This window comes from Cucurbita pepo, chromosome 20 (assembly GCF_057944985.1).
Source record: "Cucurbita pepo subsp. pepo isolate OVF chromosome 20, ASM5794498v1, whole genome shotgun sequence".
Taxonomy (NCBI): domain Eukaryota; kingdom Viridiplantae; phylum Streptophyta; class Magnoliopsida; order Cucurbitales; family Cucurbitaceae; genus Cucurbita; species Cucurbita pepo.
Genome location: NC_141817.1, coordinates 2,508,306 through 3,047,341, shown reverse-complemented (window position 1 = coordinate 3,047,341; position 539,036 = coordinate 2,508,306). Strand labels below are relative to the sequence as shown.

The 539,036-nt window shown below is 36.0% G+C and overlaps 94 protein-coding genes, 7 long non-coding RNA genes, 13 other non-coding genes and 3 pseudogenes across 164 annotated transcripts in view; 63 read left to right on the top strand and 54 right to left on the bottom strand.

The window, feature by feature from the left end:
* The first annotated feature begins 2,453 nt into the window (after positions 1-2,453).
* On the top strand, positions 2,454-3,015 carry LOC111783630 (uncharacterized). The gene is made up of 2 exons (XM_023664548.2): positions 2,454-2,648; positions 2,739-3,015. Exons 1-2 carry the CDS (start codon positions 2,493-2,495, stop codon positions 2,928-2,930), a joined length of 348 nt encoding a protein of 115 aa, XP_023520316.2. The 5' UTR covers positions 2,454-2,492; the 3' UTR covers positions 2,931-3,015.
* Positions 3,016-5,044: 2,029 nt separating this feature from the next.
* Positions 5,045-8,182, bottom strand: LOC111783351 (uncharacterized). Its single transcript, XM_023664276.2, has 2 exons — positions 8,008-8,182; positions 5,045-6,794 (listed from the first exon to the last, which is right to left on the bottom strand). The coding sequence occupies exon 2, from the start codon at positions 6,461-6,463 to the stop codon at positions 5,072-5,074; it is 1,392 nt and encodes a 463-aa protein (XP_023520044.2). The 5' UTR covers positions 6,464-6,794; positions 8,008-8,182; the 3' UTR covers positions 5,045-5,071.
* Positions 8,183-11,561: 3,379 nt separating this feature from the next.
* Positions 11,562-12,482, top strand: LOC111783530 (uncharacterized). Its single transcript, XM_023664457.2, has one exon. The coding sequence runs from the start codon at positions 11,697-11,699 to the stop codon at positions 12,384-12,386; it is 690 nt and encodes a 229-aa protein (XP_023520225.2). The 5' UTR covers positions 11,562-11,696; the 3' UTR covers positions 12,387-12,482.
* Positions 12,483-12,935: 453 nt separating this feature from the next.
* On the bottom strand, positions 12,936-25,984 carry LOC111783061 (cullin-4). Its single transcript, XM_023663937.2, has 17 exons — positions 25,489-25,984; positions 24,525-24,640; positions 24,066-24,412; positions 21,835-22,015; positions 20,519-20,641; positions 20,126-20,413; positions 19,366-19,491; positions 19,113-19,214; positions 18,767-18,820; positions 14,965-15,071; positions 14,811-14,871; positions 14,598-14,729; positions 14,309-14,446; positions 14,118-14,198; positions 13,945-14,025; positions 13,623-13,703; positions 12,936-13,321 (listed from the first exon to the last, which is right to left on the bottom strand). The coding sequence occupies exons 1-17, from the start codon at positions 25,862-25,864 to the stop codon at positions 13,208-13,210; spliced, it is 2,508 nt and encodes an 835-aa protein (XP_023519705.1). The 5' UTR covers positions 25,865-25,984; the 3' UTR covers positions 12,936-13,207.
* A 2,323-nt stretch (positions 25,985-28,307) lies between these two features.
* LOC111783062 (glucan endo-1,3-beta-glucosidase 11) lies at positions 28,308-30,122 on the top strand. 2 transcript variants are annotated; one of them, XM_023663938.2, is made up of 4 exons: positions 28,308-28,575; positions 28,665-28,954; positions 29,024-29,752; positions 29,904-30,122. In XM_023663938.2, exons 1-4 carry the CDS (start codon positions 28,533-28,535, stop codon positions 29,988-29,990), a joined length of 1,149 nt encoding a protein of 382 aa, XP_023519706.2. In that variant the 5' UTR covers positions 28,308-28,532; the 3' UTR covers positions 29,991-30,122. The 2 variants fall into 2 exon arrangements, with proteins under 2 accessions (XP_023519706.2, XP_086976757.1); XM_087120631.1 differs by having other exon boundaries at positions 28,309-28,575; positions 29,024-30,122.
* Positions 30,123-33,360: 3,238 nt separating this feature from the next.
* On the top strand, positions 33,361-35,662 carry LOC111783579 (SGS domain-containing protein). The gene is made up of 5 exons (XM_023664506.2): positions 33,361-33,637; positions 33,913-34,050; positions 34,165-34,404; positions 34,492-34,551; positions 35,350-35,662. Exons 1-5 carry the CDS (start codon positions 33,527-33,529, stop codon positions 35,452-35,454), a joined length of 654 nt encoding a protein of 217 aa, XP_023520274.2. The 5' UTR covers positions 33,361-33,526; the 3' UTR covers positions 35,455-35,662.
* A 1,365-nt stretch (positions 35,663-37,027) lies between these two features.
* Positions 37,028-38,694, bottom strand: LOC111782673 (gibberellin 2-beta-dioxygenase). Its single transcript, XM_023663470.2, has 3 exons — positions 38,217-38,694; positions 37,765-38,110; positions 37,028-37,674 (listed from the first exon to the last, which is right to left on the bottom strand). The coding sequence occupies exons 1-3, from the start codon at positions 38,615-38,617 to the stop codon at positions 37,411-37,413; spliced, it is 1,011 nt and encodes a 336-aa protein (XP_023519238.1). The 5' UTR covers positions 38,618-38,694; the 3' UTR covers positions 37,028-37,410.
* A 10,888-nt stretch (positions 38,695-49,582) lies between these two features.
* NMAT1 (Intron maturase, type II family protein) lies at positions 49,583-53,853 on the bottom strand. The gene is made up of 3 exons (XM_023664206.2): positions 51,486-53,853; positions 51,261-51,335; positions 49,583-50,096 (listed from the first exon to the last, which is right to left on the bottom strand). Exon 1 carries the CDS (start codon positions 53,699-53,701, stop codon positions 51,617-51,619), a length of 2,085 nt encoding a protein of 694 aa, XP_023519974.1. The 5' UTR covers positions 53,702-53,853; the 3' UTR covers positions 49,583-50,096; positions 51,261-51,335; positions 51,486-51,616.
* A 1,187-nt stretch (positions 53,854-55,040) lies between these two features.
* LOC111783109 (protein REDUCED WALL ACETYLATION 3) lies at positions 55,041-61,525 on the top strand. Its single transcript, XM_087120587.1, has 17 exons — positions 55,041-55,319; positions 55,449-55,501; positions 56,449-56,540; positions 56,937-57,074; positions 57,170-57,226; positions 57,305-57,377; positions 57,741-57,899; positions 58,375-58,524; positions 58,671-58,926; positions 59,380-59,495; positions 59,625-59,711; positions 59,808-59,896; positions 60,002-60,064; positions 60,160-60,216; positions 60,505-60,601; positions 60,705-60,862; positions 61,178-61,525. The coding sequence occupies exons 2-16, from the start codon at positions 55,469-55,471 to the stop codon at positions 60,858-60,860; spliced, it is 1,623 nt and encodes a 540-aa protein (XP_086976713.1). The 5' UTR covers positions 55,041-55,319; positions 55,449-55,468; the 3' UTR covers positions 60,861-60,862; positions 61,178-61,525.
* LOC111782550 (putative purine permease 10) lies at positions 60,724-64,488 on the top strand. Its single transcript, XM_023663314.2, has 4 exons — positions 60,724-60,862; positions 61,766-61,868; positions 62,949-63,026; positions 63,200-64,488. Exons 2-4 carry the CDS (start codon positions 61,829-61,831, stop codon positions 64,312-64,314), a joined length of 1,233 nt encoding a protein of 410 aa, XP_023519082.2. The 5' UTR covers positions 60,724-60,862; positions 61,766-61,828; the 3' UTR covers positions 64,315-64,488.
* LOC111782551 (uncharacterized) lies at positions 62,845-65,946 on the bottom strand. Of its 2 annotated transcripts, XR_002813143.2 has the most exons (3): positions 65,619-65,901; positions 65,205-65,416; positions 62,845-63,013 (listed from the first exon to the last, which is right to left on the bottom strand). It is a non-coding gene; the product is annotated as an uncharacterized LOC111782551 (long non-coding RNA). The 2 variants fall into 2 exon arrangements; XR_015414690.1 differs by having other exon boundaries at positions 65,205-65,946.
* Positions 65,947-71,804: 5,858 nt separating this feature from the next.
* Positions 71,805-73,665, top strand: LOC111783268 (purine permease 21). 7 transcript variants are annotated; one of them, XM_087120643.1, is made up of 4 exons: positions 71,825-71,955; positions 72,099-72,307; positions 72,429-73,034; positions 73,121-73,665. In XM_087120643.1, exons 2-4 carry the CDS (start codon positions 72,238-72,240, stop codon positions 73,639-73,641), a joined length of 1,197 nt encoding a protein of 398 aa, XP_086976769.1. In that variant the 5' UTR covers positions 71,825-71,955; positions 72,099-72,237; the 3' UTR covers positions 73,642-73,665. The 7 variants fall into 7 exon arrangements, with proteins under 7 accessions (XP_023519951.2, XP_023519952.2, XP_086976769.1 ...); XM_087120644.1 differs by having other exon boundaries at positions 71,878-71,955; positions 72,167-72,307; XM_023664183.2 differs by lacking the exon at positions 72,099-72,307 and having other exon boundaries at positions 71,805-71,955; positions 72,426-73,034.
* Positions 73,666-74,230: 565 nt separating this feature from the next.
* LOC111783310 (chlorophyll a-b binding protein of LHCII type I, chloroplastic) lies at positions 74,231-77,270 on the bottom strand. Its single transcript, XM_023664231.2, has 3 exons — positions 77,014-77,270; positions 76,031-76,376; positions 74,231-74,793 (listed from the first exon to the last, which is right to left on the bottom strand). The coding sequence occupies exons 1-3, from the start codon at positions 77,217-77,219 to the stop codon at positions 74,650-74,652; spliced, it is 696 nt and encodes a 231-aa protein (XP_023519999.1). The 5' UTR covers positions 77,220-77,270; the 3' UTR covers positions 74,231-74,649.
* Positions 77,271-78,491: 1,221 nt separating this feature from the next.
* LOC111783234 (uncharacterized) lies at positions 78,492-79,778 on the top strand. Of its 3 annotated transcripts, none has more exons than XM_023664142.2 (3): positions 78,493-78,657; positions 78,739-79,374; positions 79,555-79,778. In XM_023664142.2, the coding sequence occupies exons 1-2, from the start codon at positions 78,568-78,570 to the stop codon at positions 79,366-79,368; spliced, it is 720 nt and encodes a 239-aa protein (XP_023519910.1). In that variant the 5' UTR covers positions 78,493-78,567; the 3' UTR covers positions 79,369-79,374; positions 79,555-79,778. The 3 variants fall into 3 exon arrangements, with proteins under 3 accessions (XP_023519908.1, XP_023519910.1, XP_023519909.1); XM_023664141.2 differs by having other exon boundaries at positions 79,551-79,778; XM_023664140.2 differs by lacking the exon at positions 79,555-79,778 and having other exon boundaries at positions 78,492-78,657.
* Positions 79,779-80,560: 782 nt separating this feature from the next.
* Positions 80,561-80,640, bottom strand: TRNAL-UAG (transfer RNA leucine (anticodon UAG)). Its single transcript has one exon. It is a non-coding gene; the product is annotated as a tRNA-Leu (tRNA).
* Positions 80,641-81,254: 614 nt separating this feature from the next.
* On the bottom strand, positions 81,255-81,334 carry TRNAL-UAG (transfer RNA leucine (anticodon UAG)). Its single transcript has one exon. It is a non-coding gene; the product is annotated as a tRNA-Leu (tRNA).
* A 678-nt stretch (positions 81,335-82,012) lies between these two features.
* Positions 82,013-88,565, bottom strand: TPR9 (Tetratricopeptide repeat (TPR)-like superfamily protein). 4 transcript variants are annotated; one of them, XM_023664562.2, is made up of 15 exons: positions 88,108-88,560; positions 87,878-88,015; positions 87,574-87,660; positions 87,356-87,427; positions 87,032-87,233; positions 85,498-85,613; positions 84,854-85,246; positions 84,522-84,656; positions 84,282-84,416; positions 84,025-84,180; positions 83,620-83,859; positions 83,353-83,462; positions 83,103-83,217; positions 82,844-82,924; positions 82,013-82,309 (listed from the first exon to the last, which is right to left on the bottom strand). In XM_023664562.2, the coding sequence occupies exons 2-15, from the start codon at positions 87,995-87,997 to the stop codon at positions 82,088-82,090; spliced, it is 2,184 nt and encodes a 727-aa protein (XP_023520330.1). In that variant the 5' UTR covers positions 87,998-88,015; positions 88,108-88,560; the 3' UTR covers positions 82,013-82,087. The 4 variants fall into 4 exon arrangements, with proteins under 4 accessions (XP_023520330.1, XP_023520331.1, XP_023520329.1 ...); XM_023664563.2 differs by having other exon boundaries at positions 88,112-88,560; XM_023664561.2 differs by having other exon boundaries at positions 88,165-88,560.
* Positions 88,566-88,714: 149 nt separating this feature from the next.
* Positions 88,715-88,910, bottom strand: LOC111783748 (U2 spliceosomal RNA). The gene has a single exon (XR_002813429.2). It is a non-coding gene; the product is annotated as a U2 spliceosomal RNA (small nuclear RNA).
* Positions 88,911-91,875: 2,965 nt separating this feature from the next.
* Positions 91,876-92,495, top strand: AGL29 (AGAMOUS-like 29). Its single transcript, XM_023663344.2, has one exon. It carries the CDS (start codon positions 91,876-91,878, stop codon positions 92,407-92,409), a length of 534 nt encoding a protein of 177 aa, XP_023519112.2. The 3' UTR covers positions 92,410-92,495.
* Positions 92,496-94,778: 2,283 nt separating this feature from the next.
* Positions 94,779-95,205, top strand: LOC147786382 (uncharacterized). The gene has a single exon (XM_087120355.1). It carries the CDS (start codon positions 94,822-94,824, stop codon positions 95,077-95,079), a length of 258 nt encoding a protein of 85 aa, XP_086976481.1. The 5' UTR covers positions 94,779-94,821; the 3' UTR covers positions 95,080-95,205.
* Positions 95,206-97,748: 2,543 nt separating this feature from the next.
* LOC111782568 (3-oxoacyl-[acyl-carrier-protein] synthase I, chloroplastic pseudogene) lies at positions 97,749-99,430 on the top strand (annotated as a pseudogene). Its single transcript, XR_015414722.1, has 3 exons — positions 97,749-98,207; positions 98,621-99,217; positions 99,287-99,430. The product of XR_015414722.1 is annotated as a 3-oxoacyl-[acyl-carrier-protein] synthase I, chloroplastic pseudogene (transcript).
* A 6-nt stretch (positions 99,431-99,436) lies between these two features.
* On the top strand, positions 99,437-100,788 carry LOC111782569 (3-oxoacyl-[acyl-carrier-protein] synthase I, chloroplastic-like). The gene is made up of 3 exons (XM_087120697.1): positions 99,437-99,579; positions 100,424-100,490; positions 100,579-100,788. Exons 1-3 carry the CDS (start codon positions 99,448-99,450, stop codon positions 100,644-100,646), a joined length of 267 nt encoding a protein of 88 aa, XP_086976823.1. The 5' UTR covers positions 99,437-99,447; the 3' UTR covers positions 100,647-100,788.
* A 1,716-nt stretch (positions 100,789-102,504) lies between these two features.
* On the top strand, positions 102,505-106,420 carry LOC111782571 (3-oxoacyl-[acyl-carrier-protein] synthase I, chloroplastic-like). The gene is made up of 7 exons (XM_023663343.2): positions 102,505-103,078; positions 104,012-104,443; positions 105,012-105,185; positions 105,263-105,376; positions 105,482-105,583; positions 106,077-106,143; positions 106,227-106,420. Exons 1-7 carry the CDS (start codon positions 102,620-102,622, stop codon positions 106,292-106,294), a joined length of 1,416 nt encoding a protein of 471 aa, XP_023519111.2. The 5' UTR covers positions 102,505-102,619; the 3' UTR covers positions 106,295-106,420.
* A 500-nt stretch (positions 106,421-106,920) lies between these two features.
* On the top strand, positions 106,921-110,675 carry LOC111782567 (3-oxoacyl-[acyl-carrier-protein] synthase I, chloroplastic). Of its 2 annotated transcripts, XM_023663340.2 has the most exons (6): positions 106,921-107,421; positions 108,142-108,747; positions 108,988-109,101; positions 109,184-109,285; positions 110,216-110,282; positions 110,395-110,675. In XM_023663340.2, the coding sequence occupies exons 1-6, from the start codon at positions 106,963-106,965 to the stop codon at positions 110,460-110,462; spliced, it is 1,416 nt and encodes a 471-aa protein (XP_023519108.2). In that variant the 5' UTR covers positions 106,921-106,962; the 3' UTR covers positions 110,463-110,675. The 2 variants fall into 2 exon arrangements, with proteins under 2 accessions (XP_023519108.2, XP_086976549.1); XM_087120423.1 differs by lacking the exon at positions 110,395-110,675 and having other exon boundaries at positions 110,216-110,388.
* Positions 110,676-110,741: 66 nt separating this feature from the next.
* Positions 110,742-110,814, top strand: TRNAR-ACG (transfer RNA arginine (anticodon ACG)). Its single transcript has one exon. It is a non-coding gene; the product is annotated as a tRNA-Arg (tRNA).
* Positions 110,815-110,893: 79 nt separating this feature from the next.
* On the top strand, positions 110,894-110,966 carry TRNAR-ACG (transfer RNA arginine (anticodon ACG)). The gene has a single exon. It is a non-coding gene; the product is annotated as a tRNA-Arg (tRNA).
* Positions 110,967-111,047: 81 nt separating this feature from the next.
* Positions 111,048-111,124, top strand: TRNAR-ACG (transfer RNA arginine (anticodon ACG)). Its single transcript has one exon. It is a non-coding gene; the product is annotated as a tRNA-Arg (tRNA).
* Positions 111,125-111,496: 372 nt separating this feature from the next.
* TRNAR-ACG (transfer RNA arginine (anticodon ACG)) lies at positions 111,497-111,569 on the bottom strand. Its single transcript has one exon. It is a non-coding gene; the product is annotated as a tRNA-Arg (tRNA).
* Positions 111,570-111,647: 78 nt separating this feature from the next.
* TRNAR-ACG (transfer RNA arginine (anticodon ACG)) lies at positions 111,648-111,720 on the bottom strand. Its single transcript has one exon. It is a non-coding gene; the product is annotated as a tRNA-Arg (tRNA).
* An 817-nt stretch (positions 111,721-112,537) lies between these two features.
* UREG (urease accessory protein G) lies at positions 112,538-116,091 on the bottom strand. The gene is made up of 7 exons (XM_023664575.2): positions 115,675-116,091; positions 115,400-115,591; positions 115,198-115,258; positions 113,887-114,088; positions 113,278-113,399; positions 113,078-113,182; positions 112,538-112,923 (listed from the first exon to the last, which is right to left on the bottom strand). Exons 1-7 carry the CDS (start codon positions 115,755-115,757, stop codon positions 112,840-112,842), a joined length of 849 nt encoding a protein of 282 aa, XP_023520343.1. The 5' UTR covers positions 115,758-116,091; the 3' UTR covers positions 112,538-112,839.
* Positions 116,092-118,092: 2,001 nt separating this feature from the next.
* Positions 118,093-120,297, bottom strand: LOC111783305 (Cytochrome b561/ferric reductase transmembrane protein family). The gene is made up of 4 exons (XM_023664227.2): positions 119,846-120,297; positions 119,531-119,695; positions 119,022-119,170; positions 118,093-118,471 (listed from the first exon to the last, which is right to left on the bottom strand). The coding sequence occupies exons 1-4, from the start codon at positions 119,981-119,983 to the stop codon at positions 118,120-118,122; spliced, it is 804 nt and encodes a 267-aa protein (XP_023519995.2). The 5' UTR covers positions 119,984-120,297; the 3' UTR covers positions 118,093-118,119.
* Positions 120,298-121,600: 1,303 nt separating this feature from the next.
* On the bottom strand, positions 121,601-124,026 carry LOC111782482 (large ribosomal subunit protein eL20). The gene is made up of 4 exons (XM_023663239.2): positions 123,867-124,026; positions 123,460-123,575; positions 123,299-123,362; positions 121,601-122,100 (listed from the first exon to the last, which is right to left on the bottom strand). The coding sequence occupies exons 1-4, from the start codon at positions 123,879-123,881 to the stop codon at positions 121,759-121,761; spliced, it is 537 nt and encodes a 178-aa protein (XP_023519007.1). The 5' UTR covers positions 123,882-124,026; the 3' UTR covers positions 121,601-121,758.
* Positions 124,027-127,659: 3,633 nt separating this feature from the next.
* LOC111782725 (potassium channel KAT3) lies at positions 127,660-131,239 on the bottom strand. Its single transcript, XM_087120385.1, has 11 exons — positions 130,964-131,239; positions 130,666-130,881; positions 130,419-130,574; positions 130,252-130,309; positions 129,330-129,647; positions 128,978-129,217; positions 128,795-128,893; positions 128,679-128,711; positions 128,415-128,600; positions 127,962-128,337; positions 127,660-127,811 (listed from the first exon to the last, which is right to left on the bottom strand). The coding sequence occupies exons 1-11, from the start codon at positions 131,143-131,145 to the stop codon at positions 127,672-127,674; spliced, it is 2,004 nt and encodes a 667-aa protein (XP_086976511.1). The 5' UTR covers positions 131,146-131,239; the 3' UTR covers positions 127,660-127,671.
* An 8,888-nt stretch (positions 131,240-140,127) lies between these two features.
* On the bottom strand, positions 140,128-146,274 carry LOC111782490 (prefoldin subunit 6). The gene is made up of 5 exons (XM_023663251.2): positions 146,114-146,274; positions 145,881-145,951; positions 145,478-145,602; positions 144,001-144,061; positions 140,128-140,323 (listed from the first exon to the last, which is right to left on the bottom strand). Exons 1-5 carry the CDS (start codon positions 146,190-146,192, stop codon positions 140,267-140,269), a joined length of 393 nt encoding a protein of 130 aa, XP_023519019.2. The 5' UTR covers positions 146,193-146,274; the 3' UTR covers positions 140,128-140,266.
* Positions 146,275-148,000: 1,726 nt separating this feature from the next.
* On the top strand, positions 148,001-154,436 carry TRANS11 (translocase 11). Of its 3 annotated transcripts, none has more exons than XM_087120816.1 (8): positions 148,003-148,453; positions 149,012-149,086; positions 149,616-149,842; positions 150,847-151,291; positions 151,372-151,436; positions 152,606-152,799; positions 153,278-153,486; positions 154,005-154,436. In XM_087120816.1, the coding sequence occupies exons 1-8, from the start codon at positions 148,292-148,294 to the stop codon at positions 154,185-154,187; spliced, it is 1,560 nt and encodes a 519-aa protein (XP_086976942.1). In that variant the 5' UTR covers positions 148,003-148,291; the 3' UTR covers positions 154,188-154,436. The 3 variants fall into 3 exon arrangements, with proteins under 3 accessions (XP_086976943.1, XP_086976942.1, XP_023520286.2); XM_023664518.2 differs by having other exon boundaries at positions 148,004-148,453; positions 150,841-151,291; XM_087120817.1 differs by lacking the exon at positions 153,278-153,486 and having other exon boundaries at positions 148,001-148,453; positions 150,841-151,291.
* A 1,016-nt stretch (positions 154,437-155,452) lies between these two features.
* On the top strand, positions 155,453-157,889 carry LOC111783094 (small ribosomal subunit protein uS11y). The gene is made up of 6 exons (XM_023663977.2): positions 155,453-155,613; positions 156,550-156,675; positions 156,748-156,793; positions 156,969-157,054; positions 157,226-157,355; positions 157,512-157,889. The coding sequence occupies exons 1-6, from the start codon at positions 155,611-155,613 to the stop codon at positions 157,577-157,579; spliced, it is 459 nt and encodes a 152-aa protein (XP_023519745.1). The 5' UTR covers positions 155,453-155,610; the 3' UTR covers positions 157,580-157,889.
* A 690-nt stretch (positions 157,890-158,579) lies between these two features.
* Positions 158,580-162,659, top strand: LOC111783093 (large ribosomal subunit protein eL20z). The gene is made up of 4 exons (XM_023663976.2): positions 158,580-158,954; positions 161,285-161,366; positions 161,448-161,562; positions 162,385-162,659. The coding sequence occupies exons 1-4, from the start codon at positions 158,744-158,746 to the stop codon at positions 162,442-162,444; spliced, it is 468 nt and encodes a 155-aa protein (XP_023519744.1). The 5' UTR covers positions 158,580-158,743; the 3' UTR covers positions 162,445-162,659.
* Positions 162,660-163,636: 977 nt separating this feature from the next.
* LOC111783659 (putative methyltransferase At1g29790) lies at positions 163,637-166,441 on the top strand. The gene is made up of 2 exons (XM_023664576.2): positions 163,637-164,859; positions 166,026-166,441. The coding sequence occupies exon 1, from the start codon at positions 163,737-163,739 to the stop codon at positions 164,856-164,858; it is 1,122 nt and encodes a 373-aa protein (XP_023520344.2). The 5' UTR covers positions 163,637-163,736; the 3' UTR covers position 164,859; positions 166,026-166,441.
* A 1,612-nt stretch (positions 166,442-168,053) lies between these two features.
* On the top strand, positions 168,054-171,251 carry LOC111783103 (coatomer subunit zeta-1). Of its 2 annotated transcripts, XM_023663988.2 has the most exons (6): positions 168,054-168,226; positions 168,902-169,061; positions 169,385-169,532; positions 169,639-169,716; positions 170,724-170,808; positions 170,899-171,251. In XM_023663988.2, exons 1-6 carry the CDS (start codon positions 168,224-168,226, stop codon positions 170,956-170,958), a joined length of 534 nt encoding a protein of 177 aa, XP_023519756.1. In that variant the 5' UTR covers positions 168,054-168,223; the 3' UTR covers positions 170,959-171,251. The 2 variants fall into 2 exon arrangements, with proteins under 2 accessions (XP_023519756.1, XP_023519755.1); XM_023663987.2 differs by lacking the exon at positions 168,054-168,226 and having other exon boundaries at positions 168,896-169,061.
* Positions 171,252-171,563: 312 nt separating this feature from the next.
* On the bottom strand, positions 171,564-178,367 carry LOC111783102 (uncharacterized). 2 transcript variants are annotated; one of them, XM_023663985.2, is made up of 9 exons: positions 178,108-178,366; positions 176,054-176,716; positions 174,771-174,959; positions 174,584-174,675; positions 173,980-174,039; positions 173,803-173,872; positions 173,025-173,228; positions 171,984-172,283; positions 171,564-171,891 (listed from the first exon to the last, which is right to left on the bottom strand). In XM_023663985.2, the coding sequence occupies exons 2-9, from the start codon at positions 176,702-176,704 to the stop codon at positions 171,877-171,879; spliced, it is 1,581 nt and encodes a 526-aa protein (XP_023519753.2). In that variant the 5' UTR covers positions 176,705-176,716; positions 178,108-178,366; the 3' UTR covers positions 171,564-171,876. The 2 variants fall into 2 exon arrangements, with proteins under 2 accessions (XP_023519753.2, XP_023519754.2); XM_023663986.2 differs by lacking the exons at positions 171,564-171,891; positions 171,984-172,283 and adding an exon at positions 172,327-172,736 and having other exon boundaries at positions 178,108-178,367.
* Positions 178,368-180,320: 1,953 nt separating this feature from the next.
* Positions 180,321-182,829, bottom strand: LOC111783106 (uncharacterized). Of its 2 annotated transcripts, XR_015414652.1 has the most exons (5): positions 182,705-182,829; positions 181,932-182,045; positions 181,246-181,600; positions 180,845-180,957; positions 180,321-180,734 (listed from the first exon to the last, which is right to left on the bottom strand). It is a non-coding gene; the product is annotated as an uncharacterized LOC111783106 (long non-coding RNA). The 2 variants fall into 2 exon arrangements; XR_002813283.2 differs by having other exon boundaries at positions 180,324-180,734; positions 181,932-182,814.
* A 769-nt stretch (positions 182,830-183,598) lies between these two features.
* Positions 183,599-191,862, top strand: PRP39-2 (Tetratricopeptide repeat (TPR)-like superfamily protein). 7 transcript variants are annotated; one of them, XR_015414711.1, is made up of 14 exons: positions 183,599-183,740; positions 184,329-184,429; positions 184,837-185,066; positions 185,764-185,931; positions 186,115-186,487; positions 186,572-186,715; positions 187,247-187,399; positions 187,504-187,620; positions 187,835-187,915; positions 188,022-188,171; positions 189,137-190,660; positions 191,128-191,201; positions 191,298-191,395; positions 191,620-191,862. XR_015414711.1 is itself a non-coding variant. In XM_023663984.2 (12 exons), exons 1-12 carry the CDS (start codon positions 183,671-183,673, stop codon positions 191,134-191,136), a joined length of 3,120 nt encoding a protein of 1,039 aa, XP_023519752.2. In that variant the 5' UTR covers positions 183,599-183,670; the 3' UTR covers positions 191,137-191,862. The 7 variants fall into 7 exon arrangements, 4 of the variants coding, with proteins under 4 accessions (XP_023519752.2, XP_086976818.1, XP_086976817.1 ...); XR_002813280.2 differs by having other exon boundaries at positions 191,298-191,862; XR_002813281.2 differs by having other exon boundaries at positions 191,128-191,395.
* A 3,180-nt stretch (positions 191,863-195,042) lies between these two features.
* On the top strand, positions 195,043-201,698 carry LOC111783100 (phytochrome E). 3 transcript variants are annotated; one of them, XR_015414699.1, is made up of 5 exons: positions 195,043-197,387; positions 197,546-198,353; positions 198,480-198,591; positions 198,702-198,843; positions 199,831-199,971. XR_015414699.1 is itself a non-coding variant. In XM_023663983.2 (4 exons), exons 1-4 carry the CDS (start codon positions 195,341-195,343, stop codon positions 201,308-201,310), a joined length of 3,390 nt encoding a protein of 1,129 aa, XP_023519751.2. In that variant the 5' UTR covers positions 195,045-195,340; the 3' UTR covers positions 201,311-201,698. The 3 variants fall into 3 exon arrangements, 1 of the variants encoding a protein (XP_023519751.2); XR_015414698.1 differs by having other exon boundaries at positions 198,480-198,843; XM_023663983.2 differs by lacking the exons at positions 198,480-198,591; positions 198,702-198,843 and adding an exon at positions 201,070-201,698 and having other exon boundaries at positions 195,045-197,387; positions 199,831-200,124.
* A 923-nt stretch (positions 201,699-202,621) lies between these two features.
* On the top strand, positions 202,622-207,454 carry LOC111783596 (16S rRNA processing protein RimM family). Its single transcript, XM_023664516.2, has 10 exons — positions 202,622-202,954; positions 203,129-203,265; positions 203,578-203,712; positions 204,010-204,120; positions 204,554-204,838; positions 205,109-205,308; positions 205,814-206,102; positions 206,424-206,534; positions 206,816-207,007; positions 207,091-207,454. The coding sequence occupies exons 1-10, from the start codon at positions 202,744-202,746 to the stop codon at positions 207,436-207,438; spliced, it is 2,019 nt and encodes a 672-aa protein (XP_023520284.2). The 5' UTR covers positions 202,622-202,743; the 3' UTR covers positions 207,439-207,454.
* Positions 207,455-208,777: 1,323 nt separating this feature from the next.
* LOC111782886 (large ribosomal subunit protein eL32z) lies at positions 208,778-210,703 on the top strand. Of its 2 annotated transcripts, none has more exons than XM_023663721.2 (4): positions 208,778-208,908; positions 209,109-209,210; positions 210,099-210,280; positions 210,365-210,703. In XM_023663721.2, exons 2-4 carry the CDS (start codon positions 209,121-209,123, stop codon positions 210,492-210,494), a joined length of 402 nt encoding a protein of 133 aa, XP_023519489.2. In that variant the 5' UTR covers positions 208,778-208,908; positions 209,109-209,120; the 3' UTR covers positions 210,495-210,703. The 2 variants fall into 2 exon arrangements, with proteins under 2 accessions (XP_023519489.2, XP_023519490.2); XM_023663722.2 differs by having other exon boundaries at positions 208,850-208,983.
* On the top strand, positions 209,275-209,354 carry LOC111783749 (small nucleolar RNA U31b). Its single transcript, XR_002813430.2, has one exon. It is a non-coding gene; the product is annotated as a small nucleolar RNA U31b (small nucleolar RNA).
* A 122-nt stretch (positions 210,704-210,825) lies between the features above and the next one.
* LOC111782885 (membrane protein PM19L) lies at positions 210,826-212,433 on the top strand. Its single transcript, XM_023663720.2, has 4 exons — positions 210,826-211,733; positions 211,816-212,035; positions 212,119-212,164; positions 212,264-212,433. Exons 1-4 carry the CDS (start codon positions 211,622-211,624, stop codon positions 212,348-212,350), a joined length of 465 nt encoding a protein of 154 aa, XP_023519488.2. The 5' UTR covers positions 210,826-211,621; the 3' UTR covers positions 212,351-212,433.
* Positions 212,434-212,661: 228 nt separating this feature from the next.
* On the top strand, positions 212,662-214,897 carry LOC111782884 (uncharacterized). Its single transcript, XR_002813217.2, has 2 exons — positions 212,662-213,209; positions 214,652-214,897. It is a non-coding gene; the product is annotated as an uncharacterized LOC111782884 (long non-coding RNA).
* A 2,240-nt stretch (positions 214,898-217,137) lies between these two features.
* LOC111782882 (eukaryotic translation initiation factor 4E-1) lies at positions 217,138-219,855 on the top strand. Of its 2 annotated transcripts, XM_023663719.2 has the most exons (5): positions 217,140-217,584; positions 218,752-218,917; positions 219,018-219,143; positions 219,333-219,398; positions 219,498-219,855. In XM_023663719.2, exons 1-5 carry the CDS (start codon positions 217,286-217,288, stop codon positions 219,546-219,548), a joined length of 708 nt encoding a protein of 235 aa, XP_023519487.2. In that variant the 5' UTR covers positions 217,140-217,285; the 3' UTR covers positions 219,549-219,855. The 2 variants fall into 2 exon arrangements, with proteins under 2 accessions (XP_086976822.1, XP_023519487.2); XM_087120696.1 differs by lacking the exon at positions 219,333-219,398 and having other exon boundaries at positions 217,138-217,584.
* A 3,757-nt stretch (positions 219,856-223,612) lies between these two features.
* On the bottom strand, positions 223,613-224,722 carry LOC111783341 (protein S40-1). The gene has a single exon (XR_015414719.1). It is a non-coding gene; the product is annotated as a protein S40-1 (transcript).
* Positions 224,723-226,555: 1,833 nt separating this feature from the next.
* Positions 226,556-226,658, top strand: LOC111783725 (U6 spliceosomal RNA). Its single transcript, XR_002813408.2, has one exon. It is a non-coding gene; the product is annotated as a U6 spliceosomal RNA (small nuclear RNA).
* Positions 226,659-228,916: 2,258 nt separating this feature from the next.
* Positions 228,917-229,991, top strand: LOC111782689 (adenine phosphoribosyltransferase). Its single transcript, XM_023663488.2, has 2 exons — positions 228,917-229,402; positions 229,525-229,991. Exons 1-2 carry the CDS (start codon positions 228,932-228,934, stop codon positions 229,693-229,695), a joined length of 642 nt encoding a protein of 213 aa, XP_023519256.2. The 5' UTR covers positions 228,917-228,931; the 3' UTR covers positions 229,696-229,991.
* Positions 229,992-231,436: 1,445 nt separating this feature from the next.
* On the top strand, positions 231,437-233,846 carry LOC111782686 (GDSL esterase/lipase At1g29670). The gene is made up of 5 exons (XM_023663484.2): positions 231,437-231,734; positions 232,388-232,512; positions 232,767-233,012; positions 233,124-233,379; positions 233,468-233,846. Exons 1-5 carry the CDS (start codon positions 231,503-231,505, stop codon positions 233,689-233,691), a joined length of 1,083 nt encoding a protein of 360 aa, XP_023519252.2. The 5' UTR covers positions 231,437-231,502; the 3' UTR covers positions 233,692-233,846.
* A 508-nt stretch (positions 233,847-234,354) lies between these two features.
* Positions 234,355-237,556, bottom strand: LOC111782688 (agamous-like MADS-box protein MADS1). Its single transcript, XM_023663487.2, has 8 exons — positions 237,395-237,556; positions 237,064-237,325; positions 236,175-236,256; positions 236,012-236,073; positions 235,843-235,942; positions 235,610-235,651; positions 235,487-235,528; positions 234,355-234,614 (listed from the first exon to the last, which is right to left on the bottom strand). The coding sequence occupies exons 2-8, from the start codon at positions 237,309-237,311 to the stop codon at positions 234,453-234,455; spliced, it is 738 nt and encodes a 245-aa protein (XP_023519255.2). The 5' UTR covers positions 237,312-237,325; positions 237,395-237,556; the 3' UTR covers positions 234,355-234,452.
* Positions 237,557-238,524: 968 nt separating this feature from the next.
* On the bottom strand, positions 238,525-243,156 carry LOC111782681 (zinc ion binding protein). 2 transcript variants are annotated; one of them, XM_023663479.2, is made up of 7 exons: positions 240,978-243,156; positions 240,846-240,901; positions 240,485-240,757; positions 240,155-240,391; positions 239,527-239,646; positions 239,294-239,422; positions 238,525-238,676 (listed from the first exon to the last, which is right to left on the bottom strand). In XM_023663479.2, the coding sequence occupies exons 1-7, from the start codon at positions 242,623-242,625 to the stop codon at positions 238,656-238,658; spliced, it is 2,484 nt and encodes an 827-aa protein (XP_023519247.2). In that variant the 5' UTR covers positions 242,626-243,156; the 3' UTR covers positions 238,525-238,655. The 2 variants fall into 2 exon arrangements, 1 of the variants encoding a protein (XP_023519247.2); XR_002813175.2 differs by lacking the exons at positions 238,525-238,676; positions 239,294-239,422 and having other exon boundaries at positions 240,155-240,311.
* A 149-nt stretch (positions 243,157-243,305) lies between these two features.
* LOC111782680 (putative LRR receptor-like serine/threonine-protein kinase RFK1) lies at positions 243,306-253,993 on the bottom strand. Its single transcript, XM_023663476.2, has 24 exons — positions 253,679-253,993; positions 252,061-252,235; positions 251,118-251,189; positions 250,964-251,032; positions 250,818-250,889; positions 250,639-250,710; positions 249,907-249,978; positions 249,749-249,820; positions 249,566-249,637; positions 249,406-249,477; positions 249,236-249,307; positions 248,589-248,657; positions 248,383-248,448; positions 247,510-247,572; positions 247,379-247,426; positions 247,193-247,236; positions 246,395-246,783; positions 246,120-246,318; positions 245,842-246,003; positions 244,888-245,006; positions 244,599-244,809; positions 244,276-244,513; positions 244,031-244,181; positions 243,306-243,959 (listed from the first exon to the last, which is right to left on the bottom strand). Exons 1-24 carry the CDS (start codon positions 253,773-253,775, stop codon positions 243,561-243,563), a joined length of 3,075 nt encoding a protein of 1,024 aa, XP_023519244.2. The 5' UTR covers positions 253,776-253,993; the 3' UTR covers positions 243,306-243,560.
* Positions 253,994-260,119: 6,126 nt separating this feature from the next.
* LOC111782683 (uncharacterized) lies at positions 260,120-263,409 on the top strand. Its single transcript, XM_023663481.2, has 5 exons — positions 260,120-260,432; positions 260,576-261,472; positions 262,274-262,474; positions 262,596-262,791; positions 262,947-263,409. Exons 1-5 carry the CDS (start codon positions 260,331-260,333, stop codon positions 263,129-263,131), a joined length of 1,581 nt encoding a protein of 526 aa, XP_023519249.2. The 5' UTR covers positions 260,120-260,330; the 3' UTR covers positions 263,132-263,409.
* A 78-nt stretch (positions 263,410-263,487) lies between these two features.
* LOC111782687 (BES1/BZR1 homolog protein 4) lies at positions 263,488-266,630 on the bottom strand. 2 transcript variants are annotated; one of them, XM_023663485.2, is made up of 3 exons: positions 266,196-266,626; positions 263,814-264,622; positions 263,488-263,740 (listed from the first exon to the last, which is right to left on the bottom strand). In XM_023663485.2, exons 1-3 carry the CDS (start codon positions 266,409-266,411, stop codon positions 263,737-263,739), a joined length of 1,029 nt encoding a protein of 342 aa, XP_023519253.1. In that variant the 5' UTR covers positions 266,412-266,626; the 3' UTR covers positions 263,488-263,736. The 2 variants fall into 2 exon arrangements, with proteins under 2 accessions (XP_023519253.1, XP_023519254.1); XM_023663486.2 differs by lacking the exon at positions 263,488-263,740 and having other exon boundaries at positions 263,810-264,622; positions 266,196-266,630.
* A 3,506-nt stretch (positions 266,631-270,136) lies between these two features.
* On the top strand, positions 270,137-273,174 carry LOC111782685 (heat stress transcription factor A-4c). 4 transcript variants are annotated; one of them, XM_087120703.1, is made up of 4 exons: positions 270,137-270,293; positions 270,509-271,131; positions 271,219-272,234; positions 273,050-273,174. In XM_087120703.1, coding segments are annotated over exons 2-4 (1,236 nt in total). In that variant the 5' UTR covers positions 270,137-270,293; positions 270,509-270,912; the 3' UTR covers positions 273,051-273,174. The 4 variants fall into 4 exon arrangements, with proteins under 4 accessions (XP_086976829.1, XP_023519250.2, XP_086976828.1 ...); XM_023663482.2 differs by lacking the exon at positions 273,050-273,174 and adding an exon at positions 272,925-272,946; XM_087120702.1 differs by lacking the exon at positions 273,050-273,174 and adding an exon at positions 272,925-272,946 and having other exon boundaries at positions 270,160-270,299.
* Positions 273,175-273,727: 553 nt separating this feature from the next.
* LOC147786381 (uncharacterized) lies at positions 273,728-274,451 on the top strand. The gene is made up of 3 exons (XR_015414718.1): positions 273,728-273,956; positions 274,036-274,085; positions 274,227-274,451. It is a non-coding gene; the product is annotated as an uncharacterized LOC147786381 (long non-coding RNA).
* Positions 274,452-274,911: 460 nt separating this feature from the next.
* Positions 274,912-277,694, bottom strand: LOC111782682 (U-box domain-containing protein 17). Its single transcript, XM_023663480.2, has one exon. The coding sequence runs from the start codon at positions 277,263-277,265 to the stop codon at positions 275,130-275,132; it is 2,136 nt and encodes a 711-aa protein (XP_023519248.2). The 5' UTR covers positions 277,266-277,694; the 3' UTR covers positions 274,912-275,129.
* A 1,899-nt stretch (positions 277,695-279,593) lies between these two features.
* LOC111783447 (uncharacterized) lies at positions 279,594-281,053 on the bottom strand. Its single transcript, XR_002813374.2, has 3 exons — positions 280,682-281,053; positions 280,508-280,591; positions 279,594-279,995 (listed from the first exon to the last, which is right to left on the bottom strand). It is a non-coding gene; the product is annotated as an uncharacterized LOC111783447 (long non-coding RNA).
* A 4,677-nt stretch (positions 281,054-285,730) lies between these two features.
* Positions 285,731-285,802, top strand: TRNAG-UCC (transfer RNA glycine (anticodon UCC)). Its single transcript has one exon. It is a non-coding gene; the product is annotated as a tRNA-Gly (tRNA).
* Positions 285,803-286,331: 529 nt separating this feature from the next.
* LOC111782452 (ras-related protein RABA1c-like) lies at positions 286,332-289,528 on the top strand. Its single transcript, XM_023663201.2, has 2 exons — positions 286,332-286,744; positions 288,920-289,528. Exons 1-2 carry the CDS (start codon positions 286,524-286,526, stop codon positions 289,356-289,358), a joined length of 660 nt encoding a protein of 219 aa, XP_023518969.1. The 5' UTR covers positions 286,332-286,523; the 3' UTR covers positions 289,359-289,528.
* A 626-nt stretch (positions 289,529-290,154) lies between these two features.
* LOC111783559 (putative WRKY transcription factor 65) lies at positions 290,155-291,343 on the bottom strand. Of its 2 annotated transcripts, none has more exons than XM_023664489.2 (3): positions 291,067-291,343; positions 290,853-290,996; positions 290,155-290,767 (listed from the first exon to the last, which is right to left on the bottom strand). In XM_023664489.2, the coding sequence occupies exons 1-3, from the start codon at positions 291,198-291,200 to the stop codon at positions 290,236-290,238; spliced, it is 810 nt and encodes a 269-aa protein (XP_023520257.2). In that variant the 5' UTR covers positions 291,201-291,343; the 3' UTR covers positions 290,155-290,235. The 2 variants fall into 2 exon arrangements, with proteins under 2 accessions (XP_023520257.2, XP_023520256.2); XM_023664488.2 differs by having other exon boundaries at positions 290,155-290,779; positions 291,067-291,340.
* A 5,461-nt stretch (positions 291,344-296,804) lies between these two features.
* LOC111783529 (uncharacterized) lies at positions 296,805-297,857 on the top strand. Its single transcript, XM_023664456.2, has one exon. The coding sequence runs from the start codon at positions 297,006-297,008 to the stop codon at positions 297,720-297,722; it is 717 nt and encodes a 238-aa protein (XP_023520224.2). The 5' UTR covers positions 296,805-297,005; the 3' UTR covers positions 297,723-297,857.
* A 1,859-nt stretch (positions 297,858-299,716) lies between these two features.
* Positions 299,717-300,344, top strand: LOC111783440 (uncharacterized). The gene has a single exon (XM_023664368.2). The coding sequence runs from the start codon at positions 299,733-299,735 to the stop codon at positions 300,234-300,236; it is 504 nt and encodes a 167-aa protein (XP_023520136.2). The 5' UTR covers positions 299,717-299,732; the 3' UTR covers positions 300,237-300,344.
* Positions 300,345-300,800: 456 nt separating this feature from the next.
* LOC147786380 (Transducin/WD40 repeat-like superfamily protein) lies at positions 300,801-305,401 on the top strand. The gene is made up of 11 exons (XM_087120860.1): positions 300,801-301,006; positions 301,130-301,226; positions 301,407-301,468; positions 301,691-301,747; positions 301,934-301,993; positions 302,574-302,630; positions 302,768-302,810; positions 303,745-303,822; positions 304,432-304,750; positions 304,816-304,975; positions 305,076-305,401. Exons 1-11 carry the CDS (start codon positions 300,905-300,907, stop codon positions 305,163-305,165), a joined length of 1,125 nt encoding a protein of 374 aa, XP_086976986.1. The 5' UTR covers positions 300,801-300,904; the 3' UTR covers positions 305,166-305,401.
* Positions 305,402-306,593: 1,192 nt separating this feature from the next.
* Positions 306,594-313,122, top strand: LOC111783527 (cellulose synthase A catalytic subunit 8 [UDP-forming]). Its single transcript, XM_023664455.2, has 13 exons — positions 306,594-307,290; positions 307,618-307,694; positions 307,818-307,869; positions 307,954-308,095; positions 308,304-308,579; positions 309,283-309,628; positions 309,882-310,019; positions 310,225-310,350; positions 310,430-310,642; positions 310,764-311,025; positions 311,118-311,317; positions 311,699-312,052; positions 312,286-313,122. The coding sequence occupies exons 1-13, from the start codon at positions 307,113-307,115 to the stop codon at positions 312,871-312,873; spliced, it is 2,952 nt and encodes a 983-aa protein (XP_023520223.2). The 5' UTR covers positions 306,594-307,112; the 3' UTR covers positions 312,874-313,122.
* A 547-nt stretch (positions 313,123-313,669) lies between these two features.
* On the top strand, positions 313,670-315,657 carry LOC111782671 (receptor-like protein 51). Its single transcript, XM_023663468.2, has one exon. The coding sequence runs from the start codon at positions 314,004-314,006 to the stop codon at positions 315,351-315,353; it is 1,350 nt and encodes a 449-aa protein (XP_023519236.2). The 5' UTR covers positions 313,670-314,003; the 3' UTR covers positions 315,354-315,657.
* Positions 315,537-318,504, bottom strand: DOT4 (Pentatricopeptide repeat (PPR) superfamily protein). Its single transcript, XM_023663467.2, has one exon. The coding sequence runs from the start codon at positions 318,341-318,343 to the stop codon at positions 315,704-315,706; it is 2,640 nt and encodes an 879-aa protein (XP_023519235.2). The 5' UTR covers positions 318,344-318,504; the 3' UTR covers positions 315,537-315,703.
* A 1,551-nt stretch (positions 318,505-320,055) lies between these two features.
* On the top strand, positions 320,056-323,905 carry LOC111783191 (O-fucosyltransferase family protein). 2 transcript variants are annotated; one of them, XM_087120610.1, is made up of 10 exons: positions 320,056-320,789; positions 321,038-321,127; positions 321,212-321,311; positions 321,467-321,540; positions 321,711-321,799; positions 322,171-322,291; positions 322,374-322,517; positions 322,636-322,970; positions 323,063-323,303; positions 323,443-323,905. In XM_087120610.1, exons 1-10 carry the CDS (start codon positions 320,397-320,399, stop codon positions 323,749-323,751), a joined length of 1,896 nt encoding a protein of 631 aa, XP_086976736.1. In that variant the 5' UTR covers positions 320,056-320,396; the 3' UTR covers positions 323,752-323,905. The 2 variants fall into 2 exon arrangements, with proteins under 2 accessions (XP_086976736.1, XP_023519856.2); XM_023664088.2 differs by having other exon boundaries at positions 320,057-320,789; positions 321,470-321,540.
* Positions 323,906-323,944: 39 nt separating this feature from the next.
* Positions 323,945-327,350, bottom strand: LOC111783192 (nucleobase-ascorbate transporter 2). The gene is made up of 13 exons (XM_023664090.2): positions 326,976-327,350; positions 326,776-326,873; positions 326,401-326,577; positions 326,068-326,168; positions 325,909-325,984; positions 325,768-325,827; positions 325,496-325,680; positions 325,284-325,380; positions 325,046-325,191; positions 324,862-324,953; positions 324,697-324,774; positions 324,460-324,620; positions 323,945-324,386 (listed from the first exon to the last, which is right to left on the bottom strand). Exons 1-13 carry the CDS (start codon positions 327,064-327,066, stop codon positions 324,174-324,176), a joined length of 1,575 nt encoding a protein of 524 aa, XP_023519858.2. The 5' UTR covers positions 327,067-327,350; the 3' UTR covers positions 323,945-324,173.
* A 3,292-nt stretch (positions 327,351-330,642) lies between these two features.
* On the bottom strand, positions 330,643-346,665 carry LOC111782930 (uncharacterized). Its single transcript, XM_023663781.2, has 10 exons — positions 345,954-346,665; positions 345,048-345,856; positions 336,671-337,135; positions 336,265-336,325; positions 334,971-335,194; positions 334,192-334,393; positions 333,568-333,702; positions 333,386-333,486; positions 333,198-333,307; positions 330,643-331,051 (listed from the first exon to the last, which is right to left on the bottom strand). The coding sequence occupies exons 1-10, from the start codon at positions 346,510-346,512 to the stop codon at positions 330,976-330,978; spliced, it is 2,742 nt and encodes a 913-aa protein (XP_023519549.2). The 5' UTR covers positions 346,513-346,665; the 3' UTR covers positions 330,643-330,975.
* Positions 339,013-341,747, bottom strand: MEE62 (Leucine-rich repeat protein kinase family protein). The gene is made up of 2 exons (XM_023663779.2): positions 340,159-341,747; positions 339,013-339,961 (listed from the first exon to the last, which is right to left on the bottom strand). Exons 1-2 carry the CDS (start codon positions 341,561-341,563, stop codon positions 339,342-339,344), a joined length of 2,025 nt encoding a protein of 674 aa, XP_023519547.2. The 5' UTR covers positions 341,564-341,747; the 3' UTR covers positions 339,013-339,341.
* A 5,719-nt stretch (positions 346,666-352,384) lies between the features above and the next one.
* On the top strand, positions 352,385-353,975 carry LOC111783526 (protein DOG1-like 1). Its single transcript, XM_023664454.2, has 2 exons — positions 352,385-353,089; positions 353,635-353,975. The coding sequence occupies exons 1-2, from the start codon at positions 352,506-352,508 to the stop codon at positions 353,873-353,875; spliced, it is 825 nt and encodes a 274-aa protein (XP_023520222.1). The 5' UTR covers positions 352,385-352,505; the 3' UTR covers positions 353,876-353,975.
* A 436-nt stretch (positions 353,976-354,411) lies between these two features.
* LOC111783340 (transcription factor-like protein) lies at positions 354,412-355,258 on the bottom strand. The gene has a single exon (XM_023664267.2). The coding sequence runs from the start codon at positions 355,193-355,195 to the stop codon at positions 354,449-354,451; it is 747 nt and encodes a 248-aa protein (XP_023520035.1). The 5' UTR covers positions 355,196-355,258; the 3' UTR covers positions 354,412-354,448.
* A 1,393-nt stretch (positions 355,259-356,651) lies between these two features.
* On the bottom strand, positions 356,652-359,967 carry LOC111783567 (uncharacterized). The gene is made up of 4 exons (XM_023664494.2): positions 359,692-359,967; positions 358,107-359,171; positions 357,139-358,029; positions 356,652-357,048 (listed from the first exon to the last, which is right to left on the bottom strand). Exons 2-4 carry the CDS (start codon positions 359,115-359,117, stop codon positions 356,998-357,000), a joined length of 1,953 nt encoding a protein of 650 aa, XP_023520262.2. The 5' UTR covers positions 359,118-359,171; positions 359,692-359,967; the 3' UTR covers positions 356,652-356,997.
* A 4,314-nt stretch (positions 359,968-364,281) lies between these two features.
* On the top strand, positions 364,282-365,147 carry LOC111783307 (uncharacterized). The gene has a single exon (XM_023664229.2). It carries the CDS (start codon positions 364,288-364,290, stop codon positions 365,029-365,031), a length of 744 nt encoding a protein of 247 aa, XP_023519997.2. The 5' UTR covers positions 364,282-364,287; the 3' UTR covers positions 365,032-365,147.
* Positions 365,148-367,032: 1,885 nt separating this feature from the next.
* LOC111782814 (trihelix transcription factor ENAP1) lies at positions 367,033-370,687 on the top strand. Of its 2 annotated transcripts, XM_023663622.2 has the most exons (3): positions 367,033-368,440; positions 369,186-369,221; positions 370,246-370,687. In XM_023663622.2, the coding sequence occupies exons 1-2, from the start codon at positions 367,612-367,614 to the stop codon at positions 369,200-369,202; spliced, it is 846 nt and encodes a 281-aa protein (XP_023519390.2). In that variant the 5' UTR covers positions 367,033-367,611; the 3' UTR covers positions 369,203-369,221; positions 370,246-370,687. The 2 variants fall into 2 exon arrangements, with proteins under 2 accessions (XP_023519390.2, XP_023519391.2); XM_023663623.2 differs by lacking the exon at positions 369,186-369,221 and having other exon boundaries at positions 367,041-368,440.
* A 1,121-nt stretch (positions 370,688-371,808) lies between these two features.
* Positions 371,809-374,883, bottom strand: LOC111782816 (protein LIGHT-DEPENDENT SHORT HYPOCOTYLS 10). Its single transcript, XM_023663624.2, has 2 exons — positions 374,143-374,883; positions 371,809-372,169 (listed from the first exon to the last, which is right to left on the bottom strand). The coding sequence occupies exon 1, from the start codon at positions 374,763-374,765 to the stop codon at positions 374,199-374,201; it is 567 nt and encodes a 188-aa protein (XP_023519392.2). The 5' UTR covers positions 374,766-374,883; the 3' UTR covers positions 371,809-372,169; positions 374,143-374,198.
* A 5,787-nt stretch (positions 374,884-380,670) lies between these two features.
* On the top strand, positions 380,671-387,589 carry LOC111782960 (protein SCAR3). Of its 4 annotated transcripts, none has more exons than XM_023663822.2 (9): positions 380,671-381,036; positions 381,238-381,401; positions 382,766-382,889; positions 382,977-383,106; positions 383,530-383,597; positions 383,670-386,445; positions 386,557-386,658; positions 386,866-386,973; positions 387,062-387,589. In XM_023663822.2, exons 1-9 carry the CDS (start codon positions 380,882-380,884, stop codon positions 387,113-387,115), a joined length of 3,681 nt encoding a protein of 1,226 aa, XP_023519590.2. In that variant the 5' UTR covers positions 380,671-380,881; the 3' UTR covers positions 387,116-387,589. The 4 variants fall into 4 exon arrangements, with proteins under 4 accessions (XP_023519590.2, XP_023519589.2, XP_023519591.2 ...); XM_023663821.2 differs by having other exon boundaries at positions 386,554-386,658; XM_023663823.2 differs by lacking the exon at positions 380,671-381,036 and having other exon boundaries at positions 381,261-381,401; positions 382,755-382,889; positions 386,554-386,658.
* A 1,968-nt stretch (positions 387,590-389,557) lies between these two features.
* Positions 389,558-390,321, top strand: LOC111783292 (cyclic dof factor 4-like). Its single transcript, XM_023664214.2, has one exon. It carries the CDS (start codon positions 389,678-389,680, stop codon positions 390,185-390,187), a length of 510 nt encoding a protein of 169 aa, XP_023519982.1. The 5' UTR covers positions 389,558-389,677; the 3' UTR covers positions 390,188-390,321.
* A 1,739-nt stretch (positions 390,322-392,060) lies between these two features.
* LOC111783483 (Hydrolase-like protein family) lies at positions 392,061-396,024 on the bottom strand. 2 transcript variants are annotated; one of them, XM_023664413.2, is made up of 11 exons: positions 395,602-396,024; positions 394,617-394,764; positions 394,405-394,472; positions 393,997-394,067; positions 393,651-393,890; positions 393,379-393,542; positions 393,216-393,271; positions 393,063-393,115; positions 392,652-392,820; positions 392,467-392,564; positions 392,061-392,391 (listed from the first exon to the last, which is right to left on the bottom strand). In XM_023664413.2, the coding sequence occupies exons 1-11, from the start codon at positions 395,759-395,761 to the stop codon at positions 392,284-392,286; spliced, it is 1,335 nt and encodes a 444-aa protein (XP_023520181.2). In that variant the 5' UTR covers positions 395,762-396,024; the 3' UTR covers positions 392,061-392,283. The 2 variants fall into 2 exon arrangements, with proteins under 2 accessions (XP_023520181.2, XP_086976497.1); XM_087120371.1 differs by having other exon boundaries at positions 394,617-394,783; positions 395,602-395,738.
* Positions 394,803-395,517, top strand: LOC147786379 (uncharacterized). The gene is made up of 2 exons (XR_015414608.1): positions 394,803-395,277; positions 395,362-395,517. It is a non-coding gene; the product is annotated as an uncharacterized LOC147786379 (long non-coding RNA).
* A 517-nt stretch (positions 396,025-396,541) lies between the features above and the next one.
* Positions 396,542-399,469, bottom strand: LOC111782652 (heavy metal-associated isoprenylated plant protein 28). 2 transcript variants are annotated; one of them, XM_087120395.1, is made up of 3 exons: positions 399,332-399,469; positions 397,280-397,355; positions 396,542-397,081 (listed from the first exon to the last, which is right to left on the bottom strand). In XM_087120395.1, exons 1-3 carry the CDS (start codon positions 399,335-399,337, stop codon positions 396,639-396,641), a joined length of 525 nt encoding a protein of 174 aa, XP_086976521.1. In that variant the 5' UTR covers positions 399,338-399,469; the 3' UTR covers positions 396,542-396,638. The 2 variants fall into 2 exon arrangements, with proteins under 2 accessions (XP_086976521.1, XP_023519213.2); XM_023663445.2 differs by lacking the exon at positions 399,332-399,469 and having other exon boundaries at positions 397,280-399,300.
* Positions 399,470-400,623: 1,154 nt separating this feature from the next.
* On the bottom strand, positions 400,624-401,470 carry LOC147786378 (plant-specific TFIIB-related protein PTF2-like; annotated as a pseudogene).
* Positions 401,471-402,931: 1,461 nt separating this feature from the next.
* LOC147786377 (putative transcription factor bHLH107) lies at positions 402,932-404,431 on the top strand. Its single transcript, XM_087120674.1, has 2 exons — positions 402,932-403,848; positions 403,932-404,431. The coding sequence occupies exons 1-2, from the start codon at positions 403,567-403,569 to the stop codon at positions 404,412-404,414; spliced, it is 765 nt and encodes a 254-aa protein (XP_086976800.1). The 5' UTR covers positions 402,932-403,566; the 3' UTR covers positions 404,415-404,431.
* Positions 404,432-404,608: 177 nt separating this feature from the next.
* Positions 404,609-406,146, top strand: LOC111782668 (uncharacterized). The gene is made up of 2 exons (XM_023663466.2): positions 404,609-405,006; positions 405,133-406,146. The coding sequence occupies exons 1-2, from the start codon at positions 404,612-404,614 to the stop codon at positions 405,998-406,000; spliced, it is 1,263 nt and encodes a 420-aa protein (XP_023519234.2). The 5' UTR covers positions 404,609-404,611; the 3' UTR covers positions 406,001-406,146.
* Positions 406,147-406,700: 554 nt separating this feature from the next.
* MEE18 (maternal effect embryo arrest 18) lies at positions 406,701-412,032 on the top strand. 3 transcript variants are annotated; one of them, XR_002813378.2, is made up of 14 exons: positions 406,703-406,926; positions 407,028-407,144; positions 407,216-407,348; positions 407,690-407,786; positions 408,105-408,148; positions 408,304-408,460; positions 408,906-408,977; positions 409,528-409,611; positions 409,921-410,022; positions 410,316-410,363; positions 410,575-410,700; positions 410,884-410,976; positions 411,227-411,419; positions 411,511-412,032. XR_002813378.2 is itself a non-coding variant. In XM_023664383.2 (13 exons), exons 1-13 carry the CDS (start codon positions 406,761-406,763, stop codon positions 411,347-411,349), a joined length of 1,362 nt encoding a protein of 453 aa, XP_023520151.2. In that variant the 5' UTR covers positions 406,703-406,760; the 3' UTR covers positions 411,350-412,032. The 3 variants fall into 3 exon arrangements, 2 of the variants coding, with proteins under 2 accessions (XP_086976799.1, XP_023520151.2); XM_023664383.2 differs by having other exon boundaries at positions 411,227-412,032; XM_087120673.1 differs by lacking the exons at positions 411,227-411,419; positions 411,511-412,032 and having other exon boundaries at positions 406,701-406,926; positions 410,825-410,964.
* Positions 412,033-413,739: 1,707 nt separating this feature from the next.
* Positions 413,740-416,712, top strand: LOC111782562 (protein trichome birefringence-like 37). The gene is made up of 5 exons (XM_023663337.2): positions 413,740-414,233; positions 414,303-414,474; positions 415,648-415,823; positions 415,922-416,080; positions 416,158-416,712. Exons 1-5 carry the CDS (start codon positions 413,941-413,943, stop codon positions 416,450-416,452), a joined length of 1,095 nt encoding a protein of 364 aa, XP_023519105.2. The 5' UTR covers positions 413,740-413,940; the 3' UTR covers positions 416,453-416,712.
* A 6,981-nt stretch (positions 416,713-423,693) lies between these two features.
* LOC111782603 (nudix hydrolase 11) lies at positions 423,694-425,409 on the bottom strand. 2 transcript variants are annotated; one of them, XM_023663386.2, is made up of 4 exons: positions 425,127-425,407; positions 424,881-425,023; positions 424,177-424,296; positions 423,694-424,101 (listed from the first exon to the last, which is right to left on the bottom strand). In XM_023663386.2, exons 1-4 carry the CDS (start codon positions 425,356-425,358, stop codon positions 423,886-423,888), a joined length of 711 nt encoding a protein of 236 aa, XP_023519154.2. In that variant the 5' UTR covers positions 425,359-425,407; the 3' UTR covers positions 423,694-423,885. The 2 variants fall into 2 exon arrangements, with proteins under 2 accessions (XP_023519154.2, XP_023519156.1); XM_023663388.2 differs by lacking the exon at positions 424,177-424,296 and having other exon boundaries at positions 423,694-424,110; positions 425,127-425,409.
* A 1,561-nt stretch (positions 425,410-426,970) lies between these two features.
* TRNAI-UAU (transfer RNA isoleucine (anticodon UAU)) lies at positions 426,971-427,044 on the bottom strand. Its single transcript has one exon. It is a non-coding gene; the product is annotated as a tRNA-Thr (tRNA).
* Positions 427,045-429,084: 2,040 nt separating this feature from the next.
* On the top strand, positions 429,085-432,046 carry LOC111783325 (uncharacterized). Its single transcript, XM_023664245.2, has 6 exons — positions 429,085-429,434; positions 429,703-430,198; positions 430,303-430,428; positions 430,746-430,930; positions 431,214-431,370; positions 431,690-432,046. The coding sequence occupies exons 2-6, from the start codon at positions 429,737-429,739 to the stop codon at positions 431,879-431,881; spliced, it is 1,122 nt and encodes a 373-aa protein (XP_023520013.2). The 5' UTR covers positions 429,085-429,434; positions 429,703-429,736; the 3' UTR covers positions 431,882-432,046.
* Positions 432,047-432,168: 122 nt separating this feature from the next.
* On the bottom strand, positions 432,169-432,964 carry LOC111783120 (uncharacterized). The gene is made up of 2 exons (XR_002813287.2): positions 432,825-432,964; positions 432,169-432,379 (listed from the first exon to the last, which is right to left on the bottom strand). It is a non-coding gene; the product is annotated as an uncharacterized LOC111783120 (long non-coding RNA).
* Positions 432,789-434,345, top strand: LOC111783119 (uncharacterized). The gene is made up of 8 exons (XM_023664007.2): positions 432,789-432,947; positions 433,021-433,112; positions 433,216-433,282; positions 433,374-433,404; positions 433,499-433,639; positions 433,733-433,758; positions 433,852-433,907; positions 434,003-434,345. Exons 1-8 carry the CDS (start codon positions 432,807-432,809, stop codon positions 434,031-434,033), a joined length of 585 nt encoding a protein of 194 aa, XP_023519775.1. The 5' UTR covers positions 432,789-432,806; the 3' UTR covers positions 434,034-434,345.
* A 127-nt stretch (positions 434,346-434,472) lies between these two features.
* Positions 434,473-440,579, bottom strand: SNI1 (negative regulator of systemic acquired resistance (SNI1)). Of its 2 annotated transcripts, none has more exons than XM_087120454.1 (15): positions 440,189-440,579; positions 439,864-439,930; positions 439,666-439,759; positions 439,493-439,564; positions 439,305-439,394; positions 438,958-439,029; positions 438,647-438,728; positions 438,527-438,576; positions 438,151-438,357; positions 438,000-438,070; positions 437,838-437,907; positions 437,413-437,478; positions 437,033-437,185; positions 435,754-435,887; positions 434,473-434,875 (listed from the first exon to the last, which is right to left on the bottom strand). In XM_087120454.1, the coding sequence occupies exons 1-15, from the start codon at positions 440,292-440,294 to the stop codon at positions 434,803-434,805; spliced, it is 1,407 nt and encodes a 468-aa protein (XP_086976580.1). In that variant the 5' UTR covers positions 440,295-440,579; the 3' UTR covers positions 434,473-434,802. The 2 variants fall into 2 exon arrangements, with proteins under 2 accessions (XP_086976580.1, XP_023519774.2); XM_023664006.2 differs by having other exon boundaries at positions 438,145-438,357; positions 440,189-440,569.
* Positions 440,580-440,781: 202 nt separating this feature from the next.
* Positions 440,782-442,963, bottom strand: LOC111783117 (NAC domain-containing protein 73). The gene is made up of 3 exons (XM_023664005.2): positions 442,568-442,963; positions 442,301-442,490; positions 440,782-441,780 (listed from the first exon to the last, which is right to left on the bottom strand). The coding sequence occupies exons 1-3, from the start codon at positions 442,691-442,693 to the stop codon at positions 441,167-441,169; spliced, it is 930 nt and encodes a 309-aa protein (XP_023519773.2). The 5' UTR covers positions 442,694-442,963; the 3' UTR covers positions 440,782-441,166.
* Positions 442,964-446,427: 3,464 nt separating this feature from the next.
* LOC111783050 (uncharacterized) lies at positions 446,428-450,091 on the bottom strand. Its single transcript, XM_023663927.2, has 2 exons — positions 447,255-450,091; positions 446,428-447,154 (listed from the first exon to the last, which is right to left on the bottom strand). Exons 1-2 carry the CDS (start codon positions 449,869-449,871, stop codon positions 446,763-446,765), a joined length of 3,009 nt encoding a protein of 1,002 aa, XP_023519695.2. The 5' UTR covers positions 449,872-450,091; the 3' UTR covers positions 446,428-446,762.
* Positions 450,092-457,056: 6,965 nt separating this feature from the next.
* LOC111782616 (Pentatricopeptide repeat (PPR) superfamily protein) lies at positions 457,057-460,483 on the bottom strand. Its single transcript, XM_023663398.2, has 2 exons — positions 460,254-460,483; positions 457,057-458,564 (listed from the first exon to the last, which is right to left on the bottom strand). The coding sequence occupies exon 2, from the start codon at positions 458,512-458,514 to the stop codon at positions 457,096-457,098; it is 1,419 nt and encodes a 472-aa protein (XP_023519166.1). The 5' UTR covers positions 458,515-458,564; positions 460,254-460,483; the 3' UTR covers positions 457,057-457,095.
* A 426-nt stretch (positions 460,484-460,909) lies between these two features.
* On the top strand, positions 460,910-470,881 carry LOC111783080 (uncharacterized). Its single transcript, XM_023663960.2, has 22 exons — positions 460,910-461,587; positions 462,486-462,600; positions 463,148-463,248; positions 463,821-463,912; positions 464,165-464,300; positions 464,403-464,471; positions 464,634-464,735; positions 464,982-465,080; positions 465,302-465,412; positions 466,400-466,606; positions 466,762-466,869; positions 466,998-467,093; positions 467,175-467,231; positions 467,709-467,855; positions 467,941-468,000; positions 468,112-468,216; positions 468,392-468,553; positions 468,773-468,846; positions 469,279-469,402; positions 470,022-470,113; positions 470,229-470,349; positions 470,429-470,881. The coding sequence occupies exons 1-22, from the start codon at positions 460,925-460,927 to the stop codon at positions 470,579-470,581; spliced, it is 2,994 nt and encodes a 997-aa protein (XP_023519728.2). The 5' UTR covers positions 460,910-460,924; the 3' UTR covers positions 470,582-470,881.
* Positions 470,882-471,174: 293 nt separating this feature from the next.
* LOC111783633 (uncharacterized) lies at positions 471,175-474,426 on the top strand. 3 transcript variants are annotated; one of them, XM_087120607.1, is made up of 9 exons: positions 471,180-471,484; positions 471,651-471,778; positions 472,142-472,189; positions 472,325-472,438; positions 473,191-473,259; positions 473,354-473,410; positions 473,568-473,723; positions 473,979-474,059; positions 474,155-474,426. In XM_087120607.1, the coding sequence occupies exons 1-9, from the start codon at positions 471,334-471,336 to the stop codon at positions 474,221-474,223; spliced, it is 873 nt and encodes a 290-aa protein (XP_086976733.1). In that variant the 5' UTR covers positions 471,180-471,333; the 3' UTR covers positions 474,224-474,426. The 3 variants fall into 3 exon arrangements, with proteins under 3 accessions (XP_086976735.1, XP_086976734.1, XP_086976733.1); XM_087120609.1 differs by lacking the exon at positions 473,568-473,723 and having other exon boundaries at positions 471,175-471,484; XM_087120608.1 differs by lacking the exon at positions 474,155-474,426 and having other exon boundaries at positions 471,176-471,484; positions 473,890-474,028.
* Positions 474,427-476,214: 1,788 nt separating this feature from the next.
* LOC111783401 (ethylene-responsive transcription factor 11) lies at positions 476,215-477,317 on the top strand. Its single transcript, XM_023664327.2, has one exon. It carries the CDS (start codon positions 476,303-476,305, stop codon positions 476,912-476,914), a length of 612 nt encoding a protein of 203 aa, XP_023520095.2. The 5' UTR covers positions 476,215-476,302; the 3' UTR covers positions 476,915-477,317.
* Positions 477,318-477,577: 260 nt separating this feature from the next.
* Positions 477,578-480,657, top strand: LOC111782547 (protein yippee-like At5g53940). The gene is made up of 5 exons (XM_023663313.2): positions 477,578-477,879; positions 478,361-478,404; positions 478,709-478,817; positions 480,292-480,347; positions 480,438-480,657. The coding sequence occupies exons 1-5, from the start codon at positions 477,784-477,786 to the stop codon at positions 480,514-480,516; spliced, it is 384 nt and encodes a 127-aa protein (XP_023519081.1). The 5' UTR covers positions 477,578-477,783; the 3' UTR covers positions 480,517-480,657.
* Positions 480,658-483,745: 3,088 nt separating this feature from the next.
* On the bottom strand, positions 483,746-484,646 carry LOC111783414 (ethylene-responsive transcription factor 12). Its single transcript, XM_023664338.2, has one exon. The coding sequence runs from the start codon at positions 484,546-484,548 to the stop codon at positions 484,045-484,047; it is 504 nt and encodes a 167-aa protein (XP_023520106.2). The 5' UTR covers positions 484,549-484,646; the 3' UTR covers positions 483,746-484,044.
* A 1,334-nt stretch (positions 484,647-485,980) lies between these two features.
* On the bottom strand, positions 485,981-491,597 carry LOC111783355 (receptor-like protein 4). Its single transcript, XM_023664280.2, has 9 exons — positions 491,381-491,597; positions 489,585-490,640; positions 489,251-489,398; positions 489,000-489,071; positions 488,671-488,742; positions 487,244-487,315; positions 487,086-487,163; positions 486,807-486,985; positions 485,981-486,544 (listed from the first exon to the last, which is right to left on the bottom strand). The coding sequence occupies exons 1-9, from the start codon at positions 491,448-491,450 to the stop codon at positions 486,426-486,428; spliced, it is 1,866 nt and encodes a 621-aa protein (XP_023520048.2). The 5' UTR covers positions 491,451-491,597; the 3' UTR covers positions 485,981-486,425.
* Positions 491,598-493,370: 1,773 nt separating this feature from the next.
* Positions 493,371-497,423, bottom strand: LOC111782558 (putative E3 ubiquitin-protein ligase RING1a). The gene is made up of 10 exons (XM_023663328.2): positions 497,082-497,423; positions 496,897-496,942; positions 496,284-496,342; positions 495,505-495,586; positions 495,270-495,390; positions 495,136-495,177; positions 494,259-494,783; positions 494,066-494,173; positions 493,752-493,961; positions 493,371-493,615 (listed from the first exon to the last, which is right to left on the bottom strand). The coding sequence occupies exons 1-10, from the start codon at positions 497,179-497,181 to the stop codon at positions 493,577-493,579; spliced, it is 1,332 nt and encodes a 443-aa protein (XP_023519096.1). The 5' UTR covers positions 497,182-497,423; the 3' UTR covers positions 493,371-493,576.
* Positions 497,424-499,515: 2,092 nt separating this feature from the next.
* MBAC1 (Mitochondrial substrate carrier family protein) lies at positions 499,516-502,619 on the top strand. The gene is made up of 8 exons (XM_023664521.2): positions 499,516-499,840; positions 500,389-500,478; positions 500,851-500,952; positions 501,524-501,628; positions 501,710-501,808; positions 501,878-502,054; positions 502,146-502,244; positions 502,334-502,619. Exons 1-8 carry the CDS (start codon positions 499,748-499,750, stop codon positions 502,466-502,468), a joined length of 900 nt encoding a protein of 299 aa, XP_023520289.1. The 5' UTR covers positions 499,516-499,747; the 3' UTR covers positions 502,469-502,619.
* Positions 502,605-504,654, bottom strand: LOC111783603 (squamosa promoter-binding protein 1). The gene is made up of 2 exons (XM_023664522.2): positions 504,174-504,654; positions 502,605-502,915 (listed from the first exon to the last, which is right to left on the bottom strand). Exons 1-2 carry the CDS (start codon positions 504,521-504,523, stop codon positions 502,798-502,800), a joined length of 468 nt encoding a protein of 155 aa, XP_023520290.1. The 5' UTR covers positions 504,524-504,654; the 3' UTR covers positions 502,605-502,797.
* Positions 504,655-510,069: 5,415 nt separating this feature from the next.
* On the top strand, positions 510,070-511,819 carry LOC111783691 (uncharacterized). The gene is made up of 2 exons (XM_087120406.1): positions 510,070-510,325; positions 510,479-511,819. Exons 1-2 carry the CDS (start codon positions 510,266-510,268, stop codon positions 511,433-511,435), a joined length of 1,017 nt encoding a protein of 338 aa, XP_086976532.1. The 5' UTR covers positions 510,070-510,265; the 3' UTR covers positions 511,436-511,819.
* A 3,057-nt stretch (positions 511,820-514,876) lies between these two features.
* LOC111783525 (uncharacterized) lies at positions 514,877-515,431 on the bottom strand. Its single transcript, XM_023664453.2, has one exon. The coding sequence runs from the start codon at positions 515,429-515,431 to the stop codon at positions 514,877-514,879; it is 555 nt and encodes a 184-aa protein (XP_023520221.2).
* Positions 515,432-515,925: 494 nt separating this feature from the next.
* On the bottom strand, positions 515,926-520,618 carry LOC111783169 (nonsense-mediated mRNA decay factor SMG7-like). Its single transcript, XM_023664067.2, has 6 exons — positions 520,047-520,618; positions 519,298-519,433; positions 518,631-519,218; positions 518,422-518,544; positions 518,158-518,333; positions 515,926-518,068 (listed from the first exon to the last, which is right to left on the bottom strand). Exons 2-6 carry the CDS (start codon positions 519,343-519,345, stop codon positions 516,304-516,306), a joined length of 2,700 nt encoding a protein of 899 aa, XP_023519835.2. The 5' UTR covers positions 519,346-519,433; positions 520,047-520,618; the 3' UTR covers positions 515,926-516,303.
* Positions 520,619-523,946: 3,328 nt separating this feature from the next.
* On the bottom strand, positions 523,947-525,155 carry LOC111783648 (VQ motif-containing protein 4). The gene has a single exon (XM_087120637.1). It carries the CDS (start codon positions 524,925-524,927, stop codon positions 524,163-524,165), a length of 765 nt encoding a protein of 254 aa, XP_086976763.1. The 5' UTR covers positions 524,928-525,155; the 3' UTR covers positions 523,947-524,162.
* Positions 525,156-528,604: 3,449 nt separating this feature from the next.
* Positions 528,605-529,514, bottom strand: LOC111783282 (non-classical arabinogalactan protein 31). Its single transcript, XM_023664204.2, has 2 exons — positions 529,119-529,514; positions 528,605-529,031 (listed from the first exon to the last, which is right to left on the bottom strand). The coding sequence occupies exons 1-2, from the start codon at positions 529,480-529,482 to the stop codon at positions 528,727-528,729; spliced, it is 669 nt and encodes a 222-aa protein (XP_023519972.2). The 5' UTR covers positions 529,483-529,514; the 3' UTR covers positions 528,605-528,726.
* A 1,196-nt stretch (positions 529,515-530,710) lies between these two features.
* Positions 530,711-533,484, top strand: LOC111782606 (serine/threonine/tyrosine-protein kinase HT1-like; annotated as a pseudogene). Its single transcript, XR_015414700.1, has 4 exons — positions 530,711-531,003; positions 531,243-532,307; positions 532,502-532,957; positions 533,035-533,484. The product of XR_015414700.1 is annotated as a serine/threonine/tyrosine-protein kinase HT1-like (transcript).
* A 992-nt stretch (positions 533,485-534,476) lies between these two features.
* On the bottom strand, positions 534,477-535,635 carry LOC111782530 (uncharacterized). The gene is made up of 3 exons (XM_023663292.2): positions 535,352-535,635; positions 535,031-535,262; positions 534,477-534,933 (listed from the first exon to the last, which is right to left on the bottom strand). The coding sequence occupies exons 1-3, from the start codon at positions 535,574-535,576 to the stop codon at positions 534,518-534,520; spliced, it is 873 nt and encodes a 290-aa protein (XP_023519060.2). The 5' UTR covers positions 535,577-535,635; the 3' UTR covers positions 534,477-534,517.
* Positions 535,636-538,507: 2,872 nt separating this feature from the next.
* Positions 538,508-539,036, bottom strand: part of LOC111782587 (L-type lectin-domain containing receptor kinase VII.1-like) — a 2,387-nt gene continuing 1,858 nt past the window's right edge. The window contains exon 1 of the mRNA XM_023663367.2: positions 538,508-539,036. This exon is cut by the window's right edge and continues 1,858 nt beyond it. Coding sequence (XP_023519135.2) covers positions 538,749-539,036 — 288 coding nt within the window. The 3' untranslated portion in view covers positions 538,508-538,748.

The window sequence follows — 539,036 nt, the reverse complement described above, 5'->3', positions numbered from 1 at the left end:
TTTCGTGAAGGTTTAATAGGTTGAAGGCTAACTACCTTTGATCAAGGGAGCTTGAACGAGCAAAAATTTGGGTGAGAACCGATCCCTCACTCAAAGATACAAAATTTGCTCCTCAGCTTCGAGCTGAGAAGAGAAATAACGATGGTGAAGAACAGGAAGGCTGAAAAGCTCTGGAATGTGCTCCCCATTAAGTTAAAATGTTTGATTCCAAAATTCGGGTTATAAATGTCATGTTCTAAAATGGGTGTCCTTAGATTCAAAAGAAGATTGTGCACAACTTTGAGAGACAAGAACGTTTAACACCAAAATATGGTTCAAAGAGGCCACTCGACCCTCGGAAAAGTTCCAAGTGAGTGGCCAATATTCTTCAACTTTGATCATATCTTAATACCGATGCATAATTTATGAGCTTCCGGGTTTCTAATTATGTTTTTTTTTATTGAATTACTTGAATGATTGGGATTCTTATTGATATGCCTAATAGTAAAAGAATATACCTAAATTTGATTCGTAAAAAGCATGTTAGGCGATTAAACCTATAAGTATGTCCATGTATGATTGTTGGTTAACTTGTCATATTATCTAAAGGTTTTAAATGCATGTTAGTGACCCTAGCCTTATGTCTTATTATACTTTGGTGCATGAACCACATATAGGGTCGTTAGAGTTATATGGGTTGGCTAGTGCTACATAGGGACGATTACGGTGTAACTCCTAATCATGAACTTACATTGGCTAGTGAGTGTCACCCAACATAGAGGAATACAATGTCATCTATTTAAGGTCTGTCATATTAAAAGTTACTAGTCAGGGAACTTCAAACTAGGCTTAGGAACGATTACAATGTAACAGCTCAAGTCCACCGTCGTCAATCTCATGGTTTTAAAACATGTCTACTAGGGAGAGGTTTCATACCCTTATAAGAAATGTTTTATTCCTTTCTCCAACTAATGTGGAATCTCATAATTTTTCCTTGGGGTCCAACGTCCTCGAGTTTCATACTCTTAGAAGAAATGTTTTGTTCCATTCTCCAACCGACGTGGGAGTTCATAATTTTCCTTTGGGGGTCCAACGTCCTCGCTAGCACACTGCCCAGTATCTAGCTCTGATACCATTTGTAATAGTTTAAGTCCACCGCTAACAGATGTTGTCTATCCTTACTGGCAAATGCGTATGATAGGAATAAGTCTCCACACCCTTATAAGGAATGCTTCTCACCTGTCTACCGAATGTGAGATCTCACCTAATAAGAGTAAACGTTAATTTTAATCGAATGATTGACATAAAAATAATAAATAAATGGGGCAGCCCTAATTTTGGTGGGATATCAAATTATGAGGCATTGATCACATGGACACGACCCAAAAAGGGCCCTGCCTTCATTTTAATTATTTTTATTTTTATTTTTTTGTCCACCAAATCAATAGTAATATGAAACCTAAGTTTGTCCACTCACCCTATCCTTTTGGTCGTTTTGCTCCACGTGGAATTTTATTTATTTTCCTATTTCCTTTTTCTTTTTCTCCCCCATTTTATATTTCTCTTTAAATGTTTTTGTGTCTTTCTCCCCCAAAAAATAAAAATAAAAAAAATAATATTTTCTTTTAACTTATATAAAAAATAAAAAAAAATGTAAAATCACTGGAAATGATGTGGTGGATGCGTGTTTATTACGTGGCTCATTCTTATTTGTCATTATATACAACAGATATACACATCAATCACGACCATTAACCACCACATAATATCCATTTCCATTAAATTAATAAGATTAAATAACTTTATTTATTAATGTTCCAAATAAGTTTATCAAATTTCTACTTTTATTTAATAATCTCATGACATTCACATTTTTTAAAAAGAAATTAATGAACATATTATACATAAATTATTATTATTATTATTTTTATTTTTATTTTTATTTTTTTGTTAATGGGACCATCATTTTTAAATTTGTAAATTTTAAAAATCGATTAATCTATTAGATATAAATTTAAAAGTGAGACATTTATTATTAGTTAATTTATTAAATATGAAAAACTTTTATCCCTAATTATTTGAAGTAAAATGTTAACTGATAAAAAAAATTAAAATTACTATTTTTTATTTTTAAAACTTTATTTGTAAAATATAAACAATAAAATAAAGAAATTAAAAGGAGTATAAGAAGTATTTATAGATTCAATTTTTAACAATAAAAAAATAAATCAAATAAATAAAATAATTATGAAACTAATTTTAAAGTAATACTTTTTGAAATTAATTAAGGCACCTTTAAATTAAGGAGAGTTTGCCGACGGTGGCGCGTGACGAAACCCAAAACTGGGCCCCACGCCCGTGTTCCTCGTGATTTATTTATTAATTTATTATATGATCCCGACTTTGCCAGTTGCCAGTTGCCACCCAAACACGCTTACTTTACAAACTTATATATATACACATTTCTTCCCTTCTCATCTTTCAAACCTTAATTCACATTTTCTTCCTCTCCAATGGAAAACATCCTCAACTGCAACTTGGAACTCTGTCTCTCTCCCCCTTCTTCCTCCCCTTCCACCGCCACCGCCACCGCCAATTCAACGTCGACATCTTGCCACAACCATATCGACCCTACTCGAGTCCCGATACCTGATCTTACAGAGCTCCAGGTATGTTTCTCTCGATGAAGTAGATATCAGTATTAATACGATGAATCCAATAGCTTTAGCTAATGAATTGTACGTGGTTGGGTATTGCAGGCAAGGGCAATAATCGTACGAGCGACAACACAAATGGAGGTCGAGAGAAGATTAACGACATGTCATATCAGTTCACCGACGCAACGGGTGTCGATGAAGAGTGGGGCGAGCCCCTCCATGAGAAGATCGTTGCAAAGATTTCTTCAAAAGAGAAAGCATCGCATTCAAACACTTTCACCCTACTCTCACTAGCTTTTCCATTTTTAATTCATGCTTCTTCTCTTCCCTTTGTAAATATAATTTTCTTAATACATTATTACTTAGGTTTCTCTTTCTTGTTCTTCCATTTAAACTATATAATTAAAAGAATTATTCTTAGGACGAGCGCGGTCATGCTAGAAAAAAATAGGTTGCGATCCACTAAAGAAGACTGTGTTGAGAGAGACAACTTCTCTTGACGGTAAACATCGTCGATAGGAGAACACGTCTCTTCTGACACCCTACATTTTCTTTCCTGACGTGAAAAACGTGGTTGAGAAAGGGTTCCATCTCTCTTACACCGCTACATCATCGATAGGAGAACATGTCTCTTCTAACACCGCTACATTTTCTTTCCTGACGTGAAGAACGTGGTCGAGAAAGGGTTCCATCTCTCTCGATAGTAATTAACGACCAATTGAGAGAGTTTGTCTTTATGCATATTGTTGTATGTCGTGGGGTCATGAGAATTCCCATCAAGATTACACCTTAGGTGAAGAAGTCGGATAGTTTTGCTATCAAATTCAACAATGTTGTAGGTAGATGGGGTTGGTGAACTCTCTAATTGATGAAGAGCAATCTGAATAGAGTTCACAACCTAACACAATCGTATATTTTCGTGTATGATTGGGTTCGATTGTCAGTTTTTTTTTAAAATTATTTAAAAAAAAATCTTACTTATCTACCATACATGTTACATTAATAAATAAAATATCATAAAACTCAAATATGATTTGTTCGGTTGGTCAAATTGGTCCTTCCAAAAAATGTCAACCCGTGTACCGACTCAAATTTTTTATTTTTCAAAAATTCAATCCAACCCAAATCGAAACAAAATCTAACATAACCCAATCTTTATTGTTTGAGTCAAGTAGTCCGAGTTGATCAAATTTTCGAGTCATATGAACACATCCACTGTATAAAGGAGAGAAGCTTTTCTAGTATGGAGGAAAGAGTTTGTTAAAAGTTTTGACTTCAATTAAGTTGATCATGAAAGACGGGAAACACCAATAAGAGAAATCAGTAGTTGAAAGAAATATGATTGTGATACTATACACGTTAAAAAGAATGCTCCAAGCTCCACTCTTCACCGTCTATCACATTCGAGAAACAAGGCTAGCTAGTTTGGTCACGACCTCTCAACTCGAGCCAAGAAAGATATAGCTGCACCACAGCTAGTGAGCGCCAAGAAGGGCAGGAGACAAGATTCCACATTTTTCCCTTATCTCACCATACATATAGCATCTCCTTCTGTGCAATAATAGAACCTATACACCTTTCCCTAAGCAAGAAAAAGCTATGTGAAAGCTGATGTGATTTTAGACCTTTCATATAACACTATTTTAATAACCATCATACCAAAACGAAACTTTTACGAGATCCCATGTTGATTGGAGAGAGAAATGAAACATTATATATAAATACATAAAAACCTCAGTCTAACTAGGACAATATCTGTTAGCAGTAAGTTTAGACTGTTACGAATGATATCATAGCCAGCAAGGACATTGAGTCTCGAAAGGGGTGGATATTGGGCGACATTGATTGGAGAGAGAAACGAGTGCCAGTGAAAACGCTGGGTCTCGAAGGGGGTGAATTGTGAGATCCCATATCAATTGGAGAGAGGAACGAGTGTCAGCGAGAACGCTGAGCTCCGAAAGGGGTGGATTATGAGATCTCATATCAGTTGGAGAGAGTAACGAAACATTGTTTATCACTAATAGACGCGTTTTAAAAACCCGGCTTATAATACCCTGATGCATATAATATCATAACATATCAGTAGTTCTCATTTCTGAGGGCTTCAGTCTCTCTTCTCTGACAAAGAACAAGCAGCTGCATAACAGAAAAGACTTGGCTTGGTAGCCAGTAGAGCATCCTTTCTCCTATTAGATGCTCCTCAAAAACCAAAGAAAAAAGGTGTTTGCATGGAGATTGGTTCAACTTCGTGTCATATCAAGCCAACTCTGCACATCTTTGTCTTACTTTTACCATATGGAAATGACTGATGGAATAAATGAGCTCAGTTTCAGACACACCAACCAACCAACAAACACCTTTTCAAGTGACCCATCAGACACATATTAATAATAATAACGAAAAAATAGTAAGCAAGTGAAAGGTAGTCCTCAGTTTTACTCAAACAAAACAGAACACAACACAACTGCAACAACAAAAGCACAAAAAACAAGCATAAGATCTTTGTCCCAACTTAGATTAGTTGAAGAGCAGCTGTTGTCTTCCCATTGGTTCCAAGCTGGCTGTATGCTCTTATAATCCTCTGTTCTTTCTTGTTTTTCACTCTCATTTCTTGCTCCATTCAAACAATATGGTGGTTCATCAGAATGCACTGAGAAATTCCTCCTTTGGCTTGAGCATAGCCCATAATTTCCTCTTAAATCCAATCTTTTTCCTAGTTTGTTCATGAACTCGTTTGGGAAAGAAAGCTCTCCACTTAGTTGATTGTGGCTTAAGTTCAACAGATCCAAGTTTGGGAGCTCCCCCAATTCTGGTGGAATTGGCCCACTTAGATTGTTGTTGGCTAAAGACAGAGCTGTGAGGGTTTTCAATGAAGTGAGTGAAGTGGGTATTGGACCTTCAATTCCACATTCTGATAGGCTTATTGATGCCAGCTTCTCAAGGCTGCCTAAGAACAATGGCACCGCAGCGTTCAAGGGATTGTGGTCTAATATCAAGTACTCCAAGCGCTCTAACCCTCCAAATGATTGAGGGATTGGGCCACTTATGAAGTTGTCGCTCAAATCAAGCAATACCAACTTCTTCAACATTCCTAACTTTTGGGGTATCTTTCCCTGAAGCTTATTTGATCCCAAATCAAGCTTTTGGAGGAGCTGCAAGTTTCCTAAAGAAGAAGGTAGCTGACCCTTAAGTGCATTCCAGCTGAGATCCAAAATGCTCAAGCTTTTCAACCCACCAATGGCTTGAGGAACTTCGCCACTAAGATTGTTGTAGCTAAGATCAAGCTGTTGTAAATGAATCAACCCACCAATGGCTTGTGGAATCTCCCCATTCAGACTGTTCTGAGAGAGGCTCAGAACTCTCAAACTGGCTGCATTGCCCAAACTCGATGGAATCACCCCAGAAAGAGCTGGGTTGGATTGAAGAGCCAAATGCTCCAAATAAGACAATGACTCAAACAGAGCAGGAAACAGAGCAGCTGGGGAAGCTGTAAAACAGCTGAAGATTGAAAGGGACTTCAAGTAAGGGAGGTTGAGCAAGGCGTGGGATAAATTAGCAGAGATTTTGCAAGGTGGGTCTAGAATATCAGGGCCAATGTGAATCTGGGTGACATGAAAGAAAGGAGGGGCTTGACAAATCTCACACTTAACCCCAGGCCATGGCGTGTCTGTGCATGGAAAAGGGTGAGCCTGAGGCCAGTCAGGGTAGTCTAAGAGAGAGCCCATGACTTCAAACAGAGCCAGAAGCTCTTCCTCTTCCATTTCCTCAGCCGCAAAGGTGTTGGTGGAAAGGAGAAATGCAAGGAGGAGAAGAGTGAAGGAAGCCATGGGAGGGGAGAACAGGGGAGATGGGTTTAGAGGGTATTTGTGGGGAAAGGAAGAGGTAGCTGTGTCAGTAGTGTAGGGAAGTGGAAGTGGAAGTGAAAGGGAGGGAAGAGAAAAGAGTTGCTAATAGAGGAAATATAAGTGCAAAAGGAGGTTCATTTATAGATATTAGTTGTTGGGTTAATGGAGAAGTGTGTAAAATGATGGGACTTGGGCTTCGTTTCAGTACCTGTGTGAAGCAGACAGAACAATGATGCTTAGGCAGCACCAACAGCAGCACACAGCAGGCCTCCTCCTCCTCCTCCTCTTCCTATACCGAACAAAAAGCACACACCTATAGAGAACAATAGTTAAAAGAAATTAAATCTAAAACAAAACGATGAGATCTCATCTCGATTCGAGAGTAGAACGAAACATTATTTATAAGAGGGTGAAAATCTCTCCCTAATAGACGCAGACAAGTTTTAAAAATGTGAGGTTGACGACTATATGTAATAGGACATGAACAGTTAATGACAATTGATGTATACTTTCATGTTTGAGGTCCGAGGTTTTAAGGGGTACACAAGTTGAGCTAGGTTAATTGGAAAAATCTTTTAGATCAATCCAATATTTTGGGCTGGTTGGGTTAGTGATTCGAGTCATCCTAATATTGTTCATAATCTAACCTTCGACTTTTCAATGGGATTAGATTGGGTTGTCGGGTTTGTTACTATTTCTTTTAGTAATCTAAAAAAAACATATTATCTATGGTGCATGTTACATACTATCTATACTTCAAATATCAAACATTTACAAGTCAGAACATATCATTCCCATGAGTTACCAACGTTAAATATTCTTAATCATTTAGAAAGTAGGGTTGAGTTGCAACCCTACTTTCAAGTTGGTCAAATCATCCGACTAAAAAAAATCTTAACTTGCATACCGAACCGAACTTTTAATTTTTAAAAAATTTAACCCAACTAAAATCGGAAAAAAGAAAATAATTCAACCAACTTTTGTGGTTTGGGTTGAATAATCCAGATCGGTCAAGATATTTGACCATATAAACATGAGTTCAAGTCGAGTTATCTCACATTTGTTGTACTAGAACCTCGTTTAAAATAAACATAAAAAAAATGTAGATGAAAATATATTTTGGAGTGTTCCACTTGTAAACTTCAAAAATCCTACCTTTAATTAACTTATTAGTCCACCTATGATTAAATTAATGTTGTATTTCAATCCACTGATCAGAACTTGCCATCTTTAATATAATATTTAAAATTTAAGTCGATAAATAGGTTGGTGGTCTTATTGATGCATAATACAGTGGACATTGTTTAGGTGGAGGCTGTGGGACTCGGACTAACTAAATGCAAGGAGTTGGAATCTCTCTCGCATGCAAATATTTCGATTAATTTTCTACTGCCACTAAAGAAACTGATGGTGTTAATATAACACATGCGGAAGCAATTTGGATCTTAGGCACTTTTAGAACATCAATTATTGTAAATGACTAGCATGTTCATAAGTATTAAAACTTAATGAGTTTAAATACTTACCTTTTGTAGTTCAAACTCCTTTTGCCTCACGAACCGATTTCGGACCACCACTAGTGTCTTCTCCACTATTCTCCGGCCTTAGAACGGGATTGTGGAATCCGGTGAGTGACTAAACTTGGGAGGGATTTTGTATACGTGAAAGAGAGTGCTTGTGAGAGGTTTTTTATCAAGATGAAGAATCCCTTCCAAGTATCATGATCACTCTATTTAAAGAGTCAAGTTTGCATGTTCATGCAAACTTGAGATCACCAAATCTTGACACTTAAAATTCCACTCAAATGTTTGAGATTATGTGGCAAGCATGCATGTTTGAGTTAACCAAATTTTGACACTCAAAATTCCACTCAAACTTGTGGGGTTTATTTGGCAAACATGCAAGTTTGGTTAAACCAAATTTTGACACCTCAAAATTCCACTAACATGATTTTTCCATTAGATGAAAGTCAACATTTTGACTTTCTTCATTTTTAATTAGATGAAAGTCAACATTTTGACTTTCTTCATTTTAATTAGATGAAAGTCAACATTTTGACTTTCTTCATTTTAATTCAACAATTAATTTGAATAATGAATTTCAAATTAAAGTAACATTAAATAATTAATTAAACTATTTAATTAATATTTAATATTAATTCAAATGCCAATCCCAGTCAATTCCGACACATAATTGATTAAGATATTTAAATCTTATTTAAATATTTCAGATTCTCTCTTTTCGTTTATTTCGTAAATAAAATAAAATTGCGGTTAAATATATCGTATATATGTAACGCATATTCCCTAATTTGAATTCGAACACTTCGAACTCACTTGTCACACTGTTCTATGGTTTAGTCCGATATGAGCTAGCAGAGGGACCTAATGGACCTATAGATCATGGGCTCCAACGATTCAAGATTAACCGATTAAACTCATTAACCTGGTTAACCAACATTCGTTAACTACTAGGACACTCCACTATAGCCTAGTAGTTGCACTCCCCTCACTATAGATATATTTCTGTCCATCTGATATAACCATGATTAGTAAGTCGATCCTTCACAGGTTGTTCGTAACTAGAGCTGGGTCAATTTACCGTTTTACCCCTGAAGTTACTTCTTGTTCCTTATGTCTCACTGATCCTCTAATAAACAATTGGTTTGTGGTCCAACCAGTAAACCGAATCCCTCTCAGGCCAATGAGAGGGTGGGGCCCCTTGTTCAAGACCTGGAGTCAGTGCTTAAGGGAACTACCTTTCTTCTATCCCTAAAAGTGGGTAGGAGTGAATTCCGTCTTGCACCCCACGTCCCCAGCCATTCACCCAGTCTTACCCCTGAAATGGGAGGCCTGTTGAGTCGGCGAACTAGAGCCACTCTCACCCATGCAAATCTAAGGATAATTCCGAATAAACAGGAGTTCATGGTTAGCTCAGGATTAAAACCGAGTTACCTAGGTTATCGAATGAAAAGAAAATTAGTCTCAACAGTAAACGACTTTATAAAGTGAGAGTGGTTTTCTTCATGGTCCGATCTTATGCAATACTCATTGCATAGGACGCCCCCACTCACATGTCTCCACATGCACAATTTAGTGATCGCATTGTTTATATCATATACAAAAGTGGGCCGCATCCATAGTGTCCCCAGAATAAGGTACTCAGCCTTATCCTTATACTATAGATCATTTTGACTATATACTTGAACTTGATCCACTCTTATGTCTCTACATATAGTTCAAGTAGTCATACTATAGCCAGAGTGTTCTTAGTTTATTGGATTTAGATTAATGATCGTAAAGTTCACTTTATTCAATAACAATTTTTTCTGAATAAACAACAATAATAACTTTATTGAAAATAGAATATATCTTTGTTTACAAACTATGAGTTTTAGGACATAAAACCCAACAGAAACACGGTCTGGTTTCCTCTTAGGAAACTGAGGTCCAACAAATATTTCTCCCTTGTTCGGTCCTTCGAGAGCTAATTAGGCAAAGGGTAAATGACTTTTTCTTTCTTCTCATCTTCGAGAAATTAAAAGATCTAATAGTGCCACATTAGTTTAGAATTTGATATTCTAACTCTGGAAGAAGGTAGACGTGACATTTTTTTTCTCATTCCATCCTATCATAAGCTACCACCACCTTACGTTATACATCAAAATTTTAAAAAATAATAATAATAAATTATTGAAAATTAAAAAAAATTGAGATGAATTAAACATTAAATATTCCACAAACACAAAAATTACCTTGGAAAACAAATGTTGTGTTTATCCACAATGTTCAACACGTGGCAGACATCAAATTGACTGATTAGCCAATCATGAGGCTCCATTTAACCTGAATTGTCCACGTGGAAAAGTAATAATATATTGAAATAACCCTAAAAACTTGAGCTGGTAGAGAGAGAGAGAGAACACCAGCCACATCATACATTATCGATTAAAACTATTATTTGGAAATTTTGACTTGTTTGCTACGGTTTAAATTTCTTTTTTCTTTTTTTCTTTTTTTGTGTTTTTTACAAAATAAAAAAAAAAAAAGTTTTTAATTTATTTTATTTTTTCTTACCCATTGTTTACATCTTGAATATAAAAAATAAAACAAAATGAATAATAAGAAACAAATTTCGTAAAGACGGAAAAAAATATACAAAAGATAAGATCATTATACTCTGAGCTATGACACGAGCTCTGACACAAAATATGGCAAAAAAAAAAAAAAAAGTTTGATAATATTTAAAAAATTAAATAATTGTTTTTATATGATAACTCATTTTTTATGTTTTTTTTTTTTTTTTTGCACTCCCCATTAATTACTTGTAATTGAAATTGGAAATTCGAATATATTTTAAAATATAATAAATAAAGTAATATACAACCAAAAGCAAAATAATTTAAGACTATTCCTATTTACTTGTCATTTTGTGATGAGTTGGCATTATTTCTTGAGTTTCCATAAAAAATAAAATTACTTATCCATTATATATATATTAATATGGATAAACATTAGTGAGAGTAAATAATAAAATATCACAAGTTGACATCTCTTACCCTTCTATAAAATTCATTTTTAAAATATTTAATAATAACGTTATACGTATAAAATCTATTTATTTCAATAATTACAATATATTTTTTTTATTATATAAAATTCGGCACCCGATGACTTCGACATTCTCCTGTAATATTGTCACATTTACATCGCACTTCTAAGAGTGAAAACGATCTTCATAGACCAACACTAGTCCTTCTAACATGTTTTAATTTCACTCACATGCGTAGTAACCAAAACATGTTGAACTTTGGAGTTTCTGTGATTGAGTCACTAAAAAGGAAAGTACCCATTTTGTATCTTCAAGATCGTTTTCATTCAGGTGTAGTTTTCTGTTCATTCATGTATCATCTTTTGTTTGGGTGTCATATATCTAACTTCCTCGAATAATTTTAAAACTACGAACAACTAGATATGCACGGGAATAAAATATACAAAAAGGGTAAAATAGTAATTTGAGGTAATTCAATAATTAGCCACATATCTCACAACATCCCTAGACAAGAAGTAATCATGCATAATCCTTTGAAACTCACATCCAAGTGGCTATAAAAGGAAAAACCCTCTTGAAATCTCTGTCTCTCAAACCCCAACCATTCAATCTCTCAACTCAAAAACTCCATTGTTTTTCTTCTTTTTCTTCTGCAATCCACCAAATGTCATCTCATTCAAATCTTGTATCACTTGATAATCCATTTATGCCCTACAAACCCAAACCCAAACCAAACACTTATAATAAATATACAAATGATTACATGTTAGCCTTCTTCTCCTCCCTATTGTTCCTTCTCTTCTTTTGCATCATCTTCAAAAACCTCTCTTTTTCATCTCTCTTCAACAGCACAATGTTCTGGTTCTTCATTTCCAATGCCCTCATCTTCATCATTGCTGCTGATTATGCCTATTTCTCTCTCACCCAATACAAAAGATCCCATCTTTATGAACATTACTCACCTCCCAACCCAAAGATGACTCATTTTCAACGTCAAACTTCTTCATTTGTAGTATTTGATGAAAAGAGAGAATACCCAGATGGGAATTTGCGAAATTTTGTTCAAGAACGATGCGATTCTATGCCGCTGTTGAAGACGACTCCGGTGAGAACTTACGAGCGGAGCAAGTCGGAGAAACCCAAAAGAAGTGTGTCAAAGGAGAGCAAGAAAAAGATGGCGAAGAGATTAGAAAGTGGCATGTACGAAGAGAAGGAATTAGAAGAAAATGAGTATTCAAAGATGACAGATGAAGAACTGAACAGAAGGGTGGAAGAGTTTATTCAAAGATTTAACACACAAATGAGACTTGAAACTAAATCAGCTGAATTAAAGTCTCATAAAAAGGGCCACTAGGCTTTAATTTAGAATAATATTACGTCCAAAAGTTTTGTTTAGCTTTGTTTGTGTCTGTAATTATAGGCAATCTTTGAGCAATAAGAAAAATAAGACAGTAAAAAGTTGGGAAGGGAGGACTCTCTAAACGATAATTTAAATTCGTTGTTAACAGATAGATGAAAAAGTATCGTATGTATGATATGAATTAAGGGACGCTAAAAAAAAAATATAACTTATATACCAATATATTGATATATTGAGGAGATGAAAGGGCAATATCGAAATAATGTATCACATGTTACCTAACGTTAAAACGAGAAGATTAAACTCTCTTTGAACTCCCAAATGAAGAAGACGATGAGATGCAATATACAAAGAGGAAACAACGACATTTAGGTTTATATGAAACCGACCCCAACCAATTCAGCTTAGTTTTCCAGTAATCAAACCATAGGTAACTACTGCCTGAACCGAACCCCGAAAGCTTCGAGTGGCTTGGGCAGTTTGGTTGCGTCCTTACTAAACACAATGAGTTCAAATCAAGCATAGACTCTTCTACCCAAAGAATTTTGATGAAACTAAAATTGGGATCTTTGCTTTAATATAACTTTTTGTGTTGTAAGCTTGAGAAGATGATTTCATCAGGTACAGAACTTTTACCAGAGACCACAGACACTGAAAGAGATACAAAATTATGCTTTACAATCAACGTCCAACGCAGCCAAAAATATTGAAACTAAAATTCTTTCTGTACATTAATCTGACAAAGGGATTGATCCCTCCTCCCCTCCTTCCAACGGCCGAAATTTTCGTGTTGTTAGCGAGGAGAAAAGACTGTTTTAGGCAAGGTAATTGTATATCTGAGGGTTGTTCTTGTCACGTTCTAGGTACTCTCTATCAATAAGACTTTCAATCCGCTTCTTCAAATCAGCTGGCTTTATTGGAAACTTTAACTGTTCATCAACACACCACAATAATCCACTTCAACATCGTCAACAGCCAAATATATTACAACTAGTCACTTTCTTGCATGCTCTATTCAAATTTTACCCAGAATCAAATTTTACTTTCATTTGGGCAGGCAGAAAAGCCTGCTTTCGTATCAGGGTAAATATAATAGGTAATATTATAACAAATTTGACTGTGGAGTAAAAGAATGCATGGGAAACGAAAAGATAAGAACAGTATACTATTATACCAGTTCAACACGAGAAGATGAATGCATGGAAATTAAAGAAAAAAAATGCCTTTTACCTGTTGGAAGAGTTCAGTTATCAGAAGAGTGTGACTTAGCACTTTTCGGGTTTTCATTATTCGAACAATAGCAGCATCGACCTGCAGGTACCACGCAAAACAAGTTTAAGGGTCCATGAATTTGGTAATCTACTGTTCATTCTGCTGTTTGGTCAGAAATAATAACAAGCCTTTCCAGCCTATTCTTCACTTACATTACACCACTGAACAAGTAACTATATCTAACTGTATGATCCAGTTAGTTTATATTTGAGTTCAAATTATATGAACTGACAGTCTCCATGTAAAGAAAGGGGGGAAATTAAAGAGAATAATGGCTAACCTGATATTGACGGTCCTGAAAGACTCTTTCAGTAGTGCTGGTATTCTCTTCTACCGTTTCCTTCATCTGAATTGCATTTACCTGCATCGCCCACAACAATACAATGAATTTTCAGCTACGGCGGGTTGAAGTAACACGATCGTTCCAGGTAGATAAAATGAAAATTGGCATACCTTAAGACGGTAGAGTGGAGCAGTAAATCCTTCATTGAACATAAATGAATCATTGTCCTCAACATCTCTGCCTTTTGGCATCTAAATATAAGATGGGGGGAGAGAGAACTCAGATTCAGAACTCTTGAGAGTATATTAAAATAATTTTATATCTTCAACAAATAAAGACATCAAATGAAGGTGCTATCCACCTTTTGTAATACTCGAACTTTTCCACAGGCAAGTGACTGTAAAGTTCTTCTGAGTTCTTTATCCTCAATTCCAGTAGATTCTCTAATATCTTGCAGGCTTAGTTTTTCAGCATCGTTGAAAAGCATTAAGACCACGGTCTGGATCACAATGCACAGATTAAATCTCTCCATATGGTAATAAAATAAAATGCTTTCCAACCCCATTTCATTAAAGAGATAGAGAAGAGGATAAAAGACAATGCCCCAAAGAATCCCTTAAAACAGCTATAATGCCTACGAATTAACTCACCTGAAATAGCGAAACTGCCAACTCCTTTTTACCTTTTGGGAACTCGGCTTTCAACACACAGTGGCCTAATGAATTATGCCACATTAGGCGTCTCCCACTGTACTTGCTCAAATAAAACTCCTTGAAAATGTCCTATAAAACAAAGCAAAGGAATCAAAGGACTACTCCAAGTTACATGTAAATTAAGATGCATACTATTATCTTGCTTTCAACCTGGTAGACATTCAACTCATGGGGAAGCCTAACATCCATGGGAGGATAAGTTGGCCAGTACCTACAGACAACCAATAGATTGTTAACATTCCTGTCAAAACCGAAGTAATCAATGAGAGTTAATCAGTAGATAATCACATTAATTACAACTTACCCAGTAGTCAGGACATGAACACTCATTTCAATCCCCATGGGAAGCTTTGTCCTCGCTTGGGATGATTGCTTGAAAGATTCGTTGATCTCTTTAGACAACTCAATGTCCTAATACAATACACCATAAACTAAATTTCAGGAGATAGTCTGAGAAGTAATTCAAATACAGCATTAACTACACAACTAATTTGTGAAATTCAGACGGAAGACAAGTATAGTAGTTAGTAGACATGTGTGAAGGAAAAATTGAAAAAAAAAAACAATAGAGCGAGAGGGAGAGGAGAGAGGGAAGAAAATGAGGAATGATGAGATTTTCAGTTCATCAAAAGGACCTTCCTCTGAACATTAGCTCCGTATAACAGCAAAACTAAATCAACATTGTTGTTCTACCCTTTCCCCTGGCCTCAGGGATATGCACACAAGCCCACAGACTTTCTCGTAAATCCATATTCTACCACCTTAATACTAAAGGTTATCTGATTTGTAGACCTTAACACACTTTTGAAGCTTAAAATGCATAAGAAGGTGAAGTTTATTATTAGGTTCCATTTTGATAATGGAAAAATCAATTCCCATCACATCCAGATGAGGAATACAACTATTATGATAGGCTGTGGAACCTAATATCTTAGTAGTTTCTAAGATAGAATCTTATCCATTCTCCTATTTAGTTTCTGAGATAGAATCCGATTTAGTTTTTCAAAGGGTTTTCTTATCTGTAGCTACTTGAAGTCATCTATAGATAAATCCAAGCCACCATGGAGTTTTAAATCTCGGTGTCTCTACGTATATTTGTACTTGCATCTTCTCTTTTTTGTTTTTCATGTCTTCATCTAGATCGAGTGGGTGAGTTGTACGATCCTAACAAATGGTATCAAAGCTAGGAAGAATTCACCACGATCTGTGAAGATGAGAAAAAGAAGAGGTTTCTAGTAGAATATGTCGACTGCCCTAGTCACGAAAAACCTGACACACCGTCGCCGACGAACGGAGTTGACTCGCAAGCTGAAATCTTGCCTGAGGTCGTGAATGGCAACAATCCAATTGCTAGAATCCCGCACGAGCTGACAATGAAGACGACCCAGATGAGGAAATTAAGGTGGCGGAGGAGGACAGCGGTGAGGAGATGCTAACAAAGATGACAGAGCATATAGTAGAAAAAATGGGCGGTTACGAAGTGCATATGATAATCAAAAAGAAGTTGATGGCGACGGATATGAGGGCAGATCAAGGGCAGCTATCACTGCAGATGAAGGACCCAATCGATTTTCAAAGAAGCTCAATTCTAGCTTAGTTTAATAGATGAAATTTTTTGACCAAAAAATTTGGAGAAAGAGTGGATCAGTATTTTTCGCTTTTGGGGGAAACAAAGAAAGAGAAGGTTCATTCTCGTATGGCAACTGCCGAAGAGAAGCTTGACGGATCAACAAGTTGGATCAAATTCGAAAAGATGCATATTGAAGATTATCTATACCGGAAAGATCTTCACGAACCCTTGTCTGGGGTGAGGCTGGATTCCATGACTACGAAGCAGTAAAAGCACAAGGATCGGGAGGCTCTAGGGTTGATCCAATTGATTCTGTTCATAAACACAATGGAAAATCAAGGATCGGTAAGCTCTAGCATTGATCCAATTGATGCGGTCCAAAAACGCAGTAGAAGCTCAAGGATCGATAGGCTCTAGCGTTGATCTACAATGAAAGCTCAAGGATTGATAGGCTCCAAGGTTGATCCAATTGACGCTATTCAGAAACGCAATGGAAGTTCAAGGTTCAACAAGCTCTAGGGTTGATCCAGTTTACGTTGTCCAGAAACGTAATGGAAGTTCAAGGATCAGCAGGCTACAGGGTTGATCCAGTTGACATTATCCAGAAACGCAGTGGAAGCTCAAGGATCGGCAGGCTCTATGGTTGATCCAGTAGAAGTTTTTCAGAAATGCAGTGGAAATTCGGATCAGTAGGCTCTAGGGTTCACCCAGTTGACGTTGTCCAGAAACGCAGTGGAACCTTAAGGATCGATAAACTCTAGGGTTAATCCAATTGACGTTGTCTAGAAACATGGCACCTTACGCATGGAGTCAAGGAGGATTCTGATTTAGAGGATTGGTGAAGGAGGCTGGCACAGTGGAGGCTCTGAGAGGAGTGAGCACGAGAGAGGCAACCGACGCCCATCAAAGTGCTCCAAGAAGTGAGCACACGTGTACTCCTTAAGCCATCGTGTGGAAGTGCTCTAAGAGGAGTGAACATAAGAGAGGCAAGCAACACTCATAGAAGTGCTCCAAAAAGTGAGTACACGTGTATTTCTTGAGCATCACCTCATGCCTAAGGTGGATAGATAAACAAGAATTATCGACACTAGCATTCGCTCAAGATGAGAGCATAAGGCTGGACATGAGCAACACGAAGAATGAAGCTACAACAAGACCAGAGAAGCACTGAAGCAACAATTGCCATATGAAGGTGAATAAATAAAGAGTTGGCTTTAGTATAGTGCCAACAAGTGAAAGGACTATGTTACAAGTTTCTAGGCTTTGCTTCAATAAGGGATGTAACCACGACGGGGAAATATTGTGGTTAATCTAAGAATACGAGTGTTAAGTCCAAGATGGCCACATTTAGCTTAAGCAAGAATATGTGATGCTAGAATATCATGGTTTGTGTGGCAAGTCCCATGTCGAGTCTAAGAGAAGGGCGAGGTAGGTCCCCGGTGGTACAACCCACAACCATTGGATAGTATGTCTGTGGAACCTCATATCTTAATAGTTTCTAAGATAGAATCTATTTTATTCTCTTATTTAGTTTAAAAAATAGAGCCTTTATCTTCTCCTATTTAGAGTTTCAAAAGGGAATTTATCTTAACGGTAACTACTTGAAGTCATCTATAAATAAATCCTAGCATCCATGGAGTTTTACTTTCTGGTGTCTCTACGTATATTTCTCCTTACATATTGTCTTTTATTTTTCATCATCTAGATTGAGTGGATGAGTTGTGTGATCCTAATGATTATTTCCCTAATTGCTGTGTTTGGGGCAAGAGAGCAAAATCAGACCATCATCTTTGTTCTGTGAGAGTTTACAATGAAGCAACGGTGGTCTATCCATCCAAAAACCAACGAAGGTATGGTGGTCCATCTTCAATCTATTCAACTACTACTAACAGCACTCTCCTCTCCAAATCAGCTCATTTCTGATTTAACTCAATCCAATCGCAGTTTTGTAGGAAGGTTAAGGTAATTGGATGAAGGGTGACTACTATTGGGTCTATTCACTCGAAATAAATAACAACAGAAATTTTGTTTATCACTATGAAAAGTTATATGATATTAATCATCTCGGCACGTTATTATTCTCCATTTTCTATACAATCCAATTGGAGAACATTCAAGATATGCCTTGTCCACCCCTTCTCCCTTGCAATTTTGTCTAGAAAAATATTTAGTTTCATTTGTCCAACTTAAAAAATAAATAAATCAATCAAAATTTGATTTAAAATAAGAGCAAGGTAACATCACTGTCCAGTTGAGATAAGAGAAGAGACGTGCAAGATACTCTTCATAGTTTTAATGGTATGGAAACAAGCAAACTACCAATAAGGGACACCTTCAAACTCCAACCAGCATCATATAAAACCAATTTTTAAACGGAAAAAAAAGAAAAAAAAAATTGAATAACCCCCAGATGCAGCCTACAAAAGAAAAACTAGGAGCAAGGATGCCATTTGAAGTCAATTGAAATCAATTCTTCATAACTAACCACAATTCACAAAAACATGAGAGATTGAAAATAAATTCCGGAAGTATGCACCTTAAACATTCCTTCAAGTTTGTTCGTAAACTGACTACCACACTCGGTCTTCAGCTGTGACAAAGCAAAAAGAACTAGTTAGGATTACATAATCAACTACGAGTTAAAGAATAATTTAAGGTTTCTTTTCCTACTGGGGCACATTTATTGTGCTTGTTGGCATGATTAGTAAATAATTCACAATAACCACTATTGAAATTTGAATTAAGGAAAATTAATCTGACTTTGGAGATCATAGACTTCTCAGCATCCCTACTGGGGCACATTTATTGTGCTTGTTGGCATGATTAGTAAATAATTCACAATAACCACTATTGAAATTTGAATTAAGGAAAATTAATCTGACTTTGGAGATCATAGACTTCTCAGCATCGATCGAAGCACTCTTTCCTAGAAGTAGCCTCTTTGCTAGATCCTTCTTGTAAAAGGCTTCAAACACATCCTTACCCTACAATGAACAAATGAAGCAGAAGAATTGTTTCTCCATGTCAAGCATAAATGTGCTTAAGCTATGGCAAAATGAAATAAAAATTCAAGAAAAAATAATTCCAGATCAATTAGATCTTTCCATGACTCTTTCCACTAATAATGATGACTACCTGAATAAACCTGAACAGAACCAACACTTTGTCCAGTGTACCCTCCAATTCTTCTTCAGAAGTACCCTTGTTTCCAGCACGAAGCTTTTCATCCAGAAACTTTGCAATCAGTTCAGCAGGACGATTCTACAGGAGGAAAAGATTATGCTGTTAGATCACATAATTGAACATAGAGCAGCTGCCATAGACTGAAACAATGATACAAAAAAAATGTTGAATGTATGTTGAGACATGTAAAGCATTATGGAAGAACAAGACATGAACAGATGAGGCAACCGAACCTAGGTCTTGAAAGTAATATAGATCAGAAGAATTAATTTACACAGAGATAAAAGTTGGTTCCTAGTTTTTACAAATTATGAATAAGATCAAAGTCCAAAGTTGATCACGTTATATCTGAAGAAAAAAGAAGACGTAAGTTGAAATCCTCGTGCCAATCATGCCTATAGCACTTGGCTGATCAAATAGTGTTGCTTCTTCCCCTTTATTCTCCGCTCAACGAGCTGAAACATTAATTCTCAACTTTTTTTTTTCTCTCTTAATAAATGGTGTGTCCTGTCTCGCCCCTCAACATCACCAGATACATTTTTAAACACTAGCAATAAAGCACGCCAGACAGAATATTACCAATTACATGGTTATTATTTTAATTAGGCTGCAGTTTAAGAATGTATGTGCACCTCATATTCTAATTAACTACAATAAGTAATGGGAAAATTCTAAAAAGAAAACAAGAAAACAAACATGAAGAGAGAGGTACCTGACGAAGATTAATAAGATGCTCAAATGCATCCTTTATTGTATTGCTAAAAGCTTCATTCTTTGAAAAGCTTTCTTCCCATATTGTATCAAGAGAAGCCTTGAATTCTAAAAGTGATGAGACCATATCTTTGTCCTTCTCATCATCCATGACAATATTTTGCCCAGTTTTTCGTATATATGAACTAAGGGCTTGTCTAAGTGATTCAAGGGCATTGACCCTTGAAATAAGCGTGTACATCCTCAGAAGGTCTCCCATACGATTCCCATCCATCAGCAATGTAAAACCCTAAAGAAAAAAGTATGTCTAAATAAACATTGGAATTGTGCAAGAAAACAATATGGAAGAACAAGAATTTATGATAGAATATAAAATCTGAGTTATCAATGGAACCTTATCAAGAATTGCAGATATATGACGTTCAAGGAGTTGCCTTTCTGTGGTTGCTATCAGGGGCTTTCTTGTACTTGAATCAAGATAGTGCAAACATCTATCTTGCTCTGCCTGCAACCTTCCCTGGAACAACAGTAAACATAAATGGATGGTTAGTAAGCAAAACAGGGAAGATGTCGTACAGTTATTCAAAGGACACAATATCGATCTTTTTTGTACCAAGCAATCTATTAAGCTGTTCACATTCATTAACTATGATATTCAAAACTAAGAACTGCTGCTTAGCCTACAACTCAGATCAACTTTACACTTCACACAGCAAGAAGCCTTCAACATTTACCAAGCCATGTTCCCTTGATACTTTTACAATGAAGTAGTATCCAACAGTTTGCTTCTTCTGTTTATTAATGCAGAATGTCTGCTGGTATTACAGAAGTTCATCACTAGGAGCGTGGGTTTAGGAAGGTTATAGAAGAAAGAGAAGAAGAGGAAATGAAGAAAAGGTCCACTTTGATGTCCAACCTAGAAAACTTCAGCCCCGCTATACCAGACCCAGGTTTTCTGATTTCCAGAACCTCGGGATTCTTCACAAGCCCTTCTTTACATCAATAACAGCCAAGTTTTCAGACCAAACTTTGTCGTATTCATTTTCGAAGGTGAAAATTATAAAGGTCAGGGTTTTGTTTCTTTCCAGTAGACAGTGGTTTCAAGAAAGGTTAGCATAGTAAAACCATTCCAAGAAAGACATGCTTGGATGTGTCTTAACCATAAAGAAGGATGCTGGGCAACAAGTAAATATGCATCCTTCATAATTTGTCCGTATAATGCCTCTTTTCCAGGTCTTTTTGGTACAATCTGAGCAAAGTCTTCAAATTATGCTGGATTGTCTGGCTTACAGTGGAAAAATTCCTCCTCACTATCATTGTCTATCAAGTCCTTCCTTGCATCATTTTCTAAGAAATCATGAAAAGAGTGAACAGGATTTATTTTATCAGGTTTGAGAAGAGGAAGAGAGTGGAAGATGAGTTAATTTTGGGGCATAACACATAAAAGTTCTATAACCCTTTTTATGTATGAGAGTTCTTAAACTCTTTATGAGCTTCTAAAATCGATAGATTTCGTGATTAGCCCCTTTCTTCTTATTTTTACAATTAGGGGAGTATTTTTCTAATCTCCTTCCTTGGACTTGGGTCTGATTTCCAGTCATTGCTCCTTAGTTTCTTCTTTAATACTTTTTCTTTACTGTGGATATAATCAATTTATGAACATGGATAAGAAAATGAGCAAGTCTAATACAAGAAAAGAACAATGCAGACCTCTGCATGCTTTAAATATTCTGAAACATCGGACTGCTGCATGTGTTTCATGCCTTCAGCAGCATAAAACTCAGAAGTGTATTCAAGGAATGGCTTTTCAAAGCTCTCCGAGTAAATTCCTAGTGCAGTAAACATCTTCAGAAGGTGGTTGAGGAGAGTCCGATTAATTGCTTCACCTAACCTAAAAGACCAATACAAGATCCATGTTAGTCGAATATTTTACATAATAAGTTCTTTTAATATGGAAAAATCTAACAAATAAATCAATTGTATAAAGAAAGAAAGAAAAAAAAAACTTTTTATATTTTATGTCATAATGAATTGTTAGCCATCAGTAAAATCAGCTTGTGTGGTTTTATAAAATTCTGAAATTCTTATACATGGTGGAGAACAGCAAATTACAAAATTCCAATATGAAGCAATCTACACTTGCACACTTGCAATGTCTCACTTGGATTATAGGCCATTAATCAATGTTTCAACTTCAGAGAACCAAGAACCAAAAAATTCCCATGCGCACATTGGGTCTCAACCATAAGGGATCATATACCCAAACTTGACCCTACCAATAATATATCACTCCATGAATTGGACAAAACTCATCTTATACAAGGATATTTCACAATACGACAGTGCATATTTATTTATTAGAATCTATGTACTAAGGATCCATCTTGCATTTACAAAGATTAAATAAATATCATATGGTGTTAGATTCATAAATTGAAAATTGATGGGAGAGAAAGGCCAAAGGTGAATGACTCAACGCGCAAAAGAAAGTTTTCACGAAGATATTGATTGACAAGGCATTTGTTTGATGGTTCCAATAGCTTTTATTGCAGCAAGTCCAATATTTCCAAGCTTCCAATAGTTTTCAAAACAAAGCAGAAAAATGAGTTTGTAGTTTTCTCTCAGATTTAAATTTCACAAATATTTGATTTCAGTTGCACCACAAATCAAGAAAAGACCAAAGTCCAAACTAATGAAGAAGCTTAGAAACATCATGACACAAATCAAAGTGTATGGAGCAAGTGCCCTTTCATTACTGGGTTTGCTGTAATAGTGTGGTCCAAATACGGCATCATCTGATCATACGTGACTTTCTAATGAGGAAAAAGATCAGAGAAATATATGAAGGAACACATTGACATGTGAACAACAAAGGAAACAAGATTGATTGCAACAAGTACGGCTAGAAAATGGAGGCAACAAACTTCTCCAATTGCAAGGTGGGGAATATTCTAAAGAAAGGAATAATTTTGAGGCTGAATGATTTAAAGCAACGACTGGTCTATGGCTAGAAAGGAATACAACCAAATCAATCAAGGAAAAATGGATGAGGTAATCATTGACCTAACCAAATTTCCTGTTTCATTTTCCTTTTGTACTAATCTCTATAACTAACTTGAATCGTGGTGTCCTTTTCTAAATTCTCAGTGGCAGTATATCACTTTGTATTCTTTCTTTGCTAAAACAACGAAAAAGTTTCCTATTAAACATTTCTATATAATGGACACAAAGATCTTTGAAAGAAAAGAGTATCATAACTGCTTGTCGATAACTCATTCTAAGTTGCAGAAACCTATATCAGGATCTGCTGAGGCCATTTTTTGTCAATAGCTTATATCATCCAAATAAACCAAGACTACTAACTTGTTGCAAGTAAGCAAGCTTTTTCATCAACAAATAGCTCAACTACTAATTTTAATAACTCAAAAAGTGCGTGAGTCACAATGCTAAATTCATTTCCAAAAAAACAAAAAAAAAAAACATGCAATACTATGTGCATAAGCAACATCCATTATACTCAATGTTTTAAAAGGCTATTTGAGGCTAACGTCTTGAGGCTCGCCTCGAGGCAAGGCTCTAACTTTTATCCTTGAGATTTACGCCTCCTTCAAACCACAAGGCTTAAAGTCTCTATGCCTCATGTAATGATTAGAAGAATACTATTAATTTGTCTTATTCTTAAAAATATAAAGGTTCGAGTTGTGACAATATGACCGGTTAAAGATATCATTTTACAATGGCAATTGACGGGTAGTTTTATTTTTGTTCTCTTATATGACTATTATGTTTAGCAATACTTGGTCATACTAAAATAGGACTTGTTAAATGTTTTAGTTTAATTTAAGGCTTACACCTCCTACCACCTCAAGACCGCCTTTAGCCTTTTAAAACATTGGTTAGACTTAAATAAAATTATTGCATCATTAAGAATAGAGATTGACCTTTCTTTCTCAATCATTCTTAATAGACCCGTAACAGTTTTGTGCTCAACTTCTGAAGATAAAGATAAATGTTTTCTGAAAAGTTGCAAGCCCATGTCCCATAATGAGCACACACTTGGTGTTTGTTTGACATACGTCCTGTCCAGATACAGAGCAATGCCACGAATCATCAACATCTGATCACAAAAATCTTGCCAGCATTTCTCAACATAAGCCAAGAAAACCACCAAATCTGGGCTTTGCCCAACCAAAGACTGTAATGCTGCAGATATGTGCACTTCACACTCCTTTTCAATCCGCCGATAAAGATTTCCACCCATTTTGTGCAAGCAAAGATCGTTAACAGCCTGCATATAATACAGCAATTGGTTGAGAAACCTCAGATATGAGGGGGATCAGAAACTATGTCCTTTTTTATCAAATAAGTGGAGAGAAAAAAACAAGAATCATAAATATTACCTGATAAAGTTTCTCCAGATCACAAGAATTAGGTTGCTTCAAGAATATGGCACATATGGCTGATTTCAACTTTGCCCATGTATCCTCCTCAAAATTAGCAGGAAGTGTCGGTTTTGCTTCATAGAGAAAAATGGAAAATAAGAAATAAGAAATCGTAAGCCATTTTCAACAAGGGATATCAGTTCAACCAAGGCTATGATTCACATCTTCACAACCATTGACATTATCTACACCAGAAAAGGCAAGGCAGTAAACAAAAACAAAGCTGACACGGGGCATAGATGAGGCCTCATTGTAATAATACAAAGTTGAAAGTACATTTGCTTCAGCATAGCTAATTTTGGCAGTTGACTAAAAATCTTCCATTGCCATTAACTATAAATTAAGGCATTGGTATAAGAGTGTATATATCTGACTATAGATTTTATCCGAACATAAGGAAATGAACTTTCCCAATTTTACACGCCTCCTCCTCTTAATCTCCCAGTACAGTAAATGGTAATTCCTAATCCTGGAAGAGGTAATGAAATGACGTACGCATCAGAAAGTTGTACGTCATTACTCAATAGTTCTACCTTGGATTTCCATAGGACCCACGTGAAAATTTAAATGCCACTGTACAACTCAACGATCAGAAAGAAAATCAGCAGAAAACATGTCTACATTCGAAGAAATCTCGTAAGAATGGCCAAAAACCATAAGAAATCGAAATAAACCCGAGTGCCAATGTTCACTTACAGCATAATTCCCAGTAATTTCAAAACAAGAACAAGAAAACACCAATCAACACGAAAACCCCCAACTGGAAAAGCCAAACCTCCAAAATGCACAAAGAAGTCAAAAAGAACAAATAGAATCGATCACGGGAAAACAAAACCTAACCACACAATGAACAAAAACACCGAAAATGAATTCGCCTAAACCCCTTCGAAAAGAAACGCAGAACGAGATCGAAAGAACATACCTTTAACAAGCTTAATAACGAGTTTCTTGGCAGGCTGAGGGAGAGTGGCTTTCTTCCGCGACAAATTGGTTGCGACGGCGCGACTAGCGCCAATGAGAGGGGAATCGTCGGGCTTGAGATCTTCATCTAGGGCCATAGAGGAAGGGTCGAAATCAGCGTCATCAGCGGCGGCCGATGAAGTAATGTTGGAAAAAGGGCGGTCGTGGTGGTGGAGGCCGTTTTTATTGGGGTCAAGTGAGGTCGGAACAGCTTGGGATTTGGTTTTCTTCATAGGAGGGGATGAGATGGAGGCTTTGGAAGTTGGTGAAGAAGAGACGACGGAGCTGGCGGCGGTGTTGGCGGTGGCGCTAGCAGAGCGTTTGGTGGGGAGAGACATGAAAGTGATCAAGAGGAGGGCATTGTCCAGTGAAGCAGAAAAGAGGAAATTTTGTGCACAAAAAATTGAAGATTGATTTCTCTGAAGACGCCGAGACAGAGAATTCCCCTCCTACCAGAAATCCCTTTTTCTTTTTCTTTTCTTTTTATTACTTTTTTTTTTTTTTTTTAATTATTATTTTACTTATTTAATATTTAATATCTATTTCTAAAATTAATCGAATTGCAGTTTAATAATAATAAAAATATAATTATTTTTAAATCTAAAGTATTAATTTCTTTATTACAAAACTCCATTTTTAAATTAAATTAACTAAAATATAAATCTCTTTTTTCCAATATTAGTTTATTAAATTAACTTAAATTTCCTTAAAATTAATACATTATCAATTTATAATGAAACAAATAGATACAAAAGTCCTATCATAATTATTTTTTTCTTTTTCTAAAATTAACCTAATTTGTTAATAATCTTTTAAAAATAGAAAAAAAAAATAGAGAATTTAGTTTTTCAAATTTAACTAACCTTTAAAATATTCTCTGACAAGTGAGATTATCCGTAAATAAACAATAGGTATGTGATATTCGGACACTGTTAGGATTGGATATGCCGATAACCATTCTTAGTCTCCACTCTTTGTAACGCCCCTTAGCTCGAATCCCGACAAAAATTTAGAATTCATATTTGGTACTTGTTGCTCGTGACATTCTCCTACAACACAGGACTTTTTAGTATGTTTATCTTCGCTCAAATAAATACAAGAGGAAATTAAATTATAATTTTCAAAGGTGGCTTGTACATAACTTTTTTTTATGCATTAAATTAAATAAAATTATTGTTATTATTGAGATTTTAATAATTGCTGTATAATTATATTAATTAAAATATATATAAAATATGCACGTGTTAAAATAGATATATACCTTGAATCAATCAATTTGACACAAAGAAAACATATTATTCTTTACTTAACAATGAACTTCTTTGAAAATGGAAGGCAAATATATATAATTTTTTTTAAAATTAAGAAATAAATTAATTAATTAAAAAAACAAAACCCTTTCCTATTTTACTGATAACAAAGATTAATTTTTTAAAATAAAAAGAAAAATATTTCTAACGATCATGACATAGACATAAGTAAAGTAGCTAATCAGTTCAACTTAAGGCCTTGTACCAAACTTCGGGAGCATATGCACAATAAACATTGTAACTAGATGTCACACCCAACTTAGAGACCCGATCGATCTGACCACGAGAACATACGGTGTCAACCTATATGAACCACTCAATGGCTTGATAGGGACATAACATGAAGGAACTTGGGTTAGAGTATTCAAAGCTAGAAGCTTGGGCAAGCTTGAAGGCTTAGGGTTAATTCTGGAGAATTTGGAACCAAGACACGTGGTATTAGCTAAGAGTTGGATTCGATTTAGAGTTCGTAAGTAGACTACCTACTAAGTATATTTTTATATTCATTCTTGCTAATTTATGTTTTTTTTTTCAGATAATAACAGAGGAGCTTGTCGAGGACGGGAGCGTTTTAAAGCTGTGCTAAAGAGGACCCTTAGATCCAAGTCTTCCTATATTTCATATTAGTTTATCTAGCTCTTGGTTGTTTTGTATGTCGTAACTCTCGAGTACACATTATGGTTTTTTTACTCACTTGTGTCTCGTGTTTTAAAAAAGAAGAAGTTTATCGATTTTTTTCATACATCGCATATTAATACGTAGCGGTTCATAATTCAGGTCTCTCCCACTTTTACGTATCTTATTTTTTCTCAAATTGGATTTCTACAAAGTTCTTGAAAAAGGATCCACGATGAATCGTAATGAAGTGATGGATCCATAAGTACGACCCACCTAATTTATCGAGACTCCCCCTTTATCCAAAAGGGCTAAAAACACATGCCATGTTCACTTTTAAAGGGCGGTTTTTCTTACCAAATCAGACCCTTCTTTTGGTTTACCAAAAACTCCCCCTTCACCCACTCATTATATACATGTATGTGTGACAAAGCTCTTTTGTTTTTATCTAACTTTTGCCTTTTTCCTTTTTTACCCATGACCCCGAATCCGAGCGAGGGTTAAGAAAAAAGGGATTTCGTTGGATGTCGTCCCACTTAAACAGTTCGAAAAAATAAGAGTGACTTGCTATTTAACGAACATGAAATGATTCAAACTCTAGCTATCTGTCGTCGTTGGTCGATAATATATATTTTAATTAAAAAAATGTGATAATAAAGAAATAAAATATTGGTTTGTTCCTTTCCCCCTCGTATATAATTTAACCACCCAATGGGATTTCCCTTTTGAAATTTGCTTTTTTGCGAAGAAAGTTGACAATGGACATTAATATTAGAATGGCCTATGCTTTGGCGTGGCTGTAAAGACAACTACACTCCAAATTCCCATTCTCGTACGACAATATATATACCAAATAACCTCAAATTCACAAGCCACACCAAATCCAAATCCACATCCACATCCAAAAAAACAGAAACAAGAAAAGAAAGGAATTGCGGCCCTCTCTTTAATTGCTCTTTCCCTACTCCTTTCTCTGCGTTTCCGGGCTTACGCTGCCCGACCGCACCTCTACCTCATCGCAATCCTACAACCCTTTGGTTGGTTCGATCCATTCTTTTCGAAATCGTGAGCAGGACGTACGATGCTCCTCCATCTCGCTCTTCTCTTTCTTCTCTCTATTTCAGGTATTCATGAGTTCGTGCTTTCTTATATTACCCATGATTTTAATTGCTTGAATTTTGAGAAATTTTGCATCTTTTTTCCTTTTCATTAGGAGCTACATCGCTAGGTATAAACTATGGTCAAATTGGCAACAATTTACCGCCACCCGACAAGGTTCTAGACATGCTGACAGCCTTAAGAATCACAAAAGTACGAATCTACGACACAAATCCACAGGTTTTATCAGCGTTTGCCAACTCCAAGGTCGACCTCATCGTCACAATCGAAAACCAAATGCTAGCTGAGCTAACGAATCCCCAACAAGCCCTCCAATGGGTCACGGCACGCATCAAGCCCTACGTCCCCGCAACTCGAATCACCGAGATTGCTGTCGGCAACGAGGTTCGTTACATCATTCAAACTCATTGAAAAAACAAACAGTTGAACTAAACTCAAATTGGAAAATTACAGGTGTTTTCAGAGAATGACATGACACTAATGGAGACACTAGTCCCAGCCATGTTGAGTATCCACGCAGCATTAACTCAACTCGGGCTAAGCTTCATTAAGCTCTCGACGCCGAGCTCCCTAGCCGTGCTAGAAGAATCATACCCACCGTCGGCCGGGAGCTTCAAGCCAGAAATCACCGGAATCATGACGCAATTCTTGGAGTTTCTATCAAGAACAAAGGCGCCATTTTGGATAAACGCATACCCATATTTCGCATACAAGGACGACCCAAATGGGATCCCTTTAGAATACGTATTATTCAACCCAAACCCAGGGATGGTGGATCCATTCACGAGGCTCCATTATGACAACATGCTCTATGCTCAAGCCGACGCAGTCTATTTCGCCATGGCTAAAATGGGGTTCGAGGGGATCGAAGTTAGGATCTCGGAGACTGGATGGCCTTCCAAAGGGGACCCTAATGAAAATGGAGCCACCATCCAAAACGCCGCCAATTACAACAGGAACTTGCTTAGAAGACAAATGGCTAACGAAGGCACGCCCATGAGACCCAACGTCCGGCTCGAGATTTACCTCTTCGCTTTGTTTAACGAGAATTTGAAACCTGGCCCCACTTCTGAACGGAACTATGGCCTTTATCAACCGGATGGCACCATGGCCTACAATGTTGGCCTCTCCTCCTTTAAGGGCACTTCCTCCATTTCTCTCACCTCTTCCGCCTCTACCAAGGTAATTCGCCCTTAAAAAATGGAGCTTACGACGTCTAATAAATTCTTAAACTTTTATTTTGTGGAATATAGAATATTAGGAAATTTAAATAATTGGAATAAAAACCTGATTTTTTTTTTTTGTTGGGATGAATTTAAATTGAATTGAACAGGGTGGCATCATGGGATATTATCAAAGCTTGGTGTACTGGATGTTTGTGTATTTGATGACGCAAGTTTTTATGAGAAGACGATTTTAAGCTCTTGTGTATAATTGAATTTAGGGTTTAATAGTATTTTCGGGGTTTCGAGAATTATTTTATTTTTAAATATTTAAATTTAGTTGTTGTAATTTTAATAAATCTTAAAATTAGTCTCGGCTATTAATTTGAGATTACGTTTCATTATCGGAGAAATTGTTTGTCGTGTTATTCCCTTTCGATTAGGAAAAGACGTATTAAATTAATTAAATATTTTATAGGTAAAAAAAGATAGAAGTTTTTTTTTTTTTTTTTTTTTTTTTTTTTTTTTTGAAAACTAAAAATAAGAAACACGTATAAGAAGGAATAAATTAATTTTTGTTATTTCTAAAATTTGTATATAATTTTGAAAGTGTTTCTTAAAATCAAGAAATGGAAAAAATTATATTTTTTTAAATAATTAGAAACGAACCCTATCCAAATTTAAAACTAAAATTAAATTTTAATCTTAAAATTATTGCTTTTGATGGGGTATGAAAAGTCAAATCAACCCTTCCATTTCTGACCGTGGTCGGGTCTATTTCTCTACTTTCCCCGAACATAAGGGCTTTTTAGTCACTATGGTGCGTGCCACGTGGAATAATGTGGGCCATAAAGAATATTAATACTTTTTTTTAAGTAGACTAATATTTAATACCTAAAGTTATATATTACTCTTATTATATAAGTTTTGTCACTCAACTTTAACCCTAAGTGTTTTTTAATTATCAAATATTTTTTTAAACTTTAAAATATCTAAATAATGTTATTTTTTTTATATTAGAAAAATGAAAACAAAAGATTTAATTATCTGATTATCTTATATCAACTTAAACGTTAATTTTTATTTTTTTGACGGGAGAATAATGAATATACTATAAATATGGATCTTTGAATAAAGAATCGTTGGTTCTATAAAAAGAACATCAAACTCTGGTTAGTTCTCTTCACGCCAAGGGACTTTTTTACAGTTTTAATTTCAGGGTCTACGTAAAAAGGCCTAATATCAATAAGATTTAGGTCATTTTTTATACACCGAACATAAGACATTCATTTTATAGGACTATTATCTCCGTAATCCCATGCCACACACTCGCCTTTTCTAAATTGAGTACTTTCTGACCTAACTCATAGGTCCAAGAATTTTCTATTTCTCCTATAAAATCTCGATCTTTCACCCGACCCATTGTTAAATTCTTTTTATAGAGATTAAAATTAGAATCGATGTATGACAAAAAGAAGCCAAAAGTGTGAAAAAGTGAAGGGACATTGCAGTGTATTTTTAATCATGTTTTAAGTGATAATGGTAGGCCAAAGTGCTTTATTATTGGAAAGGAGCTTCCTTTTAAAGCTCTCTCCTTTTGTTTTAGATGGATTTAGGGTTAGGGATTAAAGGGCAGACAATCTAGGGTCAGCCATTGAGGGTGGTGATGAGGATTGGGCTATCTATGTGATATCAACCAACATGGTGCACATGTGCCCTTCCACAAGTTTTATGGAACACCTCACCTATATCAACTTATATATCAATCATCTAATTAAGTAAAAGGGGTTGTTTTTTTTCTTTCTTTTTCTTGCGTACACGTGTGGTGCTATGCCCTGCCCAATACATTCTGATAGCGTAAAACTGAGTGTCATAATCACTCTTTTTGACAACGAAATAGCGATTGTGCGACATTTATTCTAACTTAGCGAACAAGCCAACCGTGTAAAAATTGTATTTGTAGACAATTCGGACGTAAGATTGAGGCTCGAGCTACGTTTTGAGAGAAAATGTATAAAATGTGGACGAGGAAAATCGATGAAAATAAGGTGAAAGAAAGCATTGTAAAAGTCAAATGCATTGAAAACATGTAGGCGTGAGAGATTACAATACTTGGTCGGGAGAGGTTTCATGACTACTTAGTCACATTATAATACATTTTGAGGTGATTCAAGTCTCGTAGGAGTAGACACGATTTCGCTGAATGGTCATACACATAGAAAATATAATAATAAAATAATACAACATGAGAGCAAGTAAAAGAGTAATCGTGACATTGAGCACAATAGAATTGTATACACTTCAAGGTGGGGTGTTCTCTTATTTATTTAACTATTTCTGACACTACCTTGGAGCCCACGTTGGGGCTCTATAGTATTAGCAAGAGTCGGATGAATTGTCAGTCGACTCGGGACGTTATTACCCTTTTCCTTTTACAGAAGTACAAATGTGACGGGTCACATGTACTCGAGCCTAGAGTCCTTTGGACGATTATCTCCACATCGTCCAAAAACGCTTCCTTTTCAAAATCAACATGTATAGAAGGTATACAAAAGCGATCTTGTAAAGACGTTAAAAGCACTATTTGTGAGAGAACTTTTGTCTAGTGCACTATTTTTACTTATAAGAGCATAGAGCCAAATTACTTTTCCCCTATAGTACTTTTACTAAAAAAAGGGTTCTTTTTATTAGACACATTGAAATGACACAAACAAATCAAATGCATTAGCCTTACGTTCCCATACATGTATTTTGACCATTTCCACAATGGCTGTCATGAAAAGTGAAGTTTTTCCATGTAGGGTAGCCCATATGGACATGGGATTTCGGGCGGAATTCTAAATACGTTCGACTCCAACTTTAATTCTGCTAGCAATCTCGACACATTAATTGATGAAATTTTTGAATCTTATTGATTTGAAAGATTTTCTCTTTGATTCTAAGTTATTAATGGTGACCCACGAAGTTCATACGAAACCGAGCATCTAAAAGTACCACAAAACATGAAAGAACGTATCAGTTCGTTCATGTGGAATAATGAACAACCCTAGAGCTTACGTTCCTACTTTGATTTTTTTAAAGTCTAGGACTGTTACTACTCGATTCTTCTTAAAAAAATATTGAATCGAGCAGTAACAACCTGAACTTTCGAATGGATCAAGGATATTTGAGTATAAATTATATATATAAAAAAAAAAGTTCATGAATAAATAATTAAAATCAAAATGTACACTTGAATGGGGTAATGGGCTTAGTTAGTATAAGTTGGGCCGGCCCGACTTAGGCCTCAAGTTTGTTGGGCTTGGGCTTCAACTGATCCACAACTTTCTTTACCAATCCAATAATATTTAATATTTAAAAAAAAAAACTAAATAAATATTGATTTTCTTGTTTTTTTTTTTACTAGTTTTTATATTAAGCAGTGAAATTATTTTAAAAATTCAAAAATATCAATTTAAATCATTTAAATTCTTACCTGGTAATTATATCCCTTTAAGTCGAGTTTTATTTATGGACAAATAATAATTTTTTTTTTAAACTATTATTCAAAATAAATACTTATTTTTAATTTAATCCAATTAAAAGTTTATTATAAAAAAAAATTGCATACGTGGGTGTAAAGAGTAGAATCTAGAACCTTCGAGGCGAATCCAAAACCCTGGTTGGTTCTAGCAATTTCCATTCCAAACAGCACACAGCACGATTAAACCTTCTGCACTTCCTTCATCTTCTTCTTCTTCGCTAAAATTCACGCTCTCACAGCTTCATTTCCACCTCGAACAAGATTCTGATCATGGCGGAAGACTTGTCTCTTGATTTGGAGGAGCTTCGCCACCTCCACAGCATTGCCAAGAGGCCTCGAGTCCTCTCTCTCATTTCCTCTGAGATTAGCAACTTAGAGAAGGTTCCTCTCTGTTTTCTCTTATTGATTTGGATTAGTTTGTGCCATTTTAATGATCTTATTGATACGTTTTTTGAATTTTTTTTAAAAATTATCGTTATCTAATGGTTTGTCATGCTGTATAACCTAGTTTACGGACTGAATTTGATATTTCGTTAGGGCTTATCTTCCGTCGCATTGAGATTATTGATACATCGCTTCAATCGTTTTATGCTACTACTGTATTAGGCTTCAGCATTTTCCTGTCTTACGAGAATTATGTTGCTATGTTCACTCAGTTGTCAAAAGAGACTGTCCCACAAACTCACGCTTCCACTCCTGCTTCAATTTCAACTGCTAAGGTGTCCATCAATTCAGGCATTGTTTACACTCCACTACCTGGATTCAGCTGGGATCAGGACAATGACAGAGTGAAGGTAACAAACTTTAAGCCTCCACATCATGGCACAGCTAGATCCCATTGGTGAAAATTAGAGCATGTTAAGATTTTAAGCCTCATCCTGATGGATGTCATTATCATTGTCATGTAGATATATGTGTCGCTTGAAGGAATAGAGCAAGAAAAAGTTGAGGCTGACTACAAGAAACTATCGATCGACATCAAGTTCCATGATGTCAAAGGGAAGAATTACCGGTTTGCAATTCCTAAACTGAACAAGGAAATTGTTCCTGAGAAGTGCAAGTTGCTAGTGAAACCAACACGGGCTGTGATCACGTTGTACAAAGCTTCAAAGGGGAACTGGTTAGACTTGCATTTGAAGGAGGACAAAGTGAGTGATTTAAGAGAGTAATTGGTGATTTAGTTGTATCTTAGAGGTATTTATTCAACTAACTTTGTTGTTATTTACATCTTACAGCTCAAGCCAGGTCTTGATAAGGAACGCGACCCAATGGCAGGAATCATGGATTTAATGAAGGTAACATCTTCTTAGCCTATGCATGGTTTGGAAAGGGAGGAATGTTTCTCTTTCTTTCCTATTCTTTGTTTAGTTGGGCGTTGGTGGTCATAAAATTTTCTTCCATATTTTTGCCTCATAGTCGTAGTTTATCTGCTTTGGTTGTTAGCAACTATTAGTTATGGTGAGAATAAAAAGTGGATAATGATGAGGATATGATGTGTTCTTTCAAGTGATAATGATGAGCTGGAAGTAGATAAAGTTAGGTTAAAATCCTATGCTTGTCATCTACTTAGGAGTACGAGTTTCTTGACAACTTAGTGGTGGGTCATATTATTGACTGCCCTGTGAATTAATCAGGTGCATGTTTCTAGATTTTTAAGTGTTGGGTCATATGGTTGAGATTGGTTGTTAGATTAGTTTGAGATACGGACTTTGTCGGCATGAACACTTTGAAATAAAAAAGTAGTACCACGGCTGACATATATCTATGGAGGATAAGAAACCCCCATCTCGACAATTGGGCTGAAAAGGAGTCCATGAACCTGAATTGTTACATCAAGCCAGCCTAACGAACTGATTCTTGATCTTATCGCTGCTCTCTGTTGGTGTTTTGAACAAATTCAAATCCAAACTTTTGAATTGATTTTCAACTCATGACAGTATATGGGTATCTGTTCTGCTCTGTGTGAGATAGGTACACACGCCTCTGACAATGTTATATACAATTAGGATAAGCATAAAACTGCGTCTGTATTTAGGCTGAACACACTGATCTCTGCGATTGCTGATTTATTATGGCTGACATGGAAACTGCAGAATATGTACGACGAAGGAGATGATGAAATGAAAAGAACGATAGCAAAGGCATGGACTGATGCCAGATCCGGCAAGACCGCTGACCCACTTAAAGGGTTCCCATGAGCAAGCGCAGGGCAAATCTAGTTATCATCTTTTAGGAATGGTTTTCTGGTTGGATGAGATCATATTTGTTTTGATGATGTTCAGTGGACCGCGTTTTGTTGGCCTCCCTATTATGGTTTGATTCCTTTAGATGGCGTTAGTTCTGAAGGAGTTTGTATAAAAACCTATGGATTTTGATATCTATAAAAAGTTCATATTTTGCATTGTAGAGATGTGTGTTGAGGAACAATGGATGATGATTTTATTTTTTAATCTGGTGAAGTTTGAACTGTTTATCCAAACAAGCTCTATGAGTCTTTGGGTCGATTTTTGGAGGAAAATTTGTATTGCTGGAGAACGTTATTGTCATTGAAAAGTCTTTGGGTCACTTTTGATTATTGTCTCTTAAACAAGATTATTGTCTCACAATTTTATTGGATCTCTCAAGCCGAAAGATAGATTTCATCATAGCACTTACTTTTCTTTTTCTATCGATACTCATTCTCGTTCTTTTTTTGAGTCTCGAACCCGGAATCCAATTTGATTCTTGGACTTGTTCATGTCACTATTCATATAATCATAAGAAGTTCTTCATATAATCATAAGAAGTTCTTCCGTTAGACTTATTAACATAAAATCAAAACTTTAAAGACCTATTTCGATATTGACGTTAACGAGAATACTAAGCGTAGAAGAAACTACAAGCATGACATATTAAAGTGGTGGCGGAACAAAGACAGGAGCATCGACATAAATAGCTATGGAATAATGAGCGTTGTGAAACGAACGTTGAAAGGAAGGAAGGATGTGACCTTTCAGAAGTCCAAATTGGAAGGTGAAAGGCAGTGCCAATTAGCAAATACAATTAGCTATGGCCTTGGTGTCTGAAAATGACTCCATATTGTGCCTTTCCCCTTCACACACACACACACACTGTCTCACAGAATCTCTCTCTTTACCTTTACATTGGTTGGGCGTCCTCTTCCATCACCTTTTCCTCTTCAATAGGAATTCCATTTTGCTTCTTAAAACACTCCCCCTTTTGCTTTCACCCTCTTTCTAACCCTTCTTTATGTTCATATTTGGATATTCCTCCTCCTTTCTATTGCCTAAGAATATTCCTACAGCTAACATCTCCTATTATACATTCTCTTTGTCCACCGTCAAATCTAAACTATGTACTTATTGACGTTACTCCCACCCACGTTGCACCGACTAGTGAAATTCATAAACAAAGAAAATACCCGTGAGTTGAAACACTAATATCTTCATAACGTTACATTTCGATGATACATCAAATGTCTTAATATCCTTACATCCCAACTAGATGATTTTTTCTTCTTTTAAAACGGAGAGAATTTTCCTAAAGTAACAGGAGATGGTGTCTTTTTCTTCAACTTGTTTATAAGAGGAATTCCCGAGCCATTTTTTTAGTGAATAACAAAAGTAGAGAATTTAGACATAGCTTACATCGAATGAACCGTTTTAAACATAGTATCAACTTTTTATCAATTCTATTACACCGTGAACAAAAAAAAGCACGGATTTTTCCCTATCATAACAAGAAAAGATTAGATTTTGAGACATGGGAAAGTGTAAGAAGCATATATAACATTGAAATCCACAAGCTTTGATACAAAAGGGTAAGGGGAAGTTAAGTAAAAAAGTAGATTTACAAGGGAGGGGTATTTTGGGGAAAGTACATGATCTAATGACAAGTGTAGTAATGGGATTGGAGGATAGAAGGTTGTTGTTCAACACACAAAAAAAAACCTATTCTTCTATCTTTTCTTTCTTTTTAAAGCCAAAAATTCCTCACTATTTCCCCATTATTTGATCATATGTGATTATGAATTACAAATCTTTTGCTCTCTCCAAACCATAACCACAACAAAGAACAAACAACGGAGAAATGACAGAAGAACTTCACATACTTTCTCTCTCTTGTTTATATTTCTTTGGGTTTTGTGGGGTTTTTCAGGTCAACAAAGGTGTGAGAGTTTTGATCTCAAAAGGGCCTAACCTACAATCAGCAAGCCTTGATTTATAAGCAGAGTTTTTATAATCCCACCAAGTGAACTCTCTGTACAAGCTCTGCTCTCCCTCCTCCATTAATGACGGTAAAGGTGCAATCTTTTCATTCAATGGCGGCCCACCGAAGTAGATCATTGAAAGCCTCGACTTTATTGGATCAGCTAAAACCTTGTGCTTCACACTCTTAAACCTCCCATTAGTCATCACCTGCAACATAAACACAGTCTATTACTTCTCCAAGAACAGAGGAGGGAGGAAAAAGAAGAAGAAGAAGAAGAAGAAGAAGGAGAACAGTACCTGCAATGAGTCACCGACATTGATGAAAAAGGAGGCGTTATCAGGAGGGACTGATACCCAATTGCCATCTCTCAAGCAGATATGGAGTCCGGCGGTGTTATTGGATTTCAAGACAGATATTATTTGTGGGTCTGTGTGTTCCCCAAACCCAATCAAATTTCTGCCACTCAAAGCTTCAAGCTCCGGGCATGGCGGATAATGGTTCAGCCTGAAACAACAGTCGCTTCTCTCATCCTTCAACAGCCTGCTCAATGCGCTTTTCTCTATCCTCAAGCCTAACGCCATGGCTTCCAGCACTTCACAAGCCATCTCCTTCACCGCCAATATATACTCCTCCACCGCACTCCTGCAACAAACCAACCCCATATTAATATCCTCTCTGTTTCAAAAACAGAGCAAAAAACAGAGCAAAAACAGACCAAAACAGAGCAATCTGTTTTCGTTAATCATACCGGAAAATCTCGGGATTTTCCCGCAAAATGAAGAGCGATTTTTCAGAAATGAGTTCATGATTGGTATTGAGAAGAACATATTCAATCCAACCCACATCGCCGTTTGGGCCAATTCTCTTACTGCCATATCCAAACGGGTCAGGTGGCCCTGCTTTTTCCTTCTCCGATTGAGGAAGTTGAAAAAATTTCAAAGCTTGGGCTTCAAGGTCACCGATGAGATGATCGGACACGCCATGGTTAATAACCTTAAAGAATCCAAAATCCTCGCAAGCTTTGACGATTTGGGTTTTGGCTTCTGGGTCTTTAAGGTCGATCACCGGAATTCCAGTGAACAGAGCGGTGCGTTTACAGGACTTAATCGGAGCAAAATGGTCAAACACGAGTTGAGATTGAACCACCATGGTTGAACAAAGAAGAAGGCTTTGAAAACAGAGGAAAGAAGAAGAAATGGATGTCAAGTGGATGAGGAGGCATCAGCCTTCGCTTCCGTTGGGTATTTATACCACCGGGGCTGACTTGAATTCCTTTTTTTTTTTCCTATATTTTTTTAATTAATTTTTATATTTTTCAAATTGAAAATACAAAAAGAAAGAAAAATCCTACACGGTTTTCTTTTTGAGAAATAACCAATGGGAATCAATATAAAAATATTTTTTGGAAAATTAAAATATTATTTTGTTAATTAAATTTAAAAAAAAAAAAAATGAATATTTTAAGTGAAAAATAAGTTGTGTTGATCTTGAAGGTGCTTTAAAGGGCTGTCCATTTTTTAGGCTTCAATGGCCTACGCCTATTTAATACTCATCATTTTCCTTTACTGTGTCTAAAATTAATTATTATTTTTAAATAATAATATTAATAAATAAATAAAATTAAAAAAAAAACATGAGCATGTGATGATTTTGTTTTATAAGAAAAATAATATTTTTTAAATTAAATACTCATATAAATTTGAAAAATGTAGAATCCATTTAACCACATTTTTAAAAAATAAAAAGAACAAAAGGTCGGGTTTTGCTTTAACATTAAATTTTATTATTATTATTATTATTATTGGCGTGGAGAAAACTAATTTTATATCAAAATGCTCGTGAGAATGAGAAACACAACTAGTTTCTAGATACTCTCGAGGATGTTAGGTCAAAGATCCCTTTGTCACCCCAGAATAAAAGGGGCGATCTAGTAGTTATTGGTCTGTGAAGATACGTTGTTAGGTGCTCCGTTTTATTTTCTCATTAAGGCCGAACCTAAACCTGTGCTCGAGAGATAGCTGTTCATATACTGATAAGAGATGTATGGATTCTCGAGAAGAGAGGAGCCGAGGTGGTCCCCCCAGACCGCCTGGATCCCACGAGTGAATAGAAAGTTGGATGTACATTGGATCTCACGTGAATCATCCCATCTATGAACCTAATAAAACTATGAACCTAAATAATAATAAATAACTTTTAAATATATCTATCTATCACGATATCTATATTTCAACCTCTTAGATCTGTCCTAAAAAGACAAGCTAGAAGCTACCAAATTAGAAAGGAAGATATTACGAGAATAACCCATAGCTATCATTTTTTTGGGTAGGAAACCAGATGTTCGATCATTTATGTATAAGCTGGTAAAAAACCTACGGCTTTAAAATAGCTCCATATACTAACACGATACTTCCTACGACGCTATGATTCTTCTATACCAACTTAGCTGTTCAGTGTTGAAGATTTGTTGGGAGAGGAGTCGTGCATCAGCTAGATAATATAATATCATTATGGAGAGTCGTGATTTCTAACTGTGTCGTACTAATATAAAATAAAATAAAATGATTGGGTGGATTTGTTTTTCTTCATGTGCAAGTGATTGAACTTCTCACCAATCCAAAAGTGGAAATAATGAGTTATTTCCCATACGAAATGTTGTTTAAATATCTTTAAATGGTAAGCTTTCCTATTTCATTTAAAAAAACAACATAATATTTGAGAGTGACCCTTTTAGGTCAAATTCCAAAATACCATCATTTTAAATCTTTTTAATATTCAAATTGGAGAGTAAAATATTATTTTATTTTATTTTATTTTAAAAAAATAAAATGACGTATATTCAATATTAATAAAGTCAACAAATACTCAACCCATCATTATTATAGGCAAACGTTCAACGACCGATGGTTAACATGTCTAATTCATTGCCTCTCATAACTTATAATCAATACCGACACTCGAATAATGATTGTTCATCCTTTCATTTAGAACAATATTTAAAACCCAACAAAAAAAATATATTTTTGAATATTCAATAGGAAGCTTCGAACTATTTGTGATATGAAATGTTAGAAGCATCGATAATATTAATTATCGATACCAATCAACAATTTTTATTTTTATTTTCTAATCCTTTTCTCTCCAATCATACATAATTATAATAATAATAATAAAATTCTACCCATACCTAACATAAAAATAATAATATATATTAAAATTGAATAATTATTAAAATGTCTAAAAGATGCTCGATGCTCGAAGGTGCTAACATATATTAAAATATTAAATATCTATTTCGCTTTAAATTACATTGATATTCTTAAATGTTCAAAAAAGGTGTTCGAAAAAATATTTTTTTAAGTACTTAAAAAGTCAACCCATAATAGATATTGACTCGGGATTCTCGGGAAGAATTGAAATTATCAGAGAAGTTGCGGTCAAGGTCGATGTTCGTTTTGGAAAATATTTGTTTTTTCAAAGCTAAGGGTTAGTTTGTGGAGAGCATGTCGTGCCACAAATTCAACCAGACAAAATTATGTAATTCCAACAACGTTGGTGTTGGAGAACCATTTATTTATTTATTTAAATTTATGACTCTTAATTCAACATTTAATAGCCTCGTCATTTCACCGTCCCCTGCAACATGGTCACTTTATCAATACGAGTTTTCTCAGTATCTAAGAAAAATTCTCCAAGTAAACCACACTTAACTATAAAATTTTTATGATGGATATATCAGAAAAAAGTTCACTGTTTCAGATGTGGTATCGATTCATTCATGTACTCTTATTTGATTCGGGTGTTACATTTAAAAGATTTATTATAATATTTTAATATTACTCGAGTATATAAACATCGAGTGAATTTAATAATTATTAGAAAATTAATAATAATTGAAATATAGTTTTTTTTTTTTTTTTTTTTGAAAAAGTAAATAAATGGTTATTAACTAGACAGCAAGGTCAGAAGACAGGTAGGACAGTTAGTAGTGGCAATCTAGTTGGTTTACCCAAATATTATCCCGATGCCATTCTTTTCTTGTTCAAACATTATTAAAGAAATAAAAACATACGACATATGATATGACCTTATTAATTTCATTATTCCATTATTTCATTTTATACCAAAGTTCAAACTTTCACTAAAATTTAAATAAATATCTATCCTATGATCATAATTTACGATCATTTCATTGGTGGGTTGCCGGCAATATTAAATAATACTATTCTCACTTCATCCCAAAAAGAAATCCAAACTGTCCATTCCTAAAAAAAATAAAAAAATAAAAAAAACTTAGCTTTCAATATCTATAGAATTTGGTCGTCGGAAGAGCTGATTGTAAAGATAACCTAAAATCAACTCAAGAATCAAACACGTTGATAATTGAAATCGACCCATTTGAAAACGACGTGTTTTGAGCTATGTTGAAAGTACGTTCAAAGGATTAAACATGTTTTTTTTATAGATACACTTCATCAGATGTTTTTGCGTTGTACATTCTCGTACTGATCTCTGCTTCTATATCATACTTTTTTTTATACTAATTTCTTTCTCCGTGCACACGGTCCGATTAAACCCTATACGTAAAGGGATTATTGGAAACGTAGGAAATGAGCATGTTCGTTTAATCAAACGAGGGGGGGCCAAAAGTGATGGCATTTTGTTTGCAAAACATATGGTGACCAAAGTACATAAAATTATATTTCATTACAAAACATTATTATAAAAGAGAAGAATTGAATAGGCAATATATATAGGGCATAGGGTAAGACAGCCTATATTTCTAATTTCCCTTTCTCAATTGTTTTTGGAAAAAGTGGGGTTTGATGATGAATGAGTGATGAGTTTTGGGTATGTTCTAACCTCTCGTTTTCTTTAGGGCCATAATAATGCAACCATTCTTCATCATCTTCATGCATAATTGATAGAGAAAAAAGGGAGTTGATGGGATATTTTGAGCTCACAAACGCCACTCGCTCCAACGAAATATGACGTTGTCTACAATATCTTTATGTTTTCGTGCGTGATTATGATAATTATCGCGCTTTTTATTACCAGTGATTTGATGTGATAGGATTTTGACGTTGTACTACTAGATCTTTTGTCCCCTCTCAGATAAAACAGGTCTAGCTGGAATTACGTCATAAGATATTTCTTTCGACGTACACGCTTCTTCAAAGAGGAGTTTTTATATCTATAAATTCAGCTCGGCTCGTCTCTAGGACAACCCTAGTAGTTATTTGACTATTTGGTTGTAACATTTCAAATTTTTTAAAAATAAAATTTAAAAAACAGGCTAAAGCGGACAATATCTGCCTTTGATTGTTACAAATGGTATCAGAGCCAGACACTGAGCAGTGTGCTTACAAGGATACTTGTCTCCAAGGGGGGATGGATTGTGAGATCGTATATTGGTTAGAGATGAGAACGAAATATTTCTTATAAGAGTGTAGAAACCTCTCCCTAACAGACACGTTTTAAAATCGTGAGGAAAGCGGACAATACTTTCGGACAGTAAGCTTAAGCGGTTACACAAGTCATCTAATTAGCTATCGAGTTTCTAGTAAATAGGGTTAAAAAAAAGAAGTAAATGCAAGCACCTTATTGATATATAGGCTATAGGTAGTACTTTTCTTATATAAAAAATCAACCTTCTTTCAAGTTTACGATCTTATCCATACACCGTCATATCATATACAAAAATATGCCTCTTTTTACAATTAAAAATAACCATAGAAGGAAAAATGTCATTTTAAACGACAAACAATAAACATCAATCAATCATCATACCTGTCATATTATTACATCCTGCTTCACTCAAAAGTCTGTTCTGTCTATAAAAATAATCCTTTTCAAGAAAATATTAAAAAAAATTTGGTCTCGTGTTCCATTATTACCCCTAGGCAGATAACGACTCTTTATCTGCCCAAATAACAAATTTACTTATATCCCTCGAAAATATTTTAGTCAACTATAGAACAGTTTTGTGATTCGTAATATTATTTTAGTCAACTATAGAACAGTTTTGTGATTCGTAGTATTATTTTAGTCCATTTTAGTCCATTTATCGTGTTATTATTATTTCTAGGTTGTATTTTTAAAATATAATATTGAAAAAAATAAGAATTAAAAATTTTGAAATATATATTTTGTGATGTTGTTGAGATGACACGTCACACCCTATAAAATATTCTCTCTCAAACTTTGGGCCAGGGTTTGGTATTTCGAAATTAACAGTTAATTAATAATAAAATAACATTTAAATAATTATTTAACTTAATGCCAAATTAATAATCATTGGTTTTTCAATTATTTACCAAATAAATCTTTATTTTATTTAAATCGAATTTAGTACTTAATAACTCCAATATTCTTCTGTAATATGATCACGTTATTTATTTAAATATACATTTATTTACTTGAATGTCATATTATTTTATTTTAAATAGTCACTTAATATTTCATTTAAAAGTGTGCGTATATATTTATTATATATATTATCATTATTAAAATAATTTAAATAAAATTAAATGACTAAATTAAAAATATATAAAATGAAATAAAACTCAAAATATCTAAATTAAAATATTATTTAAAGCAATGAAAATCTACTCTTTTTTCTTTTTTTACTAATATATGAACAATAATAGCGAATCATAGGTAGGTTGAACGAGGAAGGCGAAAAGGCAGTTATATATATATATATATATATATATTATATAATGAATAATAAATGAATTTTAGAAATAGAAATTAAAAAAAAAAAAGGAGAGGGAGAAACTCAGCTGCCACATCAGTAGTAATCTGTAGCCACGAGTGTAAAAGTAATAATAGGGGGCTTAGGTAAAAGAAATAATGGAAGCAAAGAGAAAAGGAGGACACGTGTAAGAGAGGGGTGAGTCAGAGGAAGAGAAGGGGTTGACGTGGTCGTTGGTAAGCGGTGAGTTTGAAAGTCGGTCAAATAATTGAGTGCGATTAAGATGCGCACCTTCCAGATGGGATCCCCTGTCGCCATCTGTCCCCCTTTCCATTTTTAACGTGCTCGTTTCTACTCCTAAGGTCCCGCACACGATTATAACCCAACGCCCCCCCCCCTTTCTCTTTTATTTATTTAATTAATTAATTAATTTACAATATTTGCATAAATAAACAAATAAAAAAATAAATAAAATTATCCCAATCGCCATCCCTCTCCACTCTCCTTTGATTCACTGATTCTGTTACAAGTATGTCCACATCTTTGTCTTCCTTTTTTGGTGGACTCAACATTTCAACTCTCTCTCTCTCTTTCTCTCACTATCTAATTCATATTTCTTCTTCTACTTCAGCCGTCCATCGTGCTATCTCGAGCTGTACTTATCTTTTTGTAGCTATGTAATCGTCTAATTACAGTTTGATACGTGATGAACCGTTATTTATAACGGAGTAGACTGAGACTGTAAGAATTAGAAATCTAAAAAGCTATCGTATCCAACAATGTCTCGTGAGGCTTCAGTAACTTTTCTTGTCCATCGAGCTGTATTTATCTTTTTGTTGCTATCTAATTATCTAATTACAGTTCGACACGTGATGAACCGTTATTTATAATGGAGTAGACGAAGACCGAAAGGATTAGATATGTAAAGGGCTACCATACTTAGCAATGTCGTGAGGCTCTAGTAACTTTTCTTGTCTATTGAGTGTATTTATCTTTTTGTAGCTATCTAATTATCTAGCTACAGTTCGATACGTAATGAACCGTTATTTATAATGAAGTAGATGGAGATTGGAAGTGTTAGATATGTTAAGGGCTACCAGATCCAGTAATGTCGTGAGGCTTTAGTAACTTTTCATGTCCATCGAGCTGTATTTATCTTTTTATAGCTTTCTAATTGTTTAATTATAATTCGACACGTGATGAACCGTTCTTTATAATGGAATAGCTTTCTATTGTCAGTATATAGATGGAACCGTCAATAGTTTTAGAAAGTAAAAAAAAAAAATTCAAAAAATTTGTACCGTCCCTATTTTTAAAATTTCTTCGATGATAATAACCTTTTGTTATAATCCATGAATTTAACCGTAACAGTTTCATCTAAAATTAACCGTAAAAGTATTTAAAACTTTTAAAAATACGAGAATAATTTTAAAATTAACACAGAGATAAGAGATGATTAAAAAGCAAAACATATTGGAACATTTGAAGAACGAATTCATTTACGAAATTTGCATGTGCTCGAAAAACTCGATTATTCCAATAATATTTGGGTACGTAAAACATATTTGGGTTCAATGTATATAATAATTTTGTAAAGCCATACTCGAAGTTGAATATGAGCTCTAGGGGCCATGGCCCCTCCAAATAAAATATATATATCAACTTCCCAAAATAATACATTATATAATATAATAAAATTAAAATTATAGTTAAAGGATTGTACTATGTTGCCTTTTTTAATTGAATTACACTACGTCGTTTTAAGAATATTTCTGCTTATGTTCTTCTGAATTTTCCATGTGATCTTGCATGCCTTAAAATGTGTTACATATATCAAGAAAATTATTATTATTATTTAATTTTTTTTTGTTAAAAAAATGTTTGCAAACTAAATTTGGAATAAAACCCAAAATTATATTTTTATTTATTTTTAAAAACAATTTAAAACACTTTGATTTTGATGTAAGATCTTATATTGACGAAGATACGTAACGACCCTTGTATTTTCGCCATCTACCATTTCGCTTATCTAACTCGAAACTTGTATTTCACGATTTAGATTGTTCTTATTTCGCTCGTCGAAAAATGCCCAAGTTAAAAAGTACGACAATAATTCATTTTAAGAAGAAGAAATAAAAACCGTATTTTTTAAAGAATTAAAAAGACAAGTCCCAGACACAAATATTTTTCTTTTGAAAAAAGAACACATTTTAACCCTCTAAAAAAAGACATATCCCAGACAAGATAAAATTCTTGTGCATGAACAATGACCATTATTTTGAAGAAGTAGATTCGAGAACAATGACTTCCAAGTTAGATCCGTATAGTTTAAAAAAAAATTATTCAATGAAACTGTTACGAGCATTTATGGACCATATTTGAGATGTGGTGTAGGGTGGAAGTATCGGGAGGGTGCAGTGTCGAGAGAGGAATGTCGTGGTTCTGCGAGAGTGACAGTAATGGCATGCAGAGATGACCCATTTACCGAAGCATTACGTCCATTTCCTCAATGCCCCCTCCACATGTCCTTGTTCCTCCATGCAACGTGCTTTTGCTTCCCTATGCCACACCCTCCTCCCTCGTTGACATAGGATTTTGGTCGCATTTTCAAACCAATTCGATAAACGAGAGCGAGTTTGTGATGGAAGAGTTATCGTCATAATTATGGTGTACGTAATTGATGATGAAATTATATGATGTTTGAACTACTTAAAATGGTTGAACGTTCATAATTAAACTGTTGGACGTATGAAAGAGAACGTAAGTGGATTTGAACAAGACGAAAGTGAGCTAACTCCAACCAGATGACATGTGATCTATTGATTATTTGAAACTGGACATAGTTGATGATGAAATTATACGATATTTGAGTTAGTGAATTGGATTGATATGTACGTAAGTACTTGAAGACGGGTTAACAGAAGAATGGTAAAATTAATTGATAATGGAAATGTTTGATGTATGAAAGAGAACGTAAGCGGGTTCAAACAAGACAAAAGTGAGCTAACTCCAAGACGACGTGTGATGTACTGATTGTGATCTATTGATTATTTGAAACTGTATGTAGTTGACGATGTTTGAGCTACTGAAAATGGTTGGATTTATGTAGGTAAGTATTTGAAGACGGGTTAAGAGAAGACTGGTAAAATTAATTGATAATTGAACGGTTGGATGTATGGAAGAGAACGTAAGCAGGCTCAAACAAGACGAAAGTGAGCTAACTCCAAGACGACGTGTGATGTACTGATTGTGATCTATTGATTATTTGAAACTGTATGTAGTTGACGATGTTTGAGCTACTGAAAATGGTTGGATTTATGTACGTAAGTATTTGAAGACGGGTTAACCGAAGACTGGTAAAATTAATTGGTAATTGAACTGTTGGATGTATAAAAGAGAAGGTAAGCGAGTTCGAATAAGACGAAAGTGAGGTAAGTCCAACAGGACGACGTGTGGAGAAGAAAGTGGAGCCATGAGGCACCAAAATTGAGGGAGAGAGGGGGGTGGTCAAAGGAGGAGGGAAGGAGGTGAGAGGGTGAGGGAGATCACATGGAATAGGCCATGCGTGAGGCGTGGATTGGCGGAATGGTTACTGCAGCTCATGGGCTTGGCTTGCGCTCATCGGTTATGCCATCGCTTCCTCTCCCAGCCCCCTTCTGTACTCTGTCTTCTACGCCTGTGGGCTCTACTATCACTGTTTCCAAGCACCAATATAAACTTTATCCACGAAAATTGAGACATGAAACAGTGTGATTGTAGTAATTTGGGATGAAAATTGAAACTTGAACGCTACTATCTATACAATGTCATCGTCACACTGTTCCATATGCTAATTTTCGTACAACATTTTGATAGATCTCTCGATAAGAATTCAACCAAATGGAAAGTTCTGATACTAAATGATAAAAAATTGCTATAAAAGAAGTAAGAATGATCGATCCTGCTTGTGGAGTGATTCGAATCTCAGTTAAGTGTTTTTGTGTTGAGATATTTGATCAACAAGTTAATCCGAATTTTACTTTCCCTTGGAGTGATTCCTTATCATTAGGGCGGCTAAGTGTTCTTACCTCTTCTTTTAGCTAATGACTAAGTTTCTTTGCAATTTTATTTAGTTTTGATTGAAAATCATTCAAGCTAGACATGATCGATCTTGCTTATGGAGTGATTCGAATCTTAAACAATTGTTTTTACCTTGGGATATTCGATCAACAAAGTAATCCGAATCTTACTTTCCTTATGGGGACTCCTTATCATTTCTACTTCAAGAATAGTTTTGAACCGTTTATGAAATATCGTAGAGTTCATAAATATTTTTGTAACTCAGCCTTCAATATATCATCCCGATGACTATTCTACCAACCTAATTTCTTTTACTTTAGCATTGATTAAGAGACCTAGCGACTCATAACTGGATTGAATTATTCGAGTTAAATTATTAGATTACAAACTTATTTCGATTCAATTCAAGTTGTATTGAATGAAATGTCTCTTTTGTAACGATCATCCTGCCAACTAAAACATAGCTCAAATGGTCGTGACAAAATAGAAGCCAAAAGGGGACACGGATCCACATTTATAGGTCTAATGGTCTAATGCTAACGTAGAATAGTACAATATATATGAAGGGATTGCAATCAATAGGGGGAGCTACTTGTTGCTTGTCCTTAAGGTACTCTTGTCTATCTACTTGCATTCATATAGACACTTGAAATTTCTCACATTTTAATTCTATCCTATTGCCTCTTTGACCACATCTAAAAACTGTTCATTTTTAATGAAAATTATTGAGATACATATTTCACGTAACTGTATTTTGACATTACGTGTGTAAATGTTTCAGAAAGAATACAAAAGAGGTTGGTAGAGGTCAACGATGACACAAGCCATTAAAAAAAGAGCGTATATAAAGGAAACTCGAGAAAGGAACAAAACCCAGACTAATAAATTTTTTCTGTCACTCATGTTTTCTTATTTTATTTCGCTATTTCTGGCTTTTTAATTTTTTTTTCTTCTTGAGGTTAAGATATTTATGAAATTAATGATAATTAAAAATTATTAAATTTACAAATGGATATCGGGTCGAGGAAGTCAATTTTATTCAATTAGGTCAAAATATTTGAACCCATGTTTAAATAAGTCATAGAAAGAGCTCTCTTGCGTTTTGAGGTTCACTAATTTGAGAACCGAGAGAATTAAAAAGATATCTAAAAGCTCAGAACACTCGCTAGAGCTAATTTGAGAACCGAGAGAATTAAAAAGATATCTAAAAGCTCAAAACACTCGCTAGAGCTCTTGAAATCCGGATTGTTTACGCAAAACAACACAAATTGATGCTTTATTCTCACTCATACGATGATATAATCCAACATAAGATTTTAAAACAACACGAAGGAGATGAAGAGGATGAACTGAGGGACTTAAAATCAAATGAAGTTTATTATTGTTATTACTCAGATTCTTCGAGTTATCGAATTTTTTGAAAACCCTTACAAGAAGTCATCATTCCGATGGTAACGGATGGTACCTTCAATGGAAATTTAGGTAGGGCAGTTCCTCGAAATAAAGACAATCTTCAATGGAAATGAATGATGTGGTCGCCAACATGAGCATAGCTCGGTCAATCTCCGTTCTCCAAAAGAAAAGAGAAAACTCTTAGATCGGTTTTCATATATACATCATCTTTGTTCATTATGATGCAAAATCAGAAAAAACACCAAAAAAGAATGGAAAAGAGATGAGGTTCATGAGTTTCACTTAAACTTCCACCCATGGAAGGGACAATTGTAAACTCAGCAACTGAAACAGAGTTCTTCTTTTTCTGACAAACACAATAGGAGTTGAGGGACAAGTTCTTGATCACTTCTTTACAACCAGATCTTGTCACTTAGGTGATCACTTCTTTACAACCAGATCTTGTCACTTAGGTTGTCCCTAAAGACAACAAAACCATGTTACATTTGAACACCGCAGTTATAAAAAATACTACTCAACTAAAATTAGATTACAATCATATGATGTCTCAGAACGGTTAAAAGTTTCATTTCTACTCTTCGAGTTTTCCATTAAAATGAAGACACAAATGTAACATAGTAATGACCTATTGAACAATGGAACATGCAGTAGTAATAAGTTTCGATTATACCCTTCACATTTCGATTTCTTCATTTTAACCCTTAACCATTAAAGTTGTTTTGAAGTGTAATCATTTCATTAGCTTTTCCACTTCAAATGAGGATAAAGACATATGATGGGTGGTGAACTGCAAATAGATAATAACAACAAAAGGAGAACATATGCTGAGGCTCCACATATTCTTGTACAGTTAAAAGAGGATCGATTCTGTAAAAGATGAGACGAGTAAATGAAAATTAACTGAAATTTTATCTTTGTAAGATCGTCAATATTGTACCAAGAGCAACGCACAAGAACAACCTTGTTGACGATCCTTTACTCCAACAGCATCATATAGAAAGAGTCTTAGTCACAGTCAAACTTGATAATTGATGATTCAGGTAGAATAATGTTTACCTCCCTCCTTTTACAATTAAAAAGATTTGAGAGACAAAATTTTTGAGTGGTAGCTAATGAAATGATTGAGATTTAAAACAATTTCAAAAGTTGTGAAATAAAACGAAGCTTTTGAAATAATGAGACATACAACAGTAAAAATAAAGCTTTTCAACGTTCAAGGGACATTATAGAAATCCACACTCTGTATAATTTAGCCCCCAACATAGGCAGTATTTCGAAACTAGATTTCTAACGAAACAATCAACCGACCACGAAACCAAATATCAACCAATAAATCAACCTTTATTTTGGGGAATCCGTCAATTACTCTTTGATAGTGCAATCTAGTTTTCTTAGGTTGCTATAACAAGTTGTTTCTTCCTTGAATCCAAGGAGATGAACTATTTTATCTTTGCAATTAAATGGTAAAAACTGAATTTCATAATCACTTCCTATGGTTATCTGGCTTGTGAATTCTCTTCTTATCAAGGCAAAATGAAAAAGTTACCAACACCTAGATAAATGGTAAATAATTAAATAGAATACGCACCAAAAGTTCTACACTACGCTGGTTTGAGGCAGTACCTTTTTCCACAAAACGCAGAGACATTTATCTCCCTTCCATTGTTATTGAGCTCCGTTGTCTCTTGCTTTCCTTCTCTGCAATTTCATTGTTAATATAATTAGTCTCTTGGTGAAAACCAATCGATGTGATCAGTGAACAAACGACCAAAAGAACTCGATGGTCTGATGAGTGTTTGCACTTCACATTTCGGGGATCTCATGTCTTAATGAAGGTAATATGCATACCTGTCGAAAGAATTGGGCCGAGCTCACTTGTCGATTGCCTCTGTGCCAGCCAACTAACTCTGGAAGCCACCTGATATTCGATTTAGTTCGTATTCTAAGGCAAACTTAGCAACATGGTTCCCATTTTTTCTTCAACCGCCTTCCATTTCGCTTCCTACATTAGTCTTAAAGTGACAAGCACCGAGGGTCTTGTAGCCCCATACAATTTCAGATATCTCATCTTGAGGCAAACTCAATCCCTTTCTCTTGACTACTTTACGCAATTCAGAATATAACTCTTGATCCTGTAACTTGATATATTCTCGCAAAACGTTCTCGTGATGTGGGACCCAATTTCGAGGGAGGGGAGTGTAATCACAAGAAGGAATCATAGACATGCGCGAGAACTGCACACCTTCAATTGAATCCACAAGTCCCATTCTCAGAAGATCAGAATACTCGGGTGCTGCATTATTACTGCTCTCTATCAATGGACGGCTTAAATTCCGTAAGGCAATCCTATACACCTTGGCTCGAGATTTTAATCGATACCTAGCAGCATAGAGTTTAGCCAAGGAGCTACGTATAACATAAGCACAAAACCCAACAATTTTCTTTCGGTTATCAGCATATCGATACCAATCAGCCATGGTCTCGAGGAATTTGTTCATCTGTGAATTTGTATGAGCTTGACTTGAATACAGCATTGGATTGCAAGGCAAAGGCTCGGGATCTCGATCTCCCTTAACGAGTTCAACATGCCTGAATTTGCGTATACATTGCTCCAAGCTGGCAGTAACAGAAAGCAAAGTTCCAACACACTTTTGGCTCACAATAGAACCTCCAGAGGATGTATATCTAAGAGTAGGGTGTATTATTCTACGACAAATTACATGGTCTAAGAATATAATTCCTCTGCTAATATGTTCAATCTCTATCTTTGAATTATCCAACCTTATTCCAAATATACTCTCACAAAACTCAATGATTTCCTTTCTAATTCTCACTGCATCCTCTCTAGGCCCTCGAATGCCCACCAAGAAATGTCCTCCATATCGTATGTAATCCATTTTTCTAGTTTTTTCCTTGCCACTGGCTGGAACGAACTCCGGCCAAGCTGGGTTATGACAGCCATCATTAATGGAGTCTCTCCAGATGGAATCAAGCTTGGAAGGCCTAAAGTATTCACTTATCTTATCTTCCATTACAATATCCAATTCATTAAGACATACATTAGCAAGTAAAGGACTCAAAATTCCACAGTGACCATAAGAAGGTACCTTGGCAGCTTCTTCTGGTGCGAAATTGAAGAATGTTCTTAACCAATATGGGTCAGGTTTGGGTTCATTCTCATTGAGAATCTTCTTCTTCTTCGTAGCCCCCTTTCTTTTCTTCTTCACGTCATTATCTTCAACTCGTGGCCGCTTCTGCCTCGGTGATTGGAGCGCGGACTTGACCAAACGCAAAATTGTTTTATCCTTGATAGCCTTCTCTAAGGAACCCATCACCACATTTTCATCAACATGCCTAAAAATTTCACTCAAATCAGCTTTTAAGAACCAGAGGTACCCAGCGAAGTTGCTTCTAATGGTTCGAATGAAAGAATGAGCATTCCGGCCCGGCCGAAATGCGTGCGATTTTGACGAAAACCGAGCCTCGAAAATGGGCTCTATGACCTTCAGCAACACTTCCTGAACGATCCTGTCCTGAAAGCAAGGCTCATCAGACTCAAGCATCGCTTGAAGCTTGCGCTTGGAAATGAGATGGGTCCGAGACTTGTCATTTGGGCTTCGAATTAACGGATTAGCCTTCCTGTTCCAAGAAAATTTCCCGCTGATGACAGCGTTACGAAGAGAAAGTAGGTCTTGTAGAACATGAGAATGAATAGCGTTGCGAGGAGGGAAACTACCGGTCACGTCCGCACACGAACGCTGATACGCCAATACCCACAAATCGAATTTCGACAGAAACCCAGATAGATCAGAGAACGAACTGTTGGGAAGGGAAGCGAAGGCTTTCACCCAAATAGAGGAACAAATTTCAATTGGGTCTTCTTTGAGGTAAGAGTAGGGATCTTGATCTTGCAGCTGGGGAACATTTTGGAACTGAAGAGAAATGGAAGAACGCCTTGATGGGTGCACGGCGGGGGCGGAGGAGTTGAAACGAGCAAGAGAGATGGAATCAATGAAGCTTCGGCGGTTGCATTGAAGGCGTTTGATGATTGTTCTGAATGACATTTTTCGAACAAATTTAGTTTCTGATAGCTTTAGGGTTTATGATTCGCCATTGAATTGAAGCCGCCCCTGCTTCTGTTCTGTACGAGGCTCACAAGCCGAAGCTTAGCTATTCCATCGTTACAGCTCCGATGCCTTTTTCCTCGGCCCGAGTTTTCGCGGGTCGCCGATAGATTTGGTGGCGAGTATTATCGGCGCGGCAGCTTCAATTTAATTAATTGCTATTTTTCTTTTATTTTTCATTTTATGAGAATTTTCAATTTATTTCTAAAATTTACAAAATTATTGTAATTAACCCTTTAAACATGGTAATTAAACAAGCCAATGTTGGTCTAAAACGAAAAATAATTAATAATTTAATTTTTCGTTGGATATTTAAAATTTTAATTACCAATTATAGTTTAAGATTTTAATTACCAACTAAATACACACTAAAATAAATTAGGTATAAATTTTTAATTTTTTAATTTGGAGTTAAAACTTGAATTAGTTATCTAATTTTTTTTAAATATGTACTTTTAGTTCGTATTAAATTATAATTGAAATAAAAATTATATTATAATTAATGAATTGCAATTTGAAATGTCATAAAAATCAATCAATTAAATTAAAAACTTAAATTTATAAAAATGAAGAAAATATGGTTATAAATAATTAATTTTAAAAAATTAAATTTCATTTTGAAAATATCTGGAGTAATACCACTAAAGTTTTAAGCCGAAAGATCAATTAAGCTTAAATCATAAATTAAATTTACAAAAATAGAAACCCAATAATAATTAATAAAATAATATTTTAAAATAAAAATTATAAAATAATTAATTACGAATATAACTAAATATAGATTCGAATTTATGATGGGCTCAATTTTATTTCCTTGTTTTAAAAGGAAAACGCGTTTTAAAACGCGTGGTGGACACCGACCCTAAAAAAAACATTTAATTCAGAAAAAAAAAGGAAAATTTAATATTTATTTTCCATTTTCTCTAATTTACTTTATAAAATGAAAAATGAAAAATTAAATTGGTACGATTATTAATTTTTAGATATATTCAAACTTTTTAATAATTAATCTCTTGTTAATTCAATTATAAATTTAATTTATGACCTTGATTTAATAAATATTTAAAATTTTCTTATAGTAAATTCGACTATTAATTTTGAATTTAAATATTAGATATAATTTTGAATTAAACTAAATTTTGAGTTGAATATATATAATTGGCTGACGTAAGAATTGTAATTCAATGAATGGAGATGATAATCTTGATTAATTAGTTAATTAATTTAGATTTGGTTATTAAAATTAAAAATTAAAATTTAATTGTCGCCATTAGGAGTGGAAGAGAGCGGCAACCACAACCAAAAGTATCGTCCCAACAGCAACAGCCTTCATCTTCATCAACCGCTCAGAACAGAGGTGGAGTCACAATTAAGGTTTTAAGAGAGAGAGAGAGAGAAGCTTAGAGAGAGAAAGAGAGGTTTAGAGAGAGTATTCTCGAAGCATTAGGCTTCTTCTTCAATCTGTCTGTGTTGGATCCTTATGATCTATCTCTCTTGCATTATATCTGATGTTTAGAGACTGACGTTTCAACAAACTCGATTCTTCATTTCGTCTCAGGTGTGTATCTGTCTCGATCTGCGGTTTATACTTTAGATTCTGCTTTTTTCGTGTGTGTTTTGTCGATTGTTCGTGGAATGTTGAAGTGATTTGTTTCTGTTTTTGTTGCTTTTCGTTTGCATTTTGCAGTTTTTTTTTTTTCAGGATTGATGATGGAGGCTTCTGTTATTACTCCTGGACAGGTATTGCATTGGTTTGTTCTTTCTGCGATGTGGATTTTTTTTTTTTTTTTTTTTTTTTTTTTTTTTTTTTTTTGAGTTGTTATGTAATTCTTTGGCTCAGGATAGTTTTTAATTTTTGCGGTGTGTATAGCATTCTTTTACCGTGAAGTTCACTGGCACTTGAAGTTCATTTGATTGTTTGAATTTGGGTTTCGCATTTTCCCTGCACTGTCGGCTACTTGTTTTGGTGTAGTTGGCGACAATAATTCTCACCGACAAAGTTGCCCCTCGCCTTTGGATTTTTAAATTATTTTCACCCTTATGCTTCGTCCGCATGCTTTTCAAGAGTCAGATCACGGACTACCCCACGAATGCAGAACTATTGTTTTGTTAACCGGAAATTAACCCTTCTTCTTCCTGGAAATTTGTCCCGCTGTGACTGAGAAGATTGCATTCAAATTCAAGTCCAATTTTCTTAGATGGTTGTTGAACCAATAACGTGACTGCCCAGGATACTTAAAAAAAAAAAAAAAAAAAAAAAAAAAAATTTGCTTTATGCAAGTTATCCTTGAATTTTACTGAGTTTTTTTTTTTTTTTTTGTCCCCAGAGGTTCATATCCTCACTTTCAATTCATCCTATATTTTTGAAATTTATCTTGGATTTGTAGATCTGTTAGATTATGTGTATCAATGTTCAAGGGGTATAATTTTCTAAGGTATTTGATTATTCACTGTATTCCGAGGCTTGAGTTTGAGAACAATACTGGGACAGACTGGTATTACTTTCAAACTTTTCTGACGTCTTGATATTAGTTAATGTTGATTTTCCTGTTACTAATTTGACATTAAATGATATCAGTCCTGTGTTATTTTTCTCTTTCTTATCTTTTCATATTGTTGCCTCAAGTATCTTACCTTTGTCGCATTTCAAGCCTGAACTAACTGACGAGGATACTTTCATGTCTCAGATATCGTTCCTTCTTGGAGTGTCTCCCATCATTGTTTCGTGGATATACTCAGAATTCCTTGAATATAGGAAATCTTCAGCTCTTTCTAAAGCGTGAGAAATTCTCTGCAATTTTTGTTGCTCTAGCTTTTTGCATTTTACTGCTAGCTGTTTTCATCATTTATCTTCGATTAACAATTTATGAAAAATGCCCCTCATCCCTATGTTTAAGAGTTAAAGTATCGCTAAGAGAATAGGAGCATTTAACAAGTAGGAGTAAGGAATACGTTAGGTTGAATTTTATTATTCAATTTGTGGTTGTTTGTTTTCGTCTGTTTTTTTACTTGTTGCAGTCAAAGGCAACCATTTACTTTTTTCTTTCTTCCTATCTCTCTTTTTTGTTCTTTTCTTTTTATTTATTATTTTTTTTTTTTAATCTTTTGAATGGTATATATTCAGCATTTTTTTGCTTACGTTTCCTGTGGTTGATTGAAATTTCCTGGATTGCAGTCATTCAGACATCAATCTAGCTGACTTGGGAGGTGAGACAGTTAGAGAAGATGATCAAGCCGTTCTATTGGAAGGAGGTCTGGCTAGAACAGCATCTGCAAAGATACATAATTCATCCATCACAACGAATTTGATAAGGTCGTTTCCATTTTCTGTAGTACATTAATGCTCTCTTTTAAAGTACTCTGTTTCTTAAATGTCCTTTCTACTGTCTGAACCTTTCTGGTCTTTAGGTTTTTTACACTGGATGACACTTTCTTGCTAGAAAATCGAGCTACCTTGAGAGCAATGTGAGTTTTAACAGGATTAATCTCAACTTGATTAACCAATAATATTAAACCGTAACTCATTATTGCAGTCTTGTTTAGGTCTGAATTTGGAGTGATTCTTTTGTATTTCTTCGTATGTGACCGTACATCTATCCTGGCAGAATCGAAGAAGGTAGTTTTGTTTTCTCAGTGTATTCGTGCTTAACATTTTTCTTGAAATAATAATTTCATCTCGATCTATTAAAGAACTCTTTCTGCTGCAATGCTTTTGTTGTAGTATTTTAATTTTTCTCTATTATCTAAGACACGACCATTTGCCAGATATTGTTGTTGATAGCTAAGGTGAGCAGGAATTGAGCTCGAATTCCATAGATTTTCATTATTTCTCATGTATTGTGTCATCTATTATGCTTCTAAATGAATCCTCTAAAATTTACACTCTTACAGATACTCATCAATTTATTTAATTCCCTTTTTCTTACCTGCATTAGTAGAAACTTCTTTATACTGTTTAAATGGTTCTTTTCTTTGACAGAATTACAGCCGTGACCTCTTTCTCTTTCTCTACATTCTACTCATCATTGTTTCAGCAACAACATCATTAAAAAAGCACAGCGACAAGTCAGCTTTCTCTGGGAAATCTATTCTTTACCTTAATCGGCATCAGACAGAAGAGTGGAAAGGATGGATGCAGGCAAGTTCTATTTTAATGTAAATGTATATATGGATTGACATTCTTTTTGGGAAACATAGTCTTGTATTATTATCTTTATCATAAAATTTATGATTTTATGGTGTGTTGTTGTACTGTTAGCCTATTTTGATTTGTAATAACGTCCATTGTACGCATCAGATACTTACTGTTATAAGCTGATTATTCATTTTCTTCTGTCCATCACTTGTGTTCTCCCAGATATGTTTGGACTTTTGACTGTATTTTGTTTTGTAAAAATGTATGCACGTCTTTTATCCAAGTTATTAATTTGAGTGAGTTTATGTACCCTACACTTAATCTCCAAATGTTCTGATGTTCTTCACATGTATGTGATAGCATATCAACTACTATATTTTCTAGTTATTTTTCTCATGCCAATGGTCTTAGTTAAGTTTGATGTACTTGGTTGGCTTATAGTCAAGCCTAATACATTTTCCTTTTTGGGTTTCAACAGGTTCTTTTCTTAATGTACCATTATTTTGCTGCTGCAGAGATATACAATGCAATACGCATTTTTATTGCTGCATATGTTTGGATGACCGGATTTGGAAATTTTTCGTATTATTACATCAGAAAGGATTTTAGTGTTGCTCGCTTTGCTCAGGTTATTTTTATCTAAGTTTAAAATTCTTTCTACCTCCAAAGCTTTATGAATAAAACCACCAAACCCACCCCTCCCCCATCCCCCAGCACTGGCCGAAAAGAGATGGTGATCAAGTAACTTTTGTTAATATCTATCATTATATGCAGATGATGTGGCGGCTAAATTTCTTTGTTATCTTTTGCTGTATCGTTCTCAACAATGATTATATGCTGTACTACATCTGTCCAATGCATACACTTTTCACTCTGATGGTTTATGGAGCTCTCGGTATTTGTAATAAGTATAACGAGAAAAGATCAGTGATAGCAGTGAAGATTCTTGCTTGCTTTCTTGTGGTAATTCTCATTTGGGAAGTTCCTGGTGTTTTCGATGCATTTTGGAGTCCTTTGACAATCCTTTTAGGTAAGCACTGAATCACGCCCCTTGCCCAGAAGAAAAAAAAAGGAAAAATAAAATAGAAGTGCAGATAGTTGTTTCTTTGTCTCTAGGTATTTTGATCATCTTATGTTTTGTGGGGTGGCAAGGCCTTCCAGTTATTTTGATTTCATATATCAAGCTATTCTTTGTTTGTGGAAGTTATCTTTGTAGCTGACTGTTTAGCTTGGTTGTTTGTAAAGTTTCGGCTATACTACAAGTTCAATGGTAGGCTGTGGGTTTTTCTATTTGCATACTTGTTTGTCAACTTACTACTGGTGATATTTTTTTACTGGAAAACTTTTAGATAATTGGGTTTCTTTGAAGACTATAGCAACCTTTTAAACCATATGGTTTTCTGCATTTTGTTTTGTCTAATCCATATGTTGCTTAAGGATCGCTTTTCCTTTTCTTTTCTCTTCTTTTTTGGATATCTAACAGGTTATACTGATCCTGCAAAACCTCAACTCCCCAAATTGCATGAATGGCATTTCAGATCTGGACTCGACCGATATATTTGGATTATCGGAATGATCTATGCCTATTTTCATCCCAATGTAAACTGATGTGTCTAAATTTGTTATGTTTCTTTGCTTTGTTGCTGTTATTTAAAAAAAAAAAAAAAAAAAAAAAAAAAAAATCTTTTTGTTCGCCATCCCTAAGAAAATCGTTTTTTTATGTCCTAGGTTGAGAAATGGATGGAGAAGTTAGAGGAAGCTGATACCAAGAAGAGAATCTCTATAAAAGCGTGCATAGTTACAGTTGCCCTATCCGTAAGTTGGTGGACTTGTGAATAGCAATATCTTTTGCGTGGCAACAATAGTCTACTTTCAGTAATTGTGTTTCTTAATGCCATCTGTTTTCTCCAGGTTGGTTATATGTGGTATGAGTGGATATATAAGCTGGACAAAATTACATATAACAAGTATCATCCTTACACATCATGGATTCCTATAACGTATGTACTGGAGAAGTGTTCTTTGTTTACTTTTCTTCTTCTTTTTTTTTTTTTTTTTCTTTTTCTTTGTATCATATCGCTGATCTCGTCTTATTTTGATTGTAGTGTTTATATTTGCCTGCGGAATTTTACCCAGCAGATCCGAAACTACTCTCTGACGCTCTTGGCGTATGTATTTCTTTTCTACGGAGTACTATAAAATCTTTTAGATTTGAACTTTGGAATATTTTCTGTTGTGTTTTCTAACTATGTTATATCATTAGGTGGCTTGGCAAGATTACCCTTGAGACTTACATTTCACAGTTTCATATATGGCTGAGGTGAGGATTTTTTTAATTTTTAATTTTTTAATTTTATTATATTTTTGCAACTTTCTATTTAATCCATTCTTTCTAATGTGATGTGATAATAAATTCAGAATGCATCTTTGACTTGAACACTATGTTTTATAACTCTTATGCCAGTATCAATTTTCTTTATCTTTCTGAATAAGCTCACAAGTAATGATAAAAGTGGGGCTCTGTAGTGGAATAATTTATATGGAATTTAAAATACGTTTTCCAACTTCAAGACCATGCAATTTTTATTTTCTTGGTCTGTTTGTGCAGATCAAATGTACCCAATGGACAACCTAAGTGGCTTCTCTCTATCATTCCAGAATATCCTATGCTCAATTTCATGCTTACCACAGCAGTCTATGTATTTGTAAGAGAAAATCTACATGACCGTTTATTTTGGATGCAAGATATAGTACTTATAACATTTCATTTTCTTGCATGATGATTTGTAAATTTATTCTCTTTTGCAGCTCTCTCTTCGGGTATTTGAATTAACAAACACACTTAAGGCGGCCTTTATTCCCACAAAAGACGATCGGCGTCTACTGCATAATTTACTTGCCGCTGGTGCAATTGGTTTATGTTTATACAGCATCTCATTGATTTTCTACGGTTTCTTCATTTGACGGTAAGCCCTTTGCCCAACTTGCTTTGTCGTGGTAAATACATATGAGCTTATTTGATAAACCATAGTTCAATACTCATCACTAACCTCAAATTGTATATGTTAATCTCTACTCATCTAACTATTTTTTTGAACTCACATTCCAATTTTTATTTGCGGATTACTGAGGAACTGTCATTAGTGGATAGTATTTTCAGCTGTAGGGCATTCCCTTCCGTTTCTTGGAATTTTAAATTGGTTTTTTATTTTTTATTTTTGGCTTTTTATCCTGTTTAAACTTATCAGTTGATGAGTCGCTATTTCTAATTGATGATTCAGATATTATTGTGAATGCAAAGAGCCATTTCTATATTGTTTATTTCCAGTTGGAAATGTGCAAAAGTGAAAGGAGATGAATTCTTTTTGGTTGTATATCCAACTCGTTCGATAGGCTTCCTTCAGCTGGCCTTTTCCGCTTTGAAGCTTTAAAGACGAGTCTGTAGGAAACATAGCAAAAGTTCTTTTATGCTTTCAAATTTCAACTCCCCCCACAAAAGAAAAGAAGCATTGCCGATTTTGGTGAAGTAGCCTTGGCCTTTGATGTATTATAATTATTCAAAATTGAAGTTCTGCCGAAATTATTGATATGTTCGTCGTATAATAAATTCTTCTTAGTAGTTTGCCCCATTTTTTGTCTATGAAACACAACATTTTCCCTACTTTTGCGTTCTTGCAATCTTCACCAATGAGAAAATGTAAGAACTTGGAGAACTTTAGAGAAAAATAGAACAAGGTTCTTATTTCATGTGGTTTTTGCAGACTTTTTTGTACACTTTTTAGTCCCTTTGTTGTGGCAATTTGTATTTGGAAAGATATTGTTGTTTAGAGATCTAAAGCTCCTTCATGATCTCATTCTTATACATATAGATCCATAATATAGGTCATCTTGCTGCTACTCTACTGCTGTTAGGTGATGCAAGTTTCAATTAGATGTTGAATGATACTTTTAACTCAGATCAAGAGGTAATAGGTTCGATCCTCCACCTAATCTTAGCTTTAATTTTTTTTTTCTTCTATATATGCAAATCTAAAAATTCCTTAGCTAAATTTGCAAATAACCTAATGTTTGCTATTCATTACAATTTTTCTTTAATATATTAAATAGTTATCATTAGTTAATGTTAAATTAATTAAATTCTTAACAAGATTATAAATTTTCAAAATTTCTGAACATAAAACTTCAATCAGTAAGTCTGACTTAAGTCTTTCGAGCATACTTAAATGCTACTTTTCCAATTGACCTACCAACAATCAAATAAATTCATAAATATTTCGTTTGGTTGTTAGGAAGTCATTTTCAGTCCACCGATGCAATTCAAGAAGTCAATGTCGAGTAATGAGAAGGGACTAGTATGCAATGAGAAGGGACTAGTATGCAGAAACAATATACAATTTTTTTTAGTATCTTAAATAAAAATATGAAAGATGAAATTTAAAAATTATAAGATAGTTGATTGTCTATTCAAAGTCTCTATCGTTATTTCTATGTTTCGATAATCCCTTATCGAATAAGCCAAACCTCAGCATAATCCAAGAATCTTACACATATTTTATTTAAATTTCATTGAGTATTTCAAAGTTACAGAGATTTTTTTTATAAAAAAAATCACAATCAATACCAAATTATTCTTTTTAAAAAAACCAATTATTCTAGCTTAACTTGGTATTTTCATACCTTCAACAGAAGAAATGTTTTTCTAACTTGGTCTTATATTCTCTAAAAAGTGGATTCTACCACACATCAACTTGATCTCTCATAGCCCATCCAAGCAGAGTTGCTGTCACAGGAACTCTACACTATTTATTGAACTATTTTCTTCATATCATAAACAAATTGAAGTGTTTTTCTGTCTAATCAAAATTTTTGGTGCATTTGTAATTTACAGTCAACTGGGTCAACTTTTTTTGTCCAAGAAGGGGATAAAAGAGAAGAACATTGTTTTGGATTGTTCTTCACTGAGAAAAAAAAAAAAAAAAAAAGAAGTTGCAGACTTCTTATGATGAGTTATTGAATCAATCCTTTGAATGGTCTGTTCTTTCTTCTTCATAGGTTCCTCACCATCTCTCTCAGGAAGCTCTTCACTTTCAGCCATGGCAGAAGCTCAAGAAAAGTGCCTGCAAATTACAGGTAATTCCAGCAAATCAATAGCAGACTAAAAAGAAGATAGAAATTTTGTATGCTTCTTGTTCCATTCTGTATCAGTGGAAAAGAGCTTAAAGAAAAAGGGAGAATCAACTCGTCAGCAGCCATTGAAATATTTTATGTTCTCTCTTCTAATCTTATTTTATTTAAATTGTTAGATAACTTAGAAGCAGATCAGATAGCCAAAGGATCAAACTCCATGGAATCTTCAGAAACAATCACCAACCAAACAAGAATCACCCACAAAGCCAATTACAAGAAGTGGGTTAAGATCTTTCTCTACATAATCTTTCTCCTTCTAGGACAGTCGGTGGCTACCCTCCTTGGAAGACTCTACTTTGACAAAGGAGGCAAAAGCAAATGGCTTGGAACCTTGGTCCAAGTAGCAGGCTTCCCCATCTTCCTTCCTTATTACATCATAAGAGCAACCAAACGAAGAACAAACAGGAACAATATTTCCCACACAGAACAACAACCAACTCTGTTGAAGCTAGCTCTGGTTTATGTCTCATTGGGGCTGTTTTTAGCTGCAGATTGCTACTTATTCTCCATTGGTCTCATGTATCTCCCTGTCTCCACTTATTCCCTCCTCTCTTCCTCACAATTAGCCTTCAATGCCATCTTCTCCTTCTTCCTCAATTCCCAAAAGTTCACTCCTTCAATCATCAACTCCCTTGTTGTTCTTACCATCTCCTCAACCCTCCTTGTCTTTCAAACAGAATCAGAGGGCTCAGCCTACAACAAGGCCTCTAAGGCCAAATACATCATTGGCTTCATCTGCACCGTCGCTGGATCAGCATGCTATGGCCTAGTGCTTTCTTTAACGCAACTATTCTTCAACAAGCTCGTCAAAAACGAATCATTCAAGGCTATTGTGGACATGATTTGGTTCCGGTCGTTTTTTGCTTGTCTGGCCATTGTTGTGGGGCTTTTTGTGAGTGGAGAGTGGAGGGGTTTGAAGAAGGAAATGAATGAGTTTGAGTTGGGGAAAGTGTCTTACATTATGACAGTGGTTTGGACTGCCATTTTGTGGAAGGTTTTCACTCTTGGGTGTGTTGGTTTGATATTTGAGGTTTCTTCTCTGTTTTCCAATGCTGTTTGTGTACTGGGGTTTCCTATAGTTCCTGTTGCAGCGGTGTTCTTGTTTCATGATAAGATGAGTGGGCTGAAAGGTGTTGCCATGGCTTTGGCGGTTTGGGGTTTTGTTTCCTACGTTTATCAGCAGTATCATGATGATTTCAAGTCCAAGAAGGATCCCAGAAGTTCATTGTGAAGAAAAATGGACAAATATCAATACCAACAACTATAAGATCTCATCATTAGTATATATTATTCATATCAATAACTAACTGATTATGTTTTTTTCTTATCTTTCATGGATAGTTGTACAAGATATCAGAGATATCAATTGGTTAATAAAATCAACCTCAAATCTTTCCACAACAAATAGTTTAATTCCTAAATGATATTGTACTAAAGATTTTGAAGATTGAAGTAGAGGTTACTAGGAAGGTTAGGCATACTCTTGAGAGAGTATGCAAAAGTTCTCTTTTATTATATCTCATTGTAATCCACATTCTTATTGGTAGGAAATGTTTTAACCTAATGAAAGAGTGAATCCATACAAATCTTCGGTATAACTTCTCCACAGTTTACTTCTTTCACATCAAAACATAATTCAAACCTCTACAAAATTTCTCAACTTAGTGTCCAGTACGTTCTTAAATTTTGAAAGATACCAAATAAGTTGATAACCTATTAGACACAAAGTTAAAGGTTTAAGAACCTATTTGATACGAACTTAAAAGTTTATACACTAAATTTGTAATTTAATCTAGAAATTAAAATGGACCCGAAAAATCACATGTAAAGTAAGGCAAGCCATGTGTTGTTTTGAAGGAGTCACATATAGTTGACAAACATGAGCGCATCGCACTAGCACCAAGGAGAGACATCTAAATGCGCACGTAAACTATGTACTCCACATGCAACAGGACAAACCCCCCACCAAATGTAGTAAGGAAGGAATGAAGAATAAAGCCATACTCTAGCTTGTCAGCAATAAACCACACAACTTGCAGAATATGTTCCCACCAACACCATCGATGCCTTCCCATCAAAACCCACAATACCAAAAATATATATATACACATTTATACATACCTTTCAGGACATGGGCAGTTGCATTAACATTGCGCTCCAAAGCCCCCACGTCTCTTTGGCGCATTTCATCGAACACTTGAGGTGCCCCACTGACGTTTCGTCCAATCTTTGATTGGAAGATATAATAAAAAAAGCAGAGCACCACCGGCAGGCACATTCTGATTCTGCCCCACTGGCGTTTCGTTCGATCTTTCGTTGAGAGATCCTTGAATCTTCGTAATGATATGGCATTTCGTTGAGTTAGTGGTTTAATCATAAACCCAAAATGAATTATAGTGGTTTGACCTTAATATCACGAAATTCATCGTCGTGTTTGAACTTGAATTCATTAAACAAAATTAATAGAGACAAAAATATCAATCGAGGATCTATTATAAATATAAAATGAAATATAAAAGATTTTAAAAGACCGACAAGGGATTGACGCTCCGGAACGACACCCCTCATGATAGTGCACCTCTCGAACACCTCCCCGTATCAATTGGTACCTGAAAAAAAAAAAAAAAAGGGTGAGTATAAAAATATACTCAGTAACCACGTTATTTTCGCATCCTTATCTTAGTAGGTATCCACGGTCTTATCTCAGGGTCCTAATGAGAGGGAATAGGCTTGACCATCTTATGCAGTGAGATGATAAGTGTCCTGAGGTGAGGCATGACCTCACAAGTAAATTTGAGGGGATAGTATAGCTGGATCTAAATAAGTAACTCTATTTGAACATCAATCGTGGAGGTTAGCTGACAACCCCCCACGGGACCATACATCTGTTAAAATTGGGGGTTGTGAACCCCTGTGTGTCGGTCAGCCACTAAGTCATCCTACATGGTACCATGTTCCCCTGCTCAGGGACGGGTTTCTATGACTCAGGAGCCCTCTTCAGAAGACCCCTTAGCTATCACCACTAGGTATGGGCACCTGTCACACTTCCCTGTTCGGATCTGCCAAGCTCAACAATCTCTGTACTGGAGCTCTGTCTCCACGGTACGGTATCGGAGCATAGAGGAAAGTGGAGGTTCTTATGACACTATCCACACTGCTCGACTCTAGCGGGCTACCTACAATTACCGTGGTGTCTTACTATTCTTTCTAGGGTGGACTCTTGGTGGCTTAGACCTGATTCATTCATCTCTAGGATTCTCGTGCAAGGTCTCACAAACCTATCGTGGTTTGGAATTCTGGGCTCTGGATCGACTGATAATCATTTTGCGGGTCCAAATGCACTGTATTCTAGTGGTATCCCAATCTAGGATCCTGTCTAGCCTACATAATCTCAAGCGCCCTAGTCTAAGCTCGTAGTTCCTTCCTATTCAACAAGAAAGATAACACAAGTGATCATGCACTGGAGTTAACCTACAACAATTCATGTAATATAAACAAACATGCTCAACGGGAAGATAACATCCATCTTCACCTGGAGCGCAGATTTCACAAGTTTCCCTTCCTTCTCGTGTATACATACATCATCACAATCTCAAATCTAAACAGATACATAATCGTTCATATCTAGATTCCATTTATTTTCTTAACTATTTCATTTCCATGGTTTTCATACTCATATGTTAGGTTCAGCTAGCTAAGTTTATCGGTATGGTAGCATTCATGGTTATTCCAAGTGGTTCCTACAAGTACTGCTCGTGGGAATCCAAATGGTTACTTGGTTGACGCGTGCCTTCCCAAGCTCGAGTTTCTTGACGAAAAGGATTCCAAAAATTATGGAATTTCTTTGACATGTCCTAATTCACATAATAATAGGGTCAGTATCGAAACTGGGATGAAAAACAAGCAAACAGAGGAAAAAATGAGTACTCATGCGCCTACATGCGCGCTCTGGAGGGTGTATTACGCGCAACTTCCCGCGCAGTCGCGGGCTAGCGGTCGGTTCGGTTCGGTTTGCACGATTCGGACTCAGGCCGACCCGGTTGCGCGCGCTTGACGCGTCTTCCAGCTCGTAGTCGCCACGTGTCGCTCGTCGGTCCTACCGCGCTCCTACGTACGCCGATCGACGCGTGGCGGCGTTCTCTCTCTCCTCCTGTGTTTTTTTTCAAATTTTCCAGAAACGTGAGCTTTTCGCATTTTCAATCCGATTTTTATATCTTCCGATTCGTAATCCAAATCAAGAAGCTTTCTTGACGAATATTGTAGATCTCATATTCTATTTCTATAATATATTTTACTTTTATATATATATATATATATTTATTGGTAATTATAGGTCTTATTATTTGAGTTCGAATTTGGAGAAAAACACTAGTTGTTACAATCATGTTTTCTTGAAATTTCGATTCCAACATAAATCTTGGCAGCTTTCACTCCAAGACTTGAGAAGATCACATTGCTGAGGTAAAAGTCCAAGAATCACTCAAAAACGCCACTAGTACACAAAAATCCTAATAAACATCTCGACCTAGTCATTCACAGACTAACCTTGAATTCTGGGATGTTTTTGACGAAATAGGAAGTGTCATTAGTGAAAGCACACTTCCTCAAACTACATCAGGTAAGGATTCTTGATTTTGCCATAAATTATTTTCCATCTATTTAGTGGTTTCTATCCTTACAGGTGAGGTCTAAGGGTTCGTTGAAGGCTGACATTTTCGAAGTCGCCGGAATACTTGCCGAAAAACTTCGGTGTTCTCCATCTCTATGTTTGTAACTTATTTGCTAAATTTTGTCTTTCATTCCTTTCTCTCTTCATTGAGTGGTTTTTAAAGGTGAAGTCTAAGGGTTTATTGGAGACTGACATTTTCATAATGGTTTGAGTTTGGGTTACGCTCTCAGTAAAACTGAGGTATTCTCTATTTTTCTCAATTTTTTCTTCTCGTTTTAACTTATTTGTAAATGAAATGACGTCTAACCTCTTGTTTACAAAGGTAAATGATAATGACATCGAACCACTTGTTTATAAATATAAACGAGAGTGAGGTGTAATTTTACCATGTAAATGAAAAAGGTCTAACTTGTTGTTGAGTGTAAATGAGAGAGATGTTTGTGTTTACAAATGTGAATAGATAGTGACCTGTAACTCTTTCCTCGGGAAGAAATGCACATTTTACACCTATATTTTATTTTTTCATTCTTCTCCTTCTCCATTTCTCCTCTTTCTCCTCCCACGGTAAATAAATTAAAGTTACTAAGAAACACACCGTACTATCAATATTTCTAGCCTAAATTTCAATATTTTCATCCATTTGTCTTTCAAAAGGTCTAGTTTTTTTCGCTTTTCTTTATTACGTCCATTTCTGCAATTTTGTATAACATTTCTTATAATATTACAGTGTCCTTAGATAGAAAAGGAGACTACTTAACCATTAGCAGCCGCACCGAATAACAGTAACTCTAGGTTTAACATTCATGTTAAACTGGCTTTGTAACATTTGCAACCTTCGTTAACCTTTACCAACATTTGCAACCTTAGGTAACATTTCAAAAAAATCCTGACAATAGCCTACCGAAGGTTGCAAATGTTCCAAAGACAGTGCCCTGGCTTCTATTACCAACTATCGTTGGTAGATGCATCGTCACACATTAATGTAATAAATGTTTTGGACGATTCAACTTTTATGTATTCATAATATACTCTAGGTTTAACACATGTTAAACCTAGAGTTACTGTTATTTGGTGTCGCTGTTATAGCGTCACCCATGTTACGTAGTCTTCCTTTCTATCTAAGGAGACTGTAATATTATAAGAAATGTGCCTTGTTCCAAAGAAAAATTATATGTCACTGTCTATTCACATGTGTAAATACAAGAATTTAGATATCTCTCTCATTTACATGGGTAAACACAAAAAGTTAGACATCACTCTCATTTACATTTCTAAACAAGAAGTTACATGTCATTATCATTTACAAATAAGTTAAAAGACAAAAAAGGAAAGAAAAAATTGAGAACATCGAAGTTTTCCGGCGAGTGTAACCTAAACTCCAACGACTTCGAAAACGTCAGCCTCCAACAAACCCTTAGACCTCACTTGTAAGACAAACAGTTTTGTCTCGTCGGACATAAACTCCGGCGAGACAAAGACCTTCGATCTAGCAAACGAAAGACGAACAAACATGCAGAGGATTAACACAACCATTATTCTAAGAAGAGAGGACTAACGAGTCGAGCCAAGGAACATCTTGATGCACACGAGTGATTACTAGCTTTGTCGGCCAAGAGGATGAAGTGATTGAAGAACCAGACGAAGAAATCTTTAGTCATCTCCTTCGATTCTCGGTAGCGGAAATTGATTGAAAATAAATTTTAGGGTCCATTCTTAACCGGAAGGAGCTCAAGTTGCAGAGCAATCAATTCAGTCATCCATGACCTGAGTTTGGAGGAGATTGATTTGTCTCGAAACGAGCAGATTGGTTTAGTTCCAGTAGGATCAAACAGACTATATGAGAAGCTCACAAGGAACAGATTAGAAAGGCAACTTCCTAACCGAAATGAGATTTCACATAAACTTGAGATACTTGAATCTCTCATGGAACAACATTAAAGCAAAGATTCCACCGAATTTGAATATGTTCAATTAAACAAATCATCTTTAGGTCTTACTTAGAATCTCACTTTCAAGGGATTTAATTACGTCTTTGCCCTTTAAATCTTATTTTTGTAACTAATTCTAATCTTGGTTTGGAACTGTTGCATAAATGCCTGAGGTATTCAATATTTGTAATTGAGTATTGAGTATTCAATATTATCATTAGATGTAATGAAATTGATTAGTTGTTGAACAATATGTATAAATTGACTTGAACGTTAACAAATATTAAAATGAAAGAGTTAGCTATCTCGTACCCCGTGTTTAGAATTATTAAGAAGTAGAGGATGGTATGAATTAAATTTTATCAGTTATTTTGTTATTTATTTATTGTTTTAATATTTTTTAATCTTAAAATTTTATTTAATATTATTTAATACAAAATATTCATTAACTCATTAATATTGAAATTGAAATCCATAAAAATTTAAGATTAATACAAAATTTATGTGGTAATTGAAATTATATTGAATTATACAAAATAATAGATGAACTGAATTATGTCTCTCGTATTTAGAAAGTATTATTAAATTATGTCGATAAAAATAATTATAACGATTCGAAAATTATTTATAAACGTGCACTAAAATTATAGAAAAAAAATTAATTTTAATATTGAACTTGATCAAGCGTACCACTTTTTCCCTAATCTTTTAAATTTCATTATATTTACTTTAAACTTGGATATATATTATTAAATTCCTGATGGGCCTCGCACAAACCGAGCCTTGTATGTATAGCTCATTCTAAGAGGGCCATAACATAAGGCATTTGCGAAAGGTGCTCTCGACTTTCAGTTCTTTTAAGTTTTTTTTAGTCATTTTATCTTTATGATTGTTTTCATTCGGATGTGATCTTTGTTTATTCATATATTTCTCATTTACTCAAATGTCGTACTTTAACTTTCTCAATTTTTCTCTGATCAAATAGGGGTGAACATCAGTTGCGGTTGCTTGGTGTCCAAAACTGGTGTAAAAAATGGACTACTTTGTTTTAATTGGTTAGTGGTAGTCGGTTTGGATGGGTTGGTAAAGCTAGTCGACCGAACACATCAACAATTTGTAAATTTTTGTTGATTTTGTGATTTAGACAAACTAGATAACGAGACATATGTGAAAGAAGAAGAAGAGAAGATAACTTGACTGAATAAACTCGTGACCCATTTGAACTCGCAAACCGACCTACTAATTAATTTTACTTTTAACAAGATCGACTCTCGTCATTTTTGTACAAAAATCCATCGAATCAATTTGAGTCGGTTGTTCAATTTGATTTGTTCATCCAATACAAAGATATTGATTGAATAGTCTATTCATATAATCATAGATCGGTCAGAAATTATTGTGTTCATTTTGGCTCTATGCACATATGGGGTTGCCCAATCCAACAAGTGTTGTCCTTTGTTGCTTGAGATTAATTTGGCTTCTTTCTCTCCCCTCCATGAGCTTCATGGCCCAATCTTTATCTTTCTAGTTGTACAAAACTTATTGAGATTGATGATTACTTTATTCGAGATCAAGTGTTTCTGGTACTGATTTCATCTTCGTCGTACTTCACGAATAGATTAGATTGTCGATTATTTGACCAAATCATAACCTTTTAATATTGTTTTCATCGTTTTGGTGACCAACTCGATCTTCAATGCTCCCATGTACCTGATTTAAAGAGAACAATCTATTTTGATTTATGGGTAATTGTCGTATTTCATATTTGCTAACGTATTCCACTTTTGAAACTTAATACCAAACTTTAACCTTGATATTACGATGATATCAACTTAGTTCGTGTCAGATAATTTCTATAAAATTAATTCGGAATTTGTTTTTTTTTTTTTTTATGAAATAAAAATAAGAAAAGAAAGATTAGGAATTTAATGTTAATTAGTAACACAATAGTAGTTGTTACATCAGTGATCGTTTTCATATACGAGAAAATCAAAGCAAAGAGGTACATGAATTAATTAATCCAATGTTTTTAATTTAGGACAAAAATCACTGTCTTTTTGCCTGTGACAGCTAATATTTTTCTTTTCCTTTTTTCTTATTGGACTGTTACTAAAATAGCATCACCGCTCAAGTACTTTAATTTGTGTCCCATCCCCTTCCCTATTTAAGACCTTCCATCTCTCATCTCTCTCCATTCTCTCATTTTTCTCTCTACAAAATTTCTTCCAACTTTAGGGCATGGGAGATGTTGGGGAATTGAGGCTTCAATTTGGTGGTAAGTCTTAGTCAACTCAAATTTAAATATATATCTATAAATTTTGGTTTTCCGCTATGTGCACGAGCGGTGGGGTCCCCTGGTTCCTATACCGTTGCATTTCCTCGTCCTTTTTTTTAGTGTTTCGACTCGATAACTTCTAGCTAGCTTAGTGGATAAGATGGTTCTGCTCCATCTCACTCAAGAATTGGACACCAATGGTCTACGACAGCTCGAGAAGAACTGCTTGCAGGCGACCTAGCTGAGGGACGAAGAGGAGCAATTCCGCTCAAATAGTCATCCATGGATCAAACTTTCCCAAACCTCCACCAAGACCCAAAGGCGGGAGTAATTAACATGATAGCTGTTAACTGTTACGTTAATTTACGTGAATGATGTCATGTGTATCTTTCGATTTTTACACGTTAATTGTTTGTGTCGATTTTGAAACATCTGACATGTTTTGTAATTGTTGTTGTTGTATGAAAAAGAAGACGAGAAAGCGAGCCCGAGAAAGCAAACGAGCTCCATTAACCTAAGACAACCGAAGAGAAACCCGAGAATCAAAGTAAATTACAAAAGATGGCTAAGAATTGGTGTGTACACGGTGCTGCTCATTGCAGGCCAATCAGTGGGAACTATGCTTGGGAGGCTCTACTTTGACAAAGGTGGCAAAAGCAAATGGTTGGCAACTCTAGTTACATTGATAGGCTTTCCCATTCTCCTCCCACTCTACATGATAAAATCACCCAAAACCCCATCCTCAAACATCACCCTCCAATCAAACCCACCCACGGCTACAAAACTTGCCTTTCTCTATGTCTCTCTCGGTCTCCTTGTTGCCATTGGTTGCTTTCTTTACTCCGTGGGCCTCATGTACCTTCCTGTGTCAACCTACTCCCTTATTTGTGCCTCACAATTGGCCTTCAATGCCTTCTTTTCTTACTTCCTTAACTCCCTTATCTTCACCCCTTTCATCCTCAATTCTCTTGTTCTTCTCACCATCTCCTCCTCTCTCCTCATGTTTCAACCCGAGCCCGTCTCCGACGGTGCCTCTAATGGCCCTAACCACCCCGCTTCTCGAGCTAAGTTCATTACAGGTAAGATTCTAAATCACCATCGATGTATATCATTTAACCTACATAAGCGTGGAATTCAAATATTGACATGTTCACGTTGATTACAGGATTTGTTTGCACGGTGGCGGCCTCGGCCGGGTACGGGTTGATGTTGTCATTAACCCAACTAGCCTTCAAGAAAGTCATAAAAAAGGAGACTTTCAAGGCAGTTATGGACATGATAATTTACCAATCAATTGTTTCAAGCTCAGCCATATTGATAGGCTTCTTTGCAAGTGGGGAATGGAGAAGTTTGAAAGGGGAAATGGATGGGTTCCATTTGGGTAAGGCTTCGTACGTAATGACTTTGGTTTGGACAGCCATAAGTTGGCAGCTTTTCTCGGTTGGCTGTGTGGGCCTCATTTTTGAAGTTTCTTCTCTCTTTTCCAACGCCATAAGCGCTTTGGGTTTGCCCGTTGTGCCTGTTTTTGCTGTCGTTTTCTTTCATGACAAAATGGATGGCATCAAAATTGTGTCCATGATTTTGGCTGTGTGGGGGTTTGTTTCTTATGGTTATCAGAATTATCTTGATGATTTGAACCTGTCCTCTACGGTTGAAAATCGTGATGCGAATGCGATTCGTGAATGAATATGATATGGTTAGTTTAATGAATATTGATCGTATACCATATTACGAATGTTCTTTTGTATTTATTAGGTTTATGAATTTTAAAAAATAAATATTATATATAACGACCCAGATCCACCACTACCGGATGTCATATTTGGGCTTCCCCTTTTGGCGTCTTCAAGGAAAGTCCAAAGAGGACAATATCTGCTAGCAGTGGATCTTGATCGTTACAAATGATATCAAAGTCAAACACCGGACGATGTGTCAACTTTCTTACTACTCCCCGAAGGGGGTAGACACAAGGCGGTGTGCCAGTAAGGACGCTGGACCCTGAAGAAGGGTAGATTTGGGGGTGGTCCCACATCGATCGGAGGAAAGAAAGAGTACCAACGAGGACGCTGGGCCCCGAAGGGGGTAGATTGTGATGTCCCACATTGGTTGCGGAGGAAAACAAAACATCATGTATAAGCGTGTGGAAACCTTCCCCTAGTAGACACGTTTTAAAGTCTTGAGGCGAAGCCCAAAAGAGAGAGCCCAATGAAAACAATATCTGGTAGCGGTGGATCTGAGTTGTTACACTATATGAGATACAATATTGAAACTTTAAGAGTTTATAGGACACTCAATTTGATTTAATCACTCATTACATAACATTGAAACTTTAAGAGTTTATAGGACACTCAATTTGATTTAATCACTCATTACATAACATAAAATTTAAATTAAATTTTTATGTAATAGTAGCCTTTTGCTAGTACATATTGTTCACTCTTATAATGAATGTTTTTGTTCATTTCTCCATTGGATGTGTCACAATTTAAAAATCTATCATTCAATTTTAAAAGTTTTATAAACTAGAGAGACAAATGAACTAAACTTATAATTTAGTACGGATTGTCATCGAATTAATTTTGATATAGAACCACATGTTATTTCATTTGATTTTGGTTTAAAGATGAAGAACTAAACTTAACAAAGCACAGTCGTTTCGTTCTCGAAAGCACTCTAGGAACAAACAATTGTAACTTATTTTCCAGGGGCAAAGTTGGTGGCGTAAGCCCAAGCATTGTTGTTGACTGGGTCAGCAAGGTGATCGGCAAGATTCTCCAATGGGCCCTTTCCCGTCACGATGGCCAAGAAGCCAAACATAACATGGAGAACATGGCCAGTCTTTTGTGCGAATGTTTGATTAATCCACCCCACTTAAATGGTGTGAAAGTTATCTAATTTATAATCAAATAAATTACAAGGATATGGAAATAGTAATAAATGGAAAGATACCCATGGCAATAACGCAAATATCTAATATTTGCCTTATAATAAAATATCAAATATAATATATATGGTAAACTATAATTTATTACTAAATATCCTTAACACCCCACCGCAAGCTGAACGTCGGATTTGAACGAACGTGAAGCTTGAATCTAAAAAATTCAAAGAGGTTGAGAAATACTTTTCGTGAAGATGTCAACAACCTGGTTCAGAGGAGGCGTAAAGAAACACTTTCTTGGCCATCGAAAATTGCAGAGGGATCGCCGCTCAGCGGCGATGCTGCCTTGGCTTCGACGAGAATATGTCTAACCCATAAACAGGGATTGTCGCTTAGCGACGATGCTACCTTGGCTCTGGTGAGAATATGTCTAACCCCAAGAAGTAGAAGGGGAAACCTAGAGCAAGGGACAAAGACAATGTTGAAGCCGGAAGAGTCGCCACATTGGGCAAAGGAGCCAATTTTGGCAAAAAGGGCAGCCGGAAGAGTCGCCACATTGGGGCGAAGGAGCCAATTTTGGCGAGAAGGGCGGCAGCAACTTGGTTGGCGAAGATGCCAGTGCGGCGCCTAGATTCCAAAGGTGAATCTCTGCAAAAGGTCGATAGGCTTATCGAGATTCTGTATATTTCCGAAGAGAAATGCTGATGAAGATCCTAAGATTAGGGTTTCTGTGAAGGATGAAGGATAAAGGGAAAATTGAGAAGAAAATGAAAGAGACTATGTTTGGAAAAGGTGAGGTTGTATGTACAGAGTAGGGTGAAGGATGATTTGGAGGTCAATAGGGTGGAGCCGAAGAGTAATTAATCGGCTCCGCTTGCGGTAGCCATGAAGACTGCTCCTGCGGCGTCAAAGCCAGCAGGGTGGTGGAGAAGAACAGTAGAAGATTTCAAAAGCCATTGAAAAGAAAGGATACTGATTGCTAAACCAAAATGACTCTGATACCATGTGAATGTTTGATTAATCCACCACGTGTGAAAGTTATCTTATTTATAATCAAATAAATTACGAGAGTAATAAATGGAAATAACAATAAATGGGAAGATACCCAGGGTAATAAGCTAATATTTGCCTTATAATAAAATATCAAATATAATATATATGGTAAACTATAATTTATTACTAAATATCCTTAACACTTTCATTCTTAAGCTCCTTCACCTTCAGCTCTGCAAAGCCTTTCGGGTCATCTGTAAGTCCCAACGGGTCGAAGCTCCCACCCGGGTATATCGAATCCCTCACCTCCCCCAATGGCCCACTGGCAATACGGTATCCCTCGACCGCCCCCATCAGAACCACCTGCGATGCCCAAATGGCTAGAATGCTTTGAGCGTGGATCAAGCTCGGGTTCCCCAAGTAGTCGAGCCCACCTTCGTTGAAGATCTGTGAACCTGCCTTGAACCACACCGCTTCCCCAAACTTCACGCCGTTGCGGGATAGAAGCTCCGAGAACACGCACCCCAGGGCTCCGAGCATAGCCCACCTGTAAAAAGGAGGACCCAAGAAAAGAAAAAAGTGTTAGGAATCATGGATCTCATATAGATGGGAGTTAGTATTTTTTACTTATAAATATATGATTATTCAGCGTGAGACTCTCTCCCAACCATCCTTCTATGGTAGACTATTTATTTGAAATTTGAGATACTTTTGACTAGACTCTCATTTTTTATTCCATAGAGGATTTTATTGATATGACTAAGTTAAAAGACATGATCCTGATAATCTACCCGGTGAAAATTGTTTTATTTATAATAAAATAAACGGAAATAATAATAAATGGAAATATACCTATGGTAAGAAGGCAACTATCTAGATATTTATCCTATAATAAAATATCCAATATGATATATACGGTAAACTATAATTTATGGCTAAATATTCTTAACAGACACTTTCAAACAAATTACACTATAGAGCCTCTAATGAGGTTGATGGATCTCTTGAACAGTCTCCTTTTAATTGAGGCTCGACTTTATTTTCTTGAGTCCTCGAACAAACTACACCTTTATTTGAATCACTTTTGATTACACTTTCCTTTTTTTATTGGACATTTGAGGATTCCATGAATTTTTTTTTTTTTTTTTTTTTGTCTTTCAAAATTTTGTTTATTGAGTTCTTACCTGGAGTGGATAACTTCGAGCTCACGGTTCTTGGCGAAGGTCTCAGGGTCAGCAGCAAGTCCGGCAGTGTCCCAGCCATAGTCACCGGGAAACTCCACGGTGAGGTAGGACGGAGACTCGCCAGAGAATGGACCCAAATACTTGACACGGTCAGGTCCGTACCATAGGCTTCCAGAAGAAACAGATTTGGCGGCGGATTTCCTCATGCTGACTCTGCCATTGCCGACAATCTCCGAGGAGGAGGGAGTGACTACACATATCGTGTTGTCCTAGTTGTCAGCCAATCAAGAACCATCGGCAGCTGCGGCACCAGATATTGTAATCTTTAGCTGAGTGAAGTTTCATGGTATTGAAGATTTATTTGAGATATTGGATAAGATATCATGATCTAGAGTTCCTTATCCCAATTATCTTGTCTTATGGAACAAAGATTCCAACCACCGTCATCAAAGTTACAAACCCGACTCTCAAAAGTAGGATCCATGTGAAAACTAATGAATTTTTCGTTGTGGCTATTAACAATGACAAGTGTGAAAAAGATTTAGTTTTATTGAAAATTTTGAACTAGACTAAGATGCAAGCAAAAATAGAAAGAAAAAAAAAACAATGATTGATAAACAACACTCACGAACGCAATAAATTAGTTGTAACCAACATTGTTGGTGTGAGATCATACATTGGTTGGAGAGGCGGACGAAACATTTCTTATAAGAGTGTGAAAATCTATCTCTAGTAGACGCGTTTTAAAACTGTGTAACGGGTCAAAACGAACAATATCAACCCGTGATGGGTATTAGAGGCAGAGATCAGGGCGATGTGCCACGAGAACGCTGGACCTACAGAGGGGATTCATTGTAAAAAATGAATGACAAATCAAACTTGAGGCAAAAATTGATTGTGAGATCCCACGTTCGGAGAGGGTCATACGTAACGAGTAAAAATGGTAATATCAACTACCAGTGAGGATTCATGGTAAGAATCTCACACACTTATATATTGAATTAAAAAGAAAAAAGAAAGTGACATTCGAGTAAATCAAAGATATATAAATAAACGGAGACCATAATCAAATGAGAGTAATCATAGGATGACGAAAAAAGGTTTAAAAGAATTAAAAATCACCAATTTGTACCAAAAAGGTGCACATCGGTGGCTTAACTATAAGAACTTCATGGTTAAGCATACTTTACTCAAAAGGACTCCGTGTTGGTTTGTAGGAATTGTCTTCACTCTTAAGAAGAGAAAAGTATTCTTCACTGTTATAAAAATTTCAACCGTCCATGTCCGTAGGGAATGTCAGAACCATAAATTTATGATTATTAAATATTTATTTGTGTAGTACATTAGCAAATTTTAAAAAATATCAAAATTTAAATAATAAATTTATAAATTTAAAAGGGTAATAAATAAAGTTTATGAATTAAATTTCAAATTTTTACAATTTAATACGTGTGTATGAATATATGTGCGCGCGCGAAATTTGACAACAAATTTTGTTCGATAGCTTTGCCTCTCGTCGTGTGTATTGGCCATCCGAGACATTGCCGCAGCTTCATGGGTGAAAAAATGCCGCCACCGCCACCGCCACCGCCACCGCCGCCGTCTATATCTCTGCACTCCAGTTTCTTTTCGTCTCTTAAGCAGGTAACTCCCAATTTCAATTCAATTTCCCCTCCCTCTCCCCTGTTTTTCCCCATATGTTTCTTAAATTGATTCACTACACAGGTCGAGAAACGCCTTAAATTAGACAATCCATCGCAACGGGACGCTCTTCGTCCACCATCGCCACGAAGAGCACCGTCATTGCCAGTAGAAATCAGTTCTTCTTCATCGGCCGAAGAGTCCATGAGCACTCCCATGTACCTTCATTTACCCCAAACCAACACAGCCTCCTCCTTACAAGAAAGCAGCGAACCGCCTCCCGAATTCCTCTCGAATTCCTCAGATCTGAAATCAGAATCGAATAGTCCGAATCTCATCGATTGTGGCCAAAGCCGGCCTGTAGATGACATTCAACGGCTGGTTCAACTTCTAGGGTTAGGGGATTCGTTTGAAGAACAGGAATTGGGTGCTCGGAGTGGCTGTAATGGCTGTGAGGGTTGTGAAAGCGGGTTTTACAGTAAGATCGTTGGCCTAAAAGGCCCCAAATGTGGAAAGGAGGCGGAGAGGCTAAATGGATGGATTCAGTACTTGTGGAATGGTGGCGGTGAAGCAGAGAGATTAGAGCCTCTTAGATTGGCATATTTACTGATGGGGAAGGCTGTTTTTGCTTCTAATGGCGGCGATAATTGTTTAGAAGGATTGGAATTCCCTTCAACTGTAGAGGATTTCTTGCTGAATGATCCTCCTGCATAATAATAGGTAATAATCCCACTTCATTATCACTTTGGTTTGTGCATAATTCTTCTTGATTTCACTAGCATGAGCAGTTTAATTGAAGCTTTTGATTTCCCTTTGTGGGTCCATAATGGCCATTATTTAGCTCTATTTTCTCGTGAATACATCAGTACCTTCAATTTCATGTTCATTGTTTGAAGGTAGAAAACTGGTGAGAAAAAACTGGTCCTGATGCCTTCAAATCCATCTCTAATTCAAACATTCAATGATGTCATGAAGGCTGTTGGTGCTGATTCACTGGTTTAGTTTATGAAACTGATTATCTATCCATTGATTTCAACAAGTCACTTTTGTAGATGGTTTTACAGATGGAGAACTTGAAACATATTCAGATTTCAATAAGATTTGGATATTGGGCAATTTCTTTTTGCATAGTTGAAACATATTCAGATTGTTTGAATTATTCCAACGATTGAAAAGATTGGTTGATTTTGTGAATTTAGCAGGAAAATGGGAAGCTACGAGTATGGATAGAAATAGAAGGATACATTTATTAAAATATATATCATATTTATACCAGATTTGTACAAGAGCATTCAAAGCTTATAAGTGTATGCATTACATTAAGAAAATGAGTTTGGTGCATTTAACTCCCAAAATTTATTCAAAAGTGAGGTGTTTGATATGTGTCCAAGAAATGTTGGACCTCATTGTGTCCAAGTGTGTCCAAACTAGAGCGATAGTACTCCCATGCCCTTTCAGACTAGATCCTCAATCTAGAAAAAATAAATGGAAGGTACGTTCAATGTTGTATGGTTCATTAAAAAAAATGGTGACAACTGCCACGCGCTTTTGGACCAGCCGTGGGATTTGGGAACCCACAACCCTTTCAAACCAGAGTCTAAATGTGACGTCTTAGACCACTCGACCAAACTAATTGATAAAACTTGAAATCCTTAGACCACTCGGCCAATCTGTCCAATTGTTGAAAAGTGAAATAGAAAATTTTACTGATGGAAAAAAAATTAAAAGAGCGGTGGGATTTGAACCCACGACCTTTTAGACAAAAGCCCTAAATCTGGTGCTTTAGACCACTCGGCCAAACTGTCCAATTGTTGAAAATTGAAATAGAAAAATTGAATGAGTTAACGCTAAATGTTGTATGGTTAGAGAAAAATTTATTGATGAAAAAAAAAATAAAAAAAAATTATGATAGCTGTGGGATTTAAACCCACGCCCTTTCGGACCAGAGCCTAAATCTGGCGCCTTAGACCACTCGGCCAAACTATCCAATCTCTAAAAATTGAAATAGAAAAATTCACTGAGGAAACGCTCAATGTAGAAAAATTCATTGATGGAAAAAAAAAAACAAATTATGACAGCTATGGGATTTGAACCAACGACCTTTCGAACAAATCTGTCACCTTAGACCACTCGGCCAAACTGTCCAATTTCTAAAAATTGAAATAGAAAAAATTACTGAGAAAACGCTAAATGTTGAATGGTTAGAGAAAAATTCATTGGAAAAAAAAAATAAAACAATTTGTGACAGCTATAGGATTCAAACTCACAACCTTTCAGGTTTCAAACCAGAGCCTAAATCTGGCACCTTAGACCACTCGGCCAAACTATCCCATTGCTAAAAATTGAAATAGAAAAAATCACTGAGAAAACGCTAAATGTTGGTTAGAGAAAAATTCATTAATGGAAAAAAACAAAATTTATGAGAGCTGTGGGATTTGAACCCCGCACTTCCAAACTAGAGCCTAAATCTGGCACCCTAGACCACTAGGCCAAACTGTCCAATTGTTGAAAATTGAAATAGAAAAATTTACTGAGAAAACGCTAAATGTTGTATGGTTAGAGAAAAATTTATTGATGGAAAAAAAATTTAAAAAAAATTATGACAGCTGTGGGATTTGAACCCACGCCCTTTCGGACCAGAGCCTAAATCTGGCGCCTTAGACCACTCGGCCAAACTGTCGAATTGCTGAAAATCGAAATAGAAAAATTTACCGAGGAAACGCTCAATGTTGTATGCTTATAGAAAAATTCATTGATGAAAAAAATAATAATAAAAGAAATATGTAACAACTGTGGGATTTGAACCCACGCCCTTTCGGACCAGAGCCTAAATCTAGCGCCTTAGATCACTCGGCCAAACTGTCCAATTGCTAAAAATTGAAATAGAAAAATTGACTGAGGAAACACTCAATGTTGTATGGTTATAGAAAAATTCATTGATGAAAAAAAAAAAAAAATTGTGACAACTGTGGGATTTGAACCCACGGTCTTTCAAACCAGAGCCTAAACTTGGTGCCTTAGACCACTCGGCCAAGCTGTCTAATTACTAAAAATTAAAATAGAAAAATTCACTGAGAGAACACTCAATTGTATGGTTCATTATAAAATGGTGACAATGATGGAATTTTAACCCACACCCTTTTGGACCGGAACCTAAATCTAGCGCCTTAGACCACTCGACCAAACTGTGCAATTGCTGAAAATTTGAAATAGGTAAATAATGGAAAAGACCAACGTTGTATGATTATAAAGTGCCCTAGACTACTCAACCAAACCGTCCAATTGCTAAAAATTGAAATATGTGAATTTACAGAATGAAAGATCAACCATAGGAAAAAAAGGATAGACAATTGCGTAGTTCTATTTATTGAAAAAAAAAAAAAAAAAAAAAAGATCGAACAGTTGACAAATTTGGGTTCCATGCACGTTGTGATCAAACATCTGTGCTGACAAATTTGTGAGTTTCTTCCTCCAAGATGTTCAAAAATGGGAACATTGCGTTGGCATGCCATCCATAATGACACCTGAAAATTTCACTCAATCGTTTAATGCACTCCACACCATTGCAGTCACCCACAGACAACAGAATGGAAGACAGCTTCAAGAGTTCGTTGCCAATGGTGATATGGTTTTCGCCATACAACTTCTCTAGAATCTGCAAAAAGCGGGAAAGTACGGCTCAGGTTTCATTTACTCCGAACAAAATCAAGGAAGATAGTTGAGATGGAGTTATCTCAAATCAAATACTATAACAACTCAAGCCCACTGCTAGCAGATATTGTCTCTTTGGACTTACCCTCAAAGTTTTTCAAACGCGTCGGTTAGGGAGAGGTTTTCACATCCTTATAAAGAATGTTTCGTTCTCCTCTCCAACCGATGTGGGATCTCACAAAAACAGAGAAGGAAAAAAAGAAACGTTCATGATTCGGACAAAAACGAAGTCTTTCCAAACAAAACAAACCATGCAGATTCAGTGAGAATTCAGTTTCTATTTGGTTCGAAAGGTAACCCCTCGTGGTGGCTCATCACTCTGATGTAGCGCGTTGTATGTTGCAGTCGTTTATAATGTAATTTTAAGATTCCAAATGGAACTTTATATCTTTAGAATGGTTGTCACAAAAAAGTGGAGCATATTAAAACAAGTTTTACTTCCTATAAGTACAATTATATGTCCATAGAGAAAGCATACCCGAATTGATGCTTTACAATGGTCCGCTGCCAGCTCGAGTTTTCCAAGCAAACAGAAGGCCTGTGACAGATTGTCTTCAGCCTACAAGAAGTGAATCATATAGCATTATTTGTAGCCAACTTAACCCGAACAAGCATCGCTTAGCTAAGATACAAGCATTGTCCACAGTACTATCGTTTCGACATAGGTATCTCTACCCATTTGAGCACATAAAAGGAAACGACAGCATATAGTGTTCAATATCGAAACGAGAACTCACTTCTGCTATACGCTTATTATATGCATGCAATGTAGACTTCAGTGAGCACAGGGCTCTCAAAGCATCTGAGACTGTCGTCTCGGATACCCTATTTGAATTTATCTCCTGCTGCAACCTGTGTACATTTGTCAGCCAGTTATCCAAACCCAAGTGAAAGAAAGAATTCTCTTGTTATGAGCAATTATAGAACGAGTATACGACCAACGGTCCAACACTAACGGACTTGGGCAACATTGCATCAGGCAATTACCTCGTAAAGTGAATCCAGGCCTCGTCCACAGTCGAACGAGATGATTTTATATTACGATAAGATCCGCACTTCAAACAATGGCTAGGACCAGCATGAAGGAAGCTGTCAGTCTATAGAAATGCAATAGCACCATTTAGTCCCTTGCTCAAACCGTTCTTAAACTTGGTAAAAGCATACAATTTTTGTACATCTCAAACCATTGTGTTGAAGGAAAGGACTAAGAATTGGGTAGAGGTGCTTAAAAAGCATTAAAAAATGATACAGTACCAGCATGAAAGGCTCAAGCCTACTTTGTTCGTCGACCGTAAGATAGTCCTTGGTTTTCTTGTTTTCACAGTTGAAGATGGATCTATCCAAGACTACGCCACAGCAGCTTGAATTAATGCAACAAAATGCATTGAGGACAAGGTCAGGTATATGCACCATTGAGCAACCACTACACTGACATTTGAAAGAGTACTCATCCTCTAGCAACTTAAGACGGTCTTTGCAGTCCAATTGACCAACCTGTCAGAGAAGTAGAAGCACATTTAGCTAGAAAGAGGACAATATCGGCTAGTGGTGGGCTTGGACTATTACATATATATATTTTAGAAGGAAAAGTTAAAAGGAACATTGATAGCAAAGGTCGTGTTTAGAAAATGTGGACCCAAGTTTGGAGAATAGGCAAACCTGTGGACCGTATGACAACTCTAGGGGGCACCCCACTGTCACGGACGCAGTTGTCCGAATAAAGAGGGTACGTGAATTGAAATATGCATGGATGTTCGGTTTGCATGAATGGTTAAACAAGCTTCCAGTTGTATAAATAGCTTGACCTACTCTGACCTATTAAAAACCACAATGAGGAAGTGCCAACTACAAAGGATTTACTATTTAAATCAATTGAAAAATTGAAACCATAGAGAAATACAGGCTGATGAGCTTACTTGTTCCATATTACAAGTAAAAGGAACCACGCTAGATAATCTTCCAGACTGATCTCGTGACCCCGGTGCATCGAAGGATTTCATACGGACAATAGATATAGAATTTGTTCTGATTTGGGATATAAGTATGACAATCTGCATTGATAAAGCAAATAATCCATTTCATAATTATTTTGAGGTAAATTGGGCCTTTTTCATTCTTTCTAGAACAGATGATGAAGTGTAAGAGAATCAACCAACCTGCGAGATAGTGTTCTCATTTACTGGAAGTTGAGAGGGGAAAAATTGCCGAAGACAACTTGATAATATAATGGAATAGATGATACACTCCAGCTTGCTGTCAGCGTGCATTTCCGAAAAATGGTGTGAAAGATTCTACAGGAAACCATTGGGAATAAGCTTAGTACTGAGTTCGTTCGGGACACGTGGGCCAAGAAGCTCTAGGCAATTCTCACGATCACAGTCGATCATGGTTCAACTCCATGTCGTGAGAGCGAAGCCAAGAATAGAGGTAGTTTTCAAGGTAAAAAAATCAAATACAATTAGTAGGGATATATAGTAATCAGAAGTACCAACATATCCACAAGGTTAGAAGCATCTGCAAAGACACCTCCCTGTCCTACAAATTTAGCCACTATTCGCCCAGCCAAAACTATTTCAGATGGCAAAATTACAGGCCAGTGCACACCATCACATTCATGTTTATGTTCAGGAACATCATCAGTCCTTAAGTCAGCAAAACTGGGCAAAGTTATTTCTTGAACATACTTTCTGAGGTCATCAGATAGATCTTTTAAAATCTCTTTATTATCTGGAACGTTTTGTAACATTCGTCCCCCGGCTTGTATTTGGCAACGTTGTGAGCAGTACAGAGGAATCGAGCATGATGGACAGGGTACTTTATCTGCTGGTAGCTCATTCAAGCAGTAATGGCAGTGAGTTTCTCTACAATGCTTCAATATTACCTGCCAGTCAAAAGCAAAGTAAATATTATAAGACTTTAAGTCAGAAAAACTGATTAGATTGTTGTCAACCAGCCCTGGGTTGCAAACCCTTTAGACCGTATACAGAATAACTTCTCGTGAAAATATAGTGTCCAGGCTTGGAGGCAGTATAAAGTGTAAAGTTGAGAGAATTTGACAAAGAAAAAGGTGAAAGAAACAGTATGGACAATAGAATGCGTTCCCCATGATTTAGAAGATAAATATGTACTCACCAAGGCATAAGGTTCTTCAACATGGACCAAGGATGATGGAGGTATCTCAATGGGTGAAACCATTCCTCTACCTTTATTCGACGTGGTGACATGTAATTTTACTTGAATTGGCTCATCTGTAACACATATAATGCTAGTTTATAACAAGTAACCGAGTAACGAATACCTATGTTTTTAAGAAGTAATTTAAGCCTGTATTTTGTGGGCTCTTCGTAAACAGCCTGAAAATCCTCTTCCTATTGCACTCTGATAAATGATCCCCCCAACCAAAAAAGATCCTGTAACCAGAACATTAGGGGGCTGCTTGGAGGTTGTTTTTCAAGACTATTTTATGTTTTTAAAACGAAAAATTAATTAAACAAAACATTGTTCATATGTCATCTTTTAAAAATCTGCTCTCTTCCCGCATCCCAGTACCAGCTCCAATAGACATCAAAACATTTTATTTATTTGGTTTTCCTGTTGGAAGTTTGATAAGCCTCCGCTGACGTGCATGTACTTGTAGCCAGAGGAAGGGAGAAAGATTGAGGATGTGGATGATGAAATGACTATTGTGAGATCCCACATCGGTTGGAGAGGGGAACGAAGCATTCTTTATAAGGGTGTGGAAACCTCTCCCTAACAAACACGTTTTAAAACCGTGAGGTTGACGGCAATACGTAACGGGTCAAAGCGGACAATATTTGCTAGCGGTAGGCTTGGACTGTTATAAGAAGGGAGAAAGATTGAGGGTGTGGATGATGAAATGACTTATGCAGATCCCAACCATATTAGCTAGTTAGGGAGTTGACAGAGAGGGAATATAGAAGGAAGATAGAGACTAGCAGGAGGCATCGTTTTGGAAAATTGTACTTGTTCTCTAAATGAGAAAGGGAGAGGAAGGGAGCTCTCTAATCACCCCATATATCCCAAAATAACCCAAATTGTGAGATCCCACGTTGGTTGGAGAGCAGAATAAAGCATTCCATAAAAGGGTGTGGAAACCTCTCCCTAGTAGACGTGTTTCAAAACCTTGAGAGAAAGCCCAAAGAGGACAATATCTGCTAGTGGTGGGCTTGAGCTGTTACAAATGGTATCAGAGACAAACACCGGACGGTGTGCTAGCGAGGATGTTGGGCCTCCAAGGGAGATGGATTGTGAGATCCCACATTGGTTGGAGAGGAGAACAAAGCATTCCTTATAAGGGTGTAGAAACCTCACCCTAATAGACGCATTATAAAACCTTGAGGGGAAGCCTAGAAGGAAAAGTCCAAAGAGGACAATATCGGCTAACCAATACAATACAAACCTACTAGAGAAAACCACTAACAATTTTAGGGTATTTAAACTACTACATAGCTTGTATCATTTCTTTGGGAAATGAACTCATTGACTATCAAAATATTAAGAACAGACTAGAAGAGAAGAAACATTAAGCTTTTCCCACCAAACCCTTTTAGCAATTAAAGATGAAAAAGAGGAGATCCTCCAAGCCCAGAGAATATAACATGAAAGTCTTGAGTTGTTATTCAATAAAATTAAACATGAGACATACCAAAATCGTCTAATTTGTTGTTGTTGCTATGTTCCAGTACTGTATTTGACCTCTTGTGCTGACGTTGGATGATCTTCAACTCGTCGTCTACCTGTTTCTTTCCATTGAATGATACCTCCACACTCTTAGACATTTGAAAGTCACGGATAGCATCATGAAAATTTCCCATACTAGCATTTGCTTTACCTCTTCTATACCATGCCTATAGAACAAGAAAAAAAAAAAAAAAAACAAGACATAGCTCATGGCAATGAGGGAAGATCGAACAACAAGTGGATTATAAGGAGTATCCACAAACATAATATGATATGAAATTAATTTCACCTTTGCATAGTTTGATGAAATTTGAAGTGCTCTATTGCAATCACGTAAACACTCCAATTGCAGATCCATTTTCTGAAGGAAGCATAAAGCAGATGGATTAGTGTCAATGGAGGAACCTAAATCACTCAGTTCATACATCAATTTGCAATAATTTATTACTTTTTCTCTTTTATTATAGTTTTACATTAAATATAAATCAACCGAAGGACCGAACTCACAAGCAAAACTGATGCTCGATTCACATATAAGGTTGCAACCAAATTCTTATCCATGTCAACAGCATTCATCGGAGCCACTTGCAGTGCCTGTGGACGTTATAAGGGAAACTTAGTGATGTGTACTGTTGTAATCTAAAACAATCCTGGAATAAAGCATTTGAATAATACTAATTTTCATCCTTCATTGTAAGTTGAAGTTGTAGGTCAATCCTGAAATCTATAAAACTAATACTAACCCACTGTGAATCGGCACAAGAGAAACCAGTTTTCCGCACAAACTGGAAAATAAATGAAACTTGGATACCTGGGAATAATAAACCAACGCAGGAGCATAATCCCCCTTCAAGAAGCATTGATTTCCCTGGCGCTTCAACTCCAGAGCAGCGTCCTTTTTCTTACCACAGAGAGCATTTTCAGGGTCCATTGCCAAATCCCCGATGACCTGTGACGTTGGAGACAAAACCCATCATCATCTAAAATTTGCCCATATTCCTCCAGAGTTACATTGGAAGCGTAACCCATATGCTAATTTACCTACTTTTCCAGAGAGAAATGGAAGAGAAATACGAGGCCGTTTGCAACCAAGCTTACTTGGAAGAAGAGCTGGGATTGCTGAAAAAGGCGTAATAAGAAAGAACACGATGAGGGAAGATCATCGACGGTGCTTGAACCCACCGTCTGCTTCAAGTTCTCCGGCACCAGTGACTTCAGCTTCTCCATAATGTACGCTCCCAAGAATGAACACTGTCACGGAGTCGACCTTTCCTTGTGTCTTGAAACTTTTAAGGTATCAATTTTGGATTGTTTATTTATTTTATTCATTCATATTGCATTTTCCTAAAACTTTTTTACTAATATAAATTGCTTGAAAATTCATTTCCACAATCATTAAATATACATAGAATGAATAAATAAATAAATAAAATTTTCATGTTATTTGGTTTTTATTAAATGCTAGCAACAAATTTAGAAAATATAGAATTATTTTGTTCAGTAGTTTTTATAGACTAATTATTATTATAAACCGTTGGTATAAATAAAATAAAATGAAATTTCAATAATAGAATTAAATAACTAAACGGACAACATATTATTTCCGAAGGCTCTGTCGCGAGAAGGTAAACTTTTGAACTAAGAATTAGAGGGGTGCGCCAGGCCCGAGCTGTAGTGCAACGCTTAGGCGACGCTCGAGGACCCCAGTAGCAAGCTACTGATTTGGGCCCTCCCCCATAAAAAATTAATTTAATATCATGTGGGCCGATGGCCCACGTATCAGATATTAAACTGATAAGAACAGATACTACACTTGATCTTAGCCAAAAGGCCGAGAAAGGTATGATTAATAATGAGAGTGCGTGCCCCATTTATACCCAATGCCTTGTCCTCGATTTTGGAGTTAAACGATGTGGGACAAAATGCTTCCCTCATTCTCACGGCAAATTCTATTCCCCCGCCTTCATCAAGATTTTCTCGCCTCTTTTTGTTCAATCCCATTCTAATGATTATTGAAGTGTATTTTAACCATTAATTTAATTTATATTTTGTTGAATATTGGCAATGAACTTTAAATTTAATTATAATTTTTCAATTAAACTACCATTATGTTTAATTTAAATCTTCAAAATTTACACTATCTCTGATTTCTCCTTCGTTGACATCAATTTTCGTTTCTAAGACTAGTGTTACAGTCATACTCATTCAAGTCGTGTTGCATATGGTCACGTATTTGATGTTCGAATGATACTTATCCATAACATATTGACTATAGTTGCAACCTGTTCCACACCTATTTTACTAGCATTCATGTTTGCTAGTTCTTTATTATTTATAATACTACAATCTAGGACTTAATGATGGCTTGCCAAAACTATGTTTATACTTTCGAAAGCTAAAAGGCCTTAAAATGTATTATAGAAGATGTGATTAATTGACAATTCTTCCTACTTGATTACAATCTATCAATGTCGTTATTGTTACCCATTGCTTGTTAGCTTGTAACATTGCTATCTCAAAATGATTTTTCGAATATTTTTTTGTGGCTCTGTTCTCTAAAACTTTTTTTTTAATGCAGGAGTGAAGGCTTGAACATACGTTGTTGGTGCCAACAGAGACCCAAATTTAGTTTGTTGGCTTACTCGAAAGTAAGAGTAAGTGTTGCACAATCACATTGTGAGGCTCGATAAGGGGACAACTAACATCTAAATTTTCAAGATTAGATAATGATGATAATGGTGCAAGTGAAGTAGTGGTAAAAAAAGTTTTTCATTTTTTTTAAAGTATTTTCTATAGTTGAAATCAATCCCTATAATTAGTGAGTATTTTCTATAGTTGACACTTAGTTTTTCATTCTTAAAAACAAAGTTGCTTGATAATTAATTATGTTTTAAAATAAATATTTGAAAATACAGGTAAAATGAAATATTTTTTATTCTCTCTCTAATAAATATATCTCTAAATTTCTTTCCCTGTGACTTTTCTTTATTTTTCTAAAATATATTTTATTCTCAGTAAAGAGTTTCTCTTTCTATTTAATTGCTTTTTCTCTAAAATATAACTAATATTCTAAATCTAAAAATCTCCTAAATTTTTATGTAAATATTTGTCTTTCGTGTGTTTAAATTTACTATTATATAATGATCAAAAAAACAATTTTCTTTTATATATTTTTCTCTCTAAATCTCTATTCACTCTTTATTATTATTTTTTAATTGAAAAAAAAAATAAATAAAACGAATATTATTATAAATTTACAGCCAAACAAATGTAAAATACCAGTTAATTAGTATTGCTATAAAATGGGAATCTAATGCGAGAATCAGTTGGAAGTTATTTTATTTCCCTCTTGGAAAAATTCATCCACATGTGTGAATTCTACCAACCAAATTTGTCAATGTTCCATAAACATAACTAATAAATAAATAAAATGTTTAAATACTATTTTATTTTATATTTTAATATACTCTTTCAACCATCTCTACTTTTAACTTTTATTCTATTAATTTTGTATATTCATTTGGTTATATAAGTCGGAACTCTAGTTGACTTTCTAGTCCATTTTGGCTCAACTTTGTCTCACTCTAGACCAAAACGCTTCATTTTATTTACATCATCTTAATTCTAAACAACATGACCTAACATCAGTGTTAGATGATGAGAGGTCAATGGTAACTGATTGGATGATGAGGTCAGAAAGTCCCACTTTGGCTAAGGTAAGGAATAATTATGGATTTATAATCAAAGAATACTCTCTCTTGGTACGAGGCCTTTTGGAAAACTTTTTGGGGAAGCCTAAAGCAAAGCCATGTGAGAGCTTATGCTGAAAGTAGATAATATCATACTATTGTAAAGAGTCGTGTTATTCAAGCGTAGCATAATGGCCACACGAAGAACAGCAGTTCTGATTCCTAAAAGCACCAACTTCCACATCAAGCTGACGGCCCACCCCTTAGCTAGGCAAATGGCTTGGGAGGCCCATTTCGAGAATCAAAAGATTTAGACTCCCCCACTCTTATCCTTCGCAATGCCGCTTGCTTTGACACCTGAATGATCGGAACTTGACCCAGAGACCATCGCACCATTTACATTGCCTCTGTGAAGGCGTAGCTCCTCGCGTCGGTGGACTTATTGGTTTGGTCGGGCTCGTTATTGCCGCTACATGAATTTATCAATCTTCTTCCTCGTTTGGTCTCTGCTCTACTACGTTTTGACTTCTTCATGGTTTTAATCGGATAGGAAGATTCAAAATTTGAAATAGATCGGTAAAATTTTAAAAATTAGAACAAAAAAATAAATTAGTAAGTAAATAAAATTCAATAAGACATACTAATTCTATGGCAATCATCTATTTTCATTTCGATTTCATGTATATAAACAACCATAAGAAGAAGAAAAAGAGAGAATTATTTCAGAGACATCTTCCAGAGATAGAAGAGAGAGATATTTCTTACCAGTGATATTATTTTCAGTCCATGATGTAAGAGAAATTATATTCAATCAGAGATGAAAGAGATATATTTCTTGCGAGTGAAATCGAATTCTGAAATTTCAGAGACATTAACCTCCTTGAACATAATCGGAATCTCGAATTTCCAACAACCAGACAAATTTAGAAAGAGATTTAAAAGCTTTCCATGTTAGCAAACAAAATGAACAAAATAATATGTATAAAACAGACACTAAAATCCGATATTAGAAACATTGAAGAAAACACCTCTGATTTTCGATCGGAATCACAGATCTCCTCAGAAATCAATCTCTGATCGGTTAATTTTTTCAGTGGAAAGACTATAAAGTACGTTATCAATGGGGAGGCGAAAAATCGAGATGAAGATGGTGAAGGATAGAGGCTCCAGACAAGTTACCTTCTCCAAGCGCCGAAACGGTCTCTTCAAGAAAGCGAACGATCTCGCTACTCTGTGCGGTTTAGAGATCGCTATTATCGTCTTCTCTCCTGGCGGCAAGGCGTTCTCATTCGGCAATCCAAACGTCGAGGACGTCGTCGATCGATACCTAAATCGCAAATCGGAGCCGATTCCGCCAGCGAGCGAAGGAATGTTCGAGAAGGAGAATGAGGAACTTATCGATCTGGTTAAACAATTACAATTGGAGAAGAAGAAGGGAGAGATGCTGGAGAAGGAAATGAAATCGAGAGGAGAATCAATCAAAATCGAGGATCTGGATTTGGACGAGCTTTTGAAATTGAAGGAATCGTTGGAAAGGCTGCGACAGAATGTGAGAATGAAAGAGAGCGAGTTGGAGGCGTCGTCTTCGTTGCTGCTGCTTGCTAATGAACCAGTCGTGGAGGCGGATGCGTCCGCTTCCAAAACCTCAATTTGAGAATTTTCCGTGCATTTTTTTAATTTTATTTTGAACATTTTAATATGTTTCATGATTTTAATTTAGGAAAAAAAAAAAGAAAGAAATAAAACATCTAAAATCAAGAATTATATGTAAATATGATTTGAATTATTCTTCAAATATAAATTACAATCAAATCAACTTGAATATTATATTAATTATATTAAAAATACCCAAAAATATTATATGGTAATTGTAATAGAAAGGTTAATATTCAAAAAGGAAGAAAAAAATGCATATTACATATATTTTGTTATAATTAATTTGGTTAAAAATAAAATTAAAAAATTTGATTTTGTATTTTTTTAAAAAAATTAATTTTCTTGTCTAATTTAGTAAGGTTTTTATCAATTGTTTTTACCACACTTTACAAAAATGTTATTTTCGTCGTTCTTTTTATTTTTTAATCCATTTTTACCATTTTTATCCATGTCTATTTTGGTATATATATCTTTAAAATGTGATTATTTTAATTGCGTCGTTTTATTTTTCATCTCATTTTTATCATAAAATTCAATACAAAAATTATCCTCGAATGATTTTTTTTTTTTTTTTTAAATGTAGCCTTGATTTTGTATTAAAATATATTTTTATTTCTTCTGATTTTTAGTTATTTAAAAAATTAGTCTTCATTTGATAATCAATTAAAATTGTTTTTTTTTTATTGTAGTTTTATTTTCAGATTTTGTTAAAACAAATTAAAAAAGTATGCAATGATTTTAATTTTTGTTTGCTTTTTAATATATATACATATAAAACAAAAAATCCTAAGTTTTACTTCTTTTTTCCCTTTCTAATATAACATAATTGGAAAGTTTTTAAATGTTTTTTTATTGACGTCAATCAAAAGATAAATAACTAAATAAATATCCTAAAGTTAAAATTTCAAATCTCATAATAATATTTATATTAACAATTAAAACATTACAAAAATATTATAAACAATATCCTTAAATAATTTAAAAAATATACATAATTATTACCAAATATCTAGTGTATTTCAAAAGAGAAAACACTAAATTATTAAATAATTTTACATTTTTAATTTTATAACAATTAAATTAAAGTATACCATAATTGAGTTCATATATTCTAAAATAATTAAAAATTTAACCTTTAAATTTTTTTTTATACAAATATGAACTAATAAATTATTTAACGATTAAACATGCTTATAAATCTAACTAGTTACACAATCGAAAAATTAATATTGATAGATATTTTTATTATAGATGTAGAATTAAAATACTAAATTATTACGTATAAAAATTTACATATTAAATTATCACAAAATTAAATAGAATAAACTTAGATGAGTAAGGTTGTTATTTTATAAAAAGGTAAAATCAACTTTATTCTTTTCAATTTAAATACTTCTTTCAGTCATTTTATTCTTTGACATTTTTTTTAGTCATTTTAAATAAAACTTTCAACCAAACGATTCTTTCAGATGTTTTGTACCCACTCACATAATTTATAGAATTTTTTTTAGAAGTCATCCGAAAGATTGATCCGAACTAAACACAATTAACTATAAAGTATTTAGGATTGAACTAAATAATAATAATAATAATAATAATAATAATAATAATAATAAACAATTTATTAATATAAAATGGTAGTTTTATTTAGTTTAAAAGTTTATTAACGATCATATCATATAAGACTAAAGCTAAAAAGATTTGGTTCTCTTCTGGTTTTAATTTTTAAGTGCGGAATATATTCTCCCACACGTTTTCTTTGCTGTCAACCGGTCTTTTCCTATTCAAATTCTAGAGGCTAACAAGAATCCAAATTCAAGGATCCATATTTAAAACTCTAAAGTAACCACCCCCTCTCTACAACCCTCCCTACACTTTATTTTTCTTTTCCACGTGTTCGAGTTAAAGTTCAGATTCAATACTAGATGGTCCTGTCATCTCCAACATTAATCTAAAGTGTCAAACAAATTGTGTACTTTGTTCGAGTCTCGATTAAGGAGAGGCTATTCGAGAACTTCATAAGCCTCAAGGGAGGCTTATAGTGTACTTTGTTTGAGGGGAGGATGGTTGAGGATTATCGGGAGTGAGTCCCACCTTGATTAATCTAGTGGAAGATCATAGGCTTACAAGTGGGGAATATTATCTCTATTGGCATGAGGCTTTTGGAGGAAGCTCTAACCCTTTTAATAACATTTTATAAAATTTTTGAATTTTGAGTTTCTTCTAATTGAAAAAATGAAAAGAAAATTGTAGCGATATCAAATTACGGAAAAGCCCTCCATCGAACACCAAATTTTCGATTCCCATGCCACCGATCATTTATAAACAGAAACCGTTACAGAGCTCTGCACACACCAGAGACCGTTACAGAGCTCTTTCTCCCAAGTTTGTTCTTGTGAAGAGTATCTGGATGGACGAAGAAGTGGGTGCGAAGAGAAGCAAGGGGCATGGGAGTAGCGCTACGATGTGGGCGATTTTCAAGCGATCGCTGAGGAGAGAGTCGCGCAAAATGAAGCTATTGGGGTCGGCATTCAAGTGGAAGAGACTGACGAATTTGCAGATTTCATTTATGGATAATTTGCTTTTCAAGATTGTGTCTATGTTGGAAGGTGTAGTTCTTGTTGCTACACTCTGTTTCTTCTTTCTCTGCTTTGGATGTCACTTTTGAACTTAGATTCCGCTTATTTCTCTCTTTTTCCCCTGTTTTCTGTAATTATTTGTCGATATTTCTGTTTGTTTCTTATTCTTCAATGATCTGTAAGAATTTGGGTTATGGGGGTTAGTTCGGGTTGGGTTTGTGTAGCTCTGTAAAACTCTAGATGAATGAACATTTTGAGCTTCATCTTTGTTGGGATTTGGTTTCTCTCCGTAGATGGAGGTAGAAGTGTCCGATATTTAGTAAATTATCGTATATATCGTATATGATATTTTATTATAAGTTAAATATTTAGATATTATATTTTCATTTATTTATTATTGTGTTAGTAACTTTGTAATTTGTTTTATTATAAAGAGATAACTTTCACACTTATTCTCGTAAGTTACTCATTAAGTAAGCATTCTCATAATTGTATAGATAACTTTTATCGATTAAACAAACATTGTTAAGAAGAAATGGTCAACATTATTTATTTGCCTAGTTTAAGTTGAGTAAAACTAGATATAAAAAATAGTGACTAGAAAATTTAAAGATATTTTTAGATAGAATAAGTGGCAAATCAATTCACCCCTAATGATAAATTAATAAATTTTAGATGGTGAATAAATCGAGTAGCCAATCAATTTCTTTACCATTATTATTATTATTATTATTATTATTATTATTATTATTATTATTATTATTTTGCTATTTTAGTGTGAAAAAAATAATAATATCACTAACAATTAATTAATTGTTATTAGTAGTTTGAAACTCTCATTTATACTATTAATGGCATAAATTAAAAAATTTCAATTTATTTTGTAATGGATGCCATTTGAATTAAGTTTTGTTTATGATGTTTGGAAAAAAAATCTATGAAAAAGAAGTATTTAGAAAGTTTTTTTTAACCATTTTATTATATTATTTAATTTAAAATAATTAAATGATCACTAGTCTAAAATAATTTTAAGTAATTAAAATTTAATTTAAATTTCAAATAGGTACTTACAAATACTAGAATCATGTTTAGATGCTTAATTATAACCAAAAAAATTATATAGATAAGTTTTGATGCTTAATTTTGTTAACACTCTCGATACGAGATTTCACAACCATTTTATTATATTGTTCACTTTAGCCTATTATATATCGTCGTCACCTTTACGGTTTTAAAATATGTATATTAAGGAGAAGTTTTCACACTCTTATAAAAGAATGTTTTGTTTCCCTCTCAACCTATGTGGGATCTCAAATCTACCCTTCTTGAGGCCAACGTCTTTATTGGCACTCCGCCCCAATGACAGGCTCTTATACCATTTGTAACAAACCAAGTTCACCGCTAACAGATATTGTTTCCTTTAGTTTGTTACTATCGTTGTCAACCTTCAAATTTAAAATACATATGTTAAAGAGAGGTTTCACACCCAAATAGAAATGTTTTATTCCCTCCTCAAACTAAATAGGGTTGGATTATAAGATCCCACTTAACCTTTAAAAATAAATTTACAAATTTATACAGACTAAAATATCCATGAGCCCTTCATAAATCATCTCCCTATTTTGTGTTCCATTTTTCATATTTTTTTCTTGTTCTTTATTTCATATATTTTTAATTTCTGTATGAGCCTAACACGAATTAACTCTCTTAATCACTTTTTTCTAGAAAAAGTGAATTCATAACTATAGTTCGTCTAAAAGCCAATAAATAAATAAATAAATAAAAACTTTTATTAAAGGAGTTTTCGGAAGAAAAAGAAAAATAAAAAAGAAGACAAAATAAATAAGTAATTAAATATTTAATTACCACTTTATAGACTTTTATTCAAAATAAATTCAACTAAATGTCCATTAATATTTTTAATACATTATAAAAGTTTCCTTTATGTCAAAAGTAATAAATTATGTGTCCAAAATGCTTAAGATATGAGTCTCTCATAACTAGAATAAATAAAAGTGTCATTTATTTATTTTTAATATATCATTAAATATTTATTTTAATTTTTTATGATTATATATAATTTCAAAATTTTATGGCAATACGAAACAAGTTAAATATATTTATCTTTTTAAGATAATTGTAATAGACATAACAAATTTAAAATATGGAAAACAATTAATTTAGTAAAAAATAACACCTTTCAAAATTTATCGAATAAAACTCTAAACCCTCATCTAAAATACTTCATAATTAAGCGAATAAAACTCATTAATATCCTTATGTAATTTTTTCGAAATAAATCTGTAAAATTATAGATATTCATATTTTAAAAGTTGTCCAGGGAAGATATTTGGATCTTTTTTTTTTATCGAAATATATCTATATATTTATATATATTATAGAGGATGACAATATTAAGCCTTTTAACGGTCTTCAATTCTACATATATGCATGATTTTAATTCTCATCATTCCAAAATTATTTATTTATTTATTTATTCACGCCCCACTAGTTCTCATTAAGAGAATTTTCCCATCTTTTCATATATATTTAAAATATATCAATTTCAAAGATTTTTTTTAATAGATAACTTTTATTTTTAAATATAATTTTTAATAAAAATATAAAATATCTTAGTAAATACAATAATATATTATATGCAAAAGTATAAATAAATAAAGTTGCGAAACTCATATTTGTGGCTTTCCTCTCCTTTCTATTGCATTCTCGAAATCGTCATTTTCCAGCACCGAGCACCATGCAGGCCATTCATTCCCCCACGCTCAACCCCTCTCCATTGGGCCCATTTCGCACCCGCAACCGCACACCCTTCCTCGTTGGCGCTGCTTCTAAATCCAGGCGACGAGTCTCTGTGGTCGCTGCATCCGCGGCTTCCACTGTCGGTGCGCCCAAGCGGGAGAAGGACCCTAAGAAGCGTGTGGTGATTACTGGAATGGGGCTTGTCTCTGTGTTCGGCAACGACGTGGATGCTTACTATGACAGGCTGCTTTGTGGTGAGAGCGGTATTACTCTCATCGATCGCTTCGATGCTTCCGAATTCCCTACACGCTTCGGTGGACAGATCAGGGGATTCTGTTCGGAGGGCTACGTTAACGCCAAGAATGATAAGAGGCTTGACAATTGCTTTCGCTATTGCATTGTTGCTGGCAAGAGGGCGCTTGAGGATGCTGACCTCCGTGGATATCAACGCTCTAAGGTGTTGAGATATATTATTTATGGAATATATTTTATATATTATATCTTAATATTCTTTCTCAATTTATAATATATTTTATTTTATTTTCAATATTTTTTTTGTTAGTAGGTATTAGTTGCTGGCTTGTATTCTATTGAAATGATATCGATATCAATGAGATTACACAGTTTCTCAATTTTATTTCTATTTCTATTTTTCATTCTTAACCTAATGTCATTTCCTTTTGCTTCTTCTGTTTTGGTCACGGTTTTGCTAAAATAAAATTAATTGTTATTTATTATAAATTTAGTTTTAATCTTTTCAAATTAGGATAAATTAATAATGAATGAATTGATCAAAATTAGTGTTAAAAATTAATTAGTTATAGTTATTGAAAGTGAATTTATTAATAAGATTCTAATCTTTTAGTACAGATCAACAGAGAGCGGGCTGGTGTGGTTGTTGGAACATCGATGGGTGGTCTTACAGCCTTATCCGATGGTGTTCAAACTTTGTTAGAGAGAGGTCAAAGGAAGATAACCCCATTTTTTGTTCCTTATAGCATTACAAATATGGGGTCTGCCTTACTTGCTACCGATATTGGTTTCATGGGTCCCGTTTATTGTATATCCGCTGCTTGTGCCACCTCTAATTATTGCTTCTATGCTGCTGCCAATCACATCCGTCGAGGACAGGCTGATGTAGTGCTTGCTGGTGGATATGAAGCTGCTATCGTACCTATTGGACTGGGGAGTTTTGTTGCTTTATCTCAAAGAAATGATGATCCTAAAACTGCTTCTAGGCCGTGGGACAAAGATCGTGATGGCTTAGTTGTGGGAGAAGGGGCCGGCATATTGGTAATGGAGAGTTTGGAGCATGCAATGAAACGAGGTGCACCAATTGTTGGCGAATACTTGGGCGGGGCTATTAATTGTGATGCTTATCACATATCCAATCCAAGAGGTGATGGGCTTTGTGTGTCTTCGTGCATCTTGAGCTGTCTTGAAGATGCTGGCGTATCGGCTGAGGAGGTTGCTCACAATTCCATGTTTTTGTTATGTTTCTTGGTGAACAGGTTTAATGGTTGTTTTGATTTACAGGTTAACTATATTAATGCACATGCAACATCCACCATTGCCGGTGACTTAGCTGAGATTAATGCCATTAAGAAGGTGTTTAAGAATACATCAGAGCTCAAAATGAATGCTACTAAGGCAATCTCTCTTCTTTCTCCCTACTCACCATATCCTCTAGTTTGCTAATGCTTCATCTGGTTGCCATTACTTTTCAGTCTATGATAGGGCACGGTCTTGGTGCTGCTGGAGGTTTGGAAGCCATTGCCACTTTGAAAGCAATTCAAAAAGGATGGTTGCATCCTTCCATCAATCAATTTGTATGTATCCCTTTTCATTTTAAATTCAGATTCTGCATGGGATGAATCGATATTCGCTTACGCCATGACCGCGTAACCTGCTTGTTGCTACTAAGAGTGAAAATTATTGTCCCCACAAAAAGTTTTTAAAGATATTTTATTCTCACTCACGTGCTTCGTAAGAAAATTTCTAACAAATCATCTAACATAAAATTGCTTCAAGCAAAACACAATTATTTGGAGGCAGTAACTTCAATTCTTTTAAGTTTTTCTCAACTTTCTTATCCTAAGATCACTCTCATCTAGATATAGTTTCAGTTTATTTATGTACCTTTTTTTACTTAAGTGTCACATGTTCACTAGCTTTTACATTGGTTTTTTCCTAAATCACATCCTACTAGGAGAGACCATATAAAGAAAAGACAGGTCAATGAATTAAGACTACATTCGGATGAGAGTTATCCTATGATTATGACGATTACAAAATGTTTACAACAATTTGAAGTTACTACAGTTACCAACAATGTGTAACTTTCTTTTCGGTGGCTTAGTCATTGAAGCAATTCTATGTGAGTAAATACAACACATGGTAAAAAGACTTGTTGGTTTGTCCGATAGTTTTTACTCTTAGAAGTAGTTCAAGACAAGAAGGTAAGTAATTGGTCATACAGTGCCACCGGAGAAAATAGTGGCCATCAAATGTCAAATCCATATTCTATGTCCTAATCCAAATTCCGAGACGTTATAAACGTAGAGCGATTAGAATTATTTGGGAGTCTCACGTTCATTTCGAACTTGTTTGCTTCATTAAGATGTCATCGCAAGAATATGAACAATATATACTATTTTTTCCATTTGAGTGTAGAACCCGGAGCCTTCAGTTGATTTAGACACAGTGGCAAACATAAAGCAACAACACGAGGTGAATGTTGGTAAGTTGGCTAAGCACGAGGGATTATAAGTTGAGTAAAATCCAGAATACCAGTTTAGTAATCAAATTCTGTAATTCTGTGTTTTCAGCTATCTCAAATTCATTCGGATTTGGAGGACATAACTCAGTCGTGGCATTCACCGCATTCAAAGCATAAACCATGTTTCCATAAAAAAATGTTATAATAATGAATAAGCTTCTTCTTTCAGCTACCTCCATTCATGTGTGTTTCTTAATATTATAGTTTCACTCAAATTTTTCTTTACCAAATACTTATTAATATTTATTGGAACAAAGTACTGACCAAAATAATTATTATTTTTAATTCAGTTATTAAAATAGACACTTTGATGTTGAAGAAACTAAAAATAGAATTATAAAATTTAAATTGTAAAAAGGTTAGAATTTTAGCCTTAAAAAAGAAAATTTGGAAATAGTACACGTGGAAATTTGGTGTTTTGTAAGTGTTTGAATAGTAACTTAATATATATTTTTTTAAAATATCCTTAATACCTTAAATTATTATTTCTACAATTAGATATGCTTGGTATTTTGTTACAAAAATATCCTTTATTTTTTTAAATTTATATTAATACCTTAAATTTTTAACAAGTTTTCCAATTTTAAAAAAATTAAAAATTAATTTTTTTTATTAAGGGTATTAATATATTTTTTTAAAATATCCTTAAAATTAAAAAAAAAAATCATTAATACTCTTAATAATTTTAAGAGTATTAATGATTTATTTATATATGAACAAAATTATATTTCTAAATTACATCATAATTTAAAAAAATACCATTAATATTCTTGATGTTGAAAAAAGTTAATTTTTTTTTTAACATTAATATACCGACAAATACTATTTATTTATATATGAAAAGTTACTCTTTGATTTTCTCTCTAACTTTTAGGTTAATAATTTCTCATTTTTCATTTTTTTAATTCAAAATTTTCATTTAAAGTTAAAGCAAAAGCAAATGAGGCAACTTTTATTGAAGGAATTTTGGAAGAAAAAAAAAAAAAACACGTATAAATGCAATTAAATATTTAATTATACTTTTATTCAAAATAAATTTAACATTAAATGACCATTAGTTTTGTAGGTTAAATTATTAAAAATACCTCCAAACTTTGTACTTTTATAGAAGTTCCAATAATACATTTATCTTCCGATAATTTTGGTTTGAAATTATTAGTATTTTATTTAAAAAATATTACTGAATTTTTAATAATGTTTTAAAAAATATCTAATGTTCTATTAATACCTTTCAAATTTTTTAAAAATTAAATTATCAATACCATTAATATAATGTTTAAAAATACCCATAAAGTTTTAAAAGTTGAAGGGTATTTTAAAAATTAAAATATCAATACCATTAATATTATCCATAAAGTTTTAAAAGTTGAAGGGTATTAATGTTACTCTTGAAAGTTCATGAATATATTTTGAAACGTAATACTAACAGTTTCATCCATAGATTAACGGTAAGAGTATTTTCGAACTTTTTAAAAAAGTTTAAAGGGCATTTTCTTGAAGTTTTGAAATTTTTTTTAAGGGTATGAATGAAAAAATTTTAGTCCTCTTCAAGATATTTTTTAAACTTTTCGAAAAATATTAATAATTTTTATCTAAAATTAATTTTTATTTGTAGAGTTTAAAGATATTATTAGAAGTACAAAATTTATGACTATTTTATTAATTTAACTAATTTTTTTAATACATAATAAAAGTGTCATTTATGTATATTTAAGATTCAATTTCCCCACTTTTATAATGGAAGTAAAAATAAATAAAAGTGTCATTTATTTACTTTTAATATATCACCAAAGATCTATCTTTAAAAAGATCTTAATATTGTACATAATTTTAAATTGCATTAAAATTTAACACGAACCTAGCGTAGCAATTAAAATATATTTATTCTTTTTGAACTCCAAGTTGAAATCCCAATACCTAAACCTTTTTGTAATAAAAATAAATTTGGGAAATAAAATATTTAAATTTTTGATATTTTGATCCACCCTACATTGATTGGACTATTTAATGTCAAGCCATCAACAAGCAAATAAGAAACTTTGATCTTTGGGTGTGACACTCAAAATTGCAATTTTCCAGCACCGAGCACCATGCAGGCCCTTCATTCCCCCACGCTCAAGCCCTCGCCATTGGACCCATTTCGCACCCGCAACCGCTCCCCCTTCCTCGTTGGCGCTGCTTCTAAATCCAGGCGACGAGTCTGTGTGGTCGCTGCATCTGCGGCTTCCACTGTCGGTGCGCCCAAGCGGGAGAAGGACCCCAAGAAGCGTGTGGTGATTACTGGAATGGGGCTTGTCTCTGTGTTCGGCAACGACGTGGATGCTTACTATGACAGGCTGCTTTGTGGTGAGAGCGGTATTACTCTCATCGATCGCTTTGACGCTTCCAAATTCCCTACACGCTTCGGTGGACAGATCAGGGGATTCTCTTCGGAGGGCTACGTTAACCCCAAGAATGATAAACGGCTTGATGATTGCTTTCGCTACTGCATTGTTGCTGGCAAGAAGGCGCTCGAGGATGCTGGCCTCCGTGGAGATCAGCTCTCTAAGGTCCTTCCTTTTGCTTCTTCTTAGTGTTTGCTTTGTTAGAAATCACGACTCTCCACAATCGTATAATATTGTCCACTTTAAGTATAAGCTCTCCTTGTTTTGAAATTCCCAAGAGGCAGCTCTCATGGGTTTCTTTTGGGATTCTCAAAAAACCTCATTACAATGAAGATAGTATTATTCGATTATAAACCCATGAAGGCCTCATTCCATTTCTAATGGTCGATGTGGGACTTTCATCCTACGCTCCCCTTAATCCCTTAATCCAGGATCGACTAAGTTTATGGCATGACTCTAATACCATGTTAGACGAACACGACTCTCCATAATGTTATGATATTGTCCACTTTGAGCATAAGCTCTCGTGGGCTTCCACAAAAGGCCTCATTACAATAGAGAGAGTAATTTTTAATTATAAACCCATAATGATTCCCTAAAACAGGGGACATGAGACTTTCATCATCCAACCTGATTAAATTAAATACGATAGCTTTATACATAATTCTAATAAGTGAATTAATAAAACAATTAAAATTAATTCAAAATATCACTAAAAAAAATAATCACTAATAAATAAATAAATAATAATGAAATAATCATTTTAATTGAATATTTTATTATGATTGTAGTAAATAAGTTTGTTAATTGGTATTTTCACTTCTTTAAAATGCATTAAATAAATATTTAATTATTTAATTATTTCAATAGAATATTTAATTCATTGTAATTCATTACTATTAATTACTAATATAATTTAAATCAATTAATTATGTTTTAAAATTCTGATATATTAATATTGGATAAACTAATAAAAAATTAGTCCCAATAAATAAATAATTGATTATAAATGAATTTTTAGCAATATAATTTAACTTATGAGAATTAATTAATTATATTAATAATTTTAGTTAATAGTTAATTTAATTTTTAGTACAGATGAACAAGGCGCGTGCTGGTGTGGTTGTTGGGACAGGGATGGGTGGCCTTACAGTTTTATCCGATGGTATTCAGACTTTGTTAGAGAGAGGTCCTAGAAAGATAACCCCTTTTTTCGTTCCTTATAGCATTACAAATATGGGGTCTGCCTTACTTGCCATCGATATTGGCTTCATGGGTCCTATTTATTCTATATCCACTGCTTGTGCCACCTCTAACTATTGCTTCTATACGGCTGCCAATCACATCCGTCAAGGACAAGCTGATCTAATGCTTGCTGGTGGATCTGAAGCTGCTATCCTACCTATTGGACTGGGGGGTTTAGCTGCTTGTGGGGCTTTATCTAAGAGAAATCATGATCCTAAAACTGCTTCCAGGCCATGGGACATAGATCGTGATGGCTTTGTTGCGGGAGAAGGCGCTGGCGTACTGGTGAGCTTTTCACTTGTTTTGTCTTTTAGTGAATATCATACCATGCACTTAACTTAGCCATGTTAATAGAATCTTCAAATGTCGAACAAATAAGTTGTGAGACTCGAAAGTATAGTCAAAAGTGACTCAAGTGTCGAACAAAGAGTATACTCTGTTCGAAAACTCTAGAGAAGGAGTCGAACCTTGATTAAGGGAAGGCTGTTTGAGGGCTCCATAGACCTGAGAGGAGGCTCTATAGTATACTTTGTTTGAGAATGTTTGCTTAATCTATGGTGTGGTGAAAGTTCTCTATTTATAATCAAATAAATTACAAAGATGTAGAAATAGTAATAAATGAAAAAAACAATATATAGAGTAAAGATATTTGATTTTAATAAAATATCAAATATGATATATATGGTAAACTATAATTTAGTATTAAATATCAGAAGGATTGTTGAGGATTGTTAGGAGGGAGTCTCACGTACGCTAATTTAGGGAATGATCATAGGTTAAAAACAAAGCCAATGAGAGTTTATGCTCAAAGTGGATAATATCGTATCATTATGGAGACTCGTGACGTTGATAGGTAATGGAGAGTTTGGAGCATGCAATGAAACGAGGTGCACCAATTATTGGTGAATACTTAGGAGGGGCTATTAATTGTGATGCTTATCACATATCCGATCCAAGAGGTGATGGGCTTTGTGTGTCTTCGTGCATCTTGAGCTGTCTTGAGGATGCTGGCGTATCGCCTGAGGAGGTTGCTCAATCCCATCTTTTTATTCTGTTTCTTAGTGAATAGTGTAGTGATTTCATGTATGTTGGTTTCATTTGTAGGTTAACTATATTAATGCACATGCAACATCCACCATTGCTGGTGACTTAACTGAGATTAAAGCCATCAAGAAGGTGTTTAAGAACACATCAGAGCTCAAAATTAATGCGACCAAGGCAACGCTTCTTCTTCCTCCTCCCAACTCATCATGGTTGAAATATATTGTTGTTAAGCCATCCATTGGTTTGCTGATGCCTTTTCTGGTTGTCATTACTTTTCAGTCTATGATAGGGCATTGCCTTGGTGCTGCTGGAGGTTTGGAAGCCATTGCCACTCTAAAAGCAATTCAAAGAGGATGGTTGCATCCTTCCATTAACCAATTTGTACGTTCCCTTTCATTTTGACAATCTCGTTTCATATAATATTAGGTTAATTGCATCATTTCATCCTTTCATGACCACGTTATCTATTTGTCACTTTTAAGAGTAAAGACGGCTATCGGTAGTTCAGTCATAAGCATTTCAAATTAAGCACACGTAAATGAGGATAAAACATAATAAAAATTATTGATCTGTGGAGATAACAATCAAACATTACATTAACTGTCGAATGTAAAGCAAGACTCTTGATTAAAACTGTTTGAGTATCTACTTTTTTATCTTTACATGTTTGCACACACGAATATTGTGAATGTTACACATCATAGATGTAACGATTCTAGCCCACCGCTAACAGATATTGTGTTCTTCGGATTTTACCTTTCGGGCTTTCCCTAAAAAATTTTAAAACGTGTCTATTAGGGAGAGGTCTCCACACAGTTATAAATAATGATTTGTTCTCCTCTCTAACATGATTGTTTCCGTGATTTGAGTGTAGAACCCGGATCCTTCAGTTGATCTAGACACCGTGGCAAACATAAAGCAACAGCACGAAGTGAATGTTGGTAAGTTGACGAAGCATTGAGGATTGCCCATGCCTTGTATATTTCCAAGTTAGTAATCAAGATGGGTGATTCTTTGTTTCCAGCCATCTCAAATTCATTCGGATTTGGAGGACACAACTCGGTCGTGGCATTCACTGCATTCAAACCATAAGCCCTCTTAATCTCAAGTTGGACCACGTTTTGTTCACATTTTTCTCCAAATGTTAAAATAATGAAGAAGCTTCTTCTTTCAGCTGCCTCCATTCCCATATAAATGCAATTAAATATTTAATTAACACTATAGATATTCATTCAAAATAAATTTAACACTAAATCACAATTTTTTTTTTAATACATCATAAAACTCTCATTTATGTCACATCTAATCTTTAACACTCAAACTTTCATCACTTCCATGGTCAACTAAAAATTAATAAAAGCTTTAATATACTATTAACTAAAATTGTCCATAATTAAAATATATATATATATATATTTGTTTGTATATCTATCATTTAATTTAATATTTAAAAAATAGGAGTTGAAAAACTATCCATATTAGTAAAAAGTAGCCCTATTTATTTGATTCAAACAATTTCCCTAATATTATATTAATTTATTTAATAGATTTGAATTTTTGACATTTTAATCTTCCATTGATACTCAAGTTGATGTGTTTGCTTTAAATAATTGAATCAGAATTGATTGGATAAGTTGCTTAAATGCTAATATTATTTTGCATTGATTGGAGTATTTAATGTCAAACCATTAATATTCATATATAGTTTACGGAAAGACTTACCGAGATGGCATCCTCTCTTCTCTGTTGCATCCTCGACCATGCAGGCCGTTCATTCCCCCACGCTCAACCCCTCTCCATTGGACCCATTTCGCACCCGCAACCGCTCGCCCTTCCTCGTTGGAGCTGCTCCTAAATCCAGGCGACGAGTCTGTGTGGTCGCTGCATCTGCGGCTTCCACGGTCGGTGCGCCCAAGCGGGAGAAGGACCCTAAGAAGCGTGTGGTGGTTACTGGAATGGGGCTTGTCTCTGTGTTCGGCAACGACGTGGATGCTTACTATGACAGGCTGCTTTGTGGTGAGAGCGGTATTACTCTCATCGATCGCTTCGATGCTTCCGAATTCCCTACACGCTTCGGTGAGCAGATCCGGGGATTCTCTTCGGAGGGCTACGTTAACCCCAAGAATGATAAACGGCTTGACGATGGCTTTCGCTACTGCATTGTTGCTGGCAAGAGGGCGCTCCAGGATGCTGGCCTCCGTGGAGATCAGCGCTCTAAGGTCATTTCCTTTTGCTTCTTCTTTTGTTTGATAAAAAATAATTAAATAAATATATGATTATTTTATTATTACAATAATTCATTATAATTCTTTACTAACAATTTTAAATTAAATTTAAATTAATTAATTAATTATGATATACAAACATTGAATGAAGTAATCAAAATTAGTCTTAATAAATGATTAATTCGTTATGAATAATCATTAGCTAATTAACTATAATTATTGAAAATAAATTTTTAGCAAAATAATTTAACTAATCATAATTAATTAATTAAATATATTTGCATATTTCTAACTAATTAATTAGTAACAAATTTAATTCATTTAATCAACTTTTATCTACCTCTCTCTCTCTATATATATATATATACACACGTATACACGCTACTGATACAATATCTACTATCAAAAGGTATGAATAAATCTGAAAATATTATTATCAAGTAAACAATACAAAGTTAAGAATGAAAAATAGAATCGGGATCGAAGGTTCAATCTTTATTCATATTCACAACGTACCAATTAATATTTACAAAAGAAAATATAAATTAACTAAATCTTGAGAATAAAATATACTACTATTTAAATAATTATGAATATTTTAGATATATTTAATAACTAATATATTCTCTGATTATGAATATTTTGATTAATTCAAACTAGCAATAAGTTACATTTCCTTTTCCTCTGTCTTCTGTGGTATTATTTTTACTACAGGTTGACAAAGCGCGTGCTGGTGTGGTTGTGGGAGCGGGGATAGGTGGTCTTACAACCTTATCCGATGGTGTTCAAACTTTGTTAGAGAGACGTCAAAGGAAGATAACCCCATTTTTTGTTCCTTATAACATTACAAATATGGGGTCTGCCTTACTTGCTGCCGATATTGGGTTCATGGGTCCCGTTTATTGTATATCCGCTGCTTGTGCCACCTCTAATTATTGCTTCTATGCTGCTGCCAATCACATCCGTCGAGGACAGGCTGATGTAGTGCTTGCTGGTGGATATGAAGCTGGTATCATACCTATTGGACTGGGGAGTTTAGCCGCTTGTAGGGCTCTATCTCAGAGAAATGATGATCCTAAAACTGCTTCTAGGCCATGGGACAAAGATCGCGATGGCTTAGTTGTGGGAGAAGGGGCCGGCATATTGGTAATGGAGAGTTTGGAGCATGCAATGAAACGAGGTGCACCAATTGTTGGTGAATACTTGGGCGGGGCTATTAATTGTGATGCTTATCACATGTCCAATCCAAGAGCTGATGGAGTTTGTGTGTCTTCGTGCATATTAAGCTGTCTTGAAGATGCTGGCGTATCGCTTGAGGAGGTTGCTCACTGTTCGATGATGAAAGTCCCACATCGGCTAATTTAGAGAATGGTCAAGGATTTATAATTAAGGAATACTCTCTCCATTGGTATGAGGCGTTTTGGGGAAGCCCAAAGCAAAGTCATGAGAGCTTATGCTCAAAGTGGACATGAGAGTCGTGTTCATCTAACCATCACAATTCCATGTTTTTGTTCGGTTTCTTTGTTAGTGAATAGGTTCAAAGGGTGTTTTGATTTACAGGTTAACTATATTAATGCACATGCAACATCCACCGTTGTCGGTGACTTAGCAGAGATCAAAGGCATCAAGAAGGTGTTTAAGAACACATCAGAGCTCAAAATCAATGCGACTAAGGTAACCTCTCTTCTTCCTCCCTACCCCACCCTATGCACCAATGATTATCCACTGGTTTGTGATGCTTTTTTGTGGTTGTCAGTCTATGATAGGGCACTCCTTTGGTGCTGCTGGAGGCTTGGAAGCTATTGCCACTGTCAAAGCGATTCAAAGAGGGTGGTTGCATCCTTCCATTAATCAATTTGTACGTTCCCTTTTAACATTTTAGCATATGGTTTCATAAATTGTCGAGTTAACGGTTAAGTCTCGCATTGGTTAATTAAAAAGGGATTATATAAATGTAATTGAGGAATTTTATCTTCAAGACTATTATCCCTACGGACCAACCCGAGTTCTTTTAGCATGTTTTGTCCTCGTTGACATTCTTCCTATGAAAATTCTTGAGAGGTTATCCAACATAGAAATGATCTAAGGAAAACACGTTTAATTACTTTGGAGTTTCTATAATTGAGTCACTGAAAAGTAATGTGTAACTTTCTTTATAGGTAGTAACTTCATTTTTTAAAGCCTTTTTCAACCATTTTATCTTCACAATCATTCTCATTTGGAGGTTGTTTTAGCTCATTCATGTACCCCTCCTTTGCTTAGATATCACATGCCCACAAACTTTCGTCTTGGTAGGTCCCCGAACCAAATTCTACTAGAAGAGATACTGCTCTAATACCACTTATAACGACTCGACGTCCAAGTTCAATGGATATAATTTTTAAAACAATACCATGTATGAATACGGTGATCCAAAGATTATGATAGTCCAGAAAGGATTAAAATAATTTACTACCTAAACCAATAGGGTGCACCTTCCATTTTGATGACTCAATCATAGAAATTTCAAGATTAAGCATGTTTAGCTTTGAGTTATTTTATGTTGAGTTGTCTCTTAAAATTTTCTTTAAGCATATTAAAAAAGATTCGTGTTGGTTTGTGGGAATAACTTTTCAAAGTAAGGAGGTATTGTGGTCGGAGAATATCGAAGTTATCAAGTGCTAAATCCGAATGATAGGACATTAAGAATATAGAAAGACTCTCGTTGTGATTAAAATTGTTTGTGAGTCTACTTTATGATCTTTTACATGTTCACATAAAGAGAGCTTTGAAACTTCGTTGACTGTAGAATCTGGAGCCTTCAGTTGATTTAGACACCGTCGCAAACGTAAAGCAACAGCACGCGGTGAATGTTGGTAAGTTGGCTAAGCATGGGGGATTGTCCATGCCTTATAGATTTCCAATTTCTTTCATTAAAACCCTAACGTACCAGTTTGGTAATCAAGTTTAGTGATTTTCTGTTTCCAGCTATTTCAAATTCATTTGGGTTTGGTGGACACAACTCAGTCGTGGCATTTACTGGATTCAAACCATAAACCTGTTAATCTCACGAACGATGATGTTATGTTCACATTCTAATTAAAAATTCCATAAAAATGTTAAAATAATGAATAAGAAGTCGATCGTTTTGCCAATTTAGATTACCGTAGAAGTCTGATCGACAGGAGTAGCAGCTATGACTATTTCCTCATTTCATGGTTGTAAGAGTAATGTTATCAACTGAAAAGGATATGTCTCGTTTACAAATACATTTTTCGCAATGATGTCTGATTTATTTATAAATAATAATACGTAGATCGCGAATTTTCAATGACGACTCCGTGGCCCAATGGATAAGGCGCTGGTCTACGAAACCAGAGATTCTGGGTTCGATCCCCAGCGGAGTCGTGAAATTTTACCTTTTATTTAATTTTTTGCCAGCATAAAGAGTAAAAATCAGAGTTACTAACAAATGTGCAGTGTCGTGGACTCCGTGGCCCAATGGATAAGGCGCTGGTCTACGAAACCAGAGATTCTGGGTTCGATCCCCAGTGGAGTCGTTAATTTTTACCTTTTTATTTTAATTTTTTACTAGTACAAAGACAAAAAATCAGAGTTACTGACTCATGTACAGTGTCGAGGACTCTGTGGCCCAATGGATAAGGCGCTGGTCTACGAAACCAGAGATTCTGGGTTCGATCCCCAGCGGGCGGAGTCGTTAATCCCATTAATTAATACTTTTGCTAGAATTAATAGTAAAATATTAAGTTACTAAATTGACTCTTGTTTCGTGGACTCTCGCTCATGGGTTGGTCCATGGACTCCTTTTACATGGGCTTGGGTCCATGAACTCCTTTTTCTTAGACTCTCGCCTCACGGGCTTGGGTCCATGCACCCGTTGTTTCGTGGACTATCGATCATGGGCTTTTGTCCATGGGCTTGGTCCATTTTCCCTGGTCCATGGACCTGTTTCGTGTTCTCTCGCTTGAGGCCATGGGCTCTTGTTCTTGGGCTCTCGCCTCATGGGCTGCAGTCCATGGACTACTGTTTTTTTCTGGCAAAAAAACAATAAAAAATAGGGTATTAATGACGACTCCGCTGGGGATCGAACCCAGAATCTCTGGTTTCGTAGACCAGCGCCTTATCCATTGGGCCACGGAGTCCTTGATACTGTACATGAGTTAGTAACATTAATATCCACTTTTTATTCTGGCAAAAATTTATTAAATTGTAAAAATTAACGACTCCGCTGGGGATCGAACCCAGAATCTCTGGTTTCGTAGACCAGCGCCTTATCCATTGGGCCACGGAATCCTCGACCCTGTACATGAGTTAGTAACTCTGATTTTTTATCTTTATACTAGTAAAAAATAAAATGAAAAGGTAAAAACACACGACTCCGCCCTGGATCGAACTCAGAATCTCTGGTTTCGTAGACCAGTGCCTTATCCATTAGGCCACGGAATCCTTGTTAAAACTGTTATTTTTGTTAAAAAAACTTCAGTCGATAATTTCTGCTATATTCCGAATATAGCCACGGAGTCTCTGTGGCCCAATAGATAAGGGATAAGGTGTTGCCCACGGAACCAGAGATTCTGGGTTCAATCCCCAGAGATTCTGATATCTCTCTATTTTTTTTTCTTTTGCAAAAATTAATTCAAAAAATTCTAGTTACAAATTTAGATCTAATGATACCAAACATAATACTTTCTTATCATAGAGCAAATCAATGGATTTTTTTTCTTTTCTAATTTGTTTAGAGAAGGTAGGAGTAGCACGATAAAGAAGTTAACTCCGCCAGTAAAATTTTCAATTTAAAGGTTTAAATATTACTTCGATCGTTCTAACTCTTACTTTTATTCATATTGATCTATGTATTATTGAAATACTCATTCTGATCTTAGTATTTTAAAAATAATTAAAAAAAACGAATAATTTGAAATTTTTTTAATATAAGTTTATGGCTACATTTTAAAAAAAATTTAGTAAATGAAAATCCAATATACTTTTGTTTATTTTGATACATATTTTTTTAGAATGTTCACTTTAGTCCTCCTGGAAGATCAAAAAAGCCTGATTCATATTTTTAAAAATCAAATATTTTGGTCAATATTTGTAAAATTCTAATGAATGATCAACAATTCAAGTCGGATTAGATTGTATCTTTTCAAATCATCCCAAGCGGCATAATAAGTTTGAGCCTTGGAAAATTCCCATATGAGTTTGGAGCCTCTTATGATCTATCTTAGAACTTCACAAGTCCTGTTTCCAACCTAAAAGTTTGAACTCTGCCAAGAGGAACAAACCTCCTAAGCTTTTTAGAACAAAGATTTTACATAATTCTGAAACGAAGCCACCAAAGCTGTGTACAACGGCTCCTATTGCACTGCTTAAAACTTAAACCAGACCCTCTCATTTCCCAGCTGAGAGATGTCAATGCCGTTTCTTCCCTGTCGCTCCTTCCCACGCCTGTATAATGTGGTTAACGATTTCCTCGACGCCTACTCCATGTTTGACCTGCGTGTCAGGCAGATACGCTTAACATCGACAAAAATAAGGTTTTCTGTTCTTCGTTCTCGTTCAGACTCGAAGACATTAACTGAGATAATCAACTACTTGATTCTCTAGCTACAAAGTGTGATCAAGATATCGAACCGAGGGGGGAGCTAACCTGAGCAAATACGAACGGCCCCCCATCTCGCATTTTCAGTGCGTCACGCTCCATAACCGCTAGATCAGCTCCAACAGCTTGTGCAAGGTCAGTTTTGTTTATTACCTGTTGTTGAAATGGAACCATTTAGAGAGATGCCTGTCTTGATTGCAATACTGACTGAGATGGATACTTTGAAACAAAATTAGGAAATGACATACAAGGAGATCAGCCTGAGTGATTCCGGGGCCGCCTTTTCGAGGAATTTTATCCCCACCAGACACATCTATGATATAGATGATATAGTCAGCAAGTTCCCTGCTGAAGTTGGCAGCTAAGTTATCTGCACAGCAAAACAGATAAAACATGAATCAAAGACTTCCAGGTACTAAACTCAAACAAACTCAAACCACCCACTGCAACATTTTAACGGTCCAAGCCCACCGCTACCAAATATTGTCCTTTTTGGACATTTCCTTTTGGGCTTCCCTCAAGGTTTTTAGAACGCGTCTGTTAGGGAGAGGTTTCCACACCCTTATAAAGAATGTTTCGTTCTCCTCCCCAACCGATGTGGGATCTCACATTCAAGATTATTTTCTTCTTTAACATCAAACATGAGAACCCGAGATAAACCCGAGATATCTAAATTACTGTGAACTATTTTTCTTTTGAATGCTAAACATTCAACATACCATTTGAACCGACAATTGATTTTTCGGGTGCTAATGCAAGTATATTAACGAGAAGGAAGGGCTAACAAAGATCCAGTGAAGTTAAGTAATCTAACACACATGTTATTCAAGCTTCATAATTGGGGATTTCCAAATTACCTCCACCAGATTCACATAGAAGTATGTCTGTTTTGTACAAGTTAGAAAGCTCCTCAAGAGGTCCAAGATTAATGCTGATGTCTTCGCGAATAGCAGCATGCGGGCAGCCACCAGTTTCCACTGCTCTAATCCTTTCCTCTGGTAGAGCTCCATGCTTCACCAAAAATTCTCCATCCTCTTTCGTGAAGATGTCATTTGTGACCTAACAGTGATCATGTCAAATAAATATCGTTTGGTTTCTAGCAGAAAAACATTTCATTCTACCACAACAAAGAACTTGATGTAATTGAATCAGCCTACTTTAAAACAATATCAGCAGATAATAATCATAGTATACAACCTCTTGTATACATGTATAGAGCAGTGAAGGTTATCCAGCTGATTATATTCTAAAACACAATGGAATTGGTGCTTTTATCTGTGAAATCCCACATCGGAAGCATTCTTTATAAAGATGTTGTTTAGCAGACGTTTTCTAAAAACCTTTAGGAGAAGCCTGAGAGGAAAAGCCCAAAGAGGACAATATTTGTCGGTGGTGGGTTTAGACTATTACAAATGGTATCAGAGCCAAACACTAGACGATGTGCTAGCAAGGAGGCTGAGCCCTGAAGGGGTGTGCCAGCAAGGACGTTGGGTCTCGAAGGGGATGGATTGGGGGGTCCCACATCGATTGGAGAAAGGAACGTTCCCCTGATAGGAAAAGCCCAAAGAGGACAATATCTGTTAGTGGTGGACTTAGGCTATTACAAATGGTATCATAGCCAGACACTGGACGATGTGCTAGCAAGAAGGCTGAGCCCCGAAGGGGGTGGACATGAGGGGGTGTGCCAGCAAGGATGTTGGGCCCGAAGGGGATGGATTAGAGGGTCCAACATCGATTGGAGAAGGGAACGAATGCTAGAGAGAATGCTGGGCTCCAAATGGGGTAGGTTATCTCACATCAGTTGGGGAAGAGAACGAATCATTCTTTAAAAGGGTGTGGAAACCTCTTCCTAGCAGACGCGTTTTAAAAATCTTGAGAAGAAGTTCGAAAGGAAAAGCTCAAAGGACAATATCTACTAGCGGTAGGCTTAAGATGTTACATTATCAGTCTCTAATTAGATGGGAAGAAGCAGGGTCTGAGACTAACAGAGAAACTGGTGCAATAAAACTCAACAAAAAGCTGAATAGACAGCTTTATTTTAGAATGAACAAATACAAAGTAAGTCAAGCATAACAGACCCAAGATTCCACAAATATTAAATTAGGAAGTGAAGCACAGAAACTGAAAAGTGAAAGTGATATAGAGAATCGATTCAAAATCTCACTTACCGCAGCTAGACTGTATTTGTCACGTAAGAAGGTACACAGAGCTAGCATCAGAGCTGTCTTCCTAAACAATAGTAAAACAAAATTGGCTTCAAAGTTCATAAAAAAAACAGTAGAATGTTCTTAGAGGCTCAAAACTAAATCTCCTCTGCATTTTCCTTCTATGGGAATGAGTAAAAAACAATGAAAGCAAATGGAAATATACCCAGTACCAACTGGGCCACCAATACCGACGGTAAAAGCCCTTTCAGTGAAATCTCTAGTAAGAAGAGGCGGAGCTCTCCGGCTGAAGAAGCCAGGAGAGTAAATGGGTTCATGGGAGTGAGGCGCCAGTCCATCATGACTGTGATAAACCCTACCATCTGCTCCAACAAAGGATGAATCCCCCTGAGGTTTTCTGTTACAAGTAAACAATGAACGCTAAGCAGAGAAATGAGATCAGATATCAAGACCTAAATGCACAAATTGAATGGAAATTACTCGTGGCTGTGGTGATGATCATGTCCGTGGTCGTGGTCATGGTGGTGGTCGTGGCTATGGCTATGAGTATCTTGCGAAGCCATTGTTACACTGATGAAGCTCGAAGAAGAGTTCGAGAGGAGGAAGATCGTAAAATGCGGCGGAGATTGACAACGGCGGATCAAAATTCAAACGGATTTTGAAGAGAAATCGAAATAGAATCAAGAACAGAGCTCGATTGTTGAGGGAAGAAAGAAAAATCCAAAAGAGTATCACAGGTGCAAGATCCTCCTTCCTCCACACAGTTGTCGAACAAAGACAAACATGTCAGAAACAAACATCAGTGTTCATAAATGATGGAGCCAATTTTTAACGCAATTCTCAAAATGTTCCAACTTTTAGGGCTTCACAAGTTTTTTGTTTGAACTACGGATTCCAATGTCTGCAATCCATCCAGGATTGAAACGTAGATGGTTTTTTTATTTTTTTTCCCCTTTTCCAAAAGATGATACAAATTAGCAGTTAATTTTGTTTTCTTGTTAAAAAAAATGCTAAATTAATAAAAATAAGCTAGTAATTTATCTTTAAAAAAATACTTTTAAATTTTTAAAATTTCATTAATATTCTTAATTAAATATATATATATATATATATTTAGAAAATTCAAAAATACTTTTATTTGGATGAATGGCTAATAATTTGTTTCAAAAATACTATTTAACTTTGACCAGTTTTAAAAATAACTTTTGACTTTAATAAGTGTGTCAAAAATATTATCGAGTTTTCAAAAGTTTTATTAATATTCAAACTTTTTTTTTTAAATTCCAAAAATATACTTACGATTAATATCATGGGTAAAAAATTACTCGTAAACTTTAAAAAAAAAATAACACTAAAAAGTTTTGAGATAGTCTATGAAGTGTCGATAGACGGTTTTCGTCTATATATTAATGATAACCATTTTTTTGAACTTTTTTTATAAAAATAAAGAGTATTAATGCTATTTTTTTAAATTTTACTCGTATTTTTTAAATATATATATATATATATATTAAAGTTGGTACATAATTTTTAATTTAGTATGTTTCCATATTCTTAAAATATGATTTTAGTACATAATTTTTATTTTAGTATGTTCTTAAAATTTGAAATTTGGTCCAGATGTACAAAATTAATCATCAAATTTGTGGCATTTTCTATATTCTATTTTCTATTTCCTATTTCTCTCAATCTTCCTTTTTCTCATTTACATCTCCGTGTAACCACCGCCACCATACCGTCTTTCCACGTTGGCATGATAGTCTTGCTAAGCAGTGACAACAACCTCGAGTTGACAAATATAACAGATCATTTAATCAAAATAAGCATTTAGTTAGACATAATATTACAAGTTTCTCATTTTAAACCATTTCAAATTGTGCATATACAAATATTATAATTGTGTCTCTCTCTATGAGATCTCACGTCAGTTGGAGAAGAAAACGAAATATCTCTTATAAAGGTGTGAGAACATCTCCCTAGTAGAGGCATTTTAAAACCGTGAGCCTGATGACGATACGTAATAGGCCAAAACAGATAATATCTAGTGCGCTTGGATTGTTATAAATGGTATTTAGAGACATACATCGGGCAATGTGCCAGCGAAGTTACTAGATCCCTAAGGGGGGTGGGGTGGATTGTGAGATCTCACGTGAGTTGGAGAGGAGAACAAAATGTTGGGGATTGTTGGGAGGGAGTATTTAAGGAATGATGAGTTTAGAAGCAAGAAATACATCCAGATATGATGAAGCCTTATGGGAAAGCCCAAAGTAGAGTGATGAGAGTTTATACCATTGTGGAGGTTCATGATTCTTCACATGAATGGAAACCTCTCCTAGTAGACACGTTTTAAAACCGTGAGGCTGATGATAATACAGGCCAAAGGACAATATCTGCTAGCGGTGGGGTTGAATTGTTACACTCTCGTCCTTCTATTTATTTTAATATAATTTTTAAAAAATGGTAACACCAACATAACTCAACGTTCAAATCTCCAATCTCACTCCAGCATACCATTATAATAATCAAAGGCTACAACCTGAGTGCTTGCGGCTTTCTAAATCATTGAAGCATTTGGCAAAGCAAAACAAGACGCTCCTTTACCAAATCTTGACTTCTTTTACAAAGCTTTATAGATCAAATTGGGTACCCCATCCCCTAAATGACTGCCTTTTCCACTAAGAAAAAGGAAGAAAAATGATACTCAAAAGCAGACCATCACAAACAATTCAAGAAAGATTATACCAAAGATCTTCTCCCCTAATACAATATTAAACCACTAACAAAGCCACAACATCTTTTGGGGCTAAACTTTAAGCACTAAGAATTAGTTTGAATTAAGAAATTTGATGCAATTTGATGCATGCACTCATCAGTATAACTAGAGATTTGAGTCAGATAAACATGTAAACATAGAAGCTAGTCATTTTAATCAAACAAGTTTCTGAGTGCATTTTGTTTGTTACAAGGATCAGGCAACAAATCCTTGGGGTTTTGCCTTTGAGCTTCTACATGTTGTTCATCAGGAGCTGAAACTCCTTCAGAATCCTCTAAAATAACCCCTTGCTTCTGCAAAAACTCCCATTTATCTTGAAACAAATAAAAGAAACCAATGAAACAGATCTCTGCAGTGAAGAGAACAGTCCATAATCCAATGCTTCTTTTAGTTTTCTTATGGTACGCATTCAACCCGGTGTAGATATTGATAATTCCCACTAGAGAAACTATTGTTCCAAGAATCCAATGCATAAGAAACCACACACTTCTTTCTTTCTTTCCCCTGCACACACGTGAAGTGGTGGGTGTTAAGGATCGCACAACAACGAACACACTAAATCTAGATCAACACAAAGAATAGAAGAGAGAATTGGCTAAATGTTTATATTGATGATTGAGATGAACACAAAGAACAGGGGTAGAAAATGCACGGAGGAATATTAGCTAAAGGTACGAGAGAATGCATAAAGTACGTTTTCAAAGCATTGCCTAAATGGTATATTTAAAGATCAGTTTACTATATATATAGTTTGACCAGATAGAACCATCTACTGTATCTACCGTATATATCTCTAACACATTTCTACCGTATATATCTCAAGCAGCTTTTTACTATAAATATTCGTTTAGATGACTATTTTCCATATAATATAAATAAACAACAGGCTCCATAACCGAACAGGGTGATTAAGCACCAAAATAAATTTTAAAAGTTCTTATGGAAGTTATGATAAACTCTTGCTAGAACAATCATGTTTTGGCCCTACAAAAGTCCATTGATCAAGAAAGGTCCTAAAAGTGAAGGGTAAATGGGAAGGGTGGAGGATATTTACCTTTGAGGCCTGAAAGTGCCTATCACTGCCTGTGCCCATATGGCTACGTAAAGGGCTAAGCCTATTCTTTGATGGCTGTTATTAAATAAGTTCTCAAATTTTCTGAGGGACATTACAGCTCCAGCTGAGGCCAGGAGAAGGGATAGTGTCTGTTAAATGAAATTAAGTTAGTAAAAGAGTAACTTTCAGAATTTACTCTTGGAAAGAAAGAGAGAGAGAGAGAATCAGAGCTTATCCTTATTGGAGACACTGAGATTCATCATGAGAATCACTAATTATAATCTTTTTCTTGCCATTCAAGTATGAATTCTTTAACTTCTCTGCCACTAAATTGTAATCAGCAGAACAAACAAAGTGGGGAAACCATGATGATACAACATGTTGGATATGATTATGTTCTTGCCAAATTCAAGAACAAAAATGGTTGCCTCTTAAGCATTTTATGATATCTAAGTTACAAGATATTGACAAAATTGATAGAAAGAATGAAGAATGAAGAACTGGGTTACCTGCAAAATGACATGGAGGTAGAAGAAGACCTTTAATTGAGTCGACCCACGAGCTAGCCGACCAGACATTCTAATTGTAAGTATACCAACAGGCATTAAGAACCCCATTGAAATCCAGAGGAGCAATCCATGGAGTTGAATATCAGATCTCTTTTCATGGCTTAGCTGCGAAATTTAAACATATTTCAATACTTTAAAGAATCTCCTACTCTTAAACGTAATCTTACATCAATAAATCAACAAGAAAAATAGTTGGCAAGAACAAATTGAAACGTATATCAATGATTCTAACGAGAAAATTAGCTTATCGTTTGCCTTTTCATGGCCGTCTTCTATACTCCTCTGACTCCTAGCTTTCTTCAACCCTTCATGAGCTGAGCCTTGAACTAATGGTAGAAAAAAAGCATTGCATAAGCTCATGGTAACGAGCTCCAGGTTATGGAAGTTTCTCATTCTTCAATAACCAATCAAACATCAAAAATCAAGAACAACCCCACTTTAGAAAACCCTTTTTCTCAATCTCTCGTTCTTCCTGAAATGGGATTTGTAAGGATGAGGGTTCTGATGAGTTTGAGCAGCAGATTGTAAGTGGAATGGCTCAAGAACCAGTGACCTTGGAATCCCATTGGCTATATATTGAAAACTTCCGCCATTGAAGAGGGGTTTGGAAGAAAAGAAGAATGGTGAAGGGGGAATGATGAAGGAATGACATGAGCGAGGTTTCTCCTCTTGGGTTCTTGCCGCCCAAAAAGGCCATGTTTGGATGTGGGGTAAAGCACCCTTTGCTTTGGAGGGAAATATGATTAAAGGGAACAGAGGATTAGAATTGGATAATGATGTGAGGGAGTGGTAAGTTCAGCTCTAATTTCATTAGGATCAACACCTAAACATAGTTTAATCCAAACCATTGATTCAAAGAGGTTTGCATGTTCGTTCTCCTTTGTTTAGTTCAACAAGAGAGGTAAAAGTTTCCATTTTGATCTCTCTAGCGGTCTATAATACTATAACAGCTCAAATCCACTGTTAGCAGATACTGTCCACTTTCATCGGTTTAAAACGAGTTTGTTAGAGAGAGATTTTCACGCCATTACAAGGAATGATTCATTCTCTTCTCCAACTGACGTAGGACCTCACAAATACGTTGTTTTAGTATTTTGAATCACGGTTGAATACGCATAAAGTGAATCTATTGAAATTGAAAGTTAAAAAAAACCCACCCGACACGTAACAACGATTTGTCTTTTGTACTCGATTACCTTAATGGGTGTTTGAAGGTAAACCATCCATGATGACAAAAGGTTAACCAATGTCAATTGTAAAATTATGTATAAAGACAGGCATTATGATGTCCACTAGGTTGGAGAAGGACTAGAAGAAAGGAAAGAAAAATAAGAACTTTATATTTGAAAATTTGGATAATGGGCCCACCCAGTCCACTCCTCTTTACAAATTACACCAAACTGAACTAGCTTTCTAATTCAATGAATGCTTTGAGAATGGCTTCCATGACCAATAAAAATGCACCAAGTTTTGTACCCAATAATGGTATTCTTCACATTTCTAACTCATTTTGTATTTAGATCTTGTACCATATGCACAACTTATTCGTGCTGGCACACTACATGGTAGCAAAATATGAGAGTTGATCGTACGAGCTGCCACCTGGATGCCACAAAACTCGTATATTAAGTACACCACGAGCTACGGTTGAAACTCATGTAACTCATCCCAACAAAATCATATAGTTTTCCTTTCTTAGTGTGATGAGATACTTCTTATGCAAGAAAACTTCAATGGTCTGAAACAATAGGACAACAAACATGTCATTATGGTTAACACAGCAATTTCATTATTACATTGTAACATGTTTTGAATAACTCTAATATCTAAACCACAAACATTATAAAACATTATTATTTGTTGTTATTTAATGTGAAACCTTAATCAGAATTCTAGTATTCTAATTTTTTAAAATTCAGATAATGTTCAAGATTAATCAATACAACAGATCATAATTAGTTCATACATAAAAAATGAGCCCAATGATATTAAAATCAAAGCACGGAAAAAGAAAAATCAAAAGCAAAATTTGGATCCTCGAATAAAAATTGGAACATTCGTTGCTAACAAAAGAAAGTGAAAGGTAAAACCTACCAAAATTTTCAAGTTTTAAACCAACCAAACTATAATCCATCTTCTTGCTCGGGGGATAAGAAAAAGGGGAAAGTTTACATGAATAGATTGGGTTTTGAGGCCTTGTATGTGGTCTTCAGCCTCCTGGTTGGGGGTCTAACCTTCTTGAACACCAGAGGGAATTTGATCTTGGAGTCATGGAATTGTTTGGTGCTTTCCCTCTTGCACAGCTTAGCAGGAACAGTGGCAGTCTTGATGATTTGGATGCATGGATGTCTGACCCTGTGTCGAGAAGCCATCTCGTTGTACATTTGTTCCACGGCGCCGTTGAGAGTGGTGTCGCGATATTCCTTGTACATGTTGTGATACCCAGTTCGGCTTTGGTAGCGCAACCAGATACCATAGTTCTTGATTTTGGTAGGATTCTTCTCAAAGATCTGCAAGCAAATCGAATTGAAGATTAATATTCCTAATGAAAGAAGTTCAAAGCTGAACCATACCAAATATGACCCAGCACACGATCTGCTGCAAGTGACCCAGCACTCAAATTCACCAATCATACAAGCAAATCAGTGTTTTAAAGCCAAATACCCCAACTCCTATAACCAAAACAATACCAAACTTCTCCCTTCCCCACTCCCTCTATTTAAACCCAAATACCCGAATAACTTCCCTTTTAATTACAAATATACCCTTAATATGCTAATAGTAATTCATGAACATATTCTAAAGCCATTCCTATCACATTTTGATGGGAACCAAAACAGAAACAAACCATATTGAAAATATAAGAGACGAAGAACTACAAAATAAACCAAGTGTTTTGCAGTATTTGGACCCTCCACTCTTGGGAATTCTCTCAAGCTAATACCTATAACCAAACAAATGCCCAACTTCTCCCTTCCTACTCCCTCTATTTCTAAGCAAATTACCCTAATAACTTCCTTACTAATTGCACATATACCCTGAATACGGCAATAATGTTCCTAATCTTATTCTAATGCCATTCCTATCATAAACCACACTCTTTCTCATACCTCCTCCAAAGACCACGCTAAACCTTTAAAAGTCCTACTATTCCTCTCAAGTCACACTACACACAAAATAGCAAAAGAACAAGCTTGCCACTAGACTCTACCTTTATCACGAAACGGATAGTTCATCAGAATATCCTCCATCATAGAGTGACAGTCTCTGAAACAGAACACAACCACTCCAAACACAATAAAATACTATTTCCAAAAAAAACAAGAAAATTGATAACCCTGCAAAAGATGATCAAGACCCTCCACCAGCTGACATTTAGACTCTATCTAACAACATTACCACCAGGAAAGTGGGTAAACTCCCTCAGTGAAAAACATCTCCATTTAGATATGTCAAAAACTAATACAAGAAAACCTTCGTTATCTCTATATTTGAAATACAAACACAATTGACAGCCACTCATTAGCTAAATGGACAAGCACAATAGTCGTGTTTCATTTCCTTCTTAATCACTAACCCTTTCAGTTCACAAAAAGGGGGAGAAACTACATTTTCAAAAAGCTAAAAGTTCATGGAAATAAAATCATAAGATCATTAACTTTAGACAAAAAAACAAGAGCAATGTTCACTATCCCACGCATGTATTACCTCATTAATAGCAAGAACTTGTCCATTACTCTTCTTGACCTTCTTCAACTTCCTCAAAAAGTACCTGTTGAGAACAATTGGACAAATTGTGGCAATTCAACAACTCGACTCAAAAGCTACATTCGAGTAAAATGCAATAGCATTTCCAACGGGAAACTCACCAGAACTTGGATTTAGCTCGGACCTCATTCGTGGCCCATAGCTTCATTCGGTATATCTTCGGATGTTCATCTGATTCAGAAGGAAGAGCCCTGCCCACAACCTGGTATTGGTGGAACTGCAAACAAAACCAAACCATAATAATTTAACACACCTCCAATCCCCAACATTTTGATTCTGAAGAAACTAGGCAATAGAAATGTGGTAAATTATCATTTCAAATTGCTCAAGAAAGCCAAAAAAAATAAATTCAACGAACCAGAAATCACATATTCAATCCCCACATCCCTGCACTTCTAATGAAAGTAGAAAAATTCACCCTAGCTTAGAGGAAACCCCTTCATTGACGGCCTACACATCCATCCATAGGACAAAAACAAGAGATCTAAGAACAGAAATCGAGTCTTACCCTAAAAGTCACCATCTTGGAGGAAAAGAGAAGCTGCTGATGTCTCTGTAAACGATCTCTCTCTTCCAGACTGGTTACTGAGACGCGGGCTTAGGGTTTTGCTTCCAATTTATACCTGGGCTTCAGGTGCAAATATAGATCCATAACTCTTTTTTTCCGTAATTCTGTACTGTTTTTTAATTAAAAAAATTAAAAACGTCGGATTTTATTTAAGCTAAATTTAAAAAAATAATATTATGAATAGAAAATATTAATATTGTTTGTATTTCAACGGATTTTGTTTATACAAAGCAGGCCTCTCAAAGTTGATGGGCCAAGTAGAGATCAGGCCCATTCTTTAGACACTTGGCCCACCAATTTGACACCCCTAAACACGAAATTAAACATATATATATATATATATATATATATATATTTTTTTTTTTTTTTTTTTTTCTTTTTTCTTTTTTCTTTTTTCTTTTTTTTTGAAATGCCTCCTTTTATTTTAAATTATTTAATATTTTATTTTCAATTATAAATTGGGATTCTATCATTTAAAAATGTTAAAATTTAATTAATAAAATTTCATAAATTATATCAAATTTTTATCTATCATGTCGAGATAAACAAAATTATAATTTAACCATTCGATTTAATCATAATATAATTATCATTTTCAGAATCCATATCTCATTTTGAAAAAAAGAAAAACAACTGTCGATATTCCATTGGTCACCCTAAATTGCCGTGTCCATTTCCTGGTTGGGACCACATTGGAAAAATGACCAATCAAAATTGTGGAAGGTGGTGTGAAACGGTGTGACATGTCAACATCCTAAGAGATCCAAATTTGTATGTGATCAAATCTATTGAATCCAACAAGCTTATTATTTAAGAAAAAATGAAACTTAGATTATTTTTCAAGGTGATATGTAATATCTTAGTTTATATCACAAATATATATAAAAAAAACAAGTTTATTATAATTTATAATATATATTCCCGACCTATTTATCTAACCGAGAGAAATCTCACTCTACTCTTTCTTTCATGTCCACTTTGTTCGAGTCACTTTTTTACTATATCCACTTAGTTCGACTCATGTATGGACACTTTTAAATGATAATCTCTCTTTATAGCCTCTCAAATTAAACAACTAGACAAAAGTTTAATCTTTATCCGAAATTTATATGATTATGAAAGTTTAAATCTAAAATTAACATTTTGTTTTTTTTGTTTTTTTTTGTTTTTTTTGTTTTTTTTTTTTTTTTTTTTTTGTAATTTAAATTATGGGGTTAAGAGAATAAATAATTTCTTTTTAAAAATAATTATTTATGTAATTAAATACCCTCGTGAGTATATATATATATATATTCAATATGATCATCCCATTCTCTTGATATCAAGAATTATGTGAACCAAGAGCTACCAAATAGCATCAAGGAGAATGGATGAAAATTTAGAATGTATTTGGATGAGCTATTAAGAATATATCTTTTTAATTAAGTGGTCATTATTTAGAAACCCTAATCCATCATGGTTTTACTTTTTAGAAAGTGGGTTTAGTATAATTCTAAAATATTTATTTTTAGATAAAATAAATTCCTTAATAAATAAATTTAAAAAGTATACTAATTAAGTGTCTCGTTTATAAAGATTTAAACCACTTTTTCAACCTAATTATTAGAATAATCCATATAAGTATAACTAAAATATCAAAAAATACGTATATATATTAACGTAGATCCAATATTAATAATAAAAGAAATTTATGCAATTTTATATATATATATATTTTTTTTCAAAACCATCCCCATTTTATTTATATTTAGATCCATAAATTTTTTAAAATGAAAGCTTTAAAACATTTATTTTTCTCAAATTGACATTTAAAATCACAATGTGAAGCATATACTCGATAAATAATGTTAGATCATGGAGTTCTAATCAATCAAAATAAGTATAAAAGTAACGACAAAAAGTTGTATTATCATACATCCAAATGACATCTTTTTTAGAAAAATTATGACCATCCTTTGTTTCTTTTTTACATAAGATAGGGAGAGTACAATAAATAAATAAATTAATTAAATAAATTAAAAAAAAAAAAAAAAAAAAAACTTTTTGTTTTTTCACTATTCTTAAAAGGTGATATACATTTCGTGTTTATTTGGTCACTAATAGGAGTGTTCATATGATTTAATAACTCCATCAATTTGAACTATCTACTCCAAACTAAAAATGTTGGGTTGAGTCAGATTTTTTATATTCTAATTCGGGTTAGGTTGAATTTTTGAAAATAAAAAATTTGGATCAATTTGTAAGTTGACATTTTTTAGTTCGGTTCAACCCGACCAAATCAAAAGTAGGGTTACGACCTAACTCAACTCTACCCTACTTTTAAGATCATTACAAAAATTTAAAATATTTGATATTTATAATTGAGGTTAGTGATGTATTATGACCTGTTAATATATGATATTTAAGGAACAATATTTTTAAATAATTAACAAATAATAGCGTAACGACCAAATTCAATTGAAAAATAGAGGGTTAGATTAAGCTGTGAATATGTTCGGGTTGCTCATATACACCCGGCTTTCTCACTACTAGATTTTACTGTTAATTAATATTTTAATTGAAAAAGAGATACAGAATGTGAGAGAGAAACTTGAATCCAGCTCAGCCACTACTTGGATCATGTAAAAGCAATGGCTGAGCATGGGAATCAGGTCACCCAACTAATTAAAAACCTTTTATTTATTTATTTATTTATTTATTTTTAAAATTATTATTATTTGTGTGTACAAAACAAGTGGTCCAAGATGGTCAACATCCCTTGAAGCGAAATTAAATTCTTTTTTCAGATATAATATTATCAGTATCTTTTTAATCAAAATATATTCCTTATTTATAATCTCAAATAATTTTGTCATATTTATAAATAACTCGTCACACTCCATTTTGAAAAAATATATATATAACATCAACCCTACGAGAAATAAAGAGAACGTCTTACAAATTTGATTTAATTTTCCATAAATGTGAACGGCCAAGTACTTTGAGATGCATAAGTTTTAAAAGTACGAGTTTTTATAATTTATAAATAAACTCCTGTACCAAATAGAATTTTATTTGTATAATTCTAAGTTATATAGATTCATCCCGAACATGAAATGCTTCTTTGATATGGGAACAATAATTTTATAAAAAAAAAAATTGAAAAAAAGAAAGAATAGAATCTATTATATATTTTCATGTGGTTATGATCAATATAGAAATGGGTATCTCAAACCTATTCTTTACACAATGGGTATCTTAAATCTTGTTGTTTACACTAATACAAATGGGTATCTTAAAATCTTACTCTTTACTCTCTTCATTTTAAGCCCATCCATAAAGGGAATAGAATATAATTTCCTCATCAAATTATATATATATATAAATTTTATGTATCAGTTCAAGCTCAGCCCATCATTAGCAGATATTGTTCGTTTTGGCTCGTTATGTATCATCGTTACTCTCATGATTTTAAAATTCGTATGTTAGGGAGAGGTTTCCACCCCTTTTAAGGGGTAATTCGTGCTCCTTTTTAACTGATGTGGAATCTCATAATTTAAAACTTGATTATATTAAAAAAAAAAATTAACTTTTTCACGGGCTTGATGGATTAATATAGACATTTTTGCCATTAAGACAAAATGATGTCAAATTTTGGTGGATGATCTTTTAACAAGTTGTTGCCTCAATGTTTACACGCCTTTATATGATCCTACGTTGTGTTATTTATCATATAAGAAAAAAAAAATGTATATTTTGTGGTGGTTCATTTGAGACCACATTTTTCAATATCATTATTATAAAGAAGAAACAAATGGTCACCATCACGAATCACATTTATATCATCAATTTCTGCATTATCTGCATTCATCACTTTTGTGGGCATTTTCCTTCCAAACTTCTCACCTACATCAAATACGGGACCAATTCATCAGGGTCGATTTAAAATGACTTTACTAGTGCTAGTAAAAAAAAAGGTTTTAATGTTTAAGAAGTCGTATCAAACAAATATATAGGTTTAAAGACGTGTTTGGTTTTTATCAAACGTGACCTTACCAGCAACTTTACAGAGCTCTTCGATCGAATTTGGGAGAAGCATTAACTTTCCATATCGACTTTCAACCGTGCTTCTATCTCGAGGCTGTATAAATACAGTAACCCTTTTCTTGATTTGTCTCGAGACATTTGAGTAAGAGCTCGTGGGCAAGTTTTCTACCGAGGAACTAATAAAATCCGACCGAAAACCTCCATCTCTTGCTGGTAACTTGTTGTTATGAGACAAATTAATGTCGTTTTCACCTCCTTCAAGCTGTTCATCAAACTCAATTCTATGTTCATCTAAGCTTCCCAAATTTTGATCCTCATCTCCAAGCTTCTTTAGCCCACCATCACACCAAACATCCCCCATTATTCTTTCATATTCCTTCATTTTCTGCAAATAAACAACAAAAATCCAATTAATTTAACTTTAAAAAAAAAAAAATTAAAAATAAATAAATAAATAAATACCATGAAAAAATTGTTCATGATAATATTCCCATCATCTGTGTTTGATTGAATAATATACAACAAAGAAGCTCTCTTGATCCTTAAAATTTGCGAAAGATTTGTTGTTCTAACTGTCAAAGGCTGCGGCTTTTGACATAAAACTCCAAATTCTCCGAATGTATCTCCACCTGTTGCTCTTCCAATAACCTATAAATTTTAAAATATTTTGTTAATAAAATAAAAAAATAATAATTTTATAATTAATAATATAAATTTAGAGCTTACTTGATCATGCCCATCAATTTTGGATATTAAATCCTGACAATTTGAAATTATTTAATATTATAAATAATAAAAATTAGGAAATTAAAGAAAATAAAATTAGGGAATTTTATAATTACCACACTGCCTGAAACCAATATATAGAGATCCGTTTGAGCTTCACTTTGGAGTATTACATCTTCCTTTGGTGGGAAATACTCAGCCTCCACATCTGAGACCTTAAGATGAAAAAAGGTAAATTAAAACACAATAATTACTGTAATTTCCATTGATTTTTTACTGTAATTTTACTGTAAAATTACCAATTGGAAAAGGAAGTCATGAGAAACTCCTTCAAAGAGGTAGGCCTTCTGAACAATGGGATAAAAGAGATAGTGAGCTATGGAGACTCTAATGGCCTTTGGAAGGTCATTCAATGTGTCTTGCTGCTTCAGCCCTTCGGTTCTAAACTTGAGACATATATGAGACAGCATCTGGTCTTGTATGGGGTTCGGTAGCTGATTTCTCAACGCGAACTCCATGGCAGCTCGTACCGAATCCCTCTGAAAAAAGATCCCAACCCATGTCAATTATCACTTTCGTTTATCGTTTACAATTTGATTGTGCATGCATGCATGGAAGGAAGGAAGAATTTGTTTAAAAGATGGGACGTACGAAGTTTCGAGTGCGACTCGTCCAATGGACGACGAGATTCGTCATGTTACCGATGAGATAAGAAGTCAAGCCTAAGTTGAAGAGCATGTAAAAGATGGCAAAAAGCATTTCTCTGGGGTTCTCTGCATGGAGATCGCCATAGCCAGTGGTGGTTAAGGTGGTAATGGACCAGTAAATTGCAGTAATGTAAAGGTTCCATAGGCTATCTTCCTTGAAATTTGGGTTCACTGCGCCAATCCATGTTCGTTTTGGGTCCGGATATTTGTCGGCTATTAAGAAATTGAAGCACCCAGCACAATGTACTGCAAATAACGTTACCTGTAAAATGTAGCAATCAACCAAACAATTAGCAAAACGCTCGAGTAAGTTGAGCCAAGGTATTCGTGAATTGGGTTGGACAGGGTTAAGACATTTTTTTTAAATCAAACTTTATTGTTCAACTTCTAAAATTTTTAATCGGAACCATTTTACTAAATAATGAACTCAATCCAACTATATAACTTTTGGGTTGAGTTCATTGAGAGCCATTTATTTAAATTTTTTATTATTAATTGGTAAAACATCTTAAAAATTAATTAAGATTTATAACTTAATTTTAATATATATTTTTAAAAAAATTACTTTTAAGATAGTTTAAAATTGGGTAGTTAATAAATAAATATATATATATATATATAAATATAATTGTATTATTAAAATTAATAATTTGAATGGATTTTTTCATTCTAATTTAATTTTAATTTTAAGACTCATTAACCAATTAAATTTATAAATTTTTTATTTATTTGAACTCAAATTAAGTTAATTGGGAATAAAAAGAATTTTTCGAATTTTTTTTTGAAGAGAGAATAATAATAAATAAATAAATAAATTTAAAAAAATAAAAAAATAAAAAAAATAAAAGTAAGTTGACGATGCTTACAGAAATCAACTTCGTGCAACGGGTCCAGAAATAATTGAACCTGATGTCCTTTTCAAGCCTAAAAAAGGAACCCAACAACAAACATGTCAGCCGGAGCTTGATCGGAGCCGAGCTCACCGGAATATATGAATAATTAAAAAGAAAGTAAGTAAGTTCTCATTTAAAACCTTGCAAAGAGAGAGCTGACCCGTCGGAGCCGCCATAGCCGGAGCATATTCAGAAGCTTAAACCCAACTTCCCCACTTTGATTGGTGAACAAGAAACTAATCGACTGCAATGGCGCCGTCGAACAAACGTCGAAAATAAACCAAGTCGATAAATACCTATTTAAAAAAAAAAAAAAAAAAAACATAATAATAATTAATTAAAATTAATTAATTATCAGAAAAAAAAAATGATTTTTCTGGGTCTGACCTGACTGCAATTTTCTTGGGGTGGTCAACGAGAAGATAAGATTGAGAGTCAAGATAGGCGACGAAGAAAGTCAAAACGATATCGACGGCGAAGAAGGCATTGACGAAGTGATCTATGATGAACAGAGCATTTTGTTTGTAGGGAAGGAATGCGAATTCGAAAGGACAAATCCAAGCAGAGTAAATGACTAGAGCCACCAGCCACATCTCCCATGCTCTGTTACCCAAAATCCGACCACGGTTAAAATTAAAAACGGTAAAAATTTAGAGTTTAAAGAGGTAAAAAAAAAAAGAGTTACCGATAGCGAGGGTTGAAAGGGGAAATGATGTGTTTACGAAGCTTGGTGGATTGGTTGATGGTGGCGCCGAGAGATGGCAACAAGTCAGGGGACAAGAAAGTGCTTTGAAGACCGCCGTTGGTTTGGAACTCGTCGGTGAAGAAGCGCTGGAAGAAGTGCTTTGTACAGGAAGAACATGGCATTGTTTGTTGCAGAAATTATACAGGAGGCGGCGGAGGAGGAGGCGGCGGAGGAGGCGGAGGCGGAGGCGAGGGCGGGAAAGAGAGAATTTGAAGAAACTCGTTCTTTTTTTTGCGTTATATAATGCTTACAAAAAGGACTGTTATTGTTATTTATTATTATTATTATTATTATTATTATTTTAATTTGTGTCTGGGAAGCTCTGTTGTGGGGGTTGGCAAATGGAAAATCAAAGGTTCACGTGCAGTGCGCGTGATGTCTGTGAAATTAAATTAGAAGGGGAAGGAATCGGACGGTTGAGATTGATTTGGAGAAGCAGTTGGGGACACGTGTAAACTGGTCTCTCCCAACTTTTTGTAAACCTTTTCCCTATTTGATGCTTAGAATATTATTTTAATTGGCTGCCATTAATCCATCTCAAGTCCAAAAACATTTTATTATTAAAAAAAATGGAGCTTTTTGGATTTCATAATTTTTATTTTTTTTTTTATTTTTTTTTTTTTGGACCGGTATGAAAATGTATGGGAGAGTGATTCGGAGCCGGGCGATCACAAAGGGTTATGACTCCATACGTCAATTTAGTCTATATTTCTTGAGTTATCATTTATATATATCTCGTTCATGATACTGTTATTTTGTATCAGTAAATTTTACATTTACCATAAGTAATTTTATTTAACAAGATGTAAGTGAATTGACGGATTAGACCTTTGAATTAAGAATGGGGTCGGTAGTCGAATTAAGTGCAAGAATAAAATGGACCAAAATTCTATTCTCATTCTCTCAATCAACTTTCTTTCTAATTATTCCATATTATCATTTTCCTTATTTTACAGTTGTGTTCTTTTTTTTTTTTTTTTGGAAAAAGAGTTAAAAATCTTGTGATGTACTGTCATAAAAACATGTGATGGAAATTATAAAAAAATTTTAAAAAAAAAAAAACTTGAAGCATAAATAAATAAATAAATAATTACCCAAAAATACTTGATTCTTTCCTTTTGAAAATTATTTAATACGTGAATATAATACTAAAGTAAAAGAAAGATACATAAATGAACCGACATCACATTAAATGAAAAAGATTATAAGGCGTACTTTCCTTTTTGGTGGCTCAATCGTAGGAAGTACATGGTTAAACGTATTTTATTTGAAGCAATTTTATGTGAGTGAGGACATAGTATATTAGAAGAACTCGTGTTGTTCCGTGGGAATAGTCTTCATTCTTAAGAAACGAGGCGTAAATCGAATAAAACAAGATAAAAATTATAATTGAATGCATATAATAATATTGCATAGTGAATCTGATTGGGATGAGGAGGATGGGGCGGCACAGACCAAGCGCCAAGCGCTTGGGTGGAGGCAGAAAAGGACCATAAGCATCGGCCATCAGCCATCGGCCATCGGCCATTTACGCATTAAATATATATCATATTGTGTTGAGTTCCAACTCCAAATGCAAAGCTTTTTCATTTTTGTGGCTCAAAATCACAGCCCCCAACCCCTTTGCACTTCCCATACATATATATTTCTTGATGTTGATTGCTACTCAAAGTGGAGCTCAAACTTGATTCCCTTCACCCAGGGGGATAGAATCATATGAATTTATTTATTTATTTTTTTTTCATAATGGAAAAATTAATTGTCGTATCTACAAATCTATTATGCAAAATAATAACGTGCAAATATGAACAAAAAAAAAAAAAAAAAAAAAAATCTTGTCTTCTACCAACGCACTATTTTAATTCCATTGATAAAGTAAATTTATATCACTAATATATTATTTTTACATATTGTAATGATATGGTATGATTAGACACCCATTAAACAAAAACATTGGAATAGTTAGCTTTGTTTTTAATTAATTATGTGATACTTAAGTTAAGTTCGTATAGTTTGTTATACGTAAAAAGTTTTTGGATTATCAAACTCGATTATTTTACCCTTGAAGTTTATATTGTTAGCATTCTCGATCCATTCGTCAAATTCTTCATTAATTACAAATGAAATTTTATTGATTTTTTTTTCTTCTTTTATCTCCGAACTTTCTTTTTCTCTTTTCCCTTCATCTACTTTTATGAGATCACACGTTTGTTGGAGAGGAAAACAAAACACTTCTTATAAGAACGTGAAATTTTTTTCTAATAAATGTGTTTCAAAACGGTAAGAATGGACGGTAAAAGAGAGATAAATAATAAAAATATTTGTTAGGTTTATTAATTACACAATTAGAAGGAAAAAAAAAAGTTGCCTGACAGATTAATAAAAGAACTCCATTAGATTAAAAATGCCACAAAATGCAAATTTTTGAGTTTGAAGATCCAACGAGCGAGATACAACTTTAAGTGGGGACAAAAATATATATATATATATATATATATATATATATATATATATTTTCTTTTTAATTATAATAATATTATTTTAATTATGTGTGGATGAACTTAGAGCCAAACATTTTTTTAAGCATATGCCAATTATATTTATGATGTAGATATTTCGGCCAATATGAAACCTAAGATCGATTCCCTTGACTAATAGAATGAATAAAATTCAGTTTGTTTCCTAACTTTTTTAATTAAGAAAAAAATTATATATGGATTAATAATATACTTTTAAATTAGATTTTTTTTTAAGAAATTAAGACAATATATATATATATATAAAATGGGGTTTAAGTGGAAAAAAAAGTTTTATTAAAAGAAACATAAAATAAAAATAAAAATAAATGGTAATAAAATTGGTTTAAATTAATTAAATTTGGGGGTTAAGTTGAAGAAATCCAATCATTTTATTTGTGGTTGAGAGTTGAGAGAGGTAAGACATTAACTATTTGGCTTTTGCATTTACGATGTGGACTAGCCAAATATATTCCCTTTTGCCAAAGGGAAAATAATATAAAATAAAATAAATTTCATTTTTAATTAATAATTATAAATAGCGTAGAATTTATAGAAGAATTTATTTTATACCAACCTAGAACAACCCCTCATTTTATATTTAAATAATTTAATAAATCTCATAATCAAAGGTTTCAAAATAATACTATTACAATATTCTAACTTAATATTGTCCCATCACTTCCAATTTTGCTAGCCACCAACCTGCTATATCCAAAAATAAATAAATATATATATATATATATATATATATATATATTACAAATAACTTAACTCCTAATTAAATTATTAATTATGTTAGTAAATTATATATTTGAGCTATAAATTGAAATAAAATAAATTTAGAAAAAAATTATTGAGGATGGAATGTCAAAGGTAGAAGATAATAAAAAAAATTGACGTTTAGAATATTGGAGCGTTGTTCCAAAGGTAGGGAAACCTAGAAAAGACCAATTGGGAATGTCCCTGTCTCTCTCCCCACCTCCTATTTCATTTCTCATCCCTATAGAAAATGTGTAAGGATCGAGCTTTACGTGCAAATTCCTTCCCTTTTTATATTTTTTTAAAAAATATTCCTTTAAAAATAAAATAATAGACCATTTTCATTTTTTAATATAATTGTTTTTAAAGGTAAAACACCCTAATAAATCTAATAATATTTCATAAAAAAATATAATATTCGACCTAATTTCTAAAAATTTGAATTTCAATATTACAACATAGTATTTTCCATTTAGTTGACGATAAATTTTTCTCTGGCTCCCTTTCTATCTTTCATTGAAAAATTTTCACTCTATTTTAGGCCGATCTTCATGAATTAAATGGACATTCTCTATTCTACACATTCTGAATAGACCCGTCAACCACTAAATATGTACGATGTTATATAGATAGTGCCCTCTAACTCTTAACACATAATCGACACTAAGCTAGTAAATGGTACGAGTGATTCGTGAATGTTATAGTGCTACTCAGTTATCATTATTCAACCTACAAACTTTGATAGATTTGAAAGCAAATAAACTCGATTCAAATTTTAATTTCCTTTATTTATTTTTTAAAATAACCTTATATTAATGTGAATTATGACATAATTCCCATGATGTGACGGGAGATATTTAGGTAAAAGGGCTGCATAACTACCAAACTTTGGTGGGTTTGTAATTAATGTGGTCTGACATCCAAAATTATTCAACAAAAACATAAAATTTGTAACATCCTAGTCCCTCCCCTAAAAAAGTCTTCGATTTCGATGTGTCACAAACCATATCATCACATGTCTTTTTCGTTCAGATCTATAATATAAAATTAGTTAAATTATAAATTTAATTTATAAATATAATAGTCGAGTCTACCGCTAGCAGATATTGTTCTCTCTGGTTCATTACATATTATTCTCAGTCTCACAATTTTAAAATGCGTTTGTTAAGAGGAAGTTTCTTTAACTAGCCACCATGGGATTCAGCCATCTTCAATAAATGAATAGGACGGTTTAAATCTTTCAACTTTGAAAATAGTACACGTCATGTATAGTCATGCTCACATTTGTTTACGCAAATTTCCGTTCTTTTTTGCTTCAAGAGTCATCTTTTTAGTCATGCTCACATTTACTCAAATTTCCATTTTTTTTTTAGCTTCAAGAGTAAAAAAATGTCTTCTTTAGATTTTTTCTTTTGGGTTTTCTGTCAAAGTTTTTAAAACATGTCTGCTACGGAGAGGTTTCCATACTCTTATAAAAATATGTTTCGTTCTCACCGATGTGGGATCTCACACAATCCACCCCCGTTCGGGGACCAGTATCCTTGCTAGCACTCATTCCCTACTCCAATCGATCTGGAATCCTCAATCCACCCCCCCCCCCCCCCTTCAGGATCCAGCGTCCTTGTTGGCACACCGCCTCGTGTCCATCCCCATTCTAGGCTTAGCCTCCTCACTAGCACATCACCAAATGTTTGGCTCTTATACCATTTGTAACGGTCCAACCCCACCGCTAACCGATATTGTACTCTTTAAGCTTTTCCTTTCGGGTTTTCTCTCAAAGTTTTTAAAACGCTGTCTCCTAAGAAGAGGTTTTCACCCCCTTGTAAAAAAATGTTTTGTTCTCATCTCTATTCGATGTGGGATCTCACACTTATAAACACTACTTTCACTTGTAATTTCTTTATTTCATTATATATTTTTTAACCATGATTTCAAAATTCATGTCATGATTCGAAAAATTAAACTAAAAAAATCAATTATTACTTTAACACGAGAAAATAAACATAATTTTTATTTGGAGAATTTAAATAAATTTGTGTAAACTATTAGTAGCATTTGAGAGGAAGCAATGGTTTTCAAAGAAACAATAATTTTAAAGACAAAAACGTACGATTTTTGCAAAGAGTTGTCTGAAACATGATGAAATGCAGTAATAGAGCGACACGATTGCCTCATTGTACGTCTCCAAAAACCAAACATTAAAAATAAAATTTTTTTTTTTTGCTTATTTTCTTAAGGAAATATCGCCCATCACTCGAGAAAAAGAGAGATTATTGTGTTTTGATTCATCGTTTCTTGTTTAAATTATCAATGAAATATTAATTTAACTTTAATATTTTCAGTTGACAATATATATCTTAATTAGTTGAGCTATATTCATGTCAACATATGTATCAAACTTATAAAACTACAGATAAATAACTAGTAGCTTGCCCCATTCATAAGAAAACAGCCATAAAAACTCAAAAAGCCAACAAGTTTTTAGTTCCACTTATTGAGAATGAATAAAGAACAAAGAAAACCCAAAAGCCAAAAACCAAAAACCAAAAAGGGTATTTATCCTCTTGGTGGTGGTGGAGGAGTTGGTAGGGCTTTGTGGGGAAGCCTATCTTAGTGCTATATATTTTGTGGTTGATATAATGATCAGATATGAAGACCACAAAATCGAACGCCAACTAACCTTACGCGTGCTGCTACTTTCAAGATATTTTGGTCGAGAAGTATATCTTAATAGTATGTTAAGCTATGTTCACGTTCGTAATTTTAGATATCTTTATCAATTTGCTAAAATCGTGGATATTATTTCTACGGATATGATGAAGGTATTTTGATTGAGATGTATATCTTAATAGTATGTTGAACTATGTTCACGTTCGTAATCTTAGATATTTTTATCAGTTCGCTAAAATCGTAGGTATTATTTCTACGGATATGATGAAGGTATTTTGATTGAGATGTATATCTTAATAGTCTGTTGAGCTACGTTCACGTTCGTAACTTTGTATATCTTTATTGACCCACGTGAGTATTATTTATATCCAATTATGTGAAATTTAAATGGATACACTAGATAATCAATATATATATATATTTTTTTTTTACTCAGTTAATTAGTTTAAAATTCAATATGGGTATGTTTTATAGCTTTTGTTGATGAGAATTGAAATTAATTAATTTAATGTAAGTGAATGATGTGATGGAATCATAAATTGCTTAATATATTGCTCCATTAAACATCAATTGAAAGTAATATTGAAAATTAGATAATTTAATTTGATTACTAACAATAATTTAAATATTAATAATTAATAATAAAAATTTGTGATAAATAGTTAAGATAATACGAAGTATTATTTACATATGTATTAGTTTTTCCCCTTTTTAACATGAAATGTATTGGTTAAAATAATTTCTAAATAAAAGTAATTTCTAATGATTAATTAAATTATAGTTCGACCATTTATCCCCATGTATAAAAATTCTACCTATATAGAATCACGGTGGATTAATTTTTTTAAGTTTCATGAATAATAACATCATCGATTCTAAACAGTAAAAACATGTGAAATAGACAAGAATATTAATATCTAACGCATGAAATAGACAAATCCATAAGTTTATTCTTCCCAACTATGAGTACACGTCAAAATTACTATCTTTAAGACTTTCTTTCCTGTCTTACTAATCCATATTTTGAATCCTCCTAAACAAAACTAATCTAAGCTTGATCAAAACTTAAATGTGGTAATGACATCATCAAAGAGATCCTAAAGCCTAAAGTAATATAGTTTGATACTAATATGATTAAAAGCTTAACACCGTTCATTCTTATTCAAAATCTCAATTATTTTCACTCACTTTTCAAGCTCGCTGCACGTCCAAACTTTAGGGTGTAATTTGATAAAGCTTTAACACCATTAATTTTGATTCAAAATTCCAATAATTTTCTCCCACTTTCAACTTATCCTTTTTTCTAAGATACCTCTAAGAACAAAGTGAGACGAAATGGAGTAGGGTTTAGAACATTTTTTGGCTACAAACTAAGATGATGTGAGATACCACATCGATCGATTGAAGAGGGGAATGAAGTATTATAAGGGCGAGGAGACCTCTTCCTACCAAATGCATTTTAAAACCTTGAAAGGAATCCCAAGATGGAAAGCCCAAAGACGACAATATCAACTAGCGGGGAGCTGGGCTGTTATAGATGAATACTGAACTTATAACTCGACTGAATAGAAACTTATAGAGACAATATAATATTCTACCCCCGTATATCAACTGAAAAGAAGAAATGAGATTCAACGACTAGAACTTGTGGGTTATAAGTTACAAGCATTACATCTTCCATTTCCTGAATGACATGAATCGGAAAAATTCATAGCTTGTGGGCAGAAAAACTTGTAGGGAATGTGGTGGATGTTGAAAATCAAGCTAACAAGCTACTAAAACCATACAGAAAAACCATGGTCCGCGGCAAGGAGTTCAGTTTGGGAGTTGCGCACATGCACAAAAGCAACAGAATGATTTGGTCCCTTGCACAATGATTCACAATATGTGGACCTCCTTCCTTGATTGCCCAAATGGGTTCTATGTCAATTACCACACCATACTTTTATTTTGTCAAAGCTTGAAATCACTATGAAGAAATAAAATCAAGCTCACTCAAAAAGAGAATCATGAGAGTCTCAAAAAGTAAGGGAAGTATGCCATAAAAATACTATTAAGGCCACTCTCCATCCCTTCCCCACCATGGTCACCTCAACTGCATTGCTATCTGATCTAATCATCACCAGCAAAATGCCCTCCGAATGGTCCATTCTCTGTCTCTCCTTTTTCTCTCTCTCTCCCAGTAAAGTCGCTTCTCCCATAAAAAGAAACTTCCCTGGAAGGCGTTCATTGAATCAAAGGAGCTTTCAATAGAATGTCTTCCTAAGAGTGAAGGTGCTAGGGTAGGTCGTTGAGAGTTAGTTTAATATTTTTCAAAATAAGAGAGAGCAAAGGAAGTGAGTCTAGGAACTGCCACAAATAGGAGAATGATTCCCAGAAAATTGTACCCCACAACCTAAAAGAATTCTGCATTTTGATTCCAAATGACTGCTAAATGAGGACAACCTCCTTTGAAAAGCTTTATGAGCCACCAATCTTTGTACGTTGGCACCTGATCCAGAACTATACAAATCAAGACGTATCCAAAAATGAGTTGATCCAATTTGACAACCTTTCCTTTCTCACAGAAAAAATCATTCGGTGAAAAATTTTGAACTCAAGAAGGGTTCCTACATAGTGGTGACCTATCTAAGATGTTAAGTTTTCTCAGAGAGGAATGTGAGCTAGCCTGGCCCTGAATACTCACGTTATTTCCTTTTAGGGGAAAAACATCTAAACCGAAAAAGTTTTAATAAGATTTAATGGGGATCGGTACCTGAAAGCAATAATTGGTAGTCTAAAAAGATGGGGAGCAAAGAACTGTATAAAACCACCATTAGGCTGTGAAGTATATAAACCAGATGAAGAAAAAGAAGAGCACATACAACAATCAATAGAAAAAGTCCATGTAGACCAAAGAGTAGCAAACACCACTCATGGATGGATGAACCCTGACCGCCACCCCCCCCCCCCCCCCCCCCCCCCCCCCCCCCCCATATACATACCCTTGAAATTCAGCGAATTACCATCAATTCTTTTTCTTTCAAGAAGCCTAAGTTCTAATCAAATTACAAATGCTAATTTTTTTTTATTTATTATTATTTTTTTTTTGGAAGATGCTGAGTTCTCGTTAACTATTTTGCAAGAAATACGAATGTTCAACATAGGAAGTGCATGTATCTATAATCAAAATCGAACTAATTAAATATTGTCAAGCTTTTGAGTGTGCAGTGTAACTTTTAACTGGTACAAGAGAGATAGCAAAAAGAAAAACAGAAGTTTAGGACGTACAGCTGAAAAACAACAATAAAACATGTTACACTTTAGCTTTTCCAGCCTGCTGAGATTGAATCCTCTGCTGTAACTTCAATATCTGCAAAACAGCAAAACAACAATGAGCAATTGAATTGCGAAGTATTTCAGCAGTTTATCCAAGAACAAACGGTTTATACAAAACCAATGAATAATTGTGCTGAAATAAGGAAGAACTTTTTGTTTCTAGAACGATTATGACAAAAGAAGCCTTTATCCCATTCAGCCTATTCTCAATGTTAACCATTACACTCACTAATTCATCATGAAAACGATCAGTGCCAGAATGATAGCCTCGTTCTTTTTTTCCCAGTGTTCAAGTTGATGCCATTTTTCGAATTGATTCATAATTAAATAGACGTGACATATTGGGTTCTGCAGTATTGCCTTTAACTTCAATCTAAACAAACTTTCACATAAATTTTGCACAATGTAAGAAGTACAAGTTTGTATTCAAAATTTGAAGACGTGCAAATTTACTTTATACTGTTCAAAATGAGCATCCATCAGATAAATAATCTGCATTTAAGTTTTGGGACTGAGAGAACAGAGTTTTCTTTGAATTTTTATTGCTAGAATTCAGAAACAAAATTTATGGCCCCTCACATGCTCTAGAAAGTCCTCAATTTTGGCAAGAAGTTCAGTCTCTCTCTATTCTAGTTTCTGGTTATTGGATGGTGATTCTAGTGTTTCTCAATGTTCTCACTAGAGGTCCAAGACTGGACCCCCAACTAGAAGTATGCGCCGTTTTATGTCCTTCATTGATCAAGCAGCCTAAATAGAAATCCCTCAATAACTGACCTGCAGCCCTACCTAACGATTTTATTTATTTTTGGATTAAAACAAGAGAGAAAAATGAAAAATATAAGGCCATACAAAAAACCAAGTCCATAAAGGGAGCCCTACTCAAGAAAGGGGTTTAATTGTACAAAGTAGTACCTGTAGAATAGTTACAAAAGATCTTCAATAAGGATATTGGAAGAGAAATATGAAATCTAACAAGGGACAAACATCACTAGGGTCTCTCTTCAACCACCAAATGCCTATTATTCCTCTCTCACCAACGCTCCCCCAAAATAGCACACAACCCAACAAGCCATAAGAACCTGCCTTTCTCACAAAAAAGTAAATGGAGGAAGAACTCCACAAACATATCACTAGTGACCCTATGAGAGAATTCCACACGGATCTCGCGAACTCACATCTCCAAAGAATGTGATTCAAGTTTTCCTTCATTGTCTAATAGAGAATACAACAAAACAGGTCAACCAGTAAGGGCAACTTCATCAAAAACCAATCCAAGTGTTAACTCATTCATGTAAAACTTGTTAGGTAAGAAGCGTAGCTTCCTTTGGGAACTAAATCCTCTAAAGAGCATAAGAGACATATTTCCTAGCGAGAGAAGGGTCCATCAAACAACGAAAGAAAGATTTACAAGGGAATTCTTTCTAAGGGTTGAGACTCCAAACACAAGCATCAATTCTCCCGAGCCCAAAATCAATCTCCCCAATCAAAGACAAAAGAGAGAGACAACATTTGTTACTTCCCTATCGTACAACAAGTGATGGAACCCAAAGGAGAAGGAAACCAGACTCCCCGACCAAACTAAAATATCAGTCACCAAACAATTTTTAAAGAAAGACAAATGATAGAGATGGAAAAATGTCAAGCAGATGGGTCTATCCCCAACCCACTGATCTTCCCAAAAATATGCTTCCTTCCCCTCCACCATCACAGAATGAACTGAGTGGGAGAAAGAAGAGAGCTTGTTAGAAATATTCTTCCGCAGGTTTCAATAAGTGTCTTTAACCTCACTCGACAACCTCTCAAAAGGATAAGGGTCATACTTGATAGCGATAATCCTATGCATTTAGCTAACAAAGCTTTTTTAGAGTTGTTAAATTACCAATTTCTAACCCCCCAGGTTCACATGGTTCCCAATGATCCCCCACCTAACCAAGTGCGCTCCTTTTCCTTCTTCCACTCATTCCCAAAGGAAACTTCGCATAAGCTTCTCAATATTCTTACAAACCAAGCACAAGGCCCCAAATAGGATGAAGTAATAAATAGGAATACTACTCAGAACCCAGCTTTGGAGAAAAAACATTTCCTCCAAGAAGCCGATCTTTTTTTAACTTTGTCCACCACTGAGTTCCAAGAAATAGATTTGAAATTATTTCCAAGAGGGAGACTTTAGCAAGATGAGGGAAAGGATCCTATATCACAGCCCACAACGTCTGCCATCTACTAATGAATCACAATTGAGCCTCCTAATCTGATACTTACTCCTATTAATCTTAGGCCCATGGCTTCAAAGAAAGACAAAATATTGTTTAAGATGAAGAATAGGCTCTCCTTACCATGGCAAAAAAAAAAAAAAAGGAAAAAAAGTGTCATCAGCAAATTTAAGGTTGGATAAATCCACATTCTCCTTACAGACCTCAAAGGGCTCAATAATTTTTCCTTCAACGTTGTTGAAAACAAGCCTGCTCAAAACATCCACAACAAGCAAAATAAGAAAAGTGGATAAATGGTCTTCCTGTCTAAGGCTTCTGGGAGCCTTGATCTTACCCCCTCGGACCCCACTTTAGGAGAAAAGAGTAACTCATATTCCTCGTACAACTCCACATTCACATCCTCCACTTCAAACCGTTTCTTTCCAAAACTTTATCCAAGAAAGTCCAATCGACGTGAATGTAGGCCTTTTCAAAATCAATTTTGCAAACCGGTAAATTGCATCCTATTATTAACACTATCGAGCCATCCCTTCAAGAAGAAGAAAAGGCTCCTTTGAATACATATGTTCAAAGCCTTCTTTTGGGCTACTTGAACTGAAAGGAACCACAGGGTCTTTGCAAAGAGAACAGCAATCTTATGCTAGATCTTTTTTTACAACTTTATCTTCTTCACCAATTTCCAGGTGTAAATTGTCTCTAAGTTCTCATTCTTATAGCTTATAGCTTTATATTTGCTTTAAGAAGTTTATTGTAACACCTTTAGATCGAGGCATCTCTACCCCTCTTTTCTTAATTTCATACATAAATTATTTAACTCATTTATAGAGGAAAAGAAACACGTAAGATTTTTTTTTAAAAGTAAATAAATAAAAAATAAAATAAAATAAGAACTGGCCCTATGATCTCATAAAGAGGAAGAACCCTATTTAATCATTTATGGAGGAACCATAGAAAGATCTTATGAAACAAAAAGGAAAAGCATGAACTCTATTCTCTCGATGTAGGCATTCTTTTTCTCATTTTTTTAACTTCTAGTCCTCAATGCTTCAATTCGGAAAGGACTTCGAAAACTAACTATTCGGTCCAACTTCAATTATTTCTTCATGAGTTCAACCTAGATGAAAACCTAGATGAAAGGTAGCAGACAGGAAAAGGCCATGCATCTTGAACTTAGTTTCATGTCAAGGAAAAGAAGGAAAAGAGGATGAGGCAGCATGCTAAAAAAAAAAAAAAACTTCTCTAAATTTAGTCATTTTCTCAATTTGCCTATGGTTTTAAATCAAGTTCAGATTTCAGTTTCTCTGTTTTCAAACTTTTTTCTCCAGACACATTTTACAGCCTTGTGTATTCAACATATCTGAAGACAAGAAATCACTTCTGGATCCTCCAACAAACAAGCAAGAATCAGGCACAAAAAATGTTTTATTCTTTTCTTTTGGGGTCCTGCAAATATCAGTCGAAGGTGAGCTTTAAGATCTAAAGAAGTATGAAAAGTACAAACCGCATCTCTCTTGCTATTTTGCTTCTCTTCCAAATCTTGAAGGGCTGAATCAAGACGTTTCCTGAATTGTGAAAAAATCATTGAATTAATACACAATTATTAAGGTATATGGAAGTGGAATGTTGCGATTGATAAAGAATAAAATGTAAGGATATAGATTGGAAGGTTTTCTTTTAATAATGTCCTTCGGTAGGGGTTTCCTCTACTTGAACCTCTAGTTAGTAACTTTTCTTTTGTTTTGGAAGTATATGTTCTCTTTTTAAAAAAATAAATAAATTAAAGATGAAAGGAACCAGCTCCTACCAAATAGACTCAGATTTTGCTATTACCAAACAAAATATTTTCTTAAACAATAAACAAAACTTTTCATTGAACAAATGAAAAGAGATGACTGCTCAAATGATAAAAACTCACAAGAGAGTGAATAAATATCATTACAATGGAAATAGAAAGGCAATCTAGTTAATATGTATATCATAGGATGAAAAATAAGCATAAGATTTAAAAAAGGAGCATGAACAGCCTGCTGTTTCAAACCGATCAACCCAAGGAAGATGTCTTTCTTAAAAAAATCTTATGTTCCTTTCCGACCACAATTCGATAAGAGAACTTCTTGCCACAGAAATTCAAATTCATAATAAATGTGGGTTTTTTTCCATATATGATCCAACTAAAAGCTTATGAATCTTCAAGAAAGGGAGTTGATAGAGTAGAACTCCAGAGTAAATGACATGTGATGAAAAATGCTATCAACATTTCAAATGAAGAATCAAATAGCAGACATTTCATTAAAGTTGAGTCAAATTTCCTTGGCAGTTGCCCATCATGGGATGGCAAAAGAAGTGTTCATTGGCTAGTGAATGGGGTCAGCTTGGCAAAGAACCTATATGCAAAGAAGTGTCCACTGGCTACTGAATAATTTGGAGATGTTGTAGGCATGCTTGCATCTCCCACATTTTTGTTCCATCTTCCTCAACAATAAATAATCCCATAGGTCTTACCATACCTCTAAAGGTTGTAAACAAGGTGTTTCTCTTGCTCCGTTTCTTTTCATGGTCAAACTCAAAGCTAATGTTTCAGAAAGTATGCTCGGCAAGGTATGCAAATTGATACTCTTAAAGGGGTTGTTTATAGGCAAGGACAATATCCATATCAATCAGATGAAACTGTCTAATGACACCACGCCCTTCTTGTCTCCTCCATCTTGCTTCCAGAAAAATCCAACATAGTTTCAACATATACAAAGTCCATAACATGATCAGCTATCTATGGCTAAGATAGAGCCATCCAAAAGGTAAAGAAAACACTTCATTTAAAACTAAGTAGCAACTTGATAACTGTGAGAGACATTAAAAGTATATATATTTTATTAGGTAATTAGTCTGATGAAGATTCTCAAATGGTTGTTGCTATAGTATTATTATCACTACTATCCATGAACTAATAATGTAAACGGAAAAATAAAGAAAAAACATACAATTCTGCAGAAATGTAATCAATTCTCTTGCGAACATTGGCATTTGCTTCTGCCAAATCTTGCTTCACGAGCACTGGACCAATCAGTTTATATACATTTGCGTCATCTTTAAGTAGATCCAATTCCTGCGTACGTAGCCAAGGAAGAAAATCAGGAAAAAAAAAAAAAAAAAAAAAACAAGTTCACACATAGTAACAATGAATGAGAAAAATGTCCGCTGATAAGAATGCTTCAAATTCTTAATGTATACCAGATTATATAAATGTAAAGAAATTCCATAATCTAAACCACATGTCAAATCAAGTGAAAAACATGCACTGAAGGCTTCCCCTCCTTGCTACAGAACTATGCACAAGCATACAGTTTAATCTACAAGGGAAACAGGTCAGAGGCGTGGAAAAACCTTAAGGACGAGCTCGTTCTCACCCAGCTGAATAGTGTACTTCTTCCTAATTTGGTGGTTCTTCGCAATATCTGAAAAATCCATTACCACGTTAGGCTTTTCGTGAAAGAAAATTGACAGTATCGAATCCAGATAGAACAGGCAACACAGTATATGGATTGAAATATTGATGTTTCAATAAATCGTGCTAATCGAATGAACATGGAGGAAACGAGAATCGATTAGAGACTTGCCTTTCTGTAGCTTGCTGAGATCGTTGGCTTTCGTCTCCAGCTCGCGCTGTAGCTCTCGAACAGCACTTGTGGAACTCATTCTCGATGAATCGTCGACTTCCTCCGTTGCCTAGGAAACTTGCGCGCGGTAGGCTGCTCAGTTACTAGTTTATTAACAATTTTAAATTGGAAAAAAAAAAAAATGTATAGGTTAAAATATAGTTTATTATTTTTATTTTTTATTTTATCATTATTATTATTATATATAAAAAAGATAAAAGTATATCTTTGATCTCTGCGTTTTATTTATTTGTTAAAAAAGAAAAGGAAAAAAAAAAGACCAAAAACTTTAATAATATAATATTTTAGGTTAAATTTTCAATTTTGCAACGTTAAAATAAATGTTGTATAATATTATAAAGATTTGGTAAATAAAACAAAATAATTAAATATTAAGTATTTAGTAAATAACAAAAATATAACTCGAGTGTATGTATAAACACATTTTAACTAATGGGTCGTGATATTTCACATATATAATATTGATCACACTCACGTATAAATTTTTACGTCATTTATATGGATGTTTGTCTCGACTCACATAGTTGCATCGGTTCACATCAACTAATTCATTAAACACGAGAAAATTAAACGACAAAATATCAAAGGTAAATTAATTATATATTGAAAAATTACGGAAACTTTTTTATTGCATAATCCAAAGAAATGCCTTTCCATGAAATATTGGGCCGATCATACTCATATGTAAATATAGAATTTAGGGAGGTTTCATTTGATTTTTCAAATTTATAATATTATTTTTAAGATTTTAAATTACAGTCAATTAGTTGTCAAGTATGGTATTGATGAGCATATCAGTTGCAACTTTTTCAACCGACCACAAATTACTTTAAGTTTAGTTCTAAAGCTATAAATAATTTATTCCGGTTGTGCTTTAATATAAAAATTTTGGATCTTAAATGAAAGTTGCATATTATGTTTCTCAAGTTATGAGCGTGTTTCGCTGCATTTTTGGATCTTAAATGAAAGTTGCATATTATGTTTTTCAAGTTACGAGTGTGTTCCGCTGCATTTATTGTATTTAGATTTGCATGTTATGATCATTGAAGTAGTCTCGATTAAGCTATATTGTGGAGTGATTCGAATCACGAGTTTGCATTTATTGTATTTAGATTTGCATGTTATGATCATTGAATTTATTGTGGAGTGATTCGAATCACGAGTTTATAAACAAATTTTATAGATTTATTGTATTTAGATTTGCATGTTATGATCATTGAACTTATTGTGGAGTGATTCGAATCACGAGTTTATAAACAAATTTTATAGATGTTTTATTTGTCAACAAGCTCAACCCAGATCCACCGCTAGTAATATATTGTCCTATTTGGGCTCCCCCTCAAGGTTTTAAAATGGGTGGGAGAATTTCCACACCCTTATAAATTGTAGTTTGTTCTTCTCCCCAACCAATGTGGGACATAATCAAATCCCAAAAGTTTTATAACAAAACGAGGACGAAATTAGAAGGAGAAAACCTTTTGAAGAGGAGGAGTATGTAATTGTTGTATTTAAAAATAAATTAAAGTATTTAAATAAAAAAATCAATATTTAGTATCTATATATATATATATATTAAGAAAAATGTTAATGCATAAACTAAATATAAAATTTAATTAAACAAAATATGAAGACACTAAATAAATTGAAATTACGCAAAAACAAAAATAAAGGAGGAGTATTTTCGTAATTTAGCCTAAAAATGAATAAATAATAAAAAACAATAAAAAGACACCATCGTGCGATACGTCGGCGGTTACGGGTCACGTCGGAAGCACCGTAAAAATCGCAATAAAGAGACGCATTTCAGCTCGTGTTGTTTTTTTCCTTTCATTTTCGCGGCATCTCAAACTCCTTTTGTTGGTTTCTTTCACGTTTTCTGTTTAGCAACATTTGGGCGACGCGCCTCCTCGCGCGTGGAAGTTAGGAGTTTTGTGAATTTGCTGCGGGCGACCATGGCTGCATAGGAAGCTCCAAAATGCTTTGAATTCATATACCACCTTCCTCCTTTTTTTTTTTTTTTTTTTTTTTTTTTTTTCTCTCTGATAGCCTCGTTCGTTTCCCTTCCTTCTATATTCTTAGATCTGATGCTTCGGCTCATCGTTTTTCTCGTTTGTAACGATGCTTTCTTCTTCTCATACTTTGAATCTTCGTCTCCACGATCACCACCGTCGTTCAAGGCTCTTCCGATGGCAGCCGTGGTTCGACAATCCCGTAGCTACAAGGAATTCCACCAGTTTTTCGATGGCGCGTTTCTATACAGATTTGTATTACGGCGTCAAGGTGAGTTTTGCACTTGATCATTTCCAGCGAGTTGTAATATGTTTGCTATTTGCTCAATCCATGTTTACCTTTGGAGATTTTTTTTTTCGGTGAATTAGACGGCTCAAATGAGTTATTAGAAACAGAAAGGGAACGGGAGTGAAAGGAAATAATATATTTTGAATTAACCATCAACCAAAAGCTTAAGCTATATTACAATGTTTCAAATATGAGAACTATGAAGCCCGATTGCTAATATAAGGAAACAATCCAGCAAAAGGCTGAAGCAGTAAGTTTAATTATACCAATACTTTAGCCATAAATAATCTAAGTCGAGCAAAACAGAGGCTTTGGAAGCCTGATTGCATATATAAGGAAACCACTATTTCAATCAGAACTATCATAATTAGCATTCGTGGTTGTTTTTCAACCTTGCTGCGGGTGTATATTCGTTTTCTATGCTTTGTTGTTTCAAAATGAAAATTTTCATTTTTTATAAAATGATGTTGCTATTCTCAACATCAGTTAGTTTGAGCAAATGTTGAAACTTAGATACTTAATTTTGCTTCTTATGTGCAGCTAAGAGTGTTGACGGTTCATAAGACTCGGCACTATCAACCACGTTGCATTACTGAAGTTAGAGCCTTCGATCAGGTATGTGCATCCATCATCGTGTTTGATTAAATTTTATCTGGATAATTGAGGGTTGCACATGTTGATATGAGGTTCTGGGGTCAACATGATAACGATAACTAATGACTTACTAGACGTCATCTGTGAAAGCCATGCTGGTTATTATGTTCTTTTAGAATAAGGGAATGAATATTATATCCTTCCTCCTTGCAATTGCAAATTGCTGGACAAATAATCAAACATTCAGATCTAAAAAGAGATGAAGAAATTGTTGATGGATTGTTATTCGCAACTGAACTGCAATCATTTCCTTTAGCTCTGTTCTCTTGTAGGAACCAGATAACCGTAAAAGTAAAACTGGCTGAGCTGTTTTTGGGAAATAAATATTTTGAAAGTTGTCTAAACAGTGGCATACTAGTTCCACTCTTGGACGGCTAAGGCTTCTTATCTTTGGATTGAAGCCTCTGGAAATTTGAGAAGGAAAATAGGTTCTTTTTGTAAGTGGAAATATTTAACATCATTGTACTAATATGCACGTGACTTTCTTTAGGATTCATTTGATTTTGGCATACCCTCGCTTGACCACTTCAGTGACAATGAGGGGACTACTTCTGGATTTGAGCCTCTATCCAGTGATGGCGATGACAGCGATTCAGATATGATGCTAAATCCAGTTTCAGATATTGATTTGCCTACTGTATCAGTGCAACACGATGATGCATTGACAGTGGCTGCCCACCGGATGGCAATGCTCAGTAGAGGACGTCAGAAACACAGGTGATGGACCATTAGTTGTTTACTTCGATGGAATGGACTCTTCTTCACGTATGTGTTTACGCTTCATAATTAGTAACAAAAAAAGAAAACAGCGAAACACAGCTGAAAACAAGCTCCTTTCTGAAAGCCTCCGTTTCAGTACACTCCATTTCACCTACTCATCTTGTTTTTCTACATGAGCAATGAATTAATTTGCTATCCATTTGTCTTTAATTCTAGGTGCTTGACAAAGTAGTTGAGATTTTTCATTAAAGTCCCATCATTTTGTCTTTAATTTTAGGTGCTTCGTTTTATCTTGTCGTATCCATCCAATGTCATCTCATTGTTGCTCCTCTGGTGTCATAATTGCAATATACATGTAATTGCTAGTTTAGACTCCTCTGGTGTCATAATTGCAATAAATCATAATGGTCATCTATATATTGTTAATTTTCATAAGTTATCCAAAAAAACCATGTAGAGTTGATATATTGAGAGCTTCAACTAAGGAAGGATTTTTAAGTATCCACATATACGTCATGTGATCCATTTTATTAGGAGCATGCAAGTGTGTTAGATGATTAAGGTGGTCAGATGCTTCAAATTGAAAGAAATTTAAACAGTATGAAATTTTCATGCAAATCTGTCTGATAATTTGCTTGCCGAGAATGAGATTATCCCCCAACTTTTGCAATATGTTGTGTAAGGCCTAAGATTGAAAAAGGTCAAACTTCTGATCTAGATTTCTTTTCTTGGGGTGGCAGTACTTAGGATGAAGTTAAAAAGAACAATGCCCGACCTATATCCATCGTATATGTTGAAAGGTTATAAAAGTTTTTAGCCGCTTTTAGCATTTATTCTATTTATCTGTGCTCATTCTCCTATTTTAGTTTATTTGGATGATTTATTAATAATTTCTTTCTAAACGGTTCCAATCTGTGGATAGCATATCTAATAAATGAGTAACATGCTTTTTTTTTTTTCTGGTTTGACGTTGGTCTTATTGTGGTTGTCTTCAGGATCAGACATGGTCTTTTTACAAATACAGGGCTGATAGCTTTCTTGACGGCTCTTCTTCTCTATGTGGATTGGTGTGCGTGGCGAACTGTTCGACTCCCTCTAGGGCCATTTCATCTTACTGGTCCTTTTTTGATATCGGCCTTTTTAGCCGCATGCGCAGGCTATATTTTTGTTCCAGTACTCTATCAGCTTAAGGTTTACCAAATTACGAGGCAAGAAAGACCTGTTAGACACGCGTTAAAGAGAAAGACGCCTACTATGGGTGGATTGTTTTTTGTGCCAATTGGTATAGCTGTTGCTAAACACTTTACTGGTTTTTCTTCCGCTGAAGTTTATGGAGCATCACTGGCAACTTTAGCATTTTTTGCTATTGGAATGGTAGATGATATCTTAAGCTTAATCAGGACTCACAAGTGTGGTTTGAGTGCGTGGATCAAAATTTTTCTGCAGGTGAGACTTGTAACTCCCCTTCTCGAACTAGGTGGGTTTTTCACAGCCTGAATAAGTTCTCTTCTGTTGGTATTTTACAGGCAGCTGTTGGAATGTGGTTTTCTTTTTGGCTCCAAGATGCAAGTATATCATCTCCTTACAGCATGTATACTTTCTTGTACTAATCTGACCACCATTTTCTGATGGTAACTCACATATGAAAAGAGATTAACTCTCAAAAGATGCAAACTCTCTAAGGGAGTGAAATTGAAAACAGAAAATGATAAACAAAGAGACTTACAACGAAAAGAAATAGGCATTCCAGCTAAAACATAAAACTTGTAAAGAGAAATCGACGGCAAGCTTAAAAAGAGAACACCATGAAAAAGTCTTGAGACGGCTGAAGCAAGGTGATCTAACCGAGGGAGGAGCTGTGGGAACCTTTGGTTTCTTTCGAACCATTAACTCTGAAAAGCTGAATATCATGTTAAATAAAAGCACCAAAAAATTGACAGCTATGTCCTAAAACTTTGCATTGGTGAGGAACCAATTCAGAGTAAAGACACGCACACGTACTGATGTAAGTAGTTGTTACCGCATAAAGCACATGTTATTTGGATGTAGCATATAGAATATCCTAAAATGGGAAGCCTTTCAACCGACTTGTTTATTAGTGAGTTATTTAATATGATTACCAGGGAAATTTTCCACGACTGTTGCTTACTATATAAATGAACGTCATGTTTCTACAAGCCACAGTGTCATATTGAAGGAATTGGGGAACTTGATTGGTATCTTTTAAGTTATAAGCAGGTATTTGCCTTTGTTAGACAGTTTATAACTTTTAGTTGTAAGTTCTGAAAATTTGGCCGGATGCTGGTGACGAGAAATAACGTCGTGTCACTGTTACTTTGAATTAGACTGTCTACTGCATTATGAGAAGCTCCACCTCTTGATTTCTAGGCATGTCATTTCATTAACCTGTACTCAATTTCTTCTCTTGGTTCCTTGCTTGTTTTTTGGCTCTGCATTTGATCAAATTAGGTGGCCCGATTCTGACGGTACCTTTTCTTTTCAAATCTTGCTTATTTATTTGTCTGGGATTTTGAAAGCTAGATATCTGGATTATTAGTTTTCCTGTAGTCTGATGACATGCATCCAACATACTCTTTTTCATTTATTGTTCATGAAATATTTGCTTATACTGAATTCTAAACTTTATTTGTTGGTTATTTTGTCTACGTATGTCACGTTTGTTTATTTTGGCATTCTCGTTGCTACCAAAAAACAGAACCGTGCACTTTTAGTGAACAAAACTTCTGATTTGAAATGCAGGAAAATGTTGATTCCTATGCCTGCACCTCTTGGCCTTGTATTCCTTGGAAAATGCTACATGTGGTTGACTTCGTTTTGTTTTGTTTCCATGGGATATGGAATAAACCAGACGGATGGTCTTGATGGACTTGCTGGCGGGACTGCTGCATTGGCCTTCATTGGGATGGCTATTGCGGTGCTTCCAATATCTTCTGGTTAGTACTACAGTCTTGAGCTATTTTTCGTTTTTCTTTTTCTGGAAAGAAACTATCTTTACATGATGAACTGTTTTCAACATTATTTGTGTATTTGGGACATAAAATCCTGTCATAAAATAATGAAAATTGATTGAATCTTCCTTGCATCTTATTTGACCACAATATTATGCTAGGTGTTTATTAGGGTGCATAAGTGAGCGAGATAGAGATTAGCTATGAGTGCAAAATATTCTGCAACTGGTAATATTCTTCATTTTTTTTTCTTTTCTAAGAGAGAGAGAGAGAGAGAAACTAGCTATAAGCACACTATTCTTTTATTCTATAAAATTATGCAGTCTGGTTATATTTCCTAACATCGTTTTATAAGCAAGAAACTGGATTCAAGCTTGCAAATTGGTCCTAGACATCCATCATTTTTTAATATGAGAGTTCCCTCAATACTGAAATACTGATTTGTATGGAAATTTCAAACCAGACCTTTCCATATTTGGAGCATCAATGTCTGGAGCTTGTGTTGGTTTTCTTTTGCACAACCGATTTAAGGCCTCTGTATTTATGGGTGATACTGGATCCTTTGCACTCGGTGGAGCATTAGCTGCAATGGCTGCCTGCAGTGGAATGTTTTTCCCACTATTCATCTCTTCACTAGTTTTTGTATTAGAAACATCATCAGTTATCTTGCAGGTATGTTCCTACTCTAACTAGTTGTTTCATTTTCTAGAACAATAAAATCACACCCATAGCCCAAGGAGCTGACATAAAACTGCCACAAGAAAGATCAGATACAAGGGAAGTGTAATCAAATAAATCTTTTGAGAGGATGCACCACAAATAAGCCAAAAATTTATCTAGTCCCGCTCCCACAAAATTTCTCTCGTTTCGCTCAAACCTTTTATCCGAAACGAAAAAATATCTGATTGTTCTATTTTCACTGGTTCTTCTTTCTGATTGTTTTTCTTGCCTGAAATGAGTCACAAGAAATTCATAATAAGGAAACCGAGCTGTGTTATGAATGCAGCACAAGAATTAAGAGTTCAGATTTTATATCAAAATCATACAAACATAAACACAGTTTACTTGTATGTAGTACTGCGTCGCTCTTTGTTGTACATATATATTTTTGGTGACAAGAACCATATTGGCTCGGCATATTCTAATGTTCCTGGAAACTTACAGTGTATCCAACTGTTCAACAATTTCAGGCGGTATACTTCAAGATGACAAAAAAGTTCCATGGAGCTGGGCGTCGCATTTTCCAAATGGTGCCATTTCATCATCACCTGGAGTTATGTGGCATCAAAGAACCATTCATTGTTGCTGGGGCGTATACAGTATCGTCCATCTTGGCACTGGTCGCAGGTTATGTTGGCCTTATTTCAGCCTAGTTTTTCAAGTTAAACATATGGAATGGAAGAATTAAACTTTTTACCTCTTCGTTAAGAGCATATGTCTTTAACAAGGTTTGTTTAGGTTGCTCTTAACACTATGATTAACACCCAATTTTGTAGTTATAAAAGATTCAAATTATATACTCTTTTATAAGAAAAAATTAAATCAAATCGTTTGCTTAAGAAGAGTTGGGTTATATGTATGTATAGCTGCAGAATTTGTTGAATATATTGATTTTTACCCTTCTTTTTTGTGTAGTTTCTTTTCATTTTACCTTCATTTATGCTTGTTTATCCAGGGTTTGAGTTTGAGTAAATATTATAATCGGTTATGAAAATTAGATTTACATAGAAGAAAGGTAGATTCATCACATTTCTTGATCAAGTTCTTGATAGATACCAATAATAGAATTTTAAAATCCAACATTATTATAGTTAAAATTATAGACATATTAAAAAAACAATTTGAGAAACCAAGTTATACGTTCCACTGTGCCAAGATGTGAGGTACAGGTGGTGATGATCACCCCGGGGGTATGCGCGGGAGCCCTTGACAGACACTACAGGATCTGCCAACGCTCATGAATACTCGGGTCAGTCCTCCATTCATTCAACAAGTCCACCTTCGCAACCTTCTCCCTTTTGTCCCCCATTCAACAAGTCCACCTTCGCAACCTTCTCCCTTTTGTCCCCAATAGGGCAGTTCAATTAATAAAATTTTGATTTTTTTATTTTTATATTGTATTATATTTTGTGCATTTGCTAACTGTATTTTAAATTATAAACTCAAATTTTTAAATACAAAACATGTTAACTTATATTTAACTAATATTTAGCGAGTAAGTACTACTAATTTTATGATATATAAATATACTATCAAATATTTTTTTACTACTAATTTTATGATATATAAATATACTATCAAATATTTTTTGAATAATAATTTCTAAATCTGCTACGGCACATATTTAAAGAAATTATATATATATATATACTCTTATTTTTCAAATTTATGTTGTTACGGCCTACCAGAATTTTATTTTCAATTAAATGCCAAAAAGGAACAAAAATACTTCAAGAAAATGATCTCTCATTCTAATACACATATATATATATATATTAAGAAAATATTTAATCACAATTGTTATTATTATTATTTTGTGGAAAACCCATAAATAATAAGTCATAAGTTGCAATCTTTAATTTTACTTGGGAAATTACGCCTTGTTAATGAGAAAATGGCAGGGTATTTCGGTAAATCCACTCGCAGCTAAAGGCCCAATAGGAAAAACCCTAATTCTCCCTCCATATAAATTTTGGCCGACCGTCGTGCTGTTCTTCTCGCACGGACTTCTGCAGGCGGCAAATTCTCGCTAGAGCTTCTCAAAGCGGAAGCTACTTCGCTCATCTTTTGGTAAACATGGTGAGTAGATCTAGTCTGTTTCTTGATCACTGGCTTACTGGTTGTGTCGGTTATTTGCGGTTATCGTTGGTTTTCTCGATCACCATGCCAATAATGGGTGGTCTAGTGTGGATTTTTGAAGAAGTGTTTCGAATCTCTTTTGTTCACACCCTGAATTTTGTTGTGGGGTTTTTTCCGCCTCGGTTCCTAAATTTGTTGCGATTAGAGAAGCATGAAATCCCGAGTTTGATAGGGTATATGATTATATAAATATGGTCCTCATTATCCTGGCTTAAGCTATGTATTATAGTTGTTGAACTACTGTGGATGTAATGACATTCCTTTGTTCTTTTGTTTGCCTGAATACTGGTCTGTTATGTTTCGAAATTTAGGGCATCTATCAGTTGGTGGGACTTATTAGGTTGGGAGAAAATTCGCTCTTTTAGGCTGTGGTTTTCTGACCCCAGTTGATAATGTGTACCTCTACTTGGTCCGTTCAGCATAGCCAGAGAAGACCTATATTTGTTTTTGGGTTTTTGGGTTTTTGTTTACTTGTATTTTTTCCTTGGTTCTTCTCAGCCCTTCTATTGTGGTTACTTAATGTGAGTGTTAGTGCATATTTGGGAGTGATTTTGAAAGGATTAAACTGGCCTACTCTGAAACATAAGCTTAATCATTACAAATCAATTTTGGTTTTACACTTTTAAACTTGATTTTCGTACTATCAAAATTGATTTTCAAGAATTGAAAGCAGTGTTTTGGTTGGAATGATTTTAATCAGGGACAAGTTATTTTAACGATTTCTAAACCCACTTTCAAACATGCCTGGAGTGACTGGCGTCAAGCTGACTTCATCTTTGTTTCTTTATGTATCACAGTAGAAAATTGTCAGCATTAGCTTAATTTGAATCTATAGGAATCCTTACTTTGCTTTCGTTTTTGTTCTTGATTCCATAGTCTGGCTCAAGGAGGAAGACCAGGGAACCCAAGGAAGAAACTGTGACTCTTGGACCAGCTGTGAGGGAGGGCGAGCATGTGTTTGGCGTGGCTCACATTTTTGCCTCATTTAACGATACATTTATTGTAAGTGGAAAGATTATATAATTTGGTTGCTCATTCAGTAGCAGAATGATAACTTTGTTGTTTCAACCGCAGCATGTGACTGATCTTTCTGGAAGGGAAACCCTTGTCCGCATTACAGGTGAAACAATTGAATATTTTTCTGCTTTTTTTATACTCTCTTATTAAAGTGTTTGAAACTTTTGATCTGGGATCTGTTCTTCTCTATTTCTTATGAAAGTGTCATGCTATTATTTTTTCTTACTTGTGTTCTTGTAGAATCTAAGAAGGGTAATTCGGTGTTTTTATAAATTTAGGAGGTATGAAGGTGAAAGCTGACAGGGATGAGTCCTCCCCATACGCAGCTATGCTTGCAGCACAGGATGTTTCTCAGAGATGCAAGGTTCCATCCTCATTAATATTGTTTCTTCATTACCCTTTTTCTCCATTTTGATGGATTGTCTTTGGTTCCTTACACTTGACTGGGTCTGAAGGTTCCATTTTGAGCGTATGCACTCCCATTTTTTGAACGGATACTTAACGATATTACTTGGTCATATGCTTCATGAAACAGGAACTTGGTATCACTGCCCTTCACATTAAACTGCGTGCTACTGGAGGAAACAAGACTAAAACACCTGGCCCAGGTGCCCAGTCTGCACTTCGTGCTCTTGCTCGTTCTGGAATGCGAATTGGTCGCATAGGTGAAGCCCATGTCTCCATAGCATCGATGAATTATGAACAAAATACACACACCCACGAATGCCACATATTTAGCTTAAACTTTTAAACTGCATTTCACCGCATGCTCTGTTTGTTGTAAATCTAATCCCCATTTGCATTTTTGTGGTATGTTTCAGAGGACGTGACTCCAATTCCAACAGACAGCACTCGCAGAAAGGGTGGAAGAAGAGGAAGAAGGCTGTAAGCTTGCTCCTCCAGGATTCCTCCTGGTATGGCTGTGTCAGTTGTTTCTCTATGGTTCTGATGCTCCTCCTTAATCTTCCCGCCTTAGATTTTCAGAACTCCACCATGTTTTTTATTATTGTTTTGTCAGGGATGTTTTGTCTTCGATTTTGTTTTATGTAGAACCGAGACCGTGGGAGAGTAATTTTTGGCTTTAGTTAAACAAATCAACACACAATTCCCTCTGGTCTTCTATTAGTGACTGAAAATAGTGGTCGATGTTGCCCAACTGCCATGAAATATTTTATTAAACGTATTGTTAAGTTGATTTATGGCTATCTAGTCGAATTCAATATTCTTGCTATGTTTATTTGTGTGTGGACTAGCGATTATTTTGCTATGTTAATGCTTATTGCAATTTTCAAACATAGGACTCACTTTTAGCTAAGTACGGTCCGGGATTAGTATACTAATGTTACCCATATAATCTGTTCATAAGCATAAACTAGAGTCATACAATATTCTTGTTAATCATGAATATCTAATATGTTACATATTATCCATGCATCTTCATTCATTTAATATTTTTTACTCCTAATAATTACATGGTCAACCTACTTTCTTGTTACAACATGTACCAACAATTGAATCTAATATTAAACATAAATTCGAAGTTCGAGTATTTATTATTATTTTTTAATTTGATTTCATTTCTAAAGGTAAAAGATGGTTGAAGTTTTATGTTAGTTTTATACAAATTTCATATGATTTTATAAATATGACTGAATAGTTCTGTTGAATTTTGTATTCTGAGCTCTCGATTGAAAAAAATACAATTAAATAAAAATTTAAAAGATTCATTTTTTAATAAAAAATATAAAATGATTAAAGATTGAAAAAAAGAAAAAGAAAAGGCCAAATAATGTAATGAGAAAAGATTTAAAAACGCGGTTCCAATTCCGCCCGGGTCGAGCAAATACTGCCAGCTGTACAACTTCTATTCACCAAAATCAGAACATCACCGCCCTATTAAATGCCGGAAACAGCCTTACTCTTTTCGCCAAAGCTCCATCGCTCCAAAATTTCCCGGCGAAATCGCAGAAGAAGAAGATAAAAGCGACGACGAAACCCTTACCGTCGGCTTGATCTTCAACATACAGTCTTTGATTCTTCTTCTGCAAATAACATGAGTGGTGACGGGAAAAGCAGCGCGGTTTTTGGCGATCCACAGAGTCAATACCATTACGGGACGTTTCAGGGCGTCGCAAACTATTATTCTTCCGCCCCACAACCGCAGCCGCAGCCTCATCCCCAATCTGTCGTCGGTTTCCCTCCGCAGGTTGCTCCGCCTCGTCATCCATGTTACCATGGACATTTGGATTACCAAGCCGTTCCAGGTAAATAGCTCCCCTCGTCTCCATTCTTTTCATCACGTTCGTAGATTTGGAGGATTTTATAAATGGTATGATTTCTGGTAGATTGATGACGAATTCAGAATCTAAAGATCAATATCGTGGTTCATCCTAGGGGTTTGTGCAGAATTTTTGCTTAAATATTATTACTTGAGGGGCATATACGAATTGTCTGCTTTATTTAGGCATTGATGGTGTTTCGTATGGTCTTTACCAATGATCATGACGAGTTTTCTATGTTACTTCTCTCCACATATTGGCATCCGTTGGTTTGATGGGTATTAAATGCGTTTCTGATGCTCATTAATGTGGTTTATAATTGATTTGCTTTATCTGATGTTTCGGCTGGGGTATTGATTCACTGGTATGAATGTGAATAATATCCGATGTTTAGTTTGATTATTGTCCTCTAATAATGTCCTGCGACTGAGAAATAAGGTCGAAAATTATGCTCAGGGTTAATTGGGACAGCTTCTAGCTTACCAGTTGGGACTCTTGACATAATTTACCTAAAGAAGAAACATAGGCGTAGGTGATGTTGAATGTTTCAACAGCTAACTCATTGATGATCTAGCCAGCTATGCGACAAGATCTTAACCCCGAGTTTGTATCTGGCATGTGGTGTCTTCTTTGGAAACAAGAAACCTTCTTATCGTATGAGGATTTGTTAGAGAGAAAGGAGGAAGAGAGATTGGGAATGCTACTCTATTTGTCATGGAGATTAAAGGAAACTTCTGATCGGCTTGAGTTTAAATATGAGAACAATTACAGAACTCTCTACTTTGAGGTTACCTGTACTACCTAGCTTCCAAAACCAAGAGTGCTGCCCTAAGAATCCAAAACCTCATTGAACTTAATTGTTCTAACGTTCCCTTTCATTCCACATCCCAATTCTTCCATATTATTGATAACATGAAATTCTCCTGAAAAGTTGGGAGACGAGTGGTCTCTTGGGCATGCATAATCAGTTTTTTTATGTGTCTAAGGCGTCTAGGAAAGTATTCTAGGAGATAGAGAAGTTTCTAAGGGACTTTCTGAAGACAGTATCTCTTGAGCTGGAGGTCAGTCTGGATGTTACTAGAGCCATTTAATGGGATGTCTCATTAGAGAGAACGGAAGAGCCTTTTTATTTGAGGAAACGATAGTGGGAAAATTGTAGTTTTTGTTTCCTTCTCATAGAGCGCCGTTTTTAGGTCTTCTGGAATTATACTCTTGCCATGGTTTGTGCGAATGGGGGAGTTTCTTGTGCTTTTTCCCCTATTAACCTTTCCAACTTTTGTGGCTTGTTGGCCCTTGCCTTGTAATGATGGCCCAAAAGCAGCTGGATAGTAAAATCCCATGCATTATTCAGTGAGGGCCGTTGGAAATTAAAAGCACTTGAGAAGTTCCATTACCACCTTTTGGAAAACTCACACATCGTGCGGAGCTGTATCCTGAACTTCATTACTGTACTTGCATCACATGTAATGTGCACTAATTATCATAAATACTCGAACCTGAATTTCTTTTCTGGTGTTAGCTTTTCAATGCAGCAGAGACCATGCTTACAACTTAATCTTCTTTGGGACCAGTCTGATTTCAAAAGCCTTTTGGTCATCACCCAATGAGATTACGTCACTGATATACCTAATTCTTTCTTAAAGGATTGCTTAGAATGTGTTTATTCTGAAAGAAATTGTCGTGATATTTCTTTGAGGACTGTAGTTGTGCAATGCTCCCAATTCACCGAATCAGTGATAATAAGATTCTGTAATTCAGTTGCTTAATTTATTGAGGTTAATTAAATATGGGCGTTGAAAGTTGAATGCTTGAATCTATTGCAACATTATCAATCGTGTCATCTAAGTTAAATCCATAATGCAGCATACAAATTCGTTTGGAGTGATAGTTATGAACTGTGTTTTGGCATGTCAATTAGGCATGTGATGCAAGGTCCATTTTAACCAGTTGGCAAATTTCGTTTGTAGAGTGATAGTTATGAACTGTGTTATGAACTTTTAAATATGGCTTGGGCATGTCAATTAGACAGGATGTCTGCTCGATAATATCTATTTCTCATGCTTCCAGGAAGCCTTACAACATGTATGTATCGTGTCACCTCATGATTTGGTATGCCATGCTAAATCTATTCAGGCATCTATTTTTAATCTTCTAATGAAATAACTTTCGAAAAAACTACAAATCTAATTTGGTCAGCCATGCATGTGTTTATTTGTGGTTGTGTAGTTGCATGAATTTGTATCTTTATGCAGTTATCCTAAATGGTAGTGATGTTTTCATCCATCATACGCTTTAATGCTTTTTGTTTCTTGTAGTTCAAGGTTATGCTATTATTGAGGGAGGACCTTTTCACGAAGCCCGTCTTCCTTGTTGTGGCATTGGCATGGGTTGGTTCTTGTAAGTTAATATTTGTGACACCCCATTTCTCTACACTCGTTCCCAACATGTCGATGGTTAAGAAAATCATTGTTTTTCCAGGTTTATGATTGGCTTCTTTCTGGGTGGCATTCCCTGGTACGTTGGAGCTTTTGTCGTACTCTTTGTACGGGTGGATTACCGAGAAAAACCTGGATATATTGCATGTGCAATTGCTGTAAGTAGCTATTATACGAATGTGTTTAATATCATTACCTATCCTCAAAATTGTGCTTTCTCGCCCATCTTCAAAAATATTAACAATAATGACAATACTTCAAGTGGTAGTCAAAATGATGAAGGTTTGGGATGTTTTGAGACCTCCTCTTAAAGTATTAGGTTCTAGCCTATCTAATCTAGTGTCTGTTTCTGAGATCCCACATCGATCGGAGAGGGGAACGAAACATCGCTTATAAGGGTGTGGAAACCTCTCCATAGTAGAAGCGTTTTAAAACCTTGAGAGGAAGTCTGGAAGAGAAAGCACAAAGAGAACAATATTTACTAGCAGTGGGCTTGGGCGGTTACAAATGGTATCAGAGCCAGACATCAGATGGTGTGCCAGCAAGGACGCTAGCCCCCAAGGGGGGTGGATTCTGAGATCCCACATCAATTGGAGAGGAGAACGAAGCATCGCTTATATAGGTGTGGAAACCTCTCCCTAGCAAACGCATTTTAAAACATTGACGGGAAGACTAGAAGGAAAGTCCAAAGAGGACAATAGCTGCTAGCGGTGGGCTTGGGCTGTTACAGTTTCTCTTAGAGCTGACGTTGGAGTGGGTGAAGCCACCCAATAACTAGTGGTGGTGGGCAATGAGCATTTAATGTGAGGAGTTGAGCATCCAACCCTTCACTTCAAAATACTAATAATGAAAAACCATAAAATGGACCCAAAATTTATCCTCTTGGTGGAAGTTTTGTGCCATTCTGACTGTGTGCTGCTAGGGTGTTATGATCTCCATCTACTCGTTTTGAAATTGTGCTTCATTTTTCCTTTGCTCAGTCAGTTCTTGCCGTCATGGCCATAACATTTGGTGTCTCCAAAGGAGTTGAGATCTGGTGAAGTAGACATATGCAGAATGGTGTAGCCATATCGCCCCTTGCATCAAGGGAAAAAACTGGTGGGGTATTGTAATTAGCTTTGAAATTGTATTTCCTTCAATTCTATCCATCTATCAACTTCCTGGTTTCGTTTACAATGTACTGAAATCTTCCTGACTTGGCCAAATGTTAAGTAAAATGTTAATAGATTGAAGAATGTGTTAGCTTTTATTGGAAGACTTTTTCTATTTTATTTCGATATAAATAGCTCTGATAGTAAGGGCGGATTTGCCATTTTTCCTACTGCTCGATCTTGGAATATAAAAGTCTTAGTATAGATAAGAAGTACCCATTTTTCAACCCGATGATTGAGTTTAAATATATTTTTGCAAGCCATCTAAAAGGAAGACATATAAGAGGGGATGACTTCATCCCCTACACTAAGTTCTGGAAAGAATTAAGAACAATGCCTATTGCTGAGATCTCTTAGGCATTGCTGAGATCTCTTCTTTTAGTTAGGGGAATAATATGCATTGAGATGGAGTCGTGTTCCGTGGAGCATATTCTTATTCTTCAACATTTTCAACTCTTTTGTAAATATATTATGCTAAAAAAATATTCCTTTTAATCGATAAAACTGCTACCATATGATTCTCTTAGCATCAAAATTCTCCAATTTTATTACAGCTTCCTCCAATATTTTTTTGTGTTTTTCATCTTATTAAATCTCGAGTAGAATTTTCAAAAGGTATTAAAAAAATATCACATCAATTTTCCCATTTTTTGAAATTGGCTCTTAATATCCGGAAAAGCTTCCAAAATCCCAAATGGTCATCACATTTGCAGAATTATTTATTTATTTTAACCCTTTATGACATTTAAATAATTACTAATTTTGACTAATATCGTTATTTTATAATACTTAATGATAAATAAATAAACAGAAATCTGCAATTGCATGAGATTTTCTTTATAGATAAGTAACAAGTTGCCCTAAATTCACGTGCCTCTGTGTCTTCTTTAAACAAAGCTATTCAATTTTTTTAATTCCAACAATTAATTATCCTCTCGCTGTCCCCTATGCAACCCACTTCCTCGCCGTCGGATCCCCATCTCGATCATGAAATTTCCATCCAACGGTACAAGATTTTCCTTCAAATATAATTTCGTGGGACCCGCTTCAGCGCATCATGCCTCTCTCTGTTGTGGCATTACGAGATTGTCAATTGGTCTGTGAAGCCATGGCAGAGAGAGGATCCATAAAGTGGAAGATCAGTGTGTGAAAAATCAGAGAGAGGCGAAATTTTTGGTGCAATGGGTTTCACAATGGGCTTGAATTTGCTTCTTCTCGTGGCAATGGTGGCCACCAACATTCTTTCTCTTTACCATCTTTCCTCTACGCTTCAATCCCAAAAATCCCCTGTTTCACAGCCGGTTCCAGATCACCTAATCCGGCAGCTTCAGACCATACGCGCCACCATCAACCACCTCACGCGCCTCCACCCTAAGGCGGCAGCCTCCATATCGAAAACCAAAGTCTCTATCCCTTCAGATCTCGTTCTGTACTCTCAGTTCTCCCCAATTGCCTCATCTTGCCATAGTAACCCTGAGCTTCTTCATAGGTTTATGAATTACACTCCGTTTTCGAGTTGCCCTTCTGATTCTGATCTCGCCGAGGCTTTGATTCTTCGTGGATGTCATCCACTTCCTCGTCGGCGGTGCTTTGCCAAAACCCCACAAAAACCCTCTTCTTCTTTGCCTCAAAATCCCTTTGGTTCTTCACTTCCGGAGTCCAATATTATTTGGGGGAAATATTCGTGTAAGGGATTTGGGTGTTTGAATCGACTGAATCCGAATCTGGGGTTTGATCCTTCTCATGACATCACCAAGTTTATGTCCTTTAAGACCGAATTGGACCTCCCAATCCCTCAATTGCTACAGATTGCGAAGGCGGCTAACTCTGTTATTCGTCTTGGACTTGATATTGGCGGTGGAACCGCCACTTTTGCTGCTAGAATGAAGCTCTACAATGTCACTATGGTCACTACCACTATGAACCTTGGCGCGCCGTACAATGAGGTTGCGGCGCTTAGGGGATTGGTGCCTTTGCACGTGCCGCTTCAGCAGCGGTTGCCCATTTTTGATGGAGTGATGGATCTGGTTCGGTGTGGCCATGCTGTGAACCGGTGGATTCCTGTGAAATCGATGGAGTTTTTGTTCTATGATGTGGATAGAGTGTTGAGAGTTGGGGGTTACCTTTGGTTTGATCATTTCTTCAGCAAGGGGGTGGATCTTGATAAAGTTTACTCTCCTTTGATCACCAAGTTGGGGTACCGGAAGGTCAAGTGGGCGACGGCGAGTAAGACCGACTCCGGCGGGTTGAAGAACGGAGAGGTTTACTTGACGGCGTTGCTGCAGAAGCCAATGCCAGCATGAGGTAATGTTGCTTCCTCTACTAGGGGTGTTGTTTTTTGTTCTGCATTTTTGTGTTGGAATGAATGAGACATGATTTGATCTCATAGCTTGTAGAGGTTGTGTTGTGAGCTATGCAATGAATTTGGGAATGTGTTCTTGAGAGAAGTGGAAGAAACAGGGTAGATCTTGATTAAACATCTTAGGGAAACTTGGTATATGATCCAAAAGTTAATGATTTGGTCTAATACATTCGATTCTAGCCATGTTTATCTGTGTCATAGCATGTCTTGGAGCTTGATTTAGCCATTGTTGGTAGTACTAAAAACATCATTTTAGGAGCAGGGTTTAGGCTGATCCTGTCTTCTTAGTAGCATTCCTATGTTTGTTTGTTTTCAAATAGATTAATGGAAGGCAAAGGAAACTGTTAGTTTCCTCGGTTATCTTGAGATCCCACATTAGTTGGAGAGGTGAACGAAGCATTCTTTATAAAGACGTGGAAACCTCTCCCTCATAGATGCGTTTTAAAAACCTTGAGGGGAAGCTCGGAAGAGAAAGCCGAAAGAGGACAATATCTGCTAGCTGTGGGTTTGGACTGTTATAAATAGTATTAGAGCCAGACACCGGGGTGTGCTAGTGAGAACGTTGGCCCCCAAGGAGGGTGGGGATTGTAAGATCCCGCGTGGGTTAGAGTGAGGAACGAAACATTCTTTATAAAGGGTGTGGAAACCTCTCCTTAACAGACACGTTTTAAAAAACTTGAGGGGAAGTCCGAAAGGGAAAGCTCAAAGAGGAGGACAATACCCGGAAGGACAATCCATTTTACTTGGGATCACCCCGATCTATAACCAAAGATTGAATCGAGAAGCCATGGATCTCTGTCATTATCTCTTTTTCACAGTGCTTAGGCAATTCATAACGATTTCGTTCCTTGTTTCTTGTTGAGAGATGTTTCTTGAATGAATTTTTTTGTTTCTCTTTCTCAAAACATTAAGGATCTTGATGTTTTTATCGTCTTTTTAGCTCATCAGCTGTATATATTACCCAACTGATTCTTGGATCGAGTCTGTTATGAGTTCAAAATCTCTTAATTGGAGTTAGAAATTAATAGGTTCAGTGGTTTGATTATTTCCAAGACTGTTGATCTCATAAACTGATAGAGATCCAGAAATTTTGAAACCATTGGCACAGGCAGTAGCAGCAGACAACCTGCGGCTTGGATCATACGAGGAAGAAGCAATTATTTAATGAAACAGTGTGTAAGAAGATGGGATTTTTACATGAAAACTCAAATATTTATCCACCGCCATGGACGGCTCATCTAGCAAAGCTACTGAGTTTTTGAAGAAAAAGAAAGAAAGAAATGGCGGTGGAAGGAAGGAAGGAAGGAAGGCATCCAGAACGGATTTGTTGAAATTTATGTTTGAAATTGAAGCTTTTTACAGACAGAAATGGTCGATTTATTGTAGTTTCTGTCGGATTTATATTTGATTTTGTTGTGGAAATTGTTACTGACAAAATACTCAAATTATTTTTTTTAAAAACCAAAAATTACCAAACCCACCCATTACAATCAATCAAACCCTAATTTCACTTTGATTCATCAATGCCTAGACTTGTAAAATTGTTGCAGTTGGGTCTTAAAAAATTGAACTCTTTCTTTTTTAAGTCTATTTGCATCAGGCTTTTACTAATAAGGTGTTCCCGAAAGGGGACGAAACCCGTCTAAGATCCTGTGTGCCAGCTGAACACGTGGTCTAAGCGAAACTCAATATTCAACCAATCTATGATTGGTCTATTTATTCTTTCAATTTACTATCAATCAACCACACAGATCAGCCCGACTAACGGTCGCTTTGATCCGTTACACATCAGCTCAAAAATACCCCTTTCCATTATGATGATAGGGGTGGACGGTAGGGCTAAAACGGGCATAATCGCTGGAATGGCTAAAAGTGGGCTGACTCTCTTCCATAAAAAATTATACCTTGTGACACGTGAAGTAGGTTTTTGTCACCGTTTAAGTTCATTGCTAGTACGTATTGTTCGTTTTTTTCCGTTACGTATCGTCGTCAGTTTTACTGTTTTAAAATGTGCCTATTAGGGAGAGGTTTTCACACCTTTATTGTTTGATTTTAAAATCGTGAGGTTGACGGTGATACGTAACGGGCTAAAGCGGATAATATCTACTATAGGTGAACTTAGAATGTTACAACTTTAAATTGAATATAGAAATAGAAAGAAAAACTTGCATTTTATAGATTTCGAGCAACCTAGTGTGATGTCCCACATTGATTGGGGAGGAGAACAAAACACCCATTATAAAGGTGTGGAAACCTTCTCCTAGCAGACGCGTTTTAAAGTCTTGAGGGGAAGCCTGAAACGGAAAGCCCAAAGAAGACAAAATTTGCTAGTAGTGAATTTGGGCTGTTACAAATGGGATCAGAGTTAGACACACAAATGGGATCAGAGCTAGACACTGGATGACCTGTTACAAATGGAATCAGAGCTAGACACTGGATGACCTGTTACAAATGGGATCAGAGCTAGACACTGGATGACCTGTTACAAATGGTATCAGAGCGAGACACTGGATGATGTGTTAGTCTTCTCGTTGTTCCATGAAGGGGGATAGACACGAGGGCCAATAAAAACGATGGGCCCAAAGGAGGTGGATTTGGTGGGACCCTGGATGATGTGTTAGTCTTCTCGTTGTTCCATGAAGGGGGATAGACACGAGGGCCAATAAAAACGATGGGCCCAAAGGAGGTGGATTTGGTGGCGGTCCCACATTGATTGAAACGAGTGCTAGCGAGGACGCTGGACTCCGAATAGCACAAATGTTATCAGAGCGAGACACTGGATGATGTGTTAGTCTTCTCGTTTTTCCATGAAGGGGGATAGACACGAGGGCCAATAAAAACGATGGGCCCCAAAGGGGGTGGATTTGGTGGCGGTCCCACATTGATTGGAACGAGTGCTAGCGAGGACGCTGGACATTACACCTAGTCACTCTATCAAGTTTAAACGTAACATTGTATCATTTAAGGATTTGATTGTACGAGACATTTTGTGCATTTTTGTAATATTTAAGGACTTAATCATCAAATTTGAGCGTTAATTTCTTTTTTTTTTTTAAAATCAAAATTACAAAGGGGTCCAAAACATAAATATTTAAGGAAAGGAGACAAAACATTAATTATGAAAAAGTAAGGGCCTCATTTTAAATTTTAGTGAACTTTGGGGGACCGGCCGGAGTCGACGAAGCATTTGGAAAAGAGTCCTCATTTCGATTTTCGTTCTGTGGCCTCTATCAATAACGTGAGAGAGATCCGACGGTGTTCGAATTCCCGCAGAATAATTTCCCGGGAAAAAATTTCACAAACCGAATGGTCAGTTTCTTTCTTCTTTTTGAATGAATGATGTCTTTGTTTCATACTTCTATTACTTATTCGTCTGATTTCCGCACTCCATTGAATCTACCATTTAGATTTGTCTTGTACTTACTATCTATGGATTTGCGGGAATGAACATTGATGTTAGGATTATGAAGTTTTGTTCTAGTTGACGGTTATGATCGACATATTTTTGACATTTTGTTGGTTGATGTTTTAGTAGATCTGACTCCTGAGCTCATTTTACAATGTGTTCGTAGGCACGGATAGATCTCTGAACTTGGTTGATTCGGATTTTAGTCTTTTCTTGGATAGATCTTGTTACTTTCGTCGGAAGATTTGAATTGACTCGTGCATTACTTCCTTCGTATGGAGTTTCTTTCTTTAAAATTAATCGCACTTGATGGTTCTTTATACTTCGATTAAAGATTTTAGTGAAAATGCTTCTAGATCTTGATGAACTTTGTGAAGCTCTTTCAGAAAGCTTCTTAATCTCAAATTCCGATGTAGCATAATTTGCTAGTTTCTGAATGTTCTTCGTGATTAGCTTTTTATGCTTCTCACACATGATAGCTGTGACAACAATTATTTAGGTAAAGAAAAAAAACCTCTGGTGCACAATAAAGATTATTTACCTCCAGAATCCAAACATGTTTGCTTTATTCTATGCAGGAATCCTGCCCTTCCATTAAAAATATTCTTCTTTTGGATTCCGAAGGGAAGCGTGTAGCTGTCAAGTATTATTCGGATGATTGGCCTACAAATAGTGCGAAGGAAGCTTTTGAGAAAGCCGTTTTCATCAAAACTCAGAAGACAAATGCTCGAACAGAGGGTAGTTATCTTTTCATGTATTGGATTTTAACTGTCTTTTTGTGAAAGTCCGTATGGCCTAATCATGTCAATTCAATTTCAATGTCATTTTTAATCACAGTAAGGAAGCTTCTGAATCTTTTAGTAGTCAAATTATAGTTGGTTCATCCATAGTCATTGTTTTGTGCCATGAGAATAAGAATGATTTTACAATCACATTCTCGTGATTATTGGTTGCATCGGATAGTCATTATCTATTTTGAAAGTATATTTTGATCTCTTCATTCTTATGAAAAAAAAGTTCCTTTTCTAAATTCTAACTCGATATTCTCTTCAAATCTACAGCGGAGATAGCAATGTTTGAGAACAATATAGTGGTTTACAAGTTTGTTCAAGACCTTCATTTTTTTGTAACGGGTGGAGAAGATGAAAATGAGCTCATTTTAGCGTCTGTTCTTCAGGGATTTTTTGATGCAGTGGGTATTCTTCTTAGGTATTGACACTATTTATATTGATTTTGGATCCTTATGCACTGACCCAATTCTACTGTTCTTGATCATAGTATTCTTGCATATTTATTCTCTTTTCTTGTACTCCAGGAGTAATGTAGAAAAGAAGGAGGCACTTGAGAACTTGGACCTCATTTTACTGTGTCTTGATGAAATTATCGACGGAGGGTATCTCTCATGCTCTTTCCCTATTATCTTGATTCTCTGCATTTCAATTGTGTTGCCTGTTCTTCTATTTCCTTCCATTGATCATCATTCTTCTGTACCTTGATTGTGTCATTTTTTTTACTTATCCTCTTAATTTGATGGCCATGGCTATTTTTGCTAGACCATTGCGAACATGAAAATTGAAGTATGAGTTGTAGATGATTATATATCAAGAATTTAAGTTAGTAGTAATAGTCTCATGAATATATTTGGAAAACAATTTGTTGATGAATGAGTAGTATGCTTTCATTGTGGTTGCATGACTCCTATATAATAGTCTAAATTATTGTCTCCTGATGAAGTACTGGCTAATTTTGACCGAGGTTTGTTGCTGGATAAGGGATTTGGGTGTTCCAATTCTCCGTTTTAACTGTGTGTGTATTGTTTACATAAGTTGAGGGATGAACTTCTTCCAATTATGATGATAGTGGAGATGACATTATGTAATGTGAAGCATAAATACCAAGAAACTAGAATTCTAGGCGTTGCAAATCTGAGCTACTAACTATGCTGACCGAGCGGGCTCTTCATTGTAGGTCACATGCTGTTCGTTTATCGTCATTGATAAATGTAGCAGAAAATTAATACACAAAACTCTCCGTTTCAGTAGCACCCATTTGTACTTTGGTAATATGAATATAGTAGCATCCATGTTATGATATATCGCTTATGGAGCAGAACATCTAGATTAAACTATTAGTTTTTCTTTATTTCCTTTTTTAAGTGTATAAATAATCGAACAACAGAGGCTTTGCATGGATCAAGTCAAACAGATTATTTTTACTAGTGGTTGTTTTAATAAAGTTATTGATTGCTTTTCTATTTGTTTTTTCCCTCTTAATTTTATCGTGAAGGGTTGTTATCACTATTATCCTTTTGTAAACGTGCAATCCAATAGTACTTAAAACCTTCGTTTCACAAACCATTTTGGGGTAACTGGCGAGTGTTTTAACTGTGTGTACTTTCAGCATTATTCTCGAGACGGATGCAAATGTGATTGCAGGGAAGGTCGCAAGCCACAGTATTGACAGTGGCGCTCCTTTGTCGGAGCAGGTACAGTACAATCTTTAAGATTCCTTTCTCATACTTTTTTCTCCATTCCATTCTCAAGTATCTTGAAACATGTTTGTCTCTCTCTTGCAGACAATAAGTCAAGCCTTGGCCACAGCTCGCGAACATCTAGCAAGATCTCTTCTTAAGTAATATGTTTTCCTCATAAATGTGAATGGCAAGGACATCCCCCACACCAAAACAAGAAAAAAAAAAAAGAGAAAAAAACAGGTTGAGTTGGCCTGCTGTTTTGGTAAAAGATGACTAATGTTGAGTTAACAATGGCGGGCTCAGTTTGTATGGATTTGAGCAGATGCGGGATTGGTGTTAAATGTTATTATATGTGGAGTTACCAGATTTTCTGAAACAGTCTTCTTTTATTTGTGGTCATTGGCTGAATGAGGATGGAGCAGGTTCTCAAATAGAACTTGGGATTTGTGGTTGAATGGCTTTTGAACTAAACATAGCTTGAATTATTTTGGATTTTTTGTCTTGTAATTGGAGGGGATCGAAACATTCTTTCATAAGGGTGTGAGTAAACCTTTCTTTAGCAGAGATGCATTTTAAAAACGGTGAGGGGAAGCTTGAAAAAGGAAAGTCCAAAAAAGAAAGCTTTGAAAAGGGAAAACTTAAAAAGGACAATATCTGCTATAGCGGGCTTGAACTCTCTTATACAAAGATCCTAGCTAGCAGTAAATTAATATATTTGTGTATATAGTAGTAAATTAATATATTTGTGCTTATACAAGGCTTAAGGGTGATGAACGTTGTCCGTTTGAATATAGAAACTGTGCCAAACTTTTTTAAGGGAGAGACTATATGTTATTATTTATGTTTACATGTACTACAGAACATTTCTGCTTATTATACATATATACAATGACATCTTTCCAATAATATGTTTATGCTTTTAACTGAACAATACCTTTCATATGCTGTACTCTCTTCTTTATAGCCAAGAAAGATGCAAACAATGGCGCCCTTGAGCATGCATCTCCAATAGCCAGAAAGTTGCAGTTGTTCGACAATCAACCACTGTCATCGAGTCGTGTTGAGCTCCATCTCTACCATTTACGGGGTTGCCATCTTCATTTTCGAGCACATAATCAGCATCAGCTGTGAAAATATCTCTTGCAGTAGGGGGCATATTATTACGAGTAAAAGATGTTCGTTCGTACCTGAGCATGAGTTTCTGCCTCGTGCTGAAACATTTTAACCAACTCCTGCAGTTCCAGCTTCCTGACCTGAACCTTACCTTCTTCCATGGGCTTCTTCAAGCCGAGGTAAACCAGGCCTCCTCCTATCAGTACAATCCCTAAGAAGAATAGGATAGCTGAAAATATTCCAAATGCATATGGTGTATCTCGTGCTCCAGGGATCCCATCTACGTTGATTCCGAACAGCCCAGTTATAATGGAAAGAACAAGGCCACAGCCACCAATAACAGCCAAGTTATGAGTTATTCGGAGGCTTTTATCCTGAATAATTGTCGTGTGAAAGACAGTGAAACCTATCAGAAATCCATAAGAGTAATCACAAAGGAAAGAATAAATCTAATTGAAAACAGGTATACAACAGAAAATAAGACTGTATTTCTTATAATTTAAGAATTTGCAGGCGTGCTTCAAAAGAAAATTTGGAAACAGTATCTGAAAAATGAATCTTGGATTTATAACTCCGAAACCTATGTTTGGCAGTCAATTTCTTTTCCTATCAATCTTGGTCAAATAAATTTTCATTCAGAATTTGGTTTCAAATTTTTAGAGGATTTAAAAAATAATAATAAGAAGAAGAACAAACTCATAGTAAAGACTAATATTAAGATTTATAAGGAAGTAGAATAGAACAAGTCACAAAAGTACGTACCAAAATGGATATTGGTGTGGCCTAAGTAACTTAAAGGAGATATCCTCAATAATCAACTCGGCAATCTTTATGAGAAAATGAAAGGTGTAAAGAATTTATAAGAAAATGAAAGGTGTAAAGAATACAAAAATCTCACGTCATTTGTTCATAAGTTTGAAATGACGAATTCGAGAAAAAGAAGACGTCGAAAGGATGTTCTCACATAAAATACTATTTTTAAAATTCATTTTCATCAATTTAGTCTGTCAATAACAAATTTAGTGCATTCTTAGGGTTCGTTATATTAAAAAAAAATATAAAATCGTGAACAGATTAAATACCAAATGATCATAGATTATCATAGAATCAATTACCTGTAACCATGCACGAACGTTACTCTGCATGACATCTTGAATGGTGAATAAACGATCACGAGCTGCTTCTTGCTCTTCAATCATTTGTCTAGTACTCTTACTTATGCGCTCCAATAAGGTTTTTGTCACATTCCCTCGTAAATGTTGAAGAAGCTCATATACAATCTCCTCCCTCGCATGCAGCGACCATTTTACTCTGATAACCTGAAATTTCCAATCTTTGTTTCAAAAGACTACAGAGATGTACAGGGCACAAGATCACACCTGCGTCCTTTATTAATCAAACGACAGAAAGTGGTATTGGCATGTGGTGAGGGATACCGATTGACGGCTATACGCTTACAGACATATTTTATCATAGGAAACAAAGCTACTTTCAAAGTGAAAAGGATCAAATGATTAGGAAAAAGAGATACCCTCGAAGGGGCAAAATGATATCCAAGAAATCAACGTTTACCAAACGAACGAGAGGAAGATGAAATATATAAGAATAAAAATAAAAAATCAACAGAATTAACATTTTTTGAATAGGAAGTAAATGCCTCGGACTCTATTTTGAACTAACATAATCATTATCTGGTTCCTCTCCTGACCAAAGCACAATTTGGAAAAGAAAAAAGAACTGAAATGACACAATCCAAAAACATTATTTTTTTTATACTAAGCAACCACCGGTTATATCCCAACCAACGATTGAGTCAATGGGAATACTATTTAAAAAAACAGACATGAAAGAAAATTTTCAACAGCCATCGAGTGTAGTGATGAGAAAGCATACCTGTCTTGATAATTTTCTGATTTCTTGATTCAAGATTATACTGAAAAGATGCATATCTTCATGGTTTCTCCTATATTTATTAGGGGTAAAATGAAGGAGAGTCTTCATGAGAAACATGCGGATCAAAAGATAAACCAATATAATATCACTTCAATAGATGACATACAAGATAAGAACCTGTCCATAAATTTCAATTCAATCTCATCTGCTGCTCCAAATATGGATTTTCGAAATAACCTGTAAGAAAAGAGAGAATTGAATTTAATACGTCAGGCATTGTATAGTAGAATATTTGACAACAGAAATAAGACTCAACTTAAGAAAGATGCCAATAGGTTTTCATTCTTTTTTTTTTTTTTTTAATTACAAGAAACAACACTTTTCACTAAAGGAATTAAAAGAGTCTAATGCTCAACAGATGGAAACTCCAAAGGAAAAATGAAAGTATTCCAATTCAAGCTAATATCCTATAAAAAAAAAAACCATAAACTATTTGAAAGATAATACCATGAAGAAGCTTTAAGATGAGCTGACAATATAAAGGAAAGGGCATATATTTTAAATAAATCATCCTGCTATCTTTTGTCAACCATACAGATTAAACTATTACTACTCACAGAAATAATAGCTTTATCATTTATGCACTTGGGGCTCAATAAGATGGAGACGAGACAACTCATGGTAAGCAATAAGGAATATTAGTTTTGTCCATGAATCTATAATAATTGTTGACGGGTCAACTATGCAACTGCAGGTTAACTTTTTAAAACGAAGTTATTACCTATCATCCCATCTTGTAAGACGGCAAGCTAGATGTGCTATAACTTCATGCACTGTTCTTGGTGCATTATAATCTCCTACTATCAGAAGCTCCTAACAAGAACAAGAAATCAGAAATAATAATTATGAAATTGTCCAACTTTTCCAGCACAGAGGCAAAATGAATTATCTCTTTTATGGAAAATAACCTGAACTTCTGTGATGCCTAAAACGTTTATGTTTGATATCGGTCCTTTAACATGCAATGACGTTATCAGGAAGTTCTGAGCTTGCCATGACCGAAGTACAATGGGAATGTCATCCTCGTTACTGAATGGATCACCAGCAGATTGTCCTAAGAGTTCAAATAGCAGTCCTCCAGCTACCCTTACTGGAACCTGTATGGAAGTAAAAACAAACAACCATACAAACAAATGATTAGTTGTTGCGGGACAGTATTCTTGTCTATTCAGGCACGACTGTCAGCTAGGTGCTAGTTTAGTTATTCACAGATTTATTAAGATAACTATAGCAACTTAAAACATTTGAATTGACTAATAACTTCAACGAACATAATAAAAAAGCAAACAAATAATTTTGGGTTTAAGAATGAAGGCTTTAGTCTGGTGATACAAGAGATATCATTTTGGCCAAAAAATTGTGTACGTATGCGGCACGCTTTTGTTCGCAACTGAGAGTGAATGATTTTAATCGAGATATTTAAACAAATTGATTTTCACAAGTTGAGCAATCCTTATAGAATAGCTCCACATACGCAGGCTTGAACTTTTAGATTTTCCAGAGAACTTATACGGTATACCTAGAGATCTCGGCTTTATATCCTGAAATTGTAAAGAGACTAGGGACTCATTGGCAAATTATTTCCGAACAACCATATATTTTCAATATCAAAACCGTGATTTAGAAAGAAAGAATAACTTTATTTGTTCTCAACCAGGTCACCCATGAAAACAGACTAAATAAAAACAAGAAAACCAAATTTTGGAAAACAGCCATCGGAACATATTTTCTTTGAACCTTTGTTTAAAAAAATTGAAAATTGCTTTAAAACAGTTCCAAGACAAGACCTAAAGCCCATGTCTGCGCTGATTTATCTTTTAAATGATATGGGGGTTCATGTTAGAGATAATGTTAGTCCAACCACATTCAACAAATGGAAAATGTATGAACTATAAACCAAGAGAACATTGCACCAGACTGACACGGCTATATCATGTGTAAAAGATGACACTTCCCAAGGTAATATATTAATATGCAACGTAACACCAAATTGTTTCCCTCGAAAAAAACTTGAACCACTACGATAGTTTTCTAAGCAGCAGCACACTTATCATGTATTTCATGTTACTAAATATTGAGAAAGAAATTTCTTCTTGTAACTAATCCTCAGTTAGTAGAAATGCTTCTTATTACTATATATATATATGTATTATTAGCACTCAAATAGCTTGAAAACTAGGGAGAATACCACCTCGTAGAAAAGATGCTTCATGCGGTCGCTTATCAGTCTACTTTCATCTCTTAAAGCCAAACTAATGGCAGGATGCAACCAGTGAGCAGTTCTGAGCCACGCCTCAACAGAAGGGTGGCTTGCAGAGACATGGCACCACCATATAGGTCCAGCTGGGCGCTTCCAATAAGGTGCTACAAGATCTGCAACTGTAAGGTCATCTTCTTCATCCAAAAAATCACATGACATTGTGGCCCATTCAGCATCTACTTGTATCGTTTGAACCAGCTCTGATATTCTGTCCCATCCTATAGGTAACCAGCTATTTCTTTCAACTCTTTCTCTTTCACAAAACTGGGTACATTGGCTCTCCAGATCCTCCGGACATGTCGGTTCGAAGAATCTTTTCCTCTCGCGTGTATTGGCATTGCCATTATTCGGTTCAGTTGTAGGCACCAGCGTGGTTGGAAACTCAGTATTAATTCGTTGCCTATCTGTCATCTTGGATCTGGATTTTGAATCAATTGATTTCTTTGGTCTCCCAATATATTCAAAAGCACAAATAAGTCCATCTTTCCATAGATCACCTCCAAGTGCGGCATCCTTGTTACAGGGTTTGTGGGCTTCTGGTTTCTCCACACTAATTCTAGGAGAGCTATGGTGGACATCCATTTCCTTAAATTCCTGATAAGCAGATCGGGGAAATGACATATCAGCAGCAAAACAAGAATATTCTCATTCTAGAAATGCTCAGTCCACCAACCCCGCCGCCCCCCCCCCCCCCCCCCCCCCCCCCCCCACCCCAAAAAAAAGGAACCAAAATTGAGTGGGAAGTACATAATGTGCCCAAAATTGACAGGAAGGAGTGAAGAGGATGCATGATAAAAACCGTTTGGTAAGTAATCGTGGCAATAAAAATGGGACAAATGGAACAATAGTTGATGGTAAACTTAAATACAAGATAGTCATATAGTATAAAATCAAATTTGGAAGGAGCACTCCTTTCCACTGCTTAGAATTTCGTCTTCCCTTTCTTCTATTTCAAAATGCTACCAATTCTTAAATGTCATAAAGAAAAGTAATATACTTTGGATAATGCTGATGGAGACAAATAAAGGAACCATCAAACATTGCACGAAACTGAACATCTGCTAAGCTATCAACTACTTAAACTAGTAAAACGATTTCCACATAGTCGTGGCAGAAAAATACAAGCAAAATAACTTATCCATAGCATGAAACATTCTGCTTTTGGCAAAATATGACACTGACATTGGAAATTTTTAGCTAGAAGCATGTTGTTCTTTGTCGGCACACTTTCATATGTAGGGGGGGGCATGTCCTATCTCACCTATGAGATTTTCACAAGCACATCTGCCCATTCCTCCATGTTTAAAAATACTTATGGTCCCCTAGCCAATGTGTAGCGGATGAACTAATGCTAAATTGCTAAATTCACTAAAAATTGTCACGAATAGTCACTAACATAGAGTTTAAATTCATGAACTAAGACGAATAATCACTAACATAGAGTTCAAATTCATGAACTAAGATGAACAATTACAAACATAGAGTTTAAATTCACGAACTAATGCTAAATTGAATACTCCTTCGAGAACGACAAAAACTGGTATCTCTTTTATAGGCTCATCTTTGGTTTGAAGTTTAAAGTCACTAAAATTCCCGGGAATAATCATTAACATCAATTACGAATCTCCACGATGATATGATATTGTCAATTGTCCACTTTGAGCATAAGCTCTCATAGCTTTGCTTTGGGCTTCCCCAAACGGCCTCATACCAATGGAGAAGTATTCCTTACTTATAAACCCTTGATCATTCCCTAAATTAGCCAATATCACACCAAAAAATTGATATAGGCATACATTCAGCAGAATCAAACGTCAAGACAACCAAACTAACAAGTTTTTAAACCAAAATCCCCCCGTTACTCCGTTTCGGCAACTCGTATAATTCAATTTTCAACCAGCAAACAAATAATTCTCACTAAAGTGCCTGTTATACGGATCTAGATGCAATAAAATCGAACAAAATTAAGAAAATTTTGATCTCACCGGCAAAGAAAGGCGATCCGTCGAGCTAAAGCAGTAAATATAGGAGGTAATGATCAGGCGAGAGTGAGCGATCTGCACTGGAAAACTACGATGAAGAACTTCACCACAGTTGAGACTCCACAGTTAGTGGATGATACGCTTCTGTAGCTCGTCGAAGCTCCACTACTCCTAACTGGAGTCGCAAGCGTTATCCATGGAGAAGCAGGAGCTGGTGAGTGGCAGGGCTTCAAATCGTCGCCGTCCGGCATACTTCTTTCAATTCATTTTTGACATATAACAATTGTCACGTGCGAAATTTCGAGTTAAAATTTAGAAAGAAAAAAAAACGTGTGTGATTAACTTCAATAGAGTTTCAAGAAAATTACACAAATATAAAACTTTTGTTACATATTTTAAATTGTGTTTAGCTTTCCATAAATGCGTAATACCCTTTTTGAGATTTTGACTCATATACTAAACCAATCAAGTGATTAATGTAAATATCACCGTTGTTGTCTAGTGTACGAGTGTGTACACGAATTGGGTTAGAATTTTTTTTCGACCAACTCGAAATTTCAAGTTGATTGAATTGATGATCCGAACAATTCAAGTAAAGTTTACAGTATAACCCACCCAAATATTTGTTTTCAAGTCGGGTTATTTTTTTAATTATTTAAAAAAAAAATTACTTATATACCATATATGTTACATTGATCATTAAAAATCTTATATAGCTCAAATATCAAACATTCATAAATCATAACTCAGCTAACGTCGACTATAAATGTCAAATATTATTGATATTCATAGTAATCATAAAAGTAGAGTTGGGTCAAGGTTGATCGAATTGACCGAACTAAAAAATGTCAACCGCGAACCAATCCGAATTTTTCGATTTTCAAACACTTCAACCTAACCTAAACTGAAAAAAATCTATTACTTTCGTTGGGTAGTTTGAGTTGGTCAAATTCTCAAATCACGTAGACAGCTCTAATATACTCTCACTTTCGACTCTTGGTTAGAATTAGTAGCACAACTTAATGTCGATATGGTCGAATTATGTGAAAGTATTTGAGTATTTGAACATGACGAAAGTAGAACAATTGAATCAAATAACTCATCAACCAATATAATACGTGTATTTGAGTTAGATTATCCCCTCAATTAAGTTGAATATGAATATGACTTTGACAATTGAGATATAACTGCTTGAATATATTTATTATAGTTTTATCTAATATATATTTACTTTTTCATTTAAAAAGCTCATCAAAACAAATTTTGTAACAAAATTTAAAAATATATATTAAAATTAAAAATTAAATTTTAATTTAATATTAAAAAATAAACAAATAGATAAATGCTTAATTTTATTGAAGTAAAATTTGTTAATGTTACCCCAGTAAAGCAATCTAATAAACTACTTAAACTTTGAAAAATACTCTAAAAAATACTTTTTTAACTTTCAAAACAGAGTATTCAAAAATTTTATCAAACATTTTTATTTAATTTTTTTAAAACATTTAAAAATATTTTTACAGTTATTACCATATTTAAAAAAATATTTGTGAATTTTTGAAAACTAACATTAAAAAGTTGGGAGATAATCAATTGGGTATTGATAGACGATTTTCGTCCACATATTAACAGTAATAATTTTTTTGAATTTTTTTTTTAAATAGAGTCCTTCCTTATATAATAGGAGTATTTTTGAACTTTTGTGAACTAGGGTACTATGTAAAAGTATTTTTGAAACGCTATTAAAAATTTAAGGATATTTTTAAAAATAAAATAGTAACCATTTCCACCAAAAACTAAGTATAACGGTAAATAAAAATATTATTGAAACTTTTAAAAGAGTAAGGATATTTTTATTAATCCAAATAAATATAAGTTTTCATTTGTAAAGTTCAGCCAAATAAGTATACATAAAAATTATGAAGGACCATTTTTAATTTCTAAAAAACATAGACCCTAAAATGTATAATTATCCAACAGAATTAAAAATAAAAAAATAAAAAAATAAAAAAATAAAAGTCGTTTTTTGCAAATTTTTAAAAAATGACATATTTTGTTTAGAAATTGTGAGAAAACAAAAGGACCAAACTTTGCTGGCAATGTCAAGTCATTACCGTACTCCACGGAGCAGGGGATCAGTTTTTTATAGCATTTATTTAAAAAAAAAAAAGAGAGAGAGAGAAAAATAGGGTTTGGAAATATCTCTGTTTTAAATATTATATCCAAACAAATATAGAAGTTTTTCATGAAACCATATCCAAAATATATATTTCTCAACATATATATACAATATTTCCATAATAATAATAATAATACTATAAATCTATATGTAAATTAGCCTACTTTTGCATGTGCCTCTCTCCATAATCGTTTTATTCCCATTTGAATATTTGAAGTTCCCATTCTTGAATCGATCACTCAGCGAAGGTAAACAGACAATGTTCTTAAGATGCACCAAGAACATCAAACATAAGCCAGCTCCATATGCTGTGATTTTGTCTTTCTTTCTTTCTTAGTGTACTTTTTTTCAGCTCTTTCTCTTGCTTGTGGTATCCAACTGCTCCATTGCCTGCTTTCTCAAGTTTTCTCATGTTCTTTCTGTTCTTGGTGATCCAAGAAAGCTTTGATTCCTAGGTTTTATGAATCCAAGAAGAAACCAGAGATAATACACAGTTCAGCAGCAACTTAAAGTGATGGGTATCAACATTCTGAGAAATTTGACACTACTTGCTATCTATACCTTCTTGTTCTTATCAGGTAATGATGTTTTTACCATTCTTTTGTAGCTATTTCTATGCTCATTCTTTTGTAGCTATCTATACCTTCTTGTTCTTCATGTTGATATGACAATGTCTGCAAACAGAATGACATTTTTTTTTTTAATGGGAAACAAAGAATAACATTCAAAACTGCACTAAGTCCTAACAAAATAACTTGTGTTGTCATTGTCAATTTCTCTGCCTATTGAATTTCTGATGCAATTCAAATCCACTACATGCTATCCAGGAAAGTAATTTAGTCATAATTCAGTGATTGCAGCAAATTTGACATAAAGAAGGTGAAAATTTGATGCGGTTTTGATCTCTTCAGGTTCAAGTTTAGCATGGAAATCACGTATACAAGAACATCAAGAAAACATACCTTTGAAGAATGAAGAAGACAGAACAATCTTCTCTCCTCTATATTTCACTCAGTTGGTTGACTCTACCATTGTTAATCCAACAACAACGCCAGCACAGTCTGTACCAAACTCAGTAGAATCCAATTTGAAACCCACCACAGGGCCAGGGAGATCTAGTGGAGTTTCATGGTGTATTGCAAGCTCTGCAGCTTCTCCAACTGCTCTACAGGTGGCTCTTGACTATGCCTGTGGCTATGGCAGTACAGACTGTTCGGCGATTCAGCCGGGTGGTAGCTGCTATGAGCCGAACACAGTGAAGGACCATGCTTCTTATGCCTTCAATGACTATTACCAAAGGAATCCAGTGGCTACTAGCTGTGATTTTGGTGGAACAGCACAACTCGTTAGTACAAACCCAAGTATGGCCTTTTCACCTTTCTGACTCATAGTTAACCCCTGTTGTCCCTTGTGGTACAAAATTTTAGCTAAAACAGGTCAATTGATTACAAGAGTTTCTACTTAGTCTACTTAACTAACAAATTTTTTTAATTAACAATTGTATTTTCCATATTATATTGCAGGTTATGGTAACTGTCACTATGCAAAACCCATAGATCTATCAATTTATGGTGCAAGACCATCAGGCATGCCCAGCTCAGTCATTTCAATATCAAAACGATCAGTGCTGCTCTTGACCATGACTCACCTTTTGTGTTCGCTCTTGGAAAATCATCTGTAAACATAAGAAATCTCGTTTCTTCTCTCCACAGAGAGATGGCAATCGCTTATTTGCTGCACATTTGTGCGTTGTTAGACATCACTACGATTAAAGCAAGTTATTGCTGTTATACATCAAGTTATGCATTAGAAAACTAAGAAGTTCATAGTAACATGCATCAGTAGATTAAAGAAATACATGGGTGATATGCTAGCCATACCATATTTGACATTGTTAGCAATAAAATGATATAGATATGTCAATTCCATTTTGGGAGCTCTTAGCCACTAACAGGATATAGATACGTTAATCCCATTTCGAAGCTTTTAAGTTGTATACAGGCTTTGGCTTGCATATGAATTGATTCAATTTTATCTATGATAGGCAACTTTGTCGAGTTTAAGATTGTTCGTTGTGTGATTCACAAATTATACAACAAAAAGTTCATGCTAAAAGGCAAGTTAGTCAATCACAATTGTCGAGATACAATCCAATGCAATCACCAAAAGTAATGATATGAATGGTATCTCCAGTTGACCTACATCCGAAAGAATCCAGCATCCGACTTCATATGAATTTCCTATTCATTCAATAGATTGTACAATCTGGAATTCTTTCAGATAATTGAATAAAACGATGTTCAAACTAAAAAGTTTCTAGGTAAGCTATGAACTAATTCCTTCGAGATAAACTGAATAATAACCTACAAATAAATTCATTAGATGATCCGGTGAGGTAAATCAGGAGACGGAAGATTATACCAGGGATGAAGAAGAACAGTCGGGCAAGAAGTGCCGAAAATGTGCTCCGAAATGCCATATTCTCCTCTGAAATTGAAGTTACAACCATAAAATTAACCCAGTTAAACCAATTGCTCAAATCTTCATGATAAATACCGACCGATAAGAGTGTCTTAAGCGTATTATAGCAACACTAAGATATCATATCATGTCCAAATTGTATTGTCTATAGCTACATGCCTGTTGCATGTCAAATTTCTCGGGTTATATTACTTTACTACATTTTTTTACTACTCTCATGATATATAGTTTTTTTTTTTTTTCAAATTATATGACTTTTTTGATATATTTATATCTACATCTAGTAGACCTAGAATATCTTTACCGAGGATGCCACTAGTTATCAATTTTATATATCCGAAGTTATATGCTATCTAAGTTGTTGTGCCTTCTTTGCTTATAGCCATCACTTTTTTCTTCATTTTTCTCGATCTTGTTTTTTAAAATCTCTATTGGCTCCCATTTTTTAAAACATTATTTTTTGAAGCTAGAAGCTTGGGTATATGCTGTTTGTTTGAAGGTGACACGATTTTGAGTTGGCTGACTCACTCAGTAGTGAGAGTGAATGTTGCACAATTACTTATTACGTCCCGTAAGAATATAATAAACTATAATTAAACAATATAATAATATAATATAATTATTTAAAATAATTTACTCTCTTACCATTACAAACAAAATCTTTATATATATATATATATATTATTTTTTATAAAAAAGTTAAAAATATTAATAAAACTTGTTAATAAAGTAATATCTGTTTTTATTTTTTCTTAAATTTAAAGGTATTATTAATATTTTTAAACAAATTACAGAATTTTGTTATAATTTAGTTATTAATTATTATTATCTTTTTACAATTACCCTTTCTTTCGTCTGGTATTTTCTCTGTCGAGTCCAGTTCTATGCCAAACCAGAGCTATTGCCATGGCGAATGATCTTCAACTTCTCAATAATTCAAGCACAAAGGCTCAACCAGCAGAATCAAAGTCCGCAGGTTTGCGATTTCTGTTCTTCCAGCTGTTTTTTTCCTCCAATTTTCCTTTTCAAGTTACCGTTTGCTCGATCCCATGCCGCTAGATTCTATTCTTGAAATAGTTATACAAAAAACGTTATCTCCTTTACTTAAATTAAGAACACGAATGACCTTGAGATTGTATCTCAGTGCAGATAACGCAATGACTTATTGCTAGAACTCCAAAAGGTTCATTGGTTTTAGAGCAGATGAGTCATGGGGTTTCATATTTTTCTGTTTTTTTTTCTTTCTCAAGTTCGATGTATTGTTTTTCGGCGGGTTTGATTTCTGAGATGTAATATATTGCCCCCTGCATTTGTAATGTGTGTTTTTTACTGTATCTAAACATAACGGAAACTTATTCTGAAGTTTGATTTCAGCGCTTAGTTTTGTTTCTGTTCTTTTCGCCAGAGAAACTTGGGATTTTTGGTGTTATGGGTGCTTTTATTGTCGTTGTTATTAGTTTTACAACAATATCAGGAAACTCCACCCTTGGGTCTGAGCAAAATCTCCTTTCGAATGACTTGTTGAATGGAGTAGCATGGTAATGGTTATGTTTCCTTCTTGCAGTTGGTTTAGATGAGTCCAAACTTCACGAAGGTGTTCCCAAATGTGGATTGAATTTTGATGAATGGACTTCACTTATTTCAGAGATTGAGATGAAGCACTCAGTAAGTTTTTCATTTCTGTAAAAGGACTTCGCGACCCCTTGAACTGCTTGTTATAAACCAAATCTATCAGGAAATTAAAAACCTCAAATTTGATTGTGGTTGCTATAACACGGCACCTTATGGGACGGATGTCTCTTTTACAAGCCAAATTTTCTCTGCTTCTATTTGTATTATTCAGAGAGTATCAATATGCTTAAGCCATTTTATTTTATTTCTTTTTCATCCTGAACTTTGAACCACTGGTCCACAGGATACAATTTTTTCTGTTAGAAAATATTTATTTATTGATTGACAGTCATGAAACAAGCTTTTAGACTCATTTTGTGCTATCTTGAACTATAATTTTTAAAGTCCTAGGGTTTGTTGGATTTCTGAGACCAGATGATTTTTTTTTCCAACAAATGCAGGATGTCATTGAGGAGATTTCTTTGGTGTATGATTCATTCTTGTCCGAGTTTCCTCTATGCCATGGATACTGGAGAAAGTATACAGCTCATAAAACAAGGTTGTGCTCTGTGGATAAGGTTATTGATGTCTTTGAACAAGCAGTTCAATCAGCAACTTACTCTGTCGGTATTTGGGTTGACTACTGTAGTTTCAGCATATCAGTTTTTGAAGATCCAGCTGATGTTCGCAGGTATTTTCTATGAGCCAAGAATTAACAAGTAGTACGGTATAGAGATTTAGGGGTGTGCACGAATTGGAATACCGTTTGAGGACTGATTATTTCATGAAAACCTAGAATTTGATTGACTATTTTCTATTGAATATTGGCTTTTGTTCTCATTCAGTTGATTTTCTTGTGCTATGGAGTGGAGGAAAAGAAATGATATATATATTTTTAAGAAGCCTGTGAAGTATATTAATTCCAAAAAGTGAACAAACTGGGGGCAGGGGGAAGAGGAATACCTCTCGCAAAAAACTACTAAACATAGCTTTCCAATTGAATATTCTCCTTCTTCTTCTTTATTTTTTTATTTTTTTATTTTTTTATTTTTTTTATTTTTTTGCATTCAATTATCCCGTGTACTCAGCTACGAGTTTTCAAACTGTGGACCGAAAAGGTAACGTACATTATTATTGCATGTGCTGCTGAGAGTATAAGAAAATCATTTTTGTGCTTTGATCAAGAAGCTTATTGCTGCAAATGAAAACTGTATGCCAAGAATTTCCTCTTTTGTCATATTTTAACATTCCGACTAAGCTTTCGATGATTTTCCTCTGTTCCCTCTACTATGCATGTCCATTTCCTTTTCAAATTTTCCTTCGTCTATTTTGTTTGATTTAATCAAAAGAGCAAAATAAACTCAATGGTATGATTCCGTATCTATCAGATTGTTTAAGAGGGCAATATCCTTTGTCGGAAAGGACTATTTAAGCTATAGCTTGTGGGACAAGTACATTGAGTTTGAGCTATCTCAACAGCAGTGGGATTCTTTAGCTCTGATATACATTCAAACTCTGAGATTTCCTACCAAAAAGTTGTCTTATTACCACAGCAGGTGTGTTTTTCTCCTATTACTTATTGGTTCCCTGCGATCTTTTAGTTGATCATAGAATATTCTTGGAAGCCATGAAAAAGAGCTGCTTTTCTGCAAACCAGTCTCCCTTCTATATTGTTGGCGTTATGCTCAAATGTACATTTACTTGGTAATATAGCTAATGGACAGCATTGCATCTGTCAGCTTTAGAAAATTGACCGATTCTCTGAGAGAGAATATCCAATCTGATACCGGGTGCAATCCTTCAATGCCCACAGAATTAGAAGCTTTGCCTAATGGCGAAGCCCCCATCTGTTGTACAGACAGCGAGCTATCCTCTGTCATTAAAGACCTTCTGGATCTGTCGACTGGGACAGCAAGGTATAGTGCATTACAGAAGTATGTGCATGCTGGGGAAAAACTCTATGACGAAGCATGGCAACTGGAGGAAAAAATTATTCACTTTGAGCGTAAAATCAGGAGGACATACTTTCATGTAAAACAACTTGATGCTGATCAACTGAAGAATTGGCATTCTTATCTGGACTTTGTGGAGATGTATGGAGATTTTGACTGGGTATGTTTCTGAATTGTTCTGTTGCTTAAACCATCATTCTCCTTGTGGTTATTTCTTTTAATCTGAAGAACCCTTATCTATTAGGCGGTTAAACTCTACGAGAGATGCTTAATTCCCTGTGCTAGTTATCCTGAGTTTTGGATGCGCTATGTGGATTTTATGGAAATAAAGGGTGGAAGAGAATTAGCAATGTTTGCTCTAGAGCGTGCAACAAAAACTTTTCTTAAGGTATACCTTTTTACAGTGGGGACATGTATTCTATTCCATATTCATGCAAATAATTTATTATTACAATAAATATCATGTTAGTTTGTATGAGGAAAGCCTTTACCTTTTCATTGCCTATTCTTGCATTGTTCTTTTGCAAGCTTGAGAAAACTTGGAAGATTGTTAGTTGAGCATGCCTCCTTTTGTTGACAAGTTCCTACTCCAACTTATATAATCCCCCTATCCATTAAAAAAACAGCTTTTACTTTTTGGGTGGCATAGTCTTTAATGGTTTTTTGTGAAATTTGAAAGGCTAAGAGTAGAGTTATTTTTTTAACATGGGTAGAAATAGAATCCATTACTTTTTAAATGACCTCTCTCTTAAATTTGGCAAAAGCTCTTGGAAGTCTTTGATTAGAGTATAATTTTCTTTATGTCTGGCTATAATGAATATTATAACTGTTTGGTTGCTCGCTTTTATATGAAGAGTTGACGGAGTTTCTTTATAAGTGACTGGAGATGTTTATGGCCATTCTTTTGTGTTGGTTGCAGAGAGTTCCTGTTATCCATCTTTTCAATTCAAGGTTTAAGGAACAAATAAGAGATTTATCTGGTGCACGTGCTGCTTTTCTTCCGCTTGATGGAGATTTAGATTCTAACTTTGTGGAGAATATTATATTGAAGGCTAATATGGAGAAACGAATGGTATGAGAAACAGATTAGTGGTTGAATATAATCCAGCTCCATGCACTCATTTGGTTTTATTGAATATTGGCTTATGGATCTATTGTTGTTTCTCAATGATCCAGGGGAAATCTACGGCAGCTCTTAATGTTTACAGAGAAGCACTGGAAATGGCTTTGATGAAGAACAAATTGGATGTTCTACCATCCCTGTATATTCATTTTTCTCGGCTTAAACACATGGTATGAGGTTCATGAAATTAACAAAAGTGATGATTTCTGCTGGTAATGTGGTTGAACTGACTTCAAGTCTGTTATTATGTCTTTGATCCTCTGGAATTTCTTCTCTTTTTTTTTTCTCTTTTCATCTGTTTTCTTCTTTATATTTGTTCTATTATGGTCAAGCAATTCTCTTGATATGGTCGTTAGAACTTGAGTTACCGATTTTGATTTGCAGATTTCAGGACGTGCAGATGCTGCCATTGAAGTCTTAATAGATGGGATCAGAAACGTACCTCTCTGTAAATTACTTCTTGAGGTATTTCTACTTATGAATTTAGTCGTATATAATAGTAAAAGAATGAGTCCAGTTGCTGCTTCACAGTTTTATGCAGATTCTTATTTGTCTCCTGCCCCTTCTACAGGAACTTATAAACTTCGTAATGGTGCAAGGAGCGCCAAAGCTTATAAATTTAGTTGATCCCATCGTAGCTAATGCAATATCTCTCAAGCCAGACGTATCTCGAGGTTGGAGTGAGCAAGACAGAGAGGATATTTCAACTCTTTATTTAAAGGTCAAGTTCCTTTAAGATATTTATGTTTACATTTTTTTTAATGGAAGAATACCATTGGGTTAACAAGGGCCAGAATAGAGAAGGGCCCAAAAGCAACTACACAAAAGGATCTACATCACACCTCGGTTAAAGGCCTAGGAAAGGGCCAGTCGAATTTAATAAGTCTTAACAAAAGTCTTTTATTAAAAACAAATTTTTCCCTTAAAAGTTGGTTTTTAATGTGATTCGCTATGTACTGCTTATCTATCAGTTGACCTGGGGAGGGAAACTAGACTACCAAGTGTTTGATCATCTCGTTTTTTTACCTTTTTGTGTCCTGAGAAATCTTTCCCTTGGATGTATTATTACAGATGCCAAGCCGTTTTTTCCCCTTGATGAACATTTTATTGAGAAAGTCATGCAGAACAAAATTTTGGGTAGCTACGCTAGAAAGAGAAAAAAGATCTACCAAATCCCAAGATTCCTCAAAATCTCTCCATTAAAACTACCAAGGGAATAGACTCGTATTTGGGTTCCTCTCTTGGATTCAATCGCAACTATGGAGCTTTTGAAGAACCAAGTCCAAAGAAAAATTTTGATTTTGTTTGGAGTCTAAGCTCATCAAACTAGATAAGGAAGAAGATCCCACATCGGTTGGAGAGAGAAACGAAACATTCTTTATACGAGTGTGAAAACATCTCTCTAATAGACGTGTTTTAAAACCTTGAGGGGAAGCCCAAAAAAGACAATATCGGTTAGGCTTATATTGCTTTATGATTTGTTTGAAAAATGAATTGCATGAGAAAGGGACCTCAAGTACTTGAGCTTCCTTACTTTGACATCTGGACCAAGAGAAATGTTGAAACCTTTAGAGAGCAGAATCCTTCAGTCTTTACCATAAAAAGCCACGCCCCCCCCCCCCCCCCTCCTCCCTCCCATGATAGGTTCGTTCTAATCTAACACGGATCACTTCTCTTTGGCAGCAGGCTATTGACCTGTGTGGAACCATTCATGATGTAATGAGGGTGTGGAATCGACATATTAAATTGTTTCCACAGTCTATTAGAGCAATGCCATATGAAGACCCCACACGGACAGAAGCGTTAAAAATGACCAAAGGAGGAAAACAAACATTAGATTCTACTGTAACCAACCAGCCAATCAAAGACGGTCAGTTTGATCTATCAACTCAGCTTCCTCTAGAAGAGAACAAACAATCTCTGCAGGGAAACCAAAACTTCCAGAATGACCAATCTTCCAATGGGAATGAACCAATTTCCTGTTTACTGGGAAATCGCAATAATGATACGAAAAAATCTGCCATTGATCATATTCATTCTGGAGAAGCTGAAATAGATGCAGAGGCAAGAGTGCAGCAGGATTCTCCAAAAGTTTCTGAGCATTATGGAGAGGGTGGAAATCAGGTTGAATTAGCACCAATGCCTATGGACAACTCAAAAGAAGATGAGTATGGCAATGCTTTGGGACAGAATTTGAAAAATCTTTCAATTGGGAGTCTTTCTCTAAGCCCCAAGAACAATGACAAAATAGATGTACTCCCCAAAGCGTGTCACGAAGGGGAAGCTCCCTTTGAGAACAGTATGTCTAGTGAAAGTGTCTGCAATACAGATGAAGGGGCTTTAATACACAACCCACAAGGTGTCAGATCTTCTGGTTCCATCCAGATATCTAAGGAAGTGGCTAGTCCATCATCATCTCCAAGCCTCGATAAACCTATACACACCCAAGCACCTTCACAGTTTCATGTGGGTGCAACTGGAAATAGGAACTGGCACCATAAACATTCTGCTGGTAACTTACATCATGACTCCCAACATCGATTTCAGTCACATTCACGGAGAAGACCTCATCGAACATGGCAAGATTCTCCTCGAGACTACCAAGGAATGAGATCTGGTCAAACACCAGATAGTCAAGATTATACCTCTGAATCTATTGCTTCACAGGAACCACGAGTTGAACGAAGCAGCCAAGAATACAATCAGATTCAATCTGCTCAGCAGCAGAACTTCCCCACTATTCAGTCTCAACTTCCTTCTCAAGGTTTTCAAGAGAAGTCTCAATATATTACACCAAACGAGGAGCAATATGGTTACATGCAAAGTGGTCAGGCCCCACATACCTATGAACAGATGTGGCAGTATTATTACTACCAGCAGCAGCAGCAGTACTTTTTGCAGCAGCAGCAACTTCAACAGTCACAGAATTTTCAACAACTTCAACAGTCACAGAATTTTCAACAACAGTATAACCAGCAGCAACTGCAAATGCAACAGCATTATTTTCAGTCTCAACAACAATATCCTTACCATGTGCAATTACAACAGCAGTATCACATGCAGCAGCAATTGCAACAAACTCAGCAACAGCAGCATTTACTTGGCCTACAGCCACAAGAAGTCTCCCAGACAGATCAGCAATCATTTAAACAACAGGAGCATCAGCCAGAAAAAATGGAGGAAGAAGAACAAAGGCAGCACATGAAACAGGTTTCGTTGTTGTTTCTTTTTCTCATTCGTGGTTGACTTGGTTTCTTTACCCTCCCTTTTGTAGTTGCATTACATGACCATGCTTCACTTTTTAAATGGCTCAGTAAACATATGTTGAATTAATTGAGAGATGCTGAAATTCAAAGGAATCCAAGTCTATCATGGATGTTTACTGTCCGTACTCAATAACTTCATACAAATTTTAATCATTTTCTCATTCCCCGATTCTTAAGTCTTACTCCTCATTTCGTGTTTGTAGATGATATTTCTGTCGATGAATCTTATCTATTTGATGTCATGCGATCTAAACTGTTCATCAATTGACAGATCTCAACGAGATTAGCTTTTCAATTTCTCATTTGGGTGTATTCAATTTGGAATCCTTGCAAGTTGAAGTTGTCAGCTTGTTCTTGTATTGAGTCTATTAAATAAAATACGTAATCTAAAATGTGGTATTCTGACAGCAGGATTCTTGACAAAATAGCGGTAGCAGGCTGATCAGGAGCATTACCTGGGCAACCAAATGAGGCGTTTGTGGCAGGTAACTTAGATCATCATCTGAGCTAACTGTAGTTGCACACCAAAAATGTCAGCAGCTGATAATCAAGACCACTGAAAGTGAAGATGGAACTTGCAGATATCTCTTCGAAAAGGCAAAGCAACAGGATTTCCTCCTCATTGCAGTGCTTATGGTTCACTTGGCTGCTGAATCTTCAGTGAGAAACCGATTACAAGGTCTGTAATTTTCAATACACCACCTTTTATTTTCAGCTGTCTTGTCCACTGACCATAGCAGGAATCTGTAGAGCAAGAATAGAGATTTATTTAGCTGTCATTTCTGAGGTGTGAGAAAGAGAAGAAAAGGAAGATTACTTTATAAATTAGACAAGAAGTTCAGCCTACAAAGTCTAGGAAGAAGAAGTACTGCTAACTACTTGAGCAATAGAACAATTTTGCAGGTTGATAGGTGAATAGGAAGCATAGTACTCTTCAAATTGAGGAATATAAACGTTGGGACATGTAAATCATTTGAAAATTCTGTGCTGGTAAGAGGACAAAACAGAGCCATGAACAACTCCAATGGTTCCAACAGAGATTAGGTTGTAATGGCCCCCATATCAACCCCTATATAAATATAGAAATTATGTCACAGCCAATTTTGAAACCTATATTTCACTATATTTCCATTTTTTTGGGTTAAAGATTTGTGTTCTTCCATTGAATTGGTTGCTGTTTTGTTACATTTTCCATCACTTCTCCTTCCTTTCTTGACTGCATCTTTCTTTTTTGCTTCTCTATGATTTGTTATGTTATGTTGTTCATAATTCTGAAGTTCTATCAAATTATTATTATTTTTTTTCTTTGTAATTAATAGCACATATTCAAGTATGGAGGAATTGAAGTAAGAAATTTATGTATATCTATTTTGATAATATCATAATTACTATTACAGAATAATATCATCGTAGTACAAAACGATCGTAAAATAAAAACGATTGTAGTTAATCTATGGTATATAATATAAATTTTAACTAGTTGAATTATATTTTGAGTTAATTTATGAACCACCTCACATTAGTTGTAGAGGGGAACGATCCTTTGTTCGTGTAAAGCTTGATCGGTGGGATTTGCCTAACCAGGAAACTAAATGTCTTGATTTGTTCATGGGATTTGCCTTACCATGAAACTAAATGTCTTGATACTGGTTTGACTATGAGCTTCCGACAGAACGGCAAGTTTTGTTTAGTTATATCGGCTATTTGGACTGGTGTTTCACCGAAGGGAAAGGGGCGGGAGAGGGCGGCCTCGTGGCTCCGCAAGGGCCAAAGCTTATGTGGTCAGCTCCCATTGGCGGTCAACGAAGGAAGGAGATGCTTAAGCCATGTTATTGCCTAACTCAAAGGGTTTGAGGACTTGTGGAGAAAGGGTCGAGGAGATCAGAACTGCCAATGTAAGAGACGACGTGTGGAGTTAACAAGCATATAACCAGGATCATGTATGTACACCACGTCCAACACCTTGTCCATGAGCTTTCCCCTGCCACTTGTCCTTTGAAGGCCAAGTCGATCGATGACGATCGTTTTTATTTCTTAAAATTGTGCTCGTTTTCTTGAAATTTCTTTTTAGGTTCTTGATTTTAACTAACTTGAATTATATTTTAAGTTAATCTATGAACTACCGTTCGAATATTTTGTGAGATTCCTTGGAGATGGGAATGAAACCTTCCTTATAAGGTTGTTAAAACCTCTCCCTTGCTTTAAAACCTTGAGGAGAAGCATCGAAGAAAAACTCCAAAGAGGACAATATCTACAAACAGTGTGCCAACGACTCCAAGGAGGTGGATTGTGAGATCTCACCTCGATTGTAAAGGGAAACAAACATCTCTTATAAGAGTGTGAAAACCTCTCCCTTAAGAGGGAAATAGTATCGGGCTTAGGTTATTACATATTTATACTATTTTTTGGTACAAATTTTGGAGAGGGACTAAGGAGGAAGAATGAAAAAGGTGAGAATTACCTTATCAAGAATCATAGGATGATAGGATAGGAGAAATATTCTCTTATTAGTTATTCACTGTGAGTGACATTGAGAGACACCCACATGAATCTATCAACCTAACCACATTGCTTTACTTTACATTTCTAAAACAAATAAGATTTTTTTTTTAAAAAAAAAAATATTAAATGAGAAATTGAGGATGATATATTACAGAATTTTTTATTTAATATACCTTTAAATTTTTAATTATATACTCTACACTTTCCAATTTTTATATGATAAGTGGGTTAATTATTTTAAAAAATATTAAATAGGTTAATGATGTATTAAGTAAAAAATTAAGTATTTATTTATCTATTAGACACAAAATAAAAAATCAAAAAAAATTATTAAACATTTATTAAAATTTAATTTTCTTATAATTTATAAATAAAAAAATATATAAACTAAGTTAAGATAGTAAATGTATAGTTTTACCTAAAAAAATATACTAGGAAAAAAAAAAAAAAAGAAATACTAACTTCTTATTATATTATATTATGTTAAAATAATAATAAAATATATTTAAAAAAAATAGTACTAGGAATGGTTTCGACGGATACTAAAAGGTGGGGTTTGCACTTCGCAAAGGCGGTGGTCCTATACCACGTGATTTTGTTTCATATTTTATTTATTTAAATATTACATTGGTCCCTCTACTTTAAGTTTATTCCATCTTTTAAATGTCAAAATTAAACTTTTATATTTAAAAAAATTAAAATTAGTTATTTGCATAAATATTATTCATTTTAGTAAAAATAATAATAATAATAATAATAATAATATAAATATATATTTATTCTAAAATTTATATAAACAAATTAGAAGGATAGAATATTTTAATTTGTTAGTTTATGGTTAATTTTATTAGGAAAGAATGTAATTTCTATGAAAATTATTTTTATTGAAAATATAAAAATCTAAAATCTAAAATAATATTTGAACAAATAAAAAATATGTTTTTATTTTTGGAGAGTGGACCCATTATTCTTCTTTTTTTTTTTTCTTTTTTTTTTTTGAGAATAAATGGACCAATTTATAAATGCTCAAAGGTGCTGTCCAAATCTTACTCGTGGGAATGCCCACGTTTTTAGTTCAATATATTTTTAAATCTAAAATTAATTTTTCAGCTTCTAACAATGGTAAATAAATTATTTTCTATTTTTTTTTTAGAAATATTATATATTACAGACTTGAGATTACAATTAATTAAACTATTTCACTTTTGCTAACGTCTTAATTGAGTTGCACCTTATCAGTTGACTTGCCATTCATTATTATCTTTTAATAATATATATATATATATAAAATATTTTAGGTCGTGATTATTTAGTTTTAAAATTTTATTATCATAAATGTCATTTTTACCTATAAATTTTTTAATCTTGTTTAGAGGTATTTATACGACTCGAAAACTCGACCAACTCAGAATATTCAATCCAGACCATAAAAGTTAGGTGTTAGATTTTTTTTTATTAGGTCAACTCGAAAATAGTGTTACAGTCCAACCCTATCATATTCTACTTAGATTGTTGGGGCCATCAATTCAACCCCAAATTTCGAGTTAGTTGTAAGTAGTCCTAGTTTTGTTATTACCTTCCATCGCTCTTTTAAAGAATTATGTCAATATATATATATATTTTTGAAATCAAACTAAACATTTAAATATAATGAAAATATGATCGATGTATTATTAATAGAAATGGATAAAATTTGATGAAATGAAAATTGATTTATTACCGTTTATGGATAAAGTTTCAGAGGTTAAGAGGGTGAAACCAACGGACATAATAATTAAAAATAATAAAAATAAAAAAAATAATAAAAAAATAATAATGAGGAAAAGGAAAAGGAAGGAGGAAGGGAACATGGAGTGGTGAAATATGCTGATCCAAAAACGAAGGCGAGTAAATTCCAAGCTAAACAGAGAGATGGACTGTGAATCGGCGACAAGGGATGACGACGAGTCACTTCTTGGGAAGATAAAAGCCAAAACCAAACCAGCTCCTCCTAGTTTCTCTGAGTCGTACGGCACCTGTTTCAAGCGATGAATTCACTGATGGAGATAAACCTCCAGCTTCCTCCTTCGTTTCTCTGAACAACCAATCCAACAATTTCACTTCAATCCTTCCGGATACACTCATGGAGAATAGTCGGGGAGGAGGAAGAGGAATGGCGGCGTTTTCGTCCTCGGCGGAAAGCAATACCAGGGCTCGTCCGAGCAACACCGCTAGCACCGACAACAGAGCTGCGGCACTTGTGCAATACAATGTTGATGCTGGGCTTTTGAACAAGTTTGAGCAATCGGATGCCTCTGGTGAGTCTTTTAACTATTCGAGATCAGTTCTTGAAGCTCCACAGTCTGTACCTGAAGAACAAATTACTGCTTATCTGTCTAAGATTCAGAGGGGTGGAACGGTTCAACCGTTTGGTTGTTTGCTTGCGATTGAAGAATCTAGTCTTAAGATTATTAGCTATAGTGAGAATTGTTTTGAATTATTGGGGATAAATTATCAGTTTGAGTCGGCACCGGGGAAGGGTCTAATTGGGGTTCATATAAGAGCTCTGTTTACGCCTTCCTCCGGTGCTTCTTTGGCGAAAGCGGCTTCATCCAGGGAGATTTCGCTGTTGAATCCTGTTTGGGTTTATTCTAGGAATACCCAGAAGCCATTTTATGCCATATTGCATAGGATTGATGTGGGGATTGTAATTGATTTGGAGCCTGCACGGTCTGTTGATCCTGCACTGTCGCTTGCCGGCGCCGTGCATTCACAGAAACTTGCGGTTCGAGCCATTTCCAGGTTGCAGGCTCTACCTGGTGGTGATATTGGTGTTTTATGTGATACGGTTGTGGAGGATGTTCAGAAGCTTACAGGGTATGATAGAGTGATGGTGTATAAGTTCCATGATGATGCACATGGTGAAGTAGTGTCAGAAATCAGAAGGTCGGACTTGGAGCCATATCTCGGTTTGCACTATCCTGCCATTGATATACCCCAAGCTGCTCGTTTCTTGTTCAAGCAGAACCGCGTTAGGATGATTTGTGATTGCCACGCGAAGCCTGTGCAGGTCATTCAAAGTGATGAGCTAAAGCAGCCTCTTTGTTTGGTTAATTCAACACTTCGATCACCACATAGTTGTCATTTGCAGTACATGGCAAATATGGGTTCCATAGCCTCATTGGCAATGGCAGTAATCATGAACAGTGATGACTCTCCAACAAGGTTATGGGGCCTGGTAGTGTGCCACCATACTTCACCACGATATGTCCCTTTCCCACTTCGTTATGCTTGCGAGTTTCTCATGCAGGCTTTCGGGCTGCAACTTTACATGGAGCTTCAATTGGCATTACAAATAACAGAGAAAAAGGTTCTCAAGACACAAACCTTACTCTGTGACATGCTCCTCCGAGGCTCCCCTTATGCATTGCTGACCCAGTCACCTAGTATAAAGGATCTCGTGAAGTGTGATGGAGCTGCATTGTACTATCAGGGGGCATGTTGTCTACTAGGTGTAACTCCAACTGAAGCCCAAGTTAAAAACCTTGTCGAGTGGATACTCAATAACCATGGAGATTCTACAGGACTGAGCACGGATAGCTTGGCTGATGCTGGCTATCCCGAAGCTGCTTCACTAGGTGATGCAATATGTGGTATGACTGCTGCAAGAATTAGTTCAAAAGATTTCTTATTCTGGTTCCGTTCCCATGCCGCAAAAGAAATCCAATGGGGAGGAGCCAAGCATCATCCAGATGATAAGGATGATGGTGGAAGAATGCACCCAAGGTCATCATTTAAAGCATTTCTTGAAGTTGCAAAGAGTAAAAGTATGTCATGGGAAGCTCAAGAAATAAATGCCATTCACTCATTGCAGCTTATTATGAGGGAGTCTTTCTCGAGCGCTAGGGACAGTGATTCGAAGGCAGAAATGTCTGTCCAGCAGAGTGATACTTTGTCTCAGGACATCGGCGAACTCAGTTCAGTAGCTTGTGAAATGGTTAGATTGATTGAAACAGCAACCGCTCCAATTTTTGGGGTTGACTCAACTGGTGTGATCAATGGATGGAATGCTAAAATAGCTGAACTCGTAGGATTACAAACTGGAGAAGCTTTGGGGAGATCTCTTGATGAAATCGTTCATGATGATTCACGTGGAACTGTTGGAAATTTAGTTCTTCATGCTCTGCAAGGTAAGTGTAGATATCAGTGGCATTTATTAATATTAGTTCGCTTATAGCTTATGAAGCTAACTATTGATTTGATCATCAATGTTACAGCATAGCAATAGCCCTCTACTGTTTCGTTTTCGCCCCTTCCCTTGTTATATGATTGTCCTTGTGTTTTTCAGGTGTGGAAGACAAAAATGTGGAGTTAAAACTGAGAAAGTTTGGAACTGATAAAGAAAACTCAGCTGTGTATATTGTAGTTAATGCTTGCGCAAGTAGGGATTACACAAATAAAGTTATTGGGGTTTGCTTTGTTGGGCAAGATATAACGTCGGAGAAGGGCATGAGGGATAGATTTATCCGTCTGCAGGGAGATTATAGGACAATCATTGAAAGTCTGAGTCCATTGATTCCACCAATTTTCGTTTCCGACGAGAATGGTTACTGCTGTGAATGGACTGCTGCCATGGAGAAGCTTTCTGGTTGGAGTAAAGATGAAGTTATAGGGAAAATGCTTGTAGGGGAGATTTTTGGGAACTTCTGTAGGTTGAAAGATCTAGATACCCTCACTAGGTTTATGATCCTATTATATCAAGGCATTGGTGGTGAACAAACTGAGAAGTTTCCATTAGGATTTTTCAATAAGAATGGTGACTATGTGGAGGTGCTTTTAACATCAAACAAAAGGACTGATGCAGAAGGAAATGTCATTGGTTGTATCTGTTTCCTGCAAGTTGTTGAGCCAAACTTGCAAGGGGTCTCTGAAGGACTCGGCCTGGGCGAAAGACGGGGCAATTTGCAGCTTAAGGAGTTGACTTACTTAAAGCGGGAGATGAAAAATCCTTTAAATGGCATCAAATTTACTCATGAACTCCTTGTAAATTCTGGCATTACAGACAACCAGAAACTCTTCCTTGTTACTAGCGATGCGTGCGAGAGACAGATCATGGCAATCATTGAGGATATGGACTTCAGAAGTTTAGAAGTGGGGTAAGTACCATCTCGGCAAACGTTCACTTTCTTTTTTCTGTCCTGCTGGTGATTTTCGTTCGTAAACCATGCCATGGACTTCTTAATTTTGCAAGTCGTTTAACAATCACTTTATTTGACACAAAGCTTCTGCATAAAAGTATGAAGCATCCACTGAAGTGAGTGCCAAAGGACAACTGGTGAAAACATAAGTCAAAACTTGAGGGCTAAGAGACATATTAGGGGATGAATGAAATAGGTATAGCCCACTAAACACCTTAGTGAGAAATAGAACACGTAGTTAGCCTTGTCAAATATGATCTTACTTATCAACTAAAGTAGCATTTTCATATTGTCCAACATTTGTAGTAATCTACTTGAAGAGAAATGAGAAGGTCGACAAGCACATCTGTAGGTTGTTCGATCGTTTCTAGGCAGGGCAACAAGGAAATTTCTTCATTGCACCCAAGGATTAGAATAATATTTTCCTCGCATGTATCGTATCCTCGATGTAAGTTATTAATGAGAATCAGGTTTGTTTTCTAAAAGATGATGGGAGAAATGATGTTAAGTCTATATTCGAGGGGTGACACCAATATAACTTACCTGGGAGAAGGGTTTGTAGGAATCGCATGGCTTTGGTTTTGGGACTACTACTCTCCATAATTTTCAACAATCCTCACCTTGAACAAAGTACACCATAGAGCCTCTCCTGAGGTCTCATTCTCTGGAGCTCTCGAATAGCTTCCCCTTAATCGAAGCTCGAGTCATTCTCTGGAGCCCTCAAACAAAGTGAATCCTTAGTTCGACACTTGAGTCACCTTTGAGACTCCCCTTAACGGAGGCTCGATTTCTTCTCTGGAGCCATCAAACAAAATAAACCTTTGTTCGATACTTGAGTCACCTTTGACTACACATTCGAGGCTCACAACTACTTTGTTCGAAACTTGAAGATTCGATGAACATGGCTAAGTTAAGGACCTGACTCTGTTACCATGTTAGGAATCACAGACCTCCACAATGGTTGATATCGTCCACTTTGAGTATAAGCTTTCATGGCTTTGCTTTTGGTTTCCTTAAAAGGCCTCAGACCAATGGAGATAATGTTCCTTATTTATAAACTCATGATCTTCCTCTTAATCAGCCATCGTAGAACTACTCCTCTCAATAATCCTCATGATCTTCCTCTTAATCAGCCATCGTAGAACTACTCCTCTCAATAATCCTCATGATCTTCCTCTTAATCAGCCATCGTAGAACTACTCCTCTCAATAATCCTCAACAAGGTTTTCCGACAGTGGCTGAATGAAGCCAAGTATACCTGAAGAACATATCTCTCCTGCAGATATCTCACAATATTCTTCTTCTCCGTAAAAAGTTCACAGATATCTTAGCCTCAATCGAACCCATATTGTCAATTATTTTGTTATGCATTTTTATGTCTATAATCTGCTCAAGTCTGTCCTATGCTGCTCTGATTTTTCTCCTGGTTTAACAGCCAAGTACAGATAAACAGAGACGAGTTTGTCCTCGGGAGTGTTCTGGATGCCATTATCTGTCAAATCGTGATTGTTGTCAGAGAGAAGAACATACAACTGTTTCATGAAATTCCGGAAGAAATTAAAGTGTTAACTCTTTGTGGCGATCAAATTAAACTTCAGCTGGTTTTATCAGATTTCTTACTTAGCGTAGTGCAGAACACGCCTGCTCTGGACGGTTGGGTTGAAATCAAAATTTCAGCTGGTTTGAAGCTTATACAAGATGGAAATGAACATATTCACTTGCAGATCAGGTACTCTCCAGTAACTCCTCCTTTTTGCTTGTGTTTCTCACTTTTTTTCCTGGTTTTATATCATATTTTCTTTGTATAGCTTTGTCTTGTATACTTTTGTATGGATCTTGAAAGAAAGTGAACATATCGCATACTGCAAGGGATTTTGATTCAGGAGATGAAGGTTGTTTAGTGAACTAAAATTCCTCTTCAGTAACTATTCAGTCCACACGTGACTATCAGTTTTGAGCCATGCCTAGACATTTTTATGTGTATTGCGAGATCCCACATCATTTGGAGAGGGGAACGAAATATTCTTTATAAGGGTGTGGAAACCTCTCCTTAGCAGACACGTTTTAAAAATTTTGAGGGAAAGCCCAAAAGGACAATATCTGCTAGCGGGCTTGGGCTGTTACAAATGGTATCAGATCCAGACTCCAGGCGATGTGCCAGTGAGGACGGTGAGTCTCGAAAAGGGAGGTGGACATTGGGCGGCGTGTCAGCAAGGACGCTAGGCCCCGAAAGGGGGTGGATTGTGAGATCCCACATTGATTGGATAGAGGAACAAGTGTCAGCGAGGACCTCGGGCCTCAAAGAGGGGTGGATTATGAGACCCCACATCGGTTGGAGAGAGGAATGAAACATTCTTAATAAAGGTGTGGAAACCTCTCCCTAGCAGACGTATTTTAAAAACTTTGGGGGAAGCTCGAAAGGAAAAAACAACCATGGGGTTGGCTTAGTGGCCAATATGGGCAATGAAAGTAATCAATTACTTAGAGAGAATGAATTTAAGCTAAGATGAATACCTACTTAAGATTTAATATCTTACGAGTTCCTGTAGCAAACAAATGTAGTAGAGTTAGACGACCGTCGGTGAGAATAGTCGAAGTATGTGAAAGCTGACATCTTGAAAGACAGAGCTGGGACATTGATTTTTTATTGTTTTTGGTTTCTTTGTATGTGTAGAATGTCACATCCAGGTCAAGGGCTGCCTCCTGAACTAATCCAAGATATGGTTGGAGGAGGACAACAGTGGAGTTCAGAGCAAGGCCTCGCCCTAAATCTGTCACGCAGACTTCTCAATAAATTAAACGGTAATGCCTGCTATGTTAGAGAGCAAACTAAATGCTACTTCCTCATTGATCTCGAACTCAAGTTAAGGCGCTCGAGGGGGTCGCTGGAAGCCACTACAAGCCAAAGGACTTGAGTTTCCTTTCACTTCTTCAAATCATATCAACAACATGTTCATATCAAGAGCAGCATTGGACAGTGCTGAAACCCAGCACATTCATGTCACCTTGCATACGAGTCCTACACACGTTGCGATGCTAAGCGTCTCTCGATGACGTTCAATGATTGGTTTCGTGTTAAATTGTATTCGATTTGACGAGTCGGATGTAGGTAGCCCTGTCTGCATTTTTGGTTGCCGTTGCTGGTGCATGTTTCAGCAATGTGGCAATGTATATGAAACATGGGGTTTTGTTCTGTTTTGTTATGGACGTGAAAGCCATATATTGTAATATTTGAGAACTGTGCTTATTTTGACATATCGAGGGCCAACCCATTTCTCCTTTTGCTTAATGGGGTTTTGATTATGTAGATTGTTATATATTTGAAATTATTATTGTTTTTTATTTATGATAGCCTTATGGAATATAGTATTTGGTGATTAACACGAACAAACGATACCGACAATCTCGTCACTTAATGGCTATTCTGCCGAAGCCTAACTGAGGAAGAATTACGGGGCGTAAAACAAAAAATATGCCGATTCGAGTTGGGTATACTATATTTAATTTATAACGGAACCCCGCCCTTAACCCATGAACGAAAAAGAAAATAAAAAGAAAAGTCCTTCCCTTTTTGGCCGATTGTGGGCGAGGAGGGATTCGAACCCCGACACCATGGTTCATAGCCACGTGCTCTAATGTACGTTATTTGATGATAGATAGATCCATAAAAAAATATATAAATGTGTTCGTAACCGCTTAATTAAAATTTTAAATAGAAAATTAATCTGATTTTTTAAAAACATGATTGGATACTAAAATTATATAATGTCAGAGTTTTTTTGGTTTTTATTTATTTATTATTATTACAAGTATTTAATAAATATTCTTCTAATAAAAATATTCGAACATTAAATTTGTAATAACATAATAAAGTTAAACTAATAACTAAATAAATATATTAATTTCTAACTTTTTGTCTAATAGATTTCTAATTTTAAGAACGTTTAATAATTTCGTGAATTTTCAATTTTATATTTAATAAATAATATATTATTTTAAAATTAAATTCAACTTTTTTTTTTTTTTTTTTTTTTTTTTTTTTTTTTTGTTGTTGTTGAATAAGCGGTATTAGATTTATATTAAAAACTAAAAAAATCTAAAAAAGAATTAAAAATTTAGGAACTAAAATTAATAATTTTTAACATTTTTTAAAAAATATTTTTACTTAAATACACTGTTTGACCATTTTTATTTTATTTAATATTAATATTAAGATAAGATAACGTCAGAGGGTTTTAAGTTTTAACGATGGCGTTCATCTAAACGCCGATGAGGCTCTGTTTCCCTCCTTTGTTCGTTGGTTCGTTCTCGTTCATCACTCCGGCGCTGGCGTTTTCGGCCGCGCAACATGAAGATGATGCAGAGAACTTCCCCACTGTGTTCTTCTAGCTCATTTTCTCATTCTTTTCCATATATTTCTGTTCTCAATCGATGCACCGAACCTTTCCGAAGACGTATCGCTCTTACTTGTAAGGGTTCAGCTTTCTCGATACTTCAGCTGCCCTTGTACCGCCATCTTCACACTCCTCCACTTTTGCAGCCTTCCCGCCGTAGAGTTGGTGAGTTCTTGTTTGGTTATTACTCTAATTTATCTGGTTTAACTCATGGCTGATTGAATGCGTCTCGTTTAACTTTGTTGGTATTGTTTGATGATTTGGAGGTAATATGTCGTTGTTTTGAGTTTACGTGGGTAATTTAAATGTGAAATGATAATTTGTTTTTTGGCATTTCAGCTACTTCTCAGATTCTAGAAAGTGTGGAAGCTCCGACAGGATTTGTTGAAATTGGTTACATATCCAATGTTCATGGGACCGAGGGGGAAGTTCGAGTAAAACCTGTTACTGATTTTCCTGAACTGCGATTCTCCACGGTAAATCAATGGCAATAATTCTCGAAAGAACCTCTATATTTATACAGCGTTGTTGGAATGACCTACTCCTGCCATATTCAAACGGAATTCAAAATCTTACAGTATATGCCCTCTGCCCCCAATTCTTGTGAGAAATAGAAAAACCCTCCAACACAGTGCTGTAGTTTTGATAATACAATCTATTAAGGATATTACATTGTAGCAAGTCTTTATACAGCCGATCAACTACCCTTTGGTGTGTGTGTATATATATATAAGAACATTCTAGTCATTTTAAATCAATAGCGATTTCTACTTACCCCTTTTCTTTAGCCCGGCACAAGATGGTTGAAGCAGCAAGTTTCAGGAAGGGAAGAAATCCGAGAAGTTGACTTGGAAGAGGGGAGGGAACACCCTGGTCGAAAGAGTTGGATACTGAAGTTTAAAGGAATCGATACTGCTGAACAGGTCTACCTATTTCCCTTTTTGTGTACGATAAATCATGTTTTTTTATCCTAAATCTTGGTTTTTCTTCTCACTATTACTTCATGTAGCCGTTTATGATCAATGTATAGAAGTATGGGTTTATTATTATTAGTATTACTACTACTACTTTGGCGCACAAGTACTAATTGAACAAAAAAAGAACAAAGGAACCATCCTAGTCAGCCCAGAAGATTTACTATGTTCACTGATGTTGTTTAGTCATAATCAACTATTTCAAATTAAAATGTGTCGGCAGTCCTGATTTCATAATCTATTCAGGCAAAACTACTCATTGGATCAACTCTCCTAGTGAGGGAAGAAGACCGACCAGAGTTGGAAGAAGGTGAATTTTATTCCCGTGACCTTATTGGCATGAGCGTTATTCTGAAGGTATGCAAATGTTTTTGCATGTACAAGTTGTCTCTCAAGTATCAAGCACATTAATTTTCCTTTTTGACTTCAAATTATAATATTTTTTTTATCAAGTAGGAAGCCCCCCACGCACTTCTTCAGGAAAGTAATCTGATTTGTTGAAGTACTCAGTTAGTCAATGTTTAGGTCTGCTTGTGCAGATTTATTGCTATTATGGATTTTATAGTGAGAATGTAGTTGATGCAGCTCGTTGTTTGCCTACAATTTAGAAGACCTGTATAACTTTCCATAAACCACCCCTTCACAAAAACTGCAATTTAGAAGATGTTTAGAAATTGTGTTTTGGACTAATTATAAAAAATTTATTTCATTCATGGTTACTTGTTTTACCCCTTCACAAAAATATGCTGACTTTGATTGCTTGTGATACTGATTGCATACAACCCGTCAGGAAACTGGTCAGTCCCTGGGAACCGTTGTTAATGTATTTGACAGCGGAGGGGCGGATCTTTTGCATGTCATGCTTGATAGTTCCGAAGATATTCTTGATACCACTGGAAATCCAACATCAACAGAGACTGGAGTTTCTGGTCGCCTTGTTTGGATACCTTTTGTCAAAGCAATTGTTCCTGTTGTTGATCTTGAAAGACGAGAAATGAAAATTACCCCTCCAAAAGGTCTTTTGGAATTAAATTTGAATTCTAACAAGAGATCGAAGAAAGAACGACGCCAACTTGTGAGATATTTTTTTCTTTTCGCTCTCGTCCTTCCTTATAAATAAATTAAGTTAAGATGCCAACTTATTTTAAGTGATTAATGCACTGAAAAAATTTCTTGATATTAGTCAGACGTTTGAACTTTCATAATTGCTTCTTTATACATGTTTTTGTTGTAATTTTGAATTCTGCTACTTTTTTCCCCCTTTTCAACCATCTTTTGCTTGCAGATTTAGGTTCTTTTTCCTTATCTCGATTTTTATTCTGGTAACCGACATCATTGACTGTAGGAATGGAAAGAAAGGAAAAAATTCCAAAACAGTCTCATAGCTGCAAAAAAGAAACTGTCTGAAATGGAACAGAAACACGTGTTCAATGGTTTCAAATTTGGAGAAAAAATGCAGGGAAGGTTACTTGCCGAACAGATAGTCGGTGTCAATTCTAAGTTGCTTCAAAAAGCTTTACAAGATATTGAGATTCCTACAAGGAGGTATAGTTTAATTTTTAATTAGACGTAGTTTGTTTTCTAGAATTTTATAAATTTTGTTTCTCCAAAAAGGTGTAGTTTAATTTTGAACTAGACATAGTTTGTCTCTACCCTTCCATACATATTGTTTTCTGCGTATCATGATTAAATTCAATTCAAGTGATAAATTAAGTGGTAGTTTATGCCTTCAGAATCTTTTGGAATCTGTACATGAACAATTGCTGGGCCAGGTGCTAATTCATTGGGTTTTTTATTTAATTCTAAGTTTGCCAATCCGGTCATACGATCAGGATCTTAAACATTGCAAATATTCATGTCCTTTTCATTTATTTTCTGAAGGATATTGATATGATTAGCTAAAATTCAGGAACATCCCCTTCGTTTAAAATTCACTTTCAATGGGTTTTATGAAGTTTAAAGGCCAAAAGATATCTAACGTTGTCTGTGTCTAATTTGTCTACTTTCCAATGCACTGACCCTTGTATTCTCAATTGAATCCTTGAATCAGATTGAATGTTAACGAGTTATTCAACGCTTTTGAATTGGAGAAAATACAAAATACTTTGAAGGTATCAGATAAATGTGTCACTTCTGGTGCAAATGAAGAGGAACTTGGTAAACATACCAGTTTGCAGAAGAAGGGACTCAATCTCATATCTTCTGGAAAAACTGCCGTTGTTTTAGTTGTTAATGATGAGGGATGGTACTCTGACCTTGATATTGTTTGTGATAATGCTGAGCATCCAACATCTTCTTCCCTTCCTGATCTACTTGGTGATGATAGGAGGTTTGCAAAGGTCGTATTTTTTTTCTGGCCCATGATTATTATAAGAATTCAATAAGAAGTTTGTTCACTGTGATTCAATGTGCATTAGTTATGCTTAAAAAAATGGTTCTTGCCTGTGGTTTGCTAAGATCAGATTTTAATTTTCAGTTTCGAATCTACTTTTTGAAATGACAATATAGGTTGGTTGCATTAGCTTTTAGGCGTTTTGATGCACTAATGTAGGAAAAGTATTACTTGTATTTTCAATGAACTATACAAAGATAAATATTGAAATCTTAATGAGCATGGATCTTTGAGAGCATTTCCTGAATTAAACATGTGTATTGCACAGATTGAAGATCGCCCATCCGTGCCTCTGATTTTGGTATGCTCAGCTTCCAGAATTCATTCAATTGAAAAGCTTTTTATGGACAATGATTACTTTTCCTTCGATTCTGGAAAGGTTGGTGAGCAGACATTTCTTTTCATATTATTTCATGGCGGTAATTTGTATTGAAAAGCTTTCTATTTCTATTATTTCTTGGCATTTACTCTTCTATTGCGAGCAAGGTTCTTAATTATGCTTAATGGAGTCATCAAACACCTTCCCCTTGCGTTAGCATCTGTGATTATTCAATGAGATTTACTAAAGAGCAGTTTCTATTATGGGAGTGTTTTGAGCTATAGCAAGCATTATGGAGTCACTAACAATACTTTCTTAATAACTTGGAACCAATTTTCCAGATCTGGTTTTTGGAAGAACAGAGACTTCCAGTTGTTAGCAATATGGTAGACGAACAGAACAAATACAAGATTTTGATGAAATCACCCTGGGAAATTCTACAATCCCCAGTTGGTTCTGGAGGAGTCATAAACTTGCTCTCATCATCCAAGGTTCTGGACAATCTTGCTGAAATTGGCGTGGAGTACGTCGAGGTTCGGCATTCAATGACGTTTTCTTGTGACGGTTTACCATTTGAGTTGCTTAGCCATTGATTTGACAATGTACCTTCTTACAGATTTGCAGCAGCAGGCATAGAAGTGCTGGCACGAACGCTCTACTTCTTGGATATATTGCATCGTGCAGTGCTAATATCGGGGTTAAGCTTCAAAAAGGTAGCAGTGACTTTGAGAAAAACTTTGAGTTGATATTCTCAATGAACTTCATGAAGAAAATGATGAAGCAAATGGATAAGCCTCAGTTCTATGGCATCCCCAAATCAAATGTGCACGTTGAGAAGGTTGACAAGGAGTGGGTTGACGTTAGGCCTTCCTCTCCTAACTCATACCAACTCTGTTCTTCAATTTTTAATTGGCTAAATGAGTGTTCTTTTGATGAAATATGTGTGATGGAAATTGATAAATAGATCATTGTTCTTTTGAGTTTGTGATGAGTTTTGATTATGGCCATAGGTTTTTAAGTTTCATCTTTGTCCTAAAAATTTTGAAATTTGTAAAATAAAAGTCTTTGGAGGTGTTTTTTTTTTTCTCGTTAAAATAATATGAAAATTATTGTATAAAATTTAAAAAGATATGTGACACTAAATTGACATGACAGCTAATGTGTAAAAATCAAGTGAGTAAATTACGAGTTGAAATAAATGGTACTAACAATCTTATAAAATTGTAAACAATACTACTTTCTCCTCTTCCTTCTTACTCGTATACATGTTGAGCTATATTGTATGTTACCCGTGTTGAAATGTAAAAAACTTGGGATAATGGAGAATCTTGTAATTGATAAGTCAAATTTTATAAACAAAAACAAAATTTGAAGAATACGTTCGGGTTTTTTGAACATGAGTAGAAAAGAGGTAAGAAAACACATAAACTTGTAAGCGGAAATTGTAACAGCTCAAATCCACCATTAGATATTGTCTTTTTTTGGTTTTCCCTTGTGAGCTTTCACTTAAGGTTTAAAAATGTGTCTGTTAAGGAGAGATTTCCACACCCTTATAAAAAAATACTTTGTTCCCCTCTTCAACGTGAGATCTCACCATTCACCCCTTTAGGGCCCAACGTCCTCGCTGACACGTTTCCCTCTATAATCGATGTGAGATCTCACATAAATAATGTCAGTTCATTTTTTTTTAATCAAATGATTATGAAATTGAACCTATATAAGGGCGTGAAGTTATTTTTAGCTGATACACATACATTGTGACAATACAAGAGTGAAGGAATTAAAACTCTCGATCATGGTCGAGAGTACATATTTTATATAAGTTTAGTTTATGTTCATAAAATTGTCATTTGATCTCGTAATTCTTACATATGCCAAGAACGTTCCTCCATCGGATTATTTATGCCACTAGGTTAAAGTTCATTAGATAGTAGAGTCGAACATTTACCCATCGGTCTCAACGAAGTCTAGGTCCGAACGGAAAAAAAAAGGGTAAAGATTTGAGTTTATAATTAAAAAAAAAACATTAATTTTAATGTTCCTAGTTAACAAGAAAAATTTGTTGGAGACAAATAAAATAGTGGAGGATAGGGACGTCTTGTAAAATAGTTTATTACAGGGACAATATGGATAAATAGCAGCATAAAAAGGGTATTTGTGAAAATTTTCCTAATATTAATGTGATGGGCCTTCTGTTAGAATAATGGGCCTGAGATTACTAAATTGGGCCCAAAATTTCCTAATATTAATGTGATGGGCCTTCTGTTAGAATAATGGGCTTGAGATTACTAAATTGAGCTGCTGAACAGGGCCCAAGCTCTTCACAGCCGAAGAAATGAAACCCTAATCGACGGGCATTCTCTATATAAACCATTCAGAGCAATACAGATACATCGTCGAAGGTGGGGACGGCCAAAGGGAAACCCTAGTAACTGTAAGCTCCTCTCTCCATTCTGCCGCAGGATTTCTTTCGCTGTTCTCCTAGTTCAACTCTTTTCCTTTTCCCTTGGTTGGTAGATTTCATGTTGTAGATCGCGTGTTTATCAAGCGCACTGGTTAATCCAGTTTGTTTTTAATTTTGATGGGATTTGGTTCAGTTGAGCTGATGAATGAGTACTTGTTGTGAATCTGTAGGTATAAGCAGAAATGGCGGTGCCTTTGCTGTCGAAGAAGATCGTGAAGAAGAGGACCCAGAAGTTCAAGAGGCCTCAAAGTGATCGAAAGATCTCCGTCAAGGTATTTTAATTTTTTTTTGGCTTTTCGTCCCATCTATTTGTCTTACCATAGAATGTGAAATAAGGAAGATGATGATATGTATTGTCGCCCCAGTCTTAGTTGCATCCATTGATGCACGGTGGTGACTGACAGAGTATCTGATTCTTGTTGTTAACAGCACATTTATTCTGATTTGAGTTTAGAAGATACTATTACTTGGTTTTCGGTTTTTATTTTTGAATTATCTTGGTTGAGGTTTGGTGTCGTTGGATGTATCTGATGATAGAATAACAACCATGCTGACTTGTGTCCTTGGCACTTGTTTTTCCCAAAAGATATGCAACAAAGCGTGATGATGATAACCCATCATTTCTGCACTTGAATGATGATAATCTCATGCACTACCATCTGATCTTTGTTGTATTTTCCATTCTTTTATTAGTGACAATGCGTTATTTGTAATTAGTTTTGTAGCACGTAGTTTTCCCGAAGACATGCAACTAGGCGTGATGATGATAACCCATCATTTCTGTACTTGAATGATGAATATTTTCATGCACTACCATCTGATCTTCGTTGTATGTTCCATTCTTTTATTAGTTTCATCATCTCTTGAATGATGTTGCATTTTAGTTTTTCTTTTCTTAAATCATTTAATGTTCTCTTTGGCTATATATATGAAGCCGCCCATGGTATCTAATGTCCAGTCTTTAATTTAAATGGCTGGACATCTCGTTTTTAGGGCGAAGATGAATTATATTCAGGTCTTTGCGACACAGTTTGCTTAAGACGTATAAGCTTTCTGTTACTGAATCCCTGTGTACAGTTCTGTTTTTTAACTACATTCGTCTTTCATCTATTGTTGGCGAACAATTCGGCTTTTTCTGATCTCTTTTGTTAATCCAATAGGAAAGCTGGAGAAGGCCAAAGGGTATTGATTCCAGAGTTCGAAGAAAGTTCAAAGGATGTACGTTGATGCCAAATATTGGATATGGCACCGACAAAAAGACCCGCCACTACTTGCCTAATGGGTTTAAGAAGTTCGTTGTTCACAATGTCAAGGAGCTCGAAATCTTGATGATGCACAATAGGTATTTAGAAACTTCCAATGTGGGACTAAAATTGTTTGTATATGTTGCCATATGTCTCAAGCTTTTGTGTTCTTTCACCTGTAGGACCTACTGTGCCGAGATTGCTCACGATGTTTCCACAAAGAAGAGGAAAGAGATTGTTGAGAGGGCAGCTCAACTTGATGTGGTAGTCACCAACAAGCTCGCTAGGTTACGCAGCCAAGAGGATGAATAAGCAATTTACATCCTTTATTGCTGTTCTGCTCTCGTCGTGTTTTGTAGTGAAGGTTTGGTTAATATATATTTTTTGGTTCAAGAGATTTTGATATTTAATGAGTTCTGATGCTTACAATTGTCACATTAACCTTATATTTGGGAACCATAAACTTTGTGGTGTTAAATTATCCTATCTGAGTAACGAAACACATAGCTTGGTTTGGCGCACTCCCCATGTTCTATTTTCAAATTTTAATACAATTGTTTATAGTATAGTTGGTTTGTATATAATTGTACTTGATTGACCAACTTGTTGAACAAGCTCTTGTTATATAATCTTGGACATTGTAATTTCAATTAGAATCAACAATTTTATGTCAAAATTTAATGAAAACTGTTCCCTCCCATCTCGTGCAGGTGACTTGGTTCTCAGCTAGTTTTGTTTTATTTCCTGATTGAGCTTGGGTTTCATTATTTTTGAATGATGTAATGTGAAGCAAATGGAATAGGTTATGTAAGCAAACGAGAACTCAGCAATCATAAATATTTACTCACTTGTCCATTCTTGTACCTGATTTTACATAAGGAATCCAAAGCCAAAATATCGACTCCTCTTAAGATTACACTATTATTAGAGATGAGCTATAAATGTTTGTTAGGGCATGAGTGGACACCCACTACTTTTTATTGGTCAAAGAATTTAAATTGCTTCAAATTAAGGACTACAAAGATTAAATAATTAAAGCTAATTTGTTGTTTCCATAAAATTTCAATTTAAATGTCCTAGAACAGGCCTGCAGCCTGGATGTGGATATTGGATATTACCTTTCTTACCCTGATACCCAGCAGAATCCACCATTTAGAAGACCAAACTTACAAATGTTGGCAAAGCAAGAATTTTGCATATGCTTTCTTTGCCTTGAACATGAAGCATTGTCCTTCCCTTTACAACTCCAAAGACCCATCCCTCCTTTAGACACTGCAGCCTTAGCAAGCAAAGAACCTCCTGTACCTTCCCTTTTCCCCATCCCCTTTTATTTATATAACCATCTCACCTCCATTAATCCCCCCAACTTTTGTGTCTTGATTCTTAGGCAACTCCTCATCCTTTTTTGTCCTTCCCCCTTCCAATAATCAGCCGCACAAATGAAACCCATTGCCACTCTGCTTCTGCTGCTTAACTTCTGCATGTATGCAGTCATTTTGGGCATCGGTGGGTGGGCCATGAACACAGCCATCGATCATGGCTTCGTCATTGGTAAAATCCATCGTGTTTCTTCTTTCTTGTTTCTTTTTTATGTTGCAGCTAGCCTGATGTTACTGTTGTGAGAATCATGCAGGCCCTGGCTTACGACTACCGGCGCATTTCTCACCAATTTACTTCCCCATGGGGAACGCAGCCACTGGTTTCTTTGTGACATTCGCTTTGTTGGCTGCCGTGACTGGAGCTGCCTCATCAATCTCAGGACTAAACCATATTCGGTCATGGAGTGCTGAAAGCTTAGGCGCAGCATCCTCTGCTGCTGTTTTTGCTTGGTCTCTCACTATCCTTGCCATGGGGTATGTCTCAAACATGTCACAAACCATGAATAACTTAGAATCTTTAAAACTGGACACTGAGGTTTTCATATTTGTTTATGCAGCTTTGCTTGCAAAGAGATTGCTCTGGATTACAGAAACACAAGACTGGTGAGAAAATTAAATTTGGTTCTTACCCATCTACGATTTCTTCCCACAATCTAAAAGAATTCCAATGAATTTGCATTTGAATTCATTTTTTCTTTGCAGATAACAATGGAGGCGTTCTTCATAATTCTCTCTGCTACACAGCTAATATACATCTTTGCCATCCATGGTGCTGTTTCCACGAGATGACAACTGAATCATGGAAACATTTCTTTGATATTCATTGCCCATTTTCTTCTTTGTTTTGGTGTTTTTTTTTTTTTTTTTTTTTTTTTTTTTTTTGGTGATTTGTGTGATGTGATTTTAATTTGTTTGAATTGAAAGAATCATAATATGGCTGATGATGTTCGGGTCCTAATTTAAGGAATTTTATTTTAAGGGTTGTTTTGAAATATTTAAAATGAAAAATAAAATATTACGTTAAACTCAACTGTCATTTTGTATCGAGAGCATTAAACTAGTTATCTTTATTTTGTGGGGATTGGGAGTACGAACACGCGTCATTTGCAGCTGGTTAACTCGGCACGTGCCATTTTTCGGTGGACATCTCTTAATCTTAACGATGCATTGTAAATGATCCCACCCGATTGAACTCAATATTTCAAAACGTATAAATCATATTCGAGTAATTGAAAAATTACAGTAGCAAATGGAACCAATGCAACGGGAACTATCACAAAACGCTGCCGTTTTGGAAGGGTGGGATTCATTTGAAATGAAGCCACGTCGGACAAATATAAAACAATATAAAAAAACAAAACAACACGAATTTCCTCCTTCCCTCACGGCTCACACACTCTCTCTCCCTCCGTTACTCTGTCTGGTTAGAGTCGTACGGTGGAACAACCCCACTCTCGCCCCTCTCCGCCGATTCTTCAATCGCCATTTTCCTTAAACCCCAAATCCCCTTCCCGCCGCCCCTCTTTTTTCTCCCTCTCTAAAATTTAGGGTTCATAATGTGCTGTCTTTTGCAAGCTCAGGTCCGATCCGCCCATGGCGTTTCCTCTACACTTTTGGAGTTTACTAAGCGCCGTATTATGCCCCCAAGGTAGTTTACTTCTTGTTCGTCAACTTTTCTTCTGCTGTTTGAAGGTTTTTGTCTTTAGATTGACTGCATTTCTCGTTGTTTGGCTAATTTTTACTCTTGTTTTATAGATGGGATTTTGTTGTTTTGGTTAGGTTTTTTTCTGCATCTAATCGTTTTAGGTTAACTGCTTGATTAAATGTGTAGTGTGAAGAGAAAGTGTTTGCCATTATAGCTATAGGTGGAGTACTAAAATATATTTGTGTGCATGATTTTATGGTACTTTATATGTCATGATTTGTGTTTGTTCATCTTTGAAATGCTTGGAGATGAATTGGGTGTTGAATTTAGCAATTTTTTTGTTTGGGTTTCTGCATTTAGTGTTATGAACTTTGGTTGGCTTCATTTACAAAGGCATTTGAGAGAGAAATGATGGAATTTCCGTTCTTTATAACCTTACGCCATCTGTTTTAATTCATGTGTTGTTTTAATTTATAAATATCACTGTCGGACTTATGATTCTGTGTTGATTGGTTTGGTGATTTAAGAACAAGATTGTTTTTGTTGTGTTGTACATTGAAGCTATAGTTTTGAATCTTCAATATGTTTCTCATTGTTCATTGCGTTTCCTCTACATTGTTCATGGAAACAAAATCCTTCAAAGAGTGTGTTTCTTACTATATTTGTTGTGGAGAGTCATTATTCAAAGATCTGTCTCTTCTTGTCATGATTTCGAAAAGTTTGAGAAGGAGCTCTGTGGTTGTGTGATCCCACATCGGTTGGTAGGATGAAAACCTCTCCCTAGTAGGCACGTTTTAAAACGGTGAGGCTGACGGTGATACGTAAGGGGCCAAAGCGGACAATATCTACTAGCAGTGAGATTGGACTGTTATAGGTTGGTATGATAGCCAGACACCGGGAAGTGTGCCAGCAAAGACGCAGAACCTCCAAGGGAGGTGGATTGTGAGATCTCACATTAGTTGGAGAGGGAAACGAAGCATTCCTTATAAGAGTATGAAAACCTCTCCCTAGTAGATGCATTTTAAAACCGTGAGAGCGATACGTAACAGGCTAAAACAGACAATATCTACTAGCGGTGAACTTTAGTTGTTACAGTGGTTCAAGAGAACGATTGCTTACATAAGTTTCAAGGCTGTGATGGTGTAAATGATCAACTGCTTGTCGATTAGCTCTCCCTTTGGACTTCCGCGACGAAGTCTTTTTTTGTAATTACACCTTTAAGGATGTCTCATTTAACTTAGACCAGAGTTGTTTTCTTTAGTTCGGTTTTCTTTTTCGTATGCCCTTATATTCTTTCATGATTTTCTCAAAGAGCTGCCATGAAATGAATGGTGTCATCTTGATTCCCATTACTGTGTTCCATGCTCAATGAAGTGCTTTTATGAATGGTGTCATCTTTCTTGAACCTCAAAAACTCTCTGTGTGTTCAATCTGTGCTGTGGTAGGTTGAGATACGGAAGCCATAGTTGGTGTAAGATTGATGCAGCAGCTTGTTGGTGAAGAGGATTTGGCCGATTGGAAGGGCACCGTAGGGGATTTTTTGTTGCATTGGTTGATATATATTCAGGTTTGGCAGAGGGAATGAAGCCACTGGTCCGCTGAGTATAGTGATGTATGTATGTATGTATGTATGTAATACATTGGATATTATTTCTTCAAATCAATTTCAATTTCCATATCTTCATCTTCCACCTTTTTCTTTGCCTGATATATAAAACTGATAAAGATTCTACCATCGACCTCGACTAGTCATGAGGCTTCTCTCGAAACAACAAGAGTTTGTTCATCAAACGTACCGTGAGAGATTCATTTCTATGAAATTAAGCGTATTTAGAACATGTTCGAGAGTCATTTGGAAGCACTGAATCACTTCATGTCGTGCTCAAAATCATTTCCAAACATAGCTATGATTTTGATTGTTTTAAAATCGCTTAAATTTTTTAAATGTAACACTAAATTGATTGCAATTGGGTCGTTGCAATTACAGGTGATTTTGATGTTCTTTTTTTGTTCAGAGAATGTTGATGTGATGTCCCACATTGGTTGGGGAGGAGAACAAACCACCATTTATAAGGTGTGGAAACCTTCCCCTATCCCCTCCCAGACGCGTTTTAAAGCCTTGAGGGGAAGCCCAAAGAGGACAATATCTGCTAGCGGTGGATTTGGGTCGTTACAAAAGAGCCAGACACCGGACGATGTGCCAGCCTTCTCGCCCTTCCCCGAGCGTAGACACGAGGCGATGGACGCTGGGCCCCAAAAGGGGGTGGATTTGGGGGTGGTCCCACATCGATGGGAGGAAGGAAAGAGTGCCCGTTGAGCCTTTTGGGGGTGGTCCCACATCGATGGGAGGAAGGAAAGAGTGCCCGTTGAGCCCCAAAAGGCGGTGGATTTGGGGGTGGTCCCACATCAATTGGAGGAAGGAAAGAGTGCCAGCGAGGACGCTGGACCCCAAAGGGGGTGGATTGTGATGTCCCACATTGGTTCATTTATAAGGGTGTGGAAACCTTCCCCACTACCCTTTATAAATGTGGAAACCTTCCCCACTACCCTTTATAAATGTGGAAACCTTCCCCACTACCCTTTATAAATGTGGAAACCTTCCCCAGGCCTTTATAAGGGTGTGGAAACCCAACCCAAACTACCATTTATAAGGGTGTGGAAACCCAAACTACCCCCAAACTACCATTTATGAGGGTGTGGAAACCCAAACTACCATTTATAAGAGTGTGGAAACCCAAACTACCATTTATAAGAGTGTGGAAACCCAAACTACCATTTATAAGAGTGTGGAAACCTTCCCCAAGGGGAGAAGGGGGGGAGGAGAACAATTATAAAGGTGTGGAAACCTTCCCCCAGGGAGGAGAACAAACTGGTGTGGAAACCTTCCCCCAGGAGAGGAGAACAAACTGGTGTGGAAACCTTCCCCAGGGGAGGAGAACAAACTGGTGTGGAAACCTTCCCCAAACTGGTGTGGAAACCTTCCCCAAACTGGTGTGGAAACCTTCCCCTTGGGGAGGAGAACAAACTGGTGTGGAAACCTTCCCAGGGGAGGAGAACAAACTACCCTTTACCATTTATAAGGGTGTGGAAACCTCCATTTTTCATTTATAAGGGTGTGAAAACCTTCCCCAAGAGAGGAGAACAAACTGTGGAATCCTTCCCCAGGGGAGGAGAACAAAAGGAGAACAAACTACCATTTATAAGGGTGTGGAAACAAACTACCATTTATAAGGGTGTGGAAACAAACTATCATTTATGAGGGTGTAGAAACAAACTATCATTTACGAGGGTGTAGAAACAAACTATCATTTACGAGCGTGTGGAAACAAACTATCATTTACGAGCGTGTGGAAACAAACTACCATTTATGAGGGTGTGAAAACAAACTACTATTTATAAGGGCATGGAAACCTTCCCCAGAGGAGGAGAACAACAGGAGATGAGAACAAACTACCCTTTACCATTTATAAGGGCATGGAAACCTTCCCCAGAGGAGGAGAACAACAGGAGAGGAGAACAAGCTACCATTTACCATTTATAAGGGGTGTGGAAACTTTCCTTAGCCGACGGATTTTAAAGCCGGGAGGAAACCCCTAAGCCCAAAAGGATCTGAGTCGTTACGGTTCAAATTTAGTTTTTTAAGTTTGAAACTACTTGTAATTTAATTTTTTTTCTTTATAATTAGATTTAAATTTAACTGAGTGAATTAGTTGTCCTATTTCAAAATAACGAATTAAAGGAAAATGTCCTGGAATAATTTTAGGAAATTAAAAAAACAAGAAACTAATTAACTAATAATAAGGCTTCTTGAGTTTTTAAACAAGTATAAATGCTTGTTATTTTTGTATATTTATTTAATAAATATAATAAAAATATTAATATATTAGATTTATTTATATTGTTCTAAGTATTTAGTTATATATTTGTACTTCCATTACCATATAAAACTCGGGAAGGGAATCCTACTGAAGGCTGATTCAAACGCCTAACAGAAAATTCGAGGGCGGTGCCATTTTTTCGGTTTCTTCCATTGATTCGATTCTTCAGATACGCTCGATCCCACGAGTAGTCAACGAAAAATGGTAGTCGAAGAGACGATCAAAGCTACATCGATGGAAGATCTTTCTAATTCCATCGCAAATCAAAACCCTAGGGGACGAGGCAATGAGGAAGATGAGGATCTTGAGGAAGGACAGATCGTCGGCGACGACGACTTGGACTCCTCCAATTTATCGGCAGCGATAGTGCATCAGCCTCACCCTCTGGAGCACCCTTGGACTTTTTGGTTCGATAACCCATCCGCCAAGTCCAAGCAAGCCACCTGGGGTGCGTCTATCCGACCGATATATACCTTCTCTACCGTGGAGGAGTTCTGGAGGTAGAATTTTTCTTTTCGTTTCTTTTCTTTTTTTTGATAACTTCCTCTTGTTTTCGATTCTTTTGTTGTTGCCGTTTCTTGGTCCAATTATGTTTTTTTTTTTTTTTTTTTTTTTCTGGGGAAATTTAGGAAGCTTCGGGCAAAAGGTTCGATACTGCTTTTGGAAATTTAATATTCTTCTATGTTTTTTTAGCGTTTTAGTTGTGTTGGTCTTGTTGTATTTAATTCGAAATCAGCTGAGCCAAAGAGGGGATTATGATTGTGAGGGCTGGAGAGAGGGGACTTGCTGATGGAGAAAATTGGGTAGAACATTTATTTTCTTATCGCAGGTCTTGAATGGATACTGATGTTCTTTGATATATGCATGAAGCTACGGGGAAAAATCTACGTGGTGCTATTTCTGCTCTTGTTTTTTTGTGTATTTCAAAACTTGATCGGGAGCTCTGTTGGAGACTTTATTTTTGACGTTCATGTAGATTATATTTGTGAATATTCTAAAGTTTAGTACGAATTACTTCGATTATGTGTGTCTAAACCTAAGAATTAGATATAAATAAGTTACAAGTGCAAGCAAGTTACTAGGAAATTTCTTTGAATTTATAGAAACAGTCACTTCTGCTAATTTTGGACGAGTTTGGACCATCATTTGCTGTTGAAGTTTTCTAATCGTTTTACCATCTTTGCCTCCTTAACTCTTGTTCACTCTGTTTTGTTTTGTGGTGTTCACTGATTACTTGAGTTTTTGCATTCATAAATCAGAATTTGAATAAACTATGCTATTGAGTTGAGTTCAAGTCATGGTGGTCATTGGCTGCCTACTTGGATTTAATATTTTGGCGATCAAATATAGTTACCCCATGGCTGACCTTTGAGAATAGTTGAGGTGCATTGTTAGCTCGCTTGGACACTCTTAAATTCCGTTTGATAGACATTTGAATTTATGTTTCCGAAAATTGTGCTTGGTTTCTAATAATTTATTTACGATGGTCTCCATTTCTCTTGTTATATTTGAATTCTTATTCAAATTCCAAAAACAAAAATAAGTTTTTAAGAACTATTTTTTTTAGTTTTCAAAACTTTGCTTGAATTATTCAAATGCATTGTCGAGAGTAGAGAACAAGAGAAAGGAACTCATACAATGCTTGATTTTCTTTTTCCTGCTTTTAGTGTTTACAACAATATTCATCATCCAAGCAAATTGGCGTTGAGAGCAGATTTGTACTGCTTTAAACATAAAATTGAGCCTAAATGGGAGGATCCTGTCTGTGCGAATGGAGGGAAATGGACTGTAAACTTTTCAAGGGGCAAATCTGATAATGGCTGGCTATACACGGTACTACCTTGAATTGCATGTTCAATTCGGAATGTAAACAAAGATATTCAGGACTGGTTACTATTATTATTTTTCTAAAAAAATAAATTACTTTAAACAGCTGCTTGCTATGATCGGAGAACAGTTTGATTGTGGTGATGAAATTTGTGGAGCTGTTGTCAACGTTAGATCTGGGCAGGATAAAATATCGATTTGGACTAAGAATGCTTCCAATGAAGCGGCGCAGGTAATAGCCACCAGACCAATAATTTATATATATAGCCCACTAGATTTTCTCCAGCATAATATGCTCTACATTAATACAATACTTTATCCCGGCACACGCAATGAACTGCATTTATGAACAATAAATTGTCGGGATCTATGTATTCATCAGTTAAATGTCTCTGCTTCCTACTCTCTATTTTCTGGCTAGGCGAGCATTGGGAAGCAGTGGAAGGAGTTTCTTGATTACAATGATAGCATTGGCTTTATATTCCACGTATGTATGCTGCTGCTATGTAGTTTTATTTACATTTCTCATGGTTTTAACTCAATCTTTTGTTTCATGTTTCTGATACCATGTTGTTTTCTCGTTCAGGACGATGCAAAGAAGTTTGACAGGCATGCGAAGAACCGATATACGGTGTAATATGGTTTCTAGCACGTATCATGGGAGGAGGATACTCATCCTATTTGAGCAAAGCATGCCTGCCTCAGCATGTAAAAGGTTGAGCTATGGCTTCTTCCTTTAGTTTCAACTCCCCACTCCCCCCAAAGCCAACCACGCCACCAAGAGAAAAAGTGGTTTTATTCGGTAAACAATGTTTTGTGTGCGATTAGGAATTTTATGTGGAGCAGATTCTTGTCCTGTACATGACGGCTTTAGTATGAGATGGATGGAACGGAATGCTTTTTCTATAATCAAAATGATATTGGCTTCGTATGAGTTTATTATATTTCTCTCTCTCATTGCATTTTCCTTTGTGTTCATTTCTAAACTAAATTATTTTACAATTGGTTAGAAAAAAAAAATTAAATACCAATGTCCATAGATAACATTTCCTAAAAAGATTACCCCTTTTGAAAGAAATACTATTAATTTTTGAATTTCTTCCCTTAAAATTTGTAACTGAAAAGTTATGAGTGGATAAAACGGGTCCTGGAGCAAGGCCCCACCCCCAGGTTCAGAGCTATGAAACTTTCCGGCCATCTCCCTCTCGTCCTCCAGAATCTCCGTCTCCAAGACTGGTTTGGCTTCTGAAGCAAACAATCGGCCGATAAGAGCAATGGGGATACAGGGGCTCTGAAATCAATAATGGTGCCGATCCATCCATATTAAGGATTTGGAGGGTTCCTTCTGTGGCGATCCGTACCTATTCTTGGCTCCATTAAGGCGCTTTCTCCTGCAGCAAGGAGCACTGCAATGGCCTTCCCACCTCCAAGTATCTATCTCCATTCTCTGTGCTTTCTTCGGGATTTCGCCTTTTCTTTTCTATTGGGTCAATGTTATTTCATTGCTGACGACTTCTTTTCCTGTATTAGTTACTATACTTGCATGCATGCCCGATATCTGGGATACCCAAGAAATGATGATGTTGATGGATTTCCTGTTTCTGAATTTTGCAATCAGAGTAATGGTATGCATCTCTCAATTCTGATGAACCATTTGTTGCTTTTGTGCTGATTGCTGTTCATGAATGTGGAAGAGGAGTTCTTACTCTGGGCTTAAGCCGGAAAGCAATGATGAACAGGAGAACAACCAAAAAATATGTGGCCTAAAAAATGCAGCTGTTGCAAAAGGAAAGCCTCCCCACATGAAAGCATTCAAATGGTATGTCCTCTTATGCAACTCTTTTACTAATAGTTGATATCTTATTCAGGACAATGTGAGAACCAAGCATTTGTGTAATGGATATCTTGAGCTGTGGAATCCTTGCAGACCACTTTTATGCATTTGTTTAAATAGAATTCTTTGTTGTTTTTGTTGGGGGCTGGAGTTTAATTTACTTTGCTCATGAACTAGATGAAACTGAAGAAGGGAAATTTGGACCCAACATTTCTCATTTAAGTCATTACTCAGACGTAGCAGAAAATCAATGGAACCATTGGTTTCAGTAATATCATATTATCATTTCGATTCTCTTCGGGGTCTCGAGCCAGTGGTCTCCAAGCCCCTTTGGTTGATGTTTTCAAAACAGCAATACCAACAGTTTAAACATACATCAAGATCATGTACATTTTCTTTGTTACTAGATTCATCATCTTGAACTAGGTCTGAGGAAGCTCAGAAGAGAAAGGCCAAACAGAACAATATCTGCTAGCAGTGGACTTGAGCAGTTACCGTATGAACTTCAGCCAATGTGCTTACATACGAAATAATCACTAGATCGACATTTAAGCAGATCCTTTTCACTGCCTGCCAAGGCATAGTCCTTTCTTTGTAGATATCCACTCCATTTTGTTTTCGTTTGAATGTGAGTATCAACAGCCTCATCTGTTCTTGCTTCTCACCTGCTACTTATATTTCAAGACTGATATGATTGATTTGATTTTAGAGGGTAACAAGAGCTCATAAATGGTTGAATCTGGGATAGCTCCACGCGTTTCGGCTTCGTTGCAACCTGCTGCTTTTCTTTTGCTTCAAGTCTCATCTGTGAGTATAACTGTTTTCCCAATCAATCAATAAATCATATTCTTGAAACATCAGTTATAGGAATGAAGTTACTCTGTCACCATTGCTTCTGATCCTTTTCTTTGCTTTATTGATAATATTTCCTTTTTGGATATAAATGTTCCATCCCAAAGTGCATGCATATGCGAACAACTGAGGTGATTTATATATAGCAAGTGAAACCGAATGTTCTGCATGCAATTTTTGATAACTCTGCTTAAGAAAGGAAAACCATAAACATGAAACCTCATTTACCTTCACATTTGTTAAAACAATAAAAACAAAAAGAATTACCAAACAACTGACTATTTGATATCACCATAAATTAAAGACTTTTATCCAAGTTCTAAGTGAGGTAGGTTAGACTTGTTTGTCAAATTTAGTTTATAGATATATATATAGATGGGTTAGACTCATATGAACTTTGTTTATTGAATTGTTTATATAGATGGGTTAGACTCATTTGAACTTTGTTTATTGAATTGTTGTTTATACGCTCTACTCGATCTTCTCTAGAATGTATTTGTTCTTTTTGTCAACCGTTTGTGTGTTTGAATTCTAAACTAATTGAGTTGATAAAACTCAAAACATAATGGTATAGATTAAAACGAACTTTTATAAATGTATTAATTTTTACCATCTAGATTTTACTTGAAAAAACTTATTTTATCCACGGAAAAATTTATAATTCTATCAATCAGATTTAACTTTTTAAAGTGAATTTGTTTAGGTTTTGAATTTGAAAATTGCCCGTACTTTTAAAAAATTGTGTATTATTTGAAGCAAAGAATATAGATGATATAATTATGCGCTGAAAAAAATGAGGAATCTAATTGAGAGTATTAATCGAATTTGAAATTTTAATTGATATAATTATTAGTTTAGAGTTATAAATTGATTTTTTTTTTAAAAAGTTGGTAAGTAGGATAACGAAAGTCCCACCAATCATATTGAATATAAAAAGCTCAAAACCAAAATGATTGTTAGTTCCTTTTACCAACACGCAACTCTCTCTCTCCCCTCCCTTTAATTTCCTTCCTCTATAATATTATAAATTAGTTTTTAAAATTAAATATACAAAAATTTATAATGTAATTAAATTTAGATATATATTAACTAGTTTATCAAATTATACTTCTATTTGTGTTTTGAAAAAGAAGACTAACTTTGTTATTTTTAAATTCTTTATAGTATTTTAAATATATTTATGAAAAATAAAGAAGATAATAATAAACTAGAATAATTATCAAATTGGTATAATCTTTTCTTCTCTCCAACAATGTTTTTGTAGATTTAGAAAATTTGGTGGATAAAAATGTATTCGGGGGAATCCGGGACATACTCATTCTAGAGTTCAAAATTATCCTTATAAATCGAATATATTCTCAATTTTAAGGTCAGATATTTTTTTATATATCAAAATATTAATTAAAAATGGGCATTTATCATTTACTAGAATGAGTTTTGTATTTTCAAGACTGATGTATACTTTTGTTCTTGAAAAAGAAATATTTTTAATTTAAGAACGACGTCATCGATTCTTTTCTCACAATTGATTTTTCCAATAAAACGCCTCATCTTGCAACTGCTTGAACTTCCTATTATCTTTTCCCATGCAAAGTATAACAAACCGTCCATTTTTTTTAATGCTTCTGATTGTTCCACATCATCATTATTTAATTCATTGGTTCTCTTTTCGTTTTCTTAATTGTCTATACTTTTAATCATAATGTAATCATATGACACCTCAAGAGTTCATGCTCGCTTATTATCTCTTTATTATAATGTTTTTATTATATATTTTTTAAAAAAAAAACTTTAGGATTAGTTCAATATCAATTCAAGCCTATTTCACCCAATAAATGTCACCGAATTAAAAAAAAAAAAAAAGAATATTCTTATAAAAATATTGACTTTTATTTTCAAAAACTTTTTAAAGTTTTTTCTCTTGATCCACACTCACATTAAAAATATAATAATTTCAATCAGATGTAATGAAAATTATAAAACTAGAATTAACATTTTTATAAAGAATGTGAATATAAAAACAAAACTTCCAATGTATATTTAATAAATAATCAAATAAATAAATAAAAACGGAGCGTCTAATATGTGCAATAGCCGTAATGAACAAGTAATCTGGTTGGGAGAGATCGTCAAATCTTCGAAACCAAATCCCTCCCTCAAAAATTTCATAAACTCATCATTTTTTTTTCTGTAAGAAAATGAAAATACAACTTTCAATTTTGATTATTTGGTAAAATCGATCATTTCACCAACAACGAATCCCCAAATTATAATTTAATTTGATCGAGGAGAAGCAGAGCGAAGAAGCCTTTTAGCGTTCGTCGCGGTTTGATTTTCCGCTTCCGAATTTGTGTATCTATCTAGAAATTCATCAGAGATTCGATTACCGTCCTCATTCCGATCACGTTTCTAAGAATCCGGTCATCCGAAGGATCGAATTCCTTACTCGTCTCAAATCTCGTCCTTTCAGCGTCCTTCCATTCCCAGTACAAACAGAGAACGCCATTTTCCCTGCCATTCGCCTCTCCGCCACCACATGCGGCGGAATCATTTCCTCTTCGTCCATTTCATCCTCTTCCTCCATCGTCCTCCGTCGGTTTCTTTCCGGAATCCCTACCGGAAGCGAACTCGCCATTACCTTCTTCGACAGCCGTCCACTATCGCGCACCGTCCGCTGTTGATACTTATTTCGCGGCGCTACAACCATTCCTCCGCGGCAGTTGAAGTTAAAGAAATCCTCGCCGCAATCGTCGTCGTCGGCACGGTGGAGGTAACGGCGGTGGTCGAGATCGGAAAAAATCACTTCGGATTCCTGGAATTCTTCGGCCATATAAGATTGAAGTGAAGAGAAATGGAACAGTAGGAAGGCGAAGATGAAGGGGCCAGTATTTATAGAGAGGGAATCGGAGCAGACTCGGCTCGGCTCCGAGTCGTACTGAGCACACATTTTCAAATACTTTTTTCTTTTTTCAATAAAAGGAGAAATGACGTCACAATATAGTTGAGTGGGCCCCCTGTCTTCTCATTATTATTATTTTTAGGAAATATTATTTATTATGTTTGTTTTTTTTTAAAGGCTAAAGGGCTCCGTTACTTGTGGACCACGGAGTTGCAAGCTGTTGGCTTGCATAGGTAAGTCATTGACCTGACAGAAATTTGCTGTCCACGTGTCCCATTTTTTCTGCCTCCCACATTAATTATTACTTATTTATTCCCAAACATGTCCTCCTTCCACCCAATCTTTTCCAATTTTCATTATTATTTATAGATTAAATGAAATGTTTATAAAATTTTAAAAAAATTTATAAATTTATTGAATACAAATTAAATATTTTAATTTTGTTGATTATACCGATTTTATTTATTAATGATTTTTTTAAACTTCAATTTTATTTTTAAGTTTTTATTTCATTTTATGTTGTATTTAATATATCAATAAAGTTTTTATTTTTTATGTTTTATTTTTTATTTTTTTTTATGTTTTAGTTTACTTACTTTTACGGTTTTATCACAAGGGTGAGAGGGAAAAGGAGAAAAATAAGGAGTAAAAAATAAATAAATAAATAATAAATAAAAAACTCGTGACACTAAAGAGATTTATGCGTGACTTCATTTATTTCTTTTTCAATTTTATAAAAAAGTGTTTTTTTTTTCAACTTAAAAATGCTTTTAAAATTTTTAATTTGAATAGAATTCTTAAATATTCTTAAATATATAAATACGTATATAATGTATGTACGTACATACATATACATTCGTTGAAGAAAATAAATATAATGAAAAGATAATAACAATTCGGGCACCCTTTCCAGAAAAAGAAAAAAAAAACATAAATCAACTAAAAGTGTTTGAATTGAAACAATTGATTCGATTACGTGATAGCTAACAATTGCGGCTAAACTCACCACGTCGGAGAGATAAAAAATTGTACGATAGCGACGATGAGCTGGTCCCATGAGATATTTTATCCCATTTCTTTGGAGATCCACACGCTATGTAGCATCAGAATATGACAACTCTCTCATAGTTCGACACGTAGCTTGATTTTCTTGTCAGTGTCACCGCCACTAGCTTTAGTATATTGTGTTGTACGAAATTATTAGGTTTATAATTACCAATTAATAAAAATAAAATATTTTTAGAAAAAGTAAACATAAACTAATTTTAAAATTTATTAAAAGTATATATAAAAAATGAAACAAATTTGTATAATTAATCCAATTCAACCTTTACAAAATTCTTTGGATAAGATTTTAAAGTTTCACGTCTTTGAAAAGCATTTTTGGGGGAAAATGACAGCTGTTGCTTTTCATATTATTTTATTTTAATCTTCCCTTTCAATATAATATAGTTTGTGGGTATTTTATGATGAAGTGTTGGATGATGAAAGTCCCACATCGACTAAGTTTATAATCAAGAAATACTCTTTCATTGGTACGAGGCCTTTTGGGGAATCCCAAAGTAAAGCCATGAGAGCTTATACTCAAAGTGGACAATATTATACCATTGCGGAGAGTCGTGTTCCTCTAACCTTAGGAATAATGTGAATCATAAATATAAACTTCAATATCTAAAAAGGAAACCAATTTTTTTAAGTTATAAAAATCATAGAGTAAAATGCTATATTTTTTTTTTATTTATGGTGTGATCCAAAAAAATAATACTTATTTTAGTGATTATAAATTAGTTTTATTCCAAAAGGAGATGGGAGTTTGTAATTTAATTTAATTTAATTTATTTAAATTATGAAATTTGAAATAATTTATGTCAAATAGAGCATAAATAAAATGTTCAAATTTTAATGCCTTTTGAAATGTGAATGAACAACGAAAATAAATATTACTTCTTAGAAAATAACAATAAATATGGGCCCTTGCACGGCCCAATCTCTTACGTCCCACATCGCTGAATTTAAAAGATAATAAGCGTTTATATTGTGGAGGCGATATGAAGTGAGTGTCCCTTCGGGGACATCCGATAAAATTGGAACGATACAGAGAAGATTAGCATGGCCCCTGCGCAAGGATGACACGCACAAATCGAGAAATGGTCCAAATTTTTTTTTCTAAATTACCAAGTGCTGTGATTTTACGATCTTACCCCTCCCAGATTTATCGCTCTCTGTGGGTGTTGAGAGCTCGCTTGGAGTGAAGAGGTATCCATGGCTTCCTTCATAGTCGTCGTCTTCTTCCAACGCCGTAGTATTCATCGGTTTCTATTTAATTATTGGTTTTCTAGCAATTTGGTCTGAAACAACTGATTTGGGTGCAGAAAAGGTTGAATTGGTGCATTAGGGTTACGTCTCCCTTCCTGATTCTCTGTTTTCCTATGCCTTTGTTTTAAACAATCTATGAGGGGTTGTTGCTTTGCAGGAGTTTGATTTTGGTGCTTCATTTTCTTTTCCTACGATTAGGGATTCGTTCATGGTATTTAGTTTCTCAGTGTTCAATTGAGCCAACTTTTCGCTGTGCTATGTGTTCCGCTTGACTCTTATTTGTAGGTTATGAATTGAATACGTTTCTTGTACCATGCTTGGCCATGGAATTTGATTTGGACAAAAAGCTCTAAAATTGGATCTGGGTTTATGTAGAAAAGGATGTTCTGGGATTTCTGTTTATCTGAGATTTGTAAGAATGAGCATGGAGAGAGTTAGTTTTCTCTGATCATAAGCACCAATTTGTTCATTCGGCTCGAACTCTGACAACAACATCTAATGATCCAAAACATACCTTGGATTTGTTTGCTTCTGCCTCACAGCAGAGGAGAAGTAATTGTCACACTCCAGATCAAGAACGGATGAACTCTATCCTCGCTGGTACTCGTTCCTCTAAAATCGACGTGGGATCTCAGCACTATAGGCCTCCAAAAGACTGTCCTGCCCGGCCCGGCCATGGCTATTTGCTCATCTTTCTAAAATGGAAAAGGAAGGATGTTTTTTAAGGCGTGCCAACCTGCTGGGTGGGACTCCATGTTTGGGATCCCTTGCATGATATGATATTGTCCATTTTGTTTTTTGTTTCCTCAAAAGATCTAGTTACTGATATATTCCTTACCTATAACCCATGATCAACCCCTTACTTAGTGAATGTGGGACACCTCTCCCAACAATCCTCAACAAAGAATTGGTGAATGTTGTTCTTACCGTAGGTGGCACTTTAGAAGGAAGGAAGGTCCGGATCAAAAAATGTATGGATATCTTCTCCCTGAAAGATTCACATGAGAGTTTATGAATGTGAATGAGAATATGCACTTTAGAAGTAACTCGACTGCGTTGGACAAATATGAACTCTGCTGCAACAAGTCCCTGAATACTGGAGAAGTTGGTAAGATTGATGGGTAGAAGATGTAGGAAAGCAGAAGGAAGGTAATGAAAGTTAGTGAATAATGAATGTAGTATCATTCTTCACCGTTCATATGTAAATTGTCAATTTACTTTCAATTTTTGTTCATTTCCGTCCCTTTACCTTCAAAACGTCTATTCTAGTTCGTATACTCGTTTTTGTCCCTTCAATTTTATTTTTATTTCTTCTTTTTTCAATCGAAATATGAAAATTGTCACATTTTGAAAGTACAAAGATTAAAATGAATATTTCGAGATTCACCCTTAGCAGATATTGTCCTCTTGGGCTTTCTCTTTCCGGCTTTTCCTCGTGGCTTTAAAACGCATCTGCTGTTTCCACACCTTTGTAATAAAGGGTGTTTTGTTTTCCTCCCCAACCAATGTGGGATGTCACAACTGAACTTAAAATGAATATTTTAAAAATAACCTAGTAATATAAACAAAAATAAAAATAAAATATAATAACCACATGTTCGTATTTAAACTTTAAAGATAAGGTAAATATATTAGTATTTGAATGAGATTGGAACGAATTTGATATACATCTCGAGAAAAGAATTCTCTATAATCTTCCCATCTCTCAATCCCTTACATATATTTTTTTTTTCTCGAAAGGGTTACTACACATCTCGGTCAAGGAGAATCTTCTATAAACTTCTCATCTCTCAATCAAAGATGTTCCAGAGATACGATCTTTTTTTATATATATATATATAATTTCTTAATTTTAAGTTTAAAACTAATAATTCAAACCCGAGCTAACTTGATTTCGAATATAGGAATTAAGGTCTACCCGAAAACTAAAAGAAACTATTTTTTAAAAAAATGAAGAGAATCAATACTCTCTAAAGTTAAACAAACAATTTAAAAAAAAAAAGTAAAAACAAATCTTGAAAAATAACACATTAAAAGGATTAAATTGAAACGGCATCGTAAGATCGTAATTTTTTAAATAAATTGTGAAACGTTTCCTGTCACCGTCGAAGGAAAGAAAATGGCCACAACGGCGGCGTCTCTTCCGGTCGTTTTGTTCTTCCTCCTCCTCCTCACTTCTCCGCCGCCGTCCCTCTCCTTCTCCTTCTCCCAATTCAGAACCCTATTTTCACTCGCACATTCCCTCATGTCTCGTGTCGCCAATCTACGCGCCTCTCGCGGAGACTTCGCCGGCTCGCAACGGGCCAGGCACATTGCCCATCAGCTAGAGCAAGGTCTCGGACTAAACTTCTGGGGCTCCATGTGGTCGCTCGCCTGGGACTACGCGAAGAACTACGCATGGAGAGACATCTCCTATACAGATCTCTACGACGCCGTTCCCGACATGAACGAGTTGCTTAGGGCTTTCGCCGAGTTGACTGGGTTGGAATCAGACATGGCAAGAGCGAGTTGGGTTACGCGGAATTACCAATCGGTCCTGAGGGTAGCCAATTCGTTGTTGAAGAGGCTTCTTAAAGTGTTTAGAAAATCGGTACGTTGATGGGTCGCTTTCGGTTGCTTGCAAGGTGTTCGATAAAATGTCTGAATGAAAAGTAGGGTGTAAAATGGCGCAATTAATCTGTATTTTGTTGTTTTTTGCGATTGGCATGGCAGGGGGCTTGGAGGAATGTGGTGGAGACGGTTCAAGTGGAGGTGGTGGACGGTGGATTGCTGAAGGACTGTTTGGAGCTGGGAAGTGGCGATTTGAAAGGCATGGTTCAGATTCTCAAGGATTTGGCTTTGAATTTCTATTCCTCCACTTCTCAACGCCGTAATGAACTGTAAGAATTATTTACAGTAATTTAGTTTTTGAATTTCTGATCTCTTAATTAATAAAGATGGGAAGCCATTTAATTAGTGTTCATGGAGTTCTTTAGAAAGATTACGTACTTTTAATCCAAAAACAAAAGGGGGTAGGGGTTGGGGTTGGGGTTGAAATAATAAATGAGGAGAGCATGGTGGATGGATGCATAGTGTATAAATGAGATATCTTAAATGGTCAATAGGTTGGTGTGTTTGCATGTTACTCCCATTGGGGACTTACCTCTCAATGCATTCAATTTCACTACCTACCTTGTCTTCATTTATTATAATTGCCTTCAAAGTTTATGTTTTCATATCACTTTCTTTTTCAAGGTCGATTTGACTTGGATCGTATATATTGTTTCGAGAAAAATTATTAGTTCTTTGTTTCAATAATATTCTTGAACTTAGAAATACTAATAGCATTACCACCATTTATGTTTACAAAATTTTCGTGGTATTTTTGAAGTTTTAATTTCTTTTTTAAAGGTATTAATGAAACTTTTGAAAATTCTCGAGTTAATGTTTTCACTTATTTTTGTTATAAGTTTTAAGATCATTTTGATATATTTTTTTAAAATTTAAATATTTTTTAGAGAACCCAAAATTAAAGGGTATTTTTTTTTAATTTAGCCGGATGGAAAGTGTAAGGATTGGGGCTTTTTTCTTTGCCCTAAACTCTAATTGACGTAGTGAAACCCTAAAAATCCAACCTTTTAAACCCAAACACCTTTAATTTAAGCTGTCCAACAAACCCAATAAATAAAATTCGCCATATTTAATTGAAATGAGTATTATAAGATCCAAATCCAAATCAAAATAAAATCTGAGGTATTAAAAAGAAAATAATGAATTAATCTTACCTAAAACTCCATACTATTATATCATAATCCAAATCAAAAGTTGGTTCATTATATTAATCAAGGTAGCTGTCTAAAATTTATATTTCTCCGCTGCTGAGTAATGCATATTTATTCATATTTATGAGCGTTGGAAATTGTATAGTGAATATGGTCATAAACAAATCCAATTTAATGGACTTATATTATTACTATACATCTTAGGCAAACAAAACGTACATCAAAATTTAACACCAAACTTTAATACAAACCAAGCTCATTCTCCAAAGGACTTAGATGAATAGCAATCACGTAACTTTATTCTTGTAACAGCATAAGTCCACTAGTTATATATCACCGTCAACTTCATAATTTTAAAATGCATCTATTAGGGAAGGGACCTAATGTCCTCGTTGGTACACCGCCTAGTGAATAATTCTGATTGTAAGACCCCACATCAGTTGAAGAGGAGAACGAAATATTTCTTATAAAATGTGAAAATTTTCATTAATAGACACATTTTAAAATTGTGTGACTGACAACATTACATAATGGACACTATATAAAAATTTCATAAATGGACACAAAATTAAGAAATTTATTAGGGAGTAATTAAAAAGTGATAATTAAAAAGAAAAAACACATAATTTGGTAAATAATTGAAGCTTTTGTTAAATAAATAAATAAAAAGAAAGAAAGAGACATTTTGTTTATGCACACGAAGCCGCATAGTTGAGTGTTATGTCTGAGTCCCAACACATTATATCCGCGTGAAATAAATGCTTCCAACCTTCCTCTTTCAACTGCCATTAATTTCTTTTTTTTTTTTTTTTAATTATAAATTAATTTCCCTCTCCATTATATAAACCCAAACCCACATACATTTTCCCCTTGCCCATTATACACACATATATTTAAACCTTTTCTCTTTTCTACATATAATCAGTTGAATGGCGGAGCATTACGGCGCGGCGGTGTGGGCGGTGGTTGTGACCCTGCTGTGTAGTGCCGCGGCGGCGCAGCAAGTTCCCTGCTACTTCATTTTTGGCGATTCATTGGTGGACAACGGGAACAACAACCAGCTTCAATCTTTGGCTAGAGCCGATTATTTGCCTTATGGGATTGATTTTGGTGGACCCACTGGAAGGTTCTCCAATGGCAAAACCACCGTAGATGTTATCGGTAATCTTTCCATCTCTAATTTTCGCTCTTTCATAAACCTTTCAAAATTATTAATTTTTTTTTTTAAAAAAGAAAATTAATAAAGTTGTAAGTTTGCATTGAATAGGCTATAATTGAGTTATGTTGGAGTGTGTGCCTGTCTCACTTTAAATTGCATGCACATGCAAATTAATTTCAAAATATTTATGACCTTTTTATTAAGGATTTTTTTATTTATAATTTTTTATATCAATACGTATAAAAATTAGCTTTAAACTCTAATTATACCCTCTAAATTTAGATAAATGTATTTTTATCTTAGAAAAAGATTGCTGATAAATAAAATTATTTTAAGATTTATTAAAAAATTATTTTCGTGTGTTTAATAAATTATAAAATATATCTAAAAAACATGTGTTAGATTTGTCTTCTTATTATTTAATTCACATGTTTCGACAAAATTATTTAATAGTCAATTCTAGGCTTAGATCGGACTTAAATTTGATTTAAGTTTGATAATTTTACTTTTTTATATATTAAAAATAGTGGGTTAGTAAAAAAATAATTTAATAATTAAAAAAAGAGAGTACAAATTTAGGGATAAAAATTAAAATTTTTAAAAATAGATTAAATTAGAGGTTTTGTTAATATTTTGAATTAAATAATGAATGCAGCGGAGCTATTAGGATTTGACGATTATATCCCTCCCTACGCCACCGCAAGAGGCCGAGACATCCTCAGAGGTATCAATTATGCATCCGCCGCCGCCGGAATCAGAGAGGAAACTGGTCGCCAATTGGTATATAAATTTCATTTCATCTTTATTTTATTAATAAAATTGTGTCCCGTAAACTGATAACGTATCGGTATTTTTCATAATCTATTTTATTAATAAATTCGTAGAATAGATATTCCTACAAATTCATGACGTGTCTAGAACCAGATTTGAATTAATGACATCTGCTCTACCAACTGAACTATACTGGCCATGGAATAATTTTTAACTGAAACATTTAATTTGCTCGAGATGCTAACGCGTTTTACGTTTAATAGGGAGGACGCATCAGCTTTAGTGGGCAAGTGGAGAATTACAAAAACACAGTGTCTCAAGTGGTGTTTCTATTTGGAGATGAGGACTCAGCTGCAGCTTATCTCAGTAAATGCATATACTCAATAGGGTTGGGGAGTAATGACTATCTCAACAACTATTTCATGCCTCAATTTTACTCAACAGGCAACCAATTTACACCTCAACAATACTCTGAAAACCTTCTCCAACAGTATTCCGAGCAGCTTAGGGTACACCGATCGAAACCCGGCTCGAAAAATTTAAACTTTACGTGAATTTTAGCTCGAATATCGACTGACTGACCGTTTGTTTACGTGCCGTTGTTGGTTCTGTTTTTGTAGCTTTTGTACAACTATGGAGCTAGGAAGTTTGTGCTGTTTGGACTTGGTCAGATTGGTTGCAGTCCAAATGAGTTGGCTCAGAACAGCCCAGATGGAAGGACTTGTGTTCAAAAGATTAACTCAGCCAATCAAATATTCAATGCTGGTCTTAGATCTTTGGTTGATCAATTTAACAACAATCAAGCTGATGCTAAGTTTATCTACATTGATTCCTTTGGCATTTTTCAAGACGTTATCGACAATCCACCTGCCTTCGGTAAGATTTCGTGTTATTAAATTGATCGATCGTAATTTAACATGATATCATAATAGAACGTGATGAAGTCGATGAACGTTTATATCAGGTTTTAGGGTTGTGAACACTGGGTGCTGTGGAGTAGGAAGGAACAATGGGCAAATCACATGTCTACCCTTTCAAACTCCATGCTCAAACAGGGATGAGTATCTATTTTGGGATGCATTTCATCCAACAGAAGCTGGGAATGCCGTGATCGGGCGGAGAGCTTACAGTGCTCAACGTCCAACCGATGCATACCCGATCGATATTCGTCGACTTGCACAACTCTAAGATGGATTTGAAGATGTGTTATGGGTTTTATAATTATGTTGTATGGTTCATAAATTATATACATACTTGTTTTCATTAGTTACTATTTTTGTTTGGTGTCTGTATTATTGTAGCTGTAATTGTTGTCTACAAATGCTACTAAATTGTTGTTTTCATTAGTGAACTGCTATGTCTATTTTTGTCTATTTTAGCCTGTTACATTGTTAGTTTTATCGGTTTAAAACGTGTCTATTAGGGAGAGGTTTCTACACTCTTATAAGGATACTTTGTTCTCTTCTTCGATTAATGTGAGATCTCACAATCCACCCTCATTGGAGGCCCAATGTCCTCATTGACACACTGCCCCGTGTCTGGCTTTGATACCATCTGAAACAGTCCAAATTCGCTAGTAAAAGATATTGTTCGCTTTGGCTAGTTACGTATCACCGTTAGCCTCACAATTTTAAAACGAGTTTTCTAGGGAGAGGTTTCTACACCCTTATAAAGAATTTTAGAACCGTGAGGCTGACGGTGATACGCAACAAGCCAAAACAAACAATATCTACGAGTGGTAGACAGGACTGTTACATAAACACTTTCCATACCTACCTCAAAAAGAAATGTGTCGTTGTCGTATACATGTCCTAAATCTATATGTATTCGTGGTTCTTAGACTAGGAGGTATGAAAGTAGAAAGGATGATTGTTTGTTGTATATTAGAAACATAATAACATAGAAAAAGACAGAAAAGTAGAAGAGTTTGTAGATGGGGGAGGATGCGGTTAGATGAGTTGCAGGGAGTTATGGTGATTTTGATGGGGAAAGTAATATTGCTCATTACCCTCTAAATTTGGACCCACACATCCTTCTCCTTCTCCTTCTCCTCTTGCACCTATGCTGTTATTTCCACTTCTGTTTTGTTGTCTTCTTTCCGTCTCCGCTATCTGCAAATTCATATCATTTACGTATTCGTTTTAAACTATGTTCATGTCAACTCGAAAATATCTATTTATTTCATAATTTTAGAATATTATTTTGATCAAAATGTTAAAATTTAGAAATTATTTATCATAATAAGAGATAAGAGATTGAAGATAAATGGTATAAAAATAATATATTACTGAGCTATAAATAAATAAATAAATAAATATATATATACTTTATATATTTAAGCTTTAAAATATGATAAAAAAAATATTTATATCATTAGTTTTTTATAAAGATCATGAGTACTCTATTTTAAATATACTATTCACTTTAAAAAATATTTCAAAAATAGCTTTTACTTTCAAAAGTTTTTTTTAAAAAAATTTAAAAATTACCAGCTTTCACAAATCTCATTAATACTCTTCAAACTTTTTTTTACATAATTTTTAACTCAAAAGTTAAGTTAATACTTTTTAACTTTTTAAAAAAGTTTTTAACTTTTTTAAAATATAGACAAAATTATCAAAGACATTTCTGAAGTATCATTAATATCTTTAATATTAAAAAAAAAATAAAAAATCTTACCTTAATATATTGACGAATACTATGTACATTTCCGTCTTTGATTTTTAGTTGAGGAATATTTTTGGAATTTTGAAAAATGAAAGACATGTATTATCCTCCTCATGTAATTATTATTGAAGTTAAATTATTTTATAAAAAGTATCCGAAAAAATATTTATTAAAGTAGACTAGAAAGGCATGATGTATTAATAGAAGTGCAGAAATAAAAATCTTAATATCAATCGGTGTAGAACCAAAAAATTAAAAAAAAAAAAAAAAAAAAAAAATTGAAAAATTGAACACAGATTGTAAGAACAGACCGTACCTTTGCTCGTATCAGCTGGTTGGTATTGTGCAGTTCAATTTCCTGTATTTATTTGAAAATGGTTGAATATTTAAAATAAAAGAAATGTAGAATGAATAAAAGTAAAGGAAGAAAAGCGCATACCCTTTTGTGCATGTACTCAATCTCCGCAAACAGAAGCTCGTTCTGTGCGCAAAAAATGTGAAAAATGAAACTTTATTTATTTATTTTTTTTATAAATGTTAGACCGACCCGACTCTCCACAATGATATAATATTGTTTCTACTGGCTTTACTTTGGACTTCTCCATAATAACTTTATTCCAATGAAAAGATTATTTGGCCGAACATTGGCTGGACTGGAATTCAGAGAGTTACCTTTCTTGATCGGATTCGGGTAATTCCCTTCTCCAGTTTCACCTGCAGGCTTTTCAGATCTTTCACCGACAACGAACCGATGGATTCCCCCAACAAATGCCTTCAATTCCAACGCTCAGAAACACAAATATGACTCATTCAATCAATCAATCAATCAAAATCAAATTACCTGTTTAGGTTTTGCATATTCCCGATTTGGGCTCGCAATTTCGCGGATTCTTGCTCGTAGAACTGAAACAGAGCCACCGTTACGATTAAACAATCGGAGGAGGAAGAAGAAGAAGAAGAAGAAGAAGAAGAAGAAGAAGAAGAACCCTAAATGGATACGATACCTGTGTATTGGCTTCCGAAACGGACCCGGCGCTTAAGGGATCCGAGCATGCCTTTTTGTACCTCGAAATCGTAGCCCTAACACTGCAACAGTTATTTCAAATTTCTTCATTGCTTCAATAACATTCTTCTTAGGGTTTCAATATCTTCAATAAATCATGTGATCAATTTAATCATCTATTAGTAAAATTATTGTTTCACTATTCATCTATTATTTTAGTTCATATTACTTAACATAACAGGTCACAGTTGGTAGGTACTATCAGTTTTAGTCCACTACTTATATTCATGAGTCTCTACTAGGGAGAAGTTTTCATGCTTTAATAAAGTATGTTTCGGCACCCTTGAAGCTTTCTATTTGATTGTATCGAAAGGCGCAATAAATTGGAATTTTCCTATTAGGCTAGGTCATGTCGAGGCAAGTGGATCATTCATGATGAAGAGAATGATTTGGAGTTCTTGAGCGTGAAACCGTGCAGTACTAGACACGAGATAGATCTTCCAACGAAACAAGACTTTTTTCGAATAAGCCAATTCATTTGGGATCCTGCAAATCCACTATTTTTCCTATTAAAAGATCAGCCTTTTGTCTCTGTGTTTTGGCATCGAGTCAAAGGGGTTGCGTACTTCCCAAACAAATCTTCCTACATGTATATATAAACGCTGGTTTATCAAGAATATGCAAGAAAAGCACTTCGGATGGTTGATTCATCACCATAGATAGCTTAGAACCAATAGTTCATTATCTAATGGATTTTTCCATTCGTTCCCTTTTTTCAACTAACGTAAAATTTCATAAGTTTTAAAACCGTGAGACTAATAACTATACGTAAACAATATCTACTAGCTAGCGGTATACAATTAAGGGAAGGGGAGAAGGAGTTAGTGGACCTGTTGTTGGCGTATTCATAGAGGCGACCACGGGTGGAGAAGACAATAAGAGCGACCTCAGCATCACAGAGAACAGAAAGCTCATAAGCCTTCTTAAGCAAACCATTTCTGCGTTTACAGAAAGTAACTTGGCGATTTGTTGTGTTTTCAATTCTCTTGATTTCAATCTTCCCTCGACCACTTCTTCGCCGTTGGGACTGTTCTTCACCTGCCTGCTTCTGCTTCTGCATCTCATCTGGGTAACCCATGGCCACCCAATTGCCTGTAAATCACATCAACATCAAAACAAATTTCTTACCCAAAAATAAAGCTTAAAACTTGGATTAATCACCTGAACACAACTCCAAGAGAGAGAGAGAGAGAAAGAAGCAGTTCTTGGGGATTTGCTTGTCTTAAACTCAATGAGTGGGGTATTTATATTCCATTATTCACTTTTTATAATTTCATCAAATTAAGAGTGCTACATAAATCCACAATCTATCAGTTTTTTTTTTTTTTTTTTTTTTTTTTTTTTTTTTTTTTTTTGTCTTTTTTTTAAGAAAAAATGAGCGTAATTCGAACATGTATTCTCTTTCTTATAGGTCGAGATTCAAATCGACCTAGTTCTAAAGGGTAATTGAGATCATTTTTTTTTTTGAAGTACTCCACCGCTAGGGTTTTATGTTCTTGATCAGTTTAGAGGTAAAAAATGCATCATATCTAGTTCAATGAAATGATGATCAATGATCACATTATAGAGTTTGAGAAGTACACGATTTGAAGTCATAATTTAACAGGTTAAGTCATATGTGTTCGACAAGATTAAGTAAATTCTTTTATAAAAAAATTTCATAATTATATGAGCTGTGAATCACCGACGGTTAAATGAAATCGGGCGTGGTATAATTTACTATTTATCTTTTAAAACTTTATACTTTAATAAAGGTAAATGAGAAGAAGAAAGAAGAATAATTGGGGGTTTAAATTGAAGTGGTCCAAAAATAATTTTCACAAAAACAGATGAAACTAAATGGAATAATATGAATGAACACAAAAAATGAGGAACAAGATGCTATGCTTATAAAGGAAATTGAAAAATAAATAAATAAATAAATAAAACCTTACTTTATTCTTCTTCTACTTTGGTTTTTGTTTTTATTTATTTATTTTTATTGACTTTGGACCTTAAATAGCAAAACAGAATAATTTTGCTACCAAATTCAAAATTTCCCAACTTGGGAAAATCATACCTTTTTCATCTTTTCATTAAATTTCATTTTTCAATTTTAAGATTATTCTATTTTCCATTCAATTATATAAAAATCATAGCTATATTCATTGTATTCTATTTAGGATTATGTAACTCGATATTAATTTCCATACTTTATATTAAAAAATATAAGTTTAGCAATGGTTATCTAAATTTTGTGTTTAATGATTTTTAGCATATTTATTTGTTTTTTTTTTAATTAAAAAAAAGCATTATAAAATAAATTTAACCAAATTGTTATTAAAAATAATTACAACATGAAGCTTATGGAAGCTCCCTTTGAAGTGTTATTCTAGCCTTTTCTGCCATGGAAATTTGCTCAGCGGATCCATTGAAATAGGTATCATTTTCCATAATAATACACCTAAGTCACCAAAAAAATTCACACAACGCTTCAGTAAGATTACACAAACATCTTAAATCCAAACAAAAAGACGTTTTTTCTTATGTTCTGGTATAACGGCTCAAACCCATTTGTGAGATCCCACATGGGTTGGGGAAGAGAACGAAACATTCTTTTAAGGGTGTGGAAACCTCACTTTAGTAGACGCATTTTTAAAACTTTTAATGGGAAACCCAAAAGGGAAAGTTCGAAGAAAACAATATTGGCTAGCAGTGGACTTGAGCTATTACAAATGGTATCAGAGCCAGCGAGGAGGCTAAGTCCTGAAAGGGGTAGACAAGAGGCTTGGGCCTCAAAGGGAGTGGATTAGGGGTCCCACATTGATTGTAAAAGGTAGTGAGTGTTAGCAAGGGCATTGGGCCCTGAATGGAGGTGAATTATGAGATTCCACGGGAAGAGAATGTCTAAAGATGTGGAAACCTATCCCTAGCCGACGTGTTTTAAAAACTTTGAGAGGAAACTTGAAAGGGAAAGTCCAAAGAAGACAATATCAGCTAGCGGAGACTTGGGCGGTTACATTTGAATCCTAATATTTTGTTGTCCGATTTGTTAAACGTATAGATAGCTAATGCACATACCTTAATGCACCTATCTGCATATCCAACATAAAGTTTGTCTTGCCAACACAATAATGCTGTTACTGTAGAATTTGAAGGGATAGATCCAAGATGTCTACAATCAATCTCGAGCTCGTTGTCGAATAACTCCTACGAATCGTTGTCTTGATATGTTAGAGAAAGAAAAAAAGGGATTGTATTTCGAACTTGGATCGATTCAAGGGTATTTTCCAGATCAACTTCTGGATATGTACCTGTACATTTATGGCCTTGTCCCGACCACCGGTGACGAGTTGTTTCCCCAGCATGCTGGTGGCGAATATGGCACCATCGTGTAGTTTCATGGTTTTCATAAATACATCGTTCCTCCAAAGCTGAAGCAAACAAAATCATAGGTTTAGTCCTCTATCATCAAAAGAGCAAAGTAATGAAAGAGGTCATGTGTTTGAACTCTTGTAAGGTATTTTATTTTCAACCTTATCGGTTGGAAAGAGGAACAAAACACTCTTTATAAGGGTGTGACAACCTCTTCCGGACACACGTGTTTTAAAACCTTGAGAGGAAACTCGGAAGAGAAAGCCCAGAGGGGACAACTCTACAAATGGTATCAGATCCACACATTGGGCGGTGTGCTAGCAAGGACGCTAGGCCCCAAGGGGGTGGATTGTGAGATCTCACATCGGTTAGAGAGAAGAACGAAGCATTCCTTATAAGGATATAGAAACCTCTCCCTAGCAGACGCGTTTTAAAATCGTGAGGCTAACGGCGATACATAACAGACCAAAGAAAACAATATCTACTAACGGTGGGCTTGGACTGTTACATGCATGAGCTGAAAGGGAAATCTTATATAGCAGAAGCAAAGTTGGAAGAAACTGAAACCTTTATAGATCCATTTTCATGAGTTGCAACAAGTATGTCCGTGTTAGCAGCAAGACACAGAACAGAACCCAAACTTCCAGTTGATTCTTCCCCGAGCACGGCCAACTGACTACGATCGGAAAGACTCCATAACCGAACAGTTCCATCCCAACTGCCACTGTAAAGAATGCCATTACTGGCCAGAAGAGCAGAAACTACTGATTTATGACCATACATGGAGCCAGATAAGGTTCCATCCTAAAAGGCAACACTTTCAAATTTCAGTAAAAAGGATATTCAATCTGGACAACTTATATAATCACCAATCACTGTACTTAACAACGTAGTTACCTTCAATGACCATGCTTTAACAGATCTATCGCCTCCACCGGTATAAAGGCACCCGTTTCCGGAGTAGGCCAACGCATGAATACCATCGTAGCGCCAATCCTTCTCCTCGTACCATTTCTTTAATGGATCCTGCTTGAGAGGAAGAACAATGCTCCAGACATATATACCACCACCAATATCAGCACTTACACATAACGGTTGTTCTTCATCAATATATGCCAAATCCGTTATGCGATGCTCGTGCCCGATAAATGTATGTACATGAGAGAAGTCCTAACAATATCCAGAAACAGGGCACAAATAATGATCTCATATTCGAAAATAAGAAGAATAGATCGGATTCATTCAGTAAAACGCCTACTTGTAAAGACCATGCTTGGACAGTCTTATCATATGACGAGCTAAACAGATAACCCCCTACAAAACAAGAGAAAGGAAGCATTTTAAAAAGGAATGAACGCCAGGGCACAACATAATGAAATTTTGTACATACCACCAACTACTAAACCAGTAACGCTATCACGATGGCCGAGCATGTCGCTGGACTTCACCATTCCAGCTGATAGCCCGTCAACAAAAGCTTTAGTTGTTCTTTCCGCCCCGATTCGATCCATATCATCGCTCTGAGTTTCGGTCAATTCGTGGGGAAGTTGAATGAGATCCCCCAGAACCAAGCAATAATCAGCACCATATTCATTAACCACAAGTTTCAAACTGCCAAAAGCATCCAACTCAGAACCAACAATCAGTTCCCTAAAGCATCTCAACAGTTCAACAACACATGGACGATTTTCGGGATCGAAATTTAAAGACCGGCAGAGTGTCTGTTTCAATGATGCATACTCCGAACCGAACTTCATGTTCAAACAAGAATTAACTTTCTCCACCCAACTCCCATAAAAGACAGAGCAATCAGAATGAATTTCTTCAAGACTCGCCACAATGCATTCCTTTCCAAGAAGAAGACTCAGCAAAACAAACGCCAAACACCAAATATCGCACTTGTTCCCGACCGAACATAGAGTCGTGCCACATTCCAGCACAACGTCATCTTTACACAGTAATTTGAGTAATACCTCTGGGCTGACAAAAGCCTCCTTCTTCATCAGATTGCTAATAATAATTCCCAGTTCCTTGGTATCGAGTTTTGATCCGGTAGAAACAGCTTCCACCGCTGTTCGAACAGTTCTTCCCATCGTCAAAACCCCATTTAAATCAACACAAACACTACCAAATTCACCAACACTAAAACATGAAAGACTAAGAAAGCCAGTGCTTAACCTCACAGAATGCATAGCGATGATTGCTTCACATAACTCAGTGGCAATCAAGGCAAAACTGCATAAGTCATCTTTGTTCAAGCCAACCTTGTTTCTGATATCAAGTTTCTTAATCCAATTGTTAATCCTATCCACTAAGTTATCATTGCGTCTCTCACATACTAAGTACAGAAATCCATCCTCCAAATTACCCCATAACCCATATGTTCTACACATTCTTCCACCATTCATGATACCAGCTCCCAAAATCAAACCCAGTTCATTTCTCTCCCCATCCTTCAACTCACTCAAGCATTTCAGAACCATTGATGTATAACTAAGCTTAAACACATAATCACTATTAGAACAAGGCAACGAAACGACTCGAACAAGACTTACAGTTCGGTCTTCTCCAACCCTAATCGGGAAAGAAGAATCTGAATCTGAAATGGGAACAATTCTTCCGAGCAACAGTCGCTCAACTCCGTCGTCGTCATCTCTCCGCTCGATCGAAACGGCGGCGTGCGGCAGGACCCAGTGCTTCCAAGCTTTGTAGAATTCATCAGACCAGAGCCGAGGAAACATCTCGTGGTTTTGATTGATGGGTTTTTTGGAAATTTGCTGATCGGCGTTGTGTTGGGGGCAGAGTCTGAGGAGGTCGATGTTTTTGGGGAGAGCCGAAGCGCCATGAGAGGGAAATTTCACGAGAACGTTGCAGGCGGGACATCGAATGGTTTCGGGGTATCGCTGAGGGAGATTGTCGAGGCAGGTTCCGCAGGCTGAATGGCCACAGGAGAGAACACGAGGAACTGTGGACTCGCCGTCGTACGTTTGCAGGCAAACAGGGCACTCGGGGAACTCCATTTCTGTACCTTCGATCATTCCTCGGCCAAGTGTACGCGTGGAATGGTTGTACGCGTGGAATTTAATCGTTTTGCCCAATTCCCAAAATGGCCCTTCAAGTGAAATCGTGCAAATTCAAAGAAAAATGATGACTTTTTCTTCGTACATGTTTCATCGAGAAAGAACAGAGAGATTCACAAATGGCAAAAGAAACAGAAAGCTTCCGAATCCAAGTTTCTTGGAACATCTTGGCTCAGTTGTCAACATAATCGTGTTACATTGTAATGTACAAACAAATTGTATTCATAAGAATATGTAGCAATGTACAACATGAACTCTCAACCCAGAAACTTAAAGAGGGAAAGAGAGTGGTTGAGAATTTGCAGTAGAATTGAATCGAGTAGAAGGGATTTCTAGAATGAAACATCAAAACAAACATGTTGAGGAATTTCCAAGAAATTAGAGGAGTCGATGCAATGAAGCCATCTGAATTTTCCAGAATTATGAACAAAATAGAACATTATGAAGCCATGATTAGTGAACATAATCAACACTTGAGCAATCCAAGAACATTGGAGGTACCAGATGTTTTGCGCCGCCTTTTTCCAGTAATTCCTAAGGCCCGTTTGTGATTATATTATTCTACTTTCTTCTCACTATAACTACACACGAAGTAGTTTTAGAGACTAATGAAAGTAAGAAGAGAAAGTGAGAAGGTATTGAGACAATATTCAACTTCAAATGTTCTAAAGAATCAGCTTCGATAGATTAAACATATCATAATAACTGTACAAAATCAAGGACGAGAAAGATTTAAGAATCGTCCTTTTTTCACAACTCGTCTGAAAGTAGCCGGGGGATCGATCGTTTCATCTCAACTCTCAGGCACTGCCATGATATGCTTGCCCAGAAACTCACAATGCATCAAAACATATGTGCTTACTGATAGATTGGAAGACTATGAACAATGTGGTTCAGGTTGATGATGATGATCTTGGCTCTGGGTTGATATCATAGAACTCATTTCCAGATGTAGAGGAAGACCCAAATGTTCTCATTGTGGAATTTTGTGTGGAATTTTGGGTCTGGCTTCCACTCAGGCTTTGGTTCTGTTGCTGTTTACGCATATCCCTCATTGCCTTGAACCTCAGATCTTCATTGTAACTACTGGGTTCTGGGATTAGCTCTGGAATTCCCATTCTTCCTTCCAGCATGTTCACCACTTCCGACATCGCTGGCCTTACCGACGGCGAAGCATTCGTGCAGAGAAGGGCTATTTTCACCATGTTTTCCGCTTGTTTTTCGTCGATTTCTGACCTCAACTTCTCATCTACCAACTCCATGAGGTTCCCAGATTGTTGCAAGTGACAGGCCTGCAATGAGAATTATTAACAAGTTTAAGGCCAGGCCAGAAAAGTAAGGGACAGGAAGAGCAGTAAAGTACCCAGTCAAGAAGACAAACACAAGTTTCGCTTGGTACGTAATCATTGTTGCTTCTGCCACTGATAATTTCCAATGCCACGACTCCGAAACTATAGACATCTGCTTTGTAGGTGAGATAACCCCAAAGCGCATACTCGGGAGCCATATATCCTCTGCCACAGAGAGCGTGATTATTAATAAGGTTTAATTCGACATAAAGAGTGATTACAACATACGATCTTGATTACGTGAGAGGATTGCGCATACATGGTCCCAGCCACTCGGGTGGTGATATGAGTCTTCTCCTCATCATCAAGCTTAGCCAAACCAAAATCAGATATTTTAGGATTCAATTCGCCATCGAGTAACACATTAGTAGCTTTGATGTCTCTATGAACGATTTTGAGGCTCGATTCTTCGTGGAGATATGCTAAACCTTTCGCTATACCGATACAGATTCTAAGCCTGGTTGGCCAATCTAGATTAAGCCGACTGTAAGACGGACCTATAAACAAACCAGAAACAAAAGGCTAGAACGATCGATATCTCGCTGTAACTGCATGTATAAGCATATATGAAACGAGACTAACCGAAAAGTGCTCGGGCAAGACTATTGTTTTCCAGATATTCATACACCAACAACAGTTGATCTCCTTCAATGCAGCATCCATGGAGCTTGACTAGATTTGGGTGTTGCAAGCAAGAGATCATTCCTATCTCATTCAGAAATTCACGGTTTCCCTGCCTTGATTTGGAGGATAGCTGCTTAATTGCTACAATGGTACCATCAACCAATTCACCCTGAAAATTTACCTTTTATAATCACTTCCCTTCACCAAAACTAGACGAGAATTTATCTGAGAGGTTAAGTAAGAATACCTTATAAACAGGGCCAAAACCACCTTCTCCAACTTTATTACAGGAATCAAAATGATTGGTTGCAGCTTTTATTTGTTTCAAGGTAAAAATTCCAGTTTGCACTTCTATTCCTGCAAGATCTGTTCATGGTGGTACAGATGAAATATGGTAACATTTTTAGATGTTCTATAGATTTCCACGTGCGTTTCCTTAAACTCTTACAGTAAATGTGTAACAGACTAAGCCCTATTGTCCGCTTTGGCCCATTACGTATCACCGTCAGCCTCACGGATTTAAAACGCATCTGCTAGGGAGAAGTTTCCACACCCTTATAAGGAATGTTTCGACACCCTTATAAGGAATGTTTCGTTACTCTTTCTAACCGATGTGGGATCTCATAATCCACTCCCTTGGGGGCCAACATCCTTACTGGCACATCGCCCGGTGTCTGTCTCTGATACCATTTGTAACATCCTAAGCCCACTGCTAGCAGATATTATTTACTTTGGCTCATTACGTATCGCCATCAGCCTCACAGTTTTAAAACGCGTCTGCTAGGGAGAAGTTTCCACACCCTTACAAGAAATGTTTCGTTTCTCTCTCTAACCGATGTGGGATCTCATAATCCACTCCCTTGGGGGCCAACGTCCTCGCTGCCACCCAATGTCTGGCTCTGATACCATTTGTAACAGCCCAAATCCACCACTAGCAAATATTGTCTACTTTGGTCCATTACGCACAGCCATCAGCCTCACGGTTTTAAAACGTGTCTGCTAGGGAGAAGTTTCCACACTCTTATAAAGAATGCTTCGTTCCTCTCTCCAACCGATGTGGGATCTCACAAAATGAGAATCGAGTCTCGATTATGATGATTAACATAATCAAGGCAGCACATAACTTATTTGTTTTCTTATTGAAAAGATCAATTATAGCAAGATAAAGTTCTACAGTGTGACAACTGCACTCCGAACGCACCTGTACCGCCTTTATTGCGCCTGATTGCTCTAAGGGTGCTTTTCCACCGGAGAAGTCCGAATATGATGATTGAAGCAACACATAATACTCCAACCGTAACTCCAACGACGATGGCTACAGTTTTCGTTTTACCACTTTCATGGATTGAACAATATTTAACATCTGTTCAAAGGAATGAAAACACCATCACTCATGGAAACGATTCGAGTCCAACCGAAAACAACGATATCGGCTGTAAATGAGCTAAACTGAAGAGTAGAAATTTATAAATGACTGACCAGAATAAACAGAAATAGCTGATATAAGTGGACCATAGCTTCCTCTTTGAGGAATCCTAGTCGTCCCTTTTCCAGCCCAATACAATCGGATCTCCAGGACATGATTAATTACACTAACGTTAGCAAACACCCTTTCTGTTGGTTTTTGTGCTCCTCCAGCCTCTTCTTCAATATCAAAATTCTTCAATACCAACCTATCCTGTATAAGCCACAGTTCTGAGACCATCTGCAAACTCGAATATTGCTTACCCTTTTTTAAGTATCGCAACGAATACCTGAATGTAGATATCGAATTTCCGCCTTCCAAGACTTGTATATGTCTCATCATTTGTAAATTGTAGCTCTGCAAAATGAAGCTTCACTAAGTAGTTTCCATTATCCAAGCAATGATGGAAATAAGTGAGCGAAATTGGACTTCGACGCGCTGTTGAGTATAGCTCAGACAAATTTGATGAAAGCAGCGATAAAGTGTAGCGCGTATTTTGGAAATCATCATCGTCCATGAAATCTCCAGTACTACTCAACCCCCAGTAGCTATCATGATCCGTATAGAGTTTTGCTGTCCCACCATCAACATTTGCATCCCCGTTGTAGAGAACGCTTTTGTTGTTTACCTCCATAGTTAAGTCGTTTCCACCGGCATTGACGAACCAACATTTCGAATCTGTCATTATAAAAAAAAAAGAAGAGGGTGAGATAAACACAAGATCAAGAGCCAACATTTCTGTTTGCTTCCCCTTAAGATTTTAAAACGCATCTACTAGGGAGAGGTTTCCACACCCTTCGTTCCCTTTCCAACCAATGTAGGATCTTACAATCCACCCCCTTGGGGCCGGTGTCCTCGCTAGCACACCACCAGGTGAGATACCATTTGTAACAGCTCAAGTCCACTGCTAGTAGATATTGTCTCTTTGGGCTTTCCCTTCTACGCTTCCCCTCAAGGTTTTAAAACGCCTCTACTAGGGACAGGTTTGCACACTCTTATAAGGAATGCTTCGTTCCCCTATCCAACTAGGAAACAATATGTATAACATTCCCGTTTCTCTATAGATAATAAAAAGGAGATCGCTTACATTTTGAACAGATGGAATCCTTCACGCAGGGGAGACTTTCCTGTCTGCAAGGACATGACCAAATCAACAATGAATATACATCAGATATCAGCAAAAAAACAACATAGTCAACAGTGAATTTTACTCTAATGATCATGTAGTCTGCAAGAGAACTTCATTTAAAAGGATAAAGTTAGAGCAACGTACAAGGGGATGCCGGTGGAAGAACTTCGAAACAAGTTCAGATTCATATTCCTGTCACAATATGGGAAAGATCAAACTTTTTTCAGTATCACACTGGAAAATATCTCAAAGAATATTTTTCAGAAGTATCTTACAAAGTCTTTCTACAAGCATGCTGCTCAGGGCCTTGCCATGTCAAGTTATTGTATGAAAGATCGCTGCACCAGAGCAGGTTATCATACTGGTTAGAATGAGATAGGCAATGACAGAGACCCACATATCCAGAGAAGGTAAAATTAAATAAAGAACCAAGAACATGTCAATCAAAGATTGAAAGTGAAACAAAAAGGATACTCATAAACTATCTTATCTACAAACATTGAAGGCTCTAAAATAATTCAATAGGAAAAGTTATTGACACTTTTATGAAGACAAAAATAAGCAAACCAACACCCGTTGAAGTTGTAACGCCCCCAAGCCCACCGCTATCAGATATTGTCTTCTTTAGGCTTTCCTTTCAGGCTTCCCCTCAAGGATTTTAAAACGCGTTTACTAGGGAGAGGTTTCCACACTCTTATAAAAAATGTTTCATTCCAATCTCCAACCGATGTGTGATCTCACAGTCCACCCCCCATTAGGACCCAGCGTCCTTGCTGGCATATTGTCCTCTTTCGGCTTTCCCTTTCGGGCTCCTCTCAAGGTTTTTAAAACGCGTCTGCTAGGGAGAGGTTTCCACACCCTTATAAAGAATGTTTTGTTCCCCTCTCCAACCGATGTGAAATCTCACATAAGTGTTTCTTGACATTGGTGGTTGAATAAACAAAAAAGCACCATTAGTAATGCAAAGTTACTAATCAAAAGAAGGTTTTGCCTAATCGAGTAACACTATCGTTTGCATACTTGGCCTCCAAATATCTAACGAGAGACAATAAACGAAAGGTCACAAAGAAAATAGACTTGATAGATCAATGACGTGTTCGAAGAAAGGGAAAAGTAGAGGCTTAAAACAAGATTAGTAAGCATCTTACACATTAGATCCATCCTTCAAGATTGACTCTGGTAGTTTCCCACTCAGCATATTGCCACTTAAGAAGCTAATAAAAGAGAAAATAAAATTAATAATCATTCATCAGGAGAGCTATACATATTAGAAGAACCAATTTTACAAGCATTTCAAAATTAATAGTTATTTGTGAAATGCCTGCCTATACTATTATCAAAACAGAGTACTTACAGAAATCTCATGCGCTCCATGTTTGTATCATCTGGAATTTCCCCAGTCAACTTGTTAAAGCTGAGGTCCCTATCAGTCATGAGGGAAAAAACAACGAAATTGAATCTTTAAGTTACATAAAAACTACAGAAAAACAAAATAAAACCTTTGAATTTGTAGCAAGATCATAAAATCAGGAAACTAAGTATAAAAAACTTTCATACTTGTTCATTTTTTCTCAACAATGTCTTTATCATTTGAATACAGGTCTGCAAGAAACATTTTTTGGTCCCGAAACTTTTATGAAACTATGAAAGTAACAGCTAAGTCCAAGAACTTTAGTTTGTAACAATTTGGTCCCAATGGACTCATTTTTGTAAATAACTTGATCTCCATACTTTGAAATTTGTAACAATTTGATCCTACGGTGTTTATAGGTAGAAGCAGTGTTTATAAGCTTAATTTTCAAAAACCAAAATCCAACTAGCTATCAACAGGCCTTCGTCTTTGTAATTTATAAACACACTTGGTCCCTAATCAGTTTATCGACTGACACGTGTAAGAAATTTCATTGATTTTAACCTTATTTTTCATGATAGGAACTAAATCGTGACTAAGTTGTTAAAAGACTAAATTGTTAATGCCTTGAAAGTACACGTCTTACTTACAGCATTTGCAAGTCTGGTGCCATCCACACATATGAAGGAATCTCTCCAGCAATGTTACAATTTCTCAGGACCCTAAGAGAGATGAGCGAGTGAATTATTTTTTAATATTCTAATGGATGAAGCAGAGATGTTGCTGTAAAGACTTCAGATAGCAAAGATATTCGACATACAATCTAACCAAGCCCGTCATGTTTGTCAAGTCAGGAAAATTCTGCATTGGCCCATTGATATCACTGATCCTCCTGCATTAACAAAATCCAGAAAATTATGAGTTTTATCATTGATCTGATGATGAAAAAGTATGTAGAAACAAATTTGAGTATTACTCACAATTCTTTTAAGTTCCTTAAAAGTGATATTTTTGCAGGAATTGGCCCCTGAAGTCCACTTCCATGTAGTTCTCTTCAATAATTCAATTGTTAAATGGTATTAATAATTGATTATGTAATTTAACATAGTTTTGTTACTCAAAAAATGAAAGAAATTTCGACATTGTCTAAACAAATGGCTTACAATCTTTCGAGTAGCGTCCAACTCTGTATGAAGTCGGGTATGGTTCCATTGAGGTTGTTATCATTTATCCGGCTGCAGCATGCAAAGAATGTAATTTGGATGGAAGTGGATGAATGAATCAAAGTACTTCAAGAAAGATGAATGTAATAAAATCTTACAAATTTGTTAGGTTTTTCAATCCAGCAAACGTTGTTGGCAACGTGCCAGCCAATTGATTAGATGATAGCATCCTGCATATATGGTGTTAAATCAATAAACTATCAAGTTCATACGTAACAGCCCAAGCCCATCGCAAGCTAATATTGTTCTCTTTGGGCTTTCCCTTCCAGACTTCCCCTCAAGGTTTTAAAACGCGTCTTAGGGAGAGGTTTCCACACCCTTATAAGGAATCTTTCATTCCCCTCTCCAACCGATGTGAGATCTCACAATCCACCCCTCTTGGGAGCCAACGTCCTCGCTGGCATACCGCCTAGTGTCTAGCTCTAATACCAATTGTAACAGCTCAAGCCCACTGTTAGCAGATATTATCCTCTTTGGGCTTTCCCTTTCGAACTTCCCTTCAAGGTTTTATAACACGTCTGTTAGGGAGAGGTTTCCACACCCTTATAAGGAATGTTTCGTTCCTGTGAGATCCCACATCGGTTGGAGAGGAGAACGAAGCATCCCTTATAAGAGTGTGAAAACCTCTCCCTAATAGACACGTTTTAAAACCGTGAGGCTGACAGTGATACGTAACAGGCCAAAGCAGACAATATCAGCTAGCGGTGGGTTTAGACCGTTACAGTTCCCCTCTCCAACCAGGGATCTCACATCATACCACAAAATAAAAAAATAAAAATTTAACCGTAGGAAGAAAATCAGTATGTTAAAGGAAGTTAATAACTTCTTACAAGCTTTGAAGGTTGCTCAACTTCCCAAGCTGTGATGGAATTGCACCACTAAATTGGTTTGCTTCAAGGTTCCTGATTTTAGCATACATATAAATGAGACATGGGCACACACCTTCATACTATTCATAACCAAAGCACACACCCTGAGAATTAAATAAATAAACTATGTCATAACTTACAGTTCTATTAGAGTAGTAATATTCCCCAATTCTGCTGGTATTTCCCCTGATAACCGGTTTACAAGAAGAGAGCTGCAAGATATTCACTAAATAGTTTATTAGAGGAATAAATAAGGACATCAACAACAACAATGACAAGATCTTACATCGACGTCAACCGCGTTGAAGCCCACTCCCGAGGTATATTACCATGAAGGTAGTTGTAAGCTAAATCACTACATCAGGTCAAAAAAATGGTTAAGTTTTTCCTAAGGAAAAATGTGCACATAGAACTTAAAGATACAACACAACTGCACTTACACTTCTTTCAGGAAAGGAAGTTTGACTATTTCACGTGGGAGAACACCGGGCAGATTGTGTTGTTTGAATTCTCTGTATGAAAAAAAAACTACAATTTTAGAACGAAGAACAAGACAAGTGTTGGTAGGAAAAGAATTTGATGAACAATATAATGCTGGCCAGCATTAATGTGAGATCCGTTTGGAGAGGGGAATGAAACATTCTTTATAAGGGTGTGGAAACCTCTCCCTAACAGACGTGTTTTAAAAACCTCGAGGAGAAGCCCGAAAGGGAAAGCGCAAAGAGGACAATATCTGCTAGCGGTGGGTTTGGACTGTTACAAATGGTATCAGAGCCAGACACCAAGGGATGTACTAGCGAGGAGGCTGAACCTCGAACGGAGGTGGACTGAGGACGTTGGGCTCCGAAAAGGGGTGGACTATGAGATCCCACATCGGTGACTGAACCCCGAAGGGGGGTGGACACCAGGCGGTGTGTCTCTCCCTACTAGACGCGTTCTAAAAACCTTGAAGGAAAGCTCAAAGAGGACAATATCTACTAACGGTGGGCTTAGGCCATTACAATTAATGATTTACTTCACGCTTCATGAGCAAGTCACAATTTCTTTCAAAGATAATAATAACAATGTTTAGGGTGTTTCATTCACAAAATGTGCAAAAAAAGTGAACCTAAGTACAAATGTAACTGGTGTCCACTTTCACGGTGAACTATCGTCCTTCCGGTATAGATTCACTCGGCTAGACCCTTGTCTTCATGATTAAATTCTCAATGATAAACTTCAATTATGTTGCAATTTATTTCAATGAGATATAAATAAGTATAAGAAACTCCATTTTGGATATGCAGAGCTATGATATTGTCATTGATTCTAGAAGTTTAAGTGGGACAAAGCAGCATATCAAGCCAGCAATCAATATCAAGAAATAAGATAAGAGGATTATACATCCTTACGACATGACAAATTGTGCTGTTCTCGACGTTGCAATCACAACCAATTTTACCCTCAGATCCCCTGGGAGGCTTTTCTGTGATCCCGAACATTTCAACGACACAGGAATCACTATTGAATTTCCAATAAACTGCACCTAGTGTTCTCGTAATTTGCTGTAGTGCATCAACTATACAAAATCAAAAGCCATAAGGTTAGAGATTAGCCATAAACAATCATAATTATCAGGCAACATTCAGAACATATAATGGTTTGGTTTAGAACATATCATGTAAGGTTCTCCCTTCATTATGTCTTTTCTTGAGTTGATTCCTTCGAAGTCTTTTATTTGTCCAAGGAACTAAGAAATCCACATGTGTGCATTCCCATCAGAATTCTTCAGTTTCATCACTATGTGTTTCTAAGATAAAATAATAAATTATCTGACCTTTTCATGCATATACTACCTACAGGATATACCACCGCTAGCAGCTATTGTCCTCTTTGGGTTTTCCCTTTCGGGCTTCTCCTCAAGGTTTTTAAAACACGTTTGATGGGGAAAGGTTTCCACACCCTTATAAAGAATGCTTCATTCTCCTCCCCAAGTGATGTGGGATCTCACAATCCACCTTCCTTTGGGGACCAGCATCCTCGCCGGCACTCTTTCCCTTCTCCAATCGATGTGGGACCCCCAATCCACTCCCCTTTGGGGCCAACATCCTTGCTAGCACACCGCCTCATGTCCACTCCCCTTCGAGGCTCAGTCTCCTCGCTGGCACATCACCCAATGTCTGGCTCTGATATCACTTGTAAAGGCCCAAGCCCACCGCTAGTAGATATTGTCCTCTTTGAGCTTTCCCTTTCAAGCTTTCCCTCAAGGTTTTTAAAACACGTCTGCTAGTGAGAGGTTTCCACGCCCTTATAAAGAGTGTTTCGTTCTCCTCCCAACTGATGTGGGATCTCAAAAATGGCACCCCCTAATGAACAAGTGCTCGTCATTCCCTTATTAAGAAACCAGCCAAGCCTGTCACTGAACTCTTTAACAATTCAGAATTTGCAGCAATGGCTAACACTTCCAACTGAACAATTCTTAGGAGCTAACATCAACGCAAAAGAGGTGAAAATGCTCCTGGAAATAAACAACCAAAATCTAAACTACTGGCATACAAACATTTTTCCTCAATGCTCATACGCATTATCATTACTGCATAGCCTCAAACTACCATTTCCCTCAAGTAAAACCTCCTGGCAGCCCAATTGTAAGAAATACTTGTGGTGGTTGAATAATGCATCAAACAAAAGAAAAAATAAGATCATGGGAATCTCTCTTTTCCTCTAAAGAAATATTATGGCAATCTTTCTATTAGAAAGACGAATCTAATTACTTAAATCTTAGTTTTACGCAGTCTAAACTGTTCAGACAACAAAAGATTACACAGATAATGCAATCTTTCATACTGTTGAGCTGCAAAAATTTTATACTCAAGAAAGTCGTGTAGCAAATCTTCAAACAATCCATGGATTAAATATAATAAGAAGTAGAAAAATGATATCAAATAGATCCTCACACAGCAGAAGCTCAAAACACCAGATACTTGAGCCATTTAGCGAAAGGGGGAAAAAAAAGACATACCCTCTTCTTGTGGGAGCTTGGAATCTACAAATCTGAAGAAAATGAAGCAATCCACCGCAAGAACAATGAAAACGAAGAAGCTTTTGGGCACCATCATGAACGAACTGTTCGCCCACCCAAGAGATTAAGCTAAAACCATCATGAACTGATAGCTCAAAGTAAACACAGCCCCAACACCAGACCCCATATGAAGATTAAACAAAAGAAAAAGTAAAGAGTGATTTAATTAGAATATTGGAGGCAAGCCAATCCAAATAAGAAACCTCAAAACCCCTCGTTTTAAGTTGATTTAATATTCCTTAAAGATGGGCTTTTTGCTTTATCTCTAAGACCAACCTTCTTCAAAAGTTCATGGTGGCAGTATAAACTATACACATTATTATTACCTTATTGTCTCTTTCCCCCACTGCCTGACTCATCTTGCCTCGTCTGTATTTCATAAGGAACCAATTTTTCATTTTTTTAGCACATGGAAAATGCTTATGCAATTTTATAATCTTTTTATTTGGACATTTCAATTTTCGGAAGTTCAATGAATTCAATGTTTTTACTTTTTCACACCTGGATTCATTATACGATTTTTGTCGAGTAAGTAAAATTAAGAATGACTTCTAAGAGTGATAATCTAAATTAACTTCGTTTATCGTTTATCATAAACGTATAAAATTTAAAATTTGTGAATTTTCATTTAAATTAATTAAAAATCAATTTTATTTTTGGATGTTTTATAAAATTTATGTATGTAAATAAAGAAAGACAATTAAATATTTATATTTTAAATGTTTAGATAGGAGCGAAATACTTTTCAATATATATATAGACAAGGAAAATGATATTTAACAAATTAATAATTTTATACCATTCATTTATTTATTTATTTATATTAAATAAATTATTAATATTATAATTGTTAATTTAAGAGGAATATTTAGGTAGATTTGAATTTTCAAAACAAGAGACGACTGCCGTACGGGCCCAACTCATAAATGCTTATCTACTTTTTAAATTATTGAAATTTAAGAATGGGGCCCACACTTTATAGTCGCCATTTTGTGTTGACTATTGTCCTTCCAAATAATTTTTTTTTTTTTTTTTTTTTTTACCCTTAAAAAAAATTAAATATATTTTGTAGATAATATATAAAAATATAGGATTTGTTGTTAATGATGTGATTTTACCTTTTGTTTTTTATTGATAAATTGATTTTTTTTTTTTTTTTTATATATTTTTGGATACGTAAGTCAATTTTGTTATAGATTTTAAATAGATTAAAGTTTTTGACATATAAATAGAGGAGATGTTGACGTGACTGTGATAACGTAGCATTTTTTTTTATAATAAAAATAACGGTAATGTGCTTGTATATATATTTTTTTTAATATTCTACCTTTCCTTCCTCCAAGAACTTCAATCTCTTTTTATATCTCATTATCGTCAAAAGCATTGTTTAGATCTATCATGTGCGATGGTCGCTCGATAGAAAAATATAGGTTCGAATTAGTAGACAAGACGTAGGTTATCATCACAAAAGTCAATTGGTCAATTCTACGTCTAGAAATTCTATAATAGTTCTAACATTTTTTTTTTATTTCTTGAAATCTTTAGTTCGAAAATATTTTAATAATAAAATTTAACTATTTTTCATATTTTCATATAAAATAATGTTTAATGTTAAAACTTTTAACTTAATGATTTTAGGTTTAGGTTGATTTAAAAGTTTATGTCAAATAAGTTTGAGAAATTTTAAATTTATATCTAAAGGTTCATAAATTATAAAATATATATATATATATATATATATTTGATAAGTGGATAAGTCATTTGTCTATTTATTTAAAAATAAAATAAAATTACAAATCTGTTCAATAAAAAAAATTAAATATACAAAATTCAATTATATGAAAAGCAAATCTGTTAATTTTAAAATGCCAATAATGAGGTTAAATATAAAGTTGAGAATTTAGAGGCTTATTAAAAACAAATTGTATTTGTTGAAAAAAAAAAAAAAAAGAAAGAAACAAATACAAACTCAAATTACCATAAAAAAAAAATATTTTCATTAAATCCAATATAAAAATATAAGAGTAAATCCAACCCAAATTTTTATATGAAATTAAAATTTTAAAATATATATAATATTATAGAAAAAACTTAGGGTAAAAATTGACGAATTAGATTTTTATTTTAATTTTTTTCTCTTTCATTTAAGTCCTAACAACTTTTTTTTTTCTTGGAAATTAATTTAATACTTTTCATCGTACAAAATATCATCAAACTTTTTTTTTTCTTTTTTGAAAAGTAATTAAAATAATGACCAATTTTTTTCCTAGTTGAACATTTTGACTAAATGGAGAAGAAATGTGCACGCTTTAGAAAAGTTGTAAAACTAATAAATATAAATTTAAATATTAAACACTCACAAATCATCGGGTCTTAACTTTTATAATTATTTAAAGTAAAGTATAGTTGTAATCGAAAGAAATCGAAAGAAATTCAACAATTGTGGTTTGAGTTGTATAGTCTAGTTGATTCAATTATCGAGTCATATGAATACCCTTGACCCACACGATGCTTTCTCCTCAACTTTAATATATATATATATAGAAAATATTATTTGCTAAGTGCACTTCAAAGTACAAGAAAAATTATACAAAGTACATGTTTGACTTTTTTTTGGGTGTTCTGACTTTTAAGAGGTAAATATTTGACTTTTTTGGATTTGAACCATTAATCTAATCTACCGACTACATTCCGTTGCCGGCCCGTGGAAATTTGACACCATACGGTCTTGAACATGCAACGTCTCCATATTTATTTCTTTTTGAAAGTCATATCTCCCTATTTAATTTCTAAATTTTAAATATATAATTCTCAAACCATGGTTGTGTCCATATTAATTAATATGTCAATGGTTTTTATATATACTAAGATGTGTAAATACACAATTGGTTGGGTAATAAAAAATGGAGAAAAATTTCCCGCATGGAACTTAAGTCCCGCAAAAAAAAAAAAAAAAAAAAAGAGATATAAGGTTCACGAGATGATGATTAAAATAAGAGATAGGACAACCCCGTAGACATCTTTAGAGACAAGAGATCGAACTATTGATCTTTGAGATTGAAACAAGAGACGAAACAACCCCATAGATATCTCTAGAAATGAGAGATCAAACTATTGATCTTTGAGATTGAAATAGAAGACGGGACAACCTCATAGATATCTCTAGAGATAAGAGATCAAACTATTGATCTTTGAGATAGTATTAAAAGGAAAAACACATTTGTCTATGAAAGATGAGCACATTTTATATCACTTTCCCTCATGGTTTAGGCCTTAACAAAATAAATCAGGGGTTAATAAAAAAAAAACATAATAAGTAAATTATATGATACAAGTTTACAAATTCGTCCTTATGAAAATTGAGCCCAGTTCAACTGACAAAAAGTATATAAATTTAATAAAAACGTATTAAATATTGAAAGAAATGTGTATGAACTCGAACTACAATTCTTTGGTTGACAATTCCACGTAACAAGTCAAAGATGTATTAATTATAAGGCAATGAAAGTCAAGAACCTGAGTCAAAAGAACAAAGGGTCTTTAAAAAATTAAAAATTGGTAGGTTTGAGCTGGGTGGCTATGCTTTAAATGGAGTGAGTCAAGGCTTTCTAGAGGATTATAAACCTGATGTTCTTCCATTAATTGCTATTTTTTTTAGCCTGAGGAGGCCCAAATTATTGGCCCATTACTTGTCCCTGAATCTAAGGAGATTATCGTCGATGTCTCGAAGCATGTTCTACAAGGATCTAAATCGAAGGCAATAAAGCAGTAGATCCTGAAATATTGGCATGGGAGTACAGCAATTTCAATTCCATTTTTCGGTCTTTTTCAAATGAAATTGACCATGCATACGCAAGTTGAAGTAAACATTAGTGCAGGCCTATCAGAAGATAGACTCAACTTTCATAATGTTCACTTGAGCAGAGCATAAAACAGCAATGGCAAGACTAACTTTCCCTTCACCTGTGAGAGAGAAAGTTATCGACCTTCTCCCGGTCTAACTTTCCCTCGACCCGTGAGAGAGAAATTTGCCAACCTTCTCCCGGTCTCATGCAAGTGCTGTATAAAGAATTATTTCTTTGTCTTCTATTTCAAAAAAACAGAAAATGTAGAACACCCGCCCAAGCCCAAATCCTCCGCTCAGATATTGTTCTCTTTGGGCTTTCCTTTTCGGACTTCTCCTCGAGGTTTTTAAAATGCGTATGCTAGGGAGAGGTTTCCACATCCTTATAAAGAATGTTTTGTTCCTCTCTCCAACTATCCAACTAATGTGGGATCTCACAATCCACCCCCTTTCAGAACCAACGTCCTCGTTGATACTCGTTCCCCTCTCCAATCAATGTGGGATCTCATATTAACCTTCTCCAAAATCACCTCTAAACAATGTTTTTTAAGTTCTATGCTGTATTTTGAGATCTAATACCTTTCTGCTTTCCAAAGAAGCTTTCAAACTTGTTAATCGGAAACAAAACCAAACAAATGTTGGAATCACTGACATAAAGATTTTAGACTGAAGTCTAAAAATCCTTCAGTTAGTATAAGAATTTCATAGAATTCAATACTTGGAGATAATCCAATGAAAATTAGCTATATAGTTGGCTACGGAAACAATATTCCCACCCATGTCTACACCGGGGTGCCTCAATTCCTTGGGCCAAGCTTAGCAAGCAATTTAGGTTTAGTTGCAGCGCTCATCCCTCCACAGGGACTTTCCAAGTGACACTACAAGTTTTAATGGAAAAAATTTAGGCATAGATGAGATGTCAATCTTTGATAGAATTCTTAGGGCTTCTATATATATAGCTCCTTCATTACCCTTTGGACTTCTCCTCAAAGTTTTAAAACGAGTCCAGGGAGAGGTTTACCCTTATAAGTAATGCTTTATTCCCCTCTCCAACGAATGTGAGATCTCACAATCCACCCTCTTGGGGGCCTAGCGTCCTCGCTAGCACACATTTGGTGTCTGGTTCTGGTTCTGATACCATTTGTAAAAATTCAAGTCCACTGCTAGCAGATATCGTCCTCTTTTGACTTTTCCTTTTAGACTTCTCTTCAGAGTTTGGTATAAGGTCGGTTGGGGAAACCAAAAGCAAAACCAGGAGAGCTTATACTCAAAGTGGACAATATCATACAATTGTGGAGTCATAGTTCCTAACATGGTATCAGAGTCATGCCTTTAATTTAGCCATGCTAATCGAATCCTCCAGCGTCAAACAAAGAAGCTGCTAGCCTCAAAGGTGTAGCCAAAGGTGACTGAAGTGTCAAAAAAGGTGTACTTGGTTCGAGGACTCCATAGGCCTTAGGGGAGGCTCTATGGTATACTTTGTTAGAGGAGAGGATGGTTGAGGATTGTTGGGAGGGAGTCCCACATTAGCTGATTAAGGGGATGATCATGGGTTTACAAGTAAGGAATATCTCCATTGGTATGAGCTCTTTTGGGAAAATCAAGAGCTTACGCTCAAAGTGGACGATATCATACTACTAAGTAGGTTCGTGGTTCCTAAAAGTATTTTTACTCCTACAGTAAATGAGAGAAGTATTGTTTCCCTTGGCAGGATTTAGTATTCGTTGAAATTCAGTAACTAAGGCATCTTTAGAAGTGAGACTAACATGAACACATGAACAAAGATTCATAGCATTTGAAGTAATCGCTGTACATACAACACATTACAAACCCAACCAATCCGCAAATTCGATTAAAATACACTCATAAGTTTAAAGACAATCAGCACTATATTGATCTTTCAAAATTTGAGAGTCCTAAGGTTTGAAGAAAAGACCTAACCCTAGCAGCCATGAAGATCAAAAGATATGAAGTAAACCCATGACCCACAGCCGAAAAGCAACAGAACACAATAAAAATTAGATAGAGAGAGGAATTTCAATCACAGGAAAAAACCTGTTGGGGCAATCTCAAAGCCTCAGTTCTGGTGAAGCAGGTATCGTCAATAACCTCGCTCCGGCACCACCGGCAGTTGGGGCTCTGGGAACACTGTAACGCCGAAACCTTCTCGCCGCAATTAAAGATCCGTTGGTCTCTCCTTCTCTGTGAGCTCATTAAACTACGATCCGAACTGGCCGAGTTCGGTTTCCGATCTCCGGATAAACCATTACATGAAACGCAGAAGAAGAAGAAGAGGAAGGAGACTAGAACAATGGAGAGCCGGTTTGGAAGATCGGAGCTCCTTCCCATGGAAACGGAGGAAGAGCTGTGGGAATCTAAACCCCACAGCTACAATAAACTTTCAGTTTTTAGTTTAGCTATTTAATCTTGTTGTCTCATTATAAATAATAAAAATTAAAAATTTATTTTTTTATAGAACTAATTTAATTTTATATTTCTTTTGAAATATAATCCAAAAGGGAATCAGAAATTTTCAAATAAGAATAAATTAGGGATTTATGTACAGAGCATAGAAACGTAAGCGTGAGGGAGACGTAAAACAAACAACGGAGACCCATCCGTCGGTCTCTTCCACAAATTTCTTCAATTTCAGAATTTCATTGTGCTTTCGAATTCTTCAGGGGGTTTATTCATCTGGGTGTGATCGATCGCTCTTGGCTATCGGATCGAGGTTCATAATTTTCTTCGATGGAGGAGAATCATCCGTGTTCTCCGACCGATTCCCAAGCCTTTGAAACTTTGGCTTCAAGAGCTTCCGATCATCCCAATTCCTTTCCGGGTTCTCCTCTGGTAAGTCTATGCATATCTTTCGGTTCAATTACGTGGTTGTTCTGTTGTTCTTCAAATATTTTTGTTCTGGTTTTGTTCCTGGTCGATTATCTGATATTAAAGTTCGTTTTCTGGCCAATTCATATGATTATAATATCGTGTAGGGCTATCCAAAACTTAATTCATTTCGAGAGCTTGACATTCCGTCGGGCGCCCAGTTTTCTCCAAGTGAAAAAACTGTTGAATTTAGGGAAAATGATTCTGAGTCACACCATAGCACTGGGGAAATGCAAAACTGTTCTAATAAGAATAGGGCAAATTATTTCTATTATGATTCGCCTATGTTGGAAGATACTGGAGTTTGGATACCAATTTCTGTTCCACCCATGTCTGAAACTGATCATGAAGAGTGGGCTAAGGGTTTTCACTTGAATGGCGGTTGCTTTCCTGAAGGTGAATCAGGGTGGAGCCAATTCTTTGAGGTAGAAAAAGAGTTAACGATGTGGGATGTGATAGTAGAAATGTTGCTTGCAGCACGAGGAAAGGTCGGTTCGATGACTTCCATGAGTAACAATGGGTATAGGTTGTCATGGATATCTAGCCATATGGTGGAGCAGGCTTTGAATGAACTGGCTCATTCGCTCACTGAAGCAAATTTTGGAAATATAAGAGAAATCCTTGAAGCTGAGCCACCCAGATGGTTGTCTGATAGCGCTGCTTCTTCTTGTATGTTATGTGGTGTGAAGTTTCATCCAATCATGTGCTCCAGGCATCACTGCCGCTTTTGTGGTGGGATATTTTGTGGGGATTGCTCTAAAGGGAGGAGCTTGCTGCCTGTAAAATTTCGTGTTGCGGATCCACAGCGAGTATGCGATGTATGTAACGTTCGGCTTGAATCTGTGCAACCATATTTAATGGATAAAGTGAGTAATGCTGCACAGTTACCGACCCGTGACCTTACGGACCTCAGTACATTGAGGTCATGGGTAAACTTCCCTTGGGGACAGTCGATGGAACATGAGATCTATAAAGCTACAAACACCATTCGAGCTTATAATAAGGTAAATATTGAAGTCTTGAGTGTTGGTTCAATTAGTCGTTGATGCATATGATTTGAAATGACTCTTCCTCAGAAGTATGATTATCTCATTTTTGTAATTCAAAACTATCCAGAAGATTAGGTTTGATAGTGAAAAATGGATTTTTATTATTTGTTAATGAATGAAATACTCACAAGCCCTCCGCTAGCACATATTGTCCTTTTTGGGCTTTTCCTTTGAGGCTTCCCTTCAAGGTTTAGAAAATGCGTCTGACAGGGGGAGGTTTCCACCCCCGTATAAAGAGTGTTTCGTTCTCCTCCCCAACCGTTGTGGGATCTCACAATCCACTCCCTTCGAGGTCTAGTGCCTTTGCTGGCATTCGTTCCCTTCTCCAATCGATGTGGAACCCCCCAATCCACCCCCTTCGGGGCCCAGCGTTCTTGCTGGCACATCGCCTCTTAGCGTCCTTGTTGGCACATCGCCTTGTGTCCATCCCCCTTGGGGGCTTAGCCTCCTCGCTGGCACATCGCCCGGTGTCCAGCTCTGGTACCATTTGTAACAGTCCAAGCACTCCGCTAGCAGATATTGTTCTCTTTGGTCTTTTCCTTTTTGGGCTTCTCCTCAAGGTTTTTAAACTCGTCTGTTAGGGATAGGTTTCCACACCTTTATAAAGAATGTTTTGTGCTCCCCCAACCGATGTGGGATCTTACATACTCTCTCCGTCCATTTCTCTGACAATTTTAGAGGAAGTTTGTTGAATAAGGATTCTATATTTTTTCAAGTTTTCCTTAACGTTCGTTATGTTATCTTGCTGTTGCTCAGGTGGGTTGTTTAAAGCCTGAGAAGCTAATTCCAGATGCCATTCTAGGACGAGCAAAAGGTCTAGCAATTATTACTGCTGTCAAAATGGGAGCAGTGGTTACTTACAATGTAGGAACCGGTCTCGTAGTTGCGCGCAGAGAAGATGGCTCGTGGTCTCCTCCGTCTGCAATTTCATCAATTGGTATGGGGTGGGGAGCTCAGGTCTGTGTTTCTACTCTTAACAACTCACGAGTAGTTCAAGTTTTTCTCAGTTTGTGATATCATGGTCTCTTCTCCAATGAACATCTAAACTATAATTTGGGCATTGCCTCTCTTTACACAGATTGGAGGAGAACTGACCGACTTTATAATCGTCTTGAGGACAAGTGAGGCTGTCAATGCATTCAGCGGAAATATGCACCTAGCCGTTGGGGCTGGCGTGAGCGCTGCAGTTGGAGTAATTGGGAGGACGGCCGAAGCCGATATACGAGCTGGTGATGGTGGTTTTGGCTCCTGTTATACATATAGTTCTAGTAAAGGTCTGCTGTTTCAACTTAAACATGTTTTTGAAGCCATTTTTCTGGTATAATATGATTGGAAAGCGATATCTTGGTTTGCATATTGCTGGAATTTATAAGATCTCATTTTTACTTCTGGTTGTGTGTTTGAATAACATTTCTGTATCACTTTCCAGGTGCATTTGTTGGATGTTCACTTAAAGGAAGTATTGTTACCACTCGAACACAAGAAAATGCTCGATTCTATGGTAATCAGTCGATAAGTGCCACCGACATTCTCCTTGGTTCACTCCCAAGACCACCTGCCGCTGCTACTCTATATCGTGCTCTCGCCGATCTTTACCAGAAGATCGAGAATTGATCAAGCTCAGTGTAAATTAATCATCTCAATTCACCTGATGAGAAAAATTCTATAGTTTCATTCAGGTGAGGCATTTGCCTTGTTTGGTACACGAACTGTATAGCTCCTTTTTCACCATCATTCTTTGTTTCTGTCAATATACCGTTACCTATAGTCTCTTATGCACAGTATGTACAGAAAAAGGGGCAAGGTAAAACAAAATTGAAATGTGATCTGATTCTTGGAAGTATTGTATATGCATTGATGTTATGGAGCGATTGCCACCAATATTTTCATTAGTTTCTCCGAAGTATTTCAGTAATGTTATGAAATGTTTCACTGCATTGTAATTGGAGGGGAAGGAATGGAGCAGTAGGTGAGAGCTTTGACATCCAATTAAATTGAATATTATATGGCAATGAAATATCCCTTTCAACAACGAAGGCAGGGAATCCATTAGTGGAATATAATTTTCTTTTTGGAAGGAACGAAAACAACAAATCGATTATCAAGGAAAGAATTAACCGTCAACCGAGGGGCAAATCTTTGCCAACCAATACACACGGACATCAGTTGAATTTTTCCCTTTGAAGAAAGAACCAAATTTAAGAACTCCCGACTTTCTTTCACCTGCGTTTGGACAACATATAATCACTTAGCAAGTCGCCAAAATTGCATTTAAGAGGAGATAAAGTGAGTTTACCTCGTCCTTGAATTCCCAAGTGTAAGTTCGAGATCATCAGAGATGCATTCCTCATGAATTCTCTCTCCTTCCCAAGGCTTCACCAACCCAATCGAACAACTTCCGAAGGCAAACTCCGCTGCAGTCCCATCCGTCATAGGAACATCTGAAGTATGATCGGTGCCCGCAGCAACCGTGGGCGAGCACGTCCCGCTCTGTGTAGGAGTCCAATTACGAGACCCTCCAGCAGACATTGGATTTGACATTGCCTCCTTAAATCCGAATGAAGGACCTCCAGCAGACATTGCCTCCTTAAATCCAAAAGGATTCCTAGCCACAAGGCTGAAGGTTGGTGACGATGGTCCACTTTGAGGAATCCGCATACTATCAAACCATGCTGAATCAGCCAACACCTGACGCCCAGGGCTCGGAGGGGTCGATGCAGGCAAACATGAGAAGCGCTGTGCTGCCCAAGCAGGAGCAACTGCTGGATGATTGTCCCAATCATTTGGTTTTCTGGGTGTTCGAGCAGTTGGGGAGCTCGACGGAGGGGTAACAGGTGCACTTATGGAGCCACCAGTAATATAAAGATGGTGAGGCAGCCTGGAGGAGGCTGGTGATGAAGCTGAGGAGAGGTTCTTCAGCCATGGGATGAGGGAATTGGGATCAGCAGCATTGTCATTGCCTTTAATGGCGTAACGGGAAGGGCTTGGGAAGGAAGAAGACGCAGGACTTGGGTTATAAGATGCACATGGGCTCGGCTGGTAAGATGAACATGGACTTGCAGAAGCTGATCCGCCCATGATATCGCGTTCCACAGGCTTGCATCCCTGCGAAGTGTCAATTAATTATCAGTGAAAGAATGACAATCGACAACAATTGCAGAAAAAGAAGGCATCCTAAGTTTGAGTAGAACGGTAGAAGGAAGAATCGGTAATATACTCCGGGCAAAACAATTTCAACGATTAGAAGATTGATCAATGACTAAGAAAGTTGATTCAAATCATACAAGATCGACCTATGCTGGAGAAGTATCATTGACGAATATGATGATGACCGAATACAAGTGACGCCAAAAGAAAACAAAATACCCCACTACATGTTGTCCCCCAGCGTGTTCCTGTAGCCTCGTGTTATAATGCTAAAAAGGAAACGTTGTTTGCCGAAAAGGACCAAAAGATCTGATTTTTTTTAATTAAAAAACGCATGTAGTCAAGGAAGAATCGTGAATGCTTGGTCTGAAATTATTCATTGAGCTGACTGGGATGTAGATTTTCACACAGCTTGCTGGCCCAGCTCCATTATCAAGCTGTGCTCTCAATTAACTGAAAAAAAAAAAAAAAAAAAAAAAAAAAGTATAGCAATGAAACCCGGGAATCTCGGTAAGAGTGGCCATTAGTTGATTTTGTAAAAGACGAAAGCAAGCAAGCCAAAAGGAAAAGGGACCGTCATTGCTCCATGATACTGCTAAGAAATTGCAGACACTGAAATCCATCCACTGTACACCAGCATGCTGAACTAAAGGAGATAAAAAGATTAGTGGGTGGGTTGGTGGGTGCAGAGGAAAACTGGACACTGAAGCTTTTCTTGCTCCTTTTGACATCATTTGCTGAGGAGAGAAATCCAGGGTAATCATTTGATGCCATTTAACATAGTTGGGCAAAACCCAGCGCCTAAAAAGTGTGTGTTTCTGCAGAAGCTTGGCAATGGGTTTGGATAATTAACGAAACCAATGAAAGTATAAGCTCGAATCAAGGAGATAAAATTGGCTTAAAAAAGAACAAACTCATCCCTAAAAAGTAGCTAAACTTTCGGAGACAAGTGGAGGTTAATTTTGATGGTTTCGTAGAAGCAGTTCCTTGTGTTGGAAACATCTCGGTGTTGGCGTCTGAAAAGCTCAGAGAAATCCTCGTCGTCTTCCACCAAGGACTGAACCCGAACGAATCTTATAGTGGGCTCCAATAAAAAAGTAAAGCAGTCAACAGAATTAAGGTTGAGAGCTGACCGTCGGACTCTCTTAACAGGTCCGTGATTCTAAAATTCCCCAAATCGAAACAACTTACTATGCCCAACCCCACTTCCATAATGAAGACAACATTTCCATTGTGACCAAATTTGTCTGTACAAAATTATGCGTGCTTAGGTCTAAAACAGACAATGTCATAAAATCACAGAGAGAGGTACAACGTCCCAGCAACGGCAGATCATATTAGCATCATTTTCGCAAATTCTGATCCATACTCAAAGCAATTACAGAAACAAGAACATAACATCAATCAATCAATCCAACCAACCTAATTTCAACTAGCAATTGAAAAGAGGAGAGAAACAGTGCAAGAAATAAAGTCACATTCGGAATAAAAGAGAGCGATCGCGAGAAAGTGGGGAGAGTGAGTAAGATACCTTCCGATAGGTAGTGCCGTCTTCCTCTACAGTCCACCCAGCTTCAACACAGAGGGCTTTGAGGACCTCATTATTATCGCAGTGCTTAGGAAGCTTATAGTTTCCGTACATTCGCAGGCCGAGAAAGATCTTAGCGGCGATGGCACGTCGGCGCCTCTCACGGCGCTTGTTGTTCTCCCTCTCCTTCCAAGTGGGCATTCTCGTCCCCGATGTCATACTAAACAAGCTCTGAATCGGAGATTTCGTATTCAGAGCGGAAATTGTGAAGATCGGTGGCCGGAGAAGAAGAACAACAACAACAACAACAAAATCACTGTAAAACGGTGCGAAGTGGATGAAAGTTTCTCTCTCGAGAAAATTTGTGAGAAAATGTGTTGTTATTATAAGAGCCAGTCAGCCGGTGATTTGGGGGATTTTTCTTTTTCCTTTTTTTCTTTTTTTTTTAAATATATAATTATGAATAAAACAAATAAAATAAAAATAGAGAGAGACGTTGGGTGTATGCGTATTTTAGTACTGCGAAATTACGAATGTGTCCTTTTGTTCTTTTGTTTCCTCCCATCCCATAATCACGGAGTAGACACGTGTTTACGATTTTTTATTTATTTATGGAATTAGTCTCATGCCCTCCGGGTAGCACTCCACGTGAGAATCACGCCCTAACCAACGTCTTTTTCTCGACGAATCACAAATGAGCCTGAAGGATCACAGTCCAGCCACGTGTCCCGGTCTCCCAGAGCTTACTGTGGTCCCGGGTGTAGGCACCATTTCCTTGCTGGCTACACTCCTAATTGAAATTTGGCTTATTTAAGATTTTACCCTCAAGCCCACGTGGCATCCATCCAGTCATTGATGTCGTTGGAAGAACTGATAATGACACCCGTGGTTTACATCACCGCCTAATAGAAATCCAGAGCGTGGGAGAGACCCCACATGGTGTAGCTTATTTTCCTCGATTTGAAAAGTGTTCGTGTCTTTTCATCCTCCTGGTTTTGTAGGGAAGATACTTCACCACTTTCTAATGTCTTGAATAGACGTTTTTTCGTGTAGATATTTTTGTTTTGATACATAAATGATGATGAGATCCATATGTTGTAAAGGTCGAGATAATGTAAACACTTAGATTCAAAATGAAAATATCTTCGGAGAGTTTGATTCCCGTATGTAAAATCCAATTACAAAACTTGTGTAAGTAATAAACAATCATAAATAACATGGAAATCGATCAAGTTTCAGCTAGAGATGTCCAAAGGGGCGGGATGGGGAGGGCATCTCGTGAAATTTTCCATTTTATTTTTGTGGGGAACCAGTTTCTAGTAGGTAATTTTACCCGTTTATTATTCTTTTAAAAAAATATAATTATTAACTTTTTATTTTTTCACAAAATTTTTATTAACAAAATTGTTTAATTTCTAAAAATTTAAATTTTAATGTTAAACCATCTTTATTTTAAATATTATAATTAGTTCACAAATAACTGATTATATTTTTAATATATAAATATATATATATTTAATATGTGTTAAACACCCGTAAATACAAGGAATATAATCCGTGGCTTCATTTATAGAAAAATAAAATATTTCTCACTCCCTCCCCCAAACCCAATTTAAATGGTCTCCTCCCCATTAGAGGTGGGTATACGCAAGGTCCCAACCCTACCGATAAAAAGAACATTTCTAGTTTTAGCCTCAAAAGTTTATCACAAAATGCGACTCTGTTGCATCTGCATTTCATCTTGTGTTATGGACCAAAATTATTTTCTATTTGGTCTTGATTTAACGCACTAAATAATTCAGTCTAGCTTACAGGTACGAATATGATCTAACGCTCTTATTTTATAGTAACTACCATTCTTAAGGTATTGGATTGATTAGACGTGTAATTTTCATAAAAAATTGTCCAATTTTGTTTATAAGAAATCATTTACCCACTATGAACACAAAAATGTAATTCACAAAATTAACGTAGTGAAAAAATAACCAAAAAAGATTAACCGAGGCAAATTCTCACTCTCAAATATTGCTAAATGGTACATATAAATTTAATAATTCAATATATGACCAAATACACTTTCAATTTATAGGATTGGGCTGAGGCCCATTTATGGGTCAGGTTTCAATTTGTAGCTCGAGTTTGAGGGTCTTTTGGTAATCTTATACCATAGCTTATAGTTGATGTAGAACTTTTGGTGTCGTATTTTTTTTTTTTATTATTATTTTTTAAATAATTCTGTAGCTGCTAGCTTATTGACTCTAGATGGATATGAGAGTGAAATATTGTTTATTTTATTTTACATTTATTTATATTTTGTGATTAAGTTTAGACATTATTTTGATACGATTTTAAATGCTTTGTAAGTTGAATTTTATGTAATTTATTGAAGGGGAAGATATTAATTACAATAATTATTTAAATTTAGAGTTAAAAAGCGATGGAATTGAAAGGGTAAGAGAACTGAATATTTCCTTTAAAAAAATTGTTTTTTAAACATAACAAGAGAATGGTTTAATTTAATTCCGCAGTTAACGGTAGTGGTGGTGAACAGCCCACACGTGCGCCGCGGACGTGTAGACGATATTAAATTATAATGAAAATTGAGGAATGGAGTCCGGCTATTGATGAGACGCCGAGTGCGGGGGGACATTTTTAGTTGTCATGCACTTTATTTCTTCTATTTCTCTCTCTCTCTCTCTCTCTCTCTCTCTCTCTCTCTCTGTTTTTTATTTTCTTTAAAAAAAAAAAACAATTATAAAAAATAATTAAGGATACAGATATTATTTCCTTAAATCTATGGATATTTTGAAATGTAATAATAATTGTTCACTAATAATAAGATTATTTTAAAATATGATTTTCATCTAAATTAATCGGTTTAAAATTCAAGATAATTCAACATGATTTTAGTCCCAAAATGATTATAAATCTTAATAACAAAATCTATTGCTTAATTTGGAATTCAAATATAAAAACCCATAAATAATTTAGTGAGCACATATGAAAATGAAGCGGTGTCGTTTTGGGTCAGTGGTTTGTCCTTTTCTTTTACATAATCATATATTTAGCATTTTTTATATGCCTACACTTATATAGCATAATGTGGCAACCAAAAATATCTTCTCAACTATAGGGGCCGTATTCATATGTAAAATAATGCACCATATATAAAATAGCATATGCTCAGCCATCAAATCATATTGTTTCGTTTTTTTTTTATCTAGATCACACACATACAAGAAAGGATACATAACTTCATCGCATAACTACTTTGACTCGAATAGTTGTAACGAGCTAAAAGACTTGATTGTGTTCAAACATGTTTTTATGTTGGATCGTGATGTTTTATATTTATGGTCTAGATTACACCTATACACGAAATGATACACCACTTCAATTTGAATAACTTCAATTATGTTTTTAAAGGAGAAATGACGGAACTTTTTAATTTATCTTTGTAATAGAACTTCGATAGAATGTTGAGTGGAAATTAAGACTTGAAATCGTGTGAAGAAGAATTGAAACCATTTAGTTCGAGTCTCAGTTTTTATGGTAAGTCGTTGTCACATCGTTTTGACGAAAATATATAATGAAATTATTCTAATTCTTTTTTTAAAAAATGTATATGGTTTTTTTTTTTTCAAACTACAAGATATAAATTGATATATATATATATTGGTAAACTATTTGATGAATAAAAATTTGTAATATTAAATTTAATTCAATTGGGTAGAAGATAAAAAAAAAACAATTTGAAATTTAACAAATAAACATTTACCACACAAGGATCGAATATATATTTTGCCCAAAATAAATTGAGAGAGAATTAATTTGTTTTTCCAAAAAAGGAAAATAAGAGGGAGTAGTTCGTAATTTTGAGATATGGCGAATCATTATCTTCCACGTGCGCCTCCTTCAATTTGGCACATTTTAATAATTGGATGCTTTAATAGTTGCCTTATCCTTCAAGTTCCAGCGCTTTATCTTTTTCCGCCATTTTAGTGACTGATAATTTTCTTCAAGCCCGTGTTAGGCAGTGCATCAATCAAAGATTTCGGTGTTTCCATGTAGGTTTCTCCCAATCAAAGCGAAGGAAAAGAGGTACAGGTGCCCTCAGAGTTTGGATTTTTAATCGTTCGTCTCTTTTCCCCCCTCCTCTTTTTGTTTGTTGAATCTAAGGGCATTTTTTAATCGTCTTTCGTTTCCACTTTTTTGTTATTTCAATTGAATTCATTGGATTTCATTAAGTATTTTATTACTTCAGTTCAAACCGTTAAATTCCGTTCCGCAACTCTCTGTTCTTTTGTCTTCTTTAGGCTATGTTGAGCAAGTTCTACTCGAGTTGACTGGAGAAGGGTCAATGCAAAATTCGTATTTTCTTTCAAAATCCCATATGGGAAATCGATAATTCTGAATTGGGTTTGCCTGGAAATCAAGCTTCGATGGAAATTTCTGGGATTCACCGGTGTTTTTGTGATTTAAATGAAGACCCAACTGGGGGTTTTTGCTTTTGAGGTTTGAAGTTCTTTGGTGGATTATCGTTTTTGTTCTTGAAGTTTGATGTGGTGAATCTGTTGAGACTTGTATTGATATTTTTGTAAGGATTTTGATACGCGATCTTCTGTTTGCAATTTGGTGGATTGGGAGTTGTTAATGTACAGCTTTTGGTTTCTTAATTTGGGGGTTCTTATTTTGGGGATTGGAGAGGTTAGGATATAGAATGGATGAAGCTCAGGGAAGCGGCTTGACTTCGTTGCCTCCATTTTTAGTCAAAACATATGATATGGTCGATGATCCTTCAACCAATTCGATTGTTTCATGGAGTTCAAGTGATAAAAGCTTTGTTGTTTGGAAACCACTGGAGTTCTCATCAGTTTTGTTGCCTAAATTCTTTAAGCATAGCAACTTCTCGAGCTTCATCAGGCAGCTCAATACTTATGTAAGATGATAAGTTTTTCATTTACTTGCTTATTGTTGTGATTGTGTCCTTGTTTTTGTTTTCTGAACATTTTGTTCATTACTTTAGGGGTTCAAGAAGGTGGATCCTGATCAATGGGAATTTGCCAATGATGATTTTGTTAGAGGTGAGCAACACCTGATGAAGAACATCCACAGGAGGAAACCAGTTCATAGTCATTCTTTACAGAACTCCCATGGGCAAGGAGTATCGCCTCCGCTAACTGAAGTTGAGAGAAAGAGTTTCGAGGATAACATCGAGATGCTGAAACGGGATAAAGAGCAGCTTCTTCTCGAGTTGCGGAAACACGAACAAGAGTATCAAGGAGTTGTGTTGCAAATGCAGAATTTGAAAGATCGCTTTCAATGTGTTCAACAAGGCATGCAATTATTTATCAGTCTGATAGCTCGTTTTTTGCATAAACCAGGACTTCGCTTGGATCTTCTGCCACAATTGGAAACTTCTGATAGAAAGAGGAGATTGCCTAGAGTTTCTTACAACAATAGTGAAGATAACCTTGAGGATAATCAGATGGGGACAACTCAAACCATCAGTAGAGAAAATATGGATTGTAGTTTTGATCCAATTTTGAAAGAAGAACAGTTTGAACTTGTTGAGACATCCCTAACCTTTTGGGAAGGCATTATTCATAGTTATGGTCAAACAATTAGTCCACTTGATTCCAGCTCAAACCTGGAGTTGGGTGGATCTGTAAGTCATGCCAGTAGCCCTGCTGTAACTTGCAGGCAAGTTAGTGAGGAGCTTCGGTGTAAATCACCAGGAATTGACATGAATTTGGAGCCCATGGCAACCGTTGCTCCTGAATCTGTAGCCTCGAAAGATCAGGCTGCTGGAGTCAAAGCTCCAGTACCAACTGGTGTCAATGATGTTTTCTGGCAGCAATTCTTGACGGAGAATCCTGGTTCATCTGACCCACAAGAAGTTCAATCAGCCAGAAAAGATTCTGATGTCATAATCGAAGAAAACAGACCGAGCGATCAAGGAAATTTTTGGTGGAACACGAGGAGTGTAAATAATGTTGTAGAACAGATAGGGAACCTTGCTCCAGCAGAGAAATTTTCATAGTAGGTTGATTGTTTTTCTGAACTACTGATTTTCCTTAGCTCACATGTACATAATTTATTATAAAATGGAACATTTGGGCTCTCATCTATGTCTTTCTTCACATGTTTTCATTGGTTTTGATTCCCGCATAATGCTTGATTTGCTTAGAGAATTAGTGGCTGTACCTGTGAATGAATAATAATTTTGACTACTTTGGTTGTGTAATAGGGAATAGGCATTAGTGTTGGATCATTGTATAGTATGCAAGTGATTATTATTAGGAATTTGAGTCTTATTCGTTATTATAGTATTCTACCTCGGCTAATTAAGGTGTTGATCATGGGTTTATAAGTGAGAAACATTATCTCCATTGGTACGAGGCCTTTTGGGGAAACCAAAAGCAATTGTGGAGAGTCGAGGTTCCTAACATTGCATCAAATAGGAATCTTTACTTGGATCAGCATCTCCACCTAAGATTATATGTTCTGGTTCCTTCTCTTTGAGCAGGAAGTACAGTTGCATCTTGGATTAGTTTGTTTCAATCTTCTGACTTTCATGCATTTGTTTTCCGTTTCCCATTGTCTTTGAATATTGATGGTTTAGCTTTTGTTATGGAGATATCAGTGAAGTATCACGAAACCCTGTAACATGAGAAGAAAGAGTTTGTATTCTTGTTTAATATTTCATTAATTTAGTTTTGTTGTTAATAGTGTTTAGATTGTAGTAGTATCTCCTTCCTTCTGAGTAGGGTTCATTTACGCGCAAGCGCCCAACTTTCGAGAAGGTTCTATTTGTTCGAGGATTTGAATGATGATTTGTTGAGGACTTCCAACAGGCTGCAAAACGGGGGAAGGAGATTGCTTTGGCCCTTGAGGATTTACACAGGCTTTCGTGCGTGCTTGTTTGATGTAAAGTATCTCTTATCTGAACATAGTGATATTACATCTGAATAAAAGGTACCCATTTTGCAACGTGAAGTGTTCAAGTATCTCATATCTGATGTTCATCTTGTATCATCTCACCTGATTGCTACTTGTCTTTGGATACTGGGGTACACGACCAAATTGAATCCAAACACTCTGCCACTTTGCCATGGTTACTATGGTGATTACTATGAGAAAGAACACAGTTTAGGACCTTGATTACATCCTCTAGAGTTGTGACTTTCCTCGGGCTGTTTGGTGTTGGTTTCTTTAAGATGTTTGCCTAATAGCTTTGCGAGCTCTCAAAGATGCATGAAGTAGATTGAGGAGCTTCTCCACCATCGACCTTTGTGTGACAAAAGACTGTTTCAATTTCTACCCTCCGCGTTTGTGTGAGAAAAGACTGTTTCTGTGAGATCCCACTTAGGTTGGAGAGGGAAACGAAACATTTCTTATAAAGGTGTGAAAACTTCTCTCTAGTAGAAGCGTTTTAAAATCTTGAGGGGAAGCCCTTTAAGGAAAAGCCCAAAGAAGATAATATCTGCTGGCGTGGACATCAGTGTGTATGGACATCAGTGTGTATGGGCCTTTTTGTAACTATTCACTAGATCTCATATTACTTGATTGGAGCTCCTTGTAGTTGGCTCCCTGTGGGCTTCTCTTTTTTGTATGCTTGTGAATTCTTTCGTTTTTTTCTTGAAGAATTTTCTATTTTTTTCAAAAAAAAGTAAAAATCAGACAGAACACAATTGGTAGGGACCCAAGCCATTAGGACCCCTGATGCTGGGAAGCTGTTGAAGTTCAATCTACTTTCACCAGGTTTGAATTCTCTGATTGGCATTATTAGAATGATAGCTTAATTAAATCTTAGAACAAACATTATTCCTTCAAATTTCAGAAGCTGGAGAAGTTGGGACAGCTGAAGTTGTACTGTAAGTCTTAAATGCGGTGAGGCTGTGTTGAATGGCTTAGTGGGTGCAAAGTTTCTTTTAGAGTAAGGAAAACTACAGTGGGTTTCATTTGAGTTGAAAACAATGTGTGACCCATCATAATAAAGAGTCCACCATGTTGATTTCTGCTATCATACAGGTGTCTTGATCTGATCTCCAATGGTTGCTGGGGAAAATGGCCGACTCTGCTTCCACTTTGAGTGCCTTTTCCTTCATCTCATTGCATTTGTAAGTACACGGGCGGTGGAAAGCCCCGATGCCCCACCATTCTTGATCATTTCTTTAACCACTTGCTATTTATGTAAACACAAGACTGCTCTGAGTGGGACTTCCCCGACCCAATGCTCGTTACTTTGCCACCTAACTATGCCATATATATATATATATATATTTTGTAAAGAACTCTTAGAACGAGAACCTGAGATATCTTAATGACCTCCCAATGAACAGTGTAACATGGTCCTATGACACAGACTACGTCGCAAGGAACACATGAAGTCTTAAGTGTAGGTACTAAGAAGGAACCCATGAAGCCTTAAACATAGGTATGCAAATTGTATCACAAAGAACACATGAAGTCGTTTACCAAACACTCATAGGCGTCTCCCAAAAAATTATTGAGATCATGATGTGTTGATGGATTTTCAAAGTGATATCGAAACAGAGTCTTTGTCTATTCAACAGGGTAATGATGACTGATTTGATAGGAAACATATCTTCACAAAGGGCTTTTGGACAAATTGATGGCATTGGAAGATACCCATATTGAACCAATTTTAAGGCATTGGAAATGGAAAGAGCTCATCCTAGTTCCAGGATCGAAGTGATGAATGTTGTAACAGAGCCTCTATTTTTGCCAAAAAATATTTTCTATTACAGCAAGGATACAAGTATGTAAAACGAAGAGTAGATTACATCATTACTAGCAACCATTGTTTCATAAAATATGGACATGGTTGTGGCTATAATCCTTCCGTTCTAATATTTCAATCAAAGAATCGGTTAACGTTTGAACAAAATTGGGGAACAGTGAACAGCGTGACTACACGACCGGTACCGAGATGGATATCGGCACAGATACCTCGCTAGCAAAGCTGGAGTCCCTGTTAGAAGCTGAGTTACTTGGATAGGCATAACCAACCCCATGCATTACGACATGCTCACATCTTTGGAACACTCGAGCTAGCGAAGCAGCCTTTCTTCTTGCTCGCTTGGTACCGGTAAATAGGAGCATTTGGAGCAACCCAGCCAAAGCGGGAGCCTTGAACACTTGCTCGGTCGTGGCAGCGCCTCCACTCCGGCATAACTCGAGCAAAGCTGCTACTGCATTCTCTTTTCCTCTTGGTGTACCACATCGCATCATTGCTATTAATCCTGCCACAGCTCTCTCCTCTTTAGCGACTGCTTCGGCTCCAACGGGCTGTCTAACAATCAAGGCCAATGCACCAGCTGCTTCCTCAGCAACACCTTCATTCCCCAATGCTCCTACAAGCGCTGTTACTGCACCAGCCTCTATCATCCGAACGCAGTTATCGGTATGCGTCGAGAGATTAAACAAAGCTGTTACAGCGTCCTTTTTTCCTCTTGGGGTGCCATCTCTCAACAACCCTGCCAAGGCTTCAACTGCACCACTCTCCTCTGCTATTCTCTTCTTGTAGTCATGAACTGCAGAGAGGCTGAACAACGTAGCTGCCGCGTTTTCCCGTGCTTCTGTACTATGTCCAGATCTCAACACTTCGGTTATCGATCCTAAACACCCTACCTCACTCATAATCAAACTCTTGTTCTTGTCATATATTGAGAGATTAAGCATAGCAGTCACTGAATTCTCCTGTGCAACTGTGTTTGGGGAAGCCAGCAACTTTTGAAGATGGGGGATCGCACCGGCTTCTGCAATGAACGCACGATTCTCTTTCCCTGTTTTGGCCAACAAACGAATCTCACGAGCAGCAATCGACTTTGCATCTTGCGATCCGATTGATAACTGTTGAATAAGGATTATAGCTGTTGCTCTGTTGGCTTCGAGCGCAGCACGTGTGGGAGAAGCCATTGCATAACTTTCAGCAGATGCATCCATTCCTTCTGGTGGATCATAAGGAACTCCATGGGCAATGCACCATTGGATGATCAAATTCCTTAACGTGCGGTTGGGAGCGAGGCGGGTATGGACGAGCAATTGCCCTGTCTTTGGGCAAGTGCTGTGCCCTTCTTCCATCCATCTAGTAATTGAACTGCGGTCATATGTCTGACCTGTAGAAATGATCACCGGATCGTTCATCAAATCCAGTGATATCGGGCAGCAGAAGTCCCTCGGAATCGTTAAAAGCGTCTCAGCAATCTCCTGGCTAATCAAGTTCTTCTTCAGCTTCTTCTGGTTTCCTGCACCTGAATCAACTTCATCTTCCTCAAATCCGAAGAGGAGAAATCTACTATATCTAGTAAAAGCAACAAAACCATTTAACACTGCTAAGTTCGGCTCAACGTCGCCCTCATGATTGACAATCTGCTCCTCCAAGAACTCAATTTCAGCTCTACAACACTTAGCATTCCAAATCTTCAACTTATCCACAAAAAACTCCCTCAATTCGCTCGGATTCGGAAGCCTCCCGTTTTCAAATTCGTCAAGAAACGAAAGGAACCGCGCCCTCAACACCTCGTCGGATTCATCAACAAACATCCTAGTCCTTCTCAATTGCTTTTGCAAGAGCTCAACCTGTTCTCTAACATCCACAGCTAATTCAACTTCCTCAAAAGGGAAAACATCAAAAAATGTCAACAACTCCAAATTCAAATCATTGAAATGCCCCGAAATCGAGTGGTTCTGAAGCAACATCCATAACTTACTCGATTCGGAGCAATAATCAAGGAGTATCTTAGACCGATACAACAACAAATAAAGCTCCTTCAAACAGAGCAACGCTGTGTGAGGCAAAGTAGCACCGGAATCCTTCAAACAGTCCAAAAAGACTAAACACACCTCCAGTTTCCTTATCAGAGATCGCGAATTCCTCCGCTGAAAGAAGAAGGATTTCTGTGAAAATCGGGAAACGAGCTCCGTCGCAACTATCGCCAGGGTTCGAACTAAGGCCACATCGGAGAGGTCAACAGGGGCCAAAAATACCTCCAACGACGGCGATCTCCTTCTCCGTAAAGACGAGAAAATCGCAGCGGCAGCCATAAAACCCCCACCAACCCCCAAATTCTAGGGTTACCGAAATTCAACAAAGCACCGAGAAACTGACGATGCAAAATCGGAAGAAAAAGAACAGAAAACTCGAAAATCTTGGAAGGAAAAGAAAACCACAGATCAAAATCAGAGTTAAACGAGACGAAGAACCGTAATTTGTACAAAGAGTGTTACGCCAATTGGTGGGTCGTGAAGCAAAGCAAGTTGCTGATTAATGGAGAATTGAAAAACACAAGAAGATAGAAACGGAAAAGGATCGCTTTATAAAAAAAAAGAAAAGAAGAAACAAACAAAGGGAAATGGGGATTCCGCGTTCGATCAAGGGAAGCGAGAACTTGTAAGATCGTCCATGAACTAGCAATGGCGGCCAGTACCGGGGAAAGTGACGTTCCAAAGGTTTGACGATAAATTTATCACACATTCCTGTCATGCTCTCAATTTAAGAATTAAACGCACTATGATTTTTCCACCTTAAAAAAAATTCACAAATTTTTAATTTTGTTTCACATATTCTTATTTTTAAAATTTTTAAAATGAAATATTTATAATTCTATTAAAAATAAAATTATCCAACATTTTAACTAATTTTTTTAATCTCATATATTATCAAATTTGAACAAAATTTATTTATTTATTTTTCTTAAAATATATAGAAATATAATCTAATGGTGGAGTATCTTGTATGTAGTGGAATTTGAGGAAGGGTTGACTAGAAAAAAGTCAGTGGGGCCCAGTAGTTATTGTGGTTGAGCTGGCAGTTGAATATTTTTGGTTTTCCTTCAAACATTTTAATCATTTAATTTAAACTTATTAACCCATTTTCAAAAGTATTGTTTTTTTTTCTATGAAAACAAAAAAACAATGCTTTTTAGGATTACTTCATAGACTGTAATTAATTATTAGTATTCTTTTCAATAATTACTTTCAAAATATTCATTTTTTTTAATTTTAGTTAATCAAACATTATTTCCCAATGTTCTAACATAATTTTTAAATACTAAAATTTTAATAATACAGCATAACTTTTAACATTTAATTTTTTTATTATTTATTTGCAAGAGATATTAATATATAAAAAGTGGGACAGAGAATTTTAGTTTAATTTAGCAAAAGAAGAGAAAAATCAAATTAAATGGATATTTGTAACGGAATATTCAAAATGGTGGAATATTAAAAGAGTTTATTTTTTCCATTCCACCAGCCAATTAAAAATCTCCACGTTTCAGATTCTAAATCTGCCACGTAGCCTGGTGGCAAAATTAAGAGGCCGACAAGTTGCGTACCGATTCGATAATTTCCAACCATTAAAAGACCGCCACGTGGTTACAAATGTCAGCGTGTAAGGTCTAAAGTCAAAGACTTTGCTGGCTGACGTCAGATATCGACTTTTCCAATTAAGAAGAGAAAACCCGTCGGGACGGGTGCTTTTGACCCGACTCAATTAAATAATGCTGTCGCCGTGGACTTTTTTATTGCTTTCTTTGGTTTAATTAATGACGTGTCATGATTATATTGGACTGTCGTTTACGTAAAGCATCACCGCAGCTGTGCCAGTTTGGTGGATAGCCAACCAGTTGAGTCCATCTTCCAAACCTACCCTTCCTTAATTTCGGAAATTAGCTGTCATAAAGAAAAATATGAATAATATAATTAAAACTTTAAATTAATGATTATATTGATTTATGAAACTTTATGATTTAATTAATTTTAATTGTAATATATAGTTTCTTGGAAATTCATTCATCGTGAGGCTAAGAAAATAAAATGGAAGTGGTATAAAATGTCTCTAAAAATTAGGTAGGGAGAATAAAAAATAAATTTATGTGATTCGATTAAAAAATATAAATAATAATAATAATAACTTTATTTTATGTTTTTAAATATATTTTTAATATCTGATTTAGAAATTCAATGCAAATTTTGAAAGTAGTCGGAGTGTGATGTGATTAACCATATATAGGAGATTAATTACAGTGCTTGAAGAAATTGATCAACCCAACCCGAATCAAAAAGGTTGGGTTGAGTTAGACAAACGAGTTTAAAAATAAAAAAATTTGGTTCAACTTGAATCGAATCAATTCGACTATATTCAACTCTATCTCATTCATTCTCGCCAACCAAAGTTCTAAATTTTCATGATACAACGGGTGAGCTAGGTTGTCATCTTTAATCGGATGGGTCGGACCAAAGAACCAACCAACCCAAAGATATTGACTCTAAAATACCTTTAAGCCGATCCAATCTAACATGTACATATTTCTAATTGTCAAGATAAACACAGATCAACTGATTAAGATATATGTGTATCATCGACCACAAAAGTAGAAGTTTAAATTTCTACTCAAGAACATATATATATATATATATATATATATATATATACTTTTTTGAAAGGTATGGATTTCCCAGAATTCAAAGAGAGAGATTCAGCTTGATTTTCATCACTTGAAGTCTTCACCATTCCAAACTGACCGACCACGGACCTGTAAAGATGTGGCTGCAATCTTACTACCCTTGTGTTCATATTCTAAGACGACAGCAAAAGGAGGTTGGGACCCTACTTTCAACATTTTTCTATTAACTCCACTTCACGTCAGGGACTGTGATATGAAGAATTTAAAATGTTCCACTCTTCATATGTTCATATTGGTCAATTTTGATGACTCTGGTAAAGTTCATCTTGGATTGCCTCAGTTTGATTGATATTCATCTAGATTACGTCTGATAAGGGAGGAAGATTTGTAAGAACTTAGTTAGGGACTTTTAAAACGTGTTTAGTAGGGAGAGGTTTTCACAATGAATGTTTCATTTCCCTCTCCAACCGACGTGGGATCTCATAATCTACCACCCTTGGGGGCCTAACATCCTCGTTGACACACCCCTGGTAGCAGATATTGTCCGCTTTAACCCATTACGTATCTTCGTCAGTCTCACGGTTTTAAAATGCGTTTGTTAAGGAGGGGTTTCCACATCCTTATAAGGAATGTTTTGTTCCCCTCTCCAACCGACGTGGGATCCGACGTTAAGAATTCGTTACTTCAACGAAACTGAATCATTCATTTGTAGATCATATTGACCAAACAGATCCTGTTTTCTAGATGAGATAAGTTGTGTTTGACATTTTCAGAACGCAAAGCTTGTACAAAAGATGACTTAAAGGATAAGAGTTGTGTATGGAAAAGCATAAAGGAATATGGAGTATGAACCAAAACTCTAATCTTTGTGTTCATTACCTTGGGGACTTAGCTGGAAGACACTTTCCTTAGCAGACAAGCTTTATCAATGAACCTCATCTTTGTGTTCTCACTTTTGAAGAGCTGCAAAAAGAGACAAAACACATTCATTCGTGTGGCTGTCCCAAAAAAACATAGGAACACAATAAATTTGAGCAAAGTTTTATCAAATACATGATGTGTTACATCGTGTCGAGTCGCTACGGCGAGTTTCCTGCCCAGAAAGATCTTCAATCCAGACTTATAGACAACATTCAAAGTAAATTGTTGATAAGATGAAAATCAACTACACAGTTAGTCCTCTACAGTAGATTGTTGATAAGATGAGAGAGCATTGTCTCCACGGTTGGGTTGCATAAAGAATTTCATAAAGTTATTCAATACTTTCATAGAAGTAAAACAAGGAATATGAGAATTTCGATAAATTGGCTCTGCCAATGAAAGTAACGAGCACCCCAAAATAGTAGCAACAAAGCAAACAGTTCATAAAGTAAACCATGATTAGACATGACAATAATCTAACAAATGGTAAAGGTTCAATCCTATAAGATTCCACAACCAATGTGGATCTCACAATTTATCGAGGTCCAGCATCCTTACTAGTACTCATTTCCTTCTTCAATCAATGTAAGACCCCCCAATCCAAGGGGTCAGCGTCCTTGTTGGCACACCACCTCGTGTCCACCCCCTTCAGGGATCAACCTCTTTACTGTCACATTGCCCACATCTAGCAGATATTGTCCTCTTCGGGCTACCCCACGAGGTTTCTAAAATGCATGTGCTATAGGTTTCCACGCCCTTATAAAGAATGTTTCGTTTTCTCCCCCAACCAATATGGATCTCACTTGAATAGAGAATTGTAACCTCAAAATACATACAAACAATGGCAGCTCCCCATTCAAATTCCAAAGGGATGGAATAAAAGAGAACCCATCATTTCAAATACACAATGCTTAGAAAGAACTTCATCCTGGATCAAACAGTAAGAACAACAATGACAAAGACGAGAACGAAAGGACATGAGAGAGTAGATGATTGAATACCCATTTGGGGCAGTGAAAGTATAACATCCATCGGCCTCCATCGCATGCACCCACAAGCCCTTATTACCAAAAGACAACGAGAGCGTGACCATTGAAGCAAAATCCCAAAAAAGGGACATTTCTGAGGACAATGCCACAATCTGTTGACAAGATCTGGACAGTGTTTTTGGTGTGGGCTTATGAGGATCACAAAATTCCATTCCAAATTGCCCAAGCCCATATGGTTCATGTTGGACTTTCTCACTAGTCAAGCTAGCAGGTCAGCAAACTACACTCAAGTTGGACCCATGAATCTTAAATTATAAATGTTTTTCTTTTTTTTTTTTGCTTTGTTTTGTTGGGTGGTTTGATGATACTGTTTTGTCCATTTAAAAAGGATGGACAGGTGGAGGGATGAAGTGACAAGTAAGCTACCTCTTTATATTGAACTTTAGTGTTCTAAATGCTTTGTAGGGCTCATGGGATGGTTTTCATGGAGCCTTTTTCTTTTTTATTCCCACACCAAAAGGAGCTAAATCAATTCATTTTTTATTTTATGCCAAAGCTTTGACCTTTTTAAAAAATAATATTAATTAATTAGGATAGATAACGACGCTTACTTTTTTAAACTTTATCATATTTATCACCAGCTTCTTATATCACTTACCTACTTTGGGTAAACTCTATGAACAAGATTACGAACATTATGGATAGTGATTTTCAATTCTTTTAAGTCTTTCCTAGTCATCTTATTCTGAAGATTACTCTCATTCGGATGTGTTCTCGATTCATTCATATATCTCTCATCTACTCGAGTTTCATAATTTATTCCAAATTTAAGTTATTTTAATTTAATTCATTGTGTTACGAGTGTTAATTAAAATAAAAATGGTGCACCAATTTCCTTTATTTAACGATAATAATAATTATATCCACTGAAAGCGCTTTTAGTCTTTCTTTTGTTTTATTTTTGCACTTTTCCATAACACTTGAAAACACTCGAAATTAATGGATTTTTCTTTCTTTTTTAATTTTTGAAAAGTGAAATTAAATGGATGTCTTTTTTTTTTTTTTTTTTTTTTTAATTAATGGATATATGTTCATAATTGGAATGAAGTTAATACAATCATATGATGTGACAAATTTTTTTGTTTGATTAAATAAATTATTTTGTGAATTTTCCATTATTTGTTCAACAATATGGGTCCAAAAAAATAATTTAATCTATAATTTTATTACCATTTAGTTTAATATTGAATTTGAATAAATATATTTAATAACTTCTTCCTTACATATATATGGTAATATTCTTTTAAAAAAATTATTAAATTTTGTGATAACATTTATTTTAGTTGGATTTGGCATTTTATTTATTTTGGATGGGTTGAGTGTTTTTTTATTTGGATTTATGGATTTTTTTTTTTATTTTATCAAATAAAATTAGGGTGATTTATACCTAATTTGAGGTTGATAATATTCTTTAAAAACCAAGGAAAAATGTTCAATATAAATATTAAGTTAAAATAAAAGTTTAATCCTTCCCTTTTAAAGTGTCTAGAATCTTCCATATTAAATTTTTAAATTTTATTTATTAATTAATTTAAAATTTTAAGTTAATCAAGACTCAGCTGAATACTTAAATTTAACTCTCTTTCAAATTTTAAAAAGAATAATTAGATTAAAAAGAATTCTAATTATTGTAATAACTAAAATATTTCATTTAAATGTCAAACATTTACAAGTCACAATGCATCATTAGCATCAGTTACAAATGTTAAATATTTTAATTTTTTTGAGATTTGGGATAGAGTTGAGTTGGATTGCAACCTTATTTTCGAGTTCTTTGGATTGATCTAACTAAGAAAAATATCTACCCGCCAATAATCTCAAAGTTATTAAATGATACGAACACTGTGCCTTAAAAGTATTACAAAAATATTGGTAGAGAAGTGAATATGGTGTGTTATTGACGCAATTTTAATTACTTTATGCCTATAATTTATGCCTATTATTTTTTTTATTTTATGAAATTATTTTTTTAAAGAAAAAAAAAAGAAGAGAAATTATTCCATTTGGAAATGTTCATTTAAATTTAATGTTGATTTCCAATATTAGTAATTAATAATTAATAGTAATAATCTTTATTCCAAATTATCTTTAGCAACATATTGTTATTATTATTTTTTATTCTGATTCTTTAATTTTCATTATACAATGGGGTTTTCTTAAAAAGGAGGTTATTTTAAATAATAAATTTATTTTGTTTTTGAAGAATATGTTTACACTGTAAAATTATTGAAATAATGAACTCGTAATGAAACAAACCAAGAGATTAAGAGTTTAATAATAATTAATAATGATAGGGACAAAATTAAATTAGGAAGAGCTGAAAAGGAATTACACTTAACAATTTCTCCTAATTTATGTACACCGATAAACCCGAGAATCAAATTTGAATACAAAGAGAGAGAAACAGATGATTACTGGGAAGCTGTTAATGGCCGACACCGGGGCTGGGGACGGAGCGGAGGACTCGATTGCTGTAATAATAATGTGGGGGATGGGCGGGGATGAGGCGGCGACCAGGGAGGAAGTCCTGCGCGGGGAGACCCGCGTGGGTTTTATCGCTGGGAGCAGACGGCGGCGTGGACCCTTTTGGGAGAGCGGCGAAGAAGAGCCGGTTGATGTTGAGGCCTCTGGATTGAGAAGATGGTGAAATGGAGGATAAAAGAAGAAGAAGAAGGGGGAGTAAAGATTTGTTGGTGGAGACAGCCATGAGAGAGAGAGAGAGAGAGAGAAAGAAGAAAATGGAATAAGAAAATGTGGATTTGAGGAATGTACATATAAACGAGAGCGAGCCTTGTTGTTTGTTTAACCTAAAGTAAAATTAAATAGTTGATCGAGTTAACCTAACACATAATGTTAGACATGATATTGGGAATTAAATCGGGATTGGGGGGACATTGATTTAATTAAGGGAGGTAGAAAATGGATTTGGGATCCGAGGAGGCAAAAGAGGGGCGATGTATGGAGGATGTGGAAAAAGAAGGAAGGTTCCAAAAGCGAATAGTATGGGATTTGGAGAAGTCAAAAGACAGCGGATATTTGAATTTCTGTGCCATTCGATGTTCATCCTTAGACGGTGCAACAATGCCGCGTGTTCGCCATGGCTTCCGCCTTTGCCCCTTAGCCGCCCACTGCCCCCGCCCTGTCTTCCTCCCTTTTATTTATTTATTTTTTTATTTATTTGTTGTTTAGTTCAATAAAATGGTAAGTCAAATATTCAACGTTCAACTTTCGTTTATATTGATCACAAAAATCCAATTTCTACATTTTATATCCATCTTTACAATAAACTTTTAATAGTTAAATTCTCCACAAATCACTCAATTTTATAAAAGAAAATCATAAATTTATTAAATAAAAGGTCAAAATTGTAATTGTAATATTTTTCAAATTGATTTTCACGTAAATTAATACAACTTTAAAGTCCAATGGGCGGGCTTTAAGTCTAAGATCAAACGTATGAAATTGTTGTACGTATCTTTGATTTTATTTATTCATATTTTCTTCATGTGTCACAATCCCATGGGTATAACGTTTCTAAATGTTTAGCATAAAAGACAAAAGAAAAATATTGAAGTTAGCAAAATACTTTATAATTACCATTCTTTTTAAAATATTCAATTTTATCTCTAAATTGTTCACTTTATTTATTTATTTATTTATTTATTTATTTAATTCAATAAGCTTAGTGACTAGTTTACATTAAGAAGATATTCTGCATTCTTTTGTCTCATATGGCTAATTATAAGAGAAGATAATGAGTTTATTAATAAGTAACACATCTTCATTGGTATGAGATATTTTCGATAAATTAAAAGTAAAAATTTGAAAATTTATACTCAAATTAAAGATTATCATACCATTATAAAAGGTGGTGGTTCCCCACATTTTATACATTCCTATATTATTATAAGGTTGGATTAATTTAGAATTTTTCTCGTATGAAATCAAAATAATCATTATTCTTGAATTTTAATAGATTATTTCATTTACTACGAAAATATAAAATTTAGATTAGATTATATACGGTTTAAACATTATACTTTGTATTTATATTTTTTAAATAGGAAATGGAAAATAAAAACATTATTATTTATTTATTTTTAATTATCCTTGTAGATAATCAACAGTTGTAGCGTTTGTAGTCCAACGGTTAGGATAATTGCCTTCCAAGCAATAGACCCGGGTTCGACTCCCGGCAAACGCAATCTCATTTTCCTTTTTTTTTTTTTTTTTTTGCTGAATTTGGTTTTCTTATATTCTGAATTCTTTTAACCGAAAACTTCCCTAAAATTAAAAAAGTATGGAATTGTTATAACTTAATATTTTATGTCTTTTTGCATTGCTGTGTTCCGACCTATTATATTTTTTAAAATTAAAAAAAAGTATAAAATTGTTATAACTTAATATTTTATTTATTTTTGCAGCTGATATTTAGATTATTTAAAGTTCAAATTCATTTAACAATTTTCTAAAAAAAAAAAAAAAAAAAAAAAAAACTAGAGTTTAAACCAAACTTGAAATAAGATTCGGAAGTGTCACACTTTTTCCCTCCCATAAATAAATAAGCTTCCATGATTTAAAATGACGAAAATGTCCTTCTTTAACAGTTCGAATAGCGAGTAGAGTTTGGGCATTGGCGTCAAATTCAACAGCCTTCTAGAACCAAAAAAAAAAAAAGAAAAAAAAAAAGACCAATTTCAATTCCAAAATTTGAAAAAGAGACGTGTTCTCCTCCTTCTCTTTGGAGTCCAGCCCAGCAGAGGCCAACCCGCGGTCTCTCCCATTTCCAATTCACAATCTCAAGAGTATCGAGAAAGGACCCCCAAAAAGCGAGCACGCAGAGATCTAGCCATTGCCCCTTCCTCTTCCCTTACTCCAACCAAACTTCTTCTACTTCTTCTTCTTCTTCAGAAGGGGGCACTGTGATGGCCGGCTACAGAGCTGAAGATGACTACGACTACCTCTTTAAGGTGGTTCTGATTGGAGATTCCGGCGTCGGCAAGTCCAATTTGCTCTCCAGGTTCACCAAAAACGAGTTCAGCCTCGAGTCCAAGTCCACCATTGGGGTTGAGTTTGCTACTCGGAGCTTGAATGTCGATAGCAAGGTCATCAAGGCCCAGATTTGGGATACTGCTGGCCAGGAAAGGTTCGAAATCGTTTCTCTTCCTTACCTCTCCCCTTTTCAAGATCTGGGTATTTCTTATTTTTGCTTAGATTTTATGGTGCTTGGTATTTTGAGCTATATGGTTGTTGACGATTGGCCAATGGAATTTTTGGGTGATGCTTCTTTTAGATGATTTTACTGATGGAATTCTCTGTATTAGCTTCACTTGAATGTGAAGTTTATGATGGGTTATATCATAAATCTCTTTACCATCCACTAAATTAGAGTTTTGGATATTAGAACCGCGGATGGTAGTTTACAAATTAAGTGGATCTGAACAGGGCTGCTTAGAGTCGTTTGTGTGGTTACACCTTAAATACATTGACGTACAAGAATGATTAGAATTCCTTAATGCTGTAGGAAATTTGTTTTTAGAGAACTTAGGCATTGCATCCCACAGACTCCAAGAACTGTTGCAATGTCTGAATGTTGTCTCTTACTTCAATTTTCCTCAAAAAATAAGGAATTAGGCTGTTAATTCTATTTGGTGGGTAATCATTATTAGAAATGACTTCAAGGAATGTGACACGTTCAACAACAATTGTTATTAGATTAAGTAATTTCCCGAGTCTGGGCCTTGAGAAAGAAGGATTACGTAGTTCCATTAAAAATTCTAGAGCATTTGTTCTTTTGTTTCTACATTGGAAATAATGAGACCCCATAGTACTAGACTTAAAATCTTTGATATCTCGACCCAAACATAAACTTATGTGCTTTCTCAGTCATTACTGCTGCTGAGTTTAGTACTCTGCCATGGTTTCTTCGAATCATGGGCATAGGAATGGACATTCATGTGTTGTAGACTTATAGTACATCCCAACCATAGATGCTTTTGAGGTATGGGATCAAACCATGATAGCCCCCATTCACGATCACTTTTATATACATATTTGTCTTTGGCTTTTCATTTCAGTAATACAGAATGCAAGTTCAAGCAGTCCAGATACATTCTTGGTTCTTAGTTTTTTGATTGCATAGCCCTATACGGATCTACTACTCCTCTGCCTTTCTCTTCATATATTAGCTCATAATGATGGTGTCTGTATGTGTGCGTCCGTGAATTGACACCTTATCCCCCACCCTTCGTATTCTTCCTCTTTCCCTCAACTTTATGAATCCTGGACTCTTGGGTAACAATGCCATTGGCGTTTTATCAGGATTAGTATTTGATTTCTCAAAATTGAATATATTTGCAATTTTCCTTTTCATTTTCATAAGGTGTCCACGTCCTGTGCATGCTTTTCATTATCAAGTATTGATTCTACCTCTAGAGAGAGCTACAAATCATCCCTCTGAATAGTATAGAGGAAATTTTAAACGGGGACACTCTTTTCTTTTGAATAATGGACAGACAGGAATTAAACTTGGTAAACAAAAAGAACGTTTAATTCCCTCGGTAGACTAGGATTTTCACAGTTCGGTAGATACAAGGTATGAGTCTATCTTTGTGTAACGGCCCAATTTGTTCTCTTTGAGCTTTCCCTTTTTGGCTTTCCCTCAAGGTTTTAAAACGCGTCTCCTAAGGAGAGGTTCTCACACCCTTCTAAAGAATGCTTTGTTCCTCTCTCCAACCGGATCTCACAATCCACCCCCTTCGGGACCCAGCATTCTCGCTAGCACTCGTTCCTCTCTCCAATTGACGTGGGATTTCACAATCCACCCTCCTTCAAGGCCCAGCGTCCTTGGTGACACATTGCCCGGTGTCCACCCCTCTTTGGGGCTCAACATCCTCGCTGGCACACTACCTGGTGTCTGTCTGGATGATACCATTAGTAATGTCTCAAGCTCATCGCTAGCAAATATTGTCCTCTTGAGGCTTTTCTTTCTAGACTTCCCCTCAAGGTTTTAAAATACGTCTTACTCTTTAGGCTTTTCTTTCTAGGCTTCCCCTCAAGGTTTTGAGACCCCTAGAAATGGAGAGGGAGTTATATTCTAAACATGATTTATTTGCTGATTCAACGCTTTAGCTGATCACCGGTGAGGTTTGGTTTGATGTTGCATTAATTAGGCGATCAATGTGCTACTTCATCCTCGATGAACCATAAAGTTTCTTAATGTGCTCAGGTTTAAATCTTGTTTACAATAGTCTTCAAGTCAATCACACACACTCCTGCCTAACTCTTTCTGTGGACTGACCATCTCTTTTCGGGTTCGTAGGTATCGTGCAATAACCAGTGCTTACTATCGAGGCGCAGTAGGTGCACTGCTTGTCTACGATGTCACACGACATTCCACTTTTGAAAACGTCGAAAGGTGGTTAAGGGAGTTGCGAGACCATACAGATCCTAACATTGTCGTCATGCTTGTTGGTAACAAGTCAGACCTACGACACCTGGTGGCAGTATCAACAGAGGACGGAAAATCTTTTGCTGAGAAGGAGTCTCTCTATTTCATGGAAACTTCAGCACTGGAAGCAACCAATGTCGAAAACTCATTCGCCGAAGTCCTTACACAAATCTATCACATTGTAAGCAAGAAGTCCATGGAGGCTGGCGATGGCGCTGCTGCTGCTGCCACAGTTCCTTCAAAAGGAGATAAAATCGACGTTGGTAAGGACGTCTCCGCTGTAAAGAAGGCTGGCTGCTGTTCGAGTTAGGCTCTTGATTTGCATTCTTTTCGATGCGGCTGATTCGATATTGCTGCATCCTTATGCGCACCATAGTTGAGTAGCAATTCTTCAGAGATGTCTTCAATAGGATATTGATATTGCCTGGATTTTATTTACTTTCCAATATATTATGGTCTGAAAATTTAAGTTTGATCTCACCGAGAGAGCCATTGATTTCATTCAGGTGTTTGTTGATTAGTATTCGATTTAAAAATGAAAAATTAATAATTGTATTAATTTGAACTATAACATAAAATTTAAGGGTAGAAAGACATTTTTATCAACCTAATAAAATAATAATATTATGGAAGAATTTACATTATTATAATATAAGGAATGACGTTATTATAATATTAATTTCTGACGTGTAATTTATTAAGTATATTACGTATTGGGGGAAAAAAAAAACCCCTTTGTTTATAGGTTACGTAGAGACGAAAACAAAAGGTCAAAAAAGAAAATAAAAAATTAGTGGAGAGATTTGAATAAATAAAATATATTATCTTTTGAAATCTCTTTTGTTTATTACATAATTGAATAAAATTTTATTTATTTGTGTAATCCCTAAGCATGTAGAGGTATTTATTTATGGAGCTGTAATCAGGTGGGGCTGATCTTATTTTAATGTAACGATTTAAGATTAAAATTGTTAATGTTAATGTTTAGTAACAATCATATTTTGAAAAACTTTAATCAGTGATTAATTAAAATGAAACAAGAATTTAATTTTGTTATATAACCAAGTTTTAGAAAAAAATAATAATAATTTAAAAAGAAAAGAAGAGAAGAAAGAAACTTTCCCGGCATTAATGGCGGACGATGCTCCTAGAAGTATACAAACGAAGAGAACGCCGCGCCGGACATCTCAAGTGGTGGCTCCGCACCAAGGAGTGATCCGCCGCTGGGTTGTAGGCGGTTGTTCATCGACTGGTAATCCCGGGCCTCCGCCGTGTCGGAACACGACAGAGCACTCCGGCAACTCCCCGAGATCCGCAAAGAGAGAGTCGTCCACGTCATCATCCCCCATCGGAAAAGGCATTGCCACGTCACTGGAAATCGAATCTCCCACTCCGCTGGATGATCTCCCCGAGAAAATGGAGCTTTCGAGCACTGTGGACGACGTGGTTTCCATTTCCCCAAACCAGCTGAACTGGTCCTCTAACGACTCCACAAATTTCTCTTCCGCCTCCGGTTCCGGTTCCGGTTCCGGTTCTGGATGAACCGGAACCGTCTCTGGCGAAGTGGGTTTCACGGCGGCGGCTTGGTTATGATTGTTGTTTCTGGAAACCGGACCGGAATGGTTATGCTCGCAGGAATATGTAATGAGCAACATGGTCGGATCAAGCCGGTTCCTCTCTACTTGCTTCCTCGCCGGACATCCCTTGGAGCTACTACACCTATAATACGCCCTACAAAATTAAACCCAAATCGAATCAAAACCCATTAATTTCATTGAAATCAAGCTTTAATAAAACAGATCACCTGGGATAAGGGGAGCCCTTGATGGGCTTTTGGCCGTACTTTCTCCAGGCCCAAGAATCAGAAGGTGGAGTTGTAGAACCAGAGGAATTCCTTGGGCCGTCGCCATTAATCCGCACCGACACCACTTTCTTCTTCATCCCTCTTCTACACACCATCAAATTTTTTAAAAAATAAATACACAAAAAACAAAATCAATCTGAATTCACCAACTGACCTTCCCTTCTTGGCGGCGGCGGCGGTGGAATTAGGAGGCGGAGGAGAAGCAGGGGCTGCCTTGAATCCGTCGCTATCTTCTAAAAGATCAACAGAATAGAATTGGTGGTTATTGTTGAAGGTAACATCATCCATAGTACTATATATGGCCGGCCGCCGTAGATGGGTGGTTGTTTTTTAAGGCTGTCGGAAAAGTTTGTATCAGAGGGCTTTGAAGCAGAGGAAGAAGAAGAATAAAGGGGCAATTTAATGTGGGATTTGTTTAAAGAATTATATTTTTGGAGGTTTAAATTAAAATATTTAAAAAAAATGGGGTAAAGAGTTGACAAAAATATTAATTGGGGGACGTGCGGCTACTACTCTCTTTAATAACTATCTAATCTCTCACAATTTGGTGATATTAAATCCATAATTTGTCGCTGTTGATTGTGACATGGTGAACAAATTTGTGTATTTTTTACTTCCAATTTTAATAAATCAAATATAACCAACTTAACAAATGGGATGTAACAATGTTTTGAATAATAATAAACCTTGGAAGAAAGTTAATATTAGAAGTAAACTATAATTTAAGGCACATTCAATTTAATTAACTATCGTAGAGAAGACCAAGCCCAAGTTAGGTATTTAAACAAACAGTTAAATGTATATGGATTATAGTTCATAATTAATTACAATTATCTTAATTAATCAGTTGGATGGATCACATGGTCTTGGCTACAATCAAGAATCTTTTCTCATCTTGCTTCTAATCTTATTTATACCTAATTAATAAGCTTTAAATATGCTACAATTAGCCTAAAAAACTATATAAAATTAATATATATTTTTTAGATATTTTAAAACCATGTATAATTTTTAAAATATATTATATATATATATATATATATATAATTTATATTATTGGTGAAAGTGAGAGAAAACCAGAAAAATAAAATTTGAAATTAGAAATTGATGGCTTCATGAAGGAAGCAATAAACACTAATCGTATTAATTAATTACGTGATTAGACTAAGTCTGTTTCCGATTCCCTTATTTTAATTTTTTTAAAATATAAAACTTATTTGGTTTCTTTTTCCCACTTTCTCATGTATCCATCCTTCCTCATTTTTTAATTTTTTTTTTAGAATTAACTAATAAAATTATATTATGTTAATTGATTTATAAACTTTAAAAAATAAGAAATAATTCATCAATCTATTAGACACAAAATTAAAAAATTAAAAATTTAAGGTTTATTAGACCGTTTTTAACTTAGACATAAAATTAAATTTTAATGATGTAGTATAAATTTTTTAAAATTTTGTGATGTTTTATATCTAAAATTTGATAAATGTTAAATGTAACTTGTAGTGTAAGGTTGCATGGTACTTTAAACATTATGTATAAAGGAAAAGAAAAAGAAGTCAACTATTTTGTCTCTTTGTCAATGTTTAATTAGTTAAAACATGTTATGATCTTGATAAAAAAATAAAAATAAAAAATTCTCTTGACTATATTTGAATTAATATTATATTTATGTTTTTCTATAATGTATCTAATTCAAAATGTATCTTATATTTGTATTGGGATCGATAAATAGGCCTCATTCATTGTAGCATATCATTTTCTAGAAAGTGCAGTCAAGACAAATCAATCATATTGAGAGTAAGATGATGCATTTATAAGTAAAAAACATAATTTCTATTGGTACGAGTTATTTTAGAGAAATGAAAAGAAAAATCAATAGAGTTTATACTCAAAATGAATAATATCATATCATTGTAAGTTCCACGTGTTCCTGTCCATCTCATCCACCACAGCCACTAACCCACCTTACCCTAAGATCTGAAAGTAAAAATAATAATAATGAAAAAAAAAATATAGGGGATGACTGATTAGGTTGCATAATCTTGAGGTTAGAAAAGGAATAATATTATGATAATTAAAGTTTACAAGCCCATACTATATATATATATATATATAAGATAGATCTCCTTTGGACAGAATGGCATTTAATGAAGGTACCATGGCCAAAGGCGTCGCCGCCGCAGCCGGCGGAGGGGGAGAAGGTGGGGTGTGATCTGTTTGGATGGTCAAAGGAGATTTTTCCGGCAATTCTGCTGCAACAGTTTGGCTTCCTAAGCAACAAGGTATGTGGGTTTTTCTTTTTTCTTTTTTTTCCTTTGGTCAAAATTGACTTTTCAAAAAAGGATAAAAAAATAAAAAATAAATAAAAAATAAAAAATCATATTTGATGGAACTGATTGTTGAGATAACCCCACGGAACTGACAAAGGTTAAACAAAATAGAGTGAAATTAAAGTATAGAAGATTAGTTGTGTTTTTTAAGGATGAGTTTGATACTATTCTAAAACCATATAAATCCCACTTGATGGTCCACAGCATATGATCTATGTTTCCAATTGTTATGTTTTAATACAATGCTTAAGGGGTGTCACGGTCATGTTTGTCCTATACGTGTTGTCTGGGTCGCATGTCAAATGTCACGTTCATGCTTGTCTAAAACGTCTTGTCGATGACCACATGTTTGTTCCAAATCCCTTTTGCTTATTTTCATGTTAGATAGGTCTTTACTATTATTGTTGTGTCAATGTAGAGTGTATGACCTGTCACCAAAATATACTCGTCACGACTAAAATGCCCCAAAATGTACTATAGAGGATGTGACTAGTTGTCAATTATTTATGCTTGGGTTATATACTATCAAAGTAGTTGTTCTTACGTACTCCCTTTTAGCTTATAACATTGTTTTCTTTAAAATTATTTTCAACGTATTTCCTTGCTCATATTTTCTAAAACGTTTTTCTCAAATGTGCCTGAGGCTCGAGCATACATCGATATTGTACGACTGACTTGTTTGTTGGGTTAAAACAAGTGTCGCACTATCATTATCTCACTGCTACAAGTAGTGTGATTGTAACAAGAGGCATACTTTCAATTCTCAATTTATTTTTGCCCGTATTAGGTTTTCACAAAGAACTTTTTCCTATTTTTATATAAATTTAAAAAAATAATAATAGTTTGAAAGAATTTTTTAAATAGAATTTTCATTTTCCTATTAAATAATTTAAAACATTTTAATAAATTTAATAATATTTGGTAAATACAATATTAACTTAATTTTTCAATATTTTATTATAGTGTTTCTCATTTTAAAAAATTAATTATTTATTTATTTAGCAAGTAAGAAAATATATATATATATATAAATAAAATGAGGTGAGACGGAAATTTGTTTGGGATCACGTGTGGAGACAATGAAGGAAAATATAATACTCGTCCCTCGTTCTATTTAGCTAATGGAAAAAAATCTCTCTCCACTCTCTCACTCATCTCTCATTCAAACTAGAATTTCTCGTGGGTTAAACAAATATCTTTAGCTTCAAGTACACTCGTAAAGAATACCACCTTTTACTTCTAAGTCTCCATCTTAACAGAAAAAAAAAAAAAAACCCATGTCCTAGTTTGGGAATAAGATCCATGGGAATCTCATCCCCCAAGCAGCAGCATTATACTTGTATATTTGCCTTGAGAGGGGGAGTATTGCACTGGGAATATGCGCGTCTCTCTGCTATAAAACATTGGCAATGCCCATCTTCTTCATTCAACAAAGTGCATGCAGATGAAGATGAATATGCCGGCGGTGCATTGGATGGATTGCCGGGCAACTACTCCATTGGCAGTCCGCGATTCAGCCTCTCTTTTCATCACCTTACTGCCAAAGGAGATTTGCCCGGCGATGCTCCCATGCAACCAAACTAAACCCTAAATCCCTCTTGCTTGCCTCTAAACATTCATGGAAAGGGTTAGTGTTCTTTTTTGTTTTCTTTATTATCATCGTTGAGGATTATTGGGTGTGAGTCCTACATTGGTTAATTTAGTGGAAAATCATGAGTATCTCCATTTTATATCCCAAAGCAAAGCCACGAGAGCTTATGCTCAAAATAAACAATATCATACTATTGTAGAGAATCGTGATTTCTAACGATCTTCACATAATTCACTATTTTTGGAAGGGTTGGTGTTGTTTATGATATATTTAATCAAATTTCTGAACTAATAACGTGGGAAACATTAAGGGTTCAAATTAAATTAACCCTTGCTTTTTCCTTATTAAGCACGTAATCAATGACGTAATTTTAATAAAACATTACCTTAATTACCTTTTTTCATTATCATTTTTTAAAATACCGACAAACTTAAAACAGGAATTTGTTTGTTTAATAAATACACACCAAATTAACCAAAGTCATGCCTTTGGATTTATTTGACGCACGTGCTTATTTCTGTTTTTCTTTATTTTTTTTACCATTTTAAGCATCATAATTTTTACCATTTTTGTTAGAAACATAGTTTTATTACTCATTAAATGCTATTAGTTTTTTTTATATATAAATTAAGTTACCAAGCTTTAAAATTCTATAATTCACTCCTTTATATTAAATAATTTCTTACATGATTAAAAAAATTAAATTTTAATTAAGTTAATAGATATAATATTAAATATTATATTCAATCTAATTTTATATTTATTAGGAGAGGAATAAATTAAAGATTTATTAGAGATAATTAAAATAATCGAACTCGCTGCCCATATGATTCAACTGTAGGACACGTCAAGTTGACTCCTCGGAATCTCCGAGTTTATTCTGAAACGCGTGTCCGAATATTCCTTTTTAAAAGGAGGAATTACTGTAATGCCCCTTCCGTTTCCATTTGGTAATTTGGTTGCCTTCATGGATTGACCTTATCTGGTCAAACAGCCGAGTTGACCTCTATTATTTAATTTTCAATTATTATTTAACCTCAACAATCAGCCATTGGTTTGTTTTAAAAATTACAGGTTCATGCAATTCCAACACGCTTTTTGTCTTTGTTTTCAAATTCTCCCCCCCGGTTCACATCCAAATAAATCCCACGTTATTGTTATTGTTACAAAAATTTTAATTTTATTTTATTTACCAGTGACAATAATTTGACTATTGACTTATAAGAACAGGGTGAGAAATTTAAGGAAACTATATAAAAATACATGCGGTAAATTTTTGAGTAACAATTGAGACAAAGTAACTAATTAGCTTAGTTTGATGGCTTAAAAAGGATTATTATTATTATTATTATTATTATTAATTGTTGTTGTTGTTGGGTTATGTTAGAGTAAAAAGAAAGGATTTTTATAGGAGAAATTTAGTTACTGCATCCAATCAGTGATTCAATCATTCATTATGATTGCCATGATATGCATGGTTTAATTTTATACCCACCACACACACACAATCATTCTTTTTTATGGTGGGTGTTGGCCTTTGCTTTTTAAGTCATTTTTAAGCAATATTCCATCTCTTTCATAATTTATATATTAATATTATTTGTAACCGTCTAAGCTCACAACTATCTGGTGTTACGTATCAACTGTCAGTCTCACGGTTTTAAAATACGTCTGTTGGGAAGAGATTTCCACACAATCATAAGGAAGGTTTATACCCCTCTCCCAACCGACGTGGAATCTCACAAGTTATATACTAACAATATAACATTGGGTCATAATCATTTTCTCAGAGACTTGTGTATACGTCGACGACTCAAGTTTGAGTTGATTGACTTATTGGAATGTAAGAGTAAGTGTCATACAATTGCTTTGTAAAATTTCAAAAAAAAAAAAAATGTATTTATCTTAATTTTTATCTTTATTAAGAAAACATTTAAATTCTACCCCTAAAAGTAAAACACTGTTTATATAAAGACAAAACTACACCTCAAACAAGGAAATATAATTTTTAATTCGTAAATTGTTGAACAATTCAAGGGCAATTTTGTAACAATTTAATGTTTTAGACTCTTTACACGCATATATAAAAAGAACATTAGTTTGTGAAAACCAAATTAACCAACCACAAAACACAAACAGAACAGAGATATCTGTTTTGCGCCGCCATTGATGGACGTTGAGCAAGTTCTCAATCTCTTCGATTCATTCTGGTTCGAGCGTGAAATCTTCAACAAACCCCCCTTTCCAACAAACCCCCAAAACCCACGACCCGAAAATCAAGATCGCGACCCATTAGAAAACTCGCCGCCAGAGGAAGCTTTCGTCCCTCGGATTTGCCCGAGGTCCATAAGCGAAGATTTAAGCTCCAAATTAACCTTTATGTCAGATTCAAGTTCACCCGATTCAGTTCTCTTCTCTCCAAAGCTTCAAACGATTCTTTCGAGCCAAGACATGGGCGGGGAAGAGGCGCCGGAGAAGAGCCGGAGAGTAGTAATTAGGCAGAAAAGAAAACAGAGGAGGAGAATTGGAGGGAGAAGCATAAGGGGGTCGGAAAGTAGAAGCCTCTCGGAGCTGGAATTTGAGGAGGTAAAAGGGTTTATGGATTTGGGATTCGTATTCTCGGAAGGGGATAAAAGCTCGAGCTTGGCATGGATAGTTCCGGGATTGAACAGGCTGGGGAAAAGGGATGAAGAAGAAGAAGAAGAAGAAGAAGAGTTGGGAGGTGGAATTTCGAGGCCTTACCTCTCGGAAGCTTGGGCGGCGATGGAGGAAGAGGAGGAATTGAAGAAGGCATTGGTGATGAAATGGAGGCTTCCTGCAAATGAGATTGATATGAAAGATAATCTCAAATGCTGGGCTCATGCTGTTGCTTCTACTGTTAGATGACACTGCTCTCATTCATAGCTCTTCTCCTCTTTCTAATTTTTTTTGGGTGTTCTTAAAGTTTTGTTCTAATCTCTAAGTTTTGGATTCCAAGCCAATTTGTATATATTTGTTGGAAATTATTACTCATTTTTCTTATTTTTTGAAGGGTTTTTTTTTTCTACCTTATCCATTCAAAATATAAAAATTTATAAACCGATCCCACTTCGATTATAGGGAGGAACAACACTGTGTGAAAATGTACCCAGAACAAGCTCAAAAAATACACCTGAAGTTGAAGCCAAAAAAAAAAAAATTAAAAAAATACAATATAATAACATGGATTTCGAATTTTCATTATAATTTTTGTGGTTAATTTTAACATTTTGGGATAATGTGGATTATATTAAAATATATTATAAAGAAGTGAACTTTGTTAAAGATTAGAGAAGGAAAAAAAAAAAAAAAAAAAAACTAAAACATATATTTAATATAAAAGAAATTATATGGACACATAATTTGACATGCACATAAAATATTATATAAAATATCTGTTTAATCTCTAAAATTTTAAAATTAGAAGCTTTCAAAAATTTTAAAATTTATAAATTTAGTGTTGCATAAAACTATGGGTCCTATTAAACATAAAATTCAAATTGAATTTATTATGAATAAATTAAATAATTTTATAAATTTAAATATGTAAAGAAATAATTAAATAAACAAATTAAAAGTTCATTAATTTATTAAACATTTTTAAAAAATAGAAAATTAAAATCTTATTTGTAATTTTAATACAGATTTTTTTATTTTATTTAATTTTTTTAATTCAACCATTTATAAAGATATAAGATTGAATATGGACATTTATTTAAGAATAGTAATAGGCATCTTTGTACTAAATTATGCTAACTAATATATGAATTTTGGACCAAATCAAGCTTTGAAAAAATTAAGGAATAATTTGGAGAAAGTCAAAGAAATGGGGATAAGTTTGCCACATCAGGTAGCTAGTTGAATAATTTGATCTAAGCTAAGACTTCCTCTAATGGAGGATAATTTTTAAACAAATGAAATTTCCTTCTAAAAATAATAGAAATAATGTAAGGGCGTGACATGATCAACTTAGGTTATTTTATTTTCTTATTTTTCTATAATATTACGTAAATATTGGAAGGTGGAAGGATTGCCTTTCTACGTAAATATTGTTTTATTAGTAAATAAAATATGTGTTAGTAGCTTTAAATAATCTCCATAAAAATAATCCAACTTGTATATGTTATGAAAAAAAATATGATGAATCCAAGCGAAGGTTATTATATGTCGACTCTAATAATATGTATTTAAAATTGAGGTCATAAGCTTTTTTTTAAACAATAATAATAAAATAAAAAAGACCTCATTTTTCTACTTTATTTTTTAATTTAGTGAACTACCAACGATGATATATGTCTTAATCAAATTATCGAAATTATAATTTAATTAAAATAAAATAAAAACAAAAACATATATACTGATTTTGAACATCTCACTTCCCAGCTGAAAAGTTGAGAAATTTCAAATTAAATATGGATTCTTGAGCATAAAGTTGAGGCTTTTTTATTTTCTAATTTTAATTTAGAAAAAAAAGGTTGGTGATGGGTTATTACTTTTATTTTTATAATAATTAATAATTAGTTTGTGATAGATTAACTTCAACTCCCACAAAAGCACGCTCTGCTTCGCGTTCTGAGGAAAGTGGGGCCCACGTTCCAAAGAAACATGTAATTATTGTCGTTTTGCATGTTTTATTTCGACCGTTTGAACGACTTTCCGTTTAGTTTGACGGTGTTACGAACGGTCGGTTAAAAAGTCCATGGTTTCTCACGGCACACAATAACATATACTCACGAATTTACTATATTACCCTCACAAGAATTAAGTTATTATCTCAGTAAACAGAATGGCAGTTTAGTCATTTAACTTCATCCATCTGGAACTTGGTTATTAATAATCGTTTTGAAGCATCATTGGAATTTTGGGCGTCTGAATACAATGGAAGACCAGCAGGTTCTACAGAATTTGGATTCTCTCTGGTTCTTCGACACTGTATTCTCAAACAGAACGCCGCCGCCGCCGCCGGTCGTCCAAAAACCCACTCAAAACGACTTCGTTGAGCCTCCAGGAGGAGAAATTGGGACACCCATTTTTCAAAATCAGCAAAATGTTGGGGAGGAGAGGAATATTGTAGACGAGAAGACGAATGAAACCGGCGGCGGGTTGGGGTTAATAATAACAGAGGAGAGGAGAAAAAACAGAGGAAGAAGATGGGGGTGTTTGGGGCAGAGGAGAAAGATTGTCGGAGAGATGGATCTGAGTGATGCTGTGAAGGAGATTTGTGAATGTTGGTTGCTTGAACAGAGAATTGGCGGCGGGAATCAGTACCAGAGAGGGAGGAGGAAGATGAAGAAGAAGAAGATGCCTCCGTTTGAAGATAGTATGGCCATGAAAGAGCACATCAGATCCTGGGCTTATGCAGTGGCCTGTACCGTTAGATGATCCCATTTTGTTGTCCCATGTTTCTACCCAAATTTTGTAACCAAATACGAATTTGGTATCATATTATCCACTTTGGGTATAAGGTCTCGTAACAATGTTGAGAGTATTCTTTGTTTATAAATCCATGATCATTCTCTAAATTAGGCGACGTGGGACTTCCATCATCCAACACCTACCCCGAAATACTCTGATACCATGTTAGATAAACACGATTCTCCACAGCAGAATGATATTGTCCATTTAAGCATAAGTTCTCGTGACTTTGTTTTGGGCTTCCAAACCAAGAGAGTATTTTTATTTTATTTATTTATTTATTTATTTTTTAACCCAGATGATTCCCAAAATATAATAAATCTTAAAATAAAATTAATTTCTACTTAATTTTTAATTTCAAAGCACATTTTGCAATTAATTTTAACGTTGGGAGACAACACGGATTTATTTGAAAAATTAATTATATATTTTAGTAGTAAAATATTATTTTAAAAAATTTTTTGAAAAATAATAATTTTTATATACTTAAAAATCTTGAAACATAAATTTGAGTAATTTTGGGCCGAAACTCAAGCAGCCCAGAGTCGGCCCAGAAAACCCAAGTTCACGATCATCGGCGACTTGTTGGCCATCGGTAGCAGCGGACCAATTCGTGAAGGTGAAGAGAGGCAACGATGACGGAGGCGCCGCCGAGGCGACTAAGAGGCCACAAAGGCACTGCCACGTGCTGCATCGCCTCGAATGACCGTCCTGGCCTCGTCGCTACTTCAGGCGAGGTAGAGTAAGACTTACTTATGGCCTTCGCGTCATCTTTCCTTGTTTCTACTGTATTGAATTTCAGTAGGTTGCATAAGCTTCCTTGGCTCTGTGGTGACATCTTATTTTTCTGGAGTGTGTAGGATGGTTGTGTTTGCTGGTTTGACATGAGATGCAAAGATGTGGTATCCATTATGGAAGTAGGAAAAGAACCTATTACATCCTTATGTTTCAAGCAAGGTCCATTATTCTCCCACTTATTCCTTTGTTTAAGTCTCAATGATCTGTAAGCCATAGCCACCGGCTTAAAATGTTTAGTGGTTTCTCAAGATTGAAATGATGACATCCTATCCAACATAACTTCGAAATATTTTGTTTTTTATGTAGTTTTTTGCTGATCCATTCTACCCTTCTTATCAGGGAATGAAGATGTTATCTACATCTCCTCTGGGAAGGAAATTAAGTCATTTGATGTCCATCAGGTAAGGAAGTTTCATAATGTTAAAAACTTACTAAAAATATATTTTTATTTTAAAGGAATGAACAACTCCTCCCCAAGTTTGCATATTACTTGCTGTCTATTTTGGCCACGTTTTTGTGTCTTTCATATATGAAATTATATATCACTTCGATGCTGTCCCTTACACTTTTAATTTATCAATGGTTAATATACTGTCGACTAATTTTTTCCTTTACTTTTGGAGGCCACATCATCGAAACCCTTGGAGAGTTATAGTTACAACAAAGAGGAGATAAATCAGGTAGAGGCGATCAGTAAGTTGTTCATATTTGCATGTTTAATGATGGAAATAAGTTCTTCCTTTGTCAAGTTCTGTAGTTATAGGTGTGGAGACTTGTTTCACAATCCAATATTTTTTCTGAATTTGAAAAAAAAAAAAAAAAAAAAAAGGATCCGAAGCCAAGAGTCAAAATTTCTTCCCATGCAGGTGTCTTGTAGCCCAAAATCTTCTTTTCTGGCTGCTGCCGATGATGGTGGTGATGTTAAGGTCAGCATCTTTAGCTTACTGTGATTTCTTTTCTTGGGATTTGAATTCAAATGAGCACGCTGGTATATTTTTGTTCCTGATTTTAGTTCAGTTCAAGTAAATGATGGAACAGGTCTATGAGCTCTGGTAGTGGTAATATGTAATGAAATTTCTTTTATCGGAGTATAGCTTGTCATAAGAACCCGAAATTTCTGGCATCAGTTATCTACAGCATTTTTAAGCAGATGTTGCTTTCTTATGTCTGTTTGAGTGACAGTGAGCCTGTCAGTTTTGATCATGTAATTTTTTTTTTTCTATAAAATCTGATCAACTCATTTGCAGGCAGTTCACTGAAGCTTTTCTTTGGCCATTTTATCTTCCCTCGCATGATATTGAATGTTGATGTATCATACATAGTAATAATTTTTCCATTTCTGACATAACGGATATAGTAAGTTACAAATTGGTTTGTCCCATCTCATTCTTGTGTTCAAGCATGCACGAATTAACTCCTTTTAGTAATAAAAATGCAGAAGTAATGGTTTTAAAATGTTGCTATTCCAAATTGTTAGATTAGATACTGATCATACTCTTATGGCAGATCATTGATATTCACCAGAATTGCCTATACAAAACATTAAGATCTGGCCATACAAGTGTATCCTTTCTTGTATCTTGAAGCTTTTTTTTCTTTAATAAATCAGGGTTCTGTAATCCATTCTAGTCCCTTGTGCTTTACAGTTCTTTAATTTTGTTATATGGATCTCATCCTTGCATCCTAAACCATATATTTAGATCTGTAGCAGTGTTCAGTTCCTTCCTTGGAGACCTTGGGAAGGTAAACTCAACATTCTAACCTTCGCCTCCACTTTTTTCAGACCATCAGTGATCCAATCTGCATTGTTTAGAAGTAGCTAAACATATTGAATTATGAGTTATTAATACCCTTAATCTTTGTTCTGGATTTGGAGAGGTCCAAAGTAGAGAGCTTATTTATCAAGAGGCTTCATCTCATTGCAATTGAAAAAAGAAAAAAAACTGAAAATATCCAAGTTTCAAGATTTTTGTATAATACTTATGCTCGAGTCTAAATCTTCACTGAGATATACTATTCTTGTTGCATATCTCGTTGCTTATTGTGAAGAAAAAAACATCTTAAAATAGTTAATCTGGATTTGGAGTGATTGTTTGAGGTCAAGAGAAGACTTCTTGTTCTTTCACATGAAAGATGTAGTTCAATTTCCATGTATTACAATTTGTCCATCAACTTGAAGTTGGCTGTAGGATCTTAGATCCGGAGGTTTCAGAGTTTTCTAGGAATATGATAGACAAATGCTTAACAGAGTAAACCAAGTCTACAATTACAAGTTACCATTGGCCAGAAAGTTAGTATTTATTGTCTATGTTGTTTCCCATGCAAATGTATTTACAGTCCCTGGATGACCTCTAGACATTATTGAAGAGGGTACCAATTTGAGAGAATGAAACTCAAGTTCTATATATTGAGGATTTATGGACGTTGTTCTTGCGTTGACTATCACTCTTAGAATTTTCTGAACATAAGAAGTTATAAATGTTGGGGGATAACGTGCACAAGTTTGAATTGATTTTTCCTGCGACTTCGGAGTCACCTACAACATTGGTTTCTTTGCTAGTTGTTATTCTTGATACTGTATCGTCATTGTTTATGTTTCAAGTTGTACCATGTTTAAATAATTGAAAGCCTAACCATTCGTATCGGACTGCTTTTTTACAATTCCGGCATTATACAGTTATTACAGGAGGTCTTGATTCAAAGCTCATTATGTGGGACTTTTCCAGAGGACGTCCCATCAAAGTTCTTGATTTTGGTTCGTACTTATGCAGCCCATCTGTTTATGTGATTATTATTCCATGCTTTTCATTTTGTCTGCACTTGTGTGCCCGTTTTTCTTTTCGAGCATAGTTCATCTAATTTGTTTAACTCCCTATCTTAAACAGTGACTTATCCAAAATAACGACTCCAAGACAGTTGTACGAACATTCCTTGCTAATTTTCTTGCATAAGTGTAGAGAGTCGGGGGCCTCATTTGCCTATTATTATATTCCTCAGAACTTGATTTTCATTTTCCTGTAGAGTGAATCATGCAAGTGTTTAGAATTCTAGCCTGAAAGCTTATTTCGCATGTGGAAGTGGAATTGGTTTATGGATAAATACAATATACTAGTAGTTTTAATCCTGGAAGGTATTTGTATCTTGCCTGTACAAGTTTTCTTTGATCCTGCCGTGAAGTTAGGAGCAGAAGTTGGGCATAGGGCCCCTTGGGTTTTATGTAAATTCATAACAATGTGTACAAGAACTCAAACTTGGGTCGTAAGGAACACGCCAATTTCTGTTCAGATAATGTAAAATACACACTCATATAAGACTTCACTGTTACTAATATTTGCATTGTTTTTTCTTTTTCATCCTTCAACAGACATCCCTGACAACAACCCTTCCAGTAACACAGGACAATGTTTTAATCCTGCATTTATTCATGCAATAGTAGTTCCTGAAGTTAATATGGTGGACAAATTGGGCCAGATATGTGTGGTTGCAAGGGGTGATGGTGTTGTTCATGTGATTGATATTGAATACGAGAAATCAAAGATTTCCACAAAATCTAGTAAAAGAACACAAACTAGATCTAAGGGAGTTACAGCAGCTTGCGATGTGGATAACCAAGAGCAAAGTGGAAGAAAGAGGTTATATTTGGATTACACTGTTGGTGGACATTCTGCAGCTGTGTCCTGTGTGTAAGTAATTTCTTTCTCCTCCTCTGCAACATGACGGATCTCCCTTACCAAGTGGAAAATTTCAGGGCATTTTCTCGATTTGGGGAGAAAGGGAAGTTCATAGTTTCTGGTGGGAATGATAAATGCGTAAAGCTATGGAATTGGTCTGGAGTTCCTGATGCTGGGGAAGCTGGCAGCAGCAGCAACAACAAAATTCTTCATTTGAACATCAATCTGAACAAAAAGGTTGTGATTTATTGATAGTTGCATATCACCATCGATATCATTATTCATTACTTGTGCTTTTATGAATTAGTTTCTAAGTTTGGAATTTAACCTTCTGCAGGTGAATTGGCTATGTACTACTCCATCTGACACAGAAAACCTTGTGGTCTGTGATACCAGCAAGGTAGTGAAGGTATATAATGTTGCATAAGCCGTCGGTGGTGCCTTCCCACAGAATCAAGGTTAGAAAGAAACCCGAGGAATTATGAACCTGCTGCTGTTCTTATATTTAAAGCATCTGATTTTAGATCCTTTACAGTCACAATTTTGAGACCAAGAGTAAGCATTTGCTGAGAATACCGTGCTTCTACTCATCACAAAATTACACAACTTTGACACTAGATTTACTTGAAAAGGCTATTTGAAATATTCTTATTTTTATTTAAATATTTTTTTATTAAAAATCATGATAAAGCACCCGCAAAGCAACCTGGAACCTGCTCTGATCACTGTGCCATGGCTAAGCACCCACTCGAGCTTGCTCCAACGCTCGGCCTCCCTCCATGCCTCATCGCTGCTGAGCGAAAAACACACCAGTAGGGGAGGCTGTCACTGTAAGGGAATCCTCTGACCGACACTTGAACGAGAGGTCTACCGCCAACCGCCAGCGCCCAGCTCTGCAAAATCCACTAGCTAGGCGTTGATCGCCTCCTTGAGCATTGTCGGAGAGTAACATGAAATCTGACCTCATCATCCACATCCGCGTGAGCATTAAGCCAGCCAGAGTGGTCCGCGGCCGACCACTCATTCCAGTCACACAACGAAGAAACATTAGAAGGGAAGAAATGCCGCCATAAATCCATGAACACCATGCATTTCCATAGCAAATGTACAATTGTCTCAGCAGCTTTGTGACAGAAAAGACACCAGAAATTCGTAATAACCCCTTTGTCATAGGTTTGTCCAGACTGTTGTTTAGAATTTATAGCTGCAAAACTTCACCTTTGGAGGCAGACGGGCCTTCCAAAGACTCTTGCATAACAAGAACACTAGGAGGATCTCATCATCTCCCCGCCCATCTCCCCGCCCATCTCCATATTATCAGCACTCTTCTCCGAAAAGTTGCCCTTTGGATTCAACCCCCAACAGCTCTCATCTTCTCCATGGGTATTCAACGGTATGGAGACAATCCTTGTTGCCTTTTTGTCCAGGAAACCTCTCGCACCTTTCAGCTTCAGCTAGCCGAGAATATTCATTTTCATTCGGAATAGATGTGTGAACAAAGCAAGAACCTTGGTAAGGAATGTTTTGTTCTCTATCTCCAACGGACGTGGGATCTCACAATCCAACCCATTGGAGGCCAGCTTTCTCACAGGCACACCAGGATCTCACATTCTATTTCTATTGGAAATCCATCGATGTATTTTGAAATAAAATAAATGGTAAGAATAATGTTTAATTTTTTATATAGTTGAAAATAATATCTTTTAATTTTTACACTTATTGCCCACAAATTTTCATTATTTATTATTGAAATCTACCAAAAGGGTAATTTGTTAAATCAGGATATTTCTGCTCGACTAAACAGACTTCATTGATCATTCGTATGAATTCAACAGTTAACCAATCCATCAATCAACTGTAGCCAAGTTTTGATTTTTCCCGCCAACAGTTTTCTTTACAATGATCATTTCATGGGTCTTGTTCGAAAGAAGAAGATTCAAATTCCAGTAAGGAGTACACTTCAATTAGAAGATTCACAGACTCCCGGTTGTCTGTGTTTGTGGGGTTGCTTTCTGGTTTCTCATGTTCGGGTTTGGTGCACAATCGTCTGTTAGTAGTTCAAATCAAGGACGTACTCTGCCCAACAAAATTGTTGCTTACACTTCCCGCAAAATTCAAATCTGTTTCTGCACACACTTTGCTTCTCATCTCTTCTTCCTCTCTGTGCAGATGGGTGAAACCAACTTTCCAACGACTACCCTCAATTCCTCCCCATTTCTAAAATGCTCTCACCCCTCCTCTCGCACAGATCGATACGACCCATCTGGGTTTTGCGTTTTCCATTTGAAATCCACCCACAAGCGCTGGGTTGAGAGACTTCGGGGCTAATCTTTGATTTAGGGTTGGAGAATCACGGGTGTCCGAAGAAAGGGCAATGATGGTTTCTGATGTTCCCATTTGCCACACTTGTGGTGAGCCAGTCGGTGTTGATGCCAATGGAGAGGCATTCGTTGCCTGCCATGAGTGCCATTTTCCTATTTGCAGAGTCTGCGTTCAGTATGATATTAAGGAAGGCAGAAATGTTTGCTTGCGTTGTGGGTCTCCATTTGACGGTATCTTCTGATTGCTAAACTGTTCCTGTTGCTTTCATTACGAGGTCTTACGCTTTTACTGCTCAGGAACTTGAATTTCATTCAGTGGAGTTTCTATTCCAGTTTGTGTTAATTTGTGATTGACCATATATTGTTTGAGAGTTGTAATAGTCTTAGATACTCTCATGCAAGGAGTTATAACTATTATTAGTATGATCCCAGTTTGATTTGCTAATACTTAATGAATTGTTTAAACAAGCCTATGATTCGCACTGTTTGATATCAATAAATAAGCGGTTCTTGTCTTTCCAGTGGTTCTGAATTTGCTTGCATGTTCTGAATTTTCAGAGAACTTGCTGATGGATGCTGATACGAAGAGATCAGGAGATGAAAACACAATGGCATCTCATCTCAGTCATTCACAGGTGAAATTTATTTCGTCAGTTTTGTATGCTTGTGACCCAGTTACAGGTGGTTAGTATTTAATCTCCTACATGTTCAACTCCTCACGAAGTTATTTCTCAACTTTTTCAATTTTTTTTGCTTAGGACGTTGCAGTGCATGCTAGACATATCAGCAGTGTGTCAACAGTGGATAGTGGTAATGAATATTAATTTCTTCAATCGCGTTGGTAGCCTTTAATATTGTTCCTATTCTTATTAATATCTTCCTGTTTTTGTGAAGAATTGAATGATGAACCTGGGAACCCAATTTGGAAGAACAGAGTAGAGAGTTGGAAGGATAAGAAGAACAAAAAGAAAAGGCCTACCGTGAAGACTGAACAGGAAGCTCAAATTCCTCCCCAACAACAAATGGAAGAGAAACAGTAAGTACAACCAGGTTTTGGCTTTTTTAATCTGATTTTTGAATGCGTGATTGGAGCTAAAAGCTGGTTTCTGTGTGCTGATGTGCTTTTCTATTAAACTGCCTTCATATCTGCAAACTGCTTAATGGCTTGGATTTTTTGACATCGTATTTCTGAGGAGAATGCAAGTCATATCAACTTACGAAAAATGTGATTTTTGTTCTTCCAGGATTTCAGAGGCGGCTGCGGTTACACACACATTTTCTTCAGTTTATCCAATTCCATCCAGTAGATTAACACCATACAGAATTGTGATAATCATGAGATTGATCATTCTAGCTCTTTTCTTCCAGTATCGAATAACAAATCCTGTTGATAGTGCTTTTGGTCTATGGCTTACTTCTATCATATGCGAAATCTGGTTTGCCTTCTCATGGGTGTTGGATCAGTTCCCTAAATGGTCTCCCGTGTGCAGAGTCACATTCATTGACAGATTATCGGCCAGGTAGGAGCAAGACAGCAAAACTTATTAACGTATTTGTGAAGTAAATTGGGAGCGTTATTCTTATAATTACTATTTTGGGTTTTATAATACTTGTAACCGCCCAAGTCCACCCCTAGCTAGCAGATATTGTCTTTTTTGAGCTTTCTCTCAATGTCTTTAAAAGATGTCTATTAAGGAGAGGTTTCCACACCCTTCTAAAGTAGAATGTTTCGTTCTCCTTCCTAACTGATGTGAGATCTCACAATCCATCCCCTTCAGGGCCCAACGTCCTTGCTTGCACACCGCCTCTTGTCCACCCCTCCGGGACTCAGCCTCCTCACTGGCACATCGCCCAGTGTCTAGCTCTAATACCATTTGTAATAGCCCAAGCCCACCGCTAGTAGATATTGTCCTCTTTGAGCTTTTCCTTTCTGGCTTCCACTCAAGGTTTTTAAAACATGTCTGCTAGGGAGAGGTTTCTACACCTTTATAAAGAATGTTTTGTTTTCCTCCCAAACGGACGTGGGATCTCATAGTGCCCCTTTCGTCACTCTCAAAAACATGTAATTGGGCTGTAGTAAAAGATATTTGGGTACCATGTAGGCCAGGAAGAATGATAAAATGTCGGATAAAATATGGAATAACGAAAAAGGTGGTGGGTATGGGTGCTTCAATTTAATGCTCCTGATGTGGTATCGTTTGTGTTTATCTGTTTCGAGGTCAGGTTTGAAAGAGAGGGAGAACCTTCCCAGCTTGCTGCTGTGGACTTTTTTGTGAGTACCGTTGATCCATTGAAAGAACCTCCACTAATCACTGCCAATACCGTGCTTTCAATCCTTGCTGTGGACTATCCTGTCGATAAAGTTTCCTGCTATGTGTCTGACGATGGTGCAGCTATGCTCACATTTGAATCTCTTGTTGAGACAGCCGACTTTGCAAGAAAGTGGGTTCCATTCTGCAAGAAATTTTCCATTGAACCTCGAGCTCCTGAGTTTTACTTCTCACAGAAAATAGACTATTTGAAAGATAAAGTGCAACCTTCTTTTGTCAAGGAACGTAGAGCAATGAAAGTAAGAACCTCAAGCTTCCTCTTCACGTTCTGCTTCTTGTTCGTTAGTCATTCCCATGAATTGGGAGATCTCACATCGATCGGAGAGGGAAACAAAGCATTCCTTATATGGGTGTGGAAACCTCACCCTCACCCTTCATCCAGTGGGCTTGAGCTACTAAGTGACTTGCTTTATTTGTATTTAAAATATATCATTTAGTAAGTGAATGGTCGGGAAACAGTTATTTAACAATTAGTCTGCTGATTCGTGGCAGAGAGCTTATGAAGAGTTTAAAGTACGAGTCAATGCTTTGGTAGCAAAGGCTCAGAAAACGCCAGATGAAGGCTGGTTCATGCAAGATGGAACAGCTTGGCCAGGAAATAATCCACGTGATCACCCTGGAATGATTCAGGTTAAACACTACTCATTTGATTGCGTTATTCTACTAACACAGAAGAATGTTCCCCTTCTGTTTGACTGATTAATTTTCTAAGGCAAATTAATGCCAAATTATCTTGTGCATGAAATGTCCGACTCCCTGAATGCCCTACCTCAATAGAAAGGGTTCAGTTTAGATTGTATCAAAATGTTCAATCACCGAGGATGAATTGTTTCAGGTTTTTCTTGGCAATACTGGCGCCCATGACATAGAGGGTAATGAACTTCCTCGACTAGTCTATGTCTCCAGAGAGAAGAGGCCTGGTTACCAACATCACAAAAAAGCCGGCGCTGAAAATGCTCTGGTATTCAATTATCTATCATACTTTTATTTTTTTTGCAGGCACATCAAAGTTGTAAACTCAAATGTTTTTCCTTAAACAGGTAAGAGTATCTGCAGTGCTCACAAACGCCCCCTTCATTCTCAATCTTGACTGTGATCACTATGTTAACAATAGCCAAGCTATACGTGAGGCAATGTGTTTCTTGATGGACCCACAAGTAGGCCGAGATGTATGCTACGTTCAATTTCCTCAGAGGTTTGATGGCATTGATCGAAGTGATCGATATGCAAATCGCAACACAGTTTTCTTTGATGTGAGTTTAAATTAGTTTTATTTTCTAAGAGCATATATGATCACTCTCTTCTGAGTTCTTGATCCCTGCTTTAGTCAGTCTTGAGGCTCGCCTGTTCTGAGGATCTTCATTTTTGTTTCAGGTCAACATGAAAGGATTGGATGGCATCCAGGGACCAGTTTACGTGGGTACAGGTTGTGTTTTTAATAGACAGGCTCTTTATGGCTACGGACCTCCTACTATGCCTAGCTTATCTAAGACATCCTCATCATCCTGCTCTTGGTGTGGCTGCTGTTCGTGCTGCTGTCCTTCCAAGAAGATCTCAAAAGATCCAACTGAAATTCAGAGAGATGTAAAAAGAGAAGAGCTTGATGCTGCAATCTTTAACCTCAGGGAAATAGATAGTGAGTCTAATCTTGGAGGAATACTGTTCTAGAAATTGAAGGCAGTAGTTCTCCGGCTTGTCATTAAATCTAGTTTTGGTTTTGTTCTACAGATTATGATGAGTACGAGAGGTCCATGCTAATTTCTCAATTGAGCTTTGAGAAAACTTTTGGCTTATCTTCTGTATTTATTGAGTCTACACTAATGGAAAATGGAGGAGTCGCAGAATCTGCTAATTCATCGATTTTGATCAAAGAAGCAATTCATGTCATTAGCTGTGGTTATGAAGAGAAGACTGCCTGGGGAAAAGAGGTACTTGTGAGATCCCACCTCGGTTATAAGGGTCTGAAAACCTTTCCTTAACAATTATTGTCCACTTTGGACCGTTAAAAATAGTATCAGAGCCAGACACCGAGCGGTGTGCTAGCGAGAACGTTGGGCCTTCAAAGAGGCTGGATTGTGAGATCCCACATCGGTTGGAGAGGAGAACGAAATATTCCTTATAAGGGTGTGGAAACCTCTCCCTAACAGACGTGTTTTAAAATCGTGAGACTGACGTTGATATATAACGGACCAAAACAGACAATATCTGCTAGCGGTGAACTTGAGCTCTACTACTGTCTCTCTCTCTTTTACATGAATATGAACCGTAGTCAATACAACCATCATTGGGCTTATGGTTTTGCTTTTCAGATTGGTTGGATATATGGTTCAGTCACTGAGGATATCTTAACGGGTTTCAAGATGCATTGCCGAGGATGGAGGTCCATCTACTGCATGCCCTTGAGGCCAGCATTCAAAGGATCAGCACCCATTAACCTTTCTGATCGTCTGCACCAAGTTCTTCGATGGGCACTTGGATCTGTTGAGATTTTTCTCAGTAGACATTGCCCATTATGGTATGGATTTGCAGGCGGTCGGCTCAAATGGCTCCAAAGAATGGCATACATAAACACCATTGTCTATCCCTTCACCTCCCTCCCTCTCGTTGCGTACTGCTCATTGCCTGCAATCTGCCTGCTGACAGGAAAATTTATCATACCAACGGTAAGTACATCTACCCTCGCATTGTTGTTCTAACATATGCATGAAAATATTCAAATATAATCCACCAAATGTATACTTTAAGAAGCATCTCCTTGCCATGTCTGTTCATAGTCTTTGGTAATATCCAAATTGAATTGTGTTGCTCCTGCTGCATTTTTGGGACTGAATATCCTTATTATAGTGAAAATCCTTCTGTATGTCTTCTCCTCATTTTTTTGCTAAACATCATGCAGCTCTCAAACCTAGCAAGTACTCTTTTTCTGGGTCTCTTCTTGTCCATCATTCTCACAAGTGTTCTTGAGCTGCGTTGGAGTGGTGTTAGCATCGAAGATCTATGGCGTAATGAGCAATTCTGGGTCATCGGAGGCGTCTCGGCCCATCTCTTTGCTGTTTTCCAAGGATTCCTAAAGATGTTAGCTGGTGTGGACACCAACTTCACAGTTACTGCAAAGGCAGCTGACGACGCCGAGTTTGGGGAGCTATACATGGTGAAATGGACAACACTTTTGATCCCTCCTACAACTCTTATCGTTGTGAACATGGTCGGAGTCATTGCTGGATTTTCTGATGCACTAAATGGTGGATATGAAGCCTGGGGACCTCTTTTTGGCAAGGTATTCTTTGCCTTCTGGGTGATTTTTCATCTCTATCCATTCCTCAAAGGTCTTATGGGTCGCCAAAACCGGACTCCAACCATTGTTGTTCTGTGGTCTGTACTGTTGGCATCAGTTTTCTCACTTGTCTGGGTGAAGATAAACCCATTTGTGAACCAAATTGACAGCACAACCATTGCACAAAGCTGCATTGCCATAGATTGTTGAGTAATATTGGAGAAATTTATCGAAACCCTTCAATTTCTTGTCAAAGACTCTGCTGTGATTGTCTATAGGATTCACAACCAGTTCCTTTATAGCATAGTTTGAGATGAAAACATACAGATGAATCTGGATATGTATGAATGTTTTGGTTCAACATTTGAGCTTCAGTTTGTACAATGTAATCATTAGTGTGAGAAACACCAATTTGAATACAATAGCTATCCACCTTGCACGAAATTTTGTTCTTGCTCACTCATTGTATTAGTTTTACTAAGCCCACTCCTAGTGCTACTGCTACCGATATTGTCTTTTCTAAAAAAAGATATTGTCTTTTTAGGACTTTTCTTTTCGAGTTTTTCCTCAAAGTTTTGAAACGTGTCTACTAGATAGAGATTTCCACACGTTTATAAATAATGTTTCGTTCCCATTTCCAATTGATGTGAGATCTCGCTGGCACTTGTTCTTCTTTCCAATCGACGTAGAATCTCACAATCTATCTTCCTTCGAGGGCCAGCGTCCTTACTGGCACATTGTTCGATGTTTGACTTTGATACCATTTATAACATCTCAAGCACCTTGAAAGAGGGTACATTATGAGATTCTACATTGATTAGAGAGGAGAACGAATGTCAACGAGGACGATAGACCCTGAAGGGGGTGGACTATGAAATCTCACATTAGTTGGAGAGGAGAACGAAACATTTACATAAGAATGTGGAAACCTCCCCTAGTAAACGTGTTTTACAACCTTTAGGGGAAGCCCGTAAAGAAAAGCGGACGGTAGCTTAAGCAGTTACAAATACAATCTCATCTCATAAATAACATGGTAGTGGAAAGTTTGATTTGTTTGGTAACTATGATTGGGATGACTGGCATATTTTAATCATCAAACCCATCAAGATCTGATATGAACACGAAAGCTTCAAATATGAAATTGGAAAACTTCTCATCATTTTCCCTTAGTCAGCAGCCAAAATTGTCAGCTGGGCATTATGTTAAAATAATCAAGAGCCAGGGTATTTTGGTAATCATGCCAACTGTCCCATTCCAACTCCCCAGCTTTGCTCATTAAATTACTCTCAGCTTCAGCTGGCGTCCTTCAGCAAACACTCCCAACGTCTCTCTGACCAACGATGAAACAGCCACTGCAAAAGGCCGTGATTTTCTCGCTTCTCCTCTTAATCTCCACCGCCACCGCCACCGCCGCTACTCCGGCGCCTCCCATTGAAGATCCTCCTACTCCATCTCCGACCTCCGCCCCATCGGACGCACGGCCATTACTGCCACCGACATCGCCGTCGCCATCTTCTTCACCATCGTCATCTTCATCTTCCAACTCTCTTGACCCGAAGCAACTTACAGCTTTGCAATCGCTCAACATCCCCACCTTCAAGGACCCCTGCAAGCAACCCTCACTTCACAACGCCACCGTTTGCGATTCCTCCTCGCCGTTTCGGCACCTCGTGTTCCTCCGCCTGGCCAATTGCTCCGACGACGTCGCTTTGTCATTCACAGCTCTCAAATCCCTTTCAACTCTCAGATCTCTTGAATTTGTTGACTGCCCCATTTCCCCTATTCGCTTCCCTGCCGATCTGGTTGCCTCTCTTCGATCCTTCACTTGCACAAACAGCCTCCGTAAGCTCACCGGCGTCTGGCTTAGCCGTCTCGAGAACCTCACCGATCTCTCTGTTACCAATGTCCCTGTTAATGCCTCGGGTCCTTTCGTTATACTTGGCAACATGAATATCCTCAAGTCTGTGACTGTCTCCAATGCGAATCTTACGGGTTACTTTCCGAAGCATTTGAATCGCAACCTTACCCACATTGATTTTTCGGGTAATATGCTCAAGGGAAAGCTACCCACTTCGATTACTCTGCTGGAGAATCTAGAATCTTTGAATCTAGCTTCTAATGCGTTCAATGGCGAGATACCCACTTCAGTTGGGGACCTGATATCGCTTCGGAACTTGTCGTTGGCATCAAATTCACTTTCAGGATCCATTCCGGAATCAATTTCGGCAATTCCTGGATTGGTTCACCTCGATCTGAGCTCAAATCAGTTGAATGGAACAATTCCGAACTTCCTTTCGGAGATGAAGAGCTTAAAGTATCTGAATCTCGAGAACAACCAGTTTCATGGGGTAATGCCTTTCAATGGATCTTTCTTGAAAAGGCTGGAAATTTTTAGGATAAAGGGGAATAGCAACCTTTGCTACAACCATTCGATTCTATCATCCAAACTGAAGCTGGGGATAGCTCCTTGCGATAGACATGGGCTTCCATTGTCGCCACCGCCAGCTAAGGACGATTCGTCGGCTGATGAAAACAGCGACTACGATGACAGTGATGGAGATGATTCTAGCACCCACCACAAGGAGTCTCATAATGGCCCCAATAAAGTCGTGCTTGGAGTCGCAATTGGGCTGTCTTCCATAATTTTTCTCATCATTTTCCTGGTTTGTATGTCCAAGTGTTGTCGTTGAGAGTGAAGATCGATCGGCTTTACTTCTAGAGTAGAATTATTTGGTTCTTTCTTCTTCTTCTTCTGTTCTTGGTAGAATAATAGTAAAGAAACCATGATAGGCATAGGCATTGTAAATGTAGTGGCAGGACAATTTGGTTGGCGTTTGTTCTTTTTGGTGGATAGTCCAATTATTATTTGAGTACGGCATGTTTTGATGTGTTCATTTTGAGTGTTATCAACATCGTTTCAAGCTTTTGCTTTTGTTTTTTCTATTATGACACGATTTGCTATTGTCTCAATAAAATCTCATTATGTTCAGTGTCTCAACTTTGTTACTCTCTCTGTCTCAAACTGGCTTCTTCCTTTTATTCACCAGTAACCTCTACAAGAACAATATCCATCCTTGAAATGATGAAAACGACTAGAATCTCTCAAAACGATCTCCCTCTTGGTGTCTTTCGACATGAACCTGGCCATCTCGTGACAGTCGCCGCAAACCCGGAGATTTTTAGTCACCCGTATCGTCTTGCCGGGTGGGAGATTCAGCATACCAAAAGCCATTGCTAACTTCTCACTGTGTCCACAGAGAGCAACTTCCTTCTCCCTTTCATCTGCATTTAACAAAGCATACCTTGTTTTTGGAGAGTAACCTTCTTCCTTCATCTTGCTTCTTAGTCTTGTCAGAAGTAGCTCTATCTTCTTGGCTTGGGGTTTGGAGCAATCTCCAGCAACAAAGATGTTCACCTTGCCCTTGATCTCTATCCAACTGCAGCCTGGATTCTTCTTCAAACCGCGTTGTCCGATCCTCGTCCTTAACTTTTGAACTTCTTCCCACTTCTCTGCCTCTGCATAGATGTTAGCCAGAAGTACATAATAGCCTGTGTTTTCTGGTTCCAGTTCAAAGATTCGTTCTGCAACTTTTTCTGCTAGTTTGACATCATGGTGTATCCTGCATCCGCACAACAATGCACCCCAAATTGTGGCGTCTGGTTTGATCGGCATCGTTTCGATGAATTTATGTGCTCTCGCCAGATTCCCCGTTCGAGCAAGAAGATCCACCATACATGCATAGTGCTCCAGGTTGGGTTCAATCTGACATTCTTTCTTCATAATATTGAAAAAGTTCCATCCTTCATCAAGCAGTCCAGAATGGCTGCAGGCATAAAGGATTGAAATGAAGGATACTTCATCGGGCTCAATCCCAGCTATTCTCATCTGGTTGAAGGCACTGACAGCTTCACTACCATAGCCATGCATCCCATATCCAGCTATCATCACTGTCCATGAGACAAGGTCCTTGTTGAGAATCATATCGAAGAGCAACCGGGCAAGAACTAATAGCCCGCACTTGACATACATATCGACAAGTGCATTAGCAACAAATTTGTCCTTTGAGTATCCATTTCTTAATGCATATCCATGGATTTCTCTACCCTTATCCAACGCTGCAAGGCTTGCACAGGCTGGAAGGATACATGCCACTGTCGTGCCATCGGGCTTCGATTCTCTTTGCATCTCTGCAAACAAGCTCAGAGCTTCATTCGGAAGACGATTCTTTGAGTAACCTCCGATCATAGTATTCCATGAAATAACATCCTTCCTTTTCATGTGAGAAAATACATCAGCTGCGTCCTTCATGCTGCCGCACTTGGCATACATGTCCATAAGAGCATTACTGACAAATGAGTTGGTTTCCAAGTTGTTTTCTCTGATGTAGTTGTGTAAACTCTTCCCACTCTTCAAGTTACCATTAGTAGCACAAGCATGAAGAATGCTTGCAACAGCATACACATCCGGGAGCACGCCTCTGCTTTTCATTTCGTTAAACAACTTGATCGCACCATCAGACAGACCTTCACGAACATAGCCTGCAATCATCGAAGTCCAAGATACAACAGTTTTCTCATCCATTCTCTCAAAAACTCGAATGGCACTGTTCAAATCACCACATTTTGAGTACATGTCCAGTAAAGTGTTATTGAACATAACATCTCTGTCAAGAGCACCAGCAGCCTTTATTGAATAAGAATGGAGTGTCTTGCCCAACGAAAGAGTACCCATATTTGCACAAGCTACAAGAACATTGACCATTGTAGCCAAATCAACATCAACACTGAAAACTAACATCCTTAAGAAAATCTCAATTCCTCTGTCTTCTAAACCATTCTTAACATAGCCACTGATCATAGAGTTCCATGAAATGACATCTCGGTCACTCATTTCATCGAACAGCTTCCGTGCACTTCTAACCTTTCTACCCACGAAGTAGAAAGAAATTAGTGAATTAACGACTGCATTGTAAGAAGTAAAACCCAACTTGCAGATCAACCCATGAACCTGCATACCCTCTTCCACTCGTGCAACTGCTGCGAAACATTTCAGAACACTGGAAAATGTGTAAGAATTAGGGTTTATCCCCAATTCCAGCATTCGCTTGAACAAATTTATACTCTCTCCATAGTTACCACTTCCCGAATACTCACTGATCATAAGGTTCCAGAGGAAAACCTTCTTTTCAGAGAGTTTATCAAAAATCATCCTCCCTTCTCTAAGATCCCCGCATTTCACATACATAAAAACTAGTTTCGCCCCTAAGATTCCATCTATTACAACTTCATTAGATTCAATTATTGAATGAACCCTTCTTCCATCTCGTATAGATTTTTGTTCAGCACATAGCTGCAAGATGACGCAATAAGTATCCAAATCAAGGTTGGAATTTTGGGAGCTGCAAAGAAGCTCTATCGCATTTTTGAGATCACCCACTTCACAAAACTTGACAATTTTGCGGGAATTATTCAGTTCAACATCGGTGTAGTTTTTCGCTTCCAATGCTGCGGGGGTGTAGCTCTCTGTAGAAGCATAGGCCGAATTCGAGAAGGAAGATTGCGAATTGGGTTTGACAAAGGCTGAAGATTGCCGGAATTTCAAGTTCACTGAACCACGATGGTCGTACCCTGCCGAAGATAACCAGAAGGTTGGAGGGGCTTTTGCTACCAGTAAGAACATAGCTTTCGCCGAGAAGTCCCAGCAAGAAACAGCGAAAATGGCAACGAATTTCTTCTAATAAAGAAAGAAAATAGAGAGCAACAATAGGGCCAAAGGAAAGGGAAGAATGAATGATGAGACGGACACGTGGGAGCACAAGCTTCAGAGACACGTGAAGCAGCGGTAACACGTACATAGCTAGTAGATATTGTCAGTTTGACATGTTACTTATAATCGTTAGTCTCACGATTTTATAACATATTTGTTAAGAGAGATGTTTCTACACTATTGAAAGAATATTTTGTTCTCTCTTCAATTCATGTGATCTCACAATCTATCCTTTAGAGGCCTAACGTCCTCACTAGCACGCTGTTCGATATCTGGCTTGATAAGTTGAGGGCCGGGTTCTTCTTCCCTTATTCCCCTTGAAGCTCCGGCTATGATATCAAAAACCCGTCTTGAATTTTGCAAATCCATTATGAAAACATACCGAACAGCTCAAACCTATCCATGGCCACTGCTGAAAAATCACCACAGACCAGGTAGCTCTTCTTGCTCTCAAAGCCCACATCACAAGCGACCCCAATGGCATAATTACAAACAATAGGTCTGAAACTACCTCAGCCTGTAACTGGGTTGGCATAATTTGTAGTATAAAGCACAACGGAGTGACAGCTTAAATTTTTCTTACATGGGTTGGCATATATGGCTCCAGGTGACGGACACTCTTCGTTAAACTCAGTCTTGTTTCTTAAATCAAGTTTCCTTTACAATGCAGAGTTGGGGTTGGATGGGATTGTTTCCAGAAGAGGTAAAGCATTCTGTTAATGGAAACATTGACAAGGTAGAAAGAAGGCTAGAGATGAAATGATTTGTACTACTAGAGAAATGAGGGTACCCAAATCATATCCTCACTAAATGACCGATGTTGCAGATTCAATCACCAATCTTTTAGCTATTCAGAGTGAATGTCTATCATCCATTGTATTGTTGGCCTTGTCGTTGTCGTGGACAGTATGATCATCAGAGAAGGGGTCGAGTATCAAACATGTTATTGGCCCTCTCAACAAAATCAAGACGAGAATTGGGCAGTCCCAAGTCCATAAATCTTGAATGTATGAATAAAAGAGAGTTTGGTTTGAAATGCCCTTTTGAAATAGTGCTTTAAATAAAACTGTTCGCTCATTTGATGGAAAAATCACAAATTTAATACCACATACACTTCAAAATTTAAGGACCATATATGATTAAACTCGTAATTTAACTAAAGTATAATTTTCATTAAATTAAAACTTTAATCCCTGATTCTTGCCATTTCATTTCGTTCTTCAGATTGGGTTTGGATCCTCCTCTTCTTCAATCTATATCCACCACCAGCGTGGATCTCCGATTCATTTTGGGGTTGGCGTATAAGAAGCATTTAGGCCATGCGATTGGAAAATTTCATCATACGATCACATATAGAAGGACAAATCTTCCAAAAAAGTCAAGGTAGTTGTACCAACGGTTCTGTGAAATTTTTGGGCGATAAGATTTACTGGACCCGCCAATTCCAACATTCACCCTCTTCTTCTTCTTCTTCTTCCTCGTCCTCCCAAGTTCAGCTAAGGCTCTATTGTTCAATAATGTGAGAACCCAGAAAGGGAGTAGCTCTGAAGCAGACGTTTAGCCCTGGTTGGTAGCCTGTAACTGTTCGCAAGTATTTCTTGGTGTTCAAGGTTAGTCTGAAAGTGTTATTCGGCCTTTAATATTTTGCTTTTATTGCACTCATCTATTCTCACCGGACTTTTCAGCTTTCCTTTCCTTTTGTTCCTAACGTGTATGCATACCTTCTTGTTTAACAATTTTCTTTGTTTACCAAACTTGCATTTTTGTTAGATCACTTCTGTCTTTGTGTTGGTGGGTTGTTTTCTGAGAAAGACAGACAGAGAGAATCTGTAAGAAAAAGAAAATGTGAATGCAGGCCTTCATAGTTTATGGTTACATGTTTTTTTGTTATATGGTTCCTTAAAACACCAAAGTTTCTGTATAGTGTAAGGAAGGATAGATGTTTGAGGTTGTTTGAGAGATAAAAATGGGGAAGCAAGGGGTCTCCAGAAGTTTGCGCCCTGAGTCTCAGAGTGATGGAATGTCATTAGGAATGAAAGATTATCAGATTAGATGTTGTTCAGAAAACTTTTGTGGGAATAATCCTTCTATTGGGAGGAGGCTTTCAGGAGAAGATGTGAACTCAGGTTTGAAAACCGTATCAGTTCATGGATTGAAACATGATGTTTCCAAAATTAGTGCTTCTAAGGGATCCTATGGGAGCAAAAGAAATGTTTGGCTTCAAAAGCATGTGAGGTCAATTTTGTTTATGATTGGGGTGATTGGTTTTGTTTTTTTGGTTGATTCCTTAACAGTATCCCTTGTCAATTTGATTATTCGCCGGAACACTTCACCTGCCAGAAAATCAAGTGGTATCAAGGTAAAATGTAGGAATGTTTCTAGATTTAATTGGGTTGGTAGTAGCTTTTTATATGGCGTTGATACATATCCTTATATGCTTGGATCCTTCATACTCTCTCCCCATGATTTTTGTAAAAGTTTAGATAAGATCCATCAGTACTGACTTCGTAGAATGCTCAAATTCTATGGATAGAGATGGTCAGTGGATATTACAATGTTCTAACATTAATGCTCTTGTGATGATATTTTCATTTTTGTTGACTCAAGGATGATAATGGTCCCAATGTTCACAAAGAAAAATCTCCAATCCAGATGTATGACCGCCTTGTACATTTGGCCTCTGTTTCTCTTGCAAAGGTTTGCTACATGACTCTTCACATACTGTAAATGTTGTCATTTTTCTGATGAAATCTTACAAAGTTGAGACTGTTCTGCTTTCAGATTGAGTTTAAACAAGAGAAATCAAGCTTGTGGAAGGAACCATATCTTCAGGCCTCTGGATGGGTACCCTGTGCAGACAGAAACGTTGTATCCGAGTTAGGTACTCGATCAGACATTTAACTCTTCGACGTTTATAAAACCCTTTTAATTTTTGCTCAGATAATTGCTAATCGCTGCTGCAGACACAATGAGTATACTAGAGTTTAGTGCATGAATACTTTATCATGTGATTGACACTCAGTTGTAATCTTGGAGCAGGGAAGTTTGATAAGACTAATGGTTACATAGTTGTCAGTGCAAATGGTGGTCTTAATCAGCAACGAGTTGCTGTAAGTGTTTGTATCTTCCATGTCACTATTATCCTTATTAGATTGTTAGGGAGTTCTATGTTCTACCTGCATAGCAGCGCATCCAAACGCCTATAGATGATGAAATACTACAGTTTAGTGCCTATAGATGATGTTCTCTTAGTCTTCACGTGGGCTTACAACTCTTGCAGATCTGCAATGCTGTTGCACTGGCATCTCTTCTTAATGCAACTCTCGTAATTCCAAGATTTCTCTACAGCAATGTATGGAAGGATCCAAGGTCTGAGGTCTTTCTGAATCCATACCATTCTACTATTTTTTTTTTTAGTTCAAACCTCTACCTCTTGGTCGAGGGTACATATTTTGCTAGTCTAACTTTGTCACTTATAACCATTTCTCGGCTGATGGGGCTCTGTAAGAATGATGTAGTGGCACCTTCCTTTCATTTATGCATTGTTGGTTGACTTGAGAACATTTCATTTACTAAAAGAACAATCACCATTCAACTATAGAAGCATTTCCAAAACTGAATCATTGTTCTTGTTTAATTTTTCGCATTAATGTTCGACTTCTGGCCATGGCAAGCATTTGTGATTGTTGGTCTGCTTGCTGTCCAATTGCTTACATTTTATGCTTTTAATGAGAATGCAGCCAGTTTGGTGACATATACCAAGAAGATTACTTTATGAATACTCTTAAAGATGATGTACATATTGTCAAGGAACTCCCTTCTTACTTAAAGTCTGTAAATCTAGAAGCAATTGGTATTCAGGTATGTTATAAATAAGTGTAAATACTTCATATAACAACTTCTACTCCGGAAACAACTTAGTAGCTCCTGGTCTTTTTTGCAGATCACTGATGCAGATATTGCAAAAGAGGCAAAGCCCACTGATTATATTAGAACCGTTCTCCCTCTCCTTTTGCAGAATGGAGTTGTTCACTTCCTTGGCTTCGGAAATCGACTTGGCTTTGATCCCATACCCTTCAACCTTCAGGTTGTAAGCCAAATGTAACAGGACAAACATTATTGCTATTAGGATTTAGCTTGGTATCAACATGAGTCTGAAGTGTAGGTATTTCTTAATGATTTGCTGCAACTTTTTCACATTGCAGAAATTAAGATGTAAATGCAACTTCCATGCTCTGAAGTTCACACATAAAATCCAACAAGTTGGTTCTTTATTGGTCAAAAGGATCAGAAAATACGAAGCCGCCAAGAGTATGTTGGATAAACAACTGCTAGGGAACTTCATAGACTATGTAGCATCCAAAGAGGACAAAGTTGTTGGAGGTCCAGTGAAGTATCTTGCTTTACATTTGAGATTTGAAGTGGATATGGTTGCATACTCCCTCTGTGACTTTGGAGGTGGAGAAGATGAGAAGAAGGAGCTTCAAGCTTACAGAGAAATCCATTTTCCTTTACTGATTGAGCGTTTGAAGAAGTCAAGGTACTTCAATGGAGTTTTTTGTCTTTTTTTCAGACAGTATGAACTTATGTTAGTAGATGCTGATCACTTTGGGATTACGAATTGGTATGCAGGACAATTTCTTCAACAGAGTTGAGAATGTCAGGGAGATGCCCATTGACACCAGAAGAAGCAGCACTTGTTCTAGCCGGCCTTGGATTCAAACATAGAACTTATATCTATTTGGCTGGATCTCATATATATGGTGGAAACTCCCGGATGCGAACCTTCACCAACCTCTATCCTAACTTAGTCACAAAGGAAACACTTCTTACTCCCAGTGAGCTTGCACCATTTCAAAACTTCTCTTCTCAGGTATAACATTGAAGAGCATGCATGTGACAATTATCTCTCTCTCAGTAATTTCAAAAGTATTTATGCACCACAATGAAAAGTTGCTTGTTTCTTTGATGGTTTGTCAATCCATTAGACTGAATGCATTGCCTGTATATAGCTTGCAGCGTTGGATTTTATTGCCTGTGCGAGTGCTGATGTCTTTGCCATGACCGACTCTGGAAGCCAACTATCATCTCTGGTGTCAGGATTTCGAACTTACCATGGAGGTGGCAATGCTCCTACTTTAAGACCAAACAAGAAAAGGTTAGCAGCAATCTTGTCCGAGAATAAGACCATAGGTTGGAAAACTTTTGGAGATAGAGTTAGTAAGATGATCGAGGAAGGTCAACGATCCCGGACCAGAGGGTTCGGTAGAAGCATCTATCGTCATCCGATGTGCCCAGAATGCATGTGCAAATCCCACTAGTGTTCTATAATCTGGCTTGCACATAAATGTATACTTAGCTGCCTTGGATGGAAATTTACACATATCTTCCCCTCCATTCCGGCAGGCAATATTCAAATTCATTTGTTCATTCTTATTCCGTGTCAGTATATAATCTGCTGCAATTGACTGATTATGTTCGTCCATTATAATAGTTCATTAATGAGAGAAGAACTGCTTGTAAAAGAACCATTCCCCCCTTTCTGATTCTGCCTTCTTTCAAAGAACCAATTCTTTTAGGTACAAAAAAGATCATTAACTAAAAAAGCAGACAATACAGCTCTCTTCTCTCAAGACTGATGGAGTCCAGTCTCTGTTCAAAGAATCGTCTCAACCTGGGAATGATACTTTTTTTCTCTGTACGCAAGCAAACCTTTGTTGTCTCCTCTGTTTCTTCCTTCTATTCAAGATGGAGGGAAGAATTGGTTTAGGTTAAAAGGAAGAGTGTAAAACTCTTCATTCCTGCCGTCTCCCTTGAACGTTCTGAACTTAACCCACCATGGCATTCCCCTGTCTCTAGCACTGTCTTTGTAGTCTAGTGTGTTATCCAAGAAAACCGCAACTATGAGTGCTACTGTTGGTGGAGAGAAGAATATGGTGTTCAGGAAGTCATTGAACTGCACATTAAAACAAGAACTCGCGTTAGTTCATCATGTTCATAGAGAAAATTAAGTGAAAACAGAAACTCACCCATCCAGCGTTTGTGTGAGCAGGGCCATGGAAGGCCTTTGCAGTGTACTCCCTAAAATAATCAGGCACAGACAAACCCAAGAACAATGCCACACCAGTAATGAAGAGATTCCTCATTGAATTCATGTTGGTAAATTGCAAAAATGACAACCCCACAGAGGCTGAGAAAAGAGCTAAATTTGTTAACATTCCATTTCCAGAGAATGCAAAATGTGAATTTATGCAAAATCTACTCACCAACAAGACCAAACAAGACACAATATACAGCTGCAAATATAGTGAAGGGTATTGAAGCAAACAATGCTCCAAATTTCCCTGCAGAAATCAGCAGTCATATGATAAAACTTGAACAAGATAAGATGTTTATCTTTTAGTTTACTACCATAACTAATTTCTGCTCACCTAGAATTGAGAAGAATATCATAAATCCAGCTGAAATCTGGATAACCCTGCGGCTACCAACACGGGTGCTTCCAAGCAGACCTACATTTTCTCTGTATTTACATTTTGTAAGTCGGAAAACTTGCATAGATACATACAATCTCAATGACACAATGCAACGAGAAGTGAAAACAAAAAAACATACATTGAGACAGTTGATCCAGACAATGTTCCAAACAGACCACTCAGAAGAATCCCGATTCCCTGCCAACCGATCCCTCGACTCAGAACATGAGCTGGAGGTGGGGTTGCACTCGCTAAACGTGAAGCTGCCTTAAATGCTCCAGTTGACTGTTAAATGATTATAAGTTTTCCATATGACTCTTTCAAGTACAGAGCAAGAATTAGAATATAGTGCTAGAGTAGAAGAATATAGTAAGTACCTCAATCAAAGATACCAGAACTGCAGCCATCATCCCAAAAGCATGGCCAGCATCGAAGGTTGGAGCACCCCATTGAAGAGGGTATGGTATCTTAATCCTGAATGATGAAGGAGGCAATGTTGGGGAAGAGGGGTTAAGTTCTTTTTTTCTTTTTTTTCTTTTGCTTTTTATATCAGCACAAAGTAAAAGCGAGGTCAGGTTTAGATAACAACCATGGAGCAGATGAAATGAGGTTGGCCCTGTCAGTTCGACAATTGATTTGAGTTAATTCTGGTCGATGTTTGTATGCACCACTGGCTGTCAAGAGGTGTGCATATGCCCATATCACAGTAACAGATATAAGAAGAGCAAAGCGTTCAAGTATTGGCAGTTGCCTTACATGAAAACCTTTGAGATACTGCAAAAGAAGTAAATTGTATAGATTTTCAAAAAGGGTGCCTGACTTTTGTTATTGTTTTGCAGTAGCAAGATAACAAGACAGCACCTGTGAGAGAGCTATAAAGAGTATAAGCATGGGAACGCCAATTTCCACACATCTTCCAACCTGGTTAACATTCAATGGTCAGATGAATGGAAAAACCAGAAAACAAAAATCTGAAAACACAGGGACCTCTCGTTAGTATACCACTGGGAAGCCTCTGTCAAACATACCAAAGCCTACTAGTGCAATCACAGGGACCATTCCAAGAGGACTGAAGAACCTGAAACGGATGATGAACTTCCTTCCATCAACATTTAGTGTGAAATAGATTTAGCGATGTCTTGATTCTTAAGGAAGTTCTACCTGGAGCAGATAGCCCACAATTGACTGTATCCCAAAATGATCTGTATACTTGATGATACAATTAGAGCTCCCTGAACTGCTCTCATTGTGCTCAGAAATCTCTGTGGAAGTTTAATTCATGTATTAAAAGAATCCCTGAATCTCTGATCTTATGTTTAATTCATTAGATAAAGAAAAAGACAACATGTTGACTCTTTGGACATTGATTGAGTTGAATGTATGGACAAAATCTTACAGTTCATTATGCATCCATAAAGACAATTGATTTGTCCACACGTTTGGAGACAAATGGAAAGTAAAAAGAAAAAGAAAATACTGAATTGGGTTACTGACCAAATGGGGGTCCTCGATTCTTGATAAAGATGAGTCGTGAATGATGGAAATAATCGGAACCATAAAGGCATAAGAACCTCCGATAACAGTCGGCAATCTTGTTCCAAACAGAGTCTGTAGAAGCGTATTGATCCCTTCAACAAAAAGTAGAGTCTGTACCACCCTCACTTTATCACCCTATATCAGAGTTTCAACCCCCATGTTAAAAAAAAACAAGCAGAAAAGCATGTTGAGATGAAAAAGTTTGAGATTATTTTCTTTTGTCTGTATTTTGAAGCCAGAGAATCTGTCATGATTGAAACTCAGCAGCCTTCATGTAGAAACTGAAAATAGGAAGACAAAGTTGAAAATGAAGGAGTTGGAAATGTTTCTCACATCATCGCCTCCCATCAAAGGAACAAGGAAAGAAGGGATCATAACAGCAGTACCCAACGCCAGAATGTAGTGCTGAAAGCCCAAAGCTATGGCTTCCCCTGTTTTGAAAACATAAGCAAACAACAACAATTACGAGCTCAGAAGAAGAAAAACATCAATGAGTTGGTTTAGTTGTGTGCATTTGGAAAATGTAGCATTACCCCAAGATGGGTTAGAATCGATACAGTACTCCAAGCCCTGAAGTTGATCCATTGGTGGATGGCTAATCTCCTCTGGTTTCGGAGCTTCCATTACTCACAAACGCCCAGTGAGTGAAAATCCCAAATGGGGTTGTGGTAAAATAAGCAAAACAGAGAAGCAAACAAACAAACAAATGAAGCAAGCCAATCTCTCTGTCTCTCTCTGTCTCTGTTTCACAAGAGAACTTGTAGAAAAACAGAGTGAGAGGAGAAGACAACACAGAATGAGAAAAGGAGAAATGGAAAAGCAAAAGTGGTAGTGAAATCAAAAAGGTACAGAGGTGAGGATTGAATGCGGAGAGAGAGAGAGAGAAGCAGTGAATTGCTTGCCCCGCATGACCAAGCGGCTTTTGTGGCTTTAGTGTTCTTGGCCCCTCTTCAGTCTTCACCTCATTTTTAGCACTTCCCAAACTACCCTCACAAGAACTGCCAAACCCAAATGTAACCGTTGCCCATTCAGCCTCCTTCTTCACCTTCCTTGTAATAATAAAAGAACAGCTAAAAACAAAATTTATGCTTGCTCATGTCTTTTCTCTATGTTTTATATCATCCTACTAAAATTTCATTTTTATGTCTAGCATGGACTTGAATAAGTTGTTATTTATAAACGTTGGATCAATTAGATATAAATTTAAATTTTATATCAAATAAAATCTTAAATTTTTTAATTTTTAATTTTGTGGCTAGTTGATCCACCAAATTTTAAAAAATTTGTAGCTCATAATAGATACTAAAATCATGTGGTCAAGGGTATCTTTGAACGTTCTTTCATCTTTGGCACTTTTTTTCCCACTTTTGTTGTGTGCATGATTAGGATAATTAGGACAAAGGTGAATATAAAGTGTAAGATTTTTAAGGATGGAAATTGGGTTATAATGTGCACAACATTACGACTCTAATCTTACTTTATTAGAGTGTGACCTAACATTAAACAAAACTTCCTTTGACCAACATAATTTCCTAAGTTGTAGGGTGTATAATTACCTAATACAAACAAAGGTCTTTGAGTTGTGGTCAAAATGGATCTTGAGTTTAGCCTTCTAGCTCTAGAGAGTGACATCTTGTGGTGTCTCTGTGTATCGTTGCTTGATTTGGAGACAGCTAGTAGATATTGTCCTATTTAGATTTTCCTTTCGAGCTTTTTTTCAAGGTTTATAAAACGTGTCTGCTAGAGAGGAGTTTCTATTCCTAAAATATTTTGTTTTTCTTCTCAATCGATGTAAGATCTCACAGAGGTAACGTCTTTAGAGATAAGTTGTAGACGCAGAATGTGAGAGAAACTCTAAACTCTAAACCCTAGAGGTTTAGAAAGTAATGTTTGAGAAGAAGTAGAAAAAAAAGGAAAAAAAAATGAGGCAGCTGAGAATGCAATCTGAGTAGACACCAACGTGTGTTGGTATTGAACGGCCTTTCAACCATCGCAAAAACTCCAACGTCTCTTACTGCAGCTTCGAAATGGCTGCGTTTTCACAAATCTCGTGATCTTGGTTTGTTTTTATCACAATAATCTACTTATAAATAAGCTGTTTAAGTTCACTAATGGCCAAGACAAGCTTTATCTTTATTCTTTTGTGTTGTCATTAATTATTACAAATTATTTCACTATTATTATTTAAATGTTAATGGAAAAGCTTTATTTATTTATTTTTTTTTTTTTGGTTAAACTATATTATTCTTTACCTGTTCATTAGCTTTGTGAATTCAAAAAAGCTATTATCTTCTTATAATTTTGTCTTCATTGACGGTCAGAATTGTTTTCTTGAGATGCTGCAAGGAAAGGTAGGCTAATTATATTTGAACCCATATTAAGTAAACGGAGGAGGTGAGAATGTTAGCTTGAGTAACGCAAACATCGGTAAGAATCTAATGTTTCGAAAACAGCTCCTTTACAAGATTCGTCCATGGAGAATAAGTCAAGGCTTAAGATCAAGCCGAAAGACATAGTCGAAAAACAATAAGTGAATGTTCCTGTACTACCCATTTTGTTTTCATAGACGGAGGAGGGTAAGATAGCCGAAAGACACAAAGGGTATTTGTTAAATAAACGTTGATACACCACTAGAATTGTAATACCCTTAAACCATATCATAATGGGTACAACCCAAAATTGTAAAAGTAGAGGTAGAAGGGGTAATTTAATGAGCTTTTTATAAGCCCAATATAAAAGGATTATAGATGATGTAAAAAAGGTGATGCATAAAAATAAGGGGAAAAGAATAGTAAGCACTGGAAACCCTGTCATCCTCTCTCGCGTTTCAACCAGTCTTTTATACATATGCATCCATGGGACAAGCCTTTAGCTTCACATGCTATCTCTTTGTTTCTCTCAAAAGAAGACAACTTGTGTTCTATTCCAAAAGCAACTGTGCAGAGAAGCAGTCTTAACCAAAAAGCAAAAGCTCCTAAAACATACAAACCAACTTCCACCTGCTAAGCTGCCTACCAAAGGTGGCTATTTTGGTGTTTTATAAAGCTTCAGGAAATGAGATGAGAAAACTCCAATTCTCGGCTTACCTTTTCAAGCTGACCCACACGTACTTACAGGGTTTTGACTCCAAAACATTATGAATTGTAAAGCAACCACCTTTGTTTCGATGTTAAAATATGGAAGAAGAAGAAGAAGAAGAAGAAGAAGAAGAAGAAGAAGAAGGAGAAGATTCCTTTTTGCCAATTCGCATCATAATTTTGTTCGTTCATATGAAGCTGTGGGTTAATTTAGAGGAAAAGGGAAACAAAGTTGTGGGTGTGGGGTCTCTGGTTTACTCTTTAGCGATTATTTAGGGAAAGAGGTAACTTTGGGCCAACATACATCGAGAGAAGAATTAAAGGGCGAGGCTGATGGTATTGACTTTAAAGTATTTGGTGATGTTTTGGTTTGGTAGTGTGCGTGTGAGAGAATGGCAGACACAGAGGTGAAGACAGCCGCTTGATTGTGGGGTTCATAATTGCTTGGAATTTTGGCTGTTTGCAGGGTTGAAGAAGATCGAGGGGCGTGGGGAAAAGGGCAGAAGCTGTAAGCCAAAAACGTCGCTGTCTCGAGGTGGCCAACCTATATAGAGAGGATCATTTGTCAATTTTTTCACTGACTTGATGCTTATCGGACATCAAATTTCTATGAATTTTCTACTCATAGGAGGGAGTCCACTGCAGTAAAAATTAGTGGGCAAAAAAGAATATTGAATTCAGATGGATCAAATCAAAGCTTGATATGGTAGACATGATATCCCCTCCATCTTCAAAGCCTACGGAAGTAGCAAGTAAATCACTTGATTGGTGTTTAAAGTAGAGATGCCCACACCGGCCGGGCAGGGGAAGAGAACAGGGCAGGATCGGAGCTGGGATTCTACTGAGAATTTGCAGGGATCCGGTTCCACTCATAATGTTACCTATTTACTATTCTTCTTTAAAAAATAGCTATAATCCTGGCCCGTTTATCCAACGGAAAAAAAAAGTATTTCTCACTCCCTCCCAACCCCATTCCTTGACTGAGACGGAGATAACCCCTCCCTGTTTGGGGCGGCGGGTCTTGCAAGGACCCCGGCAAATAAAATAGATATCGGGTCCCTGCAGTAAAATAAACTCTGTACTTTAAATACTTTAAAGTCTTAACCTGACTAAACTTAGAAAGTTGAGCAATAACAAAAGATCTCATTAATATTTACTATTCAATAGAGAGAGCAAATCTAAAGATAAGTTCCCATGTACTGGTGTATAGTCAGTTCGTGCTTCTCTGATGAAACTTACAAAAAAGGAGCCTCCTTCGTTCTGGTGTAATTTGCTTTCCCCCTGGCTATTTTTTACAGGTCGAGAAATTTAATGTACATGAGTTACAAGCAACATTTTCACGACATTTTCGTTCTGACCGTATACATGGTTGGTCACAGATAAAAAGCTAAAAGCCATTTCCCTTGCTTTTCAAAATGGTTCGATACTTACTACTATGGAACTGAATTCATCCCTCTTAGGATCTTCTATCCAACTTCCTCTCACTGGATCTTTGAGATCTTTTTTCTTCAGCCTCTCGCCGTCTTTGTTGGCTGTCAACAGGAATGATGTGTTAGGATCGCACAACAACGCACACTTGATCAAGATGAACACAAAGAACAAGGGAGAGAAAATTCAAGGAGGAATATTAGTTAAAGGTTTTATTGATGACTTCAAGTATGTACACAAAGAGAGAATACAAAGAATGAATAAAGTACGTCTTGAAAGCACGCCTAATGGGATATATATATAGTTTCAGTTTAACAAATTTAAACACCTATTAAATATAATCTACCAAATATCTCTACCACATTTTTTCGATATCTACCATTAATATCTCTGCCAGATCTTTACGAAATATCTACTATATATATCTCTACCAAATCTTTTATTATAAATGATCATCAGGTTCCATATCCAACAATTCTCCCATTTGGAAATTGATCCAGTCAACCAATAATTTCATTCTCAATTTCACCACACCATACCAATTGAGGCTTTGCACAATCTCAATGTTCCAACATCAACACATCTTGTCAACATGTTTGCTGAATTTTTTGCACCATCTATCTTCGACAAACACATCACCATTTTCCACTAACGTGCGAGTGAAATTGTATCGTCTTTTGTGTTTTGTATTTGAATGATAGACCGGATTCCTCACCATCCGTATGACATACTAACTATTTGTATAAAGAATCTTTTCATGCGGCTTATTGTCCAATTCTTCTATATAGTATGTCATCCATATCATCTCCTTTCCAACTTCAACTATTACCACATACTCAGTAGATGAAAGAGCAACACATTTTTGAAGCCTAAACATCCCATCATTCCTGGTTTGCTCCAACTGTAGGGCCTCATCAAAGGACTCTGGTTCCCCTTCATCTCATCGGTTAGCAACAGATAGTGTAATGAAGGTAGATACCTATCTAATACTCTGATAGCTCTGGATGATCTTTTCAACACCTGCTCAAGTGTCACTTGCTCCTCTGGTTCTTCAGCAATAGTCTCAGGAGTTCATTCAGTCACTTGCTTTACCTCTGTCCAAAAGTGACCTATTTCTCCACAACTCCAACACTTTACGTTTGGTTTGTTTGGAAATTTTCACAGTTCTTTAATTTTGATCGACCTTTGTTTGGGCCCTGTGATTACTTCTTCCCCTCTGGTCAACACTGAAAGCACCACCAGATGAATCCCCAATTTCTCGTTCGCACGACTCGAGTAAAGATGACAGCAAAATCAATGTTTTAATTTCATCTTCGAAATTAATCTCCACCGAACTCAATTAACTTACAATCACATTGAATTCGTTTATATGATCAGCAACATATCCACTTTCAGACATTTGTAAATTGAACAATCTTCGCATCAAATACACTTTGTTCATAGCCGATGGTTTTTCGTACATATTCGACAACACCTTCAATAGGTCTGATGTTGTCTTCTCCTTGATTATGTTGAGCGCCACATTTCTGGACAGCGTCAACCGAATTAATCCTAGGGCCTAACGATCCTTGAGCTTCCACTTCTCCGTGGTCATGGTATTTGGCTTTAGCCCAACAAGGGGTTCGTGAAGATCTTTCTGGTACGGATAATCTTTAATCTGCATCTTCCAGAAACCAAAATCGGATCCATTGAACTTCTCAATTGCAATCATTGAACTTCTCAATTGCAATCATTGAACTTTCCATCTTCACAAATCGTGGCGAATTTCACCTAGCTCTGATACCAGTTGTTAGGATCGTACACACTCGATCAAGATGAACAAAAAGAACAGGAGATCGAAAATTCAAGGAAGAATGTTGCTAAAGGTTTTATTGATGACTCCAGGTATGTACACCAAGAGAGAATACAGAGAATGAAGAAACTATGTTCCGGAAGCACTTCCTAATGGGGTATATATAGGTTTCAGTTTACTAAATATAGGTTTAACAGATTTAACCACCAAAATATAATCTACCAAATATATATCTAACAAATCTTTACGAAATATCTACTATATATATCTCTATAAAATCTTTTAATATAAATAGTCATCAAGGTCCATATCCCAACCTGATGCGGATCAATATTTAACTTTCAGATGCCACTAAAAGTTAAAGAGCTCTAATTGTTCCTATCCAAGGCAGTACATTATCTATGCTAATTAAAAAACCAAAATCAATGTAGTCATTGAGAAAGGGTAAACAAACTTACGCAAAAGCCATGTATCCAGAGCCAACATTAGCAGCAGATAGTAAAGTTGAATGAGCACTAGCTGCATCAGACCCACCAGAAATGACTGGATTTTTTCTATCGCCATCTACCTGAAATGTATTCAACAAATACTTAGCAATACAGTATAGATCACTGATACGCACGATTACACATTGGCAAATCGTCACCTTATCCCATTTTGATTTTTTGTTTTGTCTTCCATCTCTAGTAATGGCATCAGATGCATGAGCTCCAGAATGTAATCCATTACCAGCGACAGCTGAAACACCTGCAAAAGGAATCAACAGAAAAACGCTATAAGAAGAAAATACACCATCAGAAAGAGACTAAAGCACGATTGGTACAAAACCTGAAAAAGGTATATTTATTTTAGGAGCAGCCACAACTGTACCACCAGGTTGTGTTCCTCCAGAAACAAACTCCATCTTCGGACTTTTCTTCCTTTCCAGCTCCTTCCTCTCCATCTCACGTTTCATGTCAGCCTCTAGAACAAAATATGAAGCTTTGAAAATATTGTTTGAAATTAATAATAAGTGCATGTAAATAATACAATTGTTTGTACTTTGTAACATGTTCTCCAGTCTCCACCACATACTAAATTTGCGTCTTGCAAATGGGTAAAAGTAGAGTGTGCAGAGAATATAGATCAACGTAAAAAAAACACCGAGAGGAGAAAGAGAAATTCTGCCAATTTTGTGCAAATTTTAGTTCCTTGATAACCTCTCAATGTCAAAAGATCCTATCAGTCAGTTCATGACAGCAAAATCATCACAATATGACCGCCCGTATTTGTAATAACATCTTGAGTAATCTTTTCAAATTGTCAAGACAGCTGATTATGAATTTTATTTAAAAAAAACAAAACTGGTAATATTAAAACTAGTGTCATACACGGACCAAGAGCATGTGATGTTTTTTTATAAATGATAAGGAGAAATAACATGAGAGATATACAGAAGGAATTGTCAATGACCTATTTCAGTATAGTAGTCACTTTTATCATATCCATGAGGGTCAAACACATCCTTACTGAAGCAAGACCCAATCTGGTCAATATCTTGATACCTCACAGCGTGTAACAAGAAATCTGGATTCCGGTAGTCTTTCCTAATGCGTACTTCTGCATTGAAGCTTTTTCCAGCTTTCTTATACTCAAGAAACTTATTGATTTTCCTCTGCACATAAAGTTAAGGAAAGAAACAAGAACGTCAGGAGAATAAAAAATAATTAAGCCTTGAATTATTGAAGAAACTAGATGGATGTGGTTATCAATGACTAAAAGGTACTGTCTTCTTACTTAACAGTCCACAGGGGCTCCTTTTAACTGGTCCTTAAGGTAAGTCATACCCAAGTTGCTAGGAATTGAGAAACCAATTCATCCTGCAGAACTAAAATAATTTCATCGCACTAAGACCTTACACTTGCATAATTCCCCGTGCATCCACATTCTAAAATTTATGTCTATCAAGAGGGCCATACAACAAAAAACCAATCCCCATCAAGGTCAGAAACCAAGAAACACACTCGCCGACATAGAATACATTAGGCCCACCAACATGTAAGCATATCCTAACCCCATATCCTGCCAGTCACATTAGTAAACAACCCAAGCTACTCACTTGAGAAACTAAAAAGGATTAAATATATTTCATACATATTAACTGCTTTATGTTTCTTTTCAAAATCTAGATCAACAGTCACATACTATTTCCTCAGAACACAAGTAGCCAATATATCAGAAAGGAAACTAACTTGCAGATCCTCAGCGCATTTTTCCTTTGGCGGAGGAAGAAAATTGTCCAAGGGATCAATATCCTTTTTCGCTTCTTCAACAGTTTCCTCAACATTGTCAGTTTCAGATTCCAGTATCACATCATTCATTGAACCAGAATGTGGTGATTCAGAAATCTGAGGAGTGGCTAGATTGTTTGGTGTTGAGACCGTTACAGTTCCTGGAGATGTTCTATCAAAATCACCTGTACCATAAAAAATAAATAAAATAAAATAGCCGAAGAGGATGAAATAGGAGAAGTGATCATAAGCATCACAAGAAACTGCCACCTGAAGATAGTATTTCAAAGTTAACTCATCAAGTTCGTCGAACGTCTAAAAAGAAATCATCACAACATAAGCAATCTTGAGTCATGAAATATTTAACACAATAAAACACCAATGCCAATAAATAAGTTTGCCTTGTATATATAATTATGATACTGTATAAAAGGGCAAAAAAGTCCTACAATTTGCTAGACTTTCCAAGATATAGTAATTTTTCAGTATGCATGTTGTTGGGATTTAAGCATTTAACAACAAAATTGTTAGATCCCACATCGATCGGAGAGGGAAACGAGTGCCAGTGAAGACGCTGGACCCCGAAAAGGGGTGGATTGTGAGATCCCACATCGGTTGGGGAGGAGAGTAAAGCATTCTTTATAAGGGTGTGGAAACCTCCCCTAGCAGACGCATTTTAAAAACCTTGAGGGGAAGAACTCTTTATAAGGGGTGGATTGTGAGATCTCACATCGGTTGAGGAGGAGAACGAAGCACTCTTTATAAGGGTGTGGAAACCTTCCTTAGTAGACGCATTTTAAAAACCTTGAGGGGAAGCCCAAAGAGAACAATATATGCTAGCAATGGGCTTGGGCGGTTACAAAAATCACTTCTACTCTCTACCTCATGAGTTACATTATTAGATCCTCAATAGCCAACAACCTTAAACCCCACCCCTTGCCACTAATACTTCCAGTAAACAATTCAGATGTTATAAAACAAACCATTTTGCATTCCAACACGAGGCGAGGACCTAGAAAACCGATAATTTCATGATACCACTCACCAATCAAAGTTTAAGAACGGAGGAATAAATCCATATTTTCATAAGATAAGCAATTAAATAACATGGATTAATAGCGAAACGAGTAAGGAATCATAGGAGTAAAGAGTTCTCTCGAGCAGATGTGTATTAACTATGAGCTTGCAGCACTGATAAATCTTAAAAATGAGAAGAAGCAAAGTAACATTTCATAGCTAAAAGAACTATACAAACCATTAGTGCCTAAAAGCTCATCGCCAAATGTAACACGACCAGATTCTTCAATTTCTCCATCCTGAATGCAAGCAATAGGAACGAAACATTAGATACAACTTTCCACCAGCCACCATACAAATAAGATGAAAGTTACAACACATATTTCCATAGAAGATTTCTTTCAGATATGCCTGCTTAATTCTCCTAAAGCTGAACTAAACAAACATCTTCTTCAACACGTGGAACCGTCAATCGTTGTTCAACACTTTATTTGATTAATATATTTAATATCCCGTTGTAACTTTAGCCAACGACGGTTACAACCTTCGCGATGTCAACAATAAGAGGAATGTAAATGAAAAATTTCAAAGTTAAAAGTAGAGGCTTCCGTTTCTCACCAACCAAGTAGAGATGTTGTAAGTACCTCAGCCTCAGGAGACATTGCGGCTTCATCATTACCGTAATCAACTATCACAAGTGTCCCCCTTCTCCTACCAGAATTATCGAATTGACCAGCTTGTAATAGCATTGACGACGATGAAACCACAACCTGCGTCGGTTGCGGTGTGGATGACCCGAATTTGAGCTTAGCTGCAGTCGAATTTTCATCAGCAACCGGCAGCATCGAGTAATCAGCAGAATCACTGATAATCATTCTATCACTGTTCGCGACCGACTCTTCTTCTGCAACCCTAACTCCACCATAATCTTCTTCTCCTCCCTCTTCTTGCCTCTGCTGCTGCTGCATTTCACTGTCTTCTTCTTCTTCTTGGTCTTCAACGTCTTCCATCTCATCATCCTCGTCATTGTACATCGAGAGTAAAGCTATACCTTCAGATTCTTTCTTCTTCGATGCCATGAGAGCTTCGTTTCTCGACACCCAGAAGGAATTAATTCAACAACAAAGAAATAGGACTTCAGAAATCGGAAGATGGATCTCAAACGGATGCAGAAATCTTGGTATTTTGAATCAATGTCGATACTAGGGAGAAGGTTTTCAGTTTCCTGGGTGAGCAAATCCAGTGAAAACGAAAATGAAGAAATTTTGAAGAAAAAACAGCCGTCTTGTAGATGGTCCATTATCCATCGATTGGGGGCTTCAGCGGTTAGAAATATTTCGTTTAGGGAATATAGCATAAACGGGCCAAAAGCCTAGATACTAAGTTCTTGGGCTTAAACTGTAAAAGGCCCAATCAAATTGGACCGGATCACTCATACACCCCAGCACTAAATACGGGTTCTCCAAGAAGAAAACTCATAGACGAAGTAAAATGTATAAAATGGATTTTTTTTTTATAAAAAAAAATTTTAAAAAATGGAAATTTATGGTTATATGTTGCCTTTCTAAATATTTTAGGTGATAATCGAAAGAGTTCGTGAAATAAAATAATATATCATTTATAAATTTTTTTTTAAGGAAGATAGAAAATAAATCTAGTTAAATTTGTCGATGAACGTATAAAAAATGAAAGTGAAGATTGTTAGACGAACACGACTTTCTACAATTGTATGATATTGTCCACTTTGAACATAAGCTCTCATGGCTTTACTTTGAGCTTCCCCAAAAGGCCTCATACCAATGAATAGAGTATTCTTTGTTTATAAACACATGATCATTCCCTAAATTAGTCGATGTGGGACTTTCAGTATCTAACGGAGATGGTAAAAATGGAAAAGATACGGTAAACATAGGAAGATCCCTTACTTACTTTTTGACCAATTGATGAACTTCCTTTTTAACTTTTTTGCTTTGTCCTAAAAAAGTGACAGCTTTCAAGAGTTTACACTATTTGATTCATGAAAAATGCCTTCATAAGTATAGTAATAATAATTGAACTGTTTTTCTCAGAACTTTTTTAACCAAAGATATCAGTTTTTTTTTTTTTTTTTTTAATTCACACCTTTGATTTAGACTATATAATGTATATTACAGTGTTTGAAATAATCGGTGAAAATAATAGTTTTTAAATAAAATTAGTTTTTCTATAAGCGCTTATGAAAAAAATTAATAACTTAAAATGTGTTAATTAACATTGAATCATTCCTCCACTCGACATTAAAATTAAACGATAACGAAAAGTATAATATAAAGAAGAAAATGGGAATGGACGAGGCATGAAAGTGACACCAAGATGAACAGAGACGACAGAAGCTAGAAAACACAAGAAATGGTAACTTTCCAGAAAGATACGTGAACCCAAAGGAAGCTGCATAAACCGCAGTCCCAGCACGTAACTCTAACCAAGCCCACACATGCACATGCACATGCATATGCATATGCCTATGCTTATGCCTATGCATGCACCCCTCCCTTTATTTTATTTTATTCTACCCTCCTTTCCCTTTCACTATATGGAACCAAAAACAATCCATTCCCATATCAACTGCCTTATCTCCCCCTATTAACATGCCACGTTACCTCCACGTCACTATCTATATACACATTATTTAATATATACTTATGCCACGTCAATATAGTGACATTAATAATCAGCAATATAGAATTAAAAAAAAAAAAAAAGGTACTAGCACATTAATTTGTTATAAGAAACATTTAACGGAATAGTTTGATAAAGCATACACAAATCCATGATTCATAGCTAATGATCCAATTAAGTGACATTAATTGATTAAGCAATCAATTAGGAAGGATTGAAGTAGAGCATTTATACATTAGTATTATTATTAATCATCATTAAGGAAACCCATGCAAGAGAATAAAGCAAATGTGGCTTTGTCTGAGCACAGGAATAAAGCAAAAAGAAAAAGAAAAAGAAAAAAATATATATATATGAAGATGAGGGTTAAATAATAAAGTAATTGGATGATGGAAGAGACAAGCCATAAGTGGGATTCTTCTGCCTTCTCCTCTCTCATTTTTTAATGAACCCAAAAAATTTTAAAAAAGAAAAATAAAAAAGTTGTTAAAGCTGGTCAAGAGGCATCTCTGGTAAGGCAAGGCAAGGCAAGGCAAGGGACGGGAAGGGGCTAGGCCTTTTCCTTTTGGGCCACTCCGTTTCGTTTTCGTCGTGTAGTGGTACAGTTGGTAATTTACCGATGAGATGAGGGGTAATTGTGTCAGTTGAAAGTTCATTTCATGGATGTATGTCCTTGAGCAGCCCTAGGACCTGTTGCATTGTAGGCCTTTTCAACGCCGTCTCCGCCGTACACAGATACGCCACACGGAGGCTCTCCACCATCTCCGATTCCCCACTGCCAAGTCGCAATCGTGGATCTATCGCCTCTAAACCTTTTCCTTCTCTCACCATCCTTCTCACTCCCACCACCGTGTTAGCACTGCCGGGCATCCCCGTCAAAAGCTCCATCAATACCACTCCGAAACAGTACACGTCTTTCTCCACGCCCTCGCTGTTTTCCCCGCCGGCATCTCGCAATCCAAACCCTCCAATTCGAGCCTCGAAGTCATCCGCTAGGAAAATATTGGACGTCACCAAATGCCCGTGGATAATCGGTTTCGATCCCGCGTGGTGGAGATACGCCAATCCACGCGCAATCCCCACGGCGATACGGTGGCGCGTCAACCAACCCAACTTCTCTGGTAACGACAAATGGGACCCATTCATTGGATTGCTGCTGATCTCCCACGTGTCGGTGCTCCAGTCTTCCACGTTGGGCTGGCCGGTTGGGAGTTCGTGAAGCCACCGGTGGAGGTCACCGTTGGACATGAACTCGTACAACACCAATTTCTCTTGACCTAAAATGGAAGAAAAGGACATAAATTAACTGAACCATTAATTAGATTTCGACAGTTTTTACGTTGTACGCGGAAGTCAATCAGTCATCTGAAAACGACGGCGCTTAAATTTACAGAAAGAAACAGAGCCGAATTAATTGAATGCTCAGAGAGGTCAAACAATCCAAAACAATAGATAGAGACAACAAAAAATTTACCAGCAATACAGTAACCAAAGAGCGGTAACAAATTTGAATGCTTGAGTGCGGCAAGCTCCTGGAACATGGCTACAGCCTCATCACGAGCAACGGATCGAGCGGATTCAAGAACCTTGATCGCCACGTGGATATCTCCGGGAAGGACAGCTCGGTACTCAGGCCCACACCTGCCTTCTGCCAGAAGGGACTCTTTGCCGAAATGCGACGTGGCAGCAATCAGATCCTTGAAGGTGAGGTTAATCAACGGCTTCTCGAACATCACCACTGGAGCCGAAGATGGTTCCTTGATGTCCGCTATCCAGGAGGATCCTGACTCGGTCTCGAAGGCGAACGGTCCAGATTTGTCCATCTTCAACTGGACTTGGGCGGGCGTGGAGATTGCCCAGTTGATTTTTTGTCTCATCATTCTCTTTCGTCTCCATATCACTAAAACAGCCGTCGCTAAAAACAAACATACTGCACCAGACGACACGGCAAGAATCAGCGGCTTCGTTTTCGATTTGGGTTTGGCCTTTTTCGCCGGCTCTTTTTTGGGTACGTGTGATTGGATGGTATTGTTATGATGAGGATTTGGGGCGCCTCTGGTTTTCATTTGAACTAAAGTAATCCCAGTTTGAACAAACGCTGATTCCCCAAATTTCTCGTAATTCTCTGACCCAATCACTCCCTCAAACTTGTTTATTGAAACATTCAAGAACTTCAATCCATTAAGCGGAGGGAAATCCGACGGAAAATTACCCGTCATGGAGTTACCCGACACGTCTAAATACTCGAGCGAATTAAGAACAGAGATAGGCTTCAAACTCCCAGAAATGTTACACCACGAAACAACCAAGTGTTTCAGATTAGAAAGCTTCTCCAACCCAGATGGAAGATTCCGCAGATTATTCCGCGAGAGGTCCAAAACTTGCAGCCGCGAAAACCCAGAGATACGAACAGAATTAGAGAATCTATTAAAAGAAAGATTAAGAACCCGAATCGAAGAAGAAGGAAAAACACGTCTGTAATCGAAAATTTCAAACCCAACAGCTCCTCCAAATCGATTACGGGAAAGATCGACATGAACCAAAGTGGGTAATCCCCAGAGCCAATTCGGAACAGAGCCTTCCAGCGAGTTTCTGGAAAGATCGATGGAGCGTAAGTGCGTCAAATTTCTTAGAAATCTCCAAGAAACAATTCCGGTAAGATTCTTGGAAGGGAGGCTAATTTCTTGAACGGAGCAGTGAACCATAATCCAGGAGATATTGAAGCCGGAAACGGTGTTGAAAGCCTTGGAAACAAATAGCCTGTCTGTACTGTTGCAGGCAGAGTCCGCAAAAGAAAACAGAAGCGCCATGAGAATCAGAATCCTGCAAAAACAAAAAGCAGCCATTTTTCTTTCTCCGATTAAGCTCTCGCGATTCATAAATTAGACGAAGAAGTGGAAAGCTGCATATTTTTTTTTTTTAATGGGAGTGAAGTGGGAGTTAGAAGTGAGGGCGAAGGCGAGCAATTTGGGAATAAATAAAGTATATAGTATAATATAATGTCGGGTGTTGGAAAATGGTGGGGGGAGGGTTTTATATTAATCAATCTTTTCGAAAAATAAAAAAGAAATATATTTAGAAAATAGAATTGGGTTATGTTCTTCAATGGATAGGGGACCAGTTCGCGTCATTAATAGCCCTTAAGATAAGTCACGTCACATGTGAAAACTAGTTTATTTGTGTTATTTAATAATAATATGAATATAAATTAATAAAATAATATATAGAAGAATTTGAAAAATATATATTTAAATGAAATTGAAATGGATGGTAATGATGTCATAACAGTCAACGAGGGAAGTCTGACTCAATGGTGAGTATCACGGTAACCGCAGCGCAGAACACGGGACAGGTATGCCATGATTTACATCGAAATGCCACTCCAATATATATTTATTTATATTTTTTTAATTTTTTTTAAAATTTGTAATTGTATTGTATTCCACAATTTCAAACAAATAAATCCACTTTTTATTTTCAATTATACATTTCAAAAATATAATAAAATATATATTTTTTAAATTACATGTTGAAATAATAATTTGATTTGGCATCTTAGGTTGACGAAGTCGTGATGGACGACTTGTCTTGTGGGGTCCAGATGAATGGAAATCAAGAATTTATGATAAAAAATGTAAAAAGAAAAAAAAAAATATATATTATTGTAATTTATAAAAGACCAAAATAAAAAGAAAAGGGGGAAGTCAAGAGCGTAAGCTGTGAAGGCTAAATGAGCTCCGCGTATTCTCCATCAATACCAAATTTCTTCCCACTGTTTTAGATTTAATAATTTTTAAATTTTTTATTTAAAAAAAAAAAAAAAAAAGTTTGCTTCCACGTATTAACAATAGATTATGATGGTCTTCCTTTCATATTCTTATTTTCTTTGCAATTTAGAACAATCCATGGGTTATCTTTTTTTTAATTTTATTTATTTTTTAAAGTTTACCAAATAATTGATAAGAATTTAAGTATTTAAATCTCACAAAAGAAATAAATATTTTATCCGTACGATAATTGTCAATAGTGATGAACATATAATGGTAAATGTTTTTGTTACTCAAGTGATAAATATCGTAAATCACATGAAAGAGCAGAGTTGTGTTAAATTAAGGCTTATGTTGTAGACTCTCCACAATGGTATGATATTGTCCACTTTGAGCATAAGCTCTCGTTTCCAAAAGGCCTCATCCAATGGAGTTAGTATTCCTCACTTATAAACCCATGATCATGCCCTAAATTAGTCGATGTGGGACTTCCATCATCCAATAATGACAACTGGCGAACATTAGGGTGTGTTAGTAAAACGTAATAGAATATATATGTAAGTATAAAATGAATGAAAAGAAAGAAGAATATGATTTGAGCCATAGGGTCCAAACAGAAACCAAGATTGGTATAATCTAATATTGAAGGGAGTTGATTAGATAGATGGGTCACATGGGGACCCAAACCAACCTAATATCTGAATCCCAATCCACTTTATTTCAAATGGACAAATTCCAATGGGTTTGGAAGTTGGCGAAGCAGCAGCCTATTCTTGTAACGAGGCATTAAAAAGTGGTGGATTTTCACCTGCTCTCTCACGTGACATATTTGGCTTCTTTATTTGCCATTTTCTTCTATCCATTTACGGCCGTTCGGGGATTCCCACGTACTTCCAAATCAAAGTTCCAACTCAATTACACCCTCACTCCTCCCCTCTCCATAAAAAAAGTTTACATTTTTATCATGTTTTAACATCTTTATGTGTGCAATCTTATGACTTTTGCTCTTGTCTCCACACCTACGCAACTCTTCCTTCTTGGTGTCATCCTTGTTTTGTAATGTAATAAACCATCTTTTGCTCCAATAGGTTTCTCGGATTCAAATTCACCCATCCATTCGTGTATATAGATTGGATTGGTGACATGATATGATTTACTTACTGTTCAGGTTGGATTCAGCTTGGGTTGTTGAATGATGAAAGTCCCACATCGGATGTGCTAATTTAGGGAATGATCATGGGTATAAACAAAATAATACTATATTCATTTGTATGAGGCCTTTTGAGAAAGCACAAAGCAAAAGCCATGAGAGCTTATGCTCAAAGTGGACAATATCATACTATTGTGGAGAGTCGTGTTCGTCTAACATGGTATAAGAGTCATGCCCTAAACTTAGTCGTGCCAATAGATTGGTAAATCCTCAAATGTTGAACAAATGACTTCAAAAGAAAAGGAGTCAAGCCTCCTCGAAAGCATAGTAAAAAATGACTAAGACTCAAAGAAGTTGAGGGGAGGTGTACATCGGCTAAAATTTAGGCCTTTTGAAAGGACTCAAAGAAGTTGAAGGGAGGTGTACATCCGCTAAAATTTAGGCCTAGTCCATCCCATATTTAGTAGTAAAAAATGACTAAGACTACAATGAAGTTGAGGGGAGGTGTACATTGGCTAATTTAGGCATTTTGAGCCCTTTTGAGAAAGTACAGAGCAAAGCCACGAGAGAGCTTATACTCAAAGTGGACAATAACATACTATTGTGGCGAATCGTGTTCGTCTAACAGATATGATTTACTTACTGTTCAGGTTGGATTCGACTTGGGTTGTTGGGTAATTTATTTTTTTTATTATTAAAATTTTGTTTATTTATTCACATAGGCACATTACATTAATAACTAAAATATCAAATATTTTTAAATATTCATACCAATAAATTTTTTTAAAAAAAAAAAAAAAAAAAAAAATCCAACCCCACCCATCGAATTGAATTTGAGATTTCCCTCTCGCCAAGCAAGTGGTCAAACCTAAAAACACGTGCAAGAGAAATGGGCCATCAAGCCCAACAAGTTGGTGGACCGAAACACAATCAAGCCCAATAATATCTGGCTTCAAAATCCGGCCCATTTTCCCCACGTTGTCAAGTGATTCAATTAGTTTTTCTTTTTTAAATTTGTCCGCCCGACATGCCTCTGTCCTCCAGCCTTAAGTTTCACAACACCAACAAATAATTGAATGATTAAGCATTTTAAAGAAATGATATCATTAATGACATTTGGAGATGATTTAGGACATGGGTTATTCGTGTAAACAGACATGGACATGATAGCGCAAGAACAACAACAAACAACTTCTAAATTCTGTGTGTCTTTCTTTCCTTCTTTGCTTTGAAAACAGCCACTGCCTCGGTCGCTGGATTTATATTCCAAGGCGTACGAGGAAGTTGAACAAGACAAGGAAGAGCTTAATGAGCTCAGAAGGATTACACATTCAAGAAAACGTAGAGATAAGATAAGATTAAGAAGAGCAGCGGCCTTCTTCTTCTTTTTCTTTCTAATATTAATTTCTAGAAGACAGAACTTAAGCACCTGCCTAAACATCATTATGTGGTTGGTTGTTCATTTCCTTCCCAAGTCCACACAATGTCCTTAAGGCAAGGCCTCATGTCTTTGTCGTAAAATTTCCTGTATTCCAATGTGTCCCCTGCTGTTTTTGTCACCTCCACCACAAAAAACGAAGGCGTCACTTCAAATATCTCTGCGTCTATAGCCAATTGTCCTTTCCTCCCCTGTTTGCTCCCCTGCAGTTTCACTAACCCATCTTTCTTCATCACCTTGAACCTTTCCATTTCTGCTATCTCTTCAAACTTCGACACGATCGCCGACTCTGGCTTCGTTGTCGTGAAACGTGACTGCGGCCTCTCATTCACGTCGCTCTCGAACAGACCCGACAGATCAAAACCTGGCGACAGAGATATGATGTCGAATGCATTGAAGGAATGGTTTCTCCTTGGGGTTCTGCCTGCTGGTGGTGTTCCACTCTCGTTGCTTGTACTAACAGAGCCTTCCTCCGAGCTGCTGTCGTCGAAATCGATCTGGACGTCGCTCACACCCGACATGTTTCGATTAATTTGAAGCGGCTTTGGAGTTGCTACATTTGCGCTGAAACCCTTTTTGAACCATGAATTTTCCATTAGTTTGGCCATTTTTATTCTGGTTTGTGGATTTGGGTCTAGGATTCTTGAGAGCAGCTTGCGAACTTCTGGGGGAAACCAGTGAGGGCATTTGAATTCTCCTCTCGAGATTTTTCTGTACATTTCCATTAGATTTGGGTCGTGGAAAGGGAGATAACCCGCCAGAAGAACAAACAGGACAACCCCAGATGACCAAATGTCAGCTTTAGCTCCATCATAACCTTTTTAGCAATAATTAAACGCAACAAGAACACAAATCAATACAGGGCATGATCAGTTGTTGTAATTTGAAATTGAATCAACAAACAAAAATGAAACCTTTCTTGTTGATGACTTCAGGGGCGACATAGGCAGGAGTGCCGCAAGTGGTATGAAGAAGCCCATCTTGCCGCCTAGACTCAGCCAAAGCACTCAACCCAAAATCAGAAATCTTGAGATTCCCAAACTCATCAAGGAGGAGATTTTCAGGCTTGATATCTCTATGGTAGACGCCACGGCTATGGCAATAATCAACAGCGCCAATGAGCTGCTGAAAGTACTTACGAGCAGCGTCTTCCTTGAGCTTGCCTTCAGCCACCTTATCAAAAAGCTCCCCACCTTTGACATACTCCATGGCAAAATAGATCTTGGTCCGGCTAGCCATGACCTCGTAAAGCTGCACTACATTGGGATGGCGGACAAGGCGCATCACAGAGATTTCCCTCTTGATTTGGTCGATCAACCCAACACGCATCACTTTCTCTTTATTAATGACCTTGATGGCCACGCTCTGGCCTGACTTAAGGTTACGAGCATGGTAGACTTTGGCAAAAGTGCCCTGCCCAAGCATCCTCCCAAGCTCGTACCTTTGCATTAAAATGGAACTCTTCTTCTCCATTTCTTTGGATGGGGAGAAGAACAGAGAGACAGAGAGACAGAGAGAGACAGAGAGAGACAGAGAGAGACAGAGACAGGGATTGAAGAGAGAAACTCAACCTTGCCTAAAGGAGGCAGGGTTGAAGGATCTGTGGTGAGAAAGTGAGAAAAAGGGAAGAATTGTACGAGAAGTATTTGGAATGCGAAAGAGGAAGGTTTTGGAGTTCGGTTGTGGCTGAGAATTGTGATGGGTAACAGAAATACCGGAAGCTGACCGTCTAAATTTAGGATGGCCTAAAATTGGCATTCCAAATGATGGGTATCAAATCTATAACTTTGGAGTATACAAAGAATGGCCTTTGGGGGCCAAATTTAATCTATAACTTTGGAGTATACAAAGAATGGCCTTTGGGGGCCAAATTTAGACAAGTGGCCAACGCATATACATATGCTCCCTCTGGGATGTAGTTTATGGTTACCTGTTGGTGTAAGATATGCATATACAAATTGAGTAAGATATCCCAAATCAACGGTTGGGTTCGTTACTCGCTCGTGATCTATTTTGAATTAAAATCGTCTAGTTTGAATTTAACCGTCACAAAGAGACCATCATCTAGGTCAAATCAAACCTGGATTCCCCTGTTTAGTGACTAATTATAACCATCATGTTTAGTGGTAGAGATATTTATTGGGCTGCAAGATTTGTTTAACTTAAAAAAAGATTTAAGTATGAGTTTTATGTTGTTTACCATTTGTAAACTATATTCTCAAAAATAAAAAAAATTAAATGATTATTATTAAAAAAATTAAATTAATAGATTTGTTGCAGTGTTCTAGAATTTTCTTATTTAATATTCTATAAAATAGTTCTGAAAATTAAATTTTAAGGTTTATGCAGGAGTAGTCTAGGTTCAAGTTTTGATTGATTTTGAAGAAAATATAAATAAGCAACCTGAAAAGATAAATTTAAATATAAAGTATTGGATGAAAATATAATTATTTAATATAATTTAAAGCATAGAAATTGGAATTAAATTTAGAAGGTAGACGAAGGATGATCCCTCTGACACACAGAGTATGCGACTTGATTTCGAGGACACAACCACATCAAAAGTTTCATCAAAATGTATTTACAAAATTTAACAACTTGGAGACTATATGGATAAAATTAAATTCCACCAAAAAATTAAAATTACAACACAAAAACTATATAAATATTTTGAACGTCATCATACATTAGTGAGATGATGTAAGCATTTGCCACGTGACATATGTAGATTGATCTTTTAAGAGGTGAATTTTATAAATTTACACTATGTCAACGACTTTAATTACATCATATCTGGTTAAGAACCAGATACAATGGTATGTTATTGTCTATTTTATGAATAAATTTTTATGGTTTTTCCAAAAAGTCTCACACCGTTAAGATAAGATAGTATTCTTTATTTATAAAGTTATGATCTTCCCCTTAATTAGCTCCTAACCATCATCTCATGTCTCACACCAATAGAGATATATATTTCTGGCTTATAAATCCATGTTCTTCCCCTCAATTAATCGACGACGTGGGACTCCTCTCTTACCCATTCTCTCATGTGTCATACCAATGGAGATATACGTCCAATGTAAAACTCTTCTCCTATGCTGAGGACTGTTGAGAGGGAGTTGAACGTTGGCATTATTAGAGAATGATCGTGAGTTTATAATCAAGAAATACATCTCTATTGGTATTAGATTTTTGGGAAGCCTAAAACAAAGTCACAAGAGCTTATACTCAAGGAAATTTAAATAAATTTAAATAAGTTCAGGTTTAGGGTCTAGAAATAAAGTGAAAGGTCAAATAATTTGGGTGAAAAATATAAATGGATGCATAGGGAACAAACTCAAAGTCACGTTCATGGAACATGCGGGATGACAAGTTGATGGGAGAAAAAAACAGCGGCGCACGTGCCACATGCGTGTCTTTGTTGCATTATGCAGAACATGATAAGCGTCAAAACTCCTCCGTACAAACTTCCCCTCCCTTCAATTTGACACCATTTCTATTCAACTCCACAAATCACCTTTGAACCATTTCAAACAAACCGTTGAAATTAGTTTTCACTCTTAGAAACAACCTCGAATACACGTTCTAAATCAACTGAATTTTATTTAACAAACTTCTCTCGAACCAACAAAGAGCTCCCTTCAAACCAACAAATGGTACTAATGAGCTTCTTTGGAACTAGTTAAGTGTTAGATATGTGAAAGAAAAAGAAAGAGAAGATAAAAAGAAAAAGGGGTAAAGTCCAAAATCCAAATACCGAAGAAGGGAGGTCTGACTTTTCCTGGGTGTCCTCCCAAACTCAGAGAACCAGAGATCGAGAAATGAACTCTTCTGTCTTTTTCCTCTTCGGTTAATTATTTTATTGTAATCCATTCAAAACATAGATAGCCACAAAGGGGGATTCCTTGCCTTCGCATCATAATATCCTCCACTTGAGTATGGGGATGGATAGATATGTTGAGATATGATTCAAAGTATTCAAAATGAAGATATGATTTGAAGTAGTTGAGATATGATTCAAATATTCAAACTACCAAGATTTTAGAAGATTGTTAGTAGATTTGAATTTATCTAGATTTGCATGATTTACTATTTCTGGTTCAGTGTATTAGCTATAAATACTGGAATTGTGTAACCCTCTAAGCATCAAGTCAGTAGACATTAATAAAGCACTGCAGCTTCTATCTATTTTATCTATTCCTATCTCTTTCACTATCCCTCTTTCCAACAATTTTGGTATCAGAGCCAAGTTCGTTCGACACGAGGGCGAGTGATTATTTTCTTTCACAAAACAAAAATGGCAGTAGCTGGTTTTTCTTCCTCTGCACCGTTGTTACCAATCTTTAATGGTGAGAAATATGAGTGGTGGAGCATCAAGATGAAGACCTTGCTCAGATCGCAGGAGCTATGGGACTTGGTGGAGCACGGGTTTGTTGATCTATTAGAACCCACAATAGAAGAAAAGGAGAGACTAAGAGAAACCAAGAAAAACGATGCCAAGGCTCTATTCATTATTCAGCAAGCAGTTCATGAGATTATCTTTTCACGAATTGCAGCAGCAACCACATCAAAGCAAGCATGGTCAATTCTACAGAAAGAGTTTCAGGGAGATTCAAAAGTCATAATAGTGAAATTGCAATCTCTAAGACGTGATTTTGAAACTCTGCTCATGACGAATGGCGAATCAATTGCTGATTTTTTGTCCAGAACAATGACAATAGTCAGTCAGATGCGCACCTATGGAGAGAAAATTTCAGACGAAACAATTGTTGCAAAGGTGTTGAGAAGCTTAACTCCAAAGTTTGACCATGTGGTGGCTGCCATAGAAGAAGCTAAGGATCTATCCATACTCTCCGTTGATGAACTGCTGGGCTCACTTCAGGCTCATGAGGCAAGAATCAATAGAGCATCAGAAAGGAACGAAGAAAAGGCACTACAAGTGAAGGAGACAACCAACAACGAAAACAATGAAAGAGAAAATATTCATTTAGCAGGTAGAAGTCGTGGAAGAGGAGGATTTCGCAGCTTCCATGGTGGTCGTGATAACAGGGGTAGATGGAGAAGTGATGGACAGAGACAATTCAATGAACAAAGGAATGTCATACAATGTTACCATTGTAGAAGGTATGGGCACACAAAATCTGATTGTTGGTATAAAAATCAACGAATGAATTTTGCAGCAGAGAATGAAGAAGAAGAAGAAAAGTTGTTTGTGGCGTGCATGGATACTAATCCGAAAAAAGGTGACTTATGGTTTGTTGATAGCGGATGCTCGAACCATATGACAGGCACAAAATCCTTATTCAAAGAGCTTGATGAGACGCAAAAGATTAAGGTGCAACTTGGAAATACAAAACAGATGCAAGTTGAAGGAAAAGGTACGGTAAATGTCAAAACCAGTCACGGTAAGATAAAACAATTAGATAATGTTCAATTTGTACCTGATTTAGGGTACAATTTATTGAGTGTTGGGCAATTGATGACCAGAGGGTATTCTGTTCTATTTGATGACAACACTTGTGTCATTACGCATAAGAAATCAGGCCATAAAGTTCAAATTGACATGACTTCAAATAAGATGTTTCCACTTGATATTTCTAACATGGAGGATTTTGCTCTTACTGCTAGCACGAAAGATGACTCAACATTATGGCATCTCAGATATGGACATCTTCATATGAACGGCCTGAAAATACTCAGGGATAAAGGTATGGTTTTCGGATTACCAAGAATTGACTCAACTAATTTATGTGAAGGATGCATTTATGGCAAGCAGACTAGGAAGTCCTTTCCTGTTGGAAAAGCTAAAAGAGCTTCACATTATCTAGAACTAATTCATGCTGATTTACGTGGGCCAATGCAAACGAAGTCCTTGGGTGGAAGTATATACTTTTTACTATTCGTTGATGACTATAGTCGCATGAGCTGGGTTTACTTCCTACAGCATAAGTCAGAAACTTTTCAGAAGTTCCAGATTTTTAAAGCTATGGTAGAGAACCAAAGTGGCTGTCACATTAAAGTTCTTCGCACAGACAGAGGTGGCGAGTTCATATCTAAAGATTTCAATCTCTTTTGTGAAGAAGAGGGCATCCAAAGAGAATTAACAGCTCCCTACACTCCAGAACAGAATGGAATCGCTGAACGAAAAAATCGAACTATTGTGGAGATGGCAAGAAGTATGTTACAAGCAAGGAGACTTCCAAACCAATTTTGGGCCGAAGCCGTAGCAACATCTGTTTATCTATTAAACATCTCACCAACAAAGGCGGTTATGAATCGAACTCCTCATGAAGCATGGCATGGAAGGAAACCATCTGTAAGTCATTTACGAATCTTTGGTTGTGTTGCTTATGCTTTGAAACATCCTCAAATTCGTCAAAAGCTTGAAGAAAAATCTGAAAAATGCATTTTCATTGGCTATTGTACTCAATCAAAGGCATATAAATTATACAACCCCATCAGTGAAGAGATTTTAGTTAGAAGGGATGTAATATTTAATGAAAATGTGAGTTGGGATTGGAGTAAAGAACAGGAGCAGCAAAATATTACAGTTGAAGTTTCCCCAAATGAAGAGACAAGGGTCAACTCCAGTGCATCTCCCAGTGCATCCACTGCAACACAAAGTGTGTCAAATTCATCATCTTCAGAATCACTGAACAGCAATTCTTCTCTTGAAGAACTTTCAGATGAGACACCTCCAAGGAAGTATAAATCTTTAGCTGACATATATGCATCATGTCAATTTGCTCTTACTGTTTCAGACCCTATGAATTATGAAGAAGCAACTGAAAAAGAAGACGGGAAGAAAGTCATGGCAATAGAGATGCAGTCCTTTAAGAAAGATGAAACATGGGATATGGTTGACCTACCAAACGAAAAGTTTTATGGAGATTTACAAGAAGAGGTTTATGTAACACCGCCAGAGGGATTCATAAAGGAAGACAAAGAAACAAAGGTATACAAGCTGAGACAGACAATGTACGGATTAAAGCAGACGTACTTACGAAGGCCTTGTCAGAAGAAAAGCTCTATACTTACATCGGCAACTTTGAATCATGGGGGAGTGTTGAGATATGATTCAAAGTATTCAAAATGAAGATATGATTTGAAGTAGTTGAGATATGATTCAAATATTCAAACTACCAAGATTTTAGAAGATTGTTAGTAGATTTGAATTTATCTAGATTTGCATGATTTACTATTTCTGGTTCAGTGTATTAGCTATAAATACTGGAATTGTGTAACCCTCTAAGCATCAAGTCAGTAGACATTAATAAAGCACTGCAGCTTCTATCTATTTTATCTATTCCTATCTCTTTCACTATCCCTCTTTCCAACAAGATATTGGGTTATATTCAAATAAACAAATGAATTGACACCAATATGGAGACACTATATAAATTAGCAGAGTATTAGGGGAAGCAAGAAAAGGCAGAACAGGCAACCAGCTGAGAGGGCTCCAATCCATGGCAATGGATACCAGTAGTGGTACCACACACCAAGAACGTTCCCGGTGCTGTTTCCAGGAATGGATGCAACTTCAGCGCCAAGACCTGACCCTCCTCCAATCGCTTCACAAAAAACCAAATCACAACGACCACGAAGAAATCAAAACCCTCATCTGCAGTTGCATCGCTCATTTCGAGGATTACATCTCCACTCGCAGCCGCTTGGCTCAGGAAGACCCATCCACCTTCTTCGCGCCCACATGGTGCACGTCCTTGGAGAATTCCCTGTTGTGGATCGCAGGGTGTCGCCCCACCATTTTCATACGCCTGGTGTACGCGCTGAGTGGGTGCGAGGTGGAGGCGCGCCTACGGAAGTGGATGGAAGGCATGAGGAATAATAATGATGATCACAATAATAATTTTAATAGCATTAGCAGTGGTAGTGATAGTGTGGGGGAGCTGTCCCCGACCCAGATGAAGCGGGTGGATGAGCTGCACATGAGGACCCTAAGAGCAGAGGAGAAACTGACGAGCGAGATGGCGAGCTTACAGGAAGAGTTAGCGGACCAGCCGATTGCGGTGATCGCGAATGAGATGGAGGGTGTTGGATGATGGAAGTCCCACATCGACTAATTTAGGGAATGATCATGGGTTTATAAGTGAGGAATACTAACTCCATTGGTTTGAGGCCTTTTGGGAAGCCTAAAGCAAAGCCATGAGAGCTTATGCTCAAAGTGGACAATATCATACCATTGTGGAGAGTCGTGTTCGTCTAACATGGTATCAGAGCCATGCCCTAAACTTAGTCGTGCCAATAGATTGATAAATCCTCAAATCCTCAAATATCGAACAAAGAACTCCTAAAGAAAAGGAGCCAAGCCCCTCCTCGAAGGCAGTCAAAAATGACTAAGACTCCAAAGGAGTCGAGCCTCGATTAAGGGGAGGCGCACTTTGTTCGAGGGGAGGTGTTGGATGATGGAAGTCCCACATCGACTAATTTAGGGAATGATCATGGGTTTATAAGTGAGGAATACTAACTCCATTGGTTTGAGGCCTTTTGGGAAGCCCAAAGCAAAGCCATGAGAGCTTATGCTCAAAGTGGACAATATCATACCATTGTGGAGAGTCGTGTTCGTCTAACAGAGGGGACTGGGGAGATGAACGAGGAGGCGGAGATGGCTCTGAAGGAGCATGAGACGGCAATGAGAGGGATTATGGAGAAGGCAGATGAGTTGAGGCTCAACACTCTTAAGGAGTTAGCTTTGGAGATTCTGAAGCCACCACAGGCCCTCCAGTTTCTGGCTGCCAGCAAGAAGCTTCATCTCTGCCTACATCAATGGGGCAAATGGAGAGATGAGAAGCATGGAAGAAGATCATATTGTGACTAAATCCATCCATTAATATATATAATAAAATTATATTAGTATAGAGGAAGCTAATTACTTTTTTCATTTGGGAAAAAAAAAAAAAAAAAAAAAAAAAAGACAATGTTTGTTCCTGTTTTATTAATATGTTGAGTTTTAGCAGAGTTGATTAATAATAATATTTTAGCAGCTTCAGTTGAACTATAATGAAATGCTTATATAATCAAAAGACATTACAAATCCAAAAAGTACGTGTTGTTGTTTATGATTGATTATGTAGTCTGTTTGTTGGCATCAAATTCATCACTAAATTACCCTGCTGCTCAAAGCAGAGGAACCATAATCCACCCAGATTATGAACATTGGAGCTTCAATTGAAACTAAGCAAAAGAAAATAACCCATCAAATTTGCATAAATGATGGAATTGGTATGAGAATTTAATGAGCAAAACTTTAAATGGAATCGAATCGCACTGTTTTTCGTATTTATAGAACACCACTAGAAAACAGAGTGGCAGAGCCAAATTAAGAGGAGCAGAAAACAGAGAGGAAAAAATGAATGAAATTAAGGAAAGATCATTATTATTATAATTATGGTTATTGTTTTGTTGGTGGTATTTTTGGGAGACGTTTGGGTTGCCCCCATTGCCTGAGGCGAATCTGGATGAGAGAAATGGAGGCCAAGAAACGAACGCATTGCAATGGCGTAAGCACCTCCAAAATGCCCTTCATGGTCTTCAGCCTTACGCAGTCTGCAGCCTTCATGGTCCTTTCGAGGCCAAGCAGCATGCCCTTGATGGCCGCATCGACTAAGCCCTCCACCTTCCCCACCACTGCTGGCATCGGATCCCCATTCCTGCGTCGGGTCTCCAGCCTAGAGAGCTGGACCATGTGGTGATCCGCAAGCGCCATCTGCTGCCTCTCCATGTCTCTGTCCACCCTGTCCTCCTGGGCTTTGATCTTCACGCGGAGCTGCTCCAGCTTAAGGAGCTGATCCGGGGAGAGTGCGGAGGGGAGGATGAGGCGGAAGGCCATCGAGGGCTTCCATCCAGTGACCCAGCTATAGGCGGCCTCCAAGGGGGTGACCCAGGAAGGGGAAAAGAAAGCGAGCACGTCCTGGTGGGCGTGGGCCCATTTGACGGTGTAGTAAAGCTTGATATGGGCGGTGAGCTTTGAGACCAGGCTGCGGAGGTGGGGCTCTTGTTGTACTTCCATCATGCCACCGCTGCCGCTGCCGCCGCCGCCGCCTGTGGAGGCGTAGAGGAGGTGCTTTACCAAGTCTTCCAGTTCCGACACCCAGCTCTCGAAGAAATCGGAGAATCTCTCTTCCACTTGGGTTCCCATTTGGGATCCAAACCAAAACCGAATTCAATTATTATTTCTTCCAAAATGGAACTGGCTGGCCCCCTCTACAATGACATATATGATAAATAGTACCTCTCGGCCCACGTGGAAGCCATTCAGCAGCCCACGTAGGTGCTGCGCTGGGAATCCACGCATGGCCTACAAACGCAGAAGTGGAATTCAAGGAGCCAAGTGACGCTTCGCATTCACCAAGGGAAACATACTTAATTTCTTTATCCTTAAATTACCATTCCTTTCTTAACTATTTAATACTTTTTAAAAATCAATTTATAATTGATTTAACTTTCATTAAACATTTAAAGATTTGCTTAGTAACTTATAGAGTTCAGGAATAAAATAATTAAATATGTTTTATGACTAAATTTATAAGTTAAATTTCTCCATTTATTTATTTTATTATTAAAAAAAAAAAAAAAAATTAAATGACTGAAAGTGGAGATTAATTAAAACACACGACAAAACCAATGCTTTGACTAATATTATTTATCAATAATTATATGAATCCAGAATTCCTCTGACCCTGATTTTATTTTTTTTGTAACCAATAGACAGTTTAATAGTCAAAGTCGTGTGTTGATTTGATAATAAGTTTAAATTATATATTTTTTGATAAAAATATCTAAAAATTTGTTATTTTGTGTGTTTTAAATGGAAGATATTATTATTAAGAAAACTTTTAAATCCACGTAAATATAACTTAATTAATCAATGACTATGTAATAAGCGTAGCATTTGGGGGCAAATGTGGAAGAGACGAAGAGTGAAACCGCCCACAGGTAACCCAAAATCTGGGGCTGCTTGCTTGCGACGTGCTCCCACCTCAATCCATTTCCTTTTCTACGTGGACTTTCCCTTAGCTTTTTGGTCTTCTTCTTTCTTTTACAGCCGCTTGCCTTTTTTTTCTTAAATTTATTCCCTTTTCTTTAGGGAACAAATGAATGTAGACCATCTAAATGAATGTAGACCATGTTATAGATTCACCGTTTATTTTTCCAAAGCAAGAAGGCCGCAATAAATGGTGCCAACAATTTTCTCCTGACACCCACACTCTCAAAGAGGCTATACATTTGTTTATAGATATATATTAACACCCACAAGCAACATACTATACTTGCAACATTCACAGACATTTCATCAAACACCTTACGGGAATAACATAACTACCCACCAATACGATCCTCCGTTCGTCATACCGATGTCCTTCATCTATCTATTTAAGTAGTGTTTCTTTTGTTTGAAGCTTTCCAATGTGGGACATTCATGACTTTGGGCAACCTTGTAATATGGGCCGTTTGTAAATTAGGTTGTTTCTGCAGGAATTGTCCCACTTAAGTTATTTCCCCTCAAATCCTGAATACAAGATGATTGAAATAATTTGATAAAAAAACAGATGAGAGGTCAAGTTTTTGAAACCCTCAAATTTAAAGAGGGCTCAAGCGACAATTTATTGACAAACTTTCATTCACGTAAACTACTTAATACACCCATTACTTCAAATATACAATGCAATAAGCTCACAGTCACAACAGCTCTATTGATTCCTAGGCTGCATTATACAGAGTTCATTCTATGAATATGAATATGAATATTTCATCGGCCACGCCCATGCATGCCTTCACATAAATATCAGAAGACATAAAAGGAAAAGGGCAGAGCTCAGATCCTCCCACCAACTTATTCAAAATTTTTAGAGGAAAAGGTACAAAACCATGCTGATCTATAATAAACTTTCACACAAACCCAATCAATCAATCTCTAATCCACCTGAGTGTTGCAGACAACTACTTCAAATTTTCTGTTGTTGAATGCTGAGAAACACGAGATATTAATTCCTGAAAACAAACCATAAAAGAAAAGGGTTAGTTCTCTTCTCCCAAGCCGCCCAAGTTGTTCCATGTATGTTTGCAAGTTCATGACATTACCTCAGAGTAGCGAACGTGATCGTGACGCAAATTCGAAGATTTTACAATGGTTTCCCACTTGGTACTGGCTGATGTTCTTGGGCTCTGCGGCTTTTGATACAACTTGTTTCCAAGATTTGATCTTTTTGAGGAAACTGAAGGCAGTGTACGCCACAGCCAAGACTCGGAAGGAGACTTTGGTAATGGTGGAGGTTGAGCAGATATCACTTTGACACTTGTTGGATCTTCTACTTTGACTAGCTGATAATTGGTCTTGGAGTAATGTTCTTCATCAGCAGTACCCACATTAGAATATCCCACTTTGGAGCCATCATCAATAGCATCTTTGCTTTTAGATTCTGCAGCTTCACGCTCCAGCCTCCCTTCTTCAACCAGAGTTAAGCATTTTACTTCTAGGAAAGAAGGCTCCACAGTGGTACTTTCTTCCATTGCTCTGCTCTCAAATGCTATCTCATTCTTCCCACTACGACAATCAAATTTCTTCTCCTCATCCAAATGGGTTGAATTAAATGGAGGATTTGTTTCAGTAACACTTGCAATATCTATATAGAGTGTCTTCTCTATTAGGGGACTTTCCATGTCAACCCCGTGTCTAGTTGCTCGAATGGATGGTGTATCATGAAAGTCAGTATCACCTTTAGATTTGGAGATAATCTCAACTTCTTTAGGAACTACAAGTGAATGCTTCCTACAAGGAGACTGTGGCGCTTCATTCCGGAAAGGAGAAGCAGCCCTAGAATACCTGAAGGGCGAAGACCTACCTCTCATTTGCCGGTCGGTCGAGGAAGGAAAATGTTTTGATTCACCAGCCCACTTTTCTTTAACCTCCGGCAGCTTAGGTGATCCAGCAGCAGCTTCTGGTTTTTGTTTGTAAGCAGCCTCCCAAGCATGCTGTAAGATGTAAAGTTTACCGGCAATTATACTTGAATGCATGAATGGGAACAAAAGGAAAGTAAATAAACACTAACCTTGTTGATTTTTTGGCTGTGTGAAAGGTGGTGCATTGCTCTGCTTCTCATTCCGTGCACAGGATTAAGAAGGCCCAAAGAGTTTTTGAAGCATATATTGGGTATTAGACCACAACCTCTAGCTGATATATTAACTGAATTGTCATATTCATCATCCACAGAGACAGAGTCACTCTCTTCATCTACTTCATCTACTAAATGTACTTCATCTTTTCGATACTGAAGTAAGAGGGTAGAGTCGAGTCGTTTAAGTGGAGACATCCTCCTATTCTCAGATGTCACCTTCTTAACTTGTCTAGATTGTTCAACTGCTACAAGTTGCTTCTTTAAGGAATACCTAGCAGGCTCCAAAACCATTGCCTTGGCTGCAGGCAAGAAGCGGTTCATCATGAAATCTCGAGTTTGAGGATCTGTTCGGAATGTTCCTGATGGTCTCACCATGGGACCATTGTATCCACTTAGACCACTAACACTACAGTTGTTAATAGAGAATGAACCAGTGAGGGACAGTGTCTCACGTGCATCAGAAAAATCATCGTCGTCGTCGTCGTCATCATCATTCTCAGTCTCAGATGCCAAGTTCCTTGCATCACTAGCTTTGCTCGACTCTAATCTCACGACAATGGCATTAGAAGAAGTTGCCTCAAGCCCATCTTGATGACAAGCTTCCATTTCCGTACTATGATTTTTAACATCCACAGCCCTCCGAAAGGAAAGCCTTGGAGTAGAACAAGTCCTTTCAGGAGGCTGAGGCAGCTGAACCTCATGTGAGGCGGAGCCACTATCATTCTTAGCTCTCCCTGGAATATGCTCCCAGTGAAAGGGAACTGCAACTGGTTCTGTAACTTGCTCTAAATTGAATTGTGGTCTAGAAACCGGAAAGGTACTCCGTCTACTAAGTTGGGAATTCTCAGATTTCTTTTCATTCACTTTAGCTAAAGAACTAGATGCCTTAGAAAATCGCCTCACAGACATGAGCGGTGCATTAAAATTGAGTTTTCTTTCCTCCATTGCGTACCCAACCAACAAAAACTATGGGAAGAAAATTAAACTACCGAAGTAAGTCTGCAAGAAAGATGAGAGCAAAAGTCACCAACACCGCCAATTTTGACTGGAAAAATAAAGCTCATCTGATAAACCCTTTTACTAGCCTACATTCTGGGCTGGTTTTAACTCATGTCCGATCAGACACGCACAAATCAAAGATCAAATTAGCAAGAAAATTCATTCAGAAATTCTGGGGGGATCAGATTTCATAGAGAAGAAGATTCAACAGCAACCCAGTTTCCAGTTTCCCCAAATTCCCATAGTAGGAAGATAACAAACATGTGGGGGTAGTCAGAAAATGGAAGGATGGAAATTAAACATCTAAATCCGTAAAATTAAGCGAACCCCAGATGAGAATTCTGAGCCCCACCCCCTGAAAGTATGTCCAAATGCGAAAACAAACGCAAAAGAGATAACAAATTGAACCGATTTCAGAGATTACGAGACCCCAATGAAAACAAACAGAAGAGAAGACAGAGCATTAACGCATTTTACAGAGAACAAAACAGACAGAGCAGCAGAGAGAAGATAGTATTACCAGTAACAGGGAGAGACGGCCAAGAGAGAGAATGATCGTCCCTGTTAGAAGGAGTCCATCCATATATGATGGCGTGTAGTTAGGGAAAATGAGAGACGAGAAAGTGAAATGAGTGACTTTTTGAGCGCCAAACTGTGAGTGTGTAGTGTGTTTGGCCCGTTGCTTTAGGCCGATGATGGGGGTTTCAATTCAATTTTTCACGCGCTCTCCGCTTTCGACTTTTCTTCGCTCCGACCTCTCTCTTTGATTGTGGTCACGAGGAATACAGTTGAGTAACGACTGATAAAAGGGCGGAACAAGAATTGATTGTGCACTTTCTTCCTTGCCCCGCTTGGTCCACCTACCTTTCTTCTCTCACTGTCTCCCAATTTATTCCTTCAAACCATACACCAAATAATTCATTTCATTACTGGTTCTTAAAATTACTTTTGGTCAAATTCTTCCCAATACTTCCATAATAAATATTTGATATCCACAAATGTATATATTTTTTTTCTAACTTTATGTACGTTTATTTTAAATTTAATCCAAAAAGTTGTCTCGTAAAGATAAAGATTGTATGATTACTTACCGAACATAGATTTAGCTGCTGAACATTCCTATATAAAATATATAATATGTTACCGATCTTGGGTGTTTGCTAAACAATATTTATTTTATCCATGGGTTGATAATGAAAGATTTAATTACGTAGAAAAATACAAAATCCAATAAAATATAGAATAAACATTGATTTTAGAATTTTGTGTTTAAAAATGGTGGGTGGTTGGATTAGTTTAGTGAAGAGCTCCAAAGGTTGTCTTAATATTCCTCCTCTGATTGCGGAAATCTGTTGGGCCAATCACATGCATCCCATAAGTCCTTGGCATTACCCCCCAAACATTCCATCTCCTCCAAATACTATGTTTTCTAAATTATTGCCACTTTTAAGATTCTTATTCATTTTCTTTTTAAAATTTTTCAAATTTACAAATTAAATATTAACTTTTTTTTTTTTTCTTGACCCATCGAACTAAATATTTGTGTCCAGATCGTTGATTTTCTTTTTAAAAACAAGTTTTCTGTAGCTGGTTGTGATACGCTCAACAAAACATTGTCTTGACAGACTATAACCTCAAACTAAAAAAAAACCACCGTCTCAATTTTTTTTTTTTTGATATTTTGGTTTTTAACTTGGTTTTGTCTTTAATTAATAGATGAGGGATGTCAAATCATATACTCAATAATTTTTATTGTCTTAGTTATATTATTATTATGTTTTGTTTTGTTTCATAGTGTTTTAAATCAAATCAGATACCCAATAAAGTTATTGTCTTTATATTCTAAATAATATTATGTGAAAATTGTTAAGTGGGCATTAAATGATTTAATATAGTAATTTTGTTAAAATACCAATATTAATGATATCACCAATAATTAATAAAATATTATCTATATATATTCCTATTTATCCTCAACATCATTTTCATAATTGTGTTTCAATTTTTGTCTCTTCCCAAAATTTATATTATTGAAATTTTAATTTAAAACATCTCATTTTCCACGCTCTTTGTAATTAATTACGTTTCATGGATCTGCAGGCCCAATAAATGAGATTGATAATAGATTTAAAACTGGGCCCCCATTTCATGCTAAATTTGGCCCATTTGATGGTAAAGACCAGCACATGGGTCTCGTCATCGAGCCGCTTGACGCAGGACTTTGACGACAAGCGCGAGCTCCCTAACGGATGGTGCAGCTCGTAAGCCTGTGGGTTGTGGAAGCGATGGACCATGGACCACACAAGAGCCAGAGGCGCGTGAACCACTTGAAAGAGGGTTCGGTTGGCGGTTGCAGTACATAATTCGAAGATGACGGTGACGGTGACGTTTCAAAAAGTGGGCCGGATCCATACAAATTGGGCCGATAAATGTGCTTAGCCCAGTATATGTATAGATGTATATATGTGTGTGTGTATATATATATATAGGTTATTTATGTAGATTGATGTTTGTTTGGTTGCGGTAGGTGCAAAGAAGGGCAAGAGGGTTGCTTTGTGACAACGAAGTGTGGGAAGGCCCACCCAACATCGCCCCCTCATGTCATGCTTCTATGTGGACTCCAACCATGTTGGACAAATTTCACTCACATCACTCCCAACACTAAATTAAAACCCCCTTATATTCCTTTTCACCAAATTTTAATTTAATTAACTTTGTATCTATTTTACCCCCACATAATAATATTTAACATCCTATTTTTTCTTTAAATTATTTTTAAAAAAATTTCACGAATACGATCAGAGACAGTCACCAACCGATTTATGTTTTTTAGTACCAAAAAACAGAATAAAAAATAATGAATGATCATCATACATACATTCACTTTTTTCCTCTCAACAAAACCAAATACAAAACAACAAACAACATGCACAATGTTTTTTCGTCTGTTTTTTATTTTTAAAAAACAGAATAACTTAATTAAAAAACACTATTCTTTAAAAAAAAAAAAAAAAAATTAAACAAATTTGTAATGAAAAACTTATATTATTATTATTTTTTTTATTATTTTGATAAAGTTGAAAGTTTATTTATTTGTGGGGACATAATTACCCAGCATGGTTCCGTAAATTTAGAATACGGTCGATTTGGGGTGGCCACCGTTTGGAGTTTTCCCAAACAATCTCATTTCCGCTGTCTATATTTCTTTCGACTCAAATCATTAAATCTAATTTCTCTCCACATATATTTCATACCAATTTTCCATTTTTAAACATATATATAATCAAATCAAATTAAATTAAAAAATAATTCCGAGCGATTAATGATAGCATGTGATCATTCAGATCTACATTTATTTTTATTTTCATGTTTATATTTCTATCCATTTTATTTTAATTTATAAGCTCTACGCGAAATTTAAGTAAGTTTCGTCTTAATTTTTAATACTGATAAAGTTTAGAGAAGAATCGAAAATAAATAGAGTCGAAAGGGGAAGGTGTAATAAAGGGATAAGAATGGTAATCCATGTGGGAAGGGCGTTAGATGGACCCTAACATCTCCATCTTCATCTTAACCTATTAAATGAGTTGTGGGGGCTCAATTTGGATGGGACATTACTCAATCGAGCCCTGACTTTATTTGTGTATAAATATGGTACATTATATATTTAGTTCATGAATAATTACTTTTTTATTTTTTTAAAAAAATTGTGGGAGGGGACACTCAGTGAAAGACAGGATGGGGCTAATGGAGGCATCTATATGGTCAATTTGATGATACAATTGTAAGGCATCAAATCAATCGGTTTGAAGTTTATTTGTTTGAAGGTGATCAACATGCTTCCATTTTATTCCCATCATGTATCTAACAATACCAATCATGAGCGCTTATACTCAACGTGGATAATATCATACTATTCTAAATAATGGTGGTTCTTAATATAATATCAAGAACATGTTGTTGTAAAGGGTCGTGGTTCTTAACAATGATAAGATTTAAAAGACGAACCGAAAGTGAGAAAAAGAGCAATGAGAGGTGACTTTCGAAGGAATATGGCGAAAGTCTCACATGGTGATGCTCGGGGATATTGAAATATGATACACACAAGATTTGCTCTCTTTCTCTACAAATATATTTCAATAAGCTTCCAAAACAAAGTGTCAAAGTCTTAGTTTTCTCAATCAACCAATCAGAAGTTGACACTTGTCAGCCCCCAAAACCCTAAATTAATTATTGAACTTGGTGAGACAAAGAGAGGGCCCTAATTTCACACATCTCCCAAACCCTCAAAACTCCCCATCTTTATGCTCAATTATTAATGCACAATTTTCCATCCTTTTTTATTTATTTTTTTTTATTTTAACTTTATGGGATGATTTAATTTTACCCTTTTCACTTACCTTTGTGCTTCAATTCTTCTGTACTTACAATTCATTTCAAAATCTCATCTTTATATTCTTACGATATTTTGGTCAAATTTAATTATCCACTTATTGACTTTTGGGAAAGTTTATCGAGTATTGATATGATGGTTTTTGACTTAGATCTTTGAATATGAATATATGAATTTAAACCAAAACAATCGGCTATGATTTGACTTCTTTACTTCCGTCAAGTGGCTAATTAGTGGGAGGGACATTTATAATTAGCAGTATTATATTCAAGAAGCAAGAGAAGGCTCGTATGAACATAATTAAACTAATATAAATATTATCTCGATCCATAGATCAAACATTTGAATCTCGGTAAAAAAGAAAATATTGGAATATGATAAATCATATTATATTTAATTGTTTATACATTTAAAGATTTTGTGTACGATCCAAAAAGATTACCATAATTTGATATGTGAAGTTTCATGTTGATTTTGAGAGAAGAGACAACACTTGCTGAAAAAAAATGAATTTTCGAACTTCGAAATTGTGATTCTAATTTGTTGAACGTACCTAGTTACGATGATTTGCGATTCTTTTTTATTTCATTCATGTATTAATGTGATTAATATAAATTAATGTATTGATATAAAGGTTTAAGACATAATAAAGTGGAAGGATGGATGATGTGTACATAATATAAAACATTAATCAATAAATAGGAATGAAAAAAGAAAAAAAAAATGAAGTTTTGTCTCTCGATCTCTCTCCTTTCCTCTCCCATATTCCGTTTTATTAATCTCTCTCCCAGATTTTCTCTTTCCTTCGACTCTCCAAAGAAACTGAATTTATTAAAAAAAAGAAAAAAGAAAAAAGAAAAAAAGGAGATGAGGAATAGCATAAGATGCTGCATATCTTGCATTCTACCATGTGGAGCTTTGGATGTGATCCGCATAGTACACTCCAATGGCTACGTCGAAGAAATCAGCGGCTCAATCAAAGCCTCCGACGTCATGAAAGCCCATCCCAAACATGTCCTTAAGAAGCCCTCCTCTCCCTCCTCCTCCTCCTCCTCCGCCGCCTGCTCCGATGACGCCTCCGCCCTCCCCAAGATCGTCATCGTCCCACCGGAAGCTGACCTCCAACGCGGTAAGATTTATTTCCTCATGCCACTCCCTCCCAACCCTGACAAGCCTCGCTCCCGATCCTCCTCCCGAAGAAAGAAGAGAGTTACCAATAACAACAATAAAAATAATCATCACTCCGACCGAACACCCCCCGCCGCCGCCGCCGCCGCCGCATCGGCCACCGCCGATCCCGACGACAACAACAACTCCATTTCCATGTCCAACCTCCTCGTTTCCGATCAGTACCTCTCTGAAATACTCTCCGAGAAAGCCTCCACCCACCGCGAACGGCGGCGCGGCCGTGTCGGCGTCTGGAGACCTCATTTAGAAAGCATTTGTGAGTCACCCAGCGATGTCTAATAACCGGCTACTCAGGTTGTGGGTCTTTTTCCTTTTTTTTTTTTTTTTTTTTTTTTAAACATAAAACCATATATAAATATATATCATCATAATTAAATTCCATTTCTTCAATATCATGATCATTCCTTTCCCCCCAAAGCCCCTTTCCAATTTCACCAGATTGATTGCAGAGAGAAGGATCTGAAATTAAGAATGTGGTAAATTTAATTTTTTACTAATCTATTTTTCTGGAAATTTGTGGATTTTTTAATGCAGTAGTCTAGAATTAATTCAATTATAAGCATAGTTTAATTGATATAAAATGTATATTATTTCTGTGCATGAACATAATTTGGAGTGATTGTGATATGATGATGATTGTACAGCTGCAATAATATACTTTCTATGCTTATTTTTATGGGCCATATGCCATCATTTTTTTCTTTCCTATTTTACACTTCATAATACCTCATGCTTTACACTTTTAAACTAAGCTCTATATTTCAAATATATTTATACATATTTATAATTTTATTTTCCTGATTTTGTGCATCGCGTATGAATTAAATTAAATATTTTAATTAATCAGCATTATGGTTTTTATCGAACCCCACAAGCCTTGGTCATTTAAATGCCATTAACTATCCTATCACTTTAAACGTGGGCCTCTCCACCATAATATTTAATTCTAATTGTTATGCCAAATTTTAGGATTATAAAAATCGCATTTCTTTATTTAAAAAAAGTCATATGCCTTTATGCCAGTTTTTTTTATTATTTTTTTTTTATATATATATTAACATTTGTATATATTTTATTAAAAAAGATAAGATATGTTAAAAATAAGTGAATGATTTTTTTTAAGACAATAAGAGGAAATGATATATAGTCACACTCTTTTGAGCCCCACATCAAACACAAAAAAAGGTTGTCATCATAATTATTTGATGATTATGCCATTATAGATTAACTATAACACTCCATAATTTAATTATGTTAATTAGACTATGGTTTTTTTAAATAGATTTGTCAGGTGTTTAAATTAAAGTGGGAGAAATTTAGTTAGGTGAAAATAAATTTGAATTTCCATTATTATTATTATTATTATTTTTAATATTGTATGTATGGTTTTTATATTCTTTTCTTTGTGCACTTGACTTGGAGGCTCCAATGTTTGTGTTTAAAGGTTGAATCTTTTTATCTACACACTTTTGTTGATATTCTCGGATTAGTCTTTGATTTGTTGATCTTGTGAATCCTTAATATATTGTGCTTTTAGAAAAGTTGGTCTAAATCTTAAAGTTTGGTAGTTTTAAATATTTTGAGTACAAGAAAAAACAGTAACTTTTTTCTTGTTTAAATTCTGATTTAAAGATACTTATTTAATCTATAATTACCCCAAAATTAATATTATGTAATGATTAAACGAATTTTGTAACTAATATTTTGTGCAGAGAATTTTTATCTGTTTAGGGCCGTGGACCAGTATTGGCCTTCTAGGAGCCCAGGGTCCTGGCCCAATCCCATATCAAGTTCCATTATTTATTTGTAATTACACAAATAACTAATCGAGAAAAAAAAAAAAAAAAAAAGAAAGTAAAAAACACACGTAAAGAAAATTGATTTTTTTTTTTTTTTTTTTTTTTGTTGAAATTTTGGTAAAATTATTTAATAGTTAAATTTATTTTAGTACAAAATTTTAAAATGAATTTAGGAACAATTTTACATTATTTTTTGGGTTAAAATTAGTAGTGAACAAAGTAGAAAATGAAGCGAGGTAAAATTTAATTAAATTTAGGATGAAATTTAATGAAATGGAAGTGGATACAAATAACAAAATTTAGAATTAATTATTATTATTATTTTTTTTTTCCAAATAAGTAGTATTATTTAACAATGAAAAAAAATATCCGTAAAATAAAGAAAAAGAAAAGAAGGTAGTTTTCCGGTGGCTGCAAATCCTGCATTTAATAAAAAAAAAAAAAAAAAAAAAAAAAAAAAAAAAAAAAGCAGGCGAGAGAGTTAGTTGGGGCGGGGGCATCCACCGGACGAGAAACGACGACCGAAAAGAAAAGAAAAAATAAAAAATAAAAGTACAGGCAGGTGGAAGGGGGAAAAAACGATAATGGGGAAAAAGAAAAAAAAAAAAGGCGTCGACGGCCGGCCACGCGCTTGCCGCGTGAGATTCCACGTGCATCGTAGTCAATGAATGCCCGGCCAAAGGCAGTCCCACGTGAACCCTCTCCGTTTCGGAAATTCCTTCTCCCGTGCCCGCTGGCCAGGCCGCAGTCTTCCCGCTTGTCAGCGACCCCACCTTCCCTCCTCACCGTCCGCTTTCTTTTGGGCCGAAGCCGAAGCCGAAGCCGAATCCGAGCCTTTCCGACACACTAACCAAACCATGACCCAACCCCCCTCCCGGTCCCGGCCCGCTTCCTTTTCGGTTCCCTATCCCTATCCGCTTCCCATTTCATCCCCGGCGATATCATCGCCGACGCTCCCTCTTTTATACCTCTTTTACCCATTCCCTTCGTCATCTTCTTCCCCTTCTCCTTCTCCTTCTCCTTCTCCTTCTTCTCTCCCTTGTCTCTCTTCTGAGTTCTGATGGGGGATCTCACCGATTCTCTCACCCCTTCCTCTGCTAACTCCCGCCAGGTTCCCATTCGCGAAGACTGTTGGAGCGAGGATGCTACCTCTACTCTCATCGACGCTTGGGGTCGTCGTTTTCTCGACCTCAATCGTGGAAATCTCCGCCAGAAGGACTGGCAGGACGTTGCCGATTCTGTCAACTCCCTCCATGGCCTTACCAAGAAGACCCATCGCACCGATGTTCAGTGTAAGAACCGGATCGACACCGTTAAGAAGAAGTACAAGACCGAGAGGGCTCGGGTTGCTGCCTCCCATGGCAGTTTTGTCTCCTCTTGGCCCTTTTACGCTCGTCTTGATGAACTTATTGGCCCTACTGTCTCCATGAAGAAACCCTCCTCTCCTCCTATGGCTCTTCCTTTGCCCTTTCGGAAGACGCCACCCCCTGCCGTTGCTGCTACTCCTGCCGTCGTCGCCGTGTCTCAGAAGCGGACTGCCGCAGCGATGGACGACGGGTATTTTCGGAGAAATTACTCGGCTATAGCGGCTGCTGCTGCGGCGGCTGCATTGACGGAGGAAGAGGAGGACGACGAAGAGGAGGAGGAGGAGCGAGTAAGCGACGACGAGGAGGCGGAAGGGGAGGGCATGAGTAGGTTGGCAAGAGCAATTAAAAGGTTCGGGGAGGTGTATGAAAGAGTGGAAGCCGAGAAGGTGCGGCTGATGGTGGAATTGGAGAAGCAGAGGATGCAATTTGCCAAGGATTTGGAGGTACAGCGGATGCATATGTTTATGGAGACCCAGGTTCAGCTTGAGAGGATTAAGCGAGGGAAGAAATCAAATCCCAGTGGTAAGGCTAAGGGAACTTTCTGCTCTGTTTTCCCATTGAAATCGTTTTTCCTTTTAGCACGAAGCGGAAGTTTGCTCTGTTACAGATTCACCATTTCTTTCAGCGTATTCTGTGCTGACTGTCGTGGTAGATTTAGTTGATCTGATTGTTGTCTAGAATATCTTGGTTTTTGATATCTCTGGAATAGAATGGTTTCCCAAGAAATTCTACAACTTTAAAATAAACTACTAATTTAACCTGGCATGGTCACATTTCAATCTTCTTTCAGAAATGTTTGTAAACTTTTTTATTTTCTTTTCCTTCCATGGACCCACGAGATGATTCTTTAATTTTACTGGTGCTGGTGCCATGTAATTATAATATAGAGCTTATATCTGGATATGGGTTGTGATGAAGTAGTATGGCCTTGCTTATATTGCATTGCTACATGACCAACTCTTTATGTGAGGGCTTTAGAGATTTTGAACATTTAGAAGTGTGCTTGAACAATTCAGTACTGCATAAAGATCACTTGGGCACTAATTTTTTTTCTAGCTTTGTCTGAGTGGACGCCTAATTGTTCACTATGGTCACATTTACATGCAATTAGTGATCACTCTGAACTTTTCTTGGAGAGAATAGGTCCTGACTTGCAAGGCTTTTCTGCATAATACTACAAAGAAAAAAGTAGTGCAGTTATTCAGGTTTGAGGTGATCATGTTTTGGTATATTTATCATATTTGAATGTTGAAAATTTGAATTGCAGAAAGAATCAGAGCATAAGAAAGGGAGAAGAAGTGAGGTAAGACGAGTATAATTGTGGTATAGTTTAATAGCATGAAGAAACAACCACCAGAAGAAGATCTGTACATGACTGGAAATAGAAATAATGAAATCCAATTCCGTTTGAACCCCCTATTGTTACTGATAAGAAAAAAAAATCTTCTTGTAAATTAGAATTATACATTTCTAGATACCTCTGTGCCAGAGTATGTTGTGGGGGAGGGATCCAATTTGAAAGGGGGAGAGCCATTGCCTGAAAAAACTTCTCCGGGTGGATGGTTGCAGCCCAGTTCAAGAGTGCTGACACTTATTAACGGTTTAATATACACATCATGTCTTTTTTCTGTGTTTCAAATAGATAATATAGGACTGATCCTAAGCATCAGAAACTGGGCGAAGTGGAGCCAAGTTCTGCTTTATTTTATATGAGCAAAGTGGTATTAGATTACTGGATTATCTCCTATGGCTATTTTGTTTGTCTTTGACTCATTTTTTAAACTTGGGTTTAGGTACTTAAAAGGATGATTCCTTCCTCAAAATTATACTATTGGATCAATGTCAGTTTCCTCTGAAGATTATAAAACCAGCTCTCTTCTTCATTTCTGATGTAACATGTCATGCGTCCACTCTTAATCTGTTCTTTGGTCTTCTTGGGTTTTACTTATGGGATTCAGGTTCATAAAATGATATAAGATTGTTATCTGCGAGAATCGCAGGTATATAGGAACCCTGTTTCTTGAAAACCTCTTCTACTGTCAAGTTTGCGGTAGCTACCCTTATATTACTGGGGACAGTTATTTGATAATGTCAAGACATGCATATTCATAATCAACTGTCAAAGGGACAAGGTGACCAGAATTATGGGATAAAACATGCATGACATTTACTTGTACATTTCAAGTTACAATATTGCCTTGATTGTTTACTTGTTGCATTCGTTCGAGTTTGAAATAACTGATTCCTGTGCTTTGCTACGCACAAACGTCGTTCATTTTACTTCTTGTGGTTTATGAAACTAAAAAACATTTCTTTTTCTGATGCAGACATCTAGAGGAGGTAGCCGTGTGAGAGGGAATAACAGAGAAACTTCGTTAAGGTACATACACACGGAAGCTGGTATTCTCAGGAGATGATAAAAACTTCTAATTTTAACTTCACAATATGGAAAATTATTTTGTGAAGCTAGCTAAGGCCAACCCCCTTCCCCTCTCCTTGTGGGGGAAGTTAGACAAACTGCTGTAATCGACTTTTAGATGTGAAGCTAGTTTGTGACAACCTTTTATCTTCTAGTTTGAGAATTAGCGTGGTGGATACATTGAGCTTCTTAAAATATCCTATGCCTCGTTTTTAAAGATGTTGTTGGGAAAGCTAATCTGATATGAATGTTGTATACAGCTTTCCCTCATCTTCTCATGTGGTGTAATGGTAAGTGCTCTTGTTTCACTGAACAAATTGAGAAATGTGATAATCTATCTATTATTACAAGGTGGGTGTTTCTTTTACACGTATTTCCATGCCTTATGTTACCTGGGAATACAAAAAGTGTGGTCTTTGTTCATTATATTCTTCAGTGTAGATGTTTTCCAGACCATTGCATTTATTCAGTGATGAATGCGTAGATCGAAGGAAAAAAAGGAATGCAGAAAGACAACTGCGGCAGAGAACAGCGAGATAAAATGTCTGCAGAAGATGCTATCGAGCGTGAGCGTTTTTGTTGACATGTTAACATTTTTATCGATATTTTTACGTATTCGTAGGCTTGACAGCGTTGATTTGTTCGATAAAACCTTGATTGTGATAGGGAGATGGGTTCAAATTCATCTTTATGATTGGAGTTATCATCGAACATGTCATTTTATTGAAGATACGATATCCAAAGGGAAAATGATGATACATTATTAATGTGCCGTCTATAAAGGGCCAACACCATTTGAGTTGCCCCAATATTACAATTCTCACCTCTAAAACCTTAAATCTTGCAAAATATTTTTCAGACAACTTTCAAAGTTTAGGGTATAATTAAAACCTCGTATATTAACACTTGATTGTTAACATGCATTATGATCATTCTAAACTTTACACGATAAGTGCTCTTAAATTTAAAAGATTTCAATTGTGTCTCTACATTATAGATTAGATTCATATGAATATTCAATACAAAAATTAAGATATGACCCAAAATGATGAACACAAAAAGACATATGGGCATGAATCTAAATTAGAAAGATCGAGAGACCTCACAATATCGGGAGTTGTTTCTCTCTCAACATCAACAGAATCTTATATTTATCAAATAGAATTGACATGAAATGTAATGTTATTTCCTACCATAAGTCTAGAGTGTACTTCACTTAAATAAATATGATGTTTTATACATTTTTTATTAGTCATCTACATGAACCTTCGATTCATTCCTAATACAAAGATTTGCTATCTTTAATAACTTTCTAAGTTGAAATGGGACATTATTTATAAAATAAAATACAACAAAAATATACTTTATTATTAGAAAGTATTTAATCCTAATATTATAGTACAAAGAGTAATTAAAATGGTGTAAATACAAAATACCTCAACATTAAAGAAAGCAACCAAAGCACTAAGTATGATGTCACAAATTAATTATATATATATATATATAGAAATGACATTTTTAATCTTAAATGTGAAGGGCAAAACAGTTGATTGTCACCCTCTAATATGGAATAATTTAAAAGTGAACCTAAACTTTGGGTTCTTTTTTCTTTTTTAATTAACTAGAATGGGACAAAACACATTGCTTGCTAGCTAGGCTTGGCTACAAACTATATACTAATTTTTTTTTATTCAAATTCTCTCTTTCTTTATATAATTATCTCTACAACATATATATATATATAATATAATATAATATAAGTATTTTATCATATAGAAAATGCTTCACCTCGTTCCACATTTATACACTCTTCATCCATTGCTTTTCTTGTCCTGAAATTAAGAAAATAATGAAATATTTTTTAATTAGGTTTTTATCAGGAAATATGCAATAAATAACATTTTTTTTAAAAAAATTTGATTGAGAATTTAAGGAAAATAAAAATAATTACACAGAAAGTATTAAACTAAGAGATTATGAAACAACACCTAATTGATTTTTTAGGGTAAATTTAGTAGTTTAATCTATTTCTAACACTCTCGTTTTGAATATTAATTAATATGACATCCAACCTATAAAATATTATAAGGAATGAAAGGATAAATAAAATCTTTTTTAATATATTCTAACAATGATGCTTTAACAAATATAATTTATTTTAGAGTAAAGAAACTATTTCATTAAAATAATGTTAGTTATCAAATTATAAGAATTTGTGGTATATTTTAAGATAGTAAACTAAAAAAATTAGAATTAACATTCATTCTACCCTTTGAATCCAAGAAATTTTTAGATAATTCTACAAAGAAAAAAATAAAATTTCTATTTCAAATTTAAAAAAACAGCACCAAACACAAGTAAGATATAACTTCTTTAAATGTAACTTCGTCTACCCTAAGCATTTATACATATTATCAACTAATAGATATGATATTCAAATTCTTCCAAACTCAAGAAAAAAAAAAGTCAAACTTTAAGTCGACGTATCATGCCTAAAAAACAATAATTTTATAATTTTGTCGATACGAACATAACTAAACTGACATAAAAAATGAGTAAGAGATTCAAATAGTTGAAGTAAAAAAAAAAAAAACAAACAAACAAGAAGGAAAGTTTCGTAGTGTTTGAAGGGTTTCATTTTTAGAAAATATAGATTAAGACAATAATTATTACAAACCTTCCAGCAATTAATGTTAATAATGAAAGTTTGTGTAATGCAATGGCAATGAGGCAACAACACTTGACACAAAAAAAGTTATACATATTATGTTAATTGTTTGTTTAATTTGATCAACAGCACACTAATTAATTCCATTTAAATCAACTTACTCCATATTCAAGAATCTAATGTTAATGGTTAAGGAGGATTTTACAATGTAAACCAGAAAATTAGCATATCTTAACAAATTTAAAAAAGTGAACCCAAATCTATATTTGCCACAAAAAAGAGAAGAACTTTGATATGGATACATTAAAAAAAAAAAAAGAAAAAAAGAAAAAAAAAAAGCTAATAACTAATAATTTATACGACAAAATTATCCACAGCAATTTCATATGACCATCAAACATTCAGACCAAAAAAAAAAAGAACAGTGTTTAAGGAACAAAGTTCCTATATATGATGTTCCATTGATTCCGTACATAAATCAATGTGGGTTTTGTTTGGAAAATTTAGAACAAAATGCAGAGTTTTGAAGTAAGTGAAAGAAGAAGAAGAAGAAGAAGAAGACAGGAAAATTCATATCAATGTATAATCATCATTCCATTCCATTCCATCCATCCATCCATCCATGTATGGGGAGCACAAAATCGCACAGAATCACAAAAAAGCCCCAAAAACATGTAAAAGTTGAGAATTTAAATGAACTATTTAATTAAATCAATAATAATAAATAAATAAAAAACAGTGCTTTGTTTGATTTGAGAGAGAGAGAGAGAGAGAGAGAGAGAGAGAGAGAGAGAGAGAGTAGAGTCCATAGTTGTTTGTGTGTTCGAGAAAATTGATGTTGTTATAAGTTATAGCTCATTGATCCATATTAAAATTAGGGTTTTGTTTGGAAGTGGGTTCTAGGGTTTTTGGTTTACAAATTAGAGGAACAAGTTTTGTGAGTATTTCTGGAATTTAAATTAATTGAGGGAGGATGGGAATCAATTATTGGTTTGAAAATGAAGTGTTTGAGGGGGTTAATTATTGGGGTATTTTAATAATTAAATAAATCCAACCAGAATTAAAAGGACCCAGATTCCAGAAATTGAAATTAAAATTGAAATTAAAATTGAAATTGAAATTTGAAAGGGAAATTACCAGGAAATGAGAAGTGATTTGATTTTGATTTTGATTTTGATTTGATTTGATTTGAATCAAGGAAGAAGCTTGGGTTGGTTGTCCTCCTCCTTGCCCTTCAATTGGCTTCTTTTTCTCTTCTTTTTCTTGTACGGAATCCCTCTTGCTTTCGCTTGACACTCCTTCACTTCCCTCAAATACACTCGAATTGCTCCATTTCCAAAAGGGTTTGTCTCCGGCGATCCTCCGTGCTCCTCGTACGCCGCTCTCAGCCGTCCGATCAGGGCATCTAGGCTGCCCCATGCTTGCCGGAGTGGGCAAGTGCAAGGGGCAGGTGGGTCAGGCTGTCCGAAGAAAACACACCCGTGTAAGTGAACCTTAGTTTTTCCGAACTGGTCCAGGTACCTCATGAATTCCACCACGTGGTTGCAGTTGCACTGTGACAGCGCAACCGGCGGCGTTTGATTCTTCAGATACTGTCCGAACGTGTTCCAGTCCCGCTTTTTCTGCGACTCGTACCGGCTTAGTGCCGCCGACGTTTGCTGCTGCTGCTGCTGCTGATCCGCCGCTGTAGAGCTCCCCGCCGCCGTCCTCGACGATGACCCGGCTTCCGTCGAATCTTTTCTGCCTTCTGTTGACATCATCAATTTGAGATCAAGAAATTAGAGGGGAGAGAGAGAAAGAGAAATAGGAGAAGGCTACAAATTCTTAAGCAAATTTGGCTAAAAAAGAAAAAAATAATATATGCAAAATTTGAGGGTTAAAAAAGAAAAAAAAAAAAAAAAAAAAAAAAGGGTTTTATTGCAGTGGAGAAGAAAGATGAAAATCACATCTCGAGAGAGGACATTACATGGGGCCTATGAAGGTGCTTTTTGTTTCTTTTTTTCTTTTTTTTTTTTCATGCCCAATTTATTTTTATATTCTTTTCTATTATTTTCCCCACTTCCCCATTTATTTATTTCCATCAACTTGCTTGCTACCACAAAATTATAATTTATTATTATTTTTAATTCTCAAAATTCCAATATAATTATGTATTTTTATGATTGTATATAGATATCTATACGTACAAGATTTATTTATAATTGTTATTATCATTTTAATTATCAAATGTTTTTTTTTTTTTTTTTTGTTAATAATTCTTAAGTAAGTGGAAACCTGTCGGTGGTGGCTAGCTGTTAGATTTGGTGTATGTAATTAATCTTATTTTACAAGTTTTTATTTTTTATTTTAATTTTCTTTTTGCTGCAAATCAAAAGGGGAATTATACCGTTCATTGACATTAACTTCATGATAATCCCTACTTAAAATCTTTCTTCTTTAGTAAGTATCATATACGGATAATTTTTTTTTCTTAATATACGGTTGACCCAAAGAAATATACGGATTTTAACCTATAGTTTCACGATGAGTAAAAGAATAATATTCACCACTTTTGATTATTCGGATCATATGGTCTACCACTAGATTTAATATCATAAATATAATGGTTGTGATTATGAGTATCTAGTGTTTGTTATTATACATTTTTCTCTTTCCATCTCCTTGTCTGGTTTAATGATGGAAACATTAATTCTTATTTACGCAACTAGATGTTAATGAACATTATTAAGATACACCATTTTCTTACTCTCAATTTTTTTTTTTAAATAACGTAAATTATACATTAAACCTGAAATTAGATAGCTAGGCAATAAAGTTGAACCAAATTTAGAGTGAGATCCGACATCTATGTCTCTATTAAAGATTCGAAAGTGTGAATAATAAATTGGGTACTTAGTGGATATGGATGTCATTTTCCTCAAATTAATGATTGAGAAAAATTAAAAAAAAAAATATAAAACAATAATAATAATAATAATCCATTTTGCTATCCCATCCCCGGTAAGGCCCCGGTGCGGCAGAGCTGGGGTGGGTTTTGAATTAGCAAAAGTTGAGGGGCAATAATGTGAAGCGTAGGAAAATTAAGGTTGGGAAGTTTTGATAATTTGGATAAAACTGTGGCCTTACTGCGTCAATCTGTAACATTTCCTTTGCCTTTTGTTTTCCACAAAAAGTTTATTTCTGACACCTAAATTTGTCTGCAATGTCTCAATTTTCAGGGCACTCAAAAACCTTCTCCTTTTCCTTTTTCTTTTTCTAATAAAATTATTACATTTTTAAAAAATTAATTAATTATTCTAATGAATATAAATTTAAATTTATATATAAATTGTATATATTAATTTAGTAATAATAAGTATATATGGGAACACCTTGACTAGAGTGGACATTTTATTGGTGAATATAAAAGAAAAAAAAAATATTTATTAGTTTAATACTTTTTATATACTGTTAATAAATTAATTCATGGGCTATTTTTCTGACCTCATTTACTTACGGTTAATTAAGGTAATAATTATCGATTTGAGCTTACTTCCATTCATTCTAGACATATATTCTAATAAAAGAAGTGAAGATGATTCGAATCTCCTACTCATTTATGGTTGAATTGATTTACGATCATGTTTAAACGGTTATAGATTAAGATGTTGTATGATGATTAAGCATTAATTGGTGGGATGTGGGCTAGAGAATCTAGGGTGGTAAGCGGCCTTTCTTTTTGTCTCTCTTTTAGTTTTAGTTGTTGAGAGAATTCAAACCCATTATAAGGGGATCCCATACTACTTTACATGTATGCATCATCATTACCTAAATTTACAATCATTTTTTTTAATATTAATTTGTCAAATCTATTACCTTTAATTGGTTGGCATCAAGTTTTTCCCTTCACTCTATCCAATAAATAAATATATCATTTCATTTTTTAATCAACTAGAATGAGAGATGATATATAATCCATAATTAAAGTAACTGGCCCTCCCCATGGATGTATTAAACCAAATGAGTTAGTAACATTTAGGTCAATAATATATATGTCTGAATGTTCATATATCTCAAGAATTCGATCGATTCAAACTATATAAGTTAAGTTGGATTAATTTTTTTTTCAATTAGGCTTAGGTTGAATTTTTGGAAACTGAAAATTTACATCAATTTGTGGGTTATGGGTTACATATATAGTCAAGATTAAGGAAATTTGGTAATTGTAACTGTTGCTAAGATATTTGAGTTTAATGAGATTTTAGTTATCAATATAACATGTCTAGTAGATAAGTAACTTTTAAAAATAATTAAATAAAAACTCGAAAATCTGACCTAATCTAACGAAAAAAAAGGGGGGGAGGGGGGTTTGGGTTGGGTTGGGTTGTGTTCAGGTTGCTCGAGTTATCAACCCAACCAATCCAAAAATTTGGATGGGTGTAAAAGATTTTCCCAATCCAACCCATGTACACCCTTATTTATTTAAATATGTTTGTGTTGACCAATTAAAATTAATTCCAATATTTTGATTAATTTTGAGCCTTTATCTAATTTAAAATCTTATTGGAAGGCGACAAAAAGAGCAAATTGATTATAATTAGGAAAGTTAGTATGAGTATAACAACACACCTTGGAAGAATATTTTGTGATGGCCCAAGTTTATGCTATGCGTACACGCTATTAATTATTAATTATTACACGAGAATCTCTCATTATCTCTCTAAATTTTCTTTTTTTTAAAACAAAATCTTCTTCATTTTTTATTTTATTTTTTATTTTTATTTAAGAATCATTTTCAATTGCTTTCAACCGGATTCAACCACACATAATTAAAAATTTTATATCGAGTAAAATTATGATTTATTATCAAAAACATAATATTCTTTTTTATAATATACGAACATGACCAAAATATTCTCACATTACCCATCTACGCTTTCACTGTGGTGCCACTGGCGACTATCACCCACAGTCAACCACCCATGTCCATCATCAACTATTACCCACCATTAGCAGCCAGCAACCATCGTCGTAACAACCGATCACCACCACCCATCGTCGGTGACCGCCAACCTCACGCCACCACCACCGCCACATCGATCATCAACGATAGTCATCGATCGATCATAGTGTTTTAAAAACAAATTTAAACCTTGGTAATAACTTAAAATAATTAGTGTTAGGTTATGATTGAAAGAAAGAGGGAGAGAATATTAGGAGGTTTTAGGGTTAGGTTATGATGATTAGGTAATGAATGATGATATTGGTTTTTTATGTTTAAAACCAAACAAAAAGGTAAAAAAACACAATCCCATGTTTAGCAGTGAGAATTAGGTTTTAGTGAAGTCGTCAAATACAAGACAGCTTTATGTTCTAATTGTTAATCCAATAAACTATCCTGTTCTTAAAGCTGCCTCTTTACAAAATTATTCATAAAAAGTAAATGAAAATGACAGAATTCGAACCTACCGCTTCATTTTGAAGTTGAATTTTGTCTCCCTTGCTTATTCTTTTAAGAGATAAAAGATCCCTATATCTATAAATTAACCTTAGTCTAAAATTTAAGGGTATAGTTTGAGAGTTTGAAAATGTTAGGATGTTAAATAGGGCAAGGGTTGGTGATATAAGTTAATGATGTAATTAATAATGTGGGATGCACGTGAGGAATGGGGCCATATGTTGCTTATGAATTATGGAAAAGAATGTGAAGAATCTTCACTGTTTCTTTCACCATATCTCTTTCATCTCATACTTTTCTCTCCCATTTCCATTTCCATTTCTTTATAAACAATCAATTATTGTCAAATATTTGTCAAAAGTTCTATTGATTACCTTCATGTTCCATAACTTTCTCTTTTACGTTATTAATGAGAACTTGGAAAGATTGAATTCAAGATACGTTGCTTTGTTTTTTAACGTGTTCATGAGGAATCAAGAGGTAACTTGTTCGTGATTTGGGATATGGGTATCAACGCAGGAACATAACTCAACAGATAAGACACCAGTTCCTTCGTTCAAGTTGAACAGAAAACGAATTTTTTGGAAAGAACGAGAATAGTTGGATCGAACCCACAAAAGGAATATGTGCAATAATAATTTGGACAGTTTTTGGTGCAGCTTTATATTTTTATTTTCTTGCATCTTTGAATGAAATGCAATGCAAAGGAGAAGACAAACTCAGGTTGTCTGTGGGAGACACTGAATTGGGTTGGTTTGGTACTAAAGCTGATGAATGAATGGGTATGAGGATGATGCCCCTTAGATATGAATGTCTATGAGTAGAAAGGCGAAGGGCAACCCCACATTATTTGGTGCTTTCCAAGCTTTTTGTACTGTTAGTATTCTCAACGCCTGATTCTGAATAGGAGGAGTTTTTTTTTTTTTTTTTTTTTTTTTTTTTTTTTTTTTTATATAAAAAAAAGGGGAGATGGGAAAATTGACCTTTCATTGAGAATGACATGTAGTAATTGTAAGAAACAGGACAGTATGTGTCCTAAAACCGAATGCCAAATCCCTTCTCATTAAATCTCCTTGTCGGATGCAACACTTTTACACAGCCAACAGAATCAAATTGCAGACACTCTCACTTCCCCATCTCCCTATGCTCCTCTCTTTCCATCACTCTAATACTCTTAAACACATTTTTTTTTTTTTTTTTTTTTTAACTACGTGTCGTTAATAGGATCATATACGCCGTTGTTTTAGTACCATCCATAAACTTAAATCCGGTTCAATTCTTGTAAATTTAAAATTTTGACAATTTGGGTACGATAGAATCGATCCGAATATCGAAACGAAATAAGGAAAAATGGAAATTTTTGCCAAGAGATCATGAATCAAAATTGTTGCAACAATGGCTCACTTTTTTGATGCAATATTATTGTTTGAAGTACTCTGTTAAATATGGGTAGTAAGGCAGGTGATTGGGCCCCTCGCACCCCATAGTTTTGTACAAGAGAGCATCTTCCTCGGTAGGCCCCACTTCTAAAATTTGTGGATTATTTTTTTGTTATTTTGCAGTCGTAAAGTCGGTGTGTCAATTGGAGTTGTCCCCCTGTACATTTGGGCCCAATTTCAGAAATTATTGGGCCGGTAGCACTATGGTTGGGCTTTTAGCTTCTGCAAAAGAGAGGCCCTTTCTTTTCCTCACTATTTACATTAATTGTCTTGGTCATAATTGATATATATATATTAGTTGGAAACCTAATTGGACCATAACACAACTGAGTTACGGTTAATATCTTTCGACATGTTTTTTTTTTTTTGTTCTTTTTCTATAGGGTACGGTCGAGGGCTTTATGTTCGCGTTCTAAAAAATTATTTTCTCTCCCTAACGACGAGAGGTGTTGAGTAAAATAAGAAGTATAAATATAAAAATATAGTCCAATGTTTTTTTTATTTTTATTTTTATACTTCTATTTAATTTATTTGCACTATTAAATATGATATAAATCAACAAAAACAGTAAATATCAGTATTTAGAATATGAAAAACAAAATTAGAAAGGAAATTTCCTTATTTATCCCTAAGTGGGGCCCACACCGTAAGGTGGAAAACAGTTGTGGGAGCCACGTTTTTACGGTCTCCGGTGGGTTTCAACGGCTCTTAAAAATTAAAGTTTTATAAACTGAATAGATTTTTTGTGGGTTTTATTATGAAATAATAAACAATTTGTATTTTATTATATGGAAAAGAATGGATTCTGGAGTTGGCAAATGTCCTACAAAACTCAGAAAAGCTCCCTCGCTGCAGCAGTTGAGCTGCTCCCATCCCCACCACCAACTCTCTCTCTAACATCTCCGACGAACCTCCGCTCCTCTCTCTCTCTCTGTCTTTTCTCTCCATTTTCCCTCATCTTCCTCAAATGCGCACAGGAACCAAGTGAAATTAGAGCAAGATGCCACTGGTTAGGGTGCAGGTCAAGAGCGAGTTCGGGCTCGGAAAGCCCCATCTCTACATGGAGGCCAATAATGAAGATCCGAAAGCCGTCCTCGACGGTGTAGCTGTTGCTGGTCTCGTCGGGATCTTGAGGCAGTTGGGTGACCTTGTCGAGTACGGTTTTTTTCTTTGCTTTGCTAACTTGTTTATCTACTATATTTGCTGCCTCGGTGGTTGCGAATTAGGTATTTCCCTCCAGATGTTCTTGTTTTTAGGTAGCTCTTACGTCTCGTACTGTATAATGGGTTAGTTATGCGGAGAGGGTACTTTATACAACATTTAAGCTCACTGGGATGGTATCATCGTATATTGTAGATTTGCGGGGGAGGTTTTTCATGGGTTGCAAGAACAGGTTATGACAACGGCTTCCAGAAGTCACAAAGTCATGGTTCGCCTCAAACAGATTGAAGCTGCTCTTCCTTCATTTGAAAAGGCAATACTAACTCAAACAAGTCACATTCATTTTGCTTACACAGCTGGTATGACTCAATTGCCACCTAAATTATATATAACTTGACTTAAACTTAATTTGTTTCAGTTTATAAGGAGCTATCAACTTGTTATTTGTGATTACTCTGGTCTTGATTAGAGATAACCTTGTCTGTTTATGTAGACAATTGTTTGTTCTTTTCCTTTGTAATTGTGTCTGAACAGTACAGTGTGCAACTTTTGTTATTTTCTTGTTCGTAAAAGTGAAAAGAGGAAGCGTTCTAGATTCCCCCCTCAACACAGATACCGAATACCTTTTATAGGCAGCCTCCAGCCATACAGCCATTTATCTTACCTAATTTCTAACTTTTCTTCTATGTACGTGTGAGATTCCACATTGGTTGGAAATAAGAACCAAACATTTTTTATAAGGGCGTGGAAACCTCTCCTAGTATACGCATTTTGAAAACCTTGAGGGGAACCCCAAAAGGAAAGCTCAAAGAGAACAATATTTGCTAGCGGTGGGCTTGGGCTGTTACAAATGGTATCAGAGCCGGACACTGGGCGATGTGCCAGTGAGGAGACTAAACCTCGAAGGGGGTGGACATGAGGCGGTGTGCCAGCAAGGACGCTGGACTTCAAAGGTGGTGGATTGGGGGTCCCACATCAATTGGAGAAGGGAACGAGTGCCAGCGAGGACGCCGGGCCTCGAAAGGGGTGGATTGTGAGATCCCATATCGGTTGGAGAGGGGAACAAAACATTCTTTGTAAGGGTGTGGAAACCTCTCCTAGCTACGCGTTTTAAAAACCTTGAGGGAAAGTCCAAAGAGGACAATATCTACTAGCGGTGGGCAACGCTTGGACTGTTACAGTTTTATTTATATTATTATATGGTCTAAACACGTATATACATGAGTGTCTATATCTGAAGATTTGTTGTCCATATTACTGCAAAGAGAATACCTGAAGGAGGCAATTTTTTGATACACTAACAGGGCGGGAGGTCCTATTAATAATAACTCAATGCTGATCACATTTAACTTCAGAACAATAGTTAGCTTAGCTTTAGTTAATCGTCAGTTTTGTTTTGCTATAGCACCTATATTTAAGCATGCCGCTTTAGCCAAAACTTAGGTTCTATCAGGATCATGTTATCACATTTGTTTAAAATGATAAACAAGAAGTTTGTTTTATCTTGTTAAGCTTAAATCCATCAAAATTGATGCCTTGTCCAAATCATGACATCATGTAGTTACTGATTAACAACCTAAATTTTATCCAAAGTAAAAGGTCCAACATCCTGATTGTAAACTGGGTTTGAGTAGATGTGCTTTAGAGTGACATAAGTATAGTTTTCTATAACATTTTTTGCAACATTTGCATATTTGTATAATGTTAAGCAGTTACTTTGCAGGTTCTGAGTGGCATCCTCGTATTCGAACTGAACAAAATCACTTCATCTATCATGATTTGCCACGATTTATGATGGATGCCTATGAAGAATGTCGTGATCCTCCACAACTTCATTTGCTTGATAAGTATGATCAGTGTTTTAACTTTGTTTAAGGTGCATATACTTGCTGAAAATGAAAGGCAAGCCTTACAGTTCTGTTCTCTCCATCCAGATTTGATACGAGGGGTCCTGGATCTTGTTTAAAGCGTTATTCAGATCCAACGTTCTTCAAGAAAACATCAACCTCAGGAAAAATAAGCTTGGAGAAGGTTCGGAGTGGCAAAAAGGCTCACAAGATCAAGGTTTGCAGTGAAAGTCTAGGAGTTATATGTGTTACGTGCACCTTTTGAAATAAATGATTAGCTTTTAAGGTTCAACTGCCTAAATTCATGATTGAATTTACCAGCCTAGAGCTAGCAGATATTGTTTGCTTTGGCCCTACTTATCGTCATCAGCCTAACAGTTTTAAAACGGGTATGGCTGACGGTGATACGTAAGAGGCCAAAGCAGAGAATATCTACTAGCAGTGGGCTTGGGTTGTTACACTTAACCGTAAGCACCAGTAACAACAAGAATATGGAGTCATTGTGTTAATTAATATTCTTGAAATCAAAGCTTGGCCCATTCTTTTCTTGTTTTTTTGTTTTTTTTTTTGGTTTGTTAGTGGAATACATCAGTTTTGTTATTATAAAGTAGTCATTATGACCAATAAATTAACAATGCAGAGAAAGAGATCATTGGTACACAGTGGAGAAATGATACATGGTGCATCAATTTCCAATCTTAATAGCAGGTATACTAACTAACGATTAGCTTTGAGCGTTTCTTCTTTAGTTGAATGGATCACCGACAACTTTTTATGCAGCTTGCAGTTGACCGCCTTTTCAAATGAAGGGGCGTCTCTTTCTCAAACTGCTACAGCTGATCGGATGATGAAATCAGATGCTGGGGACTCTTTGAATTCTTTTGATTCTGGAACAGGGTCAGGATATGCGGGAAATGTTTTGAAATTAGGTTCTTCCTTGCAAACTAAAGAACAGGAATTTAGGGAATCTTCAAGTCCAAGTTTGATGCAGTATAGTGATGCTGCTGATTCAGTTCTCCCAGATGAACAAAGTAGGATTATGGACGATAAATTTCAATATGCACCAGAGGATCAAATCGATTCGAGTTTCTCTTCTCATGTCACATGGGACGAAAAGGCAGAAATATTGAAGCCCAAGAATCAGCAGGATGTTAGAGAAATGACAGAAATAGTGCAGTCAAGAGGTCTAGAGGATGTTAGAGAAATGGTAGAAACAGTGCAGCTAAGGACTGAACTGGATGTTAGAGACATGGCAGAATTTGTGCACCCAAGGTCCCAACAGGATGTTAGAGAAATGGCTGAAATAGTGCAGCCAAGGACTCAAAAGGATGTTAGAGATATGGAAGAAATAGTGCAGCCAAGGACTCAACAGGATGTTAGAGAAATGGCAAAAATAGAGCAACCAAGGACTCAGCAGGATGTTAGTGAAACATCTGAAATTGTGCAGCCAGAGACTCTAAAGGACGTTAGAGAAATTGAAGAAATTGCGCAGCCAAGTTCCCAACGGGATATTAGAGAGATGGCAGAAATTGTGCAGCCAAGTTCCCAACAGGATATTAGAGAGATGGCAGAAATTGTGCAGCCAAGGACTCAACAGGGTGGCATAGAAAAGGCAGAAATGGTGGAGCCGGGCAGTCAACAGGGTGGTAGAGAAAAAGTGGAGATGGTGGAGTCGACGAATCAACAGCATGATAAAGTTAAAGATCAAGAATATAAAGTTCCTGTACCTCAATCTTCCCTGGATCCATGTGAAACGGAAGGCCTTTACCTTATAAATGATGAACAAACGAGCACGCTAGCTAATATTGGTCACCCTGATATTGGTCACCCTTTAGAATCAATTTACGACAGGAGTGTGTTTGATGAAATTGGAAGTGAAACGGACAATTATATGGATGCACTCAACACAATTGAGTCAGAATCTGAAACTGACATTGATTGCCAGACTAAACGAGAAGTAGAGCCATGCACATCCAATATAAAGTGTGAAGTAGTAGATCCAATGCATGACCTCCTTGAATCTAGTTTAGGTCCTGATATTCCAATTCTTAACCAGAGCAGTGAGCCTCTTGTTTCTTCAGATGGTTTTTACCATGAGCAAAGGCTTGAAAACACCATGAAGGTTTCTAGTCCTGACCGTCCCCTAGTAACCGACCCGCATGGCAAAGAAAGTTCCACTACGGAATCTGATATCACTGATTCCTTCCCTCCAGGCTCCAATTCTAGTTTAGAGGATCAATCTGGAATTAAATTATTGAACAGAATACATGAATCTGAAAAGGTTTCTTTCTCCAGCAATCTTTCAGATAAGTTCTGGACTAATGGTGGCTTGCTAGGACTTCAGCCATCAAAGCCTCCTTCTTGGGCCGTACCAAATGCTGCTTGTGAGAACTCAAGTAAAGGTGAAAAACGTGGCCCTTCTGATCATGCACAGGAAATAAAAATGGATAATTTTCCAGAGGTTGCTATTAATATTGAAAAGGATTCAACTTCTAATAAGTCCTCATTGCACGGTGATGATCGTTCAAGCGATGGACCTAGTTATGCTCATATGAATAATGTGGTAAAAAGAAATGTGATAGCAGCAGCTGGAATTGCGCTTCCAGCTGTACCTAATGGCAATGGCATGCCTACTCAAACCATTATGGAGAAAGATGAAAACTCCAATCAAAATTCTGGACTTAGCCATCAATTGCTTGTAAATGGCTTTCATAGAAAACTGACGCTACTACATGATGAAAGATTTGAGGCTACATGTATGAATACAAATGGTGCAGGGAAGAGAAATGGCTCCCAAGATACTGTTTTTGAAACAATGTATGAAAGGACTTCCACAGAGCAATTAGCCAGTGATTCTTCGTCGGATTCATGTCCTTCTCCCCCGCTTGATCACATGAAGATCTCTTTCCATCCTGTCTGTGGTTTTGAAACTTCAAAATTGAAACTGAGATTTCCTGATGGCAGTGATGGTCGCGGAAGCAATAAGGACATATTTCCATCCTTTCAGTTGGCCCCAGAGGAGTCTATTTCTGTGCATGAGATTGGCTCTGAGTCTGATGATGATACATTCTGCAGATCATCTCCATGTATGTCTGATGATTGTCTTAGTAATCACTCTAAGTCAAATTCTGACCTGTGGGAGTCTGATGACACTCCAGAAACCACAGGCAAGAACTTGTATGATGTGCACCACATGCCACAGACGGAGTCTTTGTCTACATCATTTGAGCTTCAGGGAATCACAAAAAGCGGCATCACTATGGCCGATGAAAGTGAAAATTTGAACGTTAAAAAGGGCATGGATGAATCTCTTTCTGGTCCATCTCTTGATCTTCCATGTTTTGACATTGCGAACCCTGTAATAAGTGGAAGAATTAGGTCGCAATGTTCAGATAGCCCTACTCCAGCTCCGCCACCTCTTCCTCCTGCACAATGGTGCGTTTCAAAAACATCCTTAGATGTGTCCGATGGCCAGAAGGATCTATCTGCTCATTCAAAACAAGTGGAACCAGTCTGCTCGCAGCAAGCGCCCAATGCAAACAAGTCAAATGGCAAGGTAAATCGTACTTTACATTGGCTTTTTTTGACAACAAACAAAAAGCCAGCGAAAATGATTTAAGATGTGGGAAGCCATAATTGCTTATGCGTTGATTATTGAATGTAGAAGCCAAAACAAGTGATAGTGGATGGTCAGAAAGAACTAAACCACATTGGAAATGACAAAGTGATGGATTCTAGGGAAGATTTCCTGCAACAAATTAGAGCAAAAGTAAGCACCTTCCTTGCGTTTTTGTTGAAAATTAGTTTCCCCTTGTTGATTTGGTTTGGCTGGATATTGAATTACCCTAATGCAATGTAGGCTATCATGTTCATGGTTAAACACCATAAATTTTTAAAGTACATATCATGGTTTCCTTTGATGAAATGAGTTAGAACTAACATAGTTCTTGTTATTAACCAACCATGTTATCCCCAGTCATTCAACCTACGGCGCACAGTGATTGAGAAGCCCAGTACTCAAACTGGACCTGCTACCCACATCAAAGTCACAGCAATTTTGGAGAAAGCCAACTCAATCCGCCAGGTTCTTCACTGTTTTTGTTTTCCTACAATCTGCACTATAATATCATTATACATAAATGACTCGTGGTAACCATTGAGAAATTTCTCAGGCTGTTGGAAGCGACAATGGTGAAGACGACGACGATTCATGGAGCGATGCCTAATTGTAGATATGAAACCAAATTTTAGGCGTTGGAAAACCTATGTTTGAACATACTCGCAACAAGCAGCAATACAGCCAGCGCACACAAAAAGCCTGAAAATGCTTGTAAATTGGATTGCCTGCCCCTTCATCTTCCCAGTCAAGATTTCATCTGTTCATGATCCTGAAACAAAAACGTTTCTATCAATCTACACGAAAATAAACAAATAAACAAAGAGTTGCATTCCATGTAGGTTGCTAATTTCCCCAGTGATCTATTAAAGAATATAAAGTTCCTTTCAAAGTCTTCAAAGAATCATTCAAACAAATATTTGGGTCAATTCTGCAGAAAAGGAACAAAAAATATACAGAATTTGATTGCGTGGATTGGCCAATTGATTGACCAAGAAAGAGCAACATTTGTGTAAGCTAAGCCAGTCTGGATTATACTCTGTATCCCATTCATAGATATGATCTATTACTTATATTTCTGCCATTCTAATCCATGTGATAACACACAATCTTCAATTTTGTAGATCCTTAAATTTACTTTACAAAAATTCTTTTTCAATAATTTCTTGAAGAAAATAAAATAAAATAAAAGGGTATTGTTTTTTAGTAATGAAAGGCCAGCTATTATCCACATGGAACTTAAACCAACAGCTAACTCTATCAAAATATAGGTTTTATTATAAACTTTTGTTGCACAATTAAAAGGTAATTACTTAATTAATTCATTACTTATTTAATTATTATGGAGTTTTATATTTAGATTGAGAGCCAAACCTCCCAACTTGCAGCACTGATTGGAATAAGCTATGAATTAAAGAATATTTAACCAAAGAAAGACTTAGTTTTGTTGCTTAAAATAAGCGAAGTTGGGGTCAATCAAAAACCTAAGCATCATTTTATTATTCAATTTTCCTATTCCATCTCATTTTTTCTCTCGTTTCAAAACGATCGTATATCAAAATAAAATTGACACCCACAAGCGATATCGTATCATACACTATCATTAAATCTCTAATTTTAAAATTTTAAAAAGAAAAAAAAAGGGGGGGTTTTGTCCCTACATTATATTAGTGGGAAAAAGGTGTTTGAGAAAAGAGGGTTACTTTCATATTAAGTATATATATTATATATAAAAGATTACTTTATTAAAGAAAATCCCCAATTTTCAATTTTCGTTTTTTCCTTTTGTAATCCATTTATGAAAAGCTGTTTTGAACACTTTTTTTTTTTAAAAAAAATAATTATAATAAACTTCAAAGTTTAGCCACCAAATGCATGCATTAAAAACTAAGGCAAAAGGTATGACTTTTAATGCAAAAAAGGAAACCCAATACCCAATTTAAGTTTATTCAATAAACTCTTTTAGATCCAATATAGTTTTGGAATCTATAATATATATTGAAAATTTGGATAGAGACCCACCATTAAAGTATTTCCCTTTATTAAAAAGTAATGAACTTTATAACTAAATCATACGTAATTTCTGATTCTACAATGCTTATACATCTATATATATAAAAAGAATATATTAAATTTATAATAAGGTTTTGGGTTAATTAAGCTTTATGTTTGGAAAAAATAAAAGTATGGAATAATGAAAAATATAAGTACCCTATCTATAAGGCTACCAACAGTGATGTATAAACTTTTGAAGGCATCTGTCCCTCGTTTTATAATTATTTATTCTTTCATATTGTCTTTTCAAACAAGTTGATTTTATTAATAAAATAAAATGTTATTAATTATTATAAGAAAGATAAATAATTAATAATCTCTGGAAATCTTAATCCCAATTTCCACGAGATCCAGTTCACATATTACACGACAAAATCATTTTATTTCAACTTTCTTCATTCATTCATTAATTAATTTCTTTTTCTTTTTTTTTTTTAATTTTTTTTTCTTTTGTGTTGGAGAGTTGAGGGAGAGAGGTGGAATTTTATATTCACTTCAATCCTCTCTCTCTCATTTGACTACCATCAAATAATCCCTTAATTTTTTTTTATTTTTATTTGGGTATTTGTAAAATATTATTACATGTAACGGATTTGTAAATATAACTTTCAACCGGGTTATTGAACAAATTTGATAATCATCTAAAAATATTAGAAAAAATAAGATCGAAAAGAAAAAATTAATTTTTGATGACGAGGTAATAAATATAAGTCAATTATTATTAGGATAATACTCGTGATGGTTTATTTAGCTCGATGAAACTATAAAATTAAAAAAATAAAAGAAATCAATAAAAGTATACTTTTTTTTTTTTTAATTATTATATAAAAAAATGAAATAGATGATAATAATGATGCAGTGAAGTAATGATGTGTACAAAAAGCTCATCTTCAGCTTTTCTTTTCCATCCCACCAACCTCTCTTATTGGCGGCTTTTGTTCTTTCAATTTCCAGTTTCCTTTTTTTTTTTTTTTTTTTTTTTTTTTTTTTTTGCCTTTCTTAAAAAGCACTTTTGGGTTTTGACTTTGTGTATATAAATCCCCATATTTCCAATTCCTTCTTCGAAAAAAAGCTGAATCCCAAAATCAACGATTCTGTTCTGTGTGTTCTTCTTCCTATGATGATGGCAGAGAGAAAGAAGAACGATGAAGATCAGGAGGGAGGAATTAAGCTGTTTGGGGCCACTATTATGTTGCATAACAACCGGATACTTAAAGAAGAGCCCAACGATTCAGATCAACAATCGACAGAAAAAAGGCCTGACAAGATCATCCCCTGTCCGAGATGCAAAAGCATGGACACCAAATTTTGTTACTTCAATAATTACAATGTTAATCAACCACGCCATTTCTGTAAGGGCTGCCAGAGGTATTGGACCGCCGGTGGGGCCCTCCGTAATGTCCCTGTTGGAGCCGGCCGCCGAAAAACCAAACCCCCTTGCCAGACCTTTGGTGGGTTGCCGGAAAATTGCGTCTTTGATTCTTCAGGGATCGTGGCGGTGCAGCCGTTTGAGTTGGAAGGGATGGTTGAGGAGTGGCATGTCGTCGCTGCAGCTGCACAGGATGGGTTCCGGCAAATTTTACCGGTAAAGCGACGGAGGGGTTACCAAGACGGTCAAATCTGTTGATTATTCTTCCCCTGTTTCTTTTTTTTTGTTTTTTGTGTTAAGAATTTCGATGTGATTGAGGGGAAAAAATGGAAAAAGAAACGTGTTTTGTTGGTGTTAGTTTTGTACAAATAATACAGACTTTGTTTAAACAACTTTTGGTGTCTAATTTTGTTTTTGGTGAGGATGTTGTTAACATATATCATCCGAGGCACAATCTTCATGTAAGGCTCCATCCACTGAGTGCCAATACCGATGGCGTAGTGGCATTACCATCGGTGACTGCAACATCCTTAAGGGTGACCTCATTTTAGCAGGGTGAGGGAGGAAAAAAGCTTATTAAGTCTCGCATTCTCGTGTTTTTAGACCATATAAGAAAGCTCCAAAGAAGCTACATACTCCTTATGTCTGACACTGCGCGTACCGGAAGGTTAAGGGGTTTGTGATACTTATAGTTTGGTATTTAAGACTTATTGGTATTCTTGAATGGTGTAGTATTTAATAGGAGTATACACACCAAAAAATTATACCTCATAAGGAGGGGTCTAATGGGGGAGTACTTTTTTAGGAATTGAGCTCGAGTGGCTAAACATGTTAAAAGAACTCGTATTCGTATTGGTTCCCGGTTTTGTTAACTAAGAACTGATCTCCACCATGACCAGAGGTAAAGAGGGAGAAGACACACAATTTCTTTTTCCTTTTTTCTTTCCCCAAATCCAGAGGTTTAGTTAATTCCGAGGGCTTTTGACAAACATTATTAGAGGATCTTATAGGAAGTGAGGGAACATGTTTTGTGGGAATTTGTTTTGGTTTCATATGACAACAATGGTGTTTCTTTTTGCCCCTACTTTTATGTTCTTTCTTTCTTTCTACCTTGAACCAGTTTATCCATCTATCACACTCAAGCGTCTAGTTTGAGGTCTGCATCAATTTAAGTTCGTTCGTGTGTATAAATATTTAGAAATTTATTCGACGCAATATTAAAAGTGTTGGAAAAACAATGAAGTATTCTTTAGAAGGATGTGAAAAACTCTTTCTAGTAGACATGTTTTAAAATCGTGAGACTAACAACAATATGTAATGGATCAAAGTGGACAGTATTTGATAGCGGTGGACTTAGGTCGTTTACAAATGATATCAAAGCTATGCACTAAACGATGTGCACTAGACAATGTTGGATCCATAAGGGAAGTAGATTGTGAGATCTCACATCGGTTAGAAAGGGGAATGAAGGGTACGGAAACCATGAGACTGGCGCTTATAAATGCGTTAGAAAGGGCAACGTTTCTCCCTACCAAATGCGTTTTAAAACCATGAGACTGGCGCTTATAAGGGTGCGGAAACCTCTTCCTAGTAGAGATATTTTAAAACCGTGAGGTTGACAACGATATAGGCCACAATAGACATATCTGTTGCAGTGAGCTTGGGCTCTTACAAAAAGTAGGATAACCTATCGAACACTTTTTAATTAATACAAAAAAAACTATGTTTGCAAAGATATCAAAAAAAGAAAAAAAAAAATCCTACCCACAATGATCTCTTCCACCCTCGAAAATCAAAATAATTTTTAAATTCAAGATAAACATTCATCTCTTAGAATGGACATTGCCTTGAATATTACTTTATATATATATGTGTATATGTACATTAAAATTTAAAAAGAAACATCCTGGTAGCCTGGTGATTACTTCTTGACCTATGCGTGAATACTTCAACCAATTGACTGACGTGCAAGAGAATTGAGATAGCTGCCTAATCCTATTTAATATTTTCAATTATTAGAAGTCAAAACAACTTGGAAGAACAACAAATTCTTCGTCGCTACAATGAATAGACCAATTATCAAGAAACACGACCATAACAACTCCTACTTCATAGCTAATCATCTACTTGGTTCATCAATGTCGCTTTTTATTCAGCATCATTATTGTAGTAAATGTATAATTAATTAGACTTAATTTCTCCTTGATTAAGCTTTTTACATGTGACAAGCTTACATCCAATCTATAATATATTTAACTATGACAATACAAATAATCTGTGATATTCTCTCATATTTGCAACCGGCTGATTCTTCAGCGTGGTTAAATTCTACTGCATAGAGATAAGGCTTACTGCTATAAGCTAGCCACCGGGGCAATTGAAGACGGTTCTTGTTGCTTGAGGGTGTCTGCAACATGAGCCACCACGCCAGCACCAGCATTGTAAAGCCATTCGTTTTTCACCTGAATTCATTATACATTTCATATAAGAAACAGAAGCAGAAGAAACAGCTTGAAATAGAGCGATCAGAGACGAACGTGGATGTTGTTATGTGCAAAGAATGGCCAGAATGAGGAATGAAAGCTGACATCAACTTTTATCCATCCCAACTGCTGCAAGCCACGAATCATCTCCTCTGGAAAGAAAATGTGACATTGAGCAAGGAAACAATCATCTAAATAATCACCATGTTTAAACTCCTACTGGAGTTGGGGTTTCATACCTTCCATGATTTCATGATAATCCACCGTGTTGTGTGTGGTTGGTGATTTTTGGGCTGCCTCCTTTGCTTGAGCTGCTTCAGGGGGGAAATGGGGACCAGCGGAGGAAACAGGAGGACAGTATTCTACGTCTACAACATGCTTGTAACCATCCAATGATCGGCGAGGGGGCTTCCAAGAATTTTAGAAGATGTCAGAATGATAATGTACATTGCTCCTAACTAGATCATGTGCATACATACACACACACACACACAAACATTCAAGAAGGAATTCCCTAGTGTCAACGACTCAATAATATCTATTCTCAACCCAATCTCCTTCAAGATTTCTCATCTCTCTATGTTCTTATGATTAGAAATGTTTTCAATGATGATAAAATGGAAACATACGAAAATCAAGTGGCTCATCACCTTGATAAGTTCGTTTTCTCTCCTTATAGATGAAGTGCGCCAACCAACCATATCTATTCAGTGTTTAAAAGAGATCATGGTTAATGAGCCATATAAGAAAGGTTCAACAAAATAACAGTAAAAAGAACAAGGTATAAGGCATGCAGTGGATACGATCATAAGCTACATTGGCATAAAGAACGCGGGATCGAAAAGCACCAAGCGCAGATCTGCAAAGGGGAAAAAAACAACAGAGTGACCATTTTGTGACATCGCCCAACAAAAAACAGGGCGCAAACAAGGGGCCTCCACAAACTGTACAAAGAGTCTAACTTACATGAATTTCTCTTTTTCACTAGCGGATGCCATTCTTAATAGAAGAGGTGGTTTATCAGGTTTTCCATCGGTAAGGAATAGCTGACTACCCGTTCGGCCTACAACGATAGGGGCTATTGGTGGAGCCAGTTTCTCTAGGAAGGGAACTCCCAGAAGAAAAGGAAGCTAAGAAAAGAAAATATTAACTTAGTGCCAGTCAAGTACAGAATTATAAATCAAACTACAATTGTTAAGGGTCTCTGATGATAACCAATAATACTCCAAAAAACCAACCTGCTTTTTACCTCTCACTCCCAAGTGAGGAGTTGCCAAGGTGATGAAACTGATTGGCTCTAGTCCTGCAACCACACCTTTTTTTGAAGAACTGCAAGGATCGTTTGGTATGCTACTAGACAATGAATCTGAGTTATTGTAGAGTACAGCAATAGCATATCTCGCAAACAAACCACCAAGTGAATGAGCCAAAAAAGAAATCCTTTTTAAGCTCTCTGTTTGTTGTACCACTTGCAAGACCTGATTGCCATACAGATCATTGTTGAGTATTAATGAAATTACATGTACCTTTCAATGAGCTAGAAACTGTTTCAAGAAATACATATCGGAATGGATTACAGCCTACCTCATCAGCTAATCGTTTGCCCGCCCCATCAATTCCAGTGAAAGTTTTAGTAAAAGTATTTGACGAACTTGCTGCAGATAAATGAAGGTAACTGAAATATAAGATAAGCATCAACTGTTCACTAACTGGTTACTTATTGATGTGCCTATTTAGAAGCCTAATTCATTATACACACATCAGATTTTTGGGAATAATAAAGTTTTAAAGAACAGTAACGATAATTCCCAAAATTCTGAGCTTTCCTAACATCTCGAGGAAATCCACATCCATCTATTACTTGCTAACAACAATTCCGAAGTCATAAATTAAACGCTCATGTTGATGCACCTGAATTTTGAAAACATTATAACACGTACATGCTTATAATACATTGGATGGTGACATCCACCAGTAGAAAAAAGAACTTACCATATATTAAAAAGTTCCTTCCAAGACGCCTTTTTAATTCTGCTTCGAAGTAATTCCAATCACTTGGGCTGCATAAGAAATGCATTAATCAAAACGGGGGTGGGGGAAGCTTCTAGCTGATAGCTATACAAATCTTGATAGAAAATAAGAAATATGATTCCCTTTTAATCTTGTTTTATAACTAGCGATCATAATGTTTAATCAATGGATACCTAGCCATGATGCCATGAACAAGAACAAGAAGATGATCAGGCTTGTTTTTCCCATTCCCTATGCTACTTGATGATGACAATGTTCCCTGGGTTAAAGTACTCATGGCTTGAGGTCCAAGGTCAGGTAATCTCCAGCTGTGATTCGAGTCTGAAATTCATAAGATTTGCTGATGTCCATCAATGAGATGTAAAAGGGAAAAGTATGTAACCAGCTCAAACCAAAAGAAAAATGGAAATCCAGCATCCAAAACTAATAGTTATAAAGTTCAGACAAATTCAAACTGCTGTAGATTACAGACTTCGAGCTCAATGGAAGCAGGAATAACCGAATAAGCAATATTATTGGTTCTGAACCTGTAATCAAAATTCTAGCAGTGCCTTCCTCAAAAGGAAGTTTCAAATGTGGTGTAGCCTTGGATGAACAGTTTCTAAGGAACTATTTAGCAAGTAGAAATAAGTCTATATGACTATCGAAGTCACAGCACTGCATTTATATTCTTGACAGAAATAAAACCTTCATTTTCTCATCGATGAATACGAAATGTACGGAGAAACTACAAAACATGAGCTTATCTATTGATTGCATATCTAATTTCATAGATCATCATACAAACACATACGTTCCCATGGAAGGAAAGAGGCATTTCTCCTCATCCACCAGGTTTGCATTATCTTCTTCCCATCGACAATCCTATTTTACTTTATCTTTAGAAAGTATAGTTTCGTAACCAGAATCCATGATTAGGTACAGAAGAGTGATAGTCCAGATCGAAGAGTTGGCGAATTTATAGGGTATATGAAATTTGGACAAATCGATATCTAGGCAAAACCAGAAAACCCATTCAGATTGCTGTCATCTTCACGATTGGAAAACATCGTGAAGAAAAAACAAAAACAAAAACAGAACAAAACCCAATTCCCTTGTTCCCTTCACAAACTCATGAATCAAAAGAAAAATGGCGAAGAAGGAGAAGGGCAGAAGTACCAGTGAAGGGAGTGGAGGAGGAGGAGGAGGAGGAGGCGGCGGAAGAGGAAGAAGAAATCGACGACGTCCCTACAGGTCCATGAGAAGAATTGGTTCTTTGAGTGCCAAAAAAGGGGTTGAAGCAGCAACAGCGCGCGTGAATGAAAGGCGCCAATGCCATATATTTATTATACGAGAAAGAGAGAGAGGGTTAGGAGACAGAAGGAGAGGTGTCCGAATGGAGTCAAGAAGAAGCCATAACGTTCCTTATCCTCTTCGATGATGAAGGCAAGAGCCCATACGGCCATAGGCGGAGAGAGAAAGCCGTGAAAAAATCTGTGCTGAATCAGTCGCTGTTCTTGGGCGGACCTCGACCTGCATTGGCTATGATCAAAAACCCCCACACCTCTAAATCATTTCTAATGGAAACAACATAAATCTACTACCCTTCAACTTACCTCCTTCTTCTTTGTCTCCTTCATAAAAATGGTCGGATTAATTTCGATTCTTAACTTCTTTTTTTTTTTTTTTTTTTTTTTTTTTTTTTTTTTTTTTAATTTTGTATTCAATATAAATTTGAAATTAAATTTCAAGATAGACTTCTCATATTTTTTTTATTTAATTTCCAAAATTCAAAATACTATTAGCAATCGACCAATGAGAATACAGAACCAATGTCCTTTTCACGAGCCGCTGTCTCAATGTACACCTCACCATTTCTACTCCCCTTCATAATATTTGCTTCATCTTTCTTTTTTTCTAAATTTTTATGTTATATTTATTTTTCAATGCATTTTAAAAAATAAAAAATAATACTTTTAATTAGGTTCGAGATAAATCTAGAAACATTAATAAAGTACTTGGAGAATATTAAAATACACATCTCTTGCTCATTTACACATATTTGTACACATATATATATATATATATATATTACAGTGAGTACACATATGCATTCAAGTAAAAAAAAAGAGGCTAAATTATAAATAAAATAACTTTCAAGGTACTTAATTAAAAAAAAAATTAAGTACATTATTCAAAACATACACAAACTTGCATTACATAATAGCACAAGAATGCGGATTCTCATCACTGAACATGGCACCAGCTTCTTCATCAATAGTTGAAAAGGGTGGCTCTTGATGATAGCCGTAGTCGTCAGCATCGCTGCCGCTGTAGTTGTAGCTATTATACTCATGGATGGGACTCATATTGTGCTTGTGAAAGGAAGAAGAAGACAGTGAATTGTAGGTGATGATTGGCTTAGTTTGAGGCTGAGGCTGAGGCTGAGGCTGAGGCTGAGGCTGGTGGTGATGCTGAGGAGAGTTGAGGTAATGCTGGTAGTGGTGGATGAAACCATGGTACTGCGGGTTGTAAGGGTATGGCCACAGCTCTGCCGTCCGCCCATTCCGCCTCGCTGCTTTCAGAATCTTCTTTTGCTTTGCCCACCCCATCACAGTCACCTTCTGTATGCTTAAATCTATTATCACATCATCCACACCTGATCATCATAACCAAATAACAATTTTACTACTTTCTCCACAAAGAGTTTCAAGATATTGATATTTTGATATGCTTTCAATGCAATAGTTCAGAATTACACCATTAGTGAAGTTGCGATTCGGTCTCTAAACCTTTTCTTTTTCGTAACGATTTATTCTTTGTACAATCAAATAACTTCTCTATGTGTTTGGCTTACCTGGTAGACTTTCCAGAGCTTTTCTCACTTGTTTTTCACATCCCGTACAGTCCATGTGAACTCTCATCTCTGTTACCTGGTATAAATTGAAGAACAAAAATCCAAACATGTCATTCACATAGTTTATATAAAGTAAAAAGAGGGGGGAAAGAACACTAATTAAAAAAAAAAAAAAGTTTCATTTTCAATGCCCTTCACGTTTGCCGGTTCATCATTTTGTAAGAATCAAGATGTGTTTGAAAAGTCATTGATATATGGGTCCCTGCTTATAGATCATGTTTCATCTTCATGCATAAAATGAGGAATTAACTAGTTTTTTAAACATAATGCATATAGGGCCTTAAATAAAAATGTTTAATGCTAAAAATAATAATCTGAACTAAATGATAACGAGTAGAAGACTTAGTCTAATCCATTATTGTTGGAAACTCATGAGAATTAAAAATAAATAAAGTCGAAGAATTTTTCATCGACTTGCATATAATATAACTAATTGCATTAGAAAAAAAGAACTAAAAAAATGAGACCTTAAAGATAAACATTGACTTGTAGTTACTACTGATGTGTGAGTCCAAAATAATTTGTTAATTAGAAGGTACCCACATCATTGATTGGTACAGAAACCAGAAATCCAATACATCTCTCTTTAAAGCAAGAATAACAGTTATTATAAAATATTGAGAAATACACATATACAAGGAAAGGTTATTTTTAACACCAATAAAATATCAAAAAGTAACCTCTACTTTTTCCTAATAGCTTAAATCCTCAAAAATATCTCTTTTGAAGTTAGTTTCAATTATACTCCTAAATTTAAAAGAATTCTTGAAGTTTGAAGTTTGTTTCATAACAATTCTTAGTAAATTTATTTTTCATTAGATCCATAGATCCATAGGCAGAAAGTTCAATCTTTTATGTGAATAAATATAAACACATTGAAAAAAATAAAAATGTTGTTAACCATATATCTTGTTGTCTTCCTCCTTTCAATTTCAAGCCTCCTATCCTTGTCCTTTCATTTACGATTTTTTCTTAACTCTATCCTCCAAATTTATTTTCGGACACAAACTTTGATCCACGAATCAGAACGACAAAAACTTGAAGAGTTGTTTCGAAACAAACTTAAACTTTTCAAAGAATCATATTGAAACCAACTCTTTAATTTAAGGATAATTTTGATAGTTTAAACTTCCTAACAAAATGTCTAGTTTATAATAATTATTTTGTTTTCATTTTTTTTAATATATTATTCTGTTCATACCTTCCCCCCTGAATAGACCACGAGAAAAGGATTTGGGGGCTTTTTCCTAATAAAGTGATTGGTTGATATATTATTGTTTTTAATTTTAATTTTTTATATTAATCTATTCTTACTTTCTCACAAGAACGAACCTCACTGAATACTGTGAGGCTTGTTTAAGGAAAAGGATTTTGAATGCCATAGTATCAAAAACCTAAATAACAGCTACAGCTTTGTTCCAGTTGAAACTTTTGTGCTGAAGGATGCTGACAAGAAAAGGCTGGAGAGTGGTTTTCCCACAAAACTTAAACGTGTTTTAATAAACTAAGAATTACTCAAAAGGAGAACAGACAAACTAGAGGAGCACTCTTTTTCAGAAAACAAAAACGTGCACGAATCCAAAAGGAAATGTAAAGTGAACAACATGGCCTGCCTAAGATTATTTCTTAGCCTAAAAAAATAGATTTCTTCGTCTAGTAAAAGAAAAAAACAACCAAACCAACACAAACTCCAAAGCTTCGGACATACTCCGAACTTAAAAATATGATAAAAATTGAAATACTTTTACAGTTTCTCTACTATATTTAATGATACAAAATTATTAGTCACACTGGATCAGTCTCCTCAAATATTTTATCGTTCAAAATATAAACAGACATCTTCTTGTGATACTTTAAATGAAACTTCACAGGGCAGACAGATATAGACCAGAAAGTGAAAGATACTAAATTAACAACATAGTTATAAACAAAACTGCATGAAAAGCTATAAACTCAAAAGAAGTCTTCCACGAAAGAGAGAGAGAGACTTACAGTCATGTCTGTATAGCAATTGAAGAGGGTCCTGAAGAAGCTTTTCTCCGAACAGAACAAGTGTACAAGGAAGCTGAAGGGAAGCAACAGTCAATTTATACGCATTACAACAAGCCTCCCTCTTTATGTCTCTATGGAACATTGGTAGAAAATACAAGGCAGTTACTTAAAACAGTTGCCATGGTCAACACCTGCAAATGCATAAGAAAATCATTTGTCAAAGACTTCGTAATTCACAAGTCTTCGCTAATCGCTAGAGAAGTTTTAAATCTAATTTCACGACATACTTAGGATTGTCACAATGACCAATTAATTATAAAGCTAGTGTCGTCACCACATCTTCTTCAATGCCATTCTTATATTTTTTTTTTTAATTAAAAGAAACTAAAGTCTTCTATCATAGCCTCATATGTAAATTGTGTATTACATTTCCACGGCATTTCGTACAAGCATCAGTCTCTTTGTTATGGGAAATGAAAGAAAAAAGAAAGTCAAGTCCCTCTTTTGTATGGATACATATTTCGACATGTATACGTGGATAGTAGATATGGATGCACTAAACAATATTTTATATTCAAGCAAGTGGTGATTGACTGTGCTTAAAGTGCAAGAAAGTGCTGAACGACAAGAATCAGGTAAATGGTTGCTTTCTGGCGTGTACTAAAGGTAAACTGGAAATCTCTTTTAAGTTGCTTTTGTAGGTATTAAATTATTAAGAACAAGGAGTGTATTGAACCAAATTAGTGTAATATCCTAATTCCCTCCCTTCTCCAAATTGACTTGGTAAAAGAAAAGAGCGTTGTTGTGTTTTTTATTAATTGGTAGCCGATTCCTCGTCTTTTTGAAAAAGTTGCAAATAAAAATTGAAAGTTTGTGGTTTCATTCAGTCAATATCTCTCCCTAAATAAATAACTATCATCTTTTTTCTTTATATCATCCTTTTTCCCTTCAATCCTTTCTTTTCTTTATTGATTCTATCTACAATTGTGAAAGAAATTCATTGCAAGAACAATGCTTTAAATCGAGTTGCTGTTCTGACAAAAAGAAAAGAAAGGAATTTACCTTCAGGAGAATCGTTCCAGCTGCCGGAAATTGCGAGAGTTGAATCATGGTCATTGAGAGAGCCTCAAGACAAGACAAGGCAGAAAACAATTAGATGGTTTCAGAACAACACAAGGAGTTGCTTTCTAGTCCAATTCATCGTCTGTTTTGCCAGCCAGAAATCCAAGCAATTGCTATAATTTTAAACTCAAGTTCTTAATGCATTCATAGATGAACGCCCCAAATCTTTATCAGCCAACAATATCAAACGAGGGATGCATCAGGCCACGCCAACTATTTCCTTGTAACTCAAAATATTGAGAATCATCGTCTAAATTATTAACCTCACTCTCATACTCTTACTTCTTTTCTTAATCACTCGCTCACTGTGGCCAGCAAATCAATCCTCACTTTCTCCAAATTCTTCCGCTTACCACTGCCATTTGAGATTGATTTCAACTTCATATACTGAATCGCAAAATGAGCACTCTTCGCAATATTCTATTGCTATACTATCGGTAGCGGTTGCCGCCCAGTCGTCAGAAACCACTTCATAGCATACTGTAACAGAAAGATGCCTTGCTTAACACTTCTCTCGAGTTTATCTGCTTCTACTTTTGAGGAAGATGGTGAGTTCCTTGCAGCCCGCCCTAATGAATCCACAATGTCAAACACTGGAAACTCATGCCCCTTCAAATCCAAAATATCGACGACTCTGAGAACCATTCTGTCAAGTTCATTAAGATCACATTCGAGGGTCGATGCAACCTCCGACATTGATAAAGGACGATTATCCTTACGCATAGAAACGTAAGCACGAGCACCAAGTATTGTGAACCAATCACCAAGTCCATACTAATATCCTAACACTGTTTGATATGGAAGCAGAAAATCCTAACCTAAACGTAATATCATCATGAACTTTTTAAGCCTCAAAGATTTTCTTGGCCTTATAATTTTAAACGCTGCCCGAATATAAGGTTCCAACGCGGACGAATGTGCCCTGAACAATACCGCAGGAGAGGAGACAATCAGGTTGCCGGGAACATCATCGCGGAAGATGGACCTGCCGCGGCAATTCTTACAAGAGCCGGACATCGGAGAGACGATATTGGAGGCAAGAAATTCAATCCATCAGTTTGGGCTGTAGTCTTCTAAACTGAACTGCGCGTTTATGGGCCCAAATTATACAAATTGGGCCTTCTAATTTCATTATTGGGCTTGTAAAATGGAAACCCAAAAATGTAATCTTCAATTTCGAAAATGTAATCTTCTAATTTCATTAAAAACTTCCTCTCTCAATTAGCATTTATAATAATATATAGTAAATACAAAATTAAGTATCTAATAAAATTTTAAAAATTCACTAACATTTTGGATATGCATGGATATACTTAGAAATTAAATATTCGAGACTAAATGTAACTACTGCTAGTAGATGTTTTTTTTGGACTTTCAACTTTTTCTAAAGTTTTTAAAATGTTTATGCTTCCTTAAAAGAAAATGTTTTATTTCCCTCTCTAATGTATGGTCTCACAATCGACGTAGGATCTTACTATCCACCCCTTCAAGATCCAGTATCCTTGCTGACACTCGTTCTTATCTTCAATCGATGTGATGTCACGTTAAATTGGTAATTAACTATTTAACCAAAAGAAAAATATAAAATTTATTGCCAATCTTCATATTTATTTAATCCGAGAAAAATGTAAAAGAAAAACAATTAACCGAAGAATTAGGGTTAAATTCAAGCTCAATTTTTTTACCATTTTCCCCTTGTAGATTAAAAAAAAAAAACAGTCATATGGGAGATGTCATAAATAATTTATTATGATTATTTCAACAGTGACTCTCTCAAATAAAAATTTATTAAATTATAAACATATATGATGTGTGGTCATAAATTAGCGGGGAGATAAAGAAACAGTATTTAAAAATTATTTTATCAGGACACTAAAATGTATTACCCTTTCAATGAGTCTAAGCGATTAAATCCTCCAAAGGCCGCTGAAAAAAATCTTTTTGTTTTGGGACATCCAAACAAGTTAAATTCAAATACATATATAATATTGTAAAATAAAGCAAATAATAAAACACCTAATTTTGGTGAAGTTCCTATATATATTATATAATATATAAGAAAATAGCGGACTGAATCAAAACATTGAGATAAATTAAATAAAAAATAAATTTTATAATAATCAACTTTAATATGTAACAATTTAATATATATATTTTAAAATTTGAAACAATTTAATTGTCAAAACCAACTTTATGTATAAATACTTAAAGAGCCAATTTTGAAGAAAAAGAAAAAAAAGTCAGAGGCCATCTCACCAAAAAGAACCCCATAAAAGAGTCAATAAAAACAACTATTGCCCCTTTGACGACACCGCCACGTGTACACCCAACAATATTGGGTTATTGATTATTTTAATACAATAAATAAATAATAATAAAAAAAAAAACAATGTATTTATTATTTCCAATGAAAACCTCATATATATTAACATAAGGTTGCTCATGAAACTGTCCAAATATGTTAACATTAGGTTAATGTATTATCATAGTATTTAATATCATATATAACTTTAGATAACAAGCTCTGTAAAAGTTGAAAAATAAAGATCCATTAGTTGACTGACATTAAACTTTAGGATATAAAATGAATTACAATATCGAACAATTATATAGTACTCGGAATCTTATAATTGACTTCCACAAACCTCCATCTATATATAAGCTTCAGTCGAAGTTGTAGCACCAACAACAATCGCCATTTCTTTATCCCTCCGAATCAATCTTTGTTCAATCTCATCCGTGAATTGATTTGAAAACCCATCTGAATTCTTATATTCTCAAGCTCTTTCCGAATTCCGAGCGACCAATTCCCAGAAAAACATTCGAAATGCTCGAATTCAAGATGATCAAGAAGAAAATGTGGATGTTTTCCATTTGATTCCTCGCTTGTAACTGTCTATTTGCATGAATCGTTATGGAAGGTATGAAAAAAACCAGAGTTTTCAGCAAGATTTTGAGCAACAGAGTGTGTGTACAACGAAGCTTCACTCTCCACAAGCTTTCCTTTTGGTTTGCCCCCACGAATCGACCTCCTGGACTACTGTCTTCAACCTTCGGTTCGTAAGTAATTTCCGAGTGATTGTTCATTTTTTGGGTTTCTGGGTTTGCAATCTATGGCTTACTCATACGATGCGACTACTTCAATCGACCCGTTTAGTTTAGAGAACCTTAGTTTTGGATTTGTGCGTGGTGGGTCAATGTTATCCAAGTCTTTCGCGTTGAATGGTGAGAAGGGAGAGCTCGTAAAAGCCTCGACTCAGCCGTCGAAGAAAAGGGTGTCGGAGGAGAAAGCACTTGCGGCGTTAAAGAATCACAGCGAGGCGGAGAGGCGGAGGCGAGAGAGAATCAATTCCCATCTCTCGACTCTGCGTGACCTTGTTCCTTGCCCCATTAAGGTTAGTCAGAAATCTATAAGCTCTTTGTGAATTTTCAAATTCGAAATCCACTGGTTTCCCACACTCATGAATTGCTGAATCAGAGGGACAAAGCAACACTGCTCGCTGAAGTTGTCAGACAAGTGAAGGAATTGAAGAAGAAGGCAGCAGAAGCCAGCAATGGTGTTTTCGTTCCATTGGACACCGACGAAGTCAACGTCGAACCTTGTGGGGTGGGAGCAAACGGGCATATGACCTTCAAGGCAACAATTTGTTGCGAATATCAACCGGAGCTTCTGTGTGATCTAAAACAAGCCCTTGATTCCCTTCACCTGAAGTTAGTAAAGTCAGAGATATCCACTTTGGGAAACAGAGTAAAGAGCATATTTTTTTTCACCAGCTCCATAGCAGAGAAGGCTGCGCATTCCGAGGCTTCCCGACTTCTCACATCATCGGTTCACCGGGCAATAAGTTCAGTTCTTGACAAAGCTTCATCCGTAGAATACTCGCCGAGAACAACAACAACGCTCCCAAGGAAAAGGCGAAGGCTGTCCAGTTTCCATACGTCTAGACAGCCAATAGTATGAACAGTTCACAAAGGACAATTACCTGCCAATAACATGAACAGCTTCTATGGCTCGTGAAGAAGAATGGAATTTGAAGTGACATCTCTTTATGCTGTTCACTCTCGTGTCACCATTATTCCATCTGCGCTCTGTTCCAATTTCCATAACAAAATCAGATTCCAAATTCACTTCCTCTCATTCCATCACCAATCAAAATCATGCCTCCTTCTCTATTCCCTTATTCGTACATCAAAATTCGCTTCCTCACTCGTGTCCGCCAATTCCTTCGCTCCAAATCATCTCGTAAGCGATTCCGTTCACCGTCTGATCCGTCGGAAATTTCGAGGCCAGAAATTCGGGAAAGAGAAGAGAGTTATATCCGGCAGTATGATCCGGCGTCGTCCGTGTTGCAGAGGACAGTGAAGAGCCTCCACTTCGGCGACGGGGAGGAAAAACAGAGAGCGGCGAAGGAGATTGAGAGGTTGATTAAAGAGAGCGCCAAGGTTAGAAAATTGATGGTGGATCTCGGAGTTATACCTGCTTTGGTGGCGATGGCGGATTCCGATCAGTTGGCAGTTAGGGCATTGATTGAGCTTGCTAACGATACTCTCCTGTAAGTTCGTCCGATATCTCTTCGGAAAAGAAAATTCATAATCCATGCTTTGTTTGTTTTCTAGGTCAACTGGGTGTTTGCTAGACATAAAAGAAAATATTAATTGTAATCTCTGCAATTCTTCAGGAACAAGACAGTAATGGTGGAGGAAGGGATCTTATCGAAGCTACCGAAGAACACCCAGTTCGCAACAATGGATTCATCCAGCTTTGAATTTGCAGAGCTTTTATTGTCACTTTCATGTCTAGCAAACACCCAGTTGTTTCTTGCTTCAACCGAACCAGTTATTTCATATCTCTTAACCGTACTCAACAATTCAAAATCCAGCCTCAAAACCAAAGCTTTTTGTTTGGTAACTTTATTCAACATTTCCACCGTCCTACAAAATGCACAGACCTTAATCTCCAATGGTGTGGTTCCAACGCTACTCAGATTCTCCAGTGTCAGAGAGTTTTCCGAGAAAGCCTTACCGACGCTAGCAAACTTGGCAGTGACTTCAAAAGGGAAGCAAGCTCTGGAAAGCAACTCAACAATCCCAGGGATTTTGATAGAGATTTTGACATGGGAAGAGAAACCCAAATGCCAAGAACTTTCAGCGGACATCATAATGATTCTGGGCCATCAAAGCTGGGCGCAAAGGGAGAGATTGGGCGAGTCCTGCATCGCCCCTGCGCTGCTGGGATTGGCGCTGTTAGGAAGCTCATTAGCTCAAAAGCGAGCTCTGAAACTGCTGCAATGGTTTAAAGATGAGAGGGAGGCGAGAGTGGGGCCGCATTCTGGACCTCAAAGGGGTGGGATAGTTGCAGTAGGCTCAGGATTGAGTGAGAAGGAGGTTGAGAAAGGGAAGAGGATAATGAGAAGCCTGGTGAAGCAGAGCCTGTATAAGAATATGGAGATAATAACTCGACGAGCCAATGCTGCTGGGGAATGTTATAGTCCAACCATTAGGAGGACCTTGGTTTCCAGCATTAGTTCCAAGAGTTCGCCTTTTTGAAGCACCTCCAAATCCATTACGCATTTGTAAACTTTCATCGCCCTGCCCCTCTCTATTCTATCATTCTGTCTTCTGCAGTTCTATCAACTCCAAACGAAGTCAAAAAGTTTGTTAGATGTGGAGAATGACTTTAACATAATATTACACAGAGAGACTATTCCTTTATTATAAACTCAGGACCATTTCCTAAATTAGTAGGTGGACTTTATCTTCAACAAAATTCACTAATAATTTAAATATTTAATTAGGAAATATGTCAATAATCAAATCAACATTCTAAAAAGTACAATTTTTTTTAATTAATTGACTAGGAATTAAAATATTTATTGATGAAATGTGAAAACCATATAAATAAGTATACCATTAGGAATTTAAAAAATACCAAGCTAAGGTTATTCCTAAATATATCATAAAATTAAAAATGGGAAGAAAATTGAATTCGGATACAAATAAAACTTTATAGAAAATTATATTTAATAATGTCACGATTAGATCAATATTGTGTACCATCGAACAAGACCAATATTTTTATAAAAAAAATCATTTAATGTCAACTAATCTAATGCCACCTAAGCTTATTTAATTAGCGAAATTACTCTGAAAAATATTAAATCTAAATGGATGGATTTTTTTTTTCTATTTATTATTACCTTCTAAAAAATCGAAAAATAAGTGAAATTGAACTGAAAGGAAAATTGATAAAATACCTAACAGAAAGGCATCGGCAAAGAGTTCAGGGCCGCAGAGTACGCGCGCGAATATGGCGGATACAAGATTGGGTCCCTCACTGTGCCTCAATCTCCCCAAAATTCCTCTCCATGTTTCTTCCAGAACTTCTCTCTCCATGGCTCTTCCTCGTTCCCATTGCAATGGTTCCTCGGATCCAAATCATAGCCCCATCCAACCCTCTCTTCTAGTCTTCTCAGGTCTTAATCCCCGAATCCTGCGGGAACTGCTCCAATGGGGCTATTTCATAATGTTTGATTCGTTTTCTCTTCTGAACGAGTAGTTTTCTGGTGTGGTGCAGGTGGGACTGCATTTAATGGCGTAGTCGAGGAGCTCAAAAACTTTACGACCCGCGTAGCTCATGTTCTTCCTGTTTCCGACGATGGAGGAAGCACCGCTGAGATTGTTCGCGTGCTTGGTGAGTCTGCTTGATGTTTATTCTCTTTTATGTAAATTACGTATTCAAACTTTTAGTGAATCTTGGACTAGGTGGTCCGGCTGTTGGAGATATACGGTCAAGATGTTTGAGGTTATCTGATCAGAGTACGGCCGAGGCACTCGCGGTGCGCAGATTGTTAGGTCATCGTTTACCACTCGATGCACAGCAGGCCAAATCGGAGTGGTATTATTTTCTCCATCTGTCTTTCTTTAATTTTGTAGGTCTTTTCCCCCCTCCAAAATGATAAATGTAGGATGTTTTAACTTTTAGCATTAATTAGCCATGAGTAAGAACAATTGGAATGAACTTGCAATTCTAAATGTAGCTATCAATTTACATAAACGAACGTCAGAGCTAAAGTAGTAAACGGGGCTGCAAGCTTGGTGCAAAGCACACACCTAGGTTGCCTGTTGCCTATCTGTTTCTTTGTGGCACGAACTTGCTTCTATATTTGCTAGGTTTCATGGCACTTCGCAGGAAACGATCTAATTGGTAACAGAAATTGCACTATGGAAATTTGTCAGGTATGATATCGTGGAAGGAGAAAATTCTTTGTGGGACGGTGTCTCAAAGCCCTACAGGGAAACTATTCGAGCATTTCTAGCCTATTTTCAGAACCAGGTATAATGTAGGCGGCATTTTTGCTTCCTAGTTCATTATCGGTTAAATGGTTTTTTGGGTTCTTCTAATCTCCCACTCTATTTTTATGCCTCTAATCACGTTACTGTAATGCCTCTATTAAGTTAGACCCTATATATACATACATACATATATATATACATACATACATACATATATATATATATATATATATATATATATACATACATACATACATATATATATATATATATATATATATATATATATATATATATATATATATATATATTTTAGCGAAGGCTGCATAGGAAATGTAATAAAATTGCTTGACTACAGATTCTTCGACGGTCCGAAATGTTATTTTGCTTCAGCAATGGAAGGTATGTGTTATAGTTTACCCTTTGCTCTGTCGGATGTATGAACTTAAGGAAAGAAAAGCATTTAAGTTGGCATTGTTCAATATCAAATAGTTGCAACTGATTGGTTAATTGTTTTTAGCATTATCATGACTTACTAACTCCCTTGATTTTCGCAGCATTGGGAATTTCTTTTTTGCAGGCGCTCGTATATTTTTCCAGTCACTAGATGCAGCAATTTTTCTGTTTTCACGTGTTTCAGACATCCCGTCGGACAGTCTTGTTCTTCCAGTGATTTCCACTAATGACAGGCTTACATTAGGATGTGAATTATGGGTATGATTGTCAACGTACTCTTTCTTTGACAATTATTGCTCAAAAGTTTATATAATACACGCGAATAGCAATGAGAAAGTGCAAGTATGTGCATAAGTGCCTGAAAGAGCTAATAGTAATTAGGATTATCTAATGCATTCAAATGCTCTATTCAGAGCTGAAAGAAAGTCGAGGCATTGCATTTTTCACAGTATTTGGAGTGAAGTTTGCAGAATTCTTCTTTATACTTTCATTTCTGAAACATAGTTGCTGTGAATCCCTTTCATACTCTCTCTTCTACTCCTAAGACAACCTTTTAAAATTTTCTTGATATAGTTACTTTTTTCATAAATAATCTGATACAGCTGTAAAGTTTTTGCAATGCGTCTCTCAGCAGGGCTCAAGAATTTGAACTGTGAAAACCATCTATTTTATAATTAATTTTCTTTGTTCAATCTACGTTCAGGATGGGACAATAATACGTGGTCAAAATGAAATCTCTCATCCAACGACCGGACCTTCAAAGCTTATTAATAAGGTACAGTTTGTTTGAGGCCTATTCTTATTTCACAGTGAATCATTTCTTTCTGCCATGTTTGTTTACTGTAACTATGGTTACTAAGGCCGATCAGCTGATGAATAAACTACAGTGGTGTTTCATGGAAATGCTTTTAATATCGGTGATCTGGGGCTTTAAATCATGGAAATGATGCAGTACTGATTAACAGTCGAGGGTTGATCATGGTAATGTGAAATGATCTTGCCTACTTAGACAAATGCCTGGGTTGAAAACTTGAAATCAATTTATTTTGAGAATTTTGTACCTTGACTTGGATTGCTCCAGTTGATTCATAAACTAAAAGACAAAACCAGTAGATGGTCAATTTGGCCCAATGACGCATACAATTTATTTATTAACTCATTGCATTGGTTTTCACCATGTTGATTATCCAACTTATTGAATATACGTGATTTTCACTGTGATGATTCGATGTTGTAGTTGGAAATGCATGTACATGTGGTAAGACAAATAAATGTAGAGGTGGTTACTAAGTTTTCTTATTTACTTAAATGTGGAAATCTTGCAGGGGAACAGTTCGGCTCCAGCACTTCCTACAAGAATAAAGAGGGTATTCTACATGTCAAGTGAGGGTTGTAATTTGCTGCATGAGGTAAATGACTTGATTATAATGTGCACTATACTTACCTACTTCTACTACGCAACTTTTAGTATCAATCATGCAGAGGGTGTTGTCCGAGAATTATGGTTTTTGTTTAATTTTTTTTCCTAATTCTGTTTAAGTTGTATTATCACTTATCAATCATGTGAACTGTATGGAAGCATCTTCATTCTTTTGTCTTTTGTTTTTATATTTGTTTACCTGTTGCAATGCCATATGCAACAAAAATGCTACTCTTAAAATGCTTATTCAAACCTGATTTCCATGACTCATGGTAATTGCAGTACTTTCATTAATTAGGTTTTCCCCGCACCAAATCCTGTTGTCCTCAACCAGTTGAATGACGTGGACTGCATTGTTTATGCTATGGGATCCCTGTTCACTTCCATATGCCCATCACTGGTAAAAGTTTTCAGAAATTATGAGCATTCTATTACCAGATTTTGATTACTTCAATTTACTAGGTACACAACTTTGTATCTTGCTCAAAAAAATAAAAATTAAAATAAAAAGGAAAAGGAAAAGGAAAAAAAGAAAAAGATAAAGAAATAGGTACACAGCTTTCGTTGATATGATGGATTTATAGTTTTAATTTTCTGCTACTCCATCTTCATTTTATTTGCGTTTACAAATCATGATGTTATATGGAAGCCAAAGTTAATGCTAAACTTTTCACTATTTATGGTTTATTTTAGGTGTTGCTTGGAATTGGTGAAATCATTTCATCACGATCCTGCCCGAAGGTAAAATTTATTGAAACCCGAACAATGATAGTTCCACACTGTCATCTGCTAGATTTGCCCATTTATGATAAATTAAAAAAAAAAAGAAAAAAAAGAAATCCCCTTGTGCTTTTAGTTTTTCCCTTTTGGGTTAGTTCGTCCATTAATTAGCACTGAATCTTAAATGTGCAATTAAAACATGTGGCATGGATTTGCATCATTCCAATGACAGGTGCTTCTATTGAATGGCACACATGATCGAGAGACTAGTGGTTTCACCGCTTCTTGTTTTACGACTGCCATTTCAGATGCTTTAAATAGAACTTATGGAGAGAAGCATAATTGTTTAAATAACACTGTAAGTTCATTCTTCGAAGCACAAATTTAAATGAATGAATCATGCCTTCGGTAATCATCTGGTCACAACTATTTCTGCTCGGTTGTATTACTCAAGTTTTGATAGTTTTAAGTTTCACTTTCAGAAAATACATTGTTTGGTCACATAAGAAAACGTTTCTGTTTTAACCTCTTACATATGTAGTCGGACCAGTACATCAATACCATTTTGGTGCCGAAAGATGGTGAGATTCCAATAGATTCTCAAGCCTTGGCTGCACAAGGAATCTTTGATGTGGTATGCTCGAGTACATTTTCGTTGCTAGTAACTTAGTATCATCATCATCATCATTATCATCATTACTTGCTTTTGTTGCAATCGGAATAAGCATCTTTGTTGATGACGTGTCCAGCAGACTTATGACTTCTGAGGGCACAGATTTGACAAAGCTTTTTATTCAGTGTTGGATTGCAGTTCTTACTACTAATGATGAGTAATTGCCTTAATTGTGCTATTTTGGTGCACGATTAAAATGTCATTTCTGCAGATTGTTGTTGATTCCGTACGGGATTCTAAAGTTGGCGTAGTATTCGATCCAAAATCTTTGATCCAAACTCTAGCAAAGTTGATTGCAAGATATACAAGATCACGTATAACAGAACAGGTTTAAATGATTGCGTATGGGATGCTGGGGTAGGAACGCACTTGACTATGCTACAACCAACCCCTTATTGTTTCAGGTTTGAACTCTCATATATCCTTGTATCAATTATCCAATGGCAAGGATAATTTGGCATGTTCTTCATATGAACATTATGGTATGCACTACAGGAGCAGACCCTCTTTTTAGCGTCTGGCTTTTTACTTGCCCTTGAAGAATACAAGGTGCGATCTTTACAAACAAGTTTGATCGATTCCTACCCAAGTAGTTCACTCTATTAATATATTAAAACTATGATCTATAAGATTGTTCAGGGACATGGAAAAACCCTTCCTAGTCGCCCGAAACTTCGTTTGATTATGCTTCTATCTATCTATATTTTTTTCTTGTTATGATTCATCCTTCTACATTGATTTTAATGGGTTTATCGTGTCATTGATATCTGTTGTAAAAGCTCATGGGGGCAAGCGCTCTATTTTGAAGTTGTTAGCTACAAAATACCCCCATAACCAAGGAGGCAGAAGCCAATGGCAATGGAAAAATATTTGAGATTTTGATACACAGCATTACTTGATGGAGATATCGATTATTGTTTGTTTGAATAAGCCATCAATCACAATTTTAATATTTACAGCCATGAACATATGCTTGTATTTACGCCAAAAAGATAGAGATCTCACGATGAAAAAGCAGAAGAAAAAATAGAGTGAGATAGACATGAAATAAGCCACGTGAACTTGTTTTCCTTCTTTTAGATCCTTTCTGTTATAGGTCCATTCGGAAGCCACGGCAATGTCCTTCCTCGCACTCTTCATCAAATCATTTCCATGAATGACGTTCCTGCCAATATCAATTGCAAAGTCACCAGGAATGGTTACTACATCAACATTCTTCCCAGATCATGTCTGCGACTGGGCCAGAAATTAGGTACTCGAACAACCCATTGTTCAAAGTGAATAGGATGAAAGATATCAACATGACCAACCAAGTTTCTTCTTCAGCAAAAATTGCTTGAAAAGAAATACAGGGATTCATATCCAAAGAGGAGCACTTAAGAGTCTCACAAATTCTTCAATTATTACTTCATACCGACAATTGTGGACCAAGAAAGTTCATTTCTAATAGCAAATCCGTTACTTCTACAGGCGATTTCAGGAGGAAAACATGGGTTTCCTGTTCTTTTTTAGAAGCCTTTGGCGCCTTCGAAAACTTTAAGTTTCATGTTGAAAAGGAGACACCCCAATTCAAATCTTCTGAGGAGAGTTTACAACATACTTGTAATTGACAAGAAATCGATTTTTTTTATTATTAATTTAAATTGACTAAAATATTCAATTCATAATGTATCTCAAATAGTAGAACGCTCACTTTGTGTTATGGTCGTACTTTTTTAATCGTGCGGTGTCGTGATCTTGACACGCTCACGACTAGCCTTGAGGAAAATTCAAGCTCTATATACATTTTTCGTCAGGTTTTGTGGCTTTCTCAGACTTTAGGCGAAGTTTGTCTTCGCCCATTGAACACAATTTGTGCGGAATCCAAGATCGTTTGGCTACACACGTCGCTTACACATGCGTGTTCAATCATTTGCGACACATCCAATTTGCGTGTACACTTAGGCCAAATCATTCAACTTGATCTTAAAGCCTCTCGTCTCTATCTTAGGTGTGTGATATTACAACATACTTTGTTCCAATGAGATTAGGACAGTCTCACAAACAGGAAAGGTGCGTCTCCATCTTTTTCTAAACAAATTTGGAGTTTTGGGGGAATGGGTAATTGGTCATTGGAGGTGGGTCTCCACCATTACCTTTACTTTGTTGGGGTGTTGACTCTTTGATAGGGTGTCCCCACACCCACAGACACACCCACAGGCACAGCCTGCAAAATCCTACTTTCCCTGCATACTGCACCCCCCAAGGCCAAGGTAAAAGCCCAACACATTTTAGACCCACTCTCCCCAATTTGTTTTCCTTCTTTTACCCAATTATACAAACCCTTAAATCTTTCATCTTTTATATCTTTTTCTTTCTAATTAAATATGTTCAATTCATTTCTTTTCCCAAATAGTCAAAGCCACTTTCATTGCAATTGCTTCCTTTCTTTTCATTTCACTTTAGAGCTCCAAATTGGTATACGTCCATTTATTAAACCATGAAATATACACCAAAATATAATTTTGAAGATACAAAAAAAAAAAAAAAAAAAAAAAAAAAAAAAAAAAAACATGAATACGCATATATCCTTTTTAAATGGTAATGAAGAAACAACATATGACGTGTGAAAGCCATGTGTCCTCGATTCCACTTGCATCGGTGGGTAGTGTAATAATATGCGGCCCCGTGACATGCAGTCCTACGCCTTTTCTTCCCAATTCACGAGCTGTGCAAAATCTCCCAATTTTAAATTGTTTTCTTTTTCAATCCATTTTTATTTCAATCATTTTCCCCAACCCACGTTACCAAATCATGTGATTGAGAGCTCTGTCCCTCACTCTCTCTCTCCGGCCTCCATTTCCTTACATAAACTCACTTGAGGGCTACTAAAAGCTTCACATTCATAGCCCAATCAAAGTCGTTTTGGAGCCAAATATCCAAGAAATGGGTTTTGGGGTAGTGGGAGTGTTTTTAAATCTGCTTCTTCTTCTTCAAGCTTCTGGGTTTGTGTCAGTGCAGCAAGCAAACGCATCAAAATTCAACACATTAAAAGGAAGAAAGCAAGCAAGTGGGTGTAATCTGTTTCAGGGAAGATGGGTAGTAGACCCCTCTTTCCCTCTTTACAATTCCTCCACCTGTCCTTTCATAGACGCCGAGTTTAATTGCCAAAAATACGGCAGACCCGATACCCTTTACCTCAAATACTCGTGGCGACCCGACTCATGTACCCTTCCAAGGTCCTCTCTCTCTGTAATCTTTATTAATGATTCGGTTTGTTTATTAATGATGAGTCTGTGGATTTGCAGATTTGACGGAGTGGATGTTCTGAAGAGATGGAGTGGGAAGAAGATAATGTTCGTGGGAGACTCACTGAGTCTGAATATGTGGGAATCGCTTTCGTGTATGCTGCTAGCGGCGGCGCCTAACGCCAAAACCACCTTCTTCCGGAGGGACTCCATCTCCTCCGTCTTCTTTCAGGTTTTGCACACAATATCATAATGTCTTTTAACAGTCTCCCCTTAATTAATCAAATTACTTTTCTTTTTTTTTAATTAATTTTTTTTTAAAGCTGGGAAATATTTATTTTGGAAATTATTTTTTTTAAAATTTAAATATTAAAATCTTTTTATTGTGATATTGGACATTATATGTTAGTATTTTTAATGTAATCTCAAAACTCTTTTTTCTATCCGAATTATTTGATTGGTCCACCGCCAATGGCCCCACATGAGCCTCCAATTTTCGGTGGCCACGTGTATTATGTTGCTGACAGCCTGTGATTGGCAAACTTCGCCCAATCTCCCTGACGATACGCGCTCTCGATTTTGATCTTTTTCTAAAGAAAACATTATTACATCAATTCAAAATTAATAATTTTTTAGTATTTAGCTTCCTTTTAATATTTTTTTCATTTCATTTTTAGCGTACATTAGTAAATTTCGATATGAATTTATTAAAAAAATATGATAAATGTTGAGGAATACTATCTCCATTTGGTACGAGCCAAATTAAAGTCACGAGAGCTTATGCTCAAAATGGACAAAATATCATATGTATGTCTATGATTACTGACATGGTATCAGAGCCATGCCCTAAATTTAGTCATGTTAAAATAGAATCCTCAAATATCAAACAAAGAATTGTGAGCGTTGAAGGTATAGCCAAGAGTGACTAAAGTGTCGAACAAAGGGTGTACTTTGTTCGAAGGCTCCAGAGAGAGGAGTCAGCCGCAATTAAGAGAAAGCTTATAGGGTCCTTTGTTGGTTGAAGATTATTGGGAGTGAGTCCCACATGGATTTATAAGCAAGGAATACTATCTCCATTCGTACGAAGCCTCTTAGGAAAGTCCAAAGCAAAGCGGTGAAAGCTTAGGCTCAAAGTGACAGTATCACATTGAGATATGTGATTATTAACAATAAATAATAAGATGGATTGAAATTTGATTGACTAAAATAGAACAAAATCCATAATACATGGAAGGAAATGTGATTTTAATCTTATATTTTGTCTGGGTTCAAGTACTTACATAGTTTATTTTGGATCTTTTAAAGTTCCAACAATACGTAATGTTTTGAACTTCGAACATTTTGGTGGATATTACATATATTAAGTCAGTTGATGTGAATAATGTAAAACGTTGTGTGGGGACAGGATTATGGAGTAACACTGCTCCTATATCGGACGCCATATCTTGTGGACATAGTGAAAGAGGACGTAGGGCGAGTACTGAAACTAGACTCCATCGAGGCCGGCAAGGCATGGCTAGGAATGGACGTTCTGGTCTTCAACTCCTGGCATTGGTGGACCCATACAGGAAACTCTCAGGCGTAAGATCAAATTCGAATTAAAAAAAAAAAAAAAAAAAAAGAGTGTTTTCTGGGATTAATTACAACAAGGATGAAGAAGAGGTCGTGTAATTTTGCAGGTGGGATTTGATACAGGATGGGACGACACTGTCTCAAGACATGGACCGATTGGTAGCATTTTACAAGGGATTGACGACATGGGCCAGATGGGTTGACCTCAATGTCGATCCTACAAAAACAAAGGTGTTCTTCCAAGGAATCTCGCCTACCCACTATTTGTAAGTGTCAAATTTAGCCTTCAATCAATGATTCTTCCATTTTGGTTTGTTGTTAATGTTGAAAATCATTGAATCAGGGGGAAGGAATGGAATGAGCCCAAAAAGAACTGTAATGGAGAGAATGAGCCGCTTACCGGATCGATGTATCCGGGGGGCGCGCCACCAGCTGTGGATGTTGTAAATAGAGTGTTGAGTAGGATAAAAGTGCCGGTTTACTTGCTGGATATCACCACTCTGTCTCAGCTGAGGAAAGACGCTCATCCTGCTGGTTATAGCGGCGAGATCTCTGGGACGGATTGCAGCCACTGGTGCCTTCCTGGATTGCCTGATACATGGAACCAGCTCATGTACGCGGCTCTTTTAACCATGTGAGCCTCAAATCAACTTACTTCTCTCATTTTTCAACAACACAAAATAAGGAACAGGTAACAGGTAACAGGGATGGTACACAGAATAGGAGCAGATGAATGGATAAGATAGTGTAAAAGGGTGGATTATTTGTGCCTGTTGTGATTACAAACATAGAATTTTAGGAATCAAACTTCTGGTTTATTCAATTTAGCTTCTACCCATTTGCCTCTACACCTTCATTTCATAGTGATCTACTTGTCAAATGAATTGGCTTTCCCAAACTCATCTCTGCAACCACCAGTCTTGTTTGCATTACTTTGTTGTAATCTTCTTCGCTGATTTGCATTTACTTGGATTGACTAGCGTCAAATTTATTCATCTACCTGCATTCTAATGGTTTCGAAAAAACGATCATAGCCAAAAGAAACAAAACGTCCAAGTTATGTTTAATGTTTGGTTTTGAACCGGTAGTTAATAGGCTCACTAGAATTCATGGGAGAATTCCTTTACTTGGTTTAGTATATTCTAACGGCCCAAATCCACAGCTAGTAGATATTATCATTTTTGGGCTTTCCCTCGAGCTTTAAAATGCATCTGTTGGATAACTTTTCCATACCCTTGTAAATGGTATTTGGTTGGGGAGGAGAACAAAACACCATCTATAAGGGTGTGAAAACCTTCCCCTAGCACACGTGTTTTAAAGCCTTGAGGGGAAGTCCGAAAGGGAAAGCTCACAAAGACAATATTTGCTAGTGGTGGATCTGGGCCATTACATATATATTCTGTAACAAATCATATCCACGGCTTGTAGCAACCCATGTTAGTAGATCTCACATTGGTTGAAGAGAGTAACGAAACATTTTTTTATATGGGTACGGAATCTTTTCCCTTTGAGGTCAGCGTTCTTACTAACACTCGTTCTCTTTTCCAATCAATGTGGGACACTCAATCCACTCCTTTCGGGGCGCAGCGTCCTTACTGGCACATTGCCTCGTGTCCGCTCCTTCGAGGCTTAGTCTCTTCATTGGCATATTGCCTGGTGTCCAGTTCTATACCATTTGTAACAGTTCAAGCTCACTGCTAGTAGATATTGTCTTCTTTAAACTTCTTTTTCGATAGTTTATCTCAAAGTTTTAAAACGCGTCTATTAAGTAGAGGTATCGGTAATCTCAATTTTGAGTTTGGTGCAAACCGTTTATTACTCAGCAGTCAGCAGTAGACCATCCGACAGCTTTTGGTTGGTGAGCTTGGCAGAATCTGATCTCTCAGCTTCCATATTGAATCCTCCAGCAAAGTGGAGCAGTAGAACACGTTTCCATCCAATCAGCAATTAAACTAATTTTTAAAAATTTAATTGGAGCTTTAAAATAATATTTTCCGAATGAAACAAATGCCGGAATTCCTTTTTTGCTTTTAAACAGCAAAGAAAAATTGGAAGTATTATGATACAAGAGGCAGTAAAATTTGGGGTAAGGTGCAGTGTCTCGTCAGCCATAGCAAATCCAGAGGCTTTGATTTCTAAGGAGTGGGAAACGACATGTCGACGCCAAAGCCTTTCGCTTTTACTCAAAGTTGATACGCCTTTTTTGTGGACTATGGTTCTTTACAAGCCGCAATCTGGCTTATGCACTTTCTGATGCTCCTCATCCATTTTACTTTTTTTTTATATACAATGGCATGATATTGTCCACGGTGAGCATAAGCTCTCATGGTTTTGTTTTAGGCTTCCCAAAAAGCCTCATACCAATAGAGATAGTATTCCTCAATCATAAACTCAAGATGTGGGACTTACTCCCAATAATCCTCAACAATTCAAAAGACTTGACCTAGAGTAGATGTAGCGTCAGTCTAGTCAGATGACTTGGCGTAGAGTAGAGACAAGTTAAATAGAGTTGCAATAAACAAATATGCATTCACAGGTGGCGTATATGACCAAGCAAGCTTAGTTTACGCATGAGTAGTTAAGCTCGGTCGGCGAAGGACAACCTTGCCTAAGGTTTGACAAAACCGTAAAATCAAGCACAAAATGTAAATGGGACTTGAATTGCTCAACTTGTCATGAGCGTGTAAGATCATGACGTCACATGGTACGAAAAATACGATCGTGACAACTTTAAGACATTTGAAGTAGGGTTTTCTTAGTTTATCGTATAAATATCAATTTTAGCATATAGTTTTTGATGATGATCAATATCTTGTAAAATAGTAATATTTATAAAAATGGGCTAAAAATTGGTGTTTGGTCTTAGTTGACTAATTGAATAATGAAGTTTGGCGGTTGAAGCAACTAAACACATCATTTATTATTAAGCGACAACGTGGGAGGAGGAGGAGGAGGAGGAGGAGGAGGTGGAAGAAACAGCGGAGAAAACAAAAGACAAAAGTCAACAGTCACTCAACAACGCAGCTAAGGTTTGTATGGTTGAGGATGATGTTGTGAAGAATCTAATGATGGTGCTGGTCAGGTCCTCCGGGGCTCGATCTTGCTGCCCGGCGCTCATTTCCAACTTCTTTGGCAGCTTGATTCAAGGCCTCCACCATTTCCCTCACGCTTCTTTTCTGGATTACATCTTTACCCAAACGCCGCCCTTCAACCACCCACCACCTCCCACAAACAACCCATACCATAATAATCAACAACTTCACCGCCCTCCACATTCCTGATTCTGATCCTATTTCCCTCTTTCACTTCCCTCTCATCATCCCATTTTTATTTATAGCCTTTAATGAATGTGAATTAAGAATTAAGAATTAAGAAAATGATATAAAGATTTTGGATGAATATTGTCTAAGCTCACTGCTACTAGATATTATCCTATATGAGCTTATTTTTAAAACACGTCAATTAAGAAGAAGTTTCCACACAATACATGTTTTATTGTTTCATTTTCCTCTACTACTGATGTAAGATCTCTTTTACTTTTACGTATTAGAATGTTTACGAGTTAACTAATAAATTTAAAATAAAAATGAGATATTGTTTCTTAAGGAGGAAGAATGGTCAAATGTGATTGAAATTAAAAGGATGGAAATGGAAGAAAAAAATCCAAAATGTGACGCAAAACTTGAAGTAGTTTGGCTTTTGATACAATGAGTGGGGCTGATGCATGGGAAAAGACAAAGGATCTAACGAGGGAAGGGAGTATGAATACACCATCTCTTCCTTATTTTAAATTTTAATGGCTCATCTTCGAAACTCAATCCAAATGGTTATAATTCAACGAGTTAAAAGACATGTTTTCGATCAAATTTTCTTCGTTTTGTTATGGATAAGTTTTATTCATACTCGCAGAGTATTTATTAAATAATTATAAAGATGGTTACCAAAGTTGGGTAATAAAGCTAGGTGGGATTTTGCTAGTGTAATCTTTGATTTAATGGGGTGGTTTTGTTTTTAAGATCTAATGTGTGTGACATATGAATTAAAATTAAAGTTTTTAGGTATAAAATGGATAAGCACATGTGTTGAGAGAGTTAGAAACTGCGGGCGTTGCATGCAATATTCTAAAATTGTGTTGCTTTCGATCCTAAAAATGGAGTTGATAATGTTATTTTTTTGTTAATGGATGTCCAGATTTTACCATTGCTTTATTATTCTATCTACTTTTTATTACAATGTTAAAGATTAAAACATGTCTGCATATTCATTCTTATAATTAACTTAATTATGATATTGTAAATAATATGAAGCTTAATTTTTAATCTAATTTTCAAGATTTTAGTTTCATACCCAAATTAACGGTAAAGCTTAATCATGGATTTGATATACCAAATTCAAACATTAATGTCTCTTTTGCTAAGTTTAGTTTCACACACAAGTTTAGTGTACTCCTCTGTGTCCCCAACGACATGGTCAGTTTATTTACTCATTGCTTCAGAAAGGAGACTATTCACTAACATGGGTCATTTCAGCATGTTTTGTTTTCACTCACATGCATTCTAGAAAATTTTTAGGAAGTCACCCAACATAAAACTGGTGGAAGTAAGCATACTAAACCATGAATTTTTATGATTCAACTACCAAAAAGAAAGGTGCACCTTATTCGTATATACAATTAACTTTCAATTCTTTGTAAGTCTTTTTTAATCATTTTATCACTATGATAGCTCTTATTAAGATGCGGTCTCAGTTCATTCATATACCCATATGATCCCAAAATCATTTAGAGGAGGGTTGGAATTGAAAAAAAAAAATTGAATATTGAAAATTCATGTAGATAATATAAACTAAAACTTTTTAAATATGATAATTAATCTTTTTTTATTATAATAGCCACCCCACTCTTAATTTAAACCCATTTTTCTGTTTTAGGCTAACCATTTCCTTTTTTTTCCTTTTTTGAAACACTATTTAATGTCAACCAAAATAAAAAGATTAGATTTTTAAAAGCAAACATATTTTAATGCATCTTCACAAAATTTTTAGACTACATTTTTTTTTTCTTTTAGATTTATACGATAAATAATGTAATATTTATTCTCGTCCTTTACCAACCCAACTAACTTAAAATTTAAATCTAACCTCCACTTCATTTTTAAAAAATAATTTTAAAAAACAAAATTAGATAAACTTTTGAAAAAGGCAAGACATTTTGACGATTGAAATAAATAAAATACAAAAATTTGAGAGCTTCATTCGTCAAATTATATATATTTATTTTGGCAGCCATGAGCGATTGGTCGGTCGGTTTTTCTTTTTTTTTTTTTTTTTTTTTTTTTTTTTTTTTTTTTTGTGAAAATAGACTGGGCGGCCGGCCGGCGGTTAACATAAATGCCTTTTAATATATCTTAAAACTTAAATAAATAAAATGAGATTAGTACAAAAGTAGTTTAATTATTAATTAATTCACAAAAAAAACCATCTCTAGTTAGCTATGTAATTAGTTCATTAAAGAATATTTATGCTAAAAGAAATTAGCTTAAGATCATAATAAACTTAATGAAAAATATGGATAATTTTTGATATTTTTTTAATGAGTTCCGCACTATGTGACATCTATATAAGTTATGACTAAATTTACAATATTCATCTTTATGGTAAAATGTGAAGAAATGTTGTTACGTTATTGAATTATTAATATCATTAATCTCATGTGTTTGATATAAATTGATTATTTAAATAGAAAATGGAGAAAAAGTAGGCAAGAAAGTGAAAAGGAAGGAATATTGTTGGTTGGATTATGTGCGTTAATCAGATATACAAATCTCAGATAATTAAGGCGATTAGTGTAAAAAAAAGGCAACCCCACTTCCAAATTAGATATTAATTAATTTCATTCTACTATCGAGTGCTCTTAATCTGAGTTAATCCATGGCGTTCTCTGTTTTGCATTTCTAAAAATTTGAATGTAAGCCACGCAATATAGAAATTTAGAGATGAAAAAACAGAGGAGAGATAGATTTTATTGATGGGGATGATTCAAAATCAAAGCTGGATCAGGTGGTTTCCTTGAGATATGATGTTGATGTATTGGGGCAACCATAAAAAACCCACAATCCAGAGGTGGGTCTCAGTGGAGAGCATGTATTGATGATTGGGCATTGGCATTTCTCTGTTTCTTCAATCAAATCAATCTGGAAATGCCCAATTCTTTTGTTATGCGAATTGAAGTGTTTTGGGGCCGTCTTCAACCTGGGGGTGTTTGTTCTACGAACAAAAACACACCCCTTACTCGGATGTGGTTGCTAATGATGGTGGGGGTCGGGGCCTCCGGGGCTGAGGCGGGTGGGTTTGTAGCCAAATTTCTTGGCGTGTTCATTCCCCAGTCGAGAGATTTCGGTGGCCATTCGGGTCAGTGCTGGGTTTGATTTGGTTGAGCTCTGACTCGGGTTGATCGGAATGGCGAAGAATCTGGCGATTCTGGTGATGGGCGATATTGGGATTATGAAGTTTGTGTTCTTTGGACCAATCAAGGTACGAGCTTGGAGTGTTGAAGGTGAAACGAGTAGGATGAAGATCAAAACGCAGAAACCCAGATGGGCCATGCTTGTTTTTCTTCTTTACAAAATGGTATGTAATTGAAAGAGAAGTGTTGAGAGAAGAGGTAACGTTTTCAGGGTTTCGCTTCTCCCTTTTATACTATTGTTTGGGTTTTTTTTAAAAAAACAAAAATCATTATTATTATATTTAAAAATACATTGGAAACTTTTAACCATTTAAAAGATAATTAAAAAGTTTTATCAATAAGCTTACCCAGTAGGTATTGTGTTAAAAAATATATACACCATTTTAAAAGTAACTTTTAACATTATTATAATATTTTTGTGAATAACAGACGAAAACTGTCTATCCACACCTCAACGATGATCGACGCTTTTAAGAGTAATTGGGGTGGTGGATGAAGGATAAGGTTGGTGGAGGGAGGGTGAGGGGGCTTCCTTGGTCGAAGTGGATTCCATTTTATCTCTTCTCTGTTCTCCAAATTTGTTTTAAGTACTGAAAGGCGGTTTTGTCGGCTGTTTCCACCTGAACTTACTCGCCGTCTCATTAAATAAATTGTCTTATTCGCATTCAGTTTGGGCATATGGATATGGATGAATTACTTTTACTCCATTAACATTTGGTTAATTACAATTAGAATGGATAATCACTTTACAAACAGTATATCATCCATTCACGAGGGTCTACTTTTGGATAAATAAATAATTTGAACAGCAAGTGAGAAGAAAAAGGAGGGTGTGAGATCCCGTTGAGGAGAGGACGACGAGAACGAATCATTGTTTTTAACAAGGGTGTAGAAATCTCTCTAGCAAATGCGTTTTAAAAACATTGTGGAGAAGTCCGAAAAGGAAAGTTCAAAGAAGACAATATCTGCTAATGGTGGACATGGGCTGTTACAAACTATTTCAAAGCCGACACCTAACGATGTGCCAGTGAAGAGGTTGATCCCTAAAGACGGGTGGACACGAGGCAGTGTGCTAGCAAAGACGCTGGGCCCAGAAAGGGAGTGGAGTGTGTTGTCCCACATCGATTGGGAATGAGAGCGAAATATTTTTTATAAGGATATAGAAACCTCTCCCTATTGGTTAACGATGAACATGAGCTATTACATAGCTATTAGGGATGTTGAGATTGGTAGGGTATAGGAAAGACCAGTGAGTGACTATTTATCATCTATGGATATATATGAGAGAAACTACAAATGTACTTCTAATTCTAATTTGTGTCTAGTTGATACTAAGGAAATATGATTTTCTTCAAACTACATCCAAAAGTCATCGGTGTGTGGGTGCCCCAATTCAATCCCCAACAGCTCAGAGTGTCAACATAACTGAAATACATTGCAACTCCAAAAGTTACCAAGAGCTCAGTTGTAATTGGAACAATAGAAGATGCATTCATAGTTAAGACACTCTTAGCATAATATTTACTCCTCCCTACAAAATGACAAACATCTAATGTTGCAACAATACACAATGAGATTGTACAATAAATACCTTCACTTCTGAGAATCTCAAGTTTGGCTGCCATTAGCAGAAGCAGTCCAGAATCTGGGTGGCCGCTCCAGAAAGGCAGGTGGGCGCTGGAACACCAAGGAAGCTGCCTTGATCAAGATACCAGCAGTGAGAGCCCAGATCACATAATTTTCATTCTCATATTCATACTCAAAAAAGTGTAACAGATAATTATATCCCATCCATTCCTTCTCCACTGCTCTTCTCTTCTCATCCTGCGCCAACTTCAATAAGTCACCAACCAGTTAGTCTAGTCTAATCAAAGTTAAGATCAAACAAGTATGATAAACCTTGAGGAACATTTCCAAGGGAGCATCAAATATTGCATCTACTTCAGCAGCACTTGGAGTGGGTTTGAATGCTTTCTTCCTGGATAACAGCCCAAGTACAGGAACTACAGTCATACCCTTCTGCTCAGACAGAACATACATGGTTACGAATTACGAACCTTCACAATGGTATGATATTGTCCACTTTGAGCATAAGCCCTCATGGCTTTGCTTTAGATTTCTCCAAAACGCCTCATACCAATGGAGATGTATTCCTTATTGATAAACCCATGATCATTCCCTAAATTAGTCAATGTGTGACTCACTCGCAACCATCCGAAAATGCACAAGTAACAAGAGATAACGTCGGGCAGAAATGGTCAGAATTAGCAGCAAAAAATGCAAAATGTGACATAAAAATTATACTCTTGCAGAATCAATAGACCTGGGGAAAGTAATTTGTGGTTAAACCAAAAGAACGCCTACACCTTCAATCAAATGGTCTTCCCTCAACCAAATGTTTTATCTAATCAAAATGTACAATGTTAAATGGAAACTGGAGAGAGGGACAGTTTTGATGTTATGATCAGGCGAAATAAGAAAAATTATGAAAGAAAAAGGGTTAAAAGTATAAACAAAAACGAAGTATGGATTGTGCAGTGAATATGGTTCATGGACAAACATAATCTAAGCTCAAAAGTAAAAACAAAAAGGTATATATGAACCTTATTAACAAATGGTTCGAGAACAGCGACGACGTTAACAAGAGAAGGGGCTAAGCCAATTTCCTCCTCTGCCTCTCTCAATGCCGTCGCAACATCATCGGCATCACTCAGATCCCTTTTTCCGCCGGGGAGCGCGACTTCCCCTGCATCCCAAATATCAATCATCTAATCCTTCTCCTATTCTATTGTTCTATAAAGCAATTTCAATTTCACAAAGATGAATTAGGGTTTCGGAGCGAGACTGACCGGAGTGGGAAGAAAGCGTAGAGGCTCGCTTGGTGAGAATCACGCGGAGTTCGCCAATGTCGCTTAGGAAGAGACAGATGAGAACAGCAGCACGGTTGGTTAGTCGGGCTGCTGCCGGATCTGGCGGCGGCAACGTCGGAGACTGAGAAGAATTACTTGTGCGGAAATGTTCTGCCAAAGCCTGCAGTCTCTGGAGAACGTCTTCTCCAGAGCTTTTGGCGGCCATGGACATGGAGAATCAGGTTGGAAATTTTATGCGACCAATTGGGGATTTTACTAATTTGCCTTTGTTTTAAATACCAAATTACAAATTTAACTTTTTCAGAAAAAATGGAAGAAAAAGTATTTATTAACCTTTCTAAAAACATATTTAGTTTAAATTTAATTCAATTAATTAAGATTTTAATTTCCTCCCTCAAAAAAAATGGAAGAACGTCGCTTGCGTTCGAGCGCCGGCAGTGGCAAGGTTTACACTTCAAAAGGCCTCCGAGCAAGGAGGCTCCGGCTGTCGGCTCCGACCGCCATTCAATTCTACGACATTCAGGATCGCCTTGGCTATAACCGACCAACTGAACCCATCGATTGGCTTCTTCAGAATGCCAAATCCGCCATTGATGCCCTCTCTCGACATTAGAAACAGAGGACGGCAAGCGTAGCTTCCCTTCTATGGCTTCTTCCGTTCCGTCGTCGTCTTCTTCTTCCCAATTCCTGGCTTACCCACTTGAAAATTTCTTCCAAAATGTTCGATTTTTGCTTTTGTTTTTTGGAAAATTTTGTTTTCAGTTAAAGTTGCCAGAAATGAAGTTGTGTGATTCTGTAACAGGGCAACCTCTCTGTTTTGAGTCCAATGATAATGAATATCACGCCGGCGGAATTCTCCGGCATGCAGCCACCGTGTTCAAGTCAGAGCAATGCAATAACTGGGTTACCATCCTTTCCGATGTGGGAATAGCAGCCGCCAGGCGCCGGATGATTTTCAAAGGTGAATTTGGCGACCGTCGTAATTTAGAAATATTTTAAATTCAAATTCAGTTTTTTTATAAAGTGATTTAATCTCATATTTATTTTCTGTCCAATCATTATGTTTTGTTCTCCAGAAATTCGGTTTGCTTATGAATTGACATGCAATGATTAGGTTTTGTTGAAACATCTGTTTCAGATGGATTCTCAGAATTTCACGCGCCGCCGGATCATTGAAGTCAAGTCACAGAGGTGGTTTCTGACGGTGTTATTGCATCAGAACCAATAGCCCTTTTGTTATTCTTTTTCTCGTATTTTGCAACCAACACTCAATTTCTTAACATATTTTTTACCATCTGCTTTTCTCGAGGGAGATATAAATTTCAGTTCATTAATCCAAAGTGTATTTTCCTAATATTCAAGATGATTGATCCAGCAATTTGTAATTATTCTATCTTCAAAATCATTCTATTTTCAAATTTTGATGGTTTGATATTGCTATGGTCATTGATACTATGGGTGATTAATAGATTTTTTGATATGTTACCTACATTTTAATTTATAAAACCAAGAATTAATTAACATAGATTATGAGGGGTGGGATTATGTGTTCATGATGATGATGATAGTGGGGATAGAAGGCAGCAGCTTTTTTGTTAACAAAGCTGTGAGTTTCTTAATATGCTCACCCATATTAAAAAAACAGTCTGAAACTCCCTCACACTCTTCATTCTGGCTTTCTTTTCTGGAAATCAACCCTCAATTATTGAGTCCTCTTTCTTAATTAAAAAGCACACATAAAGGGGAGGAGCCCTATTCTCCTTCTCCATCAATGGACCACTCACTCCCCCCTACCTCTATTTTCCATAAATTGTAAGTCCTGGTGGTCCTGGCGAGGTTCGAACTCGCTACCTCCGGCTCACAAGACCAGCGCTCTAACCATCTGAGCTACGGGACCAGACGATGTTATTTTTGGTTATTTTACTAATTTTATTTTAAATAATATCCAACTCTGTTTCAATATTTATTTTGGATCCACAGACTGTCGACTGCTTCATTGTGCACTGAACCAATTGCTGCAGCGCTGCTATTTTTACTTCTACATATCATCACCTTATATTGATTGTGTCCCGTCATCTCCGTTATTGGATCACGAACTATTATGGTATATAAAACTCAAACGGCCCCTATTTTAAACGAAACATTTCAAAATTTAAGAACATAATTAACATCTACTCGATTTTTTTTTTCTTTTTTTTTTTTTTTTTTTTGTATAATTTAACCCATTTGTAAAGTGTTCAACTTGATGTGGTATGAGACTTCAGTTTAATGCTTCCACGATTCCGAGCTTAATTGAACATATATTACAAGTTTTTAATATCTAAATATAATACAATGTTTTGATTTGGCAGTAAATTGAAGGAAATCCGATGGGTGATTAAGAAATTAAATTAAAAATAGAATATGGATTGTGTATGATTCTCCAAAACCAAAAAAACATTAAAATATGCAATGTGTTAGAGTAAACCCAGCTGTGATGATATAAAATAAATGAAGATTTTTGAGAGGAAAATCAGATTTAATTAATTACTCTTTTGGTTTTAAAATTTAAAAATAAAATAAAATAAAAAAGATTCGGGGATTTTTGAAAGAAGATGGTAGTGTGGTGTGGTGTGATTCTGTTGATGATTAGATAAGATTGGGTGTCTGTGATAGGCCATGTGAAGTGTGAAGCCATTTTGATGCCAAGAAGAAGAAGAACAGAGCAGAGAGAGAAGCCCCCACCTCCTCACCTAACACAATCTGACATTGATTTTTATGCGAACATGATTAGGGATCACGAATCTGAACATGATTAGGGATCACGAATCTCTAGAATGGTATGATATTGTCCACTTTGAGTATAAGCTCTCGTCGCTTTGCTTCCCTAGGAGACAGATAGTATTTCTCAATAAGTTCTTCCACTAAATCCCAATAATTCTCAACAATTGTCGTAATTTCTTCCATTTTTAATATTTTACTACTTCATTAATTCCCAAAATATTTTTTAACCTTAAATTGAGAGAAGAGACGAAAATATATATTTAGTTCAAATTTTTTAATTTATGGTTATTTTTTGGTAAGAAAATAAATTTAATTTGTAAATATGTCGCATGCAACACAAACAAATATGTTTTTGTTGCTTATTTCTTTTAGGCTTTAATGCTATATTAGCAATTAAAAGGTTCAATTGGATAATAAACTTGTCATTAATTTAATTCAATTTATTTATTTAAATTCTTTTTTAACCAACATAATTTGAATAACATTTAAATAAGTTTTGAATTGTATTAAAATTTAATTATTGTGGAAGTTTTATTTTATTTGATTTTTTTAATCAGCATTTTATGTTAAATAATATTTATTTGTCTACATATGAAACAAACCCCATGAGTGAGTGTTGGTGTTGAGTATTAATTGAGGTGGACAGACTAGCTCCTCATAACTTCCATATATTTTCCTCAAAAAAAACACTAAACTTCCATATATAAAAACATTGTAATTCTCAAGATTCTCAATTTTATTTCAAATCTAATTTCATTGCAAATAAATCATCAATTAAATACAAAATCATTAATCTTAAATTCAATTCTTTTAATAATATATATTAATCTATCAAACACCAATTAAAATTCAAAATTCAAACTAGTTGAGACATGCTCAAATTGTTTTAGTTAAGATTATTCTTACATATCAAGATGAGTTCTCTGTCTCCTAAAAATGCTTAATTATAGATAGTTATCATCGATTGTTTTAAGTTTTTCTTAGTCATTTATTCAAATATCACTCTCATTCAGATATGTGACCGGTCTGGACTAAATGGAAATGAAAAAAAGTGTAATAAGTTGTGTGTGGGCAGGTAAATATTGAATATATTGAAATAGCAAAAAAGGGAGGGAAGAGACCTAGTCCTTAACTATTACATGCAATAAGAGTAAGAGAGAGGGATTGAAAAAACAGTAGAAAAGGTATGAATAAAAATGGCAAAGATTTTCTGAGATTTGAAGTCAGAGTGGGCAAGGAACAGATGCGTGAGCTGAGCTCCTCCTCTTCCTCCATTAATGGCTCTTTCTTGTTCTGCTTCATTTCAATTGATTTGAATTGAATTAAACCCACAAGCACAAGCACAAGAAGAAGAAGCAGAAGCAGAGAGAGAAACAAAGGTTGCGATGAAACCGAGGAAGGAAGCTGAGGAGAAGATGTGAATAAACGCCTCAAATTCAGTGCTTTTCAAAAACTCTTCCCTTCATACATTCTCTCCCTCCTCCAACATCCAACACTAATGATTTTCCCTTTCCCTGAATCTTGGTGCCAATTCAATTCCTTTTTTTTTTTTTTTTTTTTTTGTTTTTTAAATTTTGATTACCCGTTTTCCAGATTTTTCTCTCTGTTTATTTGGAAATTCTAGATTCTTGTTCATTCATTTTCGCTCTTTTCCTCCACTTCTCCCAAGATTTCATAATCTTTTTCCACCATTTTTGGATTCTCCCTGTTTATTATATAAACAACGCCCAATTTCCTTCTCTTCCTATTCTCTTTAATCTTAATCTTTTCTTTTTCTGCTGTTTCTTTACAGCCCAATCGACTCAAGAATGTGAAATTCTGTGCCCATGAAGAAAACCCACCCCAAACGACACCGTATTCCCAGGAGAGGACCTGGCGTTGCAGAGCTTGAGAAGATTTTAAAGGAGCAACAAGGCGGCGCCGACGGCGGCAACGGCGACCAAGATCAAGCCGACGTTTCATCCCTACCACCCTCTTTTTTCCAACATCGCCGCCGCCACTCTCCGAGTAATACTCCCTCCTCCTTAAACCCTCCCCGCCCTCCCCCAACCCCACCTCCTCCCCCACTTCTTCCACCACCGCTCACACGCGATTACGCTTCATGGTCAAATCTTCCCTTGTTCCCAACTCTTGATTTTATTCCCCCGGCCTTGCCAACCCCAACCCCCGCCGTCGCCGCCGTTGAAAAACCCTTGTTTCCAACAACCAGAAAATCCGACGCCCAAATCAATTTGCCTCCACATTTTTTCCCTACTTTTCAATATTCTGCCTCCTCTCACAATCTAATGGTGAGGCAACGTTAAATTTCAAAATCTTCATAAAGCTTTCATTTTTATTTTTTATTTCATGTAAATATATTCAATTTATGCAAAAAGTTCCAAACTTTTTTCAGATGAATATCATTCCAGGATCTGCCACATCGCCGGCGGCCAGATATTATCGTCAAATAGAGCACCCTTCAAGCCAAATATCAACACAATCCAACAACACATGGACCTCACCGGAGGAACAACAAAAGGCAATTACTTCTCACCTCTTTTTTTTTTTTTCTTAATATTTATTTTATTTCCAATCATAGAATTAAAAAACTCCAAGCTTATGGTTAAATTTTCTCTAAACATCTTTGTTATTAAATACATAATTTTGGCATCTATATTAGGATACAAGAGAATAATGACACTATATTGGCTAATTAACATATCAATCTTTCTAATTTTTTTAGAAAGAAGATTTGATATGATTTGTTCAAGGCTAATTAAGAAAATGGATGAACATTTAAAATATTTAAAGTGAGAAAAAGGGAATAATATTAATAATGATAATAATAATTCACAGATGGTAAGTGCAAAGAGGGTGAGACCCTTTTTGGATGAAGGCCATAGGGATCCAAATGCTGAGACCAGAGCTCCATTTTTCACAAACATGGCCACCAAAGAGTCTTCTTCGTCGTCTTCATCGTCGTCGTCGTCTTCTTCCATGGACATGAATCGCTCTCCATTCGATCTCGATTCAAACTCGAGGTACTCTTCTTTCTTTCCAGATCTCTTTATTATTTTAATGAAAATTTCGGTAGATTTGGTTAATAAAAGTGTTCATAGACACAGCTACAGTATTAAAAACCAAATCTTTTTACAAAATATAACGGAAGAAAGCTATTGTTTGGTTAAATCTTTAAATGTTAGTTTAGAACCCAAAAATATTTTGCAAATAATAATGTAAAATTTAGAAAAAAATATCAAAATAGATTCATATCAATAATTTATTGGTGATTTGGTTTGAATTTGACGTTGAATTTGTGTAAAGAGGTACAAAGAGGGGGTTTGGAGGGGAGTTAATGAGGTGCAGCAAAAGAAGTGAAAGGTACCAATTAGCAGGAGAAGTCAGCCATTTGATGGCATTGGGATCTTCTTCATCAGCTCCAAATGAAGTTGCAGCAGCATTCAATATCCATCACCCCCAAGTAAGAAACATCCATCCATCCATCCATCATCATCTTCATCATCATCATCATGTTCATCTTCATAACAAATAATTTTGACTTTCTTTTTTTGTTTAATTTTATTAAACCCACCTTGGGAAAGCTTTGAATTCCATCCATTAAACCCTAAACTTAATTAGGCAACCAAATTTCAATAAATCCAATCAATCCAACCAAAAACAAACACCCAACTCACAGCTACAAAATAATAATAAGGAAACTTTTCATTTTATTTTCTTTATACTACGACCAATTTGATGATATTTTTATGAAATTAACATGTGAAGAAATGATTTTGAAGGAAACCATGGAGGCTTCACAGTACAGAGATGGAGGAAGTGCCTCAGATTACAACAAAGTTACATTTAACTCCTCCTCCTCCTCCTTATATGAATCAAAGTTAAAGGGTAACAAAGACATTGTGATCGGCTCTGGATTCGAAGTCGAAGCCGAACCCGAAGCGGAAGGCATCGATCTAAGTTTGAAGCTGTAATTGCTGGAGAAGTAGGTTAATGTTTGTTTAGAAGAGAGATTTGGAATCTGTTTGTACCCAAAAAAAAATATGCATACATACAAATTAAGGTTTTTAAATTCAAATATTTATTTGTAGTTTTAGTTCTGGAGAGTTACATTTGATTATGATTTAAACTTTCACGGTTTTTAAGGTTCTTTTATACATTTATGTACTCTTAATAATAATCAATCACTATAGAAACATAATCATTAATATATAGATATACTTTAACAAACTTAAATGAAAAAAAAAAAGAGCATCAAAACTGAAAGAAGAATGATGATATGCATAGATCAATCATTTCATGGTAGCAAATTGGGAGATAATGTGAGCTTAAAGAACAATGTCGTTAATGTTACATGACTGCAAGCAACGTACGAACAAGTGGAAGCTCCGCAGCTTGAAACCCAATGGAAGACTTCAACCCAATAAACAACTTCGTGTTGTAGAGGGATGATAAAAGTGATGGGCCGAAGCCTGTTAGGCACCCATGAAGGAGATCTGGTTACCCCCAACAAGTTTGGAACCCCACATTTAAATAAATTTAAATCTATTTAATCCTAGTTTAAGAGTGTTAAATCTTATTAAACTTTTAATTTTATGTTCATCTTCAAATTTCAAACTTATGTAATAATAGGTCATTTTCTATGCAAAAGTTCAATTTAGATTCATCATCTCCATGTGGGATGATTCTAAAATAAAGGATTTACATATAAAAAAAAAAAAAAAAACTTGGTTTGCATAAATTAATTTTCAAAATAATAAATAAAATTAAATGTTCTAGGATTGATTAATAAAAAGCTCCAAATGTTTTTTACTCCCAATTTTTGTATATAAAAAATATATATATAAAGTAATATTTTGAGTATTTTCACCACAATTTAACAAAATCACAAGAACAAGAATGAACAGCGTAGCATACCTGCCATTGTTCGCAGCCAGCGTAGGTACGAAGCTAACCACAGCGTTCAGCAACAAAAAGAAAATACAGCCGATTAGATCCATGAGAGCTGTTGTTCAGAGAGTCGCCTCTGCAAGCGTCGAGGTCTCTTATCTCTCCCTCTTTTTCCCTCTCTATGCATTTCTGAGTCGCCGGTGTGAGATACTGCATTTCGCAGGTCGATGGCCGCACCGTCTCAGAGATTGGGCCGGGCCTCCTTGTGCTCGTCGGCCTTCATGATTCCGACTCCGAATCCGACGCCGAATACATGTAATCTACTCTTCCCATCTCTCTTTCTATACTAATTCCATGCTCGATGAAAGCATCTTTTGTTATCACAAAGCTACTTCCTCCTTTTCAAATTGGGTTTCAGATGCCGTAAGGTCCTAAATATGAGGCTGTTCCCAAATCAGAGTACCGGCAAAGCTTGGGACTTAAACGTAATAATTATATATACACTCCTTGCTTTCCTATTCCGAAAAGCAAAAGCTGCGGGATTTGCTTTACCATTTTCCTTGATATTTGTTGCAGGTAATGCAGAAAAACTACGAGGTTCTATTAGGTAAGTGAAACGAGGTTCTCTTCAAACTTTGTTCCTTGACTGTGAGCGATAGAGTCAATCCACTTATTAACTATACTCGGTGGATGGCAACCAGTTAGTCAGTTTACACTGTATGGAATGTTGAAGGGCAACAAGCCGGACTTTCATTTGGCAATGCCTCCCCAAAGAGCCAAACCCTTCTATGCTTCTGTGGTCGAGAGGTTCGGTAAATACTACACCCCAGATGCGATAAAAGGTAATCTATGCTTCTTTCTTCCCCTAATTTCAAGTTCAGTCTCTTCCACAGAGTGTTCTGAATGTCGTCTATGTTCCCTTCTCCTATGGGCAGATGGAGTGTTTGGAGCAATGATGAAGGTAAGTTCACTATGCTCAGTTTTGAATTTCAAATAAGCTCGCTATTTACTGGATTATAAAGTTCTGATATTTTGGTCACTTATGTTTGAGAAGGTCAATTTGGTGAATGATGGCCCAGTCACAATGCAGATCGAGTCCCAACCGTCTAAGTAAGCAACTCAACCAGTTTATGAGCCTTTCTGCCTGCTGCAGGGTGTTCTGGAAAATGGTAATTTGACAGTGATTTTCGTAACTTTCATTTCAGGAATATAGTTGAAGCTTCAGAAGGCTCGTAATAGGTTACTATTGAATTCTACAATTTAAGATCTGGCAGCGATTCTTTGTCGGCTTACAAGCTGAAGATTTGCTCGATGGGATGACAGAATTCTTTTCATCTAATAAGTGGAAATGTCCTTTCGTTGGTGCTATCTACTAATTTCTACCAGTTGGCTGTGGGGTTGTGTGCTGATCTACTCCTATGACAATATCGAAATTTGTTTCTCGTACCTTCCGATTTTAGAGATCAGAGAGCCGCAAAGGCTTTGCTAAGAACCTTTGATTGGCTTTAGACCTATTCAATTCTAATCCTCGGTGCTTAAACTTACAAATGTCAGCAAAATCCAGACTCAATAACCAGTATGAACTAATTTACAAGATGCAAATAAAGTGCATCGTTGTCTTTGTATTCTCTGCAAAGACTTTTGGAGGGTGGTTAGCTCACGTAAAATAAACCCGTTATGAAGCATGAAGCAAATATTTTTAATGTATAAAATATCCGCACTTTTGAATGTACGATGAGCATTGAATATCCTAATCAAGTGGGCGGAGCACATTGGACTAATGCTATATGATCTACTCAACTTAGTTAAGATAAACTCTGAAATGGGAAATTTTCTAACCTGTACATGACACATCTTCATTATGCGAAATATCTCAAAATATTACTTTTCTCTTCATCTACCATTGACTTCGACAAGAGGATCGCTGCTGCTGCTAATAGGTCTTGACATGCATATTATGAGATTTCTGAGAGTAAACATACCAAGAAGTGATTTCATTCGAGCCCTATGATCTTCTGGAGAGGATTGTTGCAGCTACAAATATGGCCTCTTTTGCACACGAGGAAATTTCCAACTGCCTGCGTTATGACATTTATCTTAAGAAAGGGTAGACATGAAGTCGAAAATCTACTTCATAAGATTTTAGTATATGTGATGCAACAAGTCAAGACCCAAGTTAGAAAAATCAACCTACATCCTCGAAAGCCAACTTGAAAATAGCTAGATCATGACGTGATAGATTCAATCCTCTCAACTCTGACATGTTGCCTTGAAAAAAAAAAAAGGAAGAAAGGAGAACCTAAATCGCCACTACTAAGATAGCAGTGATGCTAGATATATTTTTCAGAGGTCTCACTCGTGTTAAATGTAACTCCACCTTGTCCCTACCAATTCTGTTGTTTGGACCTTCAGTTTCCAGATTTAACAAGGTTCATGGAGCTAATAGCAATTAAGGTCTCATATAGTTGTTTTAGGACTGATTGTAGTCATCGTCTATAAGGATAAGACGAGAACCAAATTGTCATGACCGAAACTCGTAGTAGCATAGTAATCAGAGGTTTTTCCAGTATCGACAAAAACAGAAATAAACATGGTGAACCACAATGTAAATACAATTAAATTTGAAGTTAAACTACAAATTGACGTTCAGTTGTCACGCTTGCGAGGGTCGTGCATTAGACATGGAGAGACACATGGATAGTGGAATTCCATTCACTTCCAGCGGCAATACCAAAAGATCAGAGGAATGGTTCCTTAATTTGGCAGAAATATGCTGACGTCAAATATAAAGCTTGCCCGTGGGCAGGCAAACGTCTAAGCATAGACATATTGGCCGAGATACACACACACATATATATATATATTATGTTTGACAAGTCATAAATAAAATGCAGCCAAATAACATGGAGACAGAAAGACAATGGAATCCGTATAAGATAAAAGATGAGAAACTTACTTGTCCAATTTCCGCAGGCAATTAAAAACTGATATCAAATTCTTGCAAGTTTCCACGACCGAACCGCCCGCCAGTTGTTCTTTGGAATCGGGGAGGCCTTCACCCATTTGCTTAGTGGAGAGAAACAGAAAAGCCTGAAGAATAATGGCCAAACTCAGTAAGGTTCCCGAACTAATTATGGCCTCTACTAACTACTGCCAATAGATTACAAGCTAATACACATAACATACGATAAGACAATCATTTAATCCAGAAGGTGCATGGCAGCAACTATATCTCTTAGTACTTTCTTCCCTCCGCCAACCCCCCCCCCCCCCCCCCCCCCCCCCCCAATAATTATCATAATGTTGATAAGGAAGATATCTGCTGAAAGGTCTATGCTAGGCGTTAAGGTTTAAGAGAGCACATGAAAGCTCTCCAAATAGCCAAAAGATAAAAATAAAAGAGAGCGTATTGCTTTAAGTGTTGGCAATAACTGCCTTAAGGGATGCATGAAGCTGGAATCTTTGCCCAATCCCCAACCATCTCTTCAGTCCACCAAAAATCTAAAAAAGTTTAAAGCCAGAAGTAGGATTTTCAGGGTAGGGACGGTGACCATTTGAAACCAGAAGTTTCCAGGGCTGAAGAGAGTATACGAAATAATAAAAAGTACCCCCACTCAAATTTCCCAAAGGTTCAAAGAAGTACAGTCATTAATGAGGCAACCCAAGTTTTCTCAATCAGCTGGCTGCACACTAAACACATCTACGAGGGTAAAGAACCATGGAAAGTGTATTTTTGTACTCTCTAATTTGCACTACAAAGCAATACTCTTCGTAATTAAGAGGCACGAAGGCCTATGCACACATCTATATATGATCTTGTTATCACTTCCGAAGATTTAGTACCAAAAAGTTCAGGAAGTTGAATAAAAAACGATGATTATAAATCTATAATGATATGTGAACCTTTAAAATAATCCAACAGATATTTAGCATAAATTGAAAATTGAGAAACTATATAATCTCATTCAAGTACTCATGAAGAACTAGTCAATAGAACATGGATTATCATGTTCCCACAATGGGTCCTTAACAGCTAGTATGAAAAACCTTTTCACTAAGTATTGATGAAATTTATCTCATTTTACAAGCAGAAAGCACCGACAAGACAAGAAGCTGTCAACATTGTAAATAAGAATTTCAAGCATGCAGCAAAGTCATCAAAGCAACCATTAGCAGCATTGCAGTGGGTCCAATTACAATTGAGTTTGTTATACATGTGACGAGAAGTGAATCACCTGAAAACCATGTGCTAATAAAAGATGAATTGCATGTGCACCAATCTTCTTAGTAATACTTTTAGCACTGGAGCTGTTTGAAATACACTTCAATACTCCAGAGAAAGTTGCATCTTCTGCAGGAACATTAGACCTCCTAGTACGAACAGAAGGCTGCAAATTGCAAAATACATTAATAGCTGTATTGTTTAATATTTTATGTACTGTGTGTGTGTGTGTATGTTAGATAATGCGCCACAGCACCAGTACAATCGAAATTATACTCGGTAATTATTGCAGACACTTAAAGAAATAATTTGGGCTAATATAATCAAATACATCTAAAATAACCGAGTAGGAACATTATTAAGTTACTCTGACGGTGCAGATCAAAGATATACCTTGGAGATGTATTTCCAGAAAAATTGCACGATTATTTCCAGTTTCCATTTTGAGTCCTTGAAGGCCTGCAAACAAAAAATTGCAAGATCATAATACTATTAACACGTTGAAGAACTTGAAGCATAGGACTAAAAATAAGGTGAAAAAGCCTTGACAAAGTTGTATGCAAACTGACAAGGAAATTCATTAGTTAGAGAAAATAATCATGAAGTTAACAGGGGAAGCATATAGATATTTTTGCTGCGTTGACAAATGAACCTCCAGTCTACACAACCTATGCATGACTCAGAATATCATGCAAGGAAAACAAGCTGTATCATGTTTCTCTATCACTTGCCACTATATGGTTCACTCTTACTGATTGGATAAATTAAGAAAAGCATATAGTTCCAAGCAAGAGAAGAATAAAATTTGGTGATGCAACCTGAAGAAATGGTGACAGAATGCTTTTATCATATGTCAGTTCATCTTGAATAATCTCTGCGAGCGGGGTTCTGAAATCCCACCAAAAATATTTTTAGAAAATAATCCCTGTTCTAAGAAGAGAGAATATACTGCAGGAAAAAGAAAATAACGAAACTAGTACCTCACACCATCAGCCCTTGTAGTATGACCTAGCATATCTGCATTCTTTTTAGAGGAATCAAGCTCCATTACCTATGCCAGTTCTCCATTCAGAGCAGTAATAAAAAATAGCAATACTTGGATGACCAAATTGCCAGAATACCTACCATTACCATGAGTTTCAGCGTGGCAGCACATGTTATCCTTCCAAAGTGAAGAAACGCAGTGGCCAAAGCAGTATCAATAGCTTCATGTTCTTTCACCATAGAAGTCCCAGAATATGGGACAGCATTGTCATATTCAGCAAGATATTGACCCAACCCACACAGGGTGGTCACACAATCCTTCATTAATCCTTTGTAGTTCACTTTCCTTGAACACTAAAGAAGAAATAGAATTTAAATACAAGCAAAATAGGGGCTTCCAGCATGCAAGTTGGTAGACCAAAAAGAAGCTTCCATTGTAAGTCAATACAATAAAATGGAGAATCGACATGTGAATCATAAATAATAGTGCTACAGCAGGGTGTACAAATTGTTGACATCATACCAGAATTGTGTTAAGCAAAGACTCCCGTACAAAGCTCCAGATCATGCTTTCTGCATGCGAACAAAATTCTTAATTACCTAGCCTTTTACGAGGAGATGACTTACGGACATAGTAGGTTACCTGTGTACATTTGGTTTCGAGGCACAAAATCTCCTTCAAGGACACTGACAAGATAATGAAACAATAACATGTTACTTAGGACCTGCAACAAATTTAAGAAAAGTAGTTGGCAACGAGACTAGAGAAATGATTAAAGCTGCTTAAATTTCCAATCATCCCCTTTTAAGTTGTATTATCACTTGCAAGAAAAAAAAAAAAAAAAAAAAAAAAAACCATGGAGTTCATATTTTAATAACTTATTTTCAGGTCCCCTCGTGAATTCATAATTGTGGTTGCACTAACTCTTTTCAAAGACAAAGCAAGGAGAAAACCTTGGTATCTGGTGCTTGGAAATTTTCAAAATCGGAGACTTCAGCAAGGCCTTGCAGAAGTAGATGAAAACCCTGCGCACCACAGAAATTTCATTGAAGACTGAATAGTACATGCAGGAAGGATGAATTCCACGAGCATGTCAATTCAATACTTCGAAGTTACAGTACATAGTCAACTAGCTCAATCTAAATTTTCTTTCAAACTTTAAAAAAAAAAAAAAAAAAAAAAAAAAGAAAGAAACTAGATGACAAGCACTTATAAGTTATATCAGTAAACGTGGTGCAATCTAGAGATCATTCAATCAGGCAGACAGTGTTATAGGGGGAGTTTGGAAGGCAAAACTGACAGGGGGATCAATTAGTCCGCCAGTGAGATCATATGCGGTTGCCCTCTCACTATCTGAAATGTCAGTGCCTAGAACAAATGGACTCCAAGCCTACAAAAGAAACACAACAATTACTCGAAAATGAAAACAAAGTATCACGCTTACATGATGTAGAGATTGAACACACAAAAATGAAATGCTAGTAATACCTCCTGAAGCACAACTAATTCATGGGGCATACTAGATTCACTGGCATTCGTCATATACACTCTAGGGAATTCCTGTAGTCAAATAAAAGAGTCAAACTCACACATAATGCAGAGAGAGAAAGAGAGTTTGCTATGTACAAACCGATATATGGAAAAGGGATAGCTCTGAGTACCAAGTCTAACTCGTTCAAAAGCTGGCAACTTGTTGTAATCAGTTCGAGGGAATTCCCGAACCTCAAGATTTTGAAAATTGCTTCACACATTTTGCTTCGTGACAAAATTCCACGTAATTACAACGTCAGGTCAGCATGTTAGAGAAGATTATTATTACAATTCCAATATGTGATTTGAAGGAGGAAGAAGAAGTTTACAATGTCGGTGGCGATTTATTTTCTGGCAAAAGTGAAGCCGCACGAACAGCTTCGAGAAAAGCAATTCCTGATTATGAACATCTTGATCAATGCAACGAAAACAAAAACAAGTAATCTTCTTCCGACTGATACATTAGGGCTTCCAGTGAAAAGAAGGATTTTATTTTCAAATTAAGCACAACTGAAACATACTCCACAAAGAGTATTCACTAAAGAGTCCTCCAGATCATCAGAAGAAAATCGATTGCTCTTCTCATAGTTCCGAGCAGTTTTCAGAGTCCAAACAGAAATGAACAAAACTCAAATTCTAAAATGAAGATCGTACTGTCATCGTCGGCGTCTCGAGTGTGTTTAGTAGCTTCGGATGCGTCGAGAATAGCCAAGGTATTCGCCTCGATCGCACCTCGAACGCCGCTGCTAGGTTTCTCCATTACTTTGCCGGCCTCCGGTGGAACTGCTAACCAAAACGATAGCGAAGTTCAAAAGGAGAGGGCAGACCGGCCCGTGCTGCTAGTTGTCCCGCCAAATTCCCAAGCGGGGAATCCAGAAACCCAGAAATGAAAATGTATGTTTGAAATTTTGTGATTTGATATTAAATGGAAATGGAAAAGAGGCGAACGGTTTAAATCGGTCGAGGAGTGTTCAAAAACCGGTCCAAAACGAAAACCGAACCATGTGGACAGAGAATCGAGCCCGACCGGAGCACTTGCCTGGTTAGAGTTGATTGAGCTGAGTGTAAACTGAGTTGGGCATGTGAGACTTAGAACACAAATGTGCCACACCTACCATTGAAGTAAGTCGCTAATTAAAACTTGAGTCATTACTTATACCAGCGACATATGTCCGACTTCCTTTTTTAAAAATATTTTGAAATTGATTAAAAATAAATAAATAAATAATAAGTAAGAGTATAGAAAATTACAAAGTTAACCAGTAAAAGATTTACAAACTAATCATACATTGTAAGAAGCTTATGATCGTATTAGCGGTCTTTGTACATTTTTAATCTCATAACAACTGTCGTTGTTCAACGTAAAATGAGTATATATATATATATATACACACCGATCTTCATCTTATTTTCCCCCTTCTTGTTTCTTGTCCTTCTCGAGCGACCTTTTATCTTATTACTTTTTTTTTTTTTTTCCTTGTATCTAATAACTTATTCGATTGTTACATCACAACAATAAAATAAAATAAAAATTACCCAAAAAAGAAGGGAAAATGAGTAAAGAAAGAAACCAACCACCAAATATTGGAGTTACGAAATTCTGTTGGGTGAAATTTTTTTAGTGGGGACATGTCAGAGTTTCCTGTCGGGTTTTCTTGTGGTTGTGTCGGGCGGCGGGAACCGAATGAAGGAAGAACCGTCGCCGGTGCGGACTAAATTGGGTAATAACTGAGGTATTGGGGATTCGGAGTGCTGGTCGAAACTAATGAAATTAGTGGAGGCAGCGTTGTAATAATCAACAAGGGTGGCGGGGGAGGGATCTGGGTGGAGGTGGTGGTTGGTGGCGGCGGCGGCGGCGGCGGTTTTGAATTTGATTTCTGATTGGAGGAGGGCGTTGTTAGTGGTGGTGGAGCTGCACTGTCGAGGCTGGGTTTGGTAAAAGACCTTGGAGACAACTACTTCGCCGTCTTTTTCTTCCTCGTTGTTGCCGAGGTGGTATTGGTGCATCACCCAGTTGGTCTTTTCGGGCTTTCTTTGCCGGCCGTAGTTGGTGTAGAGTACAAGGATTTTCTTGAATCCTTTCACGGCGCCTCCGACCAAAACGGGTCGGGTTTTGCCCGTCTTGTGCCAACGTGTCTCGTTGCCTTCCTCGTCGGTGTGGACTTTGCGGCGTTTCCTTGTTCCGGTTGTGTACGCCTTCGATGGTCGATGGAAAAAGTGCCGGATTTGCCCGTCTTTCCTTACTCCTGCCCAAGTATCAAACATTTTCTTCACTCAATTTTTATATTTAATAAATCAATTAATTAGAGATAACTAAAATAAATAAAAATTCAAATAACTATGAAAAATTTATGAGCCTACATAAAAAAAAAAACACCCATTTGTGAGAGCCTACTTTACAATCTTAATTAAAACAAGTAAGACAAATATGACTCTCTACAATGATATGATATTATTTATTTTTTATCATAAGCTCTCATGGTCACTCCACGTGTACTTTCATCATCCAACAAATTCACTACAAATATAAGCTAGAATTAAAAATTAGAGAGCTTGAAATTTAAAAATTATAAGATCATAATAAATATTTGAATAGTTTTGAAAGGGAAGAAAGAAAAAAAAAAAAAAAAAACATCATAATAAAATGTTAATTTAATTTTAAAATTTTGTTATATTTATAATAATATCCATAATAAGTTTTAAAAATTTGGATTTGGTATTTAACAAGGCATTAAATTTGTAAAAATTTAGAAGATGGTACGGTACCTGGAAGCTTCTGAGGGTGAGTATAGCAAATCCCATTTTCGCCTTCGAGAGTAGGGATGAACTCATCAATAAGCGGATGAAGCTTACGAGAATCAGAGATGGCCTTAGCCTCTAAGTGCTCAAGAATTTCTTGATCGGTTGGGTCAAATTTGACTCCAGCTGGCAGCCCAGGAAGATCATGAATCCCAGCCTTCAATTCAACATCATTTAAATTCATTCAACTAAACCATCGATAATAATGATGATGATATCAATTTATAGACGTACCTGGTCTTGCAATTGAATGGGATGGCCACAGGATGGGCATCGGAGGGGTGCGGGGAGGACAACCGAGGCTAATTGGTGAAGAGAGGCAGACGACTCGTCGTCGTCCGACCCACTGCACCAACTCATGATGTCTCCGCTGCTTTGTGTTTATTATTGGAAGCTAAGGTAATCCCCCGTCCAACATAAGAACAAAAAGGAGCATATGATTGACTTCCTTCCGCTTTGGCTTCGCCTATTATTTGTGTTCTTCAACTTTTAACACCCAACACAACAACCACCTCGTTCAGACATGTCGGGGGAAGGAATTTTCCTTTTTTTTTTCTCCTTTTTTTATGAATTAATTTTGCTTCCAAGCTCTCAACTTGAGAGAGATTAGGTTAGACGTAAAAAGAGAGAAGGAGAGAAGAAGGAAAACAAAAAAAAAAAAAAAAAAAAAAAAGGAGTTTTCTAGAAATAGGAAAAAGGTTGCTTCGACGTCAAGTCTCCTCATGCTTGCGTATCTACACATACATATGACACCATCAAATTACTCATTATATACCAATAATTTTGGTTCAAAAGATAAGACTTTTAAAGTCTTTAAATATGTTTCGAAAAAAGAAATGATTCACATAAACTCTCGTGTCTTTGATTTTGGTTTCTTCAAAATCAATTGAAATAGTATTTCTTACTAATAAACTCATGATCTCTCAATAATCCCCGACAATCCTCCTTTTAAACAAAATACACTATAGCACCTCTCCTGAGATTCTTAGTTAGCCAATGTGAGACAAAACAAAGTATACTATAGAGTGTCTCTCTCCTTCTTTGGAGCTCTACATAAGTCATGATTTAGGGAATGAGCATGAGTTTGTAATCAAATAATACACTCTCTATTGGTATGAGACTTTTTGGGGAAGCCTAAAGCAAAGTCATGAGAGCTTATGCTCAAAGTGGACAATATCATATTATTGTGGAGAGTTGTGTTCGTCTAACAATGAAATGAGACTACTTTGGAGAACATCGTGAAATGGGGGAAGAGTGGAGATGGGGCAAAATGGGATTCTTTGAGACAAGTGGAGGGATGAGTTTCACCATCTTTTAGATGAAAAGAAGGGTGGGTTAATGTAATTAGGGTATGGGGGGATAGAGGGGAGGCAGCTGCAGTGTCAAAGTTGGAGTAAGATGAAAGGCTTCTTCTATTGTAAAATTGAATGTACAAAAGGGGGAGGAAATTACGTAAAAAAGACTGCAAAAAAGAAGAAGAGTATTAAAATAATCTGACCTCCAATCATCCAACCTGTATACTTCTATATCTCTTCCTTTACGTCCACTTCTCCACCTCAAGGAAGGTATCCTTCTTCACCCTGTCCAATTTGTTTTAATACCACCTTTTTTGTTATTTTGTTATTTTATTTTTTGAAGGGGAATTTAAAAGTGGAAATAATGTAAAATGGATTTATGGAATGTTAGGCTTCGGCGTGATTAATGTTTGGAGGTTATTATTATTAATGGCAAGCCTAAAATTGATTGCTTACCATAACTTGCACGTATTCAATTTTAGATTCAACTTAGTTTGAATGTTTGGATTGATTGGGTTGATGTCTGGATAATGTAAGTAAAATTCACAGCCCACCCCAACGCTCTATTTTTCATTGGGATGGATTTGATTATCGGGTTGTTCTTTTTATTATTATTATTATTTTAAAAAATCATATTTATATGTTACATTAATAACTACACGTCACAACACATTATATTCTTAATTTTCGTAATCATTTTAAGAGTAAGGTAGGGTTAGGTTGAGTTGTAACCCTATTTTTGGATTGGTCGGATTGACCCGATAAAATAATGTCAACCCACGACCTGACCTAAATTTTTAGTTTTCTAAAAATTCTTCTCAACCAAAATATATATATATATATATATCTAAAGATTGGATTGGGTAGTCGAAGTTGGACGAGTTCTCAAATTGTATGTGTAACAGTGGTATCATAGCTAGCGATGGGCTTGGGTCGTTACAAATGATATCATAGCCAGACACCGAACGATATGCCAGCCTTCTCGCTGTTCCCTGAAGGGGGGTAGACACAAGGTGGTGTGCGAGTAAGAACGCTGGGCCTCGAAGGGGGTGGATTGTGATGTCCCACATTGATTGGGAGAAGAAGAAAACATCATTTATGAGAATGAAAACTTTACCGTGGCAGACATTTTATCTAACTTAAATCTGAAATATGTCTTTAATGGTTAAAAAGTAATTTCATATGAATTTTATACTTTTAAACCTAATTTTCAAAATTCAAACTGATATTTTCAAAATTTCTTAAATTGACAACTGAATTCAATATTACATAAACTAAATTGACTTCTGCCATACCCTTAAATAATGGTTGACTAATTAATTTAAACGCATTACAAAGTTAATTAAGTATTGGCGATTGAGTTCCATTTGAGGATGATTCATGTATTTAGCTACTACGTTAAAATATTCACATACATTACACAAACCTAAACTATTATTTACACATTAATTTAATATTGTGTACGAGGTAATTTTAAAAAATAGATTAAATATAGAATTGAACGGATTGTATTCCGTCCATCAATTTTTTTCTTCCATTGTCTACAACGACATCGTAGTCTAGATGTTTCTCACACTTGTCATCGCGAGTAACAATCTAAATACACGAACACACAGGAGTCTATCAAGTTCGTGATTACAGTGATTGAATCCTTAATCAAGAATGTTACATTAATTCAAATTGATAAATTAAAAGTTTATGATGAAATTAGATTTGAAGTTTTAAGTTTAATAAATGGGTGAATTGAAATCTTCTCTTTGGATGTTGATAACTTGCTCTTGGGCCTACTCCACGGCCCATATAAAAGCCCATTAACAATAGGGTAATGTGGGCCTGTTGGGTGCATTCCTTTTCTTTTCTTGGATTAAATTTTTTATTAAAAAAAAAAAACCCTTGAACTTTTTCGGTTTAGGAAATCTTTTTATAAATGTTTTAAAACTATCAAACAATAATTTAAAAGAAAGTATAATAATTTAAAAATATTTATGAAAGAATGTTATGTGAAAAAATGAAAATAATATGACACGAAAGACTTGTCGAATTTAAGTGTGCAATTCCATCCACTACCAAACTAATACCTACTGATAGATATTCAAATTAAAATTTGTAGGATTTTTTATTTTATTTTATTTTTTTAATTTTAAATTGAGTTTCCACATGAATGAGCAGAATTGATTTTTAGGATAATATATATTAAATAAGTCAGGGTCCTTTAATTTTTAGGGTCCCATATTTAAAAATAAAGGCATATAATTTCCTTCTCAGTAGGTAACACAAGTGAACCATTTATTTGTTTTGAAATAAATCATTTTTCTATAAGAGGGCGCTTTCTTCAAAATAAAATATAAAAAAAGGGGTATTAATTGAAGATGGGAAGAGGCTACCAACCAATAGAAGCTGCTTAGGTTGTCACAATCTAGGGTATGATTGTACTCCGAGAAAATCATGTGATTAATTTTAGAAAAAAAAAAAAAAAGTAGTATGTTGTGACCCGCTACATAAGGTATTTAAAATGACTGAACAAGAGTCTAGATAGACAAGTGTCATGATGTAATTGAAGAGTTTTTGTGTATCATCCAACGCACAAAAAAAAAAAAAAAAAAGCGTGCATGTAAATAGGAACCTACTCAAAATGAAGAAATAATAATAATAATATTCTTAATTAATAAATAAATATCCACTCACAACTATTTGAATAAATACAAATTCCAAAGTAAAATTATATAATATTTTTAGGGGGTAAAAAGAGATGATAATGCGACACCATTGAAAAACACTACTTGAATAAGCGTGATTAAATTGAAGAAACCAATAACGTTGTAAACTTTATTTGAAAAACTGTGGATAATAAATAAATTAAGCTTATCCAGTTTTGTCGGAACGAGAAAAAAGACAGGATTTTTGACGTTTCTGATGTCATCTAAACAGGCAGATTCTGTTCTGGATCTTCTCAAAAATACTTGAAGAGAAGAAACACCTTACAATTCTTCTGAGAGACAGAGAGAACCAACAGCGTATCAGCAAAGCAAACAAATTTACATATGATTTCAACAATGCTGCTGCTTCCTATGTCTTCTTCTTCCATTCAAACAAACCAAACCCACCCAGAATATTGGAAGAAATTGTGTTTTGTTCTACGCTACACTTCCCTGATCCGAGGAATCTTCGTAATAGTAAGGAGTTAGCTTCCCATCTTTATTGTTGGTTTTCAATTGGTTCTCTGCCCCAACTTCTTCCAGCATTTTCACCACTTTTCTCATTGATGGCCGGTTGATGGGAAGAGGGCTGGTGCATAGCAACCCAATGTTCAGCACTCTGCATATTTCTTCCTTGAAACACTTATCCAGTTTCGGGTTTATCACCTCGTCGATCCCGTCTTGATCCAACGTGAAAAACACCCATTTCACCAGGTCTTTCTCTCCGAACACTGGATCGATCGGGAGCCTCCCGGTTATTAGCTCCAGGATCACCACGCCGAAGCTGTATATGTCGCTTTTTTCGTTGACACGGAGTGTGTAAGCATACTCTGCAATGCAAGATCAAGAAAGGACTATTAGATTGAGGATTAACTATGGAATTTGCTTTTTAAATCACACCAAGTTCAGTAACTAATTTGATTTACTAACCAGGCGCAATATAACCGCAAGATCCTGCGATTACCGACATGGATTTAGGCCCTTTCGCTGTTGAATCAATGACCTTAGCCACACCGAAATCGGCTAACCGTGCTCCAAAATCGCTATCCAACAAGATATTGTTCGACTTAACGTCTCGATGAACGATTGGAGGGGTGCAATCGTGATGAAGATAAGAGAGTCCTTTTGCAGCATCCAAAGCTATCTTAAACCTGGTAGGCCAATCAAGCACTCCTTTTTTACTGCTATGAAGCAAATCTCCCAAGCTTCCATTAGCCATATATTCATAGACCAAAAGCTTGTAGTCTCTTGTAACACAGCAGCACCATAACTTCACAATGTTCTTGTGCCTAATCTTTCCCAGAGTATTGATTTCGGCTTCGAATCCATAGTCTTGAAGAACTTGACCCTTCTCGACATCGTTGCCTTTTTCGCCCTCTTTCCTCGTCCCTCCGAACAGCTTCTTAACAGCAACGGCCTCGCCATTGTTGAGCACAACCTTGTAAACTTTACCAGAAGAGCCACTGCCTATGATGTTATCTTCATCCAGACAATCTAAGATCTCATATTCACTGAAATCCAACTTGTGGAAGGACATCAATGTCCATTTCCCCTTCTCCATTTCTCTCTTTGCCGCCTTAAACTTCCTGTATTTGAGGTAAAACCAGACGACGCCAACGATAAACATGATACCGGCGAGGAAGAAGATTGATAGTAACAACCAGAGAGAGCCTACGCTTTTAGCTTCTTCACCTTTGCTGTTGCACAAACTTCCCAAATGTCCACACAAATCTGGATTCCCTAAAAAGCTATTTCTGTAGAGTTCCTTAGCTAAAAATGGGGGAAGCTCACCAGACAAGTGATTGTTTGATAGATTGAGCAGATTGAGCTTCAAATTCTGTAGTCCGACAGGGATGTTCCCAGAAAACATGTTTCCCGACAGATCAAGGTAATTGAGAACCGGCAAGTCCCCGATTTCTTCAGGGATTTCGCCGGTGAATCCATTGTGTGCCAAACTGAGTTCGTTGAGATTCTTCCACGACTTGATTCCACTGGGAAGTTCCCCAGAGAGTTCATTATTTCGAAGATCCAAGCTCGAAAGATGCCCAAGATTCACAAGACTCCCTGGTAATGACCCACTGAGTTTGTTATCAGTCGCTAGCAACTTCACAAGATTGTCCAACCGTCCCATCTCCGCCGGTAATGTGCCGGTGAAGTTGTTCTTAGAGATAATGAAAATCGAAAGGTTCTTCGCAGTGGCTATGGCATCCGAAATATTCCCAGAAAATGAGTTACTCACCAGCTCCAACAAATACACATGTGGGAGCCCCCAAAAACCCGCCGGCACCTCGCCGGAAAATCGATTGTAACCCAATCGCACCCTCGTGAGACTTTTACACTCACTTAAACTCGCCGGGATCTCGCCGGAAAACTGGTTGTTAATCATCAGAACTTCCTCCAACGCTCCCTTCTCACACAAATCCCCCGGGATTTCACCCGAAAACTGGTTGTTAGAAACATCAATCCATCTCAATGGCGAGTTCTTTCCAAGATTTGGCGGTAAACCGCCAGTGAGACGGTTACCGAACAGCCTGAGTTCGTACAAACCCGGCGAGTTGGCAATGCTTTCCGGTAACTTCCCCTCAAACTTGTTCTCGTAGAGATTAAGACTCTCAAGCGGCAGCTGACAAAGCTCATCCGGAATCGACCCAGTCAAACCGTTCATCGACGCGTCAAACAGTCGCAGTGAGGTCAGATTCGAAAACCCAGAAGGCAACTCACCGGTTAACGAGTTATTATACAACTCAATCTGAACCACGCTACTCAAATCCGTAAGCGACCTTGGAATCGGACCATAAAGATTATTCAACGCCAAGTCCAAATCAGTAAGCCGCTTCAACCGACCAAGAGAGTTCGGAATTTCCCCAATCAAATTACACTGAGTCAGCCAAAGCACCTCAAGATTCGTCAAATTCCCAAACTCCGGCGGGATCCGACTCGGCGCAAACGGGTTGTAAGACAGGTTCAACATCTTCAACGACGTAATATTACCGAGAAACGCCGGCATAGGTCCATCGAGAAGATTAAAAACAAGAGACAAAACCTCCAACTTCCGAAACCGAGCGAAACTGGGCGGAACATCTCCGGAGAAGTTATTCCCAGTCAAATCCAAATAGCGAAGGTTGGGGAGATCGGCGATCGAACTCGGCAGCGCGCCGGTGAGGAGATTCTGAGAGAGGTCGAGATGCTGGAGACTGGAACAATCTGAAATAAGAGAGGGAAGGGACATGTTGATGGAGTTGTTGTAGAGGGAAAGGAATGAGAGATTCTGGAGGCGGCAGAGGAGGGTGGGGAATGGGCCGGCGATGTTGGTGTTGGAGAGGTCGAGGGAGTGGACGGAGTTGGTTTGAGGGTCGCAAGAGACGCCGAACCAGGAGCAGGGAGTGTGGTCGCGGTCGTTCCATGAACGGAGGGAGGAATCTGGGTCGTCGAGGGAGAGCTTGATGGTGTGGAGGTAAAGGCCTTCTTGGGTTAGAGAGAGGGAGAGGAGAGAAGGGTTTGAGAGGAAGGTGAAGAAGAAGAAGAAGGAGAAGAAGAGGAGAAGCATTGCTGTGGTGCTTCTCTGATCTCTGAGTGTATGGAAATGGAAGTGGAAATTGAAATGGAGGGGTTTGGGGTTTAGGGTTTGGGAATGAATCTGGGAGAGGAGAAGTTTTAGGGAAGAAGAAAGGGTGAGAGCTTTGGTTCAGAGCTCCTCCTGCACACACCCAGAGACAGCGGCCATTAGAGAGAGCACGAAGAACATTTAATTTCTGAACGATTCTTTTTTTTTTTCTTTTTTTTTTTAACGGATAGACTTGGAAAATTTACAAAATTTGCTGGTTAAAATGGAAAAGTCTAACTTAACCTCCATCAGATTTATATATTCTAGAACTGAAAATATATATATATATATATATATATATATATATATATATATATATATATATTTTGTTCCAATAAACTAATAAAAATATTTCAAACATGATTACTTTTTAAATTTTTAAAAATTTCAATAATACATTTAAATTTTTTTAAATCCGTTCAATAATATTTTAAATTTTAAAAAAATAAATAAGGAGTAATATTTTGTTATAAAAACATCCCTAACTTTCAAAATAGTTTCAAAATATTTTAACTATAAAAAAATGTTAAAAAAATATAGGTTTTCAAAATGTTTCATTAACTTTAAAATTTTTAAATACAGTACTAAAGGTAAATTTATTTTTTTTAATTATTTAGAAAATTTTGAATAATATTAATAAATATTTTCAAAGTTCACGAGTATTTTTTAAACTTGTATTGTTTCAAGGAAGTACTACAATATATTTGTTATACTTTTTAAGGTATTATTAAAAAATTTAAAAATTTAAGAATATTATTTAGACGAAGTAAAATAGTATTTTTATTATTTTAGTTTTTTTATTTTAAATAATATCTTAGGGTCTTTCTATGTTTTTCTTTTTGTTTAATTTATGGTCCCACTCTCAATTTTAGTTAAATTTTATATTTTTAAAATATTTAAATTTAATTAGTGTATTTTGAAAAAGGGACTATCTTGATCCTATTTACAAAAATTTAACACGAAATAATTATAAATAAAAAAAAAACTTAAATGGTAACTTTTAAAAAGTAACATGAACTAAAATTGTCGTCGTTTTGTAAGTACATAGACAACATTAAACTAAATTGAATATTTTAAAAATATTGGACTAAATTTAATTGAAGGGTAAAAAGACTAAATATTTGGAAAATAAATAGACTAAATAAACCAAAACTGAAAACAATATTAACTAAGATTAACTAAAAAAAAACATGTAAATAATTATTATTTTAAATAGGGATTGAAAATTAGTTCAAACATAATGGGTGAATTCTTTCAGCTGTATTTAATGATTTGGTAAAACATAAGTATGTGCATTAAAATTTGCACGTGTCAGGTTGATTTGATTATAAATGTCTTGTTCTGCTTGTTATAGTAACCATGAGAATTAAATTTTTTTGGGGTATCATGTTAAATTAATTATTATTGTCTTGTTTGGTTTGTTATGGTAACAATTTGAATTAAATGTTAATTTTATTATTTTTGTCTTCTTCTATTTGATATAGTTCGATTTTTTTTTTAATTTTTAAAAACAATTTAATAATTATAAAATTCTACCGTGGTAAATGGTTTAAATAATTGCTGTCGTCCATAATTGTAGCCTTTGAGTAAATCGTAAGAAAACAATTTTATCATTGTAAAAAAAATAAATAAATAAATAAATAATCAATTGTTAATAATTTAAATTCATGGGTTTTATTTGCAATTTAGAAGAAACAGTAAAATTAATATAAAAAATGTCTGTTATTCTAATCATTAATTAATAAATTAATATAAAATCTCCCCAAATATATATGGATTTAGAGAAAAGTGACCATAGGATCTTTGGAGTCTGGGATGCAATCGGACGGCTGGTGTTGCATTGAGTTGATAGCTTAAAGTATATTTGACGGATTAAATTCCTCTCTATTTATCTTTTAATTAATTTGTTATTAAAAATATTTTAATTTCTCTTTCCTCATGAACGTGGAGTAAGCAGTTTCACGTGTCCCCTCACACTTTTTTAAGTTTTTTTTTTTTAATATAAAATTTAAAAATATTATTGAAACTTTAGAAAGTTTATGGCATCAACAATTTTTATGGATATTTTTATATATATATGATTGTTAGGCGAATACGACTCCCCACAATAGTATGATATTGTCTACTTTAAACAGAAACTCTCCTGTCTTTGATTTGGGTTTCTCCAAAATGCCTCATCAAATGGAGAAAAAATATTATTTGTTTATAAACTTATGATCATTCTTTAAATTAGTCGACGTGGGACTTTGATTGTCAACGATCATTATCCTACAAAAGAAAAAAGAAAAAGGAAAAAAAAAGAAGCGATAATTAGTGATTATAGCGGTAAATTTGATGATGAACAATGAGAACAAAGATTTGGCTCACTGCATTTTTCAACGCCTGTTTCTTTACTTTTACCTAAAGCATTTTTCGCAATCATTTTAATTATTTTATCTATTTTTGTCAAGGATTTTAAAAAATATATATATATGAATAAATAGAACAGTGAAAACATTAAATAATAAATATTACCTCTTTGGGATAAAAATAGTTAATCATAAAAGAATTTGAGACAAAGATTCCAGGAAGCTACGGAAAAGATTTTTTATTTTTTGACACATTTTCCAATGGTAAAAAAAAAAAGTAAAAACTGTCGCGTCAGTTTCTTCCCTCTTTTGACCGCCTCGGTGACTCTCTCTTAAAATGGGTGTTATTTAGTACTACTATAAATATATTTTATTAAGAATCAAACTGGAACTTTATTTTATAATTTTAATTCATGTTTTTTTTTTTTTAAATATTTGTTTGGGTTGAACTAAAGAAATTAGTTGGATTATATTTTAGGTTACAATAACTAATCATTATTTGTAATGGAAAAATGTTTTCATTCTAAAATTTATGTAATTAAAGAGGAAAATTAGAGGAATGGCATGCTCTATAGGATGCACGCAAAAACAAGACAATATTTTTCGTTGGAATTATGTTTTGGAATTTTTTATTTATTTATTTGTTTTTTAAGAATATTTGGATTTTATAGATCTAGTTTATGCTAAATCTGAAACTGTCAATTGCTAAAATGGGATCCACGTCAACTACACAAACACACCCACGTGACATTATCCAAAAAATAAAAAAAATAGAAAAATCTCCATGTGATATTGTTGCCCTTTCCATTTCTATTTAGAAGAATTTACATCTAAATAAAAAATGAAGAAAATAGTCGTAGATTAGATTTTTCTATTAGCTAAACGAGGCTTTGCTTGCTTTATATAAATTTATATATATATCGAAGGAATATAGGTATTGGTATTTGATATTATAATTTTTTTTTAAAATGCTTTCTTATTCTTAAAAAAAATATTTTAAAACTTTTCTCATTCCAGTCAAACCACTAATTTATAAAATTATTACCATTTTCTATAATCTTTAGTTTAATTTATTTTTTAGTTGATCATAAGGTTAAATATTTTAATCTTGAATATTATGTATATACATATATGTTTCAATTTAGGGTACAGAAATTGAGTTCACATAACTAGATTGTATAATGTCTTAAGCACAAAATAATGTCTCAAGGGTCATTGTCATATGAGAAACTAAGCACCAAAGCTCTTAAAATTATTTTCTTATTTTATATTTTTGGCGATAGAGATGTGAGTAACTGTGGTTCAAAGACCTAGACCTCCCTCAGTTTCTCTAGTCTTATCAAACTATCTTTTATTACTTTAAATATAGGACAAAAAATAAATAATAAAGACTTCAAAAGAATCCGATGACCCACAGGTTACGATCAACCCAAACTGTGGTTTGAGTTGAATTATACCTTTTTTAAGTTGAATTTGGTTTCAATAAATAAAAATTTAAGCTTGAATTATATTCAACTTTATTAATTAAAAAATATATATTTTTTTTCCTATTATGTATTTATATTATATTATATTATTTTATAATTTTATGATTTTTTTATTATTTATTCTGTAGTCAAAAATAAATTTTAACTATTTGAAATGCAATTAAATCTATTTTCAAATTGAGTGGTAAATTCTAATTAAATATTTAAGAATAAATGAATAAATAATATATGAACTAACATAATACAAACCTAAATAACTGAAATCAATCCAACCTAAGAAATGTATAGTTTGGTTGAGCTGAGTTGAATTCATGATTGAACTTGTTTAATAAATAAATAAAAAAATACAAGATCAATATCCCTAAAAAAATATAAATATTTTAATCTTTATTCAATTACGAATTTATAAACACTATTTTTACAAATAAACTTATTTATTTTCGCGTAATTCTACCCATACTTTAAAAACCAAACTAACTTTTTTATAAAAAAAAAGAAAAGTTTTGATTGAGAATTCAAATAGTTTTAGATTCGAGTGAAAATAGACACGAATTTCAAAAAGTAGAACTGAAATCGCTATCAAATTCGAAAACAAAATCGCTATAGAAAGCATTGAGGCGAAGTTGTGTGGGGTCAAATTTGAAAGTATGAGGCAAGAAAAATGGGCCAAAATCATTATAGTAAAGATTGATTTAGGCCTAAAAAGGAACAGTAAAGGCAATAATGGTGGCTCCAACCCCAACCCCAACCCCAACCCGTTTGAGTTTGTTGTTTTCATACAATACAACCATAATTCTCCTCTCTCTTCCATTCCTCACACCTTTCTTCAGGTGCATGCTACCACTTTCTCTTAGATTTAAACTCTATTTCTAATTTTTCTTATAATTTTTGTAATGTAATGATCATAAAATGATATGATGTGATATGAATATTGGATAGTAAGATTTTGCATATTTCTGATAATGGAGTGTCAAAATCAAAGGCAGTTCAGAAATTGGGGTACACCAAAAAGTTATTTTGACCAAAGAAAAGATCCAAAAACCTTGATGGGTAAGTGACTGATGGATGCCTCTGTTTGTACAACACAAGAACCAAGTAATCTCAAACTCTGGTTTGGAAGACAGAACATGAGGTTCAGATGAGTTCAACCTTTTAAAATCTTCTTTTTCTTTTAAATTCTTTAACTTTCCTCCAGATCTTAAATTGCGAGGCTTTTCTTTCTAAAGCCGATCTAAAACAGGGAGATAGAAAATGGGCAGATAACAAAAAAGATATGCTCGATGATTCTGGAGGAGGCTTTATCCTTTTCTATGATTGTATGAAATGAATGTCTATAAAAAAAAAAAGGTCATCATACCCACTTTTGGGCTTGCCAACTAGTCCTTAAATTGAGGGAAAAGTGCTAAATGCAACAAACAAACTCATTACCAACAAAGCCTAAATCAGAAAGGGCAGCTGACATCAAAATAAAGTTTTGGAGTCTACCAATTATTACCATTCATAGAGAGAAAGAGAAAGGGAAAAAAGCGAGAAGAAAAGGAATGCCCAAATAAATATTTTAACATACCTTTGTGTGTGCCAAAGAAGGATGGTCACATTCAAATTGCCATTGAGACAACTCATCATCACACTCTTCACACCATCTATCTGCAAGAATGTTGTGAGTCAATTTTGGCACATAATCACTCAACATAGGGAAGGCGCAAACCAATCAAGACAGTCAATTATTGCAAGTGGGAATATTGTAAAGAATTGCACAACAATATTAAAAAGAAAGAAACATGCTGGAAGTTGCTTGTTAGGGAGAGGCACATGGCTGCATAATGAAGGCCTCCCACTCCCACTACCATTACCACTCAGTCTCTGTTGCAACCACCAAACGCTACTGCTAGTTTGTGGTGAGTCAACTTGGTAACATTTACATGTTCTCGGATTGGCCAATGAAACTCATAGATCATGTCATGGGAGCTATCCAACCATTGGACCAAGTTCTTTAATTTGCTTGTTCATTAGTTATGATCACCCCCTCCCTGCCCCTCCTAAAAAGAGAGCAAACTAATCATCTTGGTAGTTTTATGATCTTGGTACACGTTATAGGTTCAAATCATCATAACCATATTCTAAACAATTAAATCTCTCATAAATTTCCTAATGCGTACTATGGTAAGGTAAAAATTGGGGCTAATGTTGATAGAATTAGTCCAAAGGCAAAAATCTAGCTCAAAAGCTCACAATTATCCACGATGAACTCAACTTCTTTCTTATATCCCATACAGTACGGTTCAGAATGCAGGGGTGTTCATAGCTTCATAGTAATTTAATGATGAGCCATCTATAGACAGTAAATACAGTTTCCTGGTTTTTCAACAGAAAGCTCTATTGTTACTACTTTTGGGAGATGTTAATTAATCGATAGAATAAAACTCAGGTGGGATGGGATTCATGTCCAGACTTCACAAAGCTGGATCTATGAAGCGCTAGCAATGGATTTTAAATGAATAGTCATTTGCTGTTTTTTGCAAAGGCAACCGATTGAAGATCATGAAAACAATAACTTAATAGAATATAGAAACACCAAATCTAGAGTAGCATCAATGATTCTAATGTTAGTCACCTATAGAAAGTGTAGCATGCCACCTTACTTTTTTCCGAAATGCTAATGAGTATTTCTGTATACATGGAAAGTCAACCAGCCGAAGCTAAAAGAAAATGTGAAAGCATGAATGTTCCATAACATTTACAAAGCCTTCAAATTACCATGAAAAAAGTAACTTGTAATAAAATGATGAAGTCTAGCATTGTCTGTCATGTTATGTCTCTACTACTACAAATAAGTCTTTGGAGAAAAAAGGGGAAATGAAAAGGAAAAAGAGGCAGAGGAGGCAAATTACTTTAATGCATGAGAAAGATGTATATGCGAATTAGTTAAAAAAAGATGTGGGTGTTTAAAAGCAAGGCTAATAATACGTACCATGCACGGTGAATGCAAGTGGTAAGTCGCATGGCTCTACACCAAAGGCTACCTACAAGGCTACAACAATGTCTAAATGTAAGGATATAAATGGAACAAGACAAATCATCCCAATTAGTATGCCAATGTTCTGTTTGGCTTCCCATTGACACCATAATTGTGTAGAAAATACCATTGAGAAGTCTGGAAATGTTGTTGAGCTGGCTAACGCTATTTTCAGGCGGAAAAAAGTTGGAAAGTAGAAAATAAAAGAAAGGTATGCATATTTGTCCAGGGAGGAAAAGAATTCAAGGTGCAGCTGCACAAAATGAACACGAGCTCATGAAATGCAACTTTTAATAAATATTATAGACCCAAGAGATCAATTCATCAACTCAAGTTGCAGCAATTTCATAGCATCACAAGCTTTTCTTTGATCACAAAAACAATTAACCACGGTACTCCACATTTCTCTCTCAGGGATACATCCATTAATCACCATCTCATCCAGAATTCTAGAAATTTTAAGAAGATCCCTTTTGTTACAGAAGCACTTTAACAACGAATCGAAAGTATCAACAGTGAGACTAATACCACGTGTCAGGACACTGAGATATAACTGAAATGCACGATTTGAGTCATTGACAGTGCAGAGACCGTGAATTACTCTGTTATGTGTCCTGACATGAAGGCTCCATGTTACTCTATTAGGTGTAATCCCACAAAGGACCATCTCATCCAAGAAGTTTGCAGCTTCTTGGAATCTGCAAACATCACAGAGGCAATTCACTATTTTCCCATACAATCCGGCATCTGGTGTCAAACCTTGAAGTTTCATTCTGTCAAGAATCTCTAACGCTTCATTTAGTTTTCCTTCCTTACAAAGTCCATTAATCAATGTGCTATAACTGATCATGTTGGGCCTCAAGCGTTTTTGGACCATCAGCTCCAAGAGGTCTCTAGCTCGCAAAGAATGACCAGCCTTGCAAAATCCATCCATTAGAGAACTGTAAGTAAATACATTAGGTTCAATACCCTTGCTCATCATATCTTCAAGTAAGTCCATTGCTTCATCCACATTGTTCAACTGACACAGACCATGTATCATTGAAGTATAGGTGATGACTGAAGGTGAACAACCTTTTTTTTCCATCTCTTGCAATAATTCCTTTGCTTCAACAATGTTTCCAAATCTACATAACCCATTGATCAAAGTCCCATAAGTATATGAATCAGGTTCACACCCCTGATTAGACATTTCACGAAACATGTTCATAGCTTTATCCATGGTTCCACTATTCTTACAGAGGGCTTTGATTAGAACATTAAGAGAAGCTACAGTAGGAGGAATACCCACTTTTCTCATATACCTGTAAAATCTAAACGCCAAATTTAATTGATTTTCTTCAACAAGAATGGCAAACACTGAAATGTAAGATTTCTCTGTAGGCTTGCAATGGAAATCCTGCATTTTATGGAAAACTCTAATGGAATCCAATGGCCTATGGATACGACCATAAGCCCTACAAATAGAAAGAAATATATCCTCAGTGACATCAAATTTCTCTTCCTTCATCCTATCAAGAAGTGTTTCTGCTAACCTGAACTGGTTTGCGGAAACTAACTTCCTAATCATGAGCCTAAAAGTATTGAGATCATGCTTAAAACCATTTGTATACTCGGCTGTTGCAGAGTCAAATATGAGAAGTGCCTTGTTTATGTCTCGTTCCGCTTGGATTAGCTGTTCAACATGAGCAGGTGTAACTGTTTTTGCCCATTTAAACATAGCTTTACTGCCCATTGTTCCTCTCTTTCTTAAAGCATCAGACTTTCTAACTTCCGATTGAGAACCTGAACACATGAATCTTTTTCAATATTTTCAAGTTCATAGTTTCACATGCAAAGATATAATCGTAGTGCATATAAATTCTTCGAAGTTTGAAGTTCATTAAAAGATGACAACAGATGCATCCAACCAATGATTCACACCACCAACGTTTTATTGTTTTAGGGAATAGAATACAACGTGCATTATTACCACACTGTACATTAAGCATTAGCATTTCAGAACGTATCAAGTTTCTTGACCATTAATGAAGGAAACATTTGCTACTATAAGTAGTAAAACACCCGGGAAAAGAATTACAAATGGGGATAAATTTGTTTAGTTCTCAGACTAACCGGATGGAAACTCACACTTTATGAAACTAGCGAATGAATATTTTATTGAAGTAAAACCACAGAAATATCAATAAATAACCGGGAATCAAAGCTTTGCTCCCTTGTACTGGGGGCACCCACGCCCACTCCAAGGCATCTTATGTTTATTCTTGTAACGCTCCATACCAAGGGTTCGAGCTAAGATTTGAAATTTGGATTCGACATCTAATAACTCCGACGTTCTCCTGCATCCCTTGCGATTTGAGCACGTTACCGACTTATCTTGAACTACTTTTAAGAATGAGGACTATACCCACAAACTAACACGGGTTCTTTAAGTATGCTTTGTCCTCACTCACATGTTTTCAAAGAAAATTCCTAAAAGATCACCCAATATAGAATTGTTTTTAGCCAGACACTCTTAACTTTGGATTCATATGATTGAACCACCGAAAAGGAATGTGCACTTGTTGGTATAGGTAGTAACTATATTCTTTTAAACATTTCTTATCCATCATATCCTTATGATCAAACTCATTTAGGTGTGGTATTTGGTTCATTTATGTACCTCTCCTTTACTCGGGCATCACAACTTAAAAAAAAATAAAACAATATAGTTAGTCTATCCCACAACTGCACTATCTCAGAAGTCATCTTAGCCTGCAAAATACAAACCGATCACTCCACTGTTGAGTAAGTCTACCTGTTTTGGTTTTCATTTCTATAGAACCTTTTTAATTGAGAAATTAATAGGTTAGCTTCACTTTCCATAATTTAAAGGGTCAGGCTTTGGGCGTAGCAAGCCATGGTCGAGTATAGTCTTTGAGCCCTACGGTGGTTTCTCTCTCAATTGATTTCGTCCCAATCTCCTTCTCTCCCATTCTCTTTCTCTAAGCATTGGAAATATTTCATCCCACAAACAAGTTAGCTCTCGTCTTGGCTTGTTGCACTTGGTAGGATTAATACCCTCAAATACATTCAAAGTCCTAAGCTTTTGTCCTTGGCCCCAACTGGTGTATTTTGCCCTTGAACGGCCTGTTTCTAGGTTTGCTCTGTTAGACTATTGTTCCCGTTTCTAATGTTCGCTTTGTTCATCTCCTTCCTGTTTCTGATATTCGTTTTTGCCTTCATAATATCACGTAAATTTTTTACTATTCAGCTTAAATTTCTACATCAAACTCTTAACCCATACATTTTCCCGCAAACTCGGTCATTGCAGTCCAACCAATCCAAAACTGTCGCACACAAACTAGTATCAGAATCTATTTTCTTCTTCCATAGAACTAGATAAAAATCTGAAAAATAATCATTTCCCAACATTTTTCATCTGTTATTTCCTACAGCCCATACAGAAATTTTCGTACAGAAGAGGGGGCGTACCTGTCTACGGGATGCAGATCTGGATTTGGCTAGAGTGAAGTGAGAGATTGATAGATGCAGTAGCAGGGGAGAGGTAAAGAACCTCCAGCAAAGGCAATGGCTGAACTCTGAATCAGGTAGACGTTGAAAGGCTGCAGAAGCAGCAGCGTTTCGTAGGGCGGCAAGGTGATGGCAAAAATCCCGGTCGATAAATGTCACAGAGCCTTAGGTTATAAATTCTTCAAAATAGAAAAATAATAATAATAGACCAGCAATTCTACCAAAAAAAATATTTTATATTTCAATTAAATAAAAAATAAATATGGAGAAATTTTCGAAATTTATATTATAATAATATAAAATATCGTATAAAAATACATAGATTTAACCAATTTAAGAAATTCTTTAGACCACGTGGCTCCACGGGATTCGTAAGATGGACAGATCAACGGCCTCATCGACGTGTCAAAATACACGAGATGTGCAACTGTTTATTGATCTAGCAAAACCATAAAATACTGACACGTGTACAATTGATTCGGTCTAAAAGTCAACAACCTTTCCCAAATTATCTTTTTTTTTTTTAGTACGAACATTTTTTTTAAAGTTAATTATGCTGTGAATCATTATATTATCTCCAGAATTCACTGATTCAGCCATTTCGATCCGGCAACCGAGCTTCAATTTCTGAAATGTCTGCATTGTCGTTACCGATTATCGGAGCTCCGGTTCGATCAAGCCTTTCCCTCTCGTCCCCCACCATTCTCTTTCCCCCGTTTTCAGTTCGCGCCAAGAATTTATCTTCGCGTTTCTTCATATGTCAGGCCTCTAATGGAACTAATCCCACTAGTGAGACTGTTTTCGCAGTGCCAACAATATCAGTTGACAACTCTGAGGAGGATGAGTCCACCTCATTCGTGATTCGGGCCCGCAATCGAATCGGTCTCCTTCAGGTGATCACCAGGGTTTTCAAGGTCCTCGGCTTGCGCATTGACAAGGCTACTGTGGAGTTCGAGGGTGACTATTTCACCAAGACGTTCTTTGTAAGCGATTCGCATGGCAATAAGATTGAAAATCTGGAGAGCATTGATAGGATCAAGAAGGCACTGATGGACGCAATCGGTGGCGAAGACTTGACGATCTCCACCGGACCTGCCACTCGTGGCATTGTGGTGAGAAAGCCTGGGTTGTTGTCTTCCTCACTGGATCGGACAGCGAAGGCGGAAAGAATGTTTGAGTTGATGGACGGGTTCTTGAAAAATGATCCAGTTAGCCTTCAAAAGGATATTCTCGATCACGTTGAGTACACAGTTGCCCGGTCTCGCTTTAGTTTTGATGATTTTGAAGCCTACCAGGTAATTCCGTTTAGCTTATTTTAAATTCCAAACAAAAAGATTTTCGAGTACTCAATTCAAGAATGGGTACAAGATGTAGCGATTTTCTTGAACCGGAGTAGAATGCGCCTACTTCTGGAACAAATAGATTCCTGTTGTTTAGACATGTAATCATGTGAAACTTCACAGATTTGACATTCTCTTGGAGAAACGATAAGCTGTAAGCTTTGACCCACGAGTTGATAAGCAAATTGGAGTTCGGAAAAATATTTTGGATGTATCATTGAATCTGCTCATGGCTGCCATTGTATAGAATGACAAGGTGCTAGTTGAACAATCTTAGGAAAAGATTGTACAATTACTCAGGCTTGACCCACAATTTTCTCTACCATGTTTCTGAGTTGATGTGTGATCGATTTTATTTCCTTCAACATGTCAAGGTCTAGTCTGACATACATATCGAACCTCCCTTTATAGAAACAAATGAAATTTCAAAGGCAACGAAGTTCTGAAAACATAAAAATAAAACTACAGATATCACACATTCAAAAAAGTTTTAATTTAGTAAGTTCAATACAAGAATGCTCAAGAAAATTATGTATCATCGACAGTTCTAATATATTTCTCCATATGTCATATTCTTATGACGTATTAAAAAAAACATATTTATTCTAGTATTGATTTCAAACCCTCTAATTTGTTAAAATATCAATGAAAATATTGGCATGTAAATTTGACTCCATGGATCTTGTGTTGCGACCTTTTCCTTGAATAATTAACAGGGTATTGTTGTAAGAAAAGCATCAAAATCATGAGTAATGTTGTCATAGTTTTGGCAAATTGTTTCAATTATTTGTACTTGAATTGACTCTTCTTTTCATCGTTATTTGATAATTAATTTTGAAAGTGGTGTTTGTAGGCTTTGTCTCATTGCATAAGAGATCGATTGATTGAACGATGGCATGATACTCAGATACACTTCAAGAGGAAAGATCCAAAGCGCGTATACTTTCTCTCACTTGAGTATCTTATGGGTATTTATGCACTTTTCTGAGTTAACAGTTTCCTTTTACAATTCCAGTGTCGTTTTCTCTATCAGAATCTGGTAATGTGACAAAAAGGTTTTCATTAAAACTAACCATGGTTTCAGCCATAAGGTCTTCTTTTAAGGACTTCTAAGAGACGTCAAATTGTGATGTTTCTTTGAAATGGAATGTAGTGTTTGCTAACTTCTCTCTGAGTTCTCTTTTTAAGTCCTTTAGTATGATGGTGTTATCTGTCAGCTGATGTTGTTAGATAACGCTTTGATCTTACTCTTGGTTACATTTAAACTGAACTAGTGCTTTGGACTTTTAGTTTGCTATCTAATCGTTACTCAATCTGGTTATATGCTCTTGAGGATCATTGTTGTTGATTTTCTCACATTTCCATCGTCTCTTCTTGTCCTTCCCCTGCTATCAGTTATTTTCTATAATTGTATTTTAGAGAACGTTCTATATTCTTGAATTGCCCTCATGTTTTTAGTCCTTACTCTTTGGTTCTTGACTATTAATGCCAATATAAAGCTTTATTTGAAACCAGGCCGTTCTTTGTCAAATAGTATTATCAACCTTGGTATCCGTGACCAATGTGCTGATGCTCTGAGCCAGCTTGGTTTTGAGATTGAAGTTCTGGCAGAACAGGTTAGTGCATACTTGGTAGTTGTCTTAATCTCTGCAATCTTAGCTTTCATGAATGGTTTAACTCAGTAGATTTCTAGTCATTTTCTTCATCTATATTATACTATATATAAATTATGGTACTGAAGAGACTTTATGTTTATTTTCATTTCCCCTTCAACTTTTTTTTAATTTTTTTATTTTTCCCGTCCTTTTTTTCAAAATGAAATGATAATGACAAACAAAACAAAATTAATTTTACTCGCATATGTTAATGGACTAGTACTAGAATGACCAGCGTATGTCTGGTTAAGCTATTACAGTGTTAAACATTCTCAGATTTTGCTGAGTTAAGTTTGGAGTTATACTAGAGATCGTGAAGACTTACTGGCTCATCATTGTCAACCTCAATCTTCCAAGTTGTGTTTTTAGCAGGGAATAGGGATGAGGTTGCTGTTGGCCTCTTCTCTTTCACCCATGGATTTAAGAATTTCCAGGCTTTTTCCTGGTTTAAATATCATATGTTGTTTCTTGTTTACCACATTTTATCGTACCCTACTTCGCTTTCTTATGCTAACTGTAACCAATGTTTCCAGGAAGGAGATGCTGCCCTTGGCAATGGTGGCCTTGCTCGACTTTCTGCATGTCAAATGGATTCTTTGGCAACTATGGACTTTCCAGCTTGGGGGTATTACACCTTGAGATAAAATTCTAGAATTTCATGTATATGAGTAATTATAATTATCTTCATACCCATAGTACAGTATCAACTGCAGTTGAGTATATAAGAGTGAATTTGTAATTGCACTCGATCTTCAATATTCTTTAGAAAGCTTTTGAACTCCTTGTCCTCTATGTAGTATGATGAAGTAAATTCAGCTATTATGGTTTCTATGTGTGTGAATGTGTGATACTGAAACAATGTTGTTTCTATTTCTAGCTATGGACTACGATACCAATATGGATTGTTTCGTCAAGTCATACTAGATGGCTTTCAGCACGAACAGCCTGATTATTGGTTGAACTTCGGGAATCCTTGGGAGATAGAGAGAGTTCATGTAACATATCCCGTCAAGGTTTGCGAATGTCACATGTCCCATATTTTTGAAGCTTTCCTCTTTTTGTATGTCTGAAATTTGCATAAAATTTCCAACTTACTGTACGTGATGCTGGTTTAGTTCTATGGTACCGTTGAAGAGGACATTTCGAATGGTGAGAAGTACAAAGTTTGGATCCCTGGTGAAATGGTAAGAAACGTCATTCCTATTTCAGGAGTTCTGTGTTGTTTATTTAATGCCTTTTCCTAGTTTCTTCTTGAGACAACTAATCGTAGACTTTTGAAAACTACACCCTAAGTTGAAGGACTCTCAAAACTATATCAGCTGAGTTGTCTGTCTCAATTATTTTAGGTTGAAGCAGTAGCCTATGACAATCCTATACCTGGTTATGGGACAAGGAATACCATTACTCTCCGCCTTTGGGCCGCCAAACCAAGTAATCAGCATGATATGGTAATTACTTAACACCAATATCCTATTGAAATAATTCCAATGTATATCTAGTATCATACGTATGAAAAACTCAGCTTTCACATTGTTTAGCTGCATATATTCTTCATTGCATCATAAAAATATGAGCTCTTTCCCAATAATGAAGATATAACAGTTTATTATACTCCATTGGGCAGCTGTTTTGGAATCTTTTATTCATCTCTGTTAAAAAAATGGCCTAATGCTGCAGAACAATGTAATTTCCAGGAAGCATATAATACTGGGGATTATATTGATGCTGTGGTAACTAGGCAAAGGGCAGAAACAATTAGCAGTATTTTGTACCCAGATGACCGTTCTCATCAGGTTGGTTTGATTTTGATTTACGTTTATCATATCTTTTTTATACTATTGTTATACTACTCAATTATAGAGAGAACCAAGACATTGATGCTATTAGATGTGCATTTTTTTTTTCTTGACATTATTAGTGCTTGCAATTAGTTTTTTCTTGTAATTTAATTCATTACATGCTCTAGTGCTCCTCCATTGTTTATATGTTCACTCTATCAGCTTTTGTCTTTCAGGGTAAGGAACTGAGACTGAAGCAACAATATTTCTTTGTCTCGGCATCCTTACAAGACATCATTCGCAGGTTTAAAGATGGTCATAAGGACTTAAATCAGTTTCCTGACAAGGTTATAATTCCAGTAGTTACTTTAGCTGTTGAGATTTCCTTCCATTTCTTTGAAAGACAAATTATAAAACCGAAGGGATTAACATGCTTGTTTTGAATTAAATAAATTATTTTCATTTTTAATTATTTTCTATCTTGTTTGAGAAGATATGTGATTTTAATTAACTGGTACACGGAGCCCAATATGCAATTGAATGGGATTTCTCCTGGTACTAGTAACAGATATACATTCTTGGAATTTAATGAACCAGTCTACTATGTGTATGTTAAAATTGGAGGTGGAGTACAATTAATTTTGTATTTAAATTGGTTGAGACCTGCCTCCAATTGTTCAAGAAGCGTATTACTCTCCACTTTTTGAATTATTCCTCTTAGGTTGTTATTGGATACTGCCATATCTCTTCCCTCTAGCCTCCCAGCATATGTTCTCCTCTTAATTTCTTTAATAGACTTGTCTTTTTGTATTTTTAACTGACTCCTTGACCAAGCACCCTCCCTGAAATTGGAATTCTCAGGTTTTTGGTTTTTAGTTTTTCCCGACATAACGATTAGAGTCTGATGATCGAAGAGTTTGTCCTCCATCTACCATTTTGGGAGAGGGGTCGTTTCTTATGGCAAGCTGTTGTGTGCACCGTAGTGTAGGGGCTGTGGGCGAGAGGAGCAATTGAATCTTTAGAGGGTGGAGCTGGATAGGGTCATTTGCTAAGGTCATGTTTTACTTTGGGCATCAATGTCAAATTCTTTTTGCAATCATACTTTGTCTCGTTTTGGTTAACTAGAGTCCCTTCCTATAGCAGGTCTCCTTTCTTTTCTGAACTTGATTTTATTAGATACCCTTCTATTCTTTTCTTTTTTTCTCAATGAAAGTGTGGTTCATTATATTTTCTTTTAAGTGTTGTGCCCACTTTACGTTTGTCATTTTCTAGCAAACACAGAATTAGTAGCCAGCTTTACATTTCCATAAACTGTGCCTACTTCTATGTATTAGGTTGCTCTGCAACTGAACGATACTCATCCGGCTCTTGCAATACCTGAGGTCATGCGAATACTTGTTGATGAAGAACGTCTTGGCTGGAATAAAGCATTTGACATAACATGCAAAATCTTTTCATTCACAACTCACACAGTATTAGCTGAAGCGCTGGAGAAGATCCCTGTTGATCTGCTTGAAAGTCTTCTCCCACGGCATTTACAAGTATGTTCTGATCATCGTTGCTTGAAAGTCTTCTTGTCCTTTGTATTCCTAGTGTTGTCTTAATTTTTTTCAACCACTTTCTTCTTATAATATCTCTTATACTTAATTTAAGCTAAATAAATTTTCACAAGCTTACGGGGCGTTGTTCTTGTTAGATTATATATGACATAAACTCGTATTTCATGGAGGAGTTGAAGAGAAGGATTGGTTTAGACTACAATAGGCTGTCCCGGATGTCAATTGTGGAGGAAGGTGCTGTGAAGGTACTGCTAAACCCATCACAGTTCTCTATTGTGATGAAGTTTTCATTGTCGGTTTTCACATATTTTTTCTGATTGTTTGGATCGTGTTATTGAAGAATGTTGCAAAGTTATTATTTTTCATATTACAGAGTATTCGTATGGCAAACCTGTCAATTTTTTGTTCCCATACTGTGAATGGCGTATCCAGATTACATTCGGAATTATTACAAACAAGGGTATTTAAGGTATTGCAAACTTCATCAGCTTTTAAGAGACTTGATGCTCGGCTGTAAGGCTATAGAGTTGACATCTGAACATCTTTGCAGGACTTCTATGAGATGTGGCCAGAAAAATTTCAGTGCAAAACAAATGGAGTAACCCAGGTAGATTGTAGTGATCTGGCAAATATGTTGGGATGTGTCTGATCATTTCTTTCTTTATTGTTCAGTATGATTGGGGGTCTGGCAAACATGATGAATGCACCTATTTCACTTTTCTTTAGCGAATTAAATATGAGCAAAACTATTTATTAACTATATCAAATAAAACTATTGGCTGTGTATGCCACGTATTCCAATAGTTTTGGGATCTTCCATATTTTCCCTGGTCATGAAGATTGGTTTTGAGTCATAATTTTACTTACGTCCTAAGAAATATAATGCTCCTTTGATGTCATCTTGATTATTAAGGTCATAGATATGCTTGTTTGGTTATTTGTTCACCACCATAAGTTCATATATTCCACGTGTATTTGGAAAAATCCTTGTTTCTCTCTTTCTTGTTTTTTGTTTGCTGAGAAGATTTCAAATTGGATTCCATGAAAGTGCTTGACTAATCTGTTCGATGACTGATTTCCTCAGCGTCGCTGGATTGTGGTAAGCAATCCTAGTTTATGTGCTCTCATCTCAAAATGGCTTGGGACAGAGTCTTGGATACGTGATATTGACCTTCTAATGGGCTTGCGTGAATATGCCGCTGATATTTCCCTGCATCAAGAATGGCAAATGGTAATTTATTACCCTCATTCTCTCGAAGTTGGATTGACTACCTGTTATGGATGTTGGGTCTCATTCTTGTAGCGTGAACTTTTAGGTGCGGAAGATAAATAAAATGAGGCTTGCTGAATACATTGAAGCAACAAGTGGCCTCAAGGTGGGCAGATATTCCATATTTTATCTCTAATCTCTACTTGCTTGTATTTAGTCTTCTTTATCACGTGTTGCTGTATTATTGTGGTAATACCTCGACTCTTGACTAATGCAGGTCAGTTTAGATGCAATGTTCGATGTGCAGATAAAAAGGATACATGAGTACAAAAGACAGCTGCTGAATATAATAGGCATCATCCATAGATATGACTGCATAAAGGTAGATTGGAACTGTGATAGTTTACCTTCTTTTTTTATTGGAGAAGACGGAATGCCATGTCAGTTTTAAGGACTTATCTTCAGCAATCTCATAAATTCCATGCCTTCGGTCTCCTTATTTTATTTTCACTGTTATGGAACTTATACATTGGTCACCACTTATTTGCTTATTGCAGAATATGTCAAAGGATGACCGGAAGAAAGTAGTACCTCGCATCTGCATAATTGGAGGAAAGGCTGCTCCTGGTTATGAAATGGCAAAGAAGATCATCAAACTTTGTCATGCTGTAGCAGAAAAGATCAATAACGACAGTGACATAGGGGATCTTCTAAAACTGGTAAAAAGCTTTTCTATGATCTTCTAAAAGATTAATAACGTCAGTCACATATCTCAAGTCTTCTGCTAGCTCAATCCTCTATCTTGTAGATGTGCAATAGTTATGTGTCTTCTGCTAGCTCAATCCTCTATCTTGTAAACGACCAATAGTTATGTGTCTTTACAAATACCTCCTACGCTTCAACTGACTTTCACCTCTACGACTTTTGAAATAATGCAGGTCTTTATTCCTGATTACAATGTATCCGTTGCTGAAATGATAATACCTGGTGCCGATCTTTCGCAGCACATAAGGTTGGTTGATTTTCTTTTGATAGAAAACGGAACTTTTATGAAGAGAAACAGGAGAACATTGGTCACATAATAATCACAAACTAGAAAAACCATACAGGGGTGAAAACGAAGGCACCCCGTTGCAAGTATTCTTCCAATGATCTACAATAAGAAATGCAGGAATACATTACTTCTGTACAAAAATAATGAAATAGTTAGTCGTGCGACTGTATCAATGAACTTAACGATTTTAAGTTTTAATAATTTAAAGAATGCGTACATGAAAAAACTGATAATGTGGCTCAAATTAAATTCAAAGGAATTTCTATCCTGAGTTTGTCACCGAAAAAGTCCCATCTCTTTCATAACTGAAGTATATACAAATACCTCCACGAAGCTTTAATTTCTTCTTCATCTTCTTTGGTGCATAAGATGCAATAAATTTTGATGTAGTACTGCTGGACATGAGGCATCAGGCACTGGTTGCATGAAGTTTCTTATGAATGGCTGTTTATTATTAGCTACAGCAGATGGATCTACGGTTGAAATAATTGAAGAAATAGGGGAAGACAATATGGTGAGTTATCTTTCTCATAGTTTATAGCTTAACTAGAGGTTCTTAATTAAACTTTATCTATATTGAAAAGTTTCTCACCCAATCATCCTGCTTTTAGGAAATTGTTGGTTCTTGCAGTCAATGAATCAAGCTAGGAAAATGTTTAAATAACTGGAAATTAATGCCTCTGTTGAAGTAGTTGTATAATCATTTCATACCATCTTTTTTCATAGCAATTATTTTCCAAATGCAAATTACAGTCTCACATTATCTCCGTGTTGTTAGGTTATCAAAATCTTCTATCACGTCTCTAAGTTGTCTTAGCGTTAGAGAGAAATGGAACTGATATGCCTCTCAAAACTGGTCTAGAATCTTGATAAGTACAGTAGCACCTTGTTTTTTCCATCTGCTATTGGGATGTTTGATCTTTCTCTTTTTGCATGATTAAGTCAATCTTACCCATACGAGTCATCTCCAAGAATTTTATGAAGGCTGACTGCCATTCCCACACACCATCGCATCTGGAAATAGAAACTATCTTTTATAAAAGTTTTGGCTTTTCAGATGTCAGAAACCTTGAGTGCACTAAGTTTATGTCAGGAAATAAGGATTTACGATAGTTCCAATTTATTTGGTTCAGTTTTTATTTGGAGCAAAGGTGCATGAAGTTGCAACATTGCGTGAAAAAGGAACGACAATTAAGGTGCCTCTACAATTTGCTCGTGTTGTGAGGTATACATACAATCTCTCTCAACTGTTATGATCCACTGGGGAATGCACAATGAGCTTACCGTCCTCAATTTTTAGAATCCTTTTTTTATGTTTTCTGTAATGCTTTGCTTTTAAGAATGGTTCGGGATGGTTACTTCGGCTTCCAAGACTACTTCCAATCGTTATGCGACACTGTCGAGGGCAGCGACGATTATTATCTCCTTGGTGCCGATTTCGAAAGCTATTTAGAGGCACAGGTATTCCTTTGGTGTTCAATAGGCTTTTCCTCGTAATTTGTTTTACAATGATATAATGATCAATTGCATTCTACCCCAGGCAGCGGCAGATAAAGCATTTGTTGATCAAAAGAAATGGACACAGATGAGCATCCTCAGCACTGCTGGTTCGGGTAGGTTCAGCAGTGACAGGACCATCCAAGATTATGCAGAGCAGACATGGGGAATTGAGCCTTGTAGATGCCCTTTATGATCAGATCACTTTCTGAAAGAAGCAAGGAAAGTTACCATCATGGAGAAACGCATCGACCCAACTTTCTGTGCACTGCACAGAGAAGAACCCATTACGACGTTATTGAGTCTCATGCTTTCCATCTGCCCCAATAATGTGACCTCAGAATCTAACTCCAGAGGGAGAGATTGTTTCTCTCACTTCTCAATCTTAGAAACACGGAGTTCATTTTCTAACTTGTTCCATTTAGGATCCATTTTATAATTATTTGATTTTTTAATAAAGAAAATCAAGCTCAAAAAATGGTGTAATGCTCATAAATGATTTTTTTTTAAAATGCTCATAAATGATTTTTTTTTAAAATGCTCATAAATGAGAGTATGATACTTGAAAAGAGTGGAAAAAGATTGAATGAATAGAAAAGAGAAACAAAAAAAAAGATTGATATTTAAGAAATTGTTCAGTATAGATGAATGTGGTGTAATGAATTATCTTCATCTATGTATTAATAGTAAAAAAAAAAAAAAAAAAAAAAAAAAAAAAATTAGGTTGAAGATGGTAATGATATTTTTGTAAGTTCTCGGGATATCTTTAGGATAAATTATGAACAGTTTCATCACAAACTAATAGTAATTGTATTTTTAGCTTTTTTCTTACAATAATTTATCTTAAATTGATGACGGCGAAGAAATGATTCACATGCGTGAGGGAGTCTCGCGTTGCAGAAATTGCAGGCGGGTCTCTGGGTTGTGAACTCAGAAAGCTCTGCAAAAATGGCGATTTGCCCATTTAAGATCTTGTATCTCCTTCCCGCCATATTCTTACCTCTTTTCGCCGTCTGTGAAATCGCCTCGCCCGGTCGATCAAGTAACCATGGGCTGATCGACGAATTGGTGGAAAGCAAGCTCAGGATCTCTCACTTAGGTGCATACCGTTTACTGTTTTCCTTTCACATGACATTGAACTGTTTTAATTCTTGACAGGATTTAGCTCATTGTAGTTTCCGTCAATCTAGACTTCCGGCTGACGCATTTATTACATAAGTTCGCTGTGGTGTCGCTGTTTTTGTACTTACTAAAATTGAATGCAGAATCCGTTCTGGAGGAAAGCAAGCAAAATTTGACCGAGAAAAGAAATGAGCTCGAGGCGCAGGAAAAGCTAATCGAGGCTATGTCCCATAAGATTCAATACTTGGAGTCTGCTCTATCTGATATGAAGGTCTGATTCGTGCTTTGTAATGCCAGACAATGTTGCTTCACCTTTTTGTGCGTTTACAGAGATTCATCCCGTCTATTGCATTTTTCATATTCTTCGTCTGTTTATCTTACATAAGAACGTATTGGATGTATTCATTTACGGATTTTGGAGTTGGGCAGTTAGCCATTCACACCTCCGAATCTACTAAATCAATGCAAAAGTTCGTCTGATTATAGATTGAATTCTATCTTCAATTTAAGCGTTTAATTCTCAATGCACGACAATAGGTAGAAACATCAGTCAGACATCATCTAAATGCTTTATTTCTTTGAGAAAATGTCGAAGATCATCATTAAGACTGATATTAGTTTAGTTGATATGCAGAGGACAACATCAAGTGATGATGAAAGGATTGCTGCTCTGGAGGATGAGGTTTTCGTTTGCTTTTTCGTATTTAATTTTTATGCTTCTTTGGATTTTCTGATCAAGGAGCCAATTATCTGGTAAATTTTGTTGAAGCATCTTCAAAAGTTCAATTAATCCGTATAGTTGGCTTGGGCATATTAGGTACGACGTCTCTGGGCTTCATCGAGAAAGAACAACTTCGAAATTCATATTCTGAAAGCCAAGGTACAGGAAGCTGAGGAAAAACTGGAAGAGGTTACTTCACAAGTTAAGAAGGTATAAATTTCTGACCAGATTGCAACAGGTTTTTTGTTTTTTAGCCGGCATTGTGTTTGAATGTTCTGCAACATGCTCACATATGTGCCATGGAAAATGTATAAAACTAAGACGAGTGTTTTATAATTATTTTGCATGTTCGTGTGCTACAATGTACGTTATCTTTTTCATCTATACACTCCATGGTATTAACTAACTGTAATAGCCCAAGCCCATTACTAGCAGATATTGTCTGCTTTGGTCCGTTACGTATCGTCGTCAGCCTCACGGTTTTTAAAACGCGTCTTTCAGAGTTACACAACGGAACCGGTACTCATCTAGATACTGTCCTCTTTGGGATTTCCCTTCCGGGCTTCTCTCAAGGTTTTTGGGTTTTTCCTTATGGGTTTCTCCATCACGGCTAGGGGGAGGTTTCCACACCCTTGCTTTGTTCCCCTCCCGAACCATGGGATCTCACACTAACTATCATTATCATGCAATGATTAATTATAGACAATAAGTAAAGAGAAATCCTTGAACATCTGGTCATTTGTTTGAAGTTTTTCATGTTTTCCTCCCTTTTTGCATGTTAGCACAACATTGTCCACAGTCTATATAACTGAAGAAATGCGATGGATATCACTTGTTTATAATCTGGACTCTGATTGAGAATGAGTTCACTTCTTCTCTATGTAATTAATATATCTTCTGCTCAACCAACTTATATCCATTGATAAATTGTTCCTTTATGTACATATTCCTTTATTTTCCAGAAGTCTAGCATAGTATCTGAACAATGGATTCAAATTCGGCACCTCGAGCAGGCTCTTGAAATGACAAAAGTATGTTTTGCTGGAGAGGGCACAATGATTGAAAATTTTATTGTTGAGCTGCTTTGCTGATGTATTAACTAACTTTGTTGGCTTGTGTGACTAGATACGAGCTTTGAAGGTCCACCGGCAAGTTGCTCTAACCAGATGCACCTATTTGAAGGTAATTGTTGGACAACCTTGGTTGAACATTGTCTTTTCATTACTCTGGCTCACCCCGTGCATTATGGTTACCTAAACCTTCATAATGTCTTCAATCACTTCACATATTTTTCCAAATAATTTCACTTGTAAGCTTTATTGATGCTTCATCTGTATAGTTAGTCAACACGCGTTTTATCAATCAACTTCAAAAGGCGCTTCAGACATCAAACCATCATCTGTTCACCAAAGTGTCTACCTTGAGTTCCATGGTTACAGGAGCCATCCATCACTTCCAAAGAGTCTATGAGGAAGCCAAAAAGTATCACCATGAGGTGTGTGTGTGTGTGTGTGTGTGTTTGTCTACATAAACCTTAAAAGTCAATCTAATAATTCCTGCAAAGACTTATGGGAATAAAACGAATTGCACACCATATAGCTTCTTCTGAAATGTGCTGCTACCTCCATCTCTTAATCTTTGACATTTGCATTTCATTCCAGAGTAGATATTGCAGTGGAATAAGCATTGCCAATCTGAGCTATATCCCTTCGTGATAATGACTATAAACTTCGAATATTGATATCTGCAGTTACAAAGACTGATTAAACAAGAAATGGAAAGAAATGAATATGCAGCATATCTTGCCAACAGGGAATTTATTTTCTTTCTGGTAAGCCAACAAAAATCTTGATGCTTCATCTAGAACTTTTCCTACCTGTATTTTCGCCTACTTCTCGAATTTAATCATGTTTTATGGATTTTTAGGCGTCTGCTCTGGTTACCTTCCCAATTTTTGGCGCTTGGATGTTCCTCTCTTCACGATTTTCCAGGTAAAGGGTCATCCTTGAGAAAAGAGGGTATACTTCTCATTGTTTAGCTTAGCCAGGAGATAAATTTTCCAATATAAGATTATGAAATATAGTAGCAACTATTAGCATTTTAGTGACATATTGATATCTTGTGTGAAAGGTTGAGATATTTATTACATAACACTTTGTAAAATTTTACATCAAACTGAGAATGCTGCATTACAAGAACTGGCGACCATCAATTACACAGGATCTATACGATTTATAAAAGGAGGAAAGAAATGCAACCCTTTGTTGGTTTTGTAAACAGGTGGGCGATCAAATATCATAGAAAACTGTCGCACTCCAAAAAAATTGTTCAAATTCTTCCCATTCCCACCGAAGAATCACCAATGCCGTTTCTACCATTGGATACCTGAGCCTCAGGAACAAAACCTTTATCATTTTATTGACTTTCTCCTCTGGCTTGTCAATGGTTCATAGCTTAGATTGTCAATCGTTCAAACCAAGCCTCTGGCTCGTCGATTCAAACCCATTTACTGGATGATTGTTCGAATTAGGCCCTTGGCCATGGAGAGGCAAAACATAACAGCAGGACTAGCATACTTATATCTTAGGTACAGGCTCGTGGCATGGCTTAGCAAGCCATTGCCTCGTAATGCCATTCACGAGTGGCGTTATTGACACGAAGGACATCGAAATAACATTATGCGACTGAGATATGGTTAATTAAGGACCAATATCACCATCTTAACCATTATTAAGGGGTTTTTTTTTTTTCCTGGACCGTAATGCAATCAACCAAACCAAAATATCAAAACTATATCAAAACTATAACAAATTGAATCAATAATTTATTCGATAAATTCCAAACAAATCAAAGATTCAAAGTTTCACACGTGGCATTAATTGGTTTAGGGTTGGTTGGTTCCTCGTATGCATTATCTATTACTCGGTTTGTTTTGATGTCGACTTTTGTGCCACACACGTCAACTCCCTCTTTCACGTGTTTGACCATTTTCTCTCGTGCAAATGGGTGCACCCAATTATTTCTTTTCTCATTTCTCCAATCTCTCTAATCAAACCACTTCATCTTTACGAAAATAATAATAATTTTAAGATTTATAGACGCGAAAGTGAAAATTTAGAAATTTATCAGACATTTTAGATCATATTCGAGCAGCCTATTCTCAACTTTCGATGAGTCCTAAGCTGACTGCATCAAAGAGGGTAGAAGCAATGAATGGATTGTATGTTAAATTAAAAAAATTAAAAAAAAAAAGGTTAATGTAAAATTTTATTTAGATAGATTGCAAGAATTCAAACTACACTTCATCAACTATATTTCTTAAACTATACCAACAAATAATTATGTTTAAAGGGTTTTGATTGAGAATAAATTTAAGTTAAAACTGAAAAAATATGGACGAAAAATAGTGATATGAACTAAAATTAACAAAAATTAAAAGAACAGAGAAAAATGAAGACAAGAGGCGCGTGTAAGATGATGGTTGGCGCGTAAACAAAAGTCAAGTGTCTGGGGAGAAGACGTGGGCCCGTAATGTGGAGTGGGCCAATCTTAAAAGTTGGTGCGTGTGGGAAAACTGGAAATGTCACCCTTTTATGGGGCGGCGCTGTTTGGCTGCTTCCGTTTCCATTTACAAAATAAATAAAAATTGGTGCTGTCGCGTGAGGTTACCAGGATGTGCATTATCGGCCAATTAGGAAACAAAGGACACGCGTCAGTTTTTTACCGGTGCAATCTTTTTGGGGCCCACCAAATCGTAGACCTCAAAAATAAAATCGAACTTACTTTCTTTTCTTTAAAAATAATAACCAAATTACAAATTTACTTTGTAAATTTGTATTTATTTGATATTTCGAAAAAAATGATGGTTGAATACTAGCCATTGGATGATGCTACAATAAACGGTGGGGATGGGACCGGGAAGTCAAATTCCTTGCTTTTGACTTTTGCCATTTCTGATTGAATCAAATTCCAAAATTCCAAAATGTTCTTCTATAAACCCAAGTCCCTTCCTTTCCACTTCCATTTCCTCTATCAACTTAGAACCAATCGGATCACCATTTTCTTCAATCAACTATGGCGCCGAGAGACAAGTTTAAGGCGGCGGTGGCAGCCGGCGGCAAGGACAAAGAGGTGCATTTTAGAGGAGTGAGGAAGAGGCCATGGGGAAAATATGCGGCGGAGATTAGAGATCCGGCGAAGAAGATCCGTGTGTGGCTAGGCACATTTGAAACAGAGGAAGAGGCGGCGATGGCTTACGATGCCGCCGCCCGCAAATTCCGCGGCGCCAAGGCTAAGACTAACTTTCCTTTTCCCTTTCCCGTTCCCGTTATCGTCAACAGAAGTAGCACCGTTGAATCCCCCAACCCAGACCTCACTCTTGACCTCAATCTCGAACCTGACGCTATCGCCGCCGGATCCACGCCGCCCTTCCCCTTCGGAATTTTCCCGCCGCCCAATCACCTTTTTCTCTTCGATCATCCCATTTTCCGCCACGGAATGGTTGAGATTCTTCATAATCATCAATCCGCCGCGAGTTTCGATCGCCGCCACCAAAAAACAGTCCCCTGCGGCGGAGTTCAAAGTGACTCAGATTCATCCTCCGTTAGTAATCTCAACCAAAATGACCACAAATCAAGACCCATTCTAGATCTAGATCTCAATTTCCCTCCACCGGAGTCCGCGTAGGCTTCAATTTTTCCGACAAAGATGAATTATGGCAACATTTTTGAAGCTCCATGTCAATTAATACACGTGTACTAGCTATCAGGCCTATCTAACTCCTTTTTGTTAAAAAAAAACAAAACAACTTCCGGCGACGGAGGAAGCTGAAAGAAGAAAGAAGAACATGATTAATTGGGTTCTCCGTCCATGTGAAGGTCAGCTCAGGCAGCCCAGATCGCCGGACGGGACGATATTTGGAGGCGGAGGGTGGGGAGGGGTGGGGTCCACTGGACACGTAATGAGGACAGAGGAAGACGACAAAACATAGTTTTATATTAAGGAAGTGGCAATTTATTTGTGGTTTTTTATTTTATTTACTATTATTTAAGTTTGTGGAGTTATTATGGATAAAACCAATTCCAAACCATTTTAGTATACAATTTTAATATTTATTATTTAATGCTAACCTAAATATATTTGCATAGTTCAGTATTCAATTAACAAATCCATTTTTAATAACCTAATTAATTTTTTTTTCATACATTTATTTCAATTTTAATTTTAGAGTAAAAAAATTAAAATAATTTCTCAAGGGACTAAACTCATATTTAATACAATTAAATTCAGATTAAAAGAAAAAAGAGTTTGGGGCCATTATCGGGTGGGCTGAAGCCCATAATTAGAACTGGGAAAGGGGAAGAAAGGAAGAACCGGTAATTACCGGTTCCCGTAGCTGGAAGGAAACGGCTACTGGCATCTCGCAAACCGACCAGGCATGACAGAGTTTTCAAGTTCGTTATTTTGATTCTGTCTGGAGGAGAGGGGGATGAATATTTGCGTATGAGTTTGGTGAGAGCTTAGGTCTTCAATTTGGGATTCTTCTAGGGTTTTTAATGGGTAGGGTTTTTCTGGTTGAATTGGAAGGCAGGTCTTACCGATGCCGCTTCTGTAATAACAATGTTGCTCTTGCCGATGACGTCCTTTCTCGGGTACTCTCACTCTTTATTTTTCTCTGCGAATTCTCTCAACGCCTTTCTTCGTTTCCATCGACTAATTTCGCGCATACATGCTACAATTTTGTTCGTTGAAATTCTGGAATTCAATTTCTCAACAATCTGAACCGAAAACGGGAGTTTTAGTCCTCGAATTATAGGTTTGCATCAAGATGGATTGTTTTTCCTTGTAATAGAGTTATGCGTTCTTTGTTCAATCGTTGTTTGCTGGTTTAATTGATTTTCCTGATTTTTGTTTTGTTTTTTGAGCCAAGCATTCTTAATTGAAATATCAAGCATATTTTGGGTATGGTTAATTTGTCCGTCGTCGCTATGTAAAATGACGCTACTGAGTCTTAAATGCTATGTTGGAAGTGAAATTCCAACAATATTACGATCGATTTCCTTTTGAATCTTTTCCATTTCATTTTTCACTTGCCCATTTTGATGAATTCTTATTGTTCTCCTATTGTCCCAGACTTTCAATTGCAGCCAAGGGAGGGCATATCTTTTCAGCAATGTGTAAGTGGCCCTGATCTTATTTTTATGTGCAGCTTCAAATCCAAATGTCTAGATTTTTTTTTAGGAACCATTGGATGAGGACTTCTGTAAGAGGAGGAGAATTGATTGACTTCCCTTTAAATTCTGTTTTCCTTATTTGAGAACAATTATATATAGAAATAGCTTCTGATGGTTCGGGTTTTTACTAGTATTTCTTAAGCAGTTCTCACGATTCGAAAATTACAGTATATTGCCTCACAGTTCTTATCCTTCTTCCCTTTTCTTGCGCATTTCTGATCGACATTGACTCTTAACCTTTTGGCAGAGTGAATATAACATCTGGTCCCAAGGAGGAGAGGTTGATGCTTTCTGGTATGCACACTGTGGAAGATATCTTTTGTTGCTGTTGCGGACAAATTCTTGGATGGAAATATGTAAGTTTTCTCCTCTTGCTATCTGTGCAAAGTAGTCTAATTTCCACCATCTGATGACTGTTCAGATGTAGGAATCGCCACGACTTAGCTCAACGGTTAAAGGAGCAACTTATAACTCGTACATTTAAGTTTGTCGTTCCGTTGACCGTTATCAACTATCTATCTCATGCATATTTCAACTTCCAAAATTAATTGGTGAAGATAATTCACTGTAACGAGTTCAGGTGAGAAGAAGTTGGTCTGATGCCCTCGAGTATCAAACGTACTATATTAGAAATAATCTATAAAGAATGGACATGGGTTCGCTGATATGATTACATGCTATTCTATTTCAAATTAGGAAACTTTGATAAAATATATTGGAATATTATAAGTTCAATTTATCCTTGAGAAAGATGACCAATTAGAATAAATCGAAAACAAGAGGGAAAAAGAACTCTTGGAAGGACCCAACACGAGCATAGCTTAGTACTTAAAACATCTTCAAGAGGTCATGGGTTTGAATCTCCCAACTCTTATTGATGTAATAGCCACTTCTTTGCTATTACAATACATAATAAAATCCTATTTTGTCTGAAATTTTGAGAAAAGAAAAGCTGTTGTGGCATATGCTTGAGTACTGGAGTTCGAAACTTTTGGGAGAGGAAGGATGGTGTGAGGGGTTATTTGCTCTCTAACTCTTCTCTATCACGTCAAAGACTGGATTTCTCTCATAGATCAGAATTCTTCACAGTTTCAGCTCTTTTTTGTATTGCTTTGTTCTATTTCTATTCGTTTTTCTTGTTTTGATTTTCATTGTCTTGTTTTTCTACTATGTTGTGGATTATTAATTGTTATAATCCTTTTATCTAAAACCTGCCCAATGGAAAATGGGTAATGATAACGATAACAGTAATATTGAGTTTTTGAACATTTCAGCTATTGATTAAGGCGAAGTTCTTTTTTTCCCAATATAATTTGTAGCCTAAGACAAGCTAAGAGGGGGTGACTACTTAAGTCATGCACAGTATACATGTAATATTCCTTTCTAGAGAGAACAGAGAGAAAACAAATTATATGCCCAATATAATCATCACAATTAGATGTAAATGTCACACGGAAGGTAAGGTACAACAATCATGTTTGCCTGGCTGGTTGGCTGGTTGTCTGCTGGGCTTGTCTCAACTTGAGCAGCTAAATAGGCAGGTTCGCATTGAAGCAGCAGTTATTGTACTGAGTTTACAAAAACAATATATATTTTTCATTGTTACCAGACAGGATGAGTAGAAAGCTTCTCCAATATATGTATGCATACGTATGTGATAATACCTTTCATCTGCCTGAAATCCTGAAATAACATTAAATTAGAGTTGAAAATGGTGTAATTTATGGTTTGCATCTGAAAACATTTGTGGGTTTGTGTTTTTATGAAGGGATTTTCAGTTGAGTTGTTGATTGTATAGTTTGCTAAATTGATATTGATGCATTTCAATAGGTAACTACACATGACAAATACCAAAAGTACAAGGAGGGGAAGTTTGTTCTTGAGAGGTACTCAGACATTTTCCTCATCTTTCCAAATAACATGAAGTTTACTGTAAATACATTATTTGTTCTTGAGTTTATTTATGCTTCTAACAGATGGAGAATAGTTGAGGAGATGATGGAAGACTTAAATGGAGATGCTCATCCTGGTTCAAGCGATATGGAAAATCCTTAGTGAGTTTCTGCCAAATTCTCTCAGAATAAGGAAACTCTAGCGTACATGTCCAAGTGTTGTATGTAGAAATAATTCTAGAGTCTGTAAACTACTATTAAACTGCATGACCATAATCTATAATATCATAAGCTTTTTATCGAATCGTGTCTTGAATGCTCGGTAAGAGCCGTTGTCTTCTCTCTATTCGAATGAACGTAAGGGCGGCGCTAAGAAAATGGATGGTTCTGATCTTCGTAAAAGTGATTGCTCATGGAACCATTGAAGGTAATTTTGTTTCTAGTTTATTAAAAAGGTGTTCTCAATCGTTCTAAACTTGTTGGTGCAAATTTAGTTGAACCTTTTTGATGCTGTGTCTTCTGTAAAGTTGATAACATAACAAGAAAAGCAGAAAAAAGGAAGTATTTGCGCTTTTATCATAGTATCTTATTGATTGTATGGTTAGAAGATCAGTGGGAAGCCAAAAGTAGCCATTGGAAAGGGAAAGGGCCCCCCTGCCATAAGTTGTTTTGCTGTAGAGGCCGATGATTAGCTTATTGGCGGGACAGAGATGGGCCACTGGATGAATGGTTGAGGCTGTGAGTACCTCAAATTTACCTGCACAGCCGCAGTAGTATTGAGTAATACATAAGGACAGAGGCAAAGGGGCCGCCTCTTGTTTGCTTGGCTGCTCGGCAAACCCCGCCGTATACGACGAGTGGGACTGCAGCCGGCTCCTCATTTAAAACGTTATCTGTTAGGGCGGAATGAAATCTTCAATGTTGTTGCTTAGCTTCTGTCCGTCCTCTCCCTTTCGCTTGATAGAATAAGCAAGTTTTAAATGATTTTAGTTCCACTTCGACTAATTGAAGGGTTGATCTTGGTTTATAAGTAACTAACCTATCAAAGTCACAAGAGTTTATATCGTACTATTGGAAAATTTTAACTATAAACATAAGAATCAATATGTTTAGTGTATTAAAAACGAGCATAATATCTGAGTGATGAAGTTATTCAAAATAAAAAGTGACCGTATAGAAAAATAAAATCGGTCACGTTTTGAATTGGGAATCAAAGTAGGAGTTGGTATTTATTTAATATTTTTTAGCAAAATTCAAAGCAAACGTGTTTTAAAGGGTAAATATAAGACAATGTAATGAACAGAAAAAGAGTGGATAAGGCCTAAGGAAGTGTCCAAAAAAAAAAAAAAAAACAATTGAGTTCAGAGCGGCTTGTTTAGTTGTGGCGCGACGCTAAGCCGCCGTGATGTCTCAGCTACCGACACCCTCATTAATTCCTTTATTTATTTAATTATTATTATTATTATTTACTCTTTATTAAAAAAAAAAAAAGAAAAAAAGAAAAAAAAAAGGGTTGGGGGGATGGGTGAGATGTGTAAAAGCATTTTGGAATATAATAAAGAAAATAAAAAAAGAAGGGTTATGGAATGAGGGAGGACGTGGCGGTTTGAAATGACGGCTGTGGCAAAGTGCAGGTGGTGTGGGGGTGGCAGTTTTTATGATGACGCCATTTATTTATTATATTTTTAGTTATTTATTTATTTATTTTGCGTCGACTCTGCACCGCACTTTCTCTGTTTCTGCGACTGCTTCTCACTCCCTTAATTTCTTCATATTTCCACACGCCCCCCTCAACTATTCTCTTTTTTCAACTTCGCCCCACCTCACCACCCAGGTTTTTATGGAAGCTTCATTAATTTAATTAACGTGAACAATGTTTTTTTTTTAAATTTAAAAAAAAAAAAAAAAAAAAACTATTAAGCCGCCGTCCAGGAGGGACGCTTTTCTTTTTCTTCTTGTTTTTTTTTTGGTTTTTATTTTATCCCTAAAATCCAAATTCGAAACAGACAAAATCTGGAACAAATTTGTAATGGAAAACGGGGTTTGGTTGGTTTGTTAGTTGGTTTGTTGGTTGGTTTGGCTCTGTAATTTGTTTTATTTTGGCCAAAATAGGTTATTAATCAACCAAGATTTTGTCTCAAAATCTTTGTTTTTTTTTTTTTTTTTTCTTGGGTTGAATTTTCTACAATTACGAAAATTAATTAAGAGCACGTGATTAATATTTAAGAAATTGAAGTAAACCAGGCGGGCAACGTAACCCACCAGCCCATTGCAATTCTTGTTGACTTTTTGTAAAAAAAATATATATATATAAACAAATATAATTATTTATTTAGCCTCGTTTTTGTAATGGGTGTTTGATTTTTAGGGTTGCCGCGTTCGATATAATTTTTTTAAATTTGAATGACTAAATTTAAGATTTATTAAAAATTATGGAACGATTAGATTACATTTTTATCGAATTTGAAAAGATGCTTCTATCGATATCTTGGAGATCTTTTCAAGTTTCAATAATTGAAATTAGAGGTAGTGGAATTTAGAATAGCGGGACTAAAAATGACATTTTTACCCTCAAAATGAATGGTGTAAAAAGAAAAGGAAAAAAAAAATAGAAATTGAAGTGAGCAAATGTTGACAAAAGTAAAAGAAAGTGAAAAGGAAGGTTAGCCAACAAAGGAATGTTCCCCAATTCCCACTTTCATACAATCATACACACAACTCTCACTTTATAGTACAACCAAATTTTGACTCTTACAAATACACCAAAATATTCCATTTATTATTATTATTATTATTATTTTGAAATTTTGCTATTAAAAAAAAAAAAAAGAAATATAAAGTTGAAGCTACACATATCATAATAGAAAAGATATGTTTGTAGTTCAATTATTATCTCTACTTAATTATGAAAAAAGAAAAAAGAAAGGATGGTACGGAAAGGATAAAACGGTAAAATGGATATTCAATTAAATATTTTAAAGTGAAGAAAATCGTGAACGGCGGACGGCGGACGGCGGAGGATAAAAATAAGGAAGGGGGGATTGGGGTAGACGCGCGGGGGGAGGCGCGTGGAAAAGGAGAGGGGAGAGGGTTTAGGGTAAATAAAAAAGGATGAATAAATAGGGTGCTGAAATTGCCGAAACCACAAAAGCAGACGTACCAAGCGAAGGGAAACCAAGAATGGAATGCAATTATTATAAAGTGCACACGCTTGGGCTTCCTTCCCTTACTACGACGTCGTTCCAAACACCAATTCAAATTACTAATAAAAATAATAATAATAATAATAATAAAAAGAAAAACTCATGCTTTTGGCGCGTGACGATTGTTATTGTTGTTATTATTATTATATTTATATTTATATGCGTTCGAACCAATAACGTCGGATGGAAGCAATATTTTCGGCGGACGGCCGCCGGCATCATTACGCCGCTTCATGAAAATATTATTAAAATAAAAAAAGGTGCAAGATTTTTTAATCAATATCCACCAAAAACTTGTATTTACATATTCTTTTAATGGGGTTTTTTTTTTTTTTAAATCTAGGGGTGAAAAAGTGGATACAGAATACTGTCAGAATATAAAATTAAAAAAAAAAAAAGAAAAAAAAACGACAAAAAGTGAGAGAAATGAGAAAGAGATGTCCGTTAAAAACGCCGGTAAAAGCCGTGTGGTGGGGTTGTTGAATGAATCATAGCCACACCGGTGGAGGCTCGTTCAGATCAAAGGGGAGGCCACGACGCACGTGCCCCATAAACGACGCCGTAGTGTTGGGCGCTGGATCTCTCGAGTCCACCAGCCCCGGAGAGGCTTCCACATTGACATTACACAAGTCGTTTCGAGCGCCGTGGCGGAGGAAATCGCCGAGGAGAAGACGAGCGGCGGAGGAGGAGGAGGAGGAAGGGGCGGCGGCGGCGGTGGCGGCGGAGGAGGAGGAGGAGGAAGGCCAGTTGCAGGTTGTAGGAGTGGAGGAGACGTTGAGGTCGAGGGAGAGAGGGGGAGGGAAGTTGGTCTTGGCTTTGGAGCCGCGGAGGGACCTGGCGGCGCCGTCGTAAGCAAGGGCGGCTTCTTCAGGGGTATCGAAAGTGCCCAACCAGACACGGGTCTTCTTCCAAGGGTCGCGAATCTCAGCGGCGTAGCGACCCCATGGCCTCTTTCTGACGCCCCTGTAGTGAGCCTCGCGAGTGGAAGCCATGGGGGAATCACCAACGAAATTAAAAAAAAAATAATAATAATAATAATAGAAAAAGAAAAACAAAAAAGAACAGAAGGAAAAGAGATTTGGGTGAGTAAAGGAAGTGAAATGTGTTTTAACACAATTTTGAAGTGGAAGAAGAAGGGAAAGGAAAGGAAACGAAAGGAAGGGAAGGGACCCACCAAGTCACCCGTAATCCTCGGGTACACGGCATAAATACACACACATATTTCAACTCTTTTTTTTTTTTTTTTTCTTTTTTTTTTTTTTTAATTAACAAAGTAAATACCTCATATAGCGGCCGTCGGATGAGAGATTAAGAGCCAGATTTTGATTAAATAAATAAATAATAATAAAGGGTTTAATTTAATATTATAAATAGGAAAAGAAGGAGGAGGAGGAGGAGGAGGGTGGGGCCTGGATCAGGAAAGGGAAGAGAGAGCCGCCGCCTGATTAGACGTGAGGAGGATGACGTAAGCCCTACGAATGGGGGGCTGACCGGCGCCTGCCAAAATATGTGGGACTGTCAGAAAAATGGGCACACGTGGAGGCTTTATAAGTGGTGTCTCAGTCTAGGGAACACCCTCCAATTGGGCCGGGCTGGGCCTTCCCTTTCTTTTCCAATTTTATTATTTTTGTTTTCCAGGGAGGGTCTCAGCCGCTCAGCCGCTCAGCCGCTCAGTGGTAAAAGAAGGGAGGGACGGTGGGGAGGGGGGACTCTGACAATGACTGAACATGGAGGTTTCAATTCAATTCCGCTGGAATGCTAATTTACTTCGAAATGAATATTGTAAATATGTAGTTACTGCCAATGGGGGGTTTGTGTGTATTATTTTTTGGCTGCTTTTATTTCTTTCCAGACAAAAAAGTAAGGTTATATCAGCAGTTAATGACGTCTCGATTCCTTTTTTTAAAACTTCCAAAAATATTATAAACTTTATCTTCCGTAAATAAAATTTACATGCAGGTTAAATGGTAAAATATTTTGTCCGGAAGTAGTAAAAAACTACTTGTCAGATTACACTCCATGTGCTCTTCCGCCCTTCACTTCTGTTTACCTGCATTGGTAATTTCCCTTCTTCCAGCTTCCCACCTACAAATATAATAATAATAATAATACAAATCACAAATCAGGTTTTGACGTGAGGCAACAGTTATGCGTGAACAAGTGATGAAAAAACAAGAACAATTCAGCTCAAAACAACTTTCAAATTCATTATCTGATTATATTAGGTAGGTTTGGAATAAAAGTCCCACGTTCGTTAATTTAGGATCTCCATGGGTATGAGGCCTTTTAGGGGATGCCTTTTAGGGGAAGCCCAAAGCAAAGTCACTAGAGTTTATTGTTCAAAGTGGACAATATTATATCGAAATTCGGAATTTCTGTAATAACAAGGTAAATAGAAATACAATCACAAAGTCAGACATAATATAACGACTCAAACACGCGTTCTTGTATTCATGTAATATAGTAAATCAAATTGCTCACAGTATTCAACGTGTAAAATGCAAAAAAATGGGATAATAAAGTTACAATTGGGGACATGAGGGAGTTTAAAAATGAAAAGGGTTTTTCTCTACCTGAACCTTTGCTACGAAGAAAAGGTTACCTTTTTCCTTTTTTATATTCTCTTCTGTATGCAAGCAGTTCTCTACTGGTCTACAAAAATCTTGAGCACTAACCTCTCATCTCATCTCCGGTTCAAGTTGTAAGAGTGTGTAAAGAATTGTATCAATGTACAAGAATTAACTTCCATTGGGGCGTCAAGGATCTTTACCATTATTGGTGCAATTGGATTCATAACCGACCTGATGCAATCATACCAAGGAAGGAGCTGGCTTCAACCAGACAAGATGGCTCAGTTTTAAGAGTTGAATCAGGAAATCAAACGTCCATTTTCAGTGGGAGCCCTCGTATGGCCTTGATTGTGATGCATTGTCATCTGGATATCACGAGATAGATGGGTCCTAGCTTTTGCATATGGAGCATCTCTTGCTGCAAGAGTGATCCAATAATAATGTATAATTAGCTCTTAGTGATGCCAAATCTAGAATAGCATTTCCATGCCTCATTTGGGATTTGTGTACCGTATTTAACAGAGACCACAAAATGAACTTATTGAGTCACCACCGATTATAACACTATTCAGGAAAAGAACCTATGCATACCATGAGGTTATCTCTAACTCAAAAAAAAAAAAAAAAGTAAAACAATGGTATTACTTTTAGATAGACAAACTCATCAACAACGTTCTTACCAGCATTCTGCACTCGGAGGATATTCTGCCGCCTTTTCCAACAGCAAACCACAAAAGTAAGTATGAGCAAGAGCATAATTAAAGCTCCAAATGCAATCCCTATTTTAGCACCAGTAGAAAGGTGTGGCCCACATGCAGGTAGCCCAGGTATACCACAGAGACCGGCATTATCAGTAAAGCTGTACCGTCCATGTTAGAATATCAGTATCTAATAAAAATACATATGAACAGTAGAATTTTCCTCTGCCACGTATAATTAACAATAAAGTAACTGCTTACTTGAAGCTGGCCCTGTGCAAAAGCCTTGCACCTAAAGCATCAGGCACTCTTCCGGACAAAGAGTTTCCATTAAGATTCCTGTGAGGGTAAAAAAAAAAAACGTCCTGATGTGATGATCATTACGTTCAATTTATTGGATATGGTCTGAAGTATCTTACAGTATTCGTAATGATGTCAACTGTCCAAGACTTTCAGGAATTGATCCATTGAAGGAATTGTAGGATAGATCCCTAATAGAGAAAATATATTTCAAGCATTGTACTGCCACAGTTGTCTAGATTGAGCGATAATAATCCAAATATAAACTGAAACAACAATCTAAATCTAAAAAAAAAAAAAAAAAAAAAAAAACTAACATTCGCATCATACTTATTCACAAAAAAATTACTGTTGTGCATTTTTTTTTACATTTAGAAACATTACTGTACTCCTTATATACATATCAGCAATTATTCACCAGCCAGCTTCATTCAATAGAATAGAATAGAACAATATCTAATTTACCCTCTCGGACATTTTAAACATCCCAAAGACGCCATTAATTTGCTTTCCTACTTGTTTACATTACTTTTTTTTTCATGAGAAATGATCTCCGTTATGAAGGGTTCTATGCCACTCAAAGAGAGAATCTCGTGAGGAAATGGTAAATCATCTCCACTCTTTCTGTGGCCCAATGGCTAGACAAAACAACAAGCCACAACCCCCCTCTTCCAGGGAACCTCAACATTAGATGGTATCACTCCTTGACTACCATTTGGACTTGGACTAAAAATACTCTTGTAATACAAGTTGCCCTCCACGAGCTGTATCTCCAAACTAACCATCAGATCTCATGGCGTGGCATATTTCTCAGTATTTCATTGGAAGAAAAGTAGTGCTTCTAGAAGCTTTTTAGTTCCCTTCCATGTAGCCATTTTATACAAATCACTCTCCATGGTGTTCACGTTGAAACACACATTCTCCAGAAGAATCCATTACTTGCCCGCAACTTCCCATTACATTCTGGAGACAAAGGTATAACTTCATTTGAAACTTACCACTATGTCCACTGAACAAAGATGATTTCACTGACATGTACTCTCACAAAGCTTGATACATGCACGTGGAGTTGCCAATTCTCTATAAAACACATTCTTGAGAAACCAACTCACATGATGTGGCTTAAGAAACTCTATGTTCTCTGCAACCTATAAGCACTCCACTATGCACACAACCAACCTGCTATGATCAAGCTCTTCTTTTGCGTCTCTACTAACACTGGCTTGTCAGGATTTCTGTCCCTCTTAGGCAGCGTGGTGAACCCTCCACAGTCGGTATTAAAAGTTTTTAGTTTCTCAACAACTACTATGCAATGACTAATACTGAGTGCACACTAGATCAAAACCTCAACATCATTACCTAGATTATGCTTGTTTATCACGGATTCTAGCTTATCATCTAAGTCACTATTACTAACTCTAACTTTAAAGTTGCACTGGTTCAATTAAATGACATATCTTTCAAACTATGTATCAACAGTGTAGATTAGATTAAAAGATCAGAAATCCAAAAAAAGCTTCAAGAGAAGTTTATAAGCAATACTCACAAAACTTCTAACTTGGTTATTGTTCCAAGTGAGGCTGGAATGGGACCATGGATGCTGTTTCCACTTAAATTTCTGGAAAAACATACATGCACGGATTACTGATATGAAGCAACAGACACCAGCGGACATCATATAACAAAAATTTCACTTCCTAAATACCAAAAACAATTTTATTTTAATCTGGTCCAAGATTAAGAATCCTCTATACTAGTTAAAAATCTTCCAAAATTTTAAATTATTTAATGAAAATCAACCAAAAAACCAAGAGAATATATTATTTTTTTTTCACTATTTACTAAAAAGATGAAGTACTTCAAACAATAACTTACATGCTTTGTAGATAACGCAGTTGAGATGTTTCATTTGGCAAGAATCCCGTTAGACCTTGGTTGTCAAGACCCCTGGCCATGCAATGTAGAAGTTAATGCTTGTAAAAAACTCTAAAAAGGAATAAATAAATAAACACAGAAGCCATCAGCAAGCAAGTTTTTTTGAAACATCGTCATATGGCTGCATGATATCTCAGATAACTAAATTTTTTTCATATTTTTCTTTAGAAGGAACAAGATAAGGAAAGTACAGTCCATCAATGACCCATTTGTTTCCAGCTTTATCGTATTGACAGTCTGCTCCACTCCAAGGATGCTGTTGAGGAACGCATGGATCACCATTCCACCCAAAACGAACAGGAAGTGCTAATGCCTTCTTCAGGCTCCGCAAAGCCCTAACTATAATGATGTGACAAAATTAGTTGCAAGTAATCACTCCAGGATTTAAAGACTACAATGCATAAAAATCACATATTCTGCACTCCATAATTGTGAAAGTTGAAACAAATATTTCTTTCAATAAGAAAAAAAGATGGACAAACATGGTACATTAAAGAAGAAGCAGGGGATGCATCTACACCCTACCTTCATCTGGGGATGTTTTTACTTCAGCTGAAACAACTTCAAACACCTCAATGGCATTGATTATGGCATGACTGCCTTCTTTAGGCTGCAAGGTAATAGTCAAAGTCCTCCCATTGATAGCTACAGTCCTGTTAAGTACAAGAGCAGTATAAGGACCACCACTGAGTTTCAAAATGTCCACATCTTGGAATTCAACATTGCCATTAATCAAGATGTCAAAAATTCTTTCTCCAACATTTCTGATTGAACCATCAATCTCAGCAAAGTGAAACCATATTGAGTAGTTTCTATTGGGATCCACATCCATTATATATGTCAAATCAGGTTGACTATCAGTGCTCACAAGTGCAGACCGATATAGAGCTTCTGGATAAAAGTTTGGTGAAATTGAAGCTTGTTTAATGCTGGCTTCAACAGAGATGATACGATCAGACTGCTGACCAAAAGTTTTAATAGGACTCCAAAATCTATCCCCACCCCAATGGTTCCCATTATTATCTGCATCAAACTTGGGCTTCCCAGCACCACAGTTCAGTCTTGTGGCCGTCCTAAGGATCATTCCTTGACTCCATTTGGAACCAAAATAATATGCTTTCTCATCAACTTGAAGGATTTCAATCGCAAGGATAGCTGGATCTCCATGACCTGTGCTATGAAAGCAGAGAGAGGCAGAGCCATCCGTTAAAAATACAAGGGATTCAGCAAATGTTTGTTCATCGTGGTTGCTCCACCCTGATTTAAGTGAACAAATTTGTGTGCCTTCAACAGAAACATCGAATAGAGGTTCATTGTCAAAATTAGGTTGTTTAACAATCCCAAAGAAGATCCTCACAGAGTAGTGTCCCTTTGGCACTCTGTTGATGATGTAGCAATTTTCAGGACCCGCAGACAAGGGGAAATAGCGAAGGGTTTTAAGAGGAGGAGAGATATAACTTGGGCGTGTCGCATTAGCTGGTATCCCTCCTGTATATGCAAAGTCCTTGAACCATGGAGTATTTGTTGGAAGTGTGTGGACGTCAGTCCGAGCCCCACAGCTTATGCGCATAGCAAATGGTTCTGCAACAATAGGACACATGAATGCATGATAAGACAGAAATGATATGAAGACATATAAGGAATGCATTAAGTTTTCAGACATCTACTATGTGCTAAAACTACGAAGGCTCATAGATATTCAATTACTTATAAACTAGGACTGTCTTTCAATAATTTTTTCAAATGCCCATTGTCCGAAAAGAAACTAAACGTTTTCCTTCTCTGCAGAAATGAAGTAATTCAATCCAGAATCTATTAGACAAGGAAAATCCTGCTTCCTAGCTTCTTCATTTTCTTCAGCCTTCCCTATACATAAAAAATGGTGGCTATTAATTCAACAGCTCCTCATTTCCTTACAATTCCAATTGTATGAAGAATGCCTAATTTCGCACTCGTATTATTCCCTCCACATCCCTCGACTTTTCAAAAAATTGTTAGAAAATCAAGCAACGCGGAAATCATCACAGATTCAAGATACCATTACAGTGACCATTGAATTCAAAAGCACATAATTCACTTCCCACTCAAAGCAACAAATCTAATTAGTGTTGGCAACTTAGAGATCTACCCGCCGATGAGTCAAGTCCAAATTGCACTCCTCTCAACTCAAATTCAGAGTAATTGAATAGCCATTAGATTAAAAGGCAGTAGTCAGAGAAATGGAGCGAGAGTGTGAATCCTAATTCAGTACAGCAGCAAAAAAATAAAAATGTAAATTCAAACGAAGAAACGGTGAACGAGAGAGAGTAGGGGAAGCTCACGAGGACGAGCTGAGGAAAGAGAGAAGACGAAGCAGTGAATTAGAAGCCATGGAAGTAGAAATCTGAGCATGTTTAGCAGCTGCGATGAATACTTTTGATCGCCTTTTACTCCGATAAATCAAAACCGCACTTCACATTCTGATCTATCGTCTTCTTCTTCTTCTTCCTCCTCCTGAGCTTTGAGGAAAGATTGTGGTCCGACGTGTACGCGGCTCACCTTTTACAGTTGGGACTTGATTATGCCTTTATTTAGTTGACCCCTGAAATAAGGGTCTGATAATGTGCTGCTCAACCTTATCAACGCTCATGCGCCTTCACTACACTAGTGCCTAATGCCTAATGGTATGGTTGGTTGGCTTCATAATGCCCTATTTATCTAACCATCAATAATTTACTTTGAACTTTTAAATTGGCTTAATTAAATAACAAACCATGCCTAATAATTCTTTTAATTCTTTATTATTTTATATATGTCATCTCGCCGTCAGAATGGATCATCATCATTCAAAGGTTGGTTTAATCTACGGTGAAGATGTGCAATATACGGAAACTAGGGTGCGCAGCGCCGCAGAGGAGTGAGTTGTAGGTATAGAAATTGGGTATTTTTAATTCCACGTAGATATTTACTGTTAGTTGAAAAAAATCAAAGGCCAAGAGACGAGGAGATTCGGATAAATTGACCAAAATACCCTAAGTGGCCTCCAATTACTGCATAATCATCGGGTATTTAGGAGTCTTGATTGAAAGGGACAGAAAGTACTTTTTTGGAAATTGGAGAAAATGTTTTAAACTAATTTTGACCTTAAATTTTATGTTTTGCTTAATTAAGAGGCACATAATTCGTTTTAAGTATAGATTATTTATTTGGTTAATTTCTGTTTAGTTGTTAGTTGGAATCTAATTAATATATATAATAATTATCACCCTTTTTTCTTTAATTGCTAGTTGTTTTAAATGTATGTTGGGATTAAGGGAATAGAGATGAAAATAAGGGTAAAAAATAGGTAATAAGCAAAATAACATTAAAACTTTAATAATAATGTGAATTTAATCATTCTAGTTTAATAGATTAATATATATATACACTTGATTCTTTGGCATTCCAATGTAATAAATTCATTTATTGAAATATACACATTTTTTCAATAAAATAGCAATTGAAAACTATAATTCATTATTTAATAATATTATCAGTATGATTAAATTAATGTAGACTGTTTTAATAATTATAATTAATTAGTCATGGATTAATAAATCAATTAATTTTTTAAAGAAAAATTATATGTTCATTGCCTAATAGCTCAAAAGGAAACGATCGGGACTTGAATTACAGTGGGATTGCTAGCTCTGCACTGCCTGCATGGCGAGACAAACGACCGAAAAACACTCCACCGGACCACCACGACGACGACGACTCGTCTTCTTCCTCCCTTATCCTTCGGCTCCCCCTTCTGTACTGTTGTTTCTTACAACCAACGCTCTCTGTCTGTCCATCATCAGGACCTGCTAATTTATTCGGCCCAGATAAGCCTAAAAACTTGCCATCGCCCACACTTGAACGTCGACGTGTGGATTCCCATAGCCTAATTCATGTCTCTCTTTATACATATTATACACACAACAGAGGCTGTTTTCTAATGAATTCCACGCCTGGGATGTGGAATCTGAAGGTCGCCTATCGAAGCATTTGGGCTGCAATATGCCGTCCTGCTTCACTCAGTTTTAGTGGCTGCCTATTGGGCTTCCGTTTTAAATTCGTATATTCCCTTACATATTTACCTGAGGAATAAGACAAGCCCCGTCTTTTCTGCTGCCTTTGCATCTTCTCTCTCTCTCTGAAGCCTGTTTTACCGAGTCTTTCCCCTATAAGCAAGCACAGATGCCAAATATAACAAATAAAATCTAGAAGAAAGAGAGAGAGAGAGATGTATGGAAAATTTGACTCAGTTTCCATATATAGTACAAAGAAATGGCGGGGGGAAATAGAATAGACTGCCTAATAAATATTTGAATGATTATGAGCAAAGCATTATCGACAAGGAGTTGTACTTGGTATAGTCACCCACGATTTTAGAGCGTCCAAGTTTAGTAAATTATTGGGACATTTAACATTAAAATATAAGCTTTTTACATGGATTTTCTGGGTTGATGGAGACGAGGTTGCTTGTTGTTTTAAGTCGTCCTCAGCCGTCAGCCCTACTGTGATTGACGCGGCTTCTTCTGATATGCCAGAAGCTGTGCACGGTGAACTTGGGATCAATGGTATTGATCAATCGGGGTTGGTATAGAAAAAAACTAGTTAACATACTATATGTCATTCATAAGTTCTATTATGTGGTGTCTATAATGTGAAAATTTTAGGAAATTTTACCAGTTGGCCACGAGTGGAGCAGTGGGTTTTCAGCTCTGCTAAGGTTTGTTGTTCCCTCAAAACTTGAAAATGATCTTCAATAGGATGTGGAATCAAGGATTTTGAAACTAAAACATCAATCGAGGTCGAAGGCTCGATTTTGAGGTTTAGTTCTTGTATCAAGAACATGTCTATTTCATCAGCTTGAAATCCAGTCTGACCAGCAACGTACTGAGAGAGAGAGAGAGAGAGAGAGAGAGAGAGAGAGATGTAAACCAGGGTGTGAAAATATTAACTGCATGAAGGGGATTTGAAGACGAAATGAAAATAATTACCTGACAAAGGTGTCGGACTGACGAGGTTGGCCGACAGCAGATATAGGGTAGCTGCAAACTGGGAATTATTCTTTGATCATAGGAAAATAACAGCAGGCAGACTTCACGCTGAAACCAACATATAATCATTATCATCTGGAAAGAACGAGGAGATGGACTCACAAGACGTTGCTCCCCAATGAAATAAAGTTACCTCCTCAGCATTGTTGTCTGAAGTCCGAAGGGAATCTACCAGTGTTGAGATGCGGTTGTTTTTGACGTTCTTGCTGCTCCCAACACTCATGCAGCCATGTCTTGTGTGGCTGCGCATGCCCCCTTTGCCCCAAACAAGCCTCTCTGAGTTTCCCACAAGCCTTGAAGATGCACTAAGGATTTCTCTATTTACTTGATCCGAGTCATTGTCTTCACCAGCTCCATCTGAACAAGCAGCAAAAGGAGGCTGGGAGAACTTGGCAGCTCCTTGTTTCCTGAATCCTTTTGATCTCCGCTCGGACCGCTCCATCTGTTCATCAGAAGAAGAATCTTTGACTCCATCTTCAGCTGTTGGATCCTCATTGTCATCAGATGCTGGAAATTCAGCATCATTTCTGTAGCTCCTTTTCCCCTTTGATTGGCTGTTCCTGTAGTTATTTCCCCGCAATCTTCTAACAGATGGAGGGCGTTTCTTGCTAACTGCCTCAGATTGTCGACGCAAGGTCTGAGCTATGGAAGCTTGAATCTGTCCGAATAAATTGAATATTAGTACCTTGAGGCATTAGAAGAAAGTTCCGTATAGTTATACTTAGGACATTCATAACAACTGTAGCTCACACGTGAAGCAATGAACTATTTGGATGAGAGTAACTAACGGGCCAGAGTTTTGGATACCTCATAAAATTTGTCAATTAATACACAATGTTTGAAAAGAAAATATGAAAAAGTGAGCTACTTTTTCATAAATTAACCGATTCCTTTTGCTCTTCATGGTTACTTAATATGTTCCCTTAAACTTCCATTGCTTTGTGACAAATTCCTCTGCCCTCATGCACCCAATTCAGGAAAGAAAAACACTTGGAAATATTTCGTTTCACCTGCTTATTGCGGATTCTCTCTTCTTCTCGAAAAGCCAGCTCCTACAGGAGTGAAATATACAAAATAACTTCAGCTGACGGACATAAATGCATACCCCAAATGGAAAAGTATTGATGAATATCACAAATCATACATCTTCTTCATACTTCTCAATATCTGGATATAAAGCAGCAATTAAAGAATCATAATTTGGATCATCTCTCAGTGAGCGGCGACTAGCGCAATGTGTGCGGCAGGCGGGACATTCGTTGTTGCTGCAAAATATATCAATTATGAGGTTAAGAAATGAAAAAAGAACCGTTTCACAAGTAAAACACAAAACCACCTTCTTTTTGTTTTTTTAAGTAAGAGATCAGGTAAATGCATACCCCAAACGCATAGATTTGTCAATGCATTCTCTGCAGAAGCGATGCAGGCACTCCATCACTGTTCTTGTTTTCCGAATAATCCCTGCCACCCAAAGAATTTCCGGCTTCACATTATTTATACCCACGAAACAAACAATACATATCCTTTTATGCAGCAATTCTTGCATGAATGGCAGGCTAATAAGGGGGAAAGTAATCATTTTTTTGTTTGGATTGCCTGTGTTTTTCATGTTTTGCATGCAATTACTGCTTGAATGAATAAGATGCATCATTTATTACAGAATCAGGTATAAGCTAAAGTGAAATTTTATTTTGTCGAACTCTTTCTACAAAACAGCTTTCACATTCGAATTGCATCAATATGCAGACACGTTTCACCTTTAGAAAACACTGTTCAGAAACGAAAGTATCAACTATCAAGTACAAGTTTAATTAAGCTCATCACATTGGAACGGCAGCAGGAAAGCAGTTCTACCATCAAACCAAATGCCCCATTCCAATTCAAATTACAAAGATAAACAAGAACACATGAAACACCTCAAGCAATCTAAAAAATTGTCCACTTTCGTCCATCAACAGTTAGAAGATACTACTTTAGGATATTGATCGCAACATGAATGTCATACACAGAAACTGATATCCACACCAACGTTTCGGTAAATTAACCAATTAAATAACTCTAACTGGAAAATAAAATATAAATGTAATATTTGATAAGCAATAGAATCTGAATAATCAAGAATAATAAATACAAAACAAAGAGTCGACATCAATCATACCCAAGCAGATTGGACATTGAACTTCTTTGCGAATATCCGAAAGTTTTACAACGATAAATCTGCACCCATGAAGAATAGAGAACAGTAGTTATGGCCGAAATGGATCAAACACGAGAAACACGATTCGATCTTTGTTTGTTGCATGATAAACATTTATTGCTAACATAGAAGCAAAAAATGAACAAAACCTCCCTTAACCACCACCAAATGCCCTGGACAACAACGTTCCGTACATTAAGCAATACATATATTTGTTTGGAGAATCCGCCGCAGCTGTGGCGGTGCCCAGAAAATTGGCGAACCCAACTCCACCAACCTTCCTCAGAATACGGCTGAGCGAATTCTTATGAGCAGAAAAGGATACCCATGGCAGAAACTATTGGGAAGCCATGGTAGCGCTGTAAATCGGCATGGCTCGTACCAAAATATGGCAGCGGATTCAAGTAAACAGACATATTCACGAAGCAAAACAAATAGATCCCAAAATCAAATCCAATCACTAAAGCATTAAACAATTATACAGTGTAGGACAACGTAATAATCAATTGAAAATAAAACAGACGAAGGAAAACAAAGATGAGAACGCGCGAAAGTAGTGAAGTAGAGGACGTACTCATCCTTCTCTCCATTACTGGACGACGATGTGCTCCGATCGGATTCTAAAGAAGAAGCAGAGAAAGGAGGAGAAAATTACAAACTCGTAAAATTCGAACGAAGGCAACTAATGCAGGAAAAATCAGAAGAACTCTTTCCTGCTTCGTTCAAAATACATATAAATGAAGTCCAAACAAAACTTACCGTCTGCATCTCCATCTTCAGGGCGAGCAGCAGAGCAACCATGGTCGAGTTTGAGAGAATCATCCTCAGATGACTCCGGAGCACGCTTCTTTGCTGGCATTGCTTTCCTTCGAAGCAGAATTTTGAGCCGTGGAGGAAAAACGGAAAAAGAAGGTTACAGAGTAAAGGCTAATTGAGGCAGCGGAGGCGGTGTAGTTGTGTTGGATCACAGACGGAGATGAAACCGGCGACCGCGATGGAGGTGGCCGACGGCCTGTGCCCGAGCTTCACCAGAGCGAGACTCTGGGCTTGGGCAAATTGATTGGTCTACGAACTGGCTTCGTTAAAATGAACATTGTTTTATATTATTATTTTGCTTTTTGTTGCTATTTTCCCCCTTTTTCTTCATTCTGCAAATATATTCGTGCTCTGGACAGACCAAAATTGTTGGGTACTCCATACCCGATCACCGACCCGACTGAAATTTATATACTTATTATTTTTTGTATTTTTATTCAGAAAATTGTCAAGTAATTCTTTTTAACAATGACAATAAAAATTTCGTTTTTAAAAAATAATTATTTTATACCATAAAATAGCATAACTAATAATTCAATTAAATCTCTAAAATTTTATAAGTAACTCAAAAGAGGAAAAAAAAAATTCAGTGGACTCCTTAAAATGGTACCGACAACTTTAACGACTACCTAATAAATAAGAGAAATCCTTGAATCGAGCACAAGCCAGAGTCCTTTTTTATGATTTCAGCCGGTTAAGTGTGGCATTGACACTTATGCCGGATGATTAAAACACTTAACTACAGAGACATGTCCCTCATTAAAGACACACAATTATTAAGACCGAGCGAGTCTATGTTACTTTGATCCAATACTAACTTAGTATTAAAAGGTGTTGGATACAATACCACGCCCTTAACTATATATATCTAACAAATGGATTCAAGTAATTGAACCAATTAGTTGCTCGACTATATTTGGACATTAATCATATTATTACCAATGAAAAACTGTTCTTTTTACCTCTTTTCAGTCACATTAAAAATATAAGAAATAAACGTATAAATCAAATAACAAGTTATTATTATTAACTTTTTGGTTAGATTTGTACCAACTTCTCACAGAATTAGATATTTAGTGGACTTTTATCTTTATATCTAATATAAGTCTCAACTTTAAAAACATATAATGTTATGTTTGAATAATTCTCTTTAATTTCAAAACTTTTATTTTTATTTTTCAAATTTTAAATTTGTTTGAAAGTATCCTATCAATCATTTTTTTTCTGGTAAAATGAAGACAAAAAATGACTTGGCGGCAACCTTCAAAATAGTGAAACTTATAATTTAATCTAAAATAAATGAAATATTTATCGGATAACTAAAATTTCTTACCCAAATTCTATTTCAAATTAATTAAAGTTTAAAATTTTTAAAGTTTATATTTATTTGGTATTTGGACCATAACTGATAAATTTCTAAATTTTTAATTTTGGATTCTCCATACAAATATTTAAAAAAAATCTTAAACTAGCGTCAATTAGTTCACGATTTTTCAATTTTGTGTTTATAAATAATGCATTTCAATATTTTTCAAAATTTATTATAAAATTTTAGTGTAGGAGTCTCGTTACATAAATTCAATTTTATTACTCGATGATTAATTAAGTTTAATTCTTTTTTAATATGTCAAGAAATGAATTTATCGGACACAAAATTAAAAATTTAGAGACTTATTAAACATATTAAAATAAACATAATTCGACAATAATTGACACCTACTGAAATTTTTTCAATACGACATAAGAACCTGACTAACTCTAACTATCCAACCCAAACCATAAAAGTTGAGTTGAGTTATTTTTTTTTAGTTTAGGTTAGTTGAACTTTAATAAAATCGTAAATTTTTTTTGGTCTCTTTGCGAGTTGACATTTTAACCCGACCAACTTAAAAATAGTGCTACATCTCAATCCAACCCATACTTTAAAATTATTATGGAAGTTAAAAATAATTAACCTTTACAACCATCTAACTCGTGAAAGTTTGGTATATAAGTTTTATGAAATTTTAAGCATAATATTTTTAATAATTAAAAGAAATTGTTCTACATATTGGTTAGGTTACTAATCCAACAAAAAACTTTTTTTTCCGACTGTCATTCATTTTTGTCCTAAAAAAATATTTAATAATTAAGTTTGACTTTCTAAAATAAAATAAAATAAAATAAAATAAAATAAAATAGCAGCTAATGACGTGTTGAATGCATGAAAAGTTGTTACTATTCTAGTTCCCTAACGTAAAATTACCTTACATTCAAAAAAAAATTATTAAATACTATTAAAGTAATGAACTTCAAAAACAAAAAGAATATTGATTAAATTAAAAATAAATACCAAAAACACATTTGCAAGGGACCAATTTATTTATAAAAGGGAAACGAAAACAGGAAAGAGAGAAGAAAAGGGTAATGGATGCAGGCAAAGATGCAGCGGCTGCGGTTGCGGCTGTAAAGTGATCATCAATCACCTTTCCCCAAATGACACACCATTCGTTGCTCTCAGAGGTCGGAGCCACATATTATCCAGGTTCAGTTCAGCTCAGTTGTGGGTTCCAATGGAGACTCGATGATTCTCCCTGATTTCCGTTGATAACCTTTACACAAACACACCAATGGGGGACAGTTCCAGTTACAAAGATTACGTTGCCGGTTTGATTGCCGGCGTTGCCACTGTCATTACCGGCCATCCTTTTGACACCGTTAAGGTAAGCTGGATTCTCTGCTCGAACTGCAATTCCTTCGACCTTCCCCATGGATTGAACTGGGATTCTTCTTCTTTGGTGTGGTATTTGTTTTTGGGGGGTTTGACCTAGATAGGTGTAAATGAAATGGATAGCAAAGGCAATCGAATTTACATTTTGGAATTTGACCTGGATGCTATGTCTCATTTAGTGATTTTCTTCTTTGTTTTCACCTGTGGCGTTTAGGGTTGAACTTATCTGAAATGTGGAGTAGATGCAGATCAACGATTCTTCTTGTACATTACTAAAATTAAGAACGCCTACTAATCATTCTGATTGTTTGTGTCAAGTTGCCGTTTCCATTACTGTTTTCTGGAGCAACAATTACCATGTAACCATGCTGCCTTGTCTGGACTAGCACATTCAAACTTGTTGATTGTTTGTGCAAATGGGGTTGCTATACTCTTACCAAACGGCTTCCAGAACTTAACAGCAATTTAAACTAGTTCTGCGAGTAAATAGTTAGTGGCTGGTGGAATTATTTCTCATATGCATATCTGTTTACTTAACAGGTAAAGCTTCAAAAACATAATACCGAGTCGCGGGGGATTACTTATCGAGGTGGTCTGCATTGCACTACTAGGATACTGAAGACTGATGGTGTAAGGTTTCTGAACTCTTCAGAAACAAATATATGAAGCAGTTGAATATGTCATATTAGATAGGTTAATTGGATGCAGATTTGAATTGAATGTCTATAGTCTTCATCATTCAATGACGTATATCCGGTTATGTTGGAAAAGTGGTGTCTTATTTGCTGCTTGTTGTAATGTTGTTTGATTCCTCATTTGTGGGAAGCATTGCTTTAAGTGTGCAAGTTGCTCAATATTGCTCTTACTACCCTTTTTCTGCATAAATCGTTATGTCTCAGCGTCGATGCTCTACTGAAAATCTCTGATTTGCAACCTTTTTCACTTTCTGTCATATGCTTGATGATCATATTTTGTAGATTGAGAAACAAACGATTTTGACAGGTGAGAGGACTTTACCGAGGGGCAACATCATCTTTCATTGGAGTATCGTTTGAGAGTTCCCTTCTTTTTGGAATTTATTCCCGGACTAAACAGTCATTGCAGGTCTGTACTAAAGAAATTGACGCTTTCATTTTGCTTAGGATTTTTGGTCCATTTGCTGGCTTCCTCAATTCTGAGATTCCACATCGATTGAAGAGGGAACGAAGCATTGCTTATAAGGGTGTGGAAACCTCTCCCTAACAGATGCGTTTCAAAACCGTGAGGCTGACGACAATACGTAATGGGCCAAAGCGGACAATATCTACTATCGGTGGGCTTGGGCTGTTACAAATGGTATCAAAGCCAAACACTAGGCGATGTGCCAGCGAGGACGCTGGGCTCCCAAAGGGGGTGGATTGTGAGATCTCACATCAGTTGGAGAGGGAAACAAAGCATTGCTTATAAGAGTGTGGAAATCTCTCCCTGACAAACGCGTTTTAAAATCATGAGGCTGATGGCGATACGTAATGGGCCAAAGCGAACAATATCTACTAGCGATGAACTTGGGCTGTTACACCAATTCTGCAAAAACCTCTTTACTTTATGCTCGGTAGTCTTACCATTTTTGGCCCATGAGCACTGTGTGCATAATCGTGATATGTCCTTACTGGTCTCTCTTTCTCTGATTGTGAAGGGAGACCACCAAAATGGTAGGCCACGGCCACAAGTAGTAATTCCTTCTGCAGCTTATGGTGGAGCTATTATCAGCTTTATACTATGTCCTTCTGAGTTAGTGAAGGTAGGTACATCATGATGTACGAGTTTCTTGTTTTCTTTGGTTTGTTCCCATGTCAGGCTCATGACTCTTAAGATTTTCCAGTGTAGGATGCAAGTTCAAGGCACTGATTCTCTTGTTCCAGTGTCCAGTAGATATAGCGGTCCACTCGATTGTGCCCTTAAAACTATAAAAACAGAAGGGGTAAGACAATCCTTGACTTGGGTATCTCCCATTTGTGATCTGGTTTTCAAATGACACTCTGTTTTGCAGGCTACTGGTATTTTCCGCGGAGGGTTTACAACATTTTTAAGGGAATCAATAGGAAATGCTGTATTTTTCAGCGTTTACGAGAACGTTCGGTATTACATGCGTACTACTTCGAATGTCCATGGCAACGTAATGGACATGGGAATTGGGATTTTGACTGGTGGCCTTGGTGGTGTGGCTGTAAGCTTCTGAGTAAATTCCTTGTTATTCTATAGAAAGACTTATTAATCTGATTGTTGTGAAGTTGACTAATGTTTCCAAATTCAACCAGTTCTGGCTAGCTGTTTTGCCCCTGGATGTTGCCAAAACCATAATCCAGACTTCTCCAGATAAAAACGCCACTAGAAATCCGTTTCTAGTCCTGCGCTCGGTAAGTAAGACGTTCTCGACATTGCTTCATTCAAGTTCTCATCTCTGGCTCAAAATTACACAACATGCTGAAACAAATCATTGTTCTAGATATACCAAAACGCTGGAATTAGAGGATGCTATACAGGATTAGGTCCAACCATACTTCGAGCATTTCCTGCCAATGCAGCAGCAATCGTCTGCTGGGAGCTAGCAATGAAAGTTCTCGGTATCGCCCGAGATTAACTCAACTGTTTCCTCGCCTCGTCAAATTTCATGTTGTTTCTTTAGAGTATAAGTTTTGATGGTCCTGCTATTGATTGTAGACATCCATTCCTTATTGTTTCGTTGAATTAGATTGAAAGTAAATCAAAAGCTGATATGCTCCATAATCTTACTTCACATTGCAAAGGGATTAATACAAAAGATGAACTAATTGGTCTGTAGAACAGAGCATAAGCAAAAGGCTGGCTGGATTGACAGAAGAGAGAGAGCAAGCAAATCTGGTAACAATGGAAGCACTGACCAACAAAATTAAAAACAAAATGCCCCTTCTTTCATCATTCTGCATATTGCTAGGTTGAAGTTCCGCCATGGACATCCGATGAGCTCTTCCGCCGCCGCTGGTTGTGTCCGGCCAACCGCTTCCGGCAACTCCTTTTTGTTTCATCGAACTCTTGAAGACCATGAAATCTCCAGGAACCCAAATGATGGGATATTTAGTTTCTCAATAACGATCACTACTACATATAATCAATCAGCTTCATGGTGTAACGTTCATAAATGTGCATGAATATGTAACACTATATCGCTATAAAAATTATTTAAACCCTAAAGAACATATCGTTCAACAATTAAGACATCTATTGTCAGATCATGTCTTATTCTCGAGATATATAGACTAACATGAATTTATAACGCTCCCATATCCTGAAAAACCAAGAAATTAAGCAATTCGTAACACTGATGAAGATTCACAAAGAGAGCATTTCTATATTCAAACTACATTATTATTATTATTGTTATTCTTTATTTTACTCTCATAATTAATATATCAAAGTTTGTTTTAGGTTAAAATTTTATATTTAAAGTTAGGATTCAAAACTTTTCTCTCATATTTTAAAATTATCAAATTTAAAACTATATAGTAAAATTTTGTTCCTCATAAAATATATTTCTCTACCATAGTAAAGATTATAATAAATTTTTGTGAAAAAACTATCTATTTACATTAATGTTTAGGAAGTTAAAAGACATCTCGAATAAATGTTACTATCTTTATCTTTATCTTAAATTTAAATAAGAATATCAAAATTTACCTTCTATTCACTTTCGAAGAATTGTTATACAAAAAATCACGAACATTAGAGCTAAATTTTGTTAAAACTCGTAAATTTTGAAAATTTTATTGAACTGTACAATTTTGTGCTTATATGAGTGAAAAAAATAAAAAATAAAATAAAATTTTCAACATTTAATTAAATTTAGGGTTCAATTTAAAAAAATAAATAAAAGTTTATACAAAAAAAAAAAAAAAAAAAAAAAAAAAAAAAAAAAAACCTTGCCAAATTTAGGGGGTCAAGACTGATTTATTTATTTATTTATTTTCAAAAACTTGAGTAAGTAGAAAAATGAATAAATAAATAAATAAATAAACCATTTTTACATTATTATAATTACAATTTTCTTCATTTATTTCATAGTTGATGGTCTTGGGATGAATAAACAGTAATTTATTTTTGGATGAACCAAACCCCAAAGAGATGAAGAAAATTACACTGAAAACAGTTAAATTTTGGAGTTAATTAATTGAAGAACAGTTAAAACATATACTAATTTTCTCACTAACTATATACTGAATTATTATCTAATCTTTACGTTACCTTTAAAATAGGTTAAACCACATAATTAAAAAAACAGATCTAAGATTAGGGTTTTTGTCCCAAAATACCTGCTGCATTGTTGGCAGAACCGTTGGTGGATTCCGGCCACCATAACCGCCAGAGCCTTGGCATGAAACTCACACACCTTATGGCGGCAGTGGTACCGCTTCGAACTAGACAGATCGGCATTGCAATTATCCGCCTGGCACGACGGCGCCGCCGTAGCCTCTCCACCACACCCAGATCCTGATTTTTTATTAGAACCACCACCAGAACACAGAGTCTTCTTCTTCTTATTGAAATCCCCACCAAACCCTAATTCTCCATCAACAACCTCCACCTCCTCTTCCTCCTCCTCTTCTTCCTCCATGTCGTAGTAGCTCAGCCTCCTTTTTCCGTCGGCTTTTCCGGTGGCCATTTCAGAAGACCCAAAACGGAGACTAATGAAGAGGAAGAGAAAAGGAAAGGAAGAAGAATCAAGAAATTGGTTGCTTCAGAGGAAAGAAAAGAAGTGAAGGACAATAAGAGTAGTAATAGTACACTACTAGAGCTGAGGTCTGAGGACCACAAACTCCAATTTTTGGCCTTAAAACAAAAAAAAAAAAAAAAAAACAACAAATGGGTTTGGGGAAAAAAATGTTTTTCTTTTCATTTTATTTCTTTCATAACACTAAAAAAACCAACCAATTTTGCTCCAATAATGTTGCTTCCACATACCTTGAGAACCCAAGTTGCATTAAACAATTAGTTTAAATATATATTAGTCTTCTCTCTTTGGAAAAATTGTCTGCTCTAGATCCGATTGGTTCGTTCGACTTTGAAAAGTGTCTAATAAGCCTCGAACTTTCCAAGTAGATGTGCATGAATTGGGGCATCCCATCTCTATCTATAACTTTAATTCAAGCTGCTCTCCGTAGGGAATGCTTCTTTCTCTTCAGTTTCTGCTGTGTGTAAAGTATGAAGTGTACCCATTGTTAACTTTATTGTGTCCCTATTGCACAAAAAAACAAATAAAACCCTCAATTCTGCTTTTTTTTTTTTTACTTTTAGCCTCTCTTTATAACAAATATTCCAAGATATCGACTTTTATTACTTTATATATATTAATCAGTTGAGCTATGTTTCAACACGGAATTGATTTGGAGTTAAATTTAAATGTTTTAATTAAAAGTAAGATTAATATAAATAAATAATAAGAAAATGTCATTGGAACCCTAAAACAACCATAATGAGAAAAAGAGAGCTAAATTGGTCCCAATTGTACTGGCTAGAGGGATAGCTCACTGTGCAATACGTTAGAGCTTTATGCTGTGTGGGTCCAATTCATTTCAAGTTCATCTCACACTGTACTTATTTGTTAATTCCACTTTAATCTCAATTCCTATTCTGAATGGACCTAAAATATATATTTTCGATTAAAAGGTTTGTGTTTATAAAACTAATTCTAGTAGTTTAAGTTTACCGCTAATGAGTATTGTCTGCTTTAACCAATCATGTATCTTTGTCAGCCTTACAACTTTAAAACACGTCCGAGAAGTTTATGCATTATTGTAAGAAATGTTTCGTTTCTCTCTCCAATTAACGTGGGATTTCACAATTCACTCCCTTGAAGCCCAACATCCGTTCCTCTCTCTAACGAATATGGAATCTCACACTAATCATTTTTATATGAACCACGTTGAGATGTTCTCTCAATCACATTTCAATCTCAAACATATAAGAATTTAGACTCTATAATAACTCACTAGGAAAGAAAAACTCATAAGAGAACATAACCATGATCGCGACTATTAAACTTACGATGTCATAGGCTCCACACGCTCACCCGGATCTAAAAGAAAAAGAAAGAACAATAATTGAGTGTTGGTTTTGAATTTGTATTTTCTTTCAAACAAGAAACATTTCCTATAGTTTTCTTAAATTGGAAAAAAGATGGAATTTCATTTATAAACAAACAGCTTCAAATTGGCTTTTTGTAACATTTTATTAATCATCTAAAGTTTTTAATTTCCATCAGATTTATTTTCTCATTCCTTGTCCACGTATTAATTACAAAGCAACAATCTATCTATTTTGACCAACAAAATAATAATAAATAATAAATAAAAAAAGGACACAAAACAAGAAGATATTATTGTTGGTTGTATTTTATAAAACATAAAAATATGGAGGCATGTTTCCATTTTTGTCCCTGTGAATATCCGCAACTTTGACAACATTAAATTTAATAATTATTATTTAATATTTATAAAAAGATAATAGCAAGAATATATCTCTAAATATATATATATATCTTATGCTGTACTAGCAGTAGTAAGCCTCCATTTGGGCTTCGGCTCGGCAATGGAGGCCCAGCTAGTGGGCCCATTAGTATTTGCGCTTAATGTGAAGCTCGTGAAATGGATTCGACCAGGCCCATTGAGTCCGAATTCAGCATACAGCCGATAGCCCAACAAGGCCCAAAAGGAGGCCCTTCCCTTCCCGACAGAACCAGTTGTCGGGAAAGTGTCGGTGAAATGAAATGCACCAAATTGCAATTATTTTAAGGCAGAAATAATGATGGAAACATTGGCGGTTGCGCGTCCGCCGTACACCAATCCCAGCCGACCGGCTTAATTCACAAAGCACGGTCCCATAAAATTAGGGCTTCTTTTAATTCCATAAATTTAGGGCTAAAGTGGGCATGATTAGTGGCTTTTTGAGTGAGTAATTGAAGCTTACTTATAATTATTATTCCTAGTTGACCCTATATTTTAACCATTATTATTTACTTTTATAATTAAAACTCAAAAATAAAAATTTATTTATATTTAAAAATAATTATTAAATACGAATTTATCGCATTTTATATATTTTTTTTATACATCATTAGACTTTAGGCGTCATTTATTGTAGATAAATTATGATAAATTATTAAGAATTATGAACTAATCCATAGATAATTGCTATTATTATGTTAACTGCACACTTTTGAAAGGAGATCTTAAAAGGACCATTAAAATCAATTTTTGGTTATTATAACTTCAATCTCATTTCAATTTGGTCCAATAATCTTAAATTGCTAATTTGAGTTTAATTTTAATTTAGTTTCAATTATTTTAAAATTTTTAATTTGATTCAATCAAATATAAAATATTAAACAAAAATTGACCGTATATCATAAATTTAATACGCTATCAAATGAGACCATTCATTTAAATTTAACGATACCTCGCGTTAAAAAATGTTATTAAGTATGTCAATTGGGTGGATTAAGATAAGATAAACTATAATAAAGCATGTTTAAGATTAAAATCAAATTTATATGATAATTTAAGAAATAATTATAAAATACAAGATTCAATCAATTAACTCCAAACAAGTTGATGAGTATCACTTCTGATTAAGAAAATGATGGCTGTTTTTTTTTTTTTTTTTTTTCTTTTTAATTTTAAAAAATTGAAATTATTATGATAACTTTTATCTTTGGTGATCGCTGTTATAGAATAAAAAATAAGTTTCTGGGGTTTGATGGGAAGGGGATGAGCACCAAAATTAGGTAGGAAAAGTATTAAATAAATTGATTAAACAAAAGGTAAAGAAAAAAAATAATAATTAATTACACACTGAATGGACGACAACAAGGTTACAAAGGCAAAGAATTTTAATTTAACGTAAGCAGATAATTGTAAGATCCATATAATGATGACATATTCATATTTTATAATCTAACACCTAATCTTCCTCACACTTATATATATATATATATATTAAATAATTAATATAATAGTTTATATTTTTAGGTACAATAATGCCCAATTCATATTCTTTTTAAGATTTAGATCTACACATGATTTTGAGTTTCTATTTTTTTCTATTTTTTTGAATTTTTATTTTTCCTTTAAAAAAAAATTAGAAAAATAGTAATTGTTTAAAATAAAGGCCATCAATGGGCACTACTTCTTTGGAATTTTCCAATTCCCCAAGTTTGACCATCTCATGGGAACTCTCCTCCACTAATTAATATTAATATACAAAACCCGTTCATCTAATCTGCATCTAATATGCAAAAATCGATCTAAAATGAAGAGAGGGTTGTGAGAGATTTCTCTTTATTAACTAAACGAGTCTACTATGAATTTAATAATGTTGGTATGAAGTTGAATATTATAGGGAGAATTTGAAATTCTTCCCCCTCTTGCCCTACTCATAGCATAATGTTATTGTCAAAAAGAATAAAAATGAGAGGAGACAAAAGGATTGAATAAGAAGAACATTTTGGGTGTCATTGAGAAAGAAGTGGGTGTGAGGCATCATTGAAAAGGGGTTATGATTGACACCCAAATACCAATATAATTAATTAGAGGGAGATTTTTTTGAATTATTTTCAAGATTTCAAGGGCTTTTTTTTTCATAAAATAATTTCCCATTAAATTGTATTGTGGACAAAGGGAAGTGTAATATGAAAGTGGATGTCCAAATAAGCACCCAACCAAAATGGGTATGGAGATCTTTGTCTGAACCCAATGTATGAGTTGATGGAGAGGTCCCCTCTTTCCTTTTTTTCGATTCGTTATGTTATCTCGAGTGTTACCCGTCAAAGTTTCAATCTTTAGACATAATATTAAAAAAGTTACGATCTTGAATTCTCATTGTAACGGCTTAAGTTCACCACAGATGCATATGAATTGAAGCAGTAAAGCCTGACCTCGGGAAATCTCTTTCGTTCTCTCTCACGATCTGTAAAGCTAAACAATGAGAAGTTGGGGGAGCAACTATATTATAATCCATAACCCATAAACAAACTAATAATCTTAAACCCTAATTCCATGAACAATAAAGAAAAGAAGGGGTGAGGGAATAATGATGGAATGTTAGGGGAAGCGAGAAAATCCCTTGGTTTACTACAAAATCCATTTGTTCTTCACCCTATATCTTGGCCTTGTAAGAGGGTGAGGGTGAGGCTGTGGGCGAGGCTGAGCTGCCCACCACATGGCCTTCAAAGCCTCCTTATGCCCTTCTCTTAAAGCCACTCCCTTGAGAATAAAGTGATGTTTTTTTTTTTTTTTTTTTTTTTTTTTTTTTTTTTTTTTTTTTTGTTAAAGACACCCCCACATGTTACTCTGTTTTGTCCCCTTGCTCTTGGAATTATCACCAAATTCATGCCTAAAAGGAATACTTCCCTCTTCAAACCTGTCCTACACTACAATTTTCAAACAAAAAATATGCACATTTGCCTTCCCCTATTCAAAACCCCCATAGGGGTTTTAATTAGATGCCCACAAAAGTCATCTAAATTATAACCCTCAATAATGCATTTACCATTTAATGCTCACCTTTCTCTCTCTCTCACTAACCCTCTTCTTCCTATCAACTTTCCCCTTTCCGGGATATATTATTTAACCTTTTACTTTAATGCATCCCTCATCTAATTACCTCTAATCCTCTCTTAATTCAGACTTAATTATCCCTTAATCCAAATATTATAGATTCTGTGGAAAGCTGTTTCTGAAAACAACCGGACAGTGAAACAAAGCTTTGAAAGCGTTGGAGGGTTAAAGTGGAGGTGGTGAAAGTGGTGGGAATGTGGGTGAGATGCTTTGCATTGGGTATTGAGCACTCTAGGGATTCCCTTCTCTATACTTTTACTCCAACACAAACTAAATATTACATAAACATAGATAAAGACGATCGATTACTCGTTAGATGATATATTATTTTATTGTTCTTAAATCGTTTTTGTTACTGTCGTAAAAAATTTCGAAATGCATGCCATTTTTTTCTCGAACCTCTCGAGATTCATCTCTATAATATTCTTGAAACTTTATTTCTCCCTTTCTTTTTTTTTTTTTATTGGATTTCTGAATGTTTCTCAACATTCTTTAGCTGTTTTTTTCAGACATAAAGAAATAAAGAAAGTGAGAGATTCAAAAAATTAGATCCACACACCACGTGAAATTCTCATTAAATTATACATATAATCATCAATGACTTCAAATTAATTGTTTGGTCATAATATTTTCAACCCCATCTTAGAGAGAGGCGGAGAGAGAGGCGGAGAGAGAGGCAGAGAGAGAGAGAGGGTTTGAAATAAAACCCTCCCTCATCACCTACTCTTTGTCTGTTTACACTTTGTTTCCAAACAAAATTGGTGTAAGAGAAAGGAGAGATCCAAAAAGAAATGCTGGGAAACTGTGACAAAATGGTTCTCATCTCTTCATCAGCTAACCAATGGCCACAAGTAAGTAAATTCTCTCTTTTTTTTTTGTCTCTCTCCCTCTCTCTCTCTCTCAAATTATTACAACCAAAAATTGACCATACCCTTAATTTTTTTGTTGCTTTCCCTTTGGATTGGAATAATATGTGTATGTTGTTCCTCTTTCTTTTCACATAGATGAAGAATCATCCAACAACAAGTTTAGATCATGATCATCATCATCATCACCATCATCAAAAGGGTTTGAATAATCTCATGCCCTCTTCTTCCTCTGGATTAGTAATGGACAAACAACATGATCAGAAAACTCAACTCAAACAACACCAACAAGACCCTCTCCGGTGCCCTCGTTGTGACTCTTCAAACACCAAATTTTGTTACTACAACAACTACAGCTTGTCTCAGCCTCGCCACTTTTGCAAGGCTTGTAAGCGCTACTGGACCCGCGGTGGCACCTTGAGGAATGTCCCTGTCGGTGGCGGCTGCCGGAAAAACAAGCGCCTCAAAAGACCTTCTTCTACGACGACGACGACTACTACTACTGCCGCCGTCACCTCCCCGGCCCCGGATTCCACTTCCTCGTCTTCAACTTCTTGTCCCAATATGTTTTATGCCTCCAACTCCGATCTCAACGTTCCATTTTCCGGGTATGATTTAAATCCACTTGGGTTAGGGTTTTGTTCTCCTAATATTGATCATAGGGACTTTAATCTTAATGGGTTCAATTCAAGTTCGCTCCTTTCGGGCTATTCTACCTTATTTGCTCATAACCCATCTTCTTCAACCTCCATTTCTTCATTGCTTGCTTCCAAGTTCACCAATGGTGTTGGGTTCAAATCCACTGATCCGAATCTATTTGGTAATAACCTAGCTTCTCCAGCGTTTGGTCACCATCATCAACAACAAGTTGATCATGTGATGGGATCCAACGGTGGAGATCAATTAGGGCTGAATGTGAAAGATGTGAAATTGGAAGATGGGATGAAAAGGCTAAATTGGGATGATCAGCAGAATCAAGCGGATGAAATTGCTACCCAATCTAATGATCATAATCCACTCTACGGTAATTGGAGCTCTCAAACATGGCACGATCCCGAAAATCTTGCTTCATCTATCACTTCTTCTCTCATCTAGGGGGGAAATGAATTTTAATTTAAACCCCACCTTCATCTCTTCGCTAGATCTTACAATTTCTTCATTTTTTTTCTTCTCTACTTGTTGTGAACTTTAATGGGTCTGGTTTGGTTGTGAAGAACAAAATAAAGGAGCAAACTTGGGGATCGGAGTGTTCATGTCAGCAGCAAGAAGGATATGATCCAAATTGAAAATTTTTCACTTTTTCCACGAAAAGTTGGAGAATTTTTCATTTTTCATTCCCATTTTCCATTACCCATATGGATTTTGCGCTGAGAGGAACCTCGGATCCCTGACTTTCAATGTCATCATCTCCCATGCAAGAGATCATTCCCTTTTTTTTTTTTTTTTTTTTTTTTTTTTTTTTTTTTTTTTTTTTTAATTTCAGTAAGTTGGGTTTTATTTAGTTGCGTTGTAAATATACGGTGTTTGAGGTAGGGTTTAGTGGGGGCTGGTATAAGTTATGTTCCACTTGGGTTAAAGTTTTGTTTATTTGGTGGGGGGCTGGGTATAACGGTGTGGTGGTATAGAGACGGGGGGGAGATTTGGGTCTTTCAAAACATTTGTATTAATCTCACTTTAAATTCACCTCATCCTATGCTAAATCTCAAATTCTTGCCTTCATTCGTTTTCTTTATCAAATATTTACCAATTCTACTATTATTCTTAATAATAATCATTTTTATTAACTTTCCTAATTAATTGATACAAAAGGTTATTAATTTCTGGATTAAAAATTAGTTTCAAAGAATAAATTTTTTTTTTTCTTTTTGTTTGAAAAGATGGAAGAGATTGATTTTGCCTATTCTTTTACATTGTTTCTTCTAAAAAAAAAGTTGCGAAATTTTAAAAATAAAATAAAATAAAATAAAATAAAAACCAGAAATAATCAAAATGGTCATTGAAGTTCATTCTTAATTCATTGTATTCCCTTTTAAATTAAATAAATAAAACAAAATAAACTCCCTTTTGTTGGGAGACTACATGGGCTTTTCTCAACTGGATCACTCTGTACTTGGCCCAAAAACAGGCCTGTCGAATCTATATATGTATATATATATAGTGTTAATTTTTTTTCTTTTAATACATCCTCTCAAAAATACTCTTAAACTTTCAAAATCTTCACTGATACTCTTTCGAAAATACTCGAGTATTATGTTTAAAAAATATTCATGAAACTTTAAAAGTAATATTAACACCCTTTAATTTTGTAGAAAAAAATCTAAAGAATTTTTAGGATCAATATATTAACTAAAACTATTTTTGTAACACCTCTTGCAGATTATCTTTAAACTTTTTAATGCTACTTAATGACGTTCATGAATATTTTTAAAACATGGTGTCAACATTAATAATATTTCTTAATTAAATTTAAATGTATTTTTGAAGTTGGTAAAATGTTTAAAAGAATCTCTAACAAAATTTTAATTGAAAATTTTGAAAATTCAGTATTAACCATTTTCATAGTATTTTTGAAATTTTAAGAGTATTTTTTGGATTTTTTTTTCTTCGGTTTAAGATATTTAGTTTAGCAAGTTGAATCTCACTAAGTCACATGATCCCACATGTCCTATGCTATTTGGATTAGAGCGTAAGATAGTAATGCTTTTAGCTACCGACGATCTTACCATCTAGAGTGGAGCAACCCGCCACCTTGCATAGTAACATGACACTTGTATCTCTCTCACAACTCTAATTTCACGTCATCTTGACCATAAGTCAAGGCAAATGTAATCAGTAATCAACACGTGTAAATTATCTCTATCTAATCAGCAAGATAATCAGCAAAACGAGCAAGGCAAGCAAGCAAGCGTTTATGAAGGGTCTCTATCTTGTAAACATAATGGGATTTGGAAGTCAAACAAAGAGTTGTTCCACAAGCAAGGCCAAACTTAACCGTTCTCCTTTTCACATCTGTGCTATAGAATGTGATGTCTTAAGCCAACTCTCAGCCACTTTTGTGTGCGAGTGAGTATCAAATCCAAAAATGAAACCCTTTCATATTCATTCAAATTTCTTGCAAAAAAACTCAAAATACAGTAATCCCAATCAACAATTTGCAGAAATTATGCGACACTCCTCAAAGTGGTGACAAGAAACAACAAATTTAGAATTGATTTCTTGTCATTTTGAATGGACAAAACTCTGAATTATTAAGAACAATGAAGATTGTTTTGAAAGGGATGTGAGGTGGCAGACCCAACAATATTCTGGCTTACTCAGAAACCATGATGCCCACCACTTTATTTGAAATTGACGAACCAGTTGATTTTTTACGATAAGATTCTGTCGCCCAAAAACTTGATACATTAATCATAATATACAAGTTGATTAAAATTCAACGTTTGCAATGCATCAACGGGGATTGTCATGATATCAATTGAGATATGAGCGTGGTATCAGATGCTGTAAGCTACTTTGTTTGATTGGTAAAACCATATTAATTTATTCAATCAAATTATCACTAATTCTCTCCATTTTTTCTTGGTGGGTTTGGCTCGGTGCATTCTTCTTTAAGATCCAAACAAAAAGTAAACACGTGCATGCATGCAACGAGCTAGCCTTATTAACCAAAGAGACAAAATAATGAAAAGAATTATCGTTGATCTAGATGTTCATTTAACCTATAGATATCGATTTGGAATGAGACAATTACTAATGGAACAGAGATGAGAATTATATACCTACCATTTACATTTTTCAAGTTTGAAATTTTGAAATTGATGTTTAACATTTAGGACCATTAAATTTGAATGTTTCAAAAAGAATATTTTTCTAAAAAAGTAAATATATAAAATCAATGAGAAAAATTTGGAAGATGTGAAATCTCTACGGTAATCTTAACTCGATCCAGCAAAAATAAATCGAAAGTAAAATAAGAGACGGAGAATGCTTCTCCATCCCAGTTATCTTAACTCGATCCCAGCAAAAATAAACAGAAAGTAAAATAAGAGACGAAGAATGCTTCTCCATCCCGGTAATCTTAACTCGATCCCAGCAAAAATAAACAGAAAGTAAAACAAGAGAGGGAGAATGCTTCTCCATCCCTACTTGATGATATCTGTAACTATATTTGTTGAGGATTGCTGGGCCCAAGTCCGCTAATTTAGGGAATGATTAGGGAATGATCTTTGGTTGATAGGTAAGAATACATCTACAAGGTTCTCTCCCTACTCATATTTGTAATATGTGTTGAGGATTGTTGGGCCCATGTTGGCTAAGTTAGGGAATGATATTTAGTTGACAAGTAAGAAATACATCTCCATTAATACAAGGTTTTCTCAAAAAAGTACATAGCAAAATGCCCAAAAGTGGACTAATAAAAGTTTCATTTTAACTGGGATTATAAACAGGATTACATGGAAACAAATAGCTTCCCTTGTAATGGATATTAAATGCGAGGTCAAAATAACATTTTTTTTGAAGCAGTCTAACATGAAATCAAATGGGGCGGTCATAGGGAGGCAGATGATCATGATCATGATGATTTTGGACCAAATTACAGCATTCATTTTCAGTTTCTAAGCTTAAATTTTCGTAATTACCTGCAGAGCAAGAATTGATGGAGTTGTTGATGGTAGTCCACATCGTATTATGATCACCATGATCAAAGGTCTGGGATAATCCAAATGCATAAGCCCCCACAGACGATTCATTGAAAGTAGAGTGATACCCAGCACCGGAATAGGAAAGAGGTCCACCAGCATCTAGGGCGAGAGACGGCGGCGCATTGAGGGTGTCCGGAGAAGGGGAAGAAAAGGGTATTGCTTTGGGGCGCTTTGGCTTTCTAGAGCCGCCGCCAATTGGGACGTTACGGAGAGTGCCACCATGAGTCCAGTACCTTCGACAAGACTTGCAAAAGTAACGCGGCTGTGAAAGGCTGTAGTTATTGTAATAACAAAACTTGGTGTTGGAAGAGTCGCAGCGAGGGCAGTTTGGTTGGATCAGTGTGGGTTTGGTTTCTTCATTGGACGCAGCTGCAGCCCCTTGCATCATTTTCTGGCTTTACCTCACAAAACGAGTATGTGGGTATATATTTGGTAAGCTATTTGGTTGCGTGGATGTGAAGGGAAGGTATTGACTTTGGTAGTTCAGGGCGCATGCTAAGGGGAAGCGTTTTTGGTGGATTTGGAGCCTCGACGTGCCCTCAACAATATTTATGACTCCACATAACTCCCCCATCAATTTGTGGTGCTGTCCAATTTGATTTTGATGATAGGATTGATCTGTTTGCGCTAACTTAAGCTGTTACAAAGGGTATCCTAAGGGGTGAATTGTGTATCAGCAAGGACACTGAACTCTTAAAGGATGAATTGTGAGATCTCATGCAAACTACAAGGACATATTGTCAATGTCGCACTCGAGGCCAGTGTGTGCCGAGGTGGACCAGTAACCAGGAGCTATGGATGACTATGCAACGCGAACATGCTGACAAAGTTCAAGAAAACAGAACAACGACAGAGAAAAAGAACATGCTGACATAGAAGATCTATTAACAAAATATCACATTTATAATCTATGAACTATGAACGAATTTGAGTCTAGTTGAATGGATAAAGGCATCAATTACCATCCCAAAGGTGGTTGATGCAATACCCACCTTACATTCTGGCAGAGAATTCTTCAGCTGTGCGTTCTATGAAATGCAGAAGAATAAGGATACAATATCTCATCAGACATGAAGCAATCTTGTTCAATGTTGAGGTGAGATAATTATATAAATACAAATTCACTTGAAACTAACTCACTGCAAAGGGGTGAAATTCTTTCCAACTTTCTATACGCCTATATACAAAACCAAACTCTTTGATGTTCCTGGTTTCTGGAAACAGCAAATGTTGAATGATGATCAAAATCTGACAAAGTCCTCAATTCCCCATATAGGCAGCAGCATCTTTCTGGAGCTTCCATTCTTTATCTTTTAGGTGCAGCAGAAGCGGCGGGGGCGACGCATAACCGTGGCCGAGCATGTGTTTTTGGTTGTCATTTGCGCCGTAAGCTGAAGGGAATGCTGGATGGAAAAATGGACTCTCCATATTCATTGTTGGATTAGAAGCCAACTGATATCCTATTTGATACAAATGGTCATACCTTGAAGTATCATTTCTAGAGGCATTGCAGGGAACTGCCAATACTTGATTACTCACCCTATCCAGATTGTGATTCTCCCTATATTGGCGAAGCCATTCAGACGAACTCATTCGATGCGTGGACGAACACATGTTCGTAAAACCAGTAATCAAGGGACTATATTCATGTGTAGCATGAGGGGGACCCCAATTACCTCGAAAACCATTTGACAAAGTATCATTTCGGTCCACGTCCCTACAGATTTGGCCACCAGAGATTGTAGCATTGGTACCATTAAACCAAACAGCATCATCAGGTAAACAAGGGGCTGATGGTGCTGGGACAGAATAGGGAGGAGGAGGAGGAGGAAAACGATACGATTTTCCAGATTCACAGCTCGGACTCGAAGCACAATTCTCGGTTCGACCATTTATAAACTCCGGAGTTAACTCATCAATGGGCTGCAAACCACCATTTGTCCCTTTTTCTCTATCAGTGTTAATACTAAAACCCCTGTTGAGCACCCAGGCACTAAGTGAGGGGGGCCCTGTAGATATGGAGGCTTCTGATATTTGATGTACTTCTGCATCTGTATGAAAAGTAAAGGGATCCCTCTGGCCCTGTGTCTGTTCTATAAGTAGCGACGTAGCACGCCTCAAGCATTCATCAGAAGATATCGTCTCAGCCTCGTTGCTTTTTGGTGAAGCTTCGTCGCTCCCTACGATCGAGATTGGTGCAGAATTATACCTCATGAGCGGATCGAAAAGAATGACTTCTTCATCTTCAACAGGGAAAGATTGAAGAGTATCTTTCTCACAGACATCCTGAGTTGGCTCTTCCAGTTCATCTTGTTCTTGTGTGTAAAAGACCTTCCACGTCCTATCATAAACTATCCACTTTGGAGAATCATTAGCCATATTAGAAACTTTGGTGGCAGTAACAATTATGCGGTAAGCACGGTGTTTTGCTCCCAATTCAAAGTTGTTCATGTGTTCCCAGTGGGATGAGAAATCCAATGGTTCGTGTGCAAAGGCTAAAGGTGTGAAGCCTCTTAACTCATAGTCTTCCCACAGAGGGACATCAAGAGAACACTCTGCCTCAGTTGTATTAATACTCAGTCTCTCTAAAAGCTTCACATAAACACCAAAAAAGTAAGCCATGGAGCTTCTACTTTTTTCATCATAACCATATCTTACTACTTCATCAAGAACGTTCGGTAACCACTCGACGAAGACGAGCACAGCGGGTAAAAGAGTGCACGAATTCAATTGCCTCGCCTTCAAACATCTCTCAACTAGACGTCCCATGACAATAAAGGTAGCAACCAAAGCCAAGTGAGTCAGCTCAAGTTGGTGCTCATCATTCATATCAAATTTGCTAAAAAGATTCTGTACCATGAAGATGAATACAGAAGCTATTTGAATGGCTCGGAAAGGACCTGTTCTCACTGAATCCAAAAGCTTATAGGACTCTAATGAAACATTTAACTCAGAATCATCTAAAGACAAGAGTTCATCCAGCCATCTCATCATGGATGAAAATGTACTTATGAATTCCTCCAAACTGTAAAGCATGAAAAAAGAGTTCATAAGACAAATCCGCTACAAATGCAACAGTGAAATCCATACCGAAAGTTCGAGCGGCTAACGTACCTGGATTTTATGAAAAAGAAACCCAATGTTCTGATGAGCAGAGGAAAAAAGTGTGTCTCTAGAGATTCGTGATCGTCTTTGATTTGTGAGTTCATCTCGAAACAGGACTTCTCGGACGGTCTTAGGAAATCGAACTGGCCATCCTTAGAGAGGGAAGGCAGAAGAGATGACCTATTCTGTAGGGTCACTTAGTTAAACATGTGTAGAAGGCCTAGAGGACTAGACCCAAAAAGTAAAATGGAGTACAAAATGAGTCTCACTTACTCTTTCAAATAGTAAAATAAGGTTATCCCAAGCATCAGGAAACGGTTCTTTGGCTGCAGAACTTCTCACACAATGATACATAGCAAGAAACTGATCGTTAACATATGTTGCCAATACAGCCAACTGGAAAGAAACATGAACAGATGAGTAAAACAAGTAATAGTATCTGATATCATGGTTGAAAAGGTCATATGAGATTATAAGATTACCTGATTATGGGGGTTTCCACTATCATGCCAAACCATTGTTGCTTCCAAATAATGAGTAGCAGCAGCTAACCACTTATGTGAATGAACATCTGGTTTTTCATGTTGTTCCATGTACCTAGCAAGATCCCCAAGGCAAACCAAAAGACGATGACACAAGAATCGACATGTCTTTTTCTTGTTCTTCGGATCGATACCTTTCGAGGCATCAAATGCTTTATACAACAAGCCTTCTTTTGGAACCCCACAATATTCTCTGATTTTCAATATCAGTTTTTGGTAGAATTTTGTTGCTTCCAATAGAAACAATCTAAATTCTGCAACATGATTGTTAGGACTTTGTGTTGTCCCCAACTTTGGGCTCTCTGCATTTGCAGAGCTTCTCTTTATCCTTTTTCGAAACTCGTCGATGAGCTTGTAATGAAGCTTCCACAGAGAATATTCCACATCTTGAAGCTCTAGTTGTTCGTGTTCACTCATGAAAATTCTCTCGTAAATTGAACAAACTTTGTGGTATAGATCTTTGACATCTGAATGCAATGTCCCTTTTGAAAGGATTGATGATGTCAACTGCTTTTCCAAGGTTACAACCTGACATGAACACTCATATTCTTGAAAGAGTAGTAATTTGCAAAAGAAACAAGATAGAAGAACTTATGCAGCAAATTACCTGGTTAAGCAATTTCTCCTTTCTGTTTTGATTTGAAGTGGTAGTCATGGTTAAAATTGAGCAGCTTAGTTCAAGGTACACCTATGGATTGATTGATTGGTTGATGAGAAGATTGTATTATGAAAGCCAGAAGACTCTATATATAAGAATATAAAAAGATATTAAGAAATGTACCTAAAAATCTGGAGAAAACCAGGTAAAAACAAATAAAAAACTAAATCAAATCAAAACTAAATTAAATCAAAGATTTAATTAGATACAAACATCTAAACAAATAATCAAATAAGTGATCTTCAACGAGAAAAACTCCAAAATCTGATGTTAAAAGACATCATTTCAACAAGGGGTAGAGCCAAAAAGAACAAAGGAAAATCAATGGTGAAGTGCTGCAAAGAGAAATTTGGGAACAAAATGAAGAAACATCCCAAAATTAGCACGAGAAAATAACTTGAGAGGAGCCAAAATTGAAGCCCAGATGAAGAATTGAACTGTTTGAAGAGTAAAATCAGTAAACCAAGCACGCAGGCTTACAACTTTCACAATCCATGGCTATTGGGTGTGATTGGTTTAAAGGGTGTTCCCTAAAATTGAACACCAACTTTGAAGAACAAGAAGATGAGTGCATCAGACACCAGAAAAGAAAGATTTGGAGGAACCCCACATGAAGTGAAGCAAAAGAGAGAAAAGTAAAAAGGGATAGTAGAAATTTGGGGAAAAAAAATATAGAGATAGTAAAGAGGAAAGGGCACCTGAGAAGAGAAGCAAGAAGTAGGCATCAAAAGCTTTGACAAACCTCCATCGCCATTAAAAGAATCGGAGCAAATATATTTGAAGCAGAGACCAAAACAAATTATCCACCCAAAAGTGCACACTTGGAGGATAGACAGAGACGGAGAATAGAAAGCTATGTAAGAAGCGTGCGACACCTGTACGCTTTCAGCAGTAATAAGAAAAGAACAGAGAAAGCAAAAGGGTGACCATGAAAAACAAAATCAAAAACAAAATTTTAGATATCAAGTGGGATTGGGATTATATTTTTGTTGTTCATAGAAAAGTTCATAAAGGAAATGAAGAATAAGTGGCAGTGGCCAAACATTGGGTGTGTTTATTGACTAATTAATGAGAGAAGATCCCTTGTAAACCAAGCCAAATGAAGTAGGATTTGTTTTGGAGCTGAAAACAGAGCTAAATTATGCAGATTTTGGACAAAGTTGTCTCCTTTTTTAATGGGTTTTGTATCAAATGCAGGGAGGATGATCTGGGCATTCTCGAAACTTAGAAATCTGATTTGAATTCCATTATGGGAATTGGCAAACAGCCTAACGTGGCTTCTGCGGTGGTGGAGTTTGAAGGGAAATTCCGTATCTTTAAATGCTCTGAATCAAATGCACAATAAACACAGTCAACACGTTGGCACACACACAAGTACTACTTTCTATTATTCAACAATAAATTTAATTTAGATTTTTTAATTTTTTTTTAATTTTTTTTTACCAATAGCTTTCCATCACTACAACTAAAGTGACTATGTTTTAAATTTTAAATATGAATATTTAATAAATTCAGGAATTAAATCTTAAAAAAAAATCTCAATCAACACGTAGAAGAGAGAGAAAATGGAAAATGAAGGGAAAAAATCCCAAGAGAATAAAAACACCTAATTGATGGCAAGGCGGTCTACGTGGTGGTTATTAGGTACAATCATCACTGGGTATTGATTGTGTACTCTGTGGTGAAGAGTGTTCATGATGAGCTCTACATCCATAGCCGTTGGATTGAAACAAGAGATATTCTCAAAGATCAGTAGCTGTAACCAGAGAATGGGGCCCAGGAGATGATGGAGGGTTCAAGAGGGTGAACCCTACTTTGTAGTCTGAATGGGAGTAGAGTGAGAAGGGTCCACAGATCATGAATGGGATTCTCTTCTCATTTATTATTCTCATTTTTCTGGTTTCAGCTTATTCTACCACTTTCTCCTCCATTTATTTCCCACTAATACATTCTTACAGCAATCAATGGTTGAGTTTCATCTTTTTCATCCAATGAAATTTTAGATGAGTGTATATGGGTTCGGTTCAAAAAAATCTTTTGTATCTAGTTGAATTGTTGACCCGAACAACCAGAATAAAGTTCAGAACTAACTCAAATCTGGTTTTTTATTTTTTAATTATTTAAAAAATATATATATATAATATTTAACAGCCATACATATTATATTAATAACTAAAATTTCATAGAATTTAAATATTAAAATATGGACATAACCAACTAAAAATGTCAACCCACAAGTTGGATTAAATTTTTAATTTTCCAAAAATTCAACTTGTAAGTTTTAGGTCTTATTGGGCTTGGGCTTAGATTAGTTTTAGACCCATTCTTTGGATTTGGGAATGGGCAAATACCAAGTTTGGGCTCCTTGTTTTCGGCCCAACCCAACATACATGGTTGAACTAAATGGGCTTGGGCAAAACCGAGTTTGGGCTCTTTGTTTTGGGCCCAACCCAACTTACATTTTGTTGTGTTTTTGGGCCTCAAAACAGGCCCAATTTGTGGTGATCAGGCCCAGCGACCCAGTGGTCCACCCTCCAATTAAATTCACAGTTAAGGCTCTACTTTCCTCTGCAATAGAAATGAAGCTTCTATTCCTTCTGCACATGGCTGCGCCTGCGCCTGCGCATTCATCGTCCTCCAACGACCGCCGGCATTTGGGATCTCTCTCATGCCGACTATGCCATGCCTCCTCCGACACACCTGGCATCGTCCGTGAATGCATTGATGACGAAGATGAGGTATTTTCATTTCAAACTTTATGATGATGCTAGCCTGTATGAGATTTAAACACCATTTCCACACTCTCACTACTATTCTAAGATTGCATATTACGTTACTTTAATTATCTTGGGAATCATAAACCCTGCAATATTTACATAATTATTCAATTAATTTACTGGGAAATTAGAATTCTCCAATATACAATGCCCTAAAAACGGGGAATACAGATTAAACAAAAGAAACAAGAACAGGAGAGAGATAGAAAGGATGGTGTAAGCAGATATTTGAGCATAAACTGGTAAGAGGAAAGGGGATTATGATGTGGTTGGCAATAAATAAAGAGCAGAAATTCAAAAAAGATGCGTTTGGTTGGGTGGGACATTGTTAGTGGGAATCTATGCCAACGCTCAAAGCCTTTGAGAGGGAGAATGAATGCCTTTATATCATCAATTCCCCATCCATTGCGTATTCCATTCCTTTTCAACAACACATCAATCATCATCCCCCTCTCTTACTTCACTTCACCATCCCCACCACCACCATTCCCCCACTTTTGGGGTTCGAATTGCAACAAGATTTCCGTAGGTGATCCTGTTTTGAATAACATCTTCATCCATATAAGACCATTTTGGTAGATTCTAAAGGCAAAATGACATTAGGGAGATGTTGAAGTAAAGAAGTTGACCCTTCTTGACAAGGGTAGGGAGTAGGGTCGTTTTAAGAGGCAGGGAGTGATAGCAGTTAGAGAAAAATTTCAAGATTGCAATTAATGACACCCACCAACATATAGGAGTGTGTCAAAAAGTATACAAAAAGCAAACCCACAACAAGAAACACCACACTATACTATCCATATAAAAACAATCAGCCAAACAAACAAACAAACAAACAAACATCACTGAAAAAGAGCACCATGTTTTCTGGCTTTCCGCCTCCCTTTCTCTTTCTTCATCACAACTCCCACTTCCTTTCCCTCCCGTGTCCCCATTTACTTTGAGCATGTTTCGGCGGATTGTTCAGTGTCAACCAAGTAGGCCACCGTAAGGGTTAAGAACAAAATATCTCTACCATGCCTGCAAATTCTACTCAGATCATCACTAAACACAGCCCTATTTATTGTTCCAGCTTCAACGTCCTCATTTGAGTACCTTTTCTGACAGGGAAACTCCTCGTTTTATAATAGTTGTAATGTCCTGTTCTAGAGAATAACTCATCATGGATGCTTCCTTCCTACTTTGAAAGCTGCCCTAAACTAAGATGGATGATAAGATTGCTATTGTTCAACTAAAAGTGTTGACCAGATTCACTTCCATCTCACCTAAATCTTCTTCCAGAATCAATTTTCTAATCCTATCAGGATAAATGATCACAAGTTACTTCAGGCCTCAAACATGGAATATGGAGCACAGAGGAAAAAAGAGAGCAAAAAGAAAGTTACCAATGACAAAAGCTTACAAGATACAACACAAAAGGTAACAAAAGGTCAAGATTCCACGCCCAGCTTTTACTCCTATCGTTGAAAGTTAGAGCAGGGTCGAGGCCGCTTTTCATAACCCTCCCCCACACCACCCTTCCTTTTTCCTCATTCACCTGCACCACACTAATTGCTTTGCCAATGCCAAAATCATAGTCTTCGCATTTATATTGCGTTTATTCAGTGGTGAGTGTTGACTACACGACGAGGAGTAATAATGGTAATCATAACCGATCGGCTAAACAAATTTTCAGATATGGAAAGGGATTATAGCTCATCCCTAAAGTTGTTTGTAAACTGTCGTGGGTTTGAAGGAAAAAGAATCCGATAGAACATTAATCTTAAGGAAGGGGGAAACATGATTGAATTTGGGGCTAAGTTTTTTCTTCTGGGAACAAACAAGGGAGAAAATGGGGCTAAGTTTTATTCCTTTTTTCATAAGAAAGGATACAGAACATCAAATTTTGTAATTGAAGCAACAATCTACCACTCTCTGGAAATATATCATTACAAGCCTTACCACTCTCACCTCCTTTTCATTATCATCAAATGTCATCACCCAGCAGCAACATATAAAATTGAAAAACCCAAAATCCTTAGAGGAAAAGAAAAGAGCAATTCATGAAATGGATGATGAACCTGGCACTCTAGGAGATGTCATTGGGAACAGTGGCAACAGCCGAGGCTCGGAGTCACGAGGAGTGGTGGTCGGCGATGGATGCAAGTAAAACCCCTTTTCTTTAATCGCTTTCTCTTCCGCCTCTGCATCCAACTTGGTATTCCCATTCTTCAAGTAGCTACAATTCGCCAACCCAGATCGATCAAACGGGTCGGGAATCAGCGGCGTGACAGGACTGAGAGCGAGCGCCGGAAAGTCCAGAATACTCGGAGAAAGAATTTCAGGTTTCCTCGGAGAAAACCCCGAATGAGTAGTGGAACCAAAAACGGGAAACACCGGGTTAATTTTAAGTTTATTCAAAGAGTTCCTACGCTCGTAGAGCTTGAATCCAGATTGCTGCCTTTTGGGTAAAGATTTAATGGGAGGAATGTGCGTTTTGGACACAGAATCAGAGTTGGAAGGCGCAGCAGCAGGGTTAACAGAGGCTTGCTTGGCGGTTTCAGGGGATCCAGTGAGCATTTGAACTACTTGCTTGAAAGAAGAGGTATCAGCTTGAACAAAGGTAGTGGGGTAAGGGTTAACAGATTCGGATCGAGTGATGGGTTTGGGCGAGTGCAAGTGATGCGGTGGAGGCATGAGTTGTTGGAGTCCATAGCTGGTGCTGCTACTACTGGTAGTACTGTGAGTCATGCGGCTACTTGGAGAAGGAAGGAGAGAAGAAGAAGAAGGGCATGGGTTTTCTTGTAAAACTGAAGAGGATTCCATTGAAGGGTTGTGATCAGTGAAGAGGTTTCACAGAGAGGTTAGAGAGAGAAAAAGGGGAAGGAAGGTGTTGAGAAAGAAGCAGAGGCGTGGTGAGTGGGGTAGATGAGAGAGAAAGTGATGTTCTTATTTCTTACTGCCTCCGCCTCTGCCTCTGCCTCCGCCTCTGCCTTCGCCGTCTGGTTCATGGTTTGGTAAGAAACGTTTTGGAGGGGACTTTCTTTTTACTGCCTACCTTCAAATTTCAATCATTCATATTCATCATCAACAACGCGCCTTCTTTCCACGCCCCTTTTCCCCTCATTTTTATATTTTATTTTTTTTAATACTGAAAAATAAACTATTAAAAAACATATTTATAAATAATTAAATTCTAGAGATGTCCATAACTTCCATGGTTACTTATAACAGTGGTTGACAAGCATTAATTAGTTTTTAATTTGAGGGTTACCAATTATAATAATGATTAATTAATTAATAGTTTATTCATAATTACTCCGAAAAGGCTATATTTTAATGCAAATAAACAGAAATCTTACCCCTTCGTACCTGGAACACTGAGTATTTTATTAAAATTAGACCTAAGTTAGGGTCCTCCGCCTAAATTAATTTTTTTTATAAATGAATAAACTTCAAATTATTTTGAAAATAAATACAATAAATTAATGATTGTCAACTTTCTACCATGATAATATCAAGCATTTGGGTCCCAAGGCTTTGTGCAGATTTCATTAAACTTTCAAAACTTCTCTCTTGTAATTTTTAACTTAAAAAGAAATATTTTAGACATCAATTATTTATCAATTCAATAATTAATAAAAATAACAACAAAAATTAGCGTGACATTAAATAAAAAAAATATAATTTATATATGAATGAAAATAATTTTAAAGATATGATGTGTAATTTAAAAGAATCTTATATTTACTAATTTATAGGATAATTTTTTACTTATAAAAATACTTGAAAATGAGTAAATAAATCATACTGGAGGAATGCAAAAGTTAATATGATATTTTTTAAAATATCATAATTATTTTAGTGAAAATAAGAACCAATACGACAGATTCTAATAATTCAGGTATTAAACCAACGGTTTTTTTAATGCAAAACTCAATAATTAATATATAACGTCAAAAGAAATAGCAACAGTTGTGGAATGTGAAGAATACGCGCTAATGATGAGAGTGGGGTTAGCAGAACTTGAGTGGTGCGCGGTATTCAATTGGCCGAGCTGAGAAAAATTGGACAAAGAAACAAAGACAGAGAGACAGAGTGGTGGAAAACGTCAAGAAAAGATTCAAATTTTCCGCACATTGACGGTCTACAGTCTCGTGGCAGATTCGGTAATATCACCAAATCAGAAGGTCATTTATTGACACCCATTATTTTATTATTTCGCAAATACCCTTAATTTTACCCTCTATTTATGAAACGTAGCCCCCAGGTAGCAAAATAATTTTAAATAATACACAAACATAAAATGCATATAAAAAACATACGATAACTCTATAAAACCTATGTAACACATAAATTACATGTTAAAAAGTTTTTTTTTAATTAAAGGATATTATTGAAACTATATTTATATAATTTAATTAAAATATGTTATGCTTAGTCACGCCTATTGGATGGAAAATATGGGGAATAAAGCTTCTCTGTCCTATTATTAAATTGAGTGGACAATAAGTGAGCAAAAATACCTAGTGTTATTCTTTTTAAAATAAAACAATAGTTTACTTTGCTTATTTTGTTTTTTTTTAATGTCATTGTGGTTTCTAGGTATATTCCAATAATTATTTTATAAATTATAGGAAGATAACTAAACAAAGTTATTCCATTAAAAAAAATAAAAGAAAAAGAGTTTCTCGACCATTTAATTCTTTTAAAATAACTTAATACTTCCATGGACAACCTGAATTTATTACTATTCAAATGGCAAACATATTTTTTTCTTTTTTCATAAAATAAATTGTAATCAATAAGTCCGATAAATTCTAAGCTCAAGCTACGAGCCCAGGGGAGAGAAGGATTTAGGCATCGACCTTGACTAGGTTAGCAGTTTGCTCATTAGGGTAGCTCGAACAACATAAGGGTTAGCTCTATCTAACACCCAAAACCTAAATTAGGGAAGAAACGAGGATCTCAAACTAACCTCAGTAAAATATAATGTCATGATTCATTAGAAGTATTAGAATATATAGTGTAGGTCTCTCATCTCTCGAAAATTCTAAATTTACGGGTCGAGGCACGTGAAAGTGGAGTTAGGAGCATGGTTGCATATTCATAGCTATTAATTTGATTCAACTTCGGGGAATTTGAATTTTGAATTTGAGCTATATATATATATATTATTTATTTATTTATTGTTGGTGTGGCAGGAATCTTACCCCACGCTTTCTCTCTTTTCTTTATTTACTATCAAATTTTTAAATAAAAGAGAGAAAGAGAGAGAGAAGAGAGGTGAATCCAATTCTCTTCCAATTTTCAATGTTTTTTTTAAATAAAAATTGAAACTAAATGCTACAAAACGGAGAAGGGACCACGGTTGTTATACGGTGCGACACCTGTAGAGGATTATTATTTTGAGTGCCCATTTTGGATTCCATCTCAAAATGCGCCCGCTCCGCTCGCCACGCATTTGCTTTACCCTCGCCCCCACGGATCTCATTCATTCTTTTTATTCTACTTTATTTTTTTTAAATCAACAGTGAATTTCAAATTGGTACACAATCAAAATTGACCGTTAAGTGTAATCTATATTCCACGTTTACACCTCACAATGGCTACATTTACTAGATATTACCTATTTTTGGCTTATTACATATTATTCTCAGTATCACTATTTTAAAACATGTCTATTGTAGAGAAGTTTTTCACTCTTTATAAGAAATGTTTTGTTGCTCTCTAACTGAAATGAGATCTCACAACCCACCCCTTCCACTCGTAAGAGCCTAGCGTTTTTGCTCGCTCAACACTCTGGTCCCGTTTGAGAAGAAGATTCTTAAAACATAGAGGTAAAAAGATTTTCGAAAGAGAGTTTGAAAACAAGATCGAAAGAAATATTGACGATAAAGGAGAAACTTTATTAAAAATTTATAAATATTTGTAAATTAAATATTGATTGCTCTGGTAAAAACATTTAAAATATCTTTATTTTAAAGTTTTAAGTGTATTATCCAAAGTTTTAATTTTATTATTAATTCAGCTAAATTACAAATAAAGAAAGTTCAAACTTCTTGTATCAATTTTAGCCATTGCAACCTTCCCAATGTAAACTTGGAATAAATGTAACGAATTTTTTTTCTCCGTTAAACATAAATAATCAGTTACCGTTATTTAAGATAAAGAAGACCGATTTCCGAGGAAGTATACTCGATATCATAAAATCCAACATATCTAAAAAACCTGTCAGCTTTTTTTTTTTTTTTTTTTTTTTGTTCTTCGAAGAGTTTGAAGAGTATAAAAATTACTAAAAATCAATTCAAATATTATTATGTAGCATCTTAATAATTAAAAAAATAAATAAAAACTATGTAATATAATTGTTTTAATTAACTTTCAAATATTTTGTGTTCTTCATTTAACGGTCACACTTATTTGATTATATTACTTAAATTAAATTTCATAAAATCTAAGAACATTTGTGAAAGTAGCAAATAAAATGTGTGAATGCATGGTTTTGTTGAAGTGTCGACTCCATTAGAACATCACAATAACCTAGAAAAGTGCAGGAATCCAAATACATCACATCAAAATCCCCGATATTACTAATCTACCCCCACACAGTCCCCACCTACGTTCAACGAGCGCAGGTAGGTTCAAAAGCCAATGGCCCAACATTGTACAGCACAACCGGTTTCTTCTCGGCGTCCGTGAATGCCTTTGCTGGCTTCAACTCCGCCCCGTCCTCTCCGCCATTCATTTTCGACATCTTACTGCAACTGCTGTCCGGCGACTTCACCAAATAAACCTTGCACCGGTGGAATGCGTAGCTCGTTACGTTCTTTGGCGCTGCCAGCCGGAAGTACCCATTCTTGTCAGTTGTGGCGGTTTCCGCCGTTGGAGCGTATTTGGTGTTCTTGCATGACAGCTTCACTGTAGAACCTGCATTGTACAAAGGAAGAAGTCAGTTACAGTACTTTAACAGCTCCGTTAACGACGGTTAAAACTTTTGACGGTTTTGGAACTGACCGTTTAGGGGTTTAGCTCCAAGAAGAGTATCAACACCAGGATAATGGCAAGACTTGCAATAAACAACACCTTGGACTTCAACAAAGCTTCTTGGGATGTAGGTGGACCGTTTGGGTGGTTGAACCGGAGAGGGAACCGGAGCGTAGTGAGCCGGAGGGGGAGGTGCGTAAACAGGGGAAGGAGCAGGGGCATGAGAATGGTGATGGTGGTGGTGATGGCTAGGGGCGGCTACTGGCACTGGGTAGTGACGGTCATCTGGCCTTGGTGCCGGAGTGGGGCTGCCGTGGTTTGCAGCCGCTTGGAAGGCATTGAGGGCGCAGCCAAGCAGGAGGACAATGACAGCACCGGTAGCGACAGAAGCCATTTGGAATACGAAGCTTGAAACATCAGCCACAAGGGGATTATTATATATACAAAATCGGTGAGGGTTAATTGTATGATATGATTTTAAAATAATAAAGAAAAAAACATTTCTAATTTAAATTGATATAATTATAATAAAAGTTGAGTTGTCAGTGTTTCTAGACGACCGTGCCGTCCTTCTATTGCATTTTCAGTCACCGGAAAATATGGGAAAATTGTTAGTATTCCAATACACCTCGTTAAATATATATACAAATATATATTATGTTATTTTTCTTTGTATATTTGAGTTTTAAATTAATATAATTAATTTGAAATTAAAAGTGAAAAAGACATGAATGGATAAAGTGGTGGTAACATGCAATGCAGCTGAAAGAGAGAGTTATGTTACGTGGCCTGATTTCAGACTCAATACACGTGGCAGAGCTTTGCTTCGTAGACACAAACCGTGTGCTGAATTTTACCAGTTTTCCTTATAACTTTATAAATAAATGATTAAGCTTTTTGTTTAAATTATAATGTATTAATTAGGCTCAAATTAATGATTATATATAGGTTTATCACTTAAAACCATAAATTATTATTATTATTATTATTAATTTGCAATGGAATTAATTAAATTTGGTTCATAGATCCCAAAACAAGTATTTTTCTTGCACTCCACGGAAGTGAAAAGTCAATGCATTGGCAAATGCGTTACAGGAGATCAACGGTCTGAATAGCTCCATTGAAATTCAATTCAAGATTACCGCCGTTGCAAGCAACTCAACGAGGTCACATTTAATGCTTTTTTTTTTTTTTTTTTTTTTTTTTTTTTTTTTATAAAAAAGGAGGTGTAATTAATGCATAAGATCTTTTAGATCCAATTCCGTACACACACAAATCATGCAAAGCCCATTTCGGCCCAATAAAACACTCAGGCCCAAACATTCAGACCCATTTGAAATATTTTATTTAATATTAAAAAAAAAAAAAAACATAATTAAAACCCAATTTGAAAGGGTTCCACTTTTTGGAACCCTGAACCGAGGAAGGCGGGATGGGAGGCCGTACCAATCAAAGTGCCACGCTGGATCTTTATAATTCCTTATGATTGTGACACCTGGACTTTCCCCCTCACTTTTAGAGGGCATTAGGGCCCACAGCTTCATGCCGTCGCGCCGCAGTGGAACCCCTCCGAATAGCAACTTTTTATAAAAGAAAATAAAAGAAAATAAAAAGTTATAGGCTCCACGGGATGCCCGGAGAACCAACACCTCTTCGACTGCGTGCGAGCCACACTTGATCTTTTTTGTTTGTTTGTTCGTTTATTTTTTTCCATCTCAAGTAACATCTGTCATTCCCGAACGGTGAAGGAAAGCGAGCAAAAGATTCTAAGTTCACCCATTCCCTTTACGAATTATAAAACCCTTTGCGAACTGCAAAATTTCCTCAACGATTTTTTTCATGGTGTTTTGTTGCTGCAATGATATAGATATGGCTCCAATGGTGCCGGAGACTCCACCGTTTTGTTTATCTCCTGGTGAGTTTCTTCTTTATTTTCTCTCATAATCTCTTGTTCCCGTTTTTGGGTCATATACTGATTGCATTTTCTTGATTTTGCTTACGGTTCATTTTGTGTTTGAACAATGATTGTGAGTGTTGTTTATGTGAATCGACGGCTAATGTGATTATAAGTTTGTCCGTAGTATGGATTCGATTGTTTTCTTTTGCCTTGTTGATTCAATTTGTTTATTGGAATTCTGGTGTGGGATTTTCCAGACGTAGGAACGCGAGGTCGTTTGACTTCTTGAGGCCAACAGTGTAGGTTTGAAAAGAGGAAGAGGTTGGTCAGACAATGTGGCTGAGGGTTCGAGGGAGAGACTTCGACTTGGGTGCTCCGAGATTGAGAATTTCTCTTGGATTTTGATGGGATATATTGGTTTTCAAGGGATTTTGGTTTCAATGGAGATGAGGTTATTGGTGGAGACGATCTTGTTCTTGATTGATCTTCACAGCTTTGATTAGCCCTCTTAAGCTTCCGCTAAACAAGAACAATTTCTGTTTCTATGTTCGTGTTGCGTCCTGTTTTCTTTATAGTAGGTGGGGTTTGTTGATTGAGAGTCTTGATTAGATTCTTTGTTTTTGAGCCTTTTGAAAGCCATGGAGGAAGATCCTAATTCTTGGTTAAGAAGAACCAAGTTTTCTCACACAATATGCTATCGTTTAGAGTCCTTACGATTAGCTTCCTTTCCTGCCGCCACTCACCCACCACTCAACTCAGTTGCACAATCAAGATCTCATGTTCTTAACAAGCAGAGGTCTTTGTCTCCGGCTCGGCCTCCACAAGCTACACTTTCCGATGCGTTTAAGAGTGCACGTACCGATCAGAAGCGGTTTTCAACGCCGCCGCCTCAGAGGAAGGCACCTGGAAAAGAGAAGGGTAGAAGACTATTTAGTAAAAAAGCTAAGGAGCGCAATTCCTTAAAGGAAGAGAAGTTAAAAGGCCTTCTGAGGCATTTTGCCTCATTTAAAGGCAATGGGAAGTCCAAGTTCAAGGAGTCTTCTTGGACAAGGTTTTTTGACCACAATGGAGGGAAGGTCACCGCTGTCGAGGCTGTAGATGAATCGTCTATTGACCTGTCGAAGTTGAGTTTTGGGCATAAATTTGCTTTCGGAGCTCATAGTCGGCTTTACCATGGACTTTACGAAGATAACGTTGTTGCTGCTAAGATGATCAATCTACCAGTCGATGACGAAAATGGAGAACTCGCAGGTCGCTTAAAAAAGCAGTTTGATAGGGAAGTAACCCTTTTATCTCGTCTCCGCCATCCCAACGTTATAAAGGTAAGCATCTTGCTCCTTGATTGATGACAAGTTCATCTGAATTACTTTTTGTTAGGTTAGTTTTGATGCATATCTTTCGCTGAACTTTTATGTTTTTAATGTTTGATATGAGTTCCCAGTTGCTGCTTGAAAAGAAAAAGTATCTGTGTTATGAATTATGTATGAACAGTATTGTATTTGTCATTGCTTTACAGTTGGTAGCAGCTGTGAAAATGCCACCCGTTTATTGCATCATCACTGAGTATCTACCTCTGGGTTCCTTAAGGGCATATCTTCACAAACTTGAAAAAAAATCTCTCCCATTGCAAAAACTATTTGCTATTGCCTTGGACATTGCTCGTGGGATGGAATACATTCACTCACAAGGCGTCATTCATCGGGATCTCAAACCTGAAAACGTTCTTATTGATGAAAACTTTTGTCTAAAGATTGCCGATTTCGGCATCGCTTGTGAGGAGGCACGTTGTGATACATTAGCGGAGGACCCTGGAACTTTTCGTTGGATGGCCCCCGAGATGATCAAACGTAAACCTTATGGAAGAAAGGTTGATATGTACAGCTTTGGACTCATCCTGTGGGAATTAGTAGCTGGAAAAATCCCTTACGAGGATATGACTCCCATCCAAGCAGCTTTTGCAGTTGTAGATAAGGTATTTTTATTGTTAAGCACATTTTTTTATTTACCAACTTATCTGTTCTGTAACACTGTTGGGGCTGTATGTTTCAGAATATTAGACCGGTGATCCCGAGCGAGTGTCCTCCAGTGATGCAGGCGTTGATCGAGCAATGTTGGTCCACGCAACCAGGAGAGAGGCCGGAGTTTTGGCAGGTGGTAAAAGTATTAGAGCAGCTTGAGAGTTGTGTTGGGGGAGATGGTGAAGTGTAGAGAGCATAAGGGAAGTTGGGAAGATCACAAGAAAGGGTCTAAAGCAGCATGGGATGGATGCAGAGGGTTGGTCCTCTTCATTCTCATAATTCTCTCACCTCCACACCTAAATTCATATGAATCTTTCTCTGTGCGCTTTTAGCTTTTCTTGAAAATATCATGTTGGCTCCCCAGGTTCATTGTAGATAGAAAGAAACAAAACTTTTGCAGTTTTTTTTTTGTTCCTTCAATTGTTTCTGTTTCTAACATTCACATGACTGAAATGAATACGTTCTGACGATATTTTTGGAATTCTCCCCTCAGAATTGTGAACTTATCTTGTTCCTTTGCACTTTATTTCTCTTCCCTCTCCTCATCCAACTCTCTTACTTTCTACTTTCTTAGCAAACGTGTCTACTAGAGAGGGTTTCCACGTCTTAGTAAGGAACGCTTCATCCTCTTCTCCTCTCCAACCGATGTGTGATCTCACAATCCACCCCCCTTGGGGCCAACGTTGTTGAGTATCTATGGAGAATCCTGGTAGGGAATGCTTTGTTCCCTCTTTCCAACCAAGGGTAGAATCTCACAATATACCCACCTAGAGGGCCAACATTCTCGTTGGTACGCCACTTGGTGTCTTGGGAGAGGTTTTCACATCCTTTGTAAGGAATGTTTGGATCTCGCAATCCACCTTCCTTGGGGGCTTCGTTTCCCTCACTGATGTGGAATCTCGCAATCGACCCCCCCCTCGCAATCCACCTTCCTTGGGGGCTTCGTTTCCCTCACTGATGTGGAATCTCGCAATCGACCCCCCTTGGGGGCCAGTGTTTAACACTGGCACACCGCTTGGTTGTTGGCTCTGATACTATTTATAACAGCCCAAGCTCACGTTTGGTGTATGACTCTATACCATTTGTAACATCCAAAACTCACCGCTACTAGATATTGTCCGCTTTGATCCGCTACGTATCGTCGTCAGACTTACAATTTTAAAATGCATCTACTAGCCAAAGTCATACCTTTTACCTAAATAAAGATGGTTTCTTTTTCCTCTCCAACCCAACTGGATCTCACAATTCTTTGACAGAGAGCACAAAACATTAATTATTGAGTCAGCCACATAAACCAAGAAACAATTCCATGTATCGATGTAACTCTAAATATAATTATACTATCCACACTTATTCTCTTACGTTCTATTAGTCATGGGTTGTGAATTTTATTTTCACATGCCAGCAGAGCACCAAAGTTTACAGCTGAAAAACATTAAAAAAAAAATAAAAAGTGGAACAGTGGCCAATACAAAAAGGGAAACCCTACGTCATATTATCTATCATCTAATAATTTAGACAACTTCAACAGCCGTCCGATTGGGCAATTTGTCGAGCAAATCAACGGTAAGCATCGAAGCTCTGGGCTTCGGAAGCCGACCAGACGAGTACCCAACTGAAACAAGAGGCATTGACATGGTCCTTTCACACGCACTCAGCCATTTAGTTTGCATGTATCTCTGTTTTCGCCATGGCCCCAAATGCATCTTCTTCTCCTTCATGCACTTTTTCGCAGCGCCGCACACTACTTTTATTACGCCCTGAAGTTTCTCCACTTTTCCCACAAAGATCTCCGGCAGCCGCCGTACCAGGCGGTTGTAGTCCTCGCTAGCTCGAGCCATTTCAAACTCTGCTCTCAAGTTTAGCTCAATTATGTACCTCACCTCCCCTTTCTTTGATTTGTGCACCACATCCAAAAATGTGTGTTCCCCTGAATCAATTTCAATGAAAAAAGCCCAAAAAATTCAGAAATTTTGAAAATTTTCCATAAATTTTCTTTTTCCATTTGTGTCTGTTTGTTCGTTTACCTGAGGGTATATGATGCGAGCTTCTCCACTTGGTCTTGCAAACGGCACTATCGTAGCCGGCGTTTCGAAGGTGACCGGAAATCTCCCTCATTAGGCAGCTCCGGCAGCCGGTCATTGCCAGAACGGATCTTCCACATCCACAGGCTCCTCCCCTCCCCTGTATTTCCTTAACTGCCTCCTTTGTGGCAGTTCTGATCTTTGATTCCAGAGAATTAGTCCGACATATCGTCGCCTGCATTACCATTACAGTACAAAGTTACAAACCCATTAACCTCAAATGTTTTATTTTTAATTTAATTTAATTAAAAACAAATCACTCACTTGTAAGATCTGGTTTTGGGTCTCCCAAAAGCTCTTGCTTTCTTCCAAGCTCTCGCCATTTTCCTTTTCTTCATCATTTTCATCAAACGCCGTCGTTTCACTCTCTTGACTCTCTAAGCTGCTCCCAAATCCCTCCGCCGCTAACCCCTCGCCGTCGTCCAAAAACCCAAAAACCATGTCGGAAAAACTCGAAACCTCTGTTCCCGGGAAACTCCGGCCGGCCATTTTATAATTATGTGATTTTTCACACAGGTGTGTGTTGTGTAGAACTAACTGGACGACTCCGTCTTTATATACCAAATTATTCGGATCAAACCGGGTCTACCGTAAAACCGGGCAGATAAACGAGACGCCACGTACAGTTGGGCTCCACGTTGATGATGTGGCGTGGCCGAATTGAACATGATCGAACAAACTAGTATACTGATCCCTCGTGGGCTTTAATAGACCGGACAGCGGGGATCCACGTCAGTTTGGACAGTGCAATAATGCCGATCCATTTAATCAACCTAATCCGGATATGCTCGAATATCCACCATTGCACCTTTTTTTTTTCTTTTTTTTTTTTTTTTCCATTTCCAATCATTATTATTTTTTATAACTTGTGGGGTATTAAAATAAAATAATAATAACAAAAATAAAAATAAAAACTTAAATTTCGTATAAAATATTCCAAAATTAAAATTGAAAAAGACTGGAGTTAATATAATTAATTTGTTTAATTTATATTTTGTTAGATCCAAAATGTTTTATAATTAATATTAATTTATTTGTGAACAATAAATACAAATTATAAAGTGCTGAAATAAACGAATAATACATATATAAATAAATGGATATATTTGTGGAATGGCGGGGCCAGGTTTTGTGAAAAAACAATTAGCGGGATGACATAAATAATTAAAAGCGACGCAGCAGATGGGATGCGAATTCTATCCTAAAATCATAATCCGGTAGGATTGGTGGGACCATCATTCTTGGACGTTTGATTGATTTAAACGTGGCTAAATCACCGACGTTGATCATGGAATTCTGGGACCCACCTCTTCCCTACCCGATTTTAATCATTGTACTTCTTTTTCTTTTTTGCCATAATGGAGAGCTGGGATCTTTGTAAATTGATTAAGCCGACGTGGCAATTACGCGGCTCCTCGCCTCCGCCGTTGACGTTTCTTTGGCCGTTTCCCGCGCGTGGGACCCCACGCCCATGTTTCTATCCTTAAATCATTTGATTTTATCTATAAATTATAGTGTTTTTAGATTATTTTATGCGCCTGATCTCTTACATTATTAATCATATATTAATTTAGAATATTTATATAATAGATTCCAACATAAAATAAAAGTTAAAACGGTAAATGAGATTTAAACATTTTCTTAATTTTGATTTAATATTCCACATATTATGGAAGCTTTTAGAAGTCGGTAGAAAAACAGACTATTCCAATTATTGAATTTAATTATATATAATGAAATATTAAATAGAACATGAGTGATTAAAGATGGGTCTGAAAGTGATTAGTTTGATTTTTAAAGTTGTTAAAAAGTGATTAATTATTGTGTTAATGAAGATTAAAAAAAACGTCAATAAATATATTTATTTATTTTAAAATGAAATTAAAAGTTTGTATAAAACTGAAGTCTTCTAAAACAAAAGCACTCGAACCTTCTTCTCTCATCCCGGAAGCTTTTAGATGTTTGTGGAGAACAGACTGGAAATTGATGATTGATGTGAATTTTATATTTATTTTTTTGTTTATTAATAGATTAAATGTTATTTTTCTATAACATGCTGTAAATATTAAAAAAAAAAAAAAAAAAAAAAACTTATTTTATTGTTTTAATAATATATATTTCAATGAATTGAATTAAATAAAAAAAGATCAATAATATTAACCATAAATTATGAAATTGGTGCAGACGGTTTTAGAAACCTAAGGGGATGGTGATCCAATATTAATATTAATAATTATGAAAAGAACGTTTACCTATGAACTCCATCGTCTAATTGTGGCTTATATTGGTACAGGCCGCCTAAAAATTTCATGTGGCCTCTGTTTTTCGTCTCTTTTTTATATTGTATTTTTTGCATGTGTTATGTTTGGTTCATTAAATGATAAATTCATTAAATTTTATAATATGTATTAAAAAAAAATAGAGGTTAAATTAATAAAATGCCTTTAAATTTTCCATTTTATCTAAAAAATACATATAAATTTTCAAAAGTTTATTTCTTAAGATTTTTTTTTTTAATAAAAGGAATTGGTATAAATTTATTTTATACGACACTCACAATTTACATATATTGATAATTAATATATAAATAACTAGATATTGATTAACCATAATTGTTAATTTAATTTAGATGTGTTAAATAAATGAAGTTAAAATTGCTAAAATTGTATTAAATAATGGGTCCTTGTTAGTATGAAACTTTGGTTTTTGCAAGGTTTTGTTAAAACATTTTCACGGGATTTATGCTCAATTTCTTTTCTAATATGGACATAAAATAAATCTAATTTGTCTTATTACTGCGTTTGTGTTTATTTTATAAATTTTAAAAACCTAAAATTGTGAAATATTTGGGTTTTTATTTTCTTTTCTTCCTTTCTCTCTCCTAAAATATAAAATCAATTACATTATTTATAGAGGGTGCGTGTTTAATTGAGTTGATACATGAATGATATACGTGATGGTATTATTAAAATTTAAGTAAAATAAATTTTGATAAACGAATGAGATACATGAACGATATACTTGATTTACTATTAGAATGTATACTACATAAATAATTGTGAGATTCCACATCGGTTGGAGAGAGAAATGAGCCTAGAAACCTTTCTCTTGTAGATGCATTATAAAATTTTGAAGGGAAGGCTAAAAAGGACAATATATGCAAATTAGTGAGCTTGAGTTATTACAAATGGTATCAGAGGCAAACACCACACAGTGTGCTAGTGAAGGACGCTGGGCCTTGAAGTGAGAGATTTTGAGATTCCACATCGATTAGAGAAATGAATGATTGTCAGCGAAGACACTGACACCAAAGAAGGATAGATTGTGAGATCTCACGTCAGTTGGAAAGGAAAAAAAGGTATGAAAATATCTCCCTAACATTGAGAAAATTCGAAAGAGTAGGTTTTGACGGGGTTACTATTAAAATTAAAATGGAAGATCGTGTTATTGGTGATGAACGGACTTGGAAGATAATCAAATCCATCAAGTCCATAATTTGGGCCTCATAAGGCCCATATCCATGATTATGGACACAGGTGGGCCACTGTGGAATCTTACAAACGGGCCGAAAGCCCAAAAACAGTGTTTAGAAGTAGTTTGTTTATGTACACTATAAAAAGCAATAATCCAGTACAATGAGTTTCCAAGTCCAATACCTTCCTCACCTGCCCACTACAATGGAATCGGACCAAGACAGGGAGGTTGAAGAAGACTGAAGAAAATCCTCAAATGTTGGATGTTTATGCCCAAAACCAACGCCAGAATCACACCACATTCCTTGCGACTTCAATCTTTCAAGCAAATAAGCATTCATGCTCTCACTCTCATTCTCATCCACCTCTATTTTTCCTTCCAAAACTTTCACAATTTGCCTCATTTTCGGTCGAGTTTTCGGGTCGGGATGTACACATAACAATCCCAAATGTAACACTCTCTCGACTTCCTCCTC

Bases quoted from the DNA above. Each gene is read 5' to 3' on its own strand.
- LOC111783630 (XM_023664548.2), top strand. From the start codon at position 2,493: ATGGAAAACATCCTCAACTGCAACTTGGAACTCTGTCTCTCTCCCCCT. The intron at 2,649-2,738 runs GTATGTTTCTCT...TGGGTATTGCAG, and splicing joins CTGATCTTACAGAGCTCCAG to GCAAGGGCAATAATCGTACG.
- LOC111783351 (XM_023664276.2), bottom strand. From the start codon at position 6,463: ATGGCTTCCTTCACTCTTCTCCTCCTTGCATTTCTCCTTTCCACCAAC.
- LOC111783530 (XM_023664457.2), top strand. From the start codon at position 11,697: ATGTCATCTCATTCAAATCTTGTATCACTTGATAATCCATTTATGCCC.
- LOC111783061 (XM_023663937.2), bottom strand. From the start codon at position 25,864: ATGTCTCTCCCCACCAAACGCTCTGCTAGCGCCACCGCCAACACCGCC. The intron at 22,016-24,065 runs GTCAATCTCTAT...TTGGTCTTTTAG, and splicing joins AGAATGATTGAGAAAGAAAG to GTTAGGTGAAGCAATTAATC. The intron at 13,322-13,622 runs GTAAAAGGCATT...GTTGATGAACAG, and splicing joins TAACTGAACTCTTCCAACAG to TTAAAGTTTCCAATAAAGCC.
- LOC111783062 (XM_023663938.2), top strand. From the start codon at position 28,533: ATGCTCCTCCATCTCGCTCTTCTCTTTCTTCTCTCTATTTCAG. The intron at 28,955-29,023 runs GTTCGTTACATC...GGAAAATTACAG, and splicing joins AGATTGCTGTCGGCAACGAG to GTGTTTTCAGAGAATGACAT. The intron at 29,753-29,903 runs GTAATTCGCCCT...TGAATTGAACAG, and splicing joins CCTCTTCCGCCTCTACCAAG to GGTGGCATCATGGGATATTA.
- LOC111783579 (XM_023664506.2), top strand. From the start codon at position 33,527: ATGGCGGAAGACTTGTCTCTTGATTTGGAGGAGCTTCGCCACCTCCAC. The intron at 33,638-33,912 runs GTTCCTCTCTGT...ATGTTCACTCAG, and splicing joins AGATTAGCAACTTAGAGAAG to TTGTCAAAAGAGACTGTCCC. The intron at 34,552-35,349 runs GTAACATCTTCT...TGGAAACTGCAG, and splicing joins GAATCATGGATTTAATGAAG to AATATGTACGACGAAGGAGA.
- LOC111782673 (XM_023663470.2), bottom strand. From the start codon at position 38,617: ATGGTGGTTCAATCTCAACTCGTGTTTGACCATTTTGCTCCGATTAAG. The intron at 38,111-38,216 runs GTATGATTAACG...GGTTTGTTGCAG, and splicing joins GAAAATCCCGAGATTTTCCG to GAGTGCGGTGGAGGAGTATA. The intron at 37,675-37,764 runs GTACTGTTCTCC...TTTATGTTGCAG, and splicing joins ATGTCGGTGACTCATTGCAG to GTGATGACTAATGGGAGGTT.
- NMAT1 (XM_023664206.2), bottom strand. From the start codon at position 53,701: ATGTCATTCAGAACAATCATCAAACGCCTTCAATGCAACCGCCGAAGC.
- LOC111783109 (XM_087120587.1), top strand. From the start codon at position 55,469: ATGATGGAGGCTTCTGTTATTACTCCTGGACAG. The intron at 60,217-60,504 runs GTGAGGATTTTT...CTGTTTGTGCAG, and splicing joins CAGTTTCATATATGGCTGAG to ATCAAATGTACCCAATGGAC. The intron at 60,602-60,704 runs GTAAGAGAAAAT...TCTCTTTTGCAG, and splicing joins CCACAGCAGTCTATGTATTT to CTCTCTCTTCGGGTATTTGA.
- LOC111782550 (XM_023663314.2), top strand. From the start codon at position 61,829: ATGTTGAATGATACTTTTAACTCAGATCAAGAGGTAATAG. The intron at 61,869-62,948 runs GTTCGATCCTCC...TCTTCTTCATAG, and splicing joins CTCAGATCAAGAGGTAATAG to GTTCCTCACCATCTCTCTCA. The intron at 63,027-63,199 runs GTAATTCCAGCA...TTAAATTGTTAG, and splicing joins AAAGTGCCTGCAAATTACAG to ATAACTTAGAAGCAGATCAG.
- LOC111783268 (XM_087120643.1), top strand. From the start codon at position 72,238: ATGGATCAAACTTTCCCAAACCTCCACCAAGACCCAAAGGCGGGAGTA. The intron at 72,308-72,428 runs GTTACGTTAATT...ATGAAAAAGAAG, and splicing joins TAACATGATAGCTGTTAACT to ACGAGAAAGCGAGCCCGAGA. The intron at 73,035-73,120 runs GTAAGATTCTAA...CGTTGATTACAG, and splicing joins TCGAGCTAAGTTCATTACAG to GATTTGTTTGCACGGTGGCG.
- LOC111783310 (XM_023664231.2), bottom strand. From the start codon at position 77,219: ATGAGGAAATCCGCCGCCAAATCTGTTTCTTCTGGAAGCCTATGGTAC. The intron at 76,377-77,013 runs GTAAGAACTCAA...TCCTTTTTACAG, and splicing joins CTCGAAGTTATCCACTCCAG to GTGGGCTATGCTCGGAGCCC. The intron at 74,794-76,030 runs GTTAAGGATATT...TTCGCACAAAAG, and splicing joins AGGAGCTTAAGAATGAAAGT to ACTGGCCATGTTCTCCATGT.
- LOC111783234 (XM_023664142.2), top strand. From the start codon at position 78,568: ATGGGTGAAAAAATGCCGCCACCGCCACCGCCACCGCCACCGCCGCCG. The intron at 78,658-78,738 runs GTAACTCCCAAT...TTCACTACACAG, and splicing joins TCTTTTCGTCTCTTAAGCAG to GTCGAGAAACGCCTTAAATT.
- TPR9 (XM_023664561.2), bottom strand. From the start codon at position 88,293: ATGGAGAAGCTGAAGTCACTGGTGCCGGAGAACTTGAAGCAGACGGTG. The intron at 84,657-84,853 runs GTACTTCTGATT...GGTTTCCTGTAG, and splicing joins CTAACCTTGTGGATATGTTG to AATCTTTCACACCATTTTTC. The intron at 82,310-82,843 runs GTATGCTTTCTC...CGCTTTTTGCAG, and splicing joins ATTGTAAAGCATCAATTCGG to ATTCTAGAGAAGTTGTATGG.
- AGL29 (XM_023663344.2), top strand. From the start codon at position 91,876: ATGGGGAGGCGAAAAATCGAGATGAAGATGGTGAAGGATAGAGGCTCC.
- LOC147786382 (XM_087120355.1), top strand. From the start codon at position 94,822: ATGGACGAAGAAGTGGGTGCGAAGAGAAGCAAGGGGCATGGGAGTAGC.
- LOC111782569 (XM_087120697.1), top strand. From the start codon at position 99,448: ATGCTTCATCTGGTTGCCATTACTTTTCAGTCTATGATAGGGCACGGT. The intron at 99,580-100,423 runs GTATGTATCCCT...ATTTGAGTGTAG, and splicing joins ATCCTTCCATCAATCAATTT to AACCCGGAGCCTTCAGTTGA. The intron at 100,491-100,578 runs GTAAGTTGGCTA...CTGTGTTTTCAG, and splicing joins ACAACACGAGGTGAATGTTG to CTATCTCAAATTCATTCGGA.
- LOC111782571 (XM_023663343.2), top strand. From the start codon at position 102,620: ATGCAGGCCCTTCATTCCCCCACGCTCAAGCCCTCGCCATTGGACCCA. The intron at 105,186-105,262 runs GTTGCTCAATCC...TTTCATTTGTAG, and splicing joins CTGGCGTATCGCCTGAGGAG to GTTAACTATATTAATGCACA. The intron at 106,144-106,226 runs GTAAGTTGACGA...CTTTGTTTCCAG, and splicing joins ACAGCACGAAGTGAATGTTG to CCATCTCAAATTCATTCGGA.
- LOC111782567 (XM_087120423.1), top strand. From the start codon at position 106,963: ATGCAGGCCGTTCATTCCCCCACGCTCAACCCCTCTCCATTGGACCCA. The intron at 108,748-108,987 runs GTTGCTCACTGT...TTTGATTTACAG, and splicing joins CTGGCGTATCGCTTGAGGAG to GTTAACTATATTAATGCACA. The intron at 109,286-110,215 runs GTACGTTCCCTT...CGTTGACTGTAG, and splicing joins ATCCTTCCATTAATCAATTT to AATCTGGAGCCTTCAGTTGA.
- UREG (XM_023664575.2), bottom strand. From the start codon at position 115,757: ATGGCTTCGCAAGATACTCATAGCCATAGCCACGACCACCACCATGAC. The intron at 115,592-115,674 runs GTAATTTCCATT...TACTTGTAACAG, and splicing joins GATCATCACCACAGCCACGA to AAAACCTCAGGGGGATTCAT. The intron at 115,259-115,399 runs GTATATTTCCAT...ACTATTGTTTAG, and splicing joins GGTGGCCCAGTTGGTACTGG to GAAGACAGCTCTGATGCTAG.
- LOC111783305 (XM_023664227.2), bottom strand. From the start codon at position 119,983: ATGAGAAACTTCCATAACCTGGAGCTCGTTACCATGAGCTTATGCAAT. The intron at 119,696-119,845 runs GCAAACGATAAG...TAAATTTCGCAG, and splicing joins TAGAAGACGGCCATGAAAAG to CTAAGCCATGAAAAGAGATC. The intron at 119,171-119,530 runs GTAACCCAGTTC...TTCATTTAACAG, and splicing joins ACCTCCATGTCATTTTGCAG to ACACTATCCCTTCTCCTGGC.
- LOC111782482 (XM_023663239.2), bottom strand. The intron at 123,363-123,459 runs GTGAGTTTCCCG...TGTTCTCAACAG, and splicing joins CGAGCTAAATCCAAGTTCTG to GTACTTTTTGAGGAAGTTGA. The intron at 122,101-123,298 runs GTAATACATGCG...ATTTGCTTGCAG, and splicing joins AAGTTCTTGCTATTAATGAG to ATCTTTGAGAAGAATCCTAC.
- LOC111782725 (XM_087120385.1), bottom strand. From the start codon at position 131,145: ATGCCATGTTCTTCCTGTACAAAGCACTTCTTCCAGCGCTTCTTCACC. The intron at 130,575-130,665 runs GTCAGACCCAGA...TTTTTTAAATAG, and splicing joins CCCAAGAAAATTGCAGTCAG to GTATTTATCGACTTGGTTTA. The intron at 128,712-128,794 runs GTAATTATAAAA...TCAAATTGTCAG, and splicing joins TATTGGTTTCAGGCAGTGTG to GATTTAATATCCAAAATTGA.
- LOC111782490 (XM_023663251.2), bottom strand. From the start codon at position 146,192: ATGAGTTCCACAAGTGCTGTTCGAGAGCTACAGCGCGAGCTGGAGACG. The intron at 145,952-146,113 runs GCAAGTCTCTAA...TGGATTTTTCAG, and splicing joins TCTCAGCAAGCTACAGAAAG to ATATTGCGAAGAACCACCAA. The intron at 144,062-145,477 runs GTATGTTTTTTC...TTCACAATTCAG, and splicing joins GATTACATTTCTGCAGAATT to GAAACGTCTTGATTCAGCCC.
- TRANS11 (XM_023664518.2), top strand. From the start codon at position 148,292: ATGCTTTCTTCTTCTCATACTTTGAATCTTCGTCTCCACGATCACCAC. The intron at 152,800-153,277 runs GTTAGTACTACA...ATTTCAAACCAG, and splicing joins GGTGCTTCCAATATCTTCTG to ACCTTTCCATATTTGGAGCA. The intron at 153,487-154,004 runs GTATGTTCCTAC...CAACAATTTCAG, and splicing joins CATCATCAGTTATCTTGCAG to GCGGTATACTTCAAGATGAC.
- LOC111783094 (XM_023663977.2), top strand. The intron at 156,794-156,968 runs GTGAAACAATTG...TTATAAATTTAG, and splicing joins AACCCTTGTCCGCATTACAG to GAGGTATGAAGGTGAAAGCT. The intron at 157,055-157,225 runs GTTCCATCCTCA...TTCATGAAACAG, and splicing joins ATGTTTCTCAGAGATGCAAG to GAACTTGGTATCACTGCCCT.
- LOC111783093 (XM_023663976.2), top strand. From the start codon at position 158,744: ATGAGTGGTGACGGGAAAAGCAGCGCGGTTTTTGGCGATCCACAGAGT. The intron at 158,955-161,284 runs GTAAATAGCTCC...TGTTTCTTGTAG, and splicing joins GGATTACCAAGCCGTTCCAG to TTCAAGGTTATGCTATTATT. The intron at 161,563-162,384 runs GTAAGTAGCTAT...TCCTTTGCTCAG, and splicing joins ATATTGCATGTGCAATTGCT to TCAGTTCTTGCCGTCATGGC.
- LOC111783659 (XM_023664576.2), top strand. From the start codon at position 163,737: ATGGGTTTCACAATGGGCTTGAATTTGCTTCTTCTCGTGGCAATGGTG.
- LOC111783103 (XM_023663987.2), top strand. From the start codon at position 168,896: ATGCAGGAATCCTGCCCTTCCATTAAAAATATTCTTCTTTTGGATTCC. The intron at 169,717-170,723 runs GTATCTCTCATG...GTGTACTTTCAG, and splicing joins GATGAAATTATCGACGGAGG to CATTATTCTCGAGACGGATG. The intron at 170,809-170,898 runs GTACAGTACAAT...TCTCTCTTGCAG, and splicing joins GCGCTCCTTTGTCGGAGCAG to ACAATAAGTCAAGCCTTGGC.
- LOC111783102 (XM_023663985.2), bottom strand. From the start codon at position 176,704: ATGGATGTCCACCATAGCTCTCCTAGAATTAGTGTGGAGAAACCAGAA. The intron at 173,873-173,979 runs GTTCTTATCTTG...TAATAAATATAG, and splicing joins GAATTGAAATTTATGGACAG to GAGAAACCATGAAGATATGC. The intron at 172,284-173,024 runs GTAATTGATTCT...ACAATTATTCAG, and splicing joins ACGTTCGTGCATGGTTACAG to GATAAAAGCCTCCGAATAAC.
- PRP39-2 (XM_023663984.2), top strand. From the start codon at position 183,671: ATGGCGAATGATCTTCAACTTCTCAATAATTCAAGCACAAAGGCTCAA. The intron at 184,430-184,836 runs GTAAGTTTTTCA...CAACAAATGCAG, and splicing joins AGATTGAGATGAAGCACTCA to GATGTCATTGAGGAGATTTC. The intron at 187,916-188,021 runs GTATTTCTACTT...CCCCTTCTACAG, and splicing joins TCTGTAAATTACTTCTTGAG to GAACTTATAAACTTCGTAAT.
- LOC111783100 (XM_023663983.2), top strand. From the start codon at position 195,341: ATGGAGAATAGTCGGGGAGGAGGAAGAGGAATGGCGGCGTTTTCGTCC. The intron at 197,388-197,545 runs GTAAGTGTAGAT...TGTGTTTTTCAG, and splicing joins AGTTCTTCATGCTCTGCAAG to GTGTGGAAGACAAAAATGTG. The intron at 200,125-201,069 runs GTACTCTCCAGT...TTGTATGTGTAG, and splicing joins CATATTCACTTGCAGATCAG to AATGTCACATCCAGGTCAAG.
- LOC111783596 (XM_023664516.2), top strand. From the start codon at position 202,744: ATGAAGATGATGCAGAGAACTTCCCCACTGTGTTCTTCTAGCTCATTT. The intron at 203,266-203,577 runs GTAAATCAATGG...CCTTTTCTTTAG, and splicing joins CTGAACTGCGATTCTCCACG to CCCGGCACAAGATGGTTGAA. The intron at 204,839-205,108 runs GTGAGATATTTT...CATTGACTGTAG, and splicing joins AGAAAGAACGACGCCAACTT to GAATGGAAAGAAAGGAAAAA.
- LOC111782886 (XM_023663721.2), top strand. From the start codon at position 209,121: ATGGCGGTGCCTTTGCTGTCGAAGAAGATCGTGAAGAAGAGGACCCAG. The intron at 209,211-210,098 runs GTATTTTAATTT...TTAATCCAATAG, and splicing joins ATCGAAAGATCTCCGTCAAG to GAAAGCTGGAGAAGGCCAAA. The intron at 210,281-210,364 runs GTATTTAGAAAC...TTTCACCTGTAG, and splicing joins ATCTTGATGATGCACAATAG to GACCTACTGTGCCGAGATTG.
- LOC111782885 (XM_023663720.2), top strand. From the start codon at position 211,622: ATGAAACCCATTGCCACTCTGCTTCTGCTGCTTAACTTCTGCATGTAT. The intron at 211,734-211,815 runs GTAAAATCCATC...AGAATCATGCAG, and splicing joins CGATCATGGCTTCGTCATTG to GCCCTGGCTTACGACTACCG. The intron at 212,036-212,118 runs GTATGTCTCAAA...TTGTTTATGCAG, and splicing joins CTCACTATCCTTGCCATGGG to CTTTGCTTGCAAAGAGATTG.
- LOC111782882 (XM_023663719.2), top strand. From the start codon at position 217,286: ATGGTAGTCGAAGAGACGATCAAAGCTACATCGATGGAAGATCTTTCT. The intron at 217,585-218,751 runs GTAGAATTTTTC...TCCTGCTTTTAG, and splicing joins ACCGTGGAGGAGTTCTGGAG to TGTTTACAACAATATTCATC. The intron at 219,144-219,332 runs GTAATAGCCACC...TTTTCTGGCTAG, and splicing joins CTTCCAATGAAGCGGCGCAG to GCGAGCATTGGGAAGCAGTG.
- LOC111782689 (XM_023663488.2), top strand. From the start codon at position 228,932: ATGGCCACAACGGCGGCGTCTCTTCCGGTCGTTTTGTTCTTCCTCCTC. The intron at 229,403-229,524 runs GTACGTTGATGG...TTGGCATGGCAG, and splicing joins TTAAAGTGTTTAGAAAATCG to GGGGCTTGGAGGAATGTGGT.
- LOC111782686 (XM_023663484.2), top strand. From the start codon at position 231,503: ATGGCGGAGCATTACGGCGCGGCGGTGTGGGCGGTGGTTGTGACCCTG. The intron at 231,735-232,387 runs GTAATCTTTCCA...TAATGAATGCAG, and splicing joins AACCACCGTAGATGTTATCG to CGGAGCTATTAGGATTTGAC. The intron at 233,013-233,123 runs GTACACCGATCG...CTGTTTTTGTAG, and splicing joins AGTATTCCGAGCAGCTTAGG to CTTTTGTACAACTATGGAGC.
- LOC111782688 (XM_023663487.2), bottom strand. From the start codon at position 237,311: ATGGGTTACCCAGATGAGATGCAGAAGCAGAAGCAGGCAGGTGAAGAA. The intron at 236,257-237,063 runs GTCCACTAACTC...TAACTGTTGCAG, and splicing joins TATGAATACGCCAACAACAG to TGTTAGGGCTACGATTTCGA. The intron at 235,529-235,609 runs GTATGCGCTTTT...AAATAAATACAG, and splicing joins TTGAGTACATGCACAAAAGG to GAAATTGAACTGCACAATAC.
- LOC111782681 (XM_023663479.2), bottom strand. From the start codon at position 242,625: ATGATCGAAGGTACAGAAATGGAGTTCCCCGAGTGCCCTGTTTGCCTG. The intron at 239,647-240,154 runs GTTTCAGTTTCT...TGTTTGCTTCAG, and splicing joins ATGAAAATGGATCTATAAAG to CTTTGGAGGAACGATGTATT. The intron at 239,423-239,526 runs GTACATATCCAG...AACGATTCGTAG, and splicing joins ACAAGGCCATAAATGTACAG to GAGTTATTCGACAACGAGCT.
- LOC111782680 (XM_023663476.2), bottom strand. From the start codon at position 253,775: ATGATGGTGCCCAAAAGCTTCTTCGTTTTCATTGTTCTTGCGGTGGAT. The intron at 250,711-250,817 runs GTAAGTTATGAC...TGCTAAAATCAG, and splicing joins ATTACTACTCTAATAGAACT to GAACCTTGAAGCAAACCAAT. The intron at 249,821-249,906 runs GTAAGATTTTAT...TGCATGCTGCAG, and splicing joins TTGAAAAACCTAACAAATTT to CCGGATAAATGATAACAACC.
- LOC111782683 (XM_023663481.2), top strand. From the start codon at position 260,331: ATGGAGGAGAATCATCCGTGTTCTCCGACCGATTCCCAAGCCTTTGAA. The intron at 262,475-262,595 runs GTCTGTGTTTCT...CTCTTTACACAG, and splicing joins GTATGGGGTGGGGAGCTCAG to ATTGGAGGAGAACTGACCGA. The intron at 262,792-262,946 runs GTCTGCTGTTTC...ATCACTTTCCAG, and splicing joins TACATATAGTTCTAGTAAAG to GTGCATTTGTTGGATGTTCA.
- LOC111782687 (XM_023663486.2), bottom strand. From the start codon at position 266,411: ATGACATCGGGGACGAGAATGCCCACTTGGAAGGAGAGGGAGAACAAC. The intron at 264,623-266,195 runs GTATCTTACTCA...GACACTTCGCAG, and splicing joins ACGGCACTACCTATCGGAAG to GGATGCAAGCCTGTGGAACG.
- LOC111782685 (XM_023663482.2), top strand. From the start codon at position 270,913: ATGGATGAAGCTCAGGGAAGCGGCTTGACTTCGTTGCCTCCATTTTTA. The intron at 271,132-271,218 runs GTAAGATGATAA...TCATTACTTTAG, and splicing joins TCAGGCAGCTCAATACTTAT to GGGTTCAAGAAGGTGGATCC.
- LOC111782682 (XM_023663480.2), bottom strand. From the start codon at position 277,265: ATGGCTGCCGCTGCGATTTTCTCGTCTTTACGGAGAAGGAGATCGCCG.
- LOC111782452 (XM_023663201.2), top strand. From the start codon at position 286,524: ATGGCCGGCTACAGAGCTGAAGATGACTACGACTACCTCTTTAAGGTG. The intron at 286,745-288,919 runs GTTCGAAATCGT...TCGGGTTCGTAG, and splicing joins GATACTGCTGGCCAGGAAAG to GTATCGTGCAATAACCAGTG.
- LOC111783559 (XM_023664488.2), bottom strand. From the start codon at position 291,200: ATGGATGATGTTACCTTCAACAATAACCACCAATTCTATTCTGTTGAT. The intron at 290,997-291,066 runs GTCAGTTGGTGA...GATGGTGTGTAG, and splicing joins GCCGCCGCCAAGAAGGGAAG to AAGAGGGATGAAGAAGAAAG. The intron at 290,780-290,852 runs GTGATCTGTTTT...TTAATTTTGTAG, and splicing joins AAGGGCTCCCCTTATCCCAG to GGCGTATTATAGGTGTAGTA.
- LOC111783529 (XM_023664456.2), top strand. From the start codon at position 297,006: ATGGACGTTGAGCAAGTTCTCAATCTCTTCGATTCATTCTGGTTCGAG.
- LOC111783440 (XM_023664368.2), top strand. From the start codon at position 299,733: ATGGAAGACCAGCAGGTTCTACAGAATTTGGATTCTCTCTGGTTCTTC.
- LOC147786380 (XM_087120860.1), top strand. From the start codon at position 300,905: ATGACGGAGGCGCCGCCGAGGCGACTAAGAGGCCACAAAGGCACTGCC. The intron at 301,227-301,406 runs GTCCATTATTCT...CCTTCTTATCAG, and splicing joins ATCCTTATGTTTCAAGCAAG to GGAATGAAGATGTTATCTAC. The intron at 301,994-302,573 runs GTCAGCATCTTT...CTCTTATGGCAG, and splicing joins ATGATGGTGGTGATGTTAAG to ATCATTGATATTCACCAGAA.
- LOC111783527 (XM_023664455.2), top strand. From the start codon at position 307,113: ATGATGGTTTCTGATGTTCCCATTTGCCACACTTGTGGTGAGCCAGTC. The intron at 310,020-310,224 runs GTTAAACACTAC...GAATTGTTTCAG, and splicing joins ATCACCCTGGAATGATTCAG to GTTTTTCTTGGCAATACTGG. The intron at 311,318-311,698 runs GTACTTGTGAGA...TTTGCTTTTCAG, and splicing joins AGACTGCCTGGGGAAAAGAG to ATTGGTTGGATATATGGTTC.
- LOC111782671 (XM_023663468.2), top strand. From the start codon at position 314,004: ATGAAACAGCCACTGCAAAAGGCCGTGATTTTCTCGCTTCTCCTCTTA.
- DOT4 (XM_023663467.2), bottom strand. From the start codon at position 318,343: ATGTTCTTACTGGTAGCAAAAGCCCCTCCAACCTTCTGGTTATCTTCG.
- LOC111783191 (XM_087120610.1), top strand. From the start codon at position 320,397: ATGGGGAAGCAAGGGGTCTCCAGAAGTTTGCGCCCTGAGTCTCAGAGT. The intron at 321,541-321,710 runs GTAAGTGTTTGT...CAACTCTTGCAG, and splicing joins TTAATCAGCAACGAGTTGCT to ATCTGCAATGCTGTTGCACT. The intron at 322,518-322,635 runs GTTGTAAGCCAA...TTCACATTGCAG, and splicing joins CCATACCCTTCAACCTTCAG to AAATTAAGATGTAAATGCAA.
- LOC111783192 (XM_023664090.2), bottom strand. From the start codon at position 327,066: ATGGAAGCTCCGAAACCAGAGGAGATTAGCCATCCACCAATGGATCAA. The intron at 324,954-325,045 runs GTATGTTTTTTT...ATGTAAATACAG, and splicing joins TCTGGATCAACTGTCTCAAT to AGAAAATGTAGGTCTGCTTG. The intron at 324,775-324,861 runs GTGAGCAGAAAT...TGATTTCTGCAG, and splicing joins GATATTCTTCTCAATTCTAG to GGAAATTTGGAGCATTGTTT.
- MEE62 (XM_023663779.2), bottom strand. From the start codon at position 341,563: ATGAATCGCGAGAGCTTAATCGGAGAAAGAAAAATGGCTGCTTTTTGT. The intron at 339,962-340,158 runs GTAAATTTTTTG...CTTCCATTTTAG, and splicing joins CTTTGGTTACTGTATTGCTG to GTCAAGAGAAATTGGTGTTG.
- LOC111782930 (XM_023663781.2), bottom strand. From the start codon at position 346,512: ATGGAGAAGAAGAGTTCCATTTTAATGCAAAGGTACGAGCTTGGGAGG. The intron at 335,195-336,264 runs GTTTGTATAGTT...TTTATGGTACAG, and splicing joins TGAGCTTTTAGGCACTAATG to GTGATTTTGATAGAACATCT. The intron at 333,487-333,567 runs GTTTTGTACCAA...TTCCTTTTGCAG, and splicing joins AATAAATATACCTTTTTCAG to GTGTTTCAGCTGTCGCTGGT.
- LOC111783526 (XM_023664454.2), top strand. From the start codon at position 352,506: ATGGCAATGGATACCAGTAGTGGTACCACACACCAAGAACGTTCCCGG. The intron at 353,090-353,634 runs TGTTGGATGATG...TCTAACAGAGGG, and splicing joins ATCGCGAATGAGATGGAGGG to GACTGGGGAGATGAACGAGG.
- LOC111783340 (XM_023664267.2), bottom strand. From the start codon at position 355,195: ATGGGAACCCAAGTGGAAGAGAGATTCTCCGATTTCTTCGAGAGCTGG.
- LOC111783567 (XM_023664494.2), bottom strand. From the start codon at position 359,117: ATGGAGGAAAGAAAACTCAATTTTAATGCACCGCTCATGTCTGTGAGG. The intron at 358,030-358,106 runs GTTAGTGTTTAT...TACATCTTACAG, and splicing joins ACAGCCAAAAAATCAACAAG to CATGCTTGGGAGGCTGCTTA. The intron at 357,049-357,138 runs GTAATGTCATGA...GTTTGTTTTCAG, and splicing joins ATCACGTTCGCTACTCTGAG to GAATTAATATCTCGTGTTTC.
- LOC111783307 (XM_023664229.2), top strand. From the start codon at position 364,288: ATGAAGTTTTGTCTCTCGATCTCTCTCCTTTCCTCTCCCATATTCCGT.
- LOC111782814 (XM_023663622.2), top strand. From the start codon at position 367,612: ATGGGGGATCTCACCGATTCTCTCACCCCTTCCTCTGCTAACTCCCGC.
- LOC111782816 (XM_023663624.2), bottom strand. From the start codon at position 374,765: ATGATGTCAACAGAAGGCAGAAAAGATTCGACGGAAGCCGGGTCATCG.
- LOC111782960 (XM_023663821.2), top strand. From the start codon at position 380,882: ATGCCACTGGTTAGGGTGCAGGTCAAGAGCGAGTTCGGGCTCGGAAAG. The intron at 381,402-382,765 runs GTATGACTCAAT...GTTACTTTGCAG, and splicing joins TCATTTTGCTTACACAGCTG to GTTCTGAGTGGCATCCTCGT. The intron at 386,659-386,865 runs GTAAGCACCTTC...TGTTATCCCCAG, and splicing joins TGCAACAAATTAGAGCAAAA to TCATTCAACCTACGGCGCAC.
- LOC111783292 (XM_023664214.2), top strand. From the start codon at position 389,678: ATGATGATGGCAGAGAGAAAGAAGAACGATGAAGATCAGGAGGGAGGA.
- LOC111783483 (XM_023664413.2), bottom strand. From the start codon at position 395,761: ATGGCATTGGCGCCTTTCATTCACGCGCGCTGTTGCTGCTTCAACCCC. The intron at 394,765-395,601 runs GTACTTCTGCCC...TATGAATTTCAG, and splicing joins CTCCTCCACTCCCTTCACTG to ACTCGAATCACAGCTGGAGA. The intron at 392,821-393,062 runs GTGATGAGCCAC...AATTCTTGGAAG, and splicing joins GAGAAAACGAACTTATCAAG to CCCCCTCGCCGATCATTGGA.
- LOC111782652 (XM_023663445.2), bottom strand. From the start codon at position 397,388: ATGTTTGGATTTTTGTTCTTCAATTTATACCAGGTAACAGAGATGAGA. The intron at 397,082-397,279 runs GTAAGCCAAACA...TATGATGATCAG, and splicing joins AGCTCTGGAAAGTCTACCAG to GTGTGGATGATGTGATAATA.
- LOC147786377 (XM_087120674.1), top strand. From the start codon at position 403,567: ATGGCTTACTCATACGATGCGACTACTTCAATCGACCCGTTTAGTTTA. The intron at 403,849-403,931 runs GTTAGTCAGAAA...TTGCTGAATCAG, and splicing joins TTGTTCCTTGCCCCATTAAG to AGGGACAAAGCAACACTGCT.
- LOC111782668 (XM_023663466.2), top strand. From the start codon at position 404,612: ATGCCTCCTTCTCTATTCCCTTATTCGTACATCAAAATTCGCTTCCTC. The intron at 405,007-405,132 runs GTAAGTTCGTCC...GCAATTCTTCAG, and splicing joins CTTGCTAACGATACTCTCCT to GAACAAGACAGTAATGGTGG.
- MEE18 (XM_023664383.2), top strand. From the start codon at position 406,761: ATGGCGGATACAAGATTGGGTCCCTCACTGTGCCTCAATCTCCCCAAA. The intron at 408,978-409,527 runs GTACAGTTTGTT...GAAATCTTGCAG, and splicing joins CTTCAAAGCTTATTAATAAG to GGGAACAGTTCGGCTCCAGC. The intron at 410,364-410,574 runs GTAAAATTTATT...TTCCAATGACAG, and splicing joins CATCACGATCCTGCCCGAAG to GTGCTTCTATTGAATGGCAC.
- LOC111782562 (XM_023663337.2), top strand. From the start codon at position 413,941: ATGGGTTTTGGGGTAGTGGGAGTGTTTTTAAATCTGCTTCTTCTTCTT. The intron at 414,234-414,302 runs GTCCTCTCTCTC...GTGGATTTGCAG, and splicing joins GACTCATGTACCCTTCCAAG to ATTTGACGGAGTGGATGTTC. The intron at 416,081-416,157 runs GTAAGTGTCAAA...TCATTGAATCAG, and splicing joins ATCTCGCCTACCCACTATTT to GGGGAAGGAATGGAATGAGC.
- LOC111782603 (XM_023663386.2), bottom strand. From the start codon at position 425,358: ATGTCCATGGCCGCCAAAAGCTCTGGAGAAGACGTTCTCCAGAGACTG. The intron at 425,024-425,126 runs GTCAGTCTCGCT...TTTGGGATGCAG, and splicing joins TACGCTTTCTTCCCACTCCG to GGGAAGTCGCGCTCCCCGGC. The intron at 424,297-424,880 runs GTTCATATATAC...CTGTCTGAGCAG, and splicing joins TCGAACCATTTGTTAATAAG to AAGGGTATGACTGTAGTTCC.
- LOC111783325 (XM_023664245.2), top strand. From the start codon at position 429,737: ATGAAGAAAACCCACCCCAAACGACACCGTATTCCCAGGAGAGGACCT. The intron at 430,429-430,745 runs GCAATTACTTCT...AATAATTCACAG, and splicing joins CACCGGAGGAACAACAAAAG to ATGGTAAGTGCAAAGAGGGT. The intron at 430,931-431,213 runs GTACTCTTCTTT...ATTTGTGTAAAG, and splicing joins GATCTCGATTCAAACTCGAG to AGGTACAAAGAGGGGGTTTG.
- LOC111783119 (XM_023664007.2), top strand. From the start codon at position 432,807: ATGAACAGCGTAGCATACCTGCCATTGTTCGCAGCCAGCGTAGGTACG. The intron at 433,405-433,498 runs GTAAGTGAAACG...GATGGCAACCAG, and splicing joins AAACTACGAGGTTCTATTAG to TTAGTCAGTTTACACTGTAT. The intron at 433,908-434,002 runs GTAAGCAACTCA...CTTTCATTTCAG, and splicing joins ATCGAGTCCCAACCGTCTAA to GAATATAGTTGAAGCTTCAG.
- SNI1 (XM_023664006.2), bottom strand. From the start codon at position 440,294: ATGGAGAAACCTAGCAGCGGCGTTCGAGGTGCGATCGAGGCGAATACC. The intron at 438,358-438,526 runs GTATGATGTCAA...TTTCTTCTTTAG, and splicing joins CTTTGCTTAACACAATTCTG to TGTTCAAGGAAAGTGAACTA. The intron at 437,908-437,999 runs GTACTAGTTTCG...GTGGGATTTCAG, and splicing joins ACAAGGGCTGATGGTGTGAG to AACCCCGCTCGCAGAGATTA.
- LOC111783117 (XM_023664005.2), bottom strand. From the start codon at position 442,693: ATGAGTTGGTGCAGTGGGTCGGACGACGACGAGTCGTCTGCCTCTCTT. The intron at 442,491-442,567 runs GTACGTCTATAA...GTTGAATTGAAG, and splicing joins CCATTCAATTGCAAGACCAG to GCTGGGATTCATGATCTTCC. The intron at 441,781-442,300 runs GTACCGTACCAT...ATACTTGGGCAG, and splicing joins TCACCCTCAGAAGCTTCCAG to GAGTAAGGAAAGACGGGCAA.
- LOC111783050 (XM_023663927.2), bottom strand. From the start codon at position 449,871: ATGCTTCTCCTCTTCTTCTCCTTCTTCTTCTTCTTCACCTTCCTCTCA. The intron at 447,155-447,254 runs GTTAGTAAATCA...CTTGCATTGCAG, and splicing joins TTGCGGTTATATTGCGCCTG to AGTATGCTTACACACTCCGT.
- LOC111782616 (XM_023663398.2), bottom strand. From the start codon at position 458,514: ATGGGCAGTAAAGCTATGTTTAAATGGGCAAAAACAGTTACACCTGCT.
- LOC111783080 (XM_023663960.2), top strand. From the start codon at position 460,925: ATGTCTGCATTGTCGTTACCGATTATCGGAGCTCCGGTTCGATCAAGC. The intron at 468,554-468,772 runs GTAAAAAGCTTT...GAAATAATGCAG, and splicing joins TAGGGGATCTTCTAAAACTG to GTCTTTATTCCTGATTACAA. The intron at 468,847-469,278 runs GTTGGTTGATTT...ATTTTGATGTAG, and splicing joins GATCTTTCGCAGCACATAAG to TACTGCTGGACATGAGGCAT.
- LOC111783633 (XM_087120607.1), top strand. From the start codon at position 471,334: ATGGCGATTTGCCCATTTAAGATCTTGTATCTCCTTCCCGCCATATTC. The intron at 472,439-473,190 runs GTATAAATTTCT...TTTATTTTCCAG, and splicing joins TTACTTCACAAGTTAAGAAG to AAGTCTAGCATAGTATCTGA. The intron at 474,060-474,154 runs GTAAGCCAACAA...ATGGATTTTTAG, and splicing joins GGGAATTTATTTTCTTTCTG to GCGTCTGCTCTGGTTACCTT.
- LOC111783401 (XM_023664327.2), top strand. From the start codon at position 476,303: ATGGCGCCGAGAGACAAGTTTAAGGCGGCGGTGGCAGCCGGCGGCAAG.
- LOC111782547 (XM_023663313.2), top strand. From the start codon at position 477,784: ATGGGTAGGGTTTTTCTGGTTGAATTGGAAGGCAGGTCTTACCGATGC. The intron at 478,818-480,291 runs GTAAGTTTTCTC...GCATTTCAATAG, and splicing joins AAATTCTTGGATGGAAATAT to GTAACTACACATGACAAATA. The intron at 480,348-480,437 runs GTACTCAGACAT...TGCTTCTAACAG, and splicing joins GGGAAGTTTGTTCTTGAGAG to ATGGAGAATAGTTGAGGAGA.
- LOC111783414 (XM_023664338.2), bottom strand. From the start codon at position 484,548: ATGGCTTCCACTCGCGAGGCTCACTACAGGGGCGTCAGAAAGAGGCCA.
- LOC111783355 (XM_023664280.2), bottom strand. From the start codon at position 491,450: ATGCTCAGATTTCTACTTCCATGGCTTCTAATTCACTGCTTCGTCTTC. The intron at 487,316-488,670 runs GTGAGTATTGCT...TTTCTCTATTAG, and splicing joins ATAACCAAGTTAGAAGTTTT to GGATCTATCCTACAATTCCT. The intron at 486,545-486,806 runs GTAAGAACGTTG...TCACTCTTGCAG, and splicing joins CCTCCGAGTGCAGAATGCTG to CAAGAGATGCTCCATATGCA.
- LOC111782558 (XM_023663328.2), bottom strand. From the start codon at position 497,181: ATGCCAGCAAAGAAGCGTGCTCCGGAGTCATCTGAGGATGATTCTCTC. The intron at 496,943-497,081 runs GTAAGTTTTGTT...CTTCTTCTTTAG, and splicing joins TGAAGATGGAGATGCAGACG to AATCCGATCGGAGCACATCG. The intron at 496,343-496,896 runs GTACGTCCTCTA...TCATGGGTGCAG, and splicing joins AGTAATGGAGAGAAGGATGA to ATTTATCGTTGTAAAACTTT.
- MBAC1 (XM_023664521.2), top strand. From the start codon at position 499,748: ATGGGGGACAGTTCCAGTTACAAAGATTACGTTGCCGGTTTGATTGCC. The intron at 500,953-501,523 runs GTCTGTACTAAA...CTGATTGTGAAG, and splicing joins GGACTAAACAGTCATTGCAG to GGAGACCACCAAAATGGTAG. The intron at 501,809-501,877 runs GTAAGACAATCC...TCTGTTTTGCAG, and splicing joins AAACTATAAAAACAGAAGGG to GCTACTGGTATTTTCCGCGG.
- LOC111783603 (XM_023664522.2), bottom strand. From the start codon at position 504,523: ATGGCCACCGGAAAAGCCGACGGAAAAAGGAGGCTGAGCTACTACGAC. The intron at 502,916-504,173 runs GTATTTTGGGAC...GGGTTCCTGGAG, and splicing joins TTCTGCCAACAATGCAGCAG to ATTTCATGGTCTTCAAGAGT.
- LOC111783691 (XM_087120406.1), top strand. From the start codon at position 510,266: ATGCTGGGAAACTGTGACAAAATGGTTCTCATCTCTTCATCAGCTAAC. The intron at 510,326-510,478 runs GTAAGTAAATTC...CTTTTCACATAG, and splicing joins CAGCTAACCAATGGCCACAA to ATGAAGAATCATCCAACAAC.
- LOC111783525 (XM_023664453.2), bottom strand. From the start codon at position 515,431: ATGATGCAAGGGGCTGCAGCTGCGTCCAATGAAGAAACCAAACCCACA.
- LOC111783169 (XM_023664067.2), bottom strand. From the start codon at position 519,345: ATGACTACCACTTCAAATCAAAACAGAAAGGAGAAATTGCTTAACCAG. The intron at 519,219-519,297 runs GTAATTTGCTGC...TGTTCATGTCAG, and splicing joins AGGAGAAATTGCTTAACCAG to GTTGTAACCTTGGAAAAGCA. The intron at 518,069-518,157 runs GTACGTTAGCCG...CATGCTTTACAG, and splicing joins TTCTTTTTCATAAAATCCAG to TTTGGAGGAATTCATAAGTA.
- LOC111783648 (XM_087120637.1), bottom strand. From the start codon at position 524,927: ATGGAATCCTCTTCAGTTTTACAAGAAAACCCATGCCCTTCTTCTTCT.
- LOC111783282 (XM_023664204.2), bottom strand. From the start codon at position 529,482: ATGGCTTCTGTCGCTACCGGTGCTGTCATTGTCCTCCTGCTTGGCTGC. The intron at 529,032-529,118 runs GTCAGTTCCAAA...TGTACAATGCAG, and splicing joins TGGAGCTAAACCCCTAAACG to GTTCTACAGTGAAGCTGTCA.
- LOC111782530 (XM_023663292.2), bottom strand. From the start codon at position 535,576: ATGGCCGGCCGGAGTTTCCCGGGAACAGAGGTTTCGAGTTTTTCCGAC. The intron at 535,263-535,351 runs GTGAGTGATTTG...ATGGTAATGCAG, and splicing joins CCCAAAACCAGATCTTACAA to GCGACGATATGTCGGACTAA. The intron at 534,934-535,030 runs GTAAACGAACAA...AAATTGATTCAG, and splicing joins CTCGCATCATATACCCTCAG to GGGAACACACATTTTTGGAT.